General features: G+C 46.4%; 6 protein-coding genes, 1 non-coding gene and 5 pseudogenes across 29 annotated transcripts in view; 5 read left to right on the top strand and 7 right to left on the bottom strand.

Annotated features, from left to right (window-relative positions):
- The window catches only part of LOC117979750 (uncharacterized), a 36,227-nt gene extending 27,704 nt beyond the window's left edge, over positions 1 to 8,523 (bottom strand). For 2 of the 3 annotated variants that reach the window (XR_004670697.3, XM_034957279.3), the window contains exon 1: positions 7,064 to 8,523. Coding sequence is in view for 1 of the 3 variants with exons in the window: in XM_034957279.3 (XP_034813170.1) it covers positions 7,064 to 7,808 (745 nt within the window). In the remaining 2 variants the exon portion in view is untranslated. Of the gene's footprint in view, positions 1 to 5,880 lie in introns of all 3 variants that reach the window. The other variant, XR_004670698.3, reaches the window with a different exon arrangement.
- Positions 8,524 to 40,159: 31,636 nt separating this feature from the next.
- On the top strand, positions 40,160 to 117,801 carry ALDH1L1 (aldehyde dehydrogenase 1 family member L1). Of its 5 annotated transcripts, none has more exons than XM_003815231.5 (23): positions 40,160 to 40,360; positions 60,334 to 60,483; positions 62,728 to 62,962; positions 63,859 to 64,024; positions 65,862 to 65,963; positions 66,722 to 66,811; positions 67,784 to 67,921; positions 70,832 to 70,957; positions 74,439 to 74,530; positions 83,390 to 83,537; positions 84,469 to 84,588; positions 85,690 to 85,817; positions 89,803 to 89,953; positions 91,044 to 91,114; positions 95,610 to 95,715; positions 96,881 to 96,968; positions 103,249 to 103,342; positions 106,690 to 106,789; positions 108,464 to 108,562; positions 111,239 to 111,404; positions 114,102 to 114,207; positions 115,422 to 115,621; positions 117,525 to 117,801. In XM_003815231.5, the coding sequence occupies exons 2-23, from the start codon at positions 60,357 to 60,359 to the stop codon at positions 117,578 to 117,580; spliced, it is 2,709 nt and encodes a 902-aa protein (XP_003815279.1). In that variant the 5' UTR covers positions 40,160 to 40,360; positions 60,334 to 60,356; the 3' UTR covers positions 117,581 to 117,801. The 5 variants fall into 5 exon arrangements, 4 of the variants coding, with proteins under 4 accessions (XP_003815279.1, XP_034813168.1, XP_034813169.1 ...); XR_004670696.3 differs by lacking the exon at positions 117,525 to 117,801 and adding an exon at positions 112,570 to 112,798 and having other exon boundaries at positions 40,207 to 40,360; positions 115,422 to 115,489; XM_057301885.1 differs by lacking the exon at positions 40,160 to 40,360 and adding an exon at positions 54,906 to 54,921.
- LOC112439510 (U1 spliceosomal RNA) lies at positions 60,892 to 61,055 on the top strand. Its single transcript, XR_003027781.1, has one exon. It is a non-coding gene; the product is annotated as a U1 spliceosomal RNA (small nuclear RNA).
- A 19,167-nt stretch (positions 117,802 to 136,968) lies between the features above and the next one.
- Positions 136,969 to 214,693, top strand: SLC41A3 (solute carrier family 41 member 3). Of its 9 annotated transcripts, none has more exons than XM_003815229.5 (11): positions 136,975 to 137,235; positions 152,960 to 153,259; positions 170,038 to 170,145; positions 187,398 to 187,469; positions 194,574 to 194,718; positions 198,120 to 198,266; positions 204,177 to 204,321; positions 205,479 to 205,558; positions 208,299 to 208,433; positions 212,171 to 212,319; positions 213,825 to 214,693. In XM_003815229.5, exons 2-11 carry the CDS (start codon positions 152,987 to 152,989, stop codon positions 214,032 to 214,034), a joined length of 1,464 nt encoding a protein of 487 aa, XP_003815277.1. In that variant the 5' UTR covers positions 136,975 to 137,235; positions 152,960 to 152,986; the 3' UTR covers positions 214,035 to 214,693. The 9 variants fall into 9 exon arrangements, with proteins under 9 accessions (XP_054966356.1, XP_003815277.1, XP_008966424.1 ...); XM_034957254.3 differs by having other exon boundaries at positions 137,037 to 137,235; positions 170,038 to 170,190; XM_034957258.1 differs by lacking the exon at positions 136,975 to 137,235 and adding an exon at positions 153,621 to 153,721 and having other exon boundaries at positions 153,118 to 153,259.
- An 11,001-nt stretch (positions 214,694 to 225,694) lies between these two features.
- ALG1L1P (ALG1 chitobiosyldiphosphodolichol beta-mannosyltransferase like) lies at positions 225,695 to 288,191 on the top strand. Of its 5 annotated transcripts, none has more exons than XM_034957272.3 (6): positions 225,695 to 230,456; positions 281,345 to 281,466; positions 282,331 to 282,390; positions 285,255 to 285,372; positions 286,381 to 286,456; positions 287,445 to 288,191. In XM_034957272.3, exons 2-6 carry the CDS (start codon positions 281,367 to 281,369, stop codon positions 287,658 to 287,660), a joined length of 570 nt encoding a protein of 189 aa, XP_034813163.2. In that variant the 5' UTR covers positions 225,695 to 230,456; positions 281,345 to 281,366; the 3' UTR covers positions 287,661 to 288,191. The 5 variants fall into 5 exon arrangements, with proteins under 5 accessions (XP_034813163.2, XP_014199847.2, XP_034813162.2 ...); XM_014344361.4 differs by lacking the exon at positions 225,695 to 230,456 and adding an exon at positions 230,527 to 230,676 and having other exon boundaries at positions 285,258 to 285,372; XM_034957271.3 differs by lacking the exon at positions 225,695 to 230,456 and adding an exon at positions 230,527 to 230,676.
- LOC100971108 (ropporin-1B) lies at positions 230,698 to 251,992 on the bottom strand. Of its 2 annotated transcripts, XM_055110378.2 has the most exons (7): positions 251,744 to 251,992; positions 251,552 to 251,622; positions 248,969 to 249,096; positions 245,463 to 245,580; positions 243,980 to 244,141; positions 238,659 to 238,834; positions 230,698 to 237,850 (listed from the first exon to the last, which is right to left on the bottom strand). In XM_055110378.2, exons 2-7 carry the CDS (start codon positions 251,570 to 251,572, stop codon positions 237,784 to 237,786), a joined length of 672 nt encoding a protein of 223 aa, XP_054966353.1. In that variant the 5' UTR covers positions 251,573 to 251,622; positions 251,744 to 251,992; the 3' UTR covers positions 230,698 to 237,783. The 2 variants fall into 2 exon arrangements, with proteins under 2 accessions (XP_054966353.1, XP_034813156.1); XM_034957265.3 differs by lacking the exon at positions 251,552 to 251,622 and having other exon boundaries at positions 251,744 to 251,920.
- Positions 261,060 to 272,992, bottom strand: LOC129397518 (serine/arginine repetitive matrix protein 1-like; annotated as a pseudogene).
- LOC117979748 (protein-lysine N-methyltransferase EEF2KMT-like) lies at positions 286,989 to 300,384 on the bottom strand (annotated as a pseudogene).
- Positions 300,385 to 301,177: 793 nt separating this feature from the next.
- On the top strand, positions 301,178 to 422,486 carry LOC129397435 (small ribosomal subunit protein eS24-like; annotated as a pseudogene).
- On the bottom strand, positions 307,692 to 444,187 carry LOC117974324 (uncharacterized). Of its 4 annotated transcripts, XR_008624859.2 has the most exons (4): positions 444,041 to 444,187; positions 443,410 to 443,650; positions 314,956 to 315,577; positions 307,692 to 307,830 (listed from the first exon to the last, which is right to left on the bottom strand). XR_008624859.2 is itself a non-coding variant. In XM_055110377.1 (3 exons), exons 1-3 carry the CDS (start codon positions 444,136 to 444,138, stop codon positions 315,230 to 315,232), a joined length of 687 nt encoding a protein of 228 aa, XP_054966352.1. In that variant the 5' UTR covers positions 444,139 to 444,187; the 3' UTR covers positions 314,152 to 315,229. The 4 variants fall into 4 exon arrangements, 1 of the variants encoding a protein (XP_054966352.1); XM_055110377.1 differs by lacking the exon at positions 307,692 to 307,830 and having other exon boundaries at positions 314,152 to 315,577; XR_008624860.2 differs by lacking the exons at positions 307,692 to 307,830; positions 314,956 to 315,577; positions 444,041 to 444,187 and adding exons at positions 423,025 to 423,425; positions 437,263 to 437,525 and having other exon boundaries at positions 443,410 to 444,029.
- On the bottom strand, positions 412,445 to 420,446 carry LOC129397433 (small ribosomal subunit protein eS1-like; annotated as a pseudogene).
- A 17,831-nt stretch (positions 444,188 to 462,018) lies between the features above and the next one.
- Positions 462,019 to 463,050, bottom strand: LOC129397434 (olfactory receptor 7E24-like; annotated as a pseudogene).
- Positions 463,051 to 470,031: the final 6,981 nt, after the last annotated feature.

The raw sequence follows: 470,031 nt of genomic DNA, 5'->3' as shown, positions 1-470,031 counted from the left end.
TTTTCATAAGTTAAATCATCCTTGCATTCTAGGAATAAATTCCACTTTATTTAGGTCATGGTGTACAATCTTAATGTGCTTTGAATATTGTTTGCCAGTATTTTGTTGAGGATTTTGGCATCTACATTCATCAAGGACATTGGTCAGCAGTTTTCTTTTCTTTTTTTTTTATATTTTTTATATTTTCTTATTATTATACTTTAAGTTTTAGGGTACATGTGCACAATGTGCAGGTTAGTTACATATGTATACATGTGCCATGCTGGTGTGCTGCCCCATTAACTCGTCATTTAGCATTAGGTATATCTCCTAATGCTATCCCTCCCCCCTCCCCCAACCCCACAACAGTCCCCAGAGTGTGATGTTCCCCTTCCTGTGTCTATGTGTTCTCATTGTTCAATTCCCACCCATGAGTGAGAATATGCGGTGTTTGGTTTTTTGTTCTTGCAATAGTTTACTGAGAATGATGATTTCCAATTTCATCCATGTCCCTACAAAGGACATGAACTCATCATTTTTTATGGCTGCATAGTATTCCATGGTGTATATGTGCCACATTTTCTTAATCCAGTCTATCATTGTTGGACATTTGGGTTGGTTCCAAGTCTTTGCTATTGTGAATAGAGCCACAATAAACATACGTGTGCATGTGTCTTTATAGCAGCATGATTTATAGTCCTTTGGGTATATACCCAGTAATGGGATGGCTGGGTCAAATAGTATTTCTAGTTCTAGATCCTTGAGGAATCACCATACAATGGTTGAACTAGTTTACAGTCCCACCAACGTGTAAAAGTGTTCCTATTTCTCCACATCCTCTCCAGCACCTGTTGTTTCCTGACTTTTTCATGATTGGCATTCTAACTGGTGTGAGATGGTATCTCATTGTGGTTTTGATTTGCATTTCTCTGATGGCCAGTGATGGTGAGCATTTTTTCCTGCGCTAACTGACTTCAAACTATACTACAAGGCTACAGTAACCAAAACAGCATGGTACTGGTACCAAAACAGAGATATAGAACAATGGAACAGAACAGAGCCCTCAGAAATAACGCCGCATATCTACAACTATCTGATCTTTGACAAACCTGAGAAAAACAAGAAATGGGGAAAGGATTGCCTATTTAATAAATGGTGCTGGGAAAACTGGCTAGCCGTATGTAGAAAGCTGAAACTGGATCCCTTCCTTACACCTTATAGAAAAATTAATTCAAGATGGATTAAAGACTTAAATGTTAGACCTAAAACCATAAAAACACTAGAAGAAAACCTAGGCATTACCATTCAGGACATAGGCATGGGCAAGGACTTCATGTCTAAAACACCAAAAGCAATGGCAACAAAAGCCAAAATTGACAAATGGGATCTAATTAAACTAAAGAGCTTCTGCACAGCAAAAGAAACTACCATCAGAGTGAACAGGCAACCTACAAAATGGGAGAAAATTTTTGCAACCTACTCATCGACAAAGAGCTAATATCCAGAATCTACAATGAACTCAAACAAATTTACAAGAAAAAAACAAACAACCCCATCAAAAAGTGGGCGAAGGACATGAACAGACACTTCTCAAAAGAAGACATTTATGCAGCCAAAAAACACAGTTTTCTTTTCTTGCAGTGTCTTTGTCTGGATTTGGTATCAGGGTTATGCTGACCTGTAAAGTAACCTAAGTATTCCCTCCTCTTTAATTTTTGGAATAGTTTCAGGAGGATTGGTGTTAATTATTTTTAAATATTCTGTAGAATTCTCCAGTGAAGCCATCTGGTCCTGGACTTTTCTTTGTTGGAAGGTATTTGATTACTGATTCAATTTCCTTGCTTGTTATTGGTCTGTTCAGACTTTTCGTTTCTTCATGGTTCAGTCTTGGTAGGTTGTGTGTTTCTAGGAATGTGTTCATTTCTTTAGGTTATCAAGTTTGTGGAAATATAATTGTTCTTAGTATTCTCTTATAATCCTTTTTATTTCTGTGGCATCAGTTGTAATGTCCTTTCTGTGACTTCCGATTTTAGTTAGTTGAGTCACGTCTCTTTCTTTCTTAATTTAACTAAGGGGTTGTCCATTTTGTTGATTTTTTTTTTGAAACCCAATCTGGTTTCATTGATTTCACTTCTATTCTCTATTTTAATCATTTATGATATAATCTTTATTTCCTTTCTTCTCTTAGCTTTAGCTTTAGTTGTTCTTTTTCTGCTTTCTTGAGATGTAAAGTTAGGTTGTTTATTTGAGATATTTCTTCTTTTTAATATAAGGCATGTATTGCTATCAACTTCCCTCTTAGCACTGCTATTGCTGTAGCCCATAAGTTTTGGTATGTTGTGTTTTCATTTTCACTTGTCCCAAAGTATTTTCTAATTTCCACTGTGACCTCTTCTTTGACCTATCGGCTGTTCAAGACTGTGTTAATTTATTTACATGTTTGTGGAGTTTCCAATTTTCCTTGTGCTATTGATTTCTAGTTTAATTTCCTTGTGATCGAAAAAGGATATTTTGTGTAATTTCAACCTTTTTGAATTTGTTAAGAGTTATTTTGTGACCTTATATGTTGTCTTTCCTGGAAAATGTTCCCTGAACACTTGAGAAGATTGTGTACTCTGCTGTTGTTGGGTGGAATCTTCTCTGTAAGTCTGTTAGGTCCAATTGGTGTAAAATGTTTCAGTCTTCTATCTCATTATTGATCTTCTGCTTAGTTATTCTATCCATTATTGAATGTCAGGTATGGAAGTCTCCTACTATTATTGTGTTTCTGTCTATCTCCCTTCAGTTCTGTTAGTTTGCTTTATATGTTTAGGAGCTCTCTGGTTTGGTACCTAAATATTTTTTGTTATTATGTATTTTTGGTAAATTGACACTTTTACCATTATACAATATCTTTTTTTGTCTCCTGTAACAGTTTTTGATTTAAAGTCTCTTTTGCCAGATATCGGTGTAGCAATTCCTGTTGTCTTTTGATTACCATTTGTATGAAATCTTTTTTCTATCCTTTCACTTTTAGGCTATTATATTTTCAGATCTAAAGTGAGTTTCTTGTAGACAGCATATAATTGTATCCTGTTTTTGAATCCACTTAGCAAATCTATTTTTTTTTTTTTTGAGACAGGGTCTTGATCAACTGTTGCCCAGGATGGAGTGCAGTTGTGAGACTGTGGCTCACTGCAGCCTGAATCTCCCAGGCTCAAGCAATCCTCACACCTAGCCTCCCCAGTAGCTGTGACTACAAGTGTGCACCACCACACCTGGGTAATTTTTAAAAATTTTTATAGTGATGGCGGTCTCACTATGTTAGCAGGGCTGGTCTCAAACTCCTGGGCTAAAGCAATGTTCCTGCCTTGACCTCCCTACATGCTGATGTTACAGGTATGATATGCTGCACCCAACCCAATCTGTATCTTTTGTTTGTGGAGTTTAATTTGTTTACATTTAAAGTAATTATTTATAGGGAAGGACTTGATATTTTAGTTGTTTTATGGATCTTGTAACTTTTTTGTCCCTTCTTTCATCTCTTAGTGACTTCCTTTGTGTTTTATTGGTTTTCCACAGAAGACATAAGATTGAAAAGGTTTTACAACCAATTTAACACAGACTCCAGCCAATAATAATAGACCCTGGTTGTTCACCATCATACTATTGTACTGGTGTGCTCTTTTAAAAAAATGTCTAAATGTTGCATTAATTTGCATTTCTTTGATTACTTCTAAGATTGAGTATTGTTTTATTTCCTTCCTTCTTTCTCTCCTTTCTTCCTATTTCTGAGAATTGCTTTTTCATATTCTATGCTCATTTGGTGTTGATTGTCCATTTATTAATTTGAAATATTTTTTGTAAATTAACAATATTTACTTTGTCATATTTTGCAAATATTTTTCCTAGTTTGAAATTATCTTTTAGTTTTGTTTATGGCACATGAATGATATATGCAAATTTATCATTATATATATTTAACATATGTAAGTTTTATAACATCATATAATCAAATCTATTCCTCTTTTCTTTATGGTTTCTGCCTCTAGTATTGTGTCATCTAGTGCTAGAATTACTTGTCAGGAGTCACATTTTCTTTTAAAACTATACTTCCAAGCATTACTTGCACTTTATTCTGTTCATAACAGTTTCAATGTTCAATCCATTGAATGTTCTATATCTTATGATAGTCCTTGAGATGAGCTGTTTTTGCCTGTTTGCTGAAGATTCCTTCCAGCAATTTAAAACTTTGCTCATTCCCAATGGCTTCTTGGTCACTTCAGCCTACAAAATCTGACATTTGTAATAGATGCCATCAGGTGGTGTGGTTTGTGAGATGGCTCTGCCTTACCCCAGAAGGATGCAGCTTCAGGGGCTCTACCACTATGCTCACTTTTCTAGAAAATGAAAAGAAAAACCTCTATTTGGAAACCTTGAGACCATTTTTGAGGTTTGGGGATAAAAGTGATTTGCCAGTGTCTCGTAGGTGGCCAGCAATGGGACCGGGGTTAGAACCCAAGCAGTCTTCCTGGCCCCAAGCTCTCATTTCCCCACTGCACTGTCCCCAGTCATGCACTTCAACATGGGGCTGGGTTCAAAATTATTGCACCATTTTGCCACCTCTTGTTTTCTGGTAATCCCAAATGCTAGGGGATTCCAGTGCCAAGAGCCAAGAGTTCAAAGTAGCAAAGGAAGCATCCCAAGAAAAGGGCTTTGTAGTCCCGACTGTACCAGCGTAGGTCACCCAGCACTGGCAGTGGGCAAACACCTACACGGAATGTTGTCACTGAGAAAAACGGCACTCAGAGCTAGCTGAAACTGAGAGTGCAGGAGGCCAGTGCTTCCCCTCTGCTGTAATGTCGATCCAGGGGCCACCACAATGGGTTCCACCGAATGTAGACATAGGACACTTGGGCGGTCTGATGCTAAATGTGCTGCTACCTGGCCAAGGCCAAGAACAAGCGCAGGGGACCAAAAGGACAATTATTCCTCTGTCGAGCTCCTACACATCATTTTAGTCAGGATAGGGCATGTTATGCTGTGGTAATTAACCACTCTGAAACAGCATTGGCTTAATACAGTTAAGGTGTATACTCCCTCATCCAGAGTCCACTGCAGGTCCAGGCGACTCTCCATGCAAGGATTCAGCTGTCAGCTCTTGATCTTGGGACTTCAGAGGGACTGCCACAGCGGAAAGGTAGGACTGGAGGACCTGGCTCTGGCAACTAAAAGCTTCAGCCTGGAATTGACATCCATCATTTCCCCTCACATTCCGTTGGCCAGAACTGGTCCCATAGTCTCAGCTGCCAAGCGGGGAGGTACTGGCTGTTGTCAGTACTAGAAGTTTCTACCACAGCTCTGAAACCTGACCATTTTGAGAAGAAAGGTGAAGGGTAAAGTTTGGCATATTTTTCTTTTCTTTTTCCTGAAAGATAATGTAAGTACACAAGTCTTAAGTGCACAGGTTGATGAATTTTCAGAGTATGCACTCCAAGCAGGACGCAGCTCAAGATATGCAGCACTCACAGCTCCCCACGCAGTATCCCGGTGCCCAAGCAACTACCTCCAAAATTCTCTCCTGACCTCTAACACTGTAGATCAGTCTTGCCTGGATTTTGTATTTTATATAATGGAATCCTTAGTTATGCACTCTATTGTATCTTTTCATTCAATACTTTGAGATTTATCCATGTTGCTGCAAGTATTAGCAGTTTGTTATTTTTTTGTTGCTGTGCAGTATACCATTGCATTCTTAAAATACTACCATTTAATTAATCTTTCTAAAGACATTAAAGACATTTGTTGGGGGATTAAAATAAATAAGTAAATTTGCTGTAGGCGATCTTGACCATGATCAGGAACCTAGCACTCGGTTCCCTTGGATATACACGCCGGTTCCTATGGCAGGCGTTTGCTTACCTCCATTAGATGTTTCCACGTGGTTGCTCCAATCCACTCTCCCATCAGCAGGGGATGAGAGCCCAGCTGGTTGTTCCACAGTCTCATCAGCACTTGGCGTTGCTATTTTAGCCATCCAGTGGCTGTGATATGGAATCGAATGTCACTATTTGCAGTTCCCTGATGCTAAGTACCCTTTCGTGTGTGGATTGACTGGCTGGATCTCTCCTTTTGTGAAATATCTTTTCAAGACTTTTGTCAATTTTTAACTGAGCTATCTATATTTTTCTTGTTGTAGGGGTTCTTCATATTTTCTGGTCCTGAGTCGTTTACTGAACAAAAGGCAACTTTTTTGTGAGTCATCTTTTTACTCTTAATGGTGTCTTTTGAAGTTCATTTTAATAAAGTTCAATGTTTTCCTATTTCTTTTCCGTTTAGTATTTGACAGTATTTTGATATTGTTATCAAAATATACACAGCCAGTCCCCTCGTGCGTTATCCTCTGCTCCAGGGGGCTCTCAAGGGGATGAGATGCAGAGAAGGGGAGAAAACTGGAACCCCAAGTTCCCTGATTAATAAATAGGGACCAGCGCGAATCCTTACCACAGCAGGGGGCGAGGCATTGGAAGCCTGGGAAGGGAGACTAGACTCCCCTGACCAGAGGCCCGGGCAGCAAGCAGGGAATGGAAGCAGAGGCGTGGGTCATGGGTGCTGCCCCACTGAAGCCCATGGTCCTGCCCCCTACAGTCAAGGGCTGACCAAGTCTCACCCTCAAGTCAAGCAAGTAGGCCACTCCCATTGCAGGGGGATCCAGGAAGGTCCCTGAAGAGTCCTCTGCTGTCCTTCCCTTCTGGTGACCACACCTGCGTCCACAAGAGGACTGGCTGCCCCTGAGGAGAGGGGACAGCAGCGCCCAGTGTCCCTCCTCGCCTCCGTGCGGCTGCTGTCCCTGTCCTTCCCTTCTGTGCCTGGCTGGAATCACGAACATGGAAGGCCCGTCTGCCTTTTCCGCTTCAGACTGCAACAGGGCTTTGCTCCAAAGTGCTGGGAAACAGCAGTTCCACTACTAGACAGGTCTGCACCCCAGAGAAATGTGTGTGCGCGTGCACCAAAAACACACGAGAACGCTCACAGCAACCTTATCCCTTCTAGCCCCAGACGAGTGCCCATCAACAGCAGAAGGGGTAGATAAAGCGGGGCTCACCCTCGCAGTGACCTGAACACGGCAGCGAGAGCACACTGCGTGGATGACACACAGCGCCGCGTGGAAGACGCCAAGCTCCGGGAGCCCGCGGTGTGATTCCCTCGCCCCAAAGCGGCGCAAGGGCCCCAGGCGCCAGGCCCTGCGGGGCCCGGGCAGCGCGCGACGCGCGGTCTCTCCACCTGGGGACGGCTGTCCGGCGAAGCCAGTAAAGCTCAGTAAGCTGTAGCTCAGGGGGCACGTCAGGACGCGCACTCCACGCCAAAAAGTTAAAAGAGGTCTGCGCCAGGGAGGCGCGCGGGCGGGAGACCTCGACTCTCAAAGCCCCTCCTCCAGGCTCTCCGCCGCGTCCTCTGGGGCTGGGGCGGAATCCTCGCATCCCCGCCGGGCCTCCCTCCAGGCCGCCGGGCTCCGAGCGGAAGGGCCGCTTCCGTGGAAACGGCTTTTTTGAGCTCGGACAAAGCACTCTGCCTGCGGCGAAGGGCCGCGGCCGCCGGGCGGCGCCTTCCGAGGGCGCAGGGCGGACGCGGAGGCTGGAGAAGGCGCGGGGAGGGTGGGGAGGCGAGAGGCCGGGCCTCCGCGTTCCCGTTCGCTGCGGGACAAAGCTCCCTATCCTGTCCCTTCCTGGGGGCGCCCCTGCCGTGAGAAGCAGAGCCGGCGGTGGGGCCCAGCCCCTCCCAAGGGCGACTCCCCCACCCTCCACAGGCCGGGGCCTGAAGCCGTCACAGCGGGGTTCGCTGCTTCCCATTCAGGCTGTGATGGCCCGAGGCTCGGCGTGGTCTCGCTCTCTTCTCAATCCATTTTAGGGGGACAGGCAATACATTTACATGGTTCAAATACAAAAATGATGGAAAAGTTTGCTTTGAAATACTTGCTTTCCTCCAGCCCTATCGACCCTGTTCTTCGGTGCCCCCTAAAGGCACCTTCTGGTCTTTATCTATCACAGGCTTATGCCAAATGCCAGCAAAAGAATGCAGCAGGGCCACTCAGCTTCTTTGTCACAGCAACGGGAGCCTAGGCTGCCCTTGTTGTGTACCCCTCCCCGCCTCCCTCCTTCCTTCCCTTCCTCCCGCCTTCTTGCTTTCCCTCCCTCCTCTCCTCCTTCCCTCCTTCCTTCCTTCTTCCTTCTCTCCCTCTTTCTTTCCTCCCTTCCTCATTCCTTCATCCCTTCCTTCCCTCTTTCCTTCCTTCCCTCTTTCCTTCCTTCCTTCCTCCCTTCCTTCCCTTCCTTCCTTCCCTCTCTCCTCCTCCCTCCCTCCTTCTTTCCTCCCTTCCTCCTTCCTTCTTTCCTTCCTTCTTCCTTCCTTCCTTCCATCTTCCCTTCCTCCCTCCCTTCCTCCCTTCCTTTCTTCTTCCTTCCCTCCCTCATTCCTTCCTCCCTCCTTCTTCTCTCCTTCCTTCTTTCTTCCTTCCCTTCTCCCTCCTTTCCTTCCCTCCTTTCCTTCCTTCCTTCCATCCTTCCTTCCTTCTTCACTCCCTCCCTTCCTCCCTTCCCCCTCTCCTTCTTCCTTCCTCAGTCCCAGAGCCCTTTCCATAGGCCTGCACAGAGCTTTTTCATTCTTTCTGACATCCGCCTCAAGTGCTCCGAGGTGTACCCATGATCTTTTCAACGGACACCCTGTGGATAGGAACTTGGGCTGTGTGCTTGCCATTTTGTGCTCATACAGGTGTATCTATAGGGTCAATCTCCCCTGTTTTTGACATCCTGACCTACCGCCCGCCGACCCTCCAGCCCCACCATGGCAGTGTACCCAGTGTCAACTACCTGGAGACTTGCCAGGGCTATAAGTCTTGTGGCCCTGACTTCCTGGCTCAGCAGCCGTGAGTCTCTGCCTGCAGGGAACTCCTGCTGAGAGAGGACTTGACTGACCAGATCTGCCTCCTGGGCAGGCCCCTTAGATGGGACCTTGTGTGAGCCTTTGGTTTCCAAGGACCAAACCATGGAAGGCTCAGAGTGACTAAGAGGTTCAAAGACTCTTAGGCAGTGAGGCCCACAGGAGGTAGGAGCCCCCAGCGGTGTGATGTGGGAGCCGGGTCAGATGCAGAGGCGGAGGACGGGTGTGGATAGGGGCAGGCTGGAGGGGCTTAGCAGGGGGACCCCACACACTGGGCTGACAGCCTGCAGCCTCCAGGGCCAAGTGTGAGGCCTGTGGGTGTGGGGGTCCTGTGTGTAAGGCCTTTGACTTCACCTGTGTGAGAAATGAATATCTCAGCCAGTGGGTGAGCTCTGTGTCCCACCCAAGCATGAAGCCCACTTTCTAATCTTCATGTGAACTTCATGATCCATGATGGAAGCTGATCATGATGGAAGCTGATCATGATGGAAGCTGCCTGTGACACCTTATTCCTATCAGTATCCAATCAGTATCTGTCAAGCACTGTGGGAGGCTGTGCAGTTATTCCCAAGTTGTTCCCTGGAGACGGAGCTTCCCGGCCCTCGTGACTCAGTCTCTGCCATGGGCAATGAGCAGTGTGGCAGGTGTGGCAGCTCCAGGCGCCATCGGTGGCTGCACTGTCGCTCTTTCTCCCTTGGCAGCAGCCTGGCACGTCTGGTAGGGGCTGCTGCATCAGCCTTGATTCTGGAATGAAGCTGACATGGATCAAGACCCAGCCATGCTGAGAGAGGCATAAATATGCGAGAGAAATAAACCTTTGTTATTTGAAGTCCCTAGGATGTGGGGTCGTTTGTTCTTTGGTATGACAGCTTAAGCTGGCCCATACAAGCTCTTACTCTGGCCAGGCATAGGACATAGAGCAGGGAATGGGACAGACGTGGTGTCTGCCCCTGTGGAAACATGAGGACCTGGGGAATGGCCACTCCCCCTGGCAGAGAAGCCTGGAAAAAGCAGGATTAGGGCAAAGGTCTGGAGTTCTGTCTTCAGTGTGCTAAGCTGAGGCGTCAACAAGATAGCCAAAGAGAATTGCCAAGTGTATGGTCAGGTGCACACATCTGCAGCTCAGGAGAGAGGCTTGGTGTGTAAATCTGGGCATCAATGGAACATGGATTGCCAGCGAGGAGCTAGGCACTGTGGGAAAGGAGGTAGCTCACACCCCTCAACCCCCACCACACCACGGTTTGGCCATTGGTTTGTTCCTGAAAAACATGAACCTTTTGGAAATCCACAAAAGTCTCCTAAGGGAAGAAGAAATGGGTGGGAGGAGACTTGCCATCACATGTAGAATGTGGATTCAGGCTGCTTGTTTTTTAAATTATGAAATAGAAACCCCTGATAATTGAAGGACTTGGGGATATTAGAGTTGGAGGTATTTGAGTTCATATCCCAACCCCCTTAAAGTAGTGTTTCCAAAATTGGGTGTACATATCACTGGTAGTACACAAGTTGATTTTAGGGGACATATGAAATCTGTTATTTTATAGTTGTGCTATTTTGTTTAGTTACCCTTTGTTTACGGCATGTGATACTGGTTTTCCATCTTCAGTGATGATATGTGCAAGTTACAGAAAGATATTTAAACAAAGGCAATAATTTGATTTAAAGGAAACTTTTAATAATCGCACATATGGTGTATAAATATGCCATGAAAACGAAGTGACTCAAGTTTGAGAAACACTTCTTTAAAGGTAAATTCTGATGCCTGCATGCAACAGATGACAAGGGGGGTACGGTGTAGTTTAGTGGCCTGGCCAAGGGCCCTGGCTACTCCATGGTGCCACTGGGATACACAGCCAAACCCGGGAAGATGGTCCATGTCCTCCGAGGCCAGCTGGAAGGGCTTGCCCAGTGAGGCAGCTACAGGGCTGGGCCTGGAACCCAGGGCTTCCCAGTGGATGCTACTGCTCAGCCCTCCTGGCCCACATCTCTCAACTCACTTGGAGGGGGTCCCTCCTGGAGGCAGGATGCCCCTTCACACCCTTATCCTCCCTTCTCATTTTCCAACGTGGCCAGCAAGTGCTTTGATCTCTCTTGGAAATGTCTCTGGCCTCCTGACTTTAGGAATGAAAAATGTCCACACCGTGGCCTGGTGGGGGTGGGGTATGGGTGTTAAAAATCAGTCTTCCAAGTGGAAAAATATTTGATGGGAATTTTGACAAACAGTTGGGGAAGGATTAGGATAAGAATGAAGTGATTTATGGAAATGAAACTATGGCCGAAAAATTCAAATTTTTTTTGTCAACATGCCAAATGACAAAATTATTTCATCACTAGACCTCGCCAAGGCTTTCTGAAAGTTGAATACCCATAGGTCTTCCAGGGTCCAGCTCATGCCCTGCGCCAAGAATAGGGATGGGCAAGGAGGGTGTGACCCAGCAGAGAAAGTTTCAGTTTGTGAGCAAACACCTGTCATGTCCAGGAGGCCTGGAGACCTTGTGGCTCTCGTCACATGATGAAGGGGTTGAAGAAATTCATCTACACACTATGGAACCCGGACTCAGCCCTGGACCACAACTTTCCCTCTGTCATTCATTGGCTGTGACACTGAGCGATCAATTTCCCCTCTGAGCCTCAGTTTTTCCATTTGCAGAATGGGGGAAGGAACCCCCTCCCTCTTGGGTTTGTCATGCAAAGGCAGTGAGGTGTTTCCCACGTGCAGCTGTGAACACCATGAGAACACATGCCACTCCCCATCTTCCCAAGAGCCTTGACGCCTTCTGCATGGGCATGTCTTCCACTGCAAGCAATAGAAACTGTGTCTGGTTGACTGGAGCAAGAATTGGAGAGGATGTGGGTAGCTCTCAGAATCAAAGAAAAAGTGCAAAATCAACCCGTAAGAGCCAGCGTGCAGACAGTCCCCTCTTAGGAACTGAGGGACACTCCTCAGGAAGCCGTGGCAGGAGCACAGCAGGTCAGCTGTTTCCGTCTTGGCATGGCTCCACTAAGACTCAGCGTCCTGGGGGAACCAGAGTCTGATTGGCTTGGCCCGTGTCCCAGCTCCTCGCCCAGGAAATGCCTCAATTGATTGTCACACCAGGACTGCATGCAACATAGACTTGTGCCCTAGAGCCAAATCAGTGAGTGCCATCAGAAGGACCGGGCATGGGGAATGAAAATAAACCACCACCGCCAACAAAAAAACGGGGGAACCAACCATAAGTTCCTTCCGCTGAATGTTGGAGCCCATCTTTTCATTTGCATGATCCATCCTCTCCATTCTGTGTCTTCCAGTTGCAGCTACTCTTCAAGGATCACTAAGGACCATTCCACTTACTGAACAGTGATCACAGCATCAGTGTGTTAACTTCTGCTGTGAGCACCAATCTTCACACTCTCCAAAGTGCTGTGTGATTGCAGTTCCTATCATATCCACTCTTGTTGGCTTTTCACACGTACTGATGAGCTGTCAAGGCAGGAGATCCCCCATTTCCAGGGCCCTACAGAGGTTCAGATGAGAGAAGAGAGAGGAAGTGAGTGACCTAAGCTCATAAGGCTTGTACGTGATGGAGCTAGGGCTTTACTTACTAATTTTAGGAATTTTTCTGTTTATTCTCTTGAGACTTCTGCAGATCAAAATCATTGTATCTGAAAATAGTAATGTTTTATGTCTTCTCTCTTAATAATTATGTATTCTATTTTGTTTTTATTTTATTGCACTGCTAAAAAATTTTACAATAAAAAAGTGACAGCTGATACCTCTATTTATTTCCTGGACTTGATGAGCGTGTTTCTCAGGTTCTGCTGTAAAGCACAATGTGTAAAGTATGTAAAATGGTGTTTGGCATACAGTAAGTGCTACATAGGTGTTAATATTTGCATCACTCTGTAGTTCTGAACTCATCTGCCTAACAAGCACAGCCTGCCCCCACTATCCCTCCTGTGCCCCAGACGTGGGTATAGCTGAAGAGGGCCTTGGTTTGGTTTGATTCCATCATGTATGCACTCAGTGGAGACTCAGTAAGTGTTTATTAACTTAAAATGCATGCCCGAATGAACGAATCAGTCCAATCAGTTCTAGCAGCCCTTACCTGGGACACGCTGGCCTCATGGCCAAGGAAAAGAGCTTGCGGAACCAGGTGATGGTTTTTAAAGCTTGGTATGGATAGTCTCCAAAGACAGTCACCATCAATTTCTTTCCTCCCTGTATGTGCTGGATGATTCTTACACCAAGTACTGGAATCTTGCCTTTGTCTTACTAACAAAGTCTGGACTAACCTTAGTGACTTGCTTAACCAATGGATTGTGATGGAAGTAACATTCTAGGACTTCTGAGGCTGGGCTTGTAAGATGCCTGGATCTCTTGATAATGTTCCCTCCTGGAATTTAGCTGTCAGGCTGTGAGAATCCCAAGCCATGTGGAGATGCCATATGTGAGTGCTCCAGTGAAGAGCCCCCACTGAGGCTCCAGGTAACAGTCAGAATCCACTGCTCACTGTGCGACTTGGCCATTTTGGACATCCGGCCCAGCTGAGCCTTCAGGTGGTGTGCAGCCGCAGCCAGGAAGTGACTACGACACATAAGAAACCTAAGAAAGAACTACCGCACCCAGTCCACAGGGCCATTACATCATAATGAGCCATTATTTTAAGCCACTCTGTGTTGGGATGGTGTTTTTGTTTTGTTTTGTTTTTTTGTTTTGTTTTGTTTTTTGTGAGACAGAGTCTTGCTTACAGGCTGGAGTGCAGTGGCGCGATCTTGGCTCACTGCAAGCTCCACTTCCTGGGTTCACGCCTTCTCCTGCCTCAGCCTCCCGAGTGGCTGGGACTACAGGCGCCCGCCACCATGCCTGGCTAATTTTTTTTGCATTTTTAGTAGAGACGGGGTTTCACCGTGTTAGCCAGGATGGTCTCGATCTCCTGACCTCGTGATCTGCCCACCTCGGCCTCCCAAAGTGCTGGGATTACAGTGTGATGGTTTTAAAAGCAGTAACAGATACCCAGAGAGCTTCTGCTTAGAAGGCACACATCACTTCCCTGCTCAGAATCCAGCACTGAACTCCCAATTTATTGGTCAAGAAGTGATGTCCACAGGGCAGAAAAATATGGGCACTCCTCAAAGACATAGCAAGTATTTAGGGATAATAGTAAGAGAATAAAGTGGCTGGATATAAAATAAACACAGTGATAAGTTGCATTTATATATACTTGCAATAACCTTTTACAAAATAAAGTGAACAAAGATCTCTTTTACAATCACAATAAAAATAAAATATCTAGAAACAACATTAGTGCCTTGGATACATCTAGTTCCTAGTACAATCCCCCAGGGAGGCTGTGAGAAGTTTTGTAATGAGCTCATTAGCAGAGATTGTATATTGGGAAATTTCCAGCAAAGTTGCAAATTGGCATACTGCTTCTACCAAATGACTAAAAATGTTCTGTTGAACTGCTAAAACTTTCCTGTGTATGTGCTGAGGTTGTGATAAAATGGCAAAGTAGGATGGCTGGTCTGATTGGACTCCAATTGAAACATTCTCTCAAGTATGTGCTAAAGCAAAAAGCATGAAGTCAGCTGCAAGTGAACAAGTTGTCAGGCTTGTGCCTCAGCTTCCATGAAAGGAGCTGGCAGAGGCAGCCCTGCTGACCTCTGAGCTTTGCACGACCTGGGTGTCCAGCATAGATCTGGGTATGACCTCCAGGAGGAGGCAGGCAGCCTTCAGGGCTGCAAGCTTCTGTTAGAAGCTTAGCAAGTGTCTCTGACCATCACTTCCTCTGGAAATGTATTCTTTAATAAACCATTGCATTCATGAGTGAAATTGAATAAACATCCCAGGATTCTCAATCTTTGGGGAAAAGCTCATTCTAAAGTCACAAATTGTCTCACTAGAGAAAAATGCCACTGTATGCAGTACACACAAATGATTACATACTGCTTCTAATGGTTACTGACTCTGTGAACCTTGTCCCCAAGCCCCAAGTTGAGAAAAGCTTGTATTTTAGAGGTTTGAATGACAAGGGGAGGGAAAGGATAGGGAGATGAGACAATCCCTCCCCAAGATGAACCCTTCCCGCAGGTGTGTCCATCTCCTAGGTGCGCCCACCTCCCAGGTGTACCTTTCTCCCAGGTATACCCTTTCCCCAGGTATACCCACTCCCCAGGTGCACCCACTCCCCAGGTGTACCTTTCCCCTAGGTACACCCTTCTCCTAGGTGTACCTTTTCTAGGTGCACCTTTTCCACAGGTACTCCCTTCCCCCAGGTGCACCCACATCCCAGGAACACCCTTTCTCCAAGTGTACCCACTCCCTAGGTACACCCTCTTCCCAGGTGCACCCACTCCTCAGGTATACCCTTCCACCAGGTGCACCCTCTCCCCAGGTGTACCCTTCCCCCAAGTGTACCATTTCCCCAAGTATACCCACTCCTTAGGTGCACCCTTCCCCCAGATGCACCCTCTCCCTAGATGCACCCACTCCCCAGGTGCACCCCCTCCCCAGGTGTACCCTTCCCCCAGCTGTGCCCTCTCCACAGATGTACCCTCTCCCCAAGTGCACCCACTCCCCAGGTGAACCTTCTCCCAGGTGTACCAACTTGCCACGTGTACCCTTCCCCCAGGTGCTCCCTCTCCCCAGTTGCACCCTTTCCTGAGGTACACTCACTCCCCAGGTACACCATTCCCCCAGTTGTACTTTTCATCCAGGTGTGCCCTTCCCACCAGATGCTCCTCCCCCTGGTGTGCCCTTCCCCTGGGTGTACTTGACTCACTTTCCTTCAGTAGGTTTCCGCTCAGTTATCACTCTATCGTGAAGCTTCCCTCACCACTCTGTTTAAAATGCAACCTCCCTCAACTCTCCCTCTCCTCTCCCCTTCTTTATTTTTCTCCATTTCATATAGCTGATAATTCCCGTCTTTATTATGCTTATTGTCTGTTCCCAGTCAGATAAGTCCTATGTGGTGTTTTTTTGAAATTTTGTTCTTTGCTATATCTCAGTGTCTGGGACAGTGTCCAACATATCCTAGGTGCTCAGTACACATTTATCAAGAGAGTGAATGGATTGGACACATCCATCTCCCTTCCCTGACTCTGAACTTCTGGCGCACAGGGACTCTGCCTTTTTCATCCAGGCCAATACATAGCAAGTGCTTGTTTAAATGTTGGTTGAACTCAGTGGCCCACCCATTACAACATAAAGACACCAATACTTTCAGGAAGCTTCAGCGAAAAACCCTTATAGAAAAAACTCTCCCAGGTGTATGCCCTCTGCACCAATTGCAAAGCTCTCGACCTCATTAATAAGCATTTCATTAGAAGGTGACTGATATGGTTTGGATTTGTGTCCCCACCCAAATCTCACCTCAAATTGTAATCCCCAATGTTGGAGGAAAGGCCTGGTGGGGGGTGATTGGATCGTGTGGCCAGATCCCCATTGTTGCTCTTGGTATAGTGAGTTCTCATGATATCTGGTTGTTTAAAAGTGTGTGGCACCTCCCGCCTCTCTCTTCTCTTCCTCCTTCTCTGGCCATGTAAGATGTGCCTGCTTTCCCTTTGCCTTCTACCATGATTGAAAGTTTCCTGAGGCCCTCCCAGCTATGTTTCCTGTGGAACCATGAGCCAATTAAAACTTCTTTTCTTGTAAGTTACCCAGTCTCAGGTAGTTCTTTATACAATGCGAGAACAGACTAATACAGTGACCTCATTGGGATTTATGCAATCTTATCAGAAATGAAATTTCACAAGTCCACAGTATCAGTGCCATGGGGAACCTAAGAATCCCGGAAGTCAAGGGCAGCTCTTTGCCTGTCCTGAACCCTCAGCACAGGGAATCAGTGCTGTAATTGAACTCACTGGAGTAACCCTATAAATGGAGAGATGGCCGCGTGTGAGTCTAAGCAGAACTGGACTTGGCAGGGAGGACCCAGGCAGCCCAGGGACACGGTGCCCATGTTCCTGTTTCCTGTAGAACTTTGAAAGCATGATACCCATCTCTAGCATGAGCCATCAGGGCCCCAGCATGGACCTGAAATCAGAGCCTGCAACCCCCGTGTCTCCCTCCTTCTCTTTCTCAGCCTACATCCCTGCTTCCTTAGCCATCAGGCCCTGCTAGGGAGGCTGTCCCAGCCCTACCTGGCCTGACCTTTGGGGCCTGAGAGGGTAAGTCCAGCCTAGGTGTGTGTGTGGGGGGGTGGGGTAGACAACAGCCAACTGCCTTAGGAGCAGGTTCCCTACACACAGACCCCTGCTCCCTGAATGTGGCAGAGGGATATCCAAGGACGTGTATGTGTTTGCCTGTTCATTAGCTCACTAAGCCCTGCCTTCTGCAGACACCCTGGCGGTGCTGGGTGTACAAGGATGAGACAATAGACCTCCCCTTCTGCACCTGAAGTGGGCCTGCTGCACACATCCAACAAGAGTGGAAATACCAAACACATTAATAAGTGTTTCCAAATAATACGCTTGCACAGCTATTGCCCAATGAGTAATTTCTGATATGCTCTGCAGAGTGTTTGTCAGGACAGATGAAGATTTATTCCTTGTGCCAGCCCCCTTCTCTGCATTTTCCCTTTCTCCCCAACCCTCCAATCTCCCAGTACGGATGTAGTAAAATATTGATAAATTTTACAATCTATTATACATTAGTAGTCTATTAAGACTATGTACCACACTGCAAACGCAGTAGTAGTATATGGTGGGTTTTTTTCCTAGTCCAACTTTTTGTTTTGCTTAGAGTTAGTGATGACCTCATTTTAAAATTTGCTTGATTTTGGTGCACTGATCTTTATTTATTTTTTCAAAATGCTGCATTAGACCTGTCAAGTACATGGCCATATCCTTTATAAGGTGCCTCATCTTGCAGACTCTGTCAACCCCACTGTGCCCCAGCACCTCTGCCCTGCTGCACAGGGCCTCTGGCTGCCCAGCCTGCAGGCATCCTGAGACTGACTGTAGCCCGTATCCTGTACCAGTACCCACCCCCATGGCTCCTGCATCCAGATCTTGCTGTTCCTTTGTTTGTTCTGTTTTTTTTTCTTTTTTTTTTTTTCTGGATTGCGTGCTCCAGTGGCTTCTAAAAAAGAGTTTTGAGGAAGGGGGCATATTTTCAGTACTTCTTTGAGTTAACAAGTGCTCCTGTTTCATTGTCTCATGTTTCATTGGGAATAAAATATTTAAAAGTGGGTTCCTGTCTTCCTTTCAAGTGCAGCACCTCCTTTTTCCAAGATGCTGTTGTTATTTGCATCCTAGTTTCCTTGTCCAAGAGCTGTGTGGATGTGGTTGTCAGCATCTCTCCTTTCCTTTTCTCATGAATGTCTGCTTCGCAACTCATCCTTAGTGGGCATGAGGCCAGTCTTTGCCATCTGGGTGTCCTGGCCCTTCAAGTCTGAAATGGAACTGGCTGAACTTCCCACCTGCTGTGGTGGAGTCCGGGGCCGTAGCTAAGAAGGCACAACACTGTGATTGTCTGAGAATGTCTGCGATTGTCTGTGATTGAACGCTGTGATTGTCTGAGAGTGTCTCAGTTCAGTGGTCAGTCTATTCCCTACATGTCTAATAAATGAAAAAAGTTTCATACAGTAACTGGAAGTCAACTAGAATATATGCGACTTCACTTATTGTTCAATGTTGGGTTGATTCATGGGTGGATTTTCTAAACCTTTCATCTTTTATGGGTTGATTTTCTAAACCTTTTATCTTTTATGTTATTTTCCATTTATTCATCATTTTAATCTAATTTTTGGAAGGTGTTTCTAACTTTATATTTCAAACCTATTGAATGTCATTATTTCACTTATCTAATTATCTTCTTAGAATCTTTCTTGTTTTCAAATTATTTTTTTATTGAGACCAAAGAAGCTACATAAAATGTTATAAGCCTAAATTTGAACTGAAAGTTTCAATATCAATTTCATTTTGTTTTTGTTTTTAGAGACAGAATCTCACTCTGTCACCCAGGTTCAAACTCCTGGGCTCAAGCCGTACTCTTGCTTCAGCCTCCTAAGCAGCTAGGACTACAGCTGCATGCTGCCATGCCTGGCTAATATGTTTTTTAAAAAATCTGTAGAGACTGTTTTGCCCAGGCTGGTCTTGAACCCCTGGCTTCAAGTGATTCTCCCACCTTGGCCTCCCAAAGTGTTAGGATTACAGGCGTGATGCTTGAATAGTAACAAGAGTTTTTGCAGGATAGTAACAGGCCTTCAGTTCTGTACACAAACAACAGTAATAGCAATTGCCTCAGAGAAGTCCAAAGAGGGTGAGTGGGTTGTTAACTTTTTCTCTATTCATTTTTGGATTGTTTTGTGTTTTATACCAAGCACATATTCATTTTGTAGTTAATTTTAACCTTATAATAATTTCTGTTTACAGATCTTACATGTTGTGTTTAATGGGTTTTGGCAGTTTCACAACCTGCACAGCCACCATCTCAAACAAGCTAGAGGACATTTCATTGCACCAAGAAATCTCCTGGGGTTGCTTTCCGGTCAACCCCACCCTCACCCAGTGACTGTGCTGACTTTTATTACCATACATTAGTTTTATCTGATCTCAAACATCCCGTAGAAAAGTCACACAGCATGTACTATTTTTGAGTCTGGCTTCTGTCACTTAACATAATATTGCTGCATGTATTCCTTCCTTTTTATTAATAAATAATACTCTACTGTATAAAAGTATTAATTTTTTTATTCATTCTCCTATTGGTGGGCATTTGACTTGTGTTCAGGTCTTGACTATGGTGAATAGGCTGCTGTGAACATTCTACAAGTCTTTGTGTGGATGTATATCTTCATTTCTCTTGGGTAAAATACACGGAAGTGGAATGGCTGGGTCAAAGAGTGCATAGTTAATTTTTAATAACATAATTTGAAAAATAAAGCAAAAAGCTACAGCAATTACAAAAGGTGGTGGCCAGCCCAGGAATAAGCAAACACCAACTGCAGAGAATGGAGAATATAAGAATGTGTGTGCTTCCCATCTTCAGCCTCAAGCGGGCCCTCATGGCCACAGCCACCTCAGGAACCCTCCTTAGAACTCTTCAGTAACATTTGTAGGGGCCATTGATTTGGATCAGGCTCCTCTCCTGCATCCAGCAGACCAAGCCAATATGGAGTCACTCATGCTAAATGTCACTAATTTCCTTAAGAGTATACTAAGGCAACAAATAGCTGAGTTTGGTTAGTTAAGGCTTGAGCTTTATGTCATAGTAGGCAGTCAGCCGACCCAGTGAGATAAAACACTGAGCTGTAGCCAACTTAGTTGTTCTTTTTGCTCCATGTTGGTTTTCTGTTCATAAATGCTGTCTGACCATGTGGCAGGCAGGAGTTCTCTGAACTTGTTCTAGTTCTAAGGGCTGCCCAGCTTGCAAGTTTTTTTCCCCTTAAATAAACCTGATAAATTTAAGCTTGCCTGAGGTTTTCCCTTTTCAACAGATCAGTGAATGTGAAGAAACTCAGAGGAGCATAGTGACCCCCAGGAGCAGGGGGTGGCAAAGCAAAGGCACCCACCAGGCCCATTGTGCCCACTGATCCCCTGGAACTGGGGATGGTGGATTGAGCCCTCTCGGATTCTGAGCTCCACTCATTCGGATTCTGAGCTCTCTGAGCTTATTTGAGAAATTTGATCCAGACTGGGTTCAGAAATCTTTAAACTGGACTGGATCCTATAGAGGTTTCAGATGTCTGGCTGGGTCAAGAAGAAACTGAACTGGGTGTGGTAGGTAGGGTTCCTAGGAGATAGGGAATCATGGGTTCACTGGGATCCAAGGAGATTAGAACTCCCCCATCTGGGACTGTAGTCAATTTCTTGTATATGAACTATGGACCCAGAATCAGGGCTTTTCTGGAGAAATGGGTGAACCTTACCAAAAATAATTTAGAGTTACAGCAGCCACAGTGGGGAAGTTTGTTTGCTTGTTTGATGAGACAGAGTTTTACTCCTTTTACCCAGACTGGAGTGCAATGGTGCGATCTCAGCTCACTGCAACCTCTGCCTCCTGGGCTCAAGGGATTATTCTGTCTTAGCCTCCCAAGTAGCTGAGATTACAGGTGCACACCACCCCCCGCCCCCAGCTAATTTTTGTATTTTTTGTAGAGATGGGGTTTCACCCTGTTGCCCAGGCTTGTCTTGAACTCCTGGTCTCAAGTGATCCATCCCCCTCAGCCTCCCAAAGTGCTTGGATTACAAGGATGAGCCACCGTGCCCGGCTGAGAAGTTTTAATTTAGATAAAATTGTTTATTTTCAGGGAAAAATTAGAAATACAAAGAGAAAAAACCCACAAGAACAACGGAATGCATTTTTAATTGGTATGCAGAAACATGTAAAAGATTAAACAAAGAGTGTCTGACTTAAAGGTTTCTTCCCAGGAGACAAATAAAAAGCTTAATCAGCAAACTGAGGACCAGAGGAAGGAGGACTGCCGCTCATTGAATTAACTCTGACTGCTCCTTGCTGTCTTTGCCATTACTTCAATACCCTGAGTCCACTGATTGTTTTGCTCAAGTACCTTTCCATCTTGAGGAAAATGAAAAGGAGAGGTTGGACAACTGTCTTACAAAGTGAGACCCTCTGAACACCTAGGCCTGCCTGCTGTAACCACTTTTACTCCATGCTCTGAAGCTGAACTTAGAGCCTTCATAAGATACTTTCCTGATGCAAGAGAAAATCCTCAAATGTTTACCTAGGAATTTAGAATCCCCATAGGAGCTTATGATCCAGGAACTTCTGACTTTATCAATTTATTCACTTGATTTTGGGACCTGGTAAAGCTCAAAGGTGTATGAAAGCAGCAGAATAGAGAGAACCCGAGGGGATATTAAAGACCTTAAAAAACCTTCTTGCTACAACAAGCTGGAAGAACACTGAAAACCTTTTAAATTCAGTTCCTAAGTCTTCTCCACAAAAAAAGGATCCATCTGTCAGACAGTCTTGCAGGTGAAAAAAGGACAGACCCATTTCATATTGCAGAGCTGGTTCAGAAACACTATTTGTGAAACATTCTGCACTCAAAAGACAGCAAGGAGAATTTCCTGTAGGGACTAAAATGGCATTAACTGCTCTATTTATAAACAAACATTGTCCCGAATTTAGCAGTTGCATTAAGAAGCATGAACTTGGATGGGGAATGACAGACATGGTTGAATTCGTGGCTTTAGCTGAGCATTTTCAAAGGACTCCAGAATAAGGAAAAGCACAAAAAGCTAATAAGCTTATGTCTTTTCAATTGCAACAATTACAGGGGCCAAAGCCAAAGGGACCATCTTCTCCTTGTTTTAAACCACAGCCTAAAGAACCTAGAGTAAGAAACCCTTCACCCCAAGATGTCTGCCTACATTGCAAACAGCCAGGTCCCTGGGAGAGAGGCTGCCTAGTCATCCAAGTCTACCAAGGAGCCTCCTCCTTTCAGCGGGGATGGTCTGCCCACTAGAGGGAGCCCATGAGATCACAATCAGCCTGGCTGCAGGAGGGACCCTCCAGCTAGCTGTTGCCTGTGATGCCTTTTGATAAATAATGAGAAACAGAGGCTAAGACAAGCAGGGAACGTGTACCATGCTGGTGAATATTGGGGCTACTTTACCTTTCACAAACCCCACTTTAATAAGCTGTTAAAGCAAACTAAATATGGCTTGAGAAGGACTCTGTACTTCTCTGTTTGAGTCCTTGTGGATGCAAGGCAACCTAACTTAATAGGCGGACAAGATTCAAAATCTAACTTAGGAGTATGCACCTGTAACAATCGCTGAGTCCTGGCCAATCCCAGCAGCCATACTTCAACCACCCATACACCACTCAGTGTTCAAACTGTGTTCAAATAAGGCAAACGCCGAGCTGTAACCAATCCAGCAGTTCTGTACCTCACTTCTGATTTCTGCAAGTCACTTCCTTTTTTTTTTTGTCTATAAATTTGTTCTGTCCACGAGGCAACCCTGGAGTCTCTCTGAATCTGCTGTGATTCTGAGGGCTGCCCAATTTGTGAAGCGTTCATTGCTCAATTAAACTTTTTAAAATTTAATTTGGCTGAAGTTTTTCTTTTAACATGGTGTCAGAAGCGGGATCCAAAGTACAGCTTCTAGCGACCCCCAGGAGTACTGAGTGAACAAGCAAGGTAACTGCAGGACCTATTTGTGTCCATTGATCTCTCAGAATGGCTGGGGATCATGGGTAAATTCTCTCGGATTTCGGAGCTCCATGGATTTGTGTTTTGAGCTCTCAGTTTCTTTGAGCAAATTTCTGATCCAAGCTGGGTTTGGAAGTCATGACAGAAACTGGACTGGGTCCAGGAATGGATTTGATCTGGGAGTTAACTGGCTTGGATCCAGTTAGAGGACTCTTACATCTGACTGGGTCAGAAAGGAACTGGTCATAAATGGTAATATTGCAGGGGGTGTAAAATTTGGCTTTTAAAAATTTGCAGGGATTTTTGTATTCTACTCTTTTGTTTCATTTTTCTTGTGCGTCTAGGTGGGAAAAAAAATTCATTGGCTAAGTTAATTTAGGAAACCTGATAGTAAAGCCAATGTTTTAGGTAAAAATGGGATCCTTAATTTCTGGAAAACCAAGTTCCTTCTGGCTTATACATTAGGCCCGGGAGGCAGCAAAGTCTTACAGAAACAGCGAAATGTTACTAAAGATAACTTACAGTGGTACATTCCAAATAAACAACAAATACACTAGAGTGCATTAATTTTTTTTTCTTTTGTGTTGCAGCAGTTCCCTGAAACAAACAAACAAACAAAAACTGGATTAGGTCTCCATCTTGTTTTATGTCCTTGGTAGCTTGAACTTGTAACTTCGTGGTGGTACTTTCTCTTGGTCTCTGCCTTCCAGGGGACAGGAATTTTAGGGTTCATGTCACAGCAAACTCTAAAAATTATCTTGAGTAGTTGAAAGGCTTTGCAAGCTCAAAATTAACTACTCTAGACTCCTTCTGGGAAGGGCAATGGAGACTGCCCAGTATTGTAGCTCAGTAGCTAAGGTTTTGTCCTTTCACATTGGTGGCCTGGGTTTGATTCCAAGCTTAGAGAATGAGTACTTTCTAGTTAACACCTGTGTGACTTTTACCACTTCCTGATTTTCTTCCCGTCCATGAACAACCTCTAGCTTCCCTTCTTAAATCTTCCTTTCTCTGAGCTACCTTTAAAAATTCCAGGTTTTGTAAAAACTGCTTACCACCTCTTTGAAAATACCTAGCACACTTGTGGTTAAGTCATATCCTTAGTTGAGCTTTGTTGGTTTCATCTGTAAGGTTACCATTGGTAAAGTTCAGAAGCCAAAAATATTGGCCATTTGGCCTGGCTAAAGTCAGGTAATAAGAAATTTAAAAGGAGTTTTTAGAAAGAGCACTATGGTTAAAATTCAGCTTAATTAAAAGCAGATATTCAAGCTCTAACAGCCTTGGGCTCTTTGGGAAAAATAAGAGGTGCCAGAGACCCCATTTTGGAAAAAAAAAAAAAAACCTGTTTTCTTCATGGAACCCCAGGCATTGGAAATGGATAGATCCCTCTCAAAATCTAAGGCTCTGTTCTTTATACCAGATCAAATGGTATAAAAATGAGACCCTTAATTTTTGAAGGTTGGTTTTGCCTTCCAGCTGTGACTGCTTATTATATTAGGCCCTAGAAACTGCATGCTTTCATGGCCCTGTCCTTCCAAGGACTCCACCCTAAACCCAGTAATCCAATTAAGAGACATAGAAACTACTGGGTCTTCTTTTTTTTATTTTTTTATTATACTTTAAGTTCTAGGGTACATGTGCACGATGTGCAGGTTTGTTACATATGTATACATGTGCCATGTTGGTGTGCTGCACCCATTAACTTGTCATTTACATTAGGTATATCTCCTAATGCTTTCCCTCCCCTCTTCCCCCGCCCCACGACAGGCCCCGGTGTGTGATGTTCCGCTTCCTGTGTCCAAGTGTTCTCATTGTTCGGTTCCCACCTATGAGTGAGAACATGTGGTGTTTGGTTTTTTGTCCTTGCGACAGTTTGCTGAGAATGATGGTTTCCAGCTTCATCCATGTCCCTACAAAGGACATGAACTCATCCTTCTTTATGGCTGCATAGTATTCCATGGTGTATATGTGCCTCATTTTCTTAATTCAGTCTATCATTGATGGACATTTAGGTTGGTTCCAAGTCTTTGCTATTGTGAATAGTGCCACAATAAATATACGTGTGCATGTGCCTTTATAGCAGCATGATTTATAATCCTTTGGGTATATACCCAGTAATGGGATGGCTGGGTCAAATGGTATTTCTAGTTCTAGATCCTTGAGGAATTGCCACACTGTCTTCCACAATGGTTGAACTAGTTTACAGTCCCACCAACAGTGTAAAAGTGTTCCTATTTCTCCACATCCTCTCCAGCACCTGTTGAGAAACTACTGGGTCTTCTTTTGTTCCGCCTGTGTAGTTATATATGTGTTGAGTGTGTAATGTTTATATAAGAGAGCTCTAATTAATTGGCCTAAAGAAAAATATGTGCTTAAATCAAATATTTTGTCAGGAAAGTAAAAACTGTAATGTCTTAGTTTATATAACTTTAGTAATCTTTGGGAAATAAAAACAGCTTTAAAGATTATTGATAAAATAAAGATGTTTGGTCTAATATAGACAGGTCAGATATTAGATTTGCTAAATACTTTAAGGTTATAAACTGCTTTGACTTTTGAAAATTGTTCAACTTACCTACTTTGGAGACATTAGATTCTAGATAAGGCCTGGGGACATGTGGAATTAGCCATGCATCTTGGCTATGCAAAGAAGGTTATACAGAAAAGAGATTTTATATAGGAAAAGATCTCGTATGGTAAATTTTTGTCCTAAAATAAAATAACTAGTTGTTTAAAAAGAGGGATGTTTAGGACAAGTCAGAAAGTCCAAGCATGTTGTAGATGGTGTGTGTATATTGTGAAAGGATTCATGAAAAGAAATTTATGCACCAAAAGTAAAAGTTGCTAAGAGTTACCATTGTAACATATAATTAAAACTACTAAAAAATAGTTTTACATGCAAGGTGTGTGAGGAGAGTGAAATGTGTTTTTGGTAAAAGATTATAAGAAGGGATGGAAATGTAAATTTTTGCCTAGTTTAGAGGGCTAAAGGATTGTTTCAAATTAGATAAGAAGAAGCTAAGGGTCTGAACAAGTTGTGGAAGGTTTCTAAAAATTAATCTGGTAAAAATATTCTGTGTTTGAACATATTGACTAAATTTAAAGGGGTATTATTCAGTTTTTCCATAAATTGAACATTGAAATAAAAGCACAAATGGTTTTCTTAAAGCACTTATCTGCTCTTTTACAAAAATTGTAGAGGGTGATAAAAGGTTTATAAGAATCTCACCTCATGGTTAAACTGATTAAGCATAATACCAAGTGTTTTAAACCTTTAACATATTTGATAGGCTTTCCAAAATCAAATTTCAGCTTCAAAATAGTCTTTTCTGACCTTAACTTTGGGATGCTACAGAGAGCCGCTGAAGCATCCAAAAGAGAGGTAAAAAGGATTATTTGATATGTTATTACATAGGAAGCCTTGTCAAAGAAATAAAGTTTAACCTTCTTCAGATTACATTTAGTGAATGATATTAATGTATATTCTAAAATTGTATGGGATTTCTAAAATTCTAATATGTCTGAGTATATGCTATCAATCATAATTATGGTTATTATGTTAAGTTACTGTAGACCACAGAAATAACCAAATTACTATTTATATTGTGCCTTTGACTATTAGTATTTAAAGTCATTTCCACAGTTAATTGCTTAATGCTGATGCAGTTTTTGAAAACTTCACAAGCACGTAAAATCCTAGAATATGGTGTCTTTTAGGAGACTCATGAAAGGATGAAATGGACCCTAAAAAGCACTCTGGAGTGCAGGTTTCTAATAACTTTAGAATCATTTGAATTGGGTAAGAATTCCTGGAACTTTAATGAAAAGACTGACTAGGTTATAAAATTGCTAACCTAAGTAGAACAAAAATTAATTAAATATCAAGAAAATACTTTGTCAGATTTTCACAGTAAATCAGCCAATACTGAAATTTTTTAGTTATACAATTTGAATGAAATGCATGGTCTACTTCAAATTGCCTATTATGACCCATCAGTTATCAGTGCTATGCACCTAATTTGGAAAAACAACTGGTATTCAAGAGAATATAACTCTGATGTTAATTAAGCATGGACTCATGGAGAACCAGAATGGCTGCCTTGTCCTTCCTGAGCCCAGCTGAAAGAAACATGGGACCCTGAGGACACTGTAAGCTTTGAATGACATGCTGAGACCAGAAACCCAAAATGATGGTAACTGAAAGTGGTGCTATGGCCCTAAGTTTTGGTTACACTCTCACTTAAGTGAGAACCCAGCAAAAAGGGGGATTTTTTTTAAAAAACAAAATTATAGGAGGCCATTGTTTTAGACTGAGCTCATGCACTAGACTCCAACAGACCAAACCAAACAAAAATGGAGTTGCTTATACTAAATGTGACATAATTGAGCTAAGACTTTAAGGAAGGACACAGATCCTAGACTAGAACAGACTAGGTCTGTTTTTCTCTTATAAACAGGATGTTCCAGCATTAAGGAGGTACCCTCCCCTCAATCCTTGTTCCTACCTTTGCAAAACCCACTGTTCTACTATTTCTCAGTGGGTTTTCAGACAAAATAAGTACATTTACAATGGTGATAGTGACATCAATGACTAAAGTTTTGGTCAATCTCTCAAAACTGAGAAAATGACCAAAAGGGGGAATTATTAAAGCAAACTAAATATGGCCTGAGAAGGGCTCCATACTTCTATATTCGAGTCTTGTGGATGAACTGTAACCTAACTTAGTAGGTAGACAAGATTGAAAACCTAACTTAGGAGTATGCATTTGTAACAGTCGCTGAGTCCTGGCCAATCCCAGCAGCCATACTTCAACCACTCACACACTGCTGAGCATTCAAATTGTGTTCAAATAAGGCAAACTCCAACCTGTAGCCAGTTCAGCTGTTCTGTACCTCACCTCCGATTCCTGTATGTCACTTCCCTTTTTTGTCTATAAATTTGTTCTGACCCTGAGGCATCTCTGCAGTCTTTGCAAATCTGCTGTGATTCTGGGGGCTGCCCGATTCACGAATCATTCATCACTCAATTAAACTCCTTTAAATTTAATTCAGCTGAAGTTTTTCTTTTAACAAGCTGACAAATCCCTGAAAGTGGAAAGGTCATTTCTGTGGTGGGGGTTTTGAATCAGACACAATAGTACCCATGTCGGAACCTGTCCAGTTGATGCTGGGGCCATTTTCAGAAAAGTGAATCTTCTTCCTATGTGACACTCTTCTAGTAACTCACTAGGGCAAGACTTATCTGCTAAGCTAAAGAGGCATATGAAGTTTCCTGCAGAGCAGGAGTTAATGTTAGAATTTCCTGACCTCCTGAACGAGATCTGTTGTGCTCTCCACAGGCAGAAACTGACAAGGTCAAAACTCAGGCCTGCAATATCTTTGATCTCTCTAAAATACCCGAATGTTTATAGGCTTCTTCCTCTACTGATATAGGAAGGGTTAAAAGTATGGTACCTATAAAAGTCTAAATCGATCATTCTAAACCTTTATGTAAATTATCCTAATATTTACTGAGGCCTGGGCAATTCAAGGACTCTCATCAATTGCAGAAGATTTAATTAAACAAGGACTTATTCTGTGTATCAGTCCTTGTAATATTCCAATCTTACCAGTTAAAAAAAATCAAGGGACAAGGATGCACAAGGAGGGAGATTTGTTCAAGATTTACGAGCACTTAATAAAATCGTGATACCAAGGTTTCCTGTGGTACCAAACTCTAACACTTGATTGTCCAATGTGCCCATTGATTCAGAATGGCTCACAGTCATAAGCCCCTGTCCAGCTTTCTTTAGCATTCTAGCTGAGAAAGAGAGTCAGTATTTTTTCGCTTTTTACTTAGAAAAATCAAAGTATACCTGGACTGTAATGCCACAGAGGTTTCCTGAAGCTCCTCCTTATTTTTCCCAGGCATTACACCAGGACTTGACAACCTTACAATTTCCTTGAAATTCTCCCCTCATTTGGCGTGTAGATTATCTCTTGCTTTGCTCTCCCACTAAAGTGTGGTCTGAAATGGACTTACTTCACCTCTTACAGCAACTTGCACATAAAGGTCACAAAGTTTTGATGGAAAGCCTTCAGTTTTCAAGGAGAAAGTTTCACTCTAAGGCATGACCTGACTGTGGAAAGGGTTTCCAAAAGAATAAAAACCACTCAAGGTTTTCCCTGGCCTATAGCTAAAAGACAGTGAAGAGGTTTTCTGAGACTTGCAGGATACTGCAGATCCTGGGTTCCAAGCTTTTCCTTAACCATCTCACCATTGTATGAGCTCACTAAGAATGCAGCACCAGAACCTGCACCATGGGAGGGCAGTCAGGAGTAGGCTTCTCACTGGCAGAAACCGGCCTTACCACAGTCCCAACCTTAGGACTTCCAAATTGCACTAAACTTTTCACCTTGTTCATTCATGAACATGGCAATCAGGCATGAGGGAAAACAATAGGCCCATTGCACATTACAGCTGGCAGTCAGCCCCCGCAGCTGAGGCATATCCTCACCACTAAAAGCAGTAGCCACAGCTGCCATATCAGTAGAGTTTTAACCTGAGTTAGTCTTAGGGAATGAACTTTTATTCAAGCCCCACATGTTGTGGAAAATTTATTAAATTCCAGTCAAATTCAGCATTTTTCAGCAAGTAGATTGTCATCTAATGAAATCCTTTTGCCTCCCAATCTCCATCTAAGATGTTGCACTCTGCTACCTCTGGCTGATTACAGTGTGAGTGTGGTATCTCAATCAGTGGTCTAGCATGCTGCTTTATGAAGCACTCCATTAGCTAATCCCAAGGCGACATTTGTTTGTTGATGAGTCTTGTGCTGAAAACTCAGAAGAAAAATGTCAGGTGGGGTATGCTGTTACCACTCAAAATGAATTAATAGGAAAGGAAACTCTTCCCCAATTTAAATCAGCCTAACCTGCAGAGCTTTTTGCTTTTACCTGAGATTGTCACGTAGTTAAGATAAATCAGTAGATATTTTTAGATAGCAGATATACTTTAGAAGTACTTCATAATTTCAGCATGTTATGGAAACAAAGGGGGCTTCTCACTTCCAGTGGGATCCCCATCAAAAATGAACTCCAAGTAAATGAACTCCTTTCTGCCATCCCGTTACCATCACAAACTGCCATTATTAAAATCAAAACACCTACTTATAAAACTGCACCTGAGTATCAAGGGAATGCCCTGGCAGATGTTCATGCTAAGTCAGCCAGTACTAAAATTTTTAGGATGTGTAATTTCAATAAACTCCATAAGATTGATCAAAGTCAGCTCCTCTATGATGACTTACTTAATAAACAGTGCAGTGCACCAATTTGGAAAAACAAAATTGGTATCTGAAAACACGTAAATTCAGCGTGAAGTGTGGACCCATGGAGGCCCTGGATAGCCACTTGGTCCTCTCTGAGTCCTTGAAGCTTCCATTGTTAAGGGCTCTGCACTCCATAGCTCATTACGGTGATCCAAATTACGAAAAATATTGGTGGGGTGATTGTTCTAAAATTGCTAAAAGAGTTGATAGCCAATGTTTGATGTGTCAAACCCATAATCCTGGGAAGACAATGAAAGCTTCAGGTGGTGTATTTATTTCTACCACATGATGAACCATTTGAATATTTACAGATGAACTTCATTCAACTTCCACCCTTGATGGGATATCAGCATGTTACTGTAATAGTTTGCATGTTCTCTGGTCAGATAGAAGCTTTCCCATGTAAGAAAGCTGATGCTAGGATAGTTGCTAATATGTTATTAGAAATGTGTTTCCTTTCTGGGGCGCCCCTGGAGAAGAATCTCCTGCAACAGAGGAATCTATGTTACTGGACAAACTCTAAAGCAGTTAAACAAGGTATTGCAAACACAATGACACTATCATTGTCCCCATCACCCTCAATCTTCTAGAAAAGTTGAAAGAACAAATGGCATTTTAAGAAACTGAAATTGACAACTGAATCAATTGGATTGCCTTGGCCAAAGGCACTACCATTGGCTTTGTGGGGAATCAGATTCACTCCCAGTGGAAAACATAGACTGAAACTTTATGTAGTAGTTATTGGAGGCCTGTGCCCTTAAAAATAGAACTCATGTATCTCCCACTCTCCTCAATTCTGATATAACTAAATACTGTAAGGCTTTCATGTATTATGCCAAAGTATATTCTCACCAGATAAAAGAAACTTTCCATGATCCACCAGCTGAGAACAATCAAGTCCCTCACAGTTTAGAACCTGAAGACAAGGTCTTCTGGAAAAGACATCAAAGAAAGATTGCCCTGGAACCCTGTGGGTAGGCACCACAGCAAGTTCTTCTCACTACCCACACTGCAGCCAAGCTTTGGGGCCTTGAACCTTGGCTGGGTCCACAACTCACAACTCAAACGGCCTCTCAAGTTTCCTGGAACTGCACACCTGTTGTAGACTTTAAGGTAAAGCTGGCCATGGGGAAATTTTCCTGGAAGCAGATGACATGTTAGATATGAACAGTTTTCCCAATACGTGGGAACTAAACTCTTCTCTTAATGAGACGCTTTCCGTGTTGAGCTTTCCTCGTTTATGCCTACTTTTTTACTTGGAAGGATACTTCTGTAGTTAGAAATTCACCATAAATACAAAATGTTGGATTTTTTTTCTGCTAATCCAGAACTTTACATGATCTAAGGGATCCATTAGTTCACTTAGTGATTAACTTTAGAAACATCCCTAATGCAACTGCCTATTTAAATTGTATTCGTGGTCCCTTTTATAGAGCTGTACTTCTGGCCCACAAAACTCCTGCTTTGATTTGGCCCAGTCATGGAATGCGAGATGGCTTATCAGCTGAGCAAGGAGGAGTCGGTGCTGTTGCTTTTTGTTGCATATGAATAAATACGTCAGGTACTGTAGAGACTCAGTCACAAAAAAACAACAAACAGGCTATTTGGTTAAAATGGGTGCACTCTTCATTTGGTGTATTGTTTGATCTATTCGACTGTAGTTGATTTGTTTCATGGGGACCCTGGGTAAGGCGCATACTTTAAACTCTTGGTATCATGCTCCCAATAGTCATAATAGTAGTCTTCCTGGTGCATTGTATTCTTTCAAAAATTTTTAAATGTTTGCATGCAGCTATCTCTTAAACCTTAAATGGTATCTTTTTATTGGAATGACAAAATTCCTCAAAAGTATGATCATGAGGACTATGAATAAATGACACGTTGAGGCTGAATATCTAAAATGACGGTAAGTGGGAGGAGCGCTGATGCCCTAAGTTTTATTCACATTCTTACTTAGGTGAGATCCTGACCAAAAGGAAGGGGTTGTTAAATTAAATTTGCAGGAGGCTACTGATTTGGAGAAAGCTCCTTTACTGGGCCCAACAGACCAAGCCAATATGGAGTAATTCATGCTAAATGTAACTAACTTAGGAGCACAGTGGTCTCTCGGTATCTGCAAGGCATTGGTTCCAGAACCACCTGCGGATACCAAAACCCGTGCATACTGAAGTCCCACAATTGCCTCTGTGAAACCCATGAATATGAAAAGTTGGCCCTTTGCATACACAGGTTTCACATTCCACAAATGCTGTATTTTTGATTTGTATTTGGTTGTAGATGCAGGAACTGCCAATATGGAGGGCCGACTGTATTTATTTTAAAAATCCTGCAAACATGGACCCGCACAGGTCCAACCTCCGTTGTCCAAGGATCAAATGTATACTCATGTCACAAATATCTGACTTTCAGTTAGTAACAGGCAGCCGGCTGCTTCAAGTGAGATACAATGCTGAGCCGCAACCAATTAAGTTGTTCTTTTTGCCTCACTTCCACTTTCTGTCCATAAATGCAGCCTGACCGTGTAGCAGCCAGGAGCTCTTTGAACCTGTTCTGGTTCTGAGGGCTGCCCAATTCACAAATCTTTTTTTTTTTTTCTCAAATAAACTCTGACAAGTTTAAACTTGCTTAAGGTTTTTTCTTTTTGACAGAGCCGTTGTCACCCGAACCTCTCGTTCAGACTCCTCACCTCCACCTTCTGTTCTGGGTCTGCTCTTTTAGTCTCCGGTTCAACTGCTCCAGCACGACCCTCATTGGTCTTAAAGGGCCCTGGATAGTTTCCCTCAATTCACCAGCATTTTCCTCGTCCAGGTCAGAATCTGCAGTCCAAGACTGCCCTTTGATTTTCACTGAAACCATCTGGGTCAGTCTTGGGTAAACTCAGAGATGGGTTTCCTTTTCCTCCGTGCCTGCTTCTTGAGTAGTCTGATGCTTCTGGGGTCTCAAACGCGCAGTTTGGCCCCACTGTAAACTGAGGTGTGCCTTCAATATGGCCCAGGGTCCTTCCACCGCTCTCCCATTCCCCAATCCCACAAGGACTGCTCGAGGTTCCCTCTCCTGCATCCCACCTCAGGAGATGACCTTACCCCACTCTTTAGAGAGAGAAGGAAAGCCACGAGCGGGGATCTTGTACCAACATGAACCATGGGTAAAGAAACCCCACCGTCCATCTAGCTACCCACTCATCCATCCTCCCACCCTCCCTTCCTTCCTTCTGGTTATGATGCTGTTCAAGCCACCTCGGAATCTGCTTTTGGACATCTTCCCTTCCCCCCGTTTTTAGGAAACACAGACACTACTGATTCTCCCCTTTCTTTCTTGTACATTCAACTTTTCCTTCTCAGCTGAGTCTTTCTCAATAGCTTTTTACACTCTTAAGTCTCTCTCATTACAGCCTTTCCCCGTTCCCACCATGACCTTCTCTTGTTACCTTCCCCTTCCCAGCCAAACACTTCGCAGTGTGTGCTCCAGGAATGGCAGCAGCCTCTCCTCGATCCCCGCTCCCCCTGAACAGCCCTGGGTGCCCGTTCCTGGATGGTTCCAACTTCAGAGCTCCACAGTGACTTTGCCCTCCCAGCGTCCGTGCAGCTTCAGGTGGTGGCGGCTGGTGCTACTGCTGATCTCCAGCTGCCTCACCACTTCTTTTTGCCCTGCAGCATTTCCAGCACTTTTGCAGCTACTTCACATGGAGCTCCCTCCACTGAGCAACATGAGGTGGGCTCTCCGCTGACTGGACAGTGCCACTCATCTGCGGATCCCTCTGGTCCACTCCCCACCCTTCATGGGGCCTGGTGCTTGGAGTCTGACCTGGGAGGGCTGCAGCCCCAGGCCTCTCTACCTCTGACTTGCAGAGACTTAGCCATTGGAGGGTCCTGGAAGGACATGAGGTGAGGGAAGGAGCCGGGTCTTCCCTGCTCCCTGTTATGATCACAGTTGCCGCGTCTCCCAAGCAGTCCCTACACGCTGCACTCCTCTGGGTTCCATGAAGTGCTCCACACCCCAAGCCCTCAGGCTAAGGGTCAGGGTCAGGGTCAGGGTCAGGGCCCTGCTGTCCCTGGCCCTGGTCCATGGCACCATCCTGTGCTCCCCAACCAGTGCCACGTTCTGCTCACTTGTCTTGCACGTGCCAGGCTCTGGCCTGCGCTGGATCCTGGGTGGGTGATTTCCTCACACTTAGTGGCCAGCCCAGGCCCAGGGCCATCAGGGACAGAGCTTCCAACAAGGCCCAGTTGCTCCTTTCAGCTTTCTGATGCTACATGAGCTTTTCCAATGCAATTATGGTGATGGCTGATGGAAACTGATTTTTTAAAGTTATTATTTTTAATTGTGGTAAAATAAACATAACCCAAAATTTACCATTTTAACTATTCTTTAGTGCACAGTGCTATGTTTTTAAGAGCATTCACACTGTCGTGCAACCATCACTGCCATCCATCTCCAGAACTTTTTCAACTGAAACTCTGTCCCCATTAAACATGAACTCCCCATTCTCCCCTCCCCATGGCCCCTGGCACCCCCCATTCCACTTTCTGTCTCTATGAACATGAGTACTTTAGGGACCTCATAGAAACAGAACCATTTGTCCTATTGTGGCTGGGTTAACTCAGTTAGAATAAACTACTCAAGATTCCTCCATGTTGTAATGTGTGTCAGAATTTTCTTCCTTTTTAAGTCTGAATAATATTCCAGGATATTGACTTTTTAAAGATGTTTTTACTTTGCAAAATAAGAAAATCAGAATCTAATGTCAGTTACTGGAATGCTGTTGAAATTGCCCTGGCCTATGAAATCAGAACATCTTGTTACCACTGGACAACAGAGTGAAACCCACAGTCTGCACCCCATGTTGTGGCCTCGTGACCCCTGACTTTGCCAGCTTCTCTCCTGCAGCTGCAATGCTTTCTCCTGATTCCTCAAAAACAACCCACATCCCCACCTCCATGCACCAATGCATCATTCTTACATTCTCTCCAACTGGAACGTTTCTTATTTTTTGCTGGTTAAAGTCATCACAGTCTTACTGGGCCTTATCTCCCAGGTGGAGCCTGAAGTACCCAGACCCGCTTTCTTCATGTCTCACCTCTGTGATGGTTCACATCCCCTCCCACCTTTCATATCTGCCGCCTGTGCATTCATCTCCCCCACAGAGGTGCGAGCACCTGGAGTAGAGACACCATCCCTGCCTCCTCTTTGCTCATTTATTCCTCTACAGTGAGTTTCTGGGGGCCATGTGCCAGCCAGGTGCTGGCACCAGCCAGTTTGCATGGGGGTGCAAACACGCAACACCCCCAGGTTAGATTTGGCATGGGGCTGGAGAAGACCTGGCAGGAGCGGGGCTGTAAGCTCTGTGGCCCAGAAGCATTCCATCTGTGTCTGCAGGTCCTCAGGTGGGCTCTGGTGTGTGGCACAGAGCTCTGTTAAGTCTCATCCCTACCTTCACCTCTACATGAAAAATTGCATGCAGGCCCTTTAAAGGGAGAAATATGGAGAAAACCATTTTGAATTCTAGGTTCCCACTGGGGAGAGGTTCTAAGGGGTGGGGATCAGGTGACATCATGAGTAACTCACGAGGCAGGGTAGAAGCATCTGAACGAGGCATCCTAGGAGATAAAGAGAAACACTGGCTCCAAAATTAAAACAAAACAAAACAAAACAAAAACAAGCCCAGGTCACTTGGCCTCCCCGCTTTGATTTCCCACAGGCTATGACCTTCAAGTTAATGTTTCCTTTGCAGCGTACACACAGTCCCAGTTACTGATTCCCCAAAAACAAGCTGAATCATCATTATACAACAGAAAGAGAACCCATGTCTATCCCATCCCCCATTCACACAGCCCTGAGCCAGGCTTGTCTCCTAATCTGCCTCTGGATTGGAGCAGTAGCCCCCATTGTTCTACCCAGACTTGGGCTGTGTAAGTGCACACTGCTTTCCCTGGGAGGACTTAGCCACCAGGGCCCTGCGGAAAGCCCGGGCAGAGGCTCTCTCTGCAGGGCTTATCCAGTCACTGTCACTGCAGGTGCCTCTCCTGGATCAGGGCCTGTGCAGGGCTGTGGGATACACAGATGAAACAGGCCCTGTCCCTGCCCTCAGAGGTGTTGCAGTTGATAAAGAGACAGACACACATATAAATAGTTGCATTAGAGTGTGGTCTGTGCTGTGAGTGAGGGAATTCCCAAGGAGAAGGCTGGGGTCAGGCTTCCCAAAGGAGATGATGCACAAGCCCATCCCTGGGGCACAGGCAGGGCTCAGCTGGTGGCTTCAAGAAGCAGGGCATTCCCGGCACAGTGAACTGAACTGGCAAAAGAGGGTTTCGGTGGGACTCGTTCAGAGAGTATCATATAGTCCTGGGACAGGGACAAGCTGGCTTCTGCCACTGTCTGACCTCAAGCCTCAGCTTCTCTATCTGGTCTATGAAAGGATGGATTCGGAAATCACACAGTTACTTCCACCATCTTTCATGTGTTAAAAGGAAGTCACTACGTTCAGCCTACATTCAAAGGCAGGGGAATTAAGTGCCACTCCTTGAATGGAAGAGCATCAGAGAGTTTTAAAATGACCACAGTCCACCTACTGGCCACAAACTACTTACATCCTTCCACATGCAAAATATATTCGCCCTCCAAACATCCCCTCAAAGCCTCATCCCACTGTAGAATCAGCTCAATATCCAGAATCTCTGCATCTAAATCAGGCTTTGATGTGGGTGAAGCACCTGGGGTATTATTCCCTCAAGTGTAGCTCCTTGAGTAGAGTTGCTCTCAATCTACAGACTTAGGAATTCCAGAGACAAATTAACTGCGCCGCCCCCCTGCACCCACCTGACATAAACTGGTGGGATAGGCATTGGATAACCACTGTAGACGTGCCTGCTCCAAAGGGAACAAGGACAGGAGGCATGCAGGAGTAACTAGTGTACGGCAATTCTAAAATCTTCCTGGGCGGGTCCTGAAAGTTTCTTGAATAGGACTCAGTCTGACTCTGGCCCCAGAGTGATTCTCCATGCTCTTGGCTCCACCCTTTGGGTTCTTTGTTCTATTCCCCAAGTCATCCCTTCTTTTCCATGAAATGCAGCCCAGGTTCATATCCGTATAGTTTCTCAGCTTGCTTCCTCCCAGAATTTGGGGGAGTCTAGAGGTCTCTTTTCATTTTATATTGTCTCTGACCCTTTCAGTCCAAGTCTACACTGTTTTGCTCATATAATTCTTTTAAAAATGTTGCATGTCTCCTGTAGATCTCACTGAGGTTCATGCCTTTAGACAACTGTCAAACCCACACATCTCTTTGAGAAAAGCCCTTCCCTCTCTTGGGCTTCTGCTGAGACTGCTGTCAAGGACAACTGTAAGCTTCTTAGAAATCCTACTATTTAACAAAATATTCTGAGGTGTCCCTTTGTTCTCTTTGAAGATTTTACAAAAGATCTCATGACCACACTCTTGGCTTCATCTTTAGGCCATCTTCCTTGCACTGGGCTGCATTTGCTCTTTGCCTGGAAGCCATTTGTTAGTTTTAGCATCATATGATATCTGGAGAAGCTGGACATTTTCACAACCCAAGTTCTGGTTCCTTTTTATTTAACAATCCTTCCTTTGGCTCATGTCCCTTCTCTCACATTTTAGTATAAGCAGCAAGAAGAAGCCAGGAGGAGGCACCTTCAACAATCTTCTTAACGAGATCCCCCAGTTCATCTGGTACATTTTCTACTTTCCACATGATTTCAGAACACTTTCTGCTTAAAATTCCCTCCTCTCCTGCTCCATACCTCTAAGAGTATGGATTCTTCTCTGATTTCCTAATACATCTTTTTGGGGTGTCTAACCTCCAAGCCATTGTTCAGTGGTTCCTGTCGCCCATCTGCCTTCTCAATTTTAACTCCCAAGTTCAGAACACACCACTTTCCCATTGCAGGCCCCTAACACTCAGCCAGTTATCCTACAGATTGTATGGCACACCTTCCACACACAGGGCATGCATTCAGCCCTGGGGACTTCCCAGGAGAATAAGCTAGTCTTCGCCATCATTGTCCAGAGACATGTTAATCAAGCAATCCCAGAAGCAGTGATAAAATTGCAGTTGAAGGCAGGGTGCAGTGGCTCATGCCTGTAATCTCAGCACTTTGGGAGGCTGAGGTAGGTGGATCATCTGACGTCAGGAGTTTGAGACCAGCCTGGCCAACATGGTGAAACCCCGGTGAAACGTCTACTAAAAATACAAAAATTAGCTGGGTGTGGTGGCGCATGCCTGTAATCCCAGCTACTCAGGAGGCTAAGGCAGGAGAATCGCTTGAACCTAGGAGGTGGAGGGTCCATTGAGCTGAGATTGCACCATTGGACTCTAGCCTGGGTGACAGAGTGAGACTCTACCTCAAAAAAAAATAAATAAATAAAGTTGAGAGAGGTTCATGAAGAAAAATTACAGGCCTCTCTGTGATCACATAATGGAGGAATCTGTCCTAGTAAGGCTGAGGCTAGGGAAAGCTTCCCTGAAGTCATGGCATTTTAGTAGGAACTTCCTGAAGAATGATGGGGGTTCTCTGGACAAAGATGAACGGCACATGGAAACTTTATGAGTCGAGAAGTTCCACAGATATGAGGGACAGCAGGGAGACCTGCAGGCTGGAGCCTAAAGAACAAGGGGACAGTGCCTGAAAGTAGGCTAAGTGGATCAGCAGGCACAGGCCACCTCAATCCTGGGTGCCCATACTGGCTTATGTGAGCAAAATACATGCATTAAGCCATTCAACAAACATTTATTTAGCAACTGCTACAAGCCATCACTGTGTATTGGGGATACAACAGTGAATACATCTCACAAATTTCCTGTCCTCAAAGAGCTTACAGTCTAGTGGGAGAGACAGACAATGAACAAACAAAGAAACAAGGAAATATCAGATATACAGTTAAGTGCTGTGAAGGAAATAGAACAGGGTGATGTGGCAGGGAGTGGCTGAGGGACTTCCTTAGTTTGTGTGACCTGGAACAGCCTCTCTAAGGCTCTGCATCAGATATCTGATATGTGATACCATATGGGAGCAGGCTCTGAAAGAACACTACAAGTAGAGAGGTAAAGGCAGGGGCTGCAGCAAGCCTGATGTGTTCAGGCACTGAGCAGAGAGAGGGCCAGGTGGTCGGGACTCAGCGAGAGGGACGCCTCAAAAGAAGTGAGGCTTAGCAGGGCACGGAGCAGTGCGGCCGCAGGTGTGGTGGGAAGGGCGTTCCAGGAGAAGGAGCCACCTGGACACAGGCTTGCAGTCAAGAAACAATACGCAATTATCACTCCCGGCATTCTACATGGCCTTGCCTGAGACCGGGCTGGCCAGGATCTCTGGGAACCAGGAGGAGGGGTCTGCGGCACCAGGACTGAGTAGAAGGGAGAGAGTGGAGAAGGGGAATTGCAGAGAGAAAACCAGGGGCTGTTTTTCTCTCGGAGAGGCGGGTAGGCACTGGGCGGGCAGAAGCGCCGCTATCCACCCGGATGCGCAGCTGCTAAGGGGCCGCCTCTGCAAGCGGCTGCAAATTCCCGGAGGGCAGCGTCTCCTTTGGCTCTACTGTGTCCGTAGCACATGGCAGGTACTTGGCCCATCAAGAGTGAGAGAGGGTGAGCGAGTGAGTGAGTCACCGGCTTGGCGAGGGTCTCCTCTGACCCACTTAGCCTTGCCAGCGCTCAGAACTGCCAGCCCTGCTGGGTGCTTGGGACTTTTCAAAGCCCTGGGAATTCTCCAAGGGTTCACAGTAAGTCTTCTTGACCTAAGCGGGAAAGAGCGCAGGCCCCTGCGGGGTTGGCTTTTACATGGCATTTATAGACCCGCCCGGAGAGGGTGCGCTGCGCTCCCGCCATAGTCCCACCACCAGTGAGCGCCGCCCCCACTCGGCTGACTCTCCGCCCGCCCCGCGCCCCTCCCCTCACGGGCTCTGGCCTTAACCAGAGCTCGCGGACTGGCGGGGACAGGTCCCACCTCCTGGCTCCCAGGACGGGTCTACACCAACCTCAGTTTCGGGGCTGCGGCTCACAGAAGTCTAACCTGCCCGGGACGCCCGCACCAACTCCTGCGCGCGGTGAGTTTCTGGGCTCTCGAGAGCGCTGGACGCCCGGCGGAAAGGAGGCTGCCCCGGCTGCAGCTCCGGGGGCTCCGGGGGCTCCAGGGGCTCCAGGACTCGGTTCTCACCGCAAGGGCTCCTGCGGGGCCCATCAACTTCGCCGCTGCGACGCCGGGCTCGGGGTACGGGTCCGGAGTTCTCTGGAGCAATTGAGGCTGAACCTGGCCAGGGGTCATCAGGCTAAATGACCGCAGCGCCAGGACTGGCCCGCCGAGGATCTGGCCGGCCGCGGTGGTAGGGCCCTTACGGAGCTGGCGCCAACCTGTGGGGTGGGCACTGCTGGCCTGGCTTATGGAAGAGAAAACTGAGGCTCGATAAGAGAAAGGGACCAGCGAAGGCGACGCGATGATTTGTGACTGGGGACTACCTGTTTCCTGGGCCCCTCGACCCCATTCTGTGACAGGGAAAGGTCTTCCCTGATTGGCCAAATCTGGGGGCCTGGCACGAGGGCCTCTTGTGATTGGAGGGGTCGACGTGAGCGCTCAGGGGCTGCGCTGGAGTCCCAGCTCCAGCCACTGCGCTCAAGTGGGCGGTCGCGCGTGCAGAGGGAGGCCGGATAGCAGACCCCACAACGTGGCTCCTGGGGCCCCGCTATCGAGAGCTCAGGCCCCGCGGGCACTTGCCTAGGAGAGGAAAGAATCTTCCCAAAGTGCAGACAGAGACGGAATTTAATCAGGAGTCCCAGACTTGGAGTTTGGAGGCATGGGCTCTGGTGTCAGGTGACTTTGTTTCCTCCCCACGCCTCCACTTCTCCTTGACCTTGGGCAAGTTTCTTGTGTTCTGAATCTTAGTTTCTTGTCTCTAAAATCGGGAGGGGCAATGAACAGTAGTGCCTGCCTCCCAAGATTGCTTGAGAATTACATGAGACTGCCCCGCGCCTGGCCCTAGGAAACCCTCGGAGAATGTTGGCTGCTGTTTGTTTGTTTGTTTGAGACAGAGTCTCGCTCTGTCGCCCAGGCTGGAGTGCAGTGGCACGATCTCGGCTCACTGCAACCTCCGCCTCCCGGGTTCAAGTGATTCTCCCGCCTCAGCCTCCCGAGTAGCTGGGACTACAGGCGCGTGCCACCAAACCCAGCTAATTTTTGTATTTTTGGTAGATACGGGGTTTCACCATGTTGGCGAGGATGGTCTTGATCGCTTGACCTTGTGATCGGCCTCCCAAAGTGCTGAGGTTACAGGCGTGAGCTGTCACGCCCCGCTGGCTGCTGTGTTCTTGTTAGCGTTAACTCTCACGGCCATGGGGGGAGAAAATGGTGTGGCGTCCCTTATAGAGAAAAGGAGACTGTGGCTCAGAGATGGATTTACTCAGGGTTGGCCTGAGGCCTAAGGTCCAGAGGGCCAGGTCTCTGGATACATCCTGTTGCCTGTTCCGAGGGCTGTGGGAGAGAAAGCGGGTAGAGCATGACCCCCAAGGGATAAAGTGGCCTCCCTGCCAAGTGCCAGACCAGAAAGGCTGAGTTCAGGAGAGGGGTCGGCCTTGGGCCCTCCAAAGGGCAGCGGGGAAATGAGACAACTTGCAGCGGACTGCTGGCCTCCGGGCTGAGCCTCTGCTCAGTGCTAGAGCTGCATTCATGGGCCCCAGGGCCCTAGCACCAGAACAGAGGGCCCAGAGCTGCAGTCCTGCAGGGTGGCCCAGCCTCACAGGGACTAGAAGCTGGGTCCTGGAGAGCCAAGCCTGGGCTGGGAATTGGGTAGGAGGGTTGGGAGGCCCAGGAAGCCTCCCAGTGTCCCCACACCACCAAGTGAAACGACACTGAGCGGCCATGACTGGGGGAGGAGGTGGAGGCCTGGAGGCGGCCCATACGGCCCACAAGGGGCTCTATGGGCTTCACTGGAGGCCCCTGCTCTTTCTGGGGCCAAAGGGCAAGCCTGACTGAGGCCCCTCCCAAGGCTCCCGTGCCTGCCATTCTGGCTTTCCCTGGACTGTGAAAACAGCCCCTTGGTGGCCACCTGGACTCTGCCTCCCTGCAGGGGGGGAACGACATACTCTTTTATTTTTTTTTTTCAGAAGTAATCATGTACAATATAAAAAAAGAACATTCAGTTAAGAAAACAAAATAATTACAGTCGTCAAAAACCTCTGAAACCCAAAACCCTTTACCCAGTAACTTTCAACATTTCAGTGTAAATTCTTCTAGGCTTTTACCCTGCAGATAAACACACGCATGCACACACACACACACACACACACACACAAACTTAAGCCTTACACAATTATTGTGGTTTGTTACTTGTTGGGTGTTTTGACAGTGTCAGGTTTGTATAACTCAATATTTACCAATATTTTCTAATAATTTAATGTTTTCTTCTTATATTTGATTTTCAAGTATTTATTTTTAACCCAATTGGACTGTATTTTAGAGTAAGATGTGAACTATAGAGCTAGATTCATTTATTTATTTCAATTAGTAGACATTTTTAGAGCAGTTTTAGGTTTACAGAAGAATTGAGGATGGAGTGCAGAATTCCCATATTCTCAGTCTGTCCCTTCCTGCGTGCTTTCTCCTATTTTTCTTTCTATTCTTTTCCTTTCTTTTTTTTTTTTTTTTTTTTTTTTGAGACAGGGTCTCACTTTGTTGCCCAGGCTGGAGTGCAGTGGCACAAACACAGCTTACTGCAGCTTTGAACTCCTGGGCTCAAGTGATTCTCATGCCTCAGCCTTCCAAGTAGCTGGGACTACAGGCATGCACAAACACGCCTGGCTAATTTAAAAATTTTTTTGTAGAGATGGGTCTCACTTTGTTGCCCAAGCTGGCCTTGAACTCAAGGGCTCAAGTGATCCTCTGCCTTGGCCTCCCAAAGTGCTGGGATTACAGGCATGAACCACTAGGCCTGGCCTCCCCTATTTTTAACATCATGCATTGATAGGATATTTTTGTTACAGCTTTTTTTCTTTTTGAAACAGTCTTGCTCTGTTGCCTAGGCTGGAGTGCAGTGGCACAATCTCAGCTCACTACAGTTTCTGCCTCCCAGGTTCAAGCAATTCTTGGGCCTCAGCCTCTCGAGTAGCTGGGATTACAGGTGCACCACCATGCCCAGCTAATTATTGTATTTTTGTAATAGTAGAGACAGGGTTTTACCATGTTAGCCAGGCTGCTTTTGAACTCCTGGCCTCAAGTGATCAGCCCGCCTTGGCCTCCCAAAGTGCTGGGATTACAGGTGTGAGCCACCAGGCCTGGCCAATTTTGTTATACTTGGTGAGCCAATATTGATGCAATGTTATTAATGAAAGTCCATAATTTACATTAGAATTCCCTCTTGGTGTTGTACCTTCTATGGTTTTGGACAAACATGTAATGATGAGTATCCAGTGTTACAGTATCATAGAGAATAGTTTCACTGCCCTAAAACTCTCCTGTGCTCTATCCATCCACCCCCCAACCCCCCTACCTATCCCTGGCAACCACTGGTTACTGCCTTTGTAGTTTTGCCTTTTCCAGAATGTCATATAGTATGTATGAATCATATGGTATATAGCCTTTCCAGACTGGCTTCTTTCGCTTAGCAAAATGCATTTAAGCACCCTCCTTGTCTTTCTGTGACTTGGTAACCCATTTCTTTTTATCATTGACTAATATTCTGTTGTATGGATGTGGATGTACCACAGTTTATTTCTCCATTCACATACTACAGGATATCTTGGTTGCTTCCAAGTTTTAGCAGTGAATAAAGCTGCTATCAACATTTGTGTGCAGGTTTTTGTGTGGACATTAGTTTTCTTCTCCTTTGAGTAAATATCAAGAGCGATTGATGGATCACATGGTAAAAGTATGTTTCGTGTTATAAAAAACTACCAAACCTTTTTCCATAGTGGTGGCATAATTTTTCATTTCTACCAGTAATAAATGAGAGTTCCTGTTGCTCCACAGCCTCGTCAGCATTTGTTGTCAGTGCTCTTAATTTAACTCTTCTAATACGCATATAGTAGTATCTCATTGTTATATTTTAATTTGCAATCTGTAATGACTTACAGTGTTGAGCATCTTTTTAAATGCTTATCTGCCATCTGTATATCTTCTTTTGTGAATGTCGGTTAATTTACTTGGCCCATTTTAAAATTGGGTTGTTTGTTTTACTGTTGAGTTTTAATAGTTCTTTGTATATTTTGGATAACAGTGCTTTACCAGATATGTCTTCTCTCCCCAACCATGGCTTGTCTTTTCATTCTCTTAACAGTGTCTTTTGCAGAGCAGAAGTTTTAAATTTTAATAAGGTCTAATGTACCATTTTTTTTCCTCCATGAATTGTGCTGTTGTTATTGTATCTAAAAAGTCAAATCCAAGTTTTGGCAGTTACAAATAAAGATGCTGTAAACATCAGCGTACAGATATTTGTGTGATTTTTGTGCAATGCAGATTTTCTCCATTGTCTTGCCTTTGTCTCTTTGTCAAAGTTTAGTTGACTGTATTGATGTGAGTTTACTTCTGGGCTCTCTATTCTGTTCAATTGATCTATTTGACTATTCTTTTGCCAATACCATACTGTCTTGATTACTGTAGCTTTATAGTAAAGTCTTGGGGACAGGCAGTATCGGTCCTCTAACTTCGTTCTCCTTCAATATTGTGTTGACTATCCCAGGTCTTTTGTCTCTCCAAATAAACTTGAGAATCAGTTTGTTGATATCCACAAATAACTGCTGGGGTTTTGATTGGGATTGCATTGCATCTATAGATAAAGTCAGAAAGAACTGACATCTGGACAGTATAGAGTTTCCCTATCCATGAACATGTACTATCTCTTCATTTATTTATACATATTTTTATGTTTTCATCAGTTATGGTTATTCTCACATAGATTTTGACCTATTTTAGGTTTATGTATAAATAATTCACTTTTTGGTGCTAATGTAAATGGTTTTGTGTTTTTAATCTCAAATTTCAATTGTTTATTGCTAGTATATAAGAAAGTAATCAATTTTTGTATATTAACCATGACTTTACATCCAGCAACTTTGGCAGAATAACTTATTATTTCCAGTTTTCTGTTGCTTTGTTGGCATTTTCCACATAGCCAATTATGTTTTTTGAGAACAAGAACAGTTTATTTCTTCCTTCCCAATCTGTAGACTTTTCATTTTCTTTTCTTTTCTAATTACATTAGCCAGCACTTCCAGTATAATGTTGACTAGGAAGGGTGAAAGGGAACATCCTTGCCTTATTTCTGATCTTAGGGGAAAAGCTTCTAGTTTCTCTCCATTAAGTATGATGTTAGCTGTAGGTTTTTCATAGATCTTCTTTATCAAGTTAAGTTCCCATTTATTACTAGCTTGCTGAAAGCTCTTATCATAAATGAATGTTAGATTCTTGTCAAATGCATTTTCTGGATCTATTGATGTGATCATATAATTCTTCCTTAGCCTATTCATGCGATGGATTACATTAATTGATTTTCAAATGTTTAACCTAGAATAAATCCCATGTGGTGGTGATGTATAATTCTTTTTAAACATTGTTGGATTCAATTGCTGATTTTCTTGAGGATTTTAACATCTATGTTTATGAGAAATATTAATCTGTTAGTTTCCTTTCTTGTAATGTTTCTGGTTTTGGTACTAGGGTAATTCTGACCCAAGAAAATTAGAGAATTTCCTCTACTTCTATTTTTTGAAAGAGATCATAGAGAATTGGCATAATTTCTTTCTTAAATGTTTAGTCATATTCATTAACCCTAGTGCTTTCTATTTTGGAAGGCTACTGGCTCCAGTTCTTTAATCAGTATAGGCCTATTCAGATTATCTATTTCTCTTTGTGTGAGTTTTGGAACGTTGTACTTTCAAGGGATTGTTTCATTTCATTTAACTTACCAAATTTGTTGATATAGAGTTGTTCATACTAGTATTTTATTATCCTTTTAATGACCGTAGGATCAGTATTGATGGCCCTTCTTTCATTTTTGATATTAGTAATTTGAGTCTTCTCTCTTTTTCTTCTTAGTTAACCTGGCTAGAGGTGTCTCAGTTTTATTCATCTTTTCAAGGAACCAGCTTTAGGTTTTGTTGATTTTCTCTATTGACAGCATGTTTTCAATTTCACAAGTTCTGCTGTAATTTTTATTATTTCCTTTCTTCTGTTTATTTTGGATTTAATTTGCTCTTCTTTTTCTAGTTTCCTAATTTGGAAACTTGCTTTTAGCTCTTTCTTCTTTAATAATATATGCATTCAGTGCTCTAAATTTCCCTCTAAACACTACTTTAGCAGCATCCCATAAATTTTGATGTTATATTTTCATTTTAATTTAGTTTGAAATATTTTAAATTTTTTCTTGAGAGTTATTCTTTGATTTGTTTACATGTTGTTTAGAAGTGTGTCATTTAGTTTCCATTTTTTTAATGTTTTTCAGATATCTTTCTGTTATTGATTTCTAGTGATTCTGTTGTGATCTCAGTAATCTCCATCATAGAAGTCATTGATATTTGTTGTTGTATGTTTTATGGCACAGAATGTGGTCTGTCTTGATGAATATTCCATGTGAACTTGAGAAGAATGTGTATTCTGTTGTTGTTGGGTGAAGTATTCTCTAAATGCCAATTAGATACACTTAATTGATGGTGCTGTTCAACTATGTCCTTACTGATTTCCAGCCTGCTGGATCTATCAGTTAGTGGGGACTGGCCAGGCATGGTGGCTTACGCCTGTAATACCAGCACTTTGGGAGGCTGAGGTGGGCAGATCACCTGAGGTCGGGAGTGCGAGACCAGCCTGACCAACATGGAGGCTCTACTAAAAATACAAAATTAGCCGGACGTGGTGGTGCATGCCTGTAATCCTAGCTACTCGGGCGGCTGAGGCAGGGGAATTGCTTGAACCCGGGAGGCGGAGGTTGCAGTGAGCCGAGATCGTGCCACTGCACTCCAGCCTGGGCAACAAGAGTGAAACTCCGCCCCCCCCAAAAAAACGTTAGTGGGGACTGACAGAGAGGTGTTGATGTCTCCAACTGTAATAATAGTGGATTCATCTATTTCTCCTTAAAATTCTGTCAGTTTTTGCTTTACACATTTTAGCACTGTTGTTAGGCACATACACATTAAGGAGTATTATGTCTGCTGGGATAATTGACTCCTTTACCATTATGTAGTGCTTCTCTTTATTCCTAATAATTTTCCTTTCTCTGAAGTCTGCTTTATCTGAAGTTAATAGAACTACTCCATATTTCTTTTGATTAGTGGTAGCACGGTATATCTTTCTCCATCCCTTTATTTGTAATCTATCTGGTTTTTATGTTGAAATGGGTTTGTTGTAGACAACATATAGTTAGGTCACGATTCTTTATTCACTCTAGATAGTCACATGTTTTAATTGGTATATTTACACCATTGATATTTGAAGTGATTTTTTGGTATAGTTGGATTAATATTTACCATATTTATTACTGTTTTCTATTTGCCCTTTGTTTCTTTTTTCTTCCACACTTTTTTCTGCTTTTTCTGATCTTAACTGAGCATTTTATATGATTCCATTTTCTTTTCTCTCTTAGCATATCAATTTTACTTTTTTGTTGTTGCTTTTTTAGTGGTTGACCTACAGTTTGCAATATACACTTAAATCTAATTTAAGTCTGCTTTTGAATAACACTATACCACTTTATGGGTAGTGTAAGGGCCTTATTGCAGAGTATTCTTGATTCCTCCCTCCCATGCCTTATTATTACTGCTATCATTCATTTCACTTATCCATAAGCTACAATCACTGAATACATTGTTGCAATTATTATTTTGAACAAATTGTTATCTCTCAGATTAAGAATAAGAAAAAAATTATTTCACATTTATTTCTAATACTCTTTTGTATGTTGAGTTTCTGACTTGTTTAATTTTCCTTTTTTTCTGAATGACTTCTTTTAACATATCTTGTAAGGCAGTTTACTGGTGACAAATTCCTTCAATTTTTGTTTGAGAAGTCTTTCTCCTCCACTTTTGAAGGACAATTTTACTGCATACAGATGGAATCTAGTTAGTTCTAAGTTGATGGAATGTTTTCAGTTCTTTAAATAATTCTTTCTATTCTATTCCTGATTGCATGGTTTATGAAGAGACGTATGATGTAATCCTCATCTCTCTCCCTCTATAGGTAAGGTGTCCTGCCCTGCCTCTCCCTGGCTTCACTGAAGATTATCTCTGTGTCTTTTATTTTTTGCAGTTTGAATATGATATGCCTAAGTATAGATTTTTTGGGGGGTGGGGTGGTGATCTTTATCCTATTTGGTTTCCTCTGAGCTGCTTGGATCTTGGTTTGGTATCTGTCTTTAATTTTGGAAAATTATCAGTCATTATCACTTCAAACATTTTTACTATTCCTTTCTCTCTTTCTTTTTATTCCATCTGATATCCCTAACAAGGATTTACACCTATGGCAATTGTCCCACCATTCTTGGATATTCTGTTTTGTCTTTTTAATTCTATTTTTCCCTTTGCATTTCAGTTTGGGAAGTGTTTGTTGATATTTCATCCATCTCATTGATTATTTCCTCAACTGTATCCAGTCTATTGATAAACCTATTAAAGACATTCTTTGCATTTATCACAGGGTTATTTCTAGACTTTTTTTGATTTTTTTCTTAATTTCCATCTCTCTGCTTACATGACCAATTTGTTCTTATATGTTCTCCACATTTTCCCATTAGAGCTCTTAGCATTTTAATTATCATTGTTTTAAATTTTCCATCTGAAAATTCCAACATTGCTTCCATTTCTGATTGTGGTTTAGGTGCTTGTTTCATCTTTGCAAACTGTGTTTTTGTCTTTTATATATCTTGTAATTGTTTTGCAGAAAATCAGATATAATGTATTGGGTAAAAGGTACTGAGGTAGATAGGCTTTTAGTGTGAGGTTTGATATTTACCCGTCTAGGAGTTAGAATGTGTTTACTATTTGCTATAGCTGTGGGTATCAGAGGGTATAATTTTCTCTCTTCATCTTCTTGTTTTTGTCTACCCTGTTGTCTTTGGGTTTTTGTAGAAACTCCTTAAATAGGCTCTGGCTTGCAGTTCTCTTATCTGTAATCCCCTTGTTACTATACTGGAGCCCTGTGGATGTAGTAGTAAGGTGTTTTGGTGGGGGGAAGTGTTTTACAGTCCTATAATTAGGTCTTAGTGTTTCAGTGAGCCTGCACCCCTGGGCTGTGACCTTCACAAGTGTTTCTCAGTCCTACCCCTTTTAGGTGATGAGAAAGGCTAGAGGGGCTGGATTTGGGTTTTTCCTCATCACTTAGGTGAGTTAGGCCCTGGGTGTCCATTCACTTATGCTCTGGTATAATAGTTTCTATGAGGGTAGATATGTTGAGAAAAAAATGACTGCTTTCCTTGTCTCCTGCCAAAACCAGAAGGGGATTTTTCTCCAATCCTTACTGTGAGAACTGTAAGAATTAAAGAAAGAGGAAAGAAATACAAAAGCTGGCTTGCCAGTTAAGACATTTATTTTAGAGAAAATCAACCTGAAAGGAGCCTTCTGGCCAAGTTAGGTCAGAGGCACACTCTCTTACAGACTGAGTTTTTAAGGATCCAGGATGGGAGAGTTTATCAGAGGCTTGGACTGCTTCTGTGTCTCTTTGTTGTGCTTATCTGGGAGGGAGAGTTGTGTGCCTGTTTTCATACATTTTTCCTGCAGCTGCAGGTATAGTCCCTGAGTCTGTTTTTACTTATTTATTGAGACAGAGTCTCGCTCTGTCGCTAGGCCGGAGTGCAGTGGCGCCATCTCGGCTCACTGCAACCTCTGCTTCCCAGGTTCAAGCGATTTTCCTGCCTCAGCCTCCTGAGTAGATGGGACTACAGGCATGCGCCACCACGCCTGGCTAATTTTTTGTAGTTTTAGTAGAGACGGGGTTTCACCGTGTTAGCCAGGATGGTCTTGATCTCCTTACCTCGTGATCCGCCCGCCTCGGCCTCCCAAAGTGCTGGGATTACAGGCATGAGCCACCGCGGCCAGCCAAGAGTCTGCTTTTAGCTTTCCTATCTTAGTGCCCCTGAAGGAAAGGGAATGTGCTTGTTCCTTATTATTAAGGCCCCATTGTATGAGGGTGAAGTTTGGCAGTTACCCAGGATACTTTCCCCCCACCTCCCTTTGTGTCCCAGCTGTCTTATCCGTGTTTTACTGTCTGCTCTTTCTGGCTGCTTGTAGTTAGAAGAGAAGTGATTTCCTTGAAATGCATGAGGCTAGAAAGGGAGCTGGAATTTAAAGTGGCGGTGTTTGTCTGAGATGACAGTGCTCCTGCTCTATCATTCCAGACCCTATGGTTATAAAAGGACAAGAGGGGACATGTTCTTTCTAGCTACTTCCTGCTGATGCGGGGGTGGAGAGTTTTTTGGTCTTAGATTGACTGTAGGATCAACACCATTTGTAGATGTTTTTGGGTAGTTGCGAAATGGCCATGATTCTGTCGGTTAAAAATTTTTGAAAAAGGTTAATTAGGCAGAGTAAAAACATTAGTCCTAGGCTTTTCAGCAGCGTTTTTTATTAGGCCCGACTGGTTGAGACAGAAGCAACTTTTTTTTTTTTTTTTTTTTTTTTTTTAATGACAGGCAGAGGTGCATGTTTGGAAAGACCCATGTGTTATTTTTTGTTAGTAACTGTTATTCCTGCTATGAGGATAATAATTAAGCAAAATGCTACAGTAATTGAGATTCTCTGTCTGATATTCCACTCTGAGGGTTCACAGTCCTACTGCAAATAGTGGAGTGAGTACAGCAGTTCCCGCGAGGGTGTCATAGTAAATAATTTTCATTAAAAAAGGTTTTAATAGTTGGCTTAAAAGGAGAAGTAGAAACGACAAAAAGTATTTGGTGAGGTAGGGTTGAGACTGAGTAAGATGAGCAATTTTTACTTAGTTACTTAACTTTGATGATTTTTAGCTTAAGATTTCTTATTTATTTATTTTTTTACATTAATAGGACTTTTTTTGGACTGTTAGGGGTTGCTTTCTCAGCTCTTTAGGCTTTGACTTGAATGTGATGTATCCAGGAGTTGATTTCTGTAACGGATATAATTTAAACTGTAAAAGGTAATAAAAATTGAAAAATGTTAGGCAAGACTAGAATTTAACAACAGGTGTGCTATAGTTTTTGAAACATAATTTTTACTTTTCAGTTTCCTGTTTTTATTAAAAGACAATTTATGATAGGACTGATTTGCTTTATTATACTTGGCTTAATTATTTGTATACAGTGCAGCAATAATAATTATTTGCTACATAGGCCTTTTAAATCAGCTTTGATGGAACTTTGTTACATAGAAGGAATTTGAGATAAGACTTGTTAAAGCCAAGCCCAGCCATGGATTTGTACCATTAAATACTTATGAGTTGGGTGAATTCCTTTTCTTTTGAGGTTTTAAGATAACTTGGGGTTCCTGGCCTGTCAGAAAGTGACATTCTTTACTTACCACACATCAGAAACCCTGTACAGGGACTGTGCACACAAAATATGAGGCCAGTTTTCCAAGGGTTTCATTGGCTTCTTAAGTTTGATTCCTTAGAGGAGAGCACACCATTCCAGTCAAAGCCTTGGGAAAATAACCAGTTTTTCCAATTGTATTCTGTTACAAAAGAAAATAGATTCTTATTGCACTGATGCAAACAACTGTCGTGTTGTCCTTTAAGAATGCTTATAACTAGTTTTTAAATTCTAGAGGAACTAGGCAAAGAGAAAAAAACACGCTTTAAATTCTATTTACAGGAGTATACTTTACTTAGTTGTTAAAGGCTGTAGCTAGCTTAAGACAAGTTTTCTTGACTCTGAAAAATAAGATAAAGATTAGCAGCATTCTAAGGAAAAGGTAAAAACTTGTTTTTGTTTTTTATTAGTTTAGTGCATTTTATTAATTTTTGTTTTGCTTGATATTTATAAACATTTTAGCTTTTTGTGAGTTCTGCATGTTTTGTTGTTGTTGTTGCTGTTGTGAGAAACCTGCCTTTCAGAGCGCTTGTTAAAGTTTCACAGCTTGAATATAAACCATGTTTTGAAGATAATTCAAACAAAATAAAAATTGTCTGTAAATAACAAAATGTCTAGTTTGGATACTGTTAGAAACACAATTGACAAAGAAATGTGGTTGTTTTTGTGGTTTACAATAACCCAACATAACAACTTTAAGTGTGATTAATAGCACATATTTAGACATAAGAACCTTAGACATCCCATACAGTTTTGGAACATATGTTAATATTATTCCTTAGAATATAACCTATTAGACAGTCTTTTGGAAATTTTATGTTGCTAAATAATTCTGTTTACCTCTTTTTGGATGGCTTAGGGGTTTTGTGCAGCACCGAAAAGCCAGGGGTTAGGAAAGACAACCTCGAGACTAAAGTTTGATTTGGGGAAGACTGTTAAATATGTTTAAAATTTTAAACCCTCGATATTATGAAATAGAATTTTAGATTACCATAAGTTTTTTTTCTGTTTGTTTTGTTTTGCTAAAATGATGAGATAACAATCTGGAAAAGCAAAAACCATTTATTAGCCTTTTGTATTACAGGAAAATTTTGTTTAAAAGAGAAAGTTAAATTTTACCCTTTCATTAGTTTGCTATTAATGTTAACTTTAATTTTAATGAAACCTTATAGGTAATTTTATTTAATTTTAATGAGTTTGACTATGAAGTGAGATTTTTATATGCCCATTATAACCCTTGACAAGTTTTGCTAAAGAGTAGATTAGCATTTTAAGAAAATCTTGTGGTGCTTTTATTTTAGTGTTTAATTTACAGAAAAAAATATATAATACCCTTTTGAGTTTAGTTAATGTGTTAACACACAGGAGTTTTATTTGCAGAATTAATTTTTATGATGTTTTTACAATTTGCTTAAACCTTTCACTTTATTTTATTTAATTTTAAGACAATTTATTATTCTTCAGCAAAATGTACATTTTTATGCCTTTTTATAATTTTTAACTAAAAACACTTTTTACTGTTTTTATACACCTTACATGCAAATCCATGTTTAGCAGTTTTAATTACATGTTATAATGGTAACTTTTAGCAATTTTTAACTTTAATGTAAAATGTGTTAAGTTTTTTTGTGTGTGACTTGAAACTAAAAACACTGACTCATTTTGTAATTTGGGCGAAGTAGCTCTGAAATATAATGCTGTTTTTTCAATTTTAAACACTTGGGTAAAATCGCAAGGTGAGTGCTTAGGTAGAAATAAGTAACTACTGAACAGGTGGGAGCAAAGTTTAGTTGGGCAATACTCTTTATGATACTGACACGTGAATGCTTACTAGTTTTAACAGTGCTGGCTTTATTGTTGTAGTCACAGAGGAGTCTAAAGGCAAGGCTTACCCAGCTTCTGGCTCCCACGTGAACATTATTTATTTAGTATGCCAGATTTTTCTTAAGGTGCACTAGCCACTGAGGATATTTTTGCTGGTGGGAACTGAGATTTTCTAGACAGGTAAATTAGCTGCCAATTATGGTTTATCTTAGGGACATGTTTATAGAGATAGTATTCTTACTTAGCTTACATTCTAAATTTTGTTCCCTTATTATCTTGTTAAAGCGATGAATATGTTTGTACAATGAAGACAACTTTTTTTGCCTTTTTAGGTTAGAGCTTCAGCATGAGAATTATACTTCAACACAGAAAGTTAGGTCTATAAGTGAAATATAATAAAGTGTTCTGAAAAGAAGGAGACTACCTTACAACCCCAAGAGAAAAATATGCGGCACTAAGCCCTGGTTCCTTTTTTCCTTATTGTTTTGTCATTTTTTTAGAACTTTGGGAACTAAAATCTTTTTGCTTAAATGCTGAATTTATAAATTGAAACAGACTCTTGGGTTTTGTTATAAAGGCAAAGTAATAATACTTCTATGTATTTTATAGGCTTATATAGTATAATAACTTGAATTTATGGTTGGATTTGACTGAACCTACGTAGATACTAATCTGAATGACTCATATATAGAAAATGTGCAGTATTTTAAGTATAAAAAATTAAACTGGACTAGTTTGCTTTTGTTTTATAGTATAAATGAAAATGACCCAAACTATTTAATTGTATGAGCAGAAATTATGAATGAAAGATGTATTTTAGAGCTATATGACAGAGGGACATTTTAACTTGAATTCCCCAGTGGCAAAAGTAGTGTATAAACTAATGCTAGTGTATACACTACTGAAGTGCCAACTTATGTAACATTTTTAAATTTAATTTTTAAAATGAAAGATTTTTTTTTCACTGTGAAGGGCAGTAACATTAAATTTTCCCAATGGGTACGAGTGAATGATTTACTTAGTACATTGATATACTTAACTATTAGCATTTTTGGGAAGCTGGATTTGATACAAATTTATTTTGAAAAACATGGTTTATGAAATTTTATAATAAAAGTATTAATAAAGACATTGTTAAGTTTCTATAAACATGCACTAAAAGTGGCAAGACAGAGTGGAGAAATGTAATTTTGACTGAGAAAAAAACTTTTTTCAGGAAAACAAGATTTATGAAGAGAAAAACATAAAGGACTTTTGAATATACTTTCTTGGATATCCATTTTAATTAAGCTGAGCACTCTTTTTTATTAAAGGTAAGGGTGGATTTTGGAATTATATAAATGTTATGCCAAGTTAAATGAAAGGATTGAGTTATGTGCAGGAATTCCCTGTGATAATGAGAGGGATTTTTAGAGAAAGATCCCAGAAGCTGTTCTATCTGCCACAAATCAGACATGGAGAAGGGGACATGAACGTGAGCAATGCCTTTAACCCTGGCCACTTCCCGGAGAGGGAGAATGGCAGAGGAGGTTTGACTGGTTGGAGCAGTTTTTGAACCGGTGGAGAAGGAGGAGGGGTGCGGTTTAAAGTAGAAGAAACCCTGAATATGGGGAACCTATTGCCAGAATCTCTGAGATATAGCTAAAGCAGTGTTAAGAGGAAAGTTTCTAGCACTAAATGGCTTCATCGAGAAGATAGAAAGATCTCAAATTAACAAACTAACTTCACCTAAAGGAACTAGAAAAAAAGAACAAACCAACCCCAAAGCCAGTCAAAGAAAAGAAGTAAAAATTAGAGAACTGAATGAAATTGAGATGCAAAAATCCATACAAAAGATCAATGAAATCAAGAGTTGGTTTTTCAAAAAAATAAAAATAAACAAGATCATTAGACCACTAGCTACAGTAACACACAAAAAGAGAAGATCCAAATAAGTATAGTCAAAAATGGCAAAGATGACATTACAACCAATCCACAGAAATTAGAAAAGATTGTTAGAGAATACTGTGAACAAATATATGCACACAAATGAGAAAATCTAAAGGAAATGGATAAATTCCTAGAAACACACAATCTCCCAAGACTAAAGTAGGAAAAGATTGAAATGCTGAATAGACCAACATTGAGCTCTGAAACTGAATCAGTAATGAAAACAACTACCAACCAAGGAAAGCTCAGGGCCAGATGGATTCACACTGAATTATACCAGACATACAAAGAAGTAATGACACCAATCCTACTGAAAGTATTACAAAAAAATTGAAAAGGAGGGGATCCTACCTAACCCATTCTGTGAAGCTAGCATCTGCCTAATATCAAAATCTGGCAGAGACATAACAAAAAAAGAAAACTTCAGGCCAATATCCCCGATGAACATAGACACAAAAGTCCTCAACAAAATGCTAGCAAACCAAATCCAGCAGCACATCAAAAAGTTAATATACTATGCTTAAGTGGGCTTTATTCTTGGGATGCAAGGCTGGTTTAACATACACAAATCAATAAATGTGATTCACCACATAAACAGAATTAAAAGCAGAAACTATATGATCATCTCAATAGATACAGAAAAAGCTTTGGATAAAATCCAACGTCCCTTCCATAAGCAAAAAACAAATAACCCCATTAAAAAATGGGCAAAGGACATGAACAGACACTTCCCAAAAAAACAGGTACAAGCAGCCAACAAATGAGGAACATTTTAATATGTTCCTCATTGCTAATTAAAATGAGGAACATTTTAATATGTTCCTCATCACTAATCATTAGAGAAATGCAAATCAAAATCACAATGAGATACCATCTTACACTGGTCAGAATGGTTGTTACTAAAAAGTCAATAAACAACAGTGCTGGTGAGGCTATAGAGAAAACAACGCTTATACACTGTTGGTGGGAATGTAAATTAGTTCAGCCACTGTGGAAGTTTCTTAAAGAAAAGTTTAGAGATTTCTTAAAGAACTTAGAACTACCATCCAACCCAGCTATCCCATCACTGGGTATATACCCAAAGGAAAATAGATCATTATATGAAAAAGACACATGCACTCGTATGTTCATCGTTGGACTATTCATAACAGCAGTGACAGGGAATCAACTTAGGTGCCCAACAATGGTGGATTGGATAAATAAAATGTACATATACACCATGGAATATTACACAACCATAAAAAAGAGTGAAAGCATGTCTTTTGCAGCAACATGGGTGGACTAGAGGCCGTAATCCTAAGTGAATTAAGGCATAAACAGAAAACCAGATACTGCATGTTCTCACTTGTAAGTGGGAGCTCAACATTGAGCACACATGCACATAAAATGGGAACAACAGACACTGCAGACTGCTAGAGGGAGTACGGGAATGGGTTGAAAAAACTCCGTTGGGTACTGTGCTTACTACCTGGGTGCAATATGTTCATATATCAAACCTGCACCTGCACCCCCTGTTTCTAAAATAAAAGTTGAAAGAAAGAGAAAGCTACACGAAAACCTGAATAGGACATTTGTTACAATGAAGTATTTGACACATCAATATTTCTTTTCTTCTTTTCTGCCTCACCCTGCCCTGCCCCGCCCTGCCTTGCCTTGCCTTGCCTTTTTTTTTGAGACATAGTCTCACTCTGTTGCCCAGGCTGGAGTGCAGTGGTGGGGTCTCAGCTCACTCTAGCCTAGACCTCCCAGACTCAAGTGATTCTCATGCCTCAGCCTCCCAAGTAGCTGGGACTACAGGCACGCACTACCATGTCCAGCTGTTGTTTGTTTTTGCAGAGATGGGGTCTCACTATGTTGCCCAGGATGGTCTTGAACTCCTGGCCTCTAGCAATCTGCCCACCTCAGCCTCCCAGCATGCTGGGGTTGCAGTCATGAGCCACTGGGACTGGTTCACGTCAATATTTCTTACAAGCATAGATTTAAAAACAAATAAAATACTAGCTCTTCAAATTCAGAGATATATAGAAAGGTTATACATCATGGTCAAGTGGTATTCATTCCAAGAATGCAAAGGTGGCTTAACATTTAAAAATCAATCATTATGATCCACCACAATAAGATAAAAATCTCATGACCTATAGGAAGAACATTTGGTAAAAGTCAACTCCTTGTCATGATTGGCAGCCAGAAATATATTAATAAGACAACTTTCATAATATGCTAGTCTATCTACAAAAATTCCCCAAAGCTAACCAATGGTCAAATATTGAATGGTTTCTTCCCAAGGTCACAGGAATGAGACAGGAACTACTATCACCATCTGTATTCAATATTGTAGTGGATATATTGGCAAGTGCTATAAGAAAGTAAATGAAATGAAAGACTTCAGGATTAGAAAGAAAGAATTAAAACCAACATCATAACATGATTTTATACTTAGAAAACCACAAAGAATCTACACAGTATGAAAATTTATATGTGAAGCAATTAAGGTGCTAGTTAATACAACGTCAATGTACAAAATCAATTGTATTTTTATATGCTAGCAACAAAAAAGACAAACAAACCAATTTTTAAAATGGATCAAAACTCGAATAAACATTTCTCCAAGGAAGGTATACAAATGGCCAAAAAGCACATGAAAAGATGTTTAACATCATGATTCAATAGGAAAATACAAATCAAAACCACAATGAAATACCACTTCACAACTACTAGGTAGATCAGCTACAATAAAGCTTTAGGTTATGTATCTTCACCACTACAACAAAAAACATTTTTAAGCTATACTAAATGCAAAGATAGACAAACTGACCAAAGGTTCAAAGATAGATGTGTACATGTATGATCCTTTTCAATGAAGAAACGTCTTTTCAGTAACTAGTGCTGGGTTAATTTTATATACACATGGAAAAAAAATTCTGGACTTCTACCTTACATTGTATGAAAAAATCAGTTCCAGAGGGATTGCACATCTAATGTAAAAGGCAAAACAATAAAGATCTTGAATGACAAGGAGAACATCTTCATGAACTTGGAGTAGGCAAAGATTTTTTAAATAGAATACAAGAACCACTAAACATAAAGGAAATGTTTGATAAAATGTACTATATTAAGTTTAAGAACATCTGTTCATCAAAAGACATTATACGAGGATGAAAAAGGCAAGCCACAGAATTAGGGAAGATATTTTCCATACACATATCTGACAAAGAACTCATAGTCTAGATGATTAAAAAACAAAACAGAGCAACAATACAAAAAAACTCCCTTTCAATAAGAATAAAACCACCCAATGGAAAAAAACAGACAAAAGATTTGAAGAGATGATTCCCACAAAAGGATATCCAAATAGCCAAGAAACAGGAAAAGGCACTCGACTTCATTGGTCATCAGGGAATTGCAAATTAAACCCCAATGAGACAGCTGTATTTCATGTTAGGAAAAGCGCTAAAATGAAGACACAAGCCAAGATGGAGAGCACATGGAAGTGGAAACTAATACAACCACTCTGGAAAACTGGCAGCATCTGTTAAAGCTGGAAATTTTCACACCTATGACCCAGGAATTCCACCCTAAGTACACACCTGACAGAGATGTGTACATATGTACCATGAAGACCATGTGCAAGTATCTTTGTAGCATCCTATTTGTAATACCTTTAAACTGGTAACTACCCAAATTCCATTAACAATAGAATGAATAAATGAACTAGAGGTCATACACATATCAAAATACTCTGCAGCAATGAGAATAAACTCAGTACAACTACATGCAACCACAAAGATAATGTTGAGGGAGAAAATCTACAAAACACTGCATGGTTCCATTTATGTAAAATGAATACATATAAAGGGGATATATATATATCAAGCGAAACCATTCGATGCTGTTAGAAGTCCCATCATTCTTGGTGAATGTAGTGACTAGAAGAGGCTCAAAGAGTTCCTGGAGTTTTTCTCTTTCTGGTGGTGTTGACAGTGGTGTGTTTGGTTTGTGAAATTCATTGAGCTACACATCTATGATTTGTGCACTTTCTGTATGTATGAAGTATACATTAATAAAATTTTCCAAAAAAAATCTTATTTTGGTAAAAGGACAATTTAAAGAACTGTATTAAGTGAATAATAGTTCAGGTTTTACAGATATGCGTGAGGTGAATGAATGACCAATCTTTGGAGAATGTGCATGATTAGCTAGGCTTCATTCTACACATCTTCCTTAGTGGAATCCCATTCCACTTTCCACCACCTTCATCCTCAGGCCCCCCCATGCAGGCCCCTTTTCTGTTGCAGCTCAGCTGGACAGCCCCTTCGGCGGGGACTCCCCTTGCTCCTTTTGTGACTCCTGGCTCAGAGGAATAAGCCTAATTTGTAGGCTGAAAGCCATTTGAGAGATGTGGCATCTTTCTCATGAACAAGTGTGACTTGACCAAGGCCATAGAACTGGTTAGTTACAGAAATACGCTCAAATACGTATCAAACATCTTGACACCCAACATTCCATGCCAGTTTGGAAGGTTTCAAAAAGAAATCCCCTAATTCTACAATCCATTTCCAGCTCACCTGCTGTGGCATTGAATATTCTGACATTAGGGATCCACTGGGTCATGTGTACATGTTTCATCTGGTCTCTCTTACAGTGGCAGTCTCCCCTCAGTGGCCTGCCACCCACAGAGCCACAGAGGGGACTGGGGTAGAGCAGGCCAGGTGCCATGAACTGCCCTGTCTTGAACCAGGGCTGGCTTCTCTGAGACCAGCGATCTCTGTCTAATTGCTGCCTTATTCCTTCTCCAGGTCCTTCCAACCCTCCTGCTACCATGAAGATTGCAGTGATCGGACAGAGCCTGTTTGGCCAGGAAGTTTACTGCCACCTGAGGAAGGAGGGCCACGAAGTGGTGGGTGTGTTCACTGTTCCAGACAAGGATGGAAAGGCCGACCCCCTGGGTGAGTGAGCCAATGGAGCAGGGAAGCTGATGGAGGGCGGCCCGCCCATCCAGATAGAAGGGAAGCAGTGGGTGGGAGTCTGGGAGCAGAAGTCTGCAGGGCCTGTGCTCTAGCTGGGAGGCAGCCATAAGTGGTCTACCTTGAATACTGCTCCAGTGCCAACAGGCTGCTGGGCTTTTCTGGAATAAAGTGGAGATCCCCTCCCCACCTGATCATGGGGTGGCATTAGGGTCCTGGAGAAGGGCTATAGAGAAGCCCAGCCTGGTCCCAGGTCCCACACAGAGCTTCTCTGACCCAGCACCCATGCTTGGGAAGGTCTCCGTGTTCTGAACTGGGGGGTCCATGTTCTGAAAGGTGGGCATGCACGGCATCACCATTGCTGGGGCTGCTGTCAAAACACACAGTGCTCTACTTACCCGGCAGGGGAGTGACCATGATCACAAAGGTGGTTTTCTCAGGGCGAGTCTTCTCCATTGGACTCTGGATGTGCTGATCCCTGCAATTTCCCCAAAGGTGGGAAACTCGACTGCATAATTTGTGGTAATGGGGAACTGCATTTGCGCTCTCCCCTGGCATTTTAATTTTTTAAAAGAAAAGAAAAAAACACAGAGAGTACTGAGCGCACCCTGGGAGTTTCGGATTCAGAATGAGGTGGAAAAGTCAGAATTAGGTGAAATTGTTAACCTGGGACAAGTTCCTGGGAGATACTGGCATCTCTTGTACTAGGAAAAGCACATTTTGAGAATCACGGGTCTGGGTCACTGCCTTTGAGCTGGGAACCTCAGCAGACAGGATGCAGGGGCCTTAGCTTGGATGAACAGACCCTCTAGGAACACTGACTGGTCCTTCTCAGGCCTGATGGAGACAGACTGTGGGGCAGGGCTTAAGGATAGAGGGCCAGGATTAGGAAAGGGGGCTTGTAGGCCTGGCCAGGCACAGAGGTGTAGTTTGTTAAGGAAAGCCAGTCTCCCTCAGTGGGGAAGCTGCAGCCTGGCCCTAGAATCAACTCCAACACCCAACACCCAATGCCAGCCAGGCTTCAGTCTTGGACCTGACCACAAGTGACCCATGACATACCCTGACCCCACCACAGCCTGGGTCCTACACCCAGCCACTAAGTGACCACTGACCCCAGCTGCTGACCCTGGACCCAGACCAGGCCTGGCTGGGACTCCTACTTGGCCTTGATCTCAGATGTCTTGCAGCAGTATTTCATTGGTCACTGTGGGACAGCTTTTGCAAGTGCAGTCCAATCTGCTGACATCACATCCCACCCTCTCTCAAAACTACCAGACGCCAGGACAGAGTGACAGAGGAGGAGGCCGGAGAGGAGAGCCAGTCCAGTCAGGGCCCAAACATCACACCAGAGGCTCTAACAGAGAACTGAATACAAAGAAGTGTTCCTTGGGTATTGAAGAGGGGAAGGCAGAGAGCCCAAAGTTATTGGGGACAGCGACTTCAGGAAGCAGCTGCCACTGTAAGGCTAAGATAAAGGAGGACGCTTTAACTATAAAAACTTGGGAGCTTAGGCCTGTAATCCAGACCTGTGAGGAGGGTGTGCTGGTGACGGGGCAGGAGGAGGGGCCCTGCAGGCTGTATCTGGTCCTCTGGGGTGTGTGTGTGTGTGTGTGTGTGTGTGTGTGTGTGTGTGTGCACGCGCACGCGCATGTGTGCATACTGAGGCTAGTTCTGCAGATGATGGAAAAACTGATGTAGCCATTGCTCTGAGAAGGAACGACTGTGACTGGGATGAAGAAGCTGGGCTGGGGGAGGCTCACAGGACAGGAACCCACTGGACAGAAAGGAGTGAGGATGCCCTGTTGCCCTTCTTCCCCTTCTTCCTCCATCAGGGAACAGCTGACAAAGCAGAAATGCCATCTGTGGGGGGGCAGTCCCCATCACAGAGTGAGCAGTAGAGGGGGCCGGAAGACAGTAACTCAGTGACGGGGATGGCAAGGCCTCAGGAGAGGAATGAGGGCAGAGGTCAGCCATCTGGGTTCTGGAAGAGGGAGGCACTCAGAGGTCCTGGGGTTCAGCAGAAATCAGGGTGCAGGCAGGGCAGTCCCCAGAGCCTCATGCTTGGCTGGTGCATCCATCTGTGTTGCCCAGTGGAGCCTGGCTGGGGTGTGGGTGAGGGGGCAGGAATGGAGAGAAGGCCTATGAGCTGCTCTGCTGGGAAGGCAGAGGTGGCTGCGTGTGGGTGGGTTATGGAGAGGGGCCAGTTTCTTATCCACCGTCCCACAGGTCTGGAAGCTGAGAAGGATGGAGTGCCAGTATTCAAGTTCTCCCGGTGGCGTGCAAAAGGACAGGCTTTGCCTGATGTGGTGGCAAAATACCAGGCTTTGGGGGCCGAGCTCAACGTCCTGCCCTTCTGCAGCCAATTCATCCCCATGGAGATAATCAGTGCCCCCCGGCATGGCTCCATCATCTATCACCCGTCACTGCTCCCTAGGCACCGAGGGGCCTCGGCCATCAACTGGTGAGATGGGGCAAAAACACAGGGGGCCATCCCCATACATGTCCCTCCATCAGCCTGACTTGTCGCTTTCCATTAGCCCAAAGCATTTCTAGGGCTGCAGAGTGGGCATCATGCAGGTGCCTGTCCTGTGGCTGACAGATATCAGCCACAGAACAGGCTGTGCAACGTTATCAATGAGTGAAGGCTCTAGAGCACTGGCAGCAGGTGTTGGTAAGCACTCTGCATTCCCACAGTTATTGGAGAAGCTGGCACTGTCAGTGTTCCCATCCCCCAGCTGAGACAGAGAGGGCACCAGAAGGCGCAGGGACAGAGAGGGCACCAGGAGGCGCAGGGGCCAGGGTGCCACCCCAGGCGGTGGGCTGGGGCTCCTACTCTAACTTCCACTACCGCTGCTCTGGGCAGCACACTTCGTAGAAAGAGATAAAGATGGAGCAAAGGATGGCCTCCACAAGGCACTCTGAGGGGACAGAATTCCCAAGACAACAAATGGGGTGACAAGGCAGATGGGTGGTCAAAGAGGGAAGACATTTGAGTTGAGAAAAGAGAGTGGATTTGTAGTCGGACTGGTCTGTTGAGATTCAGGCTCTCTGATCTTTGTGGGTGTCGCTTCACTTTTCTGGGCCTTAGTTTCCCTTTCTGTAAACCGAGTATACCTGTTATCCCTGCTGTGAGGACTCAGTTACATAAGGCATATAGAGCTTTTAGCACAATTCCTGGCCCATGGTTGTTATCAATACATGCTGTTTTCCTTCTTCCGTTTCCCGCCGGAGCCGGTGTCAGTCCTACCCCTGGGAAGAGAGGGCCTCCTGGAGGATGGCAGGTCCACGGGCCTGTACCCAGGACATCCTCCGTGGCCCTTCATCGTGGACTCCAGGTTTCACTCTTCTGCTTCCTAGGACCCTCATTCACGGAGATAAGAAAGGGGGGTTTTCCATCTTCTGGGCGGATGATGGTCTGGACACCGGAGACCTGCTGCTGCAGAAGGAGTGTGAGGTGCTCCCGGACGACACCGTGAGCACGCTGTACAACCGCTTCCTCTTCCCTGAAGGCATCAAAGGGATGGTGAGGACCTGGAGCCAGCCGCGCCCTACCCGCCCCGACGCACCCTCAAGCATCCTCCCTAGACCCAGCCCACCGCTCCTGGAGGCCAGGAATCTGTTCCCCAGATTCAGGATTCTGGAGGGAGAGGAGCTCTCACTTCAAGGTTTCAGAGGCAGGATTAGGACAAACAGTGTATTGTATTAGGAGGGAATCTTGCTCACAACGGACAGAACCCAGCTCAAAAAGCGTTTGGCTAAAAGGGGACATTTTGGGGCCCGTTCAATAGACAAGGAAGGCTAAAGGCAGGGACTGGGTCACACCCTGCTGAATCCAGGAGCTTCAATTATGACATCGTTAGGATTCTATTTCTCTCTCCTTCACTCGTTGATTCTCCTTTTCTCTGTGTGATTAGTTTCATTCTCAGTTTGGCTGCCCTGAATTAGAGGAAAGATAACCACTATAGCTCAAGGATTCTAATTCTTCATTCCAGGGAAAGAGAAACACTTTTTCTCCTAGAATTCATCAATCACAAATCAGGGGAGATTCTGATTGGCCAGCTTGGGGGTCATGTGATCCTCATGAGCCAATCACCAGCTGGGGTGATGGAGTGCTCTGATAGGCTGTCTCAGTCACATGCTTCCTGCTGGGAAGGCCGTGACCTGTGGTCACATGGCCTGAGCGGCAGGGCGGCTCAGTCACCTGGGCAGCTGGTACTGCTGAGAGGCAGGGTGGCAGGCTATGGGCCGGAGCCCGCAGCTGCAAGAGGGGCCGGGGATCATATGTGACGGCTGCTTGCCCCTGCCCGAGGGCAGGCTGGCAGGGACGGCCAGAGGCAGAGGTGCTGTCCAAGCATGCAGCAGGAGGGAAGGAGGCCCTGGGGAGCACTTGCTGTTTGGGCGCAGCAGGAAGAGCAGCTGCAGTGTCTACCGTCCCCTCATCCTCCTCAGCTCCTGGCCGTTGCCTTTTATTTTTCGGTTGTGTTAAACTTGTCTTCCCCACAGATTGACCAGCTCACAAAAATAGTGAACAAAGTAGAGTTGCTGGAGATTTAGTGGTACAGAGAGGGAGCTTACCTGTGCTTCTCACGGCAAGCAACTCAAATACTCCTTGAAGCTGCACTGTCCAACAAGGTAGCCACTGGTAACATGCAGCTATTAAATCAATTAAAATGAATTATACGAAAAATTCAGTTCCTCAGTCTCAGCCACATTCTAAGTCCCCTGGCCACCGTGTTGGACCGTGCAGACTTGGAACTCATCCATCACCACAGAGGGCTCCATTGGGCAGCCCTGCCTCAGATGCTCTGACACCCGGTCACTTCCCATTCTTGGCACCTCCCGGTCTCTTCCCTCAGGCTCTTGCTCACGTGGGCCCAGACTCCTTGGCTCTCCTTCTCCCTCTCTGATTCCTTTCCCACCACCTTCCTCTTTCCTGTCACAGAGAAACAACTTCCTGCTTCATCTCAGACCTCCAAACTTCCACCTTCAAGCCCACCACGGGGCTCAGGACCCACTCTCTTTAAAGGCAGAGAAGGCTTAGACAGCAACATGGACATTTGTGTCTGTGTTATACCTGCAGGGCTTTACAGTTTATATAATCATCTAAGATATCAGAAGATATAAGATCTATGTAATCTAAACCTTTGCCAGGTAGAGAGGATGGGTCTGTGTCCGTTGTGCAATAGAAGTTAGGTTCACGCTGACTCCCTTGTTCATATGGCAGGTGTTTCTTGGGTGACTGCTGTGTACCAGGCAAGTCTGGTCAGTCTGGGGAAGGGTCCAGGCTCAATGTGGGCCCTGGGGCTGGGAAGGAGGCAAGGTCCTACTGCTGGGGATAGCAACCCACCGGATCTCCCCAGGTGCAGGCCGTGAGGCTGATCGCTGAGGGCAAAGCCCCCAGACTCCCTCAGCCTGAGGAAGGAGCCACCTATGAGGGGATTCAGAAGAAGGAGACGGCCAAGGTGAGTGCTGGGTCCCTCCACACCCTCATCCTGCCTGTGAGCAGACTGGGGTTGTAGAGGGCAGCCTGAGGAGGCTGGGGTTCAGCCCAGATGGTGCAGGTTGTAATTCTTTGAGGCCAGAACACAGGGCAGCCCAGGTCAGGGATGCATGAAGAGAGCCGTGGAGGAGGAGGACCCTGGCACCTGGGAGGGTAGCGAACAGGGTCCATTCCAGGTTCTTTCCTGTTCCTCTTTAGGAGGAATGGGCAGGCAAAGCCCACAGGGAGATAAGAGTGGGAGTTAGGGGGCAAAACGTCAGCCGTAGTGCGAGCAGTCTTCAAGGCAAGGTGTGAGGGACAGTGCGGGTCTCTGGAGCAATAGCCAGTGGAGGAGCCTCAGAAGCCTGTAGGCTGTGTCTCAGCTCAGGAGTATGGGTTGCTGTGTGGGGACCCACAGGGGCCCTGCCAGTGAAAGGTGGGGCCCTATGGGACAGGCCTGAGTACATTATGCTGGGGCCTCTGTGTAAGGTCTGGGCCATGTTGACAGCAACAGAACATTATCTTCCCCAAACCATTCTGAAGTCTGCTCAGCCCATGAGAGACTGAGGGTCAGAGAGCACCCAGAACTAGGGGCACCAGCTCAGGGACTCCTGCAAGTGTCTAAGAGGAAGCTGGGGTTACCAGCTGTCTCACAAGAGCTTGGTCCACTGTCCAGATGTCATCAGGGTGGGAGGGGAGTGAGGAGAGACCAGCTGAGCACACACACCTTGCTCCCCACAGATCAACTGGGACCAGCCAGCAGAGGCCATTCACAACTGGATCCGCGGGAACGACAAGGTGCCGGGAGCCTGGACAGAGGCCTGTGAACAGGTGTGTCCCTGCATGGCTGGAATCCAGCCAGGTGCATTGGTGTATCCCACTGGCCATTAAACTGTCACACATGTTTGAACTGGTTGGTATAATAAATAGCTACTGCCCTGGCCCCTACTCCCACTGGGTGCCCCCTAAACATCCCAGCCTTTCCCCAGGAGTGAGAGACCTACCCAGCCTGCAGTAGCTAAAGGATAGATGTCCTGCGTAGCTGGAGGCCTCCAGGCCCTTGTAGTGCCCCTGGGGCCCAGCTGTATTGGTGGTGAAATATTTTGAGTCTCACCACTGGGCTTGCGGAGACCCCAGGCCCAGTGCTCACTCTGACTTGGCCTCAGGCAGGGTGGAGCAGCACATTCAGGGCCAGGCTGACCGTGGGCAGGCCAGATGCTGAAGATGTGGAGACTTGGGGGTCACAGGTTCTAGTGAGGCATCAGGGGTGGCAGGACTGTGTGTGGTGGTCTTTGCGCAAACCTTGAGGGCAGTCTTGTCCCCCACACAGTCTCAGACTCTCCAGACCCCTGACCCCCAGCCGACTGCCCAGACTGTGGCCAGAAGCCTCTCTGCTGTCCTCATCAACGCAGAGCCCTTTGTACTAGCAAATGCATCTTCTGATCAAAGCAACCACTCCTTGGCAGCACCCTGAAGGCAGGTAGCCTCATTCCATGATGCCTGGAGCACATTCTCCCCCAGTCTGTGCACCTCAGGTCTGAGGCCATGGGCCAAGGAGAAGGGTCTTATGGCAGAGTTGAGGCAGACCTGCCATCAGCTCCCTGAGGCCACTGAGGCTCCTCCAGGTCTTGTTTGTGCCCCAGGAGAAAGGGCCTCAGGGGTCACATGGGCTTTGAGCCGGCTCCCAGGTCTCAGCTACCCCTGGCCCCTCTCCCTCTCCCAGCCCTGCTCAGACCTGCCTGGGCTACTGGCTTCGGGGGCTTCTTCTCACCCACCATCTTCTGGTATTTCTCCCCTCGACAGAAACTGACATTTTTCAACTCAACGCTGAACACTTCAGGCCTGGTGCCCGAGGGAGACGCTTTGCCCATCCCAGGAGCCCATCGGCCAGGGGTGGTCACCAAAGCAGGACTCATCCTCTTTGGGAATGATGACAAAATGGTAAGGGCACGGCTGTGGGTCACTTGCCTGCTCAAAGCCACCCATGCTCCTGTCCTTGGACTCAGGCCTCACAGGAAGACCCTAGGCTCCTCTGGAGAAAATGGAAAAAACCAGACCCAGGAAGGAACACTGACCCTGATTTGTCCCTGACCGCCCGGCTGGTCCTGAGCACAGGTTGTCCGAGGCAGTTTACCCACTTCTCTGTTCTGGGAAAGCTGGGCTCCCTACCCTTCCTGGCTAGGCACCCATCTCCAGGCTGAGTGCCCTGTGTGGGTGTCAGGCAACCTAGAATCAGAGAGAAGCCCTCCCAGGGAGCCTGGGTTCAGGGCCTCTCTTAGGTCTATCAGAAGCACCTCTGGGTGTGGGGTCATTAAGCCTCTGTGCCTCAGCTCCCATCTCTTTGAACGGCGATGCCATGGTGACTTAGCACGTGCAGAGCCTTGGGAGCCATGCCGGCCACCTGCTCTTGTTATTAGCAGACTACAACTCACGGTACCAGCAAACACTGATGGAGCACCTTTTATACCAGAACAATGTATACGCGTTAAATTTAATCTGCCTAACAACAGTATGAGATATGTATAAATATTATATCCTTATAGAGGAAAAAAACAGAGATTTAAATAACTTGTCCAGGATCATCCAAGCTAGCCCGTGGCAGAGCTGGGATTCAGACTCTGAAATTCTGGCTCCAAAGCCGTGATGCTGGTCTTGGCCATGGTAGCTTCCTGTTCATATGCACTCTACTACTCCTTCTCACATGAGCAGCCAGGGGTAGGGAGAGGGCAGGCAGGGATCTTCCCACACACTGACAGGGTCCGGACAAACCCCATGGGCGTGGTACCCCCAGCCGTGTTGCTGTGTCCGGCCTACCAGAGTGAGGCGTGGCAGTATGGGGCCTGGCCTTTGCTGGCTCTTGGTGTCCAGTCTGCCATGCTCCCCTGTCAGAAGGTCTAGGCTGCTGTTGATGTCTGCAATGTAGTGTTTTGGGTATCCAAGATTGATATGTGCAGTTGCAAAAGAATATCTGTCTGTGGTCAGGTTCCCTAGAAGCAGCATCTAAGGTAAAAATTCTTGTGCAAGTGATTTATTGAGGGAATGTTCCAGAAAATCATGCCAGGCAGTAAGGGCAGAGGAAAGCAAAGCAAAAGTAAAGGTTCAGGAGAAGTCTAGCCTGGGGCTGCTCCCAGGGTGGGTTTTGGAGTATTAACTGCACCCTCCAATTATACCTGCCTGTCCCCACCTCTGTCAGCCTTTGGTTTCAGTGGCCCCTGGGGTGGGGTGGAGAACCCACCAGGCATAGTCCCTCGGCCTCTTTGTGTACAGGAGCTCTTATCCATCCACAGCAAGCAAGGATGGGACAGTGCAGGCCGTTATCATCCAGCCCTTGCTGCAGCTGGAGGACAGGGCACCAGCCACAGGGGTCTGAGCAGGGCACCCACAGCATCTGCCCAGAGACCTGCAAAGACAGGAACGCAAAGAAGGCAACTAAGTGTCTTAAGAGGAAGCTGGGGTTATCGGCTCTCTCACAAGAGCTTTGTCCACTGTCCAGAGGTGGTCAGGGTGGGAGGGGAGTGAGGAGAGACCAGCTGAGCACACACACCCTGCTCCCCACAGATCAACCCAGAAGACCCTGGGTTGAAGCATCTCTCAGCCACGCCCTGTGGAGTCTGGCTGGGCTTTAGCTTGCAGAAAGCTCCAGAACATCTTTGAAAGGCAATGGGGCGAGGGTCAGGCCGAGAGGCAAGTTCCAGTTCTGGCAGAGCATGCATAGAGAGTACCATTCTTACACAGCCACTCTTAACGCATAGAGACATGCACCCACCCATGAGCTTATCCGTAACTCTTTTTTTACATGTGTTTTTTTTCCTGGCCCCTAACAAAAGCATTTGTTGAAAAACTATCGATAAACAAGCAGGCCCCAAACAATTCAAACATCTTATTAAATACAGTAAATCTGAGGGAGACACTAGAGTATCCCAGAGTCATGAGCTACAATGGGGGCAGTTCATGTCTGGCAGCCAGAATCCCCTTGAACTGATGGCTGGACGCAGGCTCTACCCGGGACCAGCTTGAAGTGCTATCCTGAAGCTGCAGACTGCAGGGCCGGCCAGACCCTTTTTCAGCCTCTCCTCTTCCCACCTCTGCATCCCACACAGGCATCTGGTGATGTTCTCCAGGTGTTTCTGTGGCAGTTCTGGGAGCTACTGGGTGATTGCAAGATTAGTTGTTTTTCTAAGTTGACTTTCTATGTGGTGCCTGAATGACGTTTGCTTTTTTTGTTCAGTAGGAATCCTTTTTTACAGAAGTAATAAAGTCATTACACTTAAAAACAAAGTGGAAGTGTGGTGGGAGTGGGTGATGGAAAATCGAGCAGCTGGTAGGGGACACAAGCTCTGCAATTCCTTCTGTGTCCCTGGAATAGTGGCCTCCGCACTCTGAACTCATCACTAATCTGAGACTCCCTGCTTCTTCCTCATCTGAAGGTTGGAGACAAGGCTGGAGTGCCCAGCACAGCACCCCTTGTGGGACGCCTTCATCACTGCCTCAGGTCCGACCACAGGAACTGTGAAATCCTTCTTTTGGCCGGGCGCAGTGGCTTATGCCTGTAATCCCAGCACTTTGGGAGGCCAAGGCAGATGGATCATGAGGTCAGGAGTTTGAGACCAGCCTGACCAATGTGGTGAAACCCCATCTCTACTAAAAATACAAACAAAAATTAGTCGGGCGTGGTGGTGCGCGCCTGTAATCCCAGCTATTCAGGAGGGCTGAGGCAGGAGAATCGCTTCAACCTGGGAGGCGGAGGCTGTAGTGAGCCGAGATCGCACCACTGCACTCCAGCCTGGGCAACAGAGCAAGACTCTGTCTCAAAAAAAGAAAAGAAAAGAAAAGGAATCCTTCCTTTTGCAGCTGCTGGTGAAGAACATTCAGCTGGAGGATGGCAAAATGATCCTGGCCTCGAACTTCTTTAAGGGGGCAGCCAGCAGTGTCCTTGAGCTGACAGAGGCAGAGCTGGTTACTGCGGAGGCTGTGCGGGTAAGAGGCAACTTCAGGGCTGCCATCCAGTTGGGCAGGTTGTGCCGTGCACATGTGTTCTGCAAATCACCCTCCCCAGAGTTGGGCAGTGCCAGCCCTCTGTGGGTGTCTGTTTTGGCTCCAGGTGCAGTGTTGGTTCTATCTCGTCTTGGAGCTTTCTGTTGTCTTCTTGCTGCTCCTTCCTCTGCAACTGGGGCCCTGGGATCTGGCCAGTTCAGTCTGACTCTTCTAGGGGCTCATTGTCAACACTTAATAAGTGAAACAGAAGCTCCTGGAATATTTGAAAGAGTCAGGTGTCAAGCCCATGTCCCTGTGATTAGAATGTGAGCACTGGAGCCTTCCAGAAAGGCTGCACCAGAGGCAGCATCCCGGGCTGTGACCAACACAAGCTGCCCATAAGGCACACCTGGTCTCCAATCCAGCTTTGCCCCAATATGATGCTGTAGGGCGCTTTCGTCTCTGAGACTCAGTCTTCTCAACATGAATTTCCATCCATGCTCACTTCCTGGAATTTGTTCCTGACCCTTCATGCTCCCTCCCACTGTATCCTTCTTCCCTGGGTGGAGAGAAGAGATCTGGGGGAAGACCTTCAAGAGAGAAGGAACAGCAAATGGCAAGGCCCTAACAGGGCAGAGGCCTCCCTGTGTTCAGGGAGTCACCATGGGAGGGCACTCACTGTAGCTGGAGCCCAGGGGGTGAGGGGCAGAGTCAGGTGGGCACAGCTGGGGACCTTGGGTGTTAACGGCACATGTGCGGCAGGGCTCAGCAAGGATGGACATGAGGCATTTGTGTGATCCAAAGGTGCTGAGAGCCAGCAACTTCCTTCTTGAAAGTGGAACACCTTGAAGGTCTGTTTAAAAAAAATCCTATTTATTCCAAAGATATCCCTGGAGCAGTTGCTCTGGCCCTGACTTGGCCTGCCCTGGGTTGCAGGGCCAGCTGGACAGACAGCCCTCCTGGAGCCCACAGCTGAGTGGCTCTGGGGATGAGCTGGGGTCATCATTTGTAGATGTAGACCTGAGTCAAACGATGCTATCTTACAACAGCTGCAGCCAAGTCCTGCATCTGTAAAATGGGAATAACAAGCCCTTCCTCAATGGAGGATTGGTAGAGGAGATAACACACATGAAGAGGTTTAGTTCAGTAGCTGGCATCTTTGAGGAACTCAGTACACATTGGCAATACGTCTAAGCATCTCATGAGAAAAACAGATACTTCTGGAGTGTGTACTGTGGACAAAAGTTCTCAGAAAATGAATTTGGAGAACAGAGACTTTATTCCAGTGACCAGTTTGCAAACCGTCCAAAGGCAGCTTCTGGTGTAACAGGAAGGTGCATTCCTGAGAACAACGGGAAGGGTGGGGTTTTATAGCAAAAGCTCTCACCCAGGTTCCCATGCAAAGGAAGGGTTGAAACCAGTTCTAATTGGTTGGTACAGCTGAGCCCTGATTGGCTGGTTCAGGTGAGCTCTGAAAGACTCAAAGATAAAAAGGTGCAGGTTTTAGGGGAACCTAGAGTACATGTGTGACCCCCTAGACAGCAAGTGTCCACTTGGCTCTGTTTTAAATTTAGGCCCAGTTAGCTGCTGGGGATCCATCTTGAAGGGTTGGCTATTTCAGGTTTGCATTTGTTCACTGTGCACATTCAGAGTTCCAGATCCTCCTGGAAGAGCGGCGTGTTTATTCATGATAACAACTCTATGCAGTAGGTGCCCTCAGTACCTGCAGGTCTCAGCTGTGGAGCCAAGGCCTGAGGAGTGGAGTCCGGGCTCTGGAGGGCTGGGCTCAAGTCCTCTTCTAGCTGTTCACCGTGCAGCCCCCTAAGGCCATCGCTAGGATGGCTATCATTAGGCCTCTTGCTCACAGCTGCACTCGGCCTCCAGGATGTATGGTCTGGAGACCGATGGGATAGAGGGGACATGGCCAAAACGAGGGGAGGCCAGTCTGGGGCTGTGCAGCTCCCCGGTGTTGGTGGAGGGGCCTGGCCTGTGGCCGTTCAGGAGAACACTCCAAGAGCCTTCTGTGGGCTCAGCAGGTAGTGGGCCACAACCCCCTATGCCTTCATGAGCGAGGCTGGGCAGGTGCTGCCCATGGCAGAAACGTTGTGTTTGCTGACTCTCCCTGTAGTCCAGATTCTCTGCCTGCCTCACACACAGAATCCTCACACAGCTGCTGTCAGCACTGAGGGGCTGCCTGCATTTTCATGGCTTGGTGGGCTTTGGCTTTGTGGTGCACTCAGTGACCAGTCTGCTGCACTGCCCCTTTGTGGCTCCACTCTCATCTGATAAGGGCCCTGGATGCTAGCAGGTGCCATCCAGTAGGGGACGACTGGTGGCCCCAAGCGGTGTGGTCTGAGGCAGGTAGATCCTGCCAGTAGAGTAGCCAGCAAAGGTTTTGGGGAAGAGGTGACACAGGAATTGGACCCTTAAGGATGCCCAGGATTTAAATATTAGCTGGGGAGTCAGGGGAAGGTGTTGCCAGCAGGTGAGAGCCTAGCAGAGACCTCGAGGGGCAGGCAGCAGGTGTGTGGCAGACAGTGCGTGGCTTGGTGTGGTGCTGATGCTCGCCCTGAGTATGGGAAGGGCAGATCCATGACATTTTTCCAAGAAAGAAAGAGGAGAGCCGGGGGTGCTTGTGCCAGGGGTTGGGGGAACTGGTTCTGATTGGGCCTGGACCAGCATCTCATGCCTCACCCCCAACCTGGGCCCATGATTGACAATGGCCTGGAGTTCATCCAGAGAGTGGGGACCTGGCCTGATATTGCTGGGGCCCCTCCTGACTCCTGCCCCACTGGGCCTCACCAGCAGCCTGCCCAGAGAGCAGTCATCCCCTCTTGACTGCTGGACAGCCTTACTGGGTGCCTTAGTGGGAGCTGAGCACCCACATCCACAGGGCCAGCTGGCTGGGCACTGCTGCCCTCCATAGGTCCCAGACTGAATCCTTCGCAGGACACAGACCAGTTAGCATCTTGGTGAGGTCAAGACCCAGGTCTCCTGAACCCATCTGTGAGCCTCATAGTCACCTTCAGGCCCACCCTGTCTCCAGCCTGCTGCTACAACACCCGGGCATCGGTGTCACACTGGGGACACCAGAACCTGGGTGCTAGCACCGAGGTGAGTGGGGGTCAGGAGCAGCTGGGCCCCACCTTCCTAGTCCCCAGCCATGCCTAGAGGCCTGGCACATCTGTCCTCCATCAGCTGGACTGTCATGGGGACCCCAGAGAAGCCGGGGGTTGAGGTGAGGTGGGCATGAGGACAGCAGCCAGCATCAGAGGGCCCTGGGATGTGGCAGCTCCTTCTTTCCCAGAAGGTGGTCACTCTAGGACCATTAAGCCTCCTGGGATGAGGCAACAACTTGGAGGTACATAGAGAAGCCCAGCCTGGCCCCAGGCCATCCATGAGTCTGTTCAGGGGTTGTTGTCCTGGAGTGGCACTTGTCCCCAGCTCCCCTGGGGCCAGCCTCTCATCAGGTCTTGCTTTGCAGAGTGTTTGGCAGCGGATCCTCCCCAATGTCCTGGAGGTTGAAGACTCCACTGATTTCTTCAAGTCAGGGGCCGCGTCTGTGGACGTTGTGAGGTAAGGCCAGGAGTGGAGGGGTCCTGTCCCAGGTACTTGGTGCTGTGTCACAAATCTCTGCAAAACTGAGCAGCAGGAAACAACCATTTGTTACACTCATGGATCATGTGGGCCAGGGACCCAGGAAGGGCCAGTGTGCAGGTCTGCGTGCACACATGGTGGGCAGCACAAATGAATGGTTGCAGGTCTTTATGCAAAGGTTAAGGGGGAGTAGTTGCATGCAGCCTCTCTGGGGAAGTTCTAGGAAGGAATTTGGGAGGAGTTGATTCAGAAGAACAGCACTGAGTTCATAGGGAGAATTAGGGTTATGTATTGTGCCAACCATTTGTGCTGTGCAACAAAGCACCCCAAAACATTGAGATTTAAACCAACACCATATCCTTAGCTCACAGTTCTATGGTTCAACAGTTTGTGCTGGGCTCAGCTGATTTGCATCAGATTCAGCTGCTGTCAGCTGGGCTCACATAAGGGTGGGATCTGCCAGGTCAGCTGGGGGCTGGCTGGTCCTGTGGTGGTGGTGGGTTCCAGGAGGGAGAGCGGGAGCCCAGGGAGGCCTGGTCTCGGAGTGAGCACATTGTGTTCATTGCATTCTGTTGGCCAAAATGAGTCACAGAACAGGTCCAGCTTCCAGGGGTGGGGAAAGAAACTCCACATCTTGCTAGCAGGTGCTGCACCTTCACATGGCCAAGGCTGTGACTGCAGGGGTGGGCATTGTGACCAGTTTTGCAATTGACCATGCATATGAGTTGGGGCTGAGTGGGCTGAGTTGGGCCTATGTGCTTGGCACTGTGGACCTCTAGTAACTCACTGTGAGGCAGTATGCAGTTTGTAATAATTGTTTTGTAAAAAATATGCCAAGAAGAAGAATGCCAGACACCTGAGAGAATGGTGTCCAGAGGCCAGGCCATGCCTTGTGTACAGCTACTGAGCTGAGGATGCAAAGAAAGCAAAACTGCTTTTCTGTAAATAGTTAAGAGTATATGTCCTTTTAAAAAAAATGTGGAAAAAAACACATAATACAACATCTACCCTCTTAAAATTATAACTGTATATTGTAGGATTGTTAACTATGAGCACAGTGTTGGTCAGCAGATCTTTAGAACTTTTTCTCGCACAACTAAACCTTTCTGTCCGTTGAACAGCCACTCCCCATTTCCTTCTCCCCAGCCCCAGCAACAGCCATTCTTTTTGCTCTGATGAGCTTGGCCACTCTAGTACTTCATACAAGTGGAATCATGCAGCATTTGTCCTTCTGTGACTGGCTTTTTACGCTTAGCATGATGTCCTCAAAATTCAGCCCTTTTGTAGCACATGGCAGGACTGCCTTCTTTTTATGGCTGAATCCTATTTCATTGTACAGATAGACCATATTATCTGCTCATCTGTTGATGGACATTTGTGTTGTTTCCACATCTTGGCTGTTGTGAATCAATGTGGAAGTGCATGGGAATTTGAGATCAGTTCTTTTGGACAAATACCCAGCAGTGAGATTACTGGGTCATATGATAGTTCTTCTTTTAATTTTTTCAGGAACCTCCATATCATTCTCCACAGAGGCTGCACCATTTTACATTCCCACCAACAGTGCACAAAGGTTCCATTTTTCCCATATCTTTGCCAATGCTTACTTTCATTCCTATCTTCCTTCCTCTCCCCTTTTCTTCTTTCCTTTTGAACAATAACCATCCCAACAGTGATGAGATGGTATCTCATTGTAGTTTTTATTTTCATTTTCCTGATGATTAGTGATGTTGAGCATCTTTTCATATACCTGTTGGTCATGTGTATGTCTTCTTTGGAGAAATGTCTATTCAAGTCTTTGCCCATTTTTAAATTGGATTATTTGTTTTGTTTGCTATTGAGTTGTAGGAACTCCTTATATGTTTTAGGAATTAACCTCTTATCAGATACATGGTTTGCAGAAGTTTTCTCGCATTCCATGCTGATTGTTTCCTTTGCTTTGCAGAAGCTTTTTACTTTGATGCATATGACTTGTATATTTTTGCTTTTGTTTCCAGTTGTTTTGGTGTGATATTCAGGAAATCATTGCAAAGACCAATGTCATGGAGACTTTCCCCTATGCTTTCTTCTAGTTTTATAGTTTTAAGTCTTAAGTTTTTCATATATTTTGAGTTGAATATTTTTATGTGTGGGGCAAGATAAGGATCTGATTTAATTATTTTGCATGTGGACATCCAGTCTTTCCAACATCACTTGTTGAAGGGACTATCGCTTCCCCATTATGTATTCTTGGCACCCTTGTTGAAGATTAGTTGGCCATATATGTTTAGGTTTATTTCTAGGCTATCTTGTTCATTGGTCTATATATCTGTGTTTATGCCAGTATCATACTATTTTGATTATTGTAGTTTTGTAGTAAATTTTGAAATCAGGAAATGTGAGTCCTCTAACTTTGTTCTTTTTCAGGATTGTTTGAACTATTCACAGTCCCTTGATAGTCCATATGATTTTAAGATGATTTTTGTAATTTCTGCAAGAAATCACTTGGGATTTTAATAGAGTTGGCATAAAAATTGTAGATAACTTTGGGCAGTATTGTCATCTTAACAATATTAACTTCTCCAGTCCATGAACACAGATGGCTTTCTATTTATTTAGATCTTCTGTAATTTCTTTCAGCAGTGTTTTGTAGTTTTCATTGTACAACTCTGTTGGCTACTTGGTTAAATTTATTCTTATTTTATTCTTTTGATGCCACTGTAAAGGGAATTGTTTTATTAATTTCCTTTTTGGATTGTTCATTGCTAATTTATGGAGTTGCAACTGTTTTTTTGCATGTTATTTTTGTATCCTGCAATTTTGCTGAATTCCTTTATTAGCTCTAACAGTTTTTTGGAGGTGCAGAATATTTAAGGTTTTCTTTTTCTGTTTTTTAGACATGGTCTTGCTCTGTCACTTAGGCTGGAACAGTGGTTTGATCATAGCCCAATGCAGCCTCAAATTCTTGGGCTCAAGTGATCCTCCTGCCTCAGCCTCCTGAGTAGCAGGACTGCAGGCATGCACCACTACACCTAGCTAACTTAAAACAATTTTTTTTACAGACAAAGTCTTGCTATGTTGCCCGGGCTGATTTTGAACTCCTAGGCTCAAGTGATCCTCCCACAGTGCTTGAATTACAGGGTGAGGCGTTACACCTGGCCCATTTAAAGATTTCTACATGTAAGATCATGTTATCTGTGATGAGATATGATTTAACTTCTTCCTTCACAATTTGGATTAATGTTTCTTTCTTGCCTAATTGCCTTGGATGGAACTTCCAGTACAGTAGTCTCCCCTTATTTGTGGTTTTGCTTTCTGAAGTTTAAGTTACCCATGGTCAATCATGGTTGGAAAATATTAAGTGGAAAAGTCCAGAAATAATTCATACGTTTTTAAATTGAGCGCCATTTGATAGAATGATGAAATCTCATGCTGTCCCGCTCCATCCCACCTGATACGTGGATCACCCCTTTGTCCAGGATATCCATGGTGTATGCACTGCCCACCCATTAGTCACTTAGTAGCCACTGGTGTTATCAGAAAAAGCATAGAATATATAGATGGTCCCAGACTTATGATGCTTCAACTTAGGATTTTTTGACTTTATGATGGTGTGAACGTGATACGAATTCAGTAGAAATTATGCTTTGTGTACCCTTACAAAATTCTGTTTTTCACATTCAGTACAGTGTTCAATAAATTGTATGAGATACTCAAAACTTTAGTATAAAATAGGCTTTGTGTTAGATGAGTTTGCCCAACTGTAGGTTAAGGTAAATGTTCTGAGAACATTTAAGGTAGCCTAGGCTAAGCGCTGATGTTCAGTATGTTAGGTATATTAAATGCATTCATGATTTAACATTTTCAATTTATAATGGGTTTTTGGGATGTAATCATATCATAAGTCGAGCACAGTGTAAGGTTCAGCCCTATATGTGGTTTCAGGCACTCACTGGGAGCCTTGGAACAACCCCAACCCCCGACCCTGCCCGTGGGTAAGGAGGAACTATTATAGTGTATTGAATGGAAGTGGTGAAAGCAAGCATCCTCATTTTGCTGCTGATCTCAGGGGAAAGGCTTTCAGTCTTTCACCACTGAATATGTTAGCTGTGGGTTTTTCAAATATGGCCTTTATTATATAAAGGATGTTCCCTTCTATTCTTAGTTTGAGTGCTTTTTAATCATGAAAGGATATTGAATTTTGTCAAATTCTTTTTCTGCATTAAATGAGATGACCATGTGTTTTTCTCTTCATTCCATTAATGTGGTATGTTACACTGATTGATTTTCATAGGTGAAGTATCCTTGCATTCCAAGAATTAATCCCACTTGGTCATGGTATGTAATATTCTTAAAATGCTGCTGAAATCAATTTGCTAGTATTTTGTTGAGGATTTTTGCATCAGTTTCCATAAGGGATATTGGTCTGTAGCTTTCTTTTGCTGTAGTATCTTTTTCTGGCTTTGGTCTCAGAGTAAACGCTGGCCTTATGGACAGAGTTGAAGATGTGTTCTCTTCTCAGTTTTTTGGAAGAGTTTGAGAAAAATTGGTGTTAATTTCCCTTCAAATGTTTGGTAGAATTCACCAGTGAAATCATTCAGCCCTGGGCTTTTCTTTACTGGAAAGATTTTGATTACTGATTCAGTTTCCTTACTAGTTATATATCTATTCAAATTTTCTGTTTCTCCATGAGTGAGTTTTGGTAGATTGTGTGTTTCTGGGAATTTGTTCACTTTACCTAGTTATCAAATCTGTTGCCATATAATTTATCGTGTATTTTCTTATGATGCTTTTTATTTCTGTAAGATTGGTATAATGTCTCCCTTTGATTTCTGATTCTAGTAATTTGAGCCTTCACTTTTTGTTTCTTGGTCAGTCAGATAAAGGTTTGTTAATTTTGTTGATATTTTCAAGAAATCTAAATTTGATTTTGTTGATTTGCTGTATTTTTTTCTGGTCTCTATTTCATGTATCTCTGTTCTAATCTTTATTATTACTTCCTTCTGCTAGTTTTGGGTTTAGATTGCTTTTTAATCTCATTCCTTAAGGTGTACAGTGTAGGTTACTGATTTGAGGACTTCATTCTTTTCTAAGTATGTATTTACACCTGTAAACTTCTTTCTTAGCACTACTTTCCCCGCCTCTCATAAGTTTTGGTATGTTGTGTTTTTATTTTCCTTTGACTAAAGGTATTTTCTAGTTTCTCGTGTGTTCTTCTTTGACCCATTAATTGTTTAAGAGTGTGCTAGTTCATTTTCATATCTTTGTGGATTTTCCAGTTTTCTTTCTGTTATCGATTTCTAGTCTCATTCCATTTTGATTAGGAAAGATATTTTGTAAGAGTTCAATATTTTTACATATATTAAGACTTATTGTGTAGCCTAACAAATGATTTATCATGAAGAATGTTCCATGTAACCTTGAAAAGAATGTGTGCTCTGTTCTTCTTGAGCAGTGTTTTGTACATATCTGATTGGTTTGTGGTGTTCAAGTATCTTATTCTCTTGAGTTCTATCCATTTTTGAAAGTTGGGCATCTAAGTAGCTAACTACTATTGTAGAAATGTCCATTTTTGCTTCATATATTTTAGGGCTGTTTTAGGTGTGTATGAACTTATAATTGTTATATCCTCTTGCAGCATCAAACTTTGTATCAATATAATGTCCTTCTTTGTGTCTTGTAAACTTGTTAGATTTAAAGTCTCTTTTATGTTACTATTTGCATGGAATATTTTCTCCATCCTTTTACTTCCAGCTCTTTTGTATCATTATATCTAAGTGATTCTCTTGTAGCATATGTATGGATGCTGGGTTTTATCCAGTCATCCAATTTGTGCCTTCTCATGTTTAAACTTTAAATAGATTAAACAGGAGAGTTTAATCCATTTACATTTAACTTGGTTACTAATAAATAAAGATTTATTTCTGCCATTTGTTTTCTGAATGTCTTATTTTTTTGTTCCTCAGTTTCTCTATACTGTCCTTTTTTGTATTTGGTAATTTTTTTTGTAGTGTATCACTTTGATTCCCTTCTTTCTTTTACTGTATGTTTTTAGTTATTTCTGGGTTGTTACTTAGGGATTACAATTAACATCTTAAATTTATAACAAGGTAGTTTGAATAATATCAACCCAGCTTCAATAGTATACAAACACTCTCGTTCTATACATCTCTTTTCCTTCCCCTTTATAGTGTTACTGTCACAGTGTACATTTTTATACATTGTATACCCATTAATATATATTTAAAATTATTGTTTTATGCACTTGCCTATTGTCATATAGGAAAAAGAGAGAAGTTACAAACCACAATAAAATACAATAATATGGACTTTCATACTAACCTATGTAGTGGCCTTTACCTGTGTTCTTTATTTTTAATTGTGTCATCAAGTCTATGGTACTTTTATCTCAGCCTGAAAGACTCTTTTCGGCATTTCTTCTAGGGTGGGTCTACTGGTAACCAATTTCTTCAGCTTTTGTTTCTATAGAAATATCTTAATTTCTGTTTCATTCTTGAAAGATAGTTTTGATGGATATGGAATTCTTTGTTGCCATTTTTCCCCAAAACTTTTAATATGTTATCCAACTGCTTTCTGGCCTTTAAGGTGTTTTACTGGAAGTCAGCTTTTAATCTTATCAAAGACCCATTGTATATAACAAGCCGTTTCTCTCTTGCTACTCTCCAAATTATTTCTTTGTCTCTGGATTTCAACAAGCTGGGTGTAATGTGCCTTGGTGTGGATCTCTTTGATCCTGCTTGGACTTCATTCATTGTCTTAGATGTGTATATTCATTTCTTTCCTCATGTTTGGGAACTTTGGGGCCACTATTTCTTCAAATACATATTTAGAGAAACCTTTTTCTCTTTTTTCCTCTGGAGCTCCTGTGAGTATGTTGGTATGTTTCATGGTATCCTATAAATCCTTCAGGCTCTTTTCATTTTTCTTCATTCTTTTTTCTTTCTGCTTCTCAGACTGGATAATTTCAAGTTTGCTCATCTTTCCTTCAGCCTGCTCAAAACTACTGTTGAACCTCTTTAGTGAGTTTTTTGTTTGTTTCAGTTATTCTACTTGCCAGCTCAAGAATTTCTATTTGACTTGTTATAGTTTCTGTCACTTCGATATTCTCATTTTGTTCATACATCACTTTCTTGATTTCCTTTAGTTTTTTGTCCATAATTTCCTTTAGCTCATTGAACATATTTAAGGCATTTGACATAATGTCTTTGACCAATAATTCCAATATCTGATCTTCCTCAGGGGTACCTTCTTCAAATTATTTTTTGTTCCTGTGAATGGGCTCTTCTTTCCTATTTCTTCATATGTTTTGTAGATCTTTCTTGGTCATAACTGGACATTTTGGGTGTTATGTTGTGGTAATTCTGGAAATATATTTCTCCCACTTATTAGGTATTATTGAAACTTCCTTGTTGAGGGCTAGAACTGTCTGTTTGTGACTTTTCCAAATTATTTTTTGCAAGGTGTGTTCCTTATTGTGTGTTGTCATTGAACTTTCTGTTCCATTGTTCCTGCAGTCAGCCAGTGACCTAACAAAGATTTCCATAAATGTCTGGCTACCAAAGTGGAGGGAAAGTATTGCCTTTTAAAATCTCCTAGAAGCTACTTCAGCCTGTGAGGGTTGAAACAATGACTGCCAGCCTTTGTGATAGCTTCTCAGCAATCAAAAGGAATATCAGTGCTCAGGACACAATGCTGGTGGTCAGAGGACAAGGTCCTTATTGCCCACCCTGGCTTCAGCAAGCTGCATCTGGAATATGACCCAGCCCTGCTTCAACTTTTTGTGGCAGAGGTGGGAGGTGGGGGGTGGCAGCCAATATCTTATGAGAGGCTGAAAATCATTTAAATTGATTGACATTTACCAGCTTCTTTACCAGTCTTTCTCCTTGGTGCTGAAAGCATTTGACTAGACCCCAAAGTTCCAACATATTTGATTCATGTAAGTTACATAGTTATTTAGGTAAGGTGATACATTTTTGGAGCTTCTTGTTCTGCCATCTGCTGTCTAGACATTGGCCTTTATTTCTTTTGGATAAATACTTGAGAGTGAAATAGGAAGTATGTTTAATTCTTTAGAAAGTGCTAAACTGCTTTCCAAAGTGGTAGCACCATTTACATCCCTGCCAGCAGTGTGTGCAAGCTCCAGTTGCTCAGGGTACTACATCTTTCCCAATAGTGGGAATGGTCAGGCTTTTAAATTTTAGACATTCTAATAAATATGAAGCTATATTCCATTGTGGTTTTAATTTGCATTTCCCCATTGCCTAATGATGTTGAGTGTCTTGTCATATTCTTATTTGCCGTCCATATTTCTCCTTTTGAGAGGCATCTGTTCAATCTTTTGCTCATTTTTAATTAGGTTGTTTGCTTTCTTAGTATTGAGTTTTGAGGGTTCTTTATTCTGAATACAAGTCCTTTATCAGATAATGTGATTTGGAAACATTTTCTTCCAATCTGTGGCTTATGTTTTCATTCTTTTAACAGAGATTTTTGGAGATTATTATTAATCTGCTAATTATTATTATTATTAGATGGGTCGTCGTATTTACTCATCGCAAAATAGCAGAGCAGCTATTATTATTTCTGTTTTACAGGTGAAGAAATTAAGGCTTAGAGGAGTTAGTCATTTGCCCAAGGTCACAAATTAGAAAGTAATGGAGCGAGAATTTGGACCCGGGACCATCTGAGTCCACAGCCTGGGCCCTTCTCCCCAGTTCTGGGCTACCTCCCGGTGCTGGGATGGAGCCTGTCTGGGGTGTTTGGCCCCACTGCCACTGCTGCTAGCGATGCAGGCCTGCTGAGCCCCTCCTGTGTCCCCATCTTTCCATCTCCTCCCTCCAGGCTGGTGGAGGAAGTGAAGGAGCTGTGTGATGGCCTGGAGTTAGAAAATGAAGATGTGTACATGGCATCCACCTTTGGGGACTTCATCCAGCTGTTAGTGAGGAAGCTGCGAGGGGACGATGAGGAGGGCGAGTGCAGCATTGACTACGTGAGTGCTGGGCCCTCCCTGCAGCAGGCCCTGCAGAGCCCTCAGGCAGCTGCATCTATGACTACATAAGACAAGAGGGGAAACCTGGACATTCAGAAAGCCAGGGCCCCAGGAGCCCACCCTTCAGTTTCCCACACTCTCCCTGCACCCGGGATAGCCTGGGGATGTCAGTACAGTGGGGCCAGCTTGCCAGAGGATGTTGCTGTCTGATGCTCAGGACATGGGCCAAACTCTGAGTCCCAAGGCAGGTGATCAAGATATTAAGAAGAGACTTTCAGTTCCCACTAAGGAAACAAATAATCCTATACATTCAACTTGTGTGTATGGAAGTGTGACAAGTAATTGAAAATCTGTTTTTTAAGGAAATTAAGAAATCTTCCTTGAGCTATCTTGGTAGACTGCCACCTCCTATAAGAATGGGCTTTAGCATAGTTTGTTTGGCTGGTAGATTGGAACAAAAGTGGGTGAAGTAAGGGGCCAAGGTGGACCTAAGGGTGTCCTTGGGATTGAGGACAAATGACTGACGAACAGATTTCAGGAGGAGGATCATATCCCAGAGGTGCCTGGGTTCAGGGAGGAATTGCCAATCCACAGGGATGTGAGTGGTGGGTGGTAGCATGTCTGGGGCTTGCCAAGGGCTTCACTACCCACTGGCATTTTCCTCTGTCTGAGAGTCCTCTTAGCCCACCCTAAGGAGGCTAAGGAGCCAGCCCAAGGTGGCACAGGGAGTAGGTGGAAGCGCAGAGCTCCCGCCAGGCAGCCTGGCCTCAGAGCCTGTCCTTTGTCTCTCCCCTGCTCAGCTGTTGCCTACATGCAGCTCTGAAGCCCCAGGAGGCCCCTGGGCAGTGTGTGTGTGTGACTGTGTGGCCATCTGTGTATGCTTCCTGCACCCTGCATGGGTTTGTGCTTGTCACTGGGGCCTTTCTTTCAGGTGGAAATGGCAGTGAACAAGCGCACTGTCCGCATGCCCCACCAGCTTTTTATTGGGGGGGAGTTCGTGGATGCCGAGGGCGCCAAGACCTCTGAGACCATCAATCCCACCGATGGAAGTGTGAGTGCAGGCCCAGCACCCCTTCTCCACATTCCCCAGCCTCCCTGTCCTTCCTTCCCTGCCCCCACTGGCCTCTGGGGGTCCTGACCCTGAGAGTCTCTGCTTGGACATGTGCCTTTGAGAGGGATGGGAAAGAATGCCAGGTCGTTTCCAGCCCACCCTACTGGAGTGGAGTGGAGAGGAGGTGCAGGGTGGTGGCAGGTGGCAGGAGGGCTCGGAAGGGACTTGCACCTGCTTCAGAGACTGGGAACAGAGTTCCTCCTACCCCAAGGAAGAAATTAGGCCACTGCCACACTTGCACACTTCAGCAGTAGCCCCAGTGTGAGACCACCTTGTCTACTACTTGAGCCCTCCACCATTAGGACATTCTTCTTCGACCTGAGTCCTGTGTTTGCCACTCCTTCTTGACTGTGACCTTGTGGCATCATGAGCCAAAGCATGCCTATGGTAGATACACACATGAACATATCCAAAACACAGGTTTCAAAGCAGGGCTTGCTTTTATGGCTGCATACTGACATTTTTCTATCCTGTCCATCCTATAGAATTGGCCAAGTCCTTGCAGAAGACAGAGAGCACACTCAAAATGAGTCATTTGAGGGGAGTTAATGAAAGACTCATCTGCAAAGGGAGAGGGAGGGGGTGGGGACACAGACAGGACAGTGCAGTGCCCTTGGGATGGAGCATCAGGAGGGGCTGAGGATGGGGCCTTGGCAGAAGGGGCATGGCTGTCTTGTGGCGGCAGACAGGAGTCACTGGCTTTGCCCTCCCTGGGCTGCCCTCACCACACCCCACTGGCTCCCCTCACCACACCCAGCAGGCACCGAGGTGAGGGAGCCTGCACGGATGGCACACTCAGGGCAGGAACAGGGTGGGGACCTTGGGGTGTAGACACACAAACAGCCCTCTCCCAGGGCCCTGTCTTCCCTTCCTGTGTAAACCCTCCCAGGGTTGTCCTTTGGCCATGCTTCTCCTCCACACCTGCTCATGTGGACGGGGGCCGCCTCACTGGGGCCCCAGGAGGAGGCCAGGGAAGCAGGCAGGGGTATCTGTGTGCAACTGGCTTAGGGAGAACTTGTCATGGCTCTGCTTCCACTATAGGTCATCTGCCAGGTATCCCTGGCCCAAGTCACCGACGTCGACAAGGCAGTGGCCGCAGCCAAGGATGCCTTTGAGAATGGACGGTGGGGGAAGATCAGCGCGCGGGACCGGGGCCGGCTGATGTACAGGTGGGAGCCCAACATGTACCTGCCAGCCACTGCCACCATCAGCTTCTGGGCAGTGGCAGGGGGGGCACTTCTGTGGAGGCCCTTTTACCTGCCAGGAGGAGCTGGGTCCTGGGGAGGCTATGGGACCGAGGCCATCAGATGGGCCAAGCTGGGGCTCCTTGCCTGAGGCTCAGAAAAGGCTTCTCAGAGGAAGGGATATGAGAAACAGGAGACATTTCAGCAGAGTGGGCTCAGGGGAGGTGCCTGGTGGAGGTGAGGAGGTGCGGAAGCCAAGGGATGCTTCCAAAGTGGGCGCAGGCTGGGCCTCCCAGGCAGACAAAGCACTTCCCTCACCAGCCTGGGCTGGAGGGGACTTAGCTCCTGCACGCAGAAGACAGCAAGGGCCAGAGAGGGGCTGGCCTGGTCTCTGCTTGCTCAGCCAGGCTCTGACTACTGGAATCTATAGGTTTCACATTTTCTGTTAAAAAAAAAAAAAATTTAAGCCAGGGAGAAAGGGGCCTTCTCTCCTTAGTTCCAGTTCAGACGTCTTAGGCAAGGACTTATGATGACTTTAGCTTATGACCTTAGAGTGAGAGGAAGGCCTGGAAGAGAGGTGCTGTGCCCCTGGAACCACAGGGCCTGGCGGGAAGGAGCAGTCACCCTCACAGAGGTGGAGTGATGTTCCTGGGAGAAGAGAGGGTGTGGCCAGATGAGCCGAGAACACAGGTGTCTTGGGGCCTGGCTCTTTCGCTGGGGTCCTGGGAATGTCTAGGGGTGCGAAGCCAGGTTATGGCGTGGTCCCAACGAAGCTCCTCACCTGGCAGGAGAGACCCTGCCTTGGCCTTGCGGTCAGAATGGCTTCTGTTTCTGTTATACTCCAGAGGCCAGAAAAGCCGGGGCAGCCCAGCAGCAGGAAACTAGAGAGAGGGGTTGCAAGAGCATGGTCTGCAAAACCGAATGGAGATTAGGGTTGGGGCAGGGAGGGCTGTGGGGGTCGGGCATGCCCAGCCTTTCATAGGTTCCAGTCCCCTTTGCAAGCCCCTCAATTCTAGAAAGGCACTGGCCACGCCAAGTGGTCCCTAGAGTTCCTGGAGGTCAGGAAGAGCTGTGAAACAGGCACGACAGGTGGCGGGAGAACCTCTGGCCTGGGCCCTGCGTGCGCGTTTGGTGGACCGCACGACCAACAGCGCGCGTGGGGTCCCTCCCTCGGCCTCTGCTGCCATCTGGTGGCTTGTGTCATAACAGATTCTACTCACCCATAATGACAGTGAGGGGGGCACCCTGGGCAGCTGTAAGTGGACCCCTTCCTGTCCTATGCAAACTCTCAGGCCCCGTGAAGACCTGGGAGTGCCCATTACTGGTTCTGCCTCAGCTCAGCACAACAGAGGCTGGGTCTAGGTGTCCCGGAGGGGGCAGTTCAGGAGCTCCCAGATAAATGGCTGCAGAGCACCCTGTCAGGGTGGCGGGACCACCGTGGGTGTTAGGGAACATGAAATTCACTGCAGGAATCAGACATTACACAATTGTGGAAGCTAGGAAGAAAGATCCAGAGGGAGAGTTAGACAAGGTTCCTAGGCAGTCCCCTGAACTCCTGGTAGACAGGATAGAACCTCCAGGGAGTAGGAGCAGCCGTATCCAGCTGCCAAGTGGGGCCACAAAGAGGAGCTCCTGGGAAAGACCGTGGGGTAGCTGCTGGCTCTGCCCAGATACCACTGTGGTCCACGGCTGAGAATCTGACAGTGGTCCAGGCTGCTGGTGGTCAGTAGGGCCGGCCGAGCCTGTTGGGCACCCCTGCATCTGCCCTGCAGACCTTCAGAGGGAGATGGCAGCAGCTTCACTTCTCCTGCACTGCTACCCTGGCACCCAGGGGAGCATGGGTGCCAGGGCGTGAATTCAGCAGCCTAACCGAATTGACAATAGAATAGTCCTGCAAGGCAGCCTCTCAGAGCTTCCCGAATAGTGCACTGGGGTGATGGATACTTTAGAAAGTGTGTCCTGGGAACTGGATTGATGACACAGCCATGTCACACACAGGTGGAATTATCTAGAAATGTGGGGGATTCAAAGGATTGGGGCTGATGAAGGAGAAGGATGTGAGCAGGGGAGGCATGGCACACCACAAGATTTAGTGGGCTGCAGGTTGGGTAGGGTTGCAGGAGACGAGCAGTGAGACTGTCCCAAGGCTGCCGTGTGGGCTTCCACGTCCAGGTGACAACACACAGTGATGCAGTGGGAGCCTCTGGGTCTGAGGGCTGCCAAGGGCAGTAGCAGCTTTCACCTTATCACCCCAAGGCCCTGTTTTATCAATGGGCAACAACTGCTGGTTGAGGTTCCTCTGGGTATGCAAAGCAGCGGGCCCTAAGTGGCTAAAAACATACCTGTTTGGGCTACTTTAAGCCTAACTGGGAGTGGGAAAATTTGAGTTTGGTGCCAGCAGGCTTTGGAGCAAATGGGTCTCATTTATATAACAAAGACGCAGTTCCTGTCTTCGCAGCTGGGGAGCCTAGTCCTCTATCGGCCGCTAGGTGATGTTTTCACTATTTGCTGTACAAAATCGGTTTTTCTCAGGAACCGATTTACGCATGGGCTCTCCTTGCCCAGGGTGGCCTCGCTCAGTTGGTTTTATGCAGCAAACCTGAGCTGAGTGCTTCCCAGTGCTGTGCTGGAGCTGGGCGCCGCAGAGAGCAGGGAACCAGACAGCACCCTGCCTCCTGCAGCCTGGATTCCAGTGGGCAGGCAAATCGTGATGAAATTATCATCTACCTGAATGTCTGTTACAAACTGTAGTGGTGGGGGAGTGAAGAAAGGCAGAGGAGGCTATCAGAGGATGTGACAGGGAGCTCTGATCAGTCAGAACATGGGTGGGGATTTGGGTCGGCTTCCCATTGAGTCCGTGTCTGAAACAAGTACAGAAAGCTAAGAGGAGAAACAGGAGTGTGGAAAGGGGGCCCAGACGTGCAACACAGCCCCTAAAAGCCAAGGCAGGAGGCCTGACTGACCTGAGCACCTGGAAGAGGCCGATGTGAGGAGGAGGAGGGAGGCAGAGGAGCCGGGGTCTTGTGGCCCCAGAATGAAATGGAAATGGCCAGGAGCTGCTTGGCCAGGCACAGAGTTGCAGATGCATCCTGAGTGGCGTGGACAGCTGTCACGGGTCCTGGTGGGTGTAGGCAGGTGAGGACCGGAGCAGGCCTGGGGTGCATGTGGGCTTCGTGGTGCCTGGGTGCAGAGGGGAGCAGTGTGGGAAACGGCTGGCAGGCTTTGGTCCCACACTTGCCTCTGGGCCCGAGCTGCCCTGTCTCCAAGGCTGAGTTTGCTCTGGGCCTGTGGTCTCCACTTTCCCTGTCCACCCTCCCCCTAGGGGATGAGAGGGGCACCCTCATAACTCCCAGGCTGCCCACAGCTGCACATCTGTCAGAATCAAGGGAGGGCAACCCAACCTCGGCATGCTCAGGCTGAAGCCAGTCTGTGTAAACGCGTCAGCCCCCACGTTGCTCCTTAGTCAGCCCTCCTGTGATGGGGATGGGGCCACCTCTCCACCTCTGGAGATGCCAGGCTCAGGAGCATGCCCCCACCATCCTGGACTGAACAGTTGGTTTATTGGTGCTGGAAAGACAGATGGACTTTCTCCTGGTTCAAGCTTTCCAAAGACAGGAAAGGCAGCCTCTTGGGCCATGACCCCTTTGCTGTCTGCAGCAAGTGGGTGAATGCCTCTGCAGGATAATTTCGGAGGAATAGGATAAAGTAGTGGATCCACAAATACTTCAGGAAGGAAGCGAGGGAAGATCGAGGAAAGGAGAGAGGGACAGAGGGTGTCATCCTCACAGCTATCCGGTGGAGTAAATGGTGCTGGCCCATTGCATGGATCAGAAACGGAGGTCCGCACATCTGAGAGTGGCAGAACTGGGGTAGAGGGCAGGATCCCAGCTCCTTGAAGAAGGGCCTTGTGAGGGCAGATGAGGCCGTGCCAGGCCTGAGCCCACCTCCCGCTTCCCCTCACCCTGGCCAGGTTGGCAGATCTCATGGAGCAGCACCAGGAGGAGCTGGCCACCATTGAGGCCCTGGATGCGGGTGCCGTCTACACGCTGGCCCTGAAGACCCACGTGGGCATGTCCATCCAGACCTTCCGCTACTTTGCTGGCTGGTGTGACAAGATCCAGGTGGGGCCCAGGCTCCCACCCAGTGTGAGCACACGCAGACTGGCCCAGCCATATAGGGGAACTCCAAGGGCAGCACAGTCATCTGCATGCTGCGCAGCAAATGACCACAACTGGTGGCTTGGAACAATACCTGTTTATTAGCTTGTGGTCCTGCAGGTGGGAATTCCAGGCACGCTGGGCTGGGTTCCATGCCAAGGTCTCACAAGGCCAAAGCTAAGGCGCTGGCTGGACTGGGCCTTATCTGGAGACTCTGGGACAGAACCTGCATCCAGACGAGTTCTGGTGTTGACACAGTTCAGTTCCGTGTGGATGCAGGGCTGAGGCCACAGGTCCTTCCTGGCTGCAGGTCCCTGCTCAGGGCACTGTATCTCCCAGCGGCAGCAGGTCACTCTCGGGCTTGGGATCCCTGTGACACTGTCTTCTGCCTGCTTTTCTGGGGGCTCCTGCCGTTATTCTGGGCTCATGGGCACTATGTCCCCACCTTAGGGTCAACAGGGACAGTCAACACCTCACAGGAGGGAGTGTCACCATATCTTCAGGCTCCCGCCATCGGTTGTGGAACTTGGGGGCCATTTGTAGAGGCTCCCTGGGGAGGTCCACCTCTGCAGGACTCATGGCGTCTCTGCCAGATCAGATCTGGGCTCCATGGTTCCTCCTCTCCACCAGGGCATGACAGCGACAAGGGAGGTGGGCTGCCTGGTGCCCGCCCCTACTCCGCAGCTGTGTAGCTTCTGGCTGCAGCTGGACCCCCCAAGGCCTGGGCCTTCTACATGTGCTCAACTGCTTAGAGCTGTGGGGAGGGGGACACCCGGCCCTGCCCCCACCCTCACCCTTTCTTGCTCGAATGTCAAAGCTAGAGGCTTTGCTGGTACCAGGACCAGCTTCCACCCAAGGGCTCTGCCTGCCAGGCTCAGAGTGGAGCAAACACCTTGCCCCTCTGGCTGCCCCCCTGCCTGTCTCTCAAGCCTCAGGTCACACCTAAGCTGGTCGCTTTGACTTCCTCCTGGAGACCCTGGTGGAGACTTGCTGCCTAGAGGGGAAGGGGTGTGGACCCTGGGCCCCTGGGTGACTGCCCCTGTTCCTCTTCCAGGGCTCCACCATCCCCATCAACCAGGCCAGACCCAACCGCAACCTGACCTTGACCAGGAAGGAGCCTGTTGGGTGAGTTCCTGCCCAGGGCGAGGTGCAGCCTCGCGGTGCTTTCCATGCAGTACACGGAACTGTAGCACAGCCTGCGGGAGCTCACAGCACCCTGTGCGTGCATTTATCAAACAGCCATCCGTGTGCTTCTTGAGCACCTGCTCCATGCCAGGCACTGTTGTAAGGACTTGAGGACAATTGTATTTAATCTCCCAGTAACACTGGATCAGTCAGGTCCAGGGTGGGAAACAAGAGTAAACCCAAAAAATGTCCAAAATGGGTATGGTGGTCAGTGTTCATAAAGATGAGGAACTCCTGCACAGCATTGAGGAACAGGAAATATAGAACAAAGGAGGAACAGGCAGAGGACGAGAGCCGCTCAGCAGGAGGAGTTCGGACCCCGCTGGATGCCAAGCATGTAGGCGCCGGGAAATGAACCTGGCGTGAGGCACCTCACCTTGCCACCCAGTGGCCCCAGGGCAGGAGTGGGGAGAAGGGCTTGGAACACAGCCACCGGACTCTGGGTTTTCCCTGCTAGAGGAAACTGGGCAGTGACCTCTCGAGGCCATACATCCTGATTTGGCCCCAGTCCTGGTGAGTTACTCACACGCGTGCCTGAGGAGGCTTACCCAAGAGTGCATGGCCACTGTGCTTGGCTGGTGACAGCAAACACCAGAGCAGCAGGTGCTGGTGCAGCCCTGATCCATGATCTGCACTGAGGATGCACCTGCAACTGGACCTAGAGAGCCCCAGCCCTGGGTCCACCCTCACTGCGCCTGCACGTGGTGCCACAGGAGAGCCTGGCCAGGGTGACCTGGGAGCAGGGCCCAGCTGGCATGAGCACCACAGTCATTCCCACCTGCTCTGTGCCCCTTGCAGGGTAGGGGACCTCACAGCTGTGGGCATGGCCAAAGGCCCCTCAGCTCCACCTGAATGTTGGAGTATTTGCAAGGAGAACGTGCTCCAATGTCCCTGTGTCACTGACAGCTCATGCAGATGAACAACCAACTCCTCAAGCACGGGCTGGAGGAGGCTCCTGTGGGAAAGTGGGCTGTGGACCCTTAGAGCCCCAGAGAGGAGCCAGGCTGCAGGTGGAGGCATCGCCTCCAGAGTCCCCACAGAGGACATCGGGCAAGGTCTGCACATGGTTTTGGTTGTCCCAACAGAGGGGGTGATAGAGTACAGCCCCCACAACAAAGAACTGCCCCACCCCAAATGTCAGTAGTGTGGGAGCCAAGAAACCCTGCTATGGGGCAGTGGTCAGAGACCTTTGTCGTGCTTTGAAAGGGGCTGGGCTGAGCTGGGCAGGGCAGGGCGGGTCGTGGCCCACCTGGGGCCACAGTTCAGAGCCACACTTGGGTCTTTGAGGCTGCCCACCCTCCCAGCTGCCAGCATGGGGTTGGGGGGTGTCCACCCCCATCAGACTGAGGAGGAAACGGACACTGTGTCACCCAGAAGCATCCCTATGTCACCCTGTGAGGCTGGCCTTGGACCCAGGACTCTGGGCGCCTGGTCAGCACCCCAGTGTGAACACATCCTGCCCTGGGGCCTGGTCCCAGCAGCTCACACAGACCAGGGCTTGCCCAAAGGCAGGTAGGCAGGGCCACTGCTGACCATGCACCTGGTGGGCCGTGATTCTGGAACTAATGGTCTCTGCCTGGCAGGGAGGCCGCCAGGGCCTCTGGGCTTCACCCCTCCCAACCTTCACAGGGGACCTCACCTCAGTGGGAATGTTCTGGAGCCGGAACCCAAGGTTGGAATCCCAGCTCCTCCCCTTTCTAGGGCAAGCTCCCAGCCTGTCTGTACTCAGTCTCCCCAACTGTCAAATGGTAATAAAACAGTCCTGTCCTCACTGAGTTGTTTGGATGGGTGAGCATCAGGTGTCTAGGGCACAGCATGCTGTGAAGGAGTTAGGAGGGCCAGGTGAAGGAGCCATGCAGGGCCGGGCCTCCTGGGTAATGGGGCTAAGAGGAGAATTCTGTATGTGGTTCTGAGAAGGAGCAGAGTCCAGCTCTTTTGGATGTTTGTATTAGGAAATTTACTAGAGACCATGTCACTGCTCCACTCGGAATCCTCGGGTGGCTTCCCAGTGCCCTTGACATGGAATCAAACTCCTCGCTTGGCCATGCAATCCAGGCCTGGTATCCTGGCCCCCTCCCCAGTCCACTGTGGTTGGCTGTGCTGGCCTCGCGGATCCCAGGCCCTCCACCCTCATGCCCCACTGAGCACTTGCACCTGTGTCCCACCTCCAGCCCTCACCAGCTGTCCTCCAGCTCTCATCTGTGATGCATCCGCCAGACCTCTGCTCCCAGCCTGCCCTCTCTAATCTATAATCTCATTTTATTCTCTGTGTGAGCATTCAGACTGATGCTGCCCTGTGCCCGTGCCTGTCATCATCCCAGCACACCTGCAGTGTCCCATAAATACTGCAGAATGACTGAGTGATCAGACCTAGAGAGCCCCAGCCCTGGGTCCACCCTCACTGTGCCTGCACGCGGTGCCAGAGGAGGGCCTGGCCAGGGTAAGGGGCTGCCCATCTCCTCCCCTGGCCAGTGCCACCGCAACCTCAGCAGTGAGGCTGCAGCTGCCTCGTGGGGAGCCCCTTCCCCTCATGTCTTCAGCCGCACCCTGGCCCAACAGCCACTCGAGCTCCCTAGTGAGCCAAGCATTTCTTGGGGACACCAAGAAACCTTGCTTGGTGTCCCCTGCCCAGGCTCCATGCTCCCGAGAGAGAGAAGAAACTCCACCCTCACCGTCCACGCAGCTCCCCAGGAGTGTCAGAGGGCAGAGGAGGGGGCTCAGGGCCGCACAGCAGAATGGCCCCAAGGGAGGGAGGGACGGGCCTAAGAACCATGGGGTGGTTGTCTCACTGGATGTCCACTCAGTCTCCCACTAAGAAAGCCCAATAGGAATCAGAGGCAGCAAGGCTAATGAAAGTCGGTTCTCACAGCAGCTGGGCAGGGAGGATTCACCTGGGCCTGGGTCCTGCAGCCCTGCTCCTTTGACCCCGTGCCAGGGCCAGCTCTGCACACTCCAGTCCCGGGGCTCGGCCTTTCCCCTAACCAGTGAGTGTGGGCATCAGTTCGGGCTGCTGTAGAAGAGACCACCAATCCAGGGCCTAATCAATGGAAACTCGTCTCCTGGTTCTGGGAGCTGGAAATCTGAGGTCAGATGTGGGCAGAGCTGTTTCCACATGAGGGCTGTGAGGGTCTGTCCTGACCTCTCTTCTGGCATCTGGTGGCTGCTGGTGACCTCTGGCCTTCCTTAGCTTGCAGGGAGACCCCGTCTCTGCCTCATGCCCTCTTGGCATTCCCACTGTGAGTCTGTCTCTCCATGTGGTGTTCTTTGTATGAGGACAGCATTCCTCCTAAATTAGGGGCCCGCCCACCCCAGTGCTACCACATCCTAATTAATTACAACACAGCAATCTGGTCTCCAAGCAAGGGCATGCCATTAGACTCTGGAGATTAGGGCTTCAGCATACGAATTGGGGAGTGGGGGCACAATTCAGCACATAATTGTGGGGCTTTTCTGATGTGTTTTCTTTTCCGAGCTCCCCTCAGCCCCGTTCACTGTAACCGACGGCTTCACCTGCTCCCTGGGAACACTCAGCAGCCCGTGCTGTGCTCCCAATCTCCTGGGTGTGTGTGGGGTGTGGGGCAGCTCCCCTATCTCAGTGCTCCCTGCTGCTCCCCCCTGATGCCTCACACGGGTCCTGCCCACCGCCTGTGTCTGGCTAAGCAGCTTTCTTTTGGGGAAACACCCAGTGATGGTGGTGGGGTGGTGACAGGAGCCTTGCGTGGTCTAGGGGGCTCTGTGTGGATGTCCTCATCTGACTGTCCAGCGCTCAACCAAAGTGGTGCTGTATGGGGGGAAGGCAGGGCCACACAGGATTCATACCCGACCAGTGTGCCTGCTGGTCCCTGGGACTCTGCGGCCTCCCCAGTGCCCACGGTGCTCTGAGTATGAGGCACCTGTGCCTGGCCAGAGGCTCGCTCTAGAACCCAGGGTGGCACCAACACTGGGCACCATGGCTTCACACAGAGCACCCTGACTTCATCAGTGCTGCCTTGCTGACTCTGTCTTCTCTTCTTGAGGACTGACACCTGGCCTCACACTCTGGAGGACCCTCTCCAGGCCCTCCTGACCCACCCCTGGTGACCCCTAACCCTCTTTAGCTGACCCTGGCCTGTGTCCTCACCTGTGCCTGCCTGCCATCACCCTCTCTCATTGCCTGTGCCCCAGACAGTTCCACAGCTTCCATCAGAAATGGTCCAGTATCCCATGCCATCCTGCCCTGCTAGGAAGAGGGGCTGCTGCCAGACCAATTCTTACTGTAGCATCCAGGACAGAAACAGCAGGCGTGAGCTGCCTCTCAGAGGGACCTTGGGTGCCTTATCAGGAAGCCTGGCTTTGAGAGTGGATGTCAGGCCCTGGGTGAGGTGGAGGGAATTGGCAGGTCCACTGTGGGCCTGGTGGAGAAGAAGGACAAAGGCCAGCCTCTTTTGTGTGGCAGGGTTTGTGGCATCATCATCCCCTGGAACTATCCCCTGATGATGCTGTCCTGGAAGACAGCTGCCTGCCTGGCTGCCGGGAACACAGTGGTGATCAAGCCTGCTCAGGTGAGCGTGGGTTCACTCTGGACAGGGCCTGCAGGCCACAGAGAGGATCAGGAACTCACTCTATAAGGGAGGAAGGGAAGGGCCTCTCTTGGCCACACGGGCACTGGAAGAAGGGTCCTGCTAATGCCAGCTGCCCTCCATGGGCCCCACTCTCAGTGGGCAGAGGCGTATGTGGCAGGCAGAGCTCTCCAAAGCAGACTCTTTTTCAGCCATGGCTGCTTGAGGCCATCTGGCTGTGCTGGAACTTGCAGCTGCTCGGGTGAGCAGAGGCAGGGATTTCTGCACTCTGGATTCATGGGGCAGAAACCAGGCCCCATGCTCTAAGACAGCCTGAGTAGTCTATCCATAAAGCTGGTGCCATGTCCCTTATGTGGCTTCCGAGACCAGAAGTCCTGGAGAGAAGCAGGGTGAGCGGTGGGATTCGTGGTCCCCATCCCTGCACACAGAAGCTATGCAGTGTGGTGTCTGAGAAGTGTAGGTGGGGGAGTAGAGGCGGGATGTCAGGGGTCACCCAGGCATGCTGGGAAGGTCCTTGGGAGTGAGGACACACCCAGTGAGCCTCAGTTTCTTCATCTGTACATTGGCAATGACAGCCTGCCTGCTGCCTGCCTCCCAGGATGGTGCATGACACGGCAGGGATGGTGTGCCCAGGAGGGCACCCACTCACCAGCTTCTTTGGGGTAATTTCGCGGCAAGGGCATTGACGTAATGAAAAACAATAATGATGGCTGACATTGATAGTATTTACCCTGAGTCAGGCATGCCTCAAGCATTTCAACATGTATCACAAATTAGGTAGTAATTTACATACATTTGCTTATTTAAGCATCACACACAACCCTCTGAGGAGACCTTAACCTCTGGCTTTAGAAACTTATGCTGTGCAGAAGGGAACCCAGGCCTGGCCGGCTGGAGCCCTGCCAGGAGGAGAAGCTAGGGCACCAGACGTTGGCCCACCCTGATTCCCAGCTGGTGCTGTGGGCGCACCGGCTGGGCAGGCAGGGCCCCCTCTGGTGGCTTTCCTGGGGTCTTCCTGGTGCCACAATCTGCAGCTACTCCTCCCAGCTTGCTGCTGGGCTGCTGGGAGAGGAAGGCGGGGAGGGAAGGCAGAGCCCCACTTTCAAAAACCTCCTTACCCAGTCTCCTTTCCTGGCCCCACCCCCAGGTGACCCCACTCACAGCCTTGAAGTTTGCAGAGCTGACATTAAAGGCCGGCATTCCCAAAGGTGTGGTTAACGTCCTCCCAGGATCTGGTAAGAGCCATTGTCGGGGGCAGGGCTAGGGCTTCTGGCAGCTGGAGATGCCACTGGGCAGAGCAGGCCCTACTGGATAGTGGCGTGAGGGCAGAGTAGCCTGGGGACAGCCCAGGCGGGGGCCAGCCTGTGACAAAGGAGGCCCCTCCCATGGGGGAGGGCACCCGCACCTGGAAGGGCTTTCGTCTTCAGATGCCCCAGCTGAATGTATTCCAGTGTGTGTGTGTGTGTGTGTGTGTGTGTGTGTGTGTGTGTGTGTCCACGCGCCCTGGAATAAACTTGTTACTTGGGGATTTTCTGCCCTTGGAAGTTTGAGAGAATTTTTCTTTAGAACATTTCAGGCTTAAAGCATTTAGGGAGGTCATACATGAATCATTTTTTAAGTTTCTGTTGTGTTTAGTGGTCTAGTTTATGGAAAAGTCTCTTCTTGTGCAGATTTCAAATGTATTAGCGTGAAGTTGTATATAATAATCTCATAATTTTTATCTCCTTTTTGGATTTTCCTTTTGATTGTTATAATACATTCTTTATATTTTTCCTTTTTCTCTCTCTTTTTAAGTTGATTAAATTGGTGAAAAGTTATTGCTTGTTTGTCTCCATCCTCCACTCTAAAAAAATCAAATACAGCTCCTGGATTTCCTTACCTTTTCCATGGCTATTTTTATAGTTTCCCCCTTGCTTTTATTATTCCCTTGTGTGTTCTCCTGAGTGGTTCTTCTATTTTTTTTTTTTTTTTTTTTTTTTTTTGCAGCTTTTTGGGTTGAAAGTTTAGTTCAGTTTTTTTCTGGTTCAAATAAGGAAAGCATTTGCAAAAGTTTTGGTGATGGCCAGGCACGGTGGCTCACACCTGTAATCCCAGCACTTTGGGAGGCCGAGGTGAGTGGATCACCTGAGGTCAGGAATTCAAGACCAGCCTGGCCAACATGGTGAAACCCCGTCTCTATTAAAAATACAAAAATTAGCTGGGCATGGTGGCAGGCGCTTGTAACCCCAGCTACTCTGGAGGCTGAGGCAGAAGAATCGCCTGAACCTGGGAGGTGGAGTTTGCAGTGATCCGAGATTGTGCCACTGCACTTCAGCCTGGGTAACAGAGCGAGACTCTGTCTCAAAAAAAAAAAAAAAAAAAAGAGTTTTGGTGATACCTCACACCTTGTGACTGACACTTTTATCATTCATTATAAATGCCCCTGTTTATCTTTCATGATCGTTTTTGTGTTAAAGTCAATTCTGTCTTAGTATTACTACACTGGCTTTCAAATGGTTGCTGTTGACATGATATATATTTTTACATTTTTTTACTTTCAACCCATTCATACTTTTGAATCTAAAATGTGCCTCCATATATAACATATAGTCAGATCTTGTTTTTTATCCAGTCTCATAATCTCTGCCTTTTGACTGGAGACTTTACATTAAATATTGATACAGTGGGTTTACCATTTTACTTTTCATTTTCTATGAATCTCCTGTCTTTTTTCCCTCTGTTTCTCCTGCTGTACTGCTTTCTTTTGCATTAAGCAAATATTTCCTAGCATAACATTTTAATGCTTTCAATAATTATTTTCAGTATACATTTTTAGTTATTTTCTTAGTGGTTACTCTAGGACTTATCATATACTTATCAAAATCAACTTCAGATTTATATGAACTTAATCCCAGTGCAATGTACAAATGTTACTTCTGGATAGGTCTGTTATCTTCTCCCTGTTTGTGCTAGGATCATGTATTTTTGTACACATAGAACATCTATATATGTTACAAACCCAATAATATATTGCTATATATATTACTTAATTTTACACCTACTAAAGAAGTTGAGAAAAGAAAGGAGAACAAGTCCCTATGTGCAGAGTTTATATGTTATCTGACTCACAAGTTCTGGTCCTCTTCAGCTGGTCCTATGGATTTGAGCTACTATCTGCTGTCATTTCCTTACTCCATTTAAGCTTTATTCCCACCTACCTCCTTTCTGCTTTTATTGTCCAATATGTTAGATTTCTATTTCTTACCCCACAATTATACAATTATGTATATAATCATTTTACACAATCGCTTTTTAAATCAGTTAAGAAAGCAAATAAAATATGCATTGATACTGTATTTTATAATTACCTAATTACCTTTACAGTGCTCCTTGCTTTTTCCTGTGGATTCTGACTACTGTCTGTAGTCACTTGCTTTCAGCTTGAAGAACTTCTTTTAGTATTTCCTGTAAGGTGGGTCTGCTAACAACAGATTATCTGTTTTTGTTTATCTGGCAATATCCTTATTTGCCTCTGCGTTTTGAAACACAGTATTGCTAGACGTAAGATTCTGGGTTGACACTCTTGTTCTTTCTTTGCACTTGTTCTGCCTTGCACTTTGAATACAGTCATGTACTGTCTTCTCCATCTGGCACACCTGAGTTGGAGTCTTCCCCTTATGAGTGCGGTCTGGGTGGAGGAAGGGGCCCCAGCATCTTAGCCATAGTCACCAAGAACTTAGCTTCTGCAACTGAGAGTTGGCAGAGATGAGAGGGCTTGGTGGCCTGTACCTCCTGGTGGATGCCAGCTTCCTTCGCTGGGAGCTGAGAAGGAAAGGAGCGCTGCCTTCCTGGCCACACCTGCCTGGAGTGGAGCTTCCCTCAAGGGGAGGGAGCAGACTGTGCCTTCAGTGCCGCAGATATTCCCTGCTCTTACTGAGAGTCAGATTTTCTTGAAGAATGTTTCTCCATTTGTCGTATGCCTTTAGAAAAATTTCCAGGGAGTTTAAGTGGTTGTTTTTAGATCATCTTCACCAGGATAGTGGTTTCCCTGGGGAATTGTCCGCAGGGCTCCTCAAGCTGGCCTTCCAGAAATGCACTCCTGCCTCATGCCTTTTGAGCAGGTTGTGTTCATGTTTTTATTACTCTTAAATATCATATAGTTGTAGTTTTGGTCTTCTCTCTAACCCAGTAAGTAAAAAGAGATTTAAAAACAATTGCCAAGTTTTTTTTTGTCTAAAATTTAAAATTCCATTCTTATATTTCTAATTGTATTATGTCATGATCAGAGACTATGGCCTGTATGTGAGTTTGCCAGGGCTGCTGTCACCAAGCACTGCAAACCGAGTGGCATAAACCACTGCAAGGCAGCACCGCGCAGCTCTGGAGGCTACGAGTCTGGATGGAAGGTGTTAGCAGGGCCATGCTCCATCTAAAAGGTTCTAGGGAAGAGTTCTTCTTTGCCTCCTCCTAGCTTGTAGAAGCATCATCCCGATCTGTGCTTTCATCTTTACATGGCATTTCCCTGAAGGTATGGTGTCTGTGCCCAAATCTCCCATTTTTATAAGAACACCGGTCATTTTGGATCAGGGCCCACCCCAGTGACCTCATCTTAACTAATTTTACCTGTACTGACTTCATCCCCAAATAAGGCCACATTGTGAGGTACTGGGGGTTAGGATGGTGACCTATGAATTTCTAGTGAGTGGTTGAGGGAGGCACAGTCCAACACATAACAGCTTGTAAAAATTTTGTTTTCTAAAATGGAGAATTTTCGTGGTCTGATATATGATACCTTTTTGCAAATATTTCTTAAATAGCCTAAGAGAGTGTTGTTATTTTTATTACTATTGTTATTATTACTAGTAAATATACTTGATTTTAGAGCAGTTTTAGGTTGATAGCAAAATTGAGCAGAAAGTACAGAGTCCCTATACACCACCTGCCCCCACACAGACACAGCCCTCCACTACTAATATCCAGCACCAGAGGAGTATGTTTGTTACAAACAATGACCTACATTGACACCTCATTATCCCCCGAAGTCCGTAGTTTAGGGGTCACTCTTGGGTTGTACATTCTATGGGTTTTGACAACTGTGTAATCCCTTGCATCTACCATTAGAGTGTAACACAGAGTAGTTCCACTGCTGTGCTATACCTTTTATCTCTTCCTCTCTCTAACCCCTGGCAACCACTGAGCTTTTTCTTGTCTCCATCGTTATGCCTTTTCCAGAATGTCATGTAATTGCAATCATATGCAGGCTTTTCATTTGGCTTCTTTCACTTAGTGATATGTATTTGAGGTTCTTCCATGGCTTCTTGTGACTTAATAGCTCATTTCTTGTTAGCACTGAATAATTTCCCTTGTCTGATTCACGTCAGTTACTTATCCATCCACTTTCTGAAGGACGTCTTGGTAGCTTCCAAGTTTTGGCAATTCTGAGTAAAGCTGCCGTAAACATTCGTGTGCAGGTTTTGGTGTGGACGTAAGTTTTCAACTCCTTCGGGTAAATATCAAGGAGCACAGTTGCTGGATCATATGGTAAGAGTGCATTTGGTTTTTAAACTGACTGCTAAACTGTCTTCCCAACTGGCTGTGCCATTTTGCGTTCCCTCAGCAATGACTGAGAGTTCCTGTTGCTCCACATCCATCCCAGCATCTGGCATCATCAATGTTGTGGATTTTTGTTGTTTAGTAGCTGTGTAGTGGTATCTCATTGCTGTTTTAGTCTTTTATTCTCTAATGACAAATGACATTGCGCACTGTTTCATGTGCTTACTTGCCATCTGTCTGTCTTGTTTGGTGATGTGTCTATTTCTGTCTTTTGCCCAGTTTTTAGTGGTTGTTTGTTTTCTTATTGTTGAGTTTTGAGAGTTCTTTGTATATTTTGGACACCTGTTCTTTGTCAGATATATCTTTTGCAAATGTTTTCTCCCCAAAACAGTGATTTAATGGGGAGTGGTGGAATGGAGTTAGTATCAAAATCACTGGTAGAGCTTTAACTGTATATAGAGGGAGGATACAAGGGTCTTATTCCAAACCTGCCAAACTGGAACCTTCATGGGCGTGCCTGGGCATATGAATTTTACAAGCCTGGAGGCAGGGGAGTGGTGGAAGATGGAGGGACTGGATAGGTGCAGGAGCTCTGGACTGAGTGAGTCATGGGATGGAAAAGGGAGGTGTCAAGAATGACTCCTGGGTTCTTGGCTTGAACCAAATGGCTGCCAGAAGAAGTTGTTTACTGAAATGGAGAACCCTGGAGGAAGAGCAGGTCTAGGTGAACGATTAAGAGTTCAGTTTCAAATATGTTGAATTTGAGAAGCCAGAAGACATCCAAGTGCAGATGCCAAGCAGGCAGAGGAGTGACCAATGGATCTGAATCCCAGAGGAGCTTGGCTGGAGAGGCCGATTTGGAGGGGGGTGACATACCTGAAGATGGCCCTTGGAAGCCTGTGAGATCAGCTGAGCACGCAATGTAAGCTGAGGAGAGAAGAGGGCCTGGTACAGAGCCAGAGGTGCTGGGTATTTTAAGGTCAGGTGAGAAAGGAGATGGAAAAAGAGCCGTCAGAGAAGTAAGAGTCGAATTAGGAGGGTGCAGAGTCAGAAGCCAAAACAAGATAATGGCTTAAGTGGGGAGCTACGCTGAGTCTGGGAGGAGGCAGCGTCAGGGAGCCCACTCTGAAGTCTCGTTGAGATGGAGACCTGAGGGACAGAGAGGACTTAGCCAGGTTGGGGACAGGGTTTGTGCAGGGCGTGGCTCGGAGTAGGGGCTGGGGGCGTGGGACGGGGCAGGAATCATGGCATTCCCTGGGAGGAACAGCAGGTGGCAAGGCCTCTGGCTGGCTCACCTGAGGGCGGGTGTTTTGGAGTCTATGATGCTTAGGATGCCACATCCCTCGGGGACCTGATCAGGCATCCTTGGGTCTCTGTTTGAGCCCCTGCAAGAGCTGAAGGTTTGGTGCCCTCACCTTGGGGTCTGCCTGATGGTGAAAAGCCATGTGGGGAGTGGGTTGGTTTGCTTGGGCTACCGTGTCAAAGCTCCGCAGACTGGGGCTTCAGAAACAGACGGTTATCATCTCTCAGTTCTGGAGGCTGGAAGTCCAAGATCAGGGTGTCAGCAGCGTCAGCTTCTCCTGCAGCCTCTCTCCTGGGCTTGCAGACGGCTCTCCACCCATGTCCTCGCATGGTCATTGCCCAAATCTCCTCTTCTTAGAAGGACACCAGTCAGATTGGATTAGGGTCCATCTCAATGACCTCATTTTGCCTTAATCACCTATGTAAAGGCCACATCTCCAAACACAGTCCCATTCAGAGGTACAGGGGATGAGTGTTTCAGCATTTGAATTTTAGGGGACACAGTTCAGCCCCTAATAGGGAGCGAGGCTCCATGAGCCCCAGGCACCATGGGGATCAAGCATGTGGGGAGCATTTTGAAGGCCTCAGACCCCCAGTGAACCTGTGCAGGCCTGGAGGTGGGCTCCTGCCTCCCCAGCACCAGGGGGACCACCCTGATTCCCCCCTCCCTCCCGCCCACAGGCTCCCTGGTCGGCCAGAGACTCTCAGACCATCCTGACGTGAGGAAAATCGGGTTCACAGGCTCCACAGAGGTGGGCAAGCACATCATGAAAAGGTGCGTGGCTGGGGGTGGAGCAGAGGAGGGACTGCTGTGGGCTGCGCCTGGGACATGGCAGTGCTGTCCCAGGAGCTGTGTCCTGCTTCCCAGGCTCCAGGGCACAGCCACTTCCGTGGCCCTGCTGGGATCTATGCAAATGCTGAAGAGGCATCTGCCTTTCTGGCAAAGCCCTGGGGAGGCCTGGGCGGAGACCTGTGGAGCCCTGTCAGACCAGCAAGGGGCTGGATCGAGAGGTGCTGAGAGTATAAAACACGCATGGATTTCAAGAACTGAGCACCCACAAAAAAGTGAAATAGCTCATTAATAGGATGTTTGGGTTTTTTTTTTGTTTTGTTGTTGTTTTTTTTTGAGACAGGGTCTTGATCTGTCACTCATGGTGGAGTGCAGTGGCACCATCATAGCTCACGGTAGTCTTGACTTCCTGGGCTCAAGTGATGCTCCTCAGCCTCCCAAGTAGCTGGGACTACAGGCATGCACCACCAAGCCCAGCTAATTTTTTGTGTTTTTCATAGAGATGGGGTCTCACGGTGTTGCCCAGACTGGTCTCAAACTCCTGGGCTCAAGCAATCCACCTGACTCGGCCTCCCATCTCCGTGCTGGCATGACTGACGTGAGCCACTGTGCTCTGCCTTCATTAAGTTTTTATATTGATTTCAAGTTGAAATGATAATATTCTTGATTAGTTGGGTTAAATAAAATATAATAAAATATACTATTAGGATTAATTTCACCTGCTTCTTTTCAGGTTTTTTTTTTTTTTTTCAATGGAGTCTCACAGTGTCACCCAGGCTGGAGTGCAGTGTCGTGATCATGGCTGCAGCCTCTGCCTCCCTGGCTCATGCGATCCTCCCACCTTAGCCTCCCGAGTAGCTGGGACTACAGACACGTGCCACCATACCTGGATAAGTTTTTAAATTTTTTGTAGAGATGGGGTTTTGCTATGTTGCCCAGCCTGGTCTCGAACTCCTTTAATGTGGCTACCATCAAAAAAAGTCCCATTGTCTATGTGGCTAGTGTTTGAAGCTTTCATTCTATTTCTATGGACAGAAGTGATCTAGGTCAACTCATGTCTTCATCCTTGGACTTTGGCCTCAAACTGACTGGTGTCATCTCCCAGACTCTGTCACTAAACCACAATATGACCTGGGCCACACCCATGCCTTGGGTCCCCCACCAGTTCCATTACAGCAGTTTGACAGTGCAGGGGTTCTGGTCTCCATCACTGACAAGCTGGGAGAGCCAGCCAGGGCCAGACCACAGGTGGAGCCCTGACTGACACTGGAGCCTGCCCCAGCCCTGACACTGAACTTCTGGGGGTGGGTTTTGGCACCTGCACTTTGAGTGACGTGGGTAGGGGAATGGGGTAACTGCAAGTAGTCACTGCAGGTTTTCCTCTCCTAATTCAAAAGCTAGCTGGTCTCTTCCTCTGAGGTGTGTAGGTTGTAGTCATGTCTGAGCACATGTGAGTCAAGTCCAGGGTGAGGGCTCAGGAAATGTCAGCTCTGAGCACTCCAGAGCTGGACAGAGGGTTTGGGGGGCAAGATATGTTGATCTGCCTCACCATGGTAACCATTTTACCATCAATATGTAGTTCATGCTATAGCCGGGCATGTGGTGGCACGTGCCTGTAGTCCCAGCTACTCGGGAGGCTGAGGTGGAAGGAGCCTGGGACACGGAAGCTAAATGAGCCGAGATCACGCACTGCACTCCAGCCTGGGCAACAAAGAAAGCCTGGCTCAAATAAATAAATAAATAAATAAATAGAACAGAATAAAAAAAAAGTACCTCAATTTGAACATTTTATTTAAAAAAATAAATACTAGGCTGGGCATGGTGGCTCACACCTGGAATCCCAGCACTTTGGGGAGGCTGAGGCCAGCTGGTCACTTGAGGCCAGGAGTTTGAGACCACCCTGGCCAACATGGTGAAACCCCATCTCTACAAAAAATACAAAAAAAAAAAAAAAATAGCCAGGTGTGGTGGCATATGCCTATATTCCCAGCTACTCTAGAGGCTGAGGCAGGAGAATCGCTTGAATCCGGAAGGCGGAGGTTACAGTAAGCTGAGATCACACCACTGCACTCCAGCCTGGGCAACAGAGTGTGACTCTATCTCAAAGGAAAAAAAAAAAAGGCTGGGTGCTGTGGCTCATGCCTGTAATCCCAGCATTTTGGGAGGCCGAGGTGGGCAGATCACCTGAGGTCAGGAGTTCAAGACCAGCCTGACCAACATGGTGAAACCCCGTCCCTACTGAAAATACAAAAATTAGCCGGGCGTGGTGGCACGTGCCTGTAATCCCAGCTACTCGGGAGGCTGAGGTAGAAGAATCGCTTGAACCCGGGAGGTGGAGGTTGCATGAGCCAAGATCATGCCATTGCACCCCAGCCGGGGTGACAAGAGTGAGACTCCATCTAAAAACAAAACAAAACAAAACAAACAAACAAAACTAAAAAACGAAATCATGCTATGAACCTCAAATATACACAGTAAAATTTATTTAAAAAAAAAAAAAAGAAGAGCAAAGCAGAGCTCTGAGCAGCTTCCTGCCCCAGCATCCCTGGTTCTGCTGCTTTCTTCTTCCCAGGCAGCCGTGTCACACAGACCTGCAGCTGAGATGGGTGCCATCTCCCTGGGTTGCTTCTGCAGAGGAGGCCTCTCCTCCCCAGTGGAGCCTCCTACCTGCCGGCTGTTGACTGAGTGTCCAGCTGAGGACAGCATCCCTGCAGTGCATTTCTTGCCCACTGATGTGATGTGTTCATGACTCCCAGCCTCTCTGTTTGCTCTGCCACTAATACAAGGAGGTGCCCCAGCCTCTGGGCCCCTGCAGCTGTGCCAGTGGATGGTGCTGTTTTGTATTCCTTAATTTGTGCAGCACCAGCTGCGTGCAGGCACTGTGCTTGGCACCGGGGCTGTAATAGGACCCAGACAGATGCGTGCCTGCCCTGGCCAGGCTCATGCTCTGCAGGTGGGGTCAGAGCTCAACATGCAGTAGAGGAAAGGACAGCAGATGGGGTGCACAGGCAGGCTGTGGTTTTATACAGGGCGATCAGGGAGGCACCCCAGAGAAGGGAACACAGGCCTGCAGGAAATGAGGTGTGGAGTGGGCAGCAGGAAGGGCAGTCCAGGGGGCAGTGGGGCACAGGCCTGGTGTGTACAGGCCAGAAAGGAAAGGCAGGTGGCCATGTGAAGCCGCAAGGGGTGGGGGGGAGTGGGGAGGCACTGGCCGGGTCTTGCTTCTTGCAGCAAAGCATGCTTTGGGCCTACCCAGGTCCCTGCCACCGGGGGTCCCAATGCCCCTACCTGCCCTGGAGGGACCGGCCCCACCAGCCCTCTGTTCCTTGCAGCTGTGCCATAAGTAACGTGAAGAAGGTGTCCCTGGAACTGGGCGGGAAGTCACCCCTCATCATCTTTGCTGACTGTGACCTCAACAAGGCTGTGCAGATGGTGAGGGCCGGGCCTGGAGGGGGCAGGGACAGTGAGCGGGAACAGGGACTGTAGGGACCAGGAGGCCCTGTCTCTGATTCCACAGCCACACTCACACGTGTAGCCCTGGTGGAGTCCATAGTGTCACCACAAGCATAGCATGGCAGGCAGCAGGCTTAGGGAAGAATGACGTGTGCCCTCCAAACATACTTCCCAAGAAGTTTCATAGCTGCCAGGATAGCTGAGATCAACTGCCTATAACATATGTGTGTGTGTGTATTACATATAAATATGAAATCAGGAAACACGCCACAGCTCCATCTGTTCTGAAATAAACATTGCAGCCTTTTCTGTCTGATGAGAGGGCAAATCAGATGTGTTGATCTGCTTCACTATGGTAACCATTTTACCATCTATATGTAGTCCATAACTTCATGCTGTAAACCTCAAATATACACAATAAAATGTGTGTTTTTAAAATAAAAGAGCAAAGCAGAACTCTGAGCACTTGGGCCCAGCCCTGCTGACAGTGACCCTCTGCCGGTGGCCGTGGGTGCAGTGCCTGGCTCCACCACTGACTTAGTGGGCAGCCTTGAGCAAGTTACCTAACCTCTGTGGCGTCTGTGCTCCCACCTGTGGATAGGGACCATGGTGATACCCACCTCCTGGGTGGCTGCAGAATGAATATGTCTGAAGGGCTTAGATTAGTGGCAAGTGCCACTTGAGACATGTGTCACTCCTTGTTCTCACCATTAGTATTGTTGTTGCCTTGGTCCTGTCCTGACTCCTGTGGGAGCAAACCAGTAAGACCGTGTTCAGCCAGGTCCCCAGATATGCCCCCGGCCCTATCTAAGTTCCACTGTGCCGTGGAGGGTGGCCTAACATCCTAGCTTGGGTGTGAAAGGGAGTCCAACCTCATTTGGTGGAGAAACTGAGGGAGGCAAGGGCCTTGTTCACGGGCCCGGGTGAACCCATCAGCCCTGGGATCTAGCTGGGCCCTGTGCTGAGCTGGAGGTCGGGGCCCTGTCATTGGCTGTGCAGTCCCAGGTTCCAGGAGAGCCAGGCTTGACCATGGCTCTCCGTCCTCCCCTGGGTCTCCCACAGCAGGCGAGTTTGAAAAAGCAGGCTGCCTGGGGCCTCTGAGGGCCTTTGTTCTGGACTCCTGCCAGGAGTTCCCTGGGCCAGGGCTGCCCCACCTCTCACCCACCCATGTCAGGGCTGCCTGCCTGTGTCCCACCCTCTGCCCTGTCACCCACCGCCTGCTCCATGCTTACACACATGGCTGGCATCTCTCCTGTCAGCTCCCAAGAGTGTAGACTCTGAAACAGGAGTCGGCACCTCCTGGGCCGCCCCAGTGAGCCACCCAGGGTGCAGGAGGGTCTCAGGCAGGCCAAGGCTCACTCCCACTTGGTCCCCATGCTCTGCAGTGTGGATGGCAGCCTTATCCTCCAGTGGTGGGAGTTGGGGCGTGGTGTCTCTCTGTCACTGCATGGGCCTCAGCGTCTTCACTTCCCACACAGTTACCTCTCACCTCTCCTCTTGAGGTGACTGAGGATTGAGTGGGGCCCACAGGAGGAGATCAGGACACACGGGTGCCTCCTTTCCTAATTAGAAGAGGCGGCTGGGCCCTGGCAGAGCCGGGGGCTGGTGTCCCAGGAGGAGCAGTGACCTGGTGTTCTTGTCCATTCTCTGAAGGGGATGAGTTCTGTTTTCTTCAACAAAGGAGAGAATTGCATTGCAGCAGGCCGACTCTTTGTGGAGGACTCCATTCATGATGAGTTCGTGCGGAGGGTGGTAAGTCCTGCCCCAGGGTCTGCGGGCGGCTGGTTCACTGGGACAGCAGCCTGGCTGGAGGGGGTTGGAGGGGAGACAGGGCAGGGTCAAGTGAAGCTGGGCTCCTCCTGGAGGACACTCCCCCCGGGGGTCAGGGAACCCACAGCGGGAGCTGTGCTGAGTCTTCACTGGATTTTATTATTTCACCAAGAAATAGCAGACCTGTAGCTCAACTGACATCACCAAAAAGGGCCCATCTTGGGTTGGTCCCCTAGAAGTAGAGCCTGGGGCAAGAATTCAGTGCAGGTGATTTACTCAGAGTGGACTCTTGGGTGAAGCCTGGAAAGAGAAGAGACCAGGGGAGGACTGGACAGAATGGAGCAAGAGCCTGGTCTCAGGTCAGCCTGGGCCTGACCATGGACAGGGGCCCTGGAGCACGAATCCCCCTACACAGGCATACCCCTGGAGCCAAGTGGCCAGGCTGTGGGCCCCTGTGGCAGGTAGGCTTGGCTGTGGGCCACCAGCAGGGGAGAGTAGCTCCCGTCAGGCTCTGCAGCCACCTTGCATGGCCTCGGGGATCTGGTGGGCACAGGACAGTGTCTCCCACCAGATTTATCCACTCAGCCACACCTGGAAGAGCAGGCTTGATGCTGGCCTCGGGACAGATGGGCCGTCCTGAGTCCCCTTGGGAGGTCTGTAATGCCTGGTTTCTCAGTTCCTCAGCGGGTTGGCTTCATCCTCTCCAAGCAGCTCGGATATGGTGGGAGTATGGGGCTGATGGCACCAGCATTACCTTCTCACCACATGGTGCCAGAGTGGGACATGACTCCTTCCTCACCACCTCTGTTAGAAAACACTGTGGGGTTGACACGAGCCAGGCCTCAGCCATCCTTCATCCAGGCCATGATACCAGGGGGGGAGCAAGCTGAGGTTGGCTTAGCTTCCGCGAAGAGCACCGCACCCCCCCCCCCCCCCCGCCCCTAGGTTGTGGAGAGCAGCATCTAATCCCAGTGGATAGCGGCAGGGATGCGGGAGAAACAGCCAGCAACCGCCACACATGGTTTCAGAGAGATGGTACCTGGGAAACCAGGGAAAAAGACGGCCTATGAGCAGAGGGGTGAGGGAGGGGCCCCTGGAGGAGAGCTGGTGCTGGACCTGGGGAGGTGGCTCAGAGTCCGGAAGCAGTGGGAAAAGGAAGGACTTTCTAGGACGGGCTAGAACAGTTTTTGCCATATAACGACCCTCAACACGGAGTGGCTGGAAATGACAGCCCTGCCCTCAGCTCATGTTTCTGTGGGCAGCAGTGGCAGTCTAGGCTGGGGTTTGCTGGGGCTCATCTGGGTTTGTCAGAGCTTGCCCAAACATCTGCAGTGAGACTCAGGGGCAGCGGGGCAGCGGACGGCTTCGTGGGACAGCTGTCGTTGCCCTGGGGGCCTGCATTCTGCAGCGTGTGCTGGGACATGTTCACGTGGACAGTGGAAAGACTCCTAAGAGTGAGAGCACAAGTTGAGAGGCCTCTTGAAATGCACGAAACATTGCTTCCATGCATTGTGCTGCCTAAGCAAGTCACAGGCCGGCCCAGATTCAAGGGGTGAGGAAACAGACTCTACCACATGATGGGAGGCACAAGCTCATCTTCCATAGTTGGGGAGCTGGCCTGCCCGGCCAAGTGAGGCCCACTGCCACGATGGGCCCGGCACAGGAATAGCAGGACCAGGATACAGACCCAGGGACTACTGGAGATAAAGTGGCGGTCATGGGGGGAGTGTGGCTGCGGGGACACAGAGCTGTGCACACAAGGTCCTGTCTGGGGGTATTAAGGGAGTCATGAGACTTCCACAGAAGGGTGACTGCAAGGGCCAGAGTCCCAGGGATAATTCTCAGGACAGTCACAATCCCAAATAAAGGAAGTGAGGCCAGTGTTCAGGAGGCTCAGTAGGCTGCTTGTTCTTTGTATCCAAGATACAAAGCCATTTGATCGGGGTGCGGTTTGGGTCGACAGGACAGGAGCAGAGAATAAGGAACAAAAGCAACCGGGTTTGGCTACAGGGTGGAGACAGGACAGTCAGAGGCACACAGTGGGCCCTGGTGAGAAGAGCAGAGGGGTTTTCCGGGTGCTCGAGTCACACCTGTGTCTGATTAGGGCTGATTAGGGGTGCAGAGTTTGCAAGATGTGAGATGCCCTGGCCTTGGAGGGGGAGGGTCAGCAGACTAGAGCCTTGGGCCCCTCCCCTTCACTTAATTTCTTTCCCACTTTGGCACCAGGACTATTGCAGCAGGGCTGGTGTATCCCACCTACCCCACATCCTGGAGTCCCCCGGACAAACAGTTCCTTCAGCTTCTTGGTCCATGAGGCTGGTGCAGGACCAGAGTCAGATACATGTTGTATTGAGCCCCATCTCAACTAGTCAAATATGCCGGCCTCTGTCCTCCTCACCCACACCCCTGTATATCTCCATTTCCAGCCCATATGTTGCTGGGCTCCTGTCTCCTTGGAGACTTCTGTCCCTCTGCACATAGGAGCCATTTGGGATTTCTGCCTGGAAGGTGGATTTAGAGTCAGAATTCAGAAAGCCCTGAGGCTAGAACAGAGTGTGGACTTTCCCCAGGGGTCAGCCGTGAGAGCTGAGTCAGGTGAGGATCATTGTCGAAACTGCGGCAGCACAAGCCACACCTGACTTGGAGGACTTTCTGCAGGTAGAAGAGGTGCGGAAGATGAAGGTGGGCAACCCGCTGGACAGGGACACCGACCACGGGCCGCAGAATCACCATGCCCACCTTGTGAAGCTGATGGAGTACTGCCAGTGTGGCGTGAAGGAAGGGGCCACACTGGTCTGCGGCGGGAATCAAGTCCCTCGGCCAGGTGAGTCAGAGTGTGTCAGGCCCGCTTGGGTCAATTGAGGCAGCAGGTCCCATGGCCTCTGGTTCCCTGTCCAGCTGAACTGGAGACATCTGAAGGCCAGGTACCTACACAGTCAGGCTGCAGCCCCATCTGGGACCTGGAATGGAATGGGCTGTGGCTATCTGGGCACCGGCCAGACCCGGGGATGGGACGAGCATTATTCAGTGCTGGTTTAGTCAGTATTGAACTGGACTCTGACTTGCCCTTACTGTCACCGCAGCCTTGACAGTCTCTCCCCCATAGATTTCATGAGACTAGATTTTATTATTTTTCCTCTATTTCACTGGCTGTTAACCTCTCAGCCGTTGCTTCACCTGTTCTCTCAATGCAGGTGCATCCCTGCCTATCCTTAGCTTGGAACACCTCTCATGGGGGACAGTTTGCCCGCAGGATCTCTCCCCTGCAGCAGCTCAGACCCTACCAGATACAGGCCTCCAGGCTCTACCCCACCCAGAGCTCCTGACCGCACAGCCAGCGGCACTGGACACTTCCACCTGGATGTCCCCCAGGCCCTTCAAACTCAAAGGTCATTGCAATGTCCCAGCTATAGTTGAGCCCAGACACACACACCTGCTGCTCCAGGACCCTCTGTCTGATCGAGCAGTCCAGGCCAGAAGCGCAGCAGCCACGGGGATGGACTGTTGACGCTGCTGCTGGGGGACAGGTGCCATGACTGTCTTCCTCATCCCTAGCTCCTTTGTGCCTAGACCGGGCCTTGCACAGAGTTGGTGCTCAGTTAATTTGATGGCATGAAGGAGGGAAGGAAAGAAGGAATCCCTGACTCTTCTCTTTCTTTGACCCCCATTTAAATTATTGGCCTGATTCTGTCAAATCTGAGAATTGCCCCACTCTGGGCCTCCTCTGCCTCCCTGACCCTTGTGCAGGCTCCCTGCATCTTGCCTCGCTCAGCGTCACAGCAGCCTCCCAAGTGGCCTTGTGAGCCTGCTGATCCTTTATTCACACAGCTGCCAGGGTCTGATGACCTCTCCTCTGTTAAGACCTTGCAGCAGTGACCCATCCTCCTGCAGTGCAAGTTCGGACTCCTTGACCTCACAGCCGGAGTCCTTCATGATCTGTGCCTGACTTGCCCTTGACCTGTACTGCAGCTGCATTTCATTCTCTCCAGAGGCTTCTCCTGCTTTCTTGGGCTCCATGCATTTGCTGCTGCTCGGCTTAGTGGAGGCTTTCCAGTGTCCCCACCTGGAGAGCTCCTGCTTCTTCAGCTCACAGGACATCCAAGCCCGGGCATGCCCGTGTCACAGGGCATCGGGCACCGCACACCTCAACAGAGCTCTCGTGACCATTGCACTGCTGCTGTCACTGTCCACTTACCCTCTTCCCACTCCCGCTGGACTGTGAGTTCCATGAGGCAGGTGGGGTGGGGGGAGCATCACCAGGGCCCTTGCAGTGCAAGGATGGCCGGGTTCAGGATTGGTGGAAGACAGTGTGATGGAGGCCTTGTACCAGGAGCAGGGCTAGGGAGCCAGCAAGGGGTAGAGCAGCACCCAGGAACCAGGAACAGTGGGGAGCCATCACCCTGCCCTGGAGGGGGTATGAGAAGGAACAGAATTCCTGCAGCCCAGTGAGGGGCAGAGCATGGGATGGGGCTGCCTTCTGGTGGCCCAATGACCAGGAGACCAGCTCTCAGGGTCTAGAGGGGACAGGGGAGAGTACAAGGTAGATGGGGAGGGGATGACAGAGGGGTGGTCAGCACGGCTCACATGCCCTGGCAGAAGTGGTGCAAGACTGTGGAGTAAACACAGGCCACATAAACCACTATGCATGTACATGAGTCACATTTTCAGAATTGTAATCAGTGTTAAAACATCATTTATGTATGTATGAAAAATATTGAACATTTTATTAAATAACTTTTTAACATGGTTTGAAATTTTCTATTTCTCTAAAAACTAGAGTGAGAAAATTCCCAGTCTCTTGATTATTCCTAAGTTAGGCAGGATTGAATCTCAGTGAGGTCAGGCAGGATTGACCTCAGTGCAGCAGGTCTTAGGGCTCTGTCTCTAGAGAAAACAGAGAGGAAGCATTTCAGTTGTCAGAAGTGCTTCTGCCCTGGCAACCAGGGACTGTAGGGGCTGCATCCAGGGTTGGGAGTAGGTGGTCCCTTCTTGACTGGAGGGCATGGAGCTGGGCCTTGGTAGGGACCCTGGGAGGGCAGAGGGAGGAAGCCCCAGGAGGTCCCAGTGCCCAGAGCTCCTCCCCTCTCACCTCCTCCTACTCCACGGGTTGTAGCCACCAGGGTCAGTGGCAGAGCTGCCTGGGAGGTTTCACCTGCCAAAGAATCTAGGTGGTTTTAGATTAGCTGTCACCAGAAAAGCTCAAGTCTTTGCTTCAGCCATGGGTTCTGGCACTAGGATTGGATGGACTTGGGATCAGGTCTCAGCTCTGTCACCTGCCAACCGGCGGCCCCATTTCCCTCAACAGCACTCCGTTAAAAGCACGGTGAGACCCACATCAAAGAACAAGCCAGGTGGGAGAGCCATCTGCAGCGTGGTGACACCCATCACACGGGTGCCATGACCCGGTGCTTATGTCGGGTCATCCGCAGGTGGCTGGTGTGGCCCAGGCCCTGCTGATGGAGAGGCTGGACCATCGGGCACCGTGTCTCCCATGTGCAATGGGCTTTTATCTCTCTTGCAGGGTTCTTCTTTGAGCCAACTGTTTTCACAGACGTGGAAGACCACATGTTCATAGCCAAGGAGGAGTCCTTCGGGCCTGTCATGATCATCTCTCGGTTTGCTGATGGGTAGGGAATCCTGCTGATGTCTCAAGGGCCCTGACTCTCTCCCACGTGTTACTGGGGTCTTCATGTGGGCTTTGGGAGGTAGTCTATGGGCAGTCAGGAGGAGAACTCAGGCAGGGCACAAGCCGTGGACACCCCGCCTGTGCCGCCTGCTGAGTCTCCACACCCCTGAGAAGAGAGCCCAGTGACCTGGGGCTTTGAGTCCCCCTGTGAGCAAAGGCAGCTCCCTTCCCTGTCCTTGTCACTTGTCACATGCTCCAGCATGTTTCTCACAGCCCGCTGGGCTCTGTTCTAAGGTCTGTTACCATGCATTAAACCACCCCCCACACCGAGTGGCTTGGAATAATCAGAGATTTATTTTACTCGCGGTCTAGGTTCAATGAGGCAAACCCATCTCTGCTCCATGCAGTGTCTGGCCTCAGCTGGGGCGACAGAGTGGCTATCCTGATGCTGCTGGGGGTCTTGCGGGAGGCTTCCTCCGCGTGGCAGCCTCGGGGTTGCCAAGGCACCTGGTTCCCTTCGGAGGCCAGGTGGAAGCCAAAAGGCTCTTTATAATCTAGCTCTTTAGAATCCCAGAGCATCCCTTCCACCACAGCCTGTTGATCAAGCAAGTCACCCAGACCAGGCTGGGCTGGAAGGGAAAAACTGTACTCCACTCACAGTGGGGCCACTGAGGCCCATGCTGTCACTTCTCAGGCCTGCCCCTTGTCTCCGTAGCACCTTGGAGCAAATTGCAAAATCGTGCCTCGTCCTCACATTTTACTATCCAACTACCAAAAAAACCCCAGAAATTATCATCGTATGTCAGTGGTATTAGAATAAGAGACTTCACTGCCACCTAGCCAATAAATATGGTTGTAGTAAGTCTCCAAATCGCTGATGTCTGGTGAATGCCCAACCTGCGGCGGGCACATGTGGGTCCTTCTGCATGTGAGGACCCAGCGGCCCCTCTCTGGGCCCCTGCTCCCAGTCTGTGGAATAAAGGGCTCACCCCATGATCCAGGAGCCCCTGTGGTGGCCACCTGCCCATGGGCCTCTGCCCTTCCTCCTCGCTCGCAGCCCAACCCAACCCAATCTTGCCCCCGGCGCTGCAGCCCGGCACATTTTCTCCTCGGAAGGTCTTATGCAGCTGGGGTGTGGAGTGGGCCGGGGTGTGGAGTGGGCCAGGCTCTCCTCTGCACCTCCCTCAGGGAGTTCTTCCTGGACTTTCTCTCCAGGGACGTGGATGCCGTGCTGTCTCGGGCCAATGCCACGGAATTTGGCCTGGCTTCTGGTGTCTTCACCAGGGACATCAACAAGGCCCTGTATGTCAGTGACAAGCTCCAGGCAGGCACTGTGTTTGTCAACACGTACAACAAGACCGACGTGGCCGCTCCCTTCGGAGGATTCAAACAGTCTGGATTTGGCAAAGATCTAGGTAACCTACTCCTGCCTGTGGGGTTGCTTTCATTTATTCATTCAACAAACATCTGTTCAAAACCACTTAGTGCCAGGTCCTATCCCAGATGCAGGGACGTAGCCTTGAACATGATGGCTGTCAGGGCTCGCTTCTTACTGGGAGGGAACTTGTGACAAGTCCGTGAGCAAGATGCTTGCAGAGGGGGGTTGTGCTGGGAAGAAGGCAAGAAGAGGGGCCTGGAGGAGACACTCCAGCCAGGAGGCACTGGGGGCCTCTCTGGTGTGGTCGCACCTGTGCTACCCAGACCTGCATAGTAGGGAGGAGTTGGCCGTGAAGACCCAGGGGCCCGTGTTTCTGGCTGAGGGTTCAGCAGGTCCTTGGGGGAACCAGCTTTGGTCGTGGAGCTGCAGAGAGGCCAGAGTGGTGGGAGTGGGCCAAGGGGGAGCAGGAGGGAGGAGAGAAGGCCTGAGAGGCAGGTAGGGACCAGATTGAAGGCCCATGGGCCATGGTCAGGGGCTCAGGTTGCATCCTTAGTGTAAAGAGGAGCCATGAGACCAAATGTACCCCCAGGTGAACACCACGGGTGTTGCAAGTCTCCCAGTAGAGATGAAGTTACTCAGGCGGCAGCAGGTGGGGTCCACCGGCACACAGCAGGCGGGGTCCCCCGGCACACAGCAGGCGGGGTCCCCCGGCACACAGCACAGGCCCCCCAGTGCTCTGCCTGCTGGGTGGTGTGGAGTTCTGCTCCGGCCCTCTCTCCCTGGGCTGCTCCAAGCCTTGGGCCTCGTCCTGCTCTCTCAGCAGGGGGGACTAGACAGGTCTGATGGGCAAGCTTGGCAAGGGTGGCTGGCAAGGTCCGGGGAAGCCATATGCTGTCTCAGAGTTCCCACCTGTCTCTCCAGGCTCCTGTGCCAGCCCAGAGACCACAGGGAAGGTCATGCTGAGGCTGGGGGTCAAAGGCTGGTCACTGTTTCCAGTTTTCTCTCCTCCCCCTGCCCCCATCTTTCAAGCCCTGCAGAAGCCCCCAAGGGTACCCATGAGAGGGGCCCATGTGTGCCCACAGGGCTGGACTCACATGCACGCATGTGTAGGCTGGACACTCCTGCTTCCTCTGTCCCTGTCGGCCTCCTCTTCCTGCCTTCTCCCAGGCCACCTTCCTGGTGTCCACCAGGGGAATCCATGAGGCCCATGGCCACCCAGGGAAGGCTGTGGCTGCCAAGTCCCCAGGATGTGATCTGGGCCCCTTATGAATCCTCCCCGAGTCCCCCCAGCTCCCTCCTAACCCTAGTCCCCATGTCCTGCTGAGAGGACCAGCACCCTCCTGGGACAGGCGCACAAGCCAAGCCTTCCAAGCAGCCTGCCTGGGCAGACTCAGGACCTCAGAGGGACGGGGCAGTGCCACTCCTGGGGCCAGCCAGAGCTGCTGGGGAGCTGTCAGGCAGCCCCAAGCCTCACACTTGTCATGGGGCTGAGACGCACCAGCCACATAGCACTGCCAAGGCCTGGGGCCTCAGGGCCCTGCGAGGCATCCCCTTTTCCCAGCCACAGCTTGATGCAGATGTAGCTGGGGTCAGCCATGAGAGAAGAGATGGGCCAGTGAGTCTAGGCAGTAACGCCAAGTCTCTCCACCCCCTTCCACCTGAAGGGGCTTCCCACTGTCCAGACAAGGCGGTGGGAGCTGGGGAAGATTCTTAAATGGCTGCCTCAGATTGGCTTTGTATTCTGGGGAGTCCTGGCCCACTCTCCACTGCCAGGGATAACCTGGGTAAGATTCATGACCTCGCTGGGCCTCGACTTCTCACCTGGAAGTGGGGTGAGCCAGATCTGCCCCCACGCGGTTGCTGAGGAATAAGACACTTGCAGCCCCGAGCAGTGCCCTGCCTGTGGTGGGAGCTGCTGTGACCTTTGTGGTGTCTTACAGGAGAGGCGGCTCTGAACGAGTACCTGCGGGTCAAGACAGTGACCTTCGAATACTGAAGAAAGGTCTTTGTGAGAAGAAAGTCCCTGCCCCTCCCTCGTGGCTGGGGCCCCCTCCCTCTTGAGCCTGGGTGCACAGCACCTCCCACCTGGGGGGCTAGTGGAAGCCCTCCTGCCTGCACACCATGTCTGCATCTTGGACGCCCTCTGTCCAGTCAGAAGCAGCCCTTGGCTGGGTGAGGTGTGCCCCTCCCAGGGAGAATAAAGCTTCTGAAGAGAGACCGTCCACATCTCTGCGTTTCTCTGCTCCACCTGTGGGTGTTCCTGGGGGGGCCTGGAAGTTGCACAATCACCTGGGTATGATGGTGTTGCTTGGCCTGGGAGAGCCAGACACCTGGGGAGAGAGACAGGAGGAAATGGGTGTGGGTCATCTCAGGCCCCAAAGAGCAGAAGCTGCGACAGAGTCAGGGGTTTGGAAGGGTAACCCCTGGGAAACAGGTGGGAAGACGGGGATTGAGCTGGGTGAGCCCTGGACTGGGAGGCAGCTCAGACTCCCTCAGCAGATGGGGCCGGGCCCTCGCCCCTGCTCTGCCAGCACGGCCGTGCTCTCAGCTGGTAGCCAGCCCGAGGGCCTGCAGTGGAGGGCTGGGCCCAGCTGGGAATGCCAGGCAGAGCTGTCTTCTGTCTGACACGGTGTCTCCTATGTACCTTTATGGCTTCTCCTTGGCCCATGGACCTGAGCTATAGCTCTCTTTCCTGTGCCCTCTCCCTGTAGGAGCTTGCGGCCCTCCTCTCTGCACCCACATCCTATAGGCACCAAACACTGCAACCTGACCTACCTGCTGTTACCTCAGTTTCCCCACATAGAGCTCTCTTCTTAGCATCTCATCTCCCCACCCACCTGGCTCTGCCCCTCTGGGTCCCACAGGCCCACTGCAGGCCCCTCTGTCCCTCCCACAGGCCCAGGCCATGCTGAGAGCTCCAGGCCCAGCCTCTGCATGTCTGGGAACATCTTCAGGCCTCTCTGTGCAGCATGCTGCCCTTCAGAGGCCTGTGAGTTCCCCGTCTCCTCAGGGATTCCCTGCCCTGCTTTCCTTTATGATTCCTGCTCTTCTAGGAAGTGTGTGCTTCCATAAAGGCCTGTCCAGACCCCGCCTTTCGAAGGTTGCCAGCAGCAATAACAACAGGCAGTGCGAAGCTCCATACTGGCTACACTTCTGTCCCTTGAGCCCCAGCTCGATGCCAGGCAAGAATCCAAATCCTCCATGCATGTTTCTCTTGCTACTCATGATCCCAGGGAGGCAGGGGGTATTTTTATCAACATTTATAAATGAGGAAATGGAGGCAAAGAGACATCTAACTGCCCAAGGCTGCACAGCTACTGTGAAATTGTATTCCCCTTACTCCCCAAATTAGGAGGATGTTGAAGCTCCCTCTGCCTGTAGAGGAACTCACCCCTCCCAGGTGCCGAGTCTCCCGGAATAGGCCTTGGCTGGGGGTGGCCTGGCAGAGGTGGCTGTGCTCCTGGGCACCCACACCCACCATAGGGGAGGCTCTACTCTCCCATGGCCACCCCACCAAAGCAGGCCTTGCTGGTGATGCCCCGTGCACTGCTGGAGTCAGGCTGAGCTCACAAGACCTTTCTAGAAGTCCAGGAGAAACCCATCAACTCCCACTCTGTGCAGTTCCTCAGAGCCTGAAGCCCAGGCCCAAGCCAGGCCCCCCGGGAGCCTCCCTTTTCCCACTTCCCACCTGCCTTCTGCGGCAGGGTCGGCTCAGACCCCGGAGTGCTCCTGGCATGTCCAGCCTCACATCTTGCTGCCTCCAGACGGAAAAGAATGTGCCTTCACTTCCGCTTAAAGCCTTCTGGGCTCTGTTCCTAGCTCAGAATTGGTCTTCTACCACAATGCCTGGTGCTGGAGATGGCAGCTTCCCGGAGAGAAGCTGTTCCCCTGTCCCTAGCGGTGGGACTTGCCCTAGCACGCGCCACTTATACCAGAACAGATGAGTCCATGTCAACCGCTTCCTGAGTTCCCTTTGTTCTGCCTCAAACACTACCAGGGCTGGGGTATCCACGGCAGCATCCAAGCACATGCAGCTGCCTCTCAGCCCACAGCCAGGCCGCTCACACTCCTCCCAACAAGAGGTGGAAGCCAGCCTGGTGTCTCCATAGGGTCAGTCCTGGCTTCCCCGTAAACATCCTTCGTGACAGAAGAGCAGGCAAAGCCTCGAGCACAGGCCCATCCAACTCAAACAGAGCCAGGAAGTGCCTCTCCCTGCTTTTCAGACACAAACAGAGCTTGGTTTTAGCCAGGGCGCCCACTGCAGTCACGCTGGAGACCTCTGGTGCAGATGGGCGAGACTGGACCCAGCTTTCCAGCTTTCTTCCCCTTTCCATAATTCTCCTGAAAGTGTAAGGTAAGGACATAAGACTTCGTTATCCCCCAATTTCCTTTCTTTGTCCCCTTCTTTCTTAAGTCATATAACCTCTGCATTTTACCTGGGCACACGGCTGCCCAGAAGAAAGGCTGGATTTCCCAGCATACTTTGCACTAAGTGTTGGTCATGGAACCAAGTTCTAGTCAACAGGATCTGGCTGCAAATGATCTGTGCGGTTTCCAACATGCACCCTGAAGGGGGGTCATGCGGTTGCCCTCCTTTCCCTCCCCGGGCTGGCTGGAAGCAGACCCAGTGACACGGCGATGGGCATTGCCCAACCCCGCGGATGTGGGCAGCACTTGGACCCGGGGGAAGGAGGGGTGTGCGGCTGCCCACGATGGAGGAAGCCGAGTCCAACATCATGGAGGCTCATCTCCCCCGGGGCGACTCACTGCCAGGCTATTCTGTGGGAAATAAGCTTTTATAAGCTTTTGTGGCCTTTGAGAACGTTTATGTCTCGCCATGTTAACAGAAGCATTTAAGGTGGTTTAGAAGTATAATAAACAAAAATATGCATGAGCGAACGGGGGCTGAGAGGAAAGTGGTGGTGAGTCAAACCCGGAGTGTGGTCGTATCCAGACTGCAGGCTGCGAAACTGCATACCCTTCTAAAGCTGGGCCACAATTCAGCTCAGAGCTTTCTGGCTGCTGAGAGTGCAAGGACACCTGACTGGTGACCTCATTCACGGTGTCCAGATGCCAGAAACAAATTAGTGTTTCTGCTTCTCATAGAGATAACTGCTTCTCATAGACATAGTAATCCATCTCATGAATCCTCCTTAAAAATGTTTTATAATATAATGACTGCCGTCTTATGTGACTTCATATGGTGGCAAGTTGCACACAGCTGTTTCTTATGACCTTCCCCAGTGTGACTGAATGCACATTAAACCTCCGCCACTACCAGCAGCTCACCAGGGCAGGGAGTGTGTGTATGGGGTGGCAGCACGCTGGATCCAGGGCTCTAGTGCTCGCTGATCTGACTTCATCCAACTGGGATAGGGTGAGGAAGTGGAATTCACCAGAAGTCTTTCCAGAGAGAGCTTTGCATTTACCTAGAACATTCTGATGTGGTGAAGCTGGGGCGGTGGGACATTCAGAATCAAAGGCTGGCCACAGACTTGCTCTAGGTAATAAAGGGAAGGAGAATCCTAAGGGAGGTGGAAAAGAGAGGAGGGCCCGGTACGTGGCAAGAGGGGAGGGAGGGGGAAGAGGACCCTCTGTGGCAGAGTGGAGACCCGTCTTTGGGGAGAATATGGGAGTATGTAATGAAAATTCCCTTCCTTTTCTCCCCTCCAAAATCAACAGTTCCTCTTTGTTCCCTGTTCTTTGTGGGAATGACCCCTTTTGGGCAAGCTCAAAGAGGAGTTGATTTCTTTAGCTGCAGAGACACAAACAGGAACAGACTGCAGAGCAAAGCCCACCACATCAGGTTGGACTGCACATCCATTAGGCATCCTTCACAAAGGCCGCTTCTCCCTCTGCCAACCCACAGTGGACATGAGTAGGACCAAGAAATTAATCCTTGCTGTCAGAAGCTACTGAGAGCTCAGGGCTGTGTTGATGGCCACAGTGACAGACTCTGGGTATCAGTTATAACGCAGTTATAAAGTTTTGGAGCAACCAAAACAGCAAACAGTAGAGGAAGAGTTAAAACAATGATTCCCAACCTTAACTACCCGAATATCTTCATTCTACCCTCTTTATTTATTTATTTAGACAGTCTCTGTCACTCATGGAGTGTAGTGGCGCAATCTCAGCACACTGCAACTTCCCCCTCTCGGGTTCAAGCGATTCTCCTGCCTCAGCCTCCCGAGTGTAGTGGGACTACAGATGCCTGGTTAATTTTTGTATTTTTAGTAGAGACAGGGTTTCACCATGTTGGCCAGACTGGTCTCAAACTCCTGACCTCAAGTGATCCACCTGCCTCGGCCACCCCAAGTGCTGGGATTATGGGCATGAGTCACCACACCTGGCCTCATTCTACCCTCTTTAAATTCTCTAATGAAATTCGCAGATCATATTACCAACACATTATCTAAATGATATTAATATATTGCCCTCACTTTAAATGAGAAATAAAGAATAGAAATTTTAAAATAAGATAATCCATGCTTCACCAGGTAGATGGTGGGAAAGTTCCAGTTGCTCCCGGGCTCTGGAGCACTAACTTGAATTCAGATTTTACTCACAGGAAGCTCAGAACCTGGGATTCAATTGCAAAGTAGCTGAGGGCTAATCAGATCTGTCCTGGGTTGCCTTCTGCACTGCCTCGTGGTCACAAAAGGCTCCAAGCATGGACTTTAAAAATATTGTGAGAAAACATACTTAACATAAAATTTGGCCAGGCACAGTGGCTCATGTCTGTAATCCCAGCACTTTGGGAGGCTGAGGCGGGTGGATCACTTTGAGCTCAGGAGTTGGGGCAACATGGCAAAACCTCGTCTCTACAAAAAATACAAAAAAAAAAAAAAAAAAAGCCAGGTCATGTCCATCCCTCCTGGAGCAGCTGTCAGCAGAAGGCAGGGCTTGGCCAGCCCACCACTGGGGCCTGTTCCCAGAGGGCCACCTGCCAGCAGTGGAGGGGAAAATGGAGGCCAGCCCTGGACTAAGGCTGCTGGCACCAACCTGGAATCCATTTGGGAAAGATGGAGACTGGCTGGGAACACCAGCTGGACACTGTGGTGGCAGGGTGACAGTGAGAAATTGGAACAGTCATGAGGGAAGGTGTGGGCAGGGCCAGGCCTGCCTGGATGCCCATGTCAAGCTCACAGTCAAGCCCTCCCTATTCCTCAGACCTCTCCCGTGGTCCATCTGGGAGCTGGGAATCATTCCTTCCTTAGAGATTAGTCCCATCAGGGTTTTAGTAACAATAATAAACATAACAGCAGGAAACACTATTGAGCTCACTACATGTGAGGCGCCATACTGTTACAGCAGCTCATTGCAAAATACCATGGCCCAGGGGCTTAAACAATACACTTATTTTCTCACAGTTCTGGAGGCTGGAAGTCTGAGGTTAAGGTGCCGACAGGATTCTGTCTGATGAGGCCTCTCTCCCTGTCTTGCAGATGGTAACCTTCTTGCTGGTGTACTTGTGCAGAGGGAGGTCTCCCCTATCTCTTTCCCGTCTCTTCTAAGGACTCCAGTCCTACTGGATTAGAGCCCCACCTTATAACCTCACTGAATCTTTACTATCTCCTGATAAGCCCTATCTCCACATAGAGTCACATTGGGGGCTAGCAATTCAACATATGAATTTGCAGGGACCCAATTCAATCCTAATAGCTCCTAACATTGTATGAGACTTTATTATTTACCAATATATCTTATGTCTATCCTATCTTTAGTTTCCACTGCAGTTTCAGCATAGCAGCTCTTTGCCAAGTTACTCACTGCTTAGACTCCAGCCAGGCCTCTGGATTCCTGAACTAGCATTTGCAAGTGCTCTGTGTAAGGGGGAGACAGAGGGGCATGAACTAGTCTACAGGAACTGGTACACACTGCCTGCCACTTACCAAGGTCCCAAGAAGTGGATCCTGTGTGCTGGTGTGGTGACTGCCCTTTGGAGCTTGGCTGCAATGCTTGGTTGCCTCCTTTTCTAGAATGCTCCCATTTTCCCCGTGCTTTCTCCTTGACTGAGGCCAGTTGCTGGTTGCTGTTTGTCATTTTACTTTGCCAGTTTATTTTTCATGCATTAGAGTTAGGAAGAAAATAGTGTCTTGTAACCATAACTCTATGAAAACCAGACAGGCCCAGCTCAAAATTTATACAGCCCAGGGCAAAAGTGCAAGTGAGGGTCCACAAACCATATATCTAAATATTTCATGATTATTGTAAGCCAAAAATAAAATTATAAGTCTCCCAACCAATTGAATGTGTTACAGGTAGTTAGGCACGAGCGGGGTAGGATAGGGCTCCCCCTTAATCCACTGAAAATGTTGGGTGGTGGTTCGGCAATTACTGAATTGCCTCTCTAAGAATGGTAATTTCACAGTGCCAGGGAGAGGCCATTTCCTGGTAGTCCACACCTGTTAACAGCAAAATGTTAATTGAATGCAGGCCCCAGGGAGAAGCAACTTCCTGGGCATGCATGTTAAGAGGCAAAACATGGTGAAGTATGATCTTCCGGGGGCATACTCCACTGGAAAAAGGAAGAAAGCCTCAGATGGGCCTGCGTATAACTCCCTAAACACACCACACGTGCTCAATTCTAAAAGGTAAGGAAAGCACTGGGCATGAGGAAAACCCACCCTCAGGGAGGAATCATGGGAAAGAAGGGAGCTTATAAAAGTCCTAGGATCATGGTTAAACATGACCTTCTCTCTTTAACCTTCACGTGCTTGCTCGGGTCTCTTCCAAGCACACCTTCCTTTCATTCCTGTTCTAAGACTTTTTAAATAAACTTCCATTCCTGCTCTGGAACTTGCCTCAGTCTCTTTTTCTGCTCTATGCCCCTGAGTTGAATTCTTTCTTCCAAGGAGGGAAGGACTGAAGTTGCTGAGGACCTGCCAAGACCAGCTCAGTTGGGGAGACCCTAACCCAGCAGCATTAGAGGAATTACACACACACAGAAATATAGAGGTGTGAAGTGGGAAATCAGGGGTCTCACAGCCTTGAGAGCTGAAAGCCCTGAACAGAGATTTACCCACGTATTTATTAACAGCAAGCCAGTCATTAGCATTGTTTCTATAGATATTAGATTAACTAAAAGTATCCCTTATGGGAAACGAAGGGATGGGCCAGAATAAAGGGGTGGGTCTGGCTAGTTATCTGTAGCAGGAACATGCCCTTAAGGCACAGATTGCTCATGCTATCGTTTGTGGTTTAAGAATGCCTTTAAGCAGTTTTCCACCCTGGGCAGGCCAGGTGTTCCTTGCCCTCATTCTGGTAAACCCACAACCTTCCAGTGTGGGCGTTATGGCCATCATGAACACATCACAGTGCCGCAGAGATTTTGTTTATGGCCAGTTTTGGGGCCAGTTTATGGCCAGGTTTTTTTTGGTGGGGGGGCCTGTTCCCAACATGTCCCCCTTTTTTGATTTGCAAATTGATAAAAGCAAAGGCACCTTTGTCACGGTGAGCTACTTCTCATAGGAGTCAGGATCCACATCTGCAGACTATACAAAGAAAAACAACAACACAGATTAAAAGCATAATAATCATTGAAATCACAGAGCTTCCAAGTGTTTTTATCCATTTTAATGGGTTACTAGCTACTAATCTCTCTGCAGCTCCTTCAAGCACTCCAGTTCTTGGCATTAAGGTCAGGTGTGCCTGGGATGCTTTAAATATTTGTTTTTTTAGTTTTGCAATATCCAAAAACAAGTTTGTAGAGTGTCCTTCTAGATGCTTTTCTATTCTTTCCCAAATTTTGATCTTATGAAAAGCTATTAATAGTTTCCACAAAATCTTATGTTAGCTCCTACAACAAGCCATATCATTTGAGGTTGAGGTGCCACTATACTGCCATGGTTCCAGATAATAGGAACTCTTGTCATACTTTTTATCATTTCTACCATCTGACTGTTTTGTTCAGACCATCTGAACATAGTGTGGTCATGGCATGCAGACTCAGAGGTGCAATTCAAGCTAAATATCCCCTTAGGGGACCAATTAATAATGATTCCATAGGAATCATTGTGCAGCACCTCTGCCTGTTCTGCAATGCAATCTTCCTAAACAAGTATGTTCATTTTCTGGCCAGGTTCAATTTTGTTTACAAATAGGTTTTTGAGGGCGGTATGCCTCAATTATAGGAACAGATTTATTATGGTAAATACTGAGATCAGAAAGCATGTGTAACTGTGTCATAGAGTGATTACATCCAGGCATTATTGCCAGCCAAGATTGATAAATATGCCCAATAAGTATAATTGTTCTCTGTGTCAGCCCTTGTTGAAGGAATACTCACGGCAATGGTGATCATCACTATCATAGCTACCATTAAATTACTCATTGTGACTGGCTGTCTCGCTTTCCTTAGGTTTTCTTCTGCCATCTGTGACAGCTTCTTGATCTGTCCTCTGGTGGGTGGTTGTGTTCAACAGGTGTTGCTTGTGACAGCTGGGGTCCTCCTGAGCATCAGCCTCAACACGGCTGCAACCGGGGGTCCTTGGGATCCTCCTGGAATCTCTTCCTTGGCATCTGGCTCATGATAAGGTTTCAGGTGTCTTGATGGTATCCAAATCGGCTGTTGATTTTGGCCTGGAGAAACATAAGCATAACCTCAACCCCAAGTTATTATTTTACCTATTTCCCAATTTTTTGTTATTGGATCTCGCCACCAAATCAGTTGTTCTGCTTCTGGCTTTGCAGCTGGTTTCTGTAGATGCTATTTAGCTACTGATAACATCTGGCCTTTGGGCAGGCTCAAAAAATTTAAAGTTAATAATGCTAGATTCAATTGTGTATGGGCTGTCCAAAATCCCTGTTTCTCCCCTTTTTGTTTTTATTATCAGTTGTTCATCTGTATGAAATTGTAACTGAGCATTTTCAATTAACTGTGTGGAATGAACCACATATGAAGAATCAGAAATCACATTAATAGGCATATCAAAAACAGTCAATACCTTAATTACAGCTACAAGCTTTGCTTTTTATAGGGAGTCTGGAAAACTTTACTTTTTGAGCCAGAATAAGAAGCTTTACCATTATTAGACCCATCTGTGAAACAATGAAAATGCTTAGCAGGCTGCAGGTTGTTTACTGCAGGAATTATAAATGCAAACTGTTCACAGTCTTGCTCAGCTAAAGGGATAGTAAAGAAACAGTCTTTTAAATCTATGAGTATTAAAGGCCATTTTTTTTTGGAATTACAGCAGGAGAAGACAATCCTGGCTGTAATGTTCCCATAGGTTGTATAACTGAATTGATGGCTCTTAAGTCAGTTAACATTCTCCATTTACCTGATTTTTTTCTTAATTACGAAAACTGGAGAATTCCAAGGCGAAAATGTTGGAGCTATGTGCCCATTTCCTAATTGTTCAGTAACTAATTTCTCTAAAGCCTCCAGTTTCTCTTTACTTAGTGGCCATTGTTCTATCCAAATTGGCTTATCTGTTAACCATTTTAAAGGTATAGGTTCTGGAGGCTTAACAATGGCCGCCATCAAAAATGATATCCTAATCTTTGGTGGGAACTTTGTCTTTCCACTTGAAGCAGTTCTTTCAAATCTTGCGAACTTTTTTCTAGTCCCATACCAGGGACATACCCCATTTCATGCATCATATGTTGACTTTGAGGGCTATATAATTGTTCTGGAATTAGAACTTGTGCTCCCCATTGTTGTAATAAATCTCTTCCCCATAAATTTATAGGTACAGAAGTTATAATTGGTTGAATGGTCCCAGGTTGTCCATCAGGCCCTTCACAATGCAAAATATAACTACTTTGATATACTTCAAGGGCTTTGCCAACTCTAACTATGTTAAATTGAGCAGGTTGAATTGGCCACGCAGACGGCCAGTGCTGTAGAGAAATGATCGAAATGTCCACTCCTGTATCTACCAAATCTTTAAATTTCTTTCCCTGAATAGTTATTTCACATGTAGGATGTTTATCAGTAATTTGATTTACCCATTAAGCTGCTTTGCCTTGTTTATTTGTGTTTCCAAATCCTCCTGTTCATTTAATTTCACTTTTTCCCATTCCCACATATGGCACAATCAGGAGCTGTGCTATGTGCTCTCCTGGCTCTGCTTTCCAGGGAACAGAAGTAGATATAACAATTTGAATTTCCCCATTGTAATCTGAATCAATGACTCCTGTTTGTATTTGTACCCCTTTTAAATTTAAACTAGACCTTCCTAAAAGTAATCTTATTGTCCCTGATGGCAAGGGTCCACAGACTCCTGTTGGGACCTTTTGTGGGGGTTCCCCAGGCAGAAGGCTCACAGCTTTTGTACAGCATAAATCTACTGCAGCACTACTGGCTGTGGCAGGGGAAAGACATTGTACAGGGGTGAGGGAATGGCCTGAGCTGGAAATGCCCTGGTTTGGAATGGGGCCCAGGACAGGCCCCTCATGGCGTTTCCCAAAATCGGGTTCCCATCTTTATCAAACCTAGAGTGACACTGATTAGCCCAATGTTTTCCTTTTTTATATTTTGGACATATTTCAGACTCAGCAGTTTTCTTTTTTCCCCATCTGGCAGCCTGACTCGCTGATTATTTCTACATTCTTTTTTAGTATGAATAGCTTGTTTAAATTCTTTGAGTAATTTAAAAGGAAAAGGCTCAAATGTAGCTATATTTCCCTGTTGATCTGGAGGGTGTATTCTAACAGGGAACTGCCAAGCCTCTATATCACCCTCTCTTCTAGCTTGCTGGATTCTTGCCTAAATAGAACTGAAAGCGGTCGCTTGAGGTGCTGCTCGAACAGTCACTGGGGCAACTACTTTTCGCCCAGTATCCTGCAGAAAAGAAAGATCTGGAGGGTCTTTTTCTTCAAAATAATAAGCAGGGGGTGCAGAAGGGTAGGGATGAACCTCTCCCTCCTTTGCTGCTTTAGCTTTAGCTGGCAAACAAACCTGCTCTGTAACCTCTACTGTTACTTCGTTACACTCTCCTTCTTCCTCATCATCAGTGTGAAAAAGTTCCAAGGTGGAATGAACCAGACCCCACACTTGTCCCATTGTTACCCTGATGCTTCTGAGCTCCCCTTCTTACTCTCCATGGGGATTGCTTTAAGAGTACTCGGGTGTCCTCCAGCTTAGTTCTCCACGTTCTCCAACCGTCACTCCGGCAACCCTTCAACCTGGATTTGAGCCCCCACGATGGACGCCACTTGCCGTGACCAGCTCAGTCGGGGAGACCCTAACCCAACAGCGCTGGAGGAATTAAACACACACACACAGAAATATAGAGGTGTGAAGTGGGAAATCAGGGGTCTCACAGCCTTGAGAGCTGAGAGCCCCGAACACAGATTTACGCACGTATTTATTAACAGCAAGCCAGTCATTAGCATTGTTTCTATAGATATATTAACTAAAAGTATCCCTTATGGGAAACGAAGGGATGGGCCGAAATAAAGGGGTGGGTCTGGCTAGTTATCTGCAGCAGGAACATGCCCTTAAGGCACAGATTGCTCATGCTATTGTTTGTGGTTTAAGAAGGACTTTAAATGGTTTTCCTCCCTGGGTGGGCCAGGTGTTCCTTGCCCTCATTCCGGTAAACCCACAACCTTCCAGTGTGGGCGTTATGGCCATCAAAAACATGTCACAGTGCTGCAGAGATTTTGTTTGTGGCCAGTTTTGGGGCCAGTTTATGGCCAGGTTTTGGGGGGCCTGTTCCCAGCAGGACCAGTATAAATTTGCTGCCAGTAACTCAGGGTAATTCAGATCTCTTTCATGGGTAACAAATGGATCCCTCCTCTTGGCCAAGGACTTGAAATTAACCTGAAAAAGTAGTTCAGGCCATGATGGGGAAGGAGGAGAGTTGGATATGCCTCATTATACACCCCTCTGTTTGGATTCAGGCACAGCTGACCAGCATTAACATCAACACAAAGACCTTCAGATTGACAGAGCAGACTCTTTGTAGCAATAAGATACCAACATGACAGATAGCAGGCCATAAAATAAATCGAGGTATTTTACCCCCAAATGTATTTCTTTGACATATTTTGAAGTGGCCCTGCAAAGCTGTCTCTAGTGAGGAAATCTACATTCTGTAGAGAATCCCCTTCCCTTTCCATGTCTTTTTCCTGATCCAGGAAAGAATTAACTAAGAGTCTGACAAATTTTTAAGTCTGATAAGAAACATTTACAATCTACTCTCTCTGAAGCCTGCTACCTGGAGGCTTCATCTGCATAAAAAAACCTTGGCCTCCACAACCCCTGTTTCAACCTAGACATTCCCTTCTGTTGATTCCAGGTCTTCAGATAAAGTTTTTCAACCAATTTCCAGTCAGGACGTCTTTGAATTCACCTGTGACCTGGAAGCCTCTCCCTCCACCCCGACCCCTCCTGCCCACTTCCAGTTGTCCCTCCTTTCTGGGCCTGACCAATGTAAATCTTTCATGTGTTGTCTTTTGTTTCCCTAAAATGTATAAAACCAAGCTGTAGCCAGACCACCTAAGGCACACGTTCTCAGGACCTCCTGAGGCTGTGTCATGAGCATGTCTTTAACCTTGGCAAAATAAGCTTCTAACTGATTGAGACCTGTCTCAGATACTTTTTGGTCTACCTTATAAATAAAACCAAACAACTGTAAAATGGAGTCTATCTTCTGGCCTTGACAAATGTACCTTCATAGAGATCTGTGAGGCCAAGTTCAAATATAGACTTCTTGGACTCCTTGGAGTTCCATGTGGCCCTGTGAGAAGAGACAGCAATGCCCCAACCTGCCTTTGTAGGTGTGTGCTGATCTGGGCACACATCCTAGAAGGGGATTGGAGCCACTGGACCTCTCAGGTCCTAGGCAGCTGGGGTACCATGCAGAGGCTCCCAGAGAACATGGCCCCTCACTCCATGACAAGCAGGGGATAAAGGCCGGAAGAGGGCATCTTCGTACCTGTTATTGATTTGGAGGGTTTGACCTTGACTTAATTTTATCCCTCAAAATTGGCCCTTACAATCTCACATGCCCCACTCTTCCTCAATAGCTGCTAGGCCTAGAGGGAGGGTGCTTTTATAGTTTTAGCAGCAGAGCATTTGTAGTGAAACAGGTCTGGGCCCAGTGGGATGCTAAACGAGGGACTCATCTCTGGCCTTCAGAATACCATGATTTTGGTTTCCTTGGAAGTAAAACAAGGAGAGAGAAATAACATTTATAGTTTGACAATTATAAGAGTAATTTGTGTGTCAGAACAGAAAAAGGAGCTTATTCAATTAGGGCACCAATTAAAAATATGAAGAAAAATTATAACCTGGTACTCTCTATAGGATTATTGTAGCCAAGAAATAATTCATGATTTAATCTACACTTTAAAAAACAAAAATTATGGTCAAAATCTACTACCAAGTGTTACACTTTTCCTTTAAAACCATTTTTTAGCTCCTTTCTTTTCTACTAAAGAGAAATTATAGTAAGACCAATTTCTGTGTAAAGTAAGTTCTAGGCTCATTATACTTGTCCTGATTATTTGCATAAAATTCAGCAAAAATTGATTAGCCACATAGGCTCCTTCTAAGTTGGCTTTGCTGGAACTTTACCTAAAAATATACTATTTTAGTTAAAGTCTTTGTACATTAACCATTGTCTCCAACTGTTCTGTTTTAAAAGACTTTTATTGAACTTACACAAATAACTATATTGTCATAAAACCACAATCCAGATTTTGGAGAACTTAGAGAGAAAGGTACATTTGCTTAAAAAACATACTTCACTCAAATAACTAAAAAAAAAAAAAAAAAAAAAAAAAAAAAGATTTTCTTGACCTTCTTTAACTAGAGCAGCATCTTTTAAATGAGATGTCTATCTACCTCGGAAATACCATTCACAAGCCAAGCAGCTCATGAGAGCTGTCTATCAGGCACTGTGGAATCCAGCAACTCCTCCCAGAGTTAGAATTAGTCCTAAGAAAGGGCTCCTTGTTTATCAGTATCTCCTCCTTATATTCCCAGGTAGCAAGATTCTATGTAAACCATTTTTATTTTATTATGGAACTCTTTTGGGCACCATTGTTTCCATTAACATAGGGATAGCTTCAATTAACATTCCAGATTAAGGCAGTAAATGGCCCTCAACTGGAAATTCTCTAGTATAGTTTTTGTCATTGGGAAGTACTCAGTCTTTTGCCATCAGCCCCAGTAAATGTTCCACAAAGGATATGAAGTGGAGGATTTGTCCTGACTAGTATTCCAGCTTCTACCCTATAGCATGTGGGTTCAGAAAACCTTACTAGTTCCCATTTGGTGTGTCCAATTTCTCAAAAGAGCAGATTTACATGCCCTTAGTTTTATAGCACTAGAAAGGGGAAACATCCCTCAGTCAAATGCAGTACCCATTTTCATAAGACATTTAGGTAAAAGGTGTTACAACTACCTTACATAAAGTTTGTTTAAACATCTTACATTTCATTATTTTATTAACCTGTATGTTTTTATGTCCTGGTCCCAGGAACCTTTTTCTACCCCAAGACCATTTTACCTTTTCTGGTGAAAAAAGGTTTGGGTTCCTAGCAGCAAGCTGCATCTGCAAAACTCATGAGAGATAGCAAATTTGATAAGGCTTCTCAAGCAGTCGTTATGATTCTGTGGGAGGGGCAACCATGTAAAAGGGACCCCCTCAACCCCCAAATTTACCATGACTTCGGTAATAGGCATATTTGGTGGAAGGATATACCAGTTATCCTAAATCCAGTTATATGGCTTGCACATGAAGCATATTAACTGCTTCATCTGAGGTGCTTGTTTCACTTGGTATTTTATACAGAGAGCTGGGCAGTCCCCTTCTCAGGGCAACCAGACATTATGGTGGCATTTATCTGGTCCACTAGACTAACTGTTCTCTCAGGAATGACCTCTTCTGCATTTGGATCATATATACTCATTAGTGATTGTTCAATAGTGAGCTGTGGGGTGCTGCATCAACCCAAACAAGCTCTTAATTTCTGTAGCATTTAAAATTAAGGATTTTGTCCTTAAAGTGGTTATTTTTACAATCCGCTATACATTTTTTTAAGAAGCTGATGATACAAATCTACAGAATGAAACAATTTCTTTATATTATACCCTCTGGTTTTAAATAGTTTTGCCCTTCCCCCACATTGACTATCTTTTTGATAGCCACAGGTCTGAGTTAACTTTTGTTGCTCTGGCTTAATTGTTCTATTTAGTTTTATCTGTATATATTTTTTTCTTCATTCTAAAGCAACTCTTAAGTAGTTTTTTAACTAGAGAAGAAAAACCTACTTTCCTTTTTTAGCAAAATCAACATCCTTGTGTTTTATAAACTTCACCAAAAACATATTTTATGCTCCTATTTTAACTTTTAGTAATTCAAAATTTCCAGTGATAAAAACTGAGGTTTTAACATGACTTTAAGATTTTAAATTACTAGAGAGTTTTGAGATTAAATTTGCCAAATTACTTTTACCAAAGATTACCAAGATCATGTGAATTAAAAGTCATCTGAGCTAGCATCTACCAATCTGATAAGCACTTACATTTTTAAAGTTACTAGGTTAGAGCTCTTTCATGTAGTTTGGTAGTGAAATATCACTTCCACATGACACAGATAAAGATAAAGATATAACAGGCATGCAGAATTAAAAGGTCTACAAGATCTAATTTTATTGGCCTGTTTTCAAAAAAAAATTATCTCCCTTCAGATAATTTTGTTAATTATCCTATAACTATTATTAAGTTACAGGAACCAACAAAAGGTGAAGGAGAGATCTATTATCCCAGGCCATTTCAAAAGAGAAAGAGCTGAACTTGTGAGATATCAATCTGCAGAATGTCAAAGAGACAGATTATAGAGTTTATAAATTTAAAACTTATTACATTAAAAATAAGTCAATATTTGTAATAAAATATTGTTTTAGCCAATTATTTAGTTTTGTATTAGTGTATTTTTTAAATATCAAAGACCCATCTCTAGAAAGACTACTATAATTTCTTCTTAATCATAGCCAACTGCATTATACAATCTTTTTTTTTTTAAACAAATTCCTTTTACTAACCTTATTACAACTTACATAGACCATTCACAACATGCTTAAATTTTCTGTTCTGTCCTAAATATCTCTCTTTCTTGAACAACCTAGTCATTTTATTTTAGGACAAAAATTCGCTACACAAGATTCTTTCTTATATAGTATCACTTTCCTTTTTACCTTCTTTACCAAAAATTACCTCTTTATGTCTTATGTTCCTCTACATCTCTTACTTCCTAGTTCCTTTTACCTTGTTTTATACATAACCTTTAAATAAGCTTTGAATTAGAAAAAGATATTTACCATTTAAAAAAAAGTTTTCCTATAATTTTTAAATTGGAAATTACCCAGATACTTAATACTTATTAATAACCTGAGGTCCTAAATTATATGACGTTTGTTTACAAACACTTATTCCATTACCTTTACCTGATTAATTTATTTGTTTACCTGGATTATTAACAAAAACTGTGACAGTCATTATTGAAGTTATTTCCCTGCTAACCATTTTTATAGCTGTGAATTTCAGGTGTTTACTTCAATAATGAACTTATGATTAAATATGAGTATTTTTTTCCAGTAACTCATGATTTAGCTGTTTTCATTAAACCAACCATATTCCATGTCTTATTTATCAAAAATTATACAAGCAAAGATCATTCTGTCTTGGGCTGGGTTTTATAGTTTTATAACCCTATGGCTAATCTTATAGTATTCTGAAGGAATAAGCATGAAGCTACTTGATCAATAAATGCAAACAAAAATACTAACAATTCTTAGAACATTTTAATTTTTTTACCAATGATTTTAAAGACAGTTTATTTATTAAATATTTTACTTGTCACGTGAACTTGAAAAGCATTTGATTAGTATTTTTTGATCAAGTATTTAAGTGCTTTTATTTTTACTTAAGCTAATTAGAGCTCTTTTACATATTTTTAGTAGTGACACATTGTGTACACAACACATAAATGCATAGCGTATTAGGCATGGCAATAGAAGTACATCTTATGTATTTGTAAGACCTCTTTTTCCCTTAGACTTTTAAATTCATGATAGCCTGTTTCATCACCCTGGGCAGTTGTCAGCTAAATAGTCCTACATTTGCATATTAAAGGAAACAACTCTTAGGTGAAAAATCAGATAGCAAAATTTACATCTCAAAGTACCAAGAGACAGTCTGGTTTGCTAGAGGGAAATTAAAATGGATTTAATTTGCCATTTAAACAAAATTATAGAAGTCTATTATAAAATCCTTTTAAATACACACACACACACACACACACAGATCCTATAGCTTTTACTTCAGAACTTTAGCCATGAGATAAATACAAATTCCCCAGCTTGCAAAAAAAAAAAAAAAAACAAGAAAACAAAGAAAAAGAAAAATAGGTTAGATCCAAACAGTGGTTTTTAATTTCAGTACAAAAGTAAAAGCATATTTAAAGCAGGCAGAAAATATAGAGAAGAAGAGAACTTAGGAACTCTATAGTGTACAGGTCGACCTTAGGGCTCTTTTCCTTAATGTAAATGTGCACAAGGATCATTATATTTCCATTTTACACAAGCTCTGGCAAGTAGAGGCACCATAAAACCAACAGAGTGCCCGAAATGAGGTCATTCTCCTTGTTTTCTCCTCATTCTTAGATCATTTGTTTCCCACTTTTTTTTTTCTTAGAAGTAGGAACTGAGCTGTGGCCTAGGGTTTTTGTGTGGTGGATCAATGTGTGCTGCTTGTGGGCAGGACCCCACCATGTGTCACCACTGAGTCGTTTCCACCCTGTTACATGTCTCAGTTTCTCTCTCCAGAGGTCTATTACCTTTGAGAGGGCTCAAAATGATGGGTGATCAGTCCTTATATGCATTCCTGGACAAGCCATTTTTAAAATTAATTTTTGTTAGGGATTTCCCCATAGGGCTGCTGCATGTCACAGGATGTCAACCCCCCCAGACACTCCCACAAGGCCCCCAGTCATCCAGGAGCACCTTTTGGCTGGGAGGAGCAAATGCCTTTCTCTTTGGAGTTGAGAAAACTCAGTCTCTCATTTACCTATGAAAACAACAGTTCAATTCCTCACACAAATGCGCAGACAAGCCGAATCAAGATTAATTTTGGGAGAAAAAGCAATAAAGAAAACCCTTTAGAATGTGTCTCTGAACTAGAATTAGAATCCTTAAACAACAACTTCCTAGGAGAAAAACCAGCTCACACTAAACGAAGGACTGTCAACCAAAGGGCGATCTGGGGCTCAGGAGGACTTAACCAGTTCCATCGGGGGAGAAGCTAGAAGTCTGGGAGGCTTCAATGGGCCCCACTGGTATCTTAGCTCCGAGTTCAGGCAACTCCTTTGGGGTCCTGAGTCTTCTCTGAGGCCCCACGCTGGGTGCCAAATTATTGTGGAAGAGTCAAACTCTGTAAAATATTTGAAGAGATTTATTGTGAGCCAAATATGAGTGACCACAGCCAGTGACACAGCCTTCAGGAGGTCTTGAGAACATGTGCCCAAGGAGGTCGGGGTGCAGCTTGGTTTAACACATTCTGAGGAGGCATGAGACTTCAAGTTAAGTTCATTTAAGAAATAAATTTGTTTGATCCAGAAAGGCAGGAAAACTCAGAGGGGGAGGGTGGTTCTAGGGTATACGTCAACTTAAACATTTTCTGGTTGACAATTGGTTGAGTTTGTCCAAAGACCTGGGATTAAAGAAAGGAATGTCTGGGTTAAGAGGTTGTGGAGACCAATGTGTTTTATCACGCAGATGAAGTATTCGGATAGGGTAGCAGGCTTCAGAGAGAAGAGGCTGTAAGATGTTTCTTATCAGACTTAAAGTCTGTGTTGATGTTAATGCAGGAGAGGGATAATGAGGCATGTTAGCCTCCACTTCCCCTTACGGCCTGAACCAGTTTTTCAGGTTAAATTCTAAAAGCCCTAGCTGAGGAAGAAGTCCATTCGGATGATTTGGTGGTTGGGACGGGGAGGTGCCTTATCATTTATTTTTTGGTTTAAAATATAATGATATATTTTACCAAGTCTTGTGAACCATCAGGCCTCCCTCAGGCCCGGACTGGGAATTGCCAATTTCGTTAGGTGTGACCGTAATACTATGAGAATGTTTAAAAAAATAGGCCTTACTGATTAAACATACTCGAGTATTTAAAGGAGAATTTATCTACTGGGATGCTTTAAAATTACTCTGGGAAAAAAGGGAAAACGAAAGGCATGTGTGGGGTGAAGCACAGACTTGTCGTTGTTGTTTTTAAAGCAAAAGGCGGGTCCCAAGGGAACTTGGCTGTCGGTGGGTTCCCGTTCTCCGTACCTTTCTACCTTGACAGCTCCATAATAAAACCTGCAGCCGCATGGGCGCCTCTCCCGTAGCGCTCCCGCGGGGGCGCCAGTGGGGCCCCAGCTGCGAGGAGGGCCCGGGCTCGCGAGCCTCGGTCCCCCACTTCCGTCCCCGCGATCCCCGGCTCCCAGCCCCCGGGGCCCCCGGCGGGGCTCTGCGCTGCCGGAGCTTGGGCGTCTGCTGCTGTCCCGGAGCGCCAAGTCGTCCGAGGTCCGGCCGCCCGGCCGGGGCGGGGCCAGGGAGGCCCGGCCTTCCCGCTTCCTGCCTGAGCCGCAGGCCAGCCCCTGCGTCCTCCGCCCGCCTCTTTCCCGCCGCCGCCTGGGAGGGGACCCGGTAAGCGCGGCCCTGTTCCGGGCGGGGTTGGGGCGGAAGGTGGGGTCAGCTGGGGCCCAAAGGGGGTCGGAGAGGCGCGCGGGAGAGGGCGCCCGGGAGGGGGTGCGCGGGAGGCGAGTGAGCCGGGCGCCGGGCCCTGGGGGCTCGGCGGGAGGGGGAGCCAGGTGGGGACCGGGATTTGGGGGACTCGGTGGGGGAAAGGCGCGCGGGAGATGAGGTAAACACGAGGGGTCGGAGGGGCGGCCTGGGGCGGGGTGGGGCCATGCCTGGGGTAGGCCACGCCTCGGGGAGGCCGGGAGAGAACCCAGGCGCTGGGAGTCGCGGGGGAGCGGGCCGGTCCTAGCCTTAGGTGTCTGAGGCCGCTCCCCACACCGCTGCGGTGTGCATTCAGCGGCCCTGTCTCCTCCTTCCTGGCCTGCTCAGGGCACGGCTTCTGGTTGGATGTCACACGCGTGACTCCTGCAGCGCCCGCGCGCAGGAACCCCTCGCTGCCTCAACCAGACCTCCCGCCAGCCTCTACCACAGGCTCAGCCCACTGTCCTGGGAGGGCTCGGTGCAAACCTCTGGTGAAGAAAACCTCCTGGGGGTGCCCAGCCGGGAGTCTCTCTCAGAGTCCCACACTCTCTCCATCCAGGAGAGCTGGTGGGATAGGTCTCTTTAAAATCCCATTATTTATTTATTTCTTTTTTCCTCTTTCTTCCAGTTTTTTCCATATGACTTTAGTGATCAAATCCCACTTTTTTTTAGAAGGCTTTTACACCAGTGGTTTTCAAACTGTGGTCCCAGGACCAGCAGCACTGCCTTTCCTGAGATCTGCTAGAAATGCGGGTTCCCCAGCCCCACCCTGACCTTCTAAATCCTAAATCTTGGGGGTGGGTCCCCATACTTGTCTTTAGCAGGTCCTCCTGGTGGTTCTGACCATTAATCTGAAACCTTAGGGCTTTGAGGAGTCTGAACTGGGGTTGAGGATGGGCCAGGTGCCCTGTGATGATAATGCATTACTCCATTTAATCTTCACAGCCCTACACAGTAGGTAGTATTACCCCATTTCACAGATTAGGCAACAGAGGTACAGAAAGTTTAATTTTTCCAAGGTCACAGACCTAGAAAGGGGAGGAGCTGGGATTCCAACCTTGGGTTCCGGCTCCAGAACATTCCCACTGAGGCGAGGTCCCCTGTGAAGGTGGGGAGGGGTGAAGCCCAGAGGTCCTGGCGGCCTCCCTGCCAGGCAGAAACCATTAGTTCCAGAATCACAATGAGCCAGGTGTGTGGTCAGCAGTGGCCCTGCCTGCCTGCCTTTGGGCGAGCCCTGGTCTGTGTGAGCTGTTGGGACCAGGCCCCCGGGCAGGATGTGTTCACACTGGGATGCTGACCGGGCGCCTAGAGTCCTGGGTCCAAGGCCAACCTCACAGGGTGACACAGGGATGCTTCTGGGTGACAGAGTGTCTGTTTCCTCCTCAGTCTGATGGGGGGCGGACACCCCCCCAACCCCATGCTGGCAGCTGGGAGGGTGGGCAGCCTCACAGACTCAGGCGTGGCTCTGAACTGTGGCCCCAGGTGGTCCACGACCTGTCCTGCCCAGCCTAGCCCCTTTCAAGGCACAAGGGTCTCTGACCACTGCCCCATAGCAGGGTTTCTCGGCCTCCACACTACTGACATTTGGAGTGGGGCAGTTCTTTGTTTTGGGGGGCTGTCCTGTATCACCCCCTGTCGGGACAACCAAAACCATGTGCAGACATTGCCCAGTGTCCTCTGTGGGGACCTTGGAGGCAATGCCTCCACTGGCATCTTCTGGCATCTTGGCTCCTCCCTGGGGCTCTGGGATTAGAGGTTTCCTGGCCCACAGCCCACTTTCCCACAGGAGCCTCCTCCAGCCTGTGCTTGGTTGTTCATCTGCACGAGCTGTCAGTGACACAGGGACATTGGAGCATGTTCTCCTTGCAAACACTCCAACATTCAGGTGGAGCTGAGGGGCCTTTGGCCACGTCCACAGCTGTGAGATCCCCCACCCTGCAAGGGGCACAGAGCAGGTGTGGTGCTGACGCCAGCTGGGCCCTGCTCCCGGGTCACCCTGGCCAGGCCTTCCTCTGGCACCATGTGCAGGCACAGTGAGGGTGGACCCAGGGCTGGGGCTCTGTAGGTACAGCTGCACGCGTGTTCCCAGCATGAATCACGGATCAGGGCTGCGCCAGCACCTGCCGCTCTGGTGTTTGCTGTCACCAAGCACAGTGGCTGCGCACTCTTGGGTTAACCTCCTCAGGCACGCGTGTGAGTGACTCACCAAGACTGTGGCTGAGTGAGGATGTGTGGCCTGGAGTGGTCACTGCCCAGTTGCCTCTGGCAGAGGCAGACCCAGAGCCCTGTGGCTGTGTTCCAGGCCCTTCTCCCCACCCCTTGCCCTAGTGGTGGCGAGGTGAGGTGCATCACACCAGGTTCATTTATTTATATTAAAAAAATTTTATTGACACATAATAGAAGTACATATTTTTGAGTTGCCTGTGATAATTTAACACGTTCATGTAACTTGTAAAGATCAAATCAGTGCAATATAGACATCCATCATTTTAGAGATTGGTCTTTTATTCCAGAAACATTTGAATTCTAGCTATTCCGAAATATAAAATAGATTATTGTAAACTATAGTCACTGTATTGATTCATCAAACACTATTTCTTATTTCTTCCATCAAACTGTGCATTTCTAGCCATTAACCATCCTCCCTTCTTCCCCCTGTCCCGCCACAGGCTTTGGTAACCATTGAACTTTCTACCTCCTTGAGATCCCCTCCTTCAGCTCCCACATATGAGTGAGGCCATGTGATGTTTGTCTTTCTGTCCACGGCTTATTTCACTGAATGTAATGAACTCCAGTTCGATCTATATTGTTGCAAATGAGAGGATCTCATTCTTCTTCATGGCTGAATAGTACTCCATTGTGTATATGTACCACATCTTCTTTATCCTTTCATCTGGTATGGAAACTTAGGTTGATCCATATCTTAGCTATTGTGAATAGTGCTGCAAGAAACATGGGGTACAGATATCTCTTCAATATCCTGGTTTCCTTTCTTTTGGATATGTACCCATTAGTGGGATTGCCGGATCATATGGTAGTTCTGTTTTTAGTTTTTTTTTTTTTTTTCAGAGATGGAATCTCGCTCTGTTGCCCAGGCTAGAGTGCAGTGGTACAATCTCAGCTCACCACAACCTCCACCTCCTGGGTTCAAGTGACTCTCATGCCTCAGCCTCCCAAGTAGCTGGAACTACAGGCGTGTGTCACCACACCCAGCTAATTTTTTGTATTTTAGTAGAGATGGGGTTTTGGCATGTTGGCCAGGCTGGTCTCAAGCTCCTGGCCTCAAGTTATTCTCCCACCTTGGCCTCCCAAAGTGCTGGGATTACAGGCGTGAGCCACTGCATCTGGCTTGCTTTTAGTTTTGAAAGGAACTTCCATACTGTTCTCCATAGTGGCTGAACTAGTTTACATTCCCACTAACAGTGTACGAGGAACACTTTCTCCACGTCCTTACCAGTGTCCATTATTCCCTGTCTTTTTTATAAAAGCCATTTAAAATGGGGTGGGATAATATCTCATTGTGGCTTTGACTTGCATTTCTCTCATGATTAGTGATGTTGAGTACTTTTTGCATATATGTGAGCCATTTATGTCTTCTTTTGAGAAATATCTATTCATATCTTTTGGCCATATTTTAATTGGATTTTTTTTATATTGAGTTTGAATTCCTGGTACTATATATTCTGGTTATTAATCCCTTGTGAGATGAGTGGTTTCAGATATTTTCTTCCATTCTGTGGGTTATTTTTTCACTTTGTTGTTTCCTTTGCTGTGCAGAAACTTTTTAGCTTGATGTAATCCCATTTGTCTGTTTTTGCTTTGGTTGCCTGTGTTTTTGAGGTCTTACACAAAAAGTCTGCCCAGACCAATGTCCTGCAAAATTTCCCCAATATTTTCTACTAGTAGTTTCATGGTTTTAAATCATATAAGCCTTTAATCTGTTTTGATGTGATTTTTTAATATAGTGAGAAATAGGGGTCTAGTTTCATTCTTCTGCATATGGATATCCTGTTTTTCCAGTCCATCTATTGAAGAGACTGTCCTTTCCCCAGAGTATGTTCCCTTGTGCATTTGTCAAAAATGAGTTGGCTATAAGTGTGTGGATTTATATCTAGGTTCTCTCTTCTGTCCATTGGCTTATGTGTCTGCCAGTACCATGCTGATTTGGTTACTATAGCTTTGTAGTATATTTTGAAGTCACTATGATGCTTCAAGCTTTATTCTTTTTGCTCAGGATTGCTTTGGCTATTTGGGGTCTATTGTAGTTACATATAAATTTTAGAATTGTTTTTTCTATTTCTGTGAAGAATGACATTGGTATTTTGGTAGTGATTGCATTGAATCTGTAAATTGCATTGGGTAAGATTGTCATTTTCATTGAAATTCTTCCATTCCTCAAACATAATGTATCTTTCCATCGGCTTTCATTTTTATTTCCCTAACCTCTTCTCAGGTGGCTGTCTAGGCTGCCTTTGTGTTTCTCCAGCTGAGCTCTTGTTCCCATCCTGTGTCAGTTTCTCCATGGTTTTCTCTGTAGGAGTTCTTCATTCTTTTTGCAGACTTATCCTTTGTCTCTTGTATTGGGTCCAACTATTTTCTCCTAGGCTTTTGCTTGCTTTTAAATTTTATTTAGAAGTTTTGTCCTACAGAATATTTAAACTTTGATGTAGCTAAATTAATCATTTTTCCCCTTTGGTTTTTGCTTTCTAGTGTGTGTGTGTGTGTGTGTGTGTGTCCCTTACCCTTAAGGAATTTAAATCCCTGATCGTGTGTGTGTGTGTGTGTGTGTGTGTGTGTGTGTGTGTGTGTGTGTGTTTCCCTTACCTTAAGGAGTTTAAATCCCTGATTTAGGTTCAAATTTTTTTCTGGCTGTCCACTTCCCTGGTTGCTCAGGACATCCAAGCCCTGCCTTTCTGGCAGAGGGAGCTGGGAAAAGTTAACCACCTCTCTTTGTTCCTGTCCATAAGCCTTGGGCGTCTGGGTGCCTGTAGCATTGCTCAGGTGACCGCTGGCCTTGGCAAGAACAGTTTGCATCAGGAGAAGAGGAGGGGAGGTGAGAACACACTGTAGGCATGATTCTTTGTATAGTTTTGCCATGAAGAGGAGGAGGGGAATGAAGTGAGAGATAGCTTGAGGTCAAGGCTGGGTTTATAGAGTCAGATCCTAGAGCAAGTTTCTGTTCTCATCAGATGATCCCACAGAGGTAGAGGGGAGAAACTGAGGAGGCAGGAGAGAGGGGTTCCTTGTAGGTGCGACCCCTTGAGAGGACCCTGGTAGGGTCCCAGGCCTAGGGGAGACACTGGCCTTTCTGGTACTCTTTTAATTCTCTGTTTCCTCTTCTGCGTAAAGTGATCGTTAATAGTCTAGCCTTCCCACAGTCCCGTAAGGATTAAAGGAGGTAAAGGCATACTGCATAGGTCATCGGTAGCTGTGTCTGTTATTTTTTGAAAAGATTAGGGATCTGGCATTGCAGGGACCCCATGATCCCCACCCTGTTCTGCCAAGCATCCTTCCTCCTCATGGTTCTGGGGCTTCCACCCAGAGAAGCAGAGTGGGGCCTGGAGAGCCGGCCGATAGCTCAGCTCTGTGTGGTACGGGTTCCTCCCAGTGTGGGCAGGGTCCAAGTCCTCCTCCTCTCCTTTCTTCTCCACTAGCTGTCTCTCCATGATCTCCAGGCTTCCAGTGTGAGCCTGGCTCAGTTTTACCAGCATTGCTACAGAGGATGTGATAGGAATTTAAAGAAAATGGCTGGTCTGGCCTGAGGGGTCAGGCTGGAAGGTTGAGGACGAGAAGGTCATGAGGAAGGTGGAATGGGTTCTGCTGTTAGGACCTTAGGGATGCAGCAGTGGCCTTGCCTAGCCAGGAGAGTGGCCATTCCTGCCTGTGGGAGTGGGGTGGAGAGTTGGAGGGGCCTGGTGTGGTGAGAGGGAGGCATTTTCTGCCCCTGGCATTGGGCCCCTGCAGGTCCTTCAGGGAGGTGGGAGGCAGGTGGGAGTAGGCAGTTCCCATCTCTGTTTATTGCCTCTTGGAGCCACACCGGTGCCGCCTGGGCCCAGGTTCTCTGGGCTGGATGACGGGCACCGTTCCTGCCACCGAGGGTGCTGCCAACTCGAGATGCCTCCCTGTGCCCTGTCCCCACTGCACATCACAGTCGCCCAGGCCGGCGGCTCCTTTGCTAACTCATCACCTGCTCCATTCAGGCCCCTGAGAAGGAAGCACGGAGGAGGCAAGAGGCGCCATGACTCTCCGCTTCTCCCTGCTGCAAGGCACAGTGTGGGGCACACATCCCTGTTCAGTTCTTCCGTCAGCTCCTCCTGAATCCATAAATTCCTTGGGAAAATGTTTTACCAGCAGTTGGGAGGCATAAGCCTACCACCTCATTCCTTACCTGAAACTGTGATTGACAAGCAAGGATGACAAGCAGGCATGTAGACATTTTACTGAACACGGGCCAGAGATGTATACTTTCTATCAAATAAAATCCAGGATCTAGAACATGGATTAAAAAAAACAGTGAGTGTGTGGGCCTGTGTCTATGTGGGTAAACATTGGAAGGATATACACTAGACTTGCACTGATTATTTTGGAATAGTGAAATTGTCAGTGATTTTTAAAGTGTTATTTTATTTATTTATTTATTTATTTTTGAGACAGAGTCTCACTCTGTCCCCTAGGCTGGAGTGCAGTGGTGCGATTTCAGCTCACTGCAGCTTCCGCCTCCCAGGTTCAAGTGATTCTCCTGCGTCAGCCTCCTGAGTAACTGGGACTACAGGTGTGCATCACCACACCTGGCTAATTTTTTGTATTTTTTGATAGAGATGAAGTCTCACCATGTTGGCCAAGCTGGTCTCAAACTCCTAGCCTCAAGTGATCCACCTGCCTCTAGCTCCCAAAGTGCTGGTATTACAGGCATGAGCATCGTGCCCAGCCTCGTTATATTATTTTGTATTGTCTAAATTATATTTTTTATTAACACATGTCACTTTTGTAATTAGAAAAATAATCCAGTTATTTTCATTTTGGAAAGGAAAGGAGGCTGAGGTGGTTTATTGATTGTAGAATAGATGAAGAGATTGTGGGGCAGTCATACAGTTCAGTTTTCTACAGCAATAAAATAGATTCGGCAGCATGGCTGAATCTCAGAAATCTAATGTCAACTGAAAGAAACTGGACATGAAAAGAATCCGTGGAGTGTTACTTTGTTGATCTAAATCGCAAAGTAGGCCAAACTCAGCTGTAACACTTAGGGCTGCACACATTGTAAAACTAAAGAAAATATAAAACAGATCGAGGAATGGTCATCCCCAGAGTGAGGCTAGTATCACCTCGGGTGGGGAGGAATGAGTTGTTATCAGAGAGGGGCTCAGAGTGGAGAGGCTGGTCATGCTTTGCTTCTTGAACTTAGTGGGAGTATAAGTGTGCTTGCTTTAATATCTCATAAATGATTCATAATTTTTTTATTGTGATATAAAGTTCATACCATAAAATTCACCCCTTTTAAATGTACAGTTCAGTAGAACAGAAAACTTATATTCACACAAAGACTTGCACATGAATAGTCATAGGAGTATTATTTATAATAGCCCCAAAGTGGAAATAACCCAAATGTCTGTCACTCATTAGTGGGTAAGCAAAATATGATATGTCCATGTAATTGAATATTACCCAGCTGTAAAAAGGAATGAAGTACTGATTCATGTAACAACATGGATGAAGCTTGACAACATTATGTTAGGTGGTATCTTACTGTGGTTTTGATTTGCATTTTTCTAACAATGAAGCTGAGCATCTTTTAATGTTAAGTGAAACCATTGTTTCATGTGCTTATTGGCCATTGTACGTCTTTGGACAAATGTCTGTTTAATTCCTTTGTCATTTAAATTGTCTTTATTGTTGAATTGTAAGTATTCTTTATATATTTGGGATACTAAACCCTCATTAGATATAATGATTGGCAAATACTTGCACATTTTGCGGATCGTCTTTACTTTCTTGAGAGTGTTCTTTGAAACACAACTTTCAAATTTTGATGAAATCCAATTTGTCAGTTTTTTCTTTGGTTGCTTGTACTTCAGATATCACATCTAAGAAACTGTTGCCTAATCCAAAGTCCCTGGGATTTACACCTGTATTTCATTCTAAGTGTTTTAGGTAGTTTTAGCTCTTATGTTTAACTCTTTAAGCCATTTTGAGTTAGTTTTTGTATGTGGTTTGAGGTAGGGGTTCAAATTCATTCTTTTGCATGTGAATATTCAGTTGTCCCAGCACCGTTTATTGAAGAGACTACTCTTTCCCCATCCAATGGTTTTTATACCTTTGTCAGAAATCCATTGGCCATAGATGCATGAATTTATTTATAGACTCTCAGTTCTGTTCTGTTAATCTATATTTCTATTCTTTGCCAATACCAAGTTTTACAATAAGTTTTGAAATTAGGAAGTCTGTGTTCTCCAACTTCATTCTTTTTTTTCAGGATTTTCTGTTCCCTTGCATTTCCATTTGCATTTTAGAATCAGCTTGTCATTTTCTCCAGAAAGAAAGAAAGAAGGAAGGGAGGGAGGGAGGGAGGGAGAAAGAAAAAAAAAAGACCACTGGAATTTGAATAGGGATTGTATTAAACCTGGAGATCAATGTTTTATAGTTTTCAGGGTACAAGTTTTGGACTTCTTTTGTTAAATTTGTTCTGAAGTTTTCTTCATTTCTTGCATTTCTATTGCAAATGCAATTGTTTTATTTATTTACTTTTAGATTATTCATTATTAGTGTATAAAAATAAAACTGGCCAGATACAGTGGCTCACAGCTGTAATCCCAGCACTTTGGGAGGCTGAGGCAGGAGGATCAGTTGAGCCCAGGAATTTGAGACCAGCCTGGGCAACATAGCAAGACCTCATTTCTACAAAAAATAAAAAACTATAGCCGAGCATGATAGCATATACCTGCAGTCCCAGCTGCTCAGGAGGCTGAGGTGGGAGGATCACCTGAGCTCAGGAGTTTGAGACCAGCCTGGGCAACATAGCAAGACCCTGTCTACAAAAAATAAAATAGTAGCTGAGCATGGTGGAATATACCTGTAGTCCCAGCTACGCAGGAAGCTGAGGTGGGAGGATTACTTGAGCCTAGGAAGTTGAGGGTGCAGTGAGCTATGATCGTGCCACTGCACTCCTGCCTAGGTGACAGAGTGAGAGCCTGTCTCAAAACAACAACAACAACAAAAACAAAAACAACCAAACAACCCAAAAACCCAAACAACAACAAAACAAAAAAACTGACTTTCGTGTATTGACCTGCGTCCTCCAGTCCTACACCTTGCTGAACTTGTTTACTGGCTGTAATAGTTTGTGTGTATGTGGATCCCTTATGATTTTTTTACGTGTAAGATTATGTCGTCTGTAAACAGGGATAATTTTACTTCTTCCTTTTCAAGCTGGATACGTCTCATTTCTTTTCCTTGCTGAACTGTGCTGGCTAGAACCTCAGGTACAGTGTTTAATAGAATTGGCAAAAACAGGGATTCTTGTCTTGTTCCTAATCTTAGTGGGAAAACTTTCAGACTCTCGCTAAGTTTGTTAGCTTTGGGTTTCTCACAGATGCCCTTAATCAGGATGAGAACATTCCCTTCTATTCCTCTTATCATTATCAAATATCCTTCTTTGTCTGTGGTAAGAATTCTTGTCTTAATGTCTAGGAATAGAAGGGAATGTCCTCATCCTGACTAAGGGCATCTATGAGAAACCCAAAGCTAACTTTTTAAAGTGTTTTTATCGTGAAAGAGTGTTAGTTGTTGCCAAATGCTTTTTCTGTGTCTGTTGAACTATGTTTTCTCCCCATTATTCTATTAATTTGGTGTATTACATTGATTTTCATATATTGAACCAACTTTGCATTCCTGAAATAAATCCCACTTGGTTATATTGTAAAAGTCTTTGTATGTACTAGTGGCTTGAGTTTATTAGTATTCTGCTGAGGATTTTGTGTCTGTATTCATAACACACATTGGTCTGTAGCTTTCTTGGGTTGTCTTTACACTGGTCTCATACAAGCGGTTGGGAAGTGTTCCCTTCTCCAATTTGTTGTTGAGAGTTTATGAAGGATTCGTGTTATTTTTTTTTAAATGCTTGGTAGACTTCTCTAGTGAAGCCATCTGGTGTTAAGCTTTTCTTTGTGGGAAGTTTTTTGATTACTAATTCAATCTCTTTATCTGTAGATCTATTAATATTTTTTATTTCTTCATGAGTCAGTATTACTAGTTTGTGTTTCTAGGAATTTGTACATTTCATCTAGGTTTTCTAATTTTTTTAGCTTTATTTATTTTTTAACGTTTAGGTTCAGGGGTACATGTGCAGGTTTGTTATAAATTAGGTATCATGGGGGTTTGGTGTACAGATGATTTTGTCACCCAGGTAATAAACATAGTACCCAATAGGTAGTTTTTTGGATTTTGTTTGTTTGTTTTTGTTTTTTTTTCTGAGACAGGGTCTCGTTCTGCCACCCAGGCTGGAGTGCAGTGGTGCAATCTCGGCTCACTGCAACCTCCGCCTCCCACGCTCAAGCGCCACCTGCCTCAGCCTCCTGAGTAGCTGGGACTACAGATACACTCCACCATGACTGGCTAATTTTTGTATTTTTTGTAGAGGGTTTCACCATCTTGCCTAAGCTGGTCTTCAACTCCTGAGCTCAAGCAATCTGCTTGCCTCGGCCTCCCAAAGTGCTGGGATTACAGGCATGAGCCACTGCATCTGGCCAGATAGGTAGTTTTTTTGATCCTCTTTCTCCTCTCACCCTCTGTTCTCAAGTAGGCCCTGGTGTCTGTTGTTCCCTTCTTTATATGCATGTGTACCCAATGTTTGGCTCTCACTTATAAGTGAAACATGGTATTGGGTTTCTGTTTCTGCATTAGGTTGTTTAGGATTATGGCCTCCAGTTCCATCCATGTTGCTGCAGATGACATGATCTTGTTTTTTCATGGCTGCATAGTGTTCCATGGGCATATGTACTACATATTCTTTATTCAGTCTTCTGTTGACAGGCATTAGGCTGATTTTGTGTCTTTGCTATTGTGAATAGTGCTGCGATGAACATACCTGTGCGTGTGTCTTTATGGTAGAATGATGTATATTTCTTTGGGTATACACCCAATAATGGGATTGCTGGGTTGAATGGTACTTCTGTTTTAAGTTCTTTGAGAAATCACCTCCACTGCTTTCCACAATGGCTGAACTAATTTACATTCCCACAAGCAGTGTATAAGCATTCCCTTTTGTCTACAACCTCACCAGCATCTGTTATTTTTTGACTTTTTAATAATAGCCATTCTGACTGGTGGCTTTTCCAATTTGTTGGCTTACAGTTAATCATATATTCTCTTATAGTTATGTTTAGTTTTGGTTGTAATGTTTCCTCTTTCATTCCTAATTTAACTGTTTGAGTCTTCTGTCTTTTTTTCTTCATCAGTCTACATAAAGGATTGTCAGTTTTGTCAATCTCTTCAAGGACCCAACTTTTGGTTTTGCTGGCCTTTTTTTTTTTTTTTTTTTTACAATTCTCTTTCATTTATTACCAGTCTTATCTATATTAATTCCTGCCTTCTACTTTTTTGGGTTTAGTTTGCTCCTCTTTATCTTAAGGTGGAAAATTGATTTATTAATTTGTTCATTTCTTTTTAAAGAAATTGATAGTTATAGCTATAAACTTCCCTCTAAGCACTGCATTAACACATGCCATGATTTTTTGGCATGTTGTATTTTCATTTTCATTCATCTCAAAGAAATTTCTAATTTATCTTGTGATTTTTGTCTTTGACCCATTACTTATTTAAGAGTATGGGCTGGGGCATGGTGGCTCATGCCTGTAATCCTAGCACTTTGGGAGGCCGAGGTGAGCAGATCACTTGAGCTCAGGAGTTTGAGACCAGCCTGAGCAACACAGTGATATCCCATCTCTACAAAACTTTAAAAAATAATTTAGCTGGGCATGGTGGCACACACCTGTAGTCCCAGCTACTTGGGGGGCTGAGAAGGGAGGATTACATGAGCCCCAGAGGTCTAAGCTGCAGTGAGCTGTGATCATGCCATTGCACTCCAGCCTGGGTGCCAGAATAAGACCCTATCTCAAAAAAAAAAAAAAGTTGTTTAATTTCCGCATATTTATAAATTTCCTAAATGTCCTTCTGTTATTGATTTCTAATTTTATTTTGTTGTGGTTGGAAAACATATTTTGTATGATTTCAGTCTTAAATTATTGAAGTTATTTTTCCTAAGATAGATCAAGCCTGCAAAATGTTCCATGTGCACTTGATAAGATTGAGTATTCTGCTATTGTTGCGCGGAGTGTTTTGTATAGATGTGTTTGATCTAATTGGTTTATAATGTTGTTGAAGTTCTCTTTCTTTTGTTGAAATTCTGTCAAATTGTATTATCAATTGTTGGAAGTGAGGTATGTCCAACTATTATTATTGAATTGTCTTTTTCTTCCTTCAGTTCTGCCACTTTTATGTATTTGGGGGCTTTGTTGTTAGGCATATGTACGTTTGTAATTGTTATAGCTTCTTGATAGATTGACCCTTTTATCATTATCAAATATCCTTCTTTGTCTGTAGTAAGAATTCTTGTTTTTATGTCTGTTTTGCCTGATATTATTAATAGTATTAAAGCCACTCCAGTTATCTTTTGGTTATTGTTTGCATGGTATATTTATTTAAATCCTTTTACTTCCAACCTATCCATTTATACTTAATGTAATAATTGATAAGATGGGATTTATGTCTGCCATTTTGCTATTTGTTTTCTGACTGTCTAATGTCTTTTTTCCCTGTTTCCCCATTACTGCATTGTTTTGTACTAAGTAGATCTTTCCTAGTGTATCACTTTTATTCACTTGTTATTTCTTTTATATTTTTTTTTCTTAGCAGTTGCCCTGAGGATTACAATCAGCACCTTGGTTTATAATAATCTTGTTTGGATCAATAACAACTTAATTCCAACTTGATTTATGTGGTTGTCTTTAAATTGGATAAGAGTAAAAAGAGTTACTAACAAAAATGTGTTTATACTTAAAAAAAAAATCTGTCTAGGTGGTTACCTTTGCCGATGCTCTTCCTTCCTCTGTGTGGATTCTAGCTAGTGTCTAGGATCCTAATTCGGCCTTAAAGACTCCCTTTCGTGTTTCCTTTAGGGCAGGTGTGCTGGGGATGAATGCTCTGTGTCTGTTTATCTGAAAATCTCTTAATTTCTCCTTTACTTTGAAAAGATAATTTTGCTAGTTAAGAATTCTTAGGTGACAGCTTTTGTTCTTTGAGCACTTTGATGCCATCCTGTTGCCTTCTGGCTTCTATTTCTGATGAAAAATGAGCTGTTAATCTTATAGAGCAGTGGTCCCCAACCTTTTTGCCACCAGAGACTGGTTTTGTTGAAGACAATTTTTCGATGGACTGGGGCGGAGGGGAGGCACTGGTTTGGGGATGAAACTGTTCCACCTCTTCATTAGGCGTTAGATTCTCATAAGGAGCACACAACCTAGATCCCCTGCGTGCGCAGTTCACAATACGGTTTGAGCTCCTATGAGGATCTGATGCTGCCGCTGATCTGACAGGAGAGGGAACCTGATCAGGCAGTGATGCTCGCCTGGAGCCGCTCACCTTCTGCTTTGTGGCCCAGTTCCCAACAGGGCTTGGGGACCCCTGCTCTAAAGGATCCCTTGTACATCATGAGTTGCTGCTCTCTTCCTGCTTCTAAGATTCTTGGCAGGTCTTGGTGTGCTCTCTCGGAGTTTACTCTACTTGGAATTCGTGGAGCTCTATGGATGTGGAAATTAATGTTTTATGAAATCAGGAAACTTTTTGCCCATTTTTCAAGTATCTTTCTGCCTTCCCCCTTTTCAACATTTATATTGTTATGCTTGATATTCTTCCATAGTTCTCGGAGGTCCTGTTTCTTTTTCTTTATTCTTTTTCATTTCCGTTCTTCATACTGAATAATCACTCTTGATTTATCTTTCAGTTCAGCAATTCTTTATATTCTCCCTGCTCAGATCAGCCATTTGCTCTTCTAGGGAATTTTACATTCCAGCTCTTATACTTTAGAACTCGTGAATTTCTATTTGGTTATTTTTAAAAATAATTTTCATCTCTGTATTGATACTCTGTATTCAAGTAGACATCATTCTGAAACTTTTCTTTGCTTCTTCCGGTACAGTTTCTTAAGTTCTTGGAACATATTTAAAACAGCCAATTCAAAGTTTTAGCCTCCTTCAGGGACAATTTCTATTAATTTTTTTTTAATGGGCCATACTTTCTTATTTCTTGGCATGTCTCATTTTTGTTGTTGAAAACTAGACCTTTAACAGTATATAACGTGACAGGTGTGGAAATGAGATTCCCCCCTTCCCAGGATTTACTGTTGCTGATTGTTGTTGTTTGCATAGTGATTTTTCTGGACCAATCCTGCAAACATCCTCCATTCTCTGTTGTATGTGGCCACGGCAGTCTCTGCCCAGTGCCAGCTGATGACCGGTTACAGATTTCCTTGAACTCCGTGCCTGGAACTCCATGCAGGGAATGAGTGTGCCTCCTGGTCTTTACCCAGTGGCTCTGTGTGCACACTGGGTACATCCAGTCCGGTGCTCACCAGAGCCTCCCCAGCCTTTACCTGCTGCTTGTGCAAAGTGTCCAGGAGGTACAAACTTGGGGCCTTCCTAGGAATTTCCTGAGTGTGTTCCTAGCCATGGGTGTGGCACTATCCATTGGTGGCCTATTAGGTTGGTGCGAAAGTAATTGCAGTTTTTGCTGTCAAAAGTAATAGCAAAAAACTGCAATTACTTTCGCACCAACCTAATAGATTCCCAGAGTGTGCGGGAATTTTTCGAAACCCCTGTTGACATCCCCTTCCTCAGCTTTTCCTTTTAAGTGTTTTCATTAGTCTGTTGGTCACCCCAGCTGGTAGCCACTGTGCCTATAATTGTTTTCTACTAACTTCTCCCAGGGCAAAAGGTTTTGCACCAGGTGAACTCCAAGTGGGGTTAAATACAGACAGCCCTCCAAGTGGGGTCTTCCAGGGATCTCCAGATGGGTCAAAAAATAATTCTTTGGGCATGGGGACTTGTAAGAACTCCAGCCTTGTCATGCCCTTCAGGCTGCTGGCTCTCACTGCAGTTGCAGGCTGTCAATTTTCAAGGCTAGGGCAGAGCTGGAGAGGGTAGTGGGACCAGGCATGTTAGAATGTCACCAGCATCTTGAATGTTACAAAGTGATCTTTCTTGCTGAGAGTCAGCAATTTTTCTTGAATGGGTATTCCTGGATGCCTTGAGCCTTTGGTATCAGTAAGAGTTCTGAAAAAGATGATTTTGACAGTTTTTGCTGGTTTTTTTTTAAATTGCTTTTATAGGAGAGAGAATTTTCAGAGGCCCTTTTTTGCTGACTTTAGCCCATATATGTTTGTGCTTTTCTGTATGTTTTGTGCTCACACATGTGCATATTAAACAACAAACTATTGTAAATTGGGGTGCAGGAGGCTGGTGGAGCAGGTGCTGAGTAAGGGCTGTGGGTTGGATGGGACCATGCCGGCCTGGGGCTGGACAGGTGCCTGAGGCTCCTTGGGTGTTAGCGCCATGGGAATCAGGAACTTGGCCCTACAACTTTGTGTCTCCCACTGTAGGGCTGCCAGGCGCCCAGCTGTGCCCAGATGGATGGGACAGAGACCCGGCAGCGGAGGCTGGACAGCTGTGGCAAGCCAGGGGAGCTGGGGCTTCCTCACCCCCTCAGCACAGGAGGACTCCCTGTAGCCTCAGAAGATGGAGCTCTCAGGGCCCCTGAGAGCCAAAGCGTGACCCCCAAGCCACTGGAGACTGAGCCTAGCAGGGAGACCGCCTGGTCCATAGGCCTTCAGGTGACCATGCCCTTCATGTTTGCAGGCCTGGGACTGTCCTGGGCCGGCATGCTTTTGGACTATTTCCAGGTAAGGGGGAACTAAATGGGGACAGGGAGCGGGGCACTGCCGAACATCACCTATAGAGTAGGCAGCTGCATGTAAGGTTGAGCTTAAAGGTTGTCGGGCAGTCCTCTCGAAAAGCCATTTTTTTTTTCCTATATACTGGGCAAGATTCTTTTAGTCTCTGGTGACAGAGACTAAATTTAACCCAAGTTAATCTTCAGTAGACAATTTATTAGCCCATATGATTGATGTAGACCAAAACTTACTTAATCATTTCCCTTCTGATGTACTTTGAAGTTTAACAACTGTGTCAGTCAACTACTGCTGCCATAACAAAGTCCCACACACTGGAGTGCTTCAACAACAGACATTTATTTTCACACAGTTCTAGAGGCTGGAAGTCCAAGATCAAGGTGTTGGCAGCATTGGTTTCTCCTGTGGCCTCTCCTTGGCTCGCAGACGGCTGCCTTTTCTCCGTGTCTTCAGGTGATCTTTCCTCTGCATGTCTCTGTCCTAATCCCTCTTCCTAAGAGGACACCCATCAGATTGGATTAGGGCCCACCCTAATGACCTCATTTTAATTTAATTACCTCTTAAAGGCTGTGTCTCTAATTATAGTCTCATTCTGAGGTACTGGGTATTAGGACTTCAACATACGAATTTTTGCAGGGACATAATTTAGCCTATAACCACTTAAAAAACAAATGCTGCAGTGAATCATCTTGACATAAATCATTGTATACATCTCTGAATAAATTGGTAGGATAACTTGTTGCAAGTAGAATTGCTGGGTAAAGAGCATGTGCTTTTGTGGCTTTGATGGAGATCACCAAATCATCTGCTTAGTGGTGCGGTGGCGGGGGGGGGGGGCGGGGTCCGACCCACAGACCCTGACCCAGCGACAGATGAGACATGTACATTGACATAGATATTTTGCCTGTCAATCCAGCTAAGGGGCTGTGCTCTGAGTCTGCAGCATCGCCCCATAAGCCGGCGAAATTCATACTTATTTAGTACAGATTAAATGACAAAGGCTTTGAGTCAACACACCTGTGGGTAATTAATTTGGTTGCCCTCCACCAGAGAGAGCAGTCCTACAGATGATCAAAGGTTTGTCTTAGGACCGCATGAGTAAACAAGCTATTTAGATAAACTCCCCCACATTCCCTTGTTATTTGCTCTTCTGCTATCAACTCAAGGTAAAGAGGATTAGGCTGCCTTCAGCTAAATCTTTTACTGAAGCTATGCAACACCCCGGCCTTCCAAGAAGGTTTGTGACTATTTCCTATAACTATCTTTATAATTTTTCCCACTACCCTGACTGAACTCCCGCATAGTGGTAGGATGTTGTACTTCCTCCAGTACCACAGGGAAATGCTTGTTCCCAACACTCATCAACACAGGTTTTTTCAACCTTTTTGATCTTTAGTAATCTGCCAGCTGGAAATTGCATTTCATTGTATTAATTTAATTTCTCTTGATGCCTAACAAGTTATACCAAAACTCACGCGTTATATTAAGCATGTATGTATCCCAATAAAACACACATGGTTCATGTGATAGCATGTATTATCTCGTGGTTACTGTGGGTAAAGAATCCAGGTGAAGTTTAGCTGGCTTTTCTGCTTCATGGTCTCTCCTGAGGCTGTGGCACTAGCCCAGCTCACTTAGAGGGTGACATTCCTGGTGGATACTGGACTGCGAGCCTCAGTTCCTCACTGCTGTTGCCCAGAGGCCCCCTCAGGTCCTCTCCATGTGGACATCTCCATCATGGTGCCTGCCTCATCAGGGTACAGTCCAAGATGGAAAAATAGTCTGCTGGCAAGACAGACATCACTGTCCTCTGTAAACTAGTCATAGAAGCGGCATGGCCTTGCTTCTGTTGGTGAGAATCAGGTCACCAGGTTGAGCCACATTTCAGGGGAAGCAATTGGCTAAAAGCATCAGTACCAGGAGGCAGGGTCGGGGGCCTTCCTCCAGGGCTGCTGCCTGCTGTGGTCATTATGGTGTGATCTGTGCTTCTTCTTATGAGTGAGACAGGTTGAGGTCTTGATATTTCTATTTATATTCTTTGCTCATTTTTCTATGGGGTGTTTTTCTGTTTTCTTATTGATACCTAGGGGCTCTGTATATATTAAGGAAATTGATCATTTCATTGTGATATGGATTATAAATGTTTCCTTTTTTTTCCATTTATCTTTTGACTTTGCTTTTGGTGGCTTTTTGCTATGCATTCATTTTTTAAAATGCAGTCTCAGTCATCTTTCTTCTAAGGCTCTGAGCCTATGCCTTCCTTAGAAACAGAAGCTGCTTTTTATACAGGTGCCCATCTGCCCATGTGCGTGCACAGGGCAGCACATATTAGAGACTAGGGATGTGTTCCCATGAAGAAGAAAAACTCTCTGCTACAAGTCTGCTTTCTTTTCATTGCATATATGAGAGGTTCAAAGTGGGTGTACACAGCTGTCGTGCTGGTCTGCATCGGTTTGTTGGCTGGTTAGTGTTCAGTTCAGTGCAAACATTTCAAAACTGGAAGCTTTTCATTACAGTGCTTATATTCAGCTCCTCTTTAAAACTCAGAAGATTTGGCAACATGTGGTTTTTGTATCAGTTTTATATCGCTGTGTTCCACATTACCACAAATTTAACAGCTTAAAACAGCACGCATTGATTAGCTCATAGTTCTGTAAGGCAGAGGGCAGGCATGGTATGGCTGGGATCCCTGCTCAGGGTCTCAACAGCTGAAATCCACGTGCTGGCCAGGATGCATTCTCTTCATGAGGCTCTGGGGGAACATCCACTTCTAAGCATAGTCCTGTCTTCAGAACTCACCTCCTGGTGCTGGGTTCCTCCCTGAGGTTGAAGGACTGCAGTTCCATTTCCTTGCTGGCTATCAGCCAGGGGCTGCACTTCACTTCTCGAGGCCACTCCTACGTCTTGCCTTGTGGCCCTTCCATCTTCAAAGGCAGCAGTGGAGAAACTTCCCTTGGGTGAAATCCCTCTCTGACTTCAGGAAGCACCTGCTCCCTTTAAAGGGTTTACCTGATGACGCCAAGCTCCTCCAAGTTAATCTTTCTGAAATTCCACCAGGACTCCTCACTGGAATGCGTGGAGCAGGCAGGAATGGCAGCAGTCTCCAGAAACTGATCCAGTCCTGGGCTCTGTGGGTGGACTGGGATGAGCATTGTGTGCATGTGCCGGGAAGAACGGGGGTCTCCAGGCAAGCTATGGCCTTACAGAGACACCGAGCGGTCTAGAAAGGCCAGGAGGGCAAGAGGGCTGGCTGGAAGGGCGTTCCATGTGGGCAGAGAGAGAAGACTGGGGGTGCGGGAGGAGGTGAGAGCAGCCTGTTTTAATTGCCTCCTCTTTACTCTGCTGGTGAGGATGGGGAGTCCTGCCCTAGGGTTATGGGGATGGTGGACACTCAACACCTGGCTCTGGACAGGTGAGGACCACGGCAATTTGTTAGTCCTCATACCAGTCACCCAGGCAGGAGGATGCTGCACACCTTGCAGGGCCACTGGGGAGCAGAGTGAGTCAGCAGGGGATGTGGGGGGCAAGATTTGTCATAACAAGAGAGTGGGAAACCTGCCCTCCATTCCTGACTATATGCGTAATTCCACAGGGTGGCAGAAACTGAAGCGTGCTCCTCGGGGATGTGGAGGGACAGTTCCTGCCCTGAGATAAGGAGGCTCTTGGGCTGGGAACCTCATCCACAGGAGCAGAGTCAGGAGAGGAACGCGCCGCTCACATTATCTTGCTTTCTCCAGGTGTTGAGGCAGCACTTCGTAGTTTTAGGCCTTACCCCACCATTGACCCCTTGATGCCTCGATGCCAGCTTAAGTCTTGGTGGTGACTGAGACTTCCAGGGAATAGAAGTGCCTCTCCAGGAAGCAGCACAGACCCTTGGCCAGGAGGGAGAGTACCATGTGGTGCCCTTGTCCAGGAAGGGCAACAGAGGGATTTGGTGGCCTGGGTATGGGGAGTGTGTGTCCCCGCGGTGGGGGGGTTGGATCTGGCTTAATCAGTGCCTGTGACAGTGGTGACACCCAGTGGAGGTCACTTTGCCACCTGTCACTTCATCGGAGTTGAAGTGAGGGGCCCATGTGCCTCCTGCTAACCCTGGCTGCCTGTGGCCCACCCAGGAAGTAGAGGCTCCACTGGGTGCTTCCTGCAGAGCTGGTGCTCTATATTTCAAGAAGGAAATGAGGGCCTTGGCCACCGTCGGCCATGTCTGAACTTTAGAGAGGATCAGGAGTGACTGGCTGAGGCCTTGTGTGTGGCTGTAGTATATGTGTAGGCATTTGTTACCCTGTTTTATGTTTTGTGTGTCAGTGAGGCAGGAAATTCCCAGAGCTCTCTACCCCCAAGTGGGGCATCTTTGAGGCTCTGGGCCAAGAGCCTGTGCCCAGGTGCAGAGGGAGCCGCCAGCAGGCCAGGGCGCCTGTGCTGTTGATTGCCTGATGCTTGGCCACTGCGCTGACCCTTAGAGGTTTGCTCTTTATCAGGGACTTCCTGGTTAAGATGGGATGCAGCAGCCTTCCCCTGAGCTCCCTTGCATATTACACGGCAGCACCCACCGTGAAGCCTGTAGCTCCCACCGTGAATGGCCAGCCCATCCCAAGGGGCCCAGGGAGGGGTGACTCCTCTGGCACCATGGCGTCTGGCAAAGGACTGAGGACAGGGGAGACCACCCCTCCTGCAGGTGGCATATGCCAGAGAGCCCAGGTTTGGCTCCATTCTATTTTTAAGGAGACCTCAGTAGCTGTACTGAGCTTGGGGGTGCCACATGTGAAGGCATAATGGGCAGTGGGAATGGAGGGTCACAGGCACAGCGTCTGTGAGAACCTATGCTTCCAGGAGAGCCCAGCATGTGTCCAGCAGCTACTCCTCTGATGGTGCACAGTGCAGGGTGGAGGAGAGCATTTCCCTGGATCCGCAGCCCCTAGACAACTTACGGCCATCAGCCTGTAGACTCCAGGGCTTGAGGGGAGGTTGCTAATGCCCCTCTCTTCCATGAAGGCGTTTCTGGGGGCACTAATAAGAGTGACTGCTGATATTAACTTGGGCAGATCCTAGAACCTTTTGTTGGAGTGGCCTGTTTGAGTTGGCTTGCTTTGCAGATGACAGCATAAATGGGCGTAAGTAAAATTTGTAGATGAGAAATATGTTGCTTCCAAAACCCAAAAAGGACTAAAAGATATTGGAGACTTGTATTAATGTTGTGGATGCTGAGAAGGTTAATACTTCTTTTGTTGCAGTGTTGGGGACGGCTCTCAGTTTACCAAGTAATTTTCAGGCATTTAACCAAGGTGCCAGGCCTCGCACCACATGTGGGGTGATGGCCCCCTCTCTTGTTGTGAGTGCCTTTGTGAGTTACTTGTATGCCCTTAACGAGTGTGTCAAAAGAGCCTCTGCGGAGGAGGGCATCATCACTGTAATGTAACTGTGCTCCTGAGAAAGGCAGATGCAGGGGAGACCTTGGCCGCATGACTGTGTGTGATGGCAGAGCTGCGGAGGTCCCCGTGGGGAGCCTGGAAAAGGTATCTAGTGTCCCTTTAGAGGTGAAGGCCAACTGTGTCTGAGAGGCTGGTGAAATAGGCACTGAACAGAATGTATTAGCCAAGTCTATAGCAGCAAAGTACCAGTTGATTTGGATGGAGTCAGTTATTTCAATAATATTCGGTATTGGATGTGGGGGTCTGAATGGACAGGGTCATGCCATTAAGGTGGTGGTAATCCACCAGGAGGCACCCTTTTGTTCTCTCCAGGTTTAGGAATGAGCCATATTGGCCTGTGTAAAGGAGAAGCAGGAGGATTGACATACCCTGTTTAAGTGTCACATAATAAGTTTCCCTCCTTGAAGGTCCTGTTGTAATTTGCATTGGGTAGTATTAACTGTTTTAATGGTGAGCAGGGGAGGGTCTGTGGAGTCTCATCTTGTCAAGCCAATTTGTAAGTCAGACCAGGTGGCAGGAGTGCCAGGGAGCACCCACCATCCTCACACCAGCCTGTAGTCAGTTAACAGTGGTTCTCGTCATGGGGGCGAAAATAACCCTTTAGGGTGGGAGGAGATGGCAGAGCCCAAGAGAGACAGCAGAGGTTCAAGCCAGCAATTGGCAGTTGCATCCCAACTGGCTGTGTGGGCTTGTTAGCAAGCAAAGAACAGGCAGGGAGAGCTGGCCAGGTGTCCTCAGTCACGGTGGGCCCATCTGTTTGTGAGCCAGTTGTTATGGTCACCTCCTCTTCACCTCATCAGTGAGGGAGGGGGTCTCACCCTTGGGTTAAGGGTATGGTGGACCCTTGACACCCAGCCCTGGACAGGTGAGGGCCACAGCAGTTCGTTCATTCATTCATTCATTCACTCGTTCAGGCCGCATATACTGTGTACCTGTGCCAGGCAGACACCCCTGCCCTCATGCCGCTCACACAGCAGGTTCTGGGGTCAACGTTGATAGCAATGAGGGCTGTGTGCTCCAGCAAGTGGTGGGAGCGGCCCTGCGGAGGGAGGCCAAGAAGATTCCCCTTCCCCAGGAGGAGGTGTTGCAGGGGAGGCAAGAGAGGCTGCTTGGAGACAGTGTGGGAGCAGGCCAGCCTGGCAGGGGGTGGACAAGTCTTTCATCTTCACCTGTGGGTGGGTTCTGCCAGTCGAGATCAGAAGCAGAAAATAAAGAAGAACCTTAACAGTTATTTAAAATTTAATTGGCCTGATCTGTGAGACCTGAACAAGATGGGGGAAGAATTCATGCCTGTAAGAATGACCATCTGGCCCAGAACCTGCCGAGGGTCAAGGTGACCCTGAGAAATGAATTGGATGCTGCGTTGGAAACTGCTCCTGGTAAACAAGCAGTTCCCACTGCAGTGTCAGAAATGTACTCCAGAGCCCCTGCCCACACTCTGTGGACCCTCCCCTAAAAACACACCCCAGTAAGAACGAGGTGGTGGGCAGAGATCAGTGGTCCTCAACGTTCTGATCCTGTGGTCTTTGTGGGGCCTGGGCGGCCTGTTGCAGAAGCTCCTCAGGTGGTCCTGGTGCCCCTGATGGGTGAGCACCACTGATCTTGTGCCACTTGCTCATGCTGTGGGCTGTGGGGTGGGCTGGAGGCCCAGAGAAGGTCACACAGAAACCGCCGGACCCGGCTTCCACCTGCTGCTCCGTGCAGCTGGAATCTAGTTCAAGCTCTTTGAGATTCTTCTGCTGTGCTACTGAGCTATTTTTAAAACCACACTTTTGATTTTCTGGATTATAACCCAGTGAGCTGTGTTGACATGTTTTCTTCTCAGGTTTTCACAGGAAAGTCATTTTTCTTATACAATTACATTATTTGCTTTTGATAGTTTTTTATTTATAAAAGCAAATAGTCACAATTGTCAGAATAGACAGAAAATTATAAAGATTACTTATGAACCCACCACCCAAAGGCAACTACTGTTAACATTTTGGTATATATCCTTCTGAACGTTTCACTGTGCGTGCACGTGTGTGTGTGTGTGTGTGTGTGTGTGTGTGTGTGTGTATGTGTGTATCCTTCTCACTTTTTTTTTGAGACAGAGTTTCGCTCTTGTTTTCCAGGCTGGAGTGCAATGGCATTATCTCGGCTCACGGCAACCTCCGCCTCCCAGGTTCAAGTGATTCTGGTGCCTCAGCCTCCCGAGTAGCTGGGATTACAGGCATGCCCCACCACGCCCAGCTAATTTTTGTATTATTAGTAGAGACGGGGTTTCTCCATACTGGTCAGGCTGGTCTCGAACTCCCGACCTCAGGTGATCTGCCCGCCTCAGCCTCCCAAAGTGCTGGGATTACAGGCATGAGCCACCGCACCCGGTCTCTCACTCAATTTTTAAACAGATTTGAGAAACATTTTTGTAATGATTTGTAACTTACTTGGTCAGACACCTCTTTCTATATGAGAGTCTGCAAATGGTTGTTTATTTCTGCGTCTCCTGTGCTGATGAGGGTGGTTCCAGGATTCACTGTGTATGATTATACGTTGTGTGATGATGTTTGACCACGTCCCAAACTATGATGACACTGTGAGAGGTGCTGACACCTGAAGGAAGTGATCACCTGTTTGGGGGCTGCTCAGCTGTATGCCTTGGGAATGTGCATCCCACAACAGGCCTTGAGCAGCCAGGGAAACTAGGCCAGCCTTAAAGACAGAGGACTCTGTCTTTAACCAGGTGATGCCTTTAAACCAGTAACCTTCTGCAACACTTCTCTCAGAATCAGGCCATTTCTCTCTGCCTCCTGCCGGTTCAATCTCCTGTTTGAACAAACTGATCCTAACCATGGATGACGGGCAGTGATGGGGTTGGCAGGCAGCCCAGAAGCTGAGGGTCTCGGCCTGCCTTTGACAGTAACTTGCTGTGTGATCTTGGGAAACTGTTCATTTTCTTCATTTGCAAAACAGAATGCTATAGTTCCTGTGAACATCCCAGGGCTGTTGTGAAAATGATAGAATGTGAGAGAGCTCTGAGAAATACAGAGTGCTGCACAAGGGAACAAATGGGCATTCCTTCATCCAATTGCAGTGACTGAGTGTTACGGGCATTCCTTCATTCATTTGCAGTGACTGTTTGCGTGTGGCCGAGTCTGCTCTGTGCCCTTGTTATGCCCTGGGTTTGCTTCAGAGCACTTATCACAGATCATCATTTCTTTCTTTCTTTCTTTTTTTGACTGATAACCTGTGTTTGTTCTGCTCGCAGTGTACCCTGGCATTTAGGGCGGAGGCTGGCAATTACTAGGCCCTAAGTACTGATCTGTGGAATGGAGCCATGGAGAATCCCCAAGATTGCAGCAGTGAGAAGGGCTCTGTTCTCAGGAGGGGTGCGTGCTAGGGAGGGAGAGCAGATACACCTGCATTTTATGCTTCTGTTATGCAAAAGTGGGACCCGTCTTCAGGAAGGTTCAGAGAGTACGTTGGGAATTCTGGGGAAAGAGCTGTTAGGCTCTGGCTGAGAGGAGGTGCCTCAGCTGGCCACAAGGCCTGGCAGACGTTTGGCCTGGGTGATGTGTTGGCCTGCAGCAGAGGGGAGGAGCCTGGGCATGGCCCCCGTGAGGGTCATGAGAAGTTCCCTCTGCAGCTGCAGCATATGACCATGTACTTGCAAGAAGGAGGCTCACGTGGATGTGTCTTTCCAGATTGCAAGGGGTCCGGATGCTCCTTTCTCAGGCAGTGTGTTGACCACACACTGTGAGCAAGGGCCATCCTCACAGTGCACTTGTGGGTTGTGCCTGTGAAGAGCACACACTGGTTTTGTGAGGAGACAGATTAGAGGGACAAAGGGCCATGGTGAAGGCAGTGTCTGTGGGCGGGAGTGGGGGACAGCCGTGGGAGAGGTGTGGGGACAGGCAGAGTGGATGTGGGACTGAGATGGTAGGGGCTCAGAGTGAGGCTTGCATTTCTGGCTGCACCTTTCCTTGAGGCAGGCCACTTGGGAGAGGCAGGCTTGGAAGTGGCAGTCCTGAGAGACTGGTGGAGTGAGACACATGCTCATCCCTACCAGAGCCTGGGTATATGATCTGAAAGCTCAGAGGAGAGGTCTGGGCTGTGAGAGGTTTGGGAGTTGCTACATCTGAAATAGCGAGATCACGGATGAGGAAGAGATTCCCCAAATGCAGTTAACTACGGCTATATAACGAAGGACACCAAAGCTTAGCAGTTTGTTTAAAGCCAATTATTGTTTGATGCGGAATCTACAGGTTGGGCAGGGCCCGGTGAGAAGAACCGCCTGCTCTGCGTGCATGGTGGCTGTTGGGCCAGCCCAAGACAGCCCACTCATGTGCAAGGCTGGGCTGTGAGCAGGACCCTGGCATACGGCCTCTACGTGTGACCATGTGGTCTTCCTCACAGCAGAGTGGCTGGGAGCATGAGCAGCCCAAGAGATAGGACATAGAAGTTGTCAGTTTCTTAAGATCCACGCCCAGAAACTGACTACGACAGCGTCTCTTCCACTTTGTTCTCTCGGTTAAGCTGTGGGGACAGAGGGAAGAGGGGGTCAGAAACTCTAGCTCTCAGTGGGAATTGTGCTGGAGTTTAGGGCCAGTTATGCATTGCTCCTATGAGGGGCTTAAAAATATCTGTTGAATGAATGAGTAAATGAAGGGTGTGCACAAAGACGCAGTGCAAGAAATATTGGGGGCACGAGGGGAACAGGTGCTGGAGAAATTCGTCTGGAGTTCGGTTGCAGGGACAGCCTTGGGGAGGCCGGTAGGATCCACACTGGGGAGGGCAGTGGACTCCAGGCTGGGGTCTGCACTTAAGCCTGGGATAGTCCGACGGAAGAACTAGGTAACGTGCCCACTAGGGTGACAGTTTAGGGATGGGAGTGGAAGTGAGGCCTAGACCCGACCGCAGTGCTGGGTTCAGCTGGTGTGAGTCTGACCCCCACCTTCGGGCTTCTGCCTGCCCCAGCCTGCCCTCAGGCCTGAACATTCTGTTCCTGGTGCCTGTGGAATGCGCAGAGGACACACCCAACAACAGAACCCCAGGAGTCAGAGGTGGCTTCCCAGCCCCTTCTCCTTCTCTGTGTGAGGAGGGTCAGCAGGGCCAGTCTGACCTTTGTAGCTGAAGAAAGCAAGGCCACTTTGGAAACATGTTTATGAGTCTTCCAGGCCATGGAGGGAGAACAGGCCTGCGTTTTTTTCTGTGAACACAGCTTCCTGTGGCCATGAACCCCCTGGCTGGACACAACTTGAGATGACCCAGGGCGTGGCTTCCTGCTTGGGGACCCATAGACTGCTTGACCTTGAGGAATAAAACTCGAGGTCTGTAGAGCTGGCCTGAGGAGGCAGTCCCTCTGTGCTGATCTCTCCCCAGGCCCTCCTCTGCCAGGAGGGGAACAGCCCAGGACACTTGTACAGGGCGAGGTGGCAGCAGACCTCCGTGTGGGCACTCACCAAGGCCAGGCACCACGTGGGCTCCAGCTCTGTCCAGCCCAAGCCAGTATGGACCAGCCTGCTGGGCTGCTGATTGCTGTCAAGGCCGGTGCAGAGGGACCATGAGCCTCCATGGCAGACTGGCAGAGGGAGGTCCCGGCGGACACACAGCCACTGTCTGAGGAGAGCCTGACCTTCAGGGAGGGACAGCAGGGCCTGGCAGAGTCTCTGTAATGAGGCCCTGAGTCACACTGGCCTTTGTTCCTCACTCATCTGTGCTGGCCCTCAGCCAAGGGGCTGTTGGGGAACTCTCTGCAGGCACAGGGCACCTGGTGACTGGGAAGCTTCTGTTTGTGTGGACTTCTTGGGAACAGCGTCCTGGTGTGGGCCAGGAGGAGAGGACTGGAGCACCCCAGGCTCTGACTTCGTGCTCCTGGGATCGTGGTGCATTACCTGGCCATGGTGGTCACCCAGCTGAATCTGGAGTTTTGCTTTCAGGGCAAGAAGCTGCGAGGCTTCAGCTGTGAGCTTACCCGGTCCCCACATGGGGTCTTGCCTGAATCTTTCTTCACCATCATGTGCCAGGTCGTGGTGCCCATTCTGCTGTCCGGCTTGTGCATGATGACGGCCGGCCTGGTGATGAACACCGTTCAAGTGCGTACTGGGTGTTTGGGGGATCAGGGGTGGGAGACACACAGACTGGGTCTCCTGGCACCACAGACAGGGCAGGCTGGAGCCATGAGGGGCCTCTACAGTGGGAGGGCAGCCCTCAACCTGCCCTTGCTGCTTGGGCGTCCCGGGTGTCAGCGAGGCTGGCAGGAGGGACCTCCAACGCTGAGACCTCAGCATTAGAGATTCGCAGAATGATGGAGGTTTGTCAGAACCTTAGCCTGCATGTGCCTCCTCAGCCCAAGGAGCTCAAACCGCCTTCCTCCCAGTGTATGTGGGCTGAGGAGGCAGAGTCTGCCACTCACCAGTGGAGGGGATTTTTAGTCACACTGTTCTGCCTTGATTTCCCCATCTGTAAAATGGGGATAATGAAAGCCCTCATCTCACAGAATTGTGAGGACCAGATGACTGAGTCTGTGTGCTGTGGTCCCTGTGGGGTGGGGGCATGGCCGCTGTGGGGAGAGCTGCAGTGTGCCCAGCCTGCAGCATCCTGGTGTGGCCCCTGGTAAAAAAGGACAAGGTTTGCAGCCCTGGGGGTGCAGGTGGGAGGGCCATGGCGGTCTCCCTGCAGTGGAGGCGTGTGCTGAGGGAGATTTGCTTATCACAGTCTGTTTCTCCCCTAGCATGGTTTGGGCAGCGTATTGGAATCATTGAGAGGTTTGTGCTATCTGTCAACTGAAACATTTCGTAGAGTCAGTTTAGAAAAATTGGAAAATACACCCAAGCAATGGAGGAAGGCTGTCCCCTCATCTCTATCACCGCTGCTGTGGACCTTTCAAGACAATTTTCTATGTACATATAAACATATACATATATGGTTTATAGTATGCAGTTTTGCTTTTTGTTTTTTTGAGACAGAGTCTTGCCCTGTCGCCCAGGCTGGAATGCAATGGCGTGATCTCGACTCACTGCAACCTCCGCCTCCTGGGTTCAAATGATTCTCCTGCCTCAGCTCCCAAGTAGCTGGGATTACAGGTGCCCGCCACCAGGCCCAGCTAAATTTTTTGTATTTTTAGTAGAGACGGGGTTTCACCATGTTGGCCAGGCTGGTCTCGAACTCCTGACCTCATGATCCACCCACCTCAGCCTCCCAAAGTGCTGGGATTACAGGTGTGAGCCACCGTGCTTGGCCTGCAGTTTTGCTTTTTAATCTGTAAATATAAATTTAAAATTTCAACCCACGAGGACACCCCAAATAGCATTTCATGTTCCCGAGTGTACGCAGCACCTCCTTCCTAATGGCCACTCAGAGTCTTTCTGTGCCCCTGGGTCCAAGTTGGAGAGGGGCAGTCTGTACCCACCAGGCCACCCAGCCTCCTAATGTGAGCTCACGATGCCTCCCAGGTGGCTTCTGCTTGCTCGTCTCAGTTGATGGGACACTCATCCCCTTTTGGGGCTGGGGTGGCCTTTTGCATCCTGGCCAGCCCCCAATTAGAAAGCCTGTGCTTCTGTGGGCTTGCAACCTGAATACCCACTTGTTCCCCCAATAGCCTCATCCTAGAGCTGTGCTGAGAGCTTGTCGCTCCTTCCCTGAGACCACCCTGCTGATGCTGGGGAGAGAGACGATTAGGCGTTCTGGAGGGCTGGGCAGGGAGTGGAGGCCACAAGGAGGTGTTTGCCTGTGAAGGAAGAGGGAGCAGTCATTCTTCCTAGGGGTCAGGGGATCTGCAGAGGAGCAGGACAATTTGATTTGGACTTTAAAGGTAATGTAGCAATTTCCAGGATGCCCTGAAAAGACGTGAACATTCCAAGCAGAGGGATTTGTGTGCGAAGATACAGGTGAATGATAGTGTGCATTTGTGGAAAGTGAGAGACAGGGGTGGCCGCTGTCATGGAGACAGTGATACTGGGCAGGAGTGAGGGGCTCTGTCTACTCTGCTCAGAGGGTGTGCTGTGCACTGAGTGTAGCAGGTGTTTGCTTTATGTTAAAATGAGTGTCTTGCTGGTTTTATTGAAGGGTAGCATAGACACGTAGGAGAGCACACAACTCCTGTGCAGCTCCATGGACCACCTCAAGGTACAGGGGCCTTTGCAGCCCCACCTGGGGCATCCTCAGCAGAGCCCCAGCAGAGTCCTCTGTGCTTAGTCATCTCAGCCCCACCTCTGACTCCAGTGCTGTGGGTTTGCGTTGACTGTTCTTGACATATGCCTGTGTGTCTTTGGGGTTCATAGGACTTATGTGTTAGGTATACTCAGGAGAGGAGTTGGCAGTGAAGGGTTACAGGTGGCCGAGTGATGGGGTCATATTTGTGCCACAAAACCCACCCCAGACAGTGGTGTCAAAGATGACCCCGAGGGTGAGGCCAGAGGAGCAGGGGAGAGCTGGGGGACTGTGGGCAGAGTTCAGAGCCCCTCAAGTGCAAGAATCATTATTTCTGATGATTTCAGCCTCCCCAATGATTGATATAGGCATCTTTACAGTGTTGCTGGAGAGGGCGGTGGCAGAATTTAAAAGTTGTGATGACTTGAATGTCAGATTGGGGAAAAGAAGGTGTTGAGTCCTGGCTGGCAGAGCAGGAAGGACACGGGTGGCAAGGAGAAGTTTGGAGATTTGGAGTTTGAGGTGCTTGTGGGGTGTCCAAAGTTCAGCCAGAGTTGGATGGGCAGATCTGATGCTCACAGAGACTTCTGAGTCATAGACACTGGGAGGCACCCACACAAGCCCAGGGTATCAGTCAGTGTATTTGCTATTGGCTGCAGGTAACAGGAAACCTAACTCAAAGGGACTTTAAAAACAAAGACACTGATTATCTCTGTAAAGAAGTCTAGAGATAGGACAGTGCCAGAATTGGTTAATTACTGGATTAACAGTGTCACCCAGTATTTTTTCACTTTACATTTGTATTAGTTTGCTAGGACTGCCATAACAAAATACCACAGAGGAGGTAGCTTAAACAATAGAAACTGATTTTTTTCCGCAGTTCCAGAGGCTGGAAGTCTGAGATGAAAGTGTTGGCAGGGTTGGTTTTTGAGCTTTGCAGATGGCCCTGTGTCTTCACATGGTCTCCCCTCTGTGCATGTCTAGGTCCTAATTTCCTCCTCTAATGAGGATGCCACTCATACTGGGCTAGGACCCACCCTCATGACTGCATTTCAACTTAATTATCTCATTAAAGACAGTCTCTCCAAATACAGTCATGTTTTGGTACTAGGCATGAGGACTTCACCATACGAGTTTTGGGGGACACAGTTCAGCCAGTGTCCATAGACTTTAGTCCCGTCACGGTTGTGTGATACCCGATGTGACCAGACAGGACTTCTCAGGTCTCACTGACCAGTCATAGCAACGTCTGGCAAGGAGGATGGGACCACCGTGCATCAGGATTCAGCTTCCCCCCCCGCCCGTCTTCCGCCCAGGCTTCCTGCTGAAAGCCCCGGGAGCATGGAGCAGGTGGGGTGTCTGCTGGAAGATAGTGCTGTGTGCACAGTGGAAGGGTACTCGAGCTGCGGAAGGGAGAGGGTGTGAGGAGAAAGGAGAACTGAAGAGAAAGCAGGAAGGAAGGTCGGTATTAACATGGTCAGAAGGAAGAAGAGGGGCCGAGATGGGGTGGATAGTGAGGTTGGCACAGGACTGGGGGTGGAGGCCCAGAGGCCAGGGGAGAGGGTACAGAGCTGTGCCTGTCAGCAGGTGCTTTATCCGTGGAGGGGAGGACAGTGCCACCCTGCAGGGAGAGCAGCAGATGGGGCTTACCCATCAGGAGGCCACCACTTCCTTTAGGGAGACGGTGAGAGCCATAGAGTTGCAGCACTGAGGGTGATGGGTGAGAACAGGCACTTGTTCAGAGGTAGTAGTGCTCAGAGAGCAGGAGGAAGGCTGCTGGGTGGCGCAGGCTGAAAGGAGGAGTTTGCTGTGACTTTGGGGTTGGTAGGTGCCGGGTCTTGGGTATAGACAGAGAGAGTGCCCATGAGCACGCTGGGCTCCACAGGACGTTAGGGAAGGTGTGGGTGGTGGTGCCCAAAGGCCCGCTGGGGAGTACTTGATGATGGCCTTGGTTCCCCTGCTGAGGACGGAGGCCCACCCTGTGTGGAGGGTGTGCAGGCTGAGAGGACAGCTGCACAGAGCTGTGGCCAGATGCCACCAGGAGACTGTGAGGCGTGGGAGGACACCCTACCTGGTGGCATTGTTTTATTCTCAAGTTTTAAGAGAGGGCAAACTCAGAACTCCATCAGAGCTGGAACTGGATTCTGAATTCCACAGCCTGGTAGATAAGGTACAGGAAGAAACTAAACAGTGCTCATCTTCCTTGGTCTAAGAGCAGAAAGGAGTCTTAAAGGGCCTCTGGTCTGATCTCTTCACCTTCACGCCTGGTCAGGCCTGTTGCTGGGCAGCTTATGGATGACTATCCAAGTCCCTAGGGGCTGGGTGGATTTGCACATCTTTACACAGCTCTTGCCTTGTAGGGGATGGACAGGGCCTAGATCCCAGGCCGCCTTTCTCCTTGATGACGAAGCAGGGATTTGTTTCCAGGTCTAGAATTCCAAAACCAGGAGAAGCTTCTAGTGTTAGGCGTCAAAGATCTCAGCAGCAGCCAGACAGGCAAAATAAATCAGTAGGATCAGGTGGGGCATTAAAACTGATTTAGGGGAACATCTAATTGCACATTAAACAGTTAAGAATTGTTTTCACCTCTGCCAATAAGTGTTTTCTCTTCCATTTTCCTTGAAGCATGAATCCCTTTCATCTGTCTTTGAAGTTATTGATTTTTCTACTTTTAATGGGATAGAGGCATATTCTATCTGTTTTTAAAAACCCTGAGCCCCACAGGGTGCTCAGTGGCAGCAGGCACGCAGTCCCTGGACCTGGGGGCAGAGGGAGGCAGGGCCTGCATGGCCTGTGTGAAGATCATTGATCCCCGGTAGAGTCAGGGCCCTTCCTCAGCCTGGCCGTCTTGTGGGTGTTTCTAGGCCTCCCCATTCATGAGAAATTCCCCAACTTTCTCATCCGGGACCTGTGCATGCCTCTACAGAACCCATGGTGCAGAGCACATGCAGCATGGCTGCCACCCGCTGGCCTCCAGCCTGGCCCAGCCCCCAGTGTGCTTACGGCCGCTGATGCTGATTCAGTTAACAGCACTAAAAGGTTTTCACAGCTTCATTTATTTCTGTTTAGTTTAAAGCCATTTAAGAAACTACTTAGTCCTATTTGTTCATTTTATAGGGAGTGAAAAGTGACTTGCTGAAGGTTCTCTCAAGAAATTTCCAGAGATTTGCTGATGTGTGTGTTTGGCTTATCTCCTTACTGTTTCCCTACCAGCACTGGCCTGTGTTTGTGGAGGTGAAAGACCTTTTGACATTGGTGCCGCCCCTGGTGGGCCTGAAGGGGAACCTGGAGATGACACTGGCATCCAGACTCTCCACAGCTGTAAGTGGACACCTGGACATTCGAGGCGGCCACAACGTGAGGCAGGCGCGTCCCTACCACCTGGTCTCCCCTGGCTTGTGGGCGGTGGGTTGGATTCTCCAAAACAATGGATATTTCTGGGTTTTGTTACCTCATCATGCTGTCCCTTGTCCCTCTCCCAGCCCAACGCCTTGGCTTTCCACTACCAAACTGGATGACTGAGGGATGTGCACAACCCTGTTTGCCCCTGTTCCTCCTTTGACCTAAATGTCAGTGGGTGCCTTGTGCCCCGAGTCTGCACACCGCCCTGCCACCTGCATCCACCTGGACCCTGAGCTCAGCCCCATCACACATTCACACAGAAGCCACGACAAGCAATGCAGACCTGATGGAGGGTTCCATGGAGGAGACAGGAAGGGTTTGTCACCCAGGTTAACCTTTCTCAGTGGCTTCTGCTCCCCAGAATGGCTCCCTGAATGCTTGATCACTGGAGGTGTCTTCTCTGGGCTCTTGAACCAACACAGTTCCTAGCTTTACCAGCTCTTCTCACACCTTCCCAGCTATCCCAGGAGACTGAAGCTTTTTCCCTTCTACTACACAGAATGGTTTCTCCCTTTCTCTGATGCCCATGTGATATCCTGTAGGTGACAAAGACTGTGGCAAGAGGAGGTTGTGGTGTGTTCAAGGATCTGAGAGGACAGCAACGTAGCTATAGAGTAGAGGGCAGGTGGGGTGGGGGCAGAGGGCTGCCGAACATGAGGCTGAAGAGATAGGTGAGGCGCAAGTGGCTGAACAGTGGCCCCAGAGATAACCAGGTCCTGGTCTTGGAACCTGTGGATGTTAACTTATAGGGAAGAGGCCCTTGCAGAGGTGACTAAGAGAAGCCCCTTGGGATGGGAGATTGTCCTGGATTATACAGATAGACCCAGTGTAACCACAGGGGTCCTTATAGAGAGGAACAGAGGGACATTTCAGACGAGAAAAAAGGCCATGTAGTGGAAGCAGCATAAGAGAGGAAAGATACTGTGCTCCTGGCTTTGACGACAGAGGAAGGGCCGTGAGCCAAGAGATGGAGCTCTGTGTGCTGGGAAAGAGAAGGAAACAGATTCTCCCCTAGAGCTTCCAGAGGGAGTGAGGTTTTGATTTTGACCCCATAAGACTCATTTCAGACTCCTGTCCTCTAGAACTATAAGAGGATAGATTTCTTTTGTTTTAAGCCACTAAGTTTGTTACAGCAGCGAGAGGAAACTAACACATGGGGCCAGATCATGTGGAGCCTTGTGGGATGTGGAAATGTCTGAGCAGCTGGTAACATGATACAGCTACACACATGCACACACAACTCATGTATACACATGCATACGTGTGTGCACAATTGTTTTGGTCAGTGTTTGGGAGGGAAAAAAATGTTGATAGTAATCTCTGCCATGGAGGCATTTCAGGTGTTTGTTTCATAGTGTTTAACTGCATTTTTTTTTTGAGACAGTTTTGCTGTGTCACCCAGGCCAGAGTCCAGTGGCATGATCTCAGCTCACTGCAGCCCCTGCCTCCTGGGCTCAAGTGATTCTCATGCCTCAGCCTCCCGAGTAGCTGGGATTACAGGTGTGTGCCATCACACCTGGCCAATTTTTGTATTTTTAGCAGAGGCAGGGTTATACCATGTTGGTCAGGCTGGTCTTGAACTCCTGACCTCCAGTGATCTGCCCGCCTCAGCCTCCCAAAGTGCTGGGATTATAGGCATGAGCCACCATGCCCAGCCCGTAACTACATTTTAAACACTTCTCTACAATGATCGTATCTCAGTGTTTTAATTCTCTTAAAATATGTAAAACATGAGAGGAAAAAAAGAACTATTAATGTAATTCTTGAACTTCCAACCTCGTGATCCACCCGCCTTGGCCTCCCAAAGTGCTGGGATTACAGGCATGAGCCACTGCGCCTGGCCATATTAATGTAATTCATTACAACAGTCTGTCAAAGGAGAGCAGACACATTATCATCACAGTAGAACCTTCAAAGGTTTTACTTTGTTTTTTTTTTTTTAAAATCAGTCTTAAGGTATAAATTGATAACAATAAAAACAGAGGGTTTAAGTGTGCAGGTCAATGACTTTTGACGAATACATACAGCTGTGTAGCTGTGACCCTAGTTGAGACACAGAACATCTCCATCTCCCTGGAAAGTTCTTGTTGCTGTTGCAGCCCACTCCCCTACTCCATACCGGCCCCCTTTGATCTACCTTCAATCTCCATCTATTAGTTTTGCCTTCAACTCCTGTATGTGACTTACAAAGATACTCTTAGTGCAACTTGAAACAGAAGAATATTTTATTTATGTTGTTCTGTGTATTCATAAACTAGGAAAAGAAAGTAAGAGTCTTAAATATTGGAAAGGAAGAGAAAAACTTATTTTATTAGTGATATGCTTGCCTTCTTGGAAAATCTAAGCAAATCACTTAGAAAACTGTAAAACAAATGGTAAAGTAGGCCAGTTTCAAAACATCTAAATGAAATAAAATATATACATGAACATACATAAACATGTCTCTATATACTCCCGTACACACTGGAAATAGTCGTTTATAAGGTATAATTTAAAAAGAGATTCCCTTCAAGCTATTAACCAGTTTTTAAATAGTTTCAGAATAATCCTCAAAACAAAATGGGCAAAACCTATACAAATAAACTACAAAGCTTTATAAAGAGAAATAAAAATTTGGAGAGAGAAGTTCCTGAATGGCAAAAGTCAATGTTGTAAAGTTATCAATTCTCTTTCTTTTAGCTTATAAAATTAATACAAATTTTTCTAATAACTAGTGATGGTGAGCATCTTTTCATGTGCTTATTGGCCGTTTGTATGTCTTCTTTGGAAAACTGTCTATTCAAGTCCTTTGCCCATTTTTTAATTAGTTTTTTTGGTTGTTCTGTTGTTGAGTTGTAGTTCCTTATATATTCTGAATATTAATCTCTTATCAGTATATGCGTTGCAAATATTTTCTCCAGTTCTGTAGGATACCTTTTTGCCTTATGTCCTTTAATGCACGGAAGTTTTTAATTTTCATGTAGTTCATCTATTTTTGCTTTTGTCACCTGTGCTTTTGGTATCATATCAAAGAAATCATTGCCAAATCTAATGCCTTGAAACTTTTTGCCTATGTTTTCTTTTGAGACTTTTGTAGTTTGAATTCTTGTTTAGGTCTTTGATTCATTTAGAGTTTATTTTTGTACATGGTGTAACATAAGCATCCAACTTCATTCTTTTGCATGTGGATATTTCGTTTTCCCAGCTCCATTTTTTTGAAGACTCTCCTTTTCCCATTGAATGTCCGTGGCACCCTTGTCATTTGACCATATATTTAAGGGTTTATTTCCAGGATATTTTATTCCATTGATCTCCATGCCTGTCTTTATACCATACCATTTAGATTACTGTAGCTTTGTAATAAGTTTCGAAGTCATCAAGTATGAGACCTCCAACCTTGTTCTTTCTTGAGATTGTTTTGGCTATTCAGGGTCCCTTAAATTCCATAGGAATTTATAAATGTATTTTTCTGTTTCATCAAAATACAGCATTTAGTTCTTGTTTGTTTGTTTGTTTGTTTTGAGACAGGGTCACCCAGGCTGGAGTGCAGTGGCATGAACCTGGCTTACTGCAACCTCTGCCTCCCAGGCTCAAGTGATCTTCACACCTCAGCCTCCTGAGTAGCTGGGACCACAGGCATGAACCACTGCACCTAGCTAATTTTTGTATTTTTTGTAGAGACAGGGTTTCACCATGTTGCCCAGGTTGGTCTCAAACTCCTGAGCTCAAGCTATTTGCCCATTTTGGCCTCCCAAAGTGCTGGGATTACAGGTGTGAGCCACTGTGCTGGCCAGCATTTAGTTTTTTTGCTTAAATATTTTAATGTTCAGGTTTTGATGAGATTGTATTAAATTTGTAGATTCTTCAGCTAGTATTGACATCTTTCTTTTCTTTTCTTTTCTTTTCTTTTTTTTTTTGAGATGGAGTTTCGCTCCGTCGCCCAGGCTGGAGTGCAGTTGTGCCATCTCAGCTCACTGCAACCTCCACCTCCCAGATTCAAACAATTCTCCTGCCTCAGCCTCCCAAGTAGCTGGGATTACAGGCACCTGCCACCATGCCTGGCTAATTTTTGTATTTTTAATAGAGAAGTGGTTTCACCATGTTGGCCAGGCTGGTCTTGAACTCCTGACCTCAAGTGATCCACCTGCCTCGACCTCCCAAAGTGCTGGGATTACAGGCATGAGCCACCATGCCCAGCCTAGTATTGATATCTTAACAATATTAAGTCTTCCAGTCCATGGATATGGTATGTCTTTTCATTTATTTGTGTCTTCTTGAATTTCTTCAGAAACACTTTGTGGTTTTTAGTGTACTAGTCTTTTGCCTTCTTGGTTAAGTTAATTCATAAGTATTTTATTCCTTTTGATGCTATTATAAATGGTATTGTTTCTTAGTTCTTTTTTGAATTATTCATTGTTATTGTATAGAAACGCAACTGATTTTTGTTTGTTGATTTTGTATCCTTCATCTTTGCTGAATTCATTTATTATAAAAATTTGTGTGTGTGTGTGTGTAATCTTTAGAGTTTTCAGCATATAAGATTACATTATCTGCAAACAGAGGTAATTTTACTTCTTCTTTTCCAATTTGTACACCTTTTACTTTTTTTATTTCTTGCCTAATTTCTCTGACCAGAACTTTTAGTAGTGTGTTAAAAAGAAGTAGTGAAAGCAGGCATCCTTGTCCTGTTCCTGATCTTAGAGCAAAAGTTTGTCTGCCACCATTAACAGTGATGTTTACTGTGGGATTTTCACATATAACCTTTATTATGTTGAGGTAGTTTCCTTTTATTTCTAGTTTGTTGGGTGTGTTTTTTTTTTAATCACAGAAAGGTGTTGAATTTTGTCAGATGCTTTTTCATCATGTGGTTTTTTTCCCCCCATTGATTCTGTTAACATGGATTGATTGATTTTTGTATGTGGAGCTATCTTGTATTCCAGGAACAAACCCACTTGGTCACGGTGCATAATCCTTTTAATATACTGTTGTATTCAGTTTATTAGTATTTTTTGAAGATTTTTGCATCAATATTCAGCAGATATTGGTCTGTAGTTTTTTCTTCTAGTGTCTTTGTCTGGCTTTGGTATTAGGGTAACACTGTTTCATAGGATGAATTTGGAAGTATTTCTCCCTCTTCAATTCTTTGGGACAGTTTATGGAGGATTGGTGTTAATTTTTCTTTAAATGTTTGGTAGAATTCACTAGTGAAGCCTTCTGGTCCTGGGTTTTCTTTGTTGGGAGATTTTAATTACTGATTTCATTTTCTTAGTTTTCAGTATATTCAGATTTTGTATTTCCCATGATTCAGTCTTGGTAAATTGTTTCTCGAGGAATATATCCATTTCAATTAGGCTGCCTAGTGTGTTTGGATACAATTTCCTTTCTTGTATTCCTTTTTATTTCTGTAGAATCAGTAGTTTTGTCCCATTTTCATTTTTAATTATAGTTTTTTGAGACTTCTTTTTTTCTTAGTCAATTTAGCTAAAGGCTTTTGAATTGTTGATTTTTTTTTTTTTGAGGAACCAATCAATTCTTAGTTTCATTGATTTTTCTCTGTTATTTTTCTGTTCTCTATTTTATTTATCCCTGCTATAATCTTTATTATTTCCTTCTTTCTGTGAACTTTAGGTTTAGTTTGCTCTTTTCTTAGTTTCTTAAGGTATAAGTTTAGGTGGTTTATTTGAGGTCTTCTTTTTTTAATGGAATTGATTACAGCTATAAATTTCCCTTTAAAACTGCTTTCACTGCATCCTATAAATTATGATGTGTTGTATTTTCATTTTCATTTGTCTTGAGATATTTTCTAATTTACTTTGGAATTTTTTTTTGGACCCACTGGTTGTTCAAGTGTATGTTGCTTGATTTCCACATTTTTGGAGATACTTCAGTTGTCTTTCTATTGATTTCTAGTTTTACTCCCTTGTGACTGGAAAATATACTCTGTATGATTTTTTTTTTTTTTTTTTTTTTTTTTTTTGAGACGGAGTCTCGCTCTGTCGCCCAGGCTGGAGTGCAGTGGCGTCATCTCGGCTCACTGCAAGCTCCGCCTCCCGGGTTCACGCCATTCTTCTGCCTCAGCCTCCCGAGTAGCTGGGACTACAGGCGCCCACCACTACGCCCAGCTAATTTTTTTGTATTTTTAGTAGAGACGGGGTTTCACTGTGTTATCCAGGATGGTCTCAATCTCCTGACCTCGTGATCCACCCGTCTCGGCCTCCCAAAGTGCTGGGATTACAGGCGTGAGCCACCGTGCCCGGCCCTCTGTATGATTTTAGTCTTCTTAAATATATTAAGACTGGTTTCATGGCCTAATATACGATCTGTCTTGGAGAATATTTCATGTTCACATTTCATTGAGAAAAATGTGTATTCTTCCATTGTTCGGTGGAGTGTTTTGTATATTTTCTTTTAGGTCCAGTCAGTTCCTAGTGTTATTCAAACCGTCTTTTTCCTTACTGATCTTCTGTCTGGTTGTTGTATTCATCATTGATGATGTGGTATTGAAGTCTCCAACTATTATTGAACACCTCTCTGTTTCTTTCTTCAGTTCTGTCAGTGTTTGCATCATGTATTTTGGGAACTTTGATGTTTGGTAAAACGTGTTTCACTATTTGTAATTGTTCTATCTTTGGAATGATTTCATCCTTGTATCATTGCATAATGTCTTTCTTTGTATCTTGCAATGGTTTTTGACTTAAAGTCCATTTTGTCTCATATTAGCATAGCCACCTCTGCCCTCTTTTGCTACTCTTCGCATGGAATATCTTATAGCATCTTTTCACAATAAACCTTTGTGTGTCCTTAAATCTAAAGTGAATTTCTTATAGACAACATATAGTTGAATCCTGTTTTTTGTTTTGTTCTTAATCCATTCTGCTAGTTTTTGTATTTTGATTGGGGGATTTAACCCATTTACATTGAAAGTAATTACTGATAGGAAAGGACTTACCATTGCAATTTTATTTGTTTTCTGTGTCTTAATAGCTTTTTTGTCTCTTATTTCTTCCTTATTGCCTTCCTCTGGGGTGTTTTTTTTTTTGTTTTTTTGTTTTTTTTTTTGCAGTGATATGTTTTGATTGCCTTCTTAGTTCCTTTTTGTTTATATTTTATAAATGTTTTCTTTGTAGTTACCATGAGGATTACATACAACATCCTAAAGTTATTACAATTTACCTTAAACTGATAGCAGCTTAACTTCAATTGCATATAAAACTCTACTGTTTATAGCTCTGCCTCTGAACTTGGTTATTGATCTCATAAAGTATATCTTTTTATATTGTGTACCTATTAAAATAAATATATATTTTTGTGCTTTTGTGTTTTAAATGCTTATAAAATTTTTTACAAACCAATTTTAAAATAATACAATTTTTAATACTTTTTCGTGCATTTACCTTTATTGGAGAATATTATATTTTCATTTGGCTTCAAGTTCCTGTCTGGCATTCTTTCATTTCAACTTGAATGACTCTCTTTACCATTTCTTGTAGGGCAGATCTAGTAATAATGAACTCCCTTAGCTTTTATTTAGGGATTTCTTAATTTTTCCCTCATTTGTGTAAAATAGTTTTGCCAGATATAGAATTCTCAGTTGACAGGTGTTTTTATCCAGCACTGTAAATATATTAATATTACCTCTGGACTGCAAGTTTATGCTGAGAAATCCACTGATGATTTTATTGAGGATCTTTCGTATGTTATGAGTCTCTTTCCTCTGTTGGCTTTGAAGATTCTCTTTTTGTTTTTGACTTTCAAATAGTTTGTTTATAATGTGTCTCAGTATTGATCTTTTTGAGTTTATCCTACTTGGAATTCATATACCTTACATTTCTATATTCATATCTTTTTTTTTTTCAAATTTGGGAAGTTTTTGGCCATCGTTTCTTCAAATAAGCTCTCTGCCCACTTATCTCTTTCCTTTCTGGAATTCCAAATTGTATGTATTATAATTGAGTGTTCTGTAATTCCCTTAAGTTTTATTCACTTTTCTTAAATCTTATTTATTTTTGTTCTTTCAGACTTGATAAATTCAAATGACCTGTTTTCAAATTTGCTCATTCTTCAGACTTTTAGAGTTTGCTGTTGAACCTCTGTAAAGAATTTTTCAATTCAATTATTGTTTTTTTCAGTTCCAGTATTTCTGTTTGGTTCTTTTTTTATGATTTCTGTTTCTTTGTTGATATTTTCATCTTGTTCATATCTTTTTTTAAAATTTCCTAAAGTTATATGTCCTTTAGCTCACTGAACATATTTAAGACAGTTGCTTTAAAGTCTTTGCAAGCTCAAAGACTTTCTTTAGGGTCAGTGTCTGTCAATTTTTTTGTTCCTGTGACTAGACTGTGTTTCACTTTTTTTTGGTATCCTTTTTCATCTTTTATTAAAAATTAGGTATTTGCAAAACAGCCATCTCTCCCAATCTTTGCAGACTGGCTCTGTGTAGGGAAAAATCTTCACCAATTAGTCTGGCATGAAGGCTTAAGGTCTTTTCAGGGGTTTTCTGGCATGCATCTCCCAGGGCCTGTGGATGTGCTTTTTCTCTCCAATTCCCCCATATACATGGCTGCTTTTAAATGTCTTAATATCCCTCAGAATGTCAACTCTGCTTCTTCTCAGGGCCTTGACATTCTATTGTGTTCCTCTGTCCATAATCTCTTTCCCCTAGGCACGCATGGGCCTACATTTCCTCCATGACTCTAATATGTTGGGCACCTCTGTGGCCTTCATCCTAATGTCCAAACTGTGTCACCATTTCCATTTGCTTTTGAGAGAGAGACAGAAACCAGTTACTTGGGCAGCCCTCAGGCAAGCCAGAGGATAGCCAGCAGGTTCTATTCCTTTCTTTCCTTCTTTCTTTCTAGGATTAGGTGGTTCCTCCCAACTGCACCATGCTGTGTGGAGGAGGGGGTGGTGCAAGGGCAAGCAGAAACACCATGGAATTCCCTACTGGTTTGAGGGTGGCTTTTTCTTGGTTGGATTTTCTCTTGGTTGCTGCAGATCTTAACTGGTTTCTGAGCTGCCTCAAAGCTATTTTGGTCAGTCTGTGTTGCTTATTTGATGTGTCTGTGCAGAAACAAGGGCCTGGAGATGCCTATTCACCATCTTGCTGGTGCCACTCTTTGTCAGCTTCCTTTTAAATTTATTTTTGTTTTGATTGAGTACAACCTCTAGTAATTGTTTTAGATAAGATTTGTTGGAAGTAAACTTTGGACATTTGGAGTAGGAAAATGCTTTACTTTTTCCTTACCATTGAATGCCAGCCTGGCTGGCTAGGGAATGCAATGTTCATAGTTATGTTCCTGCAGTACTGAAGTTATACTTTCAGTATCTTCTTGTGCCCAGTGTTGCTGATGGAAGCCTGTGCCCTTTTGAGTCTCATTTCTTTTAGGTAATTTGTTTATCTTTCTATCTGGACTTTTTGGAGATTTTTTTCTTTTATCATCTGTGTTATGGAATTTCACCATGATGTCTCTGGCATAGAGTTTTTCTCATTATCTTGCATGTATCTTGGAGTTTTTCAATCTAAAGACATCTGTCTTCAGCTCTATAGAAAACTTTGTTATTTTTTGTATTTTTATATTCATTCCCCCACCCCCCCTCCATAACTCCTATTTGGGTACATATTGTAGTTTCTGAGTCTACCTTTTGAGTTTCTTAACTCTCTTTTCATACTCCCTACATTTCTGCTAGAATACTTCTGCTCCATTTAATTTTTCACTGATTCACTCTTCATCACTCTGTCTCTTCAACCACTGTGCTATTGAAGTCATCTAATGAAAAGATTTTGTTTTTGTTTTTTATTTTAAATTTAGAGATTAAGTATGTACTTTCTGGAATCTTAAAAATTATCTTTTTATTTATGAAGGACCATTCTCTGACATCTCATTTAATTAACTTATCCTAGATACTTATTCAGTTTCATACTTTGATTCTGTTTCCCTAGATTTTGTACTTCCATTGGTTGACTTTGTTGAGTTTCAAACTCAGAGGCTTGTGGCTTGCCTTTAGTGAAGAGGTGCTTGTGCATCATTTTATTTTAGATTTACACTTACCTCATAGATCTGTGAATACTGCCCTTAGAGGAGGCTCCAATCTAAGGATTGGAGGGAGGGCAGTCAGAATGTGTTGACTAGACTGTGCCAGTAACTCTTTTCATGGGTAAGGGGGCTCTGTGTCCCTCTTGTCATGGTCACTTGGGGCACTGCCCTGCCTCTCTGACCCCAACACTCTCGCTGCATCTGCTTGGAGCCAGGCCAGGTGGCCACGTCTCATTCTTGGCACAAACCAAGCAGGCAGGGGAAAGGTCAACCCTCCTTGAAGCTCCTGCAGAAGTATCTGCAGCAAATGCCCTTTCAGCTGCTCCAGGCTCCATTCTGCTCGCATTATCCCCAGGACTACCTCTGCCTTTTGCAATAGGCCTTTCCTCTGTCGTTTTCAGTTATGAATTCTCTCGTCAACCCAATTTATCACTTTCCATTGTTCAGGGATTCCTTTTCATTTCTGTTACAGCATAGATACCTCTTCTTGTTTTCCAGCACTCTTGTGCATTTTAAAAACGATCTCCTCGATGCTAGAATGAATCCTGTGATGCTGGATTAGAGTTGGAAATAAGCATGAACTCAAGTTCATTGTAATATGTATGTAGATAGATATTTATGACATGTATAGATGCATAGATTGTTACTATATTCTTGAGGTTAAAAGCCAGCACCCATATTTATTCTGTTGCAGAAATGATTCTAGCTCAGATGGCTCCTGCTTCCTGACATGCCCCACCTGCTCTTGGGCACTCCCTTACTTTTTGGCACTGTCAGATACTCCAGGTACACACCTTATATTTTCCTTGCCCTGGCCCTACAATGAGCCATTTTCCTAAGGAAGCTGGCTCCTTTTATTGAAGAACTGAATTTAGCAAACAAGATCTGGGCAGTGGGTGTACTTGTTGCTCCTGGGATGCCACACTTCTAGTTCCTCTCAGTGCACTGAACTAGGAAACATATGTATGTATATATGCCAACCTGTGTATGTACACATATCCACAGATAAGATCCCTTAATACATTATTAGAGTGTGGGACTTTAAAGAGAAGTAGGATCTTTGCATAGCCTCAAAGTATCTCTTTTAAATATGTGTGGATTGTCTGGTTGTTTTAACGTATGTCCTCAAATCTTGGATATACTGCCTTAGAGGAGCTAAAGCTTAATTCCTTCCCCTTGAGTGTGGGCAAGACCTAACGACTCATTTCTAACTGAGAGTATAGGAAGCAAAAAAATAGTGTTTGCAGTGGAGAAACCTGGCAGACGCCACCTCAGCAGTGACCTGGGTCAGCAGCATTGGTGACAAGTCTCGCTGCTATCACCCATGACAGGGTGCACAGTGGAGGCACCTCACCTCACTGGTCTTCTACCTCAAAATGCACAATATCAGTTTAACCATGAGGAAGCCTCAGGGAAACCCAAATTGAGAGACATCCCATAAAATAGCTGATTTGTATTCTTCTACAATGAGATTCAGGAGCTGTGGCTAAATGCAATGGGCAATCCTGATTTATTTCCTGGAACATAAAAAAGGACATTAGTGAGAAAACTGGGGACATATGAATACATTCTATAGTTTAGTTATTAGTGTTGTACCAGTGTTCAATTTTTAGTTTGGTGACTGTGTTAGCCCATTTGTGTTGCTCTAAAGGAATACTTGAGACTGGGTAATTTATAAAGAAAAGAGGTTTATTTGGCATATAGTGCTGCAGGCTGAACAGGAAGCATGGTGCCAGCATCTGCTTCTGGTGAGGGCTTTAGGAAGCTTCCAATTATTGTGGAAGCTGAAGGGGAGCCAGTGTGTCACATGGTGAGAGACGGAGCGAGAGGGAGGGAGGAGGTGCTAAACGCTTAATCAGCTCTCATGTGAACTCAGAGCAAGAACTCACTCATTACCATGAGGAGGGCACCCAGCCATTCATGAAGGATCCACCCCCATGACCCAAACACCTCCCACCAGGCCCCACCTCCAACACTGGGGATCACATTTCAACATGAGATTTGGAAGGGATAAATATCCAAACCAGATCATTCTTTCCCTGGCCTGCCAAATATCTTATTCTTCTCCCATTACAAAATACAATCATCCCTTTCCAGTAGTCCCCAAAAGTCTTAACTCATTCCAGCACCAACTCAATCAAAAGTCCAATGTCTCATCTGAAACCGAGTGCACATTTCTTCCACTTATGAGTGATTTACTCCCAAGATGCAATGGTAGTACAGGCATTAGGTAAGCATTCTTATTCCAAAAGGCAGAAATCAGTTGAAAGAAAGGAACAACAGGCCCCATGCAAGTCTGAAGCCCAGCAGACAGGCATTACATTTTAAAGCTCCGTAATGATCTCCCTTGACTCCATGTCCTGTGTTCAGGGCACACTGGTGTGAGAGGTGGGCTCCCAAGGCCTCTGGACTTCTCTACCCCTGTGGCTTTCCAGGGTGCAGCCTCTGTGGCTGCTGTCATAGTGGGAATTGAGTGCCTGCAGCTTTTCCAGGCACATGGTACAAGCTGGCTGGTGGCTCTACTATTCTAGGGTATGGAGGGTGGTGGTCTCCTTCCCAAGCTCCACTAGGCATTGGCCAAGTGGGGGCTTTGTGTGGCCTCTAACCCCCATTTCCCCTTGATACTGCCCTAGTAGGGTTTCTCCGTGGGGACTCTGCCCCAGTGGCAGGCTTCTATCTGGGCACCCAGGCTTTCACATACATCCTTTGAAATCTAGGTGGAAGCAGCCAAACCTCCTTCACTCTTGCATTCCATGTGCTGACAGACTTTACACCACTGGGAGCCACCAAGGTGTAAGGCTTGCATCCTCTGAAGCAGCAGCCAAAGCTGTACTTGATGTTCTTTGAGCCATGGCTGAAGCTGGAACAGCCAGGGATGTTGGGAGCAGTGTCCCAGGGCTGTGTAGGGAAGCAGTGCCCTGGCCCCAAAACCATTCTTTCCTCCTAAGCCACTGGACCTGTGATGGGAGGGGCTGCCTCAAAAATCTGAAATGCCTTCAAGGCTTTTTTCCCATTGTGTTGACTATCAGCACTGGTTCCCTTTTCTCTCTAGAAAGTGGTTGCTCTTTAGGCCCCTTTGATTCCTTTTCTACCATAGGACCAGGCTACAAATTTTTCAAAAATGTATGCTCTGCTTTTCTTTTAAATATAAGTTTCAACTTTTAGTCATTCATTTGCCCCCACATCTGTTTTTAGGTTTTTAGAAGCAGCCACACCACATCTTGAGAAATTTGCTCCTTAGAAATTTCTCCTGCCTGATACCCTAAGACAGCACTCCTAAGTTCAACCTTCCACAAATCCCTAGAGCCTGGGCACAGTGCAGCCAAGTTCCAAGCTAAGGTGTAACAAGGGTGACCTTTTCTCTAGTTCCCAATAACTTTCTCATTTCCACCTGAGACCTCATCAGCCTGGCCTTCTCTGTCCATATCTCTATCAGCATTTTGGCCAAAACCATTTAACAAGTCTGTACGAAGTTCCAAACTTTCCCTTATCTTCCTGTCTTCTTCTGAGCCCTCCAAATTCTACAGGCTGTACAAGAATCATAGTGGTGGCATCTGCTTCTGGGGGGGCCTCAGGAAGCTTCCATTCATGGTGGAGGTGAAGGGGAGCAGGCATCACATGGCAAGAGAGGGAGCAGGAGAAGGGAAGGAGGTGCTAGACTCTTAAACAATTAGCTGACATGTGAACTCAGAGTGAGAATTCACTCATTACTATGAGAAGGGCACCAAGCCATTCATGAGGGATCTGCCCCCATGACCCAGACACCTTCCATCAGATCCTACCTCCAATACTGGGGATCACACTTCCACATGAGATTTGGAGGAGACACACATCCAAACCATATGCGTGACTGTCTCAGGTTATATAAGTATTATCAGGAGAGGTTGGGTGCAGGGTATGTAGGAGCTCTCTCTGTTGACTTTGAAACTTTTCTGAAGTCTAAAATTATTCCCAAATAAAATGTTAAAGGATTGTCTTACCCCAATCTGGAAAGGAGAAGGATAGCAAAACAGATGTTCCATCTTCCATCTTAATCCAGTAAGTGTATTTTGTTATTAGAAAAAAATACAGAAAGTAATGACAAATTATGTGAGTGAGCTAAATATCCTTCTGAAGGGATGAGTCATTGGATAGGTCAGGATCCTGGCAGGAGAGAGGTGACATACAGGTGGGCAGTGAGCGGAGTTTCAGGAAGGGTTCATTCAGGAAACCAAGAAGAGGCAGCGAAGCACCCCAGGACTCACACCCACAGGTAGTGAGTATCACTCCAGTTCTCAAGGGGCAGAGGGAAGAAAGGCAGTTTCCAGATCCTGGCGGGTGGGGTTGGGGCTGTGCGTGTAGCTGTAGGTGAAGGCTGACCCACCGGAGCTGTGGGTTTGGGTGGAAGATTACAGCCCCTGCCCCATAGGAAGGGTGCAGGGGTCATACACCCCAAACTCACTGTTGGGCCTCCAGTATCCTCCCAATGGCTCCCCATTGGCCAGAACCAACCAGAAGTGAAAGGGCAAGGGGGGTGTGTTGAGCTTGTTGATGCCATCCTTACAGGGCAGCCTCACAGGCCCAGAGCTGGTGCAGGGGAGAGCAGGCCCGTGGCGTGCATGGAGAATACTTGGCGCTGGCGCCCCGAGTCAGTGAAAGCAGGCTGTTTTACGTAGACAATAAGGAAAGGCTTAGAAAATCTAGAACGGAGACAGGATCCTGTGAGATTTTTCGTAGAAGCCTGGAATTGTCAGATTCAAAGAAGTTTTTTAAAAAATTCAATGAAATCTTAAATGCACATTGAGGAAGGGCCTCTGTGAAACCCTTCTGTTGAGGAAAATCTGGGTTGCTCTCTGTAGATGCTCCTGCCTCCCACTGGTTTTCTCTTTGAACTCTTCATTCCTATTCAGACTGGCCCCATGCCTGCAGCTATTTCCCCTGATATCTCTAGGACCTCCATTCCAGGGCAGAAAAATATCCCTACCTGATGGAGACCTGCTCCCCCGAGAGGCCCCTCGTGGGTGGCGACAAACACTCCTTCCTTGACCAAACCCAAGTCAGGCTCCTCTGAGCTGTCTTCTGCACTTGCCTTCTGGCTCTGTTCTAGAGAAGAGCCCTGCTAAGCCAGTTTACTGGAAATCCCCTACCCTGATATCCAGCCAGGCTCTTCTTCTCCACTCTTGGTATCTGATCATAGTGCTCCCTCCATCCTTGATACCCAACTGAATTCACTTAGTAATTTCCATCGGCTCCCTTGCCCTGGACATTGGCTTTTCACCCTCAGTTATCCCTGTAGTGTTCAGCGTTGATTTCGCTCTTTCTTCCTCATGGCAATAGTCTTGGAGGAGGTCCTCTGCTGTTTTTGACAAGCGTCAGGATTGTTTCTCTTAGGTAGCGGTCTGTGTTCCTCCACCCAAACCCGCAGCTCCTGTGGCTCCTGTTGGCCTGGCTGGCATGCTGCTTCCTGTCTGTCCCATCTCGCCTCCTTCCCTCCTCATCACCAGCTTGGTCAGCCCTGGGAAACGTAGTGTTCGGTGGTCTTCTCTATACTAAATCCCACCACCATCCTGGAAGGTTTCAGCATCCACAGGGATGACTCATCCACAACCCAAGCCTCCGAGTTTTTGGACAGCTCAGCTCTGGTGAGTGCCACCTTCAGTCCACTTCAGCCACCCTGGCCCAGAAATACTCTGGACACTCTGAAATCTTAATCCCTTTACACCCTACCTCTTGCCATACTTCTTCCCCTCCCATGTCTCTCTCTCCCACCTCTGTGGATGTCTGAGCTCCTCAGCCTCCTGCCCTCACCGCTTTACCTCTTGGTCTCACTTCCTGCTTTGTGCACCCTTCGCTCAGTGATGTGCTCCTGGATGCCAGTGATGGACTCAGGGTCACATGCATAGCAAGGGCCAGGCTGCCACGTGGGCTGTACAGGCTATAGATGTGTACTTTTATTTTAACTGTTTTATAGATGATAAAAAATATTTTCAGAAAGGAGTGTCTTTTCTGACTCATACTCAGAAATCATATGGGCCAGCACAAGTCCCTTATCTGATAAGATCAGCACCCAGGTTGGAGCTGGTTGATTAATAGAAAACATGAGTTGAAGCAGCAGACAGGCACACTTAGGTCTCAGTGAACACACAGTGCAGCTGCAGAGCAGAAGAGGGGTAAGTCATTGGCCACTCGTGCTCAGCACGCCCTGTGTTCCACTGAGTCTCTACCCTGCCTCCTTCCCTTACTGTTCAAACAGGGACACCTGCGGTGGGTGTCATATCTACTCAACAAGAGTGGACTGAGGCCTAACCACAGTCAGGTGCCGCATCCCAGACGTCAGTTGTGCTGAAGACAAAAAGGCTCCCCTTCTCTGTGAAAAGAAAATGAATTATCAAGTGTGTTAGCAGTAGGCACATTTTTATATTTTTCTCCTTGGAGTTCAGGAACTTAATGAACTGAGTTTAAGGAATCTAGGAAAATATATTTGCTTTGAAAACTTTTCTGATTTATGTCTTGAATTTTGTTGGTAAGTGTTATGCTGTTGGGAGCCAAAAACCATTTTTAAAGGAGAAAGTCATATTTATGATCTCAGTTTTTTATCCTAAGAGAAGAGAGACTTATATGTGTTCCTTAAATGGGATGATTTTGCCAAGGTGACATTGAGCGGATTGGTGGTCATTGGAGATAAGGCTAGCTTCAGGGTAGAGGAGGGTGTTGTAGGTGGCAGGGGGACCTGGCCAAAGACTGGGCTTCACAGTAGGAGGCCTTGACTGAGGTCTGCACATGAGTTTGAGAGCTAGAAATGGCCTTCAAATTGCTGGTAACATGAATGCCTGTGTGTGTGCATGCATGTGTGCCTCTATGCATTGTGTGGCTGTGTGTGCCTGTGTGTGTACCGCTGTGTGTGTGCAGGTGTGTGCAGTCATATGCTTGCATGGTCATGGAGGACTGATCCATGACCCCCATCCAGTTCTCAAAGGGGTCTATGCCCTAACGTTTCTCCCCACTCCCCGTATAAGAAGGCCAGGTTGCTGTTTGGAGAGCTGAGCAGAGGAATTTTTTTCTGACGCTGATGAAATGGTATTTGTTGATTTCTTCCCTGAGAGACTGCCTTTCCCAGGAAGGGTTGACCTGGCTTTGGGCCTAGCCAGTCCTACCTTTGTCCTTTTCTCTTCATTCTAGGCCAACACTGGACAAATTGATGACCCCCAGGAGCAGCACAGAGTCATCAGCAGCAACCTGGCCCTCATCCAGGTGAGTCTTCACCTTGTCCGACCCTCCCTTCTGAATCTGCAGCCAGGCTTCCCCAGGTGGGAAGGGTGAAGGCTAAGCGAGCTCTTGTCCCTGCACTCTGGCCTGAACTTTGAGAACAGGTAGCTACCTGTCCCTCCCACATCCAATAGACCACATTCACGCAGCTTCTGGAGGCTCAGCCCACCTGAAGCAGACCCAGGGTTGTCCCTCCAGCTTCCCCACTCCCTCCTTTCCAAGCCCCACTTCTTGAAAGACTCACCTGTACTTGCTCCTTCTCTGTCTCATGGACTGCACAGTGCTAACAGGCTTCTCTTGCCTCTAATTGTGCTTCTCAGGCCACAGGTGTTCCCCTAACTGAGGCAACCTGTAATTGCCTCTTACATGTGATCTTACTTTTTCTGGGCATCTGTAGATCCTTCCTGCCTGGAAATCCTCCCTTGGCTCTCTGCCTGCTCCTTCTCAGCCTGCAAGAGACATCTTAACCCCTTAGCTGCTTCATGCTCCTCTCACTCACACATCCTTCTCCTTCTCCCAGGTCCCAGTTCCACTAAGCTCTTATCCTGGGACCTTGCCACAGAGTGTCACTAAGTTAGGAGGCCCAAGGCAGGGGGAGATGAGGAAGAGATTGGCTCAGAGGCAAGAGGAGAGGCTGGGCCTGGACATAGACAGGAGGTAGCTTTATCCTAGACCCTTCTGGGCCTCTCTGAGTTGGGGTGGTCTGTGACAGCACTGAGAATATGGACCCTGAGATCAGATCAGCCCATTGTTTATCCACTGGATAGCCTTGAGCAGGGCTGACTCCCCCATCCATCACATTAGAATGATACCTACTTTATCCCGCACCTGGGTTCCAGAACCAGTACATCTAACTGTACGGGGCATCTCCATCTGCCTGTCCCAGAGGCACCCCCAAAACAGCCAAGTCTGGCCTCATTGTCTTCTCTCCCCATACTCACCTCTGCTAAAGTCCCCAACTCAGTCTAGTGTGATGGTTGAAAGCTCACTTTGGGAATCAGCCCACTGAGGGGCCTCAGGCAAGTCACTTCACCTTACCTGTGCAGGGTTGTTGTGAAGTTGTCACCATGTCAGAATGTGGCATCTGGCTGGCACCTGGACATCACCCTGTCCTGTCAGCTGTGCCTTGTGGATGGTCCTTCCCAGTAACCACACCAGAAACCAAGTCACCCCAGCTGCTTCTCAGCATGCAGTCGCTTTGAGGCTTCTGCCTCCGAGTTGTGCATGAATTCCGCTTCTCCTCCTCCTCCCCTGCCTGGATAATGGCAGACCTCCACACTGCTCTAGCCACTCCCAGGCCAGGAATCCTCCAGCTCCTCCTGGCCACCTGGGTGGCCTTTCTAAAACCCAGTCAGTTATGCCTCCTCTCCTTCACTGGCTCCTCTCGTCCAACTGTGGGCCTGGCCGCGCTGTCTTACCAGCTTCCTGCCCAGCCCCCACCCCTTCACACCTCCCTGCCGTGCATCTTTAGCCATCTCTCCTGGGAAGGTCCTTTCTCCTCTAGTTCAGCTGCCAGTGAAGCTCGTTAAAGGCTCCACTCAGGTGTAAGTTCCTACCTAACACCAGGTGTATCTCTTTCTGCCTTTTACGTCTTTGGTGCCTTATGCATGCTGCTGCGGCTGCCCTGATTGTAGTTGTGTGTTTACATGTCTGCTGCCCGCAGCTAAGCTGAGTCTTACGTGCTAGCACCATGTCCTGTGGCTGAGGAACTGCAGAGTTGAATGAGATGCTGGGGATGCCTCTAACACAAGGTCTAGCAAGGGGCAGGTAATAAATGCCTCGACTACAAGTCACACTGGTTTTACTTTGCTGTTTTCCATAAAATCTTTGTCCATATGGATGCGCATTTCCACATAATTGATTCTCAACATATGTTTATGAAGCCTTGCTCAGGGACAGGCACTGGCTTGGTGTATAGTCCCAATCCTAGCATGAATGTAATTTTGTCTCCTCCATTTTTAAAAAAGCTTAATTAACTCTGAATCATCAGCAGTGCAATAAGTTTTATTCATTGGACTTTTTAAGAACTTCAGCATATTCTGTCGTATAAATGTGGGGAGGCAGCAGTGACCAAAGGGCAGCCACTAAGAGCCGGTCCCCTGGGAGTCCACTCAGCACCAGCCCTGCCCACTTCCCTGAACCCTGCCACTGAGCGGGGCCTTGAGGTCTTCCTAGCCTTTGACTTACTTGAAAGATTATACTGCAATGAAAGTATCTTTGTGCGTGAAATTCCTAAGATAACTTCCCACAAGTTCAAAGGGTATGAACAGTTCAAAGCTCTAGATTTCCCTCCAAAATGACTAAAAATTATTTTATTTCTTAGTATTAAATAATTAGCCCTACCATTAATATTTGAGCAATATTTGAATCAGTTTCTCTATAACCTCATTAGCATTGAAAATGTTCTTCTAAACTACTTTTTGAATTAACCATATAAATGTGTGTGCCCACAGATAATATATATGGTTTTCTGTATTGTTTAAACATAAAAAGTTTTACACACATAATTCTGTGACTTGTACTTTTGTCTTAATAACGACTTATTGAATAAAAATTACTTCGAGCATGGCAGATAGCACTCAGTAAATATCAGCTGTGAATGCTTTGTACAAATACACAAATGTTTCTTTTGAGAAAATGCTGAATCAGAAGGTATATAGATAAATTGTAGCCAAAGTTTCCCCCTAAATTCCTGTACCAACATTGACCCCCTTCAATGTATAAGAGAACCATTTTCTCACATACTTGTCAATATGTATTTTATATTATCAACCTTTTAAATTTTAGTCTTACCTAATCTGATGAATAAACAAAGTATATCTTGTGCATCCATCCATCCATCAACCCAGCCACTCACCCACCGACCTACCTGTCTACTCATCCATTTGTCCATCTGTTTATTTGTCCATCCACCCACCCATTCACCCACCTACCTGTTCACCCACACATCTGTCATTCATCCATCTGTCCATTGAGCCTGTATAAGTACCTGCAGAGTGCCAGGCTCTGTGCTCAGAACAGGAGACCCCAGTAGAAAATAAGACAACACTTACCTTTTAAAAGAGGAAGAACAGCATCAGCTGTTAATGAATAAGATACCTTCAAATGGAGATTTTATTTAGAATTTTCCTAACTACTAGAGAAGTTGATCTTTATGCACGTCTGTTATCCGTTTGTATTTTCTTTTCTGTGAGTTGCCTATCCATAACCCTTGTGCATTTTTCTAGTTAGTATCTAGAATAATGAAGTCCAGTGTATAAATGGACTTGTGTATATATGTATAATATATATATAATTATATATTATATATCATATATATTATATGTTATAAAGTTTTATATAACTTAATATATATTGTTTAAACATAAAAGGTTTATAATATACATATATTGAGATTTTATTTAGAATTTTCCTAAAATATAATAACATATATAATATATATTATACATATTATAATTATATATTCTGTATAATATATATTACATATGTATTATATTTATTTTATTTTATGAAATAGTTTTTATGTTCAGGGGTATGTGTGTGAATGGTATGAAGTAGGGACCTATATTTTTCCCAAATCTAGATATCCAGTTTTTCTTACCCTGTTTAATATTTACCCATTCCATCCTGATTTGCAATGCCACCTTTATCCTGCTATATATTCATGATTACATTCTTATATATTAAATTTTCATATATTCATGGTTCTTTTATGGGGCTGTGTTCTGTCCTGCTGATCTATTTGTTTCTGTCAGGACCACACTGCTTTCATTCCTTCAGCTTTAAAATACACTTTGATCATGAGTATGCCACAACTCCCTCTTTGACCTTTCTCAAAGCTGTCTTAGCTATTCTTGCACAGTTACTCATTTTTGTGAAATTTAAAATGAGTTGTCAAGTGCCGTGAAAGATCTTGTTGGGACTTTGACTGGAATTACATGGATTAACTTGGGGAGCAATTTTTAGCTTTAAAAAACTAGCTCTTTGTATTAGTCCATTTTGCATTGCTATAAAGAAATATCTGAGACTGGGTAATTCATAAAGAAAAGAAGTTTAATTGGCTTATGGTTCCACAGGCTGTACAGGAAGCATGATACTGGGATCTGCTTGACTTCTGAGGAGTCCTCAGGAAACTTACAATTATGGTGGGAGACAGAAGGGAAGCCAGCACTTCATGTGGCCAGAGAATGAGCAAGAGAGTGGTGGGGGGGGAGTGCCACATACTTCTAAAGGACCAGATCTCAGCAGAACTCACTCATTATAGATGACAGCACCAAGGGGTCACCATGAGAAACCACCCCCGTGATCCAGTCACCTCCCACCTGGCTCCACCTCCAACATTGGGGATTATAATTTGACATGAGATTTGGTGGGGAAACAAATACAAACTATATAATTTCACCCCTGGCCCCCCAAATCTCATGCCTTTCTCACATTGCAAAATATAATCATGGCTTCCTAACAGTCACCCAAAGTCTTAACTCGTTCCAGCATTAACTCAAAAGTCCAAAGTCTCATCTGAGACAAGGCAAGTGCCTTCTAACTATGAGCCTATAATATCAAAGACAAGTTAGTTACTTTCAAGATACAATGGGGGATACAGGTATTGGGTAAATACTCCCATTTCAAAGGGGAGAAATCAGCCAAAGGAAGGGGTTATGGGCCTCATGCAGAATTGAAACTTAGTGGGGCAGTCATTAAATTTTAAAGCTCCCAAATAATCTCCTTTAACTCCATGTCTCACATCTAGGGCACATTGGTGCAAGGGGTGGGCTCCCAAGGCCTTGGGCAGCTCTGCCTCTGTGGCTTTGCAGGGTTCCGCCCTGTCTGCTGCTCTCATGGGCTGGTATTCAGTGCCTGCAGATTTTCCAGGCTGACGGTGGCAAGATGCTGGTGGAGCTACCATTCTGGGGTCTGGAGGATGGGGACCCTCTTCTCCCAGCTTCACTAGGCAGTGCCCCAGTGGGAACTGTGTGGGGGGCTCCAACCCCACATTTCCCCCAACACTGCCTAGTAGAGGGTCTCCATGAGGGCTCCGCCCCTGCAGCAGGCTTCTGCCTGGATAGCCAGGCTTTTCCATACATCCTCTGAAATCTAGGCGGAGGCTCCGAAGCCTCAACTTTGCACTCTGTGCAACTGCAGGCATAACACACGTGGATGCAACCAAGGCTTATGGGTTGCATCCTCTGAAACAGCAGCCTGAGCTATATCTGGGCCCTTTTGAGCCATGACTGGAGCTTGAGCGACTGGGACATGGGACGGAGTGTCCTGAGGCTGTGCAGGGCAGCAGGGGCCCTGGACCTGGCCCATGAAACCATTCTGTCCTCCTAGGCCTCTGGGCCTGTGAGGGGAGGGGCTGCCAATAAGGTCTCTATGATGTCTTCTATGCCTTTTCCTATTGTCTTGGCTGTTAGCACTTGGCTCCTTTTTATTTATGTAAATTTCTGCAGCCTGCTTGAATTTCTCCCCTGAAAGTGGGTTTGCCTTTTCTACCGCATGGCCAGGCTGCAAATTTTCCAAACTTTCACTCTCTGCTTCCCCTTTAAATATAAGTTCCAGTTTTGCATCATTTCTTTGCTCATGCATATGAGCATAGGTTATTAGAAACAGCCAGTTCACATCTTGAATGTTTTGCTGCTTAAAAATTTCTTTCACCAGATACCCTAAATCATCATTCTCAAGTTCAAAGTTACACAGATCCCTAGGGCAGGGGTATAATGCAGCCAAGTTCTTTGCTAAAGTGTAACAAAAGGAACCTTTGCTCCAGTTTCCGAAAAGATCCTCATCTCCATCTGAGACCTCATCAGCCTGGCCTTCACTGTCCAAATTATTACCAGAATTTTGGTCACAAACATTTAACAAGTCTTGAGGAAGTTCCAAACATTCCCTTATCTTCCTGTCTTCTTCTGAGCCCTCCAAACTCTTCCACCCTCTGCTCGTTACCTAACTCCAAGGTCGCTTCCACATTTTCAGGTATCTTTATAACAGTGCCCCACTCTTCAGTACCACTTTTCTGTGTTAGTCTGTTCTCACAGTGCTATAAAGAAATATCTGAGACTGGGTAATTTATAAACAAAAGAGGTTTAATTGGCTTACGGTTCCACAGGCTGTACAGCATGGAAGCATGATGCTGGCATCTGCTTAGCTTGTGGAAAAGCCCCAGGAAACTTACAAGCATGGGGGGAATGCAAAGGGGAGTAGCACTTCACACAGCCAAAGAAGGAGCAAGAGAGAGGAACGAGGTGCCACACACTTTTAAATAACCAGAACTCATGATCACCGATGACTTCACCAAGGGACAGGGTGGGGGGTGGGGGTGGCGGTGATGTTAAACCATGAGAAACTGCCCCTGTGATCCAATCACCTCCCACCAGGCCCCATCTCCAACATCGGGGATTATAATTCAACATGTGACTTGGTGGGGCTACAGAGCCAAACCATATCACTCTTCTCCCCGTACATGGTGGAGCTCTTTGTTTCTGTGTCCTTCTTTAATAACGTTTCCAGGTCAGCATTTTGGATTAGAGGTGCCAGTGTTGATGTCCAGATCAGGGCAGCTCCTGGCGCAGGCTGTGGTGTGTGTTTGGCAGGACAGAGATGGGAACAGAGCCTGGAAGGGGAGGGTGTGAGCAGGGTGCCAAAGGAGAGACCAAAAGTGTGTGAAGTCCTCCCGTGTGACTGCTCTGTGTCGTGGGTTACACCACATGGCAAGTGAGGTGTGTTGTCTGCACTGCCAGGAGTTGCAGAGGACTTCTGCTCAGACCAGTGAGAGTGGAGTTGCCAGCAAGATACCAGGTGGCCCCTGACCAAAGCCTGAGCAGATGATGGAGAAATAGATTCTGCTCTTGAAGGCAGTGCCTAGCAAGGGAGCAGAGGTGGCCAGCGTGGTTTCGGAGGAGTTGAGTTCAAGGCAGGTGTGGGGTGTGGTATTAGTTTTTCCTGGGGTGAGGGCCTGTGAGATTTTAGGGTAAGGGAAAGGAGGCAGTAGCATGTGGCACCCGGCCCCTTGCGGTGAGTGAGGTGTGAAGGGCAGGGAGTGTGGCTGTGGCCCCGGGGCCCTCCTTCATGCTTCTGATTTCTGTCCAACAGGTGCAGGCCACTGTCGTGGGGCTCTTGGCTGCTGTGGCTGCGCTGCTGTTGGGCGTGGTGTCTCGAGAGGAAGTGGATGTCGCCAAGGTGGAGTTGCTGTGTGCCAGCAGTGTCCTCACTGCCTTCCTTGCAGCCTTTGCCCTGGGTGAGCCATGCCCCAGCTGTGAGCCCCCACCTGCTCCCTGCTCCTCTGAGGTCCCACCTCAGAGCTCATTGTGTTTTCAGTTTCTGGGGGTGTGAGTCCCACTGCTAATGGGACTGATGGTGGGCTCAGGGTTCTCACTGGCAGGGTGGGACGAGCCAGCTGGGTCTTCATGGCCCACCTTGTGCCCTCACCCAGGCAGGGGTGTGTGCCGCTCCTGCCACCACTCGCCTCTGCTCTCTGCTGTGTAAAGACCTGTCCCTGCTCTGCAGGTCTCTTCAGCTGGTCACGCTCCTGTGCCGAGGCCTGACACCGCACAGAGCAGGCTTGTTCATCTGTGCAGTCAGCCTGTTGGTTTTAAACACTTATTGAGCATGACCTTACACACAGGCCTGTGATGGGCTCTGGAGGCTGCAGGTGTCCTGAGGGTAAGGCACAGATTTGAGCTTCCATTTCATGTCTTCAGAGAGGCCTTTCTAACCTGTCTGAGGAGACTGTGGCTGCTGTGACAGAGCCCCCAGTCAGCGGCTTGACAGCAGCAGACATTTACTCCTCGTGGGGCTGCAGGCTGGAGCCCGAGGTTGGGCGTCTGCGGGGCTGGGCTCACAGCTGCTGCCTTTGAGGCTGCAGTCGGCCCTTCTCGCTGTCCTCACACAGTGGAGAGAGGTGGGAGCTCTTTGGGGCCTCTTTCATAAGGGCCCTCATCTCATTCGTGGGGCCCCCATCCTCATGACCTCACCTCCCAAAGGCGCCACCTCCTCACCTTGTGGGTGAGGATTTCAACATGTGGGTTAGGGGGACAGCAGTGTTGAGTGCACAGCACCACCCTCCCACATGCACCCACGTCCTCTCTCCCCTTCCCATGGGCCCCGGCTCTGCTTGTGTAGCTCAGATTGTCTTGTTGCATCATCTTGCTGCCTCACCTCCCTGCTAAAATGTCAGCTCCTCAAGAGTGGGGACCCAGTAGTTCCCACCTGCTGTCTGCTGCTCCTGTCTCATGCCAAACACAGCTGGTGCTTAACGTGTATCTGCAACACATGTGAGACAGATGCGGGCAGACATACCCCTTCCTTAGGGCTCGCACATGTGCAGGGAAAGCAGTTGCCGCACGTTGGCCACGTTGCATGGTTGTCCATTGGTGATTCAGTTGTTGCTGGGTGTCTGCTGTGTGCCTGGCACGGTGTAGTGCTGGGGATATACTGTCAACAAAATGTGTTTTGATTTTATATTCTAGCTCAGGGGCAGACAATAAGCTTATGAATATACAGGACACTAGAGTGAGTGCCACATGTCGCTTTTGTCCTGAGGCCTCCTCTGACCAACACTAAAGTGACCATTCCAGCCATGCTTTACGTTAGTGTCCGGTTTTACTCACCTCACCTCAAATGTGTGTTCGCACATGTGTGTACTGTCTCTCCCCACACCCGACAGGCATTTCCACTGATGGGAACAGAGCCTTTTGGTTATTGTCATCACTTAAACCAGGGCCAGGCTTATAACCAGCTTGCGGATGTTCGCTGAATGAATGGACTCTCCTCCAGCTCTCTCCTGGGTCACGTGTCTTTGTGAATCTTCCAGACCACGTGCCTTGCTTTGGTTCAGTGAAAGAAGGAAAAGTTGATAACTTCATAATTGAACCTGTGTTTATACATCCATTCCCCCACCTACTTGCTCAGTCAGTATCCTCTGGGCTCAGCTCGCTGTGGGTTACCCATGTGGGCTATTCTCATTCCTACCAGGCAGCTGATCAGGCCCATTCCTGTGCCAGTGCATGGAGGGTGTAGGCCAGAAGAGGACTGTGCCAAAGCAGGCTGCAGGTTTACAAACCACGTGTCCCTGCTCAGGGTGTTGGCTGAGGCTGGCTCCTAGTTACAGCCTGCACAGGCATGGACGGATGTTGGATGCCATGACCCAGCCTGGTCCACAGATGGGGCGGGATGAATGTGCCAGACTTTCCAGAGAAGAACAGTCCAGGAGAACCTCAGCATAAAGTCTCCTGAAAACAACACAGTCTGACAGTCCTGAAGGCCAGCCCTGTCTTTGCAGGGGCTTGTAGAGAACACCATTCCCAGCTCCCCATTTTACAGAAGGGAAAACTGAGGCCCAGAGATCGGATGAAGCTTAGCAACACAAGCAAAATCTGTATTGTCCATGGCTGTTCAGAAGCATTGCGGTTACCTCACCAGGCGGTGTTGAAGAGGCTATCACAGAAGCCTCAGGGTAGTGGTTTTCAATAGGTGCCCCCAAACCACTGGTGTTCCTTTAAATGGTCCTTGCAAGATTGTCCCCAGCTCACTGACTCAGCGTGCGAACTCGGATTCACTTACAGCTGGCATTCAAAAGGAGACACAGGGCTGTGACTTGTTCACAAGATCAGGCAAGGCACAAACCAGCTTGTAGTGGCAGCTTGAGGATGGCATCAGGTGGTGATTGTAATTATTTTTAGAGTTACAAGATCCTGGGTAAAGTGTTAAAATGCCAATAGCCACAACACAGAGTATCTTCTTAGAGAACCAAGTGAGAGTCTGTTGAGTCAAGTCCTAGGCTGTGGATGGGGACTAGGAGATCACATGTGATAGTCCCCTTCAGAGCACAGTCTGAACAGTCTGAACAGGAAGGAGGACTTCAGAGGCATGGTAGCCACGGAAACGTGAGCCTCACCTCTTCAGTGCTGCCCCCAGAAATCCGCCACCACTGCACGTGCTTCCCAGTGCACCATGGACAGCACCGCTAAGCTCCCAGTGCAGGACTGTTCCTGGGAGACACGGGGCCCTCCGAGTGTGCATCTGACAGCCTGGCTGAGCGCACCTAGAAATGCAGTGCAGTCTTAGATGTACCCCACCTTCGCTGCCCCCCTCCCCTGTGCCCTGACTGTGTCGATGTCCTCCAGTGCTCCCAGCTCCCTCCCGCCCTCCCTGTCTTCCCTCACAGGCCTAGTCCCTAATCAATCTCTTACCTAGCTGTTTCCATCTGGATGTCTGCTTCTCAGAGGATGACAGTAAACACAGGAGGCCATGAGCTCACCCCGAGGGGTTCCATTGCTCCGAGCATCTTTGGAGCAGCCCTCATGCAGCATGGGGCTGTGGGCTGCCTGTCTCTGTGGTTCCTGGTGATTTGGGAGCTCGGGAGCCACGGGTCACTCCTTAGCATCATGTGCACAGGTCACAAAGTGGAGTCCAACTCTCCCAGCCTTCTCAGGCCTCCAGTGTAGTGGGAAGCTCTGAAAGTCAGGGCAGCCTGGCCTCACGTCAAGGGCTTTGTGGAGGGAGGCAAGTTAATGAGCAGCCTCCCTGCCACCTGCCAGTCCCTACTCAGTGCCGCCCATCCCTGTGCTGCTGTGCCTGCTCAGAGCCATCTGGCTCCCTGGGATTTGAGTCTGCTGTTTCTCCTCTCTCTCTCTGCAGGGGTGCTGATGGTCTGTATAGTGATTGGTGCTCGAAAGCTCGGGGTCAACCCCGACAACATTGCCACGCCCATTGCAGCCAGCCTAGGAGACCTCATCACACTGTCCATTCTGGCTTTGGTTAGCAGCTTCTTCTACAGACACAAAGGTAAAGAGTGTCTTCTTCTATAGACACAAAGGCTCCATGGAGGGGGGGCCCTGGAGCAGGTCACCACTGAGGCTGAGTGGGTACTTTTGCACCCAGCCCATGTGCTATTGTTTGAATGTGTCCCCCACATTTCATGTGTTGGAAACTTAACCCCTAACTTGGCAGTAATGAAAGGTGGCGCCTTTAAAAGGTGATTCAATTAATGGATTGATGGATTAATGAGTTATCATGGGAGTGGGACTGGTGGCTTTATAAGAAGAGGAGGTGAGACCTGAGCTGCACACTGGGTTCTGTCACCATGTGGTGCCCTGCACCACCTCCAGACCACAGAGTCCCCACCAGCAAGAAGGCCCTCACCAAATGCTGCCCCTCGACCTTGGGTTCTTCAGCCTCCACAACCATAAGAAATTTCCTTATGAATTATCCAATTTCTGGTATTCCATTATAAGCAAATAGACTAAAGCAAAAAATTGATACTGAGAAGTAGGGTGTTATTGATGTCAACCTTAAATAACAATATCCAGATAATATTGTTACCAGCGGTGAGTCCAGCTATCTGGAGAAACTCCAGAATGGCAACTTTGCGGCAATTTCAGTTCTTTGTCTTCTGGAAGGAAAGATTTCAAATGAGAGACACGGGCAAGGTTTAAAGCAGGAGGGAGAATTTATTTTAAGCAAAGCAAGAGTTTATTCGAGAGAGTACACTTGAAGGAGAGCCATGTGGGCGACTTGAAAAATCAAGTGTGTTGTTTGCTTCAGTCACGCCCCCCACATCCATGCCTGGGCAATTGTTTAAAGGCATTTTGTTCCTAACTGCCTCCCCCATTATCTTCATGTACCTGGAATTTGTGATACAATGAACAATAATATAGCCAATCCATAGCTTATGTTATTTTAATGTAAATTCTTTGTAAACAACTTAGGAACAGCCTCTTCTTTATCTTTAAAATCCCACTTGTAACTGCTACTAATTGAAGTGTATATTCAGGGCACTTGAATCTATGCTCCCACTGAGCTGTTCTTAAGTTTTGGGCTCAGGTGAACTCTAAACTTAGTCATAGAATAGGGGGTTAGACATGAGCAGGGCAGGAGAGAGGGCCCCCAAGAATGTTGGGCAGTTGTCAAGCCATGGTCAGGCAATTATAAATCTGTCCCCCTGAAATAATGAGCAGGAGAAGGGAGGAACCCCAGAGCTGTCTGGTTCTCATTAAGTAACGGACAGGCAGGCATAAAACCGTCCCTCTAAGATAATAAGTGGCCGTGACTGGTGCCTGGAATTACAGGAGTCTTAGAACAGACAGAAGACACCTGGAATTAGCAAGCCATAATCCCTGATAGGGTTTTAAGCATGTGCAGTGAAAGGGCAAGATGGTGAAATTTAACTGGTATATGACCTTCCTTTGGAGCGCTGGACCAGTGAGAACTGCCCCTACTGAGCATGTGCACCACCTCAATAAACACACTGCGCATGCAGCTCTCCCAAGTGCTGGCAGGGCCACTGCACATGTGATAGATAAAGGCCCACCCAGGGGAAGAACAAAAGGAGGACACAGAAAGCCCAGGAAAAGATAGGGGGTATAAAAACTCTAAACAGGCCAGGCGCGGTGGCTCACGCCTGTAATCCCAGCACTTTGGGAGGCCAAGGCGGGCGGATCACGAGGTCAGGAGATCAAGAGCATCCTGGCTAACACGGTGAAATCCTGTCTCTCCTAAAAATACAAAAAATTAGCCAGGCATGGTGGCGGGCGCCTGTAGTCCCAGCTACTCGGCAGGCTGAGGCAGGAGAATGGCGTGAACCTGGGAGGCGAAGCTTGCAGTAAGCCGAGATAGCGCCACTGCACTCCAGCCTGGGCAACAGAGAGAGACTGTCTCAAAAAAAAAAGAAAAAAAAAAAACTCTAAACAAAGAAGCAAACAACACACCTGATTTTGACAATTGGTTGAGTTTATCTAAAGACCTGGGATCAATAGAAAGGAATGTCTGTGTTAAGAAAAAGGATTGTGGAGACAGTTGTTATTTGCAGAGAGGAAGCCTTCAGGTAGCAGGCTTCAGAGAGAAGAGATTATAAAATGCTTCTTACCGGACTTAAAGTCTGCATTGATATTAATGCTGGAGAGGGATAATGAGGCATGTCTGACCCCCACTCCCCGTCATGGCCTGAACCAGTCTTTCAGGTTACATTTTAAGAGTGCCCTGGCTGAGGAGGAAGTCCATTCAGGTGGTTGGGATGGAGCTTCAAATTTTGTTTTTGGTTTACCTGGTGAACTCTTAGAGAAAATGGAAACGGCGGTAAAATTGGGAATATTTTTAGCCTGGCCATATGGTAGAGAATGAAAGAGTTTCCAGGAGAGGAATCCAAGGGTGTGACTGAGCCACCAGTTTCTAAGGAGATTAGCATGGCTGAAAGGGAGCTGGGAGCTAATAGTCAAGACAAGGGGGAAAAGGCCCAAAAGCATTTCAGAGATTTTTTGAGGCCCCCCCTCCCATCACAGGCCCAGAAGCCTAGAAAGACGGAATAGTTTCAGGGGACAGGCCCAGGGCATGAGCTTGCTGCCCAGGGCCACCTAGGGACTCTGTTCCCTGTATCCCAGTGCAGCGCTCCTTGGCCATCCCAGTCATGGCTCACACGGCTCGGGTGCAGCTCATGCTGCCGCTCCAGAAGGTACAAGTCATAAACCTAGCTCCATGTGGTGCTAATTGTCCAGACTTGCAGAGAGCCAGGGCCTTGGAAGCTTAGTAGCCACTACCAAGTTTTGGAAGTATTTTGTCCAAAGCCTGGGGGCCCAGACGAAGACTTGTTTCAGGGCTGAAGCCACTGCAGAGTTCCCCTACTAGAGCAGTGCCAAGCAGAAATGTGGGATTCGAGCTGCTCCAGAGTTCCACCAGGACAATGCCTAGTGGAGCCATGGAAGCAGGACTCCCACCAAGACCCCAGGACTGCAGAGCTGTTAGTGTGCGATTTCAGCCTGGGAGAGCTGGGTGGACTGAGCACTGCACAGCCATGGTTGGAGGTAGGGGGATCTCAGAGGCCTGCGAACCTCAACCCCCACACCAGCGTGTAGAGGATGCCTGGCATGGAGTCAGAGGAGAAAGCTCTGGAGTCATAAGCCCCAGTGTCTGCTCTCTCAGGTTTTGGCCTATTGGTCTTTTCTTTTTGTCCATTTCTTCCTTTTGGATGGGAATGTCTGCCTTATGCCTGTACCACCATTGTATCTTAGAAGCAGGTAGCTTGTTTTGATTTCATAGGCTCACATGTGAGACTCTGGACTTAGGGCTTTTGAGTTGATGCTGGCATAAGTTAAGACTCTGGGCTATGGGGATGGAATGAATGTATTTTGCATGTGAGAAAGACATGAATTTGGGGTACCATGGGTGGAATGCTGTGGTTCGAATGAGTTCCCTAAATTTCATGTGTTGATCCCCAATGTGGCAGTATTGAAAAGTGGGGCCTTTAAGAGGTGATTGGGTCATAAGGGCTCTGCCCTCATGAACAGATTAATCCATTCATGGATTAATAGATTAATGGCTTAATTGGATTAATGAGTTACCATGGGAGTGGGACTGGTGGCTTTAAAAAAGAGGAAGAGAGACCTGAGCTACATGCTCGGTTCCCTCGCCATGTGGTGCCTTGCGCCACCTCCGGACTCTGCAGAGTCCCCACCAGCAAAGAAGGCCCTCACCAGAGGCAGCCTCTCAACCTTGGACTTCTCAGCCATTATAACCGTAAGAACAAATTCGTTTTCTTTAGGAATTACCCAGTTTCGAGTGTTCTGTTATAAGCAACAAAACTGACTAAGACACTGTGACCTTCAAATCAGCCATTATTCCCACAGGAAGGACCCTGCTGTATTACAGTCAAAAATCCTTTTACAGAGGGAAAGCCTGAGGTTATTCCACAAGTTCAAGGAGTGCTCAGGAAAGTGCCTCAAGCTCTCCAAACCATGTTAGGAAGAATAAGCAACTGAAGCCTGCATTTATATGGGTTGTTAACTTCTACCTTTAGGGCAGAGGTGTACTAGGAGGTTGAGTGGGGCCTGAGGCTGGTCGGCCACACTGATGTGTCCTCACAGGATTGGAGGGCAGTGGGCATGCAGTGACAGTTGTTGAAGAAGTGCCCAGACAAAGGGAAGAGCCTCAGCAAAGCTGCAGTTTATCACTCCCCATGGGAATGTAGGCCTAGGGATTTGAGAAAGCATCCCATCTTTACCTGTTGGCAACTGAAGCAGACAAATAAACAGCTGTGATTTAGAGGGTATGGGCACTGGGACCCTTTCTGTCCCAGCTTTGGGACTGTCTTCTTGCCATCCTGGTGTTGCCTGCCAGCAGTGATGTTTAATCACCAGGGAGATTCGCCAAGTTTACTTAAGTGGCAAGGGAGATCTGTAAGAAAGAATAAGATGACCTAACTTTACTTTTAAGCTAAACTAAACTTAAAACAAGAAGATTTGTATATGGGTTATTTGAGTTGGATTTGCAAAATAAGTGAGAGTTCAGGCATCACATGAACCTTTGCCTCTGCCCCAGGCTGTACCGTGTGCTCATTTCCACACGACTTATGATTTAGACACAAAATCACTGTTGGGGCATCTGTCTCTCCAGTGAGACTGTGACCTTCTCTCTGTTGCACTCAGGAGTCACTGGGACTGGCCTGTATTAGATAAATCTTGACCCGCTGAGGTGTGAGCAGCTGACTGTAATACCTGCTGGGTGTAGTTGGGAATTGGCATTGCACATTGGGGAAGTGTGCTGGGGAAAGCATGAGGCAGGCCCTGGGGGTACTTGTGAGTAGCTAACCGAAAACTCAGACTGGATTCAAAAGCGTCGTATAAGGTGATGCTTCTGCAGGCCGCTGTTTCCCAGAGGGTGGGAGACCTGGTTAGAGGTGGCTGGGCCTGGCTTATATCTCCTGCAGAGGCCACGCCCTCCTACCATAAAGTACCTTGTCTGTAGCCAGTCTGGGGCACCTGAGGCAGAGGAATGGGCCATGACCCTTTAGTGCAGAGAAGGAAGGAGCGGATGTTCCTGATAACACCCCCAGAGAGGGAGTACATGGGACACAGACCCATGCCTGGGTACCCCTGAGTGTTGGGCCCCCTTGGCAGGTGAGCCTGCCCTCCAGAGGGTGGGGCTGAGGGTGAGACGACCACTCTAGAGAAAGCCAGTGTCTTGTTCTGTCACTTGTGGGGGACCCTCACACGGAGCACTACACAGAAAGGGAGGAATGAATGCACGAGATGCCCGAGTGTGTCAGGCTTGTCCTGGGCCCCCGCAGCAGTGACTGATCCAGCACCTGGCCAGTCTTCACTGGCCTCTCGCCAGTGGAGAAGATGAGATGGGGACACGAGTAGCTACCCGGCTGGTGACCCTTGGTTGCCTGGGACTGGCCTCAGCCAGGACCATGGGTGGCATCCCATAGCCGGCCCTGGCATTCCATGGACCCAGGCCATAGCCCTGACGGGGCTGCTTGCTGTCTAGGCAGCCACCCTTTTTTGCACGTCTGCTTCCTCCTGCTGCCTGTCTAAGCAGGGGCTGTCGAGAAGGTGAGATGAGATTGTGCACCCGAAGTACTGAGCATAGTGCTGGCTCATGGTGCATTCCATACATTGTACTTCTATTTATTTATGACAGTAGCATCAGGGTGGGAGGAGGCAGAACAGGGTACTTTATATGGGGAAAATAGCAAGTTTGCCAGAGAAGTGGAGTTGAATGTGGCAGGAATGGAGGACAGAGAGGAGCTTTTCCAGTTACTTCTTGGGATGGTGAAAGTTCTGTGAAAAGTATGGCAAGGCAGTTCCCCAACTGATGAGGACAGGAGCGTCCTCACCCACCTCTCATTTGTGAAATCTAGGCCCAGCCTGTGTGTGCTGGCCTTGGCCGCATGAGCTGCGTGTGTCCCTATTCTCCTTTCAGATAGTCGGTATCTGACGCCGCTGGTCTGCCTCAGCTTTGCGGCTCTGACCCCAGTGTGGGTCCTCATTGCCAAGCAGAGCCCACCCATCGTGAAGATCCTGAAGTTTGGCTGGTTCCCAATCATCCTGGCCATGGTCATCAGCAGGTGAGCAGGAGCCAGGGCCACGGCCCCTCTTCCTCCTCTCAGCCATGAAGGCCCCTAGAACCAGGGTGACACTCACTGCCTTGGGGGACAGGAATGGAGTGAAATGTAGCTGTGGGCTCTTTCAGTAACTCCCATTGCTGATTGAATCATACCTTTTTTCCTTTCTTCTCTCCCTTTCACTGAGAACCCTGGGCCTTGTTGGTTCTAAGAGAGGCTGCCCTGTTTACATTTGCCAGAGCACCAGGGACCCAGGAAGAGCCAAAGCTGGGGCCGGCACTGGAGTGCACTGGAGCCCCAAGGGAGACAGCGGCTTTCAGGCCATTGCCACTAGAGCTTTGCTGGCCCAGATCCCTGCTTAGGTGGCAGGTCCCCCACCTTGGCCTCAAGGCCACATCTGCTGACTCACTGGTCCTCCTGGTCACTGGCCACGCATGGCTACTGGTGGGACCTAGACAGCTGTGGGGTTAGCGCCCCTCCAGAGCCTTAGAACCTTCAGCTGAGCCCAGGTCCACCACCCTCCAGCTCCCTCTCAAGGCTCATTTCCTGAGAGTTGACCTTGATGGGGGCCACCCCTGTCCATTCTGATGAGTTTTTCTAACTTTGAGTCTTGGGGAGAAGAGGCGATAGAGTAGGTATCCTTGCTTCCAGGAGGCTCCTGGGCTCCTTATACAGATTGACCTAGCTTCTCCAGGGCTCTAAGAAGTTCCAAGGGGTGGTAAAGCTTTTGCTAAACTACAGTGGCCAGTGGGAGCAAGGTCTGGCTGCAACATTTTCTGAGAACATGGGGTGGGCATGAGGTGATCCTCCTGCAGGTTCTGTTTTCTGCTAAAGAGCATCTCAGTCGTGGTGCCGGAGTCTTGGGACAGCCCAGCCAGCTGTGTGCTTTTGAAAAGGCATTTGTTAGTTTTGCAATAAGTGGGTGTTCTCGGATGGCCTTCTGCAATGGTTGAGGCTCAAAGTGGAGATGGAAAAGCATGAGCAGGGTGCAAGGGATGCTGGGGAGACCAGTTTGGCTGCAGCAGATATTTTGTGTAGGGGAGAGGAGAGTGACAGCCAAGGATGGGAAGCTGGGCTGAGAGGGTGATTTGTGTGGAGAGTCGCAGGGCCATTTTAAGTGTAAACTCTGATAACTTGACTGCTGTCTGCTATTTCCCCAGTTTCGGAGGACTCATCTTGAGCAAAACCATTTCTAAGCAGCAGTACAAAGGCATGGCGATATTTACCCCCGTCATATGTGGTACGTATTTGAAGGGTTCCCATGTGGTCCCTGGGTTGGGTAGGCCCACAGGATTGGGTTGGACCGGAACAGCAGACCTCAGAGGGGCAGCACCAGCCCCGCACAGGCAGTTGGGCAGCTGAGCCGTGGACAGACTGCTGCCTTACAGGGATGCTGGAGCAGGTCTTCTCAGATGGAAGAAGCCTGGGGAGGAAGCCCCACACACTGTTCGCAGCAGCTCAGACCCGGCTCCTCACAGGCAGCCCTGGGACATAAGCTCTCCTGACAGGACCGAATTCCAGGCTTTGCAGGCACTGAGTCAAACTCCGGCCTCGATGGCACCTGCCAATTGAGCATGGCCTTCAGAACCGGGGCGCTAGCTCTTGTGGCTTTTCTTTTTCCTTTTTTGGATTCATTACTGACATCAGAACTCAGATATTTACACTTAAAAATCTGAATTTCTTCTTCTTAAAAATTAAGACTGTAACAAATACCGGATCTCTACTCTGGGCACTGCAGCAGTGCCTGAGACAGATCCAGGACTGTGCTTCCCAGCTGCCTTGATCTCCCCCTTCCCTGTTGTCTGACACCTGGCTCTCTGCACATACTTACCTCCTAGGCCTACACCCTGTGGGGTTTGTGTGGATGACCCCTCTTTTAACCAAAGCTTAGCTTGGTGTCTGGTGTCTGATAAGTTTCTGTAAATGGAAGTGATCAGTTAGGAGAAGAACAAAACATGTTTTGTCCAGTTTAGCCCCCAGGCCCTGGCCTGCAGGGACTGAAGAAACAGCCTTCAGAGGCTCCTAGGCAGCCCCTGCGTGTCCACAGTGTCCCTCCTCCCTTGCTCCCTTAGGGGACCATGTCTTTATTCCTTGCATGTCAGTGGGCCACCCAGCATGTCCTCACCCCAACAGTGCCAAAGTGCCTTCACATTGTGCATGAGAACAGCAACAGAGGGCTTATTACGTTGGAGTGATTTTTTGGGATGAGTCACCAACTCGGATGCCTTCAGTGGCCAAACAATCTGCATGAATTATGCAGCTAGACAGTGAGAAATGGCAGGGGCAAGCTGCAGAATGCATTTCTCATATGAACAGTGTGGTGCCTGTCCAGCTCCAGCCAATAGTTGCCTCGGGAGAGTGTAGATCCAGACTTGCCAGTGCTGACTTGGGAAGAGAAGCTGGGAATCTGTATTAAGGGCCTAATTTGTAAACAGTACCAATTAATTTGAGATTTTTTTTTCCTTTTTCTTTTTAAAATTATGTATGGGCCAAGCAGAATAGATCGCAGCAGTCCTCTGCCTGAAGACAATTGTTTGCATCCTCTAGAACAGCCTGTGTGGTTGGCCTCTGCCCTAGAGGTCACTGGTGCACACCTGGCCCAGCTAGGGAGAGTTCTCCATGGCACTGAGCAAGTAGGATAGGGGAATCCCCACCTTCCATCAGCCCGCCCCCGCATCTGCCCCCACAGAAGGAATGCTCAGCATGGCCTTTGTCAGCTGGACCATCTGGCCCTGGCAGAGCTTGAAACCTTTTTCATACCCCGTGGGATCCCGGAGTCTCAGCAGGAAGCCCTGGTGTTCCCAGAGACCGCATGTGCTCATGGTTTTCTGGGCCTCATGACTCTGCCTCTAGGGTTCTGTGTTCTATGCCCTGTCAATCTACACATGACCCCGCTCGTCCTGTTTCCCCTAAAGCCACTTGCTCTGGGCACACACCCAAAGCATCTATGAATGTGGAAGTTTGCACTGACAACTGAGCTCCGAGAGAGGGGCTCACCTAGCACCACAAATTGAAATCATGCAGCAGACAACGTCTTTTCTTCAAAGCTCTCAGACCACACAGCCATGAGAGGTGTCCCAGGCATGTCTCCTGCCGCATGCTTGCTTTGCCACCTGCCTGTGATCATCTCTGTCCTCCCCTCACCTTCCCTCTCATTCTTTTTTTTTGAGACAGAGTCTTACTCTGTCACCCAGGCTGGAGTGCAGTGGCGCGATCTTGGTTCAGTGCAATCTCTGACTCCTGGGTTCAAGTGATTCTCCTGCCTCAGCCTCCTGAGTAGCTGGGATTACAGGTGTGCACCACCACGCCCAGCTAATTTTTTTTGTATTTTTAGTAGAGACAGAGTTTCACCATGTTGGTCAGGCTGGTCTCGAACTCCAGACCTCAAATGCCCACCCACCTCAGCCTCCAAAAGTGCTAGGATTACAGGCATGAGCCACCATGCCTGGCCCCCTCTCATTCTTATCCACTGTTGTCATTCCTCCTCTCTCCTTCCCACCTTGAGTGAAAAAAAAAAAAATCACTTTCATTTTCTCATATATTCCAGGCTGTAGTCTGGTTCCTGTCAATGCCTGTGGCCTTGAGGTCTGACTTATCCAGACTGCCTTATCACACTATTCTCAGACCTTTCTATCCACTCTCCCCTCATCCTTACTTTGTCTCTGGATCCCCTCCCTCCCATCCTCGCTCCAGCCAACAAATATTTATTGAGAACCTACTTTACAGCTGCACTCCCCTCACCTTAAGAGATGCCAGCAGTCAAGATGATGCAGTTACTCCCTGGATACCTCACTCACAAGCTCTGGGCCACCCTGACTTGCTGCCAAACAAGATCTGTGGTCAAGTGGGAGGAAAGGAAAAGATAATGAAATACTGAATTAACCAAAGAAGACTTCCTGGAGGAAGGGAACTTAAAATAAGGGATACAACTTAGAGACTGGCGTAAAGAAAGGGAAAACAGATTCCTTTTCTCCTCGTAGGTGTTGGTGGCAATCTGGTGGCCATTCAGACCAGCCGAATCTCAACCTACCTGCACATGTGGAGTGCACCTGGCGTCCTGCCCCTCCAGATGAAGAAATTCTGGCCCAACCCGTGTTCTACTTTCTGCACGTCAGGTGGGTGTCATGTCTTTCAGAGGCCATGATAGCCATTTCTTTAAACAAGAAAACATCGGTGTCATTGGAATCTGGTGTTTGTAGCAATGGATGCCTGAAGCCAGGGCTGATCTCAGCACACATCACCTTCAGGGCCCCAGAAATGAGACTCCCCGGCCCTGCCTTTCCTTCATTCCTTCATTCAATTATTTATTGAATGTCCACTGGGCACTAGGTGTTAGGTTAGTGGTGAAACAGGGAGAGCTGATTTCTTGCCCTTGAAGTACACAGTATAGAAGGGCAGATAAACACAAGTGAGCTCGTAATTAAAAATTATGTTGGGTACCAAGCAGCAAAAGTGCAGAGTGCAGTGAAAAAGAATGAGAGGAAATACACTTGGGATAAGGAAGCTCCTCCCTGAGGACAAGTGGGTGTTGTTGGGAGGAGGAGGGCCAGAGAAGAAGGGGCTTTCAGGGCAGTGGGTGCAGTCTAGCAAAGGCCCAGAGGCAGGAAGCAGTGTGGCAAGTCTGAAGAACTGAAAGGCCAATGTGGCCTGAGCTGAATGGACAGGAGGGGATGAAGGAGGCTGAGGCCAGAGAGGCCGGAAGGAGGTGATCCGACAGAGCCTTGGAGTTGAGGAAGGAGCCTGGATTCTACTCAGAACCACTGGAAGCTTTTGGAGATGTTGTATCTTTTTGTTGGCTTTGAAAAATCAGATCTTTTTTCCTGTTACATTGTTTTGGATTTCCTTTCTGTTTTAAGAACTACCTTTAGCCTTCTTTTGGGTTGGCTGTTGGCACATTTCTGAAGGATATTTTCACTGGTTGTAAAATTCGGTGTCAATAGTTGTTTTCAAACACTTGAAAAATGTGCCACTTCCTTCTGATTCCATGACTTATGATGAGAAATCTGCCATTTCAATTTATTTTGCTGTATAGGTATGGTGCCATTTCTCTCTTGCATATTTCAAGACCTTGTCTTTAGTTTCTAGGAGTTGGATTATGATATGTATTGGTATGGACTTTTTGGGGTTTATCCTATTTGGGGTCTGTTAGGCTCCTTGAACACATGGATTTATATCTTTTGTCAAATCGGAAAATTTAAGCCATCACTTTTTCAGCTGCACTCTCCTTCTTTTTGATATTCTAATGACATGAATGTTAGATCCTCTGTTACAGCCCCACAAGTCCCTGAGACTCTGTTTGGTTTTTGCAAAGTCTATTACTCTCCTTGTTTAGATTGGCTCATTTCTATCACTTTTTTCTCCAAGTTGACTGATCTTTTTTCCCCTGCCCTCTCCATTCTGCTATTGAGCCTATTCACTGAGTTGTCTGGGACTTTTGGGGGTATTGTATGTGTTTAGTTTTAACATTTCCATTTGGTTCTTCTTTCTTTCTATCTTCTTTTTCTTTTCTGAGACTTTCTATTTCTTTGCTTATACTTTCTATTTTTTTGTTTGTTTCAGGTGGGTTTGTGATTGCATGATGAAGGATTGTTGTAGTGGCTTCATTAGAACGGCTTTCAGGTGATGCTGACATCTGTGTCGTCTCACTCTGCTGTCTGTTGGTTGTCTTTTCTCATCCAGGTTGAGATTTTTCTTGCTCTTGGTAAGATGAGTGATTTTCATTTGAATCCAGACATTTTGGGTATTATGGACAAGACTTTGGATCATGTTTGAATCTCTACTTAGCTGGCCTCCTTTGACACTGCACCACTGGGGAGAAGGGATGGACTGCTGCCCAGGTGGGGATGGAAGACTGGGTTCACCATTCAGCCTCTATTGCTATCCTGGGTGAAGAGGAGCACCTTGTTATTGCTGGGCACAGTGCAATCTAGGTTCCTTACTAGGCCTCCTCTGAGACCACCCTGGCTGGGACGGGGAAAGATGCCTTGTTGTTGCTCCCCACATGGCTTCACTGACAAGGTGGGGGCCCCATTAGCACTGGGTAGAGATGAAAGTTCTGAATCTCACCCTGCCAGCCACAGGAGATGATGGTGGTCCCACCAGGCCTTTCCTGATGAGGTCGGGGCTGCAGTTTTTCCTGTGGTGTTTGTTGGAATAGAGTTTGTTGGAATAGAGTTATTGTCTGAAAGTTGTCTGTTTTGCCGGGCTTCCCCTTTCCTGGCCTTTGGTGAAAAAGATCAGACTTCTATGGAGTCTCTTTTTTTGAGACAGGGTCTCACTCTGTTGCCCAGGCTGGAGTGCAGTGGCGCAATCTTGGCTCACTGCAACCTCCACCTCCCTGGTTCAAGCGATTCTCCTGCCTCAGCCTCCCAAGTAGCTGAGATTACAGGTGTGCGCCACCATACCCAACTAATTTTGTATTTTTAGTAGAGACAGGGTTTCGCCATGTTGGCCAGGCTGGTCTCGAACTCCCGACCTCAACTGATTGCCTGCCTTGGCCTCCCAAAGTGTTGGGATTACAGGCGTGAGCCACAGCGCCTAGCCTATGGAGTGTTTTTTGTCTATTTGTATCTGCATTTCTTGATGGCTGAGGCCAGGACTCAGTCTTGGATATGTGAGGCAAAGAAAGAAAGAAAAAGGACAATTCAGGGGACTCACGACCATGTTGTTCATTGCAGCCCAAGGTCCCCAGCCAGCCTTTCAGAATCTGCTTACGTTTGTTTTATATACAATGTTTAGGGCTTTCAGTTGTACTTAATGGGAGAAATAGGACAAAGTGTGTCTTCCCCATTTGTTCAGAAGTCAAACTCCCTGTTATATTTTCTAACTTGTTATTTGTATATAGAAAAGCTGTTATTTTCTGTGTTGTGCACCTAAACATTTTATTGAATTCTTATTGTTTACATGGTTTTCCTATAGATTTTCTTGAGTTCTCACACCAACTTCCAGTAGTAGCTTCTTCCAATCATTTTGCTGCTTCTTTTTGACATTTTTTAAAATAATACTTTTATTCCATGTCTGATTTCTCATCATGAATAGATGTCGTTGCTCTTCTGCACTAGCTTTGAGCTACATGTGACCTTTTTTCTCCTTTTATTATTTTGGTGAAATACATATATTAACTCAGAGGCAAATGGAGACCTACTTTTCATTAGAAGTCTATTTCCATTTTGAGAAATCAATCATATTCATGTTAGAATTTTAAAAAGTGTTTGTGGTAGGGCCAGGGTCAATCACACTTATTGTAAAGTCTCAAACTCAGAGCATGGGAATCTAAAGGAAACCCAGGGCTCACTGGCACATTGCAGGTGTGCTGACAGGGCCACAGAGGCTGCTGTGAAGAAGGGGCTGCCCGAGGTCCCCTTTTGAGCCGACTGCCCTCCCCAGATCACCAGCGCTGCACTGAGTGAAGCACCATACCCAAAGCTCTTTTCCTCCTTAAGCCCCTTGTATGTTCTCTTTTCTCTGCTCAAACTCCTCTCCCCCAAATTCAAATCCCAGCTGAAATGTCATCTGCAGGAGCTCATCCCCACTGATACACACTTCCTGCTTTTTGCCCTTCTTTTTACCTTTATTTTCTTTAAAGTACTTGTCACAGTTTGAAATAGCCTTTCTTGCTTCTTTTTATTTCTGCTTACTTGATTCTTGTTTCTCTTCTCTAAAATATCAGCTCCATGAGGGAAGGGGAAAGACTGTATCCCCATCTGCCAGAATATGCTTGTCACAGAGTAGGTGTCCAGTGAACACTTGGGAATAAATGGATGAGTGAGTGTGGATGCCTCACTGAGGACTGTCACATGCCAAAGTGGCCTCGCTTCAGGTCACATGACCTTCTTGGTTCTGTTTCTTTCAGAAATCAATTCCATGTCAGCTCGAGTCCTGCTCTTGCTGGTGGTCCCAGGCCATCTGATTTTCTTCTACATCATCTACCTGGTGGAGGGTCAGTCAGTCATAAACAGCCAGACCTTTGTGGTGCTCTACCTGCTGGCAGGCCTGATCCAGGTAAGCCTGGCTGCAGCAGTAGAGGTGTGCAGCTGTGTAGTCAGCCAGCAGGCTTGATCTCTTGTCTGAGTGAGAGGCTGAGGGAGGCGGGTGGGGGTGGCTGGACGTGTGGGGCACAGTCCTTATCTTCCGGGAGTTGAGTCAACTTGTCAAATACAGAGGCCATTCCACACTGCACACCACATGCTACATGCCACACACTCCACACCACACAGCGCATCCCACACACTCCACACCACACCACAAACTCCACACCACACACTGTACCCCACACACTCCACACCACACACTTCACACCACACACTCCACAACACAGTGCAACCCACACACTCCACACCACACACTTCACACCACACACTCCACACCACACAGTGCACGCCACACACACTACACACTGCATGTCACAGTGCATGCCACACGCATGCTACAGAGTGTGTGCTGCATGCTACACGCTATACAGCTTACGCTACATACTGCACTGCATACTACACATTTCATCTTGCACATCACCCGTCACATTATGTACTGCATGCTAGACACGGCACACAACATGCCACACACTGCGCGCAGCACATTCATCATCACAGGATAAGAGGAGCAGCCCTGAGGATGAAGCATGTTCCCACGGAACAGGCTGAGGAGTGGTCCAGCTATCCACTGCCTCCCCAATGGTGGGTGGGCAGGGCCAGACCCCTGCAGGGGCTGCTGCTGCAAGGCATGCGTAGACATTGATCAGGGCTGGACAGCAGTAAGCATGGTGAAGGAGATTAAGCTGGTGCCTGTGTTGGGCAGGTATTCAGCACACTGCCTAGACTGCAGCGGGCTGATGGTCCCCAGTGGGTCTGGGGCCTTTGCAGGGAGCACCGTGGGCACTGGAGGGCAATTCTATGGGTGTGGTGCTGATACTGGCACTTTCTCATCTCCCAGAGTTTATGGCATTTGTAATTGTGGTATGTTCCTGACCCTAAAGGGTAGGATTAGGGAAATCCCAGAAGTTGTCCTGAGCAGCAGCAGCTTATGACTCCAGTTGGGGAGAAGGAAGGAGCTGGGGTTAGCCTGGACAAGGGATTGAGGAGCCATGAGACCTGAGCAGGCTTGTGTGGACTACCCCATGGCACCTTCAGGAAGGGCTGACTGTCCTAACCTCCAGGGGAGAAGGGCTCAGGCAAACCCAAATGGACATCTCAGCAAAGTCCCATGAGTGGAGCCTATCGCAGCAGAGAGAGCCCCAGCTGGTGAGTGGCAGTGGGTCTGATTGGCCCTTCAGGGTGCCAGAAGCTGGGCCCACCAGAGGGAGGCTAGGTAAGTACAGATGAGGGTCACCTCTCTAGCCACTGCTTGAGCTCAGAGCTGGGCTTCAGACCCCAAGAGAAGCTGGATGAAGGAGGCTGGCTGGGGTTGACGTGTCCACCTTGGTATCTCTCCTTGAGCCTCAGCTAGTGCTTCCTGCCTGTACTTGACTTTCTGACTTGGTCTTCTTTTGTGTCTCTTTGCCCTTCTGACAGGTGACAATCCTGCTGTACCTGGCAGAAGTGATGGTTCGGCTGACTTGGCACCAGGCCCTGGATCCTGACAACCACTGCATCCCCTACCTTACAGGGCTGGGGGACCTGCTTGGTACTGGCCTCCTGGCACTCTGCTTTTTCACTGACTGGCTACTGAAGAGCAAAGCAGAGCTGGGTGGCATCTCAGAACTGGCATCTGGACCTCCCTAACTGGGCCCCGCTGGTCCCATTTGCTCATTAGAATTTCCTCTCACATCAGTGGGATACAGAATTCAGTTTCTCCCTTGCCAGGTCCTTGGGATGGTTGACCCCTGCCTCTGCAGTAGCCTTTTGTGAGTCTGCTAAGGTAGCTCTCACACACCTCGGCTCTGGGGTTGATACCTGAGCCTGCAATAGAGCCCTGAAATCAAGAGCATGGCTTGAGTGTGTGAATATGATGTGTGCACATGCTTAATGAGCGTGCGAGTGTGCATACGTTTGTGGAGAGGAGGGTGTTCTGGCCTGAGAAGCTAAAGAAGAGGCATGTCCAGTATGCTTTGCAGGGTGTGTTTGCTCTTTTCCATGCCCATGCAACCCAGATTGGGGTGGAGCAGGAAGGAGCTCTTTTCTGTTCCCAAGCCTCAGAACTCTTGAGCTGTGGCTTACTTGCTGTCTTCACCAGGTTCAAGTTCCGTGGGCCACACTGCTGCTGTGCCAAGAAGGTGTACAGCCTCCCCAGGATGGGGCCTCGTACAACCCTTCATCTGCACTCAACATTTAATCGTGTCCTTGCTGTCTTTTTATTTTCCTTTTTGTTTGTTAGCAAAAACCTCTATTTAGATTTCAATAATCAGAGAAGTGTAAAATAAAACGGATTATATTGTACTTGACCCTTTATGTCTTTAAAGATAGTTAATGCAACCCTGAGGCTTGGGGTCTATAAATAACAAAAGCATCTGGCATTTCTCTAGTGCAGTGTTTCTCAAAGTGGCCTTCAGCCTAGAAACGTCAGTGTCACCAGGAAACTTGTTAGAAGTGCAAATTATTATCCCTCACCCCCTGGCCTGACTAGCCAAATCAGCATTTCTTGGGAGTAGAGCCAGCTATATGGGTTCCACAAGCCCTCCAGGTTTCTCATGCACGCCCACGTTTGAGAACTACTACTCGAGAACATCATCTTTAAAAAATGTATGATCATTTCCTGTCTCTTATTAACTCATCAGGACAACTGTAGCCATGCTTGGACTTGAGGATTATTATCTTCATGTGGTAAAACAGACATCTATTCATGTATTCAACAAATGTTGATATAGAACCTCTTGTTTTAATGTTCTAGAAGGAAAGACATGGTACATTAACTGGAATAATTGAGCAGACTTTAAGGAAGGCACAGTTTATAGGTGCATGGGAACCAGAAGAAGGGGTGAAGCATCCTGGGGCCAGGCACTACCAGACATTCACCTGTCCTGGAGAATAGTTGGGATTGTGGTTTCCTGAGATGCATGGGGATCTCTAAGAAAGAGACACAGCTACATCAGCTTGTGGCCTGGCAGAGAAAGCCAGGGAAATAAATATCCCAATCTCATTCTCTGTCCACCCTATTATCTCCTGCCAGTGTCTCCCATTGGCCAAACCCAACCAGAAGTTCAATGACTGGGGAGCCGCTTGACGATCCGCAGAGGTTTCAGCCTCCTGGGGCACAGAGCCAGGGGAGGCTGGGGATAGATCTGGAGAGGCAACTGGAGAATATTCAGCACAACTATATGCCAAGCTCCAGGCTAGATACTGGGGACACACTTGTGGGCAAATCACTCATCATCCCTGGTTCAAGTCCCTACTAGGAGAGATAGTCAACATCACACAAGTATTGAAAGTCCAGCTCTGATAAGTCTTGCAAAAGACAAGCATGTGATGCTACTGAAGCATGTAATGAGAGCTAAGATCTATCAAGCATCTTCTGTGTGTCTGGTTGTATCCTAAACATTTGATGTGTAAACTCTGATAACCTCACATTAAGTGATGCAGTACATACCACTCCCATTTGTAGATGACTGAAGCATTGTGAGGCTTCTTAACGTTACCAAAGCCCTATGGCTAGTGAGTGGTGGACTGATTTGAACAGACATTTGGGCTCAGACCCAAGCGATGTGTGTGCCAAAGAGGTTTGACCAACACTGTGTTACAAGATCCTTGAGGTGTTGCTTTTCCAGCCAGAAACCTCTGTGGCCAGTGGTGCCTTTGCCTGAGTTTTCCTCAGGCCCACTGGGCTTGTTCTGTCCACTCGGCCTGGCAGGCTGCGCTCAGCTCACGCTACCAGCATGGGATCCCACATCTGCCAAGGGTGAGCCAGGCATGGAGTAATGAGGGGTATGTGAGTGAGTGAGCATGAGGTCCAACCACTGCACACAGCCAGGCACCCCAGCTGCTGTGGCAGGGCAGGCAGCTCCAGGCACTGGCACAGGCGCCGGCTCCATGCAAGGCTGCAACTGGATCAGATGTACCACAAGCAGCTTCCACTGCAGTTACCCACATCTGGACAAGGGGAACATGGTGGTGCCCAGAAGCTTGGAGACACCAGGAACCGCAGAGCCCCAAAGAGGGTGTCACAGCTCTGGCCTGGGGAGCTCCAAGGTCTGGGCTCCCAGAAGGGCTACAGCTCTTCTCTCCTTCTCATCGCCTGCCACATGGCAAGTGGGGGGCATGTTTCAGCCCTGTTTGTATTACAGCTGTTTGAGTCTTGCCATTCAGCGTGTCCCGAGTTTTTGTCCTGCCTCCAGGAGGAATGAGGTATGCAGAAAACTGGAGGGTGAGCAAGACAGAGGGGAGCTTCACCAAGTGACAAAACAGCTCTCAGGAGACCCGGAGTGGGTAGCTGTTTTCCACAGGCAGGTCGTCCCAACAAGTGTGAGTCTGCCTGAGTCCAGGGTTTTTAATGGGCACAGAAGGGAGGAAGTGCATGCTGATTGGTCCATGAGTGGCCATGGGTGGGCCTGGAAAAAGCACCATAAGTTCTCACTCTGGGCTGCCAACTCCACCCTGAACTGGCAGCCCGGTCCCCAGGCTTCAGGCCATTCCTGGATCGAAGTGGGGGTTTCAACAAGACCCCACCCCTTTCTGCCCAGGAACCTGTCTGCCTCCTGCTACCGACCTGCTGTCCATGGTATGGTGCCCAGGCTGTTTGTGTCAAAGGGCACCTGCAGGCCTGTGCCAAGCTGCCCCTAACCACCTCCCAGCCTCCCTCCCAAAGGAGGGGACCCAAAGTTGGCACCCAAAGCCCAGAGAGGGGTGAGGCGGTGGTGGGGCTGGCATGTCAGTGCCACCCTGAGTGCACACAAATTCGGCCGGGTTATGACAGTATCATCTGGGCTTGGCTTCCACTTTGCTCTGAAATTATAGTGGGTGCCAGGAGTAGGGAGAGGCCAGGGAGTGGGAGCAGGCACTTCTGAGCCTGCAGGGGCAGGGGGGCTTCTGGGGCCCTGAGAGCACAGGGATGCCTGGGTCCAGAGCCACGGCTGGGTGGCTGCAGCTGTGCCCAGGAGCGCAGGGCTCTTGCCCCACCAATTAAGTAGGGCACGGGGCCCTCGCCTGTTCCTTGCTCCTGCCGGCCCCGTGGAGTATGCAAACCCAGCCGTGTCTCCCCCACTGCAGCTGGCATGTTCACATCCGCTGCTCCAGATGGGCCGCCTCTGCCATCAATCCCCCCTCTGAAGAGGTACATCTGCCATTAGGATAGGAACAATGACTGTTCTTAACTGCTTCATGTTGACAAAGGGCATTGTTTTGGGAAAAGTTGCAGTCAGAGATTCTCTCAGAGGCCTATCTAGGGTCCCCAGTTAAATGGAGCCGTTGTCCGAGGCTCCCTTTGAATGACCATTTGGACTCTGATGGCTTGAAGGTGAGAAGAGACAAACCAGGTTATTAGAAGACATGGATCAAAATGAAACAAGGGGATAGGGACAGCTAAAAAATCCCGAGGCTGCCAACACACCCAGATAACTGGTGGCTACAGTTGTAGTATATATAGGTGGCTAAGATTTGGGTGCATGGGGTATGACTCTAGTTAGCTCCTTTTGTCTCTTTCCCCAAAAAGGAGACCTCTGGGTTATGGGCACCCTGTTTACCCAGATGATGATCTGGCACGATTTGCAGGATAATTACCCAGAATTACAATATTGATCCAGATTTTTACATTACTCATCCCTTTTGTATCTTCTGAGCTGCAGCCAGAGTTCAAGTTCAAAGTCATGAGAATATGGGCCTTAAAGTGACAGGGATGTTAAATGAGAAGTAGATCTGAATTAGTGTCCAGGTGAAAATGGAAGTAAAATTCAAGCACAGTTTCAAGGTCTAGGTCAAGTTAAAGGTTAAGGTAAGTTCTAGGAAATTTCAAGCTTGAATTTCAGTCAGGAGCAATATGAAGGTTAAGTTCAAAGGCCAAGGTCTAAATCAAGTTCAAGTTCAAATCAGAGCTACACTTGCTCTGCATGTGAAGTGGTCCAGAGGTTTTCATCAAAATCAAGGAGAAATTTAAGGTACCGGTCAACTTCAAGTGTGCACATAAGGCTACATCTGGTAGATGGTAATAATAAAAGGATAGGAAGAAAGTCTTAACCGGTCAATAAAAGATCAAAATCAGTGCCAAAGTCAAAGTCAAGATTATATTCAACTTTGCAATTAGTGCTGTATATGATCTGGTTATTGTTCAAAAATAGGATGAGTGTTAGAACTACAGCAAAGCTCAAGGTCAAGATTAGTGTCAAGTTAAAGATCAAGTTCCAAATTTGTGCTAGACATGGCCTGGACATAAGGTGGGAAACAGGATTTTGTCTGAGTTGAGATCAAGTCAAGGTCAAGGTAAAATTTAAAGTCAGCATCAAAGGGAAGATCAACACCAATGTCATATAAAAATCAAAATTGAAATAAAAATCAAGGCCAAGTTCAAGTAAATGTGAAAGGAATGTCATCTAGATGGTGGAGAATGAGTGTACAAAGAGTGATTGTCAAGTACACAAAATTTGGTGTCACAGAAGTTAAAGTTAGATGAGAGAACAAATATGCAAAAAGTGACTGCTGGATTACACAGTAAGTGTACATGAGTGGAGGTTCAATAGCACCTAGTAAGTTTGACAGGATTTGTTGAATGACACAGTGAGTGTGCAAAGCATGAAAGTTGTAAGGTGCTGAATGAGTTTAATTTTTTTTTATTATTATACTTTAAGTTCTAGGGTACATGTGCACAACGTGCAGGTTTGTTACTTAGGTATACATGTGCCATGTTTGTTTGCTGCACCCATTAACTCGTCATTTACATTAGGTATTTCTCCTAATGCTATCCCTCCCCCTGCCCCCTACCCCATGACAGGTCCCCGTGTGTGATGTTCCCCGCCCTGTGTCCAAGTGTTCTCATTGTTCAATTCCCACCTATGAGTGAGAACGTGTGGTGTTTGGTTTTCTGTCCTCCTAAGTTCTTTGTACATTCTGGATATTAGCTCTTTGTCAGATGGACAGATTGCAAAAACTTTCTCCCATTCTGTAGGCTGCCTGTTCACTTTGATGACAGTTTCTTTTGCTGTGCAGAAGCTCTTTAGTTTAATTAGATCCCATTTGTCTATTTTGGCTTTTGTTGCCATTGCTTTTGGTGTTTTAGACATGAAGTCTTCACCCATGCATGTGTCCTGAATGGTATTGCCTAGGTTTTCTTCTAGGGTTTTTATGGTTTTAGGTCTTAGGTTTAAGTCTTTAATCCATCTTGAGTTAATTTTTGTATAAGATGTAAGGAAAGGGTCCAGTTTCAGTTTTCTGCATATGGCTGGCCAGTTTTCCTGACACCATTTATTAAATAGGGTATCCTTTTCCCATTGCTTTTGTCAGGGTTGTCAAAGATCAGATGGTTGTAGATGTGTGGCATTATTTCTGAGGCCTCTGTTCTGTTCCATTGGTCTATGTATCTGTTTTAGTACCAGTACCATGCTGTTTTGGTTACTGTAGCCTTGTGGTATAGTTTGAAGTCAGGTAGCATGATGCCTCCAGCTTTGTTCTTTTTGCTTAGGATTGTCTTGGCTATACGGGCTGTTTTTTGGTTCCATATGAAATTTAAAGACTTTTTTCTAATTCTGTGAAGAAAGTCAATGGTTGCTTGATGAGGAGAGCGTTGAATCTATAAATTACTTTGGGCAGTATGGCCATTTTCACAATATTGATTCTGTCTATCCATGAGCATGGAATGTTCTTCCATTTGTGTCCTCTCTTATTTCTTTGAGCAGTGGTTTGTAGTTCTCCTTGAAGAAGTCCTTCACAGCCCTTGTAAGTTGTATTCCTAGGTATTTTATTCTCTTTGTAGCAGTTGTGAATGGGAGTTCACTCATGATTTGGCTCTCTGTTTGTCTGTTATTGGTGTATAGGAATGCTTTTGATTTTTGCATATTGATTTTGTATCCTGAGACTTTGCTGAAGTTGCTTATCAGCTTAAGGAGATTTTGGGCTGAGACAATGGGGTTTTCTAAATATATAATCTTGTCATCTGCAAACAGAAAACTTGACGTCCTCTCTTTCTATTTGAATACACTTTATTTCTTTCTCTTCCTTGATTGCCCTGGCCAGAACTTCCAATACTATGTTGAATAGGAGTGGTGAGAGAGGGCATCCTTGTCTTGTGCCAGTTTTCAAAGGGAATGCTTCCAGCTTTTGCCCATTCAGTATGATATTGGCTGTGGGTTTGTCATAAATAGCTCTCATTATTTTGAGATACATTCCCCATCAATACCTAGTTTATTGAGTTTTTAGCATGAAGGGGTGTTGAATTTTATCGAAGGCCTTTTCTGCATCTATTGAGATAATCATGTGGTTTTTGTCATTGGTTCTTTTATGTGATGGATTACATTTATTGATTTGCATATGTTGAACCATGCTTGCATCCCAAAGATGAAGCCAACTTGATAGTAGTGGATAAGTTTTTTGATGTGCTGCTGGATTCAGTTTGCCAGTATTTTATTGAGGATTTTCACATTGATATTCATCAGGGATATTGGCCTGAAATTTTTTTTTGTTGTGTCTCTGCCAGGTTTTGGTATCAGGATGATGCTGGCCTTATAAAATGAGTTAGGGAGGAGTCCCTCGTTTTCTATTGTTTGAAATAGTTTCAGAAGAAATGGTGCCAGCTCCTCTTTGTGCCTGTGGTAGAAATCAGCTGTGAATCTGTCTGATCCTGGGCTTTTTTTTGGTTGGTAGGCTATTACATAATAAAATAAAAACGTGTTATTGGTCTATTCAGGGATTCAACTTCTTCCTGGTTTAGTCTTGGGAGGGTGTATGTGTCCAGGAGTTTATCCATTTCCTCTAGACTTTCTAGTTTATTTGCATAGAGGTGTTTATAATATTCTCTGATGCTAGTTTCTATTTCTGTGGGATCAGTGGTGATATCCCCTTTATCATTTTTTATTGTGTCTATTTGATTCTTCCCTCTTTTCTTCTTTATTAATTGGCTACCAGTCTATTTTGTTGATCTTTTCAAAAAAAAACAGCTCTTGGATTCATTTTTTAAAGGGTTCTTTGTGTCTCTATCTCCTTCAATTCTGCTCTGATCTTAGTTATTTCTTGTCTTCTGCTAGCTTTTGAATTTGTTTGCTCTTGTTCCTCTAGCTCTTTTAATTGTGATGTTAGAGTGTCGATTTTAGATCTTTCCTGCTTTCTCTTGTGGGCATTTAGTGCTATAAATTTCCCTTTAAACACTGCCTTAGCTGTGTCTCAGAGATTCTGGTATGTTGTGACTTTGTTCTCAGTGGTTTCAAAGAACTTATTTATTTCTGCCTTAATTTCATTATTTCCTAGCAGTCATTCAGGAGCAGGTTGTTCAGTTTCCATGCAGTTGTGTGATTTTGAGTGAGTTTCTTAATCCTGAGTTCTAATTTGATTGCACTGTGGTCTGAGAGACTGTTATGATTTCCATTCTTTTGCATTTGCTGAGGAGTGTTTTACTTCCAATTATGTGGTCAATTTTAGAATTAATGTGATGTGGTGCTGAGAAGAATGTATATTCTGCTGACTTGGGATGGAGAGTTCTGTAGATGTCTATTAGGTATGCTTGTTCCAGAGCTGAGTTCAAGTCCTGAATATCCTTGTTAATTTTCCATCTCATTGATCTAATATTGACAGTGGGGTGTTAAAGTCTCCCACTATTATTGTGTGGGAGTCTAAGTCTCTTTGTAGGTCTCTAAGAATTTGCTTTATGAATCTTGTGCTCCTGTACTGGGTGCATATATATTTAGGATAGTTAGCTCTTCTTGTTGCATTGATCCCCTTATCATTATGTAATGCCCTTCTTTGTCTTTTTTGATCTTTGCTGGTTTAAAGTCTGTTTTATCAGAGACTATGATTGCAACCCCTGCTTTTTTTTTTTTCTTTCCATTTTCTTGGTAAAGATTCCTCCATCCCTTTATTTTGAGCCTATGTGTGTCTTTGCATGTGAGATGGGTCTCCTGAATGCAACACACTGATGGGTCTTGACTGTTTATCCAATTTGCCAGTCTGTGTCTTTTAACTGGGGCATTTAGTCCATTTACATTTAAGGTTAATATTGTTATGTGCGAATTTGATCCTGTCATTATGATGCTAGCTGGTTATTTTGTCCATTATTAGTTAATGAAGTTTCTTCATAGTGTCGATGGTCTTTACAATTTGGTATGTTTTTACAGTGACTGGTACCTGTTGTTCCTTACCATGTTTAGTGCTCCCTTCAGGAGCTCTTGTAGGGCAGGCCTGGTGGTGACAAAATCTCTCAGCATTTGCTTGTCTGTAAACAATTTTATTTCTTCTACATTTATGAAGCTTAGTTTGGCTGGATATGAAATTCTGGGTTGAAAATTCTTTAAGAATGTTGAACATTGGACCCCACTCTCTTCTGGCTTGTAGGGTTCCTGCAGAGAGATCCACTGTTAGTCTGATGGGCTTCCCTTTGTGGGTAACCTGACCTTTCTCTCTGGCTGCCCTTCATATTTTTTCCTTCATTTCAACCTTGGTGAATCTGACAATTATGTGTCTTGGGTTGCTCTTCTCAAGGAGTATCTTTGTGGTGTTCTCTCTATTTCCTGAAATTGAATGTTGGCCTGTCTTGCTAGGTTGGGGAAGTTCTCCTGGATAATATCCTGAAGAGTGTTTTCCAGCTTGGTTCCATTCTCCCTGTCACTTTCAGGTAGATCAATCAAACATAGATTTGGTCTTTTCACATAGTCCCATATTTCTTGGAGGCTTTGTTTGTGCCTCTTTATTCTTTTTTCTCTAATCTTGTCTTCTCACTTTATTTCATTAAGTTGATCTTCAATCTCTGATATCCTTTCTTCCACTTGATTGATTCGGCTATTGACACTTGTGTATGCTTCAGGAAGTTCTTGTGCTGTGTTTTTCAGCTCCATCAGGTCGCTTATGTTCTTCTCTAAACTGGTTATTCTAGTTAGCAATTCGTCTAACCTTTTTTCAAGGTTCTTAGCTTCCTTGCATTGGGTTAGAACATGGTCCTTTAGCTCGGAGGAATTTGTTATTACCCACCTTCTGAAGCCTACTTCTGTCAGTTTGTCAAACTCATTCTCCATCCAGTTTTGTTCCCTTGCTGGTGAGAAGTTGTGATCCTTTGGAGGAGAAGAGGCATTCTGGTTTTTGGTATTTTCAGCCTTTTTGCACTGATTTCTCCCCATCTTTGTGGATTTATCTACCTTTGATCTTTGATGTTGGTGACCTTTGGATGGGATCTCTGAGTGGATGTGCTCTTCCTTTCTGTTTGTTAGTTTTCCTTCTAACAGTCAGGCCCCTTTGCTACAGGTCTGCTGGAGTTTGCTGGAGGTCCACTCCAGACCATTTGCCTGGGTATCACCAGCAGAGGCTGCAGAACAGCAAAGATTGCTGCCTGTTCTTTCCTCTGGAAGCTTCATCCAGGGAGGCACCTGCCAGATGCCAGCCAGAGCTTTCCTGTATGAGGTGTCTGTCAGCCCCTACTGGGAGTTGTCTCCTAGTCAGGATATGCGGGGGTCAGGCACCCACTTGAGGAGGCAGTATGACCCTTAGCAGAGCTCGAATGCTGTGTTGGGAGATCCACTGCTCTCTTCAGAGCCATCTGGCAGAAACATTTAAGTCTGCTGAAATTGCGCCTACAGGCACTCCTTTCCCCAGGTGCTCTGGCCAAGGGAGATGGGAGTTTTGTCTAAAAGTCCCTGACTGGGGCTGCTGCCTTTTTTTCAGAGATGCCCTGCCCAGAGAGGGCAAATCTGGCAGTCTGGCCACAGCAGCCTTGCTCAGCTGCAGTGGGCTCTGCCCAGTTTGAACTTCCCAGTGGCTTTGTTTACACTGTGAGGGTAAAACCGCCTACTCAAGCCTCAGCAATGGCGGATGCCCCTCCCCGCACCAAGTTCAAGTGTCCCAGGTTGATCTCTGACTGCTGCTGTGCTGGCAGCGAGAATTTCAAGCCAGTGGATCTTAGTTTGCTGGGCTCCACAGGGATGGGACCACTGGGCCAGACCACTTGGCTCCCTGGCTTCAGCACCCTTTCCAGGGGAGTGAATGGTTTTGTCTCACTGTCTCACTGGCATTCCAGGCACCACTGGGGTATGGGAAAAAACAAACAAACAAACAAAAAACCTTGTGCAGCTATTTCGGTGTCTGCCTAAACGGCCACCCAGTTTTGTGCTTGAAACCCAGGGCCCTGGTGGGGTAGGCACTGGAGGGAATCTCTTGGTCTGCAGGTTGTGAAGACCATTAGGAAAAGTGCAGTATCTGGGCCAGAGTGCACAGTTCCTCAGGTTCAGTCCCTTACAGCTTCCCTTGGGTAGGGGAAAAAATTCCCCGACCCCTGGCACTTCCAGGGTGAAGCAACACCCCACCCTGCTTTGGCTCGCCCTCCGTGGGCTGCACCCACTGTCCAACCAGTCCCAATGAGATGAACCAGGTACCTCAGTTGGAAATGCAGACATCATCCACCTTCTGCATTGATCTCGCTGGGAGCTGCAGACTGGAGCTGTTCCTATTCAGCCATCTTGCCAGCAATCCGATGTCATTTTTTTCTTTTATTCATCTTCTCAAACTGAAACTCTGTACCAATCAAACAATACCTTTCCATCCCCTCTTCTCCCTGACCCTAACAACTACCATCCTAGTTTCTATGAATTTGACTACTCTAGAAACTTTATATAAATGGAATAATACAATATTTGTCCTTTTGTGACTGGCTCATTTCACTTAGCATAATGTCTTCAAGCTTCATCTATATTGTAGCATGTGTCAAAATGTTTCTTCCTTTTTGAGGCCAAATAATATTCCATTGTATGTATGTACCATATTATTCACTGTTTTAATTAATATGACACATCCTAAAAATCCACAATTAGAATTTAATTCATATATTAAATTTATTTTATGTAAAATGTCAAGCAAACAATACATATTTGCTTAATATGTGTCTACTTAAGGTGTCACCTTACGTCTACTTAAGGTGAAAAAGAAATTGAGATATTTTATACCAGAAGTAACTACTACACTAAGTTCAGACTATATTAATCCCCTAAACATGTTCTATAGTCCCAAATTCTTTGAAACATACAAGTTAATTCAAGATACAGAACAGAGTTCTTAACTCTGGTTCCTTTTATGTACATTCTTTAGAATGCCTGATTAGACCAGCAAATAAAAACTCTACCTTTCTCTTTATCTACATTTCATTGTCTTAATCTTTCTCTTTAGACTTACATAGCACTGTTGTTTTAATTTTTTTTTTGTTTTAAAAGTGACATAATGCATTACCTTTTGTGTAGAAAAACAGGAAAAAATAGGCATTTGTTTTTACCTGCATCCAATATCTTGGGAGTTATGCCAGAAACAGTTAATCACGGTTGCCTCTGGGGAGAGAAACTGAGTATCTGGGGGACAGAGCAAGAAGGGACACTTTCCATGGTATACTATTTTATATCTTAATAACTTTATATCAGATAAATATAATCTCTATTCAAAATAATTTTAAATAAACATGAGTTAAAGTCCCTGATTCCCCCTAGTTCCACCCTCCAGATGTAGTCACTGTTGGCAGTTTCATTTATAATTTCTCTTGACATATTTACATATTTCATCTCAAGATAGCTTTGAGCAGTAACTACCAAACTTTCTGAAGTTATATATTCTATTATATGCTTGAATATGTGCTCCATCCTTCTAAGAATGTCACTGAGAATACATTTTTTAAAAATTGGGTTGATAAGAGTTATACTTCTTGAGATAACTTGGATTATGATGGAGGGTCATGAAGCCAGCAGTGAGAACCAACAATGTAGGAAATAAGACCTTGTGTAACATCACTCCACTGGTCTCTGTGTCACACTCTCAGGGTCTTTCCCTTTGGTATATCTATGTCAATGTCCTCGCTGGAATTATAATAAAAAATCCAAGCCATGACACGATAATACTACACCCTGGATCGAGTCCAAAAACAACTACCACAATTATTCTTTCAAAAAAAAAAAAATTTTTTTTTTGAGACAGTTTCACTCTTTATTTTGCCCAGGCTAGAGTGCAATGGCGCAATCTCAGCTCACCACAACCTCTACCTCCTGGGTTCAAGTAATTCTCCTACCTCAGCCTCCCGAGTAGCTGGGATTACAGGCATGCACCACCATGCCTGGCTAATTTTGTATTTTTTAGTAGAGTCAGGATTTCTCCATGTTGGCCAGGCTGGTTTTGAACTCCCGACCTCAAGTGATCCGCCTGCCTCAACCTTCCAAAGTTGCTGGGATTACAGGCATGAGCCACCGCACCCGGCTGAAAAAAAATTTTTTTAAATTACACTGTCTAAGGTACATGTCTGGCATAACTATAAGATTATATATGGCGTTTCTCAAAAAAATATACACAAGGCTATATTATAGAAAATCTGGTAAAGAAAATTACCCATGATAAAAGCACCTTGAGACAGTAGCTATCATATTGGAACAATTCCTTTCCCTTTTTTTTGTAGTTTCTACTATGAAATAATAGAACAAAGAAGTCCTATATATGCTTCACTCAGATTCCGTGACCCTTGACATTTTCCATTTTCCATGTTCTCTCTCAATATATATACACAGCATTACTTTTTGCCTGAACCATTAGAGTTAAGTTGCAGATATACTACTCCTTTACGCCTAAATAGTTCCTAAAAACAAGGCCATTCTCTAATATAACCACAGTATAATTATCAAAACCAGGAAATTAACATTGATACAGAATTATGATCTAATGTTTAGACCTTATTCGCATGTTGCCAATTATCCCAATACTGTCCTTTACCAAAAAAAAAAAAAAAAAAAAAAAAAAAAATCCCTCTGGTTCACGCCAAATCCAGGATCACATGTTGCATTAAATTGTCATAGCTCTTTAGTCTCCTTTAATCTATAACAGTTCCTCAGGCTGTCATTCATTGTCTGTTATAACCTTGACATATTTAAAGAGACTAAGCCAGTTATTTTGTACAGTGTCCCTCTGGACATTTAGATTTGTCTGATGTTTACCTATGATTAGACACAGGTCATGCATTTTTGGCAGGAATCCACAAAAGAGGTATGTTCTTCTCAATACAATAAATAGACACATGTCAGTTTGTCCCATTATTGATGATGTAAACTTTATTACCTAAGATGGTGTCTGCCAGGTTTTTTATTGTAGTTTCTACTTTTATCTTTGTAGTTGTTAGGCATTTTGTGAAGAGACACTTTGAGACTATATAGATATCCCAATCATCAAACTTTCACCCCATAGTTTTAGCATCCATTGATGATTCTTGGCTGAATCAATTGTTTGACAAATGGTGATTTTCTAACTATGTAATTCCTTCTACATTTATTAGTTGGCACTCAACTTTAGGGAAGCACTTTTTCTTTCTTCCTTGTTAGTGGGGACTCACTGATTCCTATTTTCTTCAGTGGGTTATGATCCCTTATTATCACTTTATTTTGATGCTCAAATTGTCTCAAATTTGGTCACTGGGAGCCCCTTGAAGTTGACTCCTGTATCATTTTAACATGCCCCCATTACTTTTTGAGCCGTTCCTTACTTTCTACAACAAGGTGCTCCCAGTTCATCTTTTTTTTTTTTTAATAATTGCCACAAGGGTATTTAAAATGAGATCTACCTTCTCAACAAAATGTAGTATTAACTATAGACATGATATTGTACAGCAGATCTCAAGAATTTCTTCATCTCACATAAATGTAACTTTATACTCGCTGAATAGCAACGCCATCTCTCTCTTCTAACAGCCCCTAGGAACCACCATTCTGTTCTGTTTCTATGAGTTTTAACTATTTTAGATACTTTATATAAGTAAAATCATGCAGTATTTGTCCTTCGGTGACTAGCTTATTTCACTTAGCATAATCTCTTCAAGGTTCATCTCTGTTATTGCATATGACAGCTATTTCCTTCTTTTTAAAGGTTGAATAATAGTCCATTGTATGTATATACCATATTTTATCTATTCATCTGTAGATAGACATTTACGTTGTTCCTACATCTTGGCTATTGTGAATAGTGCTGCAATGAACACAAGAGTGCAAATATCTCTTCTATATCCTGATGTCAATTCTTTTGGATAAATGCCCAGAAGTAGAATTGCTGGGTGATATAGTTCTATTTTTAATTTGGTGAGGAATCTCCATATTGTTTTCCATAGCGGCTATACCATTTTACATTCCCACTGACAGTGTACAAGGGTTCCAATTCTTCCAAATCCTTGCCAATACTTGTTTTTGTTTTTTCAATAAGTCATCCTAACAGGTGTTAGGTGATAGCTCATTGTGGTTTTAATTTGCATTTCCTTGATGATTAGTGATGTTGAGCATCTTTTTATATACCTGTTGGTCCTCTGTACGTCTTCTTTGGAAAAATGTCTATTCAAATCCTTTTTTCATTTTTTAACCAGATCATGTGTTGTTCTGCTTTTGAATTACAGAAATTCCTTATATGTATTTTGGATATTAATTATTTATCAGATACATGGCTTGGATTTCTCCCATTCTGTAGATTGCCTTTTCACTCCATTAATCATTTCCTGTGCTGTGCAGAAGCTTTTTAGTTTGATGTATCCATGCTCTTGTTATATTACCCCTGCTCAGCCCTGGAGTTGGTCATTTCTCCAAGACACCATGACTCCTGAGTGGACAGTGGTACTTGGAAACCAAGATCTAGGTAATAGATGTGTTCTTTGCTATTGGGGCTTCCAATCTTTTTTCATACGCATTTTTTACTTAGTCATATTAACTAGATATTTGCAATTTTGAATCTTGTGTTTTCTACTTTTAAATCTTTTTCATATTAATACTCAAAAATGTTTAATGGTTGTATAATATTTCTTTCAGTGGAAATAATATAATATGGTCTTGGTTTGTTTCATATTTTTCATAATTAAAAAAACCTGGAATAAACCTTTCTACCTCTTGAAAATAGCCTTCTCATATTTAGGATTAAAAGGAAAATTACTTGGTGAAAGGTTATTGGCAATTTAATAACTCTTGATACAAACTGCAAAGCTGCCCTCCAAAAGGAGTGTCCTGATCACAATACAGGAGAATCAGTTTGCTTTATTTTACACTTACTTCTATGGGGTTATTATCACTAAACTTTTAATTTTGCTATTTGAGAATCATATAAGCATTTCTTGGTAGTCATATCTCCTACCAAGAAGTACAAGATAATACTGCCCTTGTAGAATGACTTAGAGTGTACTAAGGTCTTTCATTTCCACTTAATCCATACCCTGTTATTATTTCTGTGAGGTAGGAACCTAAATTTCAGAAAAGTGGTTTGTTCAAAGTCATACATCTACTAGGTAAAATGTCTAAAAGAAGAATGGACTCTGGCATCAGCTTTGTGAGTCTGAATCTTGATTCCACAGCTGTGTAACCGTTAGGAAGTTATTTGAACCCTCCAGCCCTCAATTTCCTCATGTGTAAAAGACGGATAATGGTACCTACCTCATAAGGATATTGCGACTATGAAATGGGTTATTCTATGTAATACATAAAAGCACTTAGAGTAGTATCTGCCACATAAGTCCTATCTAAATGTTAGCTGCTGTTATCATTAAGACGGTGGCAAACTACGTGTTTTCAAGGGAACTAAATTCTGTTGCATGTCTACGCCAATTGTGTGATGGATGTTTTTACCGGGTTCTCTCATTTAACCTTCCCAATTCTTTGAGACAGAATTTTATGCTTGTTTCTGACTATTTTGCAGCTTAGGAATAGTAAGTTCCGAGAAGTAAAAAGTAGTGGAATCCCAATGTGCAAATAACTGAAGCTAGGAGAGCTTAAGTCACTGGACCCAGCGGCGAAGGCTGGGACTTGAACCCGGGCCTGACCCGAAAGCCGGCGCTCTAGAGGGCTACGACGATTTAAACAGAAACACATCTAGAGACCAAGCGGCTGTGTTACGAAGGTAAGATTAGGTGTTTCCCGCACCTCTGTCGCAGCACTTAAATGTCGCCGCACGGTCTCTTTTTTCGAGCGGAGTTTTACAAGTTTCTGGCCCGAAAACCCCCCTGTCCCTCTCCATCCCCACAGTGGACTCCTCAGGTCCTCAGCCCTCACCCGGCCCAGTCGAGATCCGGACATGACCATCTCTCGCAGCCTCAGAAAAGCCCAGACCGAGGTAAGTGAAGCCTCACAGTAAAAGCAATTAACCTCCGTGGGCTCCCGAACCTTCTTGGCCCGCCCCCCGAGCTTCCGCTTCCGGAAAGGATCACGCCGAAGGCCGCACTTCATAGTCTCCGACGCACCTCCAAGCCCTTTCTCCTGCTCTAGGCCCAGCGCCTTGGACGTGCACAGTGGATCCCTCCCGGCTTCCCGGCTTCCCGTCTCGTCACCCTCTGGTAGGGGGTGGGAGAAGCCAATAGACGGCAAACGGGGCGGGGGCGAGGCATGGCTGGGGCGGGGCCGGAGCGGAGCCGCCGAGAAAAGGGTTAAGAGGCTGTTCCAGGGCTTGCGGTGGGGGTTCGGGACGAGGACCCGCCAGCGCCAGAGGAAGGGACAGGAGTAGGAGGCGGATAGGTTTCAGAAGGAATTGCGCGCAACTTTTTGGATTTTCGCTCTTTATTTTTAGTTTGGCATCGTGTGCCTTTTGGATGATTTTGTTCTTGATATTCTATAAAAATAAGACCTCCGGGTTGTTATCTTGCGTAGATGTGATGCCAATTTCAGAATTATTCCCTGTGGCCACTGATCTCAGAACGATGCTCGTTAGTTGGGATTTTGGGTTTACTTCCATGCGTACTTGTCTCCTCTTGTGTTGAGGTAATTACTTTTGATGAAGAATGACACAACATTCTTAGTATTGGCATGTGCACTCATTTTAATGAGGATTTTAGTCATTGGTTTTGGGGTTTAGGAATTGGGTTTTGGGTTGATGATTTAAATCAAGTTGAAGAGAGAGAACTCAGTTGATTCCATTTCAACTGTCGCCCAGGCTAGAGTGCTGTGGTGCCATCGCAGCTCACTGCAACCTTCGCCTCCCGGTTTCCAGCGGGATTCTCCTGCCTCAGCCTCCTGAGGAGCTGGGATTACAGATGCGCTCCACCACAGGCGGCTAATTTTTGTATTTTTAGTAGAGACGGGGTTTCACCATGTTGGCCAGGCTGGTCTCGAACTCCTGACCTCAGGTGATCTGCCCACTTTGGCCTCCCAAAGTGCTGGGATTACAGGCGTGAGCCCCCATGCCCAGCCTCATTTCTTTTTAATGGAGAAAAGAGCTACCCTTTAAAAGTCTGTTACAATTAATGTCAAAGCCCAGGAACTAAAATATGTCCACCAATATATCACACACTTATCCTGAGTGATTTTAGGAAACTTGAGTATTTCACAGATTTAGTTTTGAATTAGATCAAACTGTGAAAACCTCTCCTTTCCTTCCCCAGCCCTCACATAACTTCATAACTTTCTAACATATTCACCTGAAATTAAGGGGTTTTTTTTTTAGTTAAGTTGATTTTTAAAAATTCATGTTGACTTTTCTTAATACGTGTTTATTTTAGAAAATATAGATAAGGAAAAAGGAAAAGACCACCCATAACCCCATTGCCCATGAGTTATCACTCTGAACAGCTTGGTGCATTCCCTTCAAGATTTTTTCCACCTACGTATATATGTATAAATGTATTACAACAATATGAAATAATAGGTATTACTGTAACATGAGTGTTTTCTCTTAATATCTAATCAACATTGTTTCTCATTAATCTACAGTTATAAAATGGCTGCCTGGTGTTCCATGATTCATTTCCCTAGTGTTGGGAATGTTATGCCCCCACCCCACTGTTCATTTTGTTATTTGCTATTATAAATAATGTTGCAGTGAGCTGAGATCTGCAAATGAACTAGAGAGTGGAGAGCAGAGTATTCTAAAGATGTGGAGACAGCACGATGCTGAGAAAGAGAAACCCAGAGAGGCTCTTGCTGCTGAAGTATAGACAGTGGGGATGGAAATGTATGTAGGGCCAGACTATACAGTCCTCATAGGCTACATGATTTGGCTTATTATCCTAAGGCCATTGGGAATATGTAAAAGTTCAAGCAGGGGGCACAGTGAACTGACTGGGGTTTTACAAAGATCCATGGCTGTAGTGTAGAGCAGGAATCTGAAATCTACAGTCCCTGGCTAAATTCAGTCTGCCATTCTTGGATACAGCCTGAGAACAGTTTTCACATTTTCAAGTAGTTTTTTTTAAGTCAAAGGAATAATATTTTGTGATGTGAAAAGTTACCTGAAAATCATCTCAGTGTTATAAAGTTTTATTGGAACACAGTCACACTAATGTGTTTACACATTATCTGTGCTACAACTGCCAAAGTTGAGTATTTGTGATAGAGACCATCTAGCCGGCCAAGCCTAAGATATTTACTATCTGTGCCTTTACAGAAGTTTACTGATCACTAGCATAGAGGGTGCTTGGGGGAAAGGCAAGTATGGGTATGAGCAAGTTCTCTCCTCCTGCATCCATTCTCTGTCCTCCCCTTGGACCGACATCAGTCAGACATGCCCTCCAGCTTCAGGTTCTGTTTAGTCGATAGAAGAGGGAGAGAATGGGATATTCCTGCTATCTCAGCACCATTTGGCTGATGCACTGGCCCTCTGCATCATCAGGGGAGCCCCTGGAGCTCCAGTCTTCTCACACTGTAATAACATGTCCTTCTCTTTGTCTCTTCAGTCTTAGGGATGATAACGGTTTGCTAGTCCCTGGGTGCCTCAACCCCCTTGTTGTTTTCCTTGTCCATTCTGTAAAACTTTTAATTATCTTCAAAACTCTAGATTGTCTTCTGTTCCCTGTGAGGACCAGACTGATAGGAAGTCCAGATGAAATATATTGGTTGCTGGGAGGGGATGAGGGGACCTAAGGGAGGTGGTGGTGAGGGAAGGTGAAGAGGACATATTTGAGAGATGCATAGGAGGTAAAATGGAGAGCACTTGGTGATAGAGTTGGAAAGTAAGGCAGGGGGAGGTATTTGTTGACCCTGGTTTCTGGGTTTTGTATCTTGGCAGATGGTGGGAGAGATCCACATTTAGGAAGGAAGCTTATGAACTCATTTCTCTCCAACATTTTATTATGAAAAAAATGCAAACCAGGAAAGTCATTTTTGGATTTGTTAAATTAGGGAGTACTTTGGCGTCATCCAAGAAAAGATGTCAAGTTAGCTACTGTATAGTTGAGTCTGGAGCATGGCAAAGATATGTGGGCTGCAAATACACCTTTCTGAGTTGCCTGTGGCTTCCGAACTTGCTCTCAAATTACTTCCTCAAGAAAGCCTCTCTATCCTGCCCCTGCAAACTAGCTGTGTGCCCCATGCTTCTACGTGGTAGCATCGTTTCTCACAATTATAAACTTGTGTTTAGTTATGTAATGTCTGTCTTCCTAAGTAGAATTTAATCTCTCTAAAAGCAGGGACCTCACCTTGTTCAGAGCAGTATCCCCAGTGCCTAGCACAATCCTTGCACTTGTAGGAATTTCTGAATTATTTGTTGAATAAACCAATGAATCAACCATTGTTTGGACTGCTTTGGTGCATTGGGGCTGACAGCTACTTGAATGTCCGAGGCTCGGGATTATCCAGGACTAGCCCTTTGAGCTTGGTCCGGAGGTTTAGTCCTTCTAGTATCATGGATACACAACTCTGCTTGTCTATCCAGTCTTTCATAATTCAGCACATTGAACCAATTACTTTGCATATTGGCTCACCTCTGAAGTGTGAAAGTCTCTGTTCAGGTTTGACCATGTTCCAGTTTATAGGAAATGACCAAAGTTGAAAGTATATGAAGATCTAAACTAAAAACACAGATTTATGGCCAGGATCTAAGATTCAAAAAGTAAGAGGCTATGGATAAAAAGTCACATGTTGGGAGTGTGAGCTCAGTTCTGCTTGGAAAGATCTGAGAGACTGTGCTGTTGTCTTTCCTCAAGCCATTTAGTGCTCTCTGGGGCTATTTTGAACCCAAAGGTTCTTGGCCTTTTGAGATAATATACAACTTTGAGAAATTGCTCAAAGCCTTATAATTTTTTCTTCAGAAAAATGCTAATGAGCACATTTTGGAGACATGGTTACATATATAATGTTATCAGAGGCACTCAGGAGCCTCTCCAAGAATTTCAGGTTAAGATTCCTATTCTAACCTAATTCAAAACCAGCCTTCCACATTGGGGTGTCCAGCTCCTTCTGTTGCAGGGCCCTGGTGATCCTGGAAGTAGTTGGTTAACTAGGGATGGTAGGTCCCTGATGGAATAGCATCAAGGAGAGGAAGGGCATGGAGCATAGAGAAAATGGAATTGGGCCATAATCTTTGCATTTCCCACTGAAGCTTATATATCTGCAGTCTTCACTTTAATCAAAATAGCTTAATTTAGGAAAGAAAGAGCCCACTGTTTTTGCTTTATAAAATCCTGATTTTATTGCTTCCTGAAAATTTTTTTAAAGGAGAAATACAAACCATATGTTACAAGGGCCTTCATTTGACAGTTTAACTGGGGTCATGCTAGGACTGTATAGATATTGCTGATTATGATAGGAAAGCGAGTGAGATGGGTCTGACAAGGATCTGTTGGCAGCAAGAATCAAGGGACCCCCTTTGGAATGATCCCATCACAAAGAAGAAATGGTTGGGGACAATGTGTCATGTTTGTGGGTCAGTTGTGAATTTTAATACAGCACAATGACGGTCACTTATTGCCCTGCAGACCCTGAAGACTTCTGCGTGACCCAGAGAAAGAAACATTAATAGTGATTAAAAAATGTTAAAACTTTGTTGTATTAAAATATCTGTAAGGCAGTGTAGCAGATGCAGGTGGCTTCTTATTGTGATCATCTATGACTTCCTGGCCGAGAGCCTTTTTCCTGGAGCAAAAGAAGCAAGCTGAGGCAAGCTGGAAAGGCAGAACATTAATTCACCTGGAAGAAGCCCTCAGTCAACGACAGGTGGGGATTATCCAGTGATGGATGAAGAGCTTCCTCACCCTTCGATTGGGATAACTCTGAGATGTGTTCTATGCTGTCTCCCAGAGTTCCCCAGCAGTATTGGAGTACAGGGGTAACTGGCTGGATAACACACCATTTATTAGCTTTCTTCCCATCACTATAATATCTTACTTTTCCTATCCCTATTCCCTGTTCCTGGGATCGCCTCCTAAAGAAACTATTTGCATGTAAATCTCTGTCTCAGGGATTATTTCAGGTGGGGGGGTGGGAGGAATCCCATACCTAGACAGGCACTGAGGATATATACAAGGCATCATAGGTTAGGAGTCAGACAGATCTGGATTCAAATTCTTTCTCATTAGTGACATTGAACAACTTAATTTATCTAAGATTGTTTCTTAGAGATAATGACACTGACTTCATAAGGTCATATTGTAGGGAAAAATTTGAGAATGTATAAAGCCGTGTACACAGTGGCTTACACATGGTAAGTGCTTAATAAATGTTGGGTATTATCATTAATACAGTATTTATAATATTGTTAATACAGCATAGCCCAGGTAGAGGGCAAAGCACAAAGCTGTTTTCCATCCTTGGGGTGACTGCAGAAGCAGGTTGATTGGGCAGATGTGCTGTAGATACTGTGTCCCTAGTGAGCAGCTGTGGCATAGCAATATCAATAGCTTAGAGCAAGCATTGCCCCAGTGAGCCAGGGCAGGAGAGGAGGAAGATGGTGCACACCAAGTGGTGGCTCAAAAGATGAGCAATTGGCAGTGAACAATGGTATTGCCAATTGTGCTTAGTCTCAGTAAGCAGGGATAGCTACAGCACCAATAACTTCATGTCTGTGTCTAGTATACACTTGGGTCGTTGGAATTTCATTAGCCTCACTCTTGAGGGATTATGTTCAAGGCTACCAAGTCTAAGTTTCTGATTTCAACCTGTTTTCCCAAATGTACAAGGGACTCTTGCTTTTGTTACGTTTATGAACCTAATTTGTTATTTTAAGGTCTTTCAAATTGGAGCTGTCTCTTCTGTCCCCCTTTATTCCCTATTTGCAGACAAGACCATATTTCAGTTCTTTGGCCACAGTGAAAGAGAAACTGAGAGACACCAAGAATCTGAGGCAGGTTAAAGGATTTCACTCGTTCTCTAATCCTGATTAATTACAGTGTCAGGTTTCACCTGTAGTGCTTCAGCCTTCTCAAACAGCCTTAGGTTCCAGAGCAGAGAGAAATGAGGGGGCCACTCACATGTATACATATGTAACAAACCTGCACGTTGTACACATGTACCCTAGAACTTAAAGTATAATTTAAAAAATAAAGAAATGCGGGGCCACTTTGGCTAGGAAGGCAGACAGCAGGTAGGATTAGTTGTTGCCCATCCCCTGCAGGTGCAGCCCAGTGCTATGGGGGAAGAATTTGTTTCAGTCTCTTTTATTGTTTCACTCGAGTCAGAAATCAAGGACCATGGTAACATCCAATCACAATCTCCTCTTACCTTTAGACACTAATAGACAGATTTCTCCTCAATTGATGTAGAGAGACATATGCATGTAACATAACATGACTTTTGACCAAAAGCAACTTTTAAGAGGGGATAGTATTACAAATACAAGGGACTGACCCAGCGACCTTGGCACACCTGACATTAAGAACCATAATCACAGTCTGTTAATCTCATCTGTTTCCTTCGAGAAAGGAAAATCTTTAAGACCTTGTCAGAAGGTCTTAGGCTCATGTAGGGGATTTTCTCTAGTGGGTTCCATGACATCTGTATATGGTTTCAGAAAAATCCGTTGACATTGACACTTTCTGGCATACTGTTAGTTCTTCTCAAGGCCATTTGCATGAAAGTAATGTATGTTCATGGCTTTTCTTATGTTAGACTGTGAGCTCCTTGAAGGCAGAATTCAGATATTATTTGTATCTGCTCAGAAGCCAGCATAGTTCCTGGAATGTTGCCATGTTTAGCAAAAAACAAAACAAAACATTTGCTGTTTGTCTGAAATTCAAATTTAACTGGGTGTCTTGTATTTTTCCTGGCAACCCTATTCCTGGCACATAGCTAACCTCAATAAATATTGATGAGAGGATGAATGAATGACTAACACAGTACCAACAAATGGAGAAATAAACTGGTAAAAACTTCAATTGACCATATAAAAGACACTCATCTAAATTATGCCTAACAATCACAGAACAACACTGTGTCTGGTTAACATACTGCTTTTTAAAATCTGACAGTCTGGCTTTAATGGGAAATGCATTTTCTATCCATGCTTTGTCACCCACTTTTACTCAGTGTCCACGTGGGAAGAATACTAATCTCCTGGTAATGAAGGTGTTTTATTCCAACAATTTCACATCTTAATTCCGCACATTTCTGATCTCACATGTTTGTTTATTAGTGTGTACCAGTTGTACAAGAAAATTGATTTTGGGTGGTATATGGGTTTATCATTCTGAAGTACAATCACCTCTGTATCTTCCTTTAAAATTGCCAAAATTGTGCTGTTACTCCAGCCAAACCCTGGGGTTTTGGGTAAAGTCATTCACCGTGATTAAACCATCAGGACCAATTCTGTTTGGATAAAGGTATATCTGCAGTTAGTTCATTGACAGTTAATCTTAAGAAAGACATTATACAAACAACTCTCATTTCAAATTAATTCTGCTGTTGCTCCTTTTTCTCTTAACTTTGTTTTTCTGAGACAGGGTCTGGCTCTGTCGTCCAGGCTGGAGTAAGTGATGCAATCTCGGCTCACTGCAACCTCTGCCTCCTGGGCTCAAGCCATTCTCCCAATTAACTGATACAGACACACACCACCACGCCCAGCTAATTTTTGTATTTTTAGTAAAGATGGGGTTTCACCATATTGCCCAGGCTGGTCTTGAACTCCTGAGCTCAAGCCATTCACCCACCCTAGGATTACAGGTGTGAGCCGCCATGACCGGCCCTCTTTTCCTCCTAACTCTTGACTCGCTGCTCCTCCTCTCATCCTCCTCCTCCACTTCTGTTCCACTGGTCATAGCTAAGCATGAGTCAGAGTTACTGGAGGGGCTTATAAATACGCAGATTCCTGGGCTCCACCCCTAACAGTTTATGACTCCATAGGTCTAGGGTGTAGCCTGAGATTCTGCATTTCTAACATGTTCTCAGGTGCTGCTGCCGCTACTGCTAGCCTCAGTAGCACTCAAAGAATTATTGTCCTATATCATTCTTTTCCTTCCTCTTCTCCTTCCCTTTCCCCTTTTCTTTCAGATCGATATTTCATGTCCTCATTTTTCTGTTCCCAGAGCAGTATAATACAATAATCTCACTCTGTCTTGGCCCCATAGATTTGTTTTCCTGGTATTCTTTCACCTCCAATTGGTAAAAGTTAACTTACACTTCCTGTTCAATGTAGTTTAGCATCCTGCTGACGTGTGATGCAGAGATCTCCCCATCCACTTCGGCAATATATGTGTAGAGAAACTGGAAGGTGCTGAACGGGATCCGGGCTGACCCACCATTATGGTCACATGATAAGACCTCACACACTATCTTGAGAGTTTTGGTAATAGTCTATAAAAGTTACATAAAATGAGGAGAAAGTTACTCTTCCAGGCAATATTCCTGAGATCCATTTAGATACAAGAAAGAAAACAAAAATATTGCTCTTATAAAATGAAGTGGGAACAACTTAAGATTCTAGAAAGCTTGAAATTTTTACATTCAAATGTCACTAATTCATTCTAAAAAATATTGAGTATTGGGTACCTTTATTTTTCTTTCTTTGTTAGAAGACTACTCAAGGAATTAAATTTATAAATTCCTAAATACTTTAAGATATTTGTTACTTTAGTCTGAATAACCTCACTAAAGGAGGGAAGTTGATTTGCATTCTATATAATTAGAATTATTTCTTATTACCCTCCAATCTTATCTCTAAAGGGCTGAGATAAATGGTCTAGCCTATATAGTCCAGCAAGACACAGTAGAGGAGAAGAAGGTAAGAGAAGGATAATTTCCCCAGGAAAATAGAGTCCCAAGGAAGATACTGGAAAAAAGGTCTTGAACATCAAGATAAACCTTCCTCCAAAGCATCTGGGTCCATCTAAATAGAATCACCTAGTGCTTTATTTCATATTACATAATACTAACCCTTTTATTGCTGGGGAAATATTGGTTGAGAATGAGTGCCAGGAATTTTAATAGAAGGGTTACTACAGAAGCAAACCCTCCTTACAATGAAACTTGAACATTAAAGGAGCATGCTCAGAACTCATCTCATGTCTTTAAATAACCCACCCTTTGAATAAATGTTACAAGCAAAAGAGTTGTGAAATGAAGCTCAGCATACAGATCTTGATGGTTTACTGAAACTGGTGATGTACGGATCATCCTGACACACTCTTCCAGGGATCAGTGAAAGATCAGTCCTGAGTGGTGACTTAGGGTGAGTGAAAAAGCAGCTGCTGTATCTTCCCACATGATTAGTAGAGGAGACTTGCCCTGCCTTAGCAGTTGATGTCTGCTGTTCTCCTCTCATCCTCTCCCAGAACAGAATGATTGCCTAGATGAGGCTTCTCTAACTGTGGTATGTGTTACCCAGGAGCATAAGTCTATGTCAGGAGGTACTGAGGATGTGAATAAACTCTTCCTTGAGTGATAGTTTTACTTGATGGCAAGTAATTTAAACATAATTTGTAATAATTATTAATTTTAATTGAGTTAATATTTAAAATTTGTTTCTTTACATTTAGTAAGCATTGTTATTTTATGAAACAGAATCTTCAATAAACCACACGATGTCAAAAAAAATTGAGTTTGAGGCAGGCCACCTTCCTTTCCTCTCCTCTGTCCCGGGGGGTCCTCTCATGGAAATCATTGTGAAACACTGCATCTTCTAGGCACTTCCACTTAATTCAGAGCGGGTGGGAGGGCAGGCATGGGGCTAACAAGTATATATGAGGCTATCTGGGAGGATGGTAAGTCATGCTTGTGAGTGGGAGAATGCTTTGGGGTAGATTTGCAAGCACACTCTGAACTTTATAATTTCCACCCACAGCTCACCCGTTTCTGTAAAAAACAAACAAACAAGCAAACAAAAACAACCCTCTGCACCCCTAATGCTTTGTTCTGTTGCCATCTCCCATGGGGTGGTGGTATGGGCTGAATTGTTCCCCCTAAAATTCATATGTCGAAGCCTTAACCCCAGAACTGGAGAATGCAATTGTATTTGAACATACGACCTTTAAAAAGATAAGTTAAAATGAAGTCAGTAGGGTGTCTTTATAAGAAGAGGAGTTAGGACATAGAGAGAGCCACCAGACATGTAGGCACAGAGGGACACAGTTCGAGAAGCTGGCCATTTTTAAGCCAAGGAGAAACGTCTCAGAAGAAAGCAATCCTGCTGACAGCTTGTTCCCAGAACTTCTGTCCTCCAGAACTGAGAGACAACAAATTTCTGTTGTTCAAGCCACCAAGTCATGGCAGCCCTTACAAACTAACATAGGGGCTTTCAACTCTAAACATCATCTTTTATTGATTATTCAAACAATAAACCTTCAAATTCTATTGCCTCGTAAGATTTTTAAATATTTTTAAAGATTTAATAAATGGATGAGTGGATAAATAACTGTACTAGAGCTATTTGGTAAACTGACATAAATCTAAAGGAAACAGATCTTCATTCTCTTGCACAATATTTTTTTGGGGATCCACTTCACAGAGGTAGTCTTTAAACATCTTGCGAGCTTCATTTTCAAAGTCAGAGGTGAAAGCCTTGAAATGTGAATAATTTGCTAAAAAAAAGTCATTCTTTCCAGTGAACATGATTATTTTCTACATACATGATCTCTTCCTTTTTTAATAATCAGTTCAGTGGAACAGGAGGTGGCATAGGCCAGTCCAGAGGAAGGAGTGCTGAAGGGAGGAGGAATACAGGTCTGCATGCCATCGCATTCTAAATGATGTGTATTAGACCCAGAGAGCTGAAGATGGAGTAAATGTACCTATTACCTACCAGAGTAAAAATTCCTGTTACTAGACTCTTCTACAAGGAACAAACTGGCTTTTCTAGATGACACAGAGATCCTGTCTTGCCGTTGAATTCGCAAAGAAAAGAGAAATTCTGGGCTTGCCTCTAAGCCCAGAATTAATATGAATTAACTAGGATGCAAGGTCTCCACCAGATGGTGACCCCTGACTTAGTCTCAGCTATAAAAAAATACCTTAGACTGGGTAATTTATAAACAACAGAAATTTATTGCTCACAATTTTGGAGTCTGGGAAGTCCAAGACCAAGGTGCCAGGAGATTTGCTCTCTGGTGAGGGCCTGTTCCTCATGAATGATGCCTTCTATGTGTCCTCACTTGGTGGAGGGGGCAACTTTTATAAGGGCACTAATCCCATTCATGAGGGCTCCACCCTCATGACCTAATCAACTCCCAGAGGCCCTACTTTTAAGGCCATCATCTTGGAAGTTGAGATTTCAATATATGAATTTTGGGAGGACACAAACATTCACAGTGTACCACTGACCAACCCCACATTTAAGATCCCAGAAACAGTCCAGCATGATAGAAATGAATATAAGGGTATTGATTACTGGATTCATAGGGCACCCCTTATTTACAGACTAGGCTAGCCTAGCCTAGCCTAGCCTAGCCTACTCCAGGCTGACTTTACCTCTAGGGGTTCTTTGACATGGGGATGATGAGGAGCAAAGTCAGATATGTCAAGGCCTCTTAGAATTGGAGGCGCTCACTGTTATTCAGAGGTAGGCCTGAGGGTGTCTCAGAGGAAGCAGAGAAGTGGGGATAGAATCACAGGATGTCAGAGGTAGATGAATCTCATGAAACATTGAATCCCACCTCCTTGTTTTAGAAGGGAAGTAGAAAGACCAAATTCACCTCATGATTTCCCCTCTCTAGTTTGGGAGGCAGGTACATCAGAAGAAACTTAGCATCTACACGGTGGGCTAAGCAGAGGGAGGGTTGGAATTTGACTTTCCAAAGTCACTCTTTGTTACTCTGAGGTATGGGGATAAGGGAAGGGCTCAGACACATCACACACTGGTGAGGGGCTGTGAAGTAGACCACCAGAGCCAGGGAGCAGATAGCACACCCTGGCGGACTCAGAGAGGCCCTTGACACCATTGAGAACTGAAATGAGCCAGCTCGGGAGGCATCCTCAGACTTTCACCAATCTGGGAGAGATGAGACCAAAAACTTAAGCTGCAAGCAGCTAGCGACCAGACAGATAGGCATTACCATGGAGACCAGAGATGCCAGAGAAGACTGAGGGATGTGAGAAACGACTGCTCTGTGGTCCTCTTTCCATCTACATTCAACTGCCATCTTGGAGAAGAGAGCGTGGTGAGGAAAAACCTGAGATACTGGGAAATGTACCTTTAGGCTGTTTCAGTTACTGCATCAGACTAAAATTTCAGGATTGGATTGAATTTATTTATTTTCTTATTTGACCCTTTGTGGGTGGGGTAGACAAGATCAGAATTAACTGCAGATAAAATTTTAAAGGTACATTTTCCCCCAAAACATCTCCAAATGTGGTGTGAAAAAAATCTGTAAACCTATAAAAATTTAATAAAATGTGTTCATTTTTTTATCTTCCCGTTTGTGATTTTCACCAGTCCTGATTGACAACTCATAGGCCTCTGCTGCTTACTTTCCTTTCCTCCTCAGAGGATAGTGATTTATTCAGTAATAAATGCTATAAAGGACAATGAAGAAAAAAAGCCACAAATGTCCTCTTGTTCACTTCTCTTTAAAGCAATGATAAACATTGTAGGGGAAGCTATAGGAAAAGTTGGACTACAATATTTCTGCTAAATTTTCTCAGAAACAAACCTGTCAAATATGCATTCCAAGCATATTTGAGAAGAACAAGATTATGTTTAGATATGCTGAATGATTCAGACTACCTTTTCATACCATTTGTTTTTGGCAGAGGCAATTATTTTCTCAATAATTTTCAAACTTTTATGTATCTCAGGGATTCTTTTTAAAAACCATGTTTTTGATTCATTTTATTTTAACAATGTTTAACAATGTAAGTCCACATATAAGATACCCAAGCTTTAAATATCTATACATATAAACTGATTTCAGCATCTTTGGCTTCAAAACAGTAAAATTGTTTTTCCAATATCAAACAAGTCAAATTTGGAAAAGGCATAAATCTGTATGAACATCCTGTATCCATGGAGATGTCATGACTAAATTCAGAAATAGCCTCATCTCTCTTTTTTTTTTGCTTTCTTATGTCTGAGTTCTGCATCCAATTCTGTTTATTACATAGTTTTCTATAAGATTGTACCTCTTTTAAACAGTGTCTATTGATATATATTCTAGGTGTCTGGAAGTCTTTTTCTACAGTCGGCTCTTGGTTGTCTCTGGGAATATGAATGGAAGGAGCGGAGTGAAAATAAATCTGAGGGCAATATTCATAAATAATCCAAGAGCTACACTGTAGTCAACTCTCCCCAGAGCCTGACCACAGTGTTTCCCTCTCTCCTCCTCCCAACCCCTGCCACTGCCTGACGAGCACAGAAATGACCTTGCTTTAGAGAGGAGAAGGACAAGATGAGAAGAGGCATGTTTATCATCAGCCCTGCAGAATTGACTGCGTGTATAGATGCACTGCCCTTCCAGGCCCAGAGGGAGATTTCCCCTTCAGGAACAAAAAACAGTCAAGCTAACTTACAACTCCCAGAGCGCTGCAAGCAAGGGCTAAAAACTTCAGCCACTCAATCTCCTCCGTGAAGCGACCCACATTCATCACACTATTAAACAGATCTGTTGGGAGATTCACCACTTTCCACATCTGGGCCAGCTCCTCTGCACGGATGATCAGTCTGCCAGCAACCTGCAGGGCAGGGGACAGACACAACACAGAGGTTGTGGGAGAAGTTGAGACAAGGCCCTGAGAAACACCCTGTCCCCAGGCCAGGTCCACATCTCCCAGCACATGGCAAGGGGCGGGAGGGGGTGTTAGGAAGGTAAAGATGGCTCTGTGTGGCAGTTATCTTTGCAAATCCTAGTGAAGAGCATGCTGAAATATAATTTATTAATTGTCAAACTTTAGGTGTCAGAATTATGCAAAAGATATACATTTATATTACATTTTAATTTCTGGTGATGCTTTTATCTGCTATTGTATTCCTAAATTGTTTTATTCCTTATATGACAGATAGGAGAGCCTGAAAACAAAACCAAGGGGTAGAGGGCTTACCTGAGACCACTAATTAATGGTAAAATTAGAACAAGACATAGGTCTCTTTCTTCCAGATTGCACTCAGTTCTTAGCTCTAGACCTCAAGTGCATCCCTCATGCTTCCTCAGGAATGATATGGGGTATGTGGCTGACCCACGGGGATTTGATCTGGCTGCCTAATGTTGCTTGATCCCAGGTACTTTAGAGCTCTGTCATGTTCACTGCACAAGGTACTTGGTGGACAAAAGGAAGGAAGATGACTGGTTGTTGGCCACCAATGCAACAAGAGCACAGATGCCCGATGAAGTGCTCCAACACCTTTCCTGACCCTCTGATTCTAGTGAAATGCTAAGCCTCTGGGATCAAGGTGGTTAGCCAAGCCAGTCCTAAATCACCCCAAACCGCTCTGTCCTGGATCATAAAGCAGGGTATGGTGGTGCTCAACCATATTTCCTGGGAATTGGCCAAACCACAAACTTTCTCAAACCGGACCCTCCTCATGCATTCATTCACCAGGCAGCTCCCAGGATGATGTGGCTGTGAAGAGGCTCACAGCCTCTCCCTAAAAGCTAAAAGCAATGTCTGGACCTGGGATAACTGGGGAGCTAAAATATGCCCTTCCCCAAACTGTGATTGGCATCATATTATGGTCTTGATCAGTAAGGACACTGTCGAGTGACTGAGGACCTGCACTTTTCTGGAGAGACGAGATTAGCATTGCATTGAGCCCCTGTACATTCTGCCAGCTTCAAGGAAATCTGGGATGACCCCACCAATGACTCAGCCTACAGCCTATTTCAAAATTATTCCCATTTCCCCAAGGGAAGATTTACTTTCAGTCCACGGTTTAGTGTATTTTAGGGTGGTGCTAAGTGGTCAGCTGACTGGCAGGAGAACAGAGGGCTTTCGTCTGTACCCACCCAGCCTCAACACTGTCCCTACATTCTCCTCAATGCTGCAGCAGGGCCCTTACCTGAGAATGCAGGATCTTTAACAGCTCAGGTGTTAGCTCTGCCCAGTTACACAAAGTGACTCGCTCAGACCGCTCTCTCACCGGAGGCGTCTCTCCACGGGACAGGGCCTCAAAATAACTACAAGAAAAAAAGTCAGAGAGTAGGAGGATCCTATACACCAGTGGCCTCTGGCTGTTCTAGCAATCCTTCCCCCTTCTTCTAAGAGAAGGAGGTAGAGAAAGGAACCTTTGTAAAGTGGCTTCTATGTGTCATTGTGTTTAGTTCACTTACATATGGGAAAAGTCTGAATGTGTTACTCTCCACTTAGGGCACAGAGAATGCTTAGAGAATACAAAGCTTTGTTCTTCTCTAAGGATGAGGAAGAACCAAGAAAAGTTTGGGTATGCAATTCCCTGGAGCATATTGGGTTCAGGGTTTTTTTCCAGTCATCTCTGAATGTTTTATACACACAGATATATGTTACATATGTATATATAATCTTGGGAAGAGAAGTTGGAAGAGAACTAAAAAGTAATGTACGTAAGAAAGGGGAAGGCAGCACAGGAATGGTGGCTACGGCCTGTAATCTGGCGACTCCAGAGCCTGAGCCTGGAGGACCACTTGAGCCCAGGAGTTTGAGGCTGCAGCGAACTATAATTGTGCCACTACACTCCAGACTGGGTGACAGAGTAAGACCCCCATCTCTGAAGAAATGAAAAAGGAGGAAAGGGAAGAGATGGAAGCATCCTGGGGTGAATCAGGAAGGATTTCTGGCCGTAGGTAGTGAGGCTTGGGGCTTCAAGAGGGAAGGGAGAGAGGGTTGGCAGGGCACTGTGCAAGGCTCAGGAGAGAAGAGAAGCCAAAGAAGGTTTGAGACGATCTTAAGCTATATGGTGCCTGTGAAATAAAACTGTTTCTCCATCTTCCCTCAAAATTTTCAGTGAAATCTGCCTGCTCCTCAATGTTTTGTGGAGTGGACTTTGTTTGGGGGCATTGTGGAACAAGTACTGAGTTCTGTTTCAGGACTGGCATAAGATGAAAAGAGGCTGCCTGCAGCAGGGAATGGACATGAGCCGCTGACATGTGGGTCACCAGTGCAGCATGGCAGGGTCTGTCTCCATCAAAAGCCTGGTTATTGACGATCCATGAACCACAAATTTCTGTCCCGCCCTGCTTTTTTCCCTCCATTACTTCCTCCAGATCCAGGTAGTATGAAAATAATATAGAGGGAATTTTGTAAAAGTCCATTTCAGGGTCAAGCCATACAATGATGGGCTAACGATTGCCTGTCTCTGAGCCACATAGCAAGGCAGAGCGAAAGCTACATGGACTAAAGGAGTAACTGCCGGTCACCCCTTGGAGGTCATCAGCAGGAAGGGCACCTTTAACAATGTGCATGAGAAATCTCTGCACACAGATCAGTGTTGGGGTGGGCGGGGTGTGGGTGCACTGTGACAACAGGAGCAGGGTGTGGCCTCAGGCTTTATAACCAAACTTCCAGACTTGGGTGGTATAAATGGGAGGGACAGAGACACACAGCACCTCATTCCACAGAAGTGCTGCCCAGGTAGAGTAACACTCATCACCAACATCTCTGGACTTCTTGTGGAATTGGCTAGACAACATGGAAGCAAAGCTGTAATCATGGATTTCGTTCTTTGGGTTATTGAGCTTCATTTGCAAGTGATCAGGTCCATGGTTATATACATATATTGCAAATTTGAGTTGTAACACATGCCTACCAGAGGACAAATAAGTATATGTCCTGCCAATACCTGGTAAGAGGTTTCTTCGTTGACAACACATATGTAGGGAAATTCTTACTTGCAATGGATTAAATACGTATTTTGTCTTTGAAATACTTTGTAGAGTTTTATTCTCTAAAATGCTACAGGTTTTAAGTAAGTCACATACAACCATCTGAGAGGTGTTTTTCATGTGAGGATAGAATGGAGGGTGCTCTTAGGTCATGCCCTCCTTTTTCATTGTGGTTAAACTACAAACTAAGTTTTCATGGATGTCTAAAAAAATCATAGCATGTGATAGAATATGAGAGCAAGCAGTCTACAATAGTGGAATGCCTCTTCCATAAATGTCAGGGACAATACTAAGCAATGTCATTTTGCTTACTATAAAACGGCAGCACAAGAACAATCAAATGGGTTTGAAACTAACGTGTAAGATAAAGTCTATCTGACTATGCCAAAATAAATTAGTCTTCTGAAGCTAAAGTTCAATCTTAGAGGCAATATATAAAATTTAGAATGGAAAACTAAACAGGGCTTATTACTAGGCAAAGCAACCCCCATTTATGTTTCTTTTTATGAGCACCACTGGCCTATTTTCCTTCCAATTGTAAAAGCTGCATCCTAATCCAGTCCAGGAGCACAGCACTGGCCCAGAGACTCCGAAAGGCCCCTCTTAGATGCCATTTTGTGTCTTCTCAAAGGTGTCCACACTCTCCCCACCATCTGCGCAGGACACCCACTCACAACCTCAGCCTGAGGACATCTTCCCTTCCCCAACTCACTGGCTTTCTCTCAACGGCCTCTCTCACTCTCACTTTCCCACTGAAACCCTCCTAAGCAGGGAATCATCAAACAGTAAAAATAGTCTGAAAATGGTCCGTGAGGTCTAGTTATCTTCCAACTCCTGTCTCAAGTCCTGGTTCCCCAGTTTTAAGCAGGCAAGTTTGTCCAAGGAGCAATTTCATAGCTGAGAGGTTTTCTGTGCAAAGCTACTTCAATCCAGGCCCGCAGCGATTGTTGTGTAAGCTCCATCTACTGAGCAGCCTCTGGAGGTCTCTCCTGAAAGAAGGCACCCGTGTTTGAGGCACACTGTTTTCAGCCATGCCTGAGGACTCCATCACTCTGCTTGGCCTTTCCCCAGAATGCAGTGTGTACTGTGAGGACATCATTATGTTGGCAGAACAAATCAGTTCAGAGAAACACCAAAGAAAATAACAATAATTTCCTCAAAGATACAAAGCCTCTTTGGTTGGGTCCAAGTATGAGTTTTAACAGCAGGGGAGGAAGTGTCTTCTTAAAGGGGTGAACAAGCTGGACTGTTCCCACCCCATCCACCCAGGGCTGTCGCTTCCCTCCCCCGGCTGCACTGCTGCCATCTAGTGGTGAGACAGGAGAACGAAGAAAGGCAGATTAAGCTGCGGAGATTCCCAGCCCCTCTTTCCACCGAGAGTGGGAAAAGGCGTGCAGGGAGGAGGTGGGTGTGCATACGCTGGTGTGACGCGGTCATCTAACTTGCTGCTTGCCCCAGGACACGGCCTATTGACCTGGCGTCCTACTGCTCAATCTGGCTCGCTTAGGGGAGGCATCCCATCCTTGCCCAGCTAGATGTAGTATTTATGTGTGGATTTTAAAGCATCAAAGCAATGCAAGAGCTAAAACAAAGACGATGCCAGTTAGTCCCGACCCCCTGGCTGCAGCCATGACAACCTCCGCGGTTTTCCAGGACCCTCTCTTCCCGCCCGTCCTCCAAGAGATGAAGGCGAGAAAGGAGCACATACTCGGCCCCCCACTGGATGAGGTCCTGCGGCTGCGCCCGGATGGCGGCTTTGGCAAACTCCTTCAGCATTTTCGGCAGCTCCGGCGGGATGCATGTTGGCTTATCTGTCTGAGCCATTGATTGGTTGACCTATTCTCAGGAGAAAAAATACATAAGATGAAAACTTGGACTCATAAGATGAGAGCAATCCTGGACAGGAGGTCACCCAGCCTCTGTTTGACACTCAATTTTGGGGACTCCGCAAGACAAATGCATTCTATTGTTACACAACGGCAAGGTTAGAAAGCCGTCTGCTAACCCCTACTTTTTGTTGTAAATAGTTATATCCTTTACGTAAAAATTACACAGTCCTTGTTTATTTAAAAAGTGGAAGTCAACAAAAAATTCCCTAATGGTATCACCCTAAAATACTGGATGTCTCCTTCCAGAATTTTTCAGTATAAATATATATGTTTGTAAAACAAAAAAATAAGATGATGCAAAACAGCTTATTTACTCAAAAGTATATCATGAATATCTTTGCATGTTATCCAGCTCTTATTAGCTAGGTAAGAATTGTAGCAAAATTTACTCTGAACCCTCTATGAATTAACATTAGGTTATTTCCATATAAAAATAGTCATTAAACAGCCATTTGATGAGCGTCTCTGTTTATAGCTGCATGTTTTTTCAACTCTAATTGTCAGGCGGAAAACTCGTACATTTTCTCTCAAAAAGTTCCAGGACAAATTGAAACAAAACATGAACATCCATAAAATATATACAATTCCATCCACAAATAAACAACAGATCCACAAATAAACAACAGATCAAAAGATTTTTTTCTGCTTTTAGTAGAGAAAGGGACAGACTAGATACGCTAAAAAGCTGTCCCTCTTCAAAACACCTAGAGGCCAGACAAATCTCAGTACAAGCCTTTCACATTGCCTTGCTGGGCTTGCAGTGAGGTGAGAGAAATCTTCCAGTGGCCAGTGAGGTGAGGAAAGTGGAACCCGCAGTGCTGGGCAAATGAAGAAACTAGGGCTCACCTGGGCACATGTAGATGGCAGGAACTTGCAGCTTTGAGATAAATGGCCAGGCAGGGTGGGTAGAGACCAAGGATTGGGCTCACAAAAGGCAAATGTCTGCACTAAAGGACTCCCCTTCTGACCTAAACTTGAGACCCGCCCAGGGACTACACCCTCAGTGAGAAAAGGTGTGGCTGAAAATATCTGCCTACAGGCAGGGGTAAGCAACAAAGAAACCTGTCTCCATTGCTGCTTCTAGTCAGGAGAGAAACAGTCCCCCAGGAGTTTGTAGCCACAGACTAGTTCTAAGTTTTCAATTTATACCAACACCAGCATGGCTCAGAAATCCCAAGACAAGAAACTAAAGTGGTCTTAGGTTGGTGGGACTTCATGACCTTTTATTTATGTTCTTTTATTTGGAGGAAAAGGATGATAAAATAATGATTAATTTTAGACTTTGCAAAGTATAAGAAAAGTTTTAACAGTAACATAACCACTAAATCTGTACAGAGGAAAAAAGGATTTTTTTTTAATTTTTTTAGTATTTATTGATCATTCTTGGGTGTTTCTCGGAGAGGGGGAAAAAATGAATTTTTTAAAAACACAAAAAAGCAAACAAAACATGCCTCCCAATGTGAAATGGCAGCCCAACATATACCTGCCAAGTGCTGAAGAATGTACGTCTTAAAATAGACTGTATAGTCTTGTTTCAGGGATTTCTCACTTGTTTTTATTGATATAGGCTAAACAGGGCTTCCGTTTCATAAATGAAAGTCTCCATTACATGAATGAAAGGCTCCAGGGCAGAATCTCAGAGGGTTTCTACGAGCGGCTTGGAACCAAGCACAGACAACTGCACATCCTTGTTTGGGTTTGGAATTGGAGGTGGTGGGTTTGGGATGTGGTTACTCTTGTTTGGAATGCATTCTCCTCCTCTTAACAGGTTGATCCTTCCTTTGGAGGTCTGCTCAGCCTTCCCTGATTACCCTGTCAGTTCCATTGTACATACCCTTTCAGAGCATCACTTACCTATGGTTGGTGTGATTCTTTGAGTAACATGTGTCTCCCCGAGGAAACTCCACGGCAGGACTGGTCAGTTTTTGCTCACCACACCATCCCAATGCCTAGCCCAGTGCCTGGAACTTAGTGTTCAATAGATACTAGTAAAAATGAACGCGCGATAGCAGTCTATGAAGTGCTAGCTATAAAATGAACGCGTGATAGCAGTCTATGAAGTGCTAGGTATAAAATAATGCGTGATAGGAGTCTATGAAGTGCTAGGTATAAAATAATGTGTGATAGGAGTCTATGAAGTGCTAGGTATAAAATAATGCCTGATAGGAGTCTATGAAGTGCTAGGTATAAAATAATGTGTGATAGGAGTCTATGAAGTGCTAGGTATGCCCATTGGTCCACATGAAAATTCACCCAGAGGTATTTTTATATCTCTGTCGCTGATGAAAAAGCAGAGGTGTGGCTCCTCGGTGGAGGGCTCGGATTCCAAACTCTTGAGTCTCCCACCCACTGTCCTCCGGGTAAGAAACCGTGTAATAGTATTCTGGGTACAAAATACGCACACAAATTGGCCAGAAAGCCATAATCCCCCACAGTCACATTCTCTTGAAGATCTCCTTGCCTTCCCCTTGCCCTGTGAACAAGGAGAGGCTCAGAATCCAGGGGGCGTCCGGCAGTGCTCCTCCCTCAGACCAGCGCAGCCCTCGGGGCGCTCAGAGCCCTGCCCTCCCTCCACTTCCCCTCGGGGTGGCTACCTCAGGCTCGCTCCCAAACCGGCTGTCTGGCTTCAGGCGACACCTGGCGCCTGGCCTCAGGCGAGAGGTGTGGGGAGAGACCGAGTGCCTCCCACCCTTCTTCTCAAGAACGAGAGCAGTAGAACCTCGGCGGGGAGGGCAGCAGCGGCCGGGGGTGACAGCAGCGGCGGGGCACGACCGCCGTTAGCGTTAGACGTTAGCGCTCCGCCTTCGCCTGGCAAACCCTGCGCGGGCTCCGCCGCCAGGTCACCAGGGGTAGGGCCGGGCGCGACGTCACAGAGCCGCCCCGCCTCTCCTGCAGCGGCGGGTTCCCAGGGTCCCGCTAGGGCGCTGCTGGGGGAAGCTGAAAGCTGTTTTGGGCTTTGCTGGTGGTGGAAGGACCAGACGGCCTGGAGGGTTAAGGACTGGGCTGGGGACGTTAGGAAACCCGGGCTGGGGGCGTTGGGGGTGGGGCGGAATGTGTAGCCATTGACGGTGCGCTTTTGTAGGTGAGAGGGCAGAAGTGGATCTTGATCTTTGGGCTTGTGGAAAGTGGACAGGTGAGAAGTCCTCGGGAATCATAGTAACAACACTTCTTACAATGCGTTTTTGGTGCCAGGAATTGTTCTAAGTGCATTACACACATGAACTCATTTCATCCTTACTGTCACCCCATGAGGCAAGTACTATTATTATCCCCATTTTTACAGATGAGGGAACTGAGCACAGAGAGGTTAAACTTGTCCAAGATGACAGTCAGCAAGTGACAGAGTCAGGATCAGAATCTGGGTTGCGTGGTCCCAGATTCCTCACTCTTGACCTTATAATGCTAAGAAAGGGGGATGGAGTGGATAGGAACAGAGCCTGAGATGCCTGGGGACAACAGGGAAAGATAGAAAATATTTATAAGGTAGAATGTGGTCACTGTGCCAGGGCACTTTTACAAACATGATGACATCAAAGTTTCACAGTAAACTCTGAAGGTAGATATTACCTTCGTTTTAGAAAACAGGCTCAAGGCTTCGAGTAATTTTGCCTGTGATCAAACAGCTGGCAGTAGGGCCCAGGGCCCTACTTGTCTCCGGGTCTTCTGATTTCAAGACTGTTGTTTTTGTTTTGTTTTGCTTTGCTTTGCTTTGTTTTGAGACAGAGTCTCACTCTGTTGCCCAGGTTGGAATGCAATGGGGTAATCATGACTTACTGCAGCCTCAATCTCCTAGGTCTAAGCAATCCTCCCACCTCAGCCTCCCAAGTAGCTGAGACTACAGGTGTGTGCCACCACACCAGGCTAATTTTTATATTTTTATAAACAGGGTTTTGCCATGTTGCCCAGGCTGGTCTTGAACCCCTGGGCTCAAGTGATCCACCCCCCCTTGGTCACCCAAAGCACTGGGATTACAGGTGTGAGCCACCGCACCTGGCCTCAAGACTGTTCTTTTTAAGCACCCAAAGAGGCAAGAAAAGCCCCATCTTTCTCCGCTACACCCCGTGTCACTTCACACCCATTTGAAAGCTGCTCATTGCATCATGTAATCCTTCAGTCCATTTATACTACAGTGTGTATTAGTCTAAATCAATTAATTCACCCAGGGTCTTCAGAGCTTTCTCTGGTTGTGAGATGAAATCCTTTGTCTCTCCCTAAAGCAATTTTAAGCATTAGTGAACAAGTGGGGGCACTAGATTTTTGGCTTATGCATGCAGAAAGCTTTTCACAGCCTGTTGTCATCCATTTGTAAAGAGGCCACTCTGCTGGCATTTGTCAAAATCCTGCAGGTCCTTGCACACCTGGAGAATCCTGGATGGCCTGGGGATGGCCACTGCCCACAGGGCAAGATTTGGGGATGAAAGAAACCTAGTCACTAGCTATCACCTACCTTTCTGAGGCCTCTGTGGAGGGGCTACCAGGTGTTGGTACAGGCACCTGACCAACAGAGTGTGCCTTAGGTTGGGAGGGGGAGGCTGGAGGCTTGAGGGCTGCAGGTGCATCTTCCAGGATAACAAGAATGCTCTGGCCACTGGGGTCTGTTGTGTTGTATGCACATGAGATGAAGGTGTGCCAATCTCTTCCTGCTTTCATGCAGAGTAAATAATACTGACAGGAATGAATAATAATGATCTTTGTGCAGAAGAGGTTTTTCAGACAAAGCACTAACAGCTGGAGATGGAAGATGAAATAAAATAGAATTTTAGAGTAGCAGGTTAAACACAAGGGAGGAATTTCATAGCACTGTCTGACTGAGGTGGTTTGATGTCTGTCTGTAGGAGGCTAGGTTGAGAGGCATAGGTTAGATTATCCTTGATCTATCAGTCAATAAATAACAGGATACAATAAATAACAGGATACAGTCAAGAGAATTTAATTTTACAGGGAAATGATAATAACACAATTCAGGAAAGTTGCTTTCTTCTAAAACAGAGGTAAGAGTAGAGAGGGAGGAGCACATAGATGTTACTGGTAGTGGTCCAGCTCTTGGGGTGGATGGTGGGTTCATGGGTGTTTATTATGTTTCAGTAAAAAAATCTGTCTTAAATATTATAATAAAATCTTTTATTACATAAAATCTTTTATCAAGTAGGTTACATTGTTTTCTGCTATTTTCTTGTACAAATGAATATCCTTTCTTATCATTTCCCTTGTTCTACTAGATAATTCCCATCAATATACAAACATGCTCTAATTTCTCCCATCATTTTCCTCTTCAGCTTTCACCCATTTCTCTGCTTCCCTTTATTGCCAAGTTCTTTAAAGAGTTGCTCATACCTGCCACCGCTAATTTCTCTCTTCCAAATCTCTTTTTAATCTACTTGAACCAGGCTTTCATCCCCATCACTCCACCGAAATGACTTGTGTCAATGTCCCCAGTGACATGCTGTTAAATCCAACATCATCTCTCAGCCTCGGCTCAACCTATCAGCAGCATTTGATCCTGTTAATCACTTTCACATGATTGAAACACTTTCTTTCCTTGTATTCCAGGACATCACACTCTTGGTTTTTCTCCTTTCTCATTGGCTGTTCTTTTGCTTGTTCTTCCTCCTCTCCCTGACACTTTAATCTTGGAGTGCCCCAGGATTTACACTTGGACTTCTCTATCTACATGCACTCTCTTTTTTATCTCATTCAGTTTCATGTTTTGGATACTACATTTATGTCTTCAGCCCTAATCCTTCCCTAAACACCACAGTAGAACATCCAACTGTTTACTCTGCACCACTGGATGTCTAATAGGCTTCTCAGACTTAATACACCTCAACTGCACTGCAAGATTCCTCTCCAAACCAGCTCCTCCAGTCTTCCTCATAGCAAAATATAGCAACTGTAAATTCTAGTTGCCCAGGCTAAAAACCTTGGCATTATCCGTGGCTGCTTTTTCTCTCACACCTTAAATCCAATCAGAGCAAATGCTATTGGCTGTATCTCCATAAGTCATTCAGCATTGGAGCACTTCTCTCCACTTCCATCACCTTGGTCCAAGCAAACCTCATCTCTCACCCGGACCACTACAATGGCTTCCTAACCTGTCTCCCTGTTTCCGCCCTTCCCTTCCGATGGTCTGCTGTCATCACAGGTGCCCAATCAAATTACTGAAAACCTAAGACTGATCATGTCATTCCTCTGTTTAGAACTCTCAGTGGCTGCCACATTATGCAAGTAAAAGTCAAAGTAACCCACAGGCCCTTAAACTCTCTGAACCCATCATTTCCTCTTTTCTCCTTCCTCACTTCCCTCCAGCCATGCTGGCCATCTTATTATCCCTCAGAAAGGCCAGACCCTCTCCTGCCTCAAGACTTGTGCACTTGCATTTTGTCTGCCTGGAACATGATTTCCTCAGGTATCCACAGGCTTCACTCGTTAGCACCTTTAGTTTTGTATCCAAATGTGACCTTCTAAGGGAGTCTTATCTGACTCTTTTAAGTTGAACACCAATATCCCTTTCAACTCCTCCCTTGCTTTACAATCATTACATACTATGTATTTTTAAATTTTTGTTTTATTGATTTCTCTATATTTTTTCACTGGAGTGCATGGGATTCTGTTTGTTTTAGTCACTGATGTATTTCGGGAGCCTAGAACAGAATTGTGCACATAATGGGCACCATAAATATTTGTTTACTGAATTAAATTCTCCTTTTTTTCTCTCCTTCCACCTTGTTTCCCCTTCCTTCCTTCTTTTAAGAGGCCCTTCTGAAAAATGATACTTTAGTATCCATTCAGCTTTGCATGTTCAGTATCTTAGGGACTAAAGTTCTATTTGGCCAAGTAACCATAGGTCTGGCACCAGAGAGTGGGAATCCTGACGGTCTTCTTACCATCTCAGCCTTATAATAAATATCAACTGTCTCATACTAGCTCTGAGCTCAGAAAGTCAGTTCTCCCTATCCTATGTGGCTTATATTGTGGCTCACTTTCCCCAGATCTTAAATGTGCCATTTCATAGGAGGAAACGAGAGTGACCCTGTCCCACCTGCTGCTTGGATCATGGTGAGGCTGGGGCTGAGCAGTGATGATGGGTACACCATACTCAGGTTCAGCACAATTCTGTGATTTAGCTGTGGGGTGTGGTTGTTAGACTCCCCGTGGAGCCAGTCAACCCTGTGTACATAAACTCCTTTCACATATACATTTGTTTTCTTTTGCTGCATTGCAAATTACCACATACTTAGCAGCTTAAAACAAGACAGATTTCTGATCTCAGTTTCCACAGGGCAGGAGTCTGGGTGGGTTAGCTGGGTCCTCCGCGAAGGGTCTTGCCCAGCTAAAATCCAAGTGTTGGCTAGGGCTGTGCTCTCATATGAGCCTTAGGGTCCCCTTCCATATTCATTGGTTGTTGACAAAATTCAGTTCCTTGGGGATGTAGGACTGAAGTCCCTGTTTTCTTGCTGGATTTTGGCCAGGGATTGCTCTCAGCTCCTAGAAGCCACTTTCACGTCGCAGTTCCATGGCCCCGGAATGGCAGTTTATTGATGTTTGCTTTCTTCCAGGCCAGCAGAGGCATCTGTTGTTGTTTCTTTTGTCTGTTTTTTAAGGCTCACCTGATGATGATTAGGTCAGTTCCACCCTTTTGACTAACTCAAAGTCAACTGATTAGGGACCTTAATTATATCTGAAAGTTCTCTTTTGCCACATAATATTAATTACAGGGATGATATCTCCTCATATTCACAGGTCTCACCCACACTTACAGGGATGATGAGATTATACAGGGCACATACACCAGGGGGTGGAAATGTTGGAGGCCATCTTAGAATCCTGCCTACCACAATATGCCCCTTTGTGAGAGAAAATGATGAGAAGGTTTGTCATCTCTCTTCAGAGTTGGAACCATTGAGACGACAGGCACAGCTACTCATTGTGGTTCTGGATCCCCTCCTCTTCCTGCTACCTCTGTGTGTAGTCTTTTTCTAGAACCTAGGAGAGCAACACCTCCTATAACCACTCAGTTATGAGAAACAAACCACAAAATTCCACATAAATGAAAATGTCTACCTAATCAAAGTCTACTTCTTTAAGGACTTGAGTGATTGAGGGGAAAAAAAGGAGAATTTTACCACTGGGAGGTGGGGTGAGTTGTGTGGACAAGGTTCCTCCCTTCTTGACACCTGTGTCTTCTGTGGCCGCCCTGATTCTCCTCAGGACTGCCCTAGCCTCTATGGCACCTTTGCATACATTAGAAGGAGGCAGACATAGCCCCTTGGGCATATGGCCTGACAAGCAGGGTAGGAGCTGAACTTCAGCCCACTCTCACCCCTCAGAAAACTGCCTGGTTTTCCTGCCCCCAGAGCCTTCTATTTCTATCCTACATTATTCATCTTCTAAATATCCACAACACTCCTTGCTGCCCACCATCACCAAAAACAACAACAACAACAACAACAAACTTCAGTACTTGGTTTTCTATCTTCCCTTCATGAGAACTATTATCCTCCTATGGATACAAGTTTACCAGTTAGTTCTCTGCGTGGATGACTCAAATCTACACCTAAAGTCTCAACCTCCCTGCTCAACTCAGTCCCTTGTCCAAATGTCCTGGACCTCATTCAAACAAGTTCACAAAGGGCACATCATCTTCCCCAGGGCCAGCCTCAGACATTCATAGTGCTGTCAGTGGAGACATCCTCCTCCCTCTTATCCCACTACAAAGCTAAGAATCACCCTTAGCCATTCCCCTCTGCCTCTCCTCACACAGCCCATATGCTTCTCACATACAGGCACCGTGCCTTTGTCCATTTCTTGCCGGTCTCACTGCTCCACACTGATCTAAGCCCTTAGCATCTTACATTCACCCTGTGTTTCAATGGTTTTCTGATCACGGTCTCCTCCGTTTCCTCTCCCAGTGGTTCTCAACTGGGGGGTAGTTTTGCATTTCTAGGGTACACATGGCAATGTGTGATGACATTTTTGGTTATCACAAGTGGGAGTGGGCTGCTGTTAGCATATGGAGGGTAGGGGCCAGGGCTGCTGCTAAACATCCTACAAAGGAGAGGACAGTCCCCCAAACAAATAATTATCCTACCCCAAATGTCAGTTGTGCTGGGATAAAGAAACTCTGACCTATGTCAATTCCTCCAAGCTTCCTGAATGTTCTTAAGAAAATGCACTGTGCGCATATTGCCTCCTCACTGGAAAAACATTATTTCCCATTTCCTATATGCACATGTCTACTTCTGCTTAAGATGATCTCCCCCTTCCTTTTCTATGCCAATATATCTTCCCTTTCTCTTAAAGCCTTGCTGGATAGCAAGCCCTCCAGCCTGTGTGCTGGGCTAGCCTCCATTTGTCCCGCTAGGTCCACTCTGCAGTCTTCTCTAACCTGGTGTCTGCACCAGAATTGTGTCGCCTGGGCTTCCTTTCTCTCTAGTAGCTGGATTTGGCCTATTGGAGGTATCAGCAGGTGATCAGACATTGGGTATTTATTTCCCAACTCCCAAACTGAGCTTCTTGCCTTGCCTCCATAGCCTCAGCTACGGTCTAGCACCCCATTTTCCATGGAACCAGTTCTCATTGGCTCCAATAACATCATTTCCTCCCTTGCCCTTTCAGGTCTAGGGGTGGTAACAGCTTCCCACAATTGCTAGTCCCTAAGTTCACCACTATGTTTGGTTCACTCAACTCTGCCCATTCTTCAGTAAATATTTCCTTAAACTCTCTAGTGTGTGCCATCTGCTTCCTGCTGGATCCTCAATGATGCTCAGTCACTTGAGGATTTTCTCCTCTTGGTTCTCATACAAAACTTACAGTTGGGACTACTCCTCTGTCATTCAGCATGTACGCCTTGATATTGCTGTGATCCACTTACATCCAGTATTTTCATGGTTTCTAACCATGTTGCGAACTCCTGTGGGTCAGGGCTATTTAATACAACATTTCCACTCTCTTCACATAATGTTGTGCTCAATCAATGTTTGCCAATGAAAATTACAATAAAATGCTGCATAAGGGACTCTAAGTAAAACTGGGGATTTCTCTACTGGCTTCCTACCTTGAAACCTGTATTCCGTCCCTTCAAAGCCCCTTGCTGCGTTATGCTATGCCTCGTCTGCAGGGAGCAAATATTCTATGTGCTCCCTACGTCTAGAGCCTGCTGCTGCATCAAACATGTGCTTCATAAATGCCTTTCTGTTCCACGATTCACTTCAATGAGTTTTTATTTAAATATTTAATGATGTAATAAGTGGTGTAAGTACCTCCTTAGGGAATCTTGGTAAAGTACAGGGATGTAATCAAATGGCTTGCAAATTGTACTTATTTATTTATAACTCTAATTTTTTTGTTATAAAAAATGGTGCCATGGCACTTTTTATTTTCTTTAATCAGAAAAATAACCCCTGCACTTCTGGGATGGAGGCCCCATGTGAGCACCGGAGGAAGGGGCCTGGATGAACAGGGAGTGAGGGGGCCCAGGGCCCAGAGCAAATGCTGCACCAGAGCCTGGTCAGGACCCAGGAGAGCCCGAGGGAGTGGGGTCCTCATGAGCAAGTGCTGGGGGCCGGAGGTCAGCAGCTGCCTGGCCTGGAAGCCAGGAACACCCACTTCCTGACACCTGCGGTGGCCCAGCTGGGCGAGATCAGGCCTGCGCGGCCAGGACCTCTGGTCACAATGCAGGGGTTCAGGTGGCCAAAGCTGCTCTCTGGAGGGCCTCTGGCTGCAGCCCACCCAGTTCCCCTGAGGTCTGGAGAGTCAGAGCACCCCCATAAAATACCCCCTCCCTTTTGGGCCAGTGGCATGCCTCGGACTCCAGAAGACTTGAGTGGGGCTCCCTCCAGACCAGGGCCTGAGGGGGTGGCAACCCCTGACCACAGATGGGGGGCGTGGAAGGAGCGGGAATGGGCCCAGGGACAGCTTTGTAGTGTGAGGTCTGCCCGACTGCATCTAGGTCAACAGCCAGACAGGATGCTGCAGGGGATTGTGGGGAAGCCAGGAGAAGGTGCTGCCCATCCTGCAGGCTCCCCCTCATCTGGAGACCCTGCGGGCAACCCTTCAGTGTGTGCCCACGGGGGTGGCGGAGGCAGAGTCCTGAGAGTAATGTGGGAGCCTCCGGGCCCCCTGCAGCTCCTGACCCACCAGATGGGCCTGTGTTCCCCCTGTAGCTTGGGGGCCCTGGAGGTGGACACCAGTACCACCTGACTGCCAGAGAGAGGGGCTGGACTGAAACCCACACCTTCACCATTCACCACTGGGCGATTCTGCCTGAGGGCAAGAATTGCATCTTGGCCAAAGGGGTGGGGCCTGTGAAGAGCAAGGCCTGCAGCAACCACCCCCACAGATCCTTCATGCCCAGCACACCACTCACTCTCACACCCACTCTTGCACACAAGCATGCACTCACAGGGTGCATACACCATGCTCACGCACTCTACAAAGGTGGCACAGCTGGGACAATCGTGCACGGAGACTCAGAGATGGAAGGACAGTACTGGCAATTTAGAGACACAGACGCTGAGGGACACCTAGCAAGCTCCCGGCCCTCAGGGGCTGTGTTCCCTTCCCAGGGCATGCACACCACAGGCAGCACACGCAGGTGGGGGCACTGTGACACCAGTGGGAGAGGGCATGGTGGGGTGGCAGGAAGATGCCGGGTTCATCTCTCCTCCTGGCGTGGCGGGCCTCTGCCTGATCACTGCACTGCAGGGGCTCCCGCCTCAGGCTGAGCCTCAATTTCCAACGGCAAACAGCCTGGCCCTGTCTGGAGAAGGCCTCGAGCTAGTCCGGCAAAGCATCTCTGGCCCGAAGGGTGAGGCGGCCTTGGCTCTCGGGGCCCTGCCAAGATGCAGCTCTAACTGGGGTGGCCTGGAAAACGCATCCGGGAAGAGGCCCGCAGGCATCACGCTCCAGGGCTCACAGATGGGGGCTCCAGGGCTCACAGATGGGGGCTCCGGGGCTCACAGATGGGGCCTGACGGACCACCCCAGGGGCACAGGATCGGGTTCGCCGTGACCTCAGGGGCCAGCAGGGATGGCCCAGGACAAGGAGTGAGAGCCGGGGCTGAAGGGGCCGGCCAGATCCAACAGGGACTGCAGTGGCTGGCACAGGGGCCCCTGAAGAGGCCGGCAGGGTGCGCCTGGGTACCCCAGGAGCGAAGGGCGATCGGGAATGGGGAGCAACGGCTGGGGTTTGCAGGCTTTGTTGGGGCCCATGAGCGGCCGCAGGGACTGGCAGGGCTGCTCCAGGCCCATGAGCCGCCGCTTGGGTGGGCAAGGCTGCTCCACGCCCATGAGCGGCCGCTTCTGCTGCCTTGGCTGTCCCGGGCCCAGGAGTGAAGGCGTGAGTGGGCCCTACAGCTCTGGGGCTTCCACTAACCACTGGGGCTACCTGAGGCGCAGCAGCGACCGCCGGGGCGGCTGGCCTGGCTCAGCAGGGACCTTCGGGGCTGGCCGTACTGACGTGGGGCTAAGAAGGCCCACCGGGGGCAGCAGCACTGTCCTGGGAGGAAACTGGCGGGCCGTCGCCGTGGTCAGAGGGTGTAGAGTGGCCGTGGGGGCTGGTACCCCCGGCACTGGGCTAGCAGTGACCACAGGGGCCGGCTGCGCTGTCCTGAGGATGCCCTACCAGGCTGGCCACAGTGACACGGGCTGGCCCACGGCCGCAGGGGCCGGCAGCGGTGCCACAGGGTCAGCAGAGACCGCAGGCGCCTGCAGCGGTGCCTTGGGGCCAGGAGGAACCGCAGGCGCCGGCAGTAGAGGCAGGGGTCCAGAAGGGACCCTGGGGCCAGGAGGGACCTGGGAGTGCCCAATGCGGCCGGCAGGGCTGAGCCAGGCGTGACTGTTGGGGCTGGCAGAGCTGATCTGGGCCTGGAAGGAGCCGCTGGGGCCGGCAGGGCTGACCGGGGCCCAGAAGTGACCGCCAGCGCTGGCAGGGCTGTTTCAGGCCCAGAAGTGACCGCCAGGGCCAGCTGCGCTGACCCAGGAGTGGCCGCTGGGAGGGCTGGCAGGGCTGCCAGGAGTAGGGCTGGGAGGGACCCCTGGGGCTGGCCGGGCTGGCTGGGCTGGAGCTGTTCCTGGCGCTGGGCGGGGCTCTTCTGGTCCCAGTGGCTAGCTGGGAGCGGCCCCCCTTCTGGGGAGCACACCTGCTTGGAGGACTGCAGCGGGACCTTCCTCGCCCCATGGCAAGCGGGCTCGAGGTCCTGCCCGGGGCTGCCTGCCTCCAGGGGCCGCCTGGTCTCACTCGGCTCCGCAAGGAGGCAGGTTTCCGACTCCCGGGGTTCTTGATAAGGCGACGTTCCCATTTCTCCTTCCGCTCCTGTGGCTCCAGGGCTATATCTTTCTCAGGGCCTCCAGGGTGCTGAAGCTGGGTATGGCGAAGCCGTCCATGACCTCCTCCTCCTGCGAGTTGAACTTCCGGCCGTCGTGGCGCTAGGTGGGTGGGCCGGGGCGCGCGGCGCGGGGCGCGCGTTCTCCTTGCCTGGGCTGGGCTCGGACTCGTTGCCGGATGAGGGGCTCTGGGCGCGGGCGTGGCGGGTGGCCTCCAAGCGCCGGTCACTGTCTCGCTGCGCACGCGCGAGCGCCGGCTCGGGGGGACCTTGGCCTCCGTGGCGGTGCGTGCGCCCTGTCGGGCCGGTGACCTTGACGCCCAGCGCCTGGCTCGCGGCAGCCGGGCTTCCTCGGCTACGCGGCGCCGCGGGGCTCGGGCCCTGGGCGGAGGCAGGCGGCGGCCCCCTCGCCGGCGGGGCACGCTGGGCGCGGGGTACGGCTCAGCCCCCGCCCGGCGCAGCCTGGGATCGCGGGCGCCCACAGCTGGGCGTATCAGCGGGGGCGGCCCGGCGCTCAGCGGCCCCAGGCCGCCCCACGCCCCGCCCCGCCCCGGGGGCGCGCCCCATGCGCGCTGGCGCCGTATTCTGGCCTGGCGGGAGGCGGGCTGATGGGCTTCTGGGCGCCTGGCTCATGAGAATATAACTCTAATTTTAAAAGGACCAGGGTTATGAAAGGGATGTTCACATTTCACAGAAATATTATCCTAAGGAATGAGGGACAATTTTTCCTAGGAAAAGGGGGCAATGCCAGATCATTTCATAGAGTTATTGCGTCTTATCCATCAGTATTGTAATGGTTTTTGTGGGAGCAATTTAAAAGCTTTTTCTATTTTTGCAATCTATCCATCTGACAAAGGGCTAATATCCAGAATCTACAAAGAACTTAAACAAATTTACAAGAAAAAAACAACCCCATCAAAAAGTGGGAGAAGGATATGAACAGACACTTTCAAAAGAAGACATTTATGCAGCCGACAAACATGGAAAAAAAACTCATCATCACTGGTCATTAGAGAAATGCAAATAAAAACCACAATGAGATACCATCTCACACTAGTTAGAATGGTGATCATTAAAAAGTCAGGAAACAACAGATGCTGGAGAGGATGTGGAGGAATAGGAATGCTTTTACACTGTTGGTGGGAGTGTAAATTAGTTCAATCATTGTGGAAGACAGTGTGGCGATTCCTCAAGGATCTAGAACTAGAAACACCATTTGACCCAGCAATCCCATTACTGGGTATATACCCAAAGGATTATAAATCATTCTACTATAAAGACACATGCACATGTATGTTTATTGCAGCACTGTTCACAATAGCAAAGACTTAGAACCAACGCAAATGCCCATCAATGATAGACTGGTAAAGAAAATGTGGTACATATACTTCATGGAATACTATGCAGCCATAAAAAAGGACGAGTTCATGTCCTTTGCAGGGTCGTGGATGAAGCTGGAAACCATCATTCTCAGCAAACTAACACAAGAACAGAAAACCAATCATAAGTGGGAGTTGAACAATGAGAATGGACACAGGGAGGGGAACATCACACACCGGGGCCTATTGTGGGGTGGGAGGCTAGGGGAGGGATAGCATTAGGAGAAATACCTAATGTAGATGACAGGTCGATGGGTGCAGCAAATCACCATGGCACATGTATACCTATGTGACAAACCTGCACATTCTGCACATGTACCCTAGAACCTAAAGTATAATAATAATTTTTTTAAAAGTTGTTTCTTCTGCTCTCTGCCAAATATGTCTCCATCTGCCTAATTCTACTGTGAGGGTCTCTGTTTTATCTCATGGCTCTGGTTATTTTCATGCCAAAAATCTACACCCAAAGTCTGTTTCCTCTTTACCAGAATGATGAAGAAGATGATTAGAGAGGAATAGTAGACATTTTGGTTCATAATCCACCTTGATGATTTCATGGAAGGGCGTAGAAAATACGAAGCTGAAATATAGGCTAAGTGACCAGGGCCATGTTGTGATTTTTGTGGGCAGTAGGCGCTTTTGACTTCTTGGACCTTTTCCTCCATTAAAAAAATGAAAAATCATATTTTATGACTGTTTTGGAATAATGACAAACACATGAATATAATATGTTAAAACATTTTGTGTACCCCTAACGGTATTTTGGTCCCTAGCTACTGTGTCTCCTGTGCCTAATGAATGAGTTGGCCCTGTTTGCGAGCAATGGGAAAAGAATGTAGCTTAACTCCTTTCTCAGAGTCTAAAGATACCAAGGTTCCAATCTGTTCTGAATGATGGCTGAGTTGGGAGGTTATAATCATAAATAAGGCAAATTTCTGTTCTTCCTCTGAGAGGCTTTGGGGGGCTTTGGAGGGGTTGGCAGCTGTGGACCACAAAGCTTTGCCACCTCCAAAACATGGGCTGCTCATCTCTTCACCTTGTCCTAGAGTGACATCACCTTCTCCATATGTGACAGATAGTGTTACAGTCTCTACTCTGGGAGGTCCAGAGTGACTGTCCCCATTCCATAGATGGGGAGCCTCAAGCATGGTGAGATGAGCCTGGGTAGCTTGCTCTTCTGCCTTGATTCAGATTCTAATGCCTTGCTGCTTTCTTGGCAGCAGGAAGGAAACATCTTTAAAATATTTTTTTCTGACTGTGAAAGTGACACTGGTTTATTATGAAATTTTGAAAAATATAAGAAATTGAGAGATTTTTAAAAAACAACAACTCCCTTGATCCTTCCTCCCGGAGCCAACTACTGCCAACTGCCTCATGAGGTTGTATAAATGGGTGCACCATACCATGGGTGGGATAGGACTATTTGACTTCCCAGAAGCCAGCCCAGGAGTTCCTGTCATTGCTGCTATTTCTGCCTGATGGCCCCTCAACTGTAAAATGGCTGGATTTTATAATAACCTCCCCTCAAATGCTTACAAGCTACAATGTTAACTGGAAAAGGCAGATTGCAAAATGTTTATTCAGTATGATCTCAATTATGGAGAAACATGCATAAAAAATTGAGGAAGGTAATAGATAATTATATCAACAGTGGTATTAGCTGTCCCTCAGCCATGGGAGCTCCTGTATGGGTGAGGAACAGCTTTTTGGGGAGATGGTAGTTTTCCAGCACCACATAACATCCCCCAGAAGGCAATTTTCTCATTTTCCTTTGAATAAAATTCCTCCTGTTTTCACTCCTTAGAAGAGGGCAAGAGGAACCGTGATGCCTCCATGCCTGAACCTCAGACCTTTGGAGGTTGTTGTCCTCTTTCATCTCCTCTTCCCTGTGCCCACCCATGAAGCAGCAGCTTCTGCAGACTCCTATTTGTATTCGAGGCTAGCAGTGGGTTTTCCCAGCCATCCTCTGGGGAATATGAATCTATTCTCTACATAAAAGCAAAGATACGATTAAAGCTATGCATCAGAGAGCAATGAAGGGAACTAACAACTCCACATTACCATGGAGAGGATGCTATAGAACAAGGTCAGTTTCTGCTAGGAGACTTTTTCTTACTGTTGCCACAAATGCAGAAGAGCAGCTCCTGGTGCCTCTGCAGCCACTCAAGCCTGGCTTATCCAAGAGTGATGGGCATCTGCATACAAAATATTTTGCCTTCCTCAGCGGCTTGATCCAGTGTTTTACCATGTTTCCCTTAGCTCATACCTACATCTTGCCTAGTAAAGTCATTATCCCATGTCTGTTTTCCCTGATGAAGACAAGACAGAGAACATTGGCCTGTGCATCCCCACAGGATAACCTTCCAAAACTTGATGCTGGGTTGCTTCTAAAGTGTCTATATCAAGCCCTGAATATTAGCATACTACCAGATTAAGGAACTTTGAGTCTAAATGGTACATTCAATAATTTAATTCAACAACTATTTGTTTGAACATCTACTATGTGCTAAGCAGGAAAGAAATAGTCAAGGGGAACACAGTCTGCACCAGAAGTCATCAGCATGTGCTACATCAGATGCCGTGTTCAAAGATCCCACATCCTCTTTTGGTTTTTAAAGTGAGCTTTGAAGTCAGATAAACTTGGGTCTAATTCATTTTTTGCCACTTACTTCTTCTGTTACCTAGGCTAAGCTACTCAACTTGCATGGGTCTCAGTTTTGTTGCCTACAAAGTGGGGGATAATAATACCTATTTCACAAGTTGTAGAATAAATAAAATTATTTAAGCAAAGCACAATTCCTAAAGTGGAAGTTACTCTGCAAATGTTGCTCCTTCCTTCAGGTTTTATGATTTGGTGATGAGGACATCAGAGATATTGAATGTCATATAAAATTGGTTTTTAATTTGAAAATGTAAATTTTTACATGTATTTTTTATTTTGTGGATTAACTATAATTCCAAATTGGCTTCCCACAAACTCAGGTTATGACTTATCATTTAATATGCTAGTATTCACTTGTTTATCCAACAAATATTTAAATATCTTTTATGGCACAGTCAATGTATGTGTGGGGAATAAAAACTGCCTTTGATATAAGCTTAGTCCAGACATGATCAGGAAAGGAAATCTACCATGAAGAAAATCCTGTATGGAAGGCATTTTCAGGACAGTAGAAGATGGGTTCAGAGAAGCAGGGCTACCAGCAGAGACACTCCTCAAATGCTAACAGAAAAAACCCTAACAAATGCCTGACTGCAGAAGAATCCTGGGAGCCTGGATTTGCCTCTCATTCTTGAATTGCATTTATTCTGGGAACTAAGCAGAGTGCTGTGTCAATCTGCTATGAGGGAGGCAGAATTATAAACAGAATATGTGCTAGAAATAGAAAATGAGATGAAAGATGGCATTTTGGGGCTTTCACGACTTCCCCCAGCCCCCTGCCCTCCTTCAGCAGAGGGAGAAGTCATCCAGTTTTGGTGAAGGCAAAAAATTCAAAAGCCATCATTCCAAGAGCAGTGGAAGGGAGGCAGGAAGTAGAAAGTATGAAAGTGGTGAAAAGTATAGAAGTGGGAAGAGTTGAGTGAGATGTGAATAGAGGGGTGGGAGGGTAAGCTGGCCTCCCGGGCAGATGAGAGGAAACCAAAGAGAAAAGCCCAGGGCTAGGACACAGAATGAAGATTTACCCAGCTGGAGAGAAACTTGAAATAGCAAGATAGTAGTAACACATGGCCAGACAGGGATTGTGTTGGAAAAGAATTAAAAAGCTTAAACCCGGCTGGGCGCAGTGGCTCATGCCTGTAATCCCAGCACTTTGGGAGGCCGAGGCGGGTGGATCACGAGGTCAGGAGATCGAGAGCATCCTGGATCACACGGTGAAACCCCGTCTCTACTAAAAATACAAAAAAATAGCCGGGCATGGTGGCAGGCACCTGTAGTCCCAGCTACTCAGGAGGCTGAGGCAGGAGAATGGCGTGAACCCGGGAGGCAGAGCTTGCAGTGAGCCGAGATGGCACCACTGCACTCCAGCCTGGGTGACAGAGCAAGACTCCGTCTCAAAAAAATAAATAAATAAAATAAAAAATAAAAATAAAAAAAGCTTAAACCCTAAAAATGGAATTAGGTGGAAAGGCTAATGTGACTGTGAGATAAAAGACCGAGGCCTGATCAGTAGCATTCCCAGGTAGCATCATTTACCCTTTTCCCCAAAGCAGACCTTGACCTTCAGCTTTCAAGGTGAAACTTGGCCTTCACCTTTCAAGGCGAATATCTTCAAAGGTATTATTGAATCTGTAATAAGGTGTCATTTCATCAGGTATGGGGAAGTGTTCTAGCTGTGGTTGAGGAAGGCTTAGTGGGAAAAAGTCTTGAAGTTGGAGGTGGGTTCTGGTCCCAGCATTGCCATCAACTAGATATGTGACTTCAAACAAGTCACCTGACTAGCCTCTGTGAGCTGGGTTTGGATATCATCTCTTCCATGAACTGCCTGTTTAATCTTGGTCTATTTACTTCCTTTATCTGTAGGCTTTCACAGCTTTCTTCCCTTCAGCAGAGGGAGAAAAGCCATCCATCCAGTTTTGGTGGAGGCAAGAAATTCAGGAGCCATTATTCCAAGTTAAGTGAAAGGGAAGGAGGAAATAAAAAGTATGAAAGTGGTAAAAAGTATAGAGGTGGGAATGCGATGTAAACAGAAGGGTGGGAGGGTAAGCTGGCTTCCTGGGCCTTCATAGCTAGTCTTCATTTTTTTTCAAATCCGCAAAATGATGGGTATTAGACTCTATGTTTTAAAAGCTGCTGCCTGATGTAAAGTTCTACACTTTAATACTTGAATGAATACTTAGGGTGAGAGAGAATAGTGACTCCCTAACTTAATTTGTTCTACAATAGGAAACAGCTGTCATGGAGGTCATTCAGCTGAGATGCTGGATGAATTGACAGCTTTAAGTCCTGCTATAGTCAGAATATGTCTCCTCTCCACCTGGCAGAGATCCATGCCTCCCACCATTGCTCTATTGCAGGGGTACCAACTTTGGATCTGTGCTGCTTGAGTGGGGGAGCTCCCACAGTGTTTGTTCATACAAGAGGGTTTTTAGCAGCTACCCACCCAGAATAATTTGGGAAGAAGGCCTATAGATGCCATAAAATGGAAGTTCCTCAAGGAATTCTCAGGGGAAATGTTACACCAGCACTCTGACGAGGAGATGAGATGCACCTGGTTATTTTGTAAGTAGAAGGTGTGGAACTGCAGGTATGGTTCTGCTTTGTTGCCCCACAGTGATCAAAGTTTTGCAGCCCAAACAAGGATTTGGGGAAGTCACAGCTCAGAGAACACCCAAGCACATCAATGTTCAAAAGTGTAGTATGAAGTGGTACTGCCCAAACTCATTAATCAGGAACAGCCACGTGGTATATATAGGAACTTGCATTCTTTTACCTTACAAATTACAGTATCAATTCACCTTGATGCAATAATGTGTCCTCCCATTGGTCCTTGAGCTTTACTAAGATAGTTTCTTTGGCCAGAGTCCCTTTGAGGTTGCTATAAAGAGAACCCAACTTACCTATGGAGATTCTATTGCTTCTGCTCTGTCTTCTGCTCATCTATTATTTCTCAGCCCTAATGGAACTAGTATGCAAAACACTAGTAGGGAGATAATATTGAATCTTGTCAGCCTTTATAACTTGATCTAGTAAGGTGCTCCTCAAATAGCTCAGGTAATCTGTCCCAATATAGTCCTGATTTTGCCCAATCAAATACACTTCTGACAATAGATATGAATTCAGACACTGGGCCACTGAGTCACACTGTCTGGGGGGCATCAGTCTTGGAGGTTAGGAGTCCTGGCCGGGGAAACAGGAGACTGACTATCCTATCAAGGATTGTATACAGCACACCCATATGTGGGGATGGATGTGGGTCTTGGTCAGAAACCATCCTTGTGGGAAACCGAGGGCATTCCTAGTAGATGAAGTATCCTCTCTGCTGGGGGTATTTTGTCACAGTGACAAAGTGTGGTGTTTTGCAAAGCTAGTTGACTACCGTCACCTCTTAGAAGGAGGTAAACCCATCATAAAGATTGATTGATGGCAGGGTCAGACTGACTATGGCTTACAATTGGAGCTCTGGTTGAGTTATGGTCTTGTTCCCTAACTCAAACAGAAGTGCAGCCCTGGACAGGTAGCATTAGCATCATCTGGAAGTTCGTGAAAAAAGCAGGCTCAGGCCTCATGCCAATCCTACTGGATCAAAACTCCATTTGACAAGATTCCCAGGCAATTTATATGCCCATTAAAGTTTAAGAGGCCCTGGGTTAGGGTGCTTCTTTTGAAAAGAAGGTAAGTATCTCTTCTAGAGGCCAGTCATTTACATTGTAATGAGATAGCTTAATCAGAATACTTCTCATTTATCCTTTAGCTAAAATATGCCAGAATGGGAATTTTTGTTGCAAGGAGGGAACATCACCAAACCCCCAACTCCTGACCACTGCTGTAACTTCAGCTCTTACCATGGGGATCTAGCACACAGTAGCATCAACATATTTTTTGTCATTTGGCTGAATAACTCATTCACAATGAGAAAGAATATGTGGCTTTGTGTTTTTCAGTATTTGACTCATGCTCAGGTGTGGTGGGCAGAATAACAGACTACAAATGTCCATGTCATAATCCCTAGAACCTGTGAATATGTTACCTTACACGGCAAAGGGGAGTGGAGGTTGCAGATAAAATTAAGGTGGCTAAGCAGCTGATTTTAAGATAGAGAGAGTGTCCTGGGTGATCCAGGTGGGCCCCATATAATCACAAGTGTCCTGAAAAGTGAAAGAGGGAGGTAGAAGAGAAGGTCAGAGTCAGAGAAGGAGATGTGAGAAGGACTAGCGCTGCCCTTGCTGGCTTTGAAGACAGAGGAGGAGGGCCATGAGTTGAGAAATGTGGGTGATTTCTAGAAGCTGGAACAGGCAAGGAAACTCTCCTAGAGCCCTCAGAAAAGAATGCAGTGCTACCAACACTTTGATTTTTGCCCAATAAGACATGTGGTAGACTTTTTACCTATGGAACTGTAGGACAATAAATTTATGTTGTTTTAAGCTATTAAGTGTATAGTAATTTGTTATGGCAACAATAGAAAACCTGTAAAACAGGAAACAGTTCCTTTGTTTTGAATGTGAAAAACAGACAAAATGCTAGAATTATGTCTTTTTTTTTCTTTTTTATACCTTTTGGAATTCATGTGCACATGTTCGAGGTAATCCTGCTTCTCAGTTCGTGGAATGTTATCATTTATTCATAGAAGAACCAACCTTTTTGTGACAACATTTTTTTAAGGTTTATTGTTTTTTTCCCTTCATCTATCATTCCTAAACCCACTGCCCTCCTTGCACAGGTATCCACTCTAATACATTTAATATAGTTCTTCCAATCCATCCAACAGATGTTTATTTAGATATATAAGCATCCCTACAAAAATACACAAGGCTGCTTTATGTGTGTGTTTGATAGATAAATGGAATTGTGCTATAAATCCCATTCTGTTTTTGCTTTTTTACTCTTAACTCCATTTTTGAGATCAATCCAGGTTTCTAAATGAAAATATAATTTATTATCCTATTGTATACACAAATTATATTTTACCTGTACATTCCTTGGACATAGACACCTAGGTTGCCTCCAGCAGAGTGATAGTGAAGCTTGTTGGGAACATCTTGTGTTCCCTGGGAAGAATTTCCCTGGGTGTATACCCAGGAGTGGACTTGGTGGATTTAAGGTGCACAATTGTCCTTCAGAACGGCTGCATCTGCAGTGGGTGAGGGCTCTCTTTCCCCACCTTTTTGCCAATGCTTGGTAATATCTGACTTAAAAAGTGATATGCAATGGGCAACAAATAGCTGTGAAAGGAAGTGTTATATAGATGACTTAGTGGAAACCATGCTGTAAATGCAGAATGAGCAGGGAAAAGTTAAAAAATAATTCTTGGAGGAAGAGCATCTTACCAGCAGGACAGATGTGGCTGGGAAGAGGAAAGCCCTCCAGGCAAGAAGGTTGTGTGTGTAGCTCACCATTGAGTAGTCTTTAACACCAGTGAGATCACCCTTCTTCTGACTACAGCTATCTGGAACTCAGTCTAGTCTATTTCCAGCCTGAGCTTTTTGCTAACCTTCCCTGGACACGTGAGGGACTCTCTTGACTCAGCTTCCAACTCATTCTCTGCTTTAACTTCCTCTTTGCCACTTTACAAATTTGTGTGATTTAATGACTTTTGACAGACACATGCCCCTGGGAAAGCACCATTATTACCACATGAAACATTTCCATCATTCCAAAAAGTTCCTTTGTATATGTTTGCAGTCCATCCTGCCTCCTGCTCTTAGCATCATAGAACTACTGATTTGCTTTCTGTCACTTCAGGGAAGTTCACATTTTCCAGAATTTTATATAAATAGAATTGTTTAGTATGCATTCTTTTGTGTCTGGCTTTTTTCCACTCAGCATAATTATTTTGAGATTTATTCATTTTATTGACATATCAATAATTTATTTGTTTTTACTGCTGAATAGTATTCTATTGTATGAATATATGGCATTTTGTTTCTCTTGTTGAGGGACATTTGTTTTGGGCTATTATTATTAAAGCTTCTATAGACATTCATATATAAGCTTTTGTGTGGACATATGTTTTAATTTTCTTGGATAAATACTTAGGAGTCCAATGGCTGGGTCATATGACAGGTGTATGTTTAACATTTTAAGAAACTGCTGGCCTGGTGCGGTGGCTCACGCCTGTAATCCCAGCACTTTGGGAGGCTGAGACAGGTGGATCACCTGAGGTCAGGAGTTCAAGACCACCCTGGCCAACATGGCGAAACCCCGTTTCTAATAAAAATACAAAAATTATTACGATGTGGTGGCATGTGCCTGTAATCCCAGCTATTTGGGAGGCTGAGGAAGAAGAACTGCTTGAACCTGGGAGGCAGAGGTTGCAGTGAGCCAAGATCGCACCACTGCACTCCAGCCTGGGTGACAAGAGCAAAAGTCTGTCTCAGAAAAAGAGAAAGAAAGAAAGAAAGAAACTGCCATACCCTTTTTCAAAGTGGTTGTACCATTTTACATTCTGAACAGCATTATAGGAGAATTCCAGTTGTTTCCACATTCTTGTCAAGGGTTGGTAGGGTCAGTCTTTTAAATTTCTTGCCATTTTAGTGACTGTGCATTGGTATTTCATTGTGGTTTATTTGCATGATGACTAATGCTCAACACCAACTAATCATGTTGAGTATTTTTAATGTGCTTATTTGCCACTCATATATCTTCTTTGATGAAGTGTCTCTTCAAATATTTTGCCCATTTAAAAATTGTGTTGGTTCTTGTTATTGAATTGTAAGAATTCTTTCTATCCGGATATAAATCCTTTGCCAGATATGTGTATTACAAATGTTTTCTCCTAGCCTTCCACCTCAGCCTCCCAAGTAGCTGGGAATGCAGGTGTGCACCAACACTCAGGTTTTTTTGTTTTTGTTGTTGTTGTTGTTGTTGTTTTCTGTAGAGACAGGGTCTTGCCATGCTGCCGAGGCTGCTCTCAAACTCCTGGGATCAAGCAATCCTCCTGCCTCGGCCTCCCAAAGTGCTGACATTACAAGCATAAGCCACTGTGCCTGGCTAACTTTTCATCTTTTAAAGTAGTGTCTTGCAAAGAACAACATTTTAATGAAGTCCAATTTATCAACTTTTTGATTCATTGTCCATGCTTTTTGCATAGTAAGAAATCTTTGCCTGCCTCAAAATTGCAAAGCTTTTCTTCTATGTTTTCTTCTAGAAATAGTTTTAGATTTTTACATCACTTGTGCTTATTCTTAACTTCCTCAGTTGGTCTCTTGGATCCTTGGGTCCATGGAGCTATTCTGGAAGGGTTACTAGTATCTCTTTTTGCTTGTAATAGGAGCAAACCTTAGGACCTAACTGGAGTCCTTTGATTACATCATCAGCCATTTGTGCTTGCAATCACATAAACATACTGAAGAAAATTCCAGTAGGAGAGTGTTTTCTCCTACTTAGGTACTATAATAGAGAATAAGACTAGCTATCCTTTTGGGAGCCTAAATTGGATTTATATACCTCTGAAGAAAAGTAGGTGGAGTGCCAGGAGCTGATTTGGCTAAAAGAAGAGGGAAGGTGTTCTTGCTGAAATGCCTGGGGAGAAGAGGGGGATCAGGAGGCAACAAGGTGTCTGTCCCGGATATTTATAATGAGCCAAATTCTAGCAAGTCAAGCAGAAACTGAAGTATGTGATTTCATAACCGATGTTGTGAGACAGAAGAGCACAAAGGTGCTGCATTGGCACCTGGAGGGAAAGTGTCCTAAGGGGGAGGAATAAGACACTTTTCCCCACTTCATGTAGACTCAGCATGATTTTAGCCAGAAAACACTCTGGGAAGTCTAGGGCCACTTTGGCACCATGGGAGTTTGCCCCTCTGGTTGCTCCAAGAACACAGATATTAATGTAGCCCAGATATTAATATTAATGTTAATTAGCACAGATATAAATGTAGTCACAGAAAGAAAAAGAGGTGAAAAAGAGACAGGTTCTTCAGTGCATGACAGACTCCCTTTGGGATCTCTCAGAAATGTAGAAGCAGAGGCTATAGCACAAGCCTGGGTTATTGCTAATAGCAAGACAGAAAATAAGGCTTGGGTAAGCTGTAGTTATAGTTACAATGGAAATGACTGGCCCAAGAGAGTGCCACAGATTACATAGCAGCCACTAAGAAAAAGGACAGGCAGAAGGGGTAGGCAAGACATGTTCTCTGGCTGTTGCAGCCACCAAAAAGCCAGGATACAAAGGCAGGGAGTTATCTGAACTGCCTTCCTGGAGGGTCATGCATTTAGGATCTGACTCATTGACTCTTTTCCTTAATTTTGCTCTGTACATTTCTCTAAGAGGGCTAACCAGTGTCAAGGTTTGATAATATCTGAAATGGTATTCTGGTGCCAAAGTATCATCTCACAAATTATTTAGAAATTGCAAAAGAGAAAATGTACTTTATAATCCAGATATCTGGCAGTTATCCACATAATCAAATTTAGCATCAGTGACAGTAGGACAACTAGATATTATATACCTCTTGCTGTAATATATTATGAAGTACACAACATCAACTATGAAGGTTTTTTTTTTTTGAGATAGGGTTTTGCTCTGTCACCCAGTTTAGAGGGCAGCTGTGCAAAGCTCACTTCAGCTTTGACCTCCCAGTCTCAAGTGATCCTCCCACCTCAGCCTCCCTAGTAGCTGGGACTACAGATGTGTGCCACCATACCTGGCTAATTTTATACATATTTTTTGTGGAGATGTTGTTTCACCTTGTTGCACAGGCTGGTCTCAAACTCCTGTGGGAGTTCTGCCTGAAAGTGCTGGGATTATAGGCGTGAGCCACTGTGTCCAAACTATGAAGTATTCTTGCCAAAATGGATTAACCTAAATCTAATCAAGCTTCTAGGTCAGAAGTGTCCAATAGCAATATAATGTCAGCTGCAGCTGCATGTAATTTCAAATTTTCTGGTTGCCACCAAAAGCACAAAGAGAAAAAATAGATAAATTGGACTACATAAAGATTAAATACTTCCGTGCATCAAAGGACACAATCAACACAGAGAAAAGGCAAACCACTGAAGGGGAGAAAACATTTGCAAATTGATATTCATAATATGCGAAGAATCCTTACAACTCAACAACTGCAAAATAATTAACAGATTGAAAAATGGGGAAAGGAGTTGAATAGACATTTCTCCAAAGAAGATGTACAACTGGTCAATAAACACACAAAAAGACTAATTATGAGGGAAATGCAAATTAAAACCACAATGAGATCAAACACATTAAGTTGGCTATTATTAAAAAAAAAAAAGAAAAAAGAAAGTGCCAGGCACAATGATGCTGTAGTCCCAGCACTCAAGAGGCTGAGGTGGGAGAATTTCTTGAGACCAGGAGTTAGAGGCTGCAGTGCGCTAAGTGTGAATAGCCACTGCACTCCAACATGTGCAACACAGCAAGACCCCATCCCTAAAATAAAATAAGATAAAATATAAGGCAACAAAAAATAACAAGTATTGGTAAGGATGTGGAGAAATTGGAACCCTCGTGCATTGCTGGTGGGTGTGTAAAAAGGTATGGCTGCTGTGAAAAATGGGATGGCTAATCCTCAAAAAATTAACCACAGAATTACTATATGATCCAGCAACCCCACTTCTGCATATACACTCAAAAGAAGTAGAATCAAAGACTCAAACAGGTATTTGTACCCCCCTGTACATAGCAGCATTATTTACAATAGCCAAAAAGTAGAAGCAATAAAAGTGTTCATCAATGTATGAATGGATAAACAAAATGCGGCATATACATGCAGTGGGATATCATTCAGCTTTAAAAAGGGAGGAAATTCTAACACATGCCACAACGTGGATAAACCTAGAAGACATTGTGCTAAGTGAAATAAGTCAGTCACAAAAGCACAAATACGGTGTGATTCTATTTACATGAAGTACCAGAGTTGTCAAATGTATAGAGACAGAAAGTAGAATGGTCGTTGCCAGGGGCTGAGTAGTTAGTATTTTACTGGATGTAGTTTCAGTGGGGTAGATAAAAAAGTTCTGGAGGTGGATGGTGGTGATGATTACACAACAATCTGTACTTAATGCCACTGAAGTATACATTTAAAAATGGTTAAAATGGTACATTTTATGTTATGTGTATTTTGGCACAATGAAAACAGCTATAAAAGGCATTCTTGAAACAACTGGGGATATCTGATATTCTGGAATTATTATTACTTTTCTTAGGTGTAATAAAAGTATTGCGGTTATATACATTATATAAAAAGAGGATAATGTCCTTATTCTTAGGAGATGCTTTCTGAACTATTTGGGGATAAAGTGCTCTGTAATATCCGCTCTGTGAAGACAGACCTTAGGGAGGCTTTTCCTCTTTATTATACTTCAGGCACCATACTTGGCTACCATACTCATCACATGACCCAGCAATTGCCTGGACTTTGCAGGCTCCAGATGGTCTTCCCACATGTTAACCCTCACAACAACCCCAAAGATAGGTCTTATAGATCCCTATTTAGTAGGTAGGGAAACGAAAGTTCCGGTGTTTTCCCAGGATCACTTGGTGGTACATCTCTGCAGGCCAACTGGAACTTGAAGCAAGCGACACAAGCTGGAGACTCTTATTTTCTCTACAGGACTGAAGTTTCAGTAAAGAGTCAGTTAACACAGTGGATTTTTCTAAGACTTTGGGGTTTGAAAGATCACTGGACCGGGCCAGAAAAGAGGAAGCAGAAAACATATCAATTCTTAGAGTGTGATATGTGAGATTCCTCCAAATGCTCTGTGGTCTGGTTCTATTGCCCCACAGAAGGTAGATGGCAGCTTGGATAAGATCAGGTCTTCCAAAGCAGACTCGGGGTTGGAATTTTTGCTCCATCATTTACCAGCCACGCTACTTGGGTTAAATTACTTAAACAGTCTGAACCTTAGCTTCCTCATCTGTAAAACAGAAATAATAATAATATTTCTCATGAGGCTGCTGTGGGGATAAAATTAGATAATGTACCCAAAGCTCTTCACACAGAAAAGCCTTCCCCTGCTGGATCTCTCATGTACCCCCTGGATTTTCTAGGAGAGTGTGGCTTCTCCAATACCTTCTTGAACAGCTATTGAGAATCACTGCTTGTAATGAGAAATATTACGAATGTGGAGGCAGAAAAAATCTGACAGCCTTTGCAGCAGGGGGATGAGGAGGTGGTTGTGTGTGTCCTCAGCTCAGTGGTAGGTGCTGGGCATGTGGTAGGAATGAAAAAGAAAAGGTAGCTATTATTAGTAGAATAGTATCTATAACTTCTATTTTTTGGCACAAATTAACAATTTAACAAACACCAGACATTATTTTTGTTGGTGCTTTACCAGAAACATTGTTGTTTTCTGATGACTTCTGGTAGTAGTTTGTCATTATTTTTTATTTTAGGTTTTATTTTGTGTAAAAGGACTAAGTGAGACGGGTGTTTGCAATTTTTTTCTTTCCAACTGACTAGCTAGTCAATGCTCCTTTGGACCCCAGCCCACCGCCCTGAAAAAAAGGAAAAAGAACAAATTGAGAACTTATGAAACCACAACCCAGAAACCTGAATGTTTTTCATTTTAACTTTTCTTGGAAAAATTTGATGAAAAGCCTGTGCTGTGGTTTTAAATGGCATTGGGATGCCCATCTCCTGTCCTTACCCCTAAGCTTCTGAACATGATTTATATTTCCCTATTTTAAGCTAGTGCAGATTTATGAGACTTTAAACACCATGGATGGAGTTATTGGAGGTTTAAAGGGATTAAGCAGCACCTGGAGGTGTATAAGTTGTTTAAAAGATTTATCAGCATTTCCATGTTAAAATTCACTTCTCAAGGATTCTCATATCCTGGATCTGAATCTATTTTGGGCAGAGGAGTAAATTTTTAGGCTGTCTCATAAATGGAGAAAAAAATCATCCCTCTATCGCTTCTTGCTTTGTTTTTTGGGCTGTGCCTCTGCCCCCTCACCTCTCTATCTTGCATGTCTAGCTAGTTCTGTCTCTGCGGTTTCCCTTCTCTCTGTTCCTGAACTCTCTCAAGCGGTTGATCTCTTAGTGTTTGTGTTCACAAACTCAGCCTTTGACCCAGGAACCTAACAACAGCCAGAGGGAGCCTGAAGCTTTCTTGCCTGCCCTTGGCTCCTTGTGGTCCAGGGAGGGCTGCGGTGGGTGGGAATGCCTGACACAGGGTGACTAGTCTCTGTGTTTACACCAGGGGGAGCAATGACTCCATGGCTGAGAGGGGCTGGCTAGAGTCTGGAGTTTCCAAATGTCCATTCAAGGCAAAACACAATTCCTAGGTAGTTAAATTTAGGAGACTCTGTATTGAATGACCTTGAAAATAGGTTCAGGGCACAACATGGGCACACCGCTTTGTCGTATTCTACGAATACTGGGAAGAGCCAACATTCTTCTCATTGCCAATAATTATGCTCATCAGCCTCCACGTCTTGCCTCTCATGTTTCTTCCATGTCCCAGCTCTGCCCACCGTGTCAAATCAGTGTGGATGTAGGGAACATGAACACATTTTAATATCAGCCTAAACCAGACATCACTGGGAAGGAGATTGGAGAAACTAAAACCCTAGAAAAGACAAATCTAATCTATAGTGACAGAAAGCAGAATGGTGGTTGCTTGGGGCCAAGGTAGGGGCAGATTGGCTGAGATGGCACAAGAAAACTTTTTGTGATGTTGAAAGTATGCTATGCCTTGATTGTGGTGATGGTCGGACAGTTATATAAAGTTGTAAACACTCACTAAAATGTACAATGAAAATGGGCATAAACTATACCTTGGCTTTTAAATGTCTCTGTTGTACATTCACACCAGCCTTTACCTCCGTTAGCACAGACAATAGGAAGCTGTGTGTGAATCTTAGAATGCTGCTTAGAACCAATCCAGGGATGGTTGTTCAACCAGCCTATGCCGTGTGTCCATAGAGGGCACGGATAATCCAAAGCAGCAGATAAAACACCTAATTAGTTCCAATTGACTCTGGACTTTTTCTGTGCATTTGCATTCCCTGAGTACAACCTGACTGACAGGAGCGGGGAGAGTAGGCAGCCAAGAAATGTGGCAGGGGAGGCCAGATTAAACAATTACAAGGGAGGGACAACAAAAGGGTGACTGACCACACAGATGATAAAGAATTGTTGACTTTGTAATGAGAACCTCACATTGCGCAAAGCAATTGGTGGGGTGGAGCAGATGTGCATTAGAAATGAAACCAACCACTCGGAATGGTCATGGTCTCTGGATAACAGTAGCTTCATCAACTCCGTCTTTTCCACATCTCTAAAATTTTGATATTACTTAAGTCAGGCACACTGCTCTATTCATTCTGACATCCGAATATCCATTTTAAAGTGGGCTAGGCTCACCCAGAGGATGATACAACTAGATTAAGAAAATGAAGTGAAGGATGAAAACTCCTGGTTCGTGCTTTCGCTACATCCACAGGAGCAACAGACTAAGACATTCCTCCACACAATAACAGACCCAGGCAGTGCAGAGCCATGTGGGTCTTATCTGTCCTGTTGTCCACAGTCTGGTTTTATCTTAGACCTAGCCTGGTGCAATCCATGTTGTGTATTGGCACTCCACTTAAGTTTCCTCTTTGTAAAAAGCCCCTTTCATTCGGTGATTCCTCAGGGCTTTAGGGGAACTTTCTGGAAACCAGGAAGAAGGAAATAAAGGTCGTTTTACTGAGGATGGGTGATGTTGGGCGCGGGACCCAAATGACTGGTTTGAGCAGAAAGTAGCCTCCACGCTGGACTAATGCTTGGCAACATAATGGGAAAATTTGGGGAAGCCAGGAGAGGAGGGGGCAGAGTTTCTTTCCCAGCCAGCCAGGGGGTCCAGGCAGTTTTGGTCCTAGGACGTCTCTCTGTGCATTCCCAAGTGATTGCAAGGCTTCTTTTTGTCATCGTCTGAGACTTGGATTCCCCAAGCGTCCTTCTTTTCCTGGAGCCTCCGAGTCCTCTATTCCTGAGGCCTTTCTTCAGCCCTCCCAATAGCCCTGCCATGATTTCATTGCAGGGCTGTGACCGTCTGTGACAAGCCGGCATCTTTCTTTAAAGAGACACCTCTGGACCTGCTGCACCGGCTCTTCATGAAGCTGGGTGGCACGCACTCTCCGTTCAGGGCCCAGTAGGCCTCCCATCCTCAGCTGCCTTCTCTCCTGCTCGCCACTGCCCTGGCCTCTCCCCTTCTCACTGCAGACCTGGGAACCCACTCATCCAGGGGTTGGCAAACTAAGGCTACAGGCCAGTCTCCTGCTTTTGTAAATCAAGTTTCATTGGGACACAACACACTCATTGCCTTCTGAGTTGTCTACAGCCGCCTTTGAGCTACAATAGCAGAATCACGTTTTGCAACAGAGAACCTGTGGCCTGCAAAGCCTGAAGTATTTACTCTCTGGCCCTTTGAGAAATGTTTGTGGACCCCTGCGCTGTCTTACTCTCCTGCCAGTGGGTTCCCAGGCCTGTGGCAGATCTGTGGACCTGTGTGTCCCCTGGGGTGTCTCACGGGGCTAAGGAGGGGAACTTTGTGCAGGTCCACACACCCTAAGGTGTGCCCCTGGGTAAGCTGGGGTGGTGTGGGATGGCGTCCCTGCACCCTCATCTTGAGTCCAGGGGATGATAAGACAGTAAGTCCCGTGGAGAAAAGGAATGAGTCAGTCTTGTTTGCTGTTGTAACCTTAGCACCCAGCAACAATATCAGAGAAAGCAAGCCCAGGCCTCGGATGACAGGGGTGGCCTGGTGCTGCTGATGTGGCCGGGCACCCCAACCTTTGGGAGCCTGCAGGCCTTGCCACGGCAGGAGATGCCCATCCTGGGTCCTGGGCCTGCTCTGTGGCCTCTCACAGGCTTTTTTCCTGCTCTTTCAGCTCAGAACCTGAGGACCCAGCCATGGAGCGGTCGGCCTTCATGGAGCTGGATGCTGGGAGCAGGCTGGTGATGCGTCTCCGCGAGTGGCCAGCCCTGCTGGTCAGCAGCACGGGCTGGACAGGTCTGCACGACCCCTGGAACACTTGGGGTTGGTGTGACGGGCACCTGGCCAACCTGAGTTCTCCTCACCCCTGCCAGTCCTGCATGCCCCCACCCCACCACAGTCTCAATGAGAAGGGGAGGGCATGTGAGCTGGAAGAGGGGTGTCTAGAAACAGGCCCCTGACATTCAATTCTCTTCTCATAGAGGACGAAGACTTCTCCATCCTGCTGGCAGCTTTAGAATGTAGGTGTGTAGCTGCGGTGAGGAGCTCCGGGCTTGTCGGGGGCCACTGAGCTGTGAGCTGCTTGCCTGGCCTGCAGCATGTTGCTGTCCCCGGCCACTGGGTGGGGCAGCCTGGGGACAGCGGGGGTGGTGGTGGTGGGCCGCCCTGAATCCCCAGTTGGGTCATTGAGTGACCAGGCCCTCAGGCTGAAATGCCCCCTCCAGGAGAGTATCTCAGAAGCTGGTGGCCTCCCCACCAGAGCAGTGCTCTTTCTCCACCTGACCAGGTGACTCTGGCTACTGTTTATTTAAAACGTTTTTTCTGAATGGGCATGGTGGCTCACACCTGTAATCCTAGAACTCTGGGAGCCCGAGGCAGGCAGATTACCTGAGGTCAGGAGTTCGAGGCCAACATGGCAAAACCTGTCTCTACTAAAAATACAAAAATTAGCTGGGTATGGTGGTGGGCGCCTGTAATCCCAGCTACTTGGGAGGCTGATGCATGGGAATTACTTGAACCCGGGAGGCAGAGGTTGCAGTGAGCTGAGATCACGCCATTGCATTCCAGCCTGGGTGACAGAGCAAGAGTCTGTCAGAAGAAAAAAAAGAAAGAAATTCTATCAGAAATTCCATGTAGAATTGTTTCTTTTTTTAAACACAGAGTTTGAACAACTGACTCTTGATGGACACAACCTTCCTTCTCTTGTCTGTGTGATAACAGGTACCGCCTGGGACCCTGGGTGTCTGTTTGGTTGGGGGATGGCGGAGGGGGAGGGGCACACAGCCTTTACCCTGTGCTTCCCACGATCTTGTCTCCTTAATCTTCACTGCAGGTCTCTGCCATAGGGTCTTATACTGCTTGACATGGGGGAAACTGAGGCTCAGAGGGTTTCCCAGCAGGGCAGGGAGCCCAGATTTGAATCTGTAGATACCAAGTTTTCTACTTTTTCAGTAGTTTCCGAGCATCTTTTTGTTGTTGTTGTTACGTCATTGGTGTCTTTTTTTCTTTTTTTTTTTTTTGAGACAGAGTCTCTGTCGCCCAGGCTGGGGTGCAGTGGTGTGATCTTGGCTCACTGCAACCTCCGCCTCTCACATTCAAGCAATTCTCATGCCTTAGCCTCCCGAGTAGCTGGGACTACAGGGGCCCACCACACTCAGCTAATTTTTGTATTTTTAGTAGAAACAGGGTTTCACCATGTTGGCCAGGCTGGTCTTGAACTCCTGACCTCAGGTGATCCACCCACCTTGGCCTCCCAATATGCTCGAATTATAGGCATGAGCCACTGTGCCTGGCCATGTCATTGGTGCCTTAACCAAGCCTCTTTTAATTTTTCAAACGGAAGAGCCCCTGTCCCACAGTCACTGCTGCTGAGCCCTTTCAAGGTGACTCAGTGAGGAGGGAGAAAAGCGGAAGTGGTGTGGGAAGAGGCGGGGTCTGGGCCAGCTGCTGGTCCTGCTCTCCTCCCTCCTCTGGCCTCTAGGCTCCCAGGAGTGGTTTGGAACCCGCGCCATGTGCTCTGGAGGCTGTGGCAGGGCAGGGGCGGTTTGGAACCTGTGCCCTGTGCTCTGGGGGCTGTGGCAGGGCAGGGGGAGTCCTCGTGTCCCCTGTGCACAACACAGACAAAAGGCTGGGTCCACCCAGTGGGCGGTCAGGTGCCAGGCCAGTGCTTACCCCGCCATGTTTGCAGCCCGAGGCCAGCTGGCTGCAGGTGCAGGGCTGTGCGTCAGGGGTCAGGGTGCACACAGCCCTGCAGGTCTCGGGGCTCCTGAGTTCCTTCTGGAAGGGCCCAGATGGGGCCTGACTGGAGCTGCCGAGGGGTGGAGCTTCTGGGAAAGGGATCCCTCCTAGAGGGGAGTGTCTTGGGCCTGGGGCCACTTGGCAGGGACAGAGACGGGTCCATGGCAGTATCTGCTCTTCTCTGTAAAGGCAAAGGGCCTCTGACGGAGTATTACAGCCGCCTCATCCACCAGAAGCATTTCCAGCACATCCAGGTCTGCACCCCCTGGCTGGAGGCCGAGGACTACCCCCTGCTTCTAGGGGAGAGGCCAGCAGGAGGCTCAGGGAGGAGGCGGGGCCTTAAGCAGGGGGAACGGGGGGGGGGCGGGATGTACTTTTTCTGAAAAGGTGGCTCTGGAGGCCACTTGGGGACAAGACCTGGGCTCTGGCTGAACTCCCGGGAGGAGGCTACTTCCTGGTGTGCCAGCCCCTCCCTGCCAGGTGGCCCCAGAGGCCCTTTACCAAGGGGTTTGAGAAGGCCACGTCCTTTCAGCCTGCCACGCCCTCCATTCAGTCCTCTTCCTTCCTGCAGGAGGGCTGGGCCTGGGGTTGGGGCCACTGTTGCCCAGGTGTGGGAGGGCAGTGGCTTTGGGAGGTACAGGGACGATGTGTCAAACAGCGTCGCCTCTCCCAGTGAGATGGTTCTCCTTTGCCTCCGTCTCTTTCCCCGTTGATTTCTCCAAGTGGGGAGTCGTGGCTTGGTCCTGATGCGTCTCTAGAGCTGCATCTTCCAGCTTCGAGTGAGCAGAGCAGTGGAGGCTGAGGGCCTTTTCCTGGCAGGACTCTCCAGCTAGTCTTTGTTTTAGACAGTCTCGCTCCATTGCCTAGGCTGGAGTGCACGATCTCAGTTCATGCAACCTCCACCTCCTGGGTTCAAGCGATTCTCCCACCTCAGCCTCCCGAGTAGATTATGGGATTACAGGAGCCTGCTACAACACCTGGCTTATTTTTGTATTTTTAGTAGAAACAGGGTTTCACCATGTTGGCCAGGCTGGTCTTGAACTCCTGACCTCAAGTGATCCTCCCGCCTTGGCCTCCCTAAGTGCTGGGTTTCCAGGCGTGACCCATCACGCCTGGCCCCAGCTAGTCTTTAGAAATGTTAAGCTGTTTCGCTTTATTTTCACACTGACAGCTGGTTTGTGGTGGGTGTGCTGTGGTATTATTATTATTATTATTATTATTATTATTATTATTATTATTATTTTGAGACGGAGTTTCGCTCTTGTAGCCCAGGCTGGAGTGCAATGGCATGATCTTGGCTCACTGCAACCTCCGCCTTCCCGGGTTCAAGCGATTCTCCTGCCTCAGCCTCCTGAGTAGCTGGGATTACAGGCACCTGCCACGATGCTTCGCTAATTTTGTATTTTTTTTAGTAGAGATGGGGTTTCACTATGTTGGCCAGGCTGGTCTTGAACTCCTGACCTCAGGTGATCCACCTGCCTTGGGCTCCCAAAATGCTAGGATTACATATGGGAGGTGAACCTGGGAGGTGGAGGTTGCAGTGAGCTGAGATTGTGCCACTGCACTCCAGCCTGGGTGACAGAGTGAGACTCTGTCTCAAAAGAAAACAAACCAAAACAACAACAAAAAAACCAAATTGTGGTTAAGTAGAAAAAGTGTCAACTTACATTTTCAGATGTCCCAGCCAGGCCGTGTGGCTGCTTGGCCAGCTTAAGCTACTTGTGCTTGGGGCTGTCGGGGGCCTTATCTGATTTTCACTCCCCTTGGGGGATGTTGCCTCACTGTGCTGGGAGGATTTGTGTTCCCAGGGCAGAGACCAGCACTCTGACTGCACCCCTCTTGCCTAGCAGGGTCGGTGGACCTGGATGTCTGTCTGCACATGTCCTCCAGTGGCCTGGACCTGCCCATGAAGGTGGTGGACATGTTCGGGTGCTGTTTGCCTGTGTGTGCCGTGAACTTCAAGTGGTAGGAGCAGAACCCGAATCTTTCTGGGGATAGCTTCACAGATCCACCGCTGAGGGGGAAACAGTGCAGAGCGAGCTGCCCACAGTGAGGCCCTGCCCCTCAGTCAGTCCAGCACACACTGGAGGCCACGAGGAGGAGCCCTGCGATTACTGTGGCTGGGCTGAGCCTCACTGAAGTAGTTGCTTCCATTTAGAGCTCATGTTATATTTAGGTTGGTACAAAAGTAATCACGGTTTTTGCCATTAAAGGTGGCAATTACTTTTGCACCAACCTAGTATGAAATAAAAGCATCCTAAATACTAGAACTCCACTCGGAGCTTTTGCTCCTAGAGTAGAATTGGCGGGAATTGCCTGCAGGCTTACATGGTTTTCTTTGTTTCTTTCTCTCCCACCATGTCCCTTTTGGCCAAGCTCACGTGGTGGGTTTGAATCAGTTAAACGAGTGTCATGCTGTGGCCTCACTCCACCCAGCATAGATGGCTGTTTGGAAGGGTGGCATTAGAGAAGATTCTAGAAGCAGTAGCCCCAGCACAAGCTGAGCCCTTGGCCCCTGCTCAGGAGCCGGCTCCTGGATGGGATTCAGGGATGTGAGCCCCTCGTGTGAGCTGAGCTCAGGAAATGTCGGGATCAAACCTGGTGCCCTAGAAAAGTCATCTTTTATGTGCTGAGCCAGTCCCCAGGGTGTTGTCTTGACTTGTTCCATGGCCATGGAATTAAGAAAAACATGCAAAAATAATTCTTCAGTCCTTGAAGAGCATCCAGCACAGAAGGTACAAACCCTCCTTAAGGCTCCCTCCTCAAATCGGTTTGTCCATTTTGATGTGCACCTCCCCAGGCCTTTATACCCTTCAGATGCCAAATCTAAGAACCAGCTCCTGGAAACCACACCCCCTGTTCCAACCCCCAGCCTGGCTTGAGCATGGGGTGGTGGGGGGAGCCCAGGTGGGCACCCCAGGGGTCTGGTGTCTTCTCCAGGCAGCTCTCAGGCTCCCTTGGTTCTCTCTGCAGTTTACATGAGCTGGTGAAACATGAAGAAAATGGCCTGGTCTTTGAGGACTCAGAGGAACTGGCAGCTCAGCTGCAGGTAGCCACATCTGCCACCATGCCAGGGTGGGGAGGGTTCTGGAGACTGGCACTGAGCCACGCTCCCTGATCCCTGCTTCCCACAGCCAGGGTGGGACCATGTGGGGTCTGGCGGAAAAGCTAGGGAGGGAGCAGAGGTCACCGAGGCTGGCCCACTCTGCTGTCCCGTTTCGGTACAGTAGGCTCGGGAAAGTTAGGACACACCCCCGCCTGCCCTCTGGATTTATGGAGCTGACACTCCACAAATGATGCTGGAGCCGGGTGGGCCGGGCTGCAGTTTAGGAAGTGATCAGGATCAGGTAGGTGGGCGGGCAAAGGGAGCTTCTGGGACCAGCCTTGAAATATGGGTGGAATTCTGCAAAGGTTACTTGTTTCTTATTGCTAAAAGTAATACATCATTCTTGCCAACAGAATGATTGGGAGGATTTTCAGTAAAGGTCCAGGTCAGAAGTCATTTAGACTGGGTCCCCCAGTCTCTGTCAGAACCATGGTACTCTGTTGTGGTATGAAAGTAGCCACAGATCATCTGTAGATTAAGGGGTGTGGCTTTGTTCCAATAAAACTTTATTTACAAACACAGGCTGTGGGCTGGATTTGGCCTGCAGGCTGTAGTTTGTGATCCTTGATTCAGAGAGTTTAGCAAGGCTGAAAAGAACACCGACACCCCCTTGTTACCCACAGATGGGTGGGACTTGGCCAGAGGCCAAGAGGAGGGTGCTCACAGGGGAACATACAGCATGTAGAAGCCGGGAGGTGCTCCAGAGCACCAAGTGTGGGAAAGTGGGACATACAGGGAAGTTTCCAGAAAGCATGATGTCAAGTTGGAGGCAGAGCGCTGCTGGGGCGTGAAGAGTCTCTAGTCCAAGTGAGGGAGTTAGGAACTTGGGAGGGGCTGTTGTTGGGTCGGGGACCTGGGGTCAGCCAGGTGGTGACCTGGGATGGGGTGGGGACAGGCAATGAGGTAAGCTCTGCTCTTTATATTTTTGCAGATGCTTTTCTCAAACTTTCCTGATCCTGCGGGCAAGCTAAACCAGTTCCGGAAGAACCTGCGGGAGTTGCAGCAGCTCCGATGGGATGAGAGCTGGGTGCAGACTGTGCTCCCTTTGGTTATGGACACACAACTCCTGGGCCAGAGGCTAAAACCCCGGGACCCCTGCTGTCCTTCCCGCAGCTTTTTCTCGGAGTCTCAGGGCAAACCCTTTTGAGCAGCGCCTCCCAGTGGCCAGAAGCTGAAATGACAGCAGTGGTGCCGCCTGGTGAATGAATTGGTTCTGTGACCGGGAAGCTGTGCTTGGCTCCGATTTATTTTCCGGAGGCTCGGAAACACTTCCTCTCTTCTTCTGTTCTTCATGCCCCATGCCCCTGCTAGCGTATTACTGTTCTGTGACTTCCCTGTGACCTCTGCAGTACTCCTCATCCTGCGTTTGCTCTCCAGGTGTCACCTTTCTGCCGTGTTCCTAACATTTTGATTCCTGTCTTGAAAAAAGCACCTGCTGCATCGTAAGCCCAGGGATGTGGCAGCTGCAGCGGGCTTGGCTTTGTGAAGAACCGAGTGTATCCGCGGATGTGGCAGCTGCAGCAGGCTTGGCTTTGTGAGGAACCGAGTGTGTCCAGGGATGTGGCAGCTGCAGCGGGCTTGGCTTTGTGAGGAACCGAGTGTGTCCACGCTGGGGGAACATCATACTTGATACACACGTTTTTATTTGCACAAAGAAAATGCTATTTTTGGAGCCAGAGTTTTCATGTCTGAGTGATGGCGATTTTCTTAAGAACCAGAACTGCTGGCAGAAAGGGAGCACCCACACGCTTAGATAGCCGATGTCTTATTAGAAGGCAGTTTGTAGTTCCTGATTTGGAAATTAACATTCTCCAAACATTCCAGTCCAGTGAAAGTTTTATCCGCTTTCCCATATAAAAACTCTTCCCATGAGAGTGACGTGATTCTCACAATCCCGTTGGAGTCGTGTGTGAGTCCTACAGTGTGAGGTTCAGCATTGCCATCTCCAAGTGCTCTTCATAGGGAAACAGTTTCTGGTCATGACGAGGTTTCACTTCCCATCTGATCCTGGCCCGGCCTGGAAACAGAGCACATGTGTTTGAGGATGGCGGTGTTTGGGGACAGGACATGAGCGTATTGTGTGGGGCTGCTAGGACAGGCCTGGCGGGGTGGTGGGGGGGGGGGTGTCCAAGTCAGTTTACTTGGTTCACAGGTTCTCAGGCCCACCCAGGTGCCTAGAATTGGCCTCCAGGATGGGACCAGAAATCTGGTTTTGCATAGAAATGGCTAGCAGCAGGCACCATGCCGCTGTCCACTCTCTGCCCGCGTCTGCCCCAGCACTTGGCACAGCGGTACAGACGCAGAGATCTGAACCCGCATCTACCTGGCTGCTCAATCAACCCACTCTTCACAAAGCTTAGAAAGCAGCCAGGCACAGTGGCTCACACCTGTAATCCCAACACTTTGGGAGGCCAAGGCGGGTGGATCACTTGAGTTCAGGAGTTCGAGACCAGCCTGGCCAACATGGTGAAACCCCATCTCTACAAAAATACAAAAATTAGCCAGGCACGATGGCGGGTGCCTGTAATTCCAGCTACTTGGGAGGCTGAGGCAGGAGAATTGCTTGAACCCAGGAGGCGGAGGTTGCAGTGAGCCAAGATTGTGCCACTGCACTCGAGCCTGAGTGACAGAGTGAGACTCCATCTCAAAAAAAAAAAAAAAAATCACACACACACACACACACACACACACACACACAGCTTAGAAGGGGCTGGTGTTCTCATAAGCACAGCTGTCTGAAGAGCCGTTAGCCAGAATGATTCTTTTTTTTTTTTTTTGAGATACGATCTTGTTTTGTCACCCATGCTGGAGTGCAGTGGCACAGTCATTGCTCACTACAGCCTCGACTCCTGGGCTCTAGCAATCCTCCCACTTCCTGAGTAGCTGGGATGACAGGTGTGTGCCACCATGCTAGTAATTTTTTTATTTTGTAGAGATGGGGTCCTGAATTCATGGCCTCAAGTGATGCTCCTGCCTCAGCCTCTTTTATTATTTTTTTTTAGACGGAGTTTTACTCTGTTCCCCAGGCTGGAGTGCAGTGGTGCAATCTCAGCTCACTGCAACGCCTCCCAGGTGATTCTCCTGCCTCAGTCTCCCAAGTAGCTGGGATTATAGGCGTGCACCACCACGCCTGGCTAATTTTTGTGTTTTTAGTAGAGATGGGGTTTCACCGTGTTGGCCAGGCTGGTCTTGAACTCTTGACCTTAAGTGATCCCCTCACCTCAGCCTCCCAAAGCCTCAGCCTCTTACAGTGTTGGGATTACAGGCGTGAGACACTGTGGCCCGGGATGATTGTCAATCACAGTTTTTTGTTACGAGTGGAAAATGCGTATTTATAAAAATGAAATAGTACAGACATGAACGTGTAGAAGTCTCTATAATCCTGCCATCCAAGGATGGCATCTGTTAACGTGTATATCAGGGATGTCCAATCTTTTGGCCTCCCTGCACCACACTGGAAGAAGAAGAATCGCCTTGGGCCACACATAAAATACACTAATGCTAGCAATAGCTGGTGAGCTAAAAGAAAAAAAATCACAAAAAAACCTCGTACTGTTTTAAGAAAGTTTACAGATTTGTGTTGGGCCGCAGGTTGGACAAGCCTGCTCTATATATATTCTAGGTTTTCCCCTATAGGTATACTTATGTGAAAATGATTATTGTGATAATTTTTTTTTGAGATGAAGTCTTGCTATGTTGCTCAAGGGGGCCACAAACTCCTGGGCTTAAGCCATCCTCCCGCCTCAGCCTCCTGAGTAGTTGGGAATATAGGTACTCATAACCATGTGTGGGTGATTATTATTATTTTTTAAACAAAAATGGGGCTGGGCGCAGTAGCTCATGCCTGTAATACTAACACTTTGGGAGGCTGAGGCAGCAGATCGCTTGAGGTCAAGAGTTCAAGACCAGCCTGGCCAACATGGCGAAACCTCGACTCTACACAAAATACAAAAATTAGCCAGGCGTGGTAGCACGCACCTGTAGTCCCAGCTACTCAGGAGGCTGAGATGGGAGGATAGCTTGAACTGGGAGGTGGGAGGTTGCAGTGGGCCGAGATGGCACCACTGCACTCCAGCCTGGGCAATACAAAGCCAGACTCTGTCTCAAAAAAAAAAAAAAAAAAAAGGTGGGTGGGGGCTTCTACTATGTGTGCTGCTTGGCACTGTTTTTTTCACTTAAAAGATATTGCAGGTATTTTTTCACATAAGTATCTGAAGAAATACTTCCTTTATTTTTATTTATTTATTTATTTATTTTGCCTTTTTGAGACCGGGTCTTGCTCTGTTGCCTAGGCTAGAGTGCAGTGGTGAGATCAGGGCTCACTGCAGCCTCCACCTCCTGGGCTCAAGCCATCCTCCCACCTCAGCCTCCCGAGTAGCTGGGACTACAGGTGTGCGCAATCATGCCCGGCTAGTTTCTGTATGTTTTGTGGAGATGGGGTCCCACTATATTTCCCAGGTTGGTCTTGAACTCCTGGTGTCAAGAAGTCCTCCTGCCTTAGCCTCCTAAAGTGCTGGGATGACAGGCCTGAGCCCCGCGCCTGGTCAGCCTCCTGTGTGAGGTTGTGCGGGACTCTGTCGTGGAACCCAGTGTGTCTTCGTGTGCTGGCTTGTTTGTTGGCTCTGTAGTTAACGGGCTGCCCCACGTGGACAGGCATTGGACCCGTGTCTCTGTGTGCAGGCAGAGGCTGCTGCGCGTGCATCTGTGCACATGGCTGCCAGGAGGGGCTGTGCTCGGGGAGCTGGGGCAAAGGCTGGTGGCAATGGGGGGCTTGGGTGTAGTGTGGAGGCACGAGAGCCAGGTGGCCGGGCTGCAGTCTGTGGGAGCTCGGGGGTTGCTTGGCCTCTGTGTGTCCTAGTGTCTTTGTCGGTGAGATGGGACAATGATAGCACACTCTCACAGGTGCTGGGGGCTGACAAATGTCAGGTCTGAGGACAGTGGCTGGCCCACTACGGGGCCAATTCCCCTTCTCTATAGTCACCCTGCTCGTCTTCCATCAACTGGGTGCTCAGGACAGTGGCGTGGTGGATCCGCCTGTACAGCCTGTGCTCCAGCGTCCTGCAGGCCACAGCTGTGTCCAGCCCTGACCCCGACTGCCCCTCCCACCACCTCCATTTTATAGATGAGGAAACTGAGGCCCAAGGGCTTAGGGAACCCTGCTCTGAAGCACACAGTAGGGCTGCTGGGCTCAGATCCTCCCTCCCTGTGCTGAGCTGCCCTCCTCCTGCCACAAGCCCCCAGCCCCGAGCCCATCCTGCTTACCGGCCTCTGCCCTAGTTCCCCACATGGTGTGGGAGTGTGGGGCATCCTAGCTTTTCCCCAGCCCCCAGTTCTTTCACTTCCACTGGAGTCCCGCAGGGACAGCTCGGGGACCATGCAGGCCCGGGTGGGCATGGGGGCTCACCTAGCTCGGTGGTGAACAGCTGGCACGTCTCTGGGTTGCAGACAGTAAAGGCCACATAGACCTCTGGAGCCCGCTGGTGCTCCCGGCAGGCAGCCAGCCTCAGCAGGACCCCGACCAGCGACACGATGGCTTCTGGGCAATACAGCACGTCTACGGTGAAAGTTTCAGGTTACCGAAAGGGACCAGTGGACAGTCCCAGGTCATGCTGACCTCAGCAGCAGGGCGAGCCAGAGAGGCAGCGGTCATATGAGACTATTAGATGCCATTTGACCATTTGGGCCATTAGATGGAAAGGCAATTACTTGGGTGAAAAAGGAGAACCCTTAGTAGAGAAAGCTGCAAAAGACCGAAGCAAAAGAAAAAAATCTCCAGACTCACTGGTGTTCCTTAAAAAACGAGCTCTGGTTCTCGGCCTATCTAGAGGGCTGTGAATGACACAAAGCCTGACCCTGCCATGAACTTCGTGTTTCAGGAGTCTGCCGATTTGTCTGCTGGCTTGCAGGGGTGGGCCTGTGTCCCTGGCCACCGCTGGACCTGTGGTTTTCAGGGCTGGGACCCAGGACAACAGGCACAGCTCTGTTCGACCAGAGAGGAGACTGAGTGTGCTGGCAGGGGCGAGGGGTTTTTGGTGGCCCAGCCAAACACCACCTTCTCTCAAGGGCCCTGTCCTCATCCCAGAAGTGGTTGTTTTCCTCCTGTGGTCTCTGAAGGACACAGGGCATGGCTCTGGGACAGAGCCATGTGGTGACGACTGTAACGGGAGTATGCCTGTCTCCAACAAGAGGGCTGTGGCTTGAAGGTCACCTTAAGAGGCACCCCTATCCTTTGATGTCACCCTGGAGGCCCAGAGTAACTCTTCTGTAAGTCCCGTCATGTCCATGCCCGACAGCATCCATTGTTCCCTTTTCCCAGAGCTAAGAGCTGGGTAGAGCTGCAAGGACACCGCCTGCACAGGGTGCCCGGGGCTGGGCATTACCTGCTGCAATGACACCATCTGGCTGGATGGCAGAGAGCTGATGGACCGTCGTGACGTCCCAGTCCAGCTGGGCCACTGTCACCCTGGGGCTGTCTAAGTTGGCAGTGATGTCTGCCTCTAATGAGAGGCCATTGAGAAGGACATTCCCTCGGAGCTGTTCGAGGACCCGGCTGTGACAGTCGCTGAAGATGTATGCCCGGGGGCGGCACATCTTGCAGATGGCCAGGGCTGTGAGGCCAGCACCACTGCCAAGCTCTAGGACAGCCCTGGCGGGAGGAAAGGGGACCATGTCTGCGACTGCACCAGGGTAACCCTGCCTCGGCCCCCTGCCCTGCACCCCAAGGTCACCTATGAGGGAAGGCTGCCGGGTTCTCGATGGCCCATTCTGCAAGGTAGAGGGCAGCATCCCATGTGGCCAGGCCTGTGATGCCGTGGGAGATGATGGCTGTGCTCTTGGAGAGTGTGACAGCCTCCTGAGGGCTGCACCAAGAGAGGGCGAGAGAGTCATTCCAGCGATCAGAAGGCAAGTGGCTTAGAAGACAAGTAGCCATCCACCACATGGCTGAATAAACCATGACAGGACCAATCGCCACTCAGCAATGAGAAGCAGCTAACTGTTGACATGCCAACAGCTTGCGTGGGCCTCGGGGGTGTCACGTGGCATGAAAGACACTCACCTCAGGCCACACAGGATTCCATTCATTGAACATTCCTGAGACAATGGAATTCTGGTGATGGAGCACAGGTCAGTGGTGGCCAGGGGCCAGGTGTGGCTATGAAGGGGTGGCTGCCTTGTGATGATTCAATATGCTATGTTTTTCCTTTGTGGTTTTCTGTATCTATGTTTTATCTTATTTTTTTTGAGCTCTGTTCCCCAGGCTGGAGTCAGTGGCACAATCTTGGCTCACTGCAACCTCTGCCTCCTGGGTTCAAGCAATTCTCCTGCCTCAGCCGCCCAAGTAGGTACGACTACAGGCATGTGCCACCATGTCTGGCTAATTTTTCTACTTTTTTTTTAGACAGAGTTTCACTGTCTTTGCCCAGGCGGGAGCGCAATGGCGCGATCTTGGCTCACTACAACCTCCACCTCCCAGTTTCAAGAGATTCTCCTGCCTCAGCCTCCCGAGTAGCTGGGATTACAGGCGCCCACTACCACACCCTGCTAATTTTTGTATTTTTAGTAAAGACAGAGTTTCACCATGTTGGCCAGGCTGGTCTCAAACTCCTGACCTCAGGTGATCCCCCCGCCTCAGCCTCCCAAAGTGCTGGGATTACAGGCATGAGCCACCACGCCCGAACCTGCCAAGTATTCTTTGAGGACTGGGCACCAGGTCCTTGTGAAGCAGGTAGAGTTTGTCACCTATTGGACAAATGCCCAACGACCCCATGAGACATGCTGTTGTTGTTGCAGTGCTTGATTTACAGACAGGGAAACTGAGGCTAAAGAAGGTTGATGGACCTCATGTCTAAGACTGCAGAATGGGTGAGTCAGGATTTGAACCCACACCCACGTTTTCACTTTGTCTGTGCAGGAAGGGTATCTGGGCTGTGAGGGGAGGAGGGTGCCCTTCTCATACCAGCAAATAGCTCCCGTGGCCCTGAGTGGACTCCTTGGTCATCAGGGTCTCCACAAGCACCTCATACAGCTCGTCCAAAGGCTCTGTGTGGACAGCCTCGTGCTGGGGGCAGACAGAGTGAGAGCTTGTTTGCTTTCGTTCTAATCTGTAAAAATGGCCAGATGATTTTCACCAAGTTTGGAGGGGAGATTTGGGATGGAATGGTGTAATACCGGCCAGCTGGCATATAAAATATTCACTTCGTTGGGCATGGTGGTGTGTGCCGAATAGTCCCAGCTACTCTAGAGGCTGACATGGGAGGACTGCTTGAGCCCAGTAGTTAGAGGACAGCCTGGGCAAGAGACCTTGTCTCTAAAAAAAAAATTCACTTGGTAGGGAAACCTGGATGGGAGGGCCTTCAACGAGAGGTGTTGAGAGGGTAGAGTTAGGTGTAGTCTAGGGCAGGAGACAAGGATTCCGTGAGAGCTGCCACATGACCATGACAGAGAGCAGGAAAACAAAAGGTGCTTTTAAGTGAGCCCAGGCAGAACTGTGAGGGCGGCCCATGCTGCAGGCTGTGGCTGTCAGCAGGCTGCTTCTCCAGGGCTGGCCCCATCCTAAAATTCACAGGGCAGCAGCAGGGTATACTGGGTGACTGCTGCCCTCTCCTGGTGGCACAGGGCAGACCTGCTGGTGACCACAGATGCACCCTTTTGGGGAGGACTAGGGAGAAAGCAGGTATTGGAGAAGCAGGGGGTTGCTTATTTGCTAAAAGTGTGGCCCTTTCACTCAGCAGTTCTGCTACTGCCTACTGAGGAACGGCCTCTCGACATCCTTATGTCGAACCCTGCATGTTCGGGCCCATCTTTAAAATCCACCCTAGGCCAGGTGCGGTGGCTCATGCCTGTAATCCCAGCACATTGGGAGGCCGAGGCAGGCGGATCACCTGAGGTCAGGAGTTCGAGACCAGCCTGGCCAAAATGGTGAAACTCTGTCTCTACTAAAAATACAAAAATTAGCCAGGCATGGTGGCGTGTGCCTGTAGTCCCAGCTTCTTAGGAGGCTAGGCACGAGAGTTGCTTGAATCCGGGAGGCAGAGGTTTCAGGGAGCCGAGACTGTGGCACAGTAATCCAGCCTGGGCAACACAGTGAGACTGTCTCAAAAAAATAAATAAGTAAAAAATAAAATCCATCCTGTATCAGTCAGGAAAGAGCTCATTCTAGCAGGATCAATGCAGAGAATTCACCAGAGGAACTAGTTCCAAAGGTATGGCAAGAGCTAAACCTTCCAACAGGGGCCCATGGGGCAACCCAGAGACAGACAAGAGCAGGAAACTCCAAAACCTTCGGCGGGCAGGACAGAGGGTGTGGATGAGGGTTCCAGTGCTGTGGGCTGGGCCAGCCTGGTAGGAATGAGAATCCATATGCTGGGAGCTGGGGCCCCAGAGAAGCAGCTGCTGCGGAAACCCCAGGAGGCAGAGTGAGGGAGAGACGCTGGCCTCCCCTTCTTCCTGCCCTGCACTGTCTCCCATGGGTCACACGCGGCTGCAGCCAGTCGCCTGGGGAGGCCCCTGCCATGCTGGGGTTTGCAAAGCAGGCCCAGGGCCTGGGAAGGATGGGGGCTCCAGCACGCAGGTGGCTATGCTGTCTGGCTACTGGGCGGACACTGCCCATTGCTGACCTTTTTGATGAGTTCTGAGAGAAAGCACCGGGCACAGTTGACTGACGGCGGGTGCTTCACACACACAGGATGCTTCACAGTCTACAGCAAAGGACAGAACGTTGGTTGCTCGAGCACCCGTCTTAAGTCTCCTATGAGCTTCAAGCCAACACAGCAGAGGGCAAACTCCAGGCTACCCAATCTCTCAGCAAAGATGTAGATGGACACAGCGTTCTGGCCCCATGCATCTGAAGTTTGTCTGAAGATATAACCCATTTCCTAAAAATGCTTCCACTGCAGTGGCACAGGCTGTGGCAGCATTTCTAATGCCCATTCTGAGCAGGAACACAGGGCACGTGGGCCCAAACCACCTCCCTCCCAGAGGAGCCAGTGTGAACCAGGGTTTGCAGTAAAGACAGTCGCCAACTGTCTGGCTCTATGGAAGAGGCGGGAAGGCCCACTCAGCAACTGCTCTCTTGGAGTGTGTGTCCCTGGGGACAGGATGGATGGGAGGGGATGCTCAGGGTGACACTCCAGCTAAAGCTGAGAGAAGCCAAGTGCAGGATGAGCAAGTTCCAGGCAGTGGGAACAGCCTGTGCAAGCTATGAGGTGGCCACGGCCTGGCACTTGGAAAGGAGGGCAGACGGACTGGTGCAGCAGGAGTGGGGATGGTGGGAAAACAGGAGCCTGGAGGGAGAGGGAGGAGACAGTCTGCAGTGCCTGCTGGCTGGGAGGGATGCAGATTCTGCCCAAGGGCAGCAAAGTACCCCACGCAATACACAGGCTCTTCAGGCTGGTGCTGGTTTTTCATTTTTTCTGACACAGAGTCTCGCTCTGTTGCCCAGGCTGGAGTGCAGTGGCCCGATCAAGGCTCACCGCAGCCTCTGCCTCCTGGGTTCAAGCGATTCTCCTGCCTCAGCCTCCCGAGTAGCTGGGAATATAGGCATGCACCACCACGCCCAGCTAATTTTTGTATTTTTAGTAGAGATGGGTTTTTGCCATGTTGGCTAGGCCGGTCTTGAAGTCCTGACCTCAGGTGATCCATCCACCTCAGCTTCCCAAAGTCCTGGGATTACAGGTGTGAGCCAGTGCACCCAGCCTTGTGCTGGGTTTGAAAGCAGCTATCCCTACATTTCATGCTTCACCACCTACAAGAGTGAGGCTCAGGGTGCAACTCAGAGCAGGGTGCGAGATAACTTCAGGTATCTCCATGCTCGAAGCCCTGACCTACTGTATTGCCCCGAAAGTCTTCCCTGCTGTGGCTGCATCTTTTCCACATGGATCATCTTGGTTCACCTCTAGCACAGGAATTCTTCACTGGGGCTCCTAGGATGGGCTGGGTGGGTGGGGGTGGAGAATGTCTGCCTCCAGAGTTAGTATGGAAAATGTATTCTTCTGGTGCACTTCTTTCTGGGAGGGAGTCTATTGCTTTGTCTTTTCAGAAGGGCTCATGGCCCTTCGAAGGTGAAGACCCAGGATGCAGGGTGATCTGCACTTGGCCCTCAAGGCCAAGGTCAGGCTGTGGCTGGGCCTGGTGGTGATCCTGCCTCTCACCTGCATGCAGATGCTCTTGAGTCCAAACCCCACCCTGGGCAAAGTAAGGGCCCATTTAGGTCTAGAAGAGACAGGAGTGGGCAGGACAGGCCTCAAGAATGCAAAAAAGAAAGTCTCTGAGCATCTACCAAATGCTAGAAGCTGTTTTGCACCTGTCATCTCTGTTTTTGCTGTGGTTTAAAAAACTTTCCTTAGATTTCCCCCTCTCATGCAGATTTTTGTATATTCTGATGTCTTTGTCTAAGTCTTAGATAGAAAATGAAAGAGCTGGAGCTGTCAGAGGTGCCAATACCCACCTGCAGTGCTGACTCAATGTTCAATGTTCTTTGAACAGGGGTGTTTTTAAAGGGTACAAGCACACCTGTGGTTCTTCTCTCAGGTCTTCCGGAGAGATTCAGGAGGCAGGGTCATGAGTCCCAGGGACTCTGGGATTCTTACCTTCTGCAAAATATCCCGCAGAAGCTCAGAATCTGATGAGTCTCTTAACTTTGCTTCTAAGCTCTGTGTGGACGGGAGAGAGAGAAATCTCAAGGGCGCATTCACAGGAACATTAAACACGCAATAGAATGTGTTGGCAAAGCGCTGTGTGATCTCTCCCTGGGGACGTGGAGCCAGTTGGAAGTGGAAGCCACAGCAGCTGAAAGCCTGACCTTCAGATGTCACAGGGTGCACCCGGATGAGTCACAGGAAGAAGGCTAGAAGACTGACTCTTGGCCACATTAGTCCTGGCTACTTAGCGGCCACCCGGATCATGGGCCAGCTCCCTGGTTGCACTGGTCAGCCAGGAATTACCAGGGCAGCCATGGCACCAAGGTTTGATGAGCTTGCCATCTGAGTTTAAGTGGAAATGCAGAATGTGCCCATACCAGCCTGGGTTACATTGTCCTCTTACAGGGCCTCAAGCCCAGCAGCGAACTTTGGCTCCCGAGTTAGGCAGACTGCCTCAGCTGGTATGTGACACAGGGCAAGGCACTTCATTGCTTCAGAGCTCCTTCCATGCTGTAAAAGGCCTTACAAGACCTGATCCTAATCCCTCTCTCTGGACTGTTCTCCCTCACCCCTGGCCCACCCTGCTCACTCCACTCCAGCCACACTGGCTGCCTTGCTGTTGTTCCTCAACCACAGCTGGCTTGTTTCCACCACAGGGCCTTTGCATATCCTGTTCCCCAAGCCCTTCCCATGGCTGGCTGCTTCACCACTCAGGCCCCAGTTCAAATGCCACCTCTTTGGGGAAGGCTTCCCTGATTCCCCGACTTTGGTGACTCTTCTCCCCAGTTGCTCCATTCACCATTTCCCTGTTTTATTGGCTTTAAAGCCACTCTCATCTGGTCTTTTCTTGTTTATTTATTTATTTGTTTATTCTCTGGCTCTCCCATGCAAGCAGAGCCTCATCTGTCATAGGTACTGCTGATCCATGGTGCCTGGCTCACGGAAGGCATTTATTAAACATTTTGAGACTGAATAAAAACACTAGCTAACACCGACATGCATTTACCATGAGCCAGGCACTGATCCACAGGCTTTTGTACTCAACCCTGACAACAACCCTAAGAGGTAGGTATCATTATATCCCCCATTTTATTAATAAGAAAACAACAGCACAGAGAGATGCAGTCACTTGCCCAAGGTCACACGGGGCCAGGGGTTGGGCCAGGATTCGAAGCAGGCAGGCTGTCTCCTGGGTCTGAACTCTCAACTACTACACCCTATTCAAACAATCCCTCTGGTCAAATGTGAGTGATAATAATAGTACCCACCTCGTGGGTGTTGAGGGTGAGCCCAAGTTAGCATTCAGCGTGGGCATGTGAACAATTATAGCCAATATTGAATGGAGACCTATGATGCTTTTACGAAGGTTTCTATTTTGGGTTAAAAATGCACAAATTTCTCCTGACCAGAAACGATCTCTGAGTGCTAAATATTTTATGTCAATGAAATAACGCAAATGATTAAGCAACACCCCATAAAATGGGGCAGACCCAGGGAGGAATATATATCCAAACTGACTCATCCCAGTGAGCTCACCGCACATGAATTACAAATGGGGCCGGGTGCATTAAGCCCCTCTACTGGCAGAAGGGAGGCTGCTGCCTGCCATGCGCCTGTGCTGAGAATGGCAGGTCCCCAGGGAGACGAGAGGCCACCCCCTTCTCTGTCTCTTCCATCACAGGTGTGAGAGCCTCAGAGCATGAGCCGATTCTGTGCAGTTCTCGACATACAGATGAGAACACTGAGTCACGAGGGACACCCTGTGACCTGGTCACCGCGCTCAGGAGGACGTGGTTACCCGCGGTCCTGAGGGCGCTTTTTAGAATGGGCAAGGGCAGCTGTGTCCCAGTGACCAGAACGATTACTGCCTTTAAAAAGTCGTGAAAATGATTGTGAACTGTACCCCACAACGAGCGCGCCTCTGCCCCCCAAGACGGTGGAGAGGCCCCCAGCTTAGGCCGCCAGCCCGCGGGGCAGGAAGCCCCAGGGATGGGGACCGGGTCGCGCGGACCTGACGGGCGGGAGCCCAGGCACTCACGTGGCGGGCGTGTCGGGGGCTTCAGCACGGAGACCCATCCCGTCTACCCCTGGACTCCCGCGAGCCCCGCGGGCGTCTCCGCTCGCCCCGCCGCCCACCAGCCAGGGGAAGGAGTGCAGTGCGCGCGCCGCCAGAAAGCGGCGCTCCAAACTCTGCAGCAAGAGTTAGGTCCCCGCGTTCTCCCCGGGCGCCATGACGTGGGCGGGGCCGCAGCGTGGCCGGGAGACCCGGCGGAAGCCGGGCCTGGACTGAAGAGGGGGCGGGCCCAGGGCAGTGCGCGGGGGCAGAGAGGGGGCGGGGCCTGGGGGTAGGGTCAGGAGGAGAGTCGTGGGGGCGGCTCTAGGGCGGGGCCAGGATGAGCGTTATGAGGCGGGGGCTTGGGGTGGGGCCAGGATGAGCGTCATGAGGGCGAGGCCTGGGGTAGGGCCAGGATAAGCGCCGTTGGGGCAGGTCCTGGGGAGAGTTCAGGTTGGCGGGTCCTGGGGCGGGGCCAGGACAGGGCGATCCTGGAAGCGGGGCTTCGGAAGCGTCCAGGTTGGAGGCGTCCTGGAGGCGGGGCCTTGCGTGGGGGCAGGATAAGAGTCCTGGAGGCGGGCGTTAGGGTGGGGGTAAACGATGACTGGGTTCAGGAGGCGAGACTCCGAGCAGAGCCCAGGAGACAGGTCTTAGGGCGGGGCTAAGGCCAGACCCAGAAAAGTGCTCAGGAGGCGGGGCCAGGGCGGGGCGTTGACTATGTCGTAGCACGTTGCCAGGCGCTGCTCGAACTCTGGGAGGCGGATCGTAGGACGGGCCGACGTGGGGAGGGGCCCAGGGTCCGGGAGGCGGGGCCGAGTCCGGGCTGCCGGCTGCGCTCAGGAGGCGGGCCTTGGGAGGCGGAGCTTAGGGAGGGTCCGGTGTCGGGAGGGACCAAGGGACTGGGAGGCGGATCGGGGCTGGGCTCAGGGGCCGAGAGGCAGCTGGGCTTGGGGCGGGGCCGAGACGGAGCGAGGGGTCCAGGGTGTGAGAAACGGGGAGGGGTTTGAGGAGGGGATTGGAGTGTGGCTCAAGTTCGGGAGGCGTTACCTGCGGAGGGTTTGAGGCAGGCCCAGGAGCGAGCCCACAGTCTGCCGACGCGGGGCCAGCAGCGGGCCCCAGGATCCGGAGCTTCGGGCGGGGCCGAGTCCAGGTTTGGGGCCTGGGAGGTGGGGCCGGTTAGGGCGAGGGTCCCCGGGATCGTCGGGTCAGGCCTTGGGCCAAGGTAGGCACTCTCGCAGTTCCTCCGCCTTCAGGAAGGTCTTTTTGGCAGGACCCTTACGGGTGCGCGCTTCGGTCCTGGAGGCGTTATCCTAGCCTCCTCTCCATCAGCGCCACCCGTCTGGGGCCCGATAGGAGGGAGCTTTCCCTCTGTCCCCCAGCCTTTGGACTGTCACCAAACAAGCCATCCGTTCACCAAATACTTATTAAGCGCCTACCATGTGTCTGGCAAGGGAGGTGTAACAGAAAAACTAGGTGTGGTCCAGGCCCTCCAGGGGCTCAGGGGCTCGTGGAAGAAGTGGACATTGAAGTACCACACAAATGAGCATGAAAGTACAATAGCGATATCTGCCACGAAGGCGAGCAGACAGAGCTAGCTGGGCTTCCAGGAGGAGTTTTGATCTTGCAGGGACAGGAAGGAGGAGTTAGCTCCTGGGAGGCGGGATTGGGGGGGGTGGTGATATAGACGTGGGGACAGAGTGGAAAACAACAAAAATATAATTATTTTAGTTCAAAGTTATTGTGTCTTGAGTTGAAAGGCAGGGCAGTTAGCAACACAGTTCAGATTTCAGTACTGCCCCTGAAATCTGAATTGTGTTCAAAGTCTAAAACGTTTACCTTAGCAAATCCCTCATAAAACTCCATTTGGAAGAGTCCCGAGAGCTAATTTGTTAAGTATACTTGCAGAAGGTAGATGAGGAGACAGATTAAATCTTATTACCTCTTTCAGATGACAGGCACTTGAGCCCTGCTCAGCCGTGAGAATAAGAGGGGGAATTAATTCTAATTGAATACACTTGTTCTCTCACAGCTGTTGTTCCCCACCAGAACCAAATGAGCGCAAGATCTGACAAAGAAAAAAAAAGGTTCATCTTTTATTCCGCCAAACACTTTCATTTAAATCAAGAGGGTGGGATGTGGTTATTGCTGTGTTTTTAGACAGAATCAACAGTTTCTGGGTCTGAGATATTGCATACACCCTCTCAGTCCCTGTATCCTGAGATGGAGTCACCTGAGAATCCACAGCAAGTCCTAACCAGGGATGGGTCTGGGTGGTTAAGGAAGGTTGGCTTCAGAACTGGGCCAGGGGCACTGCTTTGCTTTTGCTGTTTTGATCAGCTCTCTGCCCGCAGGAGACAAGGAAAACCAACGGGAACAGGTTAGTTACACTCATAAATCCTGGGCTTATTTTATTAACTCACATAATAGCTATTAATTGCCTTTCCTCCAAGGAGCAAAAGGGCATATACGGTCAAGGCTATAATAAGTAACACTGTATTATGTTATACTAAAATATTAATAAATCTAGGTTGGTTCAGTCTTTCCTGATTCCACAGATTGGAAGCGGATTGAGGAAGGACCCTAGCGGACCACAGAGCTGAGCCATGCACACAGAAGAAATCTTTTCTTCTTCTTTTTTTTTTTTGAGACGGAGTTTCACTCTCTTGTTGCCCAGGCTGGAGTGCAATGGTGCGATCTCGGCTCACTGCAACCTCCACCTCCTGGGTTCAAGCGATTCTCCTGCCTCAGCCTCCCAAGTAGCTGGGATTACAGGCGTGAGCCACCATGCCGGGCCATTTTTGTATTTTTAGTGGAGACAGGGTTTGAACACGTTGGCCAGGCTGGTCTCAAATACCTGACCTCAGGTGATCCACCCGCCTCTGCCTCCCAAAGTGCTGGGATTACAGGCATGAACCACCACGCCCGGCCAGAAGAAATCTTTATTTTGGTGTGCGGGCTCGGATGAGGGCCACACGTCATCTATCTTGGATCTGAATCTGGAAGCATCAAGGCACTGAAGGGATTTTTTTGTTTCAGAGAGTCTCCCTCTGTTGCCAGGCTGGAGTGCAGTGGCATGATCTCGGCTCCTGCAACTTCTGCCTCCCAGGCTCAAGCGATTCTCCTGCCTCAACCTCCCGAGTAGCTGGGACTACAGGCACGCGTCACCACACCCAGCTAATTTTTGTATTTTTAGTAGAGACAGGGTTTCACCATGTTGGCCAGGAGTGTCTCAATCTCTTGACCTCATGATCCATCTGCCTTGGCCTCCCAAAGGGCTTGGGATTACAGGCGTGAGCCACCATGCCCGGCCTCACTGAAGGGATTTTTTTTTTAATGTCACGTGGCTCTCACAGGTGCAGTGTGTTCGGGTGCAAGTGAAGATTAGGACTGATGCTTAAAACCAAACGTAAAATTCCAGGTGGTGTTACTATGGGGAAGAGCATTAGGACAATCTGAGTGGTTTCAGTTGCAAGAGTGTGCGTATACGTGCAAGAACTACAGTCAAAATTCAACTTCTGGCTTTGAGGGTCTCTTTAATAACAGTAATAACAACCTAAGGCAGTTTAACAGTATGGAATGGTTGCCTTTTAGAAATTAAGCTATGGGCATGGAAGTTCAATCAGTACATTGAAGTTTTTCCTTTATCTCTCCTATGGTTAATGGTTTCTGCAGAAAAGGACCAATTGATTTCTTTCTAAAATGTTGCTTCATGGTGTAGGGACCTTTATAGGTCATGTTTCAACTTACAGAAAATTTTATAGTTCAAATATAAATTACGTTCAATGTGGACTTTGTAATAGAATTTAAGGTTAAGTAAAGTTTCCGCTTTCCTTAGGCTGTTTGCAGTGCCCAGCAGGCCCCATGATATTGAGATGGAAGTTATGTTAAAGGAGGAGATTGGTCAGGGATGGGCAGAATAAGGAATATGGGCAGCTCAGGCTAATGATACAATGATTGAGGTGTAGAAAGGGCCAGGCACGGGATAACGCCTGTAATCTCAGTGCTTTGGGAGGCCAACGCAAGAGGATCACTTGAGGTCAGGAGAGCAGCCTGGTCAACAGAGTGAGACCTAATCTGTACAAAAAAAAAAAAAATAGTTGGGCATGGTGGTGTGCTCCTGTAGTCTCAGCCACTTGGAAGGCTGAGGTCAGGGGATCCCTTGAGCCCAGGAGTTTGAGGCTGCAGTGAGCTATAATGACATAACTGTACTCCAGCCTGGGTGATAGGGTGAGGCCCTGACTCAAAAACAATTGAGTCAGGGAAAAAATTGGAAATCTTAATCCTCCGTAGCCAGGAATGTGACCTTATTTGGAAATAGGGTATTTGTAGATGTAATCAAGTAATGATGAGTCATACTGGATTGGGGGCTGCTGGTGAGGAGGCAGATGCAATGACTGGTGTCCTTATAAAAGGAGAGAATGAGGGCTGGGCATGGTGGCTCATGCCTGTAATCTCAGCACATTTTGGGAGGGTGAGGTGGGCGGATCACTTGAGGTCAGGAGTTCGAGACCAGCCTGGCCAACATGGTGAAACTCCATCTCTACTAACAACACAAAATTAGCACTGCGTGGTGGCGGGTGCCTGTAATCCCGGCTACTCAGGAGGCTGAGGTGGGAGAATCACCGGAACCTAGGAGGCGGAGGTTGCAGTGAGCCAAGATTGTGCCACTGCACTTCAGCCTGGGTGACAGAGGGAAACTCCATCTCAAAAAAATAAAATAAGAGAGGAGAATGTCAGGTGAAGACAGAGACACAGGGAGATGGCAGCCATGTGATGAGGGAGGAGAGATTGGAGCGATGCATCTACAAGGAACACCAAGCATTGCCAGGGGCCACCAGAAGCCAGAAGAGGCAAGGAAGTATTCTCTCTTACATGTTTCAGAGGAAGCGAAGCCCGGCCGACACCTTGATTTTGGGCTTCTAGCATCCAGGCCTGCGAGACAATACATTTCTGTTGTTTTCAGCCACATGCAGGGCCCTCGTTATTGTTATGGTTTTTTTTTTTTTTTTTTTTGGAGTTGGAGTTTCACTCTTGTGCCCCAGGCCGGAGTACAATGGCACGACCTCGGCTCTCTGCAACCTCCTCCTCCCAGGTTCAAGCTATTCTCCTGCCTCAGCCTCCTGAGTAGCTGGGATGACAAGCATGCGCCACCTTGTCCAGCTAATTTTTGTATTTTTAGTAGAGATGGGGTTTCACCATGTTGGCCGGGCTGGTCTCAAAATCCTGACCTCAAGTGATCCGCCTGCCTCAGCCTCCCAAAGTGCTGGGATTACAGGCATGAGCCACCGTGCCCGGTCTTGTGGTTTTTTTTTTAGACAAGATCCCGCTGTGTCATCCAGGCTGGAGTGCAGTGGTACAATCTCAGCTCCTGCAGCCTCGACCTCCCTGGGCTCAGGTAATTTTCCCATCTCAGCCTCCAAGTAGCTGGGACTACACGCTTGGCTAATTTTTGTATTTTCTGTAGAGATGGGGTCTTCCTAAGTGGCCCAGGCTGGTCTCAAACTCCTTGGGCTCAAGCCATCTGCCTGCCTTGGCCTCCCAAAGTGCTAGGATTACAGGCATGAGCCACTATCCCTGGCCACCCTTGTTAAAAAATAAAGAATTTCAAGATGGTGATGGCAGATTATTAAACCACAGTGGGGACTCTTCTGTGTCCCTGTGGGACTGTCCAGGTTGCAAACCCATGAAGCCAGCCCTGGCTGCTGGGTTCTTGGAGTGCTGGACCTCCCGTGGCATGTGGCAAGGAGTTGTCATGGGTTATCAAGACATATGATGATCAACTACGGGAGACCCAAAGACCACTCAGTCCTTTTTCCATCGAATTGCTGTGTATGTCACACTAGCAACAAACAGAACCACAAGAGTTCCTGTGACAATGCTGAGCCCGATCACTGCGCCTTGCAGAGCAGATGCCCTCTGCACCTCCGCTCCTGTTAAGAAACCAGAGGGTTTTTAATTGTCTGATTATTAAGAGGCTGTTCTGGCTGCTCCTGGTTCCCTGGGAAGTTTCCCATCTAGCCACTAGTGAGTATTAATTATGGAAATGAAGTGTACATTTAACCCAAGAAAATGCTCACTCTAGAGAAATCTCATAGGGGAAGTCGTTGAAAGCCGATTTACTAAATGACCTCTTCACCAAATGACCCATTTGCCTAATGACCACTTTGCCAAATGATCAATTTGCTGAAAGCCAATTCGCTGAAAATCTGTTTGTGGGATGTCCTGCTTATCAGTAACTGACAGTCAGACGCAGCTTATCCCAGGCTCCCAGTGGGATGTGGGACAGGGGAGGGGCTACAAAATAGTTGTAGCAAAACTCCAAAACTTCAAAAGAAGAAAAATCCTCCATAATTTAGTGAATTGGTCATTCATTTAATTAGTTTTCTACAAAAGGGACTGCTTTCTGTATGTTCACAAGGAGATCATGGGCAGTGGCTTACAAGAAGAGAAAGGATGTATATCACCCCTGCCCTCCCTTCTTTTCCTTTTTTTTTTTTTTTTAAGGCAGGAATCGGAGTGCCGTAGTACAATCACAGCTCACTGCAGCCTCAAACTCCTGGGTTCCAGTGATCCTCCCACCTCAGCCTCCCCAGTAGCTGGGGCTACGGGCATGTGACACTACATCCAGCTAATTTATTGTAGAGACAGGGTCTCACTATGTTGCCCAGGCTGGTCTCAAGCTCCTGGCCCCAAGTGATCCTCCTACCTCGTCCTCCCAAAGTCCCAAGTATGAACCATGGTGCCCAGGCCATTACTCCTTTTTGTATGTAATTGCTTTAAGCGCTCGTTAGATCACTGGACAGTATCCAAGTCTCTCCTGGCAAAAGGAAAGATAGCCAGTGTTTGTAAACAACCCACAAAGGAAGGCAACAGCAAATTCTGAGATGATTTTATTCTTCCTTTGTATTACCCAGATTGAAGGGGTTTGAAGTCTTGAGAATTTGCAGTCTCGTTTCAGACTCTCCCCTCTCCTTTTTTCAGCACCGAGTGAACAGCAGGGTTTTGCTCCTCCACTATGAAGAGCTTTCTGTGCTATTGAAGGAGGGCAGATTTCCGTATCTGGAAGGGGCATCTTGGGGGCAGTGTGTACACAGTGATTTCCTTAGGACCAGAAGGATTACAGCCTGACTTTCTCTATAGAGCAACTTCCCTTTGCCTAAAAGGCACTATGTCAAATGTTACCAGCAGGTCGAGGGATTCCCTACCTCCCGTGCTATCTGTTTGGAGCTGTTGGAATCTTGTTCCTGGGGCTCCAAAGCTGCTGGGAAACAGGATTGTTCTGCTTGAATTCCCTCCGCCCCACCATGAGACCACTTTTTGATTCTTTTCTATCTCAGGACAGAGCAGACTCTGCTGACAGTTTTCTGGCAGCTGCTTTTGTGTCTCCCCTGGCTGCTGGTCATAAGAGCTCATGAGCATTTCCTGGGTGACTGCCAGGGAGCCGTTGTGGGTTTGGGGGTGACTCCCAGGAGCTTACACATGAATGGGTAGATGTGGATGCTGTTAAAAGGCTCGGCCAGGCGATTCCTCTTGAAATCTGGTCCGAAATCTCTGAATATGGTCTTCATATCCATGAGGACATTACCAAAGCCATGGCTGCCTTTGTTGAAACACATTATAATTCTCTGAAAAATAATAACAATAAAAAAGCCATTTTAGATTCCAATCCACTGAAAGAAAGCTGTCCCTTAGTTAATGTCATGCTTGTTGGATCCATGAAGTCTTTGAGAATTTAAACTACAAGGACACTGCTCTGTGTGGTGGTGGAGGGAATACCAAGGATTTAAAGGTCTTTAAGAAAGAGAATGTAGAAAGCGTACCCATTGGAAACAGCAAGATGATGATAATCGTACTGACAGTAGTAATAAGCTCAAATATATGGAGCTTACTATGTATCATGAATTGTTCTGAATGCTTCATAAATATATGTTCCCTCCTTTACCCTCATGGCAGCCCAGTAAAGGCACCATTCCCCATTTTACAGCTGGGGAAACTGAGTTACAGAGCTTGTCTGCACTGAGTCAACAGGAGCAAATGCTAGATCAGGTAATTGAACCCAAGCAATCCGGTTCCAGAGCCAAATAGATGTATTTTTTATGGTATAAATACACATACATACATTTTTAGGGGAAGGGTGGGGGTAGGATGGGATGAGGATTCTGGGTAATTGCTTGGTAAATGCCAAAAACCTTTCTTGTCTCTCCCTCTTTTCAAATGATAAAGAAATGTCAATTGCAACACTTTTTTTTTTTTTGAGACAAGGTCTAGCTGCAGTACAGTGATGCAGTCATAGCCCACTGCAGCCTCAAATTCCTGGGCTCAAGCAATCCACCCACATCAGCTTCCCAAGTAGTTGGGACTACAGGCCCACACTACTATGCCCAGCTAATTATTTTAATTTTTGTAGAGATGGCAGGTGGTGGTGAGGGGCGGGCGGTTTTGCTATGTTGCCCAGGCTGGTCTCAAACTCGACCTCAAGTGAACCTCCTGCCTCAGCCCCACAAAGCTCTGGAATTATAGGCATGAGCCACTGTGGCTGGCTACAATACTATTTATTTATATTTTGGACCAACAGATATTCTAGCATATAAGAAATGTGATGCTCTCTGTACATTGAAGAGTTGGTCTAATATTTGGCCTGGTGGATACAGAAATTGCCTGTCTGCTCCGCTCTGGTTGAAGAAACCAGTCCGATTGTCTCTGAGGCTATGGAGCAGTCCATCAAGAATGAAAGCCCTCGGCCAGCACGTTGGCTCACACCTGTAATACCAGCGCTTTGGGAGGCTGAGGCAGGTGGATCACTTGAAGTCACGAGTTCGACACCAGCATGGCCAACATGGTGAAACCCTGTCTCTACAGAAAATAGAAAAATTAGCTGGGCCTAGTGACGTGTGCCTGTAATCCCAGCTACTCAGGAGGCTGAGGCAGGAGAATCACTTGATCCTGGGAGGCAGAGGTTGCAGTGGGGAGCTGAGATCACACCACTGCATTCCAGCCTGGGTGACAGAGTGAGACTCTCTCAAAAAAAAAAAAAAAAAGAATGTCCTCATGATGGCCTCAAGCACATTGGTCCCTGAAGAGAGTCAAGGAAGGCCCACTTTACTCTGCACTGCAAAGCAGGCAGGTGGACAGGATGAGAAGTGGATTCAGTGAGAGGCATTGACTCAAAGGATTTTCTGCCTAATGGTCGGTTCAGCAGAAGATTAAACTGAGCACAGCATCCTGTTCCCTCAAACTATCTGGTTGGTCAGTGGGGAATGTTCTTGTCTCATTAAATGTCCTCATGCTACTGTCAAGATATCCTGTTACAAAACATCAAAAACCAGGTTTACAAATAGGCCAGGTGACTGCGGAATTTCTCCTTGGCAAGGCCTTAGCTATGGGCATGCAATTGGTGTGCAGTAATCACAGTGTTCCGGGCCACTTGAGGGATAAAATATACCTTAGGTGATAAACCATTGTATTTTAATGTGAATATTTCCACCAACATTAAACAGTAACCCCATGAGTTTTCTCATACCTGTTACACTCTGGAGTTGCAACAAGCTAACATGAAGCAAGTTGCAAACAGAATTATTGCATTTGGCCCCTATTCACAGCAAGGGTTCTTCAAGCTGTACCTGGGACAGTCTTCCCTCACATGAGGTTTATAGCATCATTTATTTAATTATTTATTTATTTATTGAGATGGAGTTTCTCTCTGTCGCCCAGGCTGGAGTGCAATGCTGCGATCTTGGCTCACTGCAACCTCCGCCCCCCCCCCCGGGGTTCAAGTGATTCTCCTGCCTCAGCCTCCTGAGTAGCTGGGATTATAGGCACCCGCTACCACGCCTGGCTAATTTTTGTATTTTTAGTAGAGACGGGGTTTCACCATGTTGACCGGGCTGGTCTCAAACTCCTGACCTCAGGTGATCCACCCGCCTCAGCCTCCCAAAGTGTTGGGATTACTGGCGTGAGCCACGGTGCCTGGCTATAGCATCATTTAAACTTTGTTTCTGCCATGAATTGTTAGTTGGTAGTTAACAAAAAATAGACCACCTCATTTATGTCTCACAGTTAGCATTGGTTTTTGTGTTTTCTTTAGGCTTGTTTTTTAATTGTTTTTAAAATTGTGAAACACGGTCTTGTTCTGTTGCTGACGCCAGAGTGCAGTGATACAATCTTGGCTCACTGCAGCCTCAACCTCCTGGGCTCAAGCAATCCTCCCCCTTTAGCCTCCTGAGTAGCTGGGACTACAAACACGACCCACCACCGCTGGCTAATTTTTAATTTTTTTTTTTTTAAATGGAGTTTTGCTCTGTCGCCCAGCAGGTTGGAGTGCAGTGGCGTAATCTTGGCTCACTGCAACCTCCACCTCTCGGGTTCAAGCGATTCTCCTGCCTCAGCCTCGGCACCCACCACCATGCCTGGCTAATTTTTAAAAAATATTTTTAGTAGCAACAGGGTTTCACATGTTGGCCAGTCTGGTCTTGAACTCCTGACCTCAAGTGAACCACCTGCCTCGGCCTCCCAAAGTGCTGGGATTACAGGCGTGAGCCACCGCGCCAAGCCTAATTTTTAAATTCTTTGTAGAGACCAGGTTTTGCCATATTGTCTAGGCTGGTCTTGAACTCCTGGGCTCAAGTGATCCTCCTGCCTTGGCTTCTCAAAGTGCTGGGATTACAGGCATGGCCCTTATGCCTGGCCCTTAAAGCTGCTTTTTAATAACAGGCTTACTGAAAGATAATTCACATACCATACAATTTACCCATTTCAAGTGTACAATTTGGCCGGGCATGGTGGCTCACACTTGTAATCCCAGCACTTTGGGAGGCTGAGGTGGGAGGATCGCTTGAACCCAAGAGTTTGAGATGAGCCCGAGCAACATGGCAAAACCCTGTCTCAACCAAAAATACAAAAAAATTAGCTGGGTATGGTGGGTGTGTCTGCAGTCCCAGCTACTGAGGAGGCTGAAGTGGGAGGATGGTTTGAGCCCGGGAGGTGGAGGGTGCAGTGAGTTGAGATTGCACCACTGCCCTCCATCCTCGGCAACAGAGCCAGACCCTGTCTCTAAATAAATAAATAAAGTGTATAATTCAGTGGTTTTTAATATATTCACAGAGTTGTGCAGCCATCACCACCATCAGTTTTAGAGATTTTAATTACCCGAGGAGAAACCCTGTATCTATTAGCAGTCACCCTTTATTTCCCCCTGACTATCCCCACCCCTGGCTCCTGGCAACCATTAATCTACTTTGTTTCTTTGGATTTTCATATTCTGGGCATACATACGTATATGTGTGTGTGTGTGTATATATATATATATATATATATATAGAATCAGCTACTATTTGTCTGGCTTCTTTCACTTAGCCTAATGGTTTCAAAGTGTATCCAGGTTGTAGCATGAATCAGCCCTTCATTCCATATTTTGGCTGATTAATGTTCCATCACACGGGTAGACTGTACTTGTTTGCCCATTCATCTGTTGTTGATAGGCATTTGTGTTGTTGCCACCTTTTGACAATTATGAATAATTTTGCTACGAGTATCTGTGTGTGTCTTTGTATGAACAGGCTTGCATATTTTTTGGTATGGGCAAATGAGAACTAGTGGTGGGAGGCATTTGTGGTGAATTTTTTGGTGATCTTTGTGTACTCTGTATAATGATCACCCACGCAGGCTTGGGGGCAGCACTTAACCTTACATTTCTTTCTTTTTTTTAAGATAGGATCTCTCTCTCTCTCTGCCACCCAGGCCAGAGCGCAGTTGATGCAGGGCAGGGGAGCCCCCCAGTGGAGCATAGTGTGTCCAGAACTGGTGGGTTCTTGGTCTCACTGACTTCAAGAATGAAGCCACGGACCCTCGCGGTGAGCGTCACAGTTCTTAAAGGCGGTGCGTCCGGAGTTTTTTCCTTCTGATGCTCGGATGTGTTCAGAGTTTCTTCCTTCTGGTGGGTTCCTGGTCTCGCTGGCTTCAGGAGTGAAGCTGCAGACCTTCAAGGTGAGTGTTATAGCTCACAAAGGCAGTGTGGACCCGAAGAGTCAGCAGCAGCAAGATTTATTGCAAAGAGCTAAAGAACAAAGCTTCCACAGTGTGGAAAGGGACCCCAGTGGGTTGCCACTGCTGGCTTGGGCAGCTTGCTTTTATTCTCTTGTCTGGCCCCACCCACATCCTGCTGGTTGGTCCATTTTACAGAGAGTCGATTGGTCTGTTTTACAGAGAGCTGATTAGTCCATTTTGACAGGGTGCTGATTGGTGTGTTTACAATCCCTGAGATAGACACAAAAGTTCTCCAAGTCCCTACTAGATTAGCTAGATAGAGAGTGTCCATTGGTACACTCACAAACCCTGAGCTAGACACAGGGTGCTGATTGGTGTGTTTACAAACCTTGAGCTAGATACAGAGTGCCGATTGGTGTATTTACAATCCCTTAGCTAGACATAAAGGTTCTCCAAGTCCCCACCAGACTCAGGAGCCCAGCTGGCTTCACCAAGTGGATCCTGCACTGGGGCCGCAAGTGGAGCTACCTGCCAGTCCCGCGCCCAGCGCCGGCACTCCTCAGCCCTTGGGTGGTCGATGGGACTGGGCGCTGTGGAGCAGGGAGCGGTGCTCACTGGGGAGGCTCAGGCCTCGCAGGATCCCACGGTGGGTGGTGGGGAGGCTCAGGCATGGTGGGCTGCATGTCCCAAGCCCTGCCCTGCAGAGAGGCAGCTAAGGCCCGGCGAGAAATTGAGCACAGCAGCTGCTGGCCCAGGTGCTAAGCCCCTCACTGCCCAGGGCCGGCGGGACTGGCTGGCCGCTCCGAGTGTGAGGCCTGCCGAGCCCATGCCCACCCGGCACTCGTGCTGGCCTGCCAGCGCCATGCCCAGCCCCGGTTCCCGCCTGTGCCTCTCCCTCTACACCTCCCCGCAAGCTGAGGGAGCCGGCTCCAGCCTCGGCCATCCCAGGAAGGGGCTCCCACAGTACAGCGGTGGGCTGAAGGGCTCCTCAAGTGCTGCCAAATTGGAAGCCCAGGCAGAGGAGACACTGAGAGTGAGCTCCAGGGCTGCCAGAATGCTGTCACCTCTCAATAGCACATGAGGGTTCTTGCCTTTGCCCAGGAAAGAATTCAAGGGCAAGCTGGAGGTATAGAAGAAAACAGCTTTATTGAAGAGGCAGCGTTACAGCCCTGTGACTGCTCCTGTAGGGCAGGGCTACCCTGGAGGTGGAGAGTAGCGGCAGAGAGTTTGCAATCACATTTATACCCACTTTTAATTGCATGCAGATTAAAGGGCAGTTTATGCAGAAATTTCTAGAAAATTGGTAGTAACTTTTGAGTCATTGGGTCATTGCCATGGAAAGGGGCAGTAACTCCCGGGTGTTGCCATGGCAATAGTAAACTCACATGGCACACTGGTGAGCATGTCTGATGGAAAGCTGCTTCTGTCCCAGCCCTGTTTTAGCTAGTCCTCAATTTGGTCTGGTGTCCAAGCCCTGCCTGTGGAGTCAAGTCCTGCCTCCTATCTCACAGTGGCGTGATCATGGCTCACTGCAGCCTCAACACCCCCGGGCTCAAGCAGTTCTCCCACCTCAGCCTCCTGAGTTGCTGGGACCACAGGCACGTGCCACTGTGCCCAGCTACGTTTTTTTGCATTTTTTGTAGAGATGGTGTTTCACTGTGTTGCCTAGGCTGGTCTCAAACTCCTGGGCTCAAGCAATCTACCGACCTTAGCCTTCTAAAGTGCTGGGATTACAGGTGTGAGCCGCTGCACCCAGCCCAACCTTCCATTTTTAATCTCAAGTCACTTCTCTCTAGGTTTTGATTTCTTCTTTAAAATGGTGGAACTAAGAACATCTATTTTATAGGGTTGTTGGGAAGACAAAAATGAAAGCACTGCTATTCAATGTTTAGTGAAGCACTATGCACAATTTTGAATAATGAAGTTGGTGTTTATTTTTTATTATTTGTTTATTTCTTAGAGACGGGGTCTTGCTCTGTTGCTCAAGCTGGAGTGCAGTGGTGCAATCACAGCTTACTGCAGCCTTGACCTCCTGGGCTCAAGAAATCCTGCCACCTCAGCCTCCTGAGTAGCTGGGACTACAGGCATGCATCGCCATGTCTGGCTATTTATTTATTTGTTTGTTTTTTGTAGAGATGGGGTCTCCTTATGTTGCCTGGGCTGGTCTTGAACTCCTTGCCTTAAGCAATCCTCCTGTCTTGGCTTCCCAAAGCACTGAGATTACAGGTGTGAACCGCCATGGCCAGCCTTATTTTTATTTTTAAATCAGCCTTGTCAAGTTGAATTGGTCATTAATCTTGTATAATGGTAATTTGGGGCAGCATTGGTTGGGCGGGGGGTGGGGAACATTTAGGACCCTATGGGCTACAACTCGTAGTGTGTGCACTTATTTTATTTTATTTTATTTTGTTTTGTTTTGTTTTATTATATTTTTTTGAGACAGGGTCTCACTCTGTTGCCCAGACTGGAGTGCAGTAGCATGATCTTGGCTCACTGCAACCTCTGCCTCCCAGGTTCAAGCGATTCTCCTGCCTCAGCCTCCAGAGTAGCCGGAACTACAGATGCACGCCACCACGCCTGGCTAAGTTTTGTATTTTTAGTAGAGATGGGGTTTCACCATGTTGGCCAGGCTGGTCTCAAACTCCTGACCTCAGGTGATACCCACCGTGCCTGGCTGTGCACTTATGTTTGATTTTTGCAGAACCACCCTTCCCTAATGGTTGTCTCCTAGTTCCAAAGTGACTTTATTCATTTTAGAATGAACTTACCCCATTGATACTGTAACCACAGTTGGCATACATCACGATTGGCAGAACTTGGTCATGTTTAGCGAGATGGAAGTGTTCTGGAAACTCCTTCTTGTAGACGTGGAGGTCAGGGTGCACATTCTTCAGTGCCTGGTAAAGGGCTTCCTCTTGCCCCAATTTGGTTAGGGGCATCCCAAAGCCACCGTAGCCCACAATATCAAACTTGACGCAGTCCCTGAACTTGATGTAGTTGGACAAGGGATCTTGTTGACATTGGGTCTCTTCTTCACGGTGGTCATCCCATGGTCTCATGTGATGATGACGCTGAGGTGCTCTGCAGGCTGTGCTTCTCAGTGGCTCCCACCAGATACCTGATGGTCCTGTCGATTTGCTGAATCATCAACTTCCTGTTCTCTGCCTCTGGCCCGAATCGATGTCCCATGTTATCTGGCTCTCTGTAGTACAGAGTCACAAAGTCAAAGTCTTCCTTGGTGAACCAGTTCAATACGGTATCGATGTTCTCCCTCCGCTCTGTCTCCTTGCTGTTCGGGTGAGTGTAGGACTCCACCAGGGACCGCTTGACAGCCTCACCCTCATATTTAGCACCTCCCCTGGAATAGTGGGATGATGCTGCTTTGTTCCCCTGCAAGTACAAGAAGAAAATTCCATCAGGGCCATTTCTCATACCTTTCTCACAATCAGCAAAGCTCGAGTTGTCTACATCTGTGCCCCAGTCCAAAGACGTAGAAAATATGTGGTCTTTGGAGTCAGACAGGGTGGAGTTAGATTCTGGGCTTCCCCAGGATCTCATAGCATCTACAACACTGTTAGTTACAAGATGTGCTATTATTTAATGGGCTACTAAGCAGAAAAATGCTGCCAACGAGACCGTGACATTCCAGTGATTGTAAGGTGTATTCCAACTTCAGAGATGGCAAAATGAAAAATGATTCCTTAGAATAGAGGGAGACGGCAATTTCTGAGTTGGTGGTGGTGAATCCGTGCATGTGTGTTTTTTATATATATACACACATATATATACACACACATATACATGTATAGATATGTGCATATATAGACATACCTATATACATACACATATATATGTGTGTATATATAGTGGTGCAGTGGTACAATCATAGCTCATTGCACCCTTGAACTCCTGGGCTTAAGCGATCCTCCCACCTCAGCCTCTTGAGTAGCTGGGGCCACAGGCATGTACCACCATACCTATTTTTTTTTTTTTTTTTTTTTTTGAGACACGGTGTCACTCTCTCACCTAGGCTGGAGTGCAGTGGCACGATCTCAGCTCGCTGCAACTTCTGACTCCTGGGTTCAAGCAATTCTCTTGCCTCAGCCTCTCAAGTAGCTGGGATTATGGACACGTGCCACTATGCCCAGCTAAGTTTTGTATTTTTAGTTGAGATAGAGTTTTGTCGTGTTGGCCAGGCTGGTTTTGAACCCCTGGGCTGAAGTGATCCACCTGCCTTGGCCTCCCAAAGTGCTGGGATTACATGTGTGAGCCACCGCGCCTAGCCCTAATTTTTTTTTTTTTTTTTTTTTTTTTTTTTTTTTTTAGTGTTTGTAGAGATGAGTTCTCGCTAATTTGCCCAGTCTGGTCCTGAACTCCTGGGTTCAAGTAATTCTGCCTCAGCCTCTCAAAGTGCTGGGATTACAGGTGTGAGACACTGCTCCTGGCTGGTGGTGAGTTTTAACATTTTCCAGTGTCTCAGTGTTTCCACCTGTAGAATGCCAAAAAGTAGATGGCATCTTTGCGAGGATTAAGCCAACTAGCTTTTTTTTTTTTTTTTTTTGAGACAGAATTTCTCTCTCGTCACCCAGGCTGGAGTGCAATGGCGTGATCTTGGCTCACTGCAACCTCTGCCTCCTGGATTCAAGTGATTCTCCTGCCTCAGCCTCCCAAGTAGCTGGGATTACAAAGCCAGCTAGCTTTAAATACAGTGTTGGGTATCACATTTTGGCACAAAGCAGGCAATCTTTTCTTTGACCCCAGGTGGGACTAAGCCACCACAAGCCTTCCCTGGTGTGTGCAGTGGGTGATGAATACTTGCCTGCTCAGCACCCACTACACGGTGGGCTCGGTCACATTACTCTGACTCCCCCTTGAGCTTCAGTCCGTGCCTGGTTTTAGATGTATTGACTCAACTCGAGGATCCAGAGGTGGGATGTGGCTCTGGCCTGGCCAGAGGACAGGGGATGCTGCATGCCATGGCTACAGCAACTGGTTCAGTTTGGGCTCATGTCCTAGTCAGAGCCAATGAGATGTAATCTTGGGATATCTGCTGGGCTGTTGGGAAGGGGACAGGCTGCCCTGTTCATCCCCATTCCTGATGCTGAGGGATCTGAGAAAATCACTTGTAAAATTTGGGGGTGTTTGGAAGAAGGGGAGACTGATGTCTCCTTCTCTCTACAGACATCTGATCAGCTACAGAGCTTGACTGACCTACCCAGAGGCAGAATGATATGGTGGTTAAAAGTGTGCTCTGGGCCGAGATCTTGCCACTGCACTCCAGCCTGGGTGACAGAGTGAGAATCCGTCTCAAAAAAAAAAAAAAGTGTGCTCTGGGCTGGGCGCGGGGGCTTACGACTGTAATCCCAGCACTTTGGGAGGCTGAGGCAGGAGGATCGCTCGAAGTCAGGAGTTTGGGATCAGATCCTATCTCTAGAAAAATGATTTTTAAAAATTAGCTGGGTTGGTGGTGAATGCCTGTAGTCCCAGCTACTCGGGAGGCTGAGGCGGGAAGATTGCTGGAGCCCGGGAGTTCAAGGCTGCAGTGAGCTATGATCAGGCCACTGCACTCCAGTTTGAGGGACAGAGAGAGATCCCATCTCCCTAAAGAACAAAAAAGTGTGCTCTGGTGCCGCACTACCTGGTTAGATCCTTTGTCCACCACTTAGATGCATGTTATATAAATGCTGTCCTCAATTTCCTCATCTGTAACTTGGGGATGATAATGCTGTCCCATGAAGTGGTTGTGGGGACTAAATGCACGTGGGCACATTGGTAAGTATTCAACAAGCTTCATTTTTCCTGGAGAGGGAGAAAGAGCATACAGTGAAGTGGCATGGTCAGGTGCATTGGGGCAAGGATTATTTCCTCTGGCTTCTGCCTCCTGGGAGGCACTAAGGATGGATCTGAAATGTGTCTGCAGACCCCAGAGTTGGGGACTGCAGAGGGAAATTGAGATCAGGGACCCCAGTCTGGCAGAAATGGGTGCAGCATGGGGCATTGGGTTCCTTCCATCAGAGGCATGGGGTGTGTTGCAGACAGTCATGAGATGTGGCTGAATCTTGCAAGGGAGCCGCTGTCCTAGGGTTGCTGCTTGAGACAAAGACCACTGTCAGTGGAACCTGGTGACCTTCACCCTTCTGTGTCAGGCTGCAGACAGCAAGAGATGGCAGCAGATTACACCCAACAGGAAAAGGGCCATTGCTATCCCACAGGTTGCCATAGGAAGGGATGATATCTCTTCCCTCTCCTCCTCCAGCAGTGTCAGCTGGGGAAGAGGTGGGTGGGTGTGCACAAAAGAGTAGACCACAGACCATGCTGCTTCTCCTCCAGTCTGCTGGGGCCCCAAGAGAGTCTGCAGCCCTTGGCCAGGGACCGGCTGACACAGGAGAACAAAAGATCTCAGGCTGGGATAACATGGTGGTGCAGTTCATCCTCTGGAGCTCCCTGTGAGATCAGACTGGAGCCAGTCTCCAGCTGAGACCACATCTCACTTAGCTCCTTCCCTGCCATATCCTGTTTTCCTTACTCCTATCTCCTGAGAGTCCTGAATGAATTACATGCACTCAATCCGTGCCTCAGGCTCTGTTTTTCGGGAACTTGACCTAAGACAGATATCTTAGTACTAAATACTTTGCAAGGCCTCAGAAGCTCTGCTATCCACAGGCAGGTGAGATATTACCTTCCCTACCACCTGGCAGTCATAGTCTATGATGCGACTCAGCTTTGTGGAAGTGCTTCTCTAAAGAACTTCCCCCAATTTAAGATGATCTTAATTTGCTTACTTGTTTACTGTCCATTCAGCTGCTCTAAAATGTGAGCTCCAAATCAGGGGCCATGTCTGCTTGGTTACCCATTTCCTGGGACCTAGAACGGGCCTAGCTCAGAGCAGGTGCTCACTATTGATGGAATGCATGTTGAAAGAATGCGTGAATCTCATCTCCTTTTGTGGGTGAAAATCTCATCCTATTCTCACTCCTGATTAACTTTCTTTCTTTTTTTTTTTTTCAAAACGGAGCCCTGATCTGTCACCCAGGCTGCAGTGCAATGGTGCAATCTCGGCTCGCTGCAACCTCTGCCTTCTGGATTAAAGCAATTCTCCTGCCTCAGCCTCCTGGGTAGCTGGGATTACAGGTGCACGCCACCACGCCCGGCTAATTTTTTGTATTTTTAATAGAGACAGGGTTTCACCATGTTGGCCAGGCTGGTCTCAAACCCCTGACTCTGTGATCTGCCCGCTTTGGCCTCCCAAAGTCCTGGGATTACAAACATGAGCCGCCGTACCCAGCCACTCTTGATTAACTTAATGGAAATATTTAGAGATTCTTTCTCTTCTGGGTTCTAGAGTCTTCTCTGTAACCTCTACAGGTAATACATTTTCCTTCCTGATAAAGCATTTCTATGGTTGCTTTCACTTGCAAATCCTCTAATACTTATTTATTCCATTTCTGATTGGCATTAGACATAATTCTCAATTTTTAGTGACAGCACTTTTGTTAACTTATATATAAATCGACTTTGCCTTGAAATGTGACATTGACTAGAAGGATGACACTTCTAACATGCTGTAGAACATAGTTTGACTGGCTAATTTATTATTTAGAAGAAGCTAATATTGCCATTATGAGGGACTTAGGTGGCTCTGAAGAACAAGTTGTATTTCTGATGTTTGCAATGTTAAATCACAGAAATTGCCAATGTGAAATAGTTTCCGTATGCTATGTTCTCAATACACACCTTTTCCAAAGATATCCCAAGCTGTAGTCTTAGGAAACTGTGATTTTTCTTATTTGGTCTCATAGGAATTTGGGGAGCTATGCGGGATCTCCATAAAATGAGCTCCAGAAAGACACATGTGTGCACACACACACACTCACACACTCACACACACACTCACACATGTACCGCACCACAATTGACTCTGTTTATTTGGGACCCATGATTATTTTCAACAAACACTTCTGAGAAATAATCTGAACACTTAATTGGATGCAAAAGAGTGAGTATTTACTATTCTACCCTTTAATTAGCATAATCAGTGTTTCCAGCAGCAAAAGCAATTGGAAAATCGCTAGTTTTATTAGGTTCATTATTCTCCCTTAGCGTAGTGTGGCATCAGCATGGCTATTATTCTTAAATTCCCTCCTTAAAACAAGGGCTGGTGCTTCTTACAGGCAATTCCTAACTCTTGGGTTTTGTAGAGAGTCCAAAACTCTTTAGAACCTATAATTCAAGGAAAGGCTCCACTTTGGTTTTGCATTTTGTCTGGTCTTTTTGGCTGACACAATTAATGTCACAAGGTGCACATGTTTGTGCGAGGCTCATGGACAGCCCATCACGTTTGTGCTTTGGTAGGAAGTACGTGTCATTAAGGGGAAGGAGTTAGTTACTGATTCTAGGGAACAATTGGGTAGAAAGAGATGGACTCCCTGTGTTTGAAATTCAGAACTCAAGCTTGGCTCTAAGTGTTTCCTTGCTTTGCTGTGCTCCAGGGGAGTCCTTGAGCAGAAGGAAGCAAGTTGCCTGAGATTCTTCAAAGCCCGCAGCCCTTTTGGATGTTAGATGGTTATTCTCAGAGCCTTTATGATGCATAATAAAGACCTAGCTTGGACCAATATTAGGATGAGTTATCTTGCTATTAACATTCTTTTAGGTAGAAGTTGCTGGTCCCATCTTGCTCACAATCCTCCAAAGTTTGAAAGTTATTTTCCAGGAGACTTGGCTTGCACTGAGAGCTGCCCTCCCACCCTCTCTCCAAATTTCCTCTTGGGGGTAGCCTAACAAGGTGCTGTCACAGACCCTTGTCAGCCACTATGACCCCACCCAGACCATCCCTCTGCTGTTTCACTCTTTGATAGTCTCTGGAGCTCTCTGGGGAGGGGTGAGACCTGCCGTCTGGTTTGTATGGTTTGCCCAGGTCTTACAGTCATGGCTGGCTGCCTCTCTCTGAGAACTAGAACTCCTGAACTTGGTGAAATACCTCAGCCATCGATCATGTTGAATTATCGGGGACACTCATTTAAAATCCGAGCCTGTTCCAGATAGACTCTCTCTCTTTCTGCCCTGACCGTGAGAGAAGCCCTGCTGGACGGTGGAGACACTCGTGGGCTGTGAGCAAGGGATGCAAAGGCTGCCGGGAATCCCATCTTTCCAGCATCATCTGCCAAGGCACATTAGTTCCTGGGTATCTGGATGGGTTCTAGCAGCATTACTGTCATTGAAGGAAAAATTTTAGCCATATTAAAGGTTAATGCAGCAATCTCCACATAGGCTGCCTGGAAGGGAAGCAGGACAAGGTTAGGTTTTCCTTGTGATGGACAGGAGGCAGGCGGCCCTCCCACAGCCCTGCCTGGCAATGCAGATGTGTCCCCAAAAGGCACTGGGGGCCAGCTGGAGTGCTATGCCGAGGCGGGCTCACCTGGGCTGCGGTTCGCTCTGATTGCAGCGGTTTCCCACCAGCTCCTTGCAGAGCTGGCAGATGGCCCAGCCCCACAGCAGGAGCCGGGAATGGCAGAACGAGACACAACAATTTGATATCCACTTGCCAGATGAGCCGGGTGTCGTCAGTCGCCTGGCTCTGTGCCCAACCTCTTTTTGCATAAACACTTATGAATTCAGCCAAGAGGAAAAGCACTCTGATTATGAATTGAGCAGAAGGAAACAAAGTTCTGCAGATAAACACCAATGAAACAAAAAACCACGAATAAGAAAAATGACAGAAAAGGAGAACCTTCCCAGAATCCTGCCAGTGAACGGTCACCAGAGCAAGAGCATAGAGTCCCTGGGTTTTGAACTGTGAGATAAGGAAGATGATGAAAACCTCCCTAGCAGCCAGGTAAGCACAAGATTCCTGTGAAATCCAGGTCTAAGTGTTTTGACCACAGAAGTAATATTATGTCATAGATGAGAGCTGTGAGTTGCTGAACCCAAAGTGAGTTCAAATACGAGTTCTGTCTCCTGCAAACTGTGTGACTTTGAGAAGTTCCAGCACCACTTTGTGCCTTAGTTTTGTCATCTGTTAAATGGGTGTAATCACAGCTCCTGCCTCAGAGTTGTTGTAAATTAATACATGTAAAGCACTGAAATCAGCCTGGTATACAGTAAGTGTTATGAATGTTACTTTCTTGGAAGGACAGAACTTATTTTCATGGTCTAAGCCTGAAAATCTAAAAAATGTGAGAGAAGAGGAAAGAATCTAGAGTGTCACCATGAGGGGGAAAAGTCAACTTGAAGCAGGACAGGGTCATTGACAATTTCCTGTGATTCTACAGCTGCCTTGTACACGATGGTAGCTCCTAGCCACTTGTTTAGATTTTGTGATTTAGAAATGAATTAAGGCCGGGCATGGTGGCTCACACCTGTAATCCCAGCACTTTGGGAGGCCAAGGTGGGCAGATCACCTGAAGTCAGGAGTTCAAGATCAGCCTGGCCAACATGGTGAAATCTCATCTCTACAAAAATACAAAAATTAGCCGGCCATGATGGCGGGTTCCTGTAATCCTAGGTACTCAGGGGGCTGAGGCAGGAGAATTGCTTGAACCTGGGAGATGGAGGTTGCAGTGAGACGAGATTGTGCCACTGCACTCCAGCCTGGGGAATAGAATGAGACTCTGTCTCAAAAAAAAAAAAAAAATTTTTGTTAAAATAAGAGAAAATTGAAAATTCAGCTCTTCATTCTCACCAGCCACATTTCAAGGGCTCAACAGCCCATGTGGGTGGCTAGCAGCTCCCATGTTGGACAGTGCAGAGTAGAGCAAGTCTGCCATTGCAGAATGTTTGATTAGACCGTGACTGAATAGTCTATTGCAGTGGTCCCCAATTTTTTTTTAGCACCAAGGACCAGTTTCCATGGATTTGTTGGGGGAAGTTTCGGGATGATTCAAGTGCATTACATTTACTGTGTACTTTATTTCTATTGTTATGAACATTATAATATATAATGAAATCATTATACAACTCACCATAATGTAGAATCAGTGGGAGCCCTGAGCTTGTTTTCCTGCAACTAGATAATCCCATCTCAGGGTGGTGGGAAACAGTGACAGATCATCAGGCATTAGATTCTCATAAGGAGCACACAACCTAGATCCCTTCCACATGCAGTTCACAATAGGGTTGGTGCTCCTATGAGAATCTAATGCCACTGCTGATCTGATAGGAGACAGAGATCAGCCAGGGGGATCAGCTGTAAATACAGATGAAGCTTCACTCGCTAGCCCGCTGCTCACCTCCTTCTGTGCAACCCAGTTCCTAACAGGCCACAGACCACTACTGGTCAGTGGTCTGGGGGCTGGGGACCTCTGGTCTATTGGATAACACTGGCTTGGAGCATACTGATCATCCAAAGAAGCGCTGAGATGATTTGGCCTCCATTAGTAAGAATGATGGACTTTTTTTTTTTTTTTTTTTTTTGTGAGACAGAGTTTCACTCATGTTGCCCAGGCTGGAGTGCAGTGGCACCATCTCGGCTCACTGCAACCTCTGCCTCCCAGGTTCAAGTGATTCTCATGCCTCAGCCTCCCAAGTAGCTGGAATTACAGGTGCCTGCCACCGTGCCTGGCTAATTTTTGTATTTTTAGTAGAGTCGGGGTTTTGCCATGTTGATCAGGCTGGTCTTGAATTCCTGACCTCAAGTGATCTGCCTGCCTTGGTCTCCCAAAGTGCTGAGATTACAGGTGTGAGACACCGCACCTGGCCAGATGGACTTTTTTTGAGCATTTAGTTCCAAGCACCTTCCCTGCACTTTCTCAGTTAATCCTCCCAGTGACTCTTTGAAGCAGGGACTATGACAATCTTCAGTTCCCAGATGGAGCAACTCAGGCACAGAAAGCTAGTCATTGGCCACAGTCGCCCAGCTGAGGAAGGATGGAGCCAGCTGAGATCCTGTTCTGGGGATCTAACTCTGCAGCCTGCATTCTGGGCTGTTGTATTCTCCCATGTTGCTATCTGACGAGCACAGCATGGGCTCAGAGTACAGAGAGGAGGAACCAGGTGATAAGGATAGGTCTGGGGTGAAGGCTGGTGCCTTGGGGAAGGAGAGAGAGGCCCCATTCTAAAGGGATGCCATTGGAAGCTCATAGTGATAAAGCAAAGCCGACAGGTTTTGGGGCTGGGAGTTAAACACACAGCTCTGGTTTCTGCCTTTTCACAGTGGTGATGAATGGGCACTGAGACCCTCTCAAGCTAAAGTTGTCATCACTGCTCTTCATAGTCTGCAGGTGCATGAAATGGTCAACTTTCTTCCAAAGGGCTTTTATGCCTAAGTCTGTGGTTAGTGTATAAACAGATATTTACTGAAGTCCTGCTGGGTGCAGACACTGTGGCCAGCCCTGAGGCTACAGTCGAGATGAAGCCAGTTTCTGTCCTCATGGAGACCTGTCTATTGATAAGAAAAGAGAAAGCTCACTGAGCATTGACCCTGTGCCCACTGCTTTTGATGCATCTCTCATTTAATCCTTCTATCAAATCTGTGAAATAAACACATCACCATCATTCCTATTTCACATTTAGGGAAACATATGCTTAGAGAGGGTAAGTAACTTGGTCAAGGTCGCACAGCTTCGAACTCTCATCCCACAGGCACAGGAATGAGAGGCAGCAGCCGGGGAAGCCAGGGTCTCTGGAAGTCCTTGTCTCTGGGTGGTGATCCAGAGAGAGAGAACACGATTGTCTCAGCAATGGGTCTTCTTCTCAGTCTTGAGGGAGCACTTCCAGAGCCTCTCGGTGTTAAACATCATGTTGTGAATGACTTCGTGAGCTCTGGCCCAGTGACCTTGGGGATAAAGGAGGGGAGGTACGGATAAGCTCTTCGAATGGATGTTGCCGGGGTGTCAGTGTTCTTTGAGGGCACAGACTGTGTCACCAAGGAAAGAGCCCAGTGCCTTTTCTCATTGCTCAAGAGATTGAAGGGGTAGGAAGAAAAGATGTTAAGTTATAAATACGTTTCAGTTTTGGTACCAGTTGAACCAATTTACGTTTTGAAGAGGAAAGAGTCTTGCCTACAAAGTCAGCCCCCGGGTTTTCCTTCTGCTTATGGAATCCAGGCAATGGGCAAAGAGAAAAAGAAAACTAAGGAATCAGCCAGGTGCAGTGGCTCGTGCTTGTAATCTTGGCACTTTGGGAAGCTGAGGCAGGTGGACTTCTTGAGTCCAGGAGTTCAAGACCAGCCTGGGCAACATAGTGAGACCCCGTTTCTACAAAAAATACAAAAAAGTTGCTGAGCGTGGTGGCATGCACCTGTAGTCCCAGTTACTTGGGAGGCTGAGGTGGGAGAACTACTTCATCCCAGGAGGCTGAGGCTGCAGTGAGCCATGATCGTGCCACTATATTCCAGCCTGAGTGGCAGAGTGAGGCCCTGTCTCAAAAAAAAAACCCAAAAAGTTAAGAAAAAGAAAACTAGGGAATCTAGACAGAATAAGTTTATATATATAATAAAGAACTGAGATAGAACTGGGTTGACTGAGTAATTATTTGAATTGCTTTTGACTGAATTTTTCCTATTGCAGTCTACCTTTGTTTTTGTGTGTGTGTGGTTTTTTTGTTTTGTTTTGTTTTTGTTTTTGTTTTTTTGGTTTAGTTTTGTCTTTGTGTTTTTTTGAGACTGGGCCTTGCTCTGTTGCCTAGGCTGCTGGAGTGTGGTGGCGTGATCTCAGCTCACTGCAACCTCTGCCTTCTGGGTTCCAGCAATTCTTCTGCCTCAGTCTCCCCAGTAGCTGGGACTGCTGGGCATGCACCACCAAGCCAAGCTAATTTTTGTGTTTTTAGTAGAGATGGGGTTTCACCATGTTGGCCAGGCCTGGTCTTGAACTCCTGGGCTCAAGTGATCCACCTGCCTCGGCCTCCCAAAGTGCTGGGATTACAGGTGTGAGTCCCTGTGCCCAGCTAGAGTCTACCTTTCTTTGAATTCACTGCAGTGCAAAGACTGAGGCATGTGGAACTCCAGGTGTGTATGGGTTACATAGAGATGCTAGGGGCTGATTAAGGAAGGAAAGATATGAGAAGCCTGCAGAGCATGCTTCCCCAGACTGTATGGGCCCTGGGAAAGGAGAAGTGGACAGAAAGGGAACACTGGATGCCCTGGAAGAGAAGATTCATCCAAGTCATCAGGGAAGTTACTAATGCAAGGGAAGAAATGCAGAGACAGGGCCAAACACGCTTCTTCCAAGTCCTTTCTGTCCGCTCAGTCACCTCTATGCTTATTTTTCTTCTTTCCTGTAAATAGTGTCATGCGTTTTCTTCCCATTCCTAGTCACTCCTAGTCAACTAACTCCTCTCTTTACCATCTTTTCACCAGAACTTGAAACCTCCTCTCCTTCATGTATTAGTGATCATGTTTCTCCATAATACTGCTAGAAACAAGAATTGAAACCTGGAAAACCTGCATTTGAGTACCAGATCTGCCTCTGCTAGCTATTTGAGAAGTTATTTTTTTCCATTCTTTTTGTTGTTGTTGAAACAGGTTGTCACTCTGTCGCCCAGGCTGGACTGCAGTGGTTCAATCTTGGCCCACTGCAGCCTCAACCTCCTGGGCTCAAGCAGTCCTTCCACATCAGCCTCCTGAGTAGCTGGGACTACAGGTGTGTGCCACCACACCTGGCTAATTTTTAATGTTTTTTTTTTGTTGTTGTTATTTATTTCTTTTTGTAGAGATGGGGTCTTGCTATGTTGCGCAGGCTGGTCTCAAACTCGTGGGCTCAAGCGATCCTCCTGCCTTGGCCTCTCAGATAAAATGGGAAAAGTTCCCTTGTCCCCCTCGAAGGGCATGTGATGGGGGTGTGGTTCGCTTCATCAGTGCCCCACTGCTCAAACCTCTAGGGGAGCATACAGACAGGCAGGGAGCCCCATGGCAGGGTCTAGGAGTGAATGTTTGTAGTTGAAGCCCCAGTGGGCGTGTGTTACAGGGTGCTCTTTTAGTTTAGCCGTCCGTAGGTAGCTTGTGTTAGTCGGCTCAATTAGACCCCCACCTTATTGCAAAGACAGAGGGCTCTCTTTGTCCTGGGGTTCTTGTCTTTGTGTACCAGAAGCGGTGCGATCTCAGCTCACTGCAAGCTCTGCCTCCCGGGTTCACGCCATTCTCCTGCCTCAGCCTCCCGAGTGGCTGGGACTACAGGCGCCCGCCACCACGCCCGGCTAATTTTTTTGTATTTTTAGTAGAGATGGGGTTTCACCTTGTTAGCCAGGATGGTCTCGATCTCCTGACCTCGTGATCTGCCCGCCTTGGCCTCCCAAAGTGCTGGGATTACAGGAGTGAGAGTGCAAGGTTTTATTGAGTGGAAGTAGCTCTCAGCAGATGGCGGAGCCAGAAGGAAGATGGTTTTCCCCTGGAGTCAGGTGAGTGGCCCGACTCTTCTCTGACTGTCCCAGCCAAACTCTGCTTGTTGTGCCAGTCAGTGGCCTGCGGTGTGCCGGTGCCCATTGGTGCATTCCTCTTGACGTGCAGCGCCCATGTGTTCCTCCGCTGATGTGCTCCTCTCGAAGTCCAGCCGCCTGTGTGTCTGCCTGCTAGGGTCTCAGGGTTTTTATAGGCACAGAATGGGGGTGTGGGAGCCAGGGTGGTCTTGGGAAATGCAACATTTGGGCAGGAAAACAAAAATCCCTGTCCTCACCTAGGTCCGTGGGCACAGGCCCTGGGTGGAGCACTAGCCAGCAACAACACCCTCCTCTACCCAGTACTTCCCTTCCTCACTTCCATATCATTTAAAGGGACCACATTCTTCCCTTCCGATCACTTCCCTTCTGTATCACAAAGTGCTGGGATTATAGGCATGAGCCACTGGTCCCAGCCAATTCTGTTCTTTTAATGCAAACTAGAAAATAGGTGTTCAGAAAGGCCTGCCCTATCCACCTCAGGGAGTTGCTATGAAGATCAAATTAGATCATGTGCAACAGAAGTTTAGAAAAGATTCCAAAAGCACTGCACAATGGGAATGTATTTTTAAACTCCACTGAGTGGACTTAAAACTATGTTTTCTTTCTTTTTTTTTTTGTTTGAGACAGAGTTTCACTCTTGTTGCCTAGGCTGGAGTGCAATGAAGCCATCTTGGCTCACTGCAACCTCCGCCTCCCAGGTTCAAGTGATTCTCTGCCTCAGCCTCCCAAGTAGCTGGGATTACAGGTGCCCACCACCATGCCTGGCTAATTGCTTTCTTTCTTTTTTTTTTTTTTTTTTTGTCTTTTTAGTAGAGATGGGGTTTCACAGTGTTGGCCAGGCTGGTCTCGAACTCCTGACCTTAGGTGATCCACCCACCTTGGCCTCCCAGAGTGCTGGGATTAAGGCTTGAGCCACCGCACCCAACCTGTGTTTCTTTTTTAAGCAAGAAAACAAATGCCTCTCCCCAGCACTCACTAAACCAATCCCTCTTTTTTTTTTTCCATAGGATTCTTATCCTTCTTGCCCCAGTGCAAACAATCTATTTTCTTTTGGCCCCTCTGTCCATCTGTGAAAGGGTCAGGCTTTCTAGCTAATCCTTAATCAAATATTTTTGATGACCACAGTCAAGACAGTACTTATTATTTTTTTTTTGAGATGGAGTTTCGCTCTTGTTGCCCAGGCTGGAGTGCAATGGTGCAATCTCAGCTCACTGAAACCTCTGCCTCCAGGGTTCAAGAGATTCTCTTGCCTCAGCCTCCCAACTAGCTGGGATTACAGGTGCGCAACACCACGCCCAGCTAATTTTTGTATTTTTAGTAGAGATGGGGTCTCTCCATGTTGGTCAGGCTGATCTTGAGCTCTTGACCTCAGGTGATCTACCCACCTCAGCCTCCCAAGGTGCTGGGATTACAGGGGTGAGCCACCCTGCCCAGCCAAGACAGTGCTTATTAATGCCTGAAATGCATTCAGGAGCACATGAGCTGGCTGTGGCTGTTCTAACAAACTTCCCCAAATGGGTGGCTCAGGACAACAGAAAGTCATTCTCTCCAGTTCTGGAAGCTTGATGTCTGAAACCTGGCAGGGCCATGCTCCCTCTGAAGGCTCTAGGGATGAATCCTTCCTTGCCTCTTCTGGCTTCTGGTGGCTGCTGGCAATCCTTGGCTTGTGGCCACATCATTCCATTCTCTTCCTTCATTCTCATGTGGCCTTCTCCCCTGTGTGTCTCTGTCTCTTCTTCTCTTCCCATGAGGATGTCATTATTATTCCATTTAAGGTCCACGCTATTCCAATATGACCTCTTTGTAATTATATCTGCAGTGACCCTATTTTCTTTTCTTCTTTTGAGATGGAGTCTTGCTCTGTTGCCCAGGCTGGAGTTCAGTGGCACAATCTCAGCTTGCTGCAACTCTGCCTCCTGGGTTCAAGTGATTCTTCAGCCTCAGCCTCCGAAGTAGCTAGGATTACAGGTGCATGGCACCATGCCTAGCTAATTTTTATGCTTTTAGTAGAGACAGGGTTTTGCCATGCTAGCCAGGCTGGTCTCAAACTCCTGACCTCAAGTGATCCTTCTGCCTCAGCCTCCCAAAGTGCTAAGATTACAGGCATGAGCCACCATGCCCCGCCCCTATTTTCTAATAAGGTCACATTCTGGGATTCCTGGTGAATGTGAATTTTTGGAGGACAGTATTCAGTCTAGCAAAAGGCAGGGCATCCTCATTTTCTTCCCTACTTCAGAAATAAGGAAGTTAACTTCAATCCTTGGAGAGAGAGAGAGACTTCCTGAGCTTCCAACAATCAGTTATCCAAATATTAGTCGCAGAAGAGCACTAAGGGTTGTGCACAGCACATTGCCAGCCCGTTCTCAGAGTCTCAAGTTTAAGGTGAACGCTAATCCTGAATGAGTTTTAAAATGTGTTTGGCATTTCCTCGTCATTGTAAAATGTTCTCACATCGTGATGGCTGGGCCTTCCCTCTCAGGTGTAATCTGCGAAGTCAGACGTGACACAGCCTGGGTGAGGTGGGCCAAGCTGGGAAGTGGGTTAGGAGGGAAGCTGGGGAATGAGCACCAAGGTCTCAGATCCCAAACTGGCTTTAGCCTGATTCGCCCAGAGGGACCTGGTAAAAAATACACATTCCAGAGCCCACCAAGGACCTAATGAATCAGAATTACCTGGGAAGGAGCCTGGGGAGCTCTGTTTTCAGAAGCAGCCCAGCAGAATCCTACCGTCAGACAGAGCTAGGAAACCGAGCTCAGTCTAGGGCAGTAGTTCCCAAACTCATCTGTGCTTCAAAAAATACAGATGCTGATGGCCAGGCATGGTAGCTCAGGCCTGTGATCCCAGCAATTTGGGATGCTGAGGCGGGAGGATCACTTGAGCCCAGGAGTTTGAGACCAGCCTGGAGAACATAGGGAGATACTGTCTCTATAAAAAATTAAAAAATTAGCCAGGCATAGTGGTGCCCGCCTGTGATCCCAGCTACCCTGGAGGTTGAAGTGGGAGGGTTGCTTGAGCCCAGGAGTTGGAGGCTGTAGCGAGCTATGATTGTGCCCCTGCACTCCAGCCTGGGTAACAGAGTGAGGCTCTGTCTCAAAAACCAAACAGAACAAAAAACAAAAAACAGATGCTATGTCCCATTCCAGAGGTTGAGGTTTAGTTATTCTGGGGTGGGGTGTGGCCTGGGTTTTGGAACACTTAGAAAATCCCAGGTGATCCTAAAGTGTAGATGAGTTTGGAAACCACACATCTAAGGCACACTTGAATGGGGGAGCAGTGAGGTGGTGTGGGCTAGCCGGCCAGAACCCAGGGGTGGGGCGGTAGGAACCAGCATTGCAGAGGCCATGAAGGCTGGGAAGCATAGTGTCTGGGGCCCATAACAGTGCTTGAACGTGAATGCTTTAGACCTAAGACAATTGGCTCCTAAATGTGAAAACTGCAAGGCTGAAATGAATGCATGTTTAATGCTTTGCAACACTGTCAAGTGATCAGCTGCAACTCCGTTCTGAGGGCATGATGCCTGAGATAGGCCTGTAATGGGGGTTGATTTTAATGAATTTAATATGGTGTGGAGTGGGGCCTTCAAAAGTAAAAATGTCAGTTCTAAGTTGGTTGCAGGGGTCTGGGCAAAGGTCTTAAAACCCCGTGGTAAACACCCCAATTTTAAAACAGGGCCTTTTTTCCAAGAGACTTTTTGAAAATAGCTCCTATTTTGAGGGGAGGAACCCTGTCAGGAGAGAGCCAGAGTTAAGCCCAGCTGAGAGGGGGTTGGCAGGCAGGAGTCTGCCTGGTCCTCACTGAAGCTTGCTACTCAGGGTGAGCTTCCTAAACCAATGCAGATTTGCTGGCCCACTGAGCCTCCCTGCTGAGAACCTGCATTTCAACAAGGTCCTCAGTGCAGCAAAGTTTGAGATATACTGGGCTAGAACACCCAGGGGACCTAAAGCTTCTTTGAAAACTAAGGAAAATAGGCAGGGTGTGGTGGCTCATGCCTGTAATCCTTGTATTTTGGGAGGCCAAGGTGGGTGGATCACTTGAGGTCAGGAGTTCGAGACCACCCTGGACCAACATGGTGAAACACCATCTCTACAAAAGATACAAAAATTAGCCAGGTGCAGTGGCAGATACCTGTAGTCCCAGCTACATGGGGAGCTGAGACAGGAGAATCGATTGAACCTGGGAGGCAGAAGTTGCAGTGGCCCGAGATCGCACCACTGCACTCCAGTCTGGTGACAGAGTGAGACTCCATCTAAAAAAGTAAAAAATAAAATAAATAAAAATAAATACTGGGCTAGAAGACCCAGGAGACCCGAAGATTCTCTCAAAACTAAGGAAAATAATCTAGGTCACAAATATATTCTCTTTCTCCTTCTCCCCATTGCCCCCCTCCACCAGTAATCTTTATAGACTCAAATAGAGTTGATGTTCTATAATCATTTCTAGTCACTTTTATTTATATTTATTTATTTTAGAGATGGGGGTCTCACTATGTTGCTCAGGCTGGTCTCAAATTCCTGGGCTCAAGTGATCCACACACCTCAGTCTCCCAAAGTGCTGGGATTACAGGCATCAGCCACTGCACCTGGCCATCACTTTTATTTTTGATGTTCAAATTCTAAGCTAATGTCTGTGAGACCATAGATTCTTTTTATGCACTCAATACATTTTTGTGTTTACCTTACATTTTTATTATGGAAAAGATTATGTTTTTTCCACTTGTTTCTATTTGATAATGAAGCTCTCTGTGCCTATCACCAGCCTCAGCCACCATCATCTCATTACCAAGCTGGGTTATTTTGAAGCAAATATCTTCAATATTTAGCCGGTCTTCAATTTTCCCCAACCATCCTAAATGAGTGTTTAGAATAGTTGTTTCATTGGAAACAAGGTCAAAACAAGTACATTTTACATTTTTAGGCCAGTCTTGAAAGTAAGGATAAAACCATGTGTGGGGTAGGAGGTGGGACTAGCCTCTCAAGATGGGGCCTGGATACCAGACCCAATTGAGGACTAGCTAAGACAGATTCCACAATGAATAACACCAGGAGGTGGGAATATTAAGGTCCATTGCAAAGGTTGGCTACCACAATTATTTGATCAACTAGTTATCAACCCTGACTGCAGCTGAGAGAGATTTGTTTTTGCTTTTGTTTTGTTTTGTTTTGTTTTGTTTTGTTTTTTTTCAGAGACAGGGTCTTGCTGTGTTGCCCAGGCTGGACTCAAACTCCTGGGTTCAAATGATTCTTCTGCCTCAGTCTCCCGAGTAGCTGAGACTACAGGTGTGTGCCACTGTGCCCAGCAAGATATTAAAAAATACTTATGCGAGGACACCACTCTAAACCAATTAAATCAGAATCAGATATAGTGAAGTCATTAGTCATTTTGCTCCTGGGTCTTTATGACAGTTTTGCTCCTAGGAAACTCCTGGGAATGTGGTAGAGAGAGAGAAAGAGATGGGAAAATAAGATTTTAAGAAGTGTTGCTATGCATTTTGAAAATAGTTTTTCTTTGGTGTTTGTCTTGAGGGACGGCGGTAAACATTTCAATTGCCTTTAAGTATGCTTGCATGCTGGAATGATGGTTCTTTGAATGCAGCATCGAACTGGGATTGGGCCACATGGCAGCCAGCATGAGCCTTTATGCCACATTTATAAAACATGAATGTCATGAGCCCACTCTCAGGGACCTTACAATTTGGAGGGTTAGGTCAGATCCACAAATCTCCTCTATCTCATGGTAAAGGAAACCTGGCGTGTAGCAGGAGATGGTGTGAAACAATATCATATTGCATGATCAATATTTGTATTCTTCTTAGCAATATTAAACTTGTTGACCCCCTCCATTGTGTCATCAATCTGCTTAATACAGTTTCTGCTTCAGCGTCGGTTTTGAGGCCTGGCATAAGCTGTTTGAAACCCAGGCACGTACCCCGCCCATCATCTTTGGCCTAGTTAACACCTCCCCTCCCTGAGTGGTGGTTTGGAGAACCTGCTTGTTCCTCATCCCACTGATCCCAAACCCAGGACACCCCACAGCTGCTGACCAGGATTAAACCTAACGGAGATTTAATGCCTTTCTTCTGATTCTCAGGGACTGACATTCATTCACTTAAATACTTGCAGAGTCAGCCAGGTGTGGTGGCTCGCACATGTAATCCCAGCACTTTGGGAGGCCGAGGTGGGTGGATCACGAGGTCAAGATTTCGAGACCAGCCTGGGCAACATGGTGAAACCCCATCTCTACTAAAAATACAAAAATTAACTGGTGTAGCAGTGCGTGCCTGTAATCCCAGCTACTCAGGAGGCTGAGGCAGGGGATTTGCTTGAACCTGGGAGGTGGAGGTTGCAGTGAGCCAAGATTATGCCATTACACTCCAGCCTGGGCAGCAGAGCGAGACTCTGTCTCAAAAAACAAAAAACCCAAAAACTTGCAGAGTGAATTTAGGAAACCATGAAGTCCAGAGTTTGATCCAATCCCTTCCTTTTTCTCTTTCTCAAATATTTTCATCCAGGTACTATTCTAGATTGTCTTATGATATTTATAATCTAGGAGAAGGCGGGAGAGAGAACTAAGAACAGAGAGCATGTTCTGAGATGTCTGCTGTGTTTGCAGGTACCTTCCCTCAATTTCCCTACTCATTGGCCATGCTAGAAAGCAGGTCTTGACGCCATATTTGTACCATGGTACTTCCCCTCCCTTTACTCAATTGGTTGGCCAGAAGCTCAATTGTCATTCTCTCTCTCCCTCCCTCCCTCCCTCCCTCCCTCCCTCTCTCCCTCCCTCCCTCCCTCTCCAAGATATCCAGTAACTGACTGATCAGCTGGTGGTGGGTTCTGCTGGCTGCCATGATGGGCCACCAGCAAAAAGGGAAAATTGGTTGTGAGTGAGAGAAGCGGAGATAAGAAAGGCCACAGGGCTGAAAAGAAAGACCATGGGCTGCCGGGCGCGGTGGCTCAAGCCTGTAATCCCAGCACTTTGGGAGGCCAAGATGGGCAGATCATGAGGTCAGGAGATCGAGACCATCCTGGCTCACACGGTGAAACGCCATCTCTACTAAAAATACAAAAAATTAGCCAGGTGTGGTGGCGGGTGTCTGTAGTCCTAGCTAGTTGGGAGGCTGAGGCGGGAGAATGGCGTGAACCCCGGGAGGTGGAGCTTGCAGTGAGCTGAGATCGCACTACTGCACTCCAGCCTGGGCGACAGAGCAAGACTGCGTCTCAAAAACAAAAAAAAAAAGGAGACCATGGGCTTCTGAGAGCCAGAAAGAGACATTTTGGTTTCTGTAACTGCAGTTTCCATTCTCTCATGGCCTCTCATTTATTTCTCGTGCCCATGAGTTTGCCTGTTAGAGATAAGGTATGCAGCTCATGCAAATGGATTTGTTTCTTACAATCATTGTTCCCAGATATGGATGGTGAATGATGCTCTACTAAATGTTGAAAAAAAGCAGAGTGGAAGCACAGAAAAGAGGGCTTCTCTGAGGAGGTGACGTTAGAGCCCGGTTGGAAGGCAGGAGTAAATGTGCACCATGATTTTTTAGGATTAAAACGAAGTATCTCACTGCTTGGGCACATGTAGATAGAGGTGATTTAACAATAAACTGTCCCAGTTGTACCCATTGTCAGTTACCTCACCACAGGGATTATGTAGCCCTGAGTTTGCTTAGTGCTTATTTATTTTAGGTTGTTGTTTATCCAAACCTCTTAAATGATATGCATTTGGAACAAGTGACAGCATCGTTCATTGATGTTGTGGACAAACCACTATTTTATTACTCAAGACTGGGTAATTTATAAAGAAAAACAGATTTAATGGGCTCACAGTTCCATGTGGCTGAAGAGCCTCCAAATCATGGTGGAAGGCAAAAGGCACATCTTACATGGTGGCAGACAAGAGTGATGAGAGCTATTTTGGTCATTGTTCACTGGCCATAGAATTTACTTCTATATTTTGAACTAAGACAAGAGCCAGGCACACAAGACGGGTACAGGTCTGTCTTTTGTTTTTGATGATGATGATGATGATGATGATGATGATGATGATGATGATGAAATGGCTGACATGGTTGATGACTTGCTTTTTCTCATCATCTCAGACTTAGATTTTTGGCTGGACTATTGGCTTGGGATAGATGAAAATCATTCCTTGTATCCCCTGATGTTAAAGTCAAGACTGAACCAGCCTCCAGATGCAAGCCTTCATGGGGCTTCAGATACCATGAGGAATGGGCGTCCCTGCAATATTGTCATGGCTGTCAAAAGTGTTATTGGAGCTGGGCAAGTGGGCACTCTCCTGACATTCCATCCTGCTTAGATTTCCCATTCAACATCAATCTTATTTCCTTTTTTTTTTTTTTTGACAGAGTCTCACTCTCTCTCCTAGGCTGGAGTGCAGTGGTGGGATCTCGGCTCACTACAATCTCCACCTCCCAGGTTTAAGTGATTCTTGTGCCTCAGCCTCCCAAGTAGCTGGGATTGCGGGTGCACACCATCAAGCCTCTCTCTCTCTTTTTTTTTTTTTTTTTTTTTGTATTTTTAATAGAGACAGGGTTTCGCCATGTTGGCCAGGCTGGTCTTGAACTCCTGACCTCAAGTGATCCACCTACCTTGGCCTCCTAAAGTGCTGAGATTACAGGTGTGAGTCACCGTACCTGGCCCCATTTCCTCTTATACCATAAGTCATTGCCTGCAGATGTGTTTTCTCCATTAGTTTGCAAAAGCTTCCTGAGAGTAGGTCTGTGCCTCATTTATTCTGGAATCTTCCTGGCACAAAGCACAGGGCTTTATCCTCAGTAAGCATTCAACAAATGTTTAATTTCATTCAACAGCTCCTCTTACCACTGCCCCCACCTTATTCGCAGGTGGCTAAGTACAGTCAGAACAAGTAGGTATCATAAGATTTAGTCCAGAATCAATTTGGGAAGAAATTACTTCAGTGATATGAAAAGAAACCAAGCTATTTAGTCAGAATACTTCTGAGAGTATCCCCTGTCCAAGCACTTGCTGAATTTCGATCTACTAATTTTCAGGTGGAACAGTATGGTTGCAGAGAGTCCATTTGGACATAGATACACTTTCATGCATTCATGTCTTCAACAATAATTTGTGGCCCTACTGTGTTTGTTCACTAACTCCTTCGAACCTACCATATAAGCTATATCTTTATTTTCCTTGTAATTTGGGAGGTCCAATGCTTCATTAAGCTCACATGCCTGAAACTAATGAAGAAAATAGCTCGTTAACCAGCTAGTATAAAAATAGCCACCAAAACAAGTCAATCACCCGCCTTAAATCAGCCCAGTACTCCCATCTTGAGCGGAGAAGCCCATTCTGAATCACAGTCAAGACAGTGATGGAAAAACAGCTCTCTCTGGGTATCAAAACCACGCTCGCCCCAAATCCTCCTCCCCAGAGTTCTACTCATTGCTCACCCACTGAACCCAGAACAAACCAGAAAGTGCTTGAAATGAGGACGAGTAGCTCCGTGTACCAATTGGAATTTAAAACTATCAATTCCTGCTATAGACGTGAGGCTTCTCCCCAGGACCAGCATTCCATGAAGGCAGCCCTTTTCTAGATGGAGAAAACAGAACCTGAAGGCACCCGTTTCCCTAAACTGCTCTCACTCATGTGTAAGTACAAATGAAAAATGCTGACGCTGCTCTGTTGGCATTGATTTTTAATTATGGCCATCAATAAATCATTTTATCCTTGAACAAGACTTGAGAATGGCCCGAAGGCAGAGGCACGATTCCTTAGGAATTAGGCCAACAGAGAATGGGCTATCTCTCTTCCCATCCCTTCTCTTACTCTGCTGTCAGAAACAGAAACCTTCTCTGTGAGTAGCTGGGAGCACGCGGCCACACTTGAGTTCCATCTGGGGGTTCTGTTGACACAGTTTTACCCCAGCCTGCCTTGATGGCCACTGCCACACAAGCTGCATCTGTTCGTTCTTCTGCGCCTTTTGTTACTTCGTTGTTTTTCTTCTTTCTAGTGTAGTGAGCTGAATGGTGGCTTTGCACAAGATATATCCAGATCCTTGTGCCTAGAATCTGTGGAGGTGGCATTATTTGGAAAAAGGGTCTTTGCAGGTGTAATTAAGTTAAGGATCTTGAGATGAGATTCTCCTGGAGTATTTTAGGTAGGCTGTACATCTAAAGACAAGTGTCCTTATAAGAGGACACTTTTGTCCGGGCACAGTGGCTCATGCCTGTAATCCCAGCACTTTGGGAGGCCGAGGCGGGTGGATCACCTGAGGTCAGGACTTCAAGACCAGCCTGACCAACATGGAGAAACCCCATCTCTACTAAAAATACAAAATTAGCCAGGCATGGTGGCGCGTGCCTGCAATCCCAGCTACTGGGGAGGCTGAGGCAGAAGAGTTGCTTGAACCCAGGAGGAGTAGGTGGCAGTGAGCTGAGGTCATGCTATTGCACTCCAGCCTGGGCAACAAGAGTGAAACTCCATCTCAAAAAAAAAAAGAAAAATGAAGGACACTGTTTTTCACGTGCATCCGTGTGAAGAGACCACCAAACAGGCTTTGTGTGAGCAATAAAGCTGTTTATTTCACCAGGGTGCAGGCAGGCTGAGTCCAAAAAGAGAGTCGGTGAAGGGAGATAGGGGTGGGGCTGTTTTATAGGATTTGGGTAGGTAAAGGAAAAAGGGGTTGTTTTCTGGCAGGCAGGAGTGGTGGGGGTCACAAGGTGCTCAGTAGGGGAGCTTTTGAGCCAGGATGAGCCAGGAGAAGGAATTTCACAAGATAATGTCATCAGTTAAGGCAGGAACAGGCCATTTTCATTTATTTTGTGGTGGAATGTCATCAGTTAAGGCAGGAACCGGCCATCTGGATGTGTACGTGCAGGTCACAGGGGATATGATGGCTTAGCTTGGGCTCAGAGGCCTGACGTTCCTGTCTTCTTATATTAACAGGAAAAATAAAACGAAATAGTGGTAAAGTGTTGGGACGGCGAAAATTTTTGGGGATGGTATGGAGAAGTAATGGGCGATGTTTCTCAGGGCTGCTTTGAGCGGGATTAGAGGCAGCGTTGGAACCTAGAGTGGGAGAGATGAAGCTGAAGGAAGATTTTGTGGTAAGGGGTGATATTGTGGGGTTGTTAGAAGAAACATTTGTCATTTAGAATTATTGATGATGGCTTGGATACAGTTTTGTATGAATTAAAAACTAAACAGAATAAGAGAAGGAGAAAAGCAGGTATTAAAGGACTAAGAATTGGGAGGACCTAGGACATCTAATTAGAGAGTGCCTAAGGAGGTTCAGCATAGCCTTGCCAGCAAAGATTATTTAAGAGTTAAGAGTGGCGGTTTGGGCATAGCACCTGGAGCTATCAGCTGCGATGGCTTGGAGAAACAGTGTAAACCGGCAGTGTAAACAAGAGCAGGGCATGTATGAGTAGTTGAGAATGGTGAATAGGAGTATGACTAGAGAGAAGATAGTAGGGATGACAAGTTTTTTGGGGCACAGTCCAAGTTGGTCTGGTGTCTGGAATGAGACTTGGGCCTAATAAAAAGGAGCATCTATACAGGAGCTTAAATGGGCTGTACCTTGTAGCATTCCAAGGACAGGCCTGAATTCTGAGAAGGGAAAGTGGTAAAAGTATTGTCCAGTCCTTTTTAAGTTGGTGGCTGAGCTTGGTGAGGTGTGTTTTTAAAAGACCATTAGTCTGTTCTACCTTTCCTGAAGACTGAGGACTGTAAGGGATATAAAGGTTTCACTGAATGCTAAGAGCCTGAAAAACTGCTTGGCTGATTTGACTAATAAAGGCCGGTCTACTATTGGATTGTATAGAGGTGGGAAGGCCAAACTGAGGAATTATGTCTGACAGAAGGGAAGAAATGACCGTGGTGGCCTTCTTAGACCCTGTGGGAAAGGCCTCTACCTATCCAGTGAAAGTGTCTACCTAGACCAAGAGGTATTTTAGTTTCCTGACTCAGGGCACGTTGAGGAAAGCTAATTTGCCAGTCCTGAGTGGGGGCAAATCCCTGAACTTGATGTGTAGTGAAGGGAGGGGGCCTGAATAATCCCTGAGGAGTAATAGAATAGCAGATGGAACACTGAGAAGTTATTTCTTTGAGGATAGATTTCCACGCTGGAAAGGAAATGAGAGGTTCTAAGAGGCAGGCTAGTGGCTTGTACTATAGGATAGCCTGCCTTTGCTGGTGTGTGGCAATTAGGCCTGGTGGAACTGCCATCAATAAACTAAGTGTGATCAGGGTGAGAAACAGGAAAGAAGGAAATGTGGGGAAATGGGGTGAACATCAGGTGGATCAGAGAGATACAGTCATGAGGGTCAGGTGTGGTATCAGGAATAATGTGAGAGGCCGGATTGAAGTCCGGGCCAGGAACAATGGTAATTGTGGGAGACTCAACAAAGAGTGAGTACAGCTGAAGGAGCCGGGGAGCAGAAAGTATATGCATCAGGTGTGAGGAAGAAAATAGATTTTGGAAATTAGGAGAGCTGTAGAGAGTGAGTTGAGCATAGTTTGTGATTTTAAGGGCCTCTAAAATTATTAGGGCAGCAGCAGCCACTGCACGGAGACATAATGGCCAGCCTAAAACAGTAAGGTCAAGTTGTTTGGACAAAAAGGCTACAGGAAGCAATCCTGGTCCTTGTGTAAGAATTTTGACTGCACAGTGCTGCACTTTGGCTGTGTGTAATGAAAAGGGTTGGGATGAGTCAGGGAGAGCTAGGGTGGGGGCAGTCTTTAAAGCTGTCTTCAAGGAACAGAAAGAGGAGTGGGGAAAGGATTTAGGATCTATGGAGTCAGCTAGGTTTCCTTTTTTGAGTTTATATAATGGTTTTGTTAGGGTGGCAATACCAGGTATCTAAAGGCAAAAGTATCCAACCATGCCCAGGAAGGAAAGGAGTTGTTGTTTTGTAGCTGGGGTTGGGGTTTGAGAGATTAGTTGGACACGATCAGCAGGGAGAGCACGGGTGTTTTTATGAGAATTATGCTGAGATAGGTAATAGATAAGAAATTTGGGCTTGACTGAAGTAATAGGGGCTCTCTGTGAAGCTCTGTGGCAGTACCGCCCAGGTAATTTGCTGAGCCTGATGGGTGTCAGGGTCAGTCCAAGTGAAAGCAAAGAGAGGCTGGGATGAAGGGTGCAAAGGAATAGTAAAGAAAGCATGTTTGAGATCCAGAACAGAATAATGGGTTGTGGAGGGAGGAATTGAGGATAGGAGAGTATATGCATTTGGCACCATGGGGTGGATAGGCAAAACAATTTGGTTAATAAGGCATAGATCCTGAACTAACTTGTAAGGCTTGTCTGGTTTTAGGACAGGTAAAATGGGGGAATTGTAAGGAGAGTTTATAGGCTTTAAAAGGCTATGCTGTAGCAGGCAAGTGATAACAGGCTTTAATCCTTTCAAAGCATGCTGTGGGATGGGATGTTGGCATTGAGCGGGGTAAGGGTGATTAGGTTTTAATGAGATGGTAAGGGGTGCATGATCGGTCGCCAAGGAGGGAGTAGAGGTATCTCCTACTTGTGGGTTAAGGTGGGTGGCAATGAGATGTAGCTATAGTCCAGGAATAGTCAGGGAAGCAGATAATTTAGTTAAAGTGTCTCAGCCTAATAAGGGAACTGGGCAGGTAGGGATAACTAAAAAGGAGTGCTTAAAAGAGTATTGTCTAAGTTGGCACCAGAGTTGGGGAGTTTTAAGAGGTTTAGAAGCCTGGCTGTCAATACCCACAACAGTTATGGAGGCAAGGGAAACAGGCCCTTGAAAAGAAGGTAATGTGGAGTGGGTAGCCTCCGTATTAAGAAGGGGACGGACTTACCCTCCACTGTGAGAGTTACCTAGAGCATCTGTGATGGTCCTGTAGGCTTCCAAAGTGATCGATCAGGCAGTGTCAGTCTTCAGCTGCTAAGCCAAGAAGATCTGGGAAGAAGTCAGTCAGAGAGCCTTGGGCCAGAGTTCCAGGGGCTCTGGGAGTGGCTGTCAGGTGAGTTGAACAGTCCAATTTCTAGTGGGGTCCCGCACAGATGGGACATGGCTTAGGAGGAATCCCGGGTTGTGGGCATTCCTTGGCCTGGTGGCCAGATTTCTGGCACTTGTAGCAAGCTCCTGGGGGAGGCGGTTCTGGAGGAACACCTGGCCACTGCGCTTTAGGCGTTTGGAAGTTCTTGTGTGCTGGAGATGTGGCTGGGGTTTGTCTCACAGTGGAGGCAAGGAATTACAACTCAGAAATATGTTGCTACTTGGCTGCCTCTACTCTATTATTGTACACCTTGAAGGCGAGGTTAATTAAGTCCTGTTGTGGGGTTTGAGGGCCGGAATTTAATTTTTGGAGTTTTATTTAACGTCGGGAGCAGATTGGGTAATACAATGTATATTGAGAATAAGACGGCCTTTTGACCTTTTAGGGTCTAGGGCTGTAAAGCATCTCAGGGTTGCTGCCAAATGAGCCATGAACTAGGCCGGATTTTTATATTTGCTGAAAAAGAGCCTAAACCCTATCTGACTTGGGATAAAGAAAAAGGAGCATTAACCTTGACTATGCCTTTAGCTCCAGCCACCTTTTTCAGAGGAAATTGCTGGGCAGGTTGGGGAGGGCTAGTCATGGAACGAAACTGTAAGCTGGACCCGGTGTGAGGAGGGGAGGTGATAAAAGGATTATAGGGTGGAGGAGCAGAGGCTGAGGAAGAATTGGGGCCTAGCTTGGCCTGGCGAGGAGGGGAGAGATCAGATTGGTCTGTAGAAAAGGAAGATTAGAAAGACTCAGTGACGCTTGGGATTGGGACTGAGGGGACAGGTGGGAGGGAAAGAAGGAAGATTTGGGATGAGTTGCACTGGGAACAGACTAGGGAGGGACCGATGTGTAAAAGAATGCCTGGGCGTCAGTCACCTCAGACCGTTTGCCCATTTTACAACAAGAATTATCTAGATCTTGTAGGTTGGAAAAATTGAAAGTGCCATTTTCTGGTTATTTGGAACTACTGTTGAGTTTGTATTGGGGTCAAGCGGCATTGTGGAAGAAAATAAGGCATTTAGGTTTTAGGTCAGGTGTGAGTTGAAAAGATTTTAGGTTTTTAAGACACAGGCTAGGGGAGAAGAAGGGGGAATGGAGGGCAGAAGCTTGCCCATAGTGAAGGAGGCAAGCCTAGAGAAAAGAGAGAGTAGAGACACAGAGAGAAGGGGTGGGGGGTTCTTGCCTTCCAGAAAAGTGGGAAAGGGGTCAGGGTGCAGAAATAAAGGGTTGTGATGCAGAGCTAAGAGGTCAGGGCACAGAAATAAGGGGTTGGGGTGCAGAGATAAGAGGTCAGGTCGTGGAAATAAGGGATCGGGTCACAGAGATAAGAGGTTGGGGCACAGAAATAAGGGATCGGGGCACATAGATAAGAGGGGGTTCCTTCCCCTCCCCCAGAAAAGTGGGACTTGCTGCTAAGGGTGAAGGAGAAGGGGTTGAGGGGTTCTTGCCCCTTCCCCCAGAAAAGTGGGACTTGCCACTAAGGGTGAAGGACAAAGGCAGGCATCCCTGCGTGGTCTGACACCTCTGAAACCTGGGTGAATAATCACAGAGGCATCCCTGCAATGATTAAACACCAAGGAAAAGCTGCCTTCCCTAGTCCGTGACGGGCGCCGGAGTTTTGGGTCCACGGATAAAATGTGTCTCCTTTGTCTCTACCAGAAAATGAAAGGAATTGAAATTAAGAGAAGGGAGAGATTGAAGTGTGGCACCAAGATTGAAAGGAGAAAGAGGTTGAGGGATAGTGAGGGAGGTTGGAGGAGAGAGTAAAAAGAAGCTGCTTACCGGATTTGAAATTGGTGAGATGTTCTTGGGCTGGTCAGCCTGAGGACTTGAGGTTGTAGGTGGATCTTTCTCACAGAGCAAAGAGCAGGAGGACAGGGGATTGATGTCCCAAGGGAGGTCCCCCGATCCGAGTCATGACACCAAATTTCACATGGGTCCGTGTGAAGAGACCACCAAACAGGCTTTGTGTGAACAATAAAGCTGTTTATTTCACCTGGGTGCAGATGGGCTGAGTCTGAAAAGAGTGAGCGAAGGGAGATGGGGTGGGGCCATTTTATAGGATTTGGATAGGTAAAGGAAAAAGGGGGGTTCTCAGGCAGGAATGGGGGTCACAAGGTGCTCAGTAGGGGAGCTTTTGAGCCAGGATGAGCCAGGAGAAGGCATTTCACAAGATAATGTCATCAGTTAAGGCAGGAACTGGCCATCTGGATGTGTATGTGCAGGTCACAGGGGATATGATGGCTTAGCTTGGGCTAAGAGGCCTGACACTCTTCCTCCAGAGGAGGAGACCCAGACAGAAGAGGAGAAGAGGAGGAGGCAAGGTGATCACAGAGGCAGAGATTGGATCATGCAGCCACAAGTTGAGGAAATCTAGTAGCCCCTACAACCTGGAAGAGGCAAGGAATGGATTCTCCCCTAGAACCTCTGAAGGAGCATGGTCCTGATGACATTTGATTGATTTTGGACTTCTGGCCTCCAGACATTTTTTTTCTTTTTTTTTTTTTTAAGACAGAGCCTTGCTCTGTTGCCCAGTCTGGAGTGCAGTTGCATGATCTTGGTTCACTGCATCCTCCACCTCCCGGGCTCAAGCCATTCTCTTGCCTCAGCCTCCCAAGTAGCTGGGCTACAGGTGCCTGCCACCATGCATGGCTAATTTTTGTATTTTTAGTAGAGATGAGGTTTTGCCATATTGGCCAGGCTGGTCTCGAATTCCTGGCCTCAAGTGATCCACCCACCTCAGCCTCCCAAAGTGCTGAGATTATTTAGGTGTGAGCCACAGCACCAGGCCCAGACATTGTTTGAAGCCACCCATTTCACGGTTCTTTGCTGCAGTGGTTGTGGAATATGAATGCACTCATGCTGTTGGTTGGACTTTGTTGACCTTGTGTCTGTTATTCCTTGGCAGTTCTACAGGGCCTGGAGCTGATACGAAAAACCTCCCTTCTTTCCCAAATGGTCCCCAGCTTCCCCGTTCACTGAAGTCCCTGCAGTCGGGAACTGTCAGGACTTTGCACCCAGTTGTTGTGGGTGTTTGGCCAACCCTTCCTCTTGTGTGATTCATGGACCTGCAGCATTGCGTCACCTGTGAGCTTTTGGAATTGAAGACTCTCAGGGCTCACCCGGGAGGACCTGCTGGGCCAGAATCTGCATTTTAACAAGATGCCTGGGTGATCTGCATACACGTTCAGATCTGAGAAGTGCTGGTAGGAGAGGCTTTAAGGTGGTAATTAGATCTTTTCTCCACCTGCAAGAATCTTAGTTTCTTCATGTTAAACCTATTAACTGTGGCAATGGCATGGGGGTTATAAAACAAAACAAAACCCTTACATCAAGAATGCACCCTGGTGTGTTATGGATGTGGGTGAAATGAAATGTCTGGAATTTGCTTTAAAATATTGTAAAATAGCAAGAAGGAAAAGAAAAGCGGGAACTGGAATGAGATTGGCGAAATGTTGACAAGTTCTTGCAGTGGGATGATGGGTGCATGGGGGTTCATGGTGCAATTCTCTCCCTGCTTTTTGTGGGTATGGGAAATTTCCATAATGAAAAGTTAGAGGTCGGGCACGGTGGCTCATGCCTGTAATCTCAGCATTTTGGGAGGCTGAGGTGGGTAGATCGCTTGAACCTAGGAGTTCAAGACCATCCTGGACAACATGGCGAAACCCCATCTCTACTAAAAATGCAAAAATTAGCCAGGCATGGTGACAACATGCCTGTAGTCATGTTGAGGCACGAGGTTGAGGCATGAGAATCACTTGAACCCAGGAGGCGGAGGTTGCAGTGAGCCGAGATCGCACCATTACACTCCAGCCTGGGCAACACAGTGAGACTTGGTCTCAAAAAATTTTTTAATTTTATTTTTTCTTTCTTTTTTTTTTTTTTTTTTTGAGATGGAGTCTTGCTCTTTTGCCCAGGCTGGAGTGCAGTGGTATGATCTTGGCTCACTGCAAACTCCACCTCCCGAGTTCATTCCATTCTTCTGCCTCAGCCTCCAGAGTAGCTGGGACTATATGAACCCACCACCATGTCCGGCTAATTGTTTGTATTTTTAGTACAGATGGGGTTTCACTGTGTTAGGATGGTCTTGATCTCCTGACCCCGTGATCTGCCCACCTTGGCCTCCCAAAGTGCTGGGATTACAGGCATGAGCCATTGTGCCTGGCCTTAATTTTATTTAATTTTTTTCTTTGTTGAGACAGGATCTCACTCTGTAGCCCAGGCTGGAGTGCAGTGTTGTGATCCCGGCTCACTGCAGCCTCTACCTCCTGGGTTCAAGCAATCCTCCCACCTCAGCCTCCTGAGTAGCTAAGACCACAGGCATGTATCACCACACCTGGCTAATTTTTTCCCTTTTTCTAGAGGCAAGGTCTTGCTATGTTGCCCAGGCCGGTCTTGAACTCCTGAGCTCAAGCAATCTTCCCGTCTTAGCATGGGAATAATCCCAAAGTGCTGGGATTACAGGTGCGAGTCACTCTACCCAGCCTCAACTGTTTTTTGTGACTCCACTTTTTCTCCCCCTTGGAAATGAGTAGTCTTTGAGGGAATGTCTTTTTTGTCTCAATCTCTGGTTCCTTTGCTCAGTGCACCTGTGTCTGGCGCTTTGTTGATCTCCAGGCCTTTTTCAGCAGCTTTGTCCCTGGAGAGCAGGATGGCAGCTGATGGCTTCTCAGCATCTTTTAACTCAGTTTAAGATGACTATCAACAACATCTAGTCAGCATCTGTTGCTCTCGGCAGCTGGGACTCTATTTCCTTTCTCTTTCTCCACCTCTCTAACCTCTTTAAGACTCTGGCTTTGTCATGGGTACAGCATCACCTGTGTGGCCCTCAGGCTCTCTTACTTACATGTGATCTGCGTATTATGTCTGGCTTCTCAACCAGGGTGTGATTTTGCTCCCCAGAGAACATGTGCCCATGTCTGGAGAGTTTTGGTTGTTGCAGCTGGAGGAGGTGGTGCTACTGGCATCTAATGGGTAGAGGCCACGGATGCTGCTAAACATCCTACAATTCCCTGGACAACTCCCACTAAGACAAAGTAATGATCCAGCCCCAAATGTCAATAGTGCTGAAAGTGAGAGACCCTGATTCCATCTTAGAGCTTAGAGGTCATCCAAGCACATTTGGCCAAGTTGTTTTTGCTACTGTCCCATGAAGAAAAGACAGACTCATGACTGATGGCAACATCGATGGGAATTTTGTTTACCTCTTCTTGGTGGACTTTGGGATACGATCACTTACCATTTGTGCAAGTTGTACATTGCACACCTCCAGGGGACGCCACCCACATATTTATGAAAATGCCACCCCAGGAATTGCACAGTACATAGTCTGTGGTTTATGGCTATAAGCAGTTGCTCTGGTTTTGGGGTTGCCCTGGGGTGCTCTGAAACTGAGAGGAACTTTATTTCTGGCCATTAGAGGCCCTGAGCGTGACATTGAGTATCCTTTCAAGAAAGGAGAAAGGTTGAACAGAGAGGACCTCATTTTTATAACTCTTGACCATCATCTAGTTACGGAGCATCCACTTTTCAACCCTGGGCCATATCCATTTGACGGATGTAAAATGATCAAATTATAATATCATGGTTTACACTTTTGATAGCTTCTGCCCGGAACATGGCGGTAAGAGCCTCTCATTTTCAATTGATTCATTGGGGGAGACAATATACACGGCTGCCCTAAGACTTTCTATTACACACCATTTGCTTGACGGGATTTCTTTAGTTTCTGTAGCATAACTTATTCTAACTGGTCCTCAATCACTTTGCAATAAAAAGTAAGATTGTGAAAATGTTCATTGTCATTACCAGTGACGGAGCAGTAAGTACAGAGTTCTGGAGAGGGAAGGAATCGAGAGATTTAAACTAGCGGAATGAGCCGCTCACCCTCAGAATTGCTTTTATTCTTGGTGAGAACTGAGGGGAATTTCGACAGGGTTCAGCGGGACTGCAGGGAGTGGGGCTGGGAGGTGGCTGTTTGCACGTGTGGTCAGCACATCCAGTGAGGGGGTCCATGTACTGTGGGCGCCCCACAGATGGAGTTGGGATTGCCTTGGACTGAGTACTGGGTCATCAGACTGCAAACCGCCATTCTCAAGACATCGAGGCCCAGGCTGGTGCAGGAGATACATTGCAGTGTGTCAGCCTTTCTTCCATCGCTCCTCTCCAATGACAGTTCCCGATTTTCCACCGAGGAGTCACTAGTACCCCATGGCATGTGTGCAACTGGCCACTCCCCACCCTGATCTGGGGCTGGGGCAAGTGGTCCCAGCCTGGATGTCAATATCCTTCCACCACCCTGGCCACAGCGATTGGGTCTGAGAAGCAGATTAGCCAAAGGAGAGACAATCTTGGAAATTTCATGTTCATGCTTAAGAAAGTAAAATGGAAAGCGAGGGGAGGGTGAGGGGTCATTCTGATGATACAGTTTGAGGACCTGGATGTAGCCACACCTGTAGCTGTCAACTCTGTGCCATAGTACTGCTTTTTATTTTTTTTCCTTCAAATTTAACTACTTTCTAGAGGCAAGGTATTTCTATGTTGCTTGGGCTGGTTTTGAAAAGTCTCTTTTAGGGGGATGCTTTCACTGCTTCACTTTCTTTCTATGACAGCTCAGGGAATCAGAAGACAAGGAAGATGACTTTTTTTTTTTTTTTTTTTTTGAGACAGGGCTTGCTCTATTGCCCAGGCTAGAGTGCAGTGGTGCAATCACAGCTCGCCACAGCCTTGATCTTCTGGAATCAAGCGACCCTCCTGCTTCAGCCTCCTGAGTAGCTGGGCCTGTAGGCGGGTACCACCATGCCCAGCTAATTAATTAATTTTTTTTTTTTTTTTTTTTTTAAGAAATGAGATCTCAGTATGACACCCAGGCTGGCCTCAAACTCCTGAGCTCAAGCGATTGCCCTGCCTTAGGTTCCCAAACTTACAGGTGTGAGTCCCCACACCAGTCAACACTGTGGTCTTATGCACCTGGTGTCCCCATAGGCCCTGAGCAATGATCTTCCTGCTTCAACTTCCCAAAATACTGGGATAACAGATGTGAAGCACCATGTGTGGCCCACATAGTATTCTTATGGGTTAAATTGAGTCCTCCTCAAAAGATGTTGAAATCCTAAATTCTAGTAGCTCAGAATGTGATCTTATTTAGAAATACTTATTGCAGGCCGGGCATGGTGGCTCACACCTGTAATCCCAGCACTTTGGGAGGCCGAGGTGGGTGGATCACCTGAGGTCAGGAGTTTGAGACCAGCCTGATCAACATAGAGAAACCCCGTCTCTACTAAAAATACAAAATTAGCTGAGTATGGTGGTGCATACCTGTAATCCCAGCTACTCAGGAGGCTGAGGCAGGAGAATCACTTGAACCCAGGAGGCGGAGGTTGCATTGAGCTGAGATCGTGCCATTGCACTCCAGCCTGGGCAACAAGAGTGAAACTCCGTCTCAAAAAAAAAAAAAAAAAAAGAAAGAAAGAAATAGGGTTATTGCAGATGCTATTGATTAGGATGAAGTCATCCTGGAGGAGGGAGGGCCTAAGTCAATGACTGGTGTCCTTATAAAAGAGGAGAGGACACGCTGAGTCATGGAGACACAGGGAAGAAGGCCATGGATCAGACAGAAGATTGGACTGATGCGTCTGCTAACCAAGGAACACTGAAAACTGCCAGGAGACCACAGGAAGCTAGGAAGAGGCAAGGCAGGACTCCCTGACAAGTGCAGGAGGGAGTGTGGCCCTGCTGGCACCTCCATTTCAGACTGCTGGCCACCAGAGCCACAAGACAATCAATTTCTCTTGTTTCAAGTCACCCAGCTTGTGGTACTTGGTTGTGGCAGCCCTAGAGAATGAATATAAGTACTTTCTTTTTTTTTTCTTTTTTTGAGACAGAGTTTCACTCTGTTGCCCAGGCTGGAGTACAGTGGCGTGATCTCGGCTCACTGCAAGATCTGCCTCCCAGGTTCATGCCATGCTCCTGCCTCAGCCTCCCGAGTAGCTGGGACTACAGGCACCTGCCACCAAGCCCTGCTAATTTTTTGTATTTTTAACAGAGACGGGGTTTCACCGTGTTAGCCAGGATGGTCTCCATCTCCTGACCTCGTGATCCACCTGCCTCAGCCTCCCAAAGTGCTGGGATTACAGACGTGAACCACTGTGCCCAGCCAAATATAAGTGCTTTTAAATTAACTCTCCTCTTCTCTCCATCTTCTAAATCATCTTTTTTGCCTGAGCCACAGCTAGGGTCTAATACGGATGTGATGATTCACTTCAAAGTGGGGGAAGCCAGTCCCCATGTGCGCCCAAAGCTCCTGCTGCCTTGGCCCTGGGCTCAGAGACTGGACCATCATTCTGGAGGCTTGCTGAAGATCTGAGACAGGGCAGCATTCTCTGTTGCCTTTAAACAAAGGCTGGTGCTCGCCCAGGCATTTGACCTCCACCGAGGATCTATTTGGAAGGCAGAATTCTGAGATGACCCCTTAGCTTCTTGCCCTGGATAAATGCCAGGTGTAATCTCCTCTCCCTTGGAGTGTAGGCAGGACCCTTGGCTTGCTTCTAATCTATACCTATGGAAAAGTTGAAGGGATTTTGCAGATGTAACAAAGCCCCTAATCTGTTCGCTTTGAGTTAATCAAAAGGGAGATTATTCAGGGTGGGCCTGACATCTTCAGGTGAGATCTTCAATGAGGGTCTGGAGGAGAGAGACTCCTTCCTCCTGGTTTTTGGTTTTTTTTTGGTTTTTGTTTGCTTGTTTTTGAGATGGAGTTGCCCAGGCTGGAGTGCAGCGGCACGATCTCGGCTTACTGCAACTTCTGCCTCCTGGGTTCAAGTGATTCTCCTGCCTCAGCCTCCCCTGGGATTACAGACATGCGCCATCATGCCAGGCTAAGTTTTGTATTTTTAGTAAAGAAGGGGTTTCACCATATTGGCCAGGCTGGTCTCGAACTCCTGACCTCGGGTGATCCACCTGCCTCAGCCTCCGAAAGTGCTGGGATTACAGGCGTGAGCCACCACGCCTGGCTGGTTTTGAAGAAGCCACATGAGTTCCACAGTTGCATGGAAATAAATTCTGCCAACAACCATGTGAGGTTGGGAGAAGACCCTAAGCCTCATATGAGACACTAATTGCAGCCAACACCTTGATCACAACCTTGTAAGGACCTGAGCAGAGGACCCAGCTAAAGCTGCACCCCCAGACTCCTGACCCACAGGAAAGGAGAGGTAATAGATGGGTGTTTTAAGCTGCTAAATTTGTGTTGATTTGTTATGCAGCTTAGAAAATGGATACATCATTCCAATTTTTAAAAATCATAAGCTAATCACACCATTCGATTTTTTTTTTTTTTTTTTTTGAGGCAGAGTCTCACTCTATCGCCCAGGCTGGAGTGCAATGGTGCAATCTCAGCTCACTGTAACCTCTGCCTCCTGGGTTCAAGTGATTCCCTTGACTCAGCCCCCCAAATATCTGAGACTACAGGCATGCACCACCACACCCAGCTAACTTTTGTATTTTTAGTAGAGATGGAGTTTCACCATGTTGGCCAGGCTTGTCTCGATCTCCTGACCTCAAGTGACCTGACTGCCTCAGCCTCCCAAAGTGCTGGGGTTACTGACATGAGCCACCGCACCCGGCCCGACACACCATTCAATTTTAAGGAACTTCCAGGTGCTGTGGTCAAGCCCCTCTTGTGTGGCATGGAGGTGGGGAGAGATGGGTTGGAAGATGACTGGATAGGGGCACGGAGCTAGGTGGGAAGAGGAAAAGTGTCTTGAAGGAAGTAAGTCCCTTCAGATAAGGGAGGAAGAAGCTTGATCAATATGCAGACTTGCACAGTCCTTCAGTCCTGGGGATATTGGAGGACAGAAAGATCTTGCCTTGTATTTGAGAGTTACCATCCCAGGCAGAGGCCCTACTTCCACCTTCTTGCAGGTGGGGCTGGAGGGCGAATACTTAGAGGAGAAATGAACACCCTTTGTAAGCATGTGAAAAGTTTCTGGAGTGGAGAGATGATGAAGCAGGATATTTGGAGTCAACAGCCAATGTTTTTATTTTATTTTTTATTTTTTATCATGCTTTAAGTTTTAGGGTGCATGTGCACAACGTGCAGGTTTGTTACATATGTATACATGTGCCATGTTGGTGTGCTGCACCCATTAACTCGTCATTTAATATTAGGTATATCTCCGAATGCTATCCCTCCCCCCTCCCCCCACCCCAAAACAGGCCCCCGTGTGTGATGTTCCCCTTCCTGTGTCCATGTATTCTCATTGTTTAATTCCCAGCTACGAGTGAGAACATGCGGTGTTTGGTTTTTTGTTCTTGCCATAGTTTGCTGAGAATGATGGTTTCCAGCTTCATCCATGTCCCTACAAAGGACAAGAACTCATCATTTTTTATGGCTGCATAGTATTCCATGGTGTGTATATGCCACATTTTATTAATCCAGTCTGTTGTTGGACATTTGGCTTGTTTCCAAGTCTTTGCTATTGTGAATAGTGCCACAATAAACATATGTGTGCATGCGTCTTTATAGCAGCATGATTTGTAATCCTTTGGGTATATACCCAGTAATGGGATGGCTGGGTCAAATGGTATTTCTAGTTCAAGATCCCTGAGGAATCGCCACACTGACTTCCACAATGGTTGAACTAGTTTACGGTCCCACCAACAGTGTAAAAGTGTTCCTATTTCTCCACATCCTCTCCAGCACCTGTTGTTTCCTGACTTGTTAATCATCACCATTCTAACTGGTGTGAGATGGTATCTCATTGTGGTTTTGATTTGCATTTCTCTGGCAAGTGATGATGAGCATTTTTTCATGTGTCTTTTGGCTGCATAAATGTCTTCTTTTCAGAGGTGTTTGCTCATATCCTTTGCCCACTTGTTGATGGGGTTGTTTTTTTCTTGTAAATTTGTTGGAGTTCATTGTCGATTCTGGATATCAGCCCTTTGTCAGATGAATAGATTGCAAAAATTTTCTCCCATTCTGTAGGTTGCCTGTTCACTCTGATGGTAGTTTCTTTTGCTGTGCAGAAGCTCTTGAGTTTAATTAGATCCTATTTGTCAATTTTGGCATTTGTTGCCATTGCTTTTGGTGTTTTAGACATGAAGTCCTTGCCTATGCCTATGTCCTGAATGGTATTGCCTAGGTTTTCTTCTAGGGTTTTTATGGTTTTAGGTCTAACATTTAAGTCTTTAATCCATCTTGAATTAATTTTTGTATAAGGTGTAAGGAAGGGATCCAGTTTCAGCTTTCTCCATATGGCTAGCCAGTTTCCCCAGTACCATTTATTAAATAGGGAATCCTTTCCCCATTTCTTGTTTTTCTCAAGTTTGTCAAAGATCAGATAGTTGTAGATGTGTGGCATTATTTTTGAGGGCTCTATTCTGTTCCATTGATCTATATCTCTGTTTTTGTACCAGTACCATGCTGTTTTGGTTACTGTAGCCTTGTAGTATAGTTTGAAGTCAGGTAGTGTGATGCCTCCAGCTTTGTTCTTTTGGCTTAGGATTGACTTGGCAATGTGGGCTCTTTTTTTGGTTCCATATGAACTTTAAAGTAGTTTTTTCCAATTCTGTGAAGAAAGTCATTGGTAGCTTGATGGGGATGGCATTGAATCTATAAATTACCTTTGGCAGTATGGCCATTTTTACAATATTGATTCTTCCTACCCATGAGCATGGAATGTTCTTCCATTTGTTTGTATCCTCTTATTTCGTTGAGCAGTGGTTTATAGTTCTCCTTGAAGAGGTCCTTCACTTCCCTTGTAAGTTGGATTCCTAGGTATTTTATTCTCTTTGAAGCAATTGTGAATGGGAGTTCACTCAGGATTTGGCTCTCTGTTTGTCTGTTATTGGTGTATTAGAATGCTTGTGATTTTTGCACATTGATTTTGTATCCTGAGACTTTGCTGAAGTTGCCTATCAGCTTAAGGAGATTTTGGGCTGAGATGATGGGGTTTTCTAGATATACAATCATGTCATCTGCAAACAGGGACAATTTGACTTCCTCTTTTCCTAATTGAATGCCCTTTATTTCCTTCTCCTGCCTAATTGCCCTGACCAGAACTTCCAACAATATGTTGAATAGGAGTGGTGAGAGAGGGCATCCCTGTCTCGTGCCAGTTTTCAAAGGGAATGCTTTGAGTTTTTGCCCATTCAGTATGATATTGGCTGTGGGTTTGTCATAGATAGCTCTTATTATTTTGAGATATGTCCCATCAATACCTAATTTATTGAGTTTTTAGCATGAAGCATTGTTGAATTTTGTCACAGGCCTTTTCTGCATCTAATGAGATAATCATATGGTTTTTGTCATTGGTTCTGTTTATATGCTGGATTATGTTTATTGATTTGCATATGTTGAACCAGCCTTGCATCCCAGGGATGAAGCCCACGTGATCATGGTCAATAAGCTTTTTGATGTGCTGCTGGATTCGGTTTGCCAGTATTTTATTGAGGATTTTTGCATCGATGTTCATCAGGGATATTGATATAAAATTCTCTTTTTTTGTTTTGTCTCTGCCAGGCTTTGGTATCAGGATGATGCTGGCCTCATAAAACAAGTTAGAGAGGATTCTCTCTTTTTCTATTGTTTGGAATAGTTTCAGAAGGAATGGTACTAGCTCCTCCTTGTACCTCTGGTAGAATTCGGCTGTGAATCCATCTGGTCCTGGACTTTTTTTGGTTGGTAAGCTATTAATTATTGCCTTAATTTTAGAGCCTGTTATTGATCTATTCAGAGATTCAACTTCCTGGTTTAGTCTTGGGAAGGTGTATGTGTTGAGGAATTTATCCATTTCTTCTAGATTTTCTAGTTCATTTGCATAGACGTGCTTATAGTATTCTCTGATGGTAGGTTGTATTTCTGTGGGATTGGTGGTGATATCCCCTTTATCATTTTTTATTGTGTCTATTTGATTCTTCTCTCTTTTCTTCTTTATTAGTCTTGCTAGCAGTCTATCAATTTTGTTGATCTTTTCAAAAAACCAGCTCCTGGATTCATGGATTTTTTGAAGGGTTTTTTGTGTCTCTATTTCCTTCAGTTCTGCTCTGATCTTAATTGTTTCTTGCCTTCTGCTAGCTTTTGAATGTGTTTGCTCTTGCTTCTCTAGTTCTTTTAATTGTGATGTTAGGGTGTCAACTTTAGATCTTTTCTGTTTCTCTTGTGGTCATTTAGTGCTATAAATTTCCCTCTACACACTGCTTTGAATGTGTCCCAGAGATTCTGGTATGTTGTGTCTTTGTTCTCATTGGTTTCAAAGAACATCTTTATTTCTGCTTTCATTTCGTTATGTACCCAGTAGTCATTCAGGAACAGTTTGTTCAGTTTCCATGTAGTTGAGTGGTTTTGAGTGAATTTCTTAATCCTGAGTTCTAGTTTGAGTGCACTGTGGTCTGAGAGTTTGTTATAATTTCTGTTGTTTTACATTTGCTGAGGAGTGCTTCACTTCCAAATATGTGGTCAATTTTGGAATAAGTGTGGTGTGGTGCTGAGAAGAATGTATATTCTGTTGGTTTGGGGTGGAGAGTTCTGTAGATGTCTATTAGGTCCTCTTGGTGAAGAGCTGAGTTCAATCCCTGGATATCCTTGTTAACTTTCTGTCTCATTGATCTGTCTAATGTTGACAGTGGGGTGTTAAAATCTCCCATTATTATCGTGTGGGAGTCTAAGTCTCTTTGTAGGTCTCTAAGGACTTGCTTTATGAATCTGAGTGCTCCTGTATTGGGTGCAGATATATTTAGGATAGTTAGCTCTTCTTGTTGAATTGATCCCTTTACCGTTATGTAATGGCCTTCTTTGTCTCTTTTGATCTTTGTTGGTTTAAAGTCTGTTTTATCAGAGAATAGGATTGCAACCCCTGCCTTTTTTTGTTTTCCATTTGCTTGGTAGATCTTCCTCCATCCCTTTATTTTGAGCCTATGTGTGTCTCTGCACATGAGGTGGGTTTCCTGAATACAGGACAGTGATGGGTCTTGACTCTTTATCCAATTTGCCAGTCTGTGTCTTTTAATCAGAGAATTCAGCCCATTGACACTTAAGGTTAATATTGTTATGTGTGAATTTTATCCTGTCATTATGATGTTAGCTGGTTATTTCTCTCGTTAGTTGATGCAGTTTCTTCCTAGCCTTGATGGTCTTTACAATTTGGCATGTTTTTGCAGTGGCTGGTAACGGTTTTTCCTTTCCATGTTTAGTGCTTCCTTCAGGAGCTCTTGTAGGGCAGGCCTGGTGGTGACAAAATCTCTCAGCATTTGCTTGTCTGTAAAGGATTTTATTTCTCCTTCACTTATGAAGCTCAGTTTGGCTGGATATGAGATTCTGGGTTGAAAATTCTTCTCTTTAAGAATGTTGAAAATTGGCCCCCACTCTCTTCTGGCTTGTAGAGCTTCTGCTGAGAGATCAGTTGTTAGTCTGATGGGCTTCCCTTTGTAGGTAACCCGACCCTTCTCTCTGGCTGCCCTTAACATTTTTTCCTTCATTTTAACTTTGGTGAATCTGACAATTATGTGTCTTGGAGTTGCTCTTCTCAAGGAGTATCTTTGTGGCATTCTCTGTATTTCCCGAATTTGAATGTTGGCCTGCCTTGCTAGATTGGGGAAGTTCTCCTGCATAATATCCTGCAGAGTGTTTTCCAACATGGTTCCATTCTCCCCATCACTTTCAGGTACACCAATCAGACGTAGATTTTGTCTTTTCACATAGTCCCATATTTCTTGGAGGCTTTGTTCATTTCTTTATATTCTTTTTTCTCTAAACTTCTCACTTCATTTCATTCATTTCATCTTCCATCACTGATACCCTTACTTACAGTTTATTGAATCAGCTACTGAGGCTTGTGCATTTGTCATGTAGTTCTCTTGCCTCGGTTTTCAGCTCCATCAGGTCCTTTAAGGACTTCTCTGCATTGGTTATTCTAGTTAGCCATTCATCCATATAGGTAGCCATTCATCTAAGCTTTTTTCAAGGATTTTAACTTCTTTGCCATGGGTTTGAACTTCCTCCTTTAGCTCGTAGTAGTTTGATCGTCTGAAGCCTTCTTCTCTCAACTCATCAAAGTCATTCTCTGTCCAGCTTTGTTCCATTGCTGGTGAGGAGCTGCATTCCTTTGGAGGAGGAGAGGCTCTCTGATTTTTAGAGTTTCCCATTTGTTCTGCTCTGTTTTTTCCCCATCTTTGCGGTTTTATCTACCTTTGGTCTTTGATGATGGTGACGTACAGATGGGGTTTTTTGTGTGGATGTCCCTTCTCTTTGTTAGTTTTCCTTCTAACAGTCAGGACCCTTAGCTGCAGGTCTGTTGGAGTTTGCTGGAGGTCCACTCCAGACCCTGTTAGCCTGGGTATCAGCAGCAGAGGCTGCAGAACAGTGGATATTGGTGAGCAGCAAATGTTGCCGTCTGGTTGTTCCTCTGGAAATTTTGTCTCAGAGAGTACCCAGCCATGTGAGGTGTCAGTCTGCCCCTACTGGGGGGTGCCTCCCAATTAGGCTACTCGGGGGTCAGGGACCCACTTGAGGAGGCAGTCTGTCCATTCTCAGATCTCCAGCTGCATGCTGGGAGAACCACTACTCTCTTCAAAGCTGTCAGACAGGGACATTTAAGTCTGCAGAGGATTCCGCTGCCTTTTGTTTGGCAATGCCCTGCCCCCAGAGGTGGAGTCTACAAAGGCAGGCAGGCCTCCTTAAGCTGCAGTGGGCTTCACCAAGTTTGAGCTTCCCAGCCCCTTTGTTTACCTACTGAAGCCTAGGCAATGGCGGTCGCCCCTCTCCCAGCCTTGCTGCCTCCTTGCAGTTTGATCTCAGACTGCTGTGTTAGCAATAAGTGAGGCTCCGTGGACGTAGGACCCTCTGAGCCAGGTGCGGGATATAATCTCCTGGTGTGCCATTTGCTAAGACTGTTGGAAAAGCACAGTATTAGGGTGGGAGTGACCTGATTTTCCAGGTGCCATCTGTCACCCCTTTCTTTGACTAGGAAAGGGAATTCTCTGACCCCTTGCACTTCCTGGGTGAGGCAATGCCTCACCTTGCTTGGGCTCATGCTCAGTGCACTGCACCCACTGTCCTGCACCCACTTTCTGACACTCCCCACTGAGATGAACCCAGTACCTCATTTGGAAATGCAGAAATCGCCTGTCTTCTGTGTCGCTCATGCTGGGAGCTGTAGACTGGAGCTCTTCCTATTCGGCCATCTTGGCTCCACCCCCACTATTATGATTCTTACACAGAGTGCTTTGCTTTCCAGCAGCCTTCTCTCCATCCTTTTTAGGTCGGAATCCCTCTATTTTAGTGGCCACTGGGATTCTGAAACGACCAGGTCTTTGTCTCAAAGACCTCACACATGCTGTTCCCTCTGCCTGGAACACTTTTCCTTGCTTTGGTTCCCTGAGATATCTCTCAGCTCAACTGCCCCATGCTCAGAGAGCCCCTTTCTCCCTCTCTAGTTTTAAGCCAGTTTACCCCTGTAGTCTGTGCCTGGAAAACTCGTTTTCCTCCTTGGTGCCTCCCGAGTTGTCATGGGATGTATGTGCCTGTTAGGGTGTCTTGTGTCTGTCTCCCCGACTGGACTGCATGCTCCTAGTAAGCTGGAGGGACTGGACTAGCAAAGGCCAAGTCCCTGGGGCTGGAAGGAGCAGGGCAGAAGGCACAGGCAAAAGGCCTTTGTGATCTGGAGGGAAGTGAAGGAGAGGGAGAGAGATGAGAGAGGCTGGCAGAAGATGGGCCAGGGGCCAGGCTGTGTGGGATCTTTTGAGCCACAGAAAGACATTTGAATTCTCATGTAAGAGAACCAGGACCCCATTGGAGGGTATGAGTCACGTCATCTAACTGAGCTCTGTAAATGTTAATGTTTTATTATTTTTATACAATTCTTTAAAAGTGATTTTAATTATTTACCTTTTTATTTTTATTACTTTTATTTTTTCTTTTTTTGAGACAAAATCTTGCGCTGTTTCCCAAACTGGAGTGCAATGGCATGATCTCAGCTCACTTCAACTTCCACCTCCTGGGTTCAAGTGAATCTCCTGTATCAGACTCCTGAGTAGCTGGGGTTATAGGCGTCTGCCACCACGCTCAGCTTATTTTTGTATTTTTAGGAGAGACAACGTTTCACCATGTTGGCCAGGCTGGTCTTGAACTCCTGACCTCAGGTGATCCACCCACCTCAGCCTCCCAAAGTGCTGGGATTACAGGGGTGAGCCACCATGCCTGGCCTTATTTACTTTTTTAAAAAAGATCAGACCAGGCACGGTAGCTCATGTCTCTAATCTCAGCACTTTGGGAGGCTGAGGCGGGATGATCACTTGAGGTCAGGAGTTCAAAACCAGCCCAGGCAACATAGTGAGACATCCCCTGCCCCAATCTCTAAAAAAATGAGAAAATTAGGCACGGTGGTTGGTCTGTATCCCCAGCTACTGGGGAGCCTGAGGTAGGCAGGACTGCTTGAGACCAGGAGATTGAGGCTCCACTGAGCTGTGACTATGCCATTGAGCTACAGCCTGGGCAACAGAGTGGGACCCTGGAGCCGCCTCAGCCTCCCTAGAGCTGACCGAGCTCTGCTTCTTATTCCGGGAATGATGGATGCTGGGACTTTGATGGGCACCGGGTGCAATGGGCAGAGTGGCGCTTACCCGGGATGGCAGTGAAGCGGGACCGGGAGGTCATCGTGACAAAGGGTGGCATGAGGTACCTTGCCCTGATGCCCTCCCCGGCTAGACGGTCCAGGTTGGGGGTGTCCACATCCTGATCCTAGTCCCAGCGGAAGCCCTGGAAGGAGATCAGCAGCAGCTGTGAGTGCTCTTCCTCCCTGGGATGGGGTGGCTACCCAGTAGGACAGGTGGCAGCAGCTGGAGGGCCCCGAACCCTGTCATCCCACGAGCACCTGTCATGCACTCCTCACAGAGTTCGTGGGCTTCTCCCTCTTTAGTCCGTTGTTGAACAAAGTCCACATTAATAATTCAGCCCAGCTCTGTTGTGGGACAAACAACCCGGAGTGTAGCAAGGTGCCGCATATTTGCAGGACAGGATGAAAGCATTCTGGAGATGGGTGGGGGACATGGCTGTACAATGTGGTGGATGCACTTAACACCACTGAATTTTTCCTTTGAAAATGGCTAAAATAATAGATTTTGTATGTATTTTACCACAATAAAAAATTAAACTGGCCTGGCATGGTGGCTTACACCTGTAATTCCAGCACTTTGGGAGGCCGAGGCGGGTAGATCATTTGAGGTCAGGAGTTCGAGACCAGCCTGGCCAACATAGAGAAACCCCATTTCTACTAAAAATGCAAAAATTAGCAGGGCGTGGTGGTACATGTCTGTAATTCCAGCTACTTGGGAGGCTGAGGCAGGAGAATTGCTTGAACCCGGGAGGCAGAGGTTGCAGTGAGCCGGGATTGTGCCACTGCACTCCAACCTGGACGATGGAATGAGATTCCGTCTCCAAAAAAAAAAAAAAAAAAATCAAACCATGTGAAATATTTTGGGCTCTTATACTAATTCCAACATTTTGAAGATCTGGGGAGAACAAACTAGATTGGTGCTTTCCTTGGCTTAGTATGTCCTGTTTTTATAGGGAGAGCAAATTATTGTTCACCAGTACTATTAAAATAGCTACAACAGGATGGGCATGGTGGCTCACACCTGTAATCCCAGCACTTTGGGAAGCTGAGGTGGGAGGATCGCTTGAGCCCAGGAGTTCAAGATGCCAGCCTGGGCAACATGGTGAGACCTTGTCACTACCAAAAATACAACAACAACAACAAAAATAGCTGGGTGTGGTTGCATGCACCTGTAGTCCCAGCTACTTGAGAGGCTGAAGTGGGAGGATCACTTGTGCCCAGGAGGTTGAGGCTGCAGTAAGCTGTGATTATGCCACTGTACTCAGCCTGGCATACAGAGTGAGACCCTGTCTCAAAGAAAAAAAAAAAAGCTGCAGTGGACTCAGTGATCATGAGCCAGGCACTGTACACATATACATCATCTCATTTAATTTTTTCTCTTGTTTAAAATTATTTTTTCCTCTAATCCCCATGTTGATCAACAGTTTCTTAATCCTAGGAATTTATTAGTTGAAAATTTCACAGAAGAATTAAAAATTGCCTGGTGTGATGGCTTACATCTGTTATCCCAGCACTTTGGGAGGCTGAGATGAGAGAATCGCTTGAAGCCAGGAGTTTGGGCCAGTCTGGGTAATATAGTGAGAATGCAACTCTATAAAAAAATTAAAAACGCTGGGTGTGGTAGCGTTCACCTGTAGTCCCAGCTACTTGGAAGACTAGGTGGGAGGATTGCTTGAGCCCAGGCGGTAAAGGCAGCAGTGAGCTATGTTTGTGCCATTGCACTGCAGCCTGGGTGATGGAGTGAGACTCTATCTCTAAAATAAATGAATAAAATTGTGGTATAATATATGCAACATTTACCATTTTGTGCATCTGAAAGTGTACAATTCAGTGACATTTTGTACATCATGTTGTGCAATTATCACCACTACCTAGTTTCAGAGCTTTTTCAACACCTCAATTGGAAGCCTCATATCTATTCAGCAGTCACTCTGCATACCCCCTCCTGCAGCCCCTGGAAACCTCTCATCTACTTTCTATCTCTGTCGATTGGCTTAGTCTGAACATTGCATATAAATGGAATTGTACAATATATGACCTTTCATGTCTGCTTCTTTCACTAAGCATGTTTTTAACATTCATCCATATCACAGCATGGATAAGTTTTATTTTCTTTTTAGACACTATCTAAAAAGAAAAAAAAATTGTAAAACAAAAACAAAAAAATATATAGGATGGAGATCAGATGTGTCCTGCAAAGCTGATAATAGTTACTATCTAGCACTTTACATAGAAGCTTGCCTACCTCTGAATGATATGCAGGTACAGGGATGACATTTATCTTGGCACTTATAGAAAGACCTGTAAGTTGTATAAAGATGTCATCCTTGGATTTCCAGCAACAAGAAGCGGCAAGACATGACGGTGTGTCCAGGTGTTCAGGCGAAGTTTAGGGAAGGTCTTGTCTTGACGAGGTCGGATGTGAGACCCAGATGAGATAACCCCATTTCCCCTGCTGAAATTGCCTGAGAATTTCATTCCAGTTATTTGTGCGGGTTGATTCTTTCAGTGGGGGGTGGGGTGGGTGAGGAGGTGAAGTGTCAGGGGAGTTCTATTGTGTATTTGCACAACTTGGCTTTCTTTTCACTTGGTGTGGTGTTTTGCTGTATGAGGAAATTCCTAGAATTTTGTAATGAGTATGCAGCATAGTGGTTTGAATCCTGCCAGGCTGAGGGTCATATCTCAGCTCTGCATCTCATTACCTATGACGCCTTGGGGCAGGTCCCATAACTCTCCAAGCCTCTGTTATATATTCCATGGGGTGGTGAGGTTCAGATGAAATAATGCATGCTGGCAGGAATGGTTACTGCTCATGGGATTTCCATGTGCTCCCCGTATTCCCCAGACCCCCAGTAGTTAGATGGATCCATGCCAGGGTCCAATGCTCTATAAGTGGAAGTCACTGACATCACCTCTAGTCTACAGCTTTTGAGGGCTTGGGAATAACTATCTCATCCTCTCATCTCCTGGTGCAGTAACTATGGGAGAATTCCTGCATTAAGATGGTAGAATTTCCATTATTCTAGGTCTTTGAGTGGCCACATGGAGCACACCATACCCAGCCAACCCACTGTGGACATGGAATGTAAGAAATCAACCTTGGTTGCTAAGCTGCTGAGACTCTGGGGTTAATTTGTTACTGTAGCATAACCTAGTCCATCCTGACACATGCAGCATGCAAACCACTTACGTTGACCCTTAGCCATGGTAAGTGCTCCACAGATGTTAGTTACTTTAGGTAGGAAGATAGATTGCCTCTGAAAGTTTTGTTAGCTGATCTCATGATGCCAATGTTGCTATTTTGTAATTGGATAAATTGGACTTGGCTCTCCTTCCAGCAAGTGGGAGAGACAGATGACTGAGAGACAATAAAGCACTATTATCTTCAGTTTTTGCCCTTGGATACCCTTGGTGGCAATGAACAATGCATGCTCCTCTGAGAAAACTGGACCTAAAGGAGAATGGAAGGTGATACCAGAATTAGGAATGTCCAAGGCCCAAGGCATTCCCTGGTCTGGAGACCACTTTGAGTCCATGGTTGGGAAGATTCTCCAAGGGAACATAAATGCTTTTACTATCTAGTTTGTCTCTTTGAGAATTAAAACTCTTTTTTTTTTTTTCATTCCAGTAGCTTTTGGGGTAGAGTTTGGCTCTTTGAGAATTGCATACTAATTAATTTTAGGGGTGATTTGTACATCATCTCTATATTCCTGAAACACAGTAGAAACAGCCAGCAGTCAGGCAACCATCTACCATGACCATTAAAACATCCCCAAAGTGAAACACCAGATGTGATCTGCTAGATTTAGTGGAGGCGGCTGGCTCGAGAGTTGATTATATTCATTATCGTCACTGTGGTGATTATGGCCACAACATTGTGATGTGTCTTGGTCTTCTTCTGGTGAGTTGCAGTTTGGAAGGAATAAATCCATTGTTCTTTTTTCTTTCTTTTTTTTTTTTTTTTTTTTGAGTCTCGCTCTGTCGCCCAGGCTGGAGTGCAGTGGTGCCATGTCAGCGTACTGTAAACTCTGCCTCCCAGGTTCAAGTGCTTCTCCTGCCTCAGCCTCCCAAGTAGCTGGGATTACAGGCGCCCACCACCACACCTGGCTAATTTTTATATTTTTAATAGAGACGGGATTTTGCCATGTTGGCCAGGCTGGTCTTGAACTGACCTCAGGTGATCCACCTGCCTCAGCCTCCCAAAGTGCTGGGATTACAGGTGTGAGCCACCACGCCTGGCCCCATTATTCATTTAACCAATATCTATTGAGCACTTTGGGTATGGTGGAGGATGAACTGCAGGGGAGGGGAGGAAGCCTTCTCCTGCCACTATGTTTTCAAGTTATGCTAATACTCCACCATGGGACATGCAGGCTTGTGGTTCCCAGAGCTCCAGAAGCATCTCCCAACCATACCACCCTGACCCAGGTTCTACTGAAAAATACATGAGTCTAGCAGAGCCATCTCTGACACTTCCCTTCTTTTGAATGGCTGATCTGTCAGTCATGGGGATCCCTTATGAAAGTGCAGTGTGCTTTGTGAAACTTGAGGCTGATCCAAGAATACCATTAAACTTTGTTAAGAAATCTACAAATTGATGACATACGCAGTGGGGTGGAGGTGGGGAAATTCCCAAATACATTTTAGAAATTATCTCAGAAGGAGGTAATAGTCAGACTCTTGGTTGCCAGTGACAGAAACTCATCTTACTAGTGTGGAGTGGAAAAGGGATCATGTTTTGGTCTGCACTCCTCAACCCCAACCCCAAGCAGATCCTGAAAGAGGGACAGGATTGCAAGTGGATTATTTAGGAGATGATTCCAGGGAACACCAATAGGGGAGTGAGGAACTGATTCATGACAAGGCAGGCGGCCACACAGGAGGCTTCAGTGAGCAGCTTACCACTCCAAGCAACTAGGATTTGACCCCACTGGGGACCTCTGGGAAGTGATGTGGAATACATTTCAAAATTGTTCCATCCAGGGGGCGAAAATATTGAAGCATTTATAGCCTGGCTCCCATCCGTCACTGGCTGAGGACTGGTCCCAGGGCATCAACTCTCTGGCTTTTCTTTTCTCTTTTTTTTGTGGGGACATAGTCGTGCTCTGTCACCCAGGCTGGACTGCAATGGCATGATCTCGGCTCACTGCAACATCTGCCTCCCAGGTTCAAACGATTCTCTTGCCTCAGCTTCCTGAGTAGCTGGGATTACAGGCGCCTGCCACCATGCCCTGCTAATTTTTTAATTTTTTTGTAGAGACGGGGTTTTGCCATGTTGGTCAGGCTGGTCTCGAACTCCTGACCTCATGATCCAGCCGCCTTGGCCTCCCAGTGTTGGGATTACGGGCGTGAGTCACTGCACCCGGCTTCTGTGGCTTTTCTGACATATTCCCTGCCTGACTTTGAAAAAACTCTCAAGTGAAAGTCTTGGTTGTATGCAGTAGCAAGCATGGACTAGATTGATAAATACCAAGGGGCCTACCACAAGATCTCTCTTTCAATCTCTGGGTGGAGACACCATCAGAGCTCTCTCTCCATCTCTGTCTCTAGCTTTGTCTGCATACTGGCTTAATTTCTTCTTACTCAAGGCTTTTCTCCATAAGGTGAGATATGTGGCCACAAAAGCTCCTGTATTTCTCACTACACACAGTTCCTGTCATCACAGAGAATGATTAACTTGTTCTGGTTCCAGTTTGGAAAAATATTCAAGGGAAGAATTCTGATTGGCCAATTTAGGCCAGATGTTCATCCCTGGACCAATCAACTGAGGCCAGAGGGGTGGAGTCATGTGAGAACATGGCAGCCCCCATGAGAGCCCCGTGACTGGAGTAGGAAGTGTGAGTCTCCATAGAGGGGAGGGCTGCTAGGCTGAAAAGGCAATAGATGTCTGCAGTGAAAGGAATAGATTAGGGGATATATTCTGTTAAACCTGTTAATTATTAAAAAAAGAAACTTTCAATATACAGTTACAGTGTACGTGAGCTGGTGGCTCACGCCTATAATCCCAGCACTTTGGGAGGCCGAGGTGGGCAAATCAGAGGTCAGGAGTTCGAGACCAACCTGACCAACATGGTGAAACCCTGTCTTGTGCACCTATAATCCCAGCTACTCAGGAGGCTGAGGAAGGAGAATCGCTTGAACCCGGGAGGTGGAGGTTGCAGTGAGCTGAGGTCACGTCACTGCACTCCAGCCTGGGCAACAGAGTGGGACTCCCTCTCAGAAAAAAAAAAAAAAAATGTTACATTATTGTTCCTTCAGCATGATTTATTAGAAAGGAAAAACTTACCATATGCATATTTCCTATGCACAGGCTACTGCTATGAATTCAAATTCTTAAATTCCAAAGATTAATTACAATGTTTCTCAAGACACAGAAACTGTGTTAGAATCTGCTTATAATGAGGCTGAAGTTGAGTAAGAATAGAACTGGCATTTAGTACACTACTTTCCTTCTGTCGAGTACTGTCAAGTTTAGGTTCTGCCTGGAAGTAGATGCACCTCAAGGGAGGGTTACATGTAAAAGTGTGTGTGTGTGTGTGTGTGTGGTAGTTTCCAAAGATGGGTACAACTTTCTGCAAACGCTCGTGCAGTGTAATTGAACCAATCTAAGAGGTAGAGTTTATATTCCTCTACATGAATCTGGGCTGTTTATGACTTGCTTTGGCCAGTGGAATGCTGCCAAAGTGATGGTGACCAATTTCTAGCCGTGAAAGGAAAATAAACCTTGGGGCCCCAAGATCAGTAAGCTAGGCCAGGCTCAGTGGCTCACGCCTGTAATCCCAGCACTTTGGGAAGCTGAGGCGGGCAGATCACCTGAGGTCAGGAGTTCAAGACCAGCCTGGCCAACATGATGAAACCCCATCTCTACTAAAAAATATGAAAATTAGCCAGGTGTGGTGGCAGGTGCCTGTAATCCCAGCTACTCAGGAGGCTGAGGCAGGAAAAATTGCTTGAACCCTGGAGTTGGAGGTTGCAGTGAGCTGAGATCGCACCACTGCACTCCAGCCTGGGCAACAGAGTGAGACACTGTCCCAAAAAAAAAAAAAAAAAAAAGTTACTAGCTAAAGAGAAAAGTCAAGCTGGGAACTGCTTAGGGCAAACCTGCCTCCCATTCTATTCAAAGTCACCCCTTTGCTCACTGAGATAAATGTATATCTGATTGCCTCATTTGGAGAGGCTAATCAGGAACTCAAAAGAATGCAACCATTTGTCTCTTAACTACCTATGACCTGGAAGCCCCCTCCCCGCTTCGAGTTGTCTCACCTTCACCTGGAGTTGTCCCGTCTTTCCAGACTGGACCAGTGTATATCTTGCACATATTGATTCATGTCTCATGTCTCTCTAAAATGTATGAAACCAAGCTGTGTCCCTACCACCTTAGGCACATGTTGTCAGGACCTCCTGAGGCTGTATCACAGGCGTGCATCCTCAACCTTGGCAAAATAAACTTTCTGAATTAACTGAGACCTCAGATTTTTGGGGTGCATATAGTCTTAGGCCTTGAGAACCCTCTCGTAGTTTCCATATTTTTGTCCTCTTGGATGCTGGCACCAATCAAGCCTTGGCTATCCTGCTTAAAGGGCCATTTGGAGAGGGGCTCTGGAGGGCGAGGGGCCACATGGAGGAAAACAAGGTTCCCCGGCTGACAGGCAGCACCAACTGCCAGGCACACATGTGAGGCTGTCCTGGATGTTCCACCCGCCCACCTGGCCCTCCAGCTGCAGGTAGCCACACAAATGAGCCCAGATTAAACAAGACAGGAAGTCCCCATGCAACTCACAGGGTCATGAGCAATAATGACTTGTGGTGGTTTAAAGTTTCTAATTTTAGGTGCAATAGGTAACTGAAATAGCCCACAAGGGTGTGAACCTGTGGAGGGTGCATTTCCCACTTGTTGAAGCTTCTCAATTCCCAGGATCCAATCCGGATAAGACTCTTGTTCTCAGTGTCCTTGATAGAAATGGCAATGAACTTTTTGCAGATTGGACCACCTCAGGGGAATCCCAAAGATGGGAAACTATTTTCTTTCTTAGAAACTTCCACACAGCATTGAGCCTTAGGAATTTCTACGAAGGATCTAAAATGAAAAAAAATCTTTTGAAAAGGTATTTGTATAGCTTCACTTCAGCAAGATTCATGGTGGGTGTTAGACTAAGTGCTGGTGTTAAGCCAAACCATGTTTTTCAAAGACTCATCTGGCCTCAAGGTTGGCGGGATCAGAGTGGCCTCCCAGGATCTATCACATCCTCAGAAGAGTTGGTTCAACTGGCATGTACCCAGATCTCTTTGAGCTAGTATGATACTCCCTTGAGTCAAAGGCTGCCACATCACATTTCCTTTAATTCCCCCTAAGTACGACCCCAGAAGCATTGACAAAGTGTGCTATTACTGAAGATTTCAGGAGGACATAAATGAAGAGATTAAACTGCAAGGTACCAAAACTTCCATCTTTGCTGAAGACCCTCATCCAGGCTGGGTGCGGTGGCTCATGCCTGTAATCCCAGCACTTTGGGACGCCAAGGCGGGCGGATCACCTGAGGTCGGGAGTTCAAGACCAGCCTGATCAACATGGAGAAACCCCGTCTCTACTGAAAATACAAAATTAGCCAGGTGTGGTGGCACATGCCTGTAATCCCAGCTACTAGGGAGGCTGAGGCAGGAGAATCCCTTGAACCTGGGAGGTGTAGGTTGCGGTGAGCTGAGATTGTGCCATTGCACTCCAGCCTGGGCAACAAGAGCAAAACTCCATCTCAAAAACAAACAAACAAAAAACCCTTATCCAATGGTCATGCCACTCTATCTGGCCATGTAATTTCTCCTCCTGGCTTTCTGTAGCAAGAGCCTTCTGAGGAACCTCACTCTGCCGTTCAAAACCCCTTCAACTTGTACCCTTCATCAGCAAAGTAGCTCAACATGTATGCTTCTGGGGGAACTCACCCACATGCCATTTAAGGGTATTTCCAGCAACATCATCTTTACTACCCCAGGACAGTATTTTAGAGTGGATTACGTGCCTGCTAGATGTGTTGTTCTTGAGCGAGCTAGAGAAAACGCTACACTTTGAGATGAATTAAGAGTCTGTTTATTTAGCCGGCAGCTAAGAAACGGCTAACGTTTAAAGTTCTCTCGGCTTCGAAGAAGGGGCTAAAATTTTCTTTTATACTTTGGTTTAGAAAGGGGATGGGGGTCTAGTTAAAACAATTTTACATAAGTAAAGTAGGCAAAAAAGTTAAAAGGATAAATTGTTACAGGAAAGTATACAGTTCTAGGTCTAGGACCTTTAAGACTATTATAAAGTGATAGACTCAGGGCTTTGGGCGTTATCAACCGGATGAATTCCTGGGAACTGCGGATATTGCTTACCACAGTATCTTATCAGTTAATTGCATTCTTCGATGTGCTGGGAGTCAGCTTGCACAAGTTAAGTCCTTGAGGAAGGGGCTGCCAGTGAAAGAGCCAAGATGGAGTCTGTCCGGCTCTCTTAGCTAAGGGAGAGTCAATTCAGGTGGAAACAAGGCTAGGTCATTAAAAGAAAGGGAGAGTCTAAAAACAGAGTTAGTAAAAACAAGGTTGGGCATTACATTCCTCATTTGTGTTTTTGGGGAATCAAATCGTTGATTCTTCAGTTATAAAAAGGGGGTTATATTGAGTCTTAAGATACATAAGTTTGACAGAAGCTATGCGTTGTTTTACAAAATTAAGAAACTAATTTAATATACAAGGCCCAAATATTAGACTTAGTAGTAGGATGGGGAGGGGGTCTGGCTAACCTAGTAATTAGAGTGGTTAGCTATGGGTTCTAGTTGAACACGCTTTGATACTAGGGGATGTTATTTTCTTGTTCTTGTTGGCGCTTGTCTAGATTTTCTTGCACTTTTTGGAGTGTATCTTTTAGAGTAGGTGGCTAAAGTTACACATGTCTAATCAGGGCAGAAAAACTGAGAAGCATCTTGACAGCTAGTGTCAGGGTGATTTCTAGGACAGAGGTAAAAGTCAATATTTTGGAGTCTTTTTTCTGCACTTTCAGAGCTCCTACATTTAGTTTGGCTCTTGGAGTGTCTGAATCTTGCTGCAAGGTTGACACTTCCTGCTCCTGGGACTGACAGATTGTGTTGCTTTTCATGGGTATGGGCTGGCTTTGGGAACAGTACAAATAAATCAACTGCAAAGGAGACTTCCTTGGAGGTACTGGCCTTCCAAGTGGTGTTTGCAAATACACATCCTGTTGTGAAAGAGGTGAGGAGAAAGGAGTAGGAAGGCACAGAGGACATAACGGGCAAAAACAAATAGGTAGATAAAAAGAATGAATCTAATGGCTTCACCTGACTTAGGTGCAGTTTTAAGGGGCCTGACTTAGGCCTGGGGACTTATGTTTTTAGCTGGGCTCTGTTGGCCTTTTTGATGCGGGAGTGATGAATCTAAGCAGGAAGGCTGTCTACTTTCAGAGCAGTTGGAGTCGTGAGGATGACGGTGTGAGGTCTTTTCTAAGCAGGAGTGAGTCTTTCTTTTTGGAACTTTTTAACAAACACTAGGTCTCCTGGCTGGAATGAATGGCAGGACTTTGTCTGGTCAGGAATTGGATTGGGATGTGCTCCTCGAACAAGTGGCAGGATGATCTCTTGTACCTGTTGGAGAGACTATAGGTACTGTAATAAATTAGTTTGTGATAATTCTGCTAATTTGGCATCTCTTAGCTTAGGCAAGATAGGCAGCACCTTCTTATACATGATTTCAAAGGGTGAGAACTTAGCCTGGTAAGGGGTGCACCTTACTTTAAGTAGGGCTAAAGGAAGGAGACTTACTTAATTTACACTGGTTTTTAAGATTAATTTTGTAAAAGTGTTTTTTAGGGTGTGGTTCATGCGTTCTACTTGCCTGGAGCTCTGGGGTTGATAGGCACAATGGAGCTTCTATTGAATGTTTAACGCCTTACTGACTGAGCTATAGGCGAGGTGAAGGCTACTCTATTATCAGACTTTATGGCAGCAGGCAGCGTATATTGGGGGTTGATTTCATTGTGTAAAAACTTAACTACTGTGTTGGTGGTTTCGTTTTTGGTAGCAAATGCCTTAGTCTATCTGGAGAAGGTGTCTACTAGTACTAGAAGGTATTTGCACTTAGCCCGGTGTGGTTTTACTTCTGTAAAGTCAATTTCTTACTTTTTTCTTGGTGAGTTTTTTCAGAGACAGTGGCCTGGGATGGGTTTAGGACTTTGTTTGGCATTTACTTGGGCGCAGGTTGTGCACTGGAGAGCTGCTTAATCTGTTAGGCTTTGAAGATGGGGGATCTTAAAATGGCTCCGGAGGAGCTGAGGTAGCTTTGCTCTTTTTAAGTGGGTGGTAGACTGTAGGTGACTGATTAAAGTTTCTTTAAGAGTTCAGGATATGAAGATTCTAGAGTCAGGAAGAATCTGCTAACTTTCCTGATTTTTATTGGCTCTGAGATCTGAAGCCATTTTGTTGTTGTTGTTGTTGAGTATACGGGATTGTCAGGCAGATCTGGCTGTGGAAAGGAGACTGTGGGCAGCAAGTTTAAAGGCGTGACTGAAGTTGCGCTGCAACCTGAGCTGCTGAATCAGCTTTCTGGTTACTATGGGCAATGGCCGTGTTTTCTTTTTGATGTCCTTTGCAGTGGATCACAGCTACCTGCTGAGGTGAGTAGCCTGCCTTCCTGGTAGATGGCTTTACGTACATGCACAGTAGCAAAGGCATACTTGCTGTCACTGTAAATGTTAATACGTTTATTCTACTTTATCAGAGAGCCTGAGTGAGGGTGATCAATTCAGCCTTTTGTGCTGAGGTGTTCGCTGGTAAAGCTTGAGCTTACAACACATCTGTCTCCATGGTAACAGCTGCACTGGCTTTTCATACTTCCTGCTTGAGGAAGCTGCTACTGTCTGTGAACACGGCGGCATCTGCCTTTTCTAGGGGCACATCTTGAAGATCAGATGGGCCAGTTTGGATAGTTTCTAACAGTTCTTGACAGTCATGAGCAGGAATAGTGCAGTCTGAGTCAGGAAGTAGTGTGGCTGGATTGAAACACTTTGTGGGAGAGAAAGTCAAACGAGGCTGATCTAACAGTTAAACTTCGACACTGCAAGATGCGAGCATTTGACATCTATTTGCCAGAAGCGCTTCGTAGTAAGGTCTTTACAGCATGAGGAGCTGTAAGGGTTAAATTTTGGCTTAGAGTTAACTTATCATCTTTTTGGACTAGGCTTGCTGTAGCCTCTACAGCTCGCAGACAACTTGGCCATCAAGAGGCCACAGGATCTAGCCTCTTAGATAAATAGGCCACTGGGCATCTTTAGGGTCTTAAAGCCTGAGTAAGCACCTCTTTAGCAACTCCTTGGTTTTTATGGAGATATTAGGGAGGGCTAAAGCAGGGACTTCAGTTAATGCTAAATTAATGGGCTATTTCATTCTGCACTTCTTGGATAGCTGCCACTAAGATTTTTGTCTTTTGAATGCTTTATCAGCGGCCTTTTCGGCTGCCTGTGTTGCTTGTTTTTGTTTTTTAACCTTTTGATGGTCAAAAGCTTTTTGGGCTATTTCTAAAAGCTGACTGATATTTATTCTAGCAAATCTTTCTAGTTTTTGGAGTTTCTTTTTTTTTTTTTTTTTTTTTTTTTTTTTTTTTTTTTTTGAGACGGAGTCTCGCTCTGTCACCCAGGCTGGAGTGCAGTGGCGCGATCTCGGCTCACTGCAAGCTCCGCCTCCCGGGTTCACGCCATTCTCCTGCCTCAGCCTCCCGAGTAGCTGGGACTACAGGCGCCCGCTACCACGCCCGGCTAATTTTTTGTATTTTTAGTAGAGACGGGGTTTCACTGTGTTAGCCGGGATGGTCTCGATCTCCTGACCTCGTGATCCGCCCGCCTCGGCCTCCCAAAGTGCTGGGATTACAGGCGTGAGCCACCGCGCCCGGCCTGGAGTTTCTTTTTAATATCCGGGGCTGCCTGAGCCACAAATGCTAAATTAAGAGCACGGCTATTTTCGGGAGCTGCCAGGTCAAAAGGGGTGTAAATCCGATAAGCCTCCTGGAGGCGCTCTAAAACGTTCTTGGTGACTTATCGGGCCTTTGGACAACTTCGGTCGTCTTAGACAAGTTTATGGGTTTCTGAGTGGCTCTTTTAATACTTGCGAGGAGATACCGGTGAAAATCGTCTAAAGCTGTCTTTCTACTTGAGGAATTTGGTCCCAGTTAGGCCGGGTAGAGGGAAAGACCTCCTCAAGGAGGTCTCTAGCTGCTTCTTCTGGTCTATTGGCTGATGTGAGGAAGTACTTTTTGGCTTCTTTTCGGATACGTTCTTTCTTTTCAGAGGTGAAAAGGGTTAAAAGGAGCTGTTGGCAATCATCTTAGGTGGGCGGGTGAGTCCGGAGTACAGACTCTATCAGAGAGGTCAAAGCCTGGGGCTTTTCAGAGAAGGGAGGATTATGGGTTTTCTAATTATATAAGTCAGAAGTAGTAAAAGGGACATAAACTAAGAAGGGGGCTGAGCGCTCGTCACCTGGAGAGACTTGAGCCTCTCTCAGTGGTAGTAGAGGGGCTACTTCTTCCTGTCACGGTCGCGATTGAGAGGCAATGGGTGGCGAGTCTACAGGGGACGTCGTCGAGGAGACATGGGATAACTTTAAGGGAGCAGGCTGGTTGTAAGGCGGTGGGACTGGGTGAGGGAGACTCCCCTCTTCTTCAGTGGGAGGCAGTACAGGGGAAGCTGAACCGGCTGAGGGTCGAGGCGAAAACGCGGTCTGGCTTAGGAGGACCTTGGAGGTAGAATTATGAATGGCGCATGAATGGAGCCATGGAGGGGGCTCCTGACTAAACTTAGCTATTGATCAATGTAGGGAAACTGATCGGGGTGGCTAGGAGTTTTAGTAACAACCTGCCACACAGCCTGAACAATTGTGAGGTTCAATGACCCTTCAGGGGGCCACTTGACTTTAAACTTTGGCCATTTTATTTTGCACAGTGTCTGGAGCTTGCCTGTTTTAAGGCAGACTTTATAATCCTCTGAGAAACTGAGAGGAAAATTCTGCAGCACACATTGGAGAGGGCTTTAACTTTTACAAGGCTGGGAGGAAGTGTTTCTTATTTTTTTTGAAGGCAATTTAATAAGATTTGAGCATAAATATTAAACTTAGCATGGACAGAGAAACTTATTTCTTGGGGGACTGGAGTAGTGAAAGAACAGAATCAACATGACTAGAAAGAGCAGAAAAACTACAACAGCTCATACTACTTGCTACATTACTGTAGCTTTAAGATTGAGGGAGGAGGACTAGAGCCAGCCTCAGATCTTCTGGGTCAGTTTGATCTAGGCGTTCTTCTTCTTCTAGATCTGCACTTTAAATAGTTCTGGTGTCTTTATGACTTAAAGGCAAATCGCTTAGGCTTAGCTTTTTCTTTTAAGAGTTTAAGGAGTGAGAGCAGAGCAAAGTCCTGGAGATGCTGAACTTGCTGTCGCACCGGAAAATGAGATGTGCAGGGTAGGGGGCAGGAACAACGCGTAAAGGACTACTCAGATCATTTTTAAGATGGGAGAGTAGCCACAGAGGAACAGAGTAAGAATCTCAACGAAGTAAAGTAGTATGGGCGTACGTTCTATTTCAGGGCACAGGAAAAGTTACAGAATGACAAAAGAGGTGAGCAAGGAAATCTGCAGGGTGGCTGTTTTGAACTTACTACTGGTTTAGTTTAGAGGAGGTCTAATCACTTGGATGTGGGGTATGACGATCTAAATACTTAGAACTTTCATGGTGCTAGAAATCTTAATCAGGCAAATGTTTTTCACACTTGTTCTTGTAACAACACTTGACTTGCTTCTGGCAGAAAAGACAGGACTGTGGTGGCCAGCCTAAATGATTGATGAGAAATTTAACCTCCTGTGACAAAAAATCAGCACTAAGGACTTTGAAGAAGTTTTTTCTTAGATGTCTTGGGCAATATCAATGTCTTGACATGCAAAACTTTGACAACTACTAACAAGACAGTAGACACTGAACAGAACAATCAACATAAACAATTGACTTTAGGGCATGTAAACAGTTATGACAGTTTCTTCCTTTTTTTTAAGACAGACAAGGGGAGGGGGTCCTGTGATGGGATCAGTCAGATGCCTGCCTGGCCGCTCCTTCTGAGGGGACTTGGGCTCCTCTTAGCATTGGCAGGCCGGTATAAACTTCCGGCTCAGATCGAGCTATGCCTGATGCTAGCCTTAAGGGGTCGCCACGGAACAGCAGGTGAGGGCCCACTTGAACTCCGTAGCTTCCGCCGTGGAGCTACAAACTGGAGGACAAGCGCAAGCCCTTGTCCTCCCTCATTCATTCATTATTCACACAGAGTTTAAAACAGTTTTTTTTCTTTCTTGGAGATTCTTCGAGAAACTGGAACAAGAGAAAGATGAGAGAAAAAGAGAGCGTGAGAGAGAGTGACCGGTCTGCCAGAAACCAGGACTCAGTCCTCCAGCATCCTGGGATGTGGACTGAGTCAAGGGAGGGCCCCTGTCAGGGCCACTTCCCTCCTAGACAGAGACACAGAGGTGCCTAACAGAAAACCAGGGCTCTACCTTCTAGCGTCCTAGAGAAATGGGCAGAGTCAAAAGAGGGACGCCCTCATAAGGGCCGCTTCCCTCTTACTAGAACTGAAGTCAAATCTGACCTACCTGACCTCGGGGTCAGAAGTTGAGGACTCAGAGGTGGAATTTTTGTGGGCACCCACACGGTAGTCGATCCGCTCTCCTCTGGAAGACGGTCACCTTTCGGGGACTTGAAAAAATTTTTTTTCAGGTGGCGCCCCCACTACAATCCGGCCATCCTTCCTGGGGGGCCCGGAGCAAGCCCGGCTCTCGCCTGGTGGCGTTTCTCACTGGGGTCTCCAAATGTTGCACTTGAGCGAGTTAGAGAAAATGCCACACTTTGAGACGAATTATGAGTCTATTTAGCCGGTGGCCAAGATACAGCTAATGCTTAAAGTTCTCTCGGCCCTGAAGAAGGGGCTAGATTTTCATTTATACTTTAGTTTAGAAAGGGGAAAGGGGTCTAGTTAAAACAATTTTACAGAAGTAGGCAAAGAAGTTAAAAGGATAAATTGTTACAGGAAAGTAAACAGTTCTAGGTCTAAGGGCTTTAAGACTATTACAAAGTGATAGACGCAGGGCTTTGGGCGTTATCAATCAGACGAATTCCTAGGAACTGCGGATATGGCTCGCCACAGTATCTTATCAGTTAATTGCACTCTTAGATGTGCTAAGAGTCAGCTTGCACAAGTTAAGTCCTTGAGGAAGGGGCTGCCAGTGAAAAAGCCAAGACAAAGTCTATCTAGCTCTCTTAGCTGAAAGAAAGTCAATTCAGGTAGAAACAAGGCTAAGTGATTAAAAGAAAAGGAAAGTCTACGAACAAAGTTAATAAAAACAAGGTTAGGCATTACAGATGGGGTCATCCTTATATTCAGCACAGTGTTTGTTCTGAAACTTCAATGGAGTGCTCCTAGTTTGATAACTTGGGCCATGCCAAATAAATTGAATTTCTCTTTCTTAACAACAGATTTTGAATACAGCCCCGTGTCCCTCTATGATCCTTCCTGCCTTCCTCCTCTCCTCTTTCTTCCATTCCTTTTCAAGAGCAGGCTTTGCAAACTTTCTTGAAAGCATCAGATAGTAAATATTTTACAATTCGTGGGCCAGTCTCTTGTAGTAGTTACTCAACTCTCCCACCCATAGCATGAAAGCAGCTGATATAGGGTGAATATGTGTCCCCGCCCAAATCTCATGTTGCAATGTAATACCCAGTTTTAGAGGTGGGGCCTGGTGGGAAGAGATTGGATCATGGGGGTGGATTTCTCATGAAGGATTTACCATCATACCTTTGGTCCTGTCTTTGCAATAGTAAGTGAGTTCTTGCAAGATCTGGTTGTTTACGAGTGTGTAGCACCTCCCTCCTCACTCTCTTGCTCCCACTTCACCTTCTGCCATGATTGTAAGTTTCCTGAGGCCTCCACAGAAGCTCAGCTGATGTCAGTGTCATGCTCCCTGTACAGTCTACAAAACTGTGAGCCAATTAAACCTCTTTTCTTTATACATTACCCAGTCTCAGGTATTTCTTTATAGCATGAGGGAACAGCCTAATCCAGCAGCCATAGACAATATGTAGCAAATGGGCATGGCTGTGTTTCAATAAAACTTTATTTACAAAAACATGTGCATGCAGGTCAGATTTGGCCCATGGGCCATAGTATCCCAACCCCTGCTCTGGAATATTCTCTTCAGCCTGAATGGACATTTCTAGGTTTTTTTTTTTTTTTTTTCCAGACAATATGTCAATGTTGCCCAGGCTGGAGTGCAGTGGTACAATCTTTGCTCACTGCAACATCTGCCTCCTGGGTTCAAGCAATTCTCCTGCCTCAGCCTCCCAAGTACCTGGGATTACAGGCACCTGCCACCACACCTGGCTAATTTTTGTATTTTTTAATAGAAAGAGGGTTTTACCATGTTGGCCAGGCTGGTCTCAAACTCCTGACATCAGGTGATCCACCCACCTCAGCCTCACAAAATGCTGACATTACAGGCGCCCACCACACCTGGCTAATTTTTGTATTTTTAGTAGAGATCTGATTTCACTGTGTTGCCCAGGCTGGTCTCGAACTCCTGATCTCAAGTGATTCACCTGCCTCGGCCTCCCAAAGTGCTGGGATTACAGATGTGAGCCACGGCAGCTGCCCTCTAGATTTTTTTTTTGACCATTGCTTATTTGGTTTGACTTTCCTTTTCTTCCCCATTGTGGTAGCCATTTTCTGAATGTCTGTTAGTTTGTCCGTCTCTCTCCTCTGTAGTCCCTAGAGTCAGATGAACTCCTCTGCAGGTGCAATGGTGTAACACACTCTAGTGCTGAATTTTGAGCAGGAGAAAGAGAGCAAGAGTGATCAGCACTCTTGGAAACTCTGGCCTCCTGAGAATTTGGTGCCTTCTCTGCGAAGGCTGCAAACCTGTTAACCCACAGGCCAGAGAGAGAGAGAAGCCAGAAGCATGATCTGTTAAGCTTGAGTTTCATATTTGATGCACAGAGATCACTGTTTTTTGATGAGAATTAGAGAGGGAGACACGGTCACAGAACAATTTCTATCCCCAGGTGAGGATTCAGGAGATAATTTTGTGAACAGAACTTCCTGAGGACTGAGATGGGGGAAAATCACTGGTGTTAGAAGGGTGAAAAGGTCACTAATTAAGGCTATGACTATGCTCTGAGAGGCGAAAGAAGAAAATGAGACTGCCAGGCATGAATAATGAGAAATCTTTGATGGAATTAGCCATGCAGAACAGATACTAAATGCATCCTCATTCCTCTCATAGTCAAAAGTTTTTGCTTAAGCTGGATGGGAAAAAGAGAATCCCATTTCACTAAGTATAAAAGAGGGGATTTTAAAGACGGTCTCAGAAGAATGAGATGTGGGGGTTTGGTGAAACTCACCAGAGGCTGAACCCTCTCCAGCGTAACACAGGGATTGGGAGGAGTGGGGTGGCATTAGGCCAGGTGCATGGCCCAGTGCTGCTCTCTCTGGACTTTCTGCTCTCTCTGGACTTGTTTGCTAGCTGAGCTCATCAATTTGCATAATTTTCAGTGCCATTTCTCAGCTGATGAGTCCTGAACTTTTGTCTTGAGGCTAGACTTCTCCTTCAAACAGCAGTCTTAAACACTCAACTTCTTTCTTGTTTTTTCCACTTGTCAACTCATGAACACCTCCATCTTGTTACATCCAAAGCCAAACTCATGGCTTGGAGTGGTAGGTGATGGCTGTAACCCCAGTGCTATGGGAGGCTGAGGTGGGAGGATTACTTGAGGCCAGGAGTTTGAAGCCAGCCTGGAAAATACAGTGAGACTCCCTATCTACCAAAAAAAAAAAAAAAAATTAGCTAGGCATGGTGAAGTGCATCTGTAGGATCTGTAATCCTGCTACTTGGGAGGCTGAGGCAGGGGGATCACTTGAGCCCAGGAGTTTGAGGCTGCAAAGAGCTATGATCGCACCGATGCACTCCAGCCTGGGTGACATAGCCAGAGACCCTGTCTTAAAACAAAACCCAAAGCCAAACTCTCTTTTTCCTCCTCCTTCTCCATGGGCTTTGTCCATGCCATCTCTGTTCTGTAAATTGCACCACCCCCTGCTGAGCTGCTCAAGGTGGTCATAACTCATGTGTTGGGCTAACTCTGCTTTTGCCCTCTTCTAGAGTCAGCAAGTCCTGTGTTTCTAAACTTTATCCAACTTGTCCACTCTCTCTAACTTCACTGTCATTATCTTTGCCTAGGGCACTGCTATCCCAGCTGGGCTACAGCAGCAGCCTCCTAACTGTTCTTAACTGGTTCTCTGCACCTGCTCTCGATGCTCAGCAATCCATTTCCCACCTGGCAGCTTCAGTGATCTTAAGGTGTCCATTGAGTCTCATCCTTGCCTTTCCTGCCCATGGCGCATAGAATAAACTCAAGACCCCGAGTCTTCTGCCTGATCCTGCTGCCTCTCCAGCCCTCTCCTATCTCCTCCCCTTGGCCTACTCTATTTCAGCCACTCTGGCCTCCTTTTGTTTTGTTGGACTTTCAAACCTTTTTCCACAACAGGGCCTTTGCACTTGCTGCTTCAGCCTGGAATGATTTTCCTCTGCACCTCCCCCAAATTAGACCATCCTTTAGGTCTCAGCTAAAATGATGCTTCCACAGAGAGCTCTTTCCTGACCCCTTTATAAAGTGGACTTCCCTGCTCTTCTCCACCTTAACTTCTTATTATTTCTTGTTGTGGGAAGTCAGGGACCCCAAATGGAGGGACTGGCTGGAGCTGTGGCAGAGGAACATAAATTGTGAAGATTTCATGGACATTTATCAGTTCCCAAATAATACTTTTATAATTTCTTATGCCTGTCTTTACTCTCTTAATCCTGTTATATTCATAAGCTAAGGATGTACATCACCTCAGGACCACTGTGATAACTGTGTTAACTGTACAAATTGATTTTAATACGTGTGTTTCAACAATATGAAATCAGTGCACCTTGAAAAAGAAGAGAATAACAGTGATTTTTAGGGAAAAAGGGAAGACAACCACAAGGTCTGACTGCCTGCAGGGTCAGGCAAAAAGAGCCATATGTTTCTTCTTGCAGAGAGTCTATAAACGGATGTGCAGGTAGGAGGGATATCACTAAATCCTTTTCCTAGCAAGGAATATTAATACCCTGGGAAAGGAATGCACTCCTGGGGGGAGGTCTATAAATGGCTGCTTTGGGAATGTCTGTCTTACGCGGTTGAGATAAGGACTGAGATACGCCCTGGTCTCCTGCAGTACCCAAAGGCTTACTAGGGTGGAGAAAAACTCTGCCCTGGTAAATCTGTGGTCAGACTGGTTCTCTTGTTTTCTGTTGTTTTCTGTTTTCTGTTGTTTAAGATGTTTATCAAGACAATACATGTGCCAATGAACATAGACCCTTATCAGTGGTTCTGCTTTTGCCCTTTGCTTTGTGATCTTTGCTGGAACCTTATCAGTAGTTCTGCTTTTGCCCTTTGTCCTGTTCCCTCAGAAGCATGTGATCTTTTTTTAGACCCTTAGTAGTAGTTCTGCTTTTTGCCCTTTGACACATGTGATCTTTGTACCTACTCCCTGTTCTTACACTGCCTCCCCTTTTGAAACCCTTAATTAAGAACTTGCTGGTCTGAGACTCAGGGGGCATCACAGTCCTACTGATATGTAATGTCACCCCCAGTGGCCCAGCTGTAAAATTCCTCTCTTTGTAGTGTCTCTCTTTATTTCTCAGCTGGCTGACACTTATGGAAAACAGAAAGAACCTACATTGAAATATTGGGGGCAGGTTCCACCAATACTTCTTTCATGGATTTACGTATTTTTTGTTTGTCTCCCTCTGTATCCTAGAAACTCCTGGAGGGCAGAGCCATGCCTGCCATTTTCATCATTGCATTACCACCACCCAGCACAGTGCCTGGTACAAAAGAGTTGCTCAATAAATAAATCAGGATGAATGGATAAATACACGGATAGGCATTTTGAACTACAGATGAGCTTAAATACTTTGTGTTTTTCTTAGTCAAACATGTGCAATTAAGCATGTGATAAATTATATGATGATCACACCTGTGTCTTGCCTGATGTTCTTTGCAATCACTAAACAAAGTCAATTTTGCCTGTTTTGACAGTTCTGTTTTCAACCTAATGATCCGTTTCTTTTAACTTCTGGCTGTTGGCTTTGTTTGGGTTTGTTAGCCTGACAACGTGGCAGATATTGGTATTTGCTCTTTTGTTTAAATGTCACGAACTTTAAAAATGCCTTTGCTTTTGGTAAAAAACCCTAGTTAGGACCGTCTAGTGGTCAGGATGATTTGGGTTCTGATGCAGTAACAACAATCCCCAAATCTCAGTGGCTCCATGCAGTGAGGTATTTGTTTGTTTGTTTGTTTTTGAGACAGGGTCTCACTCTGTCACCCAGACTAGAGTGCAGTGGTGCAATCTCAGCTCACTGCAACCTCTGCCTCGCAGACTCCAGTGATTCTCTGCCTCCTGAGTAGCTGGGATTACAGGCCCATGCCACTACTGTCTGGCTAATTTTTGTACTTAGTAGAGACAGGATTTCACCATGTTAGCCAGGCTGGTCTTGAACTCCTGACCTCAAATGATCCACCTGCCTTGGCCTCCCAAAGTGCTGGGATGACAGGTGTGAGCCACCATGTCTGGCCACAGTGAGGCTTATTCTTGGTCATGTTGCATGTCTGGGCTGTGTTAGGGCACTGTGGGGTGGTCTGTTCATTGTGTTCACTCAGGGATCCAGGCTGACAAAAGCCCCATCTCTGCATGTGTCCTTGATCACCAGTTCAGGGGAAAGGGAATGTGCTGGATCACAGAGCCTCTTAACACTTCCACCTGGAGGTGACTCAAGTTGCTCCTGCTCATGGTTCATTGGAAAAAACGGATCACAGAGTCATGGGCAACTTCTCTGTGCCTGGAAGGGGAACCAAAATATGAATAGCTACATTGATTTTCCCTAGCTATTACACAGAAGGCCTCATTTAAACACAGTTACTTATTTGTGTTTTGAAGCTAATTGTAGTCCATCAACCTTCACAGAAGATATGTGCACTTCCAAGCTATTATTAAGCACAGTTTCTTTTTTTCTTTTGAGACAGAGTCTCACTCTCTTGCCCAGGCTGGTGTGCAGTGGCATGATCATGGATCACTGCAACTTCTGCCTCCTGGGTTCAAGTGATTTTCATGCCTCAGCCTCCCAAAGTGCTGGAATTACAGACACCCACCACTGCACCTGGCTAAGTTCTGTATTTTTAGTAGAGATGGGGTTTCACCATGTTGGCTTGGCTGGTCTGGAACTCCTGACCTCAGGTGATCCACCTGCCTCGGCCTCCCAAAGTGCTGAGATGACAGGCGTGAGTCACCGCACCCGGCCTTGAGTATGATTTTTGATTGGGAACGTCAGAGTTACGGTTTTAGTCTGAGGACAGTATGATGTGAAGGTGAAAAGTAGAGCTTGGCTGTGAGTTTGCTGGGATTCCTGCGCTACTTCTACAGTTCTTTGGCTGTGTGACCATCACCTTTGGCAAGTTCCTTTACCTTTCTATGTGTTGGTTTCCACATCAATAAAATGGAAAAAAAATCATAATCATAATATCTATTGGTGTTGGGATAGCCCAGTGGTTGACACGTAAGGACTCAAAAATAGTGTTTGTTTGTTTTTTGTTTGTTTGTTTTTTAAGATGGAGTCTTGCTCTGTTGCCAGGCTGGAGTGCAGTGGTGCAATCTCGACTCACTGCAACCTCTGCCTCCTGGGTTCAAGCGATTCTTGTGCCTCAGCCTCCTGAGTAGCTGAGATTACAGACGCCTGCCACCACTCCCAGCTAATTTTTGTATTTTTAGTAGAGACGGGGTTTCACCATGTTGTCCAGGATGCTCTCGATCTCTTGACTTCATGATCCACCCACCTCAGCCTCCCAAAGTTTTGGGATTAGAGGCATGAACCACCATGCCTGGCTCAAAAATACGATTATCAATTTTGGGGTGTAGTTACTATATTTTGTGAAAATCAGAATTCAGTACCTTGTAACACTGGGTTGGGATCTATCCCTGAAGGAACAGGCTTCTAAAGAGGAAGGCATGGAGAGAGGGGCAAAATTTTAGTGGATGTTGTAATGACTTTAGGTATATGGACCCGGGGTTAAGTTCTAGCTGCAGCCACCAGGTAGCAAGGTGGACTTTGCTAAATTCTATCACTTTCCTGGGCCTCAGACTCACTTGTTACAAATGGGGTTAAAGCATCCCTCTTTCAGGGCTAAGATAAAGTTGATTAAGTAAGAGGGGATGAAAGCAACTTCCATCAATGCTCAAAAGTATTCGTTTAACATTTTTTTTTTTTTTTTGAGATGGAGTCTCTCTCTGTTGACCAGGTTGGAGTGCAGTGGCATGGTCCCGGGTCACTGCAACCTCCACCTCCTGGGTTCAGGTGATTCTCCTGCCTCAGCCTCCTGAGTAGCTGGGACTACAGGTGTGTGCCACCACACCTGGCTAATTTTTGTATTTTTAGTAGAGGTGGGGTTTCACCATGTTGACCAGGATGGTCTCGATCTCTTGACCTTGTGATCCACCTACCTTAGCCTCCCAAGGTGTTGGAATTACAGGCATGAGCCACCATGCCCAGCCCACTTAACTTCTATATTACTTTCCTGTTGGTGGATTTACCAGTGCAAACTGAGCAGCTTAAACACCACCCAGTTATTATCTGTTTTCATGAGCCAAGGGTCTGGGCAGGGTTTAACTGGGCCTTCTATTCAGGGTCACAATACTGCAACCAGAGTGTCAGCTGGAGCTGGGGTCTCATCAGATGCTCAGGGTCCTCTTCCAAGCTTATTCAGTTTGTGGACTGAATTCAATTTCTTGCAATTGTTGAACGAAGGCCCTCAGCTCCTAGAGCTGCCACCTCCAAAGACAGCTCACAGCATGGCCATTTGTGTCTCCTTGGAGGCTAAGTGTTGAATCTCTGAAACCTTACCTTTAAAAGGCTCATCTGATTAGGTCTGGCCCACCTAAGATCATCCTGCTTTGGATGAACTCAAAGTCAGCTGAGCAAATGTGCTTAACAAAGCAAGTGTGACCATAATCACATTTGCAAAATTCCTTCCCCTTGGCCAAATCACAAGCTCTGGACACACTTAAGAAGAAGAGATGATACAGGGAGCAGACATAAGGGAGTGGGTCTCTTGGGGGCTGTCCTAGAATTCTGCCCATTACAACTTCCTTTCTCGAGGAACAGCAGGCCTGGGGAGAGATGATCACAGATGAGCACAGCCCACAGGTGGTGAGCACTTGGTGCTGCGGTAGGATGCAGGAGCCTGCAAAGCAAGTATGAAAAGCCTTCTCTGGGCTGGGTGCAGTGGCTCACGCCTGTAATCCCAGCACTTTGGGAGGCCGAGTTGGGCAGATCACAAGGTCAAGAGATCAAGACTATGCTGGGCAACCAACATAGTGAAACCCCATCTCTACTAAAAATACAAAAATTAGCTGGGCGTGGTGGCACACGTCTCTAACAACCCAGCTCCCCAAGTGAGAAATTCCTGTCCCTTTTAAGGGCTCACAACTCTAAGGGGGTCTGTGTGAGAGGGTCGTGATCATAAGAGGGTCGTGATCGATTGACCAAGCAGGGAGTATGTGACTGGGGGCTGCATTCAGCAAACCCCAACTCTACTAAAAATACCAAAATTCAGTAATATCTCAGATACAAAATCAATGTACAAAAATCACAAGCATTCTTATACACCAATAACAGACAGAGAGCTAAATCATGAGTGAACTTCCATTCACAATTGCTTCAAAGAGAATAAAATACCTAGGAATCCAACTTACAAGGGACATGAAGGACCTCTTCAAGGAGAACTACAAACCACTGCTCAATGAAATAAAAGAGGATAGAAACAAATGGAAGAACATTCCATGCTCATGGGTAGGAGGAATCAATATCATGAAAATGGCCATAGTGCCCAAGGTAATTTATAGATTTAATGCCATCCCCATCAATTTACCAATGACTTTCGTCACAGAATTGGAAAAAACGGCTTTAAATTTCATATGGAACCAAAAAAGAGCCTGCATTGCCAAGTCAATCCTAAGCCAAAAGAACAAAGCTGGAGGCATCATGCTACCTGACTTCAAACTATACTACAAGGCTACAGTAACCAAAACAGCATGGTACTGGTACCAAAACAGAGATATAGACCAATGGAACAGAACAGAGCCCTCAGAAATAATGCCACACATCTACAACTATCTGATCTTTGACAAACCCGAGAAAAACAAGCAATGGGGAAAGGATTCCCTATTTAATAAATGGTGCTGGGAAAACTGGCTAGCCATATGGAGAAAGCTGAAACTGGATCCCTTCCTTACATCTTATACTAAAGTTAATTCAAGATGGATTAAACACTTAAATGTTAGACCTAAAACCATAAAAACCTTAGAAGAAAACTTAGGCAATACAATTCAGGGCATAGGCATGGGCAAGGACTCCATGTCTAAAACACCAAAAGCAATGGCAACAAAAGCAAAAATTGACTAATGGGATCTAATTAAACTCAAGAGCTTCTGCACAGCAAAAGAAACTACCATCAGAGTGAACAGGCAACCTACAGAATGGGAGAAAATTTTTGCAATCTACTCATCTGACAAAGGGACCTATGACTTTCTTATAACCAAGAGAATATGGCAGAGGTGATGGGATGTAGTGATTATGTTAGATAGGATGTTAAGTTGTCTTGCTAGGAGGCTGTCTTGCTGGCTTTGAAGATGTGAGCTGCCATGTCATGAGTGGCCAGATGGAGAGGCCCATGTGGCAAGAAGCTGAGGGCAGCAAGAAACTGGGGCCCTGAGTCAGCCTGCAAGGAACTGAATTCTGCCAACAACCAGATGAGCCAGGAAGCAGATCAATCACCAGTCAAGCCTCCAGATGAGAATCGAGCCCTGGCTGACACTATGGCTGCAGCCTTGCACTGAACCCAGCTGAGTCACGCCTGGATTCCTGACCCACAGAAACCGTGCAGTGATAACTGTGTGCTGTCTCAAGCCACAAAGTTTGCAGTAATATTGTTGCACAGCAACAGATAACTAATATAAAAACTGTCTTACATCATGTACATTACTGAGGGAAATGTAGAACCTGGATTTGAGCTCTGATTTCAGAGTTGTGGTCTCAGTCTCCCCAGGGAGACCTGTCCTGGGAGACAGTTATGCCAAGCTGTGGTGCTGTGATGATTGTTCTCTTCCTACCCAGAAGCTTTCAATAGGCATGTCAAGCATGTGACCCCAGCTACATATACCAAAAGTATTTCTGACAAATGCCAGGACATCGTGAACTTTCTTGTTTTACTGAGAGCTCCATAAAGGAAGGACCATCTCTGTCTTTTTTTTTTTTTTTAAGAGTCTCACTCTGTCACCCAGGCTGGAGTGCAATGGTGCGATCTCGGCTCACTGCAGTCTCTCCCTCCTGGGCTCAAGGGATTCTCCAGCCTCAGCCTCCTGAGTAGCTGGGATCAAAGGCGTGCATCACCACACCCAGCTAATTTCATATTTTTGGTAGAGATGGGGTTTTGTCATGTTGGCCAGGCAGATCTTGAACTCCTGGCCTCAAGTGATCTGCCTACCTCAGCCTCCCAAAGTGCTGGGATTACAGGCGTGAGCCACTGCACCTGGCCTGTCTTTTTTATGCTATGTCCACGTGCAACAGCCCAGTGGTCAGCACACAAAGGGGTCCAAATGTGAAAGGAAAGAGCAAACACAGGGGAAACATAGGGGTGTTCAGGAATAGTTCCCAGGTCACTGCCTGTTTCAATATGTACAGTCCTTGGCCCCACCCACAAGATTCTGACTTGGCAGGTCAGAGTTGGAGATGCGGAGCTACCTGGTTACGAGGGATCCCAGTGCATTTTGAGGCAGCTGGTTGTTAGACTGCATTATAAAAATTACCCCCAAAGATGTGAAGGGAAACAGAAAGGCAAAGCCAGGCTAGAAAACAATACAAGTAAAACATGAACAAGTTCATTCCAGAAGGAGATTCTCAACCACAGCTGCACGTCAGAATCAGCTCGGGAGATTTTAAAAACCCAGTGCCCAGGCTCTGCAACCCAGATCAATTATTACAGAATCTCCTGGGGATGAAACATGGGCATCAGTATTTTGTGTGTGTGTGTGTGTGTGTGTGTGTGTGTGTGTGTGTGTGTGTGTGTGTGTTTGAGACAGAATCTTGTTCTGTCATGCAGGCTGGAATGCAGTGGTGCGATCTCAGCTCACTGCAACCTCTGCCTCCTGGGTTCAACGCATTTTCCTACCTCAGCCTTCCGAGTAGCTGGGATTATAGGCATGCACCTCCACGCCTGGCTAATTTTTGTATTTTTAATAGAGATAGGGTTTCACCATGTTGGCCAGGCAGGTCTCGAACTCCTAGCCTCACGTGATCCTCCCACCTTGGCCTCCCAAGTGCTGGGATTACAGGCATGAGCCATTGCTCCTAGCAGTATTTTTTTAATGAGGCAAAATTCACATAACATACAAGTCCCTGTATGAAACCATACACTTCAGTATCATTAAATACATTCACAACCTTAAGCAATCATTATCTCTGTCTAGTTCCAAAACATTTTCATTAACACCCTCCGCCCCCCACAAAAAATAATCCTGTATCCATCAAGCACTCTCCATCCCCTCCCCTTTCCCCCAGGTCCTGGCAATCACTTACCTGCTTTCTGCCTCTATAGATTTGACTATTCTGGACCTTTCACATAAATGGAATCATGTAATATATATAATAACCAAAAGGTAGCAACAACCAAGCTGGCCATTTGGTTGATGAATGAATAAACAAAATGTGCTGTATCCATACAGTGGAAATATTGGTGCCTACTACATGTGGATGGACCTTGGAAACATCATGCTGAGTGAGAGAGAGCCTTGGTATTGTCTCATCTCCCCAGGAGATTCCAAGGTGCAGCCAAGGTTGAGACCCACTGACAAGCAATGGATATGGTTGGGTGCAGATGAAATAAGGCAGCCAGGGGCAGGAGGGATGTCTCATTGAAGATGACTATTTGTGGATGCCTAGCAGGGGTGGGGATGAGGTATGATAACAGCAACCCCAATCTCAACACAGCGTGACCGATTTTATCTTCAGTCAGCTGATACACCTCATGGGGTGTGGACACAGGACACTTCTGCCTCCCAGGTTCAAGCGATAACTCCTGCCTCAGCCTCCTAAGTGGCTGGGATTACAGGCATGTACCACCACGCCTAGCTAATTTTTGTATTTTTAGTAGAAACGTGGTCTCGTCATGTTGCCCAGATTGGCCTCAAATTTCTGGCCTCAAATGACCCACCCACCTCAGCCTCCCAAAGTACTGGGATTACAGGCATAAGCCACAGTGTCCAGCCTCCAAATTCTATTTGAAGTTTGACTTTCCACCTCCAGAAAATCCAAACCTTTGCCCAAGTCACAGTGGGACAACCCGGAGTTAATTTGAGAGAAATGTGTTTTTAAAAACGACTCCAGGCCAGGCGCAGTGGCTCACACCTGTAATCCTAGCACTTTGGGAGGCGGAGGCGGACGGATCACAAGGTCAGGAGATCAAGACCAACCTGGCTAACACGGTGAAACCCCGTCTCCACTAAAAATACAAAAAATTAGCCGGGCATGGTGTCACATGCCTGTAAGCCCAGCTACTCAGGAGGCTGAGGCAGGAGAATCGCTTGAACCAGGGAGTCAGAGGTTGCAGTGAGTCGAGATCGTGCCACTGCACTCCAGCCTGGTGACAGAGACAGATTCCGTCTCAAAATTAATAAATAAAACCCTCCGATATGAACACCAAACTAGAATCACTCCATTGACTTCCCTCCGCCAAGCAGGGGGAGTGATGGTGATGTTGCATGAGTGTCTATTTGCATTAAGTCTTAATGGAAAATAAGGTTGTGTCACTCAAAGGAAAAACAAATCACAGCCCAGACTGGAGCTGTGGATGAATAACATGGCTGAGTGTTGGTACGGGCTTTCCACAGCAATATTAAAACTGAAAAAATCAGCAATGAAGCTCCCAGCCATATTTCTGCCAAATGATTTGGGGGAAAACAACAGGCAGTCCTCAACTTTTCCTTCGCTGCACAAAGTGGGTTTGGCTGGAAATGCCAAATGTGTTTGTTGCTGGGATCTTTCAAATGAAAGCAAGCTGGGAGTCAACCTCCTGCAGCCGCAGGCCAGAAATGGGTTGAGACCAAACTATTACAGTCACACTGGTGCACATCTAAACAGATTTAACTCCCTCACAACAAGCTAGATTAATTTAATATGCTTTCTTAGTGGCATTCCGCATTTCTCATTAAAGCAAATGAACGTCCATCTCTCTGTGATAAATTAGGGCAAAAAAAATTCATATGTTTAGGGCATAGGGAAGGAGTTGTTGTTGGCTGGTAAAAAAAAAAAAAAAAAAAAAAAAGTACTGCAAATGGCCTTTCAAAGTCTAGACATCTTCATCATAAACACAAACATTCCTCTTCACAAAGGACCTCAAGTAACCTTAGGCTGGAGGGCCCACCTGCGTATGTTTTTCTTCTCATTCTTTCTTACCTTCCCTCCAGCCCACCCAGCCCACATTCAGTGACCAAGTCACGTGGGTTTTACCTCCTAAATCTTTCTCAGATCCGTTCACTGCTCAGCCACTCTCCTGACACCACCATAAACCAAGCCACCATCACCTCCAGCTGTCTGACTGCAAATGCCTCCTGACTGGCCTCTGTTTTCCCCTGGCCCTGTGACAATCTGCACTCCTCACAGGGACCAAAGCAATCACTTCAGAAGATGCATCCAAATAGATCACTAACTTTCAATGTCTCCCACTGCTCTGTGGGTTAACAATGATAAAAGCTCGGCCAGGCGCAGTGGCACATGCCCGTAATCCCAGCACTTTGGGAGGCCGAGGCGGGTGGATCACAACGTTAGGAGATCCAGACCATTCTCGCTAACATGGTGAAGCCCGTCTCTACTAAAAATACCAAAAAATTAGCCGGGCGTGGTGGCGGGCGCCTGTAGTCCCAGCTACTCGGGATTCTGAGGCAGGAGAATGGCGTGAACCCGGGAGGTGGAGGTTGCAGTGAGCCGAAATCGCGCCACTGCACTCCAGCCTGGGCGACAGAGTGAGACTCCGTCTCAAAAAAAAAAAAAAAAAAAACAACAACAACAACAATGATAAAAGGTCACCTTTACTGAGCACACACTATCTCGGTCCATCCCTACATCAGCCCTTTATTTCACCAGTGGGGAAGCTGGGACACAGAGTAGTTACGTGGGATGCCCAAGGTGGAACCACTCCTATGAAGTTTCAACACCCTAATGTGAGACCCTCCATGACCTAGCCCCTCTCTTTCTCCAGCCTCATTTCCTGATTCTCTCGCTTGCCCTGCAGGCTTCAACCACACAAACTTCTTGAAAGTCCCTTAAATCTGGCTGAGCGCAGTGGCTCATGCCTGTAATCCCAGCACTTTGGGAAGCTGAGGAGGGTGCATCACCTGAGATCAGGAGTTCGAGACCAGCCTGTTCAACATGGTGAAACCCCATCTCTACTAAATATCCAAAAATTATCTAGGTGTGGTGGAGGGCGCCTGTAATCCTAGCTACTCGGGAGACTGAGACAGGAAAATCGCTTGAACTCAGGAGGCAGAAGTTGCAGTGAGCCAAGATCACACCACTCCACTCCAGCCTGGACATCAAGAGCGAAACTCCGTCTCAAAAAAAAAAAAAAAAAAAAGTCCCTTAAATCTGTTCTATGCCTATCAACCTCAGGGACTTCACTATGCTGTTCCTCACCCTGAAATGCTGTTCCTCATTTTCTACCTAGTGAACTCATCCCACCCCATACGCCTCTCCTTAAGTGTCATCTCTTCAAGGAAGATTTTACTTTTTTAATATAACTATTAAAATATAATTTGGGTACTGTATGATTTGCCCATTTAAAGTGAACAAATCAATGGTTTCAGTGCATTCACAGAGCTCGGCAACCACCATTATGATCAATTTTAAAACATTTTCATCACCCCAAAAAGAAACCCTGTATCCATGAGCAGGTACCTGCCATTTCCTCCTCCCACTAAGCCCTGACAATCTACTTTTTTTGAGATAGAGTCTCTGTCACAGGCTGGAGTGCAGTGGCACAATCTCGGCTCACTGCAACCTCTGCCTCCTGGGTTCAAGCAATTCTCCTGCCTCCCAAGTAGCTGGGATTACAGGCTTGTGCCACCATGCCCATCTAATTTTATATGTTTAGTAGAGACAGGGTTTCTGTCTTCATAGATTTGCGTGTGCTGGACATTTCATATAAATGAAATCTTATAATATGTGACACTTTGTGACTGGTTTCTTCCACTTAGCATAATACCCTCACGGTTCATCCTTGTTGTAGCACGTGTTAGTACTTCATTCCTTTTGATGACTGAATAATATTCCATTGCATAGTCAAACCATGTTCTACTTCTCCACTCATCAGTAGACAAGCATTTGTGTTGTTTTCACTTTGGCGTTATTGTGAATAATGCTGCTATGAGCATTTGTGTACAAGTTTCTGCATAGACATATATTTTCCTTTCTTTCATAAACTGGAGTGGAAGTGCTGGGTCATAGAACTCTGTGTTTAAGCTTTTGAAGAAATGCCAGACTGTAAGAAAGAAAGCCTTTCCTGACCCTGCGAGACTGAGCTCCCTCTCTCCATTTATACATTCTCTTTATGCCCTTTGCTTCTCTTTCAGAGCAATTCACGTTGACCTGGGTCACCCTCAACTTAAGGCTCATAACTCCCCTAGACCCTCAGGGCCCACACTAAATGTGATGAAATAGGATGCAAGCCACATATTTACTTTTGCATTTTGTAGTAACCACATTTTAAAAAGTAAAACAAAAGAAGTGAAGGTAATTGGAATAATATCACAGATTTAAATAAATCTATCCAAAATACCAGGTCTACATGTATAAACTATTTTAACATTAACACAATGCTTTCTTTTTATATTAAGGCCTCACAATCTAATGTGTATTTGACACTTCTCGCACATCTCAGTATGATGGCAGCACCCCATATGGGAGGCCCTCCCATGATGCCAATGATGGGCCCTCCTCCTCCTGGGATGATGCCAGTGGGACCTGCTCCTGGAATGAGGCTGCCATGGGAGGCCACATGCCCATGATGCCTGGGTGCCCAATGATGAGACCTCCTGCCCATCTCATGATGGTGCCCAGTTAGCCCAGAATGACTTGACCAGACAGATAAGGATAGAGGGGAGGCCTCATTACATCAGTGTTGTTTTTTGTTGTTGTTGTTGTTTCTTTTGCTTTGTTTTTGAGACAGAGTCTTCCTCTGTCACCCAGGCTGGAGAGCAGTGGCACGATCTCAGCTCACTGCAACCTCCACTTCCTGGGTTCAAGTGATTCCCCTGCCTCAGCCTCCTGAGTAGATGGGACTACAGGCGTGCGCACCATGCCTGGCTAATTTTTTTTATTTTAGTAGAGACAGGGTTTCACCATGTTGGCCAGGATGGTCTCAATCTCCTGACCTCGTGACCCGCTTGCCTCAGCCTCCTAAAGTGCTGGGATTACAGGCGTGAGCAGCTGCGCCCGGCCTATATGACTTTATATTTACCTGCTCCCTTCACCAGGAGATCATGCGCTGTGATGCTGGGTTTTCTTAACAGCATAAGGAAGACTTGCCCCCTTGCCCTATCAAAGAGAATAGTTTTAGAGGGGAGAAGTGAGACCAAAAAAGACGCAGTTTTCATTTGTATTGGGAAATGTGAAAATGAAATTGTCAACTCTTTTAGTTAAAAACAAAAAAAAAGAAAAGGAAACAAGATGTGGGGCTGCCATATGCAATACCATGGATTCCAAGGATCTTCTACTCTGGAGGCAAAGATTATCTTTGCTGAAGCCAGACCAACCTGACCCAAAGACCTTTTGTTTTTTTAAAGTGACTGTGTTTTATTTTACAATGTGTAATTCACTTTAGAAGGGCAAAGTACCTGTCTGGGAAAGACTATTTAATTTCCTGCATTTATTTAGAATGTTGGCTGATGTTATTATGAAGGGAAACAGCTCTAAAAAGTGAGTGCCCCCCACATAGACACAGCTCATGAGTTCACGGGGCAAAGGAATTGAACAGCAGCTTCCTAATAGCCGGCCTTCTTTGTGGTATGGAAATAATTATCAGCATGTAAAAGACTATACATATATTCAACAATTCTGACCCCCTGCAAAATTCAAATCTACAACTGATTTGCTTCCTGGGCTCCTGAAAACAACTTTGTCAAAATTGTTCAGAAATAAAATCAGCCAATCGTTGCCCCTTGGGGACGCAGGACAAAGCAAGTCAGCCATGACCAATGTGGAGTCGGCCGTACACAATTACATGCAGACCTGCAGGACATCGAGTCCCTGCTATGGTCCCTCCCCAGTCAGGCCCCCATTGCCTGGGCTGCAGCCAGAAGCATTCAGGCACAAGTGCATTCAACAAATACTTATTTAATTGTATTGGTGGTTAAGAGTGTTGCAGTTGATTAAGTTACATTAATGGATCCATGTCCTCCCTGTAACCAAGACTCTGCCATTTGTCTCTGCAGCTCCTCCCACTGAAGAATTGGAGTATATTTCTCCAGCCCCTAATGTTGCATTTAGTCACGTGTCTAGCTTTGGCCACTGGAATATTAATCTACATGACCAAAAACTTGGAAAGTGTGCATTCATTTGTGCTCACTCACTCCTGCTATCACCATGAGAACAAGCCCAGGCCAGACTGCTGCTTCCAGCAGAAGATAAGAGACACCAAGAGCAAAGTCAAGCTTCCCAGACACGCTCATGCCAGACTAACCAATCCTCAGCTGACCCATAGATCCATGAAAATAAACAATTGTTGTATTAAGCCACTGAGATTTGGAGTGACTTGTTATGCAGCATTTTGTGACAACAACTAACTGATACAAGGGTCACCATCCTTTATCTCTGTAGATTTTAACCAATTTTTAATAGCTAGTTGGAGTTCTTCTAGTTGCCTTTATTTATAACGAATATGACTGTAGAGCTAGTTTGGCCTGACACTACCAGTAACCTACCCAGAAATTCAGAAATACTTTCTTCTTCAACCTCCCCAACCAACCTTTTTGTTTGTTTGTTTGTTTCTGGGTTCTCCCTCTTTGCCTAGGCTAGAGTAGAAGTGGTACAGTCAGAGGCAAACAGTTTGCCACTGTAACCTCAAAATCCTGGGCTCAAGTGATCTTCCCCTTCAGCCTCCTCTCTAGCTAAGACTACAGACATGTGCCACCATGCCTGGCTAATTTTTCTATTATTTGCAGAGACAGGGTCTCACTATATTGCCCAAGTTGGTTTCAAACTCCTGGCCTCAAGCAGTTCTCCTGCCTCATCCTCCCAAAGTGCTAGGATTATAGGCATGAGTCACCACACCCAGCCTCTTCTTCTTTTTAAATAGAAACCCTATTTTATTCTGACAGTGGGTTGCTTTCTTTTTTTTTAAGAAAAAGTTGGCCCAGCCCCAGGGAATAAATCGTGACTGTTCTAAACAGGGTTGGCAAACTATAGACCAAGGGCCAAATCTGGGCCTCTGACTGTTTGTATAAATTAAGTTTTACTGGAATAAACCCAGGTCCATTCATTTATGCATTGTCTACATATGCTTTTAGGCTATGATGGCACCACTGCGTCACTGCAACAGAGGTTATCTAGACCAAAAGCCTAAAATATTACCATTTGCTTCTTTATGGAAAAAGTTTGTCATTCCCTAGTCTAAGGTTTAGATTCTGAGCTTATCATTTTAGCCTAATCCCCCTTACCAGTGACTGGCTCAAAACAAGTCTGTGATTCCATTCTGACAGTTCTACTGAGGGAATTCCCCCTTCTTCTCATGCAGAGCTGATGAGGGCAGTTTGTATTAATAGGACATATGCTCAGGTTTTCTGAAAAATACTTTTATCTAGAAATGCATAGGAATATGCTGGGGCCTGAGTGTACCATCTGGGGGACTAGAGATTGACTCACCTGCCTCCAGAGCTAGTGCTCACACTTACTACTGAGAGGCCTGAGGAAACACCTGTCTACCCACCACCAGAACCTGCACACATCACCTGGAGAACTAGAGATCAGACTGCCACACATGCCACCCAGGAGCCCAGTGGTGCACCTGCCCGCCTGGCCCAGTGCTGCCACTGCCAGCAACCAAAGAAGCCACCTGGGGGCCCAGGGATTGGCCCACACAGACAGGCTATCATCAGTGCCCATATACACTGCCCATGGTCCCTAGTATTGACAAACCTGGTCCACCACCACTACCACTGATGCTGAAGGACAAGACTTCCTGGCATCCCCATCCTCAGCAAAGCCTCACCACAGCCTCAAATAACAACTGCAGTCTGGCCAGGCATGGTGGCACACGCCTGTAATCCCAGCACTTTGAGAGGCCGAGGTGGGTAGATTGCGAGGTCAGGAGTTCGAGACCAGCCTGGCCAACATGGTGAAACCCCGTCTCTACTAAAAATACAAAAATTAGCTGGGCATGGTTGCACGTGCCTGTAGTCCCAGCTACTCAGGAGGCTGAGGCAGGAGAATCACTTGAACCCAGGAGGCAGAGGTTGCAGTGAGCTGAGATTGTGTCACTGAACTCCAGCCTGGTGACAGAGCAAGACTCCATCTCAACAACCACAAAAAAAAAAAAAAAAAAACACAAAACTGCAGTCTAAGCCACTGAATGACTCACAGACACCACTCATGCCAATTACAGCTGAAGAAATCATATGCAGACTATACCACTGTACCTACCCAGAATCAAAGCCAAAGTGTGATATCCAATGAACATTGTAGCTACAGCTATAAGAAAAGGTTTCCCCATATAACAGCCAATCCATAAAATTGGAAGAAGTGACTGTTATCTCAAAGGCACAGATAGTCACATAAGGATGCAAGAAATATGAAAAAGGAAACATAACATCTCCAAAGAAGCACAATAATTCTCCAGCAACAGATTCCAATGAAAAGAAAATCTATGAAATGACTGGAAAAAAATTCAAAATAATGTTATTAAAGAAAGTCAGGGAGATACAAGAGAACACAGATAATGAATACAAAAAGTCAGGAAAACAATTCATGATCTGAATGAGAAACTCAACAGAGATAGACAGCATAACAAAGAACCAAACACAAATCCTGGAAGAGAATAAATCATTGAAAGAAATACAAAAGATAATTGACAGCTTTAACAATAGACTAGATCAAGCAAAACAAAGAATTTCTGAACCTGAAGACTAGTCTTTTAAAATAATCCAGTCAGACAAAAAGAAAGAAAAAAGAATGAAGCAAGGCTACATGACATATGGGACACATATGTGACCAAAAACTGAAATTCTGGGAGTTCTGGATGGAGACGAGATGGGTGAAGGCATAGAAAACCCATTTAATAAAATAATAACTGAAAACTTCCTGAAAGCTTCCAAATACAGGAAGCTCAAAGATTACCAAATAAATACAACTCAAAGAGGTCTTCTCCAAGCCACATTATGGTAAAATTGTCAAAAGACAAAGAGAAAATGCTGAAAACAGCAAGAGAAAAGCATCAAGTCACTTAGAATCTCCATCAGGCTAACGGGATTTCTCAGCAGAAACCTTGCAGGCTAGGAGAAAAGGGGATGTATACTACAAGTAAAAAAAAGAAAAAAAAAAGTAAGCTAAAAATACTATACCCAGCAAAGATATCCTTCACAAATGAAGGAGCCTGGCACAGTGGCTCACATCTGCAATTCCAGAGACTCAGAAGGCTGAGGCAGGAGGATCATTTGAGCCCAGGAGTTCAAGGCTGCAGTGAGCTATGATCATGCCACTGTACTCCAGCCTGGGTGACAGAGTGAGACTCCATTGGTAAAAAAAAAATACATAAATAAAAGAGAAAAAAAGTATGTCCCAGATAAGAAAAAGACTGTTTGTTTGGGTCTTGTTTGTTGTGGTCCTAGAAGAAATGCTTAAGGGAGTCCTACATTGGGAAGCAAGAGAACAATATCTACCATCAGGAAAATACATGAAAGTATAAAATTCACTGGCAGGGCAGACACACAAAGAAGAAAGGATTCAAACAACACCACTAAAGAAAACCACCGAACTGCAACCATAAATAATGAGAGAAAAAAGGAACAAAGGTGTATTAGTCTGTTTTCACACTGCTGATAAAGACATACCTGACTGAGACTGGGCAATTTACAAAAGAAAGAGGTTTAATGGACTTACACTTCCACATAGCTGAGGAAACCTCACAATCACGTTGGAAGGCAAGAAGAAGCAAGTCATGTCTCACATGGATGGCAGCAGGCAAAGAGAGAGCTTCTGCAGGGAAACTACCCTTTTTAAAACCATCAGACCTTGTGAGACGTATTCACTATCATGAGAACAGCATGGGAAAGACCTGCCCCCATGACTCAATTGCTTCCCACCAGGTCCCTCCCACAACATGTGGGAATTCAAGACGAGATTTGGGTGGGGACACAACCAAACCATATCATTCTGCCTCTGGCCCTTCCCAAATCTCATATCCTCACATTTCAAAACCAATCATGCCTTCCCAACAGTCCCCCAAACTCTCAACTAAGTTCAGCATTAACTCAAAAGTCCACCGTCCAAAGTCTCATGTGAGACAAGGCAAATCCCTTCTGCCTATGAGCATGTAAAATCAAAAACAAGTTAGTTACTTCCTAGATACAATGGGGGTATAGGCATTGGGTAAACACAGTCATTCCAAATGAGAGAAAATGGCCAAAACAAAGGGGCTACAGGCCCCATGCAAGCGCAAAATCCAGTGGGGCAGTCAAATCTCAAAGCTCCAAAATGATCTTCTTTGACTCCATGTCTCACATGCAGGTCATGCTGATGTAAGAGGTGGGCTCCCATGGCCTTGGGAGAAAAAAGGCCACAGCCCCACTCCTGTGGCTTTGTAGGATATAAACCCCCTCCTGCCTCCTTTCATGGGTTGGCATTGAGTGTCTGCAGCTTTTCCAGGCACACAGTGCAAGCTGTCAGTGAATCCACCATTCTGGGGTCTGGAGGATGGTGGCCCTCTTCTCACAGCTCCACTAGGTGGCGCTGCAGTAGGGACTCTATGTGGGGGCTCCGACCCCACATTTCCCTTCTGCACTGCCCTAGTAGAGGTTCTCCATGAGTGCCCTGTCCCTGCAGCAAACTCCTGCCTGGACGTCTAGGCATTTCCATACATCTTCTGATATCTAGGCAGTGGTTCCCAAACCTCAATTTTTGACTTCTGTGCACCCACAGGCTCAACACTATGTGGAAGCTGCTAAGGCTTGGGGCTTGCACCCTCTGAAGCCACAGCCCACATTGTACCTTGGCTCCTTTTAGCTGCAGCTGGAGTGGCTAGGACTCAGGCACCCTAGGCTGCTCACAGCAGGGGGGCCCTGGGTCCAGCCCACAAAACCATCTATTCTTCCTAGGCCTCTGGGCCTTTGATGAGAGGGGCTGCAATGAAGATCTATGACATGCCATGGAGACATTTTCCCCATTGTCTTGGGGATTCACATTTGACTCCTCCTTACGTAAACAAATTTCTGCAGCCAGATCAAATTTTTCTTGAGAAAATGGGATTTTCTTTTCTATTGCATTTTCAGGCTGCAAATTTTCCAAACTTTCATGCTCTGCTTCCCTTATAAAACTGAGGGCCTTTAACAGCACCCAAGTCATCTCCTGAATGCTTTGCTGCTTAGAAATTTCTTCTACCAGATACCCTAAATCATCTCTCTCAAGTTCAAAATTCCACAAATCTCTACAGCAGGGGCAAAAAGCCACCAGTCTCTTTGCTAAAACATAACAGGAGTCACCTTTGTGCCAGTTCCTGAAAAGTTCCTCATTTCCATCTGAGAGAACCTCGGCCTAGACTTTATTGTCCATATAACCATCAGCATTTTGGGCAAGTCTCTAGGAAATATCTTCCAAATTTTCCCACATTTTCCTATCTCCTTCTGAGCCCTCCAAACTGTTCCAACCTCTGCCTGTTTCCCAGTTCCAAAGTCACTTCCACATATTCAGGTATCTTTTAGCAACACCCCACTTCTGGTACTAATTTACTGTATTAGTCCATTTTCACACAGCTGATAAAGACACATTCAAGACTGGGAAATTTACAAAAGAAAGAGGTTTAAAGGACTTACGGTTCTACATTGCTGGGGAGGGTTCAAAATCATTGCGGAAGTCAAGGAGAGGCAAGTCACATCTTACAGGGATGGCAGCAGGCAAAGGGAGAGCTTGAGCAGGGAAACTACTCCTTTTAAAACCATCAGATCTCATGAGACTTATTCACTATCAAAAGAATAGCATGGGAAATACCTGCCTCCATGATTCAACTACTTCCCACTGGGTCCCTCCCACAACACATGGGAATTCAAGATGAGATCTGAGTGGGGACACAGCCAAACCATATCAAAAGGATATACAAAATAACCAGAAAACAATGAACAAATTGACAGGAATAAGTCTTCACCCATCAATAATCACTTCAAATATGGGTTAAATTACCTACCTAAAAGATAGAGAGAGGCTTAATGGATAAAAAATGACCCAACAACGTCTACAAGAAACTCACTTCACTTGTAAAGACACACACAGACTGAAAGTGAAGGGATTGAAAAAGATATACCACACAAACAGAAATCAAAAGTAACCAGGAGTAGCTAAACTTACATCAGATAAAACAGACTTTAAGTCAAAAACTGTAAAAAGGACAAAGAAGGTCATTATATGGTAATAAAGGGATCAATTCAGCAACAAAGTATAACAATTCTAAATATATGCATGCAACCAACACAAGCACATCCAGACACACATAGCAAATATTATTAAATCTACAGGGAAAGATAGAGTCCAATACAATGATAGTTGAGAACTTCAATATCCTACTCTCAGCACTGGACAGTTCATCTAGACATAAAATCAACAAAGAAACCTCAGATTTAAGCTGCACGTTAGACCAAATGGACCTAACAGATATTTTCAGAATATTTCATCCAGCGGCAGCAGAATATACAATCATCTCATCAACACATGGAACATTCTCCAGGAAAGACCATATGTTAGGACACAAAACAAGGCTCAACAAAATTTTAAAAATTAAAATCATATCAAGTATCTTCTCAGACCACAATGGAATGAAACTTGAAATCAATAAGAAGAAGAAATTTGGAAACTGTACAAATACATGGACATTAAACACGCTATTGAATGATCATTGGATCAATGAAGAAATTAAGATGGATATCAAAAAATTTTTTTAAACAGAAAATGGAAACACATCATGCAAAACCTATGGGATACAGCAAAAGCAGTACTAGGAGGAAAGTTTATAGCAATAAATGCCTACACCAAAAAAGTAGAAAGATTTCAAATAAACAACCTAATGATGAACCTCAAGGAACTCAAATAGCAAGAACAAACCAAACACACAATTAGTAGAAAGAAAAAATAATAAATAACATAGCAGAACCAAATGCAACAGAGACAAAAAAGAAATGCAAAGAATCAACAAGATAAAAGTTGGTTTTTTGAAAAATTAAACAAAATTGAAAAACCACTAGTGAGGCTAACCAAAACAAACAAACAAACAAACAAAAAAGGAGACCTAAATAAATGCAATCAGAAATGAAAAAGGAGACATTACAACTGTTACCAAAGAAATAAAAAGGATCATTAGAGGCTATTATGAACAACCATATGCTAACAAATTGGAAAACCTAGAGGAAAGGGATAAATTCCCAGACATACACAGCCTACCAAGATTGAACTAGGGGGAAGAAACAGAAAACCTGAACTGACCCAAAATGAATAGCAGGTTTGAATCAGTAACAAAAAGTCTCCCAAAAGAGAAAAGCCCTAGACTAGGCTTTTATGCTGATTTCTACCCAATTTATAAAGAAAAACAAACACCAATTCTTCTCAAACTATTCCCAAAAATTGAAGAGGAGGGAATTCTTCCTAACTCATTGTATAAGGCCAGCATTACCCTGATATCCAATGAAGACAAGGACACAACAAAAAGAGAAAACTACAGGCCAATATTCCTAATGAACACAAATGGAAAAATTCTCAGCATAATACTACCAAGCCAAATCTAATGATGAATGAAAAAGATAATATACCATGATCAAGTGGGATTTATCCCAGGAATGCAAAGATGGCTCAACATACACAAATCAATACATGTGATACATCACATCAACAAGATGAAAGTCAAAAACTATCTGATCATCTCAGCAGATGCAGAAAGAAAAATCACTCGGTAAAACTTACCATGCCTTCATGATGAAAACTCTCAACAAATTATGCATAGAAGGAACACTTCAACATAAGAAAAGGCATATATGACAAATCTACAGCTAACATCCTACTCACTGGGAAAAATTGAAAAGCCTTTCCTCTAAGAACTGGAACAAGACAAGGATGCCCACTTTCACCACTCTTATTCAACACAGTATGGGACATCCAAGCCAGAGTGATAAAGAAATAAAAGGCATCCAAAATGGACAAGAGGAAGTCAAATTTTCTCACTTTGCAGATGACGTAATCTTATACTTGTAAACAGAAAAACCTAAAGACTCCACCAAAAAACTCTTAAAATGGGTAAATTAGGCTGGGCATGGTAGCTCATGCCTGTAATCCCAGCACTTTGGGAGGCCAAGGTGGGCGGATCACCTGAGGTTGGGAGTTTGAGGCCAGCCTGGTAAACATGGTGAAACCCTGTCTCTAATAAAAATACAGTTAGCTAGACATGGTGGTAGGTGCTTGTAATCCCAGCTACTTGGGAGGCTGAAGCAGGAGAATGGCTTGAACCCGAGAGGTGGAGGTTGCAGTGAGCCAAGATTGCACCACTGCTCTCCAGCCTGAGCAACAGAGTGAGACTCTATCTCAAAAAATAAAAAATAAAAAATTTTGTAAAGAACGGATGTATAATTCAGTAAAGCTTCAGGACACAAAATCAACATACAAAAATCAGTAATGTTTCTATATACCAGTAACAAACTAACTAAAATAGAAATCAAGGAAGAAATTCTATTTACAATAGCTACAAAAATAAAATGCCTAGGAATAAACTTAACCAAGGATGGGGAAAAAAAAAAAAACAAAAAAACTCTACAATGAAAACCACGAAACACTGATAAAATAAATTGAGAAGGACAGGAACAAATGGAAAGGCATCTCATGCTCGTGGGTTGGAATAACTAATACTGTTAAAATGACCATGCTACCCGAAGCAATCTAGAAATTCAGTATAATCCCTATCAATTATATTCTTCACAGAAACAGGAAAAAAAAAACACCCTGAAATTCATATGGAACCACAGAAGACCCCAAGTAGCCAAAGCAATACTGAGCAAAAAGAACAAAGCTAGAAGCCTCACACTACCTGATTTAAAAATATACTGCAAAGCGGCCGGGTGCGGTGGCTCATGCCTGTAATCCCAGCATTTTGGGAGGCTGAGGCGGGTGGATCACAATGTCAGGAGATCGAGACCATGCTGGCTAACATGGTGAAACCCCGTCTCTACTAAAAAAAAAAAAAAAAAATTAGCCAGGTGTGGTGGTGGGTGCCTGTAGTCCCAGCTACTTGGGAGGCTGAGGCAGGAGAATGGCGTGAACCCGGGAGGCAGAGCTTGCATTGAGCCAAGATCACGCCACTGCACTCCAGACTGGGTGACAGAGCAAGACTCTGTCTCAAAAAAAAAAAAAAGTATATATATATATGTACATATATATATATACATACACATATACATATATATATACACACACGTATATATATACGTATATATATACGTGTGTGTATATATATGTGTGTGTGTGTGTATATATATATATATATATATATATACACACTGCAAAGCTATAGTAACCAAAACAGCGTGTATTGGTATTAAAATAGACACAAAAACAAAGGAAACAGACTAAAGAATCCAGAAATGAATCCACATATTTACAGCTAACTGATTTTCAAGAAAGCTGTCAAGAACATACATTGAATAAAGGACACCCTCTTCATTAAATGGTGCCAGGGAAACTAGATATCCAAACACAGAAGAATAAAACTAGACCCTTATCTCTCATCACTTACAAAAATAAATTCAAAATCAATTAAAGACTTAAATTTAACAGCCACAACTATGAAACTACTAGAAGTAAACACAGGAGAAACGCTTGAGAACAAAGATTGTATGGCTAACACTTAAAAACTACAAGCAATAAAAACAGACAAATGGGATTATATTAAACTAAATACCTTCTGTATATCAAAGAAAGCAATCAACAGAGTGAAAAGACAACACCCCTCCCTTACACCATACACAAAAATTAACTCAAGATGGCTTAAAGACTTAAATGTAAAACCCATAACTATAATAACGCTGGAAGACAACCTAGGCAATACCATCCGGTACAAAGTGATGGGCAAAGTGTTCATGGTGAAGATGCCAAACGCAATTGCCACAAAAGCAAAAATTGACAAATGGGATCTAATTAAATGAAAGAGCTTCTGCACAGCAAAAGAAACTATCAAAAAATAAACAGACATTTCTCAAAAGAAGATATACAAATCACCAAGTTTATGAGAAAATATTCAACATCACTAATCATCACAGAAATGCAAATCAAAACCACAGTGAGATATCATCCCACACTTGTTAGAATGGCTATTATGAAAAAGACAAAGCACAACAAATGCTGGCAAGCATGTGAAGAAAAGAAAATTATTGTATGTTGTTGGTGGGAATGTAAATTAGTACAGCCATTATGAAAAAAAGTACAGAGATTTCTCAAAAAACTAAGAACAGATCTACCATATGATCCAGCAATCCCACTCCTGGGTATGTATCCAAAAAAAAGGATATCAGTGTATCAACGGGATATCTGTACCCCCATATTTACTGCAGCACTATTTACAATAGCCAAGATATGGAATCAAGCTAAGTGTCAATCAATGGATGAATGGATAAAGAAAATGGGAATATATGCACAATAGAATAGTATTCAGCCATAAAAAAGAATGAAATCCTGTCATTTTCAGCTAAATGGATGGAATTAAAGGTCATAATGTTAGGTGAACTAGGCCATGCACAGAAAGAAAGCTATTGCATGTTCTCACTTATATGAGCGGTTTATGCTCCTGGAAATCAAAGTGGGGGCCATGTTTCAAGTCAGTAGGGTCAGGGATAGAGACCGCAGTTATGGGCTTGTGTGCCCTGGAGCTATATAAAATTGATATCATGGAGATAAAGAGTAGAATGATAGTTACCAGAGGCTGGGAATAGGAAGTTGATTAATGGGTATAAAAAGAGGTTGATTAATGGGTATAAAAATATCTAATAGAAGGAATAAGATCTAGTGTTCATTATCACAGAAAGTGACTACAACAATATGTTGTATATTTCTTTTTTTTAATTTCAATAGTTTTTAGGGAGCAGGTGGTATTTGGTTACATGGAGAAGTTCCTTAGTGGTGATCTCTGAAATTTTGGCGTACCCATCACCAAAGCAGTTTACTCAGTGCATAGTCTTTTATTTCTCACCCCCTCCCACCTTCCCCCTGAGCCCCCAACATCCACTGTTTCATTCTTGTGCCTTTGCATCATCATAGCTTAGCTCCCACTTACGGGTGAGAACATGCAATGTTTGGTTTTCCATTCCTGAGTTACTTCATTTAGAATAATGGTCTCCAACTCCATCCAGGTTGCTATGAATGCCATTATTTCATTCCTTTTTAAGGCTAAGTAGTATTCTATTATATATATATATATATATATATATATATAACACATTTTCTTTATCCACTAATTGATTGATGGGCATTTGGGCTGGTTCTGTAGTTTTGCAACTGTGAATTTTGCTACTGTAAACATGTGTACAAAAATATCTTTTTCATATAATGACTTCTTTTCCTCTGGGTAGATACCTAGAAGTGGGATTGCTGGATCAAATGGTAGATGTACTTTTAGTTCTTTAAGGAATCTCCATCTCCATACTGCTTTCCATAGTGGTGGTACTAGCTTACATTCCCACCAGCAATGTAAAAGCGTTCTCTTTCGCCACGTCCGTGCCAACATCCATTTTTGCTTTTTTTGTTTTTTTTGTTTGTTTGTTTGTTTTTGTTTTTTTTGAGATGGAGTCTCGCTCTGTCACCCAGGCTGGAGTACAGTGGTGCGATATCAGCTCACTGCAACCTCTGCCTCCCGGGTTCAAGCAATTCTCCTGCCTCAGCCTCCTGAGTAGCTGGGATTACAGGTAACCGCCACCATGCCAGGCTAATTTTTGTATTTTCAGTAGAGACTGGGTTTCACCATGTTGGTCAGGCTGGTCTCAAACTCCTGACCTCCTGATCTGCCCACCTCACCTCCCAAAGTGCTGGGATTACACGCGTGAGCCACCATGCCCGGCCCTATTTTTGTTTATTTTACACGTGGTATTGCATTGTGGTTTTGATTTGCATTTCCCTGGTAATTAGCGATGTTGAGCATTTTTTCATATGTTTGTCGGCCATTTGTATATCTTCTTTTGAGAATTGTCTATTCATGTCCTTGGCACACTTTTTGATGGGATTATTTTTTTCTTGCTGATCAGAGTTCCCTGTAGATTCTGGACATTAGTCCTTTGTCAGATGCAGTTTGTGAAAATTTTCTCCCACTCTGTGGGTGATCTGTTTACTCTGCTGATTATTTCCTATGCTGTGCAGGAGGCTTTTACTTTAATTAAGTCCCATCTATTTATCTTTGTTTCTGTTGCATTTGCTTTTGGGTTCTTGGTCATGAACTGTTTGCCTAAGCCAATGTGTAGAAGGGTTTTCCAATGTTATCTTCTGAATTTTTATGGTTTCAGACCTTAGATTTAAGTCTTTGATCCATCTTGTGTTGATTTTTGTATAAGGTGAGAGATGAGGATCCATTTTTATTCTTTTACATGTGGCTTGTCAATTATCCCAGCACTATTTGTTGTATAGGGTGTACTTTCCCTACTTTGTTTTTGTTTACTTTGTTGAAGATCAGTTGGCTGTTAAGCATTTGGCTTTATTTCTAGGTTCCCTACTCTGTCCCATTGGTCACGTGCCTATTTTTATACCAGCACCATGCTGTTTTGGTGACTATAGCCTTGTAATATACTTTGAAGTTGGGTAATGTGATGCCTCTAGATTGGTTCTTTTTGCTTAGTTTTGCTTTGGCTATGCAGACTCTTTTTTAGTTCTAAATGAATTTTGGCATTTTTTTTCTAGTTCTATATAGAATGATGATGGTATATTGATAGGAATTGCATTGAATTTGTAGACTGATTTGGCAGTATGGTCATTTTCACAATATTGAGTCTACCCATCCATGAGCATGGAATGTGTTTCCATTTGTTTGTGTCATCTATGATTTCTTTCAACAGTGTTTTGTAGTTTTCCTTGTAGGGGTCTTTCGCCTCCTTGGTTAGGTATATTCCTAAGTATTTTATTTTTACAGCTATTATAAAAGGGTTTGATTTGATTCTCAGCCTGGTAGATGTTGGTGTATAGCACTGCTACTTATTTGTGTACATAGATTTTGTATCCTGATAAATAGATTTATTGTATATTTCTAAATAGCAATAAGATTTGAAATATTCCCAACACAAAGAAATGATCAATGTTTGAGATGATTAATATCCTAAAGACCCTGATTTGATCATTACACATTGCGTGCATGTACCAGAATCTCACATGGACCCCATAAATGTGTACAATTATTCTCAATCAAAAACTTTTTTTAAGAAACATGCAGGAATACATTGTACCTCTTCCTTGCTGTCTCTGGATATTGTCACATGAGGACTTGACATGCGGATTGTGGCAGCCTCTGTGACCAAGAGCAGAAGACAATAGCAGCATGGAAACCTCAAATGAAAAACCTAACATCTCAAGCTACTAATTTAGCCAACCTTGGCATCAGCTATCTCTGGTCTTAGTACATGAGGTGATAAGCCCCCACTGTTCAAGTTGGGTGGACATCAATTGCTGCAGAATAGAAGTTAATGAGGTTTCCTCCTCCTGGATCCCCTACTAGACCCTGACATACCCATTCAGTCACGGGCAGAAAGGGAAGCAAAGGGTAAGGAGACCTGGCTGGCTGTGCCAGATGCAGATTTTACCTGTCCTGCTTAAAACACTCAAAGCTCAATTGGTTAAACAAAAAAAGGAAAAACACAGTAAGGAGTATAACACTCCCCAGATGCAACTTAATCTAATACTCTATACTTTAAACTTTCTAAACATACATAGAAATCAGACCACTACTTCTGCAGAACATTTTACTGGTAAAAAGAACAGCCCACATGAGGGAAAACTGATTTGGTGGAAAGACAACAAAAACAAAACATGGGAAATAGGGAAGGTGATAACATGGGGGAGAGGTTTTGCTTGTGTTTCACCAGGAGAAAATCAGCTTCCTGTTTGGATACCCACTAGACATTTGAAGTTCTACAATCAACCCATCAGAGATGCAAATGAAAGTGGCTCCGCAGAGACAGAAAACCCACAATCGAGCATCATCGACTCACAGGGTGAACAAAATGGTGATATCAGAAGAACAGATGAAGTTACCATCCACCAAGAAAATGGCACATGTGGAGAGCCAGGGAGAGGAAGAGAAAGAAAAAGAGACAGAGATCAGAGACAGACACAGAAAGTGAGACTGGGGAGAGAGATAGTATAAAAGAGAGAGACTGTAAGAGAAGGGAGACAAAGAGATAAAAGGTACGAGTGAACAGGTGAGGAGAAAGACCGAAAACTATGAGAAACAGCAACTAAGACACAAAGGAGGTGGGAGACTGCCTGGGTGCTGCAGCACCCACACCGTACTCTTGCCCCCTGTCACTTGGGTTAAAACCACTGGAAATTCCACTATTGCAAATTTTGTATTAATCCTTGTATGTCTGTCCTTTCTATTGTTAGTTTACAGGTGTATCCAGCAGCTCCAGAGAGACAGCGACCAGCGAGAAGGGGCCATAATGATGGTGGCGGTTTTGTCAAAAAGAAAAGGGGGATATGCAGAGAAAAGAAAGAGAGATCAGACTGTTACTGTGTCTACATAGAAAGGGAAGACATAAGAGACTCCATTTTGAAAAAGATCTGTACTTTAAACAATTGCTTTGCTGAGATGTTCTTAATCTGCGGCTTTGCCCCAGCCAGTTTGACCCAACCACTTTGACCCAACCTGGAGCTCACAAAAACATGTGTTGTATGAAAACAAGGTTTAAGGGATGTAGGGCTGTGCAGGACGTGCCTTGTTAACAAAATGTTTACAAGCAGTAGACTTGGTAAAAGTCATGGCCATTCTCTTTTTTTTTTTTTTTTTTTTCTTTTTTTAAATTTAATTTTATTTTATTTTTATTGATCATTCTTGGGTGTTTCTCACAGAGGGGGATTTGGCAGGGTCATAGGACACTAGTGGAGGGAAGGTCAGCAGACAAACAAGTGAACAAAGGTCTCTGGTTTTCCTAGGCAGAGTGTTTGTGTCCCTGGGTACTTGAGATTAGGGAGTGGTGATGACTCTTAACGAGCATGCCGCCTTCAAGCATCTGTTTAACAAAGCACATCTTGCACCGCCCTTAATCCATTTAACCCTGAGTGGACACAGCACATGTTTCAGAGAGCACAGGGTTGGGGGTAAGGTCATAGATCAACAGGATCCCAAGGCAGAAGAATTTTTCTTAGTACAGAACAAAATGAAAAATCTCCCATGTCTACTTCTTTCTACACAGACACGGCAACCATCCGATTTCTCAATCTTTTCCCCACCTTGCCCCCCTTTCTACTCCAGAAAACCGCCATCGTCATCATGGCCCATTCTCAATGAGCTGTTGGGTACACCTCCCAGACGGGGTGGTGGCCGGGCAGAGGGGCTCCTCACTTCCCAGTAGGGGTGGCCGGGCAGAGGCGCTCCTCAGCTCCCTGACCAGGTGGCTGGCTAGGCGGGGGGCTGACCCCCCCCATCTCCCTCCTGGACGGGGCGGCTGGCTGGGCGTGGGGCTGACCCCCCCGCCTCCCTCCCAGATGGGGCGGCTGGCCGGGCGGGGGGCTGAGCCCCCCACCTCCCTCCCGGACGGGGCGGCTGGCCGGGCGGGGGGCTGAGCCCCCCACCTCCCTCCCGGACGGGACGGCTGGCCGGGCAGAGGGGCTCCTCACTTCCCAGTAGGGGTGGCTGGGCAGAGGCGCCCCTCAGCTCCCGGACCGGGTGGCTGGCCGGGCGGGGGGCTGACCCCCCCACCTCCTTCCCGGACGGGACGGCTGGCCGGGTGGGGGGCTGACCCCCCCACCTCCCTCCCGGATGGGGCAGCTGGCTGGGCAGAGGGGCTCCTGGCTGGGCAGAGGGGCTCCTCACTTCCCAGTAGGGGCGGCCGGGCAGAGGCGCCCCTCAGCTCCCGGACCGGGTGGCTGGCCGGGCGGGGGGCTGACCCCCCCACCTCCTTCCCGGACGGGGCGGCTGGCCGGGCGGGGGGCTGAGCCCCCCACCTCCCTCCCGGATGGGGCGGCTGGCCGGGAGGGGGCGCTGACCCCCCCCCACCTCCCTCCCGGATGGAGCGGCTGGCCGGGCGGGGGGCTGAGCCCCCCACCTCCCTCCCAGACGGGGCGGCTGGCCGGGCAGAGGGGCTCCTCACTTCCCAGTAGGGGCGGCCGGGCAGAGGTGCCCCTCAGCTCCCGGACCGGGTGGCTGGCCGGGCGGGGGGCTGAGACCCCCACCTCCCTCCTGGACGGGGCGGCTGGCCGGGCGGGGGGCTGAGCCCCCCACCTCCCTCCCGGACGGGGCGGCTGGCCGGGTGGGGGGCTGACCCCCCCACCTCCCTCCCAGACGGGGCGGCTGGCTGGGCAGAGGGGCTCCTGGCTGGGCAGAGGGGCTCCTCACTTCCCAGTAGGGGTGGCCGGGCAGAGGCACCCCTCACCTCCCGGACGGGGCGGCTGGCCGGGCGGGGGGCTGACCCCCACCTCCCTCCCAGACGGGGTGGCTGCCGGGCGGAGACGCTCCTCACTTCCCAGACGGGGTGGCAGCCAGGTGGAGGGGCTCCTTACTTCTCAGATGGGGCAGTTGCCAGGCGGAGGGTCTCCTCACTTCTCAGACGGGGCGGCCGGGCAGAGACGCTCCTCACCTCCCAGACGGGGTCGCGGCCGGGCCGAGGCGCTCCTCACATCCCAGACGGGGCGGCGGGGCAGAGGCGCTCCCCACATCTCAGACGATGGGCTGCCGGGCAGAGACGCTCCTCACTTCCTAGATGGGATGGTGGCCGGGACGAGGCGCTCCTCACTTCCCAGGTGGGATGGCGGCCGGGCAGAGACGCTCCTCACTTTCCAGACTGGGCAGCCAGGCAGAGGGGCTCCTCACATCCCAGACGATGGGCAGCCAGGCAGAGACGCTCCTCACTTCCCAGACGGGGTGGCGGCCGGGCAGAGGCTGCAATCTCCGCACTTTGGGGGGCCAAGGCAGGCGGCTGGGAGGTGAAGGTTGTACGGAGCCGAGATCACGCCACTGCACTCCAGCCTGGGCACCATTGAGCACTGAGTGAATGAGACTCCGTCTGCAATCCCGGCACCTCGGGAGGCCAAGGCTGGCGGATCACTCGCGGCTAAGGAGCTGGAGACCAGTCCGGCCAACACAGCGAAACCCCGTCCCCACCAAAAAAACACGAAAACCAGTCAGGCGTGGCAGCGCGCGCCTGCAATCGCAGGCACTCGGCAGGCTGAGGCAGGAGAATCAGGCAGGGAGGCTGCAGCCAGCCGAGATGGCAGCAGTACAGTCCACCTTTGGCCCGGCATGAGAGGGAGACCGTGGAAAGGAGAGGGAGAGGGAGACGGGAGAGGGAGAGGGAGAGGGAGAGGGAGAGGGAGATGGGAGAGGGAGAGGGAGACGGGAGAGGGAGATGGGAGAGGGAGAGGGAGACGGGAGAGGGAGAGGGAGACGGGAGCCATTCTCTAGTCTCAATAAACCAGGGGCACAATGCACTGCGGACAGCTGCAAGGACTTCTGCCCTTGAATGCTGGGTATTGTCCAGGGTTTCTCCCCATGTGATAGTCTGAAATATGGCCTCATGGGATGAGAAAGACCTGACGGTCCCCCAGCCCGACACCCGTAAAAGTCTCTGCTGAGGTGGATTAGTCAGTGGAAAGCCTCTTGCAGTTGAGAGAGAGGAAGGCCACTGTCTCCTGCCTGTCCCTGGGAACTGAATGTCTTGGTATAAAACCCGATTGTACATTTGTTCAATTCTGAGATGGGAAAAGAACCGCCCTAAGGTGGGAGGCAAGACATGTTTACGGCAATGCTGCCTTGTTATTCTTTACTCCACTGAGATGTTTGGGTGGAGAGAAACATAAATCTGGCTTACGTACACGTCCAGTGATAGTACCTTCCCTTGAACTTCATTATGACATAGATTCTATTGCTCACATGTTTATTGCTGACCTTCTCCTTATTATCACCCTGCCCTCCTATTACATTCCTTTTTGCTGAAATAATGAAGATAATAATCAATAAAAACTGAGGGAACTCAGAGACCAGTGCCAGTGCAGGTCCTTGGTATGCTATGCGCCAGTCCCCTGGGCCCACTGTTGTTTCTCTATACTTTGTCTCTGTGTCTTATTTCTTTTTTGTCTCTCATCCCACCTGGCTAGAAATACCCACAGGTGTGGAGGAGCAGGCCACCCATTCATTATGAGATTACAGGCATGAATAACCCCACCTGGCCACCTAACTCACTCTTGAGAGGCCAGAAGTGATGCTGGAACTTTCTTCCTCTGTGGGTTAAAAAGGGAAAATTAGGGAGAACACAAGGCATGAGAGATGCAGCGATGGATATGTCTATATGGAGCTTCTGTCTGCATCCAGTAGAAAATGCATTTGTAGGCACCAGGTTTAAGAGCGAAAACCTGGAGTCTTGTCTGTTAGCATTCTCCTTCCCCACAAACCTGAGAGGGAATACGTTTTGCTCCAGCACACCCGGATGTAGGAAATGTCACATTCCTATTTCTGTAACTTCAGTTAAATCTGCTCTGAGTCCCTGGATGCCTGGCAGGTGGAGAATTCAATCTTGTTGTTACCAGCATTCCTTTCACTTCTCCATGGGCTTATGTAAGAATTCTGGGCTTACACACTGTTGGAAAGCCAAGTAGGAACTACATCCCCCGAACTCTCCGTTCTTCCAGCTGCTCATGATCCATCAGCCTTTTTTGGGCTATCTTGCTATAACAAGACCCTCCTCACAGCATCATTCCACTGACCCACAGGCTCAGCCCCAGGGACCCACACTATAAGAGGTCTCCACTATGCCTAGGAACTCACAGAAACCTTCTCTTCATCTTGGCTTCCTCTGATATCCAGCCACTCCCCCACTTCTCACCTTAAACACAGATGGCAGCTCCTTCCCATCGTTCCAAACCTTGGGGATTTTCCAGCCAAATTCTCCTCAGACACCAAAGCTTCACCCGTCCTCTTCAGGGAGATGATGCAAGGGCATCTGAGATCTTTGGAAGCCCAATTCTGGCCTCTCTTTGGGGTGGGCTGAGAGTGGGAACTATACTCTCTTTTCCAAGTGCCATGTTTATCTTGTTCATCATAATATTATCTCCAATGCGTGGCACATAGTAGGCACTACAGACTGACACATAGTAGGTGCTATTAGTGTCTGTATAATGGGACTCTTGAGGTTGAAGCTATTAGCAGAAACCTGCCAAGCAAAAGGATGGAAAACCGACCACCAAAAAAAAAAAAAAAATGAAAACAATCGTGGCTTTGAGCTCTAAACACACAAGGCACCAGCCCAAGTTTGGGCAATTTTAATACAACAGCCATTTTGCCTCCAAACAAACTGGCACTGGAAACCTCCCTCTGCCTCTTAAAGAGAACCAGTTTCTCTTTCTCTAAGTGGGCAGCATTTCTCCCCAGTGGCAGTACCCAGCCCACTGCCACCAGCAAAGGACTGCAGCCAGGAGCCAAGAGCTTGATAGTTTAAAGAATATATTTTATCGGGAAAAACAAAGTAACATCCACATAAATCTGGAACTACCACCACTTTCCAGAGGCCGAATCCCATTTGTGGAGTCTCTTGTATCTCAAGCACCTTGCAGTCAGCTCAACTACATACTTTTGGGATTCATTGCAGAGAAGAGTGAAGGTTATCTGCAAAATAAAGGAACCAGGGCTCAGAATTCCCAGAGCAATCCATGACAGGGGAGGTGAGTAGAAAAGGGAAGGGTGAAGTCAAAGGAGAGAAGTCAATGAGGTGGCCAACACCAAGCAAGGATCATGGGACCCTCTCTATGGCCCCACATCTCAAATGAAGTCAACAAAACCCATCAATGCTTGGTGTAAGTGTTGTATGCTCCCAGAAATGAAAGCAGGGGCCACATTTCAGGTGAGTAGGGTCGGGGGTAGAGGCAGCAGTCATGGACTTGTGGGCCTTGGAGGATGGGATGATTCTGAGACATTGAATCCCTACACTGATCTCAGTAGAAATCTCAGGTAGGGCTTCAGCATTCGTGGACCAAGGACTCTGCAGGCCTGAGAGCAACAGCCTTGGTGCATGTCCCAGCTCCATCAATCTCAACTGGGGCTTTGAACAAGTTACTTATTTTTTTAACTAACGTTATTTTAATTGACAAATCATAATTGTACACATTTATGTGATGTTTTGATATGTGTATACAATGCGGGATGATTAGATCCAACTAATTAACCTGTCCATCCCCTAATTTACTGACAATTTTTATGATGAGACATTTGAAATGTACCCTCTTAGTTATTTTGAAAGATACATTATTATTGACTATAGTCATGCTGCTGTGCTATAGATTTCAAAGCATATAATCCAGCAACCCAACTTCTGGGTATAGACAAAAAAAATCGAAATCAATATGTCGAAGGGATCCCTATGTTCCTATGTTCACTGCAGCACTATTCACAATACCCAAGATATAGAATCAACCTAAGTGTCCATCAGTGGATGAAAGGATAAAGAAAATGTACTATATACACACAATGGAATACTATTAACCCTTAAAAAAGAAAGAAATCCTGTCATTTTCAACAACATAGTGAACTTGAAAGACATTCTGTTAAGTGAAATAAGCCAGGCACAGAAAGACAAATACTGCATGATTTTACTTATATGTGGAATCTAAAGAAGTTGAACTCACAGAAATAGAGAGTAGGACAGTGGTTATCAGGGGCTGGGGTGGAGGAAAGGTAGGGGATAGGAGACACTGGTCAAAGGGTACAAAGTTTCCAATAGGAAGAATAAGTTTTGAACAAGCTAAACTCCTCTGAAAGCTCAGTTGCTCATCTGTAGAGCAGGGACACATCATTAACCTTCTAAGGATGTTGCTGTGAGAGTAAGAGATGATGTTCAGCACAATACCTAATGCACAGTCAGGTCTCCTTAAGCTTGAACCTGCATCGCCATGACCTCTACATCTCAGGACAGAAAGGCTCACAGCCAGTGTCTCAGTTCCCAGTGAAAAGTGGATCCCAGACCAGGCTGAACAGTAGGATCCCTAGGGGATACCCCACCCTACTGAGTCAGAATCACCAGAGGTAGAGCCTGGGTATGTATGTACGTGTGTGTGTGTGTGTGTGTGTGTGTGTGTGTATATGTATGTATATATGTATGTATAAGAGACAGGGTCTTGCTCTGCAGTCCAGGCTGGAGTGCAGTGTCACAATCATAGTTCACTGCAGCCTCAAATTACTCCTGGCCTCAAGCTATCCTCCCACCTCAGCCTTCAGAGTAGCTGAGACTACAGGCACATGCCACCAAGCCCGGATACTTTTTTTTCTTTCTTTCTTTTTGGAGAGAGTCTCACTCTGTTGCCCAGACTGGAGTGCAATGGTGCAATCTTGGCTCACTGCAACCTCTGTCTCCCAGGTTCAAGTGATTCTCGTGCCTCAGCCTCCTGAGTAGCTAGGATTACAGGCATGCACCACCACACCAGGCTAATTTTGCTTTTTTCATTGTTGTTTCTTGTTTGTTTTTCACAAATAGGACTTCTTCTTTGCCACTGTTTTAAGTCTGAACTTTAAACGATTCTTGAACTGGTGGTTCATATCCATCAGCTCATTCAACTTTAGCATGTGTCTCGTCCCTAGTGGGTTTTCCAGAACTACTACCGTCACCACGAAGCTCCATGCCTTTCAAACCCAGGGTTCTCCAGCATTTTTACTTTTCTAATGAAGACATCATGGAGAGGATAAATTGGCAAGCCTTTTCTACATCTTTTCCAATGTTGTCTGGAATCAATTTATTGACCACTTCTTTCAAGTCATTTGTCTGCACCTCTCAAGTCATGATTTCCATCATCATCTTCTGGATTTGGCAGACTGTTAGTTTTGAGCATAAGGGGTCTTCAGTATCTGATTGTTGTGTTTTTTAGTAAAACCAACACAAAACAGATGAAAGAAGTAACCATCGGTAGTCTTGACATCAACATGAGCTTCAATCATTGTTGAACATTTTTCAAAAATGGAACATATTTTGTCACAGGAAAGACCCATGCCATAGAAGTTAGTCAGGCAGTTTTTGCCCTGAACATCTTCAGTAATCAGCTTGAATTTTCTAAATGCAACTTCATCATTCTGCACATCAGCAAGACTCACTTCAAACACAAGACCCTTGAGACCATCAGATGCAATTTGGGTTCCTTGGGTCCTGGTGACCAAGTCTTTCCAATATTTCTTATATTGAACATAGCAGGTGCTTTCACATCATACTGATCTTTCTTAGAAAATGGATCAACTATTTTCTTCTTAACTCCCTTTTTGCCACCTTTCATAAGGCACTTGTTCTTAACAACCGCCATGGTGCTGCTCAGAGTACCAAAAGGCTAAATTTTATATTTTTAGTAGAGACGGGGTTTCACCATGTTGGCCAAGCTGGTCTTGAACTCCTGATGTCAGGTGATCTGCCCGCCTCAACCTCCCAAAGTGCTGGGATTACAGGTGTGAGCCACTGCACCCAGCTGATATTTATTTTTTCTTTTTTTGTAGAGACAGGGTCTTGCCATGTTGCCAAGGCTGGCCTGGAACTCCTGGCCTCAAGCAATCCTCCCACCACAGCCTCCCAAAGCACTGGGAATTCAGGTGTGAGCCACCATGCCCAGCCTGGAATCTATTTTTAAAGCCAATCAAGTGTTGAATAAAATTGCAACTTGGGCTGTTTTTTCTTTGCATTTTTTACATTTCAATGGTTTTTAATATATTCAGAGATATACATAAACATTACCAGTCAATTTTAGAACATTTCATGACCTCAAAAAGAAACCTCAGACTCTTTAGCTAACACTCCCTATCCTCCCATGCCCCTACCAGCCCTAAGCAACCACTAATCGACTTCCTATTTCTATAGATTTCCATCTGAATGAAATCATGTAGAATGTGATCTTTCATCTCTTTGAAGGTTCATCCACGCTGTAGCGTATGTACTTTCCTCCTTTTTGTGATCAAATAATATTCCACCATGTGGGTAGACAACAATCGGTGTATCTCTTCATCTGGTGATGGGCATTTGGATTTTAGCAAAGTCCATTTAGAAAGCTCAATGCTTTGGGCTTCCACTTGCTTTGCTGCCTCTGTCCTCAGAAGGAGGCTTCATCCTTCCATGTAACCAGCAAATCCTTTATGCAGAGATGTACACAACACACTCCTCTCCTTGGCTATGACACCTTGAAAGGCTCCTCTTGGTGGCCCCTGGTGCTCATTTCAGAGTAGTTCAAATTAAGGTGATCAGCTTTCATGCCAATCACTCTACAAATCACTCCTATTATGACCAATTTTTCTAAATGCTTTATTGAATTATTACTTAAAGAAATGTGCACATAGAAGTCAACACAGTACTTTTCTTACAAACTGAACATATTGCCCAGGCGCAGTGGCTCATGCCTGTCATCCCAGCACTTTGGGAGGCCGAGGTTAGCAGATTGCTTGAGCCCAGGAGCTTGAGACCAGCCTGGGCAACATAATGAGGCCCTCCTCTCTACAAAAAATAAATAAATACAAAAATTAGGCAACAGTGATGGCACATGACTGTAGTTCCAGCTACTCAGGAGGGCTGAGGTGGGAGGGCTGCTTGAGCCCAGGAGGCAGAGGCTGCAGTGAGCCATGACGGTGCCACTTGCTCCAGCCTGGGTGACAGAGCAAGATCCTGCCTCAAAACAACAACAACAACAACAAAACCTGAACATCTCCATATTTCCGACACTCAATTCAAGAAACAAAATATTACAGCCCCTTCCAGGATATTCCTGGGGTCTCTTCCATCTCTACTTACCCCTGACTACAAACAGCCTCCACTTATTTCACCTGACATTGTACTTTATGAAAGCAGCAGTTCTCAGATGGGGCTATTTTGCCCCCTGGGGACATTAGGCAATATCTGGGGACACTGGGGTTTGTCTCTACTTGGGGGGAGTTGTGTTACTGCATCCAGTGAGTCCAGGGATCCAGGGATGCTGTTCAACATCCTAAAATGCACAGGGAACCCCCACACATAGAACAGAGAAATTGCAGAGCCAAAATGTCAGCAGTGTCACAGCTGACACCCTGACATACACACAATCACACAGTATCTGCTCTTTCGTGCTCAGGATCTCTTTCATTCTACTCATCTCATAGGAAACAGAAATGTCATTTGGAGGTAGGTAGAGTCCAAAACAAAGAAGATCCAGAGTTTTTTTTTTAATCAGCCTGGTGCCTTTAGAGCTAGGATTTAGTTTCCATTCTTTCTGTCTAATTTTCAAGTGATTTTTCTTCAAATGGCATCTGCTGGGCTCAAGACCCGGAGATCCCCACAAAGCTGAGATTCACATGGGAATTTTGTACACACCTACACAGGTATACACTGCCATTTACATGCAGACATCCACCCACAGATACACACATCCGGAGACCAAGACAGAAAGCAAACTCCAGCATAAAAGCATGGTTCCCCGAACAGGAGAAATGCACCATTCACTCCAGGGAGGTACCTATTTGTTTAATTCAGCCTCTGATAGGCAGGCTGTTGCCAAGCCCAGCTCTGAAAGTCTTCCCCTCTAGGAAAGAGAGATGGACTTTTTTCTTTACTCAAGAATATAGATCTAAAAAAAAAACACTTCTGCATCTCAAAGCAGGCTCTACCTCCTGAGCTACACATATTGATCAGCATTTTATTGTCAATTTTCTTTTATTTGAACTGGAGAAAAATATAACCTAATTATGTTCTTACTGACACTTTGGAATCAGTTACACTAAATCCAATTCTCTGGGTTCTCATGCTTAATGTGTTTAATTTGGGGGACAATAAAGCAAAAGCATTGGTCGTGTTTTAATATAATTAGTACAGGATATATCTAAGGGGTTCAAGTATCACTGTGGCAAGAAGCTCATTCTGCAGTAAAAGGGAGATTCTGCCACTAGGATTGAGTTAGGGTGGTTCATGGCTGCACCGTTTCATCAATGTCTCTTCAAGGGTCCATGGAATGTGGAATGGGAAAGACTGAAATATTCCAAGTCTTGGCTAAGCTTCTCTTAAGGGGTGTTAGGAGCTGATAAAATAACCTGGTCTTTATAGACATCCCACACTGTAGTTCTCTAAGCTACAGATTCTCAGATTTTTCTATTTTATAAACCAGTAAAAATATTTTTTTAATTTGAGAACCAACATAAAGTTGCAATTTTTTTTTCTTTTTGGTAAGAAGGAACTTTTTTAAACTACCAGTTTCACACACACACACACACACACACACACACACAGAGAGAGAAATTCCAACATGATTGGTCAGAATAGGTGAGGTTTTGCTGCAATAACAAACAACTTCTAAATCTTGGTAACTTCAAACATCAGAAGTTGTTTTTCTCACTCATGCTACATCTGCAGGGAGGCATGGGGTGCTCTGTTTTCCATCAAACTTGCCCCTAAGACTAAGACTAAGGCTAATGGGGGTTGCATTACCTCGAGTATCACCAAGCAGGGAACAGAGGGAGAAGAATGGTAGAGAGTCTTGTACTAAGAATTAAATGCCCCAGGCTAGAAGTCTCACACTGCACCTCTGCCCCCAGCCTCTTGGCCAGTACTAGCCACATCCCCTCCCCCACCACAGGGCAATGCATGAAGACAGGAGAATTGGATACATTACAAATTTCTACCCCATGGCATTTCATAAAAGAGAAAAAATGCAAATACAAAAATGTTTTAATAGAATAGAATATATACATTTTTAGAATACAGAACAATCCTCCAAAAAGGACAGCTGGTGGTCTTTCACCAATGGACACATTTCTGTGACATTTTCTCTGTTTTTCCATTTTATACCTGACCTATGAACATTTTATACAGATGGTCCAAAGAACACCATTTGGGGACCACTGCTCTAATCAGGTGACGAAAACAGCCCCAAGAACAGAGCACAGTCTCTTTAGCAAAGACCCAGCAGGGCCAGGGTGACCATGTTCTCACCATCAATGTGCAGATATCCACCTGCAGCATCCTCACATCCCAACATCAAACAGTGGCTCTTTATAGCTTGATTCTAATGTCCTTTGATCTTCATAATCATTGTAAAGCTCTCTGGCCCCAAGATCTAACATCGCCACTCTAGCTACATCCTGCAACTCTTCATCTCTCCTGCCTCCTCATCCCTCTAGACTTCTCTTCACAACCTCATGTTTCCTTCTTGCTTTACCTTCCTGCTCAGCCTGGAACTTATAGTCACCTTCTTCTTGTAATGTGCTCCTAAACTCTTTCTTCCCTGCTTTCAACCACACCCACCTGGAAATTTTCCATACCCCATTGATGACTTGCCTTGCAACTGCCCAAGGGCTGCTGAATGATACTGGAAAGAATCACAACATGGATCTGGTAGTTCCGCTAAATAATCTCACCATCCAACTCTAGGGTAGACTTCACTTCTGTTCAGCAATATTTTTAAGCATCACAAATAAATTCCGAACCATATTTGCTATAACAATTGACTTTAAACCTCTTCCATATCTCAAAGCCCCCCAAACCCATCCCTAGGGGTTTCAGAGCCCAGAGTTGAGTTCTCTCAACTCACTTCCATCTCACCCCTAGATCACTGTATCTTGACCCTCTTCCTCTGCCTTTCCCATCTTATAAGGAGAAGCATCCTTCTCCTTTCCCAAGCTACCTTCTCCACTTGTGCCTCATTTGAGACCTCCCTTTATCACCCGTTTCCTTGGAAATCCCATGACTCACCACCTTCACTTGTCATTTCACTCATAAATATTTTGCACCATGTATGTGCCAGGCATTTAACATATAATCATGCTTAAGTCTCCACATGCTAACAAGAAAAACCTTGATTATCCCTGCTATGCCCTCAAGTCATTACCCTCCCCGCTCCTTTCCTGTGTTCCCAAACTTTGTTGATCTTCATCAATCCCTCTGATGCAGATGGCTCCGAAGTTTGCACCCTATTAGGTTGGTGCAAAAGTAATTGCGGATTTTGCCATTAAACGTAATGGCAAAAATAGCAATTATTTTTGTACCAGCCTAGTATCTTTTCTCCTTCTACCAAACTTTGTCCCTGAGCCATCTCATCACCTATAACTACCTCCTCCATGCAGTTGATTCCCAGATCTGTATTATTCTACTGAAAATCCATTCCCCAACTTTCTCAGCTAGAATAACAGAAGCCCAGTTAGAATTCATGATACCAGTTTCCCACCACCACCACCGTCGCCCTGCCATTGTTAGCAAAACCATCTCTTGAGTGGAGCTCAAAGATTTGTAATCTCCCACTCCCCAGAAAGATAACTTCAGACTCAGCCTAGAAGTAAAGATCCTCCAGATATGGCCTCAACTACCCTCCAACCCATGTCCCCAGTGCATCCCTTTGATGCCCACTTCGGTGGAGTTAAAATGGAGTGAGTGTTTTTCTTTTCACATACTCCTGGTGTTCTTCCACAAATACAATTTTCACCTCTTGAATATTTTCAAGGATTCTCTATGCTACACACAGTGAAATCCAAACTCCCCATCAGGACCCCAGTCTTCCCAAATGCTCTTTACACTTTTCCACCTCCATGCTTTTCCTTGGATCATCCTCTTCTCTAATATAACCTTGTGTATTACTCTAGATTCTCCAGAGAAAGAGCAGAGAGATAGAGGTAGAGCTATACACATAGAGAGAGACAGATTGTTTTGTTGTAAGGGATGGCTCACATGGTTATGGAGGCTAAGGAGTCCAGGAGTCTGCAGCCAGCAAGCTGGAGACCCAGGACAGCCAATGATATAGTTCCAACTCGAGTCCACATCTAAAGTCAGGACAAGATTGATGACCCAGCTCAAATATAATCAGGTAAAAAGAGCAAATTCTCTGTGACTCTACCTTTTTGTTTTGTTCAGGTCTTCAGTGGATTGGATGAGGCTCACCCATATTGGGGAGGACAATCTGCTTTATTCAGTCTACCAATTAAACGTTATCCTCATCCAGAATACCTCAGAGACACACCCGGAATAGTGTGTAGCCAAATATCTGGGCACCCCACAACCCAGTCAAATTGATACATAACACTAACCATCATGTCTTGCTTCTACTCTCTCCCCATTACTGCATGTCCAAATCCTTCCCTTATTTCAAGGCTTAGTTCAAATGTTACCTCTTAACTAAGCCTTCCCTGCAAACCCCAAATATTAATAGAATTTGTTTCTCCCTTCTCTGATATCTCAGAATACATTGTGTGTTTCTCTTTTACTGTATTTATTACAAACTCCCTTATAAATCAAGACAATGATTCCCAGACAAATTATCAGAAGAGTATAAAAGAAGTCTTCTTTGAGTGTGAAATATCTCATGGAATATAGCACATGGCCTCTTCATGAAGAAACTACTGGGAGAGAAGAAGACAAGCTGGAAGAGGCCAGGGAAAGGGGGTTAGTACAAAACACAATGAGGCTGGGCTCATACAGTGGCTCACCTGTAATCCCAGCACTTTGGGAGGCCAAGGCCGGCAGATCATGAGGTCAGGAGATCGAGACCATCCTGGCTAACATAGTGAAACCCCATCTGTACTAAAAATACAAAAAAGTTAGCCAGGCATGGAGGCAGGCACCTGTAGTCCCATCTACTCGGGAGGCTGAGGCAGGAAAATGGTGTGAACCCGGGAGGCAGAGCTTGCAGTGAGCCGAGATTGCACCACTGCACTCAAGAAGCCTGGGTGACAGAACAAGACTCCATCTCAAAAAAAAAAAAAAAAAAAGAAAGCACAATGAAATGTCAGTGGATGGGTGCCTATAATTTCTAAGGGAAATAGAATATAATCCAAGAATTTTATAGCCAGCTAAATTACTGCCCAATCAAAATAGGCAAAAGACACTATCACATGTTCAAGAACTTAAAGAATACAGTATTTCTGAGCTCTTTAAAAAAGAAGTCTTCATAATAAAATTTAGTCAGCCAAGAAATTACAAAATAAGCAACTTGTGAATTGAATGACCATGATAAAAGGCTAGTGATGAGAGGTGAATCCATTTAAAAATAGGACTATTATTGCAGAACAGAAAGAAAAGGTGGTCAACCTTAACAACATAAAACAACCTAGAAATAACTAGTTTCCAGAGGTAAAGGGAGGGACTATAGGAAGTAGAAGTGCTAATGCCCTTTATTAAGCCAATTAATCAGGTCTAAAATTGAAACGTGGTTTCAAATATATAACTTCTTTTTTATTTTCCTCCCTAACTACCTGAGGATCAACCACCATAATGAATGACACAGCAACTATTGGGACCAGGAAGTTCATGACCAATCGACCGCTCCAGAGGAAACAAATGGTCAACAATGTCCTTCACCCCAGGAAGGCAACAAAATGTACAAGACCACAATGGGTGTCATCTTCATATTAATAGTTGGACTCAGAACCTATTTTGGTGGTGGTTAAACAATGGGCTTTGGCATCTTATCTGGTTCTTTGAATTATGCAAAGAAAAATGAACTCAAACATAGACTTGCAAGACACGGCTGGCATGAGAAGAAGATGACCTCAAGAAAACAGCAAAAGGAATGCGAGGGCAGAATGAAGTCAAGAGACTGCAAAGGCCAATGTCAGTGCTGGCAGAAAGCAAAAGGAGTAAAGATTTTGCAATGACTTTATTTGCAGTGACTGTACAAATTTTTCATGAGATGATCAATCAACTGTAAAGACTTTTACATATATATAATACATCTTAATATTTTTCATCACCTTTGATTTCTTAGATGTTCTAGAAACTGATTTTTAGTGAGGAAAAACTACATTTATCTGAGTTGACCAGTTCGTTCAGTTTCACTTCCATTTCTTTTTCTTCTGATAAATTTACACAGCATTCAATTTGCTACTTCTTGTTTTTAAAATCTCATTTTGTGTGATCAGAAGTATCTGTTCATGTCTCTAGCCATCTTTGTGCATAGCAAGGAATGCTGTTCACTTAATATTATGGAGGTTTATTTCTTGGGGTCATGAGATTTGGGGTGATTTCTCTCCCTTTTTGTACTTTTCGGTATTAATTTTTTTGAGACAATGTCACCAATGTCCTTCATATTAATATTTGGACTCAGAACCCATTTTGGTGGTGGTCAAACAATCGTCACCCACATTGGAGTGCAGTGGTACGATCTCAGCTCACCAAACCTCTGCTTCCCAGGCTTAAGCGATTCTCCTGCCTCAGCCTCCCCCGTAGCTGGGATTACAGGAACGCACCACTACTGCCTGGCTAATTCTTATATTTTTAGTAGAGATGGGGTTTCACCTTGTTGGCCAGGACGGTCTTGAACTCCTGACCTCAAATGATCCACCCGCCTTGGCCTCCCAAAGTGCTAGGATTACAGGCATGAGCCACTATGCCCAGCCTTTTCTGTATTAAATTTTTTAAAACACAACATTTAAAATAATCAAGTCATTCTTTTTGAATCTACTTTGTATTATAGGTATCCAAATACTCACCTATTCTCTCTCACATGATGACAAACTTGTTGAAATGTCATTTCATTTTGTGGCTCCAGCCCCAGGGATTCTGACTCTGATTCTAAAGGGTCTGCATGCAGAGTGAGCAAGCCGCCTGGATGATTCTCTTACAGGTGTTTTAAGGGCAGGAGTTTGAGACACCCTGATGCAAAAGAACGAACCCTCAAGGAAGGTGGCTGTACATGTATTTTCCTTCCTAGCACAGGAAATGACAGAGAGATTATCCAATCAGTACCACTCATAGCACCTGATTTTATGTGTATGAGGAATTCAGAAATGGTTTGATCAAGGTTGAAGACCTAAAAAGAGGCTTTTCTCTTGGACACCAAGTCCCCATCTCATGCGTGGTTAAGTTAGTAGAAACTGAGGATGATGCTTCTTCCTCCAGCATTGGTATCCCATGGTTTTTGTTCAGTAGATGAAGTACCTCCATCCCACAACACCCCCAAGCTCAATCCCAGTTTCCTCACATACACTTTTTTTTTTTTTTTTTGAGACAGAGTCTTGCTCTGTCACCCAGGCTGGAATGCAGTGCATTGGTGCAACCTCAGCTCACTGCAACCTCCACCTCCCAGGTTCAAGCGATTCTCCTGCCTCAGCCTCCTGAGTAGCTGGGATTACAGACATGCACCATCATGCCTGGCGAATTTTTGTATTTTTAGCAGAGATGAGGCTTTATCATGTTGTCCAGGCTTGTCTCAAACTCTCGGCCTCAAGTGATCCGCCCACCTCAGCCTCCCAAGTGCTAAGATTACAGGTGTGAGCCACCGTGCCCAGCCTCCTCGCTTACACTTTTACAGAAGATCTGATCATACCCACTCCGCAGAAGTCAGAATGGCCCCCATGTGGTGTTGAACGGGAGTGAAAATTTGAGTTCCATCAACTGATGGTGACACAGAAACATTTCCCCCAAAATGCTTTTGGCAGCTCTGCTGATCCATAACCTGGCTCCATTTCAGGGCAAGAACTCCACTTAAGCTGCACTGGCTTCCACTAGAGTAAATCACATTAACTCATGGAAAACACAACTGAAGGGCAAAAAGATTCTTTTTAAAATGATTTTTGTCTCTCACTTACCAACACACGCTGGCCTCCCTATTGCCTGACTCCATTCAACACCTGTTCCACTGAGCACCCACTGAAAGCTCAGCTCATGAGCTGAGATGACCCAGACATCAAGGAGTTTACAATCCAGGGGAAGAACAGACCTGAATACAAGTGATGACAATACAAGACGGAGTCAAAGAGCCCAACTTGAAGTTTCAGCAGAATAGCACCAAAGACTAGTTCCCAACCCAGCTCCCAGAGCCAGCCAGAGCCAGAGCCAGGCTGGCTGCATGAGATCAGCTGGGAGCTTTTGCAAACATAGGTCCTAGCTGAGCCCCTAATCATCACACTGGGAGTCACTGGGAGTGAGCTCCAGGAACTGGTTTATTTAATAAGCACCCACACACACATGATTCTGATGTTCCTAAGGGTTGTAGAAACATGGAACTATAGAAAACACTAAAAAAAAAAAAGGCACTAAAAGAAACCTATAAATATTCACTAGCATCCCAGGCATCATGAGGACTCTCCAAGTGCACTATTTACAATACTTAGAATAACCTGGAAGGGAAGCATTCATTCATGACGATGGGCTTTATTGGGATCAGAGCCAGCCCTGGGAATGCTTCAACCTGTGCTGAAGGTCACCCCCTCCTCCCCACAGGAGGGGGCTAACATTAAGGAGCAGGGCCCAGATGGGAAATGGAGTGTCCTTTTATTATGAGACCACAGTGAGAGACTTTTTTTTTTCCACAGTGTCATTCTTGCCACCCAGGCTGGTGTGCAGTGGTGCAATCTCAGCTCACTGCAACTTCCGCCTCCTGGGTTCAAGCGATTCTCCTGTCTCAGCCTCCTGAGTAGCTGCAACTACAGGTGCCCGCCACCATGCCTGGCTCATTTTTGTATTTTTAATAGAGACAGGGTTTCACTATGTTGGTCAGGATGGTCTTGATCTCTTGACCTCATGATCCACCTACCTTGGCTTCCCAAAGTGCTGGGATTACAGGTGTGAGCCACCACGCCTAGCCTGAGACTTTCAAGTAAAGCCACAATGGACCACAGAGCTTAGACATCAGGGCTAACATGGAATCTCTGTCATTAAATCTTGAGCTCTTATTATCTTTGCTCAAAGAAAAAAATAATCACAATTGACATTTTGAGGACAAGACATCTGAATGTAAACTTGATCTTAGAGGATATTAAGGAATTGCTGGTAATTTGATTAGGTATGACAATGATCATATAAAGAATGCCCTCATGTTTTTAGAGGGAAAGTAAATTACGTAGGGGTGAATATCATGATGCAATTACATAACTACTGTAAACAATTTTTTAAATACTTCAGAAAAAAATGGAGTAAATATTGCACACTTTAATAGTTTTTAAACCTATGTGATGGGTATATGGTAGCTCATTAAACTAGTCTACTTTTATGTATATTGAAAATGTTTCATAATAATAATAATAATAAAAACCTTGGCCAGGCACAGCAGCTCATGCCTGTAATTCCAGCACTTTGGGAGGCCGAGGTGGATGGAGGACTGCTTGAGCCCAGGAGTTTGAGACCAGCCTAGGCAACATGGTGAAACCTCATCTCTACAAAAAATAGACAAATTAGTCAGGCATGGTGGTGTGCACCTGCAGTCCCAGCTACTCAGGAGGCTGAGGTGGGAGTATCATCTGAGCCCAGAAGGTCAAGGCTGCAGTGAGCCAAGGTCATGCCACTGCACTCCAGCCTGGGTGACAGACCCTGTCTCAAACAAACAAACAAGCAAACCAAAACCCTCTTGATCCCATTTCCCAAAAAAATGATTTTTTTTGAGATCTTACCATCTCCTGGCTTGGTGCAGAGTACAGGAAATCAAGACAAAGTACAGCACACAAGGAATAAGGAGGGAGGGAAGCGTGGGGGAGGCTGACACTGTGGACTCTCCCAGCTCAGTCGACCCATGCACCTTGCTTCATGGAAGAAAGGAATGGAAGATGAATCATGCCTTTCACACACAGTGACCTTCCTCACTAGTAAATGTGCCTCCAGAAGTGTCCAAGAACTCAGTGCCAGAGCCAGGCTGGCTGCATGAGAATCACCTGTGAGCTTTTGCAAACATAGGCCCCTACTGGGTCCAGATGTATTCATCTCTTGGAGAGGAGGAGAGAGGCAGAACAAAGAAAAGGATGGGAAGAAACCAGCCCTGTGCACAGGAGGATCCTGGGATTCCTCCTGCACGTTTAGTGCAATGCAGCCTATTTTACAAGGTCACAGAAGCTCAGAGAGGTAAACCTGCCCAGGTTCTCATAGTTTGTAACTGGCAAAACCTGCCCAAATCTCTGTCTAGAGATATTTCCACTTGCTTCAACTCTGGAGCTGTCTTAGTTGTAAAGATGACAGATTCCACTCATCATTCACTTTTGTTTGCTGATATTGCCTAAGGTCCCTTGTGAATATTTAGGTCAGGGCTGTTTTTTTGAGTTTTTTGTTTGTTTGTTTCTTGGTTTTTTTACAAAGCAATCTTGTGGAAAGAACCCAAAGTGGCTCCGCCATTTAAGACCCTGTAAACAGGGAGACCAGAGTCTGGAGTCCTGGTCTGGTTTCCACACCTTCCTTAGACTTCCCTGTGTGTAAAATCCAACAACAATCTTTGACAAATTGCCTCCCCTAGGGGAGAGATGGAGGAAGTGTTAACTTTGCTTTTTTTTTTTTTTTTTTTTCAGACAAAGCCTCGCTCTGTCACCCAGGCTGGAGTGGCGCCATCTCAGCTCACTGCAACCTCTGCCTCCTGAGCTCAAATAATTCTTGTGCCTCGGCCTCCTGAGCTGCTGGGACTACAGGTAGATGACACCACACCTGGCTAATTTTTGTATTTTTAGTAGAGATGGAACTTCACATATTGGCCAGGCTGGTATCGAACTCCTGGCCTCAAATGATCCACCCCCCTCAGCCTCTCAAAGTGCTAGGACTACAGGCATGAGCCACCATGCCCAACCACTTTGCTATTTTTTTTTAATAGACATCTTGGAGGTCCAGCATGAGTTCACAGCTTAGGAAACATCACAGGCAAAGAAGAACACTTTGCATTCAAATAGCAGAATGTTTTCATTTTCAAAGAGCTCTCATCTGCCATCTAATCTTGTCTTCCTAGCAGTCCTGGGAGAGAAGCAGATGTGGTTTCCAATCCCACTTTCCAGAAGAGGAGACTGAGGCAGAGGCTTTGCAGATACACAGAGGACATGTGAGGACAGGTGAAGGTCATGATCATTGTCAGCCCCCTCCCCCAACTTGACATTCCCAGATCTGGTGGACTTCCAGCCAGAGGAGACAGAAGGACTGGATCACTCAACTCTGCCATGGGTGCCAGGACCAAATTTCTCCCTGGCTAACTTGGTCACATCCTGTCTGGGATCTCCAACTACTACCCATCCCACAAGTCTCAGCTAAAACAGCAATTCAACGAGGAACTTTTTTCTGAGGCTCCAGGATTGGGCCAGGCCCTCTCCATGGCTCTCTGCCCTTCCCCTACTGCAGAACTTAGCACCTGTATGTCACTATTGGTTCAAACATGTGTCTTTCGTATGCTCTCCACGTTATCTGCAGCATCTGCCAAGAATAATAATGAATGGTAAAACCTAATCTCTATTGAGTGTCGATGATGCACTTTTAACATGACATCTTATTTAATCCTCACTATATCTGCAAGAGTAGAAGCTATTAATAGCCAATTTTCAGATAAGAAAATCAAAGCACAGTTTCTATAACTTACCCAAGCAGCTAGCTAGGAGGCAGCTCAGTTTGAGCCCAGGGAATCATATTCTAGAGACCGTGCTCTCAATTACTAGAGCAGGTACCTCCCCAGAATCTAGCAGGTGGTTAACGAGTCTTTGTGGAATAAATGAACAGAAGGACAAGCAGATGGATGGATATATAGGTGGGTGGGTGGATAGATGGGTGGATGGAAAGATGGGTGGGCGGGCAAGTGGATGAATGAATGGATGGTTGAGTCAGTGAAGGGATGGCTGAGTGGGTGGAGAAATGGATGAGTGGGTGAGGGGGTGGAGGGATAGATAAATGGATGGACGGGTGGGTGGATAGATGGGTAGATGAGTGAATGGGTGGATAGATGCATGGGTGAGTGGATGGACAGATGGGTTGGTGGGTGGGTAGGTGGATGATAGTTGGGTGCATAAGAGAGTGGGTTGGATAGATAGATGGGTGGGTGGGTGGATAGATGGGTAGGTGGGTGGATGGATGTATGCATGTCTGGATGGATGGAAGGGTGGACGGATGGACGGACAGATGAACAGATGGACTTGAGAATTTATTCGGGGTCCTCCAAAGAATTGAGAGATTTCCTAGGGTGTCTCATTGCCTGCGGGTGGGTGGGCAAGGGGGCTTGCCTGTGTAATACTCATGATTATGGGTAGTGCTCAGCCTTAGTCACCACTCTCAGAACACTTTATTGACTAGGAAAGTCAAAACTGGCATTGACAACTAATGCAAATTACAGCTATAACTAACAGAAGATGTTGAGCTGATGACAGCTGGGCAACCAAAATCAATAACTTGGCTGGGTCATGTTACTGCCATGCTGGGCAGGTAGAGCCAGGGGTTCCTTAATCCCCCCATCACATTGAGGATGCTTATCAAGACTTCCCCAACCATGGGGACAGGGATCTTATCAAATACTTGCAGTTCACCCCAAAAGGCTCACCCTCTTCGTTCCACCTGCACACGACCTTCAGCTCAAAGACATTTCCAGTCCTCCAGGTCAGCCCTTCTTCCAGCCTTTGAATTAACCCTGATGACTGCCTGCACATTAGGTATCTTCACCTTTCATCACACAGCCTTTTCCAAGGCTTTCCTTCAGTCCAGCCCTCACTAAACGTTGGAACTGTTGTTGACAAAATCCAGAACAAGCTGGCTGGGGGATACAGGTGGGAAGCAGGCTGCAGTAATGGGGAAAAATTCTAAGCAATCTCGAACACAGAAAAGAAACTGAACAGGTAAGAGAGAGGCAGTCAAGAGAAGAAGTGTTAATTTTGCATAACTGAAGCTGAAGAAGATCAGGGGGACATGGCAGACCAGAAGATAAATATGATATAGACTCCTTTTTAAAAAAGTGTAAACACCCACCCTTTCCTATTGACAACTGTGTTTCAAATATTGCTAAGGTCTTTACTAAAGGCGAGTCAGAAAAACTGAGTATTTTATGCAATACAGTAAGGAGGCCCATAGGCAAGCATGTTCCTGACACCACCTTCTAGGATAACCCCTGGGATTCTGGTTACACCTGTCCTAAAGTTGTCTCTCACTCCTGCTGTTGGAGAGCTACCATGAGAGAAGAACCATAGTGAAGTGGTTAAGAGTGTGCACCCAGCGACCAGCCAGATGGCTTCAAACCATCAGTACCTAATACTGAGCAAGTTACATAATGTTCCTGAGCCTCAACTTTCTCATCTGTAAAATGGGTGTGCCGTCATTCATTAATCAAATTCTAGGTGAGCATATACTAAACACCAGAGACACAAATGAGAATCAGGAACAGGCATGGCCCTGGTCCTCATGGTGACCACAGTCTTGAAGGTAAAGGATGACATGCACAGAAATAGGAATCCATAGCTGAGCTAGTGTCTACCACAGAGAGGCACCTGGTGTCATGAAAGCAGATAACAGGGGGTTGCTGTGACTGAGTCAGTGTGGCCAGACGTCCCTGAGGATGTACTGACTCCACTGTCAGATGAGACTGTGACCAGTAAAGAGGCAGGGAGAGGGAAAATCTTTCCAGGCAGAAAGAGCAGGATGTGCAAAGGCCCTGTGGCAGGAAAAGAGCAAAGGAAGTGCAAGAGCCTGAAAGAGGCCAGAGAGAACAAGTGAACCTGTGGATAATCACAGCACCCACCTCATACAGGAATTGCAAGAAATTGAGACCCTGTCTGTAACAGATTCAGCAATGACTAAATAGAAACTATCTCCTAAAAGCACAGGATGAGGCTCCTTGGTGGTATTTCCCATGTGAGGCTGCCATGGACTCAGAGGCCAAGTTTAAGCTGCCTGTAGACAACCTCCAAGCCAGCTGGACACACATACACCCTCAGGCTCAGGATACCCAGGACAGAGTCCTGGATGCTTGAAGTCATGATAAGTATCCAGAATGACACAGAATTCCAGCCAGGCATGGTGGCTCACACCTGTAATCCCAGCACTTTGGGAGGCCGAGGTGGATCACCTGAGGTCAGGAGTTCGAGACCAGCCTGGCCAACATGGTGAAACTCCCTCTCTACTAAAAATACAAAAAAATTAGCCGGGTATGGTTGTGGGTGCCTGTAGTCCCAGCTACTCAGGAGGCTGGGGCAGGAGAATCGCTTGAACCCGGGAGGTAGAGACTGCAGTGAACTGAGATTGCACCATTGCACTCCCTCCTGGGCAACAGAAGTGAAACTCTGTCTCAAAAAAAGAAAGAAAAAAAAAAGAATGACACAGAATTTGCTAAAGAGGGAGAAAGGGCTTCCTTCCAAAGCTGGGCCTCGTTTCTACAGAGTCTTTCAGATGAAAATTAAGCAGCTCTTTGCAAGCACCTCAGAGGAGAACCCCTCACCCTGATGAATCAGGCACACAGGTGGATCCAAGACAATTGGCTGCGTGCATGTGAACAAGCCTATGGTGGAAATGCAGTGCTTTATTTGTTTGGGGTGGTTTAATCACCATGAGGGAGAAGCTTCTAAAGCAGCATTCAGAGGTGGCTGTTGCCTGGGTTTTCTGGAAGGGGGAGGCGGTAAGGATGAGGGCTTCCATTTCATCTGCAGGCCCCTTGCAGAAAGAGCTGGGGAAAGCTTTGCAGCCATCTGCACACTGTTTGCCATCTTATCTGGCTGGGCAGCCGAGCTCCAGATGGGGGCAGATGGGATAGCTCTTGCCACCGTATTTGGAGAGAAGTGGCAGGGAAGTCAGCCCCCGTGAAGAAGACAGGAGCAGGCAGGTGCTGGACAGTGCTGCCCAGGCCCCTGGGGCTGAAGTGTCCAACCCCGCAGCCTCTAGGTACCACTAAAGCAGCCCAAGAGGATCTTCTCTGTCCATCTCCATCCTGGCACCTACAGACACTTGGAGAGAGTCCTTCACATGGGAACTCACAAATGCACACTGATAACCCCCACACGGAACTCTCATACGTAGCAAGTGAAAAGACAGGATGCCAGTTTAACTTGAATTTCAGATATACAACAAATAATTTTTTAGGGTAAGCAGGTCCCAAATATTGCATGGGATATATTTGCACCAAAAAAAAAGGTTAATGAGAAAATCAGGTTTAATTGGACTTCCTGTATTTTACCTGGCAAGCCTAACCCTGCGTAAACACAACCTCGAGCTTGAAACTCAGAGAAGCCACGGCTGTGCTCACACACGTGCACAAACCCATATGCCTTAGAGAGTCAAGGGCTGTGATGAGGGGGTCCCCACCCTTGCACACTTCCCTGTCCTCTGTCTGGGCTCAGAGTAAACAGGGGGTCAGCTGGCATCCACATCTAAGCTGGGCTTGGAGGTGTCCTAATGAAGCAGGATGCTGACCTGCACTTCCCCAGCTCAGCGGGGGCTGCAGCCAGGCCTAGCTTCCAGTCTCGGGCCTAGAACACAAAGCACAGCCCTAGACCTTGGCAAGAAGGCTTCATCTCAAGGGCCACTGGTTCAGGACCTATTAGAAGCCCCACTTCTTTCCTCTGTTTCTGCTGCCATTGCCCCAGTCTCTGACCCTGCCACTCAATCACTCTATAAACACGGCAGGTACTAGGGGTGGCTCTGGGCTTGGCACTAAAGACAATGCCCCTGGTAAAGCCACAGTCTAGCAATGACAGTCAACAAAGTATCAGCAACAGCCCTGCCCCACACGTGCTGACTGCACACAAGGCCGGAGTTGTGAACGTGCTCTCAACAGTGATCTCACTGAACCCTCATGGCAGCTCTAGGATGCAGACAGTAGCATCACATTATCCCCATTTTACTTATGAGAAAACTGAGGTCTGAAGAAGGCAAACACAGGCCTCGTGATTTGCAGTAACATTGCCACGAATGTTTGAGAAAGCAAACTTCTCCAGAGTGACGCAGTCTGCCAAAGCTCAGAAGCCAGAGTCCCTGTTAGCAGGGGCTGGGGGGACTGGGGGCAGACAAGCGGGTAGGGGCTGGACCCCCCCAGGACACCAGGGTGCAGACTGGTGTGAGTAAAAGAAAGAGAGGCGGTCGTGCCATCATCTGCAGAAGATGATGTCTACAGAGGACAGTACCATGTGAGCCCTTGGGGAGCCGGATGACTGGATGGAATTTTGCACAGGATGCAAATTAAGCACAGATCCCCCTCTGACCTAGACAGCCTACCTCCAGGAACATATCACAAAAATGCACGCACAGAGCACCAAGTGATGTGTGCGAGGAAATTCGTCAGAACACCGTCTGTGATTGGGAAAAGGCGGAAACCATCCAAAGACGTATCGGTGCAGGGCTGGTTAAACGAAGCGTAGTGCATCCACACATCAGAATAACTGCTGGGAGAAGAAGGTGGTACCCAGGTTCCAACATGAGGCAATGTCAAAGACATGCTGCCTGAAAAGCAGGCTTTCCAAAGAATAAATATAGCATTATTCCATTTTTATTTTTTTAAAAGGTTACAATAAACACTTATGTGCAAATACATGTGCTTGCGTGCACAGAGGGAAAAGGTGTGGACAGGAACAGAAAACCAAACTCTGCGTGTTCTCACTCACAAGTGGGAGTTGAACAATGAGAACACATGGACACAGGGAGGGGAACATCACACACCAGGGCCCGTCGGGGGTGGGGGACAAGGGGAGGGAGAGCGTTAGGACAAATACCTAATGCATGCGGGGCTTAAAAGCTAGATGACGGGTAGATAGGTGCAGTAAACCACCATGGCACATGTATATCTATGTAACAAACCTGCACATTCAGCACATGTATCTCAGAACATAGAATAAAAAATAAAAAGAAATAAAAAAAAAAGGTGTGGAGAGGTATACCCCAACCCTTCCCAGTGTTACCTCTGAGAAGCAAGATCAAGAAAAGCAAATCAAGAGGAAGTTTTGTGTTTTGTTTTCTATATAAATTTTTTATTTTTTAATTTTTTAATTTTTTTTTTTGGAAACATAGTCTCACTCCATTGTGCAGGCTGGAGTCCAGGGACACAATCTCGGCTCACTGCAACCTCCTCCTCACTGTAACCTCCTCATCACTGCAACCTCCTCCTCACTGTAACCTCCTCCTCACTGCAACCACCTCCTCACTGTAACCTGCTCCTCACTGCAACCTCCTCCTCACTGTAACCTCCTCCTCACTGCAACCACCTCCTCACTGCAACCTGCTCCTCACTGCAACCTCCTCCTCACTGCAACCTGCTCCTCACTGCAACCTCCTCCTCACTGCAACCTCCTCCTCACTGCAACCTGCTCCTTCTGGGTTCAAGTGATTCTCTTGCCTCAGCCTCTCAAATAACTATGATTAAAGGCACATACCACCAAGCCCGGCTAAATTTGTATTTTTTGTAGATACAGGGTTTCACTATTTGGCCACCTGGTCTCAAATTCCTGGCCTGCCCGCCTTGGCCTCCAAAAGTGCTGGGATTACAGGTGTGAACCACCACGCCTGGCCTGCATTGCTTGAATTCCCAGACCACATGGACCCTCTCATCTGGCCCAATTGCAAGAGTCCAAGGCAGGAAAGGCAGAAGGCAGGGGCTTACCCCTCCATCAGGACAACATAGAACAGAGTCAAAAAAGAAAAACATGAATGGATCAGTCAAGAGGGCCGTGCACGTACCCTCCCAGGCATCTACACCTTGCAACTTAAGCTGACAGGCTTTCAAGCCACAGAGTCTTCCTCCCCAGAGACTAGCAAGGACACAAGCCCTGGCCAGGCCCCTCCAGGAGGATGGTCTGAGGGACAAGGTGGGGTGCACAGTCGGGGTGGCAGGAGGAAAGGGGGACATGAAGACAAGGAAACCAGGGCACCCCATGCTTCCTGAAGGCCCCCAGAACATGGCGCTACACAGAGCCCCTGCTTACCTGTTTCTACAACAGCCTGAACACAAGGAAAAGGAAAACAAGGAAAATACACAAAGCCCCGCCTCACCTGGAGCAGGATAAATAAAGGTGTGTGACTTTGTCTTCATGTCCTTTGGAATTGGAAATCCAAGCTTCCTCTCCTGTGCCTTTAAGGCCCTGGCTGCTGCCCCACAGCTCCCTTCTCTTCCCTCCTCCTCCTGTCCTGACTCTTTTTTTTTTTTTTTTTTTTTTTTTGAGATGGAATCTTGCTCTGTTGCCCAGGCTGGAGTACAGTGGCACAATCTCAGCTCACTGCAACCTCCACCTTCCGGGTTCAAGCAATTCTCGTGGCTCAGCTTCCCGAGTAGCTGGGATTATAGGTGTCACCACGTCTGGCTAATTATTGTATTTTTCGTAGAGACAGGTTTTCACCATGTTGGCCAGTCTGGTCTCAAACTCCTGGCCTCAGGTGATCCGCCAACCTCGGCCTCCCAAAGTGCTGGGATTACAGGTGTGAGCCACAATGCCTGGCCCTCTTGTCCTAACTCTGCCATCTCTTTGCAGTCTCCCCCGAGCAGCTTTTCCTGGGCCTGCCCTGCCCCCCTCCACAGCTGCACTCTCAAACCACCCCCCAATGCCCCCTGGCCCTGGCTCCTGCCCCGGGGCCCTGATCCTCAGCTGGTGAGGTCTAGAGGGTCAGAGGGAGCCAGACTCCCTAGAGAAGCTAAGGCAGGAGCCCTGTGCTTAGGCAGGAGCTAAGCTAAGCTAAGGCAGGAGCCCTGTGTGTAAACTGCCCCCTTCCAGCTGGGGCTGAATGGAAGGGGGAAAGGCTGCCCCCAGAATACAGGGCTCTCAGAGGCCCTGGGGATCTGTGCTGGCAGTCAGGAGGACTGTCACCTCAGCGCAGTTGCCTGCAAGGAGGGCTGTGCAGGAAGCTGCATGTTGCTCAGAGAACAAAAAAAGGAAATTAAATGCACCATCTGGTTATTAGGATGAGCTTTTGAGGCAGACACTTAAATATGCATGCCTAGACATTATAAAACTTGGGGGAAATGTTAATTTCAATAACGCCAGTTCTTGTGCTCGCAGAAACCATTCTTTTATCTCTCTTCCTAGTAATCTGGGGGCTCCATCCCTCAGAGTGGCAGCGCCAAGACAGCTGGTCTCACTGGGTTTTGTAAGCTGTGCAAGGTGAGATCCCAAGCCCTTGCCTGGAGACCCATCTTAGGAAAATGTTAGAACAGGGCAACAAATTGCCATTTCCTCCCTCCTTTCTCTTCCCCATACAAAAATCAGAAAGCACCCTAGCCCAGACCTGTGTACATTTCAAGGGTGACTCGACTCATGGCCGCCTGGGAGTCAGGGTGGTACAAAGTCCTCTTAACCTAAGACTGTCGGGGTACAAGGATCAGCATTTTTTTTTCCTTTTTCTTGAGGGCCAGATGGTAAACAGTTCAGCTTTGCAAGCCATAGGTCTCTGTCCCAACTATTCAACTCTCCATTGTAACAGGAAAGCAGCCACAGACAATATGCACTGAAATGGGTGTGGCTGTGTTCCAATAAAACTTTATTTGTATGAACAGGCAGGGGGCTGGTTCTGGCCTGTGGGCTACAGCCTGCCTCCTCTGCTACAGCGTGATCTCCAAGGACCGATCCATCTTGTAGACCAGCAGCTGGCACACAGGAGCTGCTCAGATACTTGAAGGAGGAACGGAGAAGGCAAGCAGCCCCCAGTGCGCAGACGTGAGGGTCTCCCAGCAGCACCATCCTTTGCCATCTCATGCCGAGGGACAAAGCCAGAGCAGGGCTCTCCACCAAGGCTGGGTTCTCCTCCAAGGAAATGTGATAACAGGACAGAAAGCATCGTGGAAGGATAGGGGCTTTGGAGTCCCACAAACCACAGTTTGCAAGACCAGGAGCAACCTGCACTTCCTTGCACACACCCTGGGTGGGTGCTGGAGCATCTAGACTTAGAGTGAATCTTTTCCCCCTCCTCCCCCAACTGGCCTCCATTACACTTCCATCAACAATGTGGTGTATGTACACAATGGAATACTATTCAGCCTTCAAAAAGAAGGAAATCCTGCCATTTGAGACAACATGGATGAACCTGGAGGATATTATGTTAAGTGAAATAAGCCAAGCACGGAACGACAAATACCACATGATCTCACTTATATGTGGAATCTAAAAAAGTTAAACTCGGCCAGGCATGGTGGCTCATGCCTGTAATCCCAGCACTTTGGGAGGCTGAGGCTGGCAGATTGCTTGAGCCCAGGAGTTCGAGACCAGCCTGCATAACACAGCAAGACCCTGTCTCTACAAAAAAATACAAAAATTAGTGGAGCGTGGTGGTGCATTCCTGTACTCCCAGATACTCAGGAGGCCGAGTTGGGAGGATTGATTGAGCTTGGGAGGTCAAGGCTGCAGTGAGCCCAGATCACAACCCTGCACTACAGCCTGGGCAATAGAATGAGATTGTCTCAAAAAAAAAAAAAAGAAAGAAAAAGAAAAGAAAAAAGTTGAATTCACGGAAGTAGAGTAGAATGATGGTTGCCAGGGTGGGGAAGTGGGCAGATGCCAAAGGAAACAGAATGTCATTTTTAAAGAAGAAGAATAAGGTCAGGATATCCATGGGACAACATGGTACCTATAGTTTATAACAACATATCATACACTTGGAAATCACTAAGAGAGTAGATTTTTAAGTGTTCTCACCACAAAAAAATAAGTCTGGGAGGTGATATGTTATTTAGCTTGATTTAGCCATTTCATATTGTATACATACTTCAATCACATCATGTTGTATACCCTCTTGTACATAATTTTTGTCAATTCAATAAATTCAACAACTCCAAAAAACAAGACATTCTCTTTACAAAAATAATTAAAAATAAAATTCAGAATTCTATTTTATTTATTTATTTATTTTTGAAACAGAGTCTTACTCTGTCACCCAGGCTGGCTGAAGTGCAGTGGTGCGATCTCGGCTGACTGCAGCCTCTGTCTCCCAGGTTCAAACGACTCTCCTGCCTCAGCCTCCCGAGTAGCTGGGATTACAGGTGTGTGCAATCACACTTGGCTAATTTCTGTATTTTTGGTAGAGACAGTTTCGCCATGTTGGCCAGGCTGGTCTCGAACTCCTGACCTTAGGTGATCCGCCAGCCTCGGCCTCCCAAAGTGCTGGGATTACAGGTGTGAGCCACTGCGCCTGGATAGAATATAAAAGATTCTTTAATTCAACTAAAACATTAAAACATAGATTATTTCTATAAGTGGTAATTGTTCTAACGTGTTTTGGTCAAAATAGTCTCCCTACCCATCCACAATTAAATGCTTAATTGACAATTGATTGGATTTTGATAAAGTTTTCAAATCATGATTGACTTTTCCAATGTACAGTAAAATATGTTTGAAAATATTTCATAAAAATTAATATTTAAAAATGGTCAGGCATGGTGGCTCACGCCTATAATCCTATACTTTGGAGGCCAAGGTGGGCCGATCACTTGAGGTCAGGAGTTTGAGACCAGCCTGGCCAAACCTCATCTCTACTAAAAGTACAAAAGTTAGTCAGGTATGGTGGCACACACCTGCATTCCCAGCTACTTGGGAGGCTGAGGCAGGAGAATCCCTTGAACCTGGGAGGTGGGTTCCCCAGGCTTAGAGCAAAACCCCCATCTTTTCTGTCTCCACTCTCAACCCAGGCAATCGCAGTCATTTCCACAGCCTCAACCACTGTCTACCTGGGATGCCTCCCAAGCCCGAGTCTCCAGCCCAAACCTGTCTTCCTAGCCCCAGACCCATCTGTCCTGGCACACATTGCCCCCAGGGTCCCAAGCAACCTCAGCCAATGAGTCCAACGTCGACTTCCTGTCCTTGCCTGACACTGCCAGCCCTGAGATCAGACTTGACCATTCACCTCCAGTACCTGATAGGTCCATCAGTGCTTTGGAACATATCCCACAAACATTCCCCAAACCAGGCACCAGACTCCACACATCAACACCGTCATGTGAGTCACCAGCATCCCTGGCAGGGACCCCTGTCCCAGCCTCCAACTCATCTCCTTCCTGTCCCTTGAGTTCTGTGTCACATTCCAGAGGCCACAAGAAGAAAAATGACCACCTTAATGAAATTAAAAGAATTGAGAAGACATTTCCCTATGGTCCAAAGTCTTTCCAACTGAGAAACACATATCAAGATCCAGCCTGCCAACCCTGCGGCTAAATGTTCCTGAAATAATTAAAGCCCAGGGCAACACAGCCCCCACTCCACAAGTACTCCCAGCACAGTAAGACTTGCTTCTCTGCAGGGGCTTGAAATGTCCAGTGTGTACCCTGCCCCTCTCTGTTGTAGCTAACAGGAATGTGCTCCGTGTCTTCTTCCTGCTCAAAGGACCGTCCACCAACCTGCGCAGGCAGCACTTTCGGCCAGGCGGGGATGGGAGAACCTCCCACCATTTCCCACTTATGCACTGCATTCCTCAGGAGTCTGCCTCACAAATTACAAGAGTGCCACAGCAGACACACCACGTTCCAGCGGGTGGCCATGTCTTCATGTCAGCTTGAAAGATCATCGCCAGGGAAATACCTATATCTCAGCAGAGACAGCTTCAGCCTGTGTAGTCCAGCTGTGCTCAAATGGAAATCCAGAAACCTGGATGCTGGTCAAAACACCCTGTCTTGGAGAGCCGGTTCTGCAGGTCCCCAGCGTGGGAGTGAACTGGGTGGGCCACCTGCCCTGCCGGCCCACATCCCTGCGTCCTGGAATCCTGGACCCTGAGAACCAGGGGGATGTGGTGGGGAACAGGCAAGTCTTGTGCAGAAAGCCAAGATGCCACCCAAATCCACTCTGCAGTCTAGGTGGGTGATACTCTGGTCTGCACCGTACCAGCGCATGAGGGGATGGAGGATGGAGTCTAGACAAGCCAAAGGTAAAAAGATATTGCCCGAGTATTTTGTGCTTTGTCTGTGTTACAATGCTATGCCCAGCCCAGCATGGTGGCTCACACCTGTGATCTCAGCACCTTGGGAGGCCGAGGCAGGCGGATCACCTTAGGTCAGGAGTTTGAGACCAGCCTGGCCAATGTGGTGAAACCCCATCTCTACTAAAAATACAAAAATTAGCCGGGTGTGTTGGTGGGCACCTGTAATCCCAGCTACTTGGGAGGCTGAGGCAGGAGAATCACTTGAGCCCAGGAGGTGGAGGTTGCAGTGAGCGGAGATCATGCCACTGCACTCCAGCCTGGGCAACAGAGTAAGACTCCGTCTTAAAAAAAAAATTAAATAAATAAATTCTATGTCCAGCATTTTCCATGTACTGTCTTATTATCTCAGTAAATCCCATATAACCTCCCTATGAAAGTGTTATCTCATTTATCTCCATTTATAGATGAGAAAACTGAGGCCCCTGGAGTACTATTAATTTTCCAAGACCACATTGCTCATAAAGGGTACAGCAGGGACCCAAGCTCGACACTCTCACCCTCAAACATTTCCACAAGTGTAGACCAATGGCTCTCAACTGGGGTGGTTTTGCTCACGTACCACTCCCTTGCTCCATGATATTTGAAACCGTCTGGAGACATCTGGGGTAGCCACAGATGGGAGGGTAGAATGGCACCTAGAGGATGGAGACCAGAGATGCTGCTAACCATCCTACAATACACAGAACGGCCCCCCCCGACCACCACCACGAATGGTCTGACCCCAAGTGTTGTGACTGTGCCAAAGCTGAGAAACCCAGGTTTCTCCTCAGCAAGAAGGGAAAATACCTGCAACGTGGATGCACCTCTACAGGAGCCCCAGGATGACAATAACCTTCCTGATCTGGCTTCAACCCTGGATGCTTTTACGTGGTGCGTCCATCAGGGATTTCAGGGACTCCAACGAGTTATTACCCTTGAATGCTCGGTTCCGCCTGACAACCCAGAAATCTCTGCCAAGATGCCTGGTCTTGGGGAAGGATCAGCAAATTGTTGAGGTTGATAACCAAATACCTAGGAGAGACTTTTCTCTCCCTCCAGGAGGAGCTGTGGGTCAGACACACCCTGGGATCATTCACAAGCGGTCAATAAAGGTTTGGCGAGGGCCAGGTTTTCTAGGCCTTCTCAATGGGGTGGGTGTTTGTGGATACACAAGAAGCCTGTGAAACTTCTGATATTGGCAGGAAATCAATGCCTCCCGCCCTCTACCCTCCACCACCCCCCACCTCCCCCCCATAAACACGTGCCCTGCAGCAGGACTTGGCACTCAGGGGCTCCTGGGGGCCCGATTTACCTGCTAAAACATCCTCTAGCCACCACCGAATAACGCAACCCCTTGCCACCCAACCACAAGAGCACAGCCTGGGAGCCACTCCAAGGGACATCCAGTCACATTAAAACCTCAGCTATCTAGAGCACCAGGCCTGGTGATGAGAAAGAACATTTTATCCTTAAAAGCATCTGAATGCCCATGCTGCTTCTTGCAGAGAAAAGTCCAAAATAATCTGCTATTAAAGAACGAGGATGGTTTTGACATTTTTACCAAGCTAATGGTCTATGCAGACAAAATCTCATAAAAGGGCACTCTGTTCTTCTTGATCCACTCAGACATGGCCTGAGAGTGAAGAAACGGGCTCTCCTCCTCAAAGAAATCACTGCTGATCCTCACACCAGCCTGACACTGCTTCATGGGTTCTTCAAAGAGAGTATTCCCATAGAAACTAAAAGGGAAGAGGAATGTGTCTGGCGGGCATTGTGGGCAGCAGTGGGCTTTGGGCCAAATTTTAAGTTTGAAAATCCAGATTCCCTCTTTTCGAGGGGCCGCCAGACTGAGCAGATACAGACACCATGAAAAGAGGGTGCCATATTCAGATTCAGGAAACAAGGATGGTTTCTGTTCAGTTCCTGCATCATCCTTCAGGTCATGCGATTCCCATTTCCCTCGGTGGACCAAGAAATTCAGTGGGGTTTCTGCCTTTTAAATATTTCATTATCAATATGTCATCCTTTTAGCCTCCAGAAAGCATTTTAACATGGAGATTCTGGCTTAAAACACTTGTGGGTCTGTCTCTCTCTCTCTCTCTTTTCCTTGAAACAGGGTCTCACTTTGTCACCTACACTGGAGTGCAGTGGCATGATCCCAGCTCACTGCAGCCGGACCTTCCAGGCTCTAGCAATCCTCCCACCTCAGCCTCCCAAGTACTTGGGACTACAGGCACACACCACCATACCTGGCTTTTTTTTTTTTTTGGTAGCTATGAGGCTTCACCACGTTGCCCAGGCTGGTCTTAAACTCCTGAGCTCAAGCGATCCTCCCCCTTCGGCCTCTCAAAGTGCTGGGATTATTGGCTTGAGCCACCACGCCCGGCCAAGAACCTTGTCTCTTGTGATGCACCCCAGAACAAAACATCACTGCAAAAACACACCAAGGCATGAGTTTCAGTCCTAAGTCCCATTTATCCACCATACACTATGTGCCAGGCACAACGCTAAGTGCTTCTATGGACGAGCTTCCCTTAATCTTAGCAGTAACAACCCCAGGCAATGGGGCCTTTTGACCGATCCATTTGCCACTGAAGACAGTAAGGCTCAGAGAGGGTAAGTGGCTTGTGCCATGTCAGCCAGCTAAGGAGGGGCAGAACCAGGGTGCAAACCCCAGCCGCCTGGCTCCAGACTCGCGTTCCCAAGGTCCCACTACACTTGGTCACTCCACTGCATTCTGGTATCCTGGTCTTTGGCAGAGTCCACGTAAAAGAGGGAGGTAGAGGGAGTGAGAGTGACTTCATGCAATAAAGTGTCCGGGCGTTACACTGCCACCGTAATTGTGTCCCCGACCAGGACCTCTCCCTTCTCATCCTTTCCGTGATTGGCCCTGGAAAACCTTCCAGAGAACTGTACTCCTTCTCCTGGGATCTCAGAGAAAATTCACCTGAGTTCAGTGTCCAGGTGACCCAAGCTCTGAATGCAGTAAAGTGCAGGGGGAGATGAGGATGTCACCATGAGCAAGCCTCCCAGACAGCATCCGGGAGCAACCCCAAGACTGGGCAGGGAGGGCTCTGATGCCGCCCACGGCGAAGAGGGCTGCCCGTGCTGCTTAAATGGGTTCAGAATGAAGGCCGCCCTCTCTCCCATGTGGGGCTCATTCACCACGAATCAAATGATTAAGACAAGCTCAGCTGAGCAAATGGTCAAACATAAAAACATGTGGAAGGAACAAAGAGGTCAACCGCATTATCCATCAAAAACCGTCAAGGTGGCGGCCCTCACTGAGGGGTACAGCTCTCCAGCGGGCCCTCATCTGCCCTCCAAACCCACGTGCCTCCCCAGTGGAAGGCCAGCAAAGCCACACAGGAAGAGTTGGTGTAGGAAAGCAGAAAGTGAACCCCAGGAGGCCAGGCTGGCCACGGAACCCCATCGCACACACACAGGCCCGGTGACTCAGGGGCCCACGTGTGCAGGACACTGAGAGCTCACAGGGACAGCGCCCCGGGGGATGCAAGGAACTTTCCCTCTCTGTCCCTCTCTGTAGGAATGGAAAGAGGAGAGCGATTTCTGGGATGGAAGCCATCTGCCTCCTCTCAACTCCCGCTGCCCAACCAGAAAGGGAAGAAAAACAGGAAGATGCGGGGCAGGTGAGGAGCTGGGTGAGCGCTGCCAGCCCGCAGCCCAGCAGAGCAGGGCTTGGCCAAGCCTGGCGCCAGGGACTTCCCCCTACCCCCGCCACAAGCCCCTCGCCAGGTGAGAGGCACCGGCAGAGTCCCAGACAGATGCCCCAGACAGGATGCCCAGCGCAACCCCCGCCCCTTCCCCTGCTGGGGGCCCCCAGGACGCGGGGCTCCCCCTCCCCTTTTGGCTAGCCGCAGAGTCCAGTGGGTCTCCCGGCCAGGGACGTCGTGAGAGAATCAGGAAGTCGAAGCCACACAGCCGAGAAGGGGCAGCTGGCGTCTCGGAGGCCGTCACGAGCTGTCACTCCGCGCCCGCCGGAGTTGCCGCTCAGTTACCAACTTCAACCCGGGGCCGGCCACGGAGCCTCCCGCCGCCCCTACCCCGCGTCCCCGGCACCCCCGCGCCCCCGGCACCCCCGGACCCCCGCGCCCGCGTCACTTACTCCTCTGCCGTCGCCACCTGTCTGGGTGCCGGTCTCCTCCCTGCCCGGCCGCGGCGCGTCCTCTCCGTCCTCGCAGTCCTCGGGCTGTGCGCTTCCCCCGTCCAGCAACAGCCGCAGCCTCTTCTCCCCGGGAGGGACGTCGTCCTCCTCCCTCCTGGGCCGGCCATCCCTGCCTCGGGGATTGCCAGTGGCTTCGGAGCTGCCGGAAGGGCTGGCCATGGCTCTGGGGGCTCTGCCTGCACTTGGGGAAGAGGAAGGACCCGGCGCGAGCGGCCTCTCGGCGGAGCTGGGGCGTCTGAGCGCGGGCTCGGAGGGTCCGCGCGGCGCGGAGCTGGGCAACGGGGCCGGCGCGGCTCCTCCGCGGGCCGCTCCTGGCTCTCTGGCGCCCTCTGCTGGCCGCTCGCGCGCACCGCGGACACGCCGGGCCGGGGCCTGCGCCACGCTCACCTGCCCCGGCCTAGGCGGTCGCTGTCCCCTGCCCGTAGCCAGGCCCGCTCCGGCCAGGCCCTCCACCTCCACCCCGCCCCAGCCAGGTTGCACCCCGAAGGTCTCCCTGCCCAAGGAGGAGAGAAGAGAAGGGACGCCCCGAGAGGGTGGACATCAGCCAGAGCCACCTTGTCTTTGCTCTTACCCTGTGTCTTGCATGATTTGGAGGTGGTGGGAAAACCGAGGCTGCTCAAAACTCGTGGAGAATTCCGCCTGCAGGATGACATGAATGCACCTTCGCATCGCTTACCAACAGATCTTTTTTGAGCATCTCTGTGGACCGGGCGTGGTGATGGGGGAGGGGATATTGTGGTGGACATGACAGGCATTGCCTTCACCCAGTGGGGCTCAGCGCTGTGTGAGGAGGCATTGAGAACGGACATTGTCGATTGGGCAAAAGGAGGCCAAGGAGAAGTGCTGGGTGCATGGGAACTGAAAAAGATAGGAGGCTCAGCAGGTCTTGGAGCTGGGAGAGGGACAGCAGCAGCGGCTGTTCCAAAGGAAGCAACAGCTGAGAGACTTCTCAGAGAGTTGTTCTCAGCCCAGTGGAGCATGTTTGGGCAGAGGGAACAGCGTGTGCAAAAGCCCAGAGGCTGGGAAAGAAGCAGAAGGAGGACTGTGGGGCTGGAGCGTGGTGGGCGAGGGGAGAGAGGTGTGGTGGGCAGACAGATTGCCTGGGACCCAGCCGTGCAGGGACAGAGGAGATAGGGGATCCTTGCAGGCCCCCAGCCAGGGCTCAGGCACAGAGACAATGCAGGTGGGCAAAGAGAGGAGAGGTGGAGAAATATTTTGGAGGCATGCCCTGATGAATGAGCCCAGGATGCACTCTTAGTGTCAGTGTGGAGCTCCTTCTTTGGCTGTGTGATCAGCTGAACCCAGGTGTATTTTCTGGACATCGAGGTGCTACACCAAGAGTCCAGGACAGGCTAAGTGAGCACCAGCAACTCCTGGCCTACCTCAAAAGCAGGAGAGACAGGGGAGACTGGGGAGGCCGGGAAGGAAGGGGAAGCCAGGAAGGCAGGAGAGGTCAGGGAAGCAGAGGAGGCCTGGGAGGCAGTGGAGGCAGGAGAGGCTGGGGAGGCTGTGTCCTTCCCATGATTCTGCCCAGGATCCTAGGCCCCTGTACTCCCTGAGCTTCCCCACCCCAAGCGCTGGAACCATGTTGCACAATGGTCTCTCCACTAAGCTCCTGATGGTGGCCCCTACCCTGCTGTGCTCCCTATTTCAACCCTAACAGCTCTCACAGTGGGCAGCACATAGTAGGTACTCAGGAAACACTGGTGGGAGAGCACATGGGTCTGCTCAGCACCTTCCTCTCTCCTCCAGCTCTCCCCATCATGAAATAATTCTGATAACGACACGTGGGCTTTGAGACCCTCTTCTATTACTTTCCATATGCTTATCCATCTATACCTCACAGCAGCCCTGGGGGTGGGTGCTATTAGGATGCCCATTTTACAGAGGAGGAGACTGAGGTATAAAGAGGGTAAGTGACAGAGGCACACTACAGGGGCCGGGGCCAAGTGATTTCAGCACTCAATCCCCAAAGGCAAGGTGGACGCAGTTACCATAAAAGACAGCAGAGTCAAAGCTGCAACCAGAATAGCCTGACTCGGAGAGACCTATGGTGCCAGCTGATCGTGGCATTCCTAGATGTGAAATAGATAAGAAGCCTGCCACACTTTTACTGGATCTGTGTTTGCAGAAGAGTTCTAGGTCAGGTGAGTAGAAGTCTAATCTGAATCATAAAAACAGAGTCACAGTCCCCAGTCAATTCCCAGACATAAGCCAGTTCACAGACCCGGAGTCCCTTGTCTGAATGGGAAGCCAGGTCCCCTCCAGAAAGGACTCTGCTCCACTGCCAAAAATTTATACTGTCAATTTTTCTCCCAGCCTGCCCCCGAAGGAATACACAGCCTTTTACCAGGATGACTGAACAGGGGAAAAGGAACTAATGAGACCTGTGCAGGATCACTGGACACAGGCTCTGAACTGGCACTAGGGCGAGACTAGGGTCTACCAGTCAGAATAGGCATTTTGGAGGTCAGGTGAATGTTGGTGCAAGTTCATGTCATGGTAGATCCATTGGGTCCCCAAATCCATCCTCTGGTTATATACAAAGTGGCCATGCTGAGATTCAAATTCGGGGCATCCAACATAGAGGCTGTGCTCTTACTCATGAAACATTCTGACACTAGTAACCTATTTAAAAATGCAAACACCTCCTGGGGCTAGCCAGAGTCCTCCAAAAAGTCACGTAAATTGGTTCTGTCAAGGATTTCCTTCTACGCCCTGCTGAGAGCCAGTTGCAAGGAGAGACTAGGGAAGGGCATTGGGTAACTTTGTTGTTAAAAGCTCTTTTGGATAAAGATGTTTGGGAAAAGAAGCAAATAGAGTTCAGCAGAAGAGGTAAGAAAGTAAGTTTATGTTTGGCCAGGCACGGTGGCTCACACCTGTAATCCCAGGACTCTGGGAGGCCGAGGTGGGCAGATCACGAGGTCAAGAGATCGGACCATCCTGGCCAACATGGTGAAGCCCCATCTCTACTAAAAATTCAAAAATTAGCTGGCCATGATGGCACATGCCTGTAGTCCCAGCTACTCGGGAGCCTGAGGCAGGAGAATCACTTGAACCCAGGAGGCAGAGGTTGCAGTGGGCCGAGATCATGCCACTGCATTCCAACCTGGCAATAGAACAAGACTCCGTCTCATAAAACAAACCAAAACAAACAAACAACCAAAAAAGCAAGCTTATTTTTAAGCCTGAACAAGTGTAGTGGTTTAGGGGTTCTGCAAATACGGCCCCAATCAGGCTACAAGATGTTGTGGCAGCAACACTTACACCCAGTCACTCCTGGCTGGCTGAGCCACTTTTCAAAACACCCTTGAACAGCTGTGCAGAGCGGCTGGCTCCACTGGCAGCCGGCAGAGCCATAACTCACACTGTCACCACTCCCCTCAAACCCTTTCAGTAAGCACTTTATTTGTTTATTTATTTTTGAGATGGAGTCTTGCTACGTCATCCAGGCTGGAGTGCAGTGGTGCAATCTCGGCTCACTGCAAGCTCCGCCTCCCAGGTTCATGCCATTCTCCTGCCTCAGCCTCCCAAGTAGCTGGGACTACAGGCGCCCCCCACCATGCCCGGCTAATTTTTTGTATTTTTAGTAGAGACGGGGTTTCACCGTGTTAGCCAGGATGGTCTCAATTTCCTGACCTTGTGATCCGCCCGCCTCGGCCTCCCAAACTGCTGGGATTACAGGCTTGAGCCACCGTGCCCGGCCTGGTAAGCACTTTTAATCAATGCAACAGGAATAAACATTTGCTGCAGAGTGGCAATGTGCAGGGAGGAACATGGTTCCACTCAGGCTCAGAAAGCAAAACCTCCTGGCTGTTTGCATCTATGTGAGAGCTCGCAGGAAAAGCCCTCTGTGTGGCTGCCAGCCTCACACACTCCCCTCAAGGGGTGAGTTCCTCTTTCCATGTTAATCTGTGCCCTGACGTGCCATCTGTTAACCACCACACAATTCTTAGTTGACATTTCAAAGCATCTTTCCCCTGTGAATGGTCACCAGCCCTGCCCTGCAAGCCCCCAGGTGACATTGAACTTAAATGAGAGAGAAAACAGGTTTCGGGGTGGATTTCAGTTCAGCATCTTGGAGTCTCTGTGTGGACATGAAATCTGTCTCCCCAGCTGTGGGCTGCTTCCTTGTTTGTCATCTGGTTTGGTTCTTGGGGACTTGGAAACTCGTGGGCACCTTTGCAATTTGTCAAGAAGCTGCACGGCCCTTCCAACAAAAGCAAGCAATAGGAACAGAAGCCCAAGGCTTCAGATCAAGGTGCGACTTAAAGCAGCCTCAGTGTAAAAGCAAACAGGAATCAGAGGGATGTCTAAGGCAGAGTCTAGTCCCCAGGGCAGCTATAAGGCAAAGAGAAAGAGAGAGAGATAGACAGAGACAGAAAGACAGAGAGAGATGGGAGGAGACATGAGGCACCCAGGCCTCTGCATCAAAATCCCTACAAGAGGGGCTTCCTAAAAATGCAGGAGGCTGAGGTGGGGGCACACAGAAGTTCAAGACTAGCCTGGGCAACATAGCAAGACCTTGTCTTTACAAAAAATACAAAAATCAGCCAGGTGTGGTGGTGTATGCCTGTGGTCCCAGCTACTCAGGAGGCTGAGGTGGGAGGATGGCTTGAGCCCAGGAGGTAGAGACTGCAGTGAACCGAGATGGCACCACTGCACTCCAGCCTGGGCAATAGAGTGAGACTTCATCTCAAAAAAATTTTTAAAAATTTTTTAAAAGGATCACCCTGGCTACTTGAATGGATGATAAGAAGGTAAGAGCAGAAGCAAGGAGACCAGCAGTGAGATTCTGCAGTCTCACTGCACAATGGCTCAGACCAGGCTGGCGCTGAAGACGGGCTGGATTCTGTATATATTTTGATGATGAAGCAACTCACTGACTCTTGAAGAGTTGGCTCTAGGAGACTGTATTTTTAACAAGCTCTCAGAGGAGTCTAATGCAGGCTGAATTTGAAGAACTGCTGATTTAGGTGAAGCTTCTGTTTCATCCTTGGGGAAGTATCTACTGACTTTTCTCCAAGCCACCTCAAAAGAGGTGCTAGACAAGATGTGCTCCAATGTCTGAACATGTGTGCACAGCTCTAGAGCCGACCTCAGGACACTGAGTCCAAGGTTAGGAGTGCAACAGTGAACAACCACCATCCTCTTTTCAATGAGCTTTGCACTTAATGAGAGAAATAAAAAGCAAAAAAAAAAAAACCATTTTCAACTCAGAATGGTAAGAGTTATGGTGACAGTATGCCTGGGGCAGTGGGAGCACAAAGAAGGGGCACCCAATCGGCCAGGTGCAGTTGTTCATGCCTGTAAGCCCAGCACTTTGGGAGGCCAAGGTGGGTGGATCACTTGAGGCTAGGAGTTTGAAAACAGCCTGGCCAACATGGTGAAATCCTGTCTTTACTAAAAATACAAAAAAATTAGCCAGGTGTGGTGGCGGGCACCTGTAATTCCAGATACTCAGAAGGCTGAGGTGGGAGAATTGCTTGAACCCAGGAGGCGGAGATTGCAGTGAGCCAAGATCGTGCCACTGCACTCCAGCCTGGATGGCCAGAGCGAGACTCCGTAAAAAAAAAAAAAAAAAAAAAAAGCCAGGAGATGGGTGGGCATGCAATCTCTATCAGGTGGTCAGAAATCCTTCTCCACCACAGGACTCCTCAGTTGAAGACTAGAAAATGGTAGGAATTAGCCAGGTCGATAGGAGAGGTGTGGAAGATCATTCCCAGCAGAGGGAAGAGCATGTGCAAAAATCGAGACGTGAGAGGGTGAGGAGCTGAGAGATGTTCATATAATTCTAAAAAGTGACTAATGTAGAGGTAAGTTGGAGCCAAATCTTAAAGGCTCTTTGTCATGTTTATCCTGTAGACAAAGGGAGACAGTAGATGTTTTAAGGCAGGGGAGTAATGATCCACTTTGTGCTGTAAAAAGAGCAGTCTGGCTGGAGGAGAGTGGGAGGTGAGTAGACCAGGTAGGAGGCTGCAATGCAACAAGTGAGACAAGATGGTTGGCTGGACCAAGGCTGTGGCAGTGAGGATGGAGAGGAGACAGTAGACTAACTTGACTGAGAAAGAGGGAGGAATGCAGGATGAGGCCCAGGTGTTTTGGAAGCTGGGTGGATGGTGGTGTGAATCTGACATGGTGAGCCCAGGCAGAAGAGGAAATCAGGAGAGGAAAGGTAAGATGAGGTCAATGCAAGACAGACAGCCAAGTGGAGATAACAACTGGGCAGTTGGATTCATCAGCCTGGAGTTATACAGAGAGCTCTGGAATGGAAATAAAGAGGAAAGGACTTTGAGAATAGGTGAATCCTCCCTGAATAATGTGTAGAGAAAGGAGAATAGAATACAGGGGACAGAAAAAGGGAAGAGATTTGTTGTTAAAACCAACCATCCATCAGACATCTTCCAATAAAACACTTGTTAGAGGTTTCCTCAGTGTGAGTTATTCAGGACCAGAGCTAAAGGCCATATTCCCAATGAAATCACTGCTGGGAAGGTCTTCATGAAAACATCTAATGCTGCTTTTGAAACAACAACAACAACAAAAAGGCTTTAGCTACTGCACAGACTCTGGAGCAATTTTTCGGCAACAGTCTATCAAAAACGAATGTGATCTGACTCAAGGAGGTGTCATATCTAGTGTAAAAATCCAATTCCAATGTCCATAAGAGCCTACCAGGTACAAGACCCTAATCCAGTTGAAGTGATCTTCTATTGATTAATAGACTGGGAATACACAGGTTGTTGGTTTTTGAGATTTCCCTCCCTGTGCCTTCACGCCAGCTGTGAAAGAGTCAAAAGGCTCCCAACTGTCAAAATAAAAATGACACTTGGTCACAGAGGAAACAGATTATAGGTCAATCACATTGATGGCTTTTTAACTATGAGAAGCCATTAATGTTACTGAATAAGCAAATCTGTTTTCATAACCAGATTTTTATAGGCTACTGGGAATAAAGTTTTTCCTAAGTGGGTGATTTGTACAACGATAGCCTTTGGGTCTCTGACGGAACAGCTCTGATGAGGAAATGTTCCTTTAATTATGTGGAAGGCCAATTACCACGTTATAGCCACATTATTTTGCAGATTGCATATAATTTCACCACTTCCATAGCTTCAGCACTATAATTCTGGAGAAAATTCAGGCACCAAGAAGACACTTGAGGCACATTATGCTAGAGACAAAGATGTTTTAGCGAATTCAATTTAAGCTTCAACATTAAAGTTATTTTGTTGAATAAAACATAATGCAATAATGACCTTGTGTATGTCAACTGTATAGTGGAGGTAATAATAGCTAGAGAGAGCATGTCCCATCTCCTCTTTTTAATGCTCATTCGAGTAATACATAATGCTATAGAGAGAACCTTTCTCTAATATGTGCTTCATCTCAGGCTAAGCATGTTTTGTGCAACTGTGCTTCATGAAAAAAAAATGTAAAGGATCTAATTTGGGAGCCATTCACAAAAGTGCTACCACTTGATTTTTTTTATACTCTGAGATTTCTTATTCCCCGTGCCTACGAGGAATGGACTTTCTGGAGAAGCTCAGATTAATCACTCCTTATAAGAGGTGACAGCGTGCTGGCAGCCCTCACAGCCCTCGCTCACTCTCAGCTACTCCTCTGCCTGGGCTCCCACTTTGGTGGCACTTGAGGAGCCCTTCAGCCCATGGGTGCACAGTGGGAGCCCCTTTCTGGGCTGGCCAAGGTCGGAGCTGGCTCCCTCAGCTTGAAGGGAGGTGTGGAGGGAGAGGTGTGAGCCGGAACCAGGGCTATGCGTGCTGCTTGCCTGCTGGCTGGAGTTCTGGGTGGGTGTGGGCTTGGCAGCCCTGCACTAGGAGCTGCTGGCCGGCCTTGCCGGCCTGGGCAGTGAGGGGCTTAGCACCTGAGCCAGCAGCTGCTGTGCTCGACTTCTCACTGGGCCTTAGCTGCCGCCCCGTGGGGCAGGGCTTGAGACCTGCAGGCCACCGTGCCTGAGCCTCCCCCCTCCATGGGCTCCTGTGCAGCCCAAGCCTCCCTGACGAGCACCACCTCCTGCTCCATAGCGCCCAGTCCCATCGACCACCCAAGGGCTGAGAAGTGTGGGTGCATGAAGAGGGACTGGCAGGCAGCTCCACCTGTGGCTCCTGTGCAGGATCCACTGGGTGAAGCCAGCTGGGCTCCTGAGTCTGGTGGGGACTTGTAGAACCTTTATGTCTAGCTAAGGGATTGTAAATACACCAATCAGCACTCTGTATCTAGCTCAAGGTTTGTAAACACACCAATCAGCACCCTGTGTCTAGCTCAGGGTTTGTGAATGCACCAATTGACACTCTGTATCTAGCTACTCTGGTGGGGACTTGGAGAACCTTTGTGTGGAGAATCTGTATCTAGCTAATCTAGTGGGGACTTGGGGAGGCTTTGTGTCTAGCTCAGGGATTGTAAACACACCAATCAGTGCCCTGTCAAAACAGACCACTCAGGCTCTCTGTAAAATGGACCAATCAGCAGGATGTGGGTGGGGCCAGGTAAAAGAATAAAAGCAGGCTGCCCGAGCCAGCAGTGGCAACCTGCTAGGGTCCCCTTCCACACTGTGGAAGCTTTGTTCTTTTGCTCTTTGCAATAAATCTTGTTGCTACTCACTCTTTGGGTCCACACTGCCTTTATGAGCTGTAACACTCACCGAGAAGGTCTGCAGCTTCACTCCTGAAGCCAGCGAGACCATGAACCCACTGGGAGAAATGAACAACCCCAGACGTGCAGTCTTAAGAGCTGTAAAACTCACCGTGAAGGTCTGCAGCTTCACTCCTGAGCCAGCGAGACCACGAACCCCACCAGAAGGAATAAGCTTCAAACACATCTGAACATCAGAAGGAACAAACTCCAGACATGCCACCTTTAAGAACTGTAACACTCACCAGGAGGGTCCGCGGCTTCATTCTTGAAGTCAGTGAGACCAAGAACCCACCAATTCCAGACACACTTATACACTTGGCACTGGGAGGTCTGTATGGAGCAAGTGAAGAAATCAGCAGAGTGAAGATAGAGGGAGAACAACATGATGGGGGAAAGGCAAAGTTATTGCCATGTTGGTTTCAATTCTGCCACTCATGAGTGAGACCCATGACCTCCTCTCTCTAGGACTCTGTTGTTCTTATCTGTAGAGTGGAGGAATAGAAGAGCCTTTTAAAGTATTAACATTTCCTGACCTATCTGTAAAACACTTTCATTCAAACTGATGGGAATCTTGACTACTTTGCCAAGAGGACATAATAATCATCAAGCTGAATGCACCAAACAACATTGCCTGAAACTATCTAAGCAAAAACTGAGAAAGTTACACAGGACAGACAAACCTCCTATAAGAGTAAGAACTCTTTAGCACATGCTTAGTGTGTCAAAAACAATGTTATGTTCACACCATTCCTCTTCCTGGACATGCAGAAAGACCACATTTCCCAGCCTCACTTGCAGTTAGTTTGGAACCATGTGACTGCATTTCCACCAATAGGAATGTAAGAAATCCCTTCTGGGCCAAGGTTTTCAAAGGCAAGTGTGAGCTATGTTCCCTCTCTTCCTATCCATATGGCTACAAGTGAAAAATTCTGAGATGGCAGAATTAAAAGATGGAAACCTCCAGAGTCTCTGAATCACTGTTGGACAAGGGCCCCCAAGGAGAACCCCTGCCCTGCACCAGACTATGCTATGGGTGCCAACCCAGTGAGAGTTCAGGGTTTATTCATCTCAGCAGCAGTCTATTGTTACACTGACTAACATCCTAAGGTTTGAGAGATCTCGCATATTGTTAATTGAAGCTAGATTTCAATTACACTGAGAACCTTATCTATTTAAAAATAAAAACTCTCCTAAAAAAACAAATAATCCACATTCCTTTTAACCACATGTGGCAAATTTGCAAAAAAAAAAAAAAAAAAAAAAAAAAAAAAAACTGGCCACATATTAGGCCATAAAGAAGTCTCAACAAAATCCACTATATGATTGACATTGTCCAGACCACATTTTCCTGACCATAATGCAACAAAATTAGAAGTCAACAGCAAGAAGATAGCTAAACACAAGCATACATTTGGAAAATTAAAAATATCCTTTCATGAGTTAAATGAAAAATCACAATAGAAATTACTAAACATTTACAACTGAACGAAAACACAACTTTATATATATATATATATACACATATATATATACATATATATATGTATATTTTTTTGTGAGTCTTCCAACTTTGTTCTTCTTTTACAAGGTTATTTGGGAAATTCTGGGTCTCCTGCAGTTCCTCATACAGTTTCATGCTGTTTGTCAATTTCTGTGGCTGGGATGAACTTATTGTAGTTCTCATAGACCAGGGTTTGCATGTCGCTGTCTAGAGCCCGGATCTGCTGCACCATGTCCGTCTCACTGTCCATCAGCTGGGCCAGAGGGCACTCTCTAGGCAGCTTGTCTAGGTAAACTTCCGGGTCGAAGTGTTCCCCGTTCAGATCAGTGGGGTCCAGGGGGTCGGGCCCCGCAGGGAGTCCCACCGCCTCCCCTTCCAAGAGGCCGTTGTAAAGCTTTAGCATCCTGTGCGCCTTCCGCTGACGCTCCGTGAGCCACCCCATCGGACCCTTCTGGGGAGTCCCCAGGTCTACACTCCGGGCTAGGCCCAGTGACAGCTGCCGCCGCCATAGGTCCAACTGCAGCCCACGGGCGTAATTTTTTTTTTTTAAGTTGGATACATGGAGCTACTTGGCTTTTGCTTTCATCACATCATTGAGGAAAGAGGTGGTTGCTTATGGTACCCCTGTTTTTACTGCAACCTGTAATGGATGAGAACCTCCCTGTTGCAGAGAGCAAAACACTGAAATAAATTGTGCTGTAACACAGCCCTGTGTTGGGGGATTGGGAGTGATCATGCAAACGCTTGCAAATTTGCACAGTGACAGAGACAATCGTTTGGGCAGCTGTTCACTATATGAAAAGGCAATTGACCAAAAGTCAGTTACTGAGCTATCTCAATACTTTCATTTTATTTTAACTTTTGGCAGCAGGGTACAATTAAAGGAGAGAAAGAAAACAAAGTGCTAAGTGTAAGATAATGTACACACATGTGTAAAAGAAAATGACAAGACAGGATGACTGTTTGTCTCTTAGTTAGTTCCTTGGGCTCTATGTCTCCTTCCTCAGAGAACCCCGTTTTCCTTTGTCCAGATTTGTTTGGGTGGATAATCCAGGCATCTGCTCCCCCATGATGGAAGCCAAAGACGTCCCTGGAGCTGCCTCCCGCTGCACCCTTTCCTGAACTGCCCACATGGACACAACTCAGCTGATTAGACTTCCTCTCAGAACTTTAGTCTTGAGCAAAGGGATTAAAGGGTGAAGTGACTGAAGGTATGCCCTTCCAAAGTGGTACATGAGATAATGGCTAAAGTTTGCCAAGCCCATCCAAGCACATTTTTTCGTAATTTTTATTTATTTATTTTTTTAAGACAGAGTCTTGCTCTGTTGCCCAGGCTGGAGTGCAGTGGCGTGATCTCAGTTCACTGCAACCTCTGTCTCCTGGCTTCAAAGGAGTCTCCTGCCTCAGCCTCCCCAATAGCTGGGATTACAGGCATACGCCACCATGCCTGGCTAATTTTTTTCTTTTTTTTTGTATTTTTAGTAGAGACAGTGTTTCACCATGTTGGCCAGGCTGGTCTTGAATTCCTGACCTTGTGATTCGCCTGCCTCAGCCTCCCGAAAGGCTGGGATTACACGGGTGAGCCACCGCGCTCAGCTTCCAAAAGTTTTAAGCAGAGCTCAGAGGTCTTAACCACAGGCACATTGGAGGAGCATTTTTGAAACGCTTTCGAGCTTCCTCAATAGGAATGGAAGCCAAACGCCGAATTGATGACTCCTTTGAGGAAGTCGAGAGCTGTAAGGAAAGCCAGGAACAGGGGCAAGGGAGAGGTGCGTCCCGAATGATCCTGTGACAATTCCTTCTGGAATCCTTGATGTGATCTCAGCTGCCCCTTCTAAACATGACACAGTGATTGTGGCACCCACTGGTCTAGCTGTGGTCTACAAGGAACACCCAAAGGGAAGGGCACAGTGAGCAGGGGCATTGGCCTGAGTGACAAGTATTTGAGAGGGCAGGTTGGATGCAGCCAGAGGACTGGCCAAATGCCATGTGTCTGAACGTGGACTGCCTGTTTCAAATTGGACTTCACCCTTTTTGAATTCGTGATCTGATACAAGCTACATGAAAATCCGTTGCGCCTTTTCTAGTCTGTAAAATCATCATGAAATGTGCACTAATAACGTGGAGACTATGCAGATGAAATGAAACAAGCTGCATAGAGCACAGAGCTCAGAGCCAGGCCTTCAGGAAACCCTCAGTAAGGGTTCATGATGCCATGGGGTCTGTCGTCATCCTCTTTATCATCATCATCACCTTCATAATCTCTTTGTTGTTCTTAGGGAATAGTTTAGAGGGACTGATTCCCTGCTATCATGGGTGAGATGTCCATGAAAAGGACAACCAGTGGGGGAGGAAAGCAAAATTTTGATTAAGATTTCTGAGACCCCCAGCACAACCAAGAACAGAAACCCCAGTCTGCTGAGCACAGAGTTTCCATATTGCTCTCCTCACATCTGCCCACCGCACTCTCCTGTTTGTCCTGAGGATGAGGAAACAAACAAGGCTCCCAACAGTACCTCAGCACTCACTTGAAGGGGTGGCCTGTCCCTCCACACCTGTGGGTATTTCTAGTCAGGTGGGACGAGAGACTGAGAAAAGAAGTAAGACACAGAGACAAAGTATGGAGAAACAACAACGGGCCTAGGGAACCAGCACTCAGCATACCAAGGAACTGCACTGGCACTGGCCTCTGAGTTCTCTCAGTTTTTATTGATCATTATTCTTATTATTTTAGCAAAAAGGAATGTAGTAGGAGGGCAGGGTGATAATAAGGAGAAGGTCAGCGACGAAGATGTGAGCAATAGGATCTATGTCATAATGAAGTTCACGGGAAGGTACTATGACTGGATGTGTACGTAAGCCAGATTTATGTTTCTCTCCACCCAAACATCTCAGTGGAGTACAGAATAGCAAGGCAGCATTGCTGCCAACATGTCTCACCTCCCACCATAGGGCAGTCTTTCCCCCAACTCAGAATTGAACAAATGTACAATCGGGTTTTATACCGAGACATTCAGTTCCCAGGGGCAGGCAGGAGACAGCGGCCTTCCTCTGTCTCAACTGCAAGAGGCTTTCCTCTTTGACTAATCCACTTCAGCACAGACCCTTTACTGGTGTCGGGCTCGGGGACGGTCAGGTCTTTCCCCTCCCACGAGGCCACTTTTCAGACTATCACATGGGGAGAAACCTTGGACAATACGCCGCTTTCAAGGGCAGGGCTCCCTGCGGCTTTCCACAGTGTATTGTGCCCCTGGTTTATTGAGACTAGAGAATGGCGATGACTTTTACCAAGTCTACTGCTTGGAAACATCTTGTTAACAAGGCACGTCCTGCACAGCCCTAGATCCCTTAAACCTTGATTTCATACAACACATGTTTTTGTGAGCTTCAGGTTGGGTCAAAGTGGCTGGGGCAAAGCTACACATTAACAACATCTCAGCAAAGCAATTGTTGAAAGTATAGGTCTTTCTCAAAATGGAGTCTGTTATTTCTTTCCTTTCTACGTAGACACAGTAAGAGTCTGATCTCTCTTTCTTTTCCCTACACTCACTGAACTGCCCTTCTCCTCTGCTGGGCCATGACCACAGAGAACAGGTCCACAGTCCTCCCTGTGTGGTGCACCATGGAGGCTCAGACTCCGTCCTCAAGGCTGGCAAGAAGACAGGGTGAGACGTGAGCCTCTTGATACAGGTGACGGGAGTGGAGCCCACAGGACTGGAACCTCTCACTACAGGGCTGAAGGCACAGACTGACTATTTACTATTCTGCTGCCTGGGAGGCTCAAGGCACAGAGCTCCTTATTAGCCAAAGTCACCCAAGTTCCCCAACCTTTAAGGATTTCCTCCTAATAATGCAAAAAGAAGAGAAAAGTGAGTGTCCATAGAAGCTTTGGGGCTCTTCCTCTAGTCAGGAGAAAGCTCGTGTGTATTCTTTGCTTCTTTCTTAAATATTAAAAATATAAATATATATTAGTTCATATAGAATGGCCAGTATAAACCTTTACAGTTTCCACGCTTTTTCAGTTTACAGTTTCATGACATGAAGTACATTCACATTGTTTAGCAACCATCACCGTCATCCTCTCCGGAACAGTTTTATCTTTCAAAATGGAAATTGCACCCATTCACCAAGCTCTCCACTCCTCTCTCTCTCCCGCCCCTGGGGGCCACCTTTCTAGTTTGCAACTCTATGAGTTTAACTACTCTAGACACTTGATAGATAAGCGGAATGATACCGTGTTTAATTTTTTTGTTTTGGAAACACAGTCTTTCTCTGTCACCTCGGCTGGAGTGCAGTGGCATGATGTCGCCTCACTGCAACCTCCACATCGTGGGTTCAAGCGATTCTTGTGTCTCAGTCTCCCACGTAGCTGGGATTACAGGCGTGCGCCACCACGCCCAGCTAATTTTTGTATTTTTAATAGAAACCATATTGGCCAGGCTGGTCTCGAACTCCTGACCTGAAGTGATCCGCCTGGCTCAGCCTCCCAAAGTGCTGGGGTTACAGGTGCGAGCCACTGTGCCTGGGAGTGTTTATCCTTTTGGGATTTATTTATTTCACTGACAATAATGTTTTCAAGGTTCATCCATGTTGCGGCCTGCATCAGAAGTGCCTGTTTTTTTTTTTGTTTGTTTGTTAGTTTTGTCTTTGTTTGTTCGTTTGACTTTGTTTTGTTTTGTGTTTCCATAGAGTCTCACTCTGTCGCATAGGCTGGAGTGCAGTGGCACAATCTGGGCTCACTGCAACCTCCGCCTCCCGGGTTCCAGCCATTCTCGTGCCTCAGCCTCCCGAGTAGTTGGGACTATAGGCACACGCCACCACGCTCGTCTCATTTTTTGCATTTTGAGTACAGACAGGGTTTCACCAAGATGGCCAAGCTGGTCTTGAATTCCTGACCTCAGGTGATCCACCCACCTCGGTCTTCCAAGACGCTGCGATTACAGGCGTGAGCCACCGCACCGGCCAGAAGTGCCTGCCTTTTGAAGGCTGAATAGTCTTCCATTGTATGAAGGAACTGCAGTGTGCTTTTTCATTCATCTGTCCACGAACCCTTGGGTTGCTTCCACATTTTGGCTGTTGTGAATAATGCTGCTATGAATATGGGTGTACACAAATCTGTCTTCCACTCCTGGCTTCTAATTCTTTTTGGTAGGTACCCACAAATGCAACTGCGGGAACATCTGATCATTCTGTTACTAATTTTTCCAGTAGACGCCATACTATTTTCCCCATTCCTTCATGGTTTTACATTCCCTCTGATCATATCGAGCATTCCTACTTCCCTCTAGTCTCACCAATGCCTGTTTGTTTATCATATCCATCCTAATGTGTGGTATCACATTATTGGTTTGATTTGCGCTTCCCTAGGATGAGTGATTTTGAACATCATTTTAGATGCTTATTGGCCATTGCTATATCTTCTTTAGGAACACGTCTACTCGAGTCTTCTGACCATTGTTGGTGGGATGCTTTAGGTTTCTTGTTGCTTAGTTCTAGCCATTCTTTATATGTGATGGATATCAGCCTCTTTTCAGATATATGCTTTGCAAGTATTTTTCCTAATCCATGGGTTATCTTTTCACTCAGTTCGCAGTGTTTTTTGCTGCACAAAAGTGTCTGTCATTTAGATGTAATCCAAGGAATATAATTTTCTTTTGTTGCCTATGCTTTTGGTGTCATATCCCAGAGAACATTGCCCAATCTGATGTCATGAAAGTGTGGCCAATGTTTTCTTTTAGGCGTATGATACTTTTAGCGCTTGGGGTGAGGTCTTTGATCCAGTTTGTGTGAATTTTTGCACCTGGTGTGACATAGGGTCCACCTTCATTCTTCTGCATGTGGAAATCAAGTTTCTCCAACACCATTTCTTGAAAAGGCTGCTTTTCCACCAATGGACTTTCTTAGCACTCATGTGAAAGATCATTTGAACATATAGGTGAGAAGTTATTTCTGGGCTCCAAAACAAACAAACAACAACAGACAACAGATAAGGATACAGCATGGGCCGGGCGCGGTTGCTCACGCCTGTAATCTCAACATTTTGGGAGGCCGAGGCGGGCGGATCACCTGAGGTCAGGAGTTGAAGACCAGCCTGACTGACAGGGAGAAACCCCCTTCTCTACTAGAAACACAACATTAGCTGGGTGGGCTGGTGCATGCCTGTAATCGCAGCTACTCGGGAGGTGGAGGCAGGAGAATCGCTTGAACCCAGGAGGCAGAGGTTGCAGTGAGCCAAGATTGCACCATGACACTCCAGCCTGGGCAACAAGAGCGAAACTCCATCTCAAAACAAAACACAAAAAACCAGCATGACTTCAAAGCAGAAAGAGAAGAGCTTAAAAACCAGCATAATGAGAAAGTTAGGAAGATTCTTACCAAAGCATCTGGAAATATGCAAGAAATTCTTGTGAACTAAAATTTTCATACTGTACTATCAAACACTAGAACTCACTTATTCCATCTTTCTGTATTTCAGGACCCAATTATCCACTTGTCTTCATTCCCTATCCCACCCCTTTTCTTCCTAGCGTCTGCTAACCACCTTTATACTTTCCACCTTCTTGAGATTCCTTTTGTGTGTAGGTGTGTGATGGAGTCTCTTTCTGTTGCCCAGGTTGGAGTACACAGGCACAATCCGGGCTCACTGCAAGCTCCGTCTCCCGAGTTCAAGCGCTTCTTGGGCCTCAGCCCTCTGAGTAGCTGAGACTACAGGCACGCCTCACCACGCCTGGCTAATTGTTTGTGTTTTCCGTAGAGACGAGGTTTCACCATGTTGGCCAGGCGGGTCTCGAACTCCTGGACTCAAGTGATCCATGTGACTCGGCCTCCCACAGTGCTGGGATTACAGGCCTGAGCCACCACACCTGGCCAAGGTTTCCTTTTTTCTTCCTACATAGAAGTGAGGAAATGAAATATTTGTCATTCTGTGCCGGGCTTATTTCATTTAATATACAGACCTGCAATCTCATCCATTTTGTCTGCAGCGGAGAGGAGTTTCTTCCTTTTTAGGCTGAATCATACTTCACTGGGTGTGTATACCACAGTTTCTTCATTGAAACAAATTTCTGAAGAGCAAATATTTTTGAAATGTCTCGGAATGTGAAACTTTAGTGATACTGTGCCCATTTTATTCTTTTCTATTTCCCATCTTATGTATATGCAAGTGTATAACAAAGCAGGAATCAATGTGTTTATAAATCTATAACTTCAACAAATGTAAAATGTAAATGCTAAGTGGTGGCTGGGCGCGGTCGCTCATACCTGTAATCCCAGCACTTTGGGAGGCGGAAACGGGCGGATCACCTGAGGTCGGGAGTTCAAGACCAGCCTGACCAAAATGGAGAAACACTGTCTCTATTAACAATACAAAATAAATAAATAAATAAATAAAAATAAAATTAGCCAGGCATGGTAGCGCATGCCTGTAATCCCAGCTACTTGGAAGGCTGAGACAGGAGAATTGCTTGAATATGGGAGGCAGAGGTTGCAGTGAGCCGAGACCGTGCCATTGAACTCCAGCCTGGGCAACAAGAGTGAAACTCTGACTCAAAAAAAAGGAAAAGAAAGAAATAGAAAATGCGAAATGGTTAAGAAAAAACAGCATAATAAACATTTGTATGGTGTTGATGGACAATGCTTTTGAAGATAATATTTGAAGAAATCATATTACAATTAATTTCTCTTCTTACTCATTGGAGCTTGATGCCTCTAAAAACTTCGTCATTGGAACCACCTCTGGTGCTTTAAAAGAAAAAAAAAAATCCACATACTCACACTGGTGCAAGGAAATCAGAATCTCAGGTATTGAGACCCAGGCCTCATCATGTGTAAGCTCCCCAGGTGATTTGACTCAAAGCCAAAATTGAGGAATGGCGACATGGATCTCTACACATAACCTGCCTAAATAGATTCTCTAGAAGCAGTTTATAAAGAAATTCCACAGGAACTCTGGAAGAGGATATGAATTTGATGTACAGTATGTCCTCACTTAACATCTTTGAAAGTCTCTTGGAAACTTCAACTTGAAGCAAAATTATGTATAGTGAAACCGCTTATTTTTCATCAACAGTATAACTACACAACTTTGAACAACCAACGGTGTTGGAGGACCTCCTGTACATTGTTTCCATAAAGTCAGTTTTCAGGGAATTCCAAAACGAAGTGAGGACTTCGTGTATATAAAAAGATGGTTGTGATTTCACCTGGATGACAGGGTTATTGCTCAGAAACTAAAAGAGGCCGCCTAGGTAGAGAGGTTTCTGTCATGAGGTTTCTGCTAAACAAAGGATCCCAGAATCCTCACCCATTCCAGTTAAAGGCATAACGAAGAAAGCAATATTCACAAAGGAAATGTGGAAAGGAATAAAAGCCATCAAGCCACAAAAATAATGTGACTAAGGGGCAGGATTTGCAGATGTAGGGATTGAATGTGGTTGCCCTTTCTCACCCACACCAGAAAAAGGATGGAACAGATCATGAGATTTGACTGTTCTGCTGCGCAGCCTCCGCAGGGCACTTTGTATGTCCCTGTTTCTCAGGCTGTAGATGAAAAGGTTCAGCATGGGGGTGACCACAGCATACATCACTGACGCCACCACACCATTCCTGGGGAGTGGTGCCACAGCTGAAGTCAGGTACACGCCAATGCCTGTTCCATCAAATCAGCAAAAAACTGCTAGGTGAGAGCCACAGGTGGAGAGGGCTTTATACTTCCCATCTGACGATGAAATCCTTAGAATGGAGGGGACAATTTTATAGTAAGACAAAAGGATCCCTGAAATGGGAAGAAAACCAAACATAGTACTACCGAAATATATGAAGATGCTATTGATGACGCTGTCAGAACAGGCAAGTTTGAGAAGTTGAGAGGGGTCACAGACAAAATTAGAGATTTCCACATTCTTGATGATGGTGAATTGTAACACAATCCAACTGTGCAGCTGGGAATCCAACAGGCTAAGGAAAAAGGACACCAAAACGAAGAAGACACAGAGGTGAGGATTCACGATGGCTGGGTAGTGCAGAGGGCAACAGATGGCTACAAAGCAGTCATAGGCCATCACAGTCAGGAGCATGCCTTCTATACATGCAAAAAGGACCAAGAAAGACATCTGTGTCAGGCAGCCCGCATGAGAGATGACTCTGCTATACCACTGCATGTCCACAATCATCTTGGGAACTGTGGCTGAGGTGAAACCGATGTCAGCCCAGCACAGGATGGAGAGGAAGAAGTACATGGGTGTGTGGAGGTGGGAGTCAGAGCGGACAGCCAGGATGCTGAGCAGGTTCCTCAGCACTGTGACCAGATACATGGACAGGGACAGGGACAGCAAAGCGAGGACCGGCTGCAGTTCTGGATCCTCTGAGAGTCCCAGGAGGAGGAATTCTCAGACACCTGTGAGATTCCATGGCTCTGTGTGTCTTGGACACCTTGAGAAGGAAAGAGGATTGGAAAAATAAAAGATAAAAACCAGCCCTTAATGCTGGATGCAAGCAATTCACAAGGAACATCTTCACACTTGCGGACCATACACCGCCAGCAATGTTTCTCAGCTGTGACAATTCCAAAAATCTCAGAATTATTACATGATTTACTTTTTTGCTGTACAAGGCTTTCTGTACATACTACTTTAGAGAAAATCCACTGAAGAATGTTAGAAGACCAAAACGTCATATGTAACAAATCCGTGATCTCAGTAAAATACGGCCTACTCTTTTCAGAAAAAATACAATGCAATGACAATGTCCTTCTCTCTTTAAGAAAAAGATCTCAGTCTAATTGAAAGAAATTGAGAAGCCATGAAATACGCTCTACTTTATTCTGACACCGTGCCACAACTTCCATGGATGTAGAATATGTAAAAGGACGACACAAGAGCTAGGACCCCATTATTTGAAAACGACATCGAACCTTATAGTTCTCAATCGGAAGAACTTTTCACATGCCTGTTACTTTTCATATTTATTATCATCCTTCGGTTTTCTGACATCATTTCTTCATAAAAGTACATGCACACTCAAAGATGGGAGCTCTGTTTCCAAATGAATTGAATATAGAACTCTTGGCCCAGCACCATGGCTCACACCTGTAATCCCAGCACTTTGGGCGGCCGAGGCTGATGGATCACCTGAGGTCAGGAGTTCCAGACCAGCCTGGCCAATGCGGTGAAACCCCGTTTCCGGTGAAAATAAAAAAAAATCAGCCGGGCGTGGTGGCGGGTAACCCTAGCTACTGGGGAGGCTGAAGCAGGAGAATCCCTTAGAACCTGGAAGGCAGAGATTGGACACCCTGTGATAGGATTTTTGATATCCTAGGGAGATATTGCTCCTGATAGCAGAGTGGGTGTACACCCTGTGATATTATTTGTAATATCCTAGAAAGATATTGCTCCTAATATCACGGTGGCTCTACACCCTGTGATCTTAATTGTAATATCCTACAGAGATATTACTCCTAATAATACAGTGGGTGTACACCCTGTGATATTATTCATAATATATTACAGAGATATGACTCCTGATATCACAGTGAGTGTACACCATGTTTGTACACCCTGTGATCTTATTTGTAACAACTTAGAAAAATATTACAGCTAATGTCAAAGTGGGTGTACACCCTGCGAGGTTATTAGTTATCTACTAGGTAGATATTACTCCTAATATCACAGTGAGTGTACACCGTGTGTGTACAGACTGTGAAATTATTCGTAGTACCCTAGGAAGATATTACTCCTTATATTACAGTGGGTGTACACCGTGAGTGATATTTTTTTCTAATATCCAGCAGGGGAGAGGATGATATTGCTTCCAATATCACAGAAGGTGTACACCCCCCTGTGATATTGTTCGTAATATCCAGGGAAGGAGAGGATGACATTATTCGCAATATCACTGGGGGTGTACCACCTCCCGCCAGGATATTGTTCTTAATATCCGGAGGTGGAGAGAATGATGTTACTCCCAATATCACAGGCGGTGTACACCACCCCTGTTTGTAAACACCCCCTGTGATATTGTTCCAAATGGCCTGTGAAAGAGTAAACATGACTCCCATTATCGCGGGCGGTGTTCAGCCCTGATGATATTGTTTTCTGACATCCAGGGAAGGAAAGTATGCTATTACTCCCAATATCGCAGGGGTTGTACACCCTTTTGTGTTTTTGTGCCCAATATCCAGGAAAATAGAGCATGATATTACTTCCCATATCGAAGTAATTGTACAGCACCCCTGTTATATTCTTCCTGATATCCAGAAAGGAAAAGAACGATATTACTCCCAACAGCGTAGGAAACGTATGCCCGCGCTGTGGTATCTTTCCCAGTATCCAGGTGGGGAGAGGATCATATTACTTCCAATGTCGCAGGGTGTGTACACCCCCTCTGTGATCTCGTTGCTAACATCCAGGTTTGGGGAGGACGACATTACTCCCAATAGCGCAGGGGTAGTACACCCCCCTGTGACCTTGTTAGTCATTTCCTGGGTGGAGAGGATGATCTCACTCCCAATATCGCAGGGGGTGTACACGCCCCTGTGAAAATCTTCCTATTTCCAGAGGGAGAGAGGATGGTATTACTTCCAGTACCGCAGGGGGTTTCCACAGCCCTGTGATACTCTTCCTAATATCCACAGGGAGAGAGGATGATATAACTCCCAATATCACAGGGGGTGTACACAACCCTGTGATATTGTTCCTAATATCCAGAGTGAAAGAGGATGACATGACTCTCAATATCACAGAGGGTGTACACCCCTCCTGTAATATTGTTCTGAATACCCTGGGAGGGAGAGGATAAGGTTACGTTGAATATCACAGGGAATGTACACCCTCCCCCTCTGATACCCTTCCTAATGTCCAGGGGAAGAGAGGAAAATTTCACTCCCAATATCACAGAGGCAGTACAACCCACCTGTGATGTTGTTTCCAATATGCAAGGGGGGAGAGGATGATACTACTCTCAATATCGCAGGGCTGTTCACATCCCCAGTGACATTTTTTCCTAATATCTAGGGGAGAGACAATTATATGACAGCAAAGGTCGCAGGGTCTGTACATTCCTTCCTGATATTGCTCCTAATATCCAGGGGGGAAGAGGATGATATCAAATATGAAAAGGGGTGTGCATCCCCCATCCCTACGATATTGTTCTTAGTAATCGTGAGGGGAGACGATGATATTGCTCCAAGTATCGCAGGGGTTGTTCACAACCCCCTGTGATATTGTTTGTGATATCCGGGGGGGAGAAAATCATATTACCTCCAATATTGCAGGTGGTGTATACCCCACCAGAAATATGGCACCGAATATCCAAAGAGGGAGAGGATGGTATTCATACCTATATCGAAGTGTGTGTACACGCCCCTTTTGGTATGGTTTTTAATATCCAGTGGGCGGGAGGATGATATTAGTCCCAACATCCCAGAGGGTGTACACTACCCCTGTGATATTGTCCCTAACTTCCAGAGGGGAGAGAATAATATCACTCCCAATATCTCAGAAGTTGTACATCCCCCATGATATTGTTTGTCATATCCAGGGAGGCGCAGGATGACATTCCATTGAATTTCGCGACAGGCGTACACGCACAGTGTGATATTGTTCCTAATATCCAAGAAGGCAGAGGATGATATTACTCCCAATAAAGCAGTGGGTGTACATCACCCCTGTGTTATTGTCTCTAATATCCGGGGCCGGGGGAGGTGGGGAGAGGATAACATTCCCTCAAATTTAGGAGGTGGTTTGACGCCCCTTGTGGTGTTGTTTTAAATATCCAGCGGGGAAGACAATAGTACTATTTTTGATAGTCCGATTCATCCGCTCCACCTTTCCAGAACTCTGAGGCCAGAAGGCAGCATGCAGTTTCCCTGTGATCCCCAATACCTTTGCCGTCTTCTGTACCAAGGCAGCCAAAAACGCAGGCCCGTTGTCTGAGCCGATCCATAAGGGCGGTCGAAATCTAGGAATCAGATCCCGAAGAAGCACAGGAGTTTCTTCACCAGCTTTCTCAGTTCGTGTTGGATAGGCCTCCACCCACCCAGAGTAGGTACGCCCAAGAACTAGTACATACTTGTTACCTCCACACTTTGGCATCTCTGTGAAGTCCACCTGGAGACCTTCAAAGGGGGCTGCTCCATAAGCTCGTATGCCGGGCGGAACGGCTGGACCTTGCCTCGCATCATGCTGTCGGCAGGTAACACACCGCTGCCTCACCGTTTTGGCAACGGCTGACAGAGGCGAGATGTAGAAATACCGACCTAACAACTTTTACAGTGACTCCTGACCTCGATGGGTGGTTTCTTGCACAGCCAGTACAACTGCAGCTCCTAGCAGCTGTGGCACAGCTACTGTCCCATCTGGTAACCGAATCCATCTTTCCTCCATCACTTGTCCTTCCCTCTACCTGGAGACAGTCCTTTTCTTCTTTAGAAGATGTAGGTCCAAGATCAGGTGCTTGAGGGAGCACTGATGCCCAGAAGGGGGCAGATGCTGCTTTTCGAGCCTCTGAGTCAGCGCGGGAATTCCCCAAACCCAGCAAGGTGGAAGCTCGCTGGTGTCCTCTGCAATGCATAACTGCCACCTTGTGGGGTTTCCATACTGCTTCTAATCATTGCAAGATTTCTTGTTGATATTTTCTGTCTTTTACCCCAGAGTTCAGTAGGCCCTTTTCTTTCTATCACGCTCCGTGCACTTGAAGGCTTGAAAAGACATACCGAGAATCAGTGTAAATGTTGACAGTCTCACCCTCACTGAGTTCTAAGGCACGAATGAAAGCAATGAGTTCAGCTTTCTGGGCTGAAGTGGCCTGGGGCAACGATCTGGCTTCAACAACAGTGTCCAGGGTTATCACTGCATACCCTGCACCTCTGTCTCCCTGGGGATTGAAGAAGCTGCTCCCATACATGTATAGTTCCCAGTCTACTGATGCCCAAGCCTGGTCCCAGATGTGAGGTCTGCTAGAGTCAACTGAGTCCAACACTTCTACACAATCAGGCTCGACAGGGCTCTCTGATACCGGGAGCAAGGTGGCGGGGTGTAGGGTGTTACAAACTTCAATGGTTATACGGGGATTCTCACAGAGCAAAGTTTGGTACTTGGTGAGTCTGGCATTCATTAGCCAATGATGTCCTTTAGTATTCATTAAAGTCACCACAGCACGGGAGGCCTTTATGTTCAGGTTTTGCCCAAGAGTCAGGTTATTTCCTTCTTGTACTAGCAGGGCAGTTGCTGCCAAGGCCCTCAAACAGGGAGGCCATCCTTTAGAAACCCCATCTAGTTGTTTAGAGAGGTAGGCCACCGGCCTCAGCCAGGGCCCCACAGTTTGGGGTCAAAGTCCAGCTGCCATCTTTTCTCTCTCTGATGCCTACAATGGAAAAGGCTTTGTCAGATGGGGTAGCCCCAGGGCTGGGGCTGCCAGAAGTTTTTCCTTTAACTCATGAAAGACTTGCTGTTGTTGGGATCCTCATTCCAAAGGTTCCCGGTCCCTGCCCCCTTTGTGACCTCATCCAAAGACTTGGCTAATACTGCAAAGTTTGGGATCCACAGTCTACAAAACCCCACAGCTCCTAAGAATTCTCTCACCTGCCTCCTGCTCTTAGGCTCCGCTAGATTGCAAATGACCTGCTTTCTTTCTGATCCTGGGCTGCCTTCCGACCCCTGTCGGATAGTCAATCCCAAGTAACTTACCTGCCGTCGGCAGATCTGAGCTTTCTTCTTGGACACCATCTACCCACAGTCCTCCAGGTGCCGGTGTAGGGCATCTGTTCCCTTGGCACACCCGACTGCCTTGGGGTGTCCCAGCAGAAGGTCATCAACCTACTGGAGCAACACGCAGCCTAGGTCTCTGCTCGGAAACTTCTGGGGGCCTCGAGCCAATGCCTCCCCGAAGATGGTGGGGGAGTTCTTGAACCCCTGGGGAAGCCCGGTCCAAGTGTACTGAGTAGTGACACCTGACTCCGGATCTTCCCACTGAAAGGCAAACAGCTTCTGCCTCTCAGGGGCTAATCTGATAGGAAAGAAAGCGTCTTTCAGGTCCAAGCAAGTGAACCAGCTGTCCTCAGCTGGCAGCAACCCCAACAATGTGGACGGGTTAGGTACTGTTGGATGTAAAGTCAGTGTAGCTTGATGAAGCAAGCGCAAATCCTGTACTGGCCAGTAGTCCTTTGTCCGTGGCTTGGGAACAGGCAGGAGGGGAGTGTTCCATGGAGACTGATGAGGAACAATAATTCCAAAAGTTCTTAGGTGCTTGAGACGGACCTGGATACCTTCAAGGGCTTCTCTGGAGACCGGGTCCTGTTTTCGCCTCACCGGCTGGGCCCCAGTCTTAACTGGCCAATCCCGGAGGGTTGTCTTCTGCCCGTACTCTTGGCCACCGCTTAGCCAGAGCTGGTCTTCTCTCTTGGCCTGGCTCAGTTAAGAAAAGTCTCCATTCCTCCTCTCGGGGGACCGTAAGGGTCATAATGACTCCTGTTCCGGGTAACTTTAGCAGCAAAGGGCCGTGCTCTGTCAAAGACATTGTGGCTCTCAGCTTGCTGAGCAAGTCCCTTCCCAAAAAGGTCAAGGGACAGTCAGGCATGTACCAAAACTGATGAATGACTTTATGTCCTCCTACAGTACAAGTCTGAGGCAAGCAGAAAGCTTGCTTTGCTGAAACCCCCGTGGCTCCGATGATGTCAATAGTCTTTTTGGTTAAGGGGGCGACCGGGGCGGTTACTAGCGAATGTTCAGCACCGCTATCTACAAGAAAGTCAATGTCTCCACCCCCGACTGTCATTCTGAGCAGAGGCTCTTTGGGGACGCTTGAGCCCGGACTCCTTCAGTCCAAGAACCCTTCTGCCAGGTTGAGCAGGGCCCCTTCCTCCTTGTCCAGGGCCTCCTGCTCTGAGTCACCTTGTTTTCTTTTGAGCTGAGGGCATTTGTTCTTCCACTGTCCTATTTCTTTACAATGAGCACACTGGTTACACTGCAAACTCTGACAGCCAAGCTGAGTTTCTTTCCCAGGGCCCCCCTTCCCTTGCCTTTTTGGGGGGGCCCCTCTGATTGCTGCAGCTGACAAACAGGTCGGCGTGTCGCCGGGCCTGACCTCCATTCTCTTTGCCGTTTTCCTTATGGCTTACTGCATCCCTGTTTACGAACACCTGGCTAGCTATTTCTAGTAATTGTGATGGATTCATCCCTGCAAGCCCAGCCTGTTTCTGCAGTTTTTTTCTCATGTCTTCTGCACTTTGACAGACTAAAGCCATGTGAATCATGCGCTGATTTTCAGGGCTATCAGCATCAAAGGGATTATACATACGATTGGCCTCACACAGTCTCTGGTAGAATTGTGCTGGACTTTCTTCTTTTCCCTGAATGACCTCAGAGAGCTTGTTAACGTTTGTGGCCTTCTGAGCTCCCCTCATTAATCCTTCC

The sequence above is a fragment of the Pan paniscus genome, chromosome 2 (assembly GCF_029289425.2).
Source record: "Pan paniscus chromosome 2, NHGRI_mPanPan1-v2.0_pri, whole genome shotgun sequence".
In the NCBI taxonomy this organism is placed as follows: domain Eukaryota; kingdom Metazoa; phylum Chordata; class Mammalia; order Primates; family Hominidae; genus Pan; species Pan paniscus.
The sequence above is the reverse complement of the archived record's forward strand: the minus strand, read 5'-3'. Positions and strand labels throughout refer to the sequence as shown.

Bases quoted from the DNA above. Each gene is read 5' to 3' on its own strand.
- ALDH1L1 (XM_003815231.5), top strand. From the start codon at position 60,357: ATGAAGATTGCAGTGATCGGACAGAGCCTGTTTGGCCAGGAAGTTTAC. The intron at 85,818-89,802 runs GTGGGAGCCCAA...CACCCTGGCCAG, and splicing joins CGGGGCCGGCTGATGTACAG to GTTGGCAGATCTCATGGAGC. The intron at 106,790-108,463 runs GTGAGGGCCGGG...CATTCTCTGAAG, and splicing joins TCAACAAGGCTGTGCAGATG to GGGATGAGTTCTGTTTTCTT.
- SLC41A3 (XM_034957254.3), top strand. From the start codon at position 152,987: ATGGATGGGACAGAGACCCGGCAGCGGAGGCTGGACAGCTGTGGCAAG. The intron at 170,191-187,397 runs GCGCGTCCCTAC...TCTTCATTCTAG, and splicing joins GCGGCCACAACGTGAGGCAG to GCCAACACTGGACAAATTGA. The intron at 208,434-212,170 runs GTGGGTGTCATG...TGTTTCTTTCAG, and splicing joins TTCTACTTTCTGCACGTCAG to AAATCAATTCCATGTCAGCT.
- LOC100971108 (XM_055110378.2), bottom strand. From the start codon at position 251,572: ATGGCTTTCTGGCCAATTTGT. The intron at 249,097-251,551 runs GTGCGTATTTTG...TCCTGAGAATAG, and splicing joins TGGCTTTCTGGCCAATTTGT to GTCAACCAATCAATGGCTCA. The intron at 244,142-245,462 runs GTAAGGGCCCTG...CCTGCCCTGCAG, and splicing joins TAAAGATCCTGCATTCTCAG to GTTGCTGGCAGACTGATCAT.
- ALG1L1P (XM_034957272.3), top strand. From the start codon at position 281,367: ATGGAGCGGTCGGCCTTCATGGAGCTGGATGCTGGGAGCAGGCTGGTG. The intron at 281,467-282,330 runs GTCTGCACGACC...TTTTAAACACAG, and splicing joins CAGCAGCACGGGCTGGACAG to AGTTTGAACAACTGACTCTT. The intron at 282,391-285,254 runs GTACCGCCTGGG...CCTCTTGCCTAG, and splicing joins TCTTGTCTGTGTGATAACAG to CAGGGTCGGTGGACCTGGAT.
- LOC117974324 (XM_055110377.1), bottom strand. From the start codon at position 444,138: ATGCGAAGGTGCATTCATGTCATCCTGCAGGCGGAATTCTCCACGAGT. The intron at 443,651-444,040 runs GTAAGAGCAAAG...CTCTTCCCCAAG, and splicing joins CAAATCATGCAAGACACAGG to TGCAGGCAGAGCCCCCAGAG. The intron at 315,578-443,409 runs GTAAGTGACGCG...TTGTACTTGCAG, and splicing joins CAGGTGGCGACGGCAGAGGA to GGGAACAAAGCAGCATCATC.